The sequence below is a fragment of the Lygodium microphyllum genome, chromosome 2, assembly GCF_053477565.2.
Source record: "Lygodium microphyllum isolate KBCC chromosome 2, Lygodium_microphyllum_v1.1.10, whole genome shotgun sequence".
NCBI classification, from domain to species: Eukaryota; Viridiplantae; Streptophyta; class Polypodiopsida; order Schizaeales; family Lygodiaceae; genus Lygodium; species Lygodium microphyllum.
The window spans coordinates 93,991,412-94,508,874 of NC_141136.1; the positions used below are offsets into that span (position 1 = coordinate 93,991,412).

General features: G+C 42.7%; 2 protein-coding genes across 6 annotated transcripts; both read left to right on the top strand.

The window, feature by feature from the left end:
• Positions 1-2,924: 2,924 nt before the first annotated feature.
• Positions 2,925-80,114, top strand: LOC148040034 (UDP-Glycosyltransferase superfamily protein). 2 transcript variants are annotated; one of them, XM_087696179.1, is made up of 20 exons: positions 2,925-3,136; positions 3,217-3,261; positions 3,806-3,851; positions 3,938-3,998; positions 32,198-32,371; positions 46,720-46,972; positions 70,296-70,430; positions 70,542-70,646; positions 70,746-70,844; positions 70,971-71,100; positions 78,008-78,058; positions 78,166-78,276; positions 78,368-78,477; positions 78,601-78,772; positions 78,885-78,971; positions 79,038-79,109; positions 79,192-79,299; positions 79,393-79,454; positions 79,589-79,700; positions 79,814-80,114. In XM_087696179.1, the coding sequence occupies exons 1-20, from the start codon at positions 3,030-3,032 to the stop codon at positions 79,931-79,933; spliced, it is 2,160 nt and encodes a 719-aa protein (XP_087552305.1). In that variant the 5' UTR covers positions 2,925-3,029; the 3' UTR covers positions 79,934-80,114. The 2 variants fall into 2 exon arrangements, with proteins under 2 accessions (XP_087552305.1, XP_087552296.1); XM_087696170.1 differs by having other exon boundaries at positions 79,189-79,299; positions 79,814-80,113.
• Positions 80,115-215,896: 135,782 nt separating this feature from the next.
• Positions 215,897-471,926, top strand: MOS14 (ARM repeat superfamily protein). Of its 4 annotated transcripts, none has more exons than XM_087696211.1 (28): positions 215,897-216,095; positions 227,260-227,337; positions 266,076-266,138; positions 266,393-266,440; positions 266,524-266,670; positions 269,367-269,504; positions 270,049-270,089; positions 283,855-283,946; positions 284,161-284,288; positions 285,838-285,909; positions 328,593-328,668; positions 348,373-348,493; positions 377,265-377,364; positions 381,005-381,086; positions 381,392-381,474; positions 391,716-391,835; positions 391,989-392,040; positions 392,219-392,374; positions 393,342-393,465; positions 425,467-425,548; positions 425,655-425,749; positions 425,839-425,898; positions 431,483-431,537; positions 433,288-433,407; positions 434,348-434,440; positions 434,533-434,678; positions 470,814-470,991; positions 471,079-471,926. In XM_087696211.1, the coding sequence occupies exons 1-28, from the start codon at positions 215,973-215,975 to the stop codon at positions 471,355-471,357; spliced, it is 2,952 nt and encodes a 983-aa protein (XP_087552337.1). In that variant the 5' UTR covers positions 215,897-215,972; the 3' UTR covers positions 471,358-471,926. The 4 variants fall into 4 exon arrangements, 3 of the variants coding, with proteins under 3 accessions (XP_087552337.1, XP_087552328.1, XP_087552319.1); XM_087696202.1 differs by having other exon boundaries at positions 348,382-348,493; positions 425,839-425,913; positions 471,079-471,925; XM_087696193.1 differs by having other exon boundaries at positions 425,839-425,913; positions 471,079-471,923.
• The last annotated feature ends 45,537 nt before the right edge of the window (positions 471,927-517,463 follow it).

The following is a 517,463-nucleotide window of genomic DNA, read 5'->3' on the forward strand; positions in this document are numbered from 1 at the left end:
CAATGACAAATTTGTACATCAAGAACACCTCTCTCTCTCTCTCTCTCTCTCTCTCTTTCTCATCGAGAATGCAAAGCATTAGAGCTCACTCCCTATGTTGGAGAGAAAGAGAGACAGTGTGTGTGTTGAAGTGAGTGTGCTGGAGAGAGAGAGAGAGAGAGAGAGAGAGAGAGAGAGAGAGAGAGAGAGAGAGAGAGAGAATGTACCGACTCCCAACATCAATCACCATCTTTGTTTTTATTAATGAGCAATTCAAATTTAGTTTGGTATGGGAGCCAAGTTCAGGAGCTCTTTAGTCCTTTGACGCCGCCCAAATTTGCAACTCATATAATAAAATAGAATAAGCCAAAAGAAGAAAATACTCAATGGATACCTTGAGAGAAAGAAACAATGGCTAATGTGAAACCTTAAGTTGAAGCTTTGAATCTGGGTTGAAGCAAATGATAAAGAAGCTCCTTGAATGGTTGGCTCTGATACCAATTGAAGGCAGTGAGCCTAGAGTGGAAGCACACGAGTGAAAGCAATAGCTATGGTGGAGAGAGAGAGAGAGAGATGTGGGAACTCCAATGTGTGACTGGCCTTTTCTTTATCTAAATATCAGTGAAAGAATAAAGAATGAAGTGACAGTGATGGGCGCTTGCCACTTATAGTGTACAAGTGTGTGGGTACTATCAATATAGTAATATACACGTGGCTAAGCACACACACCTTTAACCCAAATAGAGAGAGAGGTGAGAAGAGAAGAGAGTGAGTGAGAGAGAGAGGAAGGGGGCGAGAGAGAGAGAGAGAGAGAGAGAGAGAGAGAGAGAGAGAGAGAGAGAGAGAGAGAGAGAGAGAGAGAGAGAGAGAGAGAGAGGTGAGAAGAGAGAAAGTGAGAGAGAGAAAAAGGAGAGAGAGAGGCTAATAACAAATAAACACAAATGCAAACTAATCTAATATCTCTTTCTCTCTCTAACTACCTAACTAACCAATCAACCTACTAACTAACTTACTAACTAAGATAACCAACATACTCTTTCTCATTATAAAATTTATAACATTTGTAATAAAGAATGAGATAAAGAAAGAGAGAGAATAGCAGAAGAATAAAAAAAGAGAAAGAGACATTAACATAAACAAGCCTCTCTCTCTCTCTCTCTCTGTCTCTCACTAAACTAACAAATGCAACAAAACAAAATTACAACTTGAAAGATACCGTGTCTTTCTCTCTCATAATTAACCCACACTCTCTCTAACATAAATAACAAATAAACCACCTAAACTAAAAACTATTATTCTCTCACCACCCCTCCTCTCTCTCTAACTAACTTACCTAGCCACTAAGCTACCATCTCTCTCTCTCTCTCTCTCTCTCTCTCTCTCTCTCTAACCAACTAACTAACTTACATAAACTTACTAACTAATAACATCATAAACTAATCAACTAATAACTAACTTACTAACTTAATAACATCATAAACTAACCAACTAGTAACTAACTTAGAATAACATTAAAACCAAGCCTTTGAGTGACTATGTGTGTATTTTAAGTTGAATCTTCTCGTATTAATGTCAAGATTAACTTCAGTGAGAAGACAATGTGTGAAAATCAAGTTAGAACTATGGGCTTACCAAACCCTTCACCCTAGATGAAGTACTAACCCTACATGGAAGGGGGGGGGATGGCTTCTCTACTAAACCCTTCACCACCCTAGACGGGGATGCCAAAACAAATGAACGTGGAGTAGGCTAAGGGGCAAGGGCCTCTATGAATCATGCATGTACATCTAACATGGGGTAGGTAGTTGGGGGCAAAATTGTTAAGAAAAGGGAAAGGAATGTGTAATAAGTGTCTTGAAAAGCGTTAGGGGGAGTTATCACAATCAAAGGCCAAGGAGCTACCAAGGACTTTGGACTCTAGAATGTTCTCTCTCTCTCTCTCTCTCTCTCTCTCTCTCTTGTGCATGTCATCTTTCTACTTTGTTTGACATATTCTATTGTGCATGCCTTGAGGGAGCAACCGCTTTTTGCATATTTTTCTTTCAGCTATTGCTGCGAGTGCTTTCTTGTCTTCTTTCTCTCCTTGAGAGCTGCAACCTTCACACACACACACACACACACACACACACACACACACACACACACAGAGAGAGAGAGAGAGAGAGAGAGAGAGAGAGAGAGAGAGGATATGGGGGAGCCTTCAGACAATGATGTGGAGGTCCTTTCCACCAAGGTCCGATGCGTGGAGACCCTCCTGGAAGAGACCTTTGCCTGCATCTCATGCTTGAGAGATGCTTACCTATAGATTTAGACTGCCATAGACTTTCCTCAGAGGCTCTACCTCATGGCTAATGCAGTTGGCCTATAGCTTAAGGAGTTGTTTGAATTGAAGCACACGTATAGGTGGGAGGCACCATGGTATGCTAGCCCGTTGGCTGAAAGAGGAACCAGAGATGAAAGAGGGATCAAGGAGAGCATGTCTACATCGGCCATGGTGATACAGGGCTTGAAGGGGGGGCTCCGGAGGAAAGATGCAAAGAGGCTGGTTGGCTCTAAAGGTCATGGTGGAGAGAGAGAACGATGACAAATGTGTATATCAATAACCTGTCTCTCTCTCTTTCTCATCGAGAATGCAGAGCATTAGAGCTCACTCCCTTTGTTGGAGAGAGAGAGAGAGAGAGAGAGAGAGAGAGAGAGAGAATGTACCGACTCCCAACCTGAGCAATCACCACCTTTCTTTTTAATAATGAGCAATTCAAATTTAGTTTGGTATGGGAGCCAAGTTTGGGAGCTCTTTAGTGCTTGGACGCCTCCCGAATCTACAGCTCAAATAATAAAATAGTATAGATGGAAATATAGATGCATATTATGATTTTCACGTGTTCTCATTTAAAAAAATATATTAAAGCTCTGGTAAAAGAATGTTTTCCCTTGGACTATATGTTTATCCGAATCTATCATCATTACGATGCTGTTACACCATGGTTAGTATGTATCGCTAATTCGTTGTACTGATAATCGCCGTTGTGCAGACCCAGTGAGCTCCTCCAATGGCGTTCTTGCATGCCGTCGCTCCGAACGCTGGCCTCTCGACACTTTGTCATCATACGCGCCTCTTCTGCCACGCCGTAGGAGGGGGAGGGCCTTCAAGTTCCGGGTACCTCGTCTGCTCCTGCAGGAACTTAGTCTTTTGGAACAACATTCTCTGACATGTAACCAGTTTTCCCCTTACTGCAGCCTTGACAACAGCTATGGAGACTCGTCATCGGCAAGCAATCTTAGGCATGGCTTCCTGCTTGTACTTGCATTTCGTTTTGCGTACGACCTGATACAATATTAATTCACGTGGTGCTCGAAACACCATTTACGCTCTTACTGTACAGACATCGCTATGCTTGCAGTTATTTGTGGAAGACGTAATCACAAGTTGTTATCCGTGTGTTGGCCAGTCATGTCTGACGCACAAGTACACATCTTGTTCCCTTGAATCTTAGTGCTTCACTAACGCTTGTTGCTGTAGCTCGAGGCCACTTCAATGGTGACACGCAGCAGAATCTCACATACGTTTTATCAGCAGTGCTTCTCTATGTTATTCTACTCTCCATCTTTTTGACACGTGTTCAATTAGCAGTGTTTACAGCATCTATTCTCTTGCGAACTTGCTGTCCTTAGTTTATGCTAGATACATTTGAAGTGATACATAGGCTTCGCACAGTTTCCTTATTAATTAGTTTGCACATATCATTCAACATTTAACGAGTATAGTCAACATATATCTACATATGGACTTGTACAATTCATCCAAGGGATATTGCTATGCTTGCAGAACTCAGCAGCCGGTTGCTGAAACCATTCAGACGTTCAATTTGACGGTGAGATTTGTCTTTTTGTCCTATCCTACCTTCGTATTCTCTATTGTAGCTTTGAATGGAGACTAACTTAATTTCAGTTACTTCAGGAAAAGGGATCAGTGGCTAACTCCACAAACGTGATGAAGCTCTTCAATGATGTTCAACAAAGCAAGTGAATTCACCTTTCTTTTAAGATGATGAAAATAACATGTTTAAATACCATTTCATGAAACGATTCATCAAACTACAATCAATATGGCTACTTGGAGATTTGGCATGTGGCTTGTGTACACGTTTTCTTAGGTTTGTGCATTGGCTTGCACACTTGCCAATTACACCATAGCCTCTACAATTTTGATGAACATGGCTGTCATCCATAAAGATATCCTTATAATTAAGGAATATGGCAGATTTTCTTGTGGACCAATTTAATGGATTTCAACCGAGAAAGTGAGTGAACATATTTGGGGACCAATGGTATGACTGCAACTTTTAATTTGTCTGATTAAGTGATTGGTGGACTATACAGTTCTATCGAGCTTAGGGCACAATTGTAGTGCCTTTCATAACCAACCTTGAACAAAGGAAGCTTGGTCTTCTAGACCACAAAGACACACAAGTGAGGTATCGGGGCCTTGAGTCTCATCTAAGAAATGCCATCCAAAAATACATGACTCCAAGTGCAAAGATTGGTCATCCTAAGCACAAGGATGTTAGTGGTCATGATCATCTTGTACTCGTGAATCCTATGCATAGTTAGTGGGGAACATTAGGAACTTCTTCTGGTTTTGGTCAATTGGGTTATTTTGGTGTACTTTGTTTTTGTGGTTAGTATCCGGCTTTTGGGCCTACCCATCTTATTTGGGCTGCGGAGACATGTATGCCACTTTAGGTCATGTGGCTTTATCAGGGCAGCCTGTCAATGGAAGTGGTAGCAGAGAATATACATAGCCCTCAGATGACCAGCAGTAGTGCTTACAGTCCTCTCTATGGATGCAAGACAATGAGATGGCAAGGACCAGCTAGCATTAAATGTTGCCACCCAACACAGTAGATCCACCACCCAAGCAGCTACTGTGCAGTTCAGCATGCTGCCCACTAAAGGTGCCAAAACCTATGATATGTACAAATCTAACACTCTCTTTTTTCATGGGCGATCAGCATAATAAAATCTACAATCATGACTAGACCATGGTTCATGATACATACAACAATGACAACAGAAAGAACCATGGGTACCCAAGGTTGAAGCCTTGGGTGATCAGGCCAATGCTAGAGGTGAGTTGGAGAAGGCATTGATGTCGATGCGATCATACCTGAACCTTTATCCTAGAATGTTAAAATAGCTGTTTTTTCCTGTCATGATGAACAGCCCTGCAGAAGCACATCATGACGATAGATTCTGTGCCTTCAGCCATCCTACCAAGTGGATCCCCCATATCAGGACCAATTATGAGCAAAACCAGCTTGCTAACAATCCCATCATGGACTTCACGACACACTAGCTTGAGGGCTTCAAAACCGCCGGATAAGTGGATGCATGTGAAGCAGTCAACATGAAGTGAGAGAAGAAGAAAGCAGGGATGATGAAGAAAGAAGACTAGAACTGAATGCAAGGATGAGCTGAGTACAAGCAGCCCTTGCACGAATGCCGAGGCATGCCAGTGAGGCTACCAGAATGAGAGGTAGCTGATGAAGATTACAGGCAATGATGAGGTCAAAATCTGGATGATGGGGAGGCACTGCTGTGGCAGCCCATAAATAGTCTTAGAAGGCCTACTGCCCAAAAGGCTCAATGTGCTACTGTCCATGCCAGTGAGGCTACCAGAATGAGAGGTAGCTGATGAAGACTACAGGCAATGATGAGGTCAACAGCTGGATGATGGGGAGGCACTGCTGTGGTAGCCCATAAATAGGCTTAGAAGGTATAAATATGGCTGGCGTACTGCCCAAAAGGATCAATGTGCTGCTGTCCATCTGAAATTCATCAACTGGCTGTTGAAGGTCCATTGCAATTGTGAAATATGGCCAACAAAACAGGCCGGAAATGCAATAATGACAGCACACTTATAGTTTGACACAATGTCAGAGCTTATGTGTCCCTTAGACTCTATTGGAACTCACAACATGTAAGCACCAAGGAAACTAGAACCTGCATACTGGTGTGTCATATTGAGATCCTTATGTGCTAAACAAAAATCAAAGGAAAGAAGAGCTAAGATCAACATGAATGAGAGACAAAGTAAAGAAATGGGATAATTGCATTATGAAGACATAACAATTAAGTGTGTTTTGGGGCTGTTTAAGAATGCTAATCAGCTGAAAAGTGTGTTTTAGCTGCTAATCAGCTGAAAAGCGTGTTTTAGCCCAAGAAGGAGGTGGTACATGTCAATTCCATGTCTTACGAGTCACTGCTCTACCTGTGTATATACCAAGAGTTTTTATGTCCTAGATGTGCTAGTTGTTTGGAAGCCTTGAAAGCTCTCCTAGGCAATTTGTTTAGTTGCATGCCTCGTACTCCATGTATAAAGCTGTTGGTCTAGAAGAGAGCATCCATTATCATGGGGGGTGCTACAAACTCAGCTCTAAGGATCTCATGTGGTACTAATGGCTTGCTGTATATCATCCTTGAGAGCATGATAATTCGTAGTCTCTCAATCTATGTCCATAAATATGTAGCCAAGCTAGGGATTTAGATTGTTGCTCCATATAATATGGCTACTGTGGCTAATCTGTCAAATAACGACCCTTGTATGTGAGGCTTATGGAAGGGTGCCTGGTGTCATTGTCTCTCCAACATGGCTAGTGCAACATATTCTTGTATGAGTTGATCTCTAGTTGCCAATGTTAGAGTGCATCGAATGCAGAAGCATGTGGACAAGATTAGAAGACAATGAACATGAGAGAAGAGGGAGAGAGAAAAGAGATAGTAGAGTGCAGAAATTTGCAGTCAATGAATGTTAAAATGAAGAAGGCAGGCATACAGAGGGGCCGTCGAAGTATCTCCTTGAGCCGATCCCTCTCTTACAACCTGAAGCACAAGTGAGTGTGGGTTGGTTGCATGCTCAACCTAAATGGTTAAAAAAATAGCTGTAAAATGACCAGGTTGGCCAGCTAAAATTGGCTGACCAGCTGCAAAAATTGCCAATTGCATATAGAATAATAATAAACTCAGTGATCTTGATTAGCTAGGCCATGTGGCACTATCACTTGCCCACGGATGGTGCAACCTTTTCGGGAAAAGATGACCACTCCTAGTGATTGCTGAAAATGCCTCAAATTGACAGGAAATGTGTAACTATGCTCGAGAGAACTAACTGTACAACTGTAGCCTGACTATGCCAGTCTAGGGAATGATTAAATCTCTAACACCCCCTCTCAGATCGTGGATGAGACATAAGGCTTAGGGATCTAGAGTGTCGTTGAAGAATGACCCAAGGAAATGCCTTCATAAACAAATCTACCAAATTGTCATTTGTCTTGTAGTATACCACATCAATGGTCTCATCCAAGATCTCCTCCTGAATGAAATGGTATTGTATCTCAATGTGCTTCGACCTTGCATAAAACATATAGTTCTGTGTTAAGGCAATGCAACTCTCATTGTTGCAATGAAGTGTTGTGGGACGTATCTGTAGACAGCCAAGCTATCTTAGTAACCTCCAAAGCCACAATGTCTCACATGTGGTGGAAGACGTTGCTCTATAGTCTACCTCTATAGAAAAAAGGGCAATTGTGGGCTGCCTCATGTTACTCCATGAAATAGCCCTTGCAACCAAAGTGAAGCAATATCTTGTCGTTGATCTCTGTTGATCAACATCTTTGGCCCAATTTGAATCCGTCCAACTTGTAAGAACCAAATCCGAATCTCCAATACGTGCTGGATAATGAATACCAAGATCAAAGGGTTTCCCTCAAGAACTACAAAATCCTCATAGCAGCTTTTTAGTGAGCAAGCTTGGGTTCACTCATGAACCTTGCAAGCAATCCTACATGAAAGCACAAATCAGTTGGAGTGTTAAGGAGCCATATCAACGACCCAATCAATTACCTATAGCGGGTAACATTTGTTGCTGGTGAATTTGCATGGGCCGTAGCCTTTCAATTGGGATCCATAGGAGTAGAAATAGCCTTCCATCCTTCCATCTCAAACGTAGTAAAAAATCCTGTACATATTGCTATTGAGAGATGAAAATCCGCTTCGGAGTTTGCCAAATCTCATGACCTAGAAGGAAGTGGAGAAGGCCCATATTTGTTATCTCGAACACCTTGTGTAGTGTCTCCTTTGTTTGTTTGACCTTTTGGGCGCAGTCACCTGTCAAGATGAGATCATCCACATAAAGCACGAACAACACATGTCCTCCAGCTAAGGTGTGGACATACAACTGGGGATTGGAAGAGGAATGTCTATACTCTAACTTCCCTTGGAGGAATGAGTCTATGTTACTCGTTCCAAGCATGTGGAGCTTGTTTGTGCCCATAAAGGGCCTTTTTCAACTTGTTTACCTGGCTGTTGGACGAGAAAAACCTAGGAGTTTGCCCAACATAGATCTCCTCCTTTAAATCTCCATTAAGAAAGGGAAATTTCACATCAAGGTGATAAACCGGCCATCTCCTATGGCTGGCTAAGGTAAGAATGGCCCTAATGGTAGCCATCCAAGTTGTAGGTGCAAAGGTGTCACGGAAATCCACCCTCGGCCGTTGTGCGAAGCCCTTTGCAATGAGCCGTGCCTTGTGCTTATCTAGGGTGCCATCACTATGGTACTTGGTCTTAAAGACCCATTTGACACTAATTGTCTTTCTAGGAGCAGGCTAAGACACAAGATTCCAAGTGTCATTACGCTCAATTGTATCCAACTCTTGCTCCATAGTCTTCTTCCAATGATATGATTGTAAAACCTCCTTCACAAAGGTGGGCTCTCTATCTTGCATGGCACGAGACATCAAACATTAGTTCATACAAACAAGCTTGTTGGAGTGTGCATGGTTCCTTTGAGCATGCCGCGGGAAATCTTGTGGCTGCCACTCCTTAGGGACTCCCTCAATCTTCTCTGAATCACAATGTATCATGCGCACAAGGGGGAGATCAATACTCCCCTTGTCGCTTTGCCTTTGTTGAAGTCTTTGGAATGTCCACTGGTGCTAGTGAAATGGGTGAATACAGCGGTAAGGCAATCCCCTCCTCCACTAAGGGTGGAGCCTCACTAGGCAGGGGCTTCAAAGGTACTAGAGTAGGTGCCCAATTGCCACCTGGATCTCCAAGGACGAGATGCTCAATACCCCCCTTTGTAGTTGGGAACTCCACGAACCGAACATTTCGACTTGTGTATACCTCTTGTGAAATGGGATCATAAATCTTATATTCTTGGGACTATGAGCTATAACCCCCAAACACTTGTCTTTTGGAAGTTTGCCCAAACTTGTCTCTCTTTTTCTTTGGGATGTGAACACAAGCATTATACCTAAATACCTTGAAATAAGAGATATCTGGCTTTTGACCAAAGTAACCCTCAAAGGGTGTTATACCAACCACGACTGATGCAGGGGATTGATTAAGGATCTGGACAACAATGGCCATTGCTTTAGCCCATAAACATTGAGGTGTTTGTTGATACTTTGTCATAGTCTGTGCCATCTTGATTACACTGCGATTCTTTTGCTCCAATATGCCATTCTCTTGGGGGTATTTGTGTTGGCAAACTCGTGATGTATGCCATGATTTGCACAAAACAAGTGAGCTCATGGGAGACAAACTGCCCCGTCTTGTCAGAATGGAGGGTCTTGAGTTGCCAGCTAGACCTGTTCTCCTGAAAGATCAACCAATCCTTAAGGTGCAAGAATGCTTCTAACTTCAGCTCCAAGAAGTACTCCCACATCATCTTGCTACAATCATCAACAATTAGCTTAGAATACAAACTTCCCTCAAGGAACTCCGTCCTCTTCGATCCACATAAGTCCATTGAAACAAGCTCTAGTAGCTCCTTAGTCCATTGTGAAGTCTTGTTGGGAATAGCTTCTTTATGTTGCTTGCCATGAATGCAAGATACACATGGCGGGTGGCTCACCCCAATCTTTGGCAATCCAGCGCAAGTTGACCACGAGCTGCCTTCCAAAGGTACTCGTAGTTGAGGTGGCCAAACCGAGAATGCCATAGCTCAGTTTGAGTTTGAGAAGAAAGAAGAAGAGATGAAAAGGTAGATGAAGTCCACATCTTGTAGACTCCATTCTCCTCATGGCCTACACAAAGAACTTGCTATGATACCCCATCAAGGACTTGAAAAGAGTGTCAGTAGAGGGTGTGAGGATCGAGACATGCGATACTGTGGTTCACACAATGTATGTGTGTGAGAGAGAGAGAGAGAAAGAGAGAGAGAGAGCATTTACGAAAAAAGAAAGAAAGAAAGAGAGAGAGCACAAGACTTGATGTGGGTACAATCTCAAAAAGTGTACGACTTTAGGTTTTTGATTTATATATATATATATATATATATATCGTGTGAAGGTAGAGGAAAGAATAATCTAAGTCTATGTATATACAAAGTTGAAATCCAACCCCTATCATCTGGTGGCAATGTGTAAACTGCTCTATTAGAAGACCCTTCGTGATAAGGTTTGCAGGGTTATGATCGGTATGTACCTTGACAAGTTCAATGCTCTTGCTATCAAGTACATTCTGGATAAAATGATACTTCACCTATATGTGCTTCGTCTTTGCATGAAAGACAGGATTCCGTGTTAGCATGATAGCACTTTGACTATCATAGTGAAGGATAGGAACCTATGTAATGCCAAGCTCTCTTACCAAACGTAAAAGCCATTTAGCCTCCTTGCATGCCTCAATTGTGGCAGCCACATACTTTGCCTCTGTAGTAGACAATTCAACACACTTCTGTAGCTTGGATATCCAAGAGATTGCTTCCCTTGTGAACGGAACACATATCCTGAAGTAGACTTCTTAGAGTTAGGATGACCAACATAGTCTGCATTTGTGAAGCCAACAACATATGACTTCTGCTTCCCAAGGCAGAGATGCACAAGGCTTGTGTGCCCTTAAGGTATCTCATGATACCCTTCACTTCTTCCCAATGCTTTTTGCGAGGATATGCCATGTACCTGCTAACCACTCCCACCGCAAATGCAATGTCAAGATGTGTAGCAACCATAGCATACATCAAGCTACCAATAACTGAAGCATAAGGAATCTTGGCCATCTTAGCCTTTCCATCATCAGATGTAGGGTTGCCATCTGCACTGACTTTCACATATGGAGGCCTTGCGATCTGTCCTTGAGTATACGCATGCCAAGAATATGATTGGCCTCACCAAGATCTTTCATATCAAAGCTATTGTGTAGGCTTTGTTTCAAGGAGTCCAAAGCATGAACATCCTTGCTTGCAATCAACAGTCATCTACATACAAAACCAAGAGAATAAGGTTGCCATCTGCTGCCTTCTTGGTATATAAGCAATGATCAACTTGAGATCTATGGAATCCTTGAGATTGCATAAATGTATCAAATTCAAGATACCATTCTCGTGGTGCCTGTTTCAGCCCATACAAACTCTTGTTGAGTTTACATACCATGTGTTCTTTCCCTTTTGCAACAAAACCCTCATGTTCCTGCATATAGATCTCCTCATGCAGATTACCATGTAAGAAAGCTGTTTTTACATTCATCTGTATGACTTTTATATCTTCAAATGCATTCAAGCCCAAAATGGTTCGCAAAGTAGTCATTTTGACTATAGGTAAAAAAATTTCATCAAAATCAATTCCATGTTTCTACTTGTATCCTTTAGCAACCAGTCGTGCTTTATACCTTGGCAAAGAACCAAAAGTGACTTTCATTTGGTAAACCCATTTGCATGGTAGCAATTTCTACCCTTTAGGCAAATGCACCAAATCCCAAATGCCATTTTTCATCAGAAATTCCATCTCTGACAGCGTAGCCTTATGCCATTTCTTGCTGTCTTTTCTGTCCATTGCTTCCTTGAAGTATGACGGCTCACCACAATTTGTCAACATGACATTATTTAGCTACATAATTGATACTAGGAACAAATCTATCTAGTTGTCTTTGCATTCTGGTCGACCTATGGACCCAATAATCAAGATTTGTTGGCTGTTCAGCTTGCAAATTTGCATTAACAGCTTGCTGTTCTGTAGGTTCAGCATGTTGTAGAGCCGGTTTTGGTTGTGTGAAAGGCATATGTTCTTATTGAAGTTGTGGTACATCATGGGTAATATCTTGCTAATCATTTTCAGTATCATTCCCTACATTTTCAGGGCCATTTACAGCAGGTATTTGTTGCTGTCCCAGTGGGCATTCTTTGCTGTCCTATCAATACATCTTCCCGGAATACAACCCTTTTAACTTCCTCAGTCTTTTCAAGTTGTTTGTGCATGCGATCTTCCCGGAAGATAACATCATTGTTGCGTACAATTTTCCTTTTTTGGGATCCCATAACCTATACCCCATTTCACCCTTATCACCATATCCTAGGAAAATACATTTGCAAGACTTTGGCTCAAGCTTGCTGCATTCTTCCTTGTGAATGTGCATAAAGGTCTCGTAGCCAAACACTCTTAAGTGAGCATATAAAGGTGGCTTGCCCAACTACGGTTCCTGAGGGACTCCCGTCCCCCAAAGACCTGCTTGGTGACTGATTAATAAAGTGTATGGCTATCATAACAGTCTTTGCCCAAAACCCATGAGGTAAAGCAACATGCGATAGCATTGTACGGACCTCGTCTTGAATGGTCCTGTTCATACGCTTTGTAACACCATTTTGGGGTGGATTGTGAGGGGCGGTGAGCTCCCTCTTAATCCCTTTGCTGTCACAAAAGTCCTAAAAGGCTTTGGACACATATTCCCCACCATTGTTAGAGCGAAGACACTTTAATGTCTTGCTGGTCTGATTTTCAACAAGTGCCAATAATTTTTTAAATTTATTCAAGGCCTCGTCTTTACGAGGGATTGGATAAACCCATACTTTGTGTGTGGCATCATCAACAAAAGTAATGAAACACTTTTTCTCCCTAGAGATAACTTTGGCATCTGACATACATTTGAATGCACCAACTCTAAGGGTGAAGACTTTAGAGAAAGAGATTTCATCAAATTGTGCAAAAATTGGCTGGTATATGCACTTGGATACATATATTGATGCAATTTGGGCAGATTTGCCTTTGAAAATTTAGGGCTTTTGACCGCAATTGTCAAATTTGTGCTTGAGAATGCATTTGGAGCAGAAATTGCAGTAGAATTTTGGGAATTCCACATGAAATTGGTGCATTGGCCCATAAATGTGGCTGTAATTGATTGTGGAGTGCAATAACAGACATGATCTAATTCTAGAAATCTGAAATTTCTAAAGTTTCTTGATTTTCACTGTGGGTTGGTACTTGCAATATACTGTGGTCATTTGTGTAACATTTGGCTTGCATTTGCTAACGTTTGAGTCAATTTAGTGCTGCAAATCATGGTTGGAAGCAGTGACAGCAGCAACCTTTTGCACATCAATAAGCTTGAGGATGCACACAATTTTGCAATACGGCAAAAATAGTGCTACAATGTCTTGGAGAAAAAGAAACAGGTGAAGCCCATCAAAGTGAAGGGAATAAGACCAGCAAGTATGAAACAAGAAGAGTTGGATGACTTGGATGAGCTTACATCCTCGACCATAGAGCTCTAAGTGTCAAACAACTTGCTCTTTAGCATTGAGAAGCTGAATTCTGCATATGAAATGTAGCAAAGACTTGAGGAATTGTATGCTCAAAGAAATGCAGCCAGTAAGGTTTGTTGGCTAAGAAAGGTGATGGACCTTCGCATGAAGATACAACCGTGTATGTACATTTGAATGAGTTCAACTCAATTTTCAGTCGGGTGATTGCTTTGGATTTTCACGTTGATGATGAGTTCAAGGGTACTTTCTTGCTATGCACTTTGCTTGAAAGTTGGGATACTTTCAGGATAGCTTTGAGTAACTCAAATGCTCAGTTGCTATATTTTGATGTGGAGAGTTCCTTGCTGATGGAAGAACTCAACAGGCTAAATAATTCAGCAAACAGGTCTTCTAATGCATTGCACACTAGGGGTAGATTTCAGCAAAAGGGCAGTTCTGAAAATAGAGCATGCAACAAGTTTCATGGCAAAAATGTGGAGTGTCATCATTGTGGTAGGAAAGGGCACTACAAATGGGACCGTTTTCAATTGAAGAAAGAGAAAGGCAAAAGCAAAAACACTAAAGACAACAAGGCTGAGAAAAAGAACAACCAACCTACAAAGAAAAGCAATGTAAAGATAGAGGAGGTAAATATAGTTACTCATGAGAATGACAGTGACGGTGATGTACTTCTTGCTTCTTCTTTGAGTGCACATGCATTGATTGCAGATTTTGATGATGACATGCATACTTGGATACTTGATTCAGGTGCGTCTTTTCATGTCACACCACATTATGAGTGGTTTTTTAGACTACGATGCTGGTGCACGTGGTGTTGTCCACTTGGGAGATAAGTATGCATTTAAAGTTGCAGGTATTGACAGTGTAAAATTGGAATTTCAGTATGGCTCCGTGTTTGTTTTACATAATGTGAGGCATGTATCCCAGCTCAAGAAGAGCTTGATAAGCACATGGCAGCTAGATGACGAAGGCTATTACACCACCTTTGGGGATAGCAAATGGAAAATTTGTAAGGGCTCTCGCATTGTTGCCAAGGGCTTCAAAAGTGATACTTTGTATCCTTTGCATGTATCTAGCGTGCGTGACCATATAGTTGCCATAACTGAGCAGCCAAGTGTTTCTTTATGCCATAGCTGGTTGGAACACATGAGTCGAATTGGAATGAAAATGCTTTCTCAGTTGGGTTATTTGCTGTCTTTGAGGTATGTTGATTTTGAACAATGTGATCATTGTATTTATGGTAAGCATGCTCAAATGTCACATTAAAAATCTATTTCTCTAAAGTCTTGACTCTTAGAGTTAGTACATTCAGATGTATGTCAGATGCCAGAGTTATCTCTAGGGAGAAAAAAGTATTTCATTACTTTTGTTGATGATGCCACATGCAAAGTATGGGTTTATTCAATCTGTCGTAGAGACGAGGCCTTGAATAAATTTATAAAATTTCAGTGAAATTTGAAAATTCCTAAATTTCCTTGGCAAATGTGCACCAAATTTGCAATGTTTGAATTAAATTGTCGTGTTTTGCATCAAAATCCCCAAATTCAAGAAAAGCCCCAAATGTTGGCTCAAAATTTCACACAGTCTTACTCATGTGAATGTTCGTCAGCGGGAGGGGAATAGATTGCAGAAATTAATTTAAAAAATGACGAAAAAAGGCTGTCGAATTGTGACGCTATGACAGCGATGACTTGCCTCCTATCGTGTGTCTATTGTCGCGTGATTTGTGCCCACTTGGTCACGCCTGACCTGCCTCTAGCCCGTCGCGTGCTCGCCGGGCCGTCACTTACTCTCTTGACATGTCTAGCTTACACTTGACTACGTCCACTTGGTCACACCTGACCTGCCTCCAGCCCGTCGCCTACTTGCCAGGTCGTCACCTACTCGCTTGACTTGTCTAGCTCACACGTGACTTTCTAGGCCATTGCTTGTTGATGCCTAACTCACGCCACCCGTCTGACCTATCGAGGTCCAAAACTGACCTATCGCCTGCCTCAAGAAGTGTGCACAACTATGCGTAGCTCTGATACCAGTTTGCCAGCAGAGTGCGCGAGGATCGAGACGCGATGCTATGGTTTGCACAATGAGAGAGTGAGTGCAGAGTAGTGTGAGAGAGAGAGCACAAGACTCGATGTGGGTACAATCTCAAAAAGTGTACCACTTTAGGTTTTGATTTCACACACACACACACACACACACTTATAGATAGATAGATAGATGGATAGATAGATAGATAGATAGTACATGTGTAAGGGTGCGTGCATATGCAAATATTGTAAAAGGCACGATGACCCTTTATTCCCAACAAAGAGTCCTTATCAAACTCGACTATTAAACCAAGAGAAAAAATCTTGCTCACTAAAAGAAGATGATAGCCTAAACCTGGCACATAGAGAACCTCTGATGTGTGGGCACCACCTTGCTCATCTGGAATCAACTGTAGCTTGCATATCACCTTTGCCTTTGATTGGGACCAAAGAGCTATCACCAATGAGAATTTTCCCATGCATCGGATGTACATGGGGAATACCATTTGAAGAAGGAGTCATGTGGCAGGAAGTGTGACTATCCACAATCTACTCACGAGACTGTGGGGCCAGCATCGTTGCATCAGTGGTCGTTAGAAGAACATCCTCAATCACCTCCAAATGGAGGACTGCGGCCGATGAAGGGGCAACAATTGCTTATGAGTCCTTTGTAGTGTTCTCCTTCTTGTCCTTGTTGAGGCAATCCTTTTTCCAATGACTTGTTTTGCCACAGATGTGGCAAGTAGACTCATTGGCTTTATCTTGCTTGGACTTGACCTTTGAGTTGTTCCTCTTGGTCAAAGACCATTGGAACCAACTCCTCCCACTTAAGTGTTGGGAATAAAGGCCTTGTGCCTTTAAATGTGCTCGGGTGTGAACATACCCTTAGCACTTGTACTTACACATATATATCTATCTAAAAACCTAAAGGTACACACTCATCATTGTACCTAAAAATGTGCACACTCTCTGCTCTGCTCTCTCTCGCTCTCTCTGTCTCTCGCTGCGCATAACGACTGACTGTCTCGATCTTTATGCCTAACCCGTCAATACAAACTGGTATTAGAGCCATCAGGTTCTGTACGCTTCCCGAGATCTGACAAGACCAGCAGACAACTGGAGTTCTTGACGACCTGTGTGTCGGGCTGAGGCAGAAGGCACGTGCGCAGAGGGTGACCAGCGTGGTGACTAGGCAACGTGTGGTGTCAAGCAGGTGTAGATTGGCAAAGGGTCGGGCGGGCTGGACAGGCGACAACAGCTGTTGAAGAGTAGTCGCAGGCGAGCTGACGGACGGCGCTTGCAAGGTAGTTGACCTGTGGATAAACATGACGAGTAGCAGCTGACAGGACTGGAGGCGTGCTGCATGGCAACCACGCGATGGGCAGCAACTGATGGGCATCCAGCGGGCGGTCATTTGGCAGGCGTGACAGGTCACGTGACCCGCCCCATGGATCAACAGCTCCCCCCCGGTAATTAAAAAAAATAAAATCAGAAATTCTATCTCTACCAAATCTCTTTTAATCTCTCCCCTTGCCGGCTGTTCGTGTGCACAAGCATTGTGTGCAAATCTGTGCAGGTTTAGGCCCAGAAATTTGGGGCTTTTCACTAATTTGGGGGTTTTGCTGAACTTGCTCTATTTTGGCAAAATTGACCTGTCCTATGCATGACAGAGAAAATGCAAATGTGTGGTTGATGCTTTGAGCACAAAAATTTTGGGGCTTTTGACCGTGTGTGTCAAATTTTATGCCCGTGGGTACATGTACAACAGAAATTGCAGCTAAAATTTGGGATTTCTCATGTAATGTGGTGCATATGCCCTTGGAACAGCTGTAATTAGTTGTGGAATGCTGTAGCACATGGTTCGGTGCTTCTGAAAATTTAATTACAGATCTGAAATCTGTGCTTCTATGTGGTCATTTATTGCTGGTTGGTACTTGTTTGTACCTTGGTCACTGGGGTGACAGTTTTGGGCTTGCATTTGCTGTTCTTTTTTGGTCACATTTGGGCCGAAAATCATGGCTGGCAGCAATGACAGCAGTAATCTGATGCACATAAAGAAGCTTGAAGGAGCACATAACTTTGCAGTTTGGCAAAAACAGTGCTACAATATCTTGTTACAAACGAAGGAGGCAAAGCCGATTAAAACCAAAGGAGCAAAGCCCACGGACATGGAACAGGAAGATTGGGATGAGTTAAATGAGCTTGCATGCTCAACCATTGAGCTATCGACTTCTGATGCCTTGCTGTTTAATATTGAAGGTTTGGATTCTGCATATGCTATATGGACTTGACTGGAAGAACTGTATGCACAGAAGAGTGCTGCAAGCAACGTGTATTGGCTGAAAAAGCTTATGGATTTGCATATGAAAGAGGATACAACAATGTCTGCTCACTTGAGTGAGTTTAACTCCATTTTCAGCCAGTTGGTTGCCTTGAAGTTCATGATTGATGAGGAATTTAAGGCTACTTTCTTGCTTTGCACTCTACCAGAGCGTTGGGATACATTCAGGACTGCTATGAGCAATTCTAATGTGATTCCTTTATATGTTGATGTAGAGAGTGGTCTACTCATGGAAGAAATGAATCAGCAAAACAATGCATCTAGTAAGTCTTCCAGTGCTTTGCATACTAGGGACAGATCACAGTAGAAAGGCAAATGTGATAGCAAGGGACGCAGTAAATCACGTGGCAAAGATGTTGAATGCCATCATTGTGGCAAGAAGGGTCACTTTAAACGTGACTGCTACAAATGGAAGAAAGAGAAGGAAATTGCAAGAAGATAGATGATAGCAAGGAAGAGAAGAAAGACAGTCAGTCTAAGAAGAGCAGTGTCAAAATTGAAGAGATGAATGTAGTCACTCATGACGGTGATAGTGGGAGTGACGTACTCTTTGTCTCTTCACACTTTGGTGCATATGCTTTACTTGCAGATACAGATGATGACATGCATACCTGGATTCTCGATTCAGGTGCTTTCTTTCATGTCACCCCTCATCGTGAGTGGTTCTCTGACTATACAGGGGGTCGATATGATGTTGTCCATCTTGGGGACAACTATGCATGTGACATTGCAGGTATTGACAATGTGCAGTTGTAGTTTCAGCATGGCTCTATCTTCACACTTCAACATGTATGGCATGTATCTTAGCTCAAGAAGAGCTTAATTAGCACAGGGCAGCTAGATGATGATGGTTTTCATACTACCTCTGGTGATGGAAAATGGAAGATTTGTAAGGGATCTAGGGTTATTGCCAGAGGTTGCAAGAGTGATACTTTGTATCTACTTCATGTATCTAGTGTGCGTGACCGAGCAGCCAAGTGTTTCTTTGTGGCATGGCCGGTTGGGACATATGAGTCAGACAACAATGAAAGTGCTTTCTCATTTGGGTTACTTGCCTTGTCTTCGTTATGCTGATTTTGAGCATTGTGATCATTGTATTTATGGCAAACATGCACAGACGTCTCATAAAAAGTCTCTTTCGCTAAAATCTTCTTCTCTAGAGTTAGTACATTCAAATGTATGCCAGATGCTAGGATTATCTTTAGGGGGAAAGAAATATTTTGTCACCTTTGTCAACGATGCTACATGAAAGTTTGGGTTTATTCTATTCGTAGCAAGGATGAAGTGCTTGACAAGCTCAAAAAATTCTTGGCATTGGTTGAAAATCAGATTGATAAGACACTTAAGTGTCTTCGCTTTGACAATGGTGGGAAATATGTGTTCAAGGCCTTTCAGGCATTTTGTGACAGCAACGGGATAAAGAGGGAGCTCATTGCCCCTCATAATCCACCCCAAAATGGAGTTGTAGAGCGTATGAATTGGACCATACAAGATAAGGTCTGTACGATGTTGTCTTATACTGCATTACCCCATGGTTTTTGGGTAGAGGTTGTTATGACAGCCATACACTTGATTAATCGGTCACCAAATAGGTCTTTTGGGGGGGGGGGGGGGGGGGAGTTTCCCAAGAAGCGTGGTTGGGCAAGCCACCTTCATATGCTCACCTGAAAGTGTTTGGCTGCGAGGCTTTTTTGCACATTCGTAAAGAAAAACGCAGTAAACTTGAGTCAAAGTCCTGTAAATGTATTTTCCTAGGATATGGTGACGAGGGTGAAATGGGGTATAGATTGTGGGATCCCGAGAAAAGGAAAGTAGTACGCAGCAATGACATTACCTTCCGAGAAGATCGCATGCATTAACAGCCCGAAAAGATTGAGGAGGTCCGTAGGGTTGTATTCCGGGAAGAAATACCTTTTGGACAGCAAAATGTGCCCGTTGTACAGCAGCAAATACCTGCTGTAAATGAACTTGTAAATGTGAAAGTGATGCTGGAAATGATCAGCCAGCTATTGCCCATGATAATGAGCCACTACATGTGCAGGAACAGCTAGGACAGCAAGCTGTTAATGCTGATTTGCAGGCTGAAATACAAGGACAGCATGTTGTAGGAACAGCCAGCAAACAATGACCATTGGGTTAGGAGATCGTCTAGGGCTACTAGACAACCTGACAGATTTGTTCCTGGTGCAAACAATGTGGCTAATTATGTCATGTTGACTGACTGTGGTGAACTGTCTTGCTTCAAGGAAGCAATGGACAGATAGGACAGCAAGAAATGGTATAAAGCCATGTTGTCAGAGATGGAATCTCTTGAGAAAAATGACACTTGGGACTTGGTGCAATTGCCTAAAGCGTAGAAAATACTTCCATGCAAATGGGTTTACAAGATGAAGGTCACTTCTGGTTCCTCACCAAAGTACAAAACAAGATTGGTTGCAAAGGGATACAAGCAGGAGAGCAAGGAATTGACTTTGATGAGATTTTCTCTCTTGTAGTCAAGATGACTACATTGAGAACCATTTTAGGCTTGGTTGTAGTTGAGGATATGGAACTCATACAAATGAATGTAAAGACTGTATTTTTACATGGTGATCTGCATGAAGACATATATATGCAACAACTTGAAGGGTTTGTTGAAAAAGGGAAAGAAAAGATGGTATGTAAACTCAAAAGGAGTTTGTATGGGCTGAAACAAGCACCAAGAGAATGGTATCATAAGTTTGATATATTCATGCAGCCTCAAGGTTTTCATAGAAGTCAAGTGGATCACTATTTGCACACCAAGAAGGCAGCAGATGGCAGCCTAATTATCTTGGTTTTGTATGTTGATAACATGCTGATTGCTGGCAGGGATACTCATGCCTTGGACTCACTGAAGCAAAGTCTTCATGGCAGCTTTGAGATGAAGGATCTTGGTGATGTAAATCACATTCTCGGCATGCGAATACTCAGAGATAGGTCGACATGCTTACTCTCTCTATCTTAGCAGGAGTATATCTCCAAGGTTTTGCAATGTTTCAATAAGGGGGGGAAAACAATTGGAATTCCATTGCCTCCATATGTGAAACTTAGTGCAAAAGACAGCCCTACATTTGATGATGAGAAGTTGAAATGGCCAAGATACTATATGGTTTAGCTGTTGGCAGTTAAATGTATGCTATGGTTGCTACACATCCTGACATTGCCTTTGCAGTGGGAGTGGTTAGCAGATACATAGCAACCCCTGGTAAAAAGCATTGGGATGCAGGGAAAGGCATTATGAGATACCTCAAAGGCACAAAGGAGTTGTGCATCTGCTTTGGAAAGCAGAAGGCATCTGTTGTTGGCTTTACGGATGTAGACTATGTTGGTTATGCAGATTACAGAAAATCCACTTTTGGGTATGTGTTTACTTTCACAAGAGGAGCAGTCTCTTGGATCTCCAGGCTACAAAAGTGTGTTGCATTGTCTACTACAGAGGCAGAGTATGTGGCTGCCACTGAGGCATGCAAGGAGGCTTTATGGCTTTCATGTCTGGTGGGAGAGCTTGGCATCACAGAGTTACCTGTTCTCCATTGTGATAGTCAGAGTGCTATCATGCTAGCACGGAATCTTATACTTTATGCAAAGACAAAGCACATACAAGTTAAGTATCTCTTCATTAGAGATGTACTTGACAGCAAGAACATTGAGCTTGTCAAAGTGCATACAGATGATAATCTTGTAGACCTTTTCACAAAGGGTCTTTTAGCATAGCGGTTTGCTCCTTGCCAACAGATGATGGGAGTTGGATAGATATATGTATCATGCTAGCACGGAATCTTATACTTCATGCAAAGACAAAGCACATACAAGTGAAATACCTATTCATTAGAGATGTACTTGACAGCAAGAACATTGAGCTTGTCAAAGTGCATACAGATGATAATCCTGCAGACCTTCTCACAAAGAGTCTTTTAGCAGAGCGGTTTGCTCATTGCCGACAGATGATGGTAGTTGGATAGATATATGTATTTCAGCTTTGTACATACCTAGACTTAGCTGATTCTTTTCTCCTTTTAAGGCACATTGCCTTTAAGTGGGAGGTTGTTGGGAATAAAGGTCTCGTGCCTTTAAATGTGTTCGAGTGTGAACACACCCTTAGCACTTATACTTACACACATATATATCTATCTAAAAACCTAAAGGTACACACTCGTCATTGTACCTAAAAACGTGCACACTCTCTGCTCTGCTCTCTCACTCTCTCCGTCTCTCGCTTCGCGTAACGACTGATTATCTCGATCTTCGTGTCTAATCCGTCACTACATTAAGGATCTTAGTTTGCATTGAAGCAATCAAGGCGGAATAGAATGCACTATATCAGGACAGTCACTATGAAAGAAGAGTTATTGCCATGTCCTTCAAGGTAATCACCTTCCCTGCGTTCTAGACCTGGATTTGCAATCGCCGAAGCTTATTAACATGCTCCTGCATAGAAGAAGACTCGTTGAGACTCAAAGTTTGCATTTGGACATCCAGAGATACCCGCTTCATAACGGTCATCCAATTGTACATTTGATCCAACTCTAGCCATATCTCCCGAGGCACAGTCAAGTGCTCGATGTGACCAACAGCAGCTGGACTGCAAGAGAGAAAGAGGAAAGAGTGGATGTGGGCATTTAGTTTGTCCCAATGTGTCTATACCTTCATCAACTCGGCTTTCTCATCCGCTAGATGCAGTATTTCTCCCCATTGAGCTTCAGATTTGAAGGAAGAGCCGGTAACATGGGACCTTATGGTCCATAATAGCTTGACACTCCATGTTGAGCTCGGTAGATGTCAACAGAATAACTTGCACAAAAACAAGGGCAGTCCCGTTTGTCTTTGAACACAATGCATGCTAGGGCCTTCACTCGTCCCATGCAAGTTTCAATTGTTGGAGGTAATGAAAAACTCAAAATTTGCTCCAAAAGGCTGAAAACACAGCCTTTACTTCTTCACCAACAGCAAAAACCTGCAAAAAACAGCAACTTCGCTCCTTCCCCGTGCTTCACCAGTTCGCCTGAGCCTCTAAATGCTGAAAACACAAACTTTTGTTGTGAAGAAACCTTCAGTTTAGGTCTGCCCATGATCAATCAGCCCTTCTATGTTGCTCTGATACCATGTCAGAGTGCAACAAATGCAGAAGCGTATGGACAAGATTGAAAGACAATGAACAAAGAGAAGAGGGAGAGAGAAAAGAGACAGTAGAATGCAGAAATTTGCAGTCAATGAATGCTGAAATGAAGAAGGCCGATATTCAAACGGGCTGTCGAAGTATCTCCTTGAGCCAATCTCTCTCTCACCACCTGAAATACAAGTTACAACTGATTGTGGGCTGGCTGCATGCTCAGCCTAAATAGCTGAATCTGCGATCTTGCTTAGTTGTGCCACATGGCATTATCGCCCGCCCATAGATTGTTTAACCTGCTCGGGAAAGGATGCGCTCTTCTTGTAACTGTCGAAAATGGCCAAAACTGATGGGAAATGCGTAATTGTGCCCAAAAGAACTAACTGTACAATTGTAGCCTGACAATACTAGTCCAAGGGGGGTGACTAAATCTTTAACAGCCAATCTCTCAATGGATGTGGTAAATGTGACTCCTGGATAGATATATGAATCCACTATCTCCGCCTGTCTTGCTCTTAGAGTGAAGACTAATATCTTGTGTACTAGGGATGATGTGTGGAAGATCAAGATCTTGGTTTCCCCAGCTTAGTGGTCAATCCATGTTGTGTGTAGAAGTCGTGTAGGGCATGGAGATGTCATTGTAGGCCCTCCTGTGACTTAGAGACCAAGATAATATCATCAGCATAAAGTATAATAGAGACCAATGTACCTGCTATGTACACCTTGTCTCCTCCTTGTGTAATTTGCTCCTCTTATCTCATCAATGTAGAGCCCAAAGAATGTGGGGGAGAGAGGGTATCCTTGCTTCATCCCAATGGTGCTATGAATCACATTTGAAGTTTTCTTGGGCATTTCTCGGTTATAACCCCTCTCCATATGAGTGCCAAATCTATGGATCTCCTATGGGTGTAGGTTGGCATGGCTCGCGGAATTTGCGTTGTGCGGTGGCTGCATGCTTGCTCATGAATAGATGGTACATATCCCGCACTTGCACGTATGCTCGCCCCTTACGGCAAGTAAGGGTCCTCATCTATTTGTGGGCCTCCCTCTCTATGATTTGCCTTCTCTCTATGTCTAAAGTTGTCTATAGAGTTCTTTGGGCTCGTCATCATACCATTTGTTTTGGGGCATGACCGAATATGTCCCCTAGTGTGTATAGAGTGTGGAAAGCTTTGGAGGGTGGTTGAGTGTAGGATGGAAGGCAGTTGGGAGGTGAGTGTCACCAAGGAAGTAGTGTGCTCAAATTGGGTGAGACCATTGTAAACATGGTGAAGGGAAGGATAGTGAAGGATGTGATTAGCTCCATTGTCTCAATGGAGCCCAAGACGTAATCCATTGTACTAGAGCTAGTGGGCTGAAAATAGGTCATTGGTCCTATCTATATTGATAGTCAGAGTGCCATGGCAGTTGTTGCAAGGAATCCGGTTTTTCATACTTGCACTAAGCACATTGAGATGCATCATCATTATGTCAGAGAGGCTCCATGTAAGGGAGATTGACTTGGTTTATGTCCCTACATAGGACAACTTGGCAAATGTGTTTATAAAAGCTCTCTCTAGAGAGAAGTTTGAAGTCTTTCGCAAGGCTTTATGCTAAATACCATTTGGGGATTGATATGCCGATTCCTTGTATATGGTTCTGGTATGAATGCTCCCTTATCCACATGCACTTTTTACCTTCCAGTTGGCAAAGGGTGTTTTCTATGTGTGAATAGCCGTTAGTGGGCATGGTACTTTAGTACCTTAGGGATTGTAATTTCATATCATTCTCACGTAGTGGATGTGATATTCCAGCACTCTTCTCTCTTGCTATTCACTTAGTCATTGTGAGTGTGTGTGAGTACGTGCGTGTTGTTGAATCTCAACCAAACAAATGTTGGGAGGGGTGGTTTGGATGTTAAGGAAGTAAAATGCAACCAGCCCTCCTTCTCGGATTGGGTGGTTTAACCTGATTAAACACTTAATTACAACAATCTGCAAATGAATATAAATTGAAATACTCACTTTATCTTCATAAACTTGGACAATGGACACCCTGTTGGCCCCAAAACTGGTGCCCCTTTCGGTATTTCTTTAATTTCAATTGCTAATGGATAAATTACAAGCCGAGATTTCATGATCTCCCTGGCTGATTCAAAAGCCCCTTGCTGTTCCAATAATCAGCAAAGCATTCGGGCAAATTGCCCCTTGATTTTCACCCAGGACTTGCTCTAATGGAACCCCAATTGGTCAAATGCTGCTCCAAATTTACAATAGATGGGTTGGCATTTGAAATCCTCACAATTCCATGAATTTCTGGTGCTGATTTCAGTGTACAATGCCTTTGACTGATGGCACGGGTCCCAAGGTGGCTGCTAAAACCTAATTACTACTGTAATTTAGGGTTTACAGTAGTAAACTCTGTTGTCCACCAAATTTGACTGTACTCTACTACCAATGGTTGAGAATTACTAAGAATGCTTGAGCATAATAGATTGGAGGAGATGAGAGAATGCTGTAGAGAAAGAAAATCAGCTAAAATGTATCTTTTGATTCGTAGCTCTGATGACAAATCTGATGGCACCAACAGCTCCTAAAGGGGGGAAAACACCAGCTTGGTTGGCGAGCCCTCCTTTTCTACCGCCGCCTCTCTTGAGGCGGAAGAGAAAACCTGCTGCCCCCTGTCCTGTCGTGGCGCACGATCAGTCGTCGTTGCCTCTTAGAGCCAAATCTGATCACCTCCTCTCCCTCCACCAAGCTGAGAATGGCTGGCCTTCTCCCTAGTTGCATGGGAAAGTTTTGCCAAGTGGCAGTCTTCCTAATGCATTTTCAGCCATTAAATTAAATTTTCAAAATTAATTAATTCTGAAAATTAATTTCAGTCCTTTTGACCTTGCCCAAAATTAAACATGCCCATCTGTAATGAAATTGGCTAGGCCATTTGCAACTTGGAGTGGTTCCCAACCTCTGTTGACCTTAGACTAGCATTAATTAATTAATTAATGCTAGTCCCTAGTGTCACCACTGACACTTAATAGCCAAACAATTGTCCTAGGGTCCAACCTGGCACCAACTGACCACCAAAACTTAGTTGGCATAACTTAACACACCTTTTGTCTTTAACACCCACTGCATCCTCGGGGTCCTTGGCTCGTTCCCATGAAATAACTGCCATGTGCATCACATGTGCTAAACAACCTTGCACATTTGATTAATAACTTAATCAAATGTTACTAGCAAGATTAAAGCATCTCAAAATTTCACGTCCCCGTGACACATTAAGTTTCATATATAGAGGCAATGGTACACTAATGGCTTTCCCCCCCTCCATATTGAAATGCTGCAAAACCTTAGTGACATACTCTTACTGTGATAGATAAAGAAGACCCTTCGATCTGTCTTTGAGTATATGCATGCCAAGAATGTGATTGGTCTCACCAAGATCCTTCATATCAAAGCTATTGTGTAAACTCTGCTTCAAGAAGTCCAAGGCATGAACATCCTTGCTTGCAATCAGCATATCATCCATATACAAGACCAAGAGAATAAGGTTGCCATTTGTTACCTTCTTGGTATATAAGCAGTGATCAACTTGAGAACGATGAAATCCTTGAGATTGCATAAATGTATCAAATTTATGATACCATTCTTGTGGTGCTTGCTTCAGCCTATACAAACTCTTGTTGAGTTTACATACCATGTGCTCTTTTCCCTTCGCAGCAAAACCCTTAGGCTGCTGCATATAGATCTCCTCATGCAGATCACCATGTAAGAAAGCGGTTTTTACATCCATCTATATAAGTTCCATGTCTTCAGATGCAACCAAGCCCAAGATGGTCCGCAAAGTAGTCATTTTGACTATAGGAGAAAAGATTTAATCAAAATCAATTCCATGTTCTTGCTTATATCCTTTAACAACTAGGCATGCCTTGTATTTTGACAGAGAACCAGAATTGACTTTCATTTTGTAAACCCACTTGCATGGTAGCACTTTTTATCCTTTTGGCAAATGCAACAAATCCCAAGTGCCATTTTTCATGAGAGATTCCATCTCTGATAGCATTGCTTTATGCCATTTCTTACTATCTTTTCTGTCCATTGCGCCCTGGAAGCATGACGGCTCACCACAATCTGTCAACATGACCTAATCAACCACATAGTTAACACCAGGAATGAACCTATTTGGCTGTCTTTGTACTCTAGTCGACCTACGGACCCAATGGTCAAGATTTACTGGCCGTTTAGCTTGCAAATCTACATCAACAACTTGCTGTTCTGTAAGTTCAGCATGCTCTATAGCTGGTTTTGGTTGTTCCAAAGGCATATGTTCTTGCTGAATTTGTGGTACATCATTGGCAAGATCTTGCTGATAATTTTCAGTATCATTCCTTGCATTTTTAAGAACATTTATAGCTAGTATTTGCTGCTGCCTAACATGCATTCTTTGCTGTCCTATTGGTACATCCTCTTGGAATACAACCCTTCTGACCTCCTCTGTCTTTTCGGGCTGTTTGTGCATGCAATTTTCTTAGAAGATAACATCATTGGTTGCGCATTACTTTTCTTTTCTTGGGATTCCATAATCAATACTCTATCTCACTCTCATCACCATAACCTAGGAAAATACATTTATAGGACTTTGGTTCAAGTTTAATGTGTTCTTCCTTGCGAGTATGCACAAATGCCTTGTAGCCAAACACTCTCAAGTAAGCATACGAAGGTGGCTTGCCCGACCACGCTTCTTGAGGGACTCCCCTCCCAAAGACGTGTTTGGTGATTGATTAATCAAGTGTACGACTGTCATAATAGCCTCTGTCCAAAATCCATGAGGTAAAGCAGCATATGACAGCATTGTACGGACCTTGTCTTGAATGGTTATGTTCATACGCTCTACAACACCATTTTGGGGGGGACTATGAGGAGTAGTGAGTTCCCTTTTAATCCCTTTGTTGTTACAAAAGTCTTGAAAGGCTTTGGACACATATTCCCCACCATTGTTAGAGCGAAGGCACTTTAATGTCTTGTTGGTCTGATTTTCAGGAAGTGCCAATAAATTTTTAAATTTATCCAAGGCCTCGTCTTTGTGACGAATTGGATGAACCCATACTTTGCGTGTGGCATCATCACAAAGGTAATGAAGTACTTCTTCCCCTTAGAGATAATCCTAGCATTTGACATACATCTGAGTGTACCAACTCTAAGGGTGAAAACTTTAGAGAAAGAGATTTTTTATGTGACGTTTGAGCATGTTTGCCATAAATACAATGATCACATTGTTCAAAATCAGCGTACCTAGTTTGATTCATGTGTCCCAATTGGCTATGCCACAAAGAAACACTTGGCTGCTCGGTTATGGCAACTACATGGTCACGTACACTAGATACATGCAAAGGATACAAAGTATCACTTTTGGAGCCCTTGGCAACAATGCGAGAGCCCTTACAAATTTTCCATTTGCTATCCCCAAAGGTGTTGTGATAGGCTTCATTATCTAGTTGCCATGTGCTTATTAAGCTCTTCTTAAGCTGAGGTACATGTCTCACATAATGCAAAACAAACACGGAGCCATGCTGAAATTAGAGTTTCACATTGCCAATGCCTGCAATTTTACATGCATAGTTATCCCCCAAGTGGACAACACCATGTACACCACCATTGTAGTTAGAAAACCACTCATGATGTGGTGTGACATGAAAAGATGCACCTGAATCAAGTATCCAAGTGTGCATATCATCCTCAGAATCTGCAATCAATACATGTGCACTCAAAGAAGAAGCAAGAAGTACATCACCATCATTGTCATTCTCATGAGTGACTAAATTAACCTCTTCTATTTTCAAATTTCTCTTCTTTGTAGGCTAGCTGTCCTTTTTCTCAGGCTTGTTATCTTTAGTATTTTTGTTTTTGCCTTTCTTTCTTGAGTTGAAAACAGTCCCGTTTGTAGTGCCCTTTTTTGCTGCAATGATGGCACTCCACATTTTTGCCACAAGACTTGCTACGTGCTCTATTTTCAGAACTGCCCTTTTGCTGAATCTGCCCCTAGTGTGCAATGCATCAGAAGACTTGTTTGCTGAGTTATTTTGCCTATTGAGTTCTTCCATCAGTAAAGAACTCTCCACATCAGAGTATAACAATTGAGCATTTGAGTTACTCAAAGCTGTCTTGAAAGTATCCCAACTTTTAGGCAAAGTTCATAGCAAGAAAGTAGTTCACAATTGAGCATTTGAGTTACTCAAAGCTGTCCTAAAAGTATCCCAACTTTTAGGCAAAGTGCATAGCAAGAAAGTAGCCTTGAATTCATCATCAATGTGGAAATCCAAAGCAATCAACTATAAACATGGCTGTACCTTCTTTCATGCAAAAGTCCATTAATTTTTTCAGCCAATAAACCTTGTTGGCTGCACTTTTCTCAGCATACAATTCTTCAAGCCTGTGCCACATTGCATATGCTGAATTCAGCTTCTCAATGTTAAAGAGCAAGTTGTCTGACACTAAGAGCTCAATGGTAGAGCGGGCAAGCTCATACAAGTCATCCCACTCGTCTTGTTTCATGTATGTTGGCTTTATATTCCCTTTGTTTTGATGGGCTTCACATGTTTCTTCTGCGCCAAGACATTGTAGCACTATTTTTTCCATATTGCAAAATTATGTGCACCTTCAAGCTTTTTGATGTGCAAAAGATTGTTGCTGTCACTGTTTCCAGCCATAATTTGCAGTACCAAATTAACTAAGCAGTCACCAAAGGCAAGTCCAAATGTTACACAAGTAGCCAGGTACGCTGCAAGTACCAACCAGCAATGAAAATCCCAAGATTGCAGAGATTTCAGATCTGCAAATAGATTTTCAGAATTAAAAAAAGTGTCTGGTGCTGCACTCCTCAAGCAATTACTGACACATTTAGAGACCAAGGCACCAATTGCATATGAAATCCCCAAAATTTCATTGCAATTTCTACTCCAAAAGCATTAATGGGCACAAATTTGACAATTTCGATCAAAAGGCCCAAATTTTTAAAGGGCAATCTTTCCAGATTGCATCAATACATGTACCCAAGTGCATATACAAGACATTTGATGCACAAATTGAAGGGATTTTGCAAAAGCCCCAATTTTCTTGGGTTCGGAGTGTACGAATTTGAGTGAAATCGAAGAAATTCCACTAAAATGTGAAAAGCCCCAAAATTTCTCGGTCAAATGTGCACCAAATGTGCAATTTCTGAATCGGATTGTCTCATCTTGCACTGAAGTCCCCAAATCGGAGAAAAGCCCTAATTTTCTTGGGCAAAATTACACATTGTGCTTGTGTGTGCGAATGCTTGGCAAAGGGAAGACAAAAGAATGGCTGAAAATGAAGATTAAAAAAAAACAGGACAAGCCTTTCTTGGTGGTGACAAGGGGCCCATCGAATCTACTGCCTAGTGTCACTCGGTTTGTCCTGCTGCTTGCCGACAGGCCTGTGACCTGTCGCCCATCGATGTGGAGCGCGTGGAGCTTGTTGCTTGCAACATTGAGTCGGTTGCCTGCCTGTTGCATGTCGAGCCTACCGTCCGCTTGAGTTGCCTCTGACCGCCGCAGGTCTGTAACAATGTGGAGCTTGCGAGCTTGTCGTCCGTCTTTTCACGCTAGTCTGTCGCATGTTGAGCGTGTTGTCCTTCTTCTCACACCAGTCATCTGCCCTGATACTAGTTTGATGGTACCTCTAAGCTAGCCAACTGCCACTAATCGGATGTAATGCTCATGTTGAGCCTTTGCAAGACTCTTAGTGAGAACATCTATAGGGTAATCTTGGGTTTTGACCTTAGTCAATGTGACAAGACCATTATCCTGTTGGGAATAAAGGCTCACTGTGCCTTTTACAGTGTTTGGGTGTGAACACACCCTTACACTCTTGTACTTTATATATTATCTACACCTAAAAAGTTGTACATTCGTCACTGTACCGAATACCCATTGTGTCGTGCTTACACTCTTGTGACTTACTCTTTTCTGCTTCTTCTTGCATTCAATCTGAGTAAGTCACAAGAGTGTAAGCAGAAAAGAGTAAGTCCCTTTAGGCGTAAGTCACAATGGGTATTAGGCGTAAGTCACAGAGCTATTAGCGGAATGGGACCAAGAGCATTGTGCTCTGATACCAATTGTTGGCATAGTTGGAATTGAAATAATGTATAATTATTGATAGGCAAAGAGATTAAGAAATAAACATAACAAGATTAAGCATAATACTCCTGATCTAACGAGAGTGGGGAGCAGGATGAGCTACATCTTGACAAGCTTATAGATGAAACATACATGGTGCTCCCTGTATAGGAATTAGACTTCCTTTACAAGGTGTGTGCATGTGTTGCCACCACACATGCCACATCACAGAGACTTGTTTCGTTTCTAATAGAAGGGCATCATGCCGCACAATTGCCTAGATGTTTTGCCCTTCATGTGTTTCAAGTATGAGCTTTGTAAAAGCTGATCCCATGCATGGATTCTGTTTATTGCTATTTTAAAGTGTTGGGTTTTCTTAAATTATTGGGAAAAAGAGCAGAAATGGTACCTCGGGTGTGTGTCTAATACATTGAAATGTGTTCTAGCTTCTATTCATGCACTAAGAACATTTCCTGAAGCAAAAAGGCAGCGGAGGAGCAAATTGCCAACCCTGTAACAGTGTTATCTTGAATTGTGCTCTGTAAGTACACAGAGAACTAACTTTAGGCGCTAGGAGAGCATGAAAATGTGTCAACAGCTCAAAGAATGGTAACACCTCTATACAACAATAAAAAACTGGGTAATCTTTGTGAATAAATTTGACTGATGACATAGATTTCTTGGGCTTGTAGTCATTAGTGTATGTCCCCCTGATCTAGCAGTGATGCCTGTATGTTTAGTTACTCATTCTCTAAGCAAAAGGTTGCTACTTTCCCTTGAACAAAGTGGTGCAACAGAAAGGATTAGGAGTGCTTTAAAACTAGAGCTGAGAAGTGGAAGTTTGCTGTTTTTAACTTATCACAAGGATGTCAGATGATCCCAGCAAAAGAGAACATCATTGATTAGGTTGTGACAACAAGAGACTCTGTATTTGTTTGCACATAGTTATGGTGTAGGAGATTAGTTAGCACTCTTTTCCACTGAAGGGGAAGTATACTTATCTTTTATTTTTTCAATCATGAAGGCATGTTCCTGACACACAAATGCTGAAATTGGACTTTTTGGCCAGATATGCTGTATTTGAACAAACAACGTGTGACTGCTGTAGAGGAGCTTGAAAAAACTGAAAGAGAGAAAGAGCTATTAATTGCAAGAATACATCTATTAGAAGCAGAAGCAGATGCAAATGAAGCAGAACGTGAGGTGTTGCAACGCCAGTTGGAAGTGCTCAGGGGAAAGACAGGTGGGGTTAGCTGTTCTTGCAGGAGCGCACTCTGCTTAAATGGAAATGTTCTTTGAATCTTATGAAGTTCGCCAAGTTTAAAAGATGTTGCAGTTTTGCAGTCTAACTAGTGGGTAAAAATGTTCATTTGCAGGACTTTGTTTTCCTAAGAAAGGTGTGTCATTGCCGTTCAAGGTTCTGCATGTTGCTAGAATGTCTCATTAGAAATAGACTTAACTAGATCATATAGTCTTAATCAATCCTCAGCTCAAAATTTCTAGTTAATTATCCTTTCTGGGTTCTTGAAATTGCTAGAAGGATATGAACACATGAACAATATGACTGCCTATGATTTCTTGCGAACTTTGTAGACATATAAACTGCTCTTTTTTGCTTCAACAAGTAAGGATGTTTGTCTTTCTAAGTGAGTGCCAGCAAAGTTACCAAGATAGGCGAGATTGCAGGGTTGCCTCTTAGCACATGGGAGAGATGCATTTCTTGATAAAATGTTTTGGTAAAATAATTATGGCTGATTATGTCTCTCAAATTAAAATGAAGTATGTGGGCTAAGTGTCATTGCTGTAACAGAAGTGTCTTCATCACGTAGGTACAAAGCCCGTCAAGAGTGGTCTAGATGTGAGGGGAGAGGCCACGAAGGGTTCATATAACACCTGTGAATTTACCATCTGTTAGTGTGAAAAACAAACTATGGTGATGCTAAAGGTGAAGTTTTAAGTATTGTCTGAGCTCTTGTTGGTGCTGAGAGTCTCTTTGCAGTTGCCCTCAACAATAAAGGGAGTAAATAATGGAAGACTAGGGCTGTGCCAACTGGTGTACATAGATGGACTTTTCTGCTAAAGACCAGTCAGCAGCAGGCCTCTCAAATATGCCACCCTGGCAAGGCTTCCAATGAACATTGAGAATTCCAATTGCAATGCTGGGCTTTAGCACTTGCTTCTCCTGGTGATATACATGAGGCTAGGCTCTGTCCAGCATAGAATCTTGCAAGTCCCTCTCCATACCAGTTGGGTTGCCTCGCATGACCAAAGATAGTGCTTCAGGCTCTCTAGGCACTCTCGTGTACAGTGCTGGCAGATCTCATCCTGCTGCATTCGAGCCAGCCAATTACCCACTGGGAGACCCCCATTGGCTACTGACCCAATTAGAATGAGACCTTCTTCAGATCACCTCAGTGCAGCAGTGCATGGTTGAGGGAAGCTGTTTGGGAACTGTAGGAAGTAGTAGAAGCACATAATGAAGATAATGATGATTAAGGTGATGGAGGGCTTAATACTGAATGTAGGAATATGATATAAAAGTGACGTGCACACTACGTCCTATTTATATAAAAAACAAAAAGGCCTTTTTGGGACTCTTTAACAAACCAAAAAATATGATTATTTAGAAGGCAAATCTAGGTAGCTCAACACCCCCCTCTTAGGCTTAAAAAGGGTGATCAAAGAGAGTGAAGAGAAGACTCTAATCTTGATCCAAAAGGTTTGACCCCAAAAGAGACCAAGGGGATTGGGCCAAGGGTGTCACTCTCGATTACCCATATGACATGGACCTATCAGGATCATAGAGGTGATGGATATCTTTTTTTGAGTTGCCCAACAGTTCACCTTAGTGAAAACAAGACATCAGACCAAAGGTGTTACTATGATTGCCAATGGGCCAGCAACGATCACAACAATAATGAACACTCCTATAGGACTTAGTTCGTTGTCTTCTTTTTTTAAATGGAGTTTTCTTTTGTTTTGACCTAGTTCAACATTCATACTTGATCATTGTTTGCCACCTGTGCACACTGTACCTACTCTCTACTGGCAAGTGAGGGCACCGCCTTAAACCCAGTGTGGCTATGGGTATTCATATGATGACCATGCCCTATGACTAATCAGCCCAAGCACATAGTTGGATCCACTCATACCTCACCAATGCATGTTGGGCACTTTGGTTAAAATACCCACATGTACTATAGTCCCCATCGCTGCCTCTCTATCAATCACTCGGCATTCACACTCCGGTTGCTACAGCCAAGATGCGTTTAGTGACAAGCCTTGTTTAAGGGTCGAATTTCTTCACAAAAGAAGAAGCGGGACGAAGGCCAGAAAAAAAAGAAAGAGGATTTAGAGAGGGCAAAGAGGGAATCCCTCAAGGAGGCCAAAGAGAGGGAGAAGAAGAAAAAACAGGAATCAGATAGATCAAAAGAAGAGTCTAGGAAAACAGAGAAAGAGAGGGAGAGAAGAGCTGCTGAAGAAGAGGAGGAGCTAAGAAGGAAGGAGGAGGAAGACTTGGCCGAAGCTACATGCCGGTCAATCCAACAGCAAAGCAAGGCAGATGACCTAGGGGCTATAAACCCGCCCAGAGAAGAGGGGTCCGATTCCAGCACGTAGGTGCCAAAAATCGTGCCGCCGACTGTCACTGAGGGCAAAGGCAAGGCTCCCATCCAACCTATTCCAACCCTCCTGGTGCCTCCCACCGAAGTCCCACCGAAGCAACAACCCTCACCCTGAGCATCCCCACTAGCGCAGATGTCTCAAACTTTATGGAAGACTTGCAATGCTAGAGAAAATGCCCTTTTAATGCTAAGAGTTTGCTGCTTTTGGAAATTCCAGCCTTCTCCTCAGCTCCTTGAGATCATCCTACTCCAATGTTGGTGCTTGGATTGCACTTGCGTTCTATACATGGAGGATGACGGTTGTTGGATAATCTTTGCTTCTTAAGCTTTCTTGTCTGAGTTAAATGTTTGTTTGTCATGTTCATACACACTCAATGTTTTCTCTGCAAACCCTAGTGTATCTCTGTGTAGTATCAAAGTCGATGCTCTTTTGAAGCATATCTTGCATGGCAATCATGAAAAACTCCAATTTACCTGAAGTTTTGTGGATGTAGCTTGTGTGTGTATTGTGTGCAAGTTGTTGAGCTAAAAATGCATTACATACTGATTAGATATTTAAAACAGCCCCAAAACATGTAAATGACAAAAAGTGACATTAGGGAGTGGTCCTAGAGAGTTTGTGTTCTACATGCAAAACCCTAATTTGGGAGGATTCTGCATCTATAAATAGATAGGCTGCTTGCCATTCAAACCTATCCTTTTGTGTAGGTTTCTCACTTCTATGTGCAAATATCAGCCATCAGTCTTCACTCAGTGGCTGTCCAGCCTTCATGACTGCTGCCACATCATCATCAATCTGTCCACCGCTGCCTGGCAAACTGCTCTTGCTGCTGGCGATTGCATCAAATGCCCCAAACAGCTTGGGATTGCAGCTCCAGCTGGCTGTCCTGCTGATTTGCTCCTATCTGGACATGGGATTGCTGCCGTTTTTGACAATGCAGGTCTGTACTGCATTTGATACACCTCCTCTAAGCTGTTGCCCTGCTGTTTACAGCTTTTGGGTGTAGTTTTCAGCTTTCAATCAGTGTTACGGTGCTGCATGTCAGCACTTGGGATTTGTCCAGTGGACATCTACTGTCACTACTTTGCCCTCGAGCATTATGTGCACTCTTACATTCATTTACTACATTCACGTGAGAGTTCTCTTCTCTCTTTGTTTGTATTTGTGTTTTTGCGTTTTGAGTTTTGTGTTTAGGGTATGTGTCTATTGCGTTACTATTTGAGTTATTGTGGTTTAGTTGCATTCATACATTTTGTGTTTTCTCAATGCAAACCTTGGCATATCTTCACATGGTATTAGAGCTGGTGTTGTTTTAAAGAGTATCCTGTGGTATTGTGGAGGCTTGGTTTTGTGCGGGATACATAGATGACATGTAACCATTTCACAATGTCTTAGACTCCTTCTTGGGATCCCACGATGTCTTTTTAGGCTTCTCTATCACTAGAGGCCCTGAAGAGGCTCTTTGTAGTCAATGAGGAAGATGGCGCTTCACCTTTATCTTCACTTTCTTCTCCTTTTTCAAGGTTTATGAGAAGACAAGAGTTTGTTGCCATGGCCAAGAATGCCTTTACAGATAAGACTCGTTTTAATGGGTTGAATTTCGCCACTCGATGGAACTTCACGCAACAATTGCTTGAATCTAGGGGTCTTTGGGACCTAGTTGTTGGTCTAGAGCTTATGCCAGATCCTCAATTGGCTCACTCAGGTCACATCCATCAATGGAGAGCCCGCAATGCCACATCCAATGTTGAGTTAATGTAGGGGTTGCTTCTTGACTTCCACTGTTAGTTACAACATTTTTCCCTCGTTTTTGAGTGTTGGAGTCATCTCATTGACTGCTATGCGGTGTGAGATCGCACCTTGTATCAATCTCAACTTTAAGCTTCAGGAGTTTTTCATTAAGAAAGGGAATGATTTGAAAGTTGAGTTGGCTAAATATAAGTGATTACTCACCGAGTTTTGCACTACTAGCTCATCGAAGTTAGATGACGATTAGGTTACATTCTTTTTGAATAAGCTTTCAAAAAAGTATTTCCACTTTATCCAACACATCGTCTCGTTGTCCTGCTTGTCGATCTTCTATGAGTTTGAATGTTAGTTCTTGTGTTATGTGAGGTTGTATGATCAAGTCCATCGCAAGTCCTCTCCACATTCTTCTGTGAGGTTGTATGATCAAGTCCACCGTAAGTCCTCTCCATATTCTTATTCAAAGAGGGGTTTGGTTGCCTCTTCTTTGTAAGGGAAAATTAGAGGTGGCAAGAACTCTCAAGTTTCAAAGGCAACTCAAAACAAAGGTGACACCCTTCCTCAGACGGAACTAAAGAAACTAAACTCATTTGGCAACAACTTCCCAAAAAGAATAGGTTTTGCACACATTGCTAGAGCTTGAGCCATGTGGACGAGAAGTGTTGTACCAAGGCCTAGGTTCTTCCACACCTAAGACACCCCAATAGACCATTGCGATTGTCTCCACTCTTACTGGAGAATCCAGTGGGGGCTATGCTTCTTGTTGTTGCCCCATCCGCTCTTTTTGGCACAATTTCCATTGGACATGTGGCACACTGATAGCCTGAGCAACCTATATCTTTTAGTATCCTTGGAGAATTAGTCGATTGGTTTGTTGGTTGCTCACCCATTGCACTATTTGTATCGAATCTGGGGTCTCCTTTTGCACCCTATCCTAGGCATCCTTTCCCACCTTGCTCTGTGTTTCATTGGCAAAGACCTGCTAATGGAAAAATGCGATGGTGGACACATCCTTAGTTTTTCCTTCTTTAGTCTACTGTTGTATTCACTCATATACACAATGCACATCTTTCATTTAGCTTCACTTTTTTGTTTTGTTTTGCTTTGGAGCACCTCACTACTAACCTCTGTTTTGCAGATTCTAATCTCTCTTGCAGGGTTTTGTATGTCAATGAAGTGCTAACATGCAGGTTTGTTTCTGTTCTTCCTGGGCCAGAGACATGGAATGTGCACCATTCTTTCGTGGTTTCATCTTTTTACGAGATTTGATATTCTATCAACATGGAGGCTTCCCGTGTCAAGCAAGATCATATAGTATCTCTCTTGATGCTATCATGGCAGTGACTTCTACCTTGTTCGCTTTCCCTCCTCCCCCTTCTTCTCTCTCTCTCCCCATACACCCAATCACCAATGGCACCTTTCACTTGTATTGTGCCTACTTCAAGGGAGCGAAGGAGAAATTCAACACAAGTATTACTCTAAGATCCAAACCTCCATGATGAAAGCCATTACCGCCGTCGGTCCATGCGAGGGATGGTACAATGCCACATACCATGATATGCATACAAGCAAACTTGATGTGGAGAGAGAGAGGATTGATAAGTCACTTGAGCCCATGTGTGCCAATTGGGCGAAGTACAAATACTTTATCCTATTCGATGGATGGAGCGACCGTTAAAAAAGAGGGACTATCAACATCCTTGTCTCTTGTCTGCTAGATATATAACTCCTATGAGCAGTGGATGCCAACACAAGGGGAAGGAGAACCACGAGCTTCTTTATGTATCGGCAAATATGGCAAGCCATCATTGAGGTAATTGATTTGTTTACTTGCAAGCTTCATTATGTGTGATCTTCAAGGTTGATCTGCAAAACCTTGTGCAAGTTGTCACACACAATGCCTCTTATTGTGTCTCTATAGGATGGAAACTTGAGGGGAAGTTTTCGTCCATAGTATGAACATCATGTGCCACACACTGCCTAGATCTTCTTATGGAAGATATAGGTAAGTTGGAGTGGATGAAGAGGATTGTGGATGGTACTTATACAATCGGTGGTTTCGTCAGCCAAGGTCCAAGTTCTTGCGGTTTATCAATCTTACTCGGACTTAGAGTTGAAGACGGCTTCGAAGACATACTTTGCAACCATGTGGCTTCTTAAGCATCTCTACGATGTGTGAGAGAGGACGATAGGATCGAAGCTCAGCACAGAAAATAGTAGACAATGTGAGAGTGAAGCACGACACCCGATGCAATAGACTCAGAGAGTGTAAACTGAAAGTACAAGGTACAACCCTTAAACCTTAGGGTTGTAGGGGGTGTTCACATCCGAACACGGTAAGTGCTCATAAGTGTGTGTCATAGGCACATCGAAATAATACCGTAAATCTAGGGGAAAAGACCTCTCCTAGCGAGAGTAAAAATTGCCCCAGTGTCCTATTGATCATCGACACTCCTATGTGAGTATAGGCGTAAGTGAGGCGTGAGTGAAATACCTGACAAACCCCCCTGGAGTGAAGAGTGATCAAGAGTACAAGGATCATCTGCCACCAAAGGAGATCAAATTTAAAGCATTGCGAAATGCTTCAAAATTTTCACGATGAAGAGCTTTGGTGAAGATGTTTGCCACATGGCATAAAGCAATCCAAGAGATCTTGTACCTTGCAAGTAGACAGGCTTAACAGCTTGCCAATGTGACATGCGTGGCTGATGCATATATCTGCTCAGGGCTGAAACTGCAAACTGTATGTCCAGTCTAGTGTTGCATAAGTAAATAAGACATCCAATTGTTAGAGCATATGTGTGTATATCAAACAAATCACTATCATCATGTAATGACAGTTTTAGTCCAGGTTCCATTGGTGTACAGACTGGCTTGCAATCCTGTAAGCCAAACATCTCAAGAAGTTTACTAATGTATCTTGACTATGATAACCCAATATCTCTAGCATCATGTATGAACTAAATGCCCAAGTAATAATGCAAAGACCCCAAGTGTGACATGTCAAAAGTTTGCTGCAAATTTTGTTTAAATGCTGAAATCTGATCAGCATGTGTCCCTGTAAGCAAGAGATCATCAACATAAAGACAAATGATCAGCATGGATCCCCCCTCTTTACATAGGTAAAGAGTAGACTCAGATGAGCTGTTTATGAATCCTTGGCTAAGCAAGAAAGCATCTATCTTTGAATACCAAGGTCTAGGAGCTTGTTTCAAACCATACAAAGCTTTTTTCAGCTTGCAAACCAAGTGTTCCAAGCCCTCAATCGCAAAACCAATGGGCTGCTGTACATATACTTCCTCATGAAGTTCCCCATGTAAAAATGCAGTTTAATATCCAACTGATGCAGAGTCCATCCATAATGAGCAGCCAATGCAACCATAGACCTGATGGTCGTCATACGGGAAGTAGGAGCAAATGTCTCCTCATAGTCTGTGTCTTTCTTCTGTGCATAGCCTTTAGCTACAAGCCTTGCCTTGTATTTGTCAATGGATCCATTTGCATTCTGTTTCAGCTTGTAGACCCATTTTGTTCCAATGGCTTTCTTCCCAAATGGCAAAGACACCAAATCCCATGTTTGATTCTTAGTGATAGAATCCAATTCAGCTTGCATTGCTGCCATCCAATGTACACTCTGTTGTGCATCTTCAAAACTTTTAGGCTCCTCATCATCAAGGGTGCTTGCTGCCATAACAAACTCCATGGTATGTGCAGTATCATGCATACGAGCTTGCCTTCTAGTACGACCAGCCATGGGTGCATCCAGATGACTATCTTTCATAGTTTGTAAATACCATCTAGGCATTTGTCTTGCCTCCTGACTGTGCATAAGCTTTTATTGAATTTCAGTTTCAGCACTTTGCTGAATATTCAGATCAGCCAATGGCTGATTTTCTGCATTTTCCAAAGGAGCAGCTGGCTGAACATTGAGTTCACTTGCTGAAATTGCAGCTGAATCACCAAATGTGATGGGCAGCAGCCTGTCATCCAACTTTTTTCTGAGCACCTTTGGAATATGTGCATATGCAAGGCACCCAAAGGTACGAAAGTGTCCAATAGAAGGTTTTCGGCTGTTCCAATCCTCAAAAGGAAAAACTATGAGGCAAGCTCTTTGCCTTTAGCATACATCTGGCCATCTCCATGAGTGACTGATTCTTCCTCTCTGCAACCCCATTCTGTTGTGGAGTATAAGCAGTAGTGCATTGATGGACAATGCCCTTCTGCTTCAGAAAAGAATTCAGCATAGAGGACATGTATTTCCCCTCTCGGTCTGAACAGAGAGTCTTAATTTTACAATTAGATTGGTTTTCAACAAGTGCAATAAAAGCCAATACACTTCTAACTTTTTGACCAAGGAGTAGACTCAACAAAAGTGAGTAAAGTCATCAATAAGAGTCACAAAATAGTAACATCCTCCCAATGACTTTGTCTGCATAGGCCCATATACATTTGAATGCACTAACTGCAACCTGGTTGTTGCTCTAAAAGCAACATCATGGGGAAATGAAAAACGATGCATTTTTCCCAAAATACATCCTTTGCACAAGTGCTCAGGAGGTCTCTCCAGTAGAGGTAATCCATCTAGCATCTACGTACGCTATAAGAGCATCAAGCTGCCAAAGTTCACATACCCCATCCTAGCATGCCATAACTCTGCCTGTATCATAGCAGAAGTAAGAGTGGATGCCAAGTACACTGACTGATCAACTGAAAGAGCATCCAACTCGTATAACCCATGACATAAAGTGCCTGTCAAGACCAAAGCCATGTGTTCGTTGTCTCTCACCATGCTTCTGTCATCTTCAAATGTGACCTGCAATCCACAACGTGCCAAAGAAAAAATAGATAGCAAATTCTTCTTTATGCTTGGCACAAATAAAGCACCTTGTAGGCGGAGAATAGAGCCATCAATGGTTGTGAGCACAATCTCCCCAATACCTCGAACAGGGTATGATGCATTGTTGGCACACTGTATAGACTTGCCAACTAGAGCAACACTAACAGAAGCAAATAAATCTCTGCGAGATGTAATATGCCTAGAAGCACCACTGTCGAAAAACCTAGTGCCTGCATCCTCAGTAGAGCTAAATGCTCAATTTGCCTAAGAGGTGTCATAACTGCATGTGTAAAAACAATAGTCCCTGTCTGCAACAAAGGATGCGGACTCAATAGCAGTGGAAGGAGCATCAGAAATAAACATTCCTGACTCCTCCTCCTTGGCGATTCGCTTCCTGCACTCAGTGATGTAGTAGCCTAGCTTTTTGAAATAATGGCATTTGCCTTTTTTGGCTTGCGTGCCCCCTTGTTTTTTGTTTGCCTGTGAGGTGCCACAAGTCCCATAACTCTGTGGAGCATTCTTCACATGGCTGCCTTTGCCCTTCTGTCTAGCCATAAAAGCCTGCTCAGAGGCTATAGCATCCACACCACTATTTCTTCTTGTTTGCTCCTCCTCTAGAAGCAAACTCACTAGCTGAAGAAAAGTGATTGGCTGTGCGGCAATCTTCATGGTGAGGTTTAAGGCCGTATGAAAAGCCAAGTACAAAGGAGGTAATGAGTTCAAAGTTGTAGATATCATCTGTGCATCCGAATAGTACTCATCAACATTCATGAGTTCCTCTCGCAAGTCTTGAATTTTGTTCAAGTGATCCTAAATAGAATCACCTTGATCCATTTTCAATGTCTCTAGCTCTTTCTTTAAGAAAGAGATGCGAGTCTCATTCTGTCTGCAAACATCTACTTCAAAGTTGGCCAAGCTTCTCGTGAAGAAGCTGCTGAACGAATGTGGGGGATGATTGATTGTTGAACTGCCAATGCAATCAGTGACAAAGCCTGTGCCATGCTTTTTGAGCTGTTGATCTTTGTGGAAGTGGCTGAAGTGGAGCATGTTGAGGTGCCCGTTGTGCACGTCCTCCTAGAGGAGGAGTAGTTGGAGCCACAACTCTAGGTCGAGCTTCTTCTCCACTGACATAATCCCAAAGATTTTTGTCCACAAGTACATTCGTCATCATGAAGGACCAAAGTGAATAGTTATTTCCATCCAATCTGTCCTCTTTGGATACTAGGTGAAGACATCTCCTCCTTGATTTTCCATGATTATCAATTACCAAGAAAAAGTAAAAGAGCGATGTCAAAGCAGAACCATACTGGAAATCCGAAAATTTCCAAAAATTGCAGGAAATAACTTTCTGCAATTAGTGTATAGAGGTGCACTTTGTCAAAACTGTGTGTAATGCACGCAATTCAATGTGCAGTTAGTGTTCGGCAACACTGTACCGGTAAAATCCCCAAAATTTCCTGCCTTAAATTTGTTCAAAATAGTTTTTTTTGTGACTGTCACTACAGTGTGTATGCCAATGTCCTCAGAAAACATAAAAGCCCCAAAATTTTTGATGAATGTGTCCAAGAAATTTGCATCCAAAGTGTCTCAGACACGTTTCTGAATGCTATGCTTGTTGCGTAGGAACCCCTGCTTCCGGAAATTTATGCCGGAATTAAAATAAAAAAAAGAAAAATTACGGGTTGATTGGTGGCTTCAGATGGGCTATCTGCAACTGACATGGTGAGGCAGTCTCAGGCAGATGTCAGGCGGATTGATTGGCGCTTCAGATGGGCTATCTGCAACTGACATGGTGAGGCAGTCTCAGGCAGATGTCAGGCGGTGTGACTAATGGGCAGAGCGTGCAGTAGCTGGCAGGACGTTTGAAGGCTGTGATACCAGGGGCACGACAGGTGACGAACGGCATAGTGGTGCAGTCAATGGGCGAACAGGGGACGTCAGGCCGATACTGACAGGCTTAGCGACTGCAGGCGGCGCTGAAGGTAGGCACAAGTGAGGCGTGCAGCAGTTTGGCAGGTGGCGCAGCATAGGGGGCGAGCACTAGTCCAGGCAAGGTGACTATCGACGTGCAGAGCGTGTGCAGTCTGGACTGGCGGGGCAGTAGGCGTCTGGCTAGACGGCTTCAAGAAGTAGGTCGAGCTGCAGGTAGTGCTGAAACTGACCGGGGTGGCCAATGGCCACAGGGAATAGTGTTGGACTGAGCCAGTAGCTCCCAAAGACTGAGCGGAGCTGAGCTGAACTGCACTCAGCAGAACAGAGCCAATGCTTTGATACCAAATGTGAGAGAGGACGGCAGGATCGAAGCTCAGCACAGAAAACAGTAGATAGTGTGAGAGTGAAGCACGACACCCGATGCAATAGACTCAGAGAGTGGTACAACCCTTAAATCTTAGGGTTGTAGGGGGTGTTCACACTCGAATACGGTAAGTGCTCGTAAGTGTGTCATAAGCACATACGAAATAATACTATAAGTTAGGGGGAAGAAACCTCTCCTAGCGAGAGTAAAAAGTGCCCCAATGTTCTACCGATCATCGACACTCCTATGTGATCGTAGGCGTAAGTGATGCATGAGTGAAATACCCGACACGATGTTCGCAACAAGCTTCTAAAGATGGTCATCTCCGACAAGTTTAAGGAGTGGCTTGAAGGAGAGTTCTCATTGAGTCAAGTAGAAGCAAAGGCCGTTCAACGGCTTTGCTTGGAGGAGGAATTTTGGATGGATGTGAGAGGCATTGTCATTGCCGCTACTCCCTTATACAAGGTGCTTTGCATGACTGACATGGAGGGGTCTACTATCGGCCTCCTCTATCATCTTATGGTAGAGGCAATAACAGAGATACAAGCATTGCCCATCTTGGATGGGGGGACTTCTTTTTTATGGTAATCCCTTTTAAATTTTTTTGGTTTATCATGATTCAAAGTTCTTTTATTTTTTAGAAATCACATTGTTTATACCTTTGTAGTGACATCTTGGATGCTGCACCAAAAAGAGATGATATTCTCTTTTTGATGAAGAAAAGATGAGAGTGGATGAAGTGATCCATCCATGGGTTTGTGGCACTCTTGCATCCCGCATTCAAGAAGTCCTCTCTATTTATGAATGTTAATGTCCTTGCCAATTGTGATGTCTTTTGAAGACTTTGGTGGAAGAGTACCTTGGTGCCTCCTTCCAAGAGCTCATAAACTATATTGATCAAAGGGGCACCGCTTTCACTTCCACAATTTGTTGGAAGAGGGATTCATTGGTGAAGCCTCTTTTTTGGTGGGAGTTGTTTGGCTACCAATTGCCCCACCTTCAAAAAGTGGCTTTACGTATTCTTGTGCAGGTTTGCCACAAAATCTCTAACCTCTTAATTCTTTTAAATTGATTTTAGTTGCAAGTTTGATTTTTAAAGTTTAAATCTGTTTTCTTTTCCTATGTGCTTTAGGATTGCTTGTCAAGTGCATGTGATAGGAATTTGTCCGTCTATTCCCTCTATTCACACAAACTCGCAACAAGCTTAGCATAAGACAATGGAGCGATAATAAATTATTGCTCCAATATACGCATGCTACATAGCATGCATGAGATGCCTATGGCAAGACAGGTATACCATATCTATGTACTTGTTAGTTTATTCATGAACTGAATCGTGCAACATATTTAGAGATATTTTATTTATTTAGTCTAAGTTATTTATTTTTAAAAATGGATAGGTTAATGTAGATGGGCTCAAGCTCTTGTAAGCACACTTAAAAATTGTGACTCATGAGAGGGACTTGGAGGAGGAGCAAATCTTAAAGATCTTTGTTTGGAGCTCGAGGAGATAGACTGATGGGTCTCTTGCACTTGTACATATGGTGTGGTGGTGTTTGCTTTCACGCCACCAGTGGTGGAGCTTTTACTTTGATATCGACACTAGCTACCTGTGGTGATTGTGAAGCCCTTAGGTGCTACACGAGGCGTGGGAGTGACTAGAGAGGCATTCCTAGTGCAGCACATGGACATACACCTATCACTACCTTCTATGTAGAGCTTAGGGAGCTCGAGTATGATGCGGACAGCAATGTACTTAGTGAGGATGATTTTGTTGAGGAGCGTCATGACTCCTCAAGTGTCGACAAGGATGCTCCTAGCTTCAATGCTGAGAGTGATACGAGTACTTAAACTCTAGAGTCTATGTCATATGAGATTGATCATCTTTGTTACATGATCCATTTTGTATACTTTTTTTGTATGAGATTGCCACTTCGCTCATAATAAAGTTGGTGGTTACCATTTTGTACTATTGAGTCTTGAGTCTTATTTCAACTCTCTTTTGCACTTACTTTTGAGTAAAGAATCTAAATTCATGTTTTAAGTCCAAACATTAAGTATAGACTTTATATGTTAATTTTTTTTTCATCAAACGTAAGTCCAAGATTTATTAGTCCAATTAGGACCATACTAGTATCGGTGGTACTAAGCGGACACCATTTGATGTGACAACCATGGCCCGAATGATTGCTCTTGAACCGGATCACATGCATGGGTGTCATCGGATTGATATGCATTCACATCATTCACTCTAGGGGGCTTTGTTACACTTATTGTGTCCTTTTAGTCATTTTGGTGTGAACCGTCTCTTATGCATGGGCACTTTCACTTTGGTGTTGGGAAGGGTTTTCTTTGCACATGACTACCCTGTTAGGCAGGGTACTTTAGTGCCCTAATATATAGTGTACATTCATTTCCACTCGTATTTCCTTAGTCCAAATCAGAAAGGCATGTTGGAAATTCCATAATTTCCAAACAATAATCTGGCTTGCATGAGTGTCAGCCTAGTTAACTTGTCAAATGGCTAGCTGAAGATGGAATAGGAGCTTGATAAAGCACAGAATTTTTTTAAAAGTCCATTTTTCAATGTCAATGGCTTTCTCAGCTAAAACCATACCTACAGTTTAGCATACTTGAATTCTAAAAGAACTTGTCCATATAATTACCCTTGATATCTTCATACTGCAGTAAACATAATGCAGTAAATGTCTGCATGTTAGGAAAACTTACCAGCTACTTCTTTTACCACTACTAAAGGGAAATGTATAATGGCAGGGTCAATATGCATTTTGTCTTATGCATTCACTACTAAAGGGAAATGTATAATGGCAGGGTCAATATGCATTTTGTCTTATGCATTCACGTTCTGGAAACTAATGGAAAGTCCTATGTACCTTTTGGCTCATCTTGGCTCTTATGTATGTAATATGTATTGATCAGCCAATGGTGGCAAATGTTTGTATATGTGGTTTAGAACTAGACTTCTCCTTTGTCATTTTCCTTTCTCCATTTCTGGAGTTCTTTGTCCTTATATAAACTATGTCTTCAATGATAAAAAAAGGATTCTTGTGCTTCTTTATGTTAACAGGTGATAAGAGGGCTTATTCTGACAGGAGGTTCTCAGAGTGGATGGTGGAGCAACATACTGTTTTTAGTGAGCTGCTGCTTCGCTTAGGTTCAATGGTTTTAACAGGTGCTATTGCCCCAAGCCAAGCAGGTCTCCTGAAAAATCTTGTGTTGGATAAGGACACTCAAGCAGCCCGTGTTTTTTGTTCCTTACAAATGAAGGATGACAAAGAGATGGCTTCTGGTCTTCTTCCACTTTTGGATCCAAACAGGAGGTACAAATCTAAGCAGCACTCGTTAAGTTCTTATTTAGTCAAGTGCCTTCTGTTCATTTCCTGGATAAATAGTGCCTTTTGGTTATATTATAATGTTTAAGCACCAGCACTCACTGTGCTAACAGGTTCAAGATAAGCTGAAGTTTCTATCTTCGATTGTAAGATTGTTGCTTCTCTAGTTTGATTACATAATTGATTGACCCATCAAAACATATTCAAGGCTTTCTTGCATATAATGACATGTATACCAATACCTTCCAACTGTTAAATTATCAACTGAGAGAACAGCACATACAACATTTTCAGAATTGAATTCTTCCCAAACTAAAGATAGCTTAACAATGGTGAGTAGACATACCATGATTTTTGTAATTAGATCTTTAACCTCATTCAAGTTCTTGATTGATACATACTGATCATTTATCACTTATTTCTCAGAAAAACATATCTTAGAGAATTGTACTTTTTCCTTGCAAGATATGAGGCTGCCAAAACATACAGAACTCCTAAGCTTAAGCTGCAATCTAAGCTACAGAAATTTTTTTGTAAATAATCAGGTACCCTGGTCCCTCAATAGTATTGTTGGTGACCCTAGCACCGAGCACTTTCCCAAAGAATGTAATGAGGTCTCTCAATTCTTAATAAGTTTTCAGAACCTAGGATTCTGAATGTATTTTTAAAATCATTAGTGATTTTCTTTTTGCCTTATGGTTTTCTTAGCTTGTTGTAAAGGCCACGCATGAAGACAAAGGGCATGGTAACTGTGAAATGGTTTTCTCCAGGACTAAAATGTGTATGGGCTTCAATGCCAAAATGTTTCAGCCTGCAGGTGAAACCCTTGGTGTCACACTTCAGAAAAATGTGTAGCTCCCTGTTGAATGCATGTCCTTTAGCCTAATTATCCAGCTGTTTCAATGATGTTTCATTTAGGACCTGCAAGGGTCCTGTTGAATATATGTCCTTTAGGTTATCCAGCTGTTTCAAGGGTGTTTTGTTCAGGACCTGCAAGGGTGAAATGGTCCTTGCCGAAACATTTTGCCCTTACCATGATGTCAAAAACAAGAATTTTAATTCCCACTAGGTTCATGGTCTTGAGGATGTCACATGCTCTTTCCTTCCCCTCATCCTCAAGTGACAAAGTTGTTCAACAAATTTAATTGGCTTCAAGCAAGTACATCTAGAGAAACAAGGAAGACTTTGGATTGCCTAGTTCTGGAGAAACCTCAGGTCAAGAGAAGTTACAACTTTAAGACAAGTGTATTATGGCCCTCATCTCTTGTAGTTGCAAGATGTCTATCATAGTGCATTTCTACTTGGAGAAGAGTTCTTGTAGATTCTAAGGGAATGTGGGCAAACCCAACTTAAGGGCTTCAGTCAGCCATCCACCATTCCAAGAAAGAAGGAAGCAAGGAAGATCACTAATAAAGCTTGAGCAAATAACAACACTGCATGGCTAGCCACTTATATGTCATTATCGTCTCACCTTGTCCTCCTCTTCCCTTTTAGTGGTGCTCTGCTTAAGGAAGTTCGGGCCTGAGTTCACATGTGGGCAGGCAAGAAGTGGCTTGCCATGTTGAACAAGTTGCTGCATGGCAAAGACCAGCTGGGTTGCCAGGCAGTCTTTGGATGGTAGGCCAGCCTGTCCGCTCTTCATCTCTCCCTCTTTATCTGAAAGAGCTTCATCAACTCCTACTGGCCTTACTTAGTGGGTGTGCACATCTGCTACTGTTGGAGGGTGCTGAGATTCTGGTTGATGACTATAGGCTTTCGAGGTTGGTAGTTTGGGACTGCTAGTGGTGTAGTGTGGACATCTATCCTGGACAGGGCAGCAAGCATATTCTGCTGACGAAGAGCACAGAAGTGTACAGTATTGAGCTAAAAACTGCACTACAAACTGATTGCTCCTTAAAACAGCCCCAAAACATGTTTATTACCAAACTTTCATTAAAGTTACCAAATTTTTCTAGAGAGTGTTTGTCCCCCATACACCAAACCATAACTTGGGAGGATGCAGTTATCTATAGATAGAAGGCTGCCCTTCCACTCAGCCTATCTCATTATTGCAGGTCCTCCTTTACCCATCTACACCCCTCCGTGGCAGATACCTTAGTTTGTGGTGCTGCCAGCCTTGCTCCTGCTCCTGGTGAGCGATCAGTCATCACTGCTTAGACAATGGTGTTTGTCAATGGCGACTCCTTCTCAACCTGTTTGTGCTGTCTTCCAGCCACTGCCACTAGTTTTTGAGCTGTGACACTTGCATTTGCTGCATACCACTCATTTACAGCCTGCTTGTGCAGCTCCTGGCTTTTCCAACCATCTAGGGGCAGCCTAAGGGCTGTGTTTTGCAGTCCCAGCTGCTGCTGTCACCTTCATGATCATTCTCAGCCTGCTGCCCACTGTTCCTGAGCTGCCATTGTCGTGCTCATTTGATTCAGACACATAGGTTGATGTTTGCAACTTCTGATCACATTCGGAGGTTGCTTGCTGCATTTTGATATTCGTACAGATTACGTCACACTCTCCAACTCATCTTGCCCGGGTCCTTCAGAGACACAGGAGTTCAAGGTTTTGTATTTGCTCAGCATAGTCCCAACTGTTGCCATCATCTTCCTGATCATTCTCAACATGCTGCCCACTGTTTTGAGCTTCAATTGTTGTGTTTAGCCTGATCAAGACACGTAGATCTATGTTTGCAAGTGATGATCACATTTGGAGGCTGCCTGTTGCAGTTTGGGATCCGTATAGAATACGTCTGTATAGAGTACGTGACACTCTCCAACTCGTCTCTTTGTCCTAGTCCTTCAGAGACACAGGAGTTCGAGGTATTGTATTCCCTCTGGATAGGGTGTTTATTGCATTATTCATTATTCATTCATCTTCCGTGTTCATTGTCTCTAAGTTACTTTCACATCTGAGTACTATTATCACTCTGTGCCTTGTGCATTTGTGTTTATCTTTTGTGTTTGAGTATTTTTTTACATACAGGATTGCAGATGAGCTGGTTGTGCAATGGGGATATGTTGTTCGAGCCTTTTCCTTTGCATATGACAGAAGAACTATGTCTCATTGTTTGTTTGATTTGGGACTTCGAGTCTAGGAGAGAGAGAGCAAGAAAGTGGGATTGAGTTATTGGTACAGTACACTATTTTATTTATAATAATCCCCTAGTAAGTTTAGTGGCCTGTTTGCCACATCATCAACTTGCTTGGCTTTGGCCCTGGTTTGCATACATTAAGTGGCTTGAGCCCATTATCTAACTGGCCTTAGTCCATGTTCATATAATTGGCCTCAGTCCATGTTCATATATGTGCCGAGCCAGTGATTTTTGGGTTGTACCCTTCATTATCATGCATTAACCCCTAATTTAATCTCCTTAAAACAGTCCCAAAAACCAATTATGCTATTTTATTATTATTACTTAGCTTATTTTTGACAGTAGGTCAAGTGCAACCCCAATCCTCTATAAATAAGAGTCTATGTGAGTGCATCTCTAAATCCGTTTATTCCAGCCAGCTACCCTTAGCACTCTCACCTTCCATTGCCTCCCACACCCCATTCAGAGGATATCTCAGTTCGTGGGACTCCACCTAATGCTGCCGCTGCTGTCCAGATGGTCTTCACAACCTGGCAACCTGGTTTTGAGAGTAGCTTTGTCATGATCACCTTCTTTACCATTTCGCCTAGCTTGCCAGTTGCTGTTTCTCAGCTAGGCAACCTTTTCCAGCAACGTGTATAGTTGTGTTTTCACATATCTACTACTGCCCTGCTGTTCATAGACAGTCCTCAGCATCGGATGCATGCATGTACTTGTAAAAATTACACGGCGCAACGAACAAAATATGAGAAAGAGATAGAGAGTACACAACGGATAAGAGGAGAGTTAAAAACATTCTTTAGCTCCAAACAATTGATACAAAGATGGCCCTGTCCACCTGTGCGCTTCCACTGTGAAGCTTAGATGGCGATCTAGATAGAAGATAGGTGAAGAGCTTAAGGCTAGCTGGAACAACTCTGACTAGGTGAAAGATAGATGATAGATGGTTGTGAAGGGTTTTAGCTTTTATAGCCCGCGAAGGCGGTTAGGTTGGCCTGACTGACCTACCATATGAGCCTCCACTAGTCGGCTAGGGAATATTCCCTTTATCGTCAAGCCAAGGGCGCTACCTTCGGACCCAAGCTAGGGGGCCGCTGGCCCTCTGGGGACCCCCTAGCCAGGGGGGACTCTGAAATAGGGGCCCCTGATAACTCCCTTATCCCACAACTCAATGCAATGTGCCTCGAGTTGCTACCAACTTAACTACTCCGTCTAACCCAAAGATTAGACCCACAACGGTCACCTTTTTGCCATCCGGTCATATAGACCTCATCTAACATATAAGCTAGGACTCAATCAATATCTAGACTCACATATAGCTTCTCCTCATAATAGGGGCCTTACAACTTTGAGCACTATGGATCATTGGTGGCACCTTATGAGGGTGAGACATTGAGCATATATAGCACCCCCCCTCAATGTCCACTCGCAGGTGAACTATCTCCTCGGCTCAATGCCGAGTCTTTGAAGATGAACTTGGAAGCAGATTCTTCGTAAGTGCTTTGGTGAAGATATCCGCTCCATTCTCCTCTGTTGGATAACTATCCCATCCTCTATCAAATCACGCACAGTGATATTGGATCTCTATATGTTTGGTGCGCGCATGAAACACTGGATTTTTGGCAATGGCGATGCAACTCTGATTGTCACATCTCAGCATAGTTGGTTCTTCATCCTGCACTCCCATATGTCATAGGATCCTTCTCAACCACACTGCTTCATATGCAGCAAAACAAGCTGCCTTAACTCTGCTTCGGTAGAAGACAATGCCATTGTTGGTTGTTTCTTACTAATCCAAGAGAAAATTCTTGAACCCAAAGAGAAACAATAACTAGAAATTGACTTCTTGGAATCACTCTTCTGCCCAATCTGAGTCATAGTTTCTCAAGTATGTGAACACCCGCATCCCAACTTTCCAATGACTTTCATGAGGTTTGTTTGAGAACCTGCTCAAAACACCAACGGCAAAATTGATATCTGGTTTGGCGTTACACAAGTAGATAAGACTGCCGACCAATCTCCTATACCTCCCGATGTCTATTAGTGCAGATGTATCCTCAACGGATAACTTTGCATTTATCTCCATAGGTGTACTATCTCCTTGCACTCGGTCATGCCAAATGCCTTTAAGATCTCCCATACATACTTTTTCTGAGAGATGAAGATCTTTCCTGGCTCTTGCCAGACTTCAATCTCCAAATAATAGTGTAGCAAGCCCAAGTTTGTCATTTCAAACTCAGAACTCAAAGCCTTTCGAGTTTGATTGATCATATCTTCATAGTCACTTGTAATAAGAAGGTCGTCCACATATAGGACAATCACTACAGACTTTTCACCATCCCTGCAAACATACAAGTTAGCATATAAGGCATATCTTTTGAAGTTTAAGCTTAAAAATAACTTATCTATCCACTGGTACCATGCTCTGGGGGCTTGTTTCAGCCCATACAATGCCTTCTTCAGCTTACACACTTTGTTCTCAGAACGGGGGGCCTTAAACCCTGGTGGTTGAGCCACGTACACCTCCTCCTTGAGGTCACTATTTAAGATTGCCGACTTAACATCCATTTGGTAAACTGACCACTGCTTGTGGGCGGCCACTGCAAGTATTGTGTGAATAGTGGTCATTCTGGCAGTTGGGCAAATGACTCTTGAAAATCAACCCCTTCAACCTGTGAAAATCCCTGGACAACCGGTCTGGATTTGTACTTTTCTAAGGTACCATCAACCTTGTACTTTACTTTCGAGATCCACTTGGTGCCAATAACCTTCTGCTTTGCTGCCCGATCCACTAGCTCCCAAGTGTCATTCTTCATTGTGCTGTCATACTCGGCTTGCATAGCTGCCTTCCATGCTGGATCTGCAAGTGCTTCTTCTAAGTTAGTCGGCTCCTTTACTTCTCTCATAATCTTAGCCATCAAGGCCATATTGACTATGTGAGTAGAAGCCCTCCTTTGCTCCTCTACTCTCTGAGACCTCCTTGGTCCGTCTGCCTTCTCCTCAATAGATGTAGGCATAGGATTATTGTGGTCACAGAGCTGCTTCACCCAATGCGGCAATGGCTTTTTCAGTGGTGTGATTTCAGGTTGGTGAACTTTTTCCTCATCATCTAAAGATGATGCTTTCTCCTCCTTAAGGATAGGGACAACTCTTGGGACAGGTTCATAGTGGACTACTTTTTCGCTTGATGATTAAGTGGAAGAACTTGTCTTTTCCTCTTCCACTATATGCGGTTGCTCCTTGAACACCACATCACGGCTCGCGATGATCTTCTTTGCCTCTTGGTCATATAATTTGTAAGTCTTCTGCTCATCACTATAACCCAAGAAGATATATTTTCTACTTTTTGGTTTTAACTTGTTTCTCTTTTCATTTGGAACATATGCATAGTATTCACATTCAAAAATTATGAAATGTGAGACAGATGGTTTCTTACCAGTGTAAGCCTCATGAGGTGTTTTTCCCTTGAGAGCCTTTGTGTAGCTCCAATTTAGAATGTAAACTGCAGTATTAATAGCTTCAACCCAAAAATGGTTAGGCAATGCCTTGCCCTTTAGCATGCATCTTGCTATCTCCACAATGGTGCGATTCCTGCATTCCACAACACCGTTCTGCTGAGATATGTGAGGTGTCATCAATTGACACTTGATTCCTTTGCTCTTGCAAAAGTCTTCAAACTCCTTTGAGTTGAACTCACCACCACCATCTGTTCTAAATTTCCTCACACTTTTCCCATGTTTCATTCTCAACAAGTTTAGCCATTCTTTAAACTTACTGAAAGCTTAAGCCTTATCACAAAGGAAGTACACCCATATCTTCCTATTGTAGTCATTGACAATCAACATAAAATAAGATACCCCCAAGGCCTGTATAGGCATCTTACCGCACAAGTCAGTATGCACCAACTCTAGAGAAGCTTGTGCTCTATTCTTGCTTTCCTGTGGAAATGTCTTTCTTTATTTCTTGCCCATCATACAAGGTAGGTGAGCAACCATATATTGCTTGAGCATCTCCTTCAACACTGCAAATCTGATGTGTCCAAACCTTTCATGCCAAAGCTTACTTGTGCCCACTTCAGCGGTGGCTGTAAGAGCACTTAGCTCATACTCTTTCTCCTTTGCCAACAACTTTGCCAGTATTGTTGAGAATTTCTGCATGTGTCTTCTTGAACCTCACTTCATGACTAAGATCAATTATGGCAGCAACTAATAACAGATTTCTCCTAATTTCGGGAATATACAACACATATGAAAGCTTTTTGACTTCACCATTTGCAACAACAAAAAAAATAGTACATGTGCCCATAGTAGGGCATTTTGCATCATTTCCAACCGTCACAATGATGGATTCTTGTAAAGGCTGCATAGAATTGTATAGATCTTTCTTGTTGGTCATGTGACGGAAGGCCCCACTATCTAACATCCATGAGTCAGTGGTAGATTCCTCTTTCGCCGAGGAGTACACTTCCTTAATGGTTAGCATGAATAACTTAAACTCTGCTTTAGCCGTATTGGTTGTCTCTTTCCCTTTACTTTAAGGGTATCATTCTTTTCATCTCTTGACACGACAATCTGCGATTGCATGTTTTTTTTTCTTGCATTAGAAGCACTCTCCTTGAAACTTCTTACCGCCCTTCTTATTTTTGTCACTATCATTTTTGGTGGAGGAACCACCTTTGCCTTTTGCATTGGCAGCGAATGCAACATCTCCATTGTTGCTTCCTTCTTGGGCTTTCAACCTCAACTCCTCTATCAATAATGCATAAAACTCCTCAAAAGTCAAAACTTGAGGTCTCACATGAGTATTAAGGGCAGTTACTAGTCCATTAAACTTTTGTGGACAAATCCGAAGACACCTTCTCGCTAGCTTCTCGCTAGTCTTTTGTATCCCGGCGCCAGCCATCTGGTCGCGCAGATTCTTAATCCGAGTGATGAATGCTTCAGCCGTCTCTCCAACAAACTTCTCCGCTGCTAGTTGATTCTTCAAGTTTTGAATCCTTGTTTGGTTTCGCGTTTCATACTGACTCCTCACTACATTCCAAGACTCTGATGCTTTGGTTGTATGCTGAATCAAAGTCAGAACATTGTCAGAACAACTTGTAACTAAGGCACACAATGCATGTGCATTCATTCGTTTCCAAGCTTATAGAAGATCTGCATTCAGAGGAATCATCACACTAGAATTTGATGGGTCGGAAGTAGGCTATGGTTCTGCGTTAGTCCCTAGCACAATTTCCAAAAGCTTATAAGAATCAAGGATAGTTGTAATTTTGAACTTTCACAAGGTGTAGTTTGCACCATCTAACTTGCCTTTGCTGAAGGTTGGTGGACAAATCCTTAGTGTTTGAATATTCGGTACAGCAGCACCACCTCCTGTACCTCTTCTTGATGTGCCAGAACCGCTTCTGGAAGACGACATCGTTCCTCTTTGCTATTGAAGCCTTTCCGTCTTACGCACTCTTCAATCCCTAGAGCCCCCTGGGCTCTGATATCATGTAAGAATTACAAGGCTCAACGAACAGAATCTGAGAAAGAGATAGAGAGTACACAACAGATAAGAGGAGAATAATTTTTTTTAAAAAGCTCAAAACAACTGATACAAAGATGGATCTATCCACCCATGCACTTCCACTGTGAAGCTTAGATGGTGATCTAGATAGAAGATAGGTGAAGAGCTTAAGGTTAGTTGGAACAACTTTGATTGGGTGAAAGATAGATGATAGATGGCTGTGAAGGGGTTTAGCTTTTATACCCCGCGAAGGCGGTTAGGTTGGCCTGACCAACCTACCATATGAGCCTCCACTAGTCGGCTAGAGATTCCCTTTACCGTCGGGCTAGGGACGCTGCCCCCAGACCCCCGCCAAGGGGGCTGCTTCCACGGCCCCCGGACCCCAAAATAGGGGCCCCTAATAATTCCCTTACCCCGCAACTCAATGCAATGTGCCTCGAGTTGCTAACAACTTAGCTACTCTGTCTAACCCAAAGATTAGACCCATAACGGTCACCTTTTTGCCATCCGGTCACATAGACCTCATCTAACATACAAGTCATGACTCAACCAATATCTGGGCTCACATATGGCTTCTCCTCATAATGGGGGACCTTACAACTTTGAGCACCATGGATCATTGGTGGTACCTTATGAGGGTGGGGCATTGAGCATATCTAACATTACCTTGCATTTACTATCAGACCAGACTGCCCAGCATCCTGGAAGTCTCCATTAGTTGTTGCCTTACACTTTGGGCCTGTTTTTCATTGCTGATGGTCTTTATGGAGCTGTTGCACCTGTGTTTGCTGTTAGGACAGGCTGTGCTGCTGGTCGCTTTGCCTACTAGAGGTTATCTGGCTGCTGATGTCATTAGACATCCCATCAGCATCTGTGTTTTGCAGCTGGACAGCTGCCTACACTACTGTTGGTTCACTAAGTCATTGTCAGACATATTCAAACTGCTGCTGCTGCATTTAGGGATCTAGTCAGACCATGATACACATTCAAAGCCGACATTGGTGTCTTTTGACTCCCTCAGCTCACCTCGTCCCTAGTCCTCACCTCATCAACACATAGAGGTTTGAGGCCATTGTATCATATTTAGCATACAATTAGATTTATTATTTGTATATCACTTTGAGTTATCTTCATCTCGAGTTCTATTGTTTGCTCTATGTTCATTTGTACACTTTGAGTTCTCTATCTTTGTTCAAACATTTCTTTGCGCCATGAATCTAATGTGTTATAATAGTTGTGTCCCCCAAACCTCATATGATATTAGTCACATTAACTTACATGACACTTCCTCTCCCATAAGAACAATTCTTCTCCTCTACAATATAACTTGGAACTCTAAATTCGAAAGCCTTTTGAATAGTGCTTACACTCTGCAAATGTTGAACTCTCCTTTAAAGTATCCTTCCAGTTCACCAAACACTCTTGGTAAACACTATCTTTGTTCATCTACTACGAATATGTGAAATCCTTTCAAGCTCACATGGAAGCAATTCTTTAATCAAATAGCTCCACTATTTCATCCCTTGAGAGGAGATTATCACCTTCACCGAGCATTTTCTTTGGATTACTTTACATGAAAATTTGTATGTATCTTACTTGTGGTAGAAAATTGGAGCTTGTAAGCCTGCCTTGCATTTGCATGTTTTGCATATAGGCATAAGTTGCTTTTGGCTGCAATGGCTCTTCTTTGGGAGCTTCTTGCTATCTGGAAGCTCTAAAAGATATCTTCTTTTTGCCCTTGCTATCTTTTGTTTTTCCAAGAAAAGGAATTTCTATTAATAACACCTAAATAACCCGAGGTAATATACAAGTACAAGGAACTCTGTGAAGAGTAACTAAGTACATCACAAATAAAATGGTTGTGTGAACAACCAATCCGGTGGACTGTAATGCCAAACCATATGAGGGATTGTGAAAGAAAGTGCCTGAATCCCATATTTGCAAAAAGCCTCTCTTCTCTTTCTCATCCTCTCCGAGCTACCTGGCATCCTCTCTCATCTTCCGCAGAGAGTGTGAATAATCTCTATCTAGATCCTTGATAGGGTTGCTGCTGTGGATATATCCAGAAGGTTAATAGTGTGGTTGCATCTCGCAGTCCAATATACCAGGCTATGATAGTGGCAATCAACTCCCATCTATGGCAATGTTCTTGGGTCCACTGCACTTGTGAGTAATCCGGAGTGGGAATCCCGCCTAGATGTTGTCCAATGATGAGAAAAGAGTAGCTTCCCTGAACATCCTTATAGCTGCATGCTAGGTCTCTATTTGTGACCCATGCTACAGCCCCCTAGGTAACCACCATGGTCTCTACTGTGCTGTGAAATACCATCCTGAGGGTCTTGTTCAAACCTCATGGGCTCTAGGGCAATCCCATATGCCATGTCTCTGTGTCTTCATTGGATCATTGCATCTTGTGCATGCTACTGGGTCCCTACAGTATCCAAGCCACATGCCTATTGCTAAGCTCTTGTGAGCTACACGCCATAGGAAGAGAGAGATCTTCTTAGACATGAAGCTATCACGTAGCTTGCTCCAAAAGTGACCTAGGAACTCCTTTGCGATTCCCTCTTTGTGCCAATGGGGGGAGACTGTTGGCTGTGCTTTGATCCTGCCCATCTATATTCTCCTTCTCAACCTGGTAGTGTAGCCAAAGAAGGGCACATTGCAAGGTCTATCAACAGATCCCTCCACACCCACTCTCTTGGATCCCATGGTAATCTTTGTAGAGATTTCCTCCGGTAAGCCCAATATCTCCATCCGTCAACGAGACATGTGGCTGGGTCCGCAACCAAATGAAGTTCCTGATAAGGCGCTTCACTTGGCCAATGCATGACCTGGAGAATGCCCAAGAGGAAGTGGTGTACCACATCGTTGCAAGGACTTGGTTGGCAACCACTACTCTCCCTACTAGTGGCAGTCTCATTGAACTCCAATAAAGAAACTTCTGTCTTATGCTCAAGAGAAGAGGTGCTAGTTGTTGCTTTGAGATAATGTCAACCCCAACATGGCATCCAAGATATCTTACTACGGTCCCACGGGGAACCCATGTGAAATCCTCATTTGGTCGCTACTCTAGCTATCTAGTGTCACATACCCAAAATCCGTAGGACTTGTGCGAATTATTTAAGGCGCCTGCTGCTCTACGAAATATCTCCATAGCCCATCTAGATAGATTGTTGTATCATTTGCAAACTCCACATCCAAAATTATTTAAGGCGCCTGCTGCTCTACGAAATATCTCCATAGCCCATCTAGATAGATTGTTGTATCATCTGCAAACTCCACATCCAAAATTTCCTCAAACTCAAGGATGGGGAACCTGGTGCCTTTGATACCTGTTGTTGCAGTGCGTAGGGTTGAAGGTCACCACAGGGGTTTGGCAAGAAAACTGGACAAGATAGATGGAGATGCGTCTTTAAGAGATAAGTAGGATTCGAGTGAATGTTTATAGGTTCAAGAGGAACTTCACAACCTTCAGTTCACCATATACTTTGGCTTATCTTGGAAAGACAGATTATACATAAGACAGCTGAATAAATGGGTTAAGACAATGAAAGAGCTTGAAACTTATGATCACAAAGATGGAAGATTTGTAAACAGGAGTTCAACTTCAATTGATACAAGAAGAGTCTTGCCCTTCCTTGCCTATGAATATAGCTGCCTATTTCAGCCTAGGCATGAAGAAGATCTTCAAGACACTTTCTCTTTTCAACTGATTAGTACAATGAAGATAGAGGTTCGAGATGAAGTCTGCCTATATCAGCCTTTGAATGATTCAAGGTTATGGAACCAGCATCACTGTTGCTAGTTTTTCATGAAAAGATCATGAGATTCATGACTTAGATCAACGTAACACGAATTAAGCAGTTGCATAAAAGCTTCAGCCTATGGAATGATTGTTATGGAGAGCTAAGATTAATTCCAAAGCATGGCAGGAAATTACTAAAAGACTTCTTTGAAACCTCCCTTGAATGAAGAGGAAGCAAGATACTATGTAGAGGGAATTACAAGTCTAGTTTGTACTTGCAATGATTGTAGATAAAGAAGAATCTGTGTTTACAGGTTTCAGCCCTGAAATACCCTGTTTTAGGCTGAAAAGAAGAGACCAAAAGTATCACATAACAGTGCCAAAAGATGTCCTTGAAACTTTTTACAAAGAGTATAGCTTGTAGTCACTCATAAGAACCAAGAACAACCCATGTTTTACCAAGATTAAAGAAGTGGATCACAAATAAAGCTTCAACCCATGAATACCCTATTTTGGGCTGCAAAGGATGATCCAAGATGACACAAATAATCTCCCAAAGAGTACTTTCAATGCCTTTTCAAGACAAGACTGATTAGATGCAACAATTATAAGTGAAAGTAGAGCATGTTTTCTTCATAAACCATGAGAATAGAATGGAGCATCAATGACACATGATTTAGCCCAAAACGAGTGTTGGGCTGCATATGACAGTCCAAAATCAGAGCTTTATGTCTCCCAAAGATCTCTTCTTGATAGAGAAGAGAGTCTACATCAAGAGGTAGGTACATAAGACATTGCCCTTCTCTTCTTCTTCACAAATACATGTACCACTTGAACCGTGCAAGAGGTGCTTTGTAAAACAGAGATTCAGTCAATAAAAGAGCAAGCTTGGGCCTTTAAGTACAGCCCACAAGCCTTGATAATATAGATCAAGAAGTGGAACAAGAGGCTCACTTGATAGGAGAGAGTTGCTACTTCATAGACACAAACAATGTTCAAAGCTTCCTTCTTTCTTCTTCCATGAGCATGAATTCCCCATGAATGGGCTGCTGCTCTCCTCTTTATACACATTTTTCCTCTTTCTCACAGCCAAGAGTGGCCTTCTATTTTAGTCCATGCACGGAAAGAGAGGTACTTACATGTCAAGTAGAGTTTTCTTATGTTGCTTGTGGTTGCATGGCTTAACCCCCTTTGTGTGGTAGCTTGGACTCCTCTCTCCCTCCTCCATCCATGCGCCTTGACTTGTCTTTAAACTGTCCGAAAATCACGGCGGAAAAAGCAGGCTGATCCTCCTCTACCTCAAGCTTAATACACAAAGGTTTTAAAGTCTCATAAGTCATATCAAGTCATTTATACAATGTCATGTGTGCACTAGGTTGACCATATACACTTTGGAGAATTATAAGAAGCTTAAGAGAGTGGTTTTTTCATTCAAGCATAGTGACAAAGAAGCTTACAAGGCAGAATCAAAGGGCTATGCTGAATCTATCTCCTCGTGCCCCACCCATCATAACCTGATTATGAGCTAAGTAAAGAGCCGCTATTCTCTTGACCCACTACTCTGGGAATCTCATCATCAACATTGTACCCTCTAAGAACTCCCAATCGGCGTGGTCATATGTCTTCTCAAAGTCGAGAAGTAGCACGATAAGGAACTGATGGCTAGATTGAGCCAAAGCTGTGCACTCCCAAAAGTGAAGATGTTGTCCAGAATGCTGCGCTCTTCTCAAAGTCGAGAAGTAGCACGATAAGTTCTTGATGCCTAGATTGAGCCAAAGCTGTAGACTCCCAAAAAGTGAAGATATTGTTCAGGATGTTGCGCTCTTTGACAAAACCTGTCTGCATGGGGTGGATGATATTTGACATCAATGGGGCTAGTCTGAGATAGTTCGCCATTGCAAGGATCTTATAGGTAGTTCCAAGCAAAGTAATTGGTCTCCACTGTGATCTCCAATCTCTCTCCACTTCCTTTGGGAATGAGGTGTATCAATCCCTCAGGAAGTCTCTCCGGCATGACCCTTGATGCCATGATCTCGTGGAAAGCTGAGATGAGGCCTACACTAATGAGATTCCAATAGCTTAAAAAAAGGATTTACCCAGTCTGAACACTTGTTTGAGGATAGTGCCAGAAGCACCTTCTGCACCTCCTCATCTGTAAAAAGGGCCATCAAGTATCTACTCATCTTGTTTGTGATCACCTTTTTTGTGCTCTGCCATACTGTTTCTCTTTCCCTCTCATAACGTGGGGGCCTAGTAATGGATCCAAGTAAAGTTGTGTAGTACTATGTAGCCACCTGTCTCACCTCCAGGGGGCCCTCTACAATGGATCCATCTACTCTCCTAAGTCTTCTAACACCTTGTCTAGAGTGTCTTGACCCTATGGTGCGGAAAAAATCTATGTTGACTCTGTCACTAGACCGAGTCTAGAAAGAAACTCTTGCATGAAACTTGTACTTTGATCCGGCTTTCTTCATAGCATCAATCTTTGCTCTCACAATGTGCATCCTCTCAGCTGTCCATCTACATCCTGGCCGTCTCTCCTCTCCCCTCTGTAAGGTAGCCAATGATGCTCTAGTGGATCTCTCCTCCTCTAAAAGGCCCTCTCTCCTCCTTTTGGTCTCCTCCTTGAAGAAGGACCTAATCTTGTGTAAGCTCTCATCCAAGTTCTGTTAGAGATCAGTGATCATAGCCTGCACAGTCGGACCAGCAGCTGCACAGTCGGACTGCCACGTGGCAGTCCGACTGTCTGCAGCCCAGTCGGCTGCATTTAATGCAGCCGACTTATTCCAGGCTGCGCCCTATTTTCTGGCGCCCCAGTTCCTGGCAGTTTTCGACTATTTATAGTCGACATTTCCAGCAGTCTGGACTCTCTTCTCTGTCGCAGATTACAGACCGGTGCCGCGCAGTTTTCTGTCTCTGTTCACAGATTTCAGACAGCAGACAGTGCAGACTGCAGCAGACTTCGAGGTGGACAGCAGGTCGCATCGTCGAGGTGGAGACACGCAGTCCAGCGCACTGCGCCCGTGTATATCTTTGTATTCAGCATTCTTTATACAGCAGATCTTCATTGTCCACTGTCTCTTTCTCTCCCTTCTCTCTCTGCGTTCTCTCTCTCTCAGTCCTACGCTTCCGCACCATTGCACTCTGACATGGTATCAAAGCAGTGTTTCAGGGCTGACTGAGCGCAGAATCAACCTGAAGAGAAGTTTCCATCACGACACAAATTTGCGTTTTTTGTGTTTAAGGGCAGACAGGAGGGCTGCGCCTTGGAACAAGGCTGAAACGAGTGTGGGCGCACAGGAAAGGAGTACAGGTGGTGGATTTGCTGCTGTTTACTGCTGTTTGACGTGGAGGAAGTTTGAGTTTTCAACCTAAAAGTGCAGGTTTTGCTTTTTCATCGCCTCCGGCGGGTGAAGAAGCTTCGGGACGCGGAAGAGCCTTAGCAGGCTGAGTTTACCCAGTCAGAGGGGGCTGCTTTTGCGTTTGAGAAGGCATTGCAGGTGAAGATGTCTACAGAGATGAACTTGGAGTTCCAGGCGATTATGGACCGGAAGGTGCCTGTCTTACCGGCTCTTCCTACAGATCAAAAGCTCGACGGCGACAACTACCGCATTTGGCGCGTTATGATGTTGGCTATCCTTGAGTCCTATGATTTGGCGGAGTTGGTTCAGGAGGATATTGACCGGCCTTCGGTAAGAGATGAGTCCAAACTCTCTTCCGATGCTCGTGCGGAGTTGGCCAGGGCCCAGTCTCATTGGGACAATTTGAATGCCAGGATTCGATCCTTTCTCTTTCTATCATGCACTACAGCTGTGATCGCTCACATCGAGCACTTGACGGTGGCTCGTGAGATATGGCTGGAGCTTGATCAAATGTACAATCGGATGACCCTGATGAAGAGGGTTTCTTTGGAGGTACAGATGCGGACCTTGTCCGTCAATAAGTCTTCTTCGCTAAGGGAACACATTAACAAGCTAAGGTAGCTTCAGATGCAGGTTCAGAATGCGGGGAAGCCGATTTCCTCCGTAGACATGGCGATCACACTACTGTCCCAGTTGCCGCCACGATTCGGTACATTTTACTCTGCCCTCATTGCTTCGGGGCGAGAGTCTACTCTTCGGTGGGAAGAGTTGGTTCCTATGGTCTTGGACCAAGAGGAACAGTTAAAGGGACAGAATGCTTCCAAGTCGGAGGCGTTGACAGGTCAAGCTTCTCAGAAGAAGGGGAAGGACCAAAAGAAGAAGAAGGGGGATAACAAGTCCAAGAAGGACAAGGAGAAGGACAAGGACAAAGACTCCACATGTCATATTTGTGGAAAGACTGGCCATTGGAAGAAGGATTGCCCTGACAAAGACACGAAGGACACCAAGAAGAAGGATACCAAGGATTCTGGAGCGGTGGCTGCACCCTCATCAGCTGCATTTCTACATCTAGTTGTCATTGAGGACGCTTCACCGAATGCTTCTGATGCTGCGATGACGGCTCCCCAAGCTCGAGAGTGGATTGTTGATAGTGGTGCCTCACGGCACATGACTCCTTCATCAGATGGTGTTGCCCAGCTGCGACCTTCGCGTGGGCAGGTTCTCATTGGAGACAGCTCTTCAGTTTCTGTTGCAGGTCGGGGTAAGATGCAGCTTATTCCGGATGGACGAGGTGGCACCCATACCTCAGAGGTTTTGCATGTACCAGGATTAGGGTACCATCTCCTTTCAGTTCATAAGATTTGCTCCCTTGGTCTTTTGGTGGAGTTTGACAGTTCTACTGTGCGAGTCCTTGATCGTGGATCGAGGAAGGTTCTCTCATCTGGATATGAGGAGAACGGCATTTACAAACTGAAGTCTTCCACTGCCCTCTCTACTCTTCTTCTTACCTCACAATCACAGTCTGAGTTATGGCATGCTCGGTTTGGTCACCTGAACTATGACTATCTTCGGAGGGCGTCACGTGGACAGCTTGTTCAAGGGTTGCCGGATATAGTGGTGAGCCAGCAGCCATGTGTCTCCTGCATACGGGAGAAGCAGCATAGAGATGCCATTCCCCACACCGCTTCGCGGCGGTCTACTTCACCGATGGAGCTAGTATCTACGGATCTATGTGGCCCTATGAGGAATGAGTCCCTGCGTGGGAGCTCGTACTTCATGCTGATTGTGGATGACTACAGCAGGATGACATGGGCCTATTTTTTGGCACTAAAGTCAGAAGCTTTCTCGCACTTCAAGGATTGGCTTCTCTTTGAGGAGAACCGATCAGGCCGGAAGTTGAAGACCTTGCGATCCGACAAGGGAGGTGAATTTGTGTCTAATGAATTTGCTTGGTCTTGTGCAGATAGAGGAGTTCACCAGGAGTTTGCCAATACCAATACTCCTCAAGAAAATGGTATTCTAGAACGGAAGAACCGCAGTGTGATCGAGATGGCGCGCACCATGATGGAGCACCGACAGACCCCTCAGGTTCTGTGGGCCGAGGCTGTGGCTACTGCAGTCCACATTCTTAATCGATCCCCTACTTCGGCCGTGGAAGGGATGACTCCATTTGAGGCTTATTTTGGGACGAAGCCAGATGTTTCTTACTTTCGAGTCTTTGGGTGTGATGCCTATGTTCATATTCCCAAGGCTCACCGTGATAAATTTGAAGCGGCTTCCCGAAAACAGGTATTTGTTGGCTACAGCTCCCAGTCCCAAGGCTACCGACTGTATGATCCCGTCAAGCGGGATGTGTACACTAGCCGTGATGTGCGGTTTGTGGAGGTTCCGGCTTCTTCAACGGGTGAGGAGCATCCCGTTCTTGGAGATCCAGGGGAGAGTTGGGCTCCTTCTACAGTTCCACTGGAGCCCGTGCCTTTTGATTATGATTCTGTTTCTGACACAGAGTCTATTGTTCCACCGGACACCTCTGAGGAGTTACCACCAGTGGATATTCCAGAGTCTTCTGCTGATGGAGAACGACGAGGGGAGGTTCGGCCTCCTCCTCGCTGGGCCCGTGACACACTCCGTGATTCAGGGATCGAGGGGGTTCCTGAGGAGTGAGGACCGCAGGATGGTCCGCGGCGGTCACGGAGGCACCAGGCGCATTCTTCGGAGCTTGTTTGCTCCAACTATTGTTTGATGTCTCGTGTTATGCAGGACCGAGAGCCCACCTCCGTAAAGGAGGCTTTACAGTCCGCCCCATGGAAGAAAGCTATGGAATCTGAGTTGGAGGCTATTGAGAGGAATGGCACTTGGTCACTTGTGCCACGCCCCCTGAAGAAGAAGGTGATTGGAGTCAAGTGGGTCTTCAAGACCAAATATCTCAGTGATGGTACTTTGGATAAGCACAAGGCTCGCCTTGTTGCTAAGGGTTTTGCCCAGCGCCCAGGGATTGACTGTCATGACACCTTTGCCCCCACAGCTTGTATGGCAACCATTAGAGCTGTTCTTGCTTTGGCTGGCCATAGGAGATGGCCTGTTTATCAGTTGGATGTGAAGTCGGCCTTCCTGAATGGTGATTTGAAGGAGGAGATCTACGTTGAGCAGCCTCCTGGCTTTGGTTCTTCAGATGGGAAAGTCTACAGGTTGAAGAAGGCCCTGTATGGCCTCAAGCAGGCCCCGCGAGCTTGGAACGAGAAGATTGATTCGTTCCTCCAGTCTCAGTTGGGATATCGGCGGTCCAAGGCCGATCCGCAGCTGTACGTTCACACTTCCGAGGATGGTTGTGTGCTGTTTGTATTATATGTTGATGATTTGATTGTCACAGGTGATGATGCACAGCAGGTCCAGGAGACAAAGTCAGCTTTGCATCGGACGTTCGAGATGACGGATTTGGGGCTACTCCATTTCTTTTTAGGCCATGAGATTTATCAGTCTCAAAGGGGGATCTTTCTCTCCCAACAGAGATATGTACAGGAGCTCTTGGTGTCTTTTGAGATGGAAGATTGTCGGGCCCTCTCTACTCCTATGGATCCGAACTGGAAGGCCACTTCCCATTCAGCTTCTCCTTTGGCGGATTCGTCCCGCTATCGACAGTTGATAGGGTCCTTGATTTGGCTTCTCAACACCAGGGTTGATCTATGTTTTGCTGTTGGGCTCTTGGCAGGGTTCATGAGTGAACCTAAGACAGTGCATTGGCAGGCTGCTCAGAGGATACTTCGGTATCTGAGGGGGACGTCTGATTTGGGGATTCATTACCCCGCAGGGACAGATGGGTCAGATCTTGTACTTGCAGGTTGGAGCGACTCGGATTGGGCCGGTGACGTGGACCACAGGCGGTCTACTACAGGTTACTGCTTTACTTTGGGTGCAGGTGTTATTTCATGGAGTAGCAAGAAGCAGCCCACGGTAGCCCTTTCGTCTACTGAGACGGAGTATCGGGCCGCGTCTTCCACCACATGCGAGGTTGTGTGGCTTCGAAGATTGTTGGAGGAGCTTGGGTGCCCCCAGCCTCGTCCTACATTGCTGCGATCTGACAATGAGAGTTGCATTGCCTTGGCAAGGAACCCTGTTTTTCATGCCCGGACGAAGCACATTGAGATTCAGTACCACTTCATCCGAGAAAAGCTTCTGGATGAGACCATCACTGTGGAGTATTGCAAGACGGAGGACAATCTTGCGGATTTGTTTACGAAGGCGCTTCCTCAGGCTCTACTTCGGCAACATTCCAGATCTCTCAGGCTTCTGCCCTGTCCAGGCTCTGAGAGGGGGTGTTAGAGATCAGTGATCATAGCCTGCACAGTTGGACCAGCAGCTGCATAGTCGAACTGTGCAGTCCGACTGTCTGCAGCCCAGTCGGCTGCATTTAATGCAGCCGACTTATTCCAGGCTGCGCCCTATTTTCTGGCGCCCCAGTTCGTGGCAGTTTTCGACTATTTATAGTCGACATTTCCAGCAGTCTGGACTCTCTTCTCTGTCGCAGATTACAGACCGGTGCCGCGCAGTTTTCTGTCTCTGTTCACAAATTTCAGACAGCAGACAATGCAGACTGCAGCAGACTTCGAGGTGGACAGCAGGTCGCATCGTCGAGGTGGAGACACGCAGTCCAGCGCACTGCGCCCGTGTATATCTTTGTATTCAGCATTCTTTATACAGCAGATCTTCATTGTCCACTGTCTCTTTCTCTCCCTTCTCTCTCTGCGTTCTCTCTCTCTCAGTCCTATGTTTCCGCACCGCTGCACTCTGACAAGTTCCTAGCTGCTCGTCCAAGTGAGAAGGGTCTAGATCTCCATATGTGTGACTTTTCCTTTGATTTGGGGCAACATTTGGTCGAAGGGTCCAGTTTGTATAAGTTTTGGGTGAAAATCAAGGGGAAAATTGCCAGGAAGACTTATTGATCAATTGAGACAACAAGAGGGCTTTTGGATTGCAGAGGAGATTAAGAAATCTTAGTTGCACTCTATCCAATAGTAATAGAAGTTAAAGAAATTCTGCATTGGGTGCCAATTTTGGGGCCAACAAGGTGTCCAATGTCCAACAATATTATGGTAAAGTGCGGATTTCAATTTATGTATATTTGATAGTTGCTTTAATCAAGTTTTTGATCAGGTTTTACCACCCTCTGCAAGAAGTAAGGCTGGTTTCATGGTTCCATTGTTGGAATACCATCCAATCTCTTGATTTAATGGGTCTGAGGCACTTGATTGTAAACCAAAAGCTTTATACTAGTGCTGAATTTGTGCTCAGCTGATTAATTACAGCTAGATGACTTAGTACAGTGAGATGGAATCAAGTAGTGATGATGCCTCTTAGTATGGACATTCACATGGGGAAGAAGGAAATGCAATGGCTGATCTTGGAGAAGGCTCACATGATAGACAGCAAGCTGAAAATGTTGTTGTTGGTCAATATGCATGGCCTTCAAGACAAAATGATGTTGATGACCAGCAAGGAGAAGAGGAATTTGATAACCAATTTAAAAATCGAATGAGGACAGCAACATATCTCTTTACTGAATTGGCGAAGGATCCTCAATTCACTCGATTTTTGAATGTTCTAATGAAGGACATCAAGGGCAAGAAGAAGTCATTTTCTACACCTTCAAGATAGCATGATGCACTGAAGAAAATGCCAAAGCCTTCTCAAGAAGCTCCCAATGATGCTAATGAAGCAAAATAGTTGGTACTTATGAGGCAATGTATACAGATGCAAGGCCATTATGGAAGTGCCAATCCAATGGATTTTGGACAGCCAAGCATGCATACAATGATGGGACAGCCAAAATACTTTGGTGGTAGCACTATTTTTCATGCAATGGTTGGTCAGGGATTGCATATGGGAATATATGCCACTCTTATGGTATGCAGCAACCTATGCATGGTTTGCAAGGCTCAATGTGTTTGGGAATGGCTAGTAATATGCATAACCCTATGTATAGCAACATTGGTTTGATGCCCAAGGCACAAAGTAGCATGTTTGGTAATGCATCCACACCCCTTCAATGGTGCACAAGATAGGTTGAAAGCTTTGACTTTCGTTCAATAGTTTGATGCAGCCTATTCAAGGGAAAACTTTACCAAATCCTCTAAGATTCGGAACGCAACCACTTTTTTGAAGGGGAATGCTTTGCAGCAATGGTTCATGCTTTAATGCAAGGAAGAGTATTGTCAACATGGGTACAATTCAAGCACATGTTTGCATCAAATTGGATGGCAAGTACTTTTGAGGTGGACATCATGATAGCTTGGAATAAGTTTAATGCAAAGAAATGGAGTTGGGCCCATAGGTTAATTTGTTCTTATTGCTGTTGGTGATCAATTGCCTATGTCTCCATGCCAAAGACGGCTTTGTTTTGGTTTGCCGCCTGTTGCCTTTCCATTTTCAAAATCATTTCAGTTCCGATTGATGGTTATAACATCAGAGTACAAGGTGGAAGGAAATATTCATATGGTACACATGATAAATAACATACATAGATATTATGTGGAATATACAATCATATGAAGATTTCTCTTACTAATTGGATGTAGCTTGCATGATGTTTTGCTTACCTCAAATGATTGCTGGTTTAGAGTGAACCTGATCTGATGCCATGTTGGAAATCGGGAGAGGTGAGTCACTAGAGGAAATGTGAGAGTCAAAGAGGGGAAATCTCAAGGTGTGTCTCTTGATAAAGGGAAAAACAAGATTATATACAAGGTACAGAAAATATTCATAAGTTACATCGATGATAACTAACATACATAGATGTATAACTCATGTAAAGAGCTAAAATGTTGTTTTGAATATACCATCAAATTAACATTTCTCTTACTAGTTGGATCTAGCTTGAAAAACTGCACTGGCGTGCTGTTGCTGTTGCAGCATGCTTGATGTTTTGTCTATCTCAAATGATTGCTGGTCATGGATATTTGGAGCAGTCGTGTTACTGCATGCAACCTCAATGTCATCAAATCTACAAGTGATCAAAAAGAAAATTTAGGCTCTTTTTTCAAAGTATTTACAGTTGGCAGTATCTTTGCAACCCTACTGATTCCATTACATATGGTTAAATGGATCCCACAAAATCAGTTGTACATGACAAATGATGAATTTAATGATGCAAATTGATCAGAAACTGAAGCTAGATAAGGGTACTAACTCTAAACCAATCTACAGATAAAGGGCGCATGGTTTATATATGTACATCAATGTGCCTGATTAAACTATCCAAGGCTATTTGTTCTCCACATTATTCCTGCACATATAATTGTTTTAATATCCACAGTCTGGGTCATATTGTGCTAATGCTTAGTGATTTCTTCCTTTACATCTATAATAAATAGTAGGGCTTTGTAACTTTTATTAGGTGCACAGTGTGGAATTTTGAATTCACTCATTTTGGTAGGTAAAGTAACCTGAAGTGACATATACCTGCTGATTTAACAATTTGTGACACATGATCAAAGTAGACTGTGTATGTTGGTTATGGGTTGGAGTAGCATGATCATAGGATTCATTGAACTGATTAGAGGAGCAACTTCTGTCACTGCATAGAGGATGCAACATTCTAACTAAGCTGTTATGCAGGTCTGGACTGCATATCATGCATCTGTGCACAGAACTGGATCCTGTTGTTCGAGGTGGCACTGTGGGAACCTCTATCTTTAACTTAAGTCATGCTTTGAAGAATAGGGGAAATCTTGTCGAGGTGATTCTTCCAAAGTAGGAATCCAATCTACACGATGCTTGAAGAAAATAAATGGAGGGGATATTTTGTTTTTGTCCTCTGAATAGTGGAAAGGAACCCTTATGAAAGAAAGTTTTCATGTACAGATATGCAACAATCAGTCTCGATGAAGTCCAATGTTTGAGAGAGATACAGGTGGATTTACATTCACTGTATGGTGGGAGTTGGTACAGAAATAAGATTTGGACTGGGTCAGTGCTTTCAGATGCTAAACCCTTTGAAGTATTCGAAATATCCAGAGTGAATTCACAGTTTGAACTTGTTCAAATTGGTACTTTCTATGTTGACAGAGTTGTTCAGGGCATCCCAGTTACATTCATTGAATCTCTCCATCCAGGCGCCTTTTTCCTTAGAGATCATGTGTATGATTACAGCGATGATTTTGAGAGGTGATTCTGTTCTGCAAGTATCTGCATGAAGAGGTGTTTCTTGTATCTTTTATGCATGATTGTTTCCATAAAAACTGTAATATTAGATCAGCCCCCTTGTACTCATTCTCAACGTTATGTTTGTAGGTTCTCCTACTTCTGCAGAGCAGCTTTAGAGTACATTGTAAAATCTGGGAAGCAGCCAGACATTCTGCATTTGCACAATTGGCAAACTGCATTAGCTGCACCCTTGTTCTGGGATGTGTTTGTCGGCCAAGTAAGTATGAGAATGGTCAGCATACTCGATAGTATGCACTTCAAACTTGTTCCAAACTTCAATTTTAAATGGCAAAATGGAATAAGTTTCCTTAAAAAATGGCGGATCTTAATTATTGGTGACCTTCCTAACTCAGTTTCTTATGTAAAAACCTCATTCAATAACTTCTTTTATAAGCATTTGTACTGCCAGTCAACCTCATTTCTCATGACTTTTAAGCTTTTACTTTAGGACCATGGTAATGAAGATAATTAGGAAGATCAGGGTTTACCAGGCAGCCAGGATGAGGAGGGTGGCGAAGTTGAGTACAGTGAGAGAACAGAGAATGAGGGCACCTCTCAACATGATGATATATGCATCTCATGTTTTTGGGCTTCTTTGCCCAGTGAGTTCAGTATCTACTCTGATTTCCAGCTCTATATTTCACTCCACTACATGCATGCACACACACAGACAGAGACACACACACACACACACGTGCTCTCGGAAAAAAACAAAACACCTAGCAGAACATCTTCTATGGTAGAGTAATGCATGATGTCCTGATAGAATGGTAGGTAGATCCATTCGCCTTGAGCAGCATATGAGGAAGCCATAGATACCAAGTAGCATACTGCAATATATGTTGCTTGAGCAGTATATACACTTGAATCCACATATGTGAGAGAGAGAGAAAGAAGAAGAAAGAAAGAAAGTTATATTTATAACTAACGTCTACGAAAGGCCAAGTTGGCCTATGATACCAAAATGTTACATACAAAATGTTTGGGATATAGGCTGGGTACAATTCATGTGTTCCAAGTATGGTGTGGAATTGCTCATGGAGCTTGGTCATCCTAAAATGTCCTGCATGGGTCTATCTAACATCGAGAGGCTGAATCGGTAGGGCAGGGCCCTCCGGTGGCGGCATAATATCCCTTGTATCCTTGACATGTGCCTCCTGTGGGGGCAGGGGCCAGTTGGGCATGGGCGCCGGGCTTTGCTTCTTGCCATGGCTATGGCTAGGGTGGTCCCCTGCAGCTGGGAGGTTAGTGGGGCTGATGGGGGCTCAAGGGTGGGGATGGTAGTTGGCTCTCGGTAGAATTCTGTGAGCAAGTGTTGGGCGGCTCCCTGTCTTTGCTCCGAGGCCCGGAGGAGGTGGTCTCTGTGGCGCCCTCTTTCCAGCAGGAAGAGCCCAAGGCATCTCTGGTCCTTGAAATCCATCACTTTGGAGAGTGGCCCGAATCCTTCTCTCTGAACAGGCAGTGGAAGCGTCCCCTGATCTCGTAGTACGCTAGGCACTTGCATATGTAGTGTTCTTCTGTCTTTGGCTCAAGCTGGCAGATCCGATCTTCTAGGAGGAGGGGGTGGGCCACGTATCTACTTGTCTCGACCCGTAGAGAGAGAGAAAGAAAGAAAGAAAGAAAGAAAGTTATATTAACGTCTACAACAGGCCAAGTTGGCCTATGAGACCAAAATGTTGCATACAAATGTTTGGGAGATTTCAAAAGTCCCAGTGAAGCTAACATTTATGCTATGTTGTACTAAATTGAGTAGGTACAAAATGATATCTGGACTAGATACAATCTAGAGGTACTCCCAGTGCGGTGTGGAACTGCTCCTGGGGTGTTCATCCTAAGATGTCTCGCATGGGTCGGTCTAGCATGGAGAGGCTAAAGCGGCGGGGCAGGGCCCTCCGATGGCGGCGTAGAGAGAGAGAGAGAGAGAGAGAGAGAGAGAGAGAGAGAGAGAGAGGGGGGGGGGGGAGGGAGGGAGGGATGGGGGATTGATGCCTTGTGGGGCCAACTGCCATGCTGGAGTCTATGCTGTGGGTGGTTGTGTATGGTGGTTGGGCGCTATCGGATGGACCAAATGTCAAGGAGTCGGGAGGCACATCTAGAAGAGTCACGAGTTGTGTTTGTTGTCATTTGCTGATTGAGCAAAATGTATTCATGTATTTTGATGTATTCTAGTGTGATGATGATGATGCGGCATTTGGATTACCCCTAGGCGTTGATGTTCAGCCGAGGCAGTTGTTGCGTTGGATTTCTTTGAAATTGGATGCAAAGTTTTTGTATTGGAAACCCTAGGCCTGGCCTTTCCATGTTTGCCTTGAAGTGGCATAGTCCATTATGCTTGCTATGCTCACATATTTTGTGTGGGTTTTTCCTTGGAGTACCTCCATCTTGAGGATTCTTATTGGGCACATTTGCTTTATGCTATGGAAAAAGGACACTTTACATGCAAGTATCTCGTGGATCTCTTGGAGCCATGCTTGTACTCCTAAAAGTATGGGTGATAGGGCTATTTTGGATGTGCACACTCACATGGTTGTTCTTCGGTGGTCTCTCTTTCATACCATGTGCATTGATCCACACCCTTACATCTTTGTTGCTTGGTTCTTTTTGGAAGAGCGGGGCGTGTATGGGAAGCAAGAGGTTTGCCCTAAATTTAATCGCATGGCATGACTAGGCTTATCTTCGGTTTTTGATTGCACTCTAATGACTTGCTGGGGATTGATGTCTTTTTGCTCTGCCAGAAGGCTTTTTCTCATCCCTTGAGGTTATAGGGACTTGTGGGACCACCTTTCGACGACACTGTAGACTAAAGAGCCCTTCCCTACCCTCGTTCTTGATCTATCTTGGCAGGATTGGGACCTTACAAGTCAACTCCAAATGAAAAAGGTTTCAGCTAACCAAATATACCATCTTATGATTAAGGACCACCATTGGCTGGTCAGTAAGGCCAATATTGTCTGGGCGTGCACAAATCTCAGCATTGGTGGAAAATGACTATCATGGAGGGTTGGTTTAATAAGGCATTGCACAAAAGTAGAGTCTTCCTTTGGTGTGTCATGGTTGGTGGGCTGCCTCTCGCTGTGACACTTGCAAAACACCGCATCTCAAATGGTGCTTGTTTTTTCTACCTCACCAGTGCGGAAACTTCTTGGCTTGCTTGTCTTTCAAGCCCTTTGGCACGGAAAATGTGGTCCTTGTTATCTGCTATTTGGCGAGATGTGGTTGGCACAACACTGCACTCCTTTCATTGGGTCTTTGCTCGACTCAAATAGCCTTCTGAGGCACCACCATATATGAAGATTTTGTTTCCATTCCTTCGTTTCTAGGGTTACTGACACAAATTGGACAACTCGGAATGCTCTTGTTTTTGATTCTGCATTTGGGATGCAAACTGACCTCACCAAGTTGAAAGGTCTTTTGCATTGGTAGCTTAGCCTTATTTAGCACACTGCCCTCCTTTCCAGGGAGGACTTGGTCCCTTGGCATATGACAATCTTTGTTGCTTCTTTGGTGTGACTTTCGTACTCTTTTAGTTATTTGATCTTTTGTAAAGCGAATTTACACACCATGGCCTAGAGCTGTCTTGCATTCTTGCATCTTGTAATAATTTAATCTTATATTTTTTTTCGTAATTAATACAATTACCTATTATGGGGGGAGAGAGGGGGGGGCGAGATTCCTTCTATGCCTTCTATGCTATGTGTGTTGAAAGGATAAGTCTCTACATGTGCCAAATATAGCTCCTATGACTCCTTTTGGTCTAAGTCATCCGCACATTTGTGTTTGCATGCTGAGCAATCATGGGATCCACCTACCCATCTTGCATTTAATAAGGAGTGTAAGGTAATTATGCCATGGGACCGCAAATACCCACACTCAACTTCTAAAAATGAGGATAAACCGTCTTCATCTTGGTCTAAGTGTCATGGATAGAATGCTTGCAGTGCTAACTGATTTTCTGGATGATAGGATACTCAAGGCATTCACAAAAAAAAAGTTAAATTGAGGTAAGATCAGCCTTGAAACTGTTTTTTTTTTTGCTAGCATATGAAGTTCGTCACTTGGAATGCTCATGGGATTTGCTCTCATAGCAAACAACATGACATGTAGCATATCTTGCATAAATATAAATGGGATGCATTATGTGTTGTTGAGCATACGAGTCACAGTGAAGTAGGTAGAAAAGTCGAATGCCAGGGGTTCCAATTGTTTTACGTTGGGGCATTGCAATTCATTACTCTAGTGTCCTCATGGTTATTCATGAGAGATTTCACGCGACGCTGATAAAAAATGATGTCTTTTGGTAATTGAATTATATTTGAAGGCGAGGGTTTATGGCTGGTTGGGGTCTTATGGGATTGTTTGGAAGTAAGCTTGTCCCTTGGTAGACCAGGCTTGCTGATGGGTGACTTTAATATACGTGTTACCCCTTTGCAATCTACATATGAGCACTCAGTGATGGATGCACCAGAGGGCCAGTTGGCCATTCTCAAATAGGATCTATGGTTAGTGTACGACGACATGATCTCGCTTGGATTGTATGTATGTTATGCAAGGTGATGCTTTTGCTTCTAGAGATTTTGGAGATGAGGATATTGCAGCATTTTGCTTTATTTGATCACTTTCCTTCGTAGTTTGACATGCTTAGACAGCCCATTAGCTCCTTTGCACCGTTTTTGGACAGGCTTTCGTTGTGCTTCAATTCCTCCTATTTAAGGTAGGCAATCTTCAAGGGTTACATGGGATAGTTGATAGGATTTTACTTGGTTTTCGATGTGTAGGTAATGCCTCCTTTGAATAGTTGATTCGAAATGTGCAGAGGTTTGTTAGGAAAATAGAGAATTCACCATGCTTCACTTTGCAGGTAACATATGCATGGTGTTGAGGAATTGTTAGCTTTGGTTCTTTCCATGTTGCCTGAGTCTCTGAATGTTACTTTCTTGGCTCCATTGTTTGTGAGGTTGGCTGATCTTGTGAAGCAGTTTCAGTTGCGATCTTATCAACAAGCCAAACGGAAAGCCTTGACAGAGGGTTTGCAAGATAACACGTGTCAATCCCATAAATTCTTTCGTGGTTTATATGCATCCCTTGTTGAAACCAGCCTTGCTTCTTGGCAAGGGTGGTGATAACCTGATTTAACTCAAATTACAACAAGCATTAAATGCACAAATCTGAAAATACACTCTTTACCACTTAATCTTGGATAGTCCACACCCAATCGGCCCCAACAACTAGCGGCCCTTGCAGTATTTCTTTATCTTGCATTGCTCTAAGTTTGAAGTACAATGATATATGAGCTGATCTCATTCAATCTTTGATACACTGGCTGTCATAAAATGACCAACATTGCTTGGGCACAAATTACAATTTACCCCTTGATTGAACAATAATTTGGGCTCAGATTGGGTCTTCAATCTCTTGCATGTGGGCTATAGTAATTGGTGAATGGGCTACCCCTTGGTTCAGCTGCATATCCCTTTGCCTTGAGCTAGAACATGAGTGACGGGTCTTTAGTAATTGGGCACGGATCCCAAGGTAGTTGTGGAAACCCTAATTTTTGCTGTAAATTAGGGTTTTCAGCAGCAATTTCTGCAATTGCTCTTCACCCAAACTGGAAATTGCTAAGAATGGCTGAGCAATTGTTGAAGGATGAGGGAGGAAGATGTAGAGAGAGAGAAAATTAATCGAAAAGAGTATCTTTTGATAAGTAGCTTTGATGTCAATTCTGATGGTACCAACATCTTTAAAAGGGGGGGTAAAAGCCTAGTGCAACTAGTGAGCCCTCCTCTTCTACCACTGTTTCTAACTGAGGTGTAGAAGAAAACCTGCTCCCTTGTGCTATTGTGCTGCGCAATCAGATGTCACCTCTCTCAAAGCTCATTTGATGGCCCTTCCTTCCTTCCTCCCTCAACCAGGTCCCAAACAACCCTCCTCCAATTTGCACGGGAAGTTTTGGCAAGTGTCAGCTTGTTTTTGCCACTTGGCAGCTTTCCAAAAGTAATCTTCAACTTTAATTAATTAATTTTCAGAATCTAATTTCTAAAAATTAATTAATTTTTCTTTTGACCTTGCCCAAGAATTGGCTAGTACCCACACACAATTAATGTCCTAACCCCCATCGGATATTTAATGTTATTAGTTGGCCTTGAACTTAGTGTTAATCCATTAATTGATACCTAATCCCTCTAATGTCACCACTGGACACTTAATGGACCAATGAATGGCCTAGACCTGAACTGACATTAGGCAACCACAAGTACCTGTTTAGCATAACTTTGTATAACTTTTGCCAATGTTACCCATTGGTCATCGAGGTAATAAAGTCTCGCTATCACTTAACTAACTTGCATTTCACATGTGCACAACTTAATAATACCCATAGTGAGCCACGATGTGATGTTCAAGGAGCAGGCACATATAGTGGAGGAAATGGCAAGTTTTCCCACTTTATCCCAAGAGCTATCCCTATCCTCGAGGAGCAGGAAGTATTGTCTTAAGATGATGAAGAGAAAGTTCGCCAACTTACAATCACACCACTAGAAAAGCCATTGCCACAGTAGGAGAAGCAGCTCTATGCTCCTAATAATCCTATGCCTACAACTATTGAGGAAAAGGCAAACGGATGGAGGAGGTCTTAGAGAATGGAGAAGCAAAGAAAGGCTTTTGCTCACATAGTCAATATAGCCTTGATAGCTAAGATTATGAGAGAAGAGAAGGAGCCAACAGACTTGGAAGAAACACTTGTCAATCCAACGTGGAGAACAGCTATGCAAGCTGAGTATGATAGCATAATATGAAGAATGACAATTACCATATTTGTGGACTCTTGCTTTCAACTTCTGCAAGTTCTTGGCAAGGTTGATGCTTGGAAAGTGAAAACAAAGGAAAATCCATGGCAAATGCTTCCAAGGTGGATGCAACACAATGAATTCCAGTTCAATTTGGAGAGTTCACCACTCTTGCAGAAATTTCTGTACATGATTTGATGTGCTGTTGGGGTGCTCAACATTCTTGTTTGTGTCTTCTTGGGAGCTAGCTTTCACTTAATGCCAAGAACTGTCTAGGTAGTGCTGTGCTGAATGCAATTTTCTGCCAGTATGTTAATGTTCTCATGGTTGTGATTTGGGCAGGGTTTAGCAGCAACAAGGATTGTGTTCACCTGCTACAATTTTAAAGATCAGGTAATTATTTACAGAGTTTCCAAAAGCAGCTTTTGTGGATTTATTTTGTGCTATTGAGTTGACTCTCACAACTATGGTCCACAAATGCCTAATCTCTCGTGTTTTAGTGTGTACAAGAACCTGCAAAATTGTCTCTTTGTGGCTTGGACCCGGAGAGGTTACATCGTGCCGATCGGCTGCAAGACAACTTGCAACCTGGACGGGTGAACATTCTGAAGGTACAGTTAGTTTGATTATGACAAACTTGTTTTTAGCGGTACAAGAAGTTGGTCCAGTAATAGCACATGATGTGTGCAATGGCTTTTTCAGGGTGGTATTGTTTATTCAAACAAGGTTACAACTGTTTCACCTGTATATACTCTCGATGTCATGACCAGGGAGCAAGGCCACGGTCTAGAGTCCACACTTATGACCCATAGGTAAGTTTTTCTGTTCAGCCAAAATTGTGAACTTAAAAACTGGTGTTGTAATGATTCCACATAATTCTAATTAAAAAAAGAGTGCCATGCTGGTCCTAAATGCAAAAAGGGCAATACTTGCAGAAATAAAATTGTAGGCATATACAATGGACTTGATATGTCCATTTGGGATCCAAGTACAGATCCCCTGTTGCCCGCAGTGTATTCTTTTGAGCATATGAGTGGGAAGGCAATTTGCAAGTCACACCTGAAGCAGAAACTTGGCTTTGAAAACTTAGATAATTCAACACCATTGGTATGTCAAGAACCTGTAGCCGTATACTGGACTCTTCTATTACTTCCAGTGCATATGAGCCAAAGATTTCAGACGCTGATTTCACAGATAACGATCTCTGTTTGTGAATTAGATTGGCTGCGTCGCACGAAAGTTTACAGAAGCTGATCTAGAGCTAATCAAAGGAGCCTTAAATTGCACATGGGAAAGAGGATCTCAGGTATAACAATAAGAATTCCTTTTCCAAGAAGAGTCTACGTTTCCTTATGCCCAGCATGCGGTGCAGTTCATCTTCATGGGAGGAAGTGATGACCCCCGTGCGCAAACGGCTATTGAGAACGTGCGTTCTGAATTTGAGGTACGCTATCTTCATGCATTGTTACTCTTGTTGTCTCCGCATTATCAATGAGTTATGAGGTGTTTGTTTTATGGTGAAGGAGAGGGGCGCACGAGCTGTTTTCGAGTATGATGATGGCATGGCACATCTAGTTTTGGCAGCATCGGACATTCTGGTTTGTCTCTCTGTGAACGACGAACCAACACTGCCTGTAAGAACCTTCACAACTTCGTTTGACAAGTTGGGGGCGGGGGCAGGGGCAGGGGAACTTTTTCTTGTCCTAAAGTTGATTATGTGATTTCAGCTAATTGCCATGCAATATGGAAGTGTTCCTGTTACAAAGCAACAGAAGGGCTCAGATGAGATGTAAGTAGCATTGGAAGCTTTTGATCATGCAGGTCTTTTTCCTGGCACCTGTATTCAGAAAAACTGGGAGCGTTTGATTATACAGGTCTTTTTTCTGGCACCCACTTGATTTGTTTCTCTGCTTTTGGATTCAGAATAATTGATGCAGATATCACCACTCGTTGGGGTGAAGCAAATGCTTATGTCTTTCGATCTGCAACAGTCCATGAACTACTGGGCGCCCTCACTAGGGCTATTGACTGCATGGTAATTCTGACGCTTCCTTTGCCTTCACTCTATATCATTGCGTTTCTGGTGTTTCATGTAAGATTTTACTTTCTTGTATCGGTTTATTGAGCTTTTTATCTTTTGTGATGCAGAGAGCCAATCCGCAAAGATGGAACAATCTGGTCAGGAATGGCATGAAAAAAGACCTCTCATGGGATGCTGAATGTGTGGACGAGTACATTGCTGCTTATTGGTCTGTAAAACAGCTGTAAATGTTGAGTCTTTTGTAATTGTAGTTCATTTTAAAATTCTTGTCTTAATAAAACCTTCCCACATAATGTTCCATGGCTGAAAGGGTGCAGTAAATTCACAAAATCACAAGCCAAAGGCGTTAAAAATGCAATCATAACTTACCCAATGCTTGCAAATTTGCCCACTTAGGTTGCGTGCAAGATGTAATGTTCTTGATGAACATTTTCTTCTGGCTTTGTTTTCTTTATTAGCTTCACACTCACACAGACACACACACACATACATGAAGGTTACTTTCTTAAAGAGCAATCAAACGTACAAGAGGCCATCTAGCCGACACGCAAAAGCCACATGCACAGCTAAAAGCCCAAAAAGCTACAAGGCTACGAGCCGCATGCACACCTACAAACCAAAAAGCTCCATGTGGCTAATAGTGAGAATTGAAACATGGTCAAGGTCTTCAACTCTTAAGAGTATCCCACATCACATGGTCACTCACAAACAATGATCCAAGCCGTATAAATAGCCTTTAACCATGCAGCAATAGCCACATTATAGACAACATTCTTGCAAATATCATAGAAGCCACTTGACATATTAATAAGGGTCTAATTCAACTAAGATGGCCATGGGTTCTAGAGGTAGAATCAGCATTTCCAGCACATTGATTGTGCCAATTAGCAATCTAATATAACAAAATGGAACAAATGAAAACATTGTTGCAATAGGATGTCAATTTTGGGGTAACCTTTTCAAGAAAATGCTTGATTAATAGCATTTTGCAATGTCGATGAAGTCCCATCTTTTGCAATGAAATTCCAAATCGAATTGAAGAGAAAGTAAAAAGATAAGATGCCTTTATACATATAAAGTTGGTTACAAATAATATATATATATATATATATATATATATATATTTGATTTGTTGCAAGTACAAATAGTGCTCCTTTGTTTGTCTTTTAACAAAGTAGGCAAGGGAGATTGACTTGTCCAAAAGTGGAAGGAGAGTTCACATGCTTATCAAATAAACAATAGGTCATGTCCACTCCAATGTGAATGATTGCAAATGTCCAATCCCTAAATAAGTTTTTTGATTGGTAAAGACTTACAAAGTAGGATTATCATTTACATCTAATGAGCCTAAGATAAAAGGCACAATAGTCATTATCAATCTTGCAATGTTGCACCATGTTATAGACAAGCATGTCCAAAGATGCACCGTTATCAATGAGAATGACTTTGGACAAAGTTGGAACTCATTGAATTGTTGTATCATGCTTAACTAGAGGTGCCATCCAACAAGTCCTCAGTTAATCCAATGCACAACTTAGATTTCTTGTCATTGTCTCTCTAGGAATAATCCTACCTTATCTTTCCATTTTAGTGAAGCTCTTTTTGTGCAACTAATAATGGTTGATTTTTTTGTGTTTATATGTATGAATTTTTTTTCAGGCATCTTGGGATCATAATACCTATGCATGTGAATTTACAATAGGGAAGAAGTGAATTTGTGCCTATGGATTGAAGATTTATTGAAGTTGGTATGACTACAAAAATTTAGAATGATGAAGAGAGCAGGTAAATAAAAAAAGGCATTGCCACTATTATTTCAATAATCAAGATACTTTGGTGCATATACTAAGTAGATAGCATAAAATAAAAAAACTAGATAAAAACCATTGAAACAATCATAATAGTAAGTGGTTGATTTGGATGGTGCAAGTTTACAAGGCTAGAGAGCCACAAGTCTTGTAGGAGGAAGCAAACAACATATCAATTGACAACAGCACAACACAACATCCTTCCAATAAAATTTCAAAAAAACTTTGATATGTGTCTTAGGTAAATAATATTAAGAAAAACACAAGAACTAGATGATGAAAATTAGTAATCATGCTTGCAATTGTGAGATAAACTAAAGAATCCTATAGAAATAGTCACTAGGTGGTGCCAATATTAATATATTGCTAGGAAATGAGAAATAAATTACCTAAAAACTAAATGTTGAAATGTATCACCAAAGTCATAAAAAACCCATAAGGGGACCAATCTGTGAAATGTAGATGTATGCCTATCAATACAACTAATGTTGATAACATAATGGAGGCTATAGAAGAGTCCTATAGAGATGTGAATGCCCAAGTGACATACTATTGTAGGTTAAACTATACTATGTGTAGCAACTCTTTATCTACAACTAGCAATTTGTTGATAACATAATGGAGGCTATAGAAGAGTCATATAGAGATGTGAATGCCCAAGTGACATATTGCTGTAGGTTAAACTATACTATGTGTAGCAACTCTTTATCTACAACTAGCAATTTGTTGGGAGTTTTAGAAGAGTTATAAAGGTCTAAGCAACATGATACTCTAAGTTATGCTATACTATATGTAGCAATTCTATCTACATCTAACAATTTATTTGCATTTAGTGCCAATGGCGCCCCCAAGGTGAAAACTCAATTGGGGCCTTAAAGGGTTGTGATGGTGGCTTTTAGATGATTGAATTTTTTTCATAAAAAGGAATATATGCAATGATAGAAGATTGTTAACTGACAAAATGGTAATTGGTGTTACTAGGTTGAGCTTGCTTTGGCTAATGAGTAGTTGTGAAGGGAACACTAATTAATCAATGTTGTTAAAGATGCCATGCTTGCGAAGATAGTAGGAAGAATGATTAAAATGTTTTATCAACAATAACAATGTGTGCCATGTGGTGCATGCTTAGTGCATTCTACTTGAGGAGTCCCAAACATTATGTATGGTAGAGAGTTGATGGAGTTCTATGTGTAATTTATGAAGATGAGGGCCTTGCCCTATTGCATATATGATGTTCTAATACATAGGTTGCGAGTCTTAGTACTTGTATAACAAGATTAATGGTTGCTTTGATTGAAAATATTAAGGAAGAATGTCTCCTTGTTGCCTAATCTAGGATACCAAAAGACATATTAGTAACAACTTAGAACCAATGAACTACATACACAAATTGGAAATATAAGCCTATATAGAAGACATATCATCATCTAATTACCAACAAGCATTTAACCTTGTAATGCTTACCCTCACAGTCTCATGATTTAACATTTACTTTCCCTTTAGCTTGCAACGATGGCTTAGATGCAATGAGGAAAGGGAGATGTCTAATGCATTGATATTTACAATCCTTCATTGCCTCAAATGTCCAAAAGTGTTGTGCAAATTTTTTAAAAACTTTATTACTAATGATCACATCCTTTATCTCTCTTTCTTGGTAAAAGGCTTCAACTTTGTGTAATCCGAAACCTAAGTGAATCTTTTAGATTTTTGCTTCCGTCTTCATCCAAAAGCCCTATGCATCAACTTTTGGTATTAAACCTTATTTAATTGATTTCATTCCCTATTCGAGGGCATAAAAGTTGTTGATTTTCATGATGGTAATTAATTGAATGATAAGAAATCAAGTGCTATCAGATTGTGCTTGCAGACAACTCAAATATCCTTCTCTACTTTTGCCATCTAAAAAATCTAATGTAAGTATTCATTCGTGATGTGTTCAACCAAAATATTTCTTAACATTTTTGCTAAGATTCCCTCTTGCAAAGTACAAGCAAAGGAGTTAATTGATGACACATTCATTTCAAGAAGGAAACTCAAAAATAAAAATTAGGGCAATCACTTTTACTATCAAAGATAACTTTTGGTATGCCACTTTTACTTGAAATGACTCAACTCGCCAAATACTACATTGTCCTATTATGAAACTATCCTACTCTAAAAACCATCTTGATTGTAAATCCTTCATTGTGAAATCAAATAAATACTCGAATTCATTTCAGCATTTAATCAAAAAATTTCAATATAATATATTTGATTAGTCTCAACACTTACTAAATCAAAATTGGATGCAACCTTGGTATGACGCAATAGAAGGATGACCCACAATCTCTATTGGTGACCTCTCATCTTCACTTAGTAGAGTGGTCACATTGTCATTCACCTTCCCTCCTCGTTAGTTAGAACAAATGTTTGACCAACTTTATCCTCGCTAATTTACATAAGTATATGGCCATAGTCAACTAGCTTCTCTTTAGTATTTTGCAAATATCACATCTTCTAAATCCTTTGCTCTTATACAGGTCTAAACCCCTCTCCTCTTTACATTCAACAACCTTTGCTACCTCTTCAATAACTTGTTTAATGTTTTTTCAGTAATGAGATTAAGGTACGTAGAAGAGTATTGTTGAACCAAAATTGACCCCTAAACTAGCCTAAACTAGAAGCTAAAAAAGAAGTGTATTGAACATCAACATTTCTCTATTTTTTGTACCTACAACACATTTGTTTTAGCAATATTCATTCGAGCAAGGCATGGCACTCATATTTCTATCCAAGTGCTAAAATTTAGCATATAAACTTGCTTTAGTTTTGTGCTATATATCTCTTATTCTATTGCCTTTCTCAAGTTTGGTGGTACACATATGTTGAATATATTCTAAAAATCAATTTGAGTTGTAGTATAATCTTTCAAGTTTTTCAAAGTGTCTCAACCTTGCTTTCATTTTCAATTTATAAAAACAACATTTGTATATTATTTTTAACACATGATCCAACAATTAGTTACATGCAACCAGAATTTAAGCTCAAGAGGCATTAAGACAATTGTTTAATGGTAAAGAGCAATGATGTTGTCGATCAATTAGTGGGTTTCATATCTGCTAGTGCTCAAATTTGATCATGAAGAGACGTAAAACATAAGCAATGAGAAGATCTCAATGAAGTATTGGTAATGAAGCTAGTTTGTGCCTTTAAATTTCTTGTGGTGACTCAAAACCATCATGTGTTATTAGATCAAGTCATTAAAATTAAACCAATCCAAGATAAAAAAGGCAATATAATTTGTATTCACATTTAAGGCTACTTTTCATGTTTTAAACTTTGATCAACATGCCAGAGTGACTGAGCACTTGAGCAAAGGCAGCACAAAGTGGTAACAAGGAAGGGGGCAATGATGGAGCAACCAATATGCAACAAGCAGTCAAGCAAAGCTCTCTCTCTCTCTCTCTCTCTCTCTCTCTCTCTCTCTCTCTCTCTCTCTCTCTCTCTCTCTCTCATAGAGAGAGAAGTACAAAAATAAAATGCGAGAGGAAAAGCTAAGTGAGCGATGGAAATACAAAGGGAGAGAGAATTCAAAGAGAGAGAACGGGGTAACATCCCAAGCTTCCATACATGGGGAATACATGGGGAGGAGGAAGCAAATGAATTGATGAGCTCAAAGCCGCCAACAAAGAAGCCTAGTTTTCCTTGCACACAAGGAAACATTAGTCTCTTATAAAGAAGTTGGGCATGTAAGGAGGGCAACAACCCTTGACATTGTCTTTTATACTCATATCATGCCCTTTGGGATAGTGACTAGAAACTTTAAGTAGGACCTTCATTTGGGAACCAAATTTGAAACCCCAACTTATGTATTTTGAAAGCTAGATTGAATCTTATGTTTCCTTATATAGTGTATCTAAGTCACTCTAAATATTACTCAAGTTCTAGATGTTAGAAACTTCAATATAATGATATAATACTTCTAGTTAATGTGTCATCTTACAATGATGTAAATACGAGTCCATCTTTAAATATAAAGTGGATACTACTTAGTAGAATTGAAAGTGATTTGTGGCTTTATGTTATTGTGAGACCTAAGAACCCTTATTTACAATACATCGTTGAGACTAATCTTGGTTCAAATAAACAAGCAAACTAAGATCTACATCAATGCTTTAAAGTTGTGATATGAGAAATCTTCCTAGTTTTATGTTGCATGTGTAAATAAGAATTAAGTCTAAACATGGGGTGTTAAGGTTTTGAAAGTGCTCATCGTTCCTGTCCACCTAGCCCATTGCTTATCATTTTTTCATAAGCTAATGGAAATGCTATATTGATTAAGCACAGTAACATAATTGTAGCACTAATAATGCATCATGGCTAGAGTGCTAAAGTGTTAAACTTATTATACAAAATCTTGAACATTGGGGCTTTTCCTCTTAATACACTTAGGGGCTACAATGATACAATCTATTAATCTAGATGTCTCATATATCAAGATGTTACACTTTATCCCTTCAAAAAGGCCTAGATTTATGAACATGAAGTTCACCATTTTCATGAGATTGGTCACTTTCATAGTTTCCTCATCAAGGGATCATTTATAGCATAATATGGCTTCAAATAAACCTCAAAAGTGGCATAGCTTAGGTGCACTCCCAAAAAGATGCACACTTGACTTCTCTTGTGCCTTCTAGAGGGAGCAAAGGAGTGACAAGGACATTCCCTCATAGAGATATTGTCCTTTGTAGAGAGTAGGGCTCAAATTCAAAAGTTTTAGTACCCTTCACACGGAGGATTATCATCGCAAGAATGGTAGAAATCAAAATTCCCTTCAAAATAAGGATATATTTAGAATAAGAAGAGCAATGTACCATGAATAACTAAAGCTTTTATTATAGCTCTTGAAATTAAAATTGGGTTGTCCTTCACATCTTAGCACTAGTTTTAGCATTAAAACTAGTGCTTCAAATTGTGGCACTAGTTTTAGCACTAATATCCTCCACTAAAATAGTTTAAGTTCAGTACAAGAGGCGTTGTTTTCTAGACACATGGTCCTTCTCTTCCATGATTTCAACTTAGACAAAGGGAAAAGCTCTTCCAAGCTATCTATACATACATGAAATGCTTATTAGAAGGGGGTGTGAAGTCTTCCATGTTCCTACAAGACCAAAGACATTTGCTTGTGGCTACTTAGAGATACCTAGCAAGATGTGCCTCTTCAATCATTGAACCCGAATGCCAGTAAGACTCCTTTGTTTCAAGGATACTAATTAAATAATTAACTTCCTCTCCCTATTGAGACTAAAGCACTAGATTATGTCAACCACTCCAAATGTCCTGCTAAACATTTTTATAGGATTTGATATGTGTGGATTTAGATATCCTTCCCTCACCTAGATTGGATAGCCTTCCAACCATCTAGCTAGCCATCCATATGATATGTTGAAGAGATGAATCTCCTTTCATGCTTTGAGATCCAACATAGTCAATTCGTGCTACATAAGCACTCTAAACCTTGATGAATCTAGTTAGGGGTTTGATTATGCATAGCTTAGACTAGATTTTGTGGGAGACTTACAAGTAAAGCGAACATGGTGTGACATGATTTTTTGCCTCCTTATTCACTAAAAATATGGGTATATTTACTTTGAAATTTTGTCTAGACTCTAGGTGTGACACTACCCTAAACATCAAATAACTTTTGGGTGATAGTCGATTACCTCTTCCACGTGTTGAATGGGGGTCAATTTGTAATGCATTAAACAAAATAAATTCACATTGTTAGATTGTCTAACATGTACACATAGGATGTTGGAAGCATTTTGCCACCATGATAAGAAGGTTGTAGGGTCGATTCTCGAAAGCGTGTTTCTAATTTTGAATTCAACACTCAAAACTGAGGCTAGTTGAGGCCTTTTATTGGTGATGAACGTCACATCTAAGGCTAATAACTAATGGGATTGCAAGACATAGACCTCAAAGGTGCACTCTTGCTCTCACACTTGAACCTCGCACATGCACATGTAGTTAGACCCTATACATTACACCTTAACACTTACACATAGACATCACACTAAACCGTTAGATCCCACTTATTGCACTGTACCATCACATTCCTTGTATCTTATTGCACAACCATCAAATTCCTCGCATATCACTTTGCACTACCTCAAAGTATTGATGCACTCTAGTGCACTATAGTACACTTGGCCTTAATGCATTATCCTAATGCACTGCGTCATGCAGCGTATCGTGCACATAGTATAGTGGCACACTAGGAGCTCCCTTTCATAGTATAGTGGCACACTAAGAGATCCCTTTCACTTGTGTGCATGAGCATTCAATCTTGCGCTAGACTATGCACATAGGCCCTTGGACTTGCACCTAGAAACTAGTGCACTACCCTTAGACGTACATGCACACTAATGTGCAATACACTTGTGCACTAGACTCATGCATAAATGAACACATCTAGTGTACCACTCTCTAGCGTCAACCTTTGCATTAGCCCAACTAATTAACTCACCTTGCACCTAGCCTAATACACACCATCCTTAGAACACCTTGTGCCTGCATGAGCTTAGTGCACCCTATAGTGCACTAGTGCATGTGCATTCCAATAGTGCGCACGCAAAGCACACATGCACAACACTTGCAAACATGCTTGTGCACTACACCTAGTGCACACATGAACTAGTAATTCCACCCCAATCATTCTAGTACACTTTTCCTTGTGCATCTCTGCACTATACACACATCTCCAACACCACACCATTTTTTGCTTGCATTCCCATGAGCATTCTCCAACTACCACTACATCCTTAATGCACAACATTGTGCACTAGCTCCTACCTAGTGCATGTGTGCACTTAAGCACACCCAAGTGTAATTCACTATCCCTGCACATGTGCACTGTGCACGTACCTAGCACACTAACCTTCGCCCCTTAAAAAATCTTACTACACCCTACCTTTCAATCCACATCCATCTATCTTAGTGCAAATCAGGAAGCCCGTAACCAACCCTAGTGCACTCGCACTAGTGCATAAAGTGCTACCCTACCCTAGTGCACTTGCATTGTGCACTAATTTCATCCTTGTACACCAACCCTAGTACATTGTATATTGGTGCACCACACATCTTCAATCCACCCTTGTGCATTCACCTTGTATCTGATTAGGGCTCACACACCCCTTACAATACATTGCATAGCATACTAGCACATTATCCTCACACACATGGAGTAGTGCACCCACAATCCACCTAGTACACATGTGCATTAGAACCAACCTTTCTCCTTGCACTTTAATTTATGCATGCGTCCCTTAGGACACACTGTACAATCACATACCTAGTCCACATCACCACATATTAGAGCACACAATTTCGAAAAGGCCTCAAAAACCCCACAATAACTAAAAGGCCGACCAAACTAAATTGAAACTTGAACAACATCACTCATTAAGAACAAAGGAGGAACTATTTGATAAAATCACACATTATTTGAAAGGAAGAAAGTTTGATTGAGCACTATACAGTGAAATCACTTGAAGGGAACCAAAGTTAATTTTGATTGATTGCTTCCAAAAGATAATGAGAGGGAATGGGGCAAAAGATTAACTAACTTTAGAAGAGATCAAGCAAAATGCTTGAACCAAAATAACTACAATTTAAAAAACCAACTAAAGAAAATCTATGACCTAAACCCAAAACATAGATCCATGTGCTTGCGAAGTGGATTTGAGATTCTAACTCCCACTACTAGCAAAGGCGCTATAGTCAATATCTAGATATAAAAAACACCCCATTCATGATGTTATCAATCAAATCACACATAGTCAACCTAGAGATTGGAGGTGTACAAAGTATCATGGAGAGACTTAAAAATCTAGGAGGAGCCTCAAATGACTTCTAGGCCACCATTGACACTTTCCTGAAAGTTTCTTCAATATCTCAAACATGAATCCTAAGAGCTCTTGGAGCTATAGGTACAAGGGACAAACACCCTTGATCGATTGTTGGACGTCAACAACAATATTAGACAAGATCTTTTGACCATGCAAGTGGATATGGATAGCATTCAAAGGATCTCACAAGAAGCAATGTGCAAAAGAACAATAGGAATGGATTATAATTGTGCTAACAATCTAAGGATCACGATCGACAATGTGCAAAAAATGGTTGCACTATTATGTTTTAAATCAGAAAGCGGTTGCATCACTTGCATGATTATTTCTCCAATAGTCGAGCTACTTGATCTTATGCAATTTATAACACTAGTATAAGATCCCAAGGCAAAACTGAAGAGGTTCTATTCTATTTTCACCTTAAGTAAAACATGCAATAAGAGGTGACTGGTCATGTGGCCACTAAAAGGGTTAGATGCCTAAGGGGGGATGGGAAAACCATAACCCTAAACATCATGTATAAAAAGGATGAAAATGAATAGAACAACCTAGACTTTGCCTTCTCACTGCCTTGCTACTCTATTTCTTTAAGAGTGAGAGTGAAGGAGAGGAAGTGTGGGAGTATGTGTGTGGAGTGAGGGACGTGGTTATGAGAAGCTCCTTGCATCCTTTCCCCTTCTTCTCTAGCCCATCTCTTTAGTGAGTGCAAATGAGAGAGAGAATGTATAAATTGAAAGCATGAGAGAGTGATGGATGTGAATCGTGAATCATTCTTCTTGTCGTCATCTCCTTGAGGTCATGGTTGGTATCTCTTCTTGTCTATGGCAACAACAAAAGCAAGATCAAGGGAAAAGGAGTGCCAATGTGGATGAAGGACATAGCTAAGGATCATCAATGTTTTGAGTATATAGATGTATTAGGGTATGTTGATCTTAACCTAGATCCCTAACCCAACGAAGTGAGGGTCAGGGATAAAGTTACGTAGGGTTAGGTTTAGTAGGTAATGGGTTGGTACCCGAGTAGGTACTTGGTTAGCAAACACGTAATAGCTAGGTTTGTATACATGCTAGTAGGAATATACTAGTAATTGATTGTTACATTAGAAACTGTTAAGGAGGGTTATTTCTCTTTCTCAAAGAGTTGAATGTCAATGCAATATATGCAAGTGCCAAAAAGGAAACAAATGATATTGGATGGAATAAAGCGCCAAGTCCTAGATGCTAAATTTTGGTACTTTTCTTACTCAAACAGTCAATTATCCAAGGAATCAAGATCGTATGCCAAGTGCAAGGAAATTAAGTGCTCCTAGATGGAATGAAAAGAGTGTCAATATTCCACACTCTATGGTTTAGGTTTAAGGTGTGTTTCGAGTTAGGGTTGGGATTTGAAAACCTTTTTATTTTCACTCATACACAAATTTGATCAAGTCATGCTCTTACTTATTGCACATTCAACACATTAACTCCTACTTCTAATGAGTCTTTGATGTTTGATCAAGATACTTTCTTGCCCAAAGAATCACTTACTCATGAAACCCATGCAAGAGCCAAGTACAAGATCAATGATACATGATATTGCTATGCATGACTGACATGCCCATGCTTCAATTCTAAAGTCATGGATCAACTTGTTGTGCCAACAAGACTCAGCAATGCATTGATTGATGTGATATTACTATAAGCGTGTGACCATGGAGGCTTCAATACTAGACTCATTAATCAATGTGTCATGCCAACAAGACTTGTCACAGTGCATTTGATTAGTAATGTACCATTGACAAGTAGCGCATATTACATAGCATGCAAGATAATCATATATATATTGCTCTAGAATTTAGACTTTCAAACAAGGGTATGAGGTGTACATCCGAATATGTTAGGGATCACAAAGTAGGAGGTGTAAAGAGAATGCAAATCCCCCTCCACTAGTTATTTGAAATGGAGACATGGATGTTGAGGCAAAACCATGACTCAACAAGAATGGGACATGGATGGAGTTATTATCCCTTTAAGAGCTTCTCCACACTCTCATTGTTGCTTATCTCTCATGTAGGATGCTCCTCATTCATTCTCCTCTCACAGTGAAGCAAGAGAAGCTCCTACTATCCACAAGCAAGTTGTGTAACCCTCAACCTCAAGAGAGATATTTAGACATTCACCAAGTTATTACTCCCTAGACAGTCGTTTGGATGGTGAGGTGGATGGATTTAGTGCTCCCCAATCCTCACGTAGCCTTTAATGGCTCCAAGCTCTCCACCTCCAAGCTCTAAAAACTTCAAGCTTTGATCTTCCATGTGCAAGAAATGAAGAGGATGAGAAGAGAAGCCTCTCTCACACACACTCACTCACAACCTCCCTCTCTTATACACTCTCAATCTCTCACAAGCTACGGTGGATGGAGAAAAAGAGATGAAGAACATAGGTCAGCCTCCTATAAGTGGCACACACAAGAATGAGCTTCCTCTATTCATTGTGAACTTTAAGCATATAAGGTTTTTTAAGTGGGCACCTTCAACCCTCTTGCCTCTCTTGTATACAATTTATCAAAAACTTTAGCATGCTTGACTTTACAAGGAGTCATTGAAATTTTATTTTGGCAAAAAATTTATTGTGGTGTCATCTTCGTATCTACTTAACTTGCATGAGCCTTCTTGCTTGCTTTTTGTTTTTTTTCCTTTCTTCTAACCTTGCTTCATACCACCTTAATTTATGAGTTCTTTACCTTTCTTTTTGGTTACTTTTGTTGCAACTCCAAAATTGTGGTGATGTTTTCCCCCTTGTTGGTGTGTCAATCCCTTCAGCATTGCATTAAGGATTGGAGGAGTCTTTGGTATGATTTTCATTATCATTAGTTGAAGAACCACCATACTTACAGGGGAAAATTGCATTATAATGGGTGTGCTTAAAGTGCAGTTTGGGTGGTGCACATGCATGTCCAATTGGGGTGTGGCTCTAATATAACGTGGCAAGAGCCTTAGATATATCCCAAACTTGAGGATCCAATTGGTGAGAAGTTAGTGGTGCATGCAACATGCCCTAGGAGAGGTCTATTAACAAGCTAGAATAGATAGGTTCATGAAGGAGTTTGCTAATTTTAGGTCACTAGAGAGTGTCAACTTAATGACCCTTAGGTGCAATGGCTAAGTGTGTGTCCTATGCTAAGTGGTTTTTATTACTTTTCATTTTCTTTCTTTCTCTTTTCTTTTGATTTTATTTTTTAATTTTTTCTCTTTTACTAATGCAAGATCAAGGGGATTGCTAGGCTATAATAATATGGAAGAGTAGGCCTCAAGGATTTTATAAGAAATGTTGGTTAAGTATATAATGTTGAGATGGCAAGCTCAACACGTGCGGACATTGATGATGGACCACCTGGCTAGATGGGTCTGCACATCTACACTTAGCATGTTGGTGGTCATTATGATACTCACATGGCCACTGACTTATCACTTATTATATTTAGCTTGTTACACCTACCTACAGCTGGCAAAGACATAGCGCCAGTCAATTAGTGTAGTCGGTTATGCATTGTTTGACTTAGTAGGCTACTTTCCTTTATGTTGTATCTTATCTATACTTTGTGTACATTGTATAGTGTGTGGAAGAAGAAGAAGAAACCAGCAAGAAAACGTTTTGGCCTCCATCTCTCTTCTTGTGTTCTTGAGTGAGCTTCCTCTTGTGTATACAGTGTGTGTTTGGCGCAGTAGCTCAAGCAAGTCCCCCCACCACATGATTCTTGACATGGTATCAGAGCCGGAGAGGCTGATTTCGAAGGCTGAAGTGAAGGAGAAGAAGCAAGGTTCGAGCAAGCAAGCAACGAGTAAGAAGCTCTCCCATTCTTCCACTCTCTCTCTTGGATAGTGCCTGTGGAGTCACCGGAAGCAGGGTTAAGCGAAAATCTCAGATTGCTGTGAGATTTGGTGTGTAAGAAGATTACTGTATAGTCTGCAGATAAGCCCTTCATGAATTTTGCGCAGTTATTTTGGGCGTCTGAGGCCGTTCCACATCTCGTTTTAGAGCCGCAAGGTTGCAAATAACAGTTCCAGGGTACACTGTGATTTCGGTTGTATTGACCGAAAGTGGGTGCGCAGGTTACAGATTGCGAATCTGTAATTTTTGAGGTGTTTGCAAGAAGCAAACATAAGGTTTATCTGCAAACAAGTTGCAGATTACATGTACTATTGAGCAATTAGTGAAAAAAGTTGCTTGGTGCATTGTTGTGCACGTGTTGTGAAAGGTTGCAGAAGACTAGCTTGTTGTGTTGTATCCTTGTTTGTGATAATGACAGAGAACAATGGAAATCCCATTATTGAGAAGCTCGACAAGAACAACTACCCTTCATGGAAGTTCCGTGTGACGAACTTTCTCATTGGAAAGGGTCTTTATAAGTTTGTCTCAGGTGAAGAAAAGGAGATAGAGCTGGGTATCCCTCCAACTACAGATGAGTTAAAAGCATGGAAAGAGTGGAATGCGAAAGAAAAAAAGGTGATATATTGGCTATCTGCAGTCAGTGATAATACTATGCTAGGACATATCAAGAATGCAGAAACTTCACATGCAGCTTGGACAATTTTTGAGAGCATGTTTTCAGTAAATACAAAAGCATGAAAGATTCAACTCAAGCAAGAGTTGAATACCTTGAAGAAAGGGAAAATGTTTGTCAATGAGAATGTATTCAAGGTGAGGAGCATTGCAGATGCTTTAGCAGCGATTGATGCAATGTCGGATGATGATGATTTAGTTTCATCCACTTTGAGTGGCCTTCACAATAGGAAGGCATGGAAATCATTTGTTACTTCAGTATATGTACAGAAGCCATTTTCAGATTTTGACGAGCTGATCTCTCTCATATTACTGAAGAGATCAATATGCAGGGTGATTCGTCTGAAAGAAATGGTGAACAGGTCCAAGCATTTTACTCGAGTTCAGGAAGGGGATGTGGTAGATCCTCTTCGAGAGGCTGTGGTATGGGATGTGCTGGCGATAACCAACAAAACAAGTTCAATAAGCAATTTGGTGAAATGTAGGTTTTAGGAGGCCGAGGAAACTTTAGGGGCAAGGGGAGCTCTAGAGGAAGAGGTGGATGGCAGAATAGAGGTTCTGGAAATTCTGCTATTGTTTGCCATTATTGTGGCAAAACAGGCCATATTGCAGCCCATTGCTATGCAAAGAAGGATGATATTCGCAGTGGTAAATTGCAGCAAGGAAACTATGCATCGTCTTTACGACAGAATGAAGACAAAAATGAGCGTATGTTTGTTATGCAGCATATGATGAATGTAGTTACAGGAAAGGGACACATGATGGTGTATGGTATGTTGATTCAGGTGCATCTAATCACATGACCAGTCATGTTGAATGGTTTGGAGAGATGCAGGACTTACAAAATACAGGTTATGTGCAGACGGGTGACGATTCATGCCACCCAATTTCACACATTGGAAAGGTTCACTTGTCCTTGTATAATGGCCAGACAAAGAGTCTGACAGATGTATTACATGTGCCATCAATCACAAAGAATCTAGTGTCTGTTGGCCAAATGGTAGAGCAGGGGTTGCAGGTCCGATTCAATGCAAAAGATTATTTTGTAGAAGACTTTAATGATAAGTGCAGTTGGTCGCAAAAGGAAGTAGAGTTGGCTGAATGTTCACTTTAGATGTTGGAATTCCTGCAATGGATGCTGCTATGTATGCTAAAGAAAAAGCAGTAGTTGCATATATTGAAATATGGCATAAATGTATTGGACATGCAAATGTGCAAAGGCTGAAATTGATGTAGTCCAGAGAATTAGTTATAGGATTTCCTTCTTTTAGAGTTGCAGAATTGCATAAAGTCTGTGAAGCATGCTAGTTTGGTAAGTAGACAAGACAATCCTTCTCGCATGATAAAGAAGTGAGCAAAAATATACTTGATGTAGTGTATACAGATATTTGGGGGCCTACTTAGAATGTATCTCTTGGTGGTAGTAAATACTTTGTCACATTTATTGATGACAGTAAATACTTGGTGGCAGTAAATACTTCATGAAAGAAAAAAGTGATATTTTTGAGCACTTCAAATCTTTTAAGGTAGATGTTGAAACAGAAACATGCTTAAAAGTAAAGTGCTTGAGATCAGATGGAGGGGGAGAGTACCTTGCTAATGAGTTCAATGGCTTCTTGAGGACTCATGGGATAAAGAGGCAATTTACTTGCAGGTATACCCCACAGCAAAATGGTGTTGTAGAAAGAAAAACAGGCATATTGCAGAAGTTGCACGGGCATTAATGGCTGAAAAGAATATGCCCAAACATTTTTGGTCTGAGGCTGTCCATACTGCTGTTTACATTATGAACAGAACTCCCATAGCTGCAGTTCATGGGATGACTCCTGAAGAATGCTTTACTAGCAAGAAACTTGATGTATCGCACTTGAAGGTATTTGGTTGTGTTGCATACGTTCATGTGCCAGATGAGCTACAGAAGAAGCTTGATCCAAAGGCAGAAAAATGTGTTTTTATTGGATATTGTTTAGAGTAGAAAGGGTATCGCTACTATAACCCTGTCATAGGTGAGTTCAGAGTGAGCAGGGATGTTATCTTTGATGAGATGGGAAGTTGGTATACACTTGCTGGTGATGTTTTGGATGATGATAATGATCAGGATAGCTATGTGCAAAAAGATAAACAAGAATCATGGAGTCCTAGTGGACCAGAAACATCATCTGGTACTACACCTACAGTGAGCCCTTGGTCTGGGAGACTAAGGAGTAGCCCCACGTCTTCAAGTGGATCTATAAGTGTTGCAAGGAAGGACAAAGGAAAGAAGAAAGTGTTGGATGGTAATGATGCATCTGCCAGTCATTTGGGATTTGATGGAGATTCTAGTGGTTCGGAGACTATGGATGATGAGCTTGGCATTCCTTCAGTCAGGACGCCAGGTGTACGGAGAGCTCATAGTAATGTAAAGGCTCCATTGAGTGATTCGGTGGTATGCAGATCTAGTAGGGTCAGATACCCTATTAAAAGATTTGGTTTTGAAGGTTATGCAGCTCACCATTATGCTTATATGGTGAAACTAGTTGAGGATGTTGAGCCTACTTGTTTTGAGGATGCTATTGGTCATGCTCATTGGGATGCAGCAATGGATGAGGAGATGGCTGCATTAGAAGCCAATAAGACTTGGGATTTGGTACCCTTACCTAAGGGTAAGAAAGCTATTGGATGTAAGTGGGTTTAAAAAGTCAAGCATAATGCAGATGGTTCAGTTAGTAGGTATAAGGCTAGGCTGGTTGCAAAAGGCTATGCTCAAACATATGGCATAGATTATGAAGAGACATTCAGTCCAGTTGCTAGGATGGCAACTGTTAGAGGTGTGTGATTGCCTTGGCAGCAGCCAAAGGTTGGAGTTTGCAGCAAATGGATGTTGAGAATACCTTCTTGCATGGCGAATTGCAAGAAGAAGTATATATGGAGCAACCAACAGGTTATGAGGATTTAGAGTATCCCACATATGTGTGCATGTTAAAGAAGGCGCTCTATGGGCTGCAGTAAGCACCTAGAGCATGGTCTGACAAGATTTGAGAGTATCTTGTCAATATCGGATTTGTATTTCTGATGTTGATCACTCACTTTATGTGAGAAAGGGAGATGCAGGTTTGGTCATTATAGTCATCTATGTGGATGACTTGATTATTATAGGTGACAGTGACAATGGGATTGCTAAAGTTAAGGACTTCTTGAAGAAGAAGTTTGAGATGAAAGATTTGGGTGAGCTGAGATACTTTCTTGGTATTGCGGTGATCAGATGTGATGATGGTATATGGCTATCCCAAAGGCAGTATAGCTTGGATATGTTATCCAAGTATGGTATGACAGCATGTAAGCCTATTTCAGTACCATTGGAGCAAAATGTGAAGTTGAGTGCTGATGTTGGAGATGAGATAGAAGACCCTACTATGTTCAGGAGGATAGTAGGGAGTTTGATTTACATGACTATCACAAGGCCAGACTTGAGGTATGTTGTTGGCCTTGTCAGTCAGTTTATGCAAATGCCTAGAAAGCCTCATTTGGATGCAGTTAGACGTATATTGAGGTATGTGAAGTCCACTTTACATTATGGACTTTTTTATGAGGCAGGTAAGGACGTACAAGTCTTTGGATACACAGATGTAGATTGGGTTGGTAGCATGTCAGACAGAAGATCTACAAGTGGATTCATGTTTTCCCTTGGTAGTGCAGCAGTTACATGGAGTAGTAAAAAGCAACCTACAGTTGCTTTATCGAGTATAGAGGCTGAGTATAGAGGTGCTGCTATGGCAACATGTGAGGTGGTATGGCTGTAAAAGTTATTAGGTGATTTAGACGTGCAGGGAGATAGTCCAGTTGTCATTCATTGTGACAACATGAGCAGCATACAACTAGCTAGGAATCTAGTGTTCCATGCTAGGACAAAACACATTGAGGTGCACTACCACTTTGTGAGAAAAAAGGTACTTGCAAGAGAGATTGACTTGATATATGTCAGCACACAAGATCAGATAGCTGACATTTTCACAAAGGCATTGGGTGCAGAGAAACTTCGAAAGTTCTGAAGCTTACTTGGAGTTGCAGAGATAGAGTTGAGCTTGAGGGGGAGTGTTGAGATGGCAAGCTCAACACGTGCGGACATTGATGATGGACCGCCTGGCTAGATGGGTCTGCACGTCTACACTTAGCATGTTGGTGGTCATTATGATACTCACATGGCCACTGACTTATCACTTATTATCATTATGATACTCACATGGCCACTAACTTATCACTTATTATATTTAGTTTGTTACACCTACCTATAGCTGGCAAAGACATAGCGCCAGTCGATTAGTGTAGTCAGTTATGCACTGTTTGACTTAGTAGGCCACTTTCCTTTATGTTGTATCTTATCTATACTTTGTGTACATTGTATAGTGTGTGGAAGAAGAAGAAGAAACCAACAAGAAAATGTTTTGGCCTCCATCTCTCTTCTTGTGTTTTTGAGTGAGCTTCCTCTTGTGTATACAGTGTGTGTTTGGAGTAGCAGCTCAAGCAAGTCCCCCCACCACGCGATTCTTGACATATAATCCTTTTGAGAGACTCAAAGAAGTACTAACGAGAAAAGGTTGATAACAAAAGTAGTAACCTTGCTCAATCATGTCATTTGAGAGGGCTAAGTAGTAAGTAGGGAGAAGAAGCATTTAGAAGTATAGGCAAGTCATAGCCCTAGCATCCATGCTAGCATTGATACCAATGAAAAGATTTAGGGGTTGCTCCTCGTAAGGGGACGTAGGCTCTGTGAAGGTAGTGAAGCAAGAGAAGACATGGATAGATTTCCACAAATAGGGTGTGACATCATTGATGTTCAAGATTCTTGAAAAGTCATATTGAACTTTGGAAGAGAAAAGATGGCTCAAAAGGGGAGTATTAAGCAGAGTATGAGGGATCTAATCAGTTATTGGAAAATGCACTATAGTATGCAACCCATAGGATAGGGTTTTTTCCAAAGAATTTTGAGTACCATTGTAGTTGCATGCCATTAACTTTTATGAGACTAAAATTAGCAAAAGACTAGTCGTTGTTGCAACAACAATCACAATACTTTATGGGGTGGATTTGGTTGAGTCATATTTGATTAAGATCAAATAGGTGACTTATTTCAGATGCACCACTCTTTTAAACCTCTCAAGCATCCAAAAATTGAATGGCAAGGGAAGGGTAGTGGATGCATGCCTTGAAAGCTTGATAGTCTTCTCTTAGTGTACTTGGTTCACTTGACTGATATGGGATGGGAGAGGTAACTCAATGGGAGGAAATGTTATGTGGTTGAGGTGAAGAAGTAACTAAAGATGGATGGTGGTGAAATGGGGTGGAAATGGAGGGGCTAAAGTTGGTGGTTATGCATTTTGGGGTGGGGGGGGGGGGGGGGGGGGGGGGGCGCTTTGTTATGGGAGGGATCATTAGCAAGGTCACCAAAGACAACCATTTGATGTCAAGGGGAGGGTTTGAGGTGGGGTGTTGTGGTTTATTGTAGTTTTTGCTCAACATTGAGACTTTAGATGGAACTCTTACCGTTTCAAGAACTTCAACCATGTCAGCTATGCTATCTCACACCTCGCTTCCTTACACTCCTCAGTCCAACCATGCACTCTCCTCTCCATCTAAGAAAGAAAAATGCAAGACTAGATTCAAGACGTAATGAATTGATTCTAATTTTCTTACCAAACTTGTTGTGGTCAATGCTTTATGGGCTTGTAAATTACTCCACGATCTAAGTGGTGCTTCTCAATTATCTCTCACTACTCCATTGCAACAACTAATCCAATTTGCAAGTGATTCATCATAGAAAGAAAATCTAAAGAAGAAGGAAGTGTACCAGTCTCAATTGCATGCTCTATCTCTCACCCTCCAAGCTATGGAAGAAGAAGGAGAAGAAGAAGAGAAAGGCAAGAAGAGAGAGATTAGAGGTATGGATCAAGATGATTGGGATAATTGGGCTATGTAAATCCACCCCTTATACTGTCATAGTCTAAACAAGTCTATTTCAATGTTGTGGCACCTAAAATAATTCCTAGTAGTTATGGGAAAAGATATGTAATGACAAGCAAATTCGTGCATCACAAATGTATTGGTTGAAAAAGCTCATGAACCTTCCCATGAAGGGCACGACTAGTGTGTCTATGCATTTGAATGAATTTCATTCAATTTTTAGTTAGCTAACTTCACAAGGCATTGAGTTCAAGGATAATCTACCTCCTTCGTTCTTGCTTATGACACTTCTCGAGTAATGGGATACTTTCCATACTACAATCCATACCAATATGCCTAAGCATGGATTGAAACTTTAGAATATTGAGGGTGATTTACTCACAGAGGAGATAAATAAAAAGAATGCACATGCAACTCATACTTCTCATGCATTAACTATTAAGTACTGGCATGATAGTAAGAGTGATAATGACCGCCATTATGGAGACTCACAAAGGTTTTAGTCTCGTGAATAGTCTCATAATAAGTCCCTAGTCATAAGGTCTCTCTGACGTGTCATTAGTAGAAAGCAGGGTCATATTTGACCATAGTGCCATAAGATGCATAATGATAAGTGCAAAGAGAAAGGCAAGAGCAAAGTATAAGAAATTTCTAATGATTGCAACATTGTTGCTAGTAAGTCTAGTTTAAATATTGAAGAGATAAATGTGGTGCAACAGCCTGCAGATGATGAGTACATCTTAGCAACTTCCTCTCTTGATGCTTCTCAATTCATAGATACTACGTCTACATATTCTCAATGTTTTTTGCTTGATTTGGGAGCTTCTTTTCATATTAACCTACATAGGGATCTGTTTCAATACTAACAAGGAAATGACATAGTATTGGATATTATTAACATTGGGGATGTATAGCCTTAATTTCCTTGAGGCAACTCTTTTTCTCCACATAATGTATATCATATATCGGCTTTGATCAAAAGCCTTCTATGTGTTGGTAGACGAATGGATGAAGCATGCTACTATATATATTTTAATGATTGTGCATGGAAGATCACCTATGGGGATCTTGTTTTGCTCAAGGTACCAAGGCTAGCAATCTCTGGCCTTTATTTGCATTTGGATCCCTTGACCATGTTTCGGCTATGGCTAGCATACCATATGTATCTTTATGGCATCATTGCCTGTGGGCACATATTTTTGAAGGAATGAACAAGCTTACTCATTTGCAATATCTTTCACATTTTAATTACACATGTTTTGATTCTTGTGACCATTGTCTTTATGGCAAGTAGACACTTAATTCTCATAAGAAATCTGGCATGAGGCTCTGGCTCTTGTGCATTTTGATATATGTGATCCCATGCCTTGCCAATCATTGGTTGGCGTGAATTACTTTGTTATGTTTATTGGTGATTATTTGCATAATTTCTAGGCATATCCTGTTAAGTAGAAATCAGATACCTTATATACGTTTTAGTGTTTGCTTGCTCTTACATAGAACCAATCATGGTATTGGCTAAAATACCTAAGGTTTGACAATGGGGATGAGTATTTCTCTAAGGTATTTGAGCACTTTGGTGATGAGAGAGGTGTAAAGCGTCAATCGATTGCCCTATACACCCAACCCTAGAATGGTGTTGTTAAGTGTATAAACAAGACCACTCTAGAAAGATTTCTTAGTCGGGTAGGCTTATCACAACATTTTTAAGTTGAACACGTTACTACTTATGTACATTTTATAAACAAACCTCCATGAAATGCTATTGGTTGTCAAGTTGTAGAGGAGATATATCTAGAAAACCTCTCTCATATGCGTATCATCCTAGAGTCATTGGATGTGAAGCTTTCTACCATATATCCAAGGATAAATGTAATAAGGTAGATCCTAAGTCAATGAAATGCATCCCTCTTGGTTATGGTGATACATGTGAGATGGGCTATCACTTATGAGATCCTAGACTCAAAAGATCATATGTAGCCATGATGTTGTCTTTGATGAGGAGAAGATACATAAGCAACCTAAGCATGTAGTTGAGGTATGTAGGGTAATCTTTCAAGAGAAGCATTCTATTACTTTACAGTCAACTAGACCACCTACACAGTTATGCTCCGATGGTCCATGACCATGATCTTAGACATGATGTTGTCAGCCTAATTAGTTTACACCCTCCACAGTCTATGTTGACAGATTCTAGTGAGCCTCTTACTTATGAAAAGGCCATTATGTAAAGGTGATAGTGACTCTTGGGAGAGAGCCATGTAGTCTACATTTGATTCACCATAGAAAAACCGTAGATGTGATTTGGTTCCTTTACATAATGAAAAACATGCATTGCCATGCAAGTGGGTGTACAAGTTGAAGAGTGTCTCTACATGCCCAAGCTAGCATAGAAGGGCAGATTGGTTTTGCTAAGGTTTTAAGTAGAAGCATGGTATTGTCTTTGATAAAGTCTTGTCTCGTGTAATCAAGATGACTATCCTATGATTGGTTTTGGCATTGCTTGCATAGTTAAATTTGGACCTTATTAAGTGGATGTGAAAATGGCTTTTATATATGGGGACTTGCATGAGGGTATCTATATATGCAATAGCCCTAAAGGATTTATGGAAAAGGGTAGGAAATACCTAGTATACAAGTTGAAAAATAGCCTTTATGGCCTTAAGTAGGCACCTAGGAAATGGTACCATTAGTTCAATACTTTCATGCATTCATAGGGATATACTCGCAATGAGTTGGATCCATGTCTTTACATGAAGAAGGCCCATGATGTAGCATCATTATCTTGGTACTTTATACCAATGATAATGCATGATCGCTCTAAGGGGCTCCTTTACCTATCATAGCAAGTGTAAAAGGTGCTTGAGTTATTTCATATGCAAGATGTTAAACCTATTGACTATCCTTTACCTTCCCATGTGAAGGTTAGTCAAGCTGATTGTCTCCAGTCAAATTAGCAAAAGGCTGAGATGGCAAGATCCCTTATGCCTCCACAGGGGGTACTTTAATGTATGCCATGATAGTCACTAGCCCTGACATAGCATTTATTATGGGAGTTGTGGTATACTATATAGCTACACTGGACTGATGATATTGGGACAACATAAAGGGTATCATGAGGTATCTGAAAGGCACTACAGATATGTGAACTTACTATGGTAACTAGGATACTACAGTTGTGGGTTACACTCACTTCAGTTATGCAAGATATGAAAATATAATAGAAATTTCATCTCTAGTTATGTCTTCACTTTTGTTGGAGGTGCTATTTCTCAAATGTCCAGGTATAGAAATGCATAGCCTTATCTACTACTAAGGCATAATACATTGCTACCCACACTGAGGCTTACAAGGAGGCCCTATGGTTAGGTCATTTCGTGGTGCAGACCTTGGTATTACTATTACTCCTACACTGCATTTAGATCCTATGAGTGCTATTCAATTGGCCAAGGTTTTGATCTTCCATGATGCAAAGACAAGGCACATTGAGATGTGCTATCACTTCGTTAAGGAGGTGGTAGAGGACAAGTTTGTTGAGCTTGTCAACATCTCAACAACCATTGATGAGAATCCGGTAGATTTGCTCACTAAAAGTCTCTCAACAAAATGTTTTGCCTTCCTTAGGAAGATGATAAGTATAGGATGAAATGGCATCTATTTCTCATCCTATTGTACTTTATATACATTTGTATTTTGCTACTTTTTCTTGTTTTCTCCTCAATACATGCACATTCGCCTTTAAGTGGGAGGCTGCTAGGGGTAAAGGCACCTATAACTACACAACCCTATATTTACTTTACACACTATGACCACACATCTACGTTGCCTTGTATTTATATCACACACCATGACCACACACCTATACACTATAGGTGGCGTACATATCACTGTCACTTTATTCTTTATTCTTTATGTGTGACTATTGAATAAGGGGAGGCCATCCACACATTGTGATTATTGAAGTTCCCACATATTATCTCTCTCTCTCTCTCTCTCTCTCTCTCTCTCTCTCTCTCTCTCTCTCTCTCTCTCTCTCTCTCTCTCTCTCTCTCTCTCATCTTAAAATTAAATGTACAAAATCTTTGGTCTTGAATTAAGAGATATTTCAAAAAAATTTGTAGTTCGTGCACTTTTCTATGCAATCCTCTCAAAGCTTTCATTCGTTTTATACCTTTGCTCCTCCAAACTCCTTTTTGCACATTGTGTATACTCTATTATAACCTAATTACTTGTTAATTTTATAAACAAACAAGAGGAGAGAGATGTAAAGCAACCAAAAGCACAAACACATATAATGGAAACTTGAGTGCACAAAGAAGTAGGGCTAAAATCTTCTTCTTTTTTCTTTCTTCTTAGTCCACATGAAAAACCTTAATATACAACATGATAAAAGACTAATATAAAAGCTCTAAAACATATGTACATGCAATCACTAACTATGAACCCACTAAAATGATAGTTAAGATTGCACAATAAATGTGTCATAACCAAGAGTGGACTGCATGAGTGTAGTCCACCTATAGAATCACTATTCTCCATGTTAGTCACCTAACGCAGCAATGAGTAAAGTCACATCATATCACCAACTCAGGTAGTGGATGCCAACTCATGCAGAACTCAACATCTCAACACTCCCCCTCGAGCTTAGCATGAGTGAGGCATGAGTTCATATACTCCAAGCATAGTCTTGAAGTGGCAAAGCTTCTCAGCTTCCAAGGGCTTGGTGAAAAAAACTACATCTTGATCCTAGTACTAGCATAAACCAAGTGAATATCGCCTTCTAGACCTCATTCTTGAATGAAATGGTAATGGATCTCTATCTGTTTGGTTTGTGCATGATACATTGGGTTTTGCCGAACTGAATGCTATTAAGGTTATTGTAGTACATGATAACCTTCTTGTCCACCTATAGTCCCAAATCACTAAGTAGCTTGCATAGCCAAGCTACCTTACATGTTGCAATCATAGCACTCCTACACTCTACATCAGTACAGTAGATAGTGTGATTGTAGATGGTTTCCTATTACCCCAAGTAAGAGCACTACTCCCAAAGGAAAACATAAATCCATTGGTCGAACTCCTATCTAAATTACTACCTACCCAATCTGCATCTATGTAACCACACAAGTCCAAGTGTACACCTTTGCTACATAAAACAAGGCATGGTCAAGTCTAGAGTTTTCTCAAGGCTAAATCCTTCATTTCAAACTTAGCCTTGAGAAAACTCTTCACATGGTCAATCTCTATCACATTTTCACCCATAATAATTTAGTCATCTGCATATAGTGATGACCACTATACCCACATCACCCTCACATACATAAAGTGGGTAATCAACTTGTGCTCTATAGAATCCAATACTAATAAGGTATTCCACAATGTTGTCATGCCATGCCTTGGGTGCTTGCAATATCCCATATAAGGTTTTATGAAGCCTATATACATAATCAGGATAATTGTCATCCACATGACTAGATGACTACTCAAATAAAGCTTTTCTTACAACTCCCCATGCAAGAAGGTATTTTTAACATCCATTTGATGCATGATCCAACCCTCTGATACAACCACTACTACTGTGATAACTCTCACAATAAACATTTTAACTACTAGAGCAAAGGTCTCATAATCAATACCATGATTCTATGTATATCTTTTGGTATCCAACCTTGCCTTATAACACTCAAGTGATCCATCACACTTATGATTCACTTTGTAAACTCATTTACAACGAAAGGCCTTCTTACCTTCTGGTAAAGGCACCAAATCCATGTGTCATTCACCTTAAGTGTAGCCATTTCTTCACCCATAGCATCATCCCAATGTTCATTATCTACCACTACATTCTCAAAACCAATGGGCTTTATATCCTACATAACCTTAGCCGTGTATGCATAGTGATGAGCTACATAGCTATCATATGTAAGTCTATGCATGGGCTTACTTACTCTTGTTGACCTACATGGACTTGGATCACTACCAGATACCCTAACATCCTCTTGTGTCTTCCTCACATCAAGTGTCTTAATAGATGGAATCCCAAACTCTTCATCCAAGCTTTACTCAAAACCATTTGAATCCACATCAGCATGAGAGAAACTTGATGATACATTAGTCATAATAGGTGAGTCCCAAATCTACTCCTTGCCTTTCCTTGATACTTGCTATGCACTTGGTGGAGTGACATGTGACCCTAATCTACCACTCCAAGGTGTATTAGCAAACCCTTGACTAGGAGACTCTTGTGGAGCATTCAATATTTGTTCACTATTGACCTAATTTTTGCACAACCATATACTCGTATACATTAGTCCCAATTGTATCTTGCACGTTTGTATATTAGTTACTTGTTTCATCAAAGACAACATCCCTGCTAACTCTCAACTTATGTGTAACATGGTTATAACATCTATATCCCTTGTACCTCAAGAGAATATCCCATAAATACACATTCTTCTACTTTCAAATCCAATTTACTACCAACTCATCAAGAATATACACATGAGAAATACCTCCAAATATTTTCAAGTGGGATAGATTTGGCTTTTTACTTACATACTTCTCCTTAAGTGTTATATCATATATAGCAACTGCAATAGTTGTAGATGTCATGTTCATAATGTATGCCTATGTTTTTGCATAGGAACTCCATTTTTCTATAGAGTGTATCTACATGTAAACTACCTCTGAATACCATTTTTTTGCAAAAATTTAGCATAATCATTGGAGAAGTACTCCCACCCTCCATCCAACCTTAGGTATTTAATATATAATCATGTTTGTCTCTCAACCAGAGCTTTTAAGATTTTAAAGTGAGTGAACACCTCACTTTCTCATGCATAAAATAAACCTATATTTTTCGAGCATGATAATCAATCAAAGAGACATGATGTTTGCAATCACTCATAGTCACAGTCTTTGTAAGATCCCACATCATAATATATCAATGAAAGTGACTTCTTTCATGCATGCCTTTCATGTGGAAATGCATGCCTTGATGATTGCTTTCCAAATTGGCATCCTACACATCAACTCTAGACTTTGGCAAGCCATTCACAATCTCTTTTGACTACATATCTTTTAGATATTACGCATTTACATGACCAATCCACTCATGCTAAATGTTAATGTCAGCCCCACATACTTGAATCTTGTGTAAACATAATGGTATCCACTTCAGGCAATAGACCTACATCAAGAATAAAAAGTATGTCAGCACTCTTATCTTTTGCAATCAATCTACAACCATTTTCAAATTTATGTACATAATAACCATCAGATGTGAATCAAACCTACAATCCATGTTCCACCATATCTGACTAGCAAAAACCATATTCTTAACTATGTTTGGTACATGCAATACATCAGCCAAGGATTTTGTTTTACCATCATGCTTACTCAAGGGAACATTTCCAAAAATGAGTAATGGGATGCATCATATCATCCCCTGTCTCCACATAGACTGGAGACTCTAGACTATGCATCTCTCTAAACCACTCTCCATGAGAAGTCATGTGTTAGAAGTACATAAGTTTTCATACTATATATCATTCTTAGATGAACCATCAGTAGTTATGATATTCATAAAATGATGTATGAAAAAAGGCTACTTACTTCTATCACCATTGTTTTTGCTAATGGAAGCATGATTGCCTTGCTCCTTTTTCGAATTTCTAATGTTAACCTTCTTTCTAAAACAAATATTAGAAATATGCCATTTCTCACCATAATGCTAGCATTCTCCATTGTCACCAAAATTTTATTGTTGCTGATTAAAATTTGCAACTTGCTCTCTTTGGCTCCCCCTTTCTTGGGACTATCCTCCCCTATTTCTCCATGCACCATAATTTTGACCATGATCATGACCTTTGCCTTAGCCACAACCTCTATCTTTTCCAGTGAAGTAAAACATCTATTCAGATTTTCTCTTACTTTAAGAATAGGAGGAATCAAAGCCAAGGTTCTTCTTCTCACATATCATCATAGAAATCAGATCTACAAAGTCAACGATATCATCCCTAGTATTCGTAGACAACCTGAAGCTCTTTTACACATCTCCAAGTCCATCTAACATACTCACATAACATCATCATCATCAATTCCTACATCCAACAACTTCCATAATACCCTTGATCTTTAATGCATAGTCATTTATGGAGAGACTCTCTCTTTTAGCTCAATTTAGCTCTAACTTGAGCTATAGCTTTTTGGCCTTCGTGTTTACCTCAAATAACCTTGCCAAAATTTTCCAAAAAATAGTATGGGTTTCAAATTCTTGCAAATAGCCCATCATACTATTTGTGACTATCCTTTACTCACTTTACTGTGTGTTTGCTTCCAATCCTATCCTTTACTTATTTTGCAATAACATTTTGATAAGGGACTTCAAGTGCCACTACCATGTCTTCTTTAATATAGTTTCAAATACATTTAGCCTTCGATAAAATTTTCATCCTGAAATCCTATGTAGGATAATTATTTCTATTAAAATTCTCACTAAGAATTTGGTTAAAATTGTCAAACATTTTGACAAGACAAGTAACCTTGCAAAACCTGCAATCTGCAATCTAATACCATGTGCACAACCACCAAAAATTGTAGTAGCTTTTTTCATTTCTTGCACAATAATAATTGCTATATGTAATTTTTTTGCAAATATCCTTTGTGTTTGTAACCTAGCAAATACTTGAAACCTTATAAATCCAAAATGTGTAAACTTTGCTATGTTCCAAGCCAAATAAAAAAAGATGGAAGAGCTTCTAACCAACCTCAAAATATAGCTTGCTTGCTTTCTTCCTCCATCACCTTTAGCCTTTGATTGAGCTCCACGAAGCCATCATGAGACTACTCTGATACCATGTGAATAGACGAGAGAAGAGAGAGATAAAGCAACCAATAGCACATACACACAATGAAGACTCGAGCACACATACAAGAAGGGCTAAAATCTTATTCTTACACTCAAAAGAACTTAATTTACAAGATGATAAAAGACTAATATGAAAGACTAGAATGTATGTACATGGTCAGTAAGCGTAAAACCACTAAGGATAGATGAGATGGCACAATGAATGTGCCATAACCAAGAATTGACTATGTGGTTGTAGTCCAGTTGTAGAATCACTAGCTTATCCTCCATATCTCAGTCATCACCTAACACACCAATGAGTAAAGTTCGTCCATATCACAAGGGCGTATAGTGGATGTCAATTCATATGCAACTTGATGTATGGAAGAGAGGATGATATGTGGTATATAACAACCCTACAAGCTTAATGACTGGATAGCAATGGTCCCCTCTTGTAAAGGTCCCCAAAAATCAACAAACCAAAAAGAAAAATGTGAGCTCTCATTGGAAAGGATGAATATTGGAGCTCATGTTAAAAGATAAGAAATTGTATATGCGAACATTGAATATGTATATTTTGCAAAGAATCTTCACATGATGCCCTTTATACAACCCATATTCTACCTCATTGTGAGTTTAAAAAATTCATGTAAATACACAATTAGTATGTATTTTTAATTATTTCTTTTGTTTTATTAACTTTGTAATTTAGCTTTGAGAATGTTGTGCTAATTTACTCTCATTAAACAAGTGTAGAGTGGCTATCGATAGATTCCTTTCTTAATCCTTGTCATTTGCACTATTCTCTTTAGTTTGCTACTGAGATGGAGGAGGCAATGTCAAGGGAGCTTGTCATTAAAAGCTTAAAAGTGGCTATTGAGTCCCTCACTTTGGCAAATCTCCCCTCCATACTCATTTTAGGAAAGTAATTCCTAATACTTAATGACATCTAGAAATTCATAAGACTCAGGGAGCACTTTTGCATTGGCCTTATTGTTGCAAACTATTATCAAGATGAGAAAGACATAGGATGATGAAATCGAGGAATTCTCTACCCTTGAAATCAACACCATTAGTTTTGTGGAGACCAAGGAAGCTTTTGGGATTTGCCTACAAAGGGTGCTTGATCACTCAGAGAGACTTCCTACTAAAGAGGAGTTTCTAAAGACAAAAAGAAGACTAGGCGCATTGAGTTTTTAGCAAAGCAAATGGAGAGAAATGTTACTATGTAGAAACCTCAGCAAGGTTCAATTGATCTATGGGCAAAGGGAAAATTTGAAGAGGAAGAGAATCCTAGAAATGTGAGTTCCTTTCTTATTTGTTTTCTACCATTCCTACAATTGCTTTGATAGTCTAATTTAGCTTACTTGACATTCCACTTACTCTTTTTAGGTGTATTACTCTATGATGATGATGGATTTCTAGCTCATTCTAGTGGAAGAAGGACTAAGTTTGATCAATATTTAGCACATGCCCCTTGGCTTGATCCAAAGACTACAAATATCTATCATACAAAGTATTCTGAGGAGCCATATATGCTAATGTTTGTTCTCAAGACTTCATCTAAATATTTAGGGTATTCTCACATACGTGAAAATAGAGACACTATTTATTAAGAAATATGGTGCAAACTTATTTTTTGGCTATGCTCTAGGATACAAAATGTTCAAGGAGTGAATACTTCTTGTGTTATAATGCTTATGATTTAGAAGCTAGAAGAACCCTCCATTAGAAGGTTATAGGAGGGAAAAATACCTCTTGCATAACAAAAGGAGTGCACTCTTATTTGAGGATAAAGAGAAAGATGAGGAAGCAAAAAGCTACAAAAAAGGAGGCTTTTCAATTGACCTCAAAAAATAACAAAAATTATCACTTGAGGTTACATGAGTGAATTCTCTGCTAATTAATGTGATAAAATTACATGGCTTGTACGAACTCTCATATTTCTAATGATATTCTTCGTTTTGACTTGAATTTGCATATTGTGTATTTTTTTCAATTGGTTGTTCATTGTTTGATGATTTCAAATGTCAAAATTATTTACTATAGAGAGTGTTCAACATCTCGCAAAGTGATTTTACTTTTCTCTTCCCACCACCATGTCTTATGATTCTAAAGTATAATGTTCTTTCTTGGTAATGGGATTTCTCCATGCTTTGTGTGCTCCATATTGAAAATGAACCATAGTTATCAACAAAGTATGTTACGTGACTTTGCAAAATGTGTTGCATAAGAAAAAATCTCATTGATATTGCCATAAAGAAAGGAGGTTATAAAAGAAAGTGAAAAGATATACTTACTTAATAAAATCCAATATCCTTCTTTGCCCAAAATTTCACCATTGCTTCCACCAATATTTTTATCACTGACTTAAAGTCTAAACAATACCTTGCATTGTTCTTATTTTTCATTAGAAATCATACGACGTTATTAAGATCTATCCTAACCATCATACATTCATTCGCTTTAATGAAATCACTACCCACATTTATTGTACATTCACACAAATCTTTCCAACACTCCCATATTGCATTTGACTTCACTTTATCAAAGTTGGAGAGAAATCTTCTAGCCTTTGCCCCTTCCATTCATATCACACCCACTACATCACTAGATTTTCTACATTGTTGAGTATCCTTTTGAAGTTGCACATGACCCCTATGAAAGCCATCCTAGTCTGAATCTTGCAATGTTGGTTGTGCACCTCTCTATGTTTGCCTTTCTCCCCTATTTAGGGGTCATAAATTCACTATTCACTTGTCTCTTGATGGTACTGCTGATAGGCTTCTTGTATCAAACCAACCTAAGAAATCATTCCATCCATATGATACAAGCATGGATATATTGTTGTTGCTCCACTTGAGATCCCAAACATGCATTTTAAAGTCTTCAAGTAAGTGCTCAAATGCCATTCCACTTTGAATGATCCAATGCCTCCTACCTCAAGTGGCTCTCCATTGTCCTACCTTGCTCTGAGGTGACAAATCTATTACATCTTGTAAGGCTTTATTCATAAGTGCAACACTCATATGTTCCATTTTTTTAGTGTTTTAAAATTTGTGTTTCATCTAGTTTTGATACAAAGATTATTTTTCCTTAGTATCCTCTATATTCATGTTATAAATACCACAATACAACTTGTATCCTCCTTAGATCCATCGATACATTATTGAATTCTATACATTGAAAAGTAAGCACGTCTTTTTTCTTTGTCTTTGTAAAATGCATTGAAACTATAATGTGCTTGTAGTCACCCAAAAGCTTAGTAATTTCCAAATTCTGCTTGTGCCTCACTTTTGCAAGGATGTATGGTCGTGGAAGCACAAGAGCACTTTGATGATGTTGACGAAGATTTCTCACCACCACCTTGCTTATTGTTGTATAACCTCCTCTACTAATTAAAGATTTATCACATGCCTCTAGAACTTGATGGGGATGAACTATTTTTTGACACTCCTTGCTTACTTCTTTCCACACATCTTAAAGTAGAGACCTTGAAGTTGAATCCTTTAACAAGTTGATAATGTCTTCTCTATTTTGTTGCACCATTCATCTCCTAAAAGAGAAAATTTTCAAGTCAAGTTCAACTATGTTATTTTTCATTTGTTGCTTGAAGACTCCACTCTTTATAGTGTTAAATTCTCTAGACTTTTGATTTCCCTTTGTCTAATCCAAAACTAGCTAATGTCAATGATGCTTTCATCTAAACGTGGACTCGCCTAATGCCAATGATGCTTTCAACTTACCTATTTATTCATTTTGAAATTAATCTCCTCTTTTAACTTCCCAAACTTCATCCCCACCACTAATTTCAACTTTGCATTCACCTCAACCAATATACCTGCTTGTTGACTATATTTTTCCTCCAATGAATAGTGGCTGTGATAAAGTATTTCTCAAATGATGAAGTTGATAAGATTGCAAAATTTTCTCATAGTATCCCAACAACCCATTTTCTCATTTTCCAATAAAATTAATTGTATCTCATGGAATATTCAAAATTCAAGAGGTTGCAACACCTATTGTTGAGTCCTTTGGATACAACCCTCCATTAACCCACATATTACTGTGCATTTTGCCTTAATCTCTTAATCTTTTGTCTTCAATTAGCTTAGTAGCAACTATGCGGTTCTTTTCTCTCCATGTGGAGTATGATTCCTCCACCACTATATGGACATGACCCTTTTTGTTTATTGGAGCTTCATCCATGTTTCTTGAAATCAAAAGGGAAACAACGAGAAAAAAACAATATTCAAATATATATTTTTGAGTAACTTCTAAAAGAATGCAAGTGTAAAGAAGATGGAAAATTTAGGCATTCGAATTGATAAGTTTCTTGCCTATAAGGATCCAATTTGGCGCATCATGTTGCTTTCAATCGCACAAACTAATACATAAAAGGAGGAAACATGATAGTTAGAAAGAAAGGAGACAATGCATGCAAAATCTTTTTCCTACAAAAAAAAGTGTGTGCTCTTGGTACTAAAAACAATACCTTGGTAATTTTCTTACCTCTTACAAAAAAAGGATACCTCAAGCTTCTCCCAATGGTGTATCATAAGTGAAAGAAAGGGAAGCATTGAGAAGGCTTCTTGCAAAAAAGTAACTAAACAACAAAAGGATATATGGAAGGTCAAAAAGAGAGATTTAAGAAAGTTATGCCAAAAAATAAAAAAGTGATTGGAAAATGGGACAAAATTTTCAAGATCCTAATCAAAATCTTGAGAAATAGGCTCATTAAATATGAAAGTAAGAGAGAGACAGAGACAAAGACACAGAGAGAGAGAGAGAGAGAGAGAGAGAGAGAGAGAGAGAGAGAGAGAGAAGAAAGCCACCACCATTATTTAATATGAATTCAACCTTAAAATTAGAGCAAATCAAGTAATTAATGAGATGCCCTTCTTCTCTATTTTAATCTAGTTGAGATGTGATTAAGAAATTAATTGAAATCCTTAAAGGGCCCTTTCATGTTAATATCTCCCCTAATGTTTTGGCATATATTGCATTATTATATGCATAATTTTTGGATGACATTTACAAACATGTTCTTGCTTGTTTGACATTAGAGGCCATATGGAAACTAAGTGCTCATATCCTCAAGAAAATAACCAAGACTGGCATCTATGGCTATGTATATCAATGTTTTTATTTTATTATCAATTTTCTTGTAACGCTCCATTTACATTGATTCCCATCATATACCTTGTCATTTGCCATTTCCACAAGGGATCTTGTTGTTTACTTAGGATTTCAGTGTGTTGGGGGGTTGTGATCAAGAAGAGAATTTCTTGACTAGAGTTAGATTAATGGTACTTCTAAAATCATTACTTATATCCTACTTCATTGAACTATTATGGGTTTGTTACTCAAGAAAGTTGACTATTCTTGTATCCTACTTAGTTGAAGCATTATGGGTTTGTTCTTGCGTAGAGTTGACTATTCTAATGGCAACAAGGATGTGACTATTTGGGTCTCACTTGGAATTTAGAAGTGGTACCGCACAGGGTTAGTGAGTTTTAACCATTGCAATAGTTGAGAATAGCTCTTTAGTTGGACCTTTGGGTAGTTCTAAGGTACTCTTGGGCTCACTAGTTTTGGATGTGCCTTTGGCAATTTTTTTTATTCCTTTTTTTTGCATGTCTTACAATTCTTTTCCTTTAGGATTTGTTTTGCTAGATTAAGCAACACCAGGCTACTACTATTGTGGTTTCGATTTTTGTTCAAGTGATAAAAGTTTTGATTTGCAAGAATTCATCCATTTCTTGTTCACATTCGATATTACTATTGTCTTTTTGTCAGGGTTTTTTTCATTAGTGAGTGGCATTTCTATGACTTGGGGAGTTTTGCTGCTCCTCAAACTTTTCAAATGTGAAATTGTTAGTACTCTTAGAGAGAGGACTTTAGTCCTTGGAAATATCCTTAACTATCCCTTGGTGGATCCATTTCCTTAGATTGGGCATTTGCACTAGGTTGTTGCTTTTGAATTGCACTTCTCCTTAGGTAAAAAAGGTACTTTGGTTTTAGAAGACCTCAAATGCTCAAAAGTATTAACAACTACCTTGGGATGTTGTAGCAATACTATGTGGATCTTTTGTCTCCTTCTTGGGACTTCCTTCTATTGGGGGTTAGAATCCATGTATGCCTAGCCATCTATATTTATCTTGTACTCAATGCCCACACACCTATATATTGCAAGTGGCAATTGCCCATCATTTTTATCTTTATTCCTTATTCTTTACTATGATAGGATACTAAAGGGAAGGTAGGTTGCACATTGTGACTATTGGAAATTCACATACACCAATCTTGCTCTCTTGAGTTCAAACCACCATATCTCTTGCTCTTGCTTCTATTTGTGCTCTTCTCTCTCACTATTGCTCACCCCTTTCATCAACTAGTATCAAAGCAAGTATTCAAGGAGCTTCAGCCATTCAACTTTATTGTAAGAAAGAGCACTTCAACCCCAACTTCCATGACAACCATGTCTTCAATCATTTGAGATAAATATCTTCTCCCCACCTTCCTCAACTTGTTCATAAGGTTCTAGAGGACCTTTGGTCAATGCTAAGTAACCCAACTGTGTCAGTAGCAGTAGGAGAAGGCCCAAGACAGTAGCTTGCAATTTTCAGTGTATTTTTAGGGGCATGTCCTACTCCTCCTACATTAGCCATTTTGCTCCAACTCTTCTTCCTCCTCTTTGCTTAGCTATTGGGTACTTCTTTTGGCACTTTTGGATCCATCTTTGGCATCCTTCAAGGAAAAAATCATCACCCATTGACTATCATTTAGGCCTATCATTTTCATAGTTTGGGATGCTTTCACTAAGATTTTAATGTTGAGATGATGTATTGATACATGGGGATGCTCTACAAATTGATTAGAGCTTATTTTGCTTAGCCATTAGAAGGATATTTGTTGTCATAAACAATGGGCAGTAAGCATATGCTTTGAATGTCAATGCAATCTATACTTACATATGCCATCTAGGAATGCTCTTTGATTGTATGTATGCTTGACACTATATTTATGGATATTCTCTCATTTGAGACTTGAGCTTTAATTTTAAGCTCTCTTACATCCATATTTGCAAAGATTGCATGGTTCATTATTTTTTATTTATGGGCATGGATGCTTATGCTATTTACATGCTCTCGGATGTATTATTTGGTATCTTTGGGCTCTAAATATTATGACATGCATATATTGAGCTTGCTTTGCTCTTGGATGCTCCAATTTGCTTTTAGTGGGAGAACTTTAGGATTTTAGCATAAATCTTGGGTTTTAGAGACTATGGGAGTCTATTATATATGCTCTTTGGTTTATGCAAACATTGTCTTTATAGTTACCAATCATTTTGGGTTGGTTTTCATTTAATATTTTAGTTACTCAATACTTTCTCGTGTCAGACTAGTTGTCATTTATTAGGGATACATGCTTTGAGCTTCATTATTCATGAACAATGAGTTGGTTGAAATTTGGTAGATCCCTTTGTTCCTTCGAGATCTCTTATGCATAGTTAGCTCATGTACTTCATTACCTCTTAGCTCGGCATGCATTTGAATATCTAACACTTTTTTAATTCTCTGGCAATATTTGTTACTTGGAGTTGTATGCTCTTCACTAGTCACTACTAGTTGCATTGTAAGTCCAATTATTACTTACCTAGTGGGAGCATTTTGTTCTAGACATTTGCCTCTAGTTAGGTTCGCATTTACTGCAGTTTTTTGGACAGTACTGATGTACTTCATTTTTGACCTATTGTAGTGAGGATATGCACTTGTTTTGGGCACTTTACTGCTTTTAATTTGTGGATAAAGATATATTTCTTTGTACTCCTCCTTTTGCATATATTTTTGGCTCAGCTTTGGGGCTGTTTTGCCGAAATTCTAGCAACCTAAATTCTCTTTATTCTACAATCATTATAGCATGTGCTTCTAGTGATAGTGCTATCTTTAACATTGACCTATTGGATGGCAATAATTTTAACTACCAAAAGACATAGATTTAGCTAGATTTATTCCAAAAGAAGTAGGTTAATTCATTGTAATGCAAAGGTATAAAGCTAGAAGACTTTGATATTGATGCTTCGGAGGAACTTGATGAGCTATATAGGTCAACGATAATTTTTCCTTTGTCTAAGCAAGTTTATTCTAATGTCATTAAGACTATTGGTAGTGCACGGAAGTTATGGAAAAAGATATGTGGTCTTCATGATAAGCAGAGCTTCATTGTTATATTGGCTCAAGAAGCTTGTGAACCTTCATATGAAGGAAGGAACTCCTATGTCTACTCATTTGAATGAGTTCCATTCTATTTGTAGCCAGCTTACATTGCAAAAGATTGTCTTTGATGACAATATTTAGTCTATATTCTTTCTTCTCACTCTCCCTCAATCAGGGGATGCATTTTATACTGCCATAAGCACTAATGCTCCTAAGGGTGGCTTTATATGCTCAAATGTAGAGGGAGCTTTACTCACTAGAGAAACTAACAAGAATAAAACTTATGTTTCCCATGCCTCTCATGCTCACAATTTGAGGCCGGCATGATGCTAGATGTAGTAATGATTATCATGGTAGAGACCCACAGTAGAATAGGTCTAAGTCTAGATCCCATATACATGCTCCTAATAGATCCCAAGGTCCTAAGTCTTCACTTACATGCCATTAATACACGCAGTAGGGACAGATACAACTGCAATGCCACAAGATGTGCCAAGATAGGTGTGATAAAGGCAAAGGAAAAGTACAAGATAATGGCAAATCATCATATAAACAATGCATCACTAAATCTGTTGTCGAGATTGAAGAGATTAATATATTCCAATATGAGTTTGATGACTATGTATTGGTTACTTCTTCACTTGCTACTAGATAGTTAACTAATGGTGGTTAGTCCTCATTCTCTTAGTGTTGGTTACTTGATTTGGGGGTTTTCTTTCATATGATATTGCATCAAAATTGGTTTTACATCTACAATACCATATGAGATTTTTTATGGCTAGGGATGATCACGCTTCTTGACATTAGTGGCATTTGTGATATTTACTTACATTTTTCTACATGTATTCTTTTGTTTTGCATGATGTACTGATATCCTAGCTTTGACAAAAATCCTTATTTTTATTGGAAAATTGGATGATGCTGATTATTATGTTTCTTTTAGTGATTCTTCTCAAAAGATTACTCATGGATACCTCACTTTTGTTAGAGGTGCCAAAGCTGGCAATCTTTATCACATGCTTGTTTCCATATCGATGATCATGTATTAGATATCAATGATCTTTCTCACACATCTCTATGGCATCATCACCTTGGCTACATGTCACTTAAAGAAATGAAAGCTTTGACTCATTTGTATTATCTCTTGCCCCATGTCTTGTCAAGTCTTTGGGTGGTGCTAAGTATTTTGTTATATTCATTCATCTTTTTCAACATAAAGTCTAGGCCTATCTCATTAAGTAGAAATTGAGTCTTTTAGCTAATTTTCAACACATTGTTACTTTGGTTGTTCAAACATAGACTAAAATGCCTAAGATTGAATAATGGGGGTGAGTATGTATCATGTGCTTTTAAGCAGTTCTATGATAATTGGGGGATTAAGTGTCAATTGATTGCTCCTTATACCCCCTCCCTAGAATGGTATTGTTGAGTGCATGAATGGAACCATTCAAGAGAGGGTCCACAATATGGTGGATCATGTAGGCTTACCCTATGTTTCAAACTGAGGCAATTACTATAACAAATCCTCACACACGTCCATCTTCGTTCTATGTATAAAGGTGATGGATTATAAATATGCTCCAAGATGTTCATCATCCCAATTCTTTATTCTTGGTGGTAGAGTTGCAAAGGAGGTATATTCTAGTAGACCTCCTTCATATGCCTACTTCAAAGTCTTTGGATGTGAGACATTCTACCATATTCCCAAAGAGATAAGCACAATGAGTTGGATCTAAAGTCTGTCAAATGCATCTTTTTTGGATATGGTGATGAATGTAAGATGGGCTATCATCTTTGGGATTTGCATGCTAGGAAATTTATGCACAGCCTTAATGTTGTGTTCCATTAGGATAAGATATATAAGAAACCTGAGCATGTGATTGAGGTACACAAGGTGATCTTTTAGGAGGAACCTCTTGTTACTATATGGCAAGCTCCTATTAGACAACTGACGATTGCTATTGATGCTCCATGGCCCAAGATCCACCTATTGTGCAATATTATTTTGATGTTGGATAGAGAGAACATGATGCACAAGCTCCATAACCAAATTTGCAACACTCTACTAGAACCTTGAATCATCCTAATCATTATGAGCCCTTTATAGTTTATGTTATGGCAAAAGATTTTTTTGATCCCTTTACTTTTGAGGAGGCTATGTGTAGAGGTGATGATCCTTCTCTTAGGAGAAATCATACATGGGATTTGGTTGCCCTACATAGTGGAAAATATGCATTCCCATGCATGTGGGTATATAAGCTGAAGAGCACCCATAGTTATCCTGAACAAGCATATAAGGTCCATATGGTTTGCAAAAGGGTTTTAAAAAGAAAAAGGGAGATGACTTTGATGAGATCTTCTTTTCCATGGTCAAAATGACTACTCTTCACTCAGTTTTAGCCTTGCTTGCACAATTAGACATGGACTTGTATCAAATGGATGTTAAGCTCTCTTTTCCACATGCGGACATTTATATGCATTAGCCTAATGGCTTTTTGGAAAATGGCAAGGAACACCTAATATGCAAGTTGATGAAGGCTCTTATTCTTGGAGTGCTATGGATCCGTTTTTCTACACAAATAAGGCACGTGATAGATAGTCTTATTATTATCGTACTCTATGTTGATGATATGTTGAGGTTGGGAGTACTCATGATGAGTTGGATTCTTTAAAGACTCAACTCAAGAGGAGCTTTGAGATGAAGGACATGGGGCATGCTTCTCATATACTTGGTATATGTATTACATGCAATTACTTCTAAGGAACTCCTCTATTTGTCATGTAGAAAGAGTACATTCACAAGATACTTAAGTGGTTCCATATGCAAAGCAGTAAACCCATTGGCACCCCTTAAACTTCTCATGTGAAGGTCAGTCAAGTAGATTATTCCTAGTTAGATTATGAGAAGACTGAGATGGCCAAGATTCTATTTGCATCCGCACTGGGCAGTTTGGTGTATGCCACGATAGCCATTAGACCTAACATAGCATTTACAATGAAAGTTGTGTCTTGTTACATGATGACACCTAGCCAGTGACATTGGGACACTATGAAGGGTATCATAAGATACATTAAGGAGGGCATTGCAAACTTCTATCTTTGCTATGGTAGCTAGGACACTAGAGTTGTGGATTACACCAACTTAGATTATGCATGACATGTAGATCATAGGAAGTTCACCTCTGTCTATGTCTTCACCTTTGTTATGTAGAAATACACTGCCTTGTCTACTATCGAGGTCGAGTATATTGCAACCACCACCAATAAGGCTTATAAGGAGGCCCTATGGTTAGGCCATCCAATTTCAAACCTTGGATTTGCTTCTATAACTTCTTCCTTGCATTTAGATACTCTAAGTACTATCCATTTGCCATGCAATCCAATCTTTCAAGCAAAGACCAAGTATATTGAGATGCATTATCACTTCATCAAAGAGGTGATTGAGGGCAAGCACATAGAGCTTGTAAAGTGACAACCCATAAAAATATGCCAAATATTTGAAAAATTCCAATAAAATTGTATACATCTGATACAGTATTACCGTATTTTTACATTAATTCAATGCAGATGTGGTTGTATTTGTGGCCCTGGAGAACATGTCTTTACAGTCTAGCAAGTGGAAAATCTAGGTTCAAAGGAGTTTTTGAACTAGAGAGAAGAGTGGACTTAGGAAAATATCATATAGAATTAACAAATTTGTTAATTCTATAAGATTAGAAGGAATTAGAATTTGGGATATCTTTGCGGCTTAGATGATAACTTGACCCTCACTCGCATAGGGAATATATAGACTAATCCAAAGGAGTCTTTGAAGTGCCATGGAGGGTCTTAAATACAGTCATGTTTAACTTTGGTAGAAGTAGAGGAAATGACTTGGATGATAAATATCAGATATTATGCTTTCATCATCAACGATGATTACATGGTATGAGTAGTAGAGCTACCAATTTTGCACTGTATTGTACATAAGACAAATATCAAAATTGGTTAGAGAATTTGGTAGAGAGAATTGAATTGTGATGACAATTATATAAGGTTGTTATAGGGAGTGACGATAAGGTTAGGAGGAGTAAATATTTGAGGTACTTAATAACTTAGAACAAGAGAAAGAAAAAAATGAGAAGTGGTTGTTAAGAAGAGAAGGGACATGAGAGAAGGGGCGCTATCTTCTTTGCTGTGTGACTAAGGGAGAGGGGGAGATTGGGACTACAAGGCTACTATGGGAGAGAGAGAGAGAGAGACTTTCGATGCTACGTGTAAATGTGTCTGTGTGTGTGAGTGAGAGAGAGAGAGAAGAAAATCATAACCATCGCCATCATCTTGATCATTCAATGCTATGCCTCTCTTTCTCATCATCATTTGCCACCTCTAAATACCTGTTAATTCTAACTCTACACGCATATTAAACCATTTTTTTGCTCTCCATCGCCATCTCTCTTCCCTAATTCCATGCATAGATAGAGGCACCACAAAATTCACATTTATGGCCTTAGTCGTCGTCATGAGGGAGAAAGAGAAGCCATTCATTATCATAGCTTTAAGTTAAAGCTTAGTTAAAGGCCAAATTCATATGCCAAAGGATTAAAATAAAAAGTGGGAGTTGCGAATGGATGCAAAGTTGAAGTTTTTACTTAGTGAAGAAGTTGAGTAGACCAACATACCCTTGCTAGACTCCAAAAGACACAGCCTACCAAGATGTGACTACAAACCCGTTAAATTTCCAAGTGCAACATATCTTTATAAATTACATATATGAAAAAAATTCAATTTATAATGTCTAATATTTTTTATCTATGCACCAAAACCTATTTGTGCATTCTTTATATTCTATATGACTTTTAGGCCTTGTCTTAAAAAAACTTAAAATAGAAAAATGAGAAAAAATGCATCAAACTAGGCATAAATAGATATTTGAAAATTTATAAGAAATATAAAATGCATTCTAGTTGAAATTAATATTTTTTAGTGTTTAAATTTATGAAAATACTATTTTAAATTTATCTTAGAATTTTAAAAAACAATTTATTGTTTTTAAAATTTAAAAAGCTAAGTTTATTTAGTAAATTACACTTTTTACTATATAGAAATAATGAAATGGCTTATAATAAGATGAAAAATCGTGAGGATGGAAAAAAATGTGATTTTAATTTTATATAATTTTATCAATTTTTTATAACCTAATAAAGTGTTGAAATCTAAATTTTTAAGTCAAATTAAACACTTAAGTTATTGAAGCAACAATACAAAGTTTATTTCGTTATCATACTATCATATGTTCATACTAAAAGTAAAGGGTTAGAAAAGCTTGAAGTGGTTCAAATACATTATCATATGGTTTTATTTATAATAAACAATAACAAAACACCATTAATATTTAAAATATTCATGTGATTATTTGAAGTTCATTTGTGAAAGACCTAAATATAGTGGCATGAGGGTAAGCCTTAGCATTGACGCAAAAGTATTGTAAAATAATTTATTTTAATTACTAATTATTATAATGAGAAAGAGAGGAGGACCAATAGAATAAATTATTAATTAGGGGAAAAAACTCTCGACCTAAAAATGTTGTTTGTGTGTGAATGTGCAAGAGTGAGAAAGGATATTGTTTTTACCTTGTTTGTTATTTAGTAAGAAAAGAAAGGAATGGTATTTTTGTCAAGATTTTAAATAAATTAATTATTTAAGTAGTAAATGCGCAACAACAAGGTATTCTTTACAAAGAAGGGGCAACGTTTTAAGGGACATTAAGACTAATTATGGATTTTTCGAACATTAGTTTGATTTCTTTGAATGCATTTCTTTTAAATTATTTAAAAGAATTAAGCTTAAAGGTGAAGAAATAAATTTAAAAATGAATTTAGACTATTTACTTATAAATCAAAACAGATGGCAAGGAGCAAATTATGAGGAGCTACCCCTAAAAGATAGGGGATAGACTGGGGTTAGAATTCTATTGCCTATCTAGAGACCTAGCTATATGAGTGATTCTAAAAAGTGACATAAATGGAGACCGAGTAGGTTTACATGGTTCACAGACATTGTGTAATGTTGATTGGACTACTACAAGAGAGTGTCATAAGTACTTGGAAGCCTAGTCAAGGATATAGAAATTAGCAATAAATCCCACCTATTTAGTGCAAAAACTCTTCGGAGTTGGCGTGAAAACCTAGATTAAAGTGTCTTAGCCTTTGGTCACCTTTTGTGCATTTTTTGGGAGTCAAGTGCACTCAAAACTCCCTAAGACATTGAAATCCTAGGTACATTTTCGTGAAATTAATGAGTGAATATGAAGTCTCTTTTCTAAAAGGATTTTTTTTTAAATTCGCCGCAAGATTGCTAAAGGCAAGTGTTAGATTGGGAAAGAGACACAGAATTAGTCGAGGGGAGCAAATATTTTCACCCACAACTAACTGTAGATGTTGAATAACTGTCCTCTTGGAGTTAGGGGTATAATGACTGCGTGCAAACCATTTCTTTCCTAGTAGCACATTTTGGTTTGGTAAATGAAATCAAAATAAATACAATTAGCATGTCATACAACTTTGATTAGTACTATTGGACATCTTATCGAACGTTTAGAAGGGTGGAATGGGATGATGTATTGCCTTGGATTCGTGTATTCTTAGTCTTGAAAGTTACATTTGACACAAAAGACGTGAGAGAGGTTGCCAGAATTTTAGGTCTATTTTTTTAGTAGAGACTATTCTCAAATTATTGAGCGCATACATAACCAAAAAGACCCCAACTTTAGAGACTTAGAGAAAATATATAAGTTGAAAGAAATTGTGGAGTATGACAGTAGTAGAGGTAGTACATTAGTTGTGGATGAATCCTAATGATTCTAGACAAAAACAACATAATGAAGCTCGAGATCAACAAGCTAGGGAACGAGTAGGTCGGTAGGAAGCTTGGCTACTAGTGAGGCTAGAAAGGGTGAATGTATTGTTGAACCTAGGAATAGACACTACATCTAGCTCAAACAAGGAGCCTTTTGAGCCTAACATATCATTTGATAAAATACCATCAAAAGAAAGTGTAGTAGATTCATATCAGTGTCCAAGTGGTTTCAAGTACCAATAGTCCCACTGTGGGGAAGGAGTACGCAAAGTGAGAGTGTAGAAAGTGAAGCTAATGCGCCAGTTAGGAAGCAATTAACCATCCATTGATTAGATCTTAGAGCCCAATTTTGGTTTAAATCAATTATTTAAACAACCATTGGATATTCCATGGATAGAACTAGTGTCAAACTTAATATTCTGATCCATGTTTAGAATTTTGTGTCAAGAGCAATCATCGTTGGAAGTGCTTGAACTAGGGTTGAAATCATTATTTAAGGAGGCCAAAGAACCTGTGTGGTTTAATATCACTCAATATTTTGGGCTAGGGATACAATTCAAAGAAACAACTGCTCATAACCTTGTAAGATTAGCTAACTTCAACCAATTTGGGGGTTGTGGGATAAAGATCCTGATGCACATATACAAAGGTTTGAAGTGACTTGCATAGAAAATGAGATCATGGACAATGATCAAAAGCTTCATATATTTCTAACAATGCTAAAAGATGAAGCAGCAAGGTGGTATGGCAACCTAGATGCTCAAAATAAAGGGACCTATGCTGCCTTGTCAAGAACATTCTTAGAAAAAATTCAGCTTCAAGGTTTCCAAGATCGGTTAGCTCTTCAATTGGACTATCTATCCCAAGGAGCAATTGAAAGTGTTGAGCATTACATCGAGCATATGGAAACAATTATTCAAAAGATGAATCCATCCCGTGACGAGCTTATGCAAAAGTGTAAATTTATCGACGGGCTTAATCACAAAGCCCATTAGCATGTTAGCCTAAAAAGATGGACTACACTGGCAGATGCTAAAACACATGCTAGATGGTGGGAAGAAGTGCAATTCAGTCATCAACAATGATGAAAGGATCGATTCAAAGAACCTCAAATGGAATAACCCTACTAGTACTTCAAGTAGGGTGCCTAAGAACGTGTCGTATGTAACTGCTCCTTTAAATCCACTTGCCACAACAAACTCAAATTTTCCAAATATACCTTTGAATCTGTACACTTCAATTCCAACTTATATGATGCAAACAAGAATACCATCTATGCCCCATACTCAGTCTCCATTAGGCGAAAGTACCTTTGAATCCACTTGCTACAACAAACTCAAATTTTCCAAATGTACCTTTGAATCCGTACACTTCAAGAACTTATATGATGCAAACAAGAATACCATCTATGCCCCATACTCAATCTCCATTAGGCGAAAGTCCTTTGGGAAAATTAAAAGATAGAATAATGGGTGTGGTCCAAACACCATTCAAAGAAATTTATTCAATAACGACACAAGCCACTAATGCACAACAACTATCAAGCAATTCAACTTCAAACCCATCAAGATCAAACATCTTACATAGTGAGTGTCATGAGTATGGCCATGCGGCTACTACTGAATGTGTAAGGGCTTCAAGATTGATACCTGACCATCCTCTATTTTATACCTTGTCTCAAAACATAGCATTTGGACATAAATTATTGGCATAAAATAAGCCAAGAACAACAATAGGCTCGTGCGATTCAAACAAGTTACAATTACATGGATCACAATAAAACTACTTATGAGATTGGGCCACCCAATCAACCTTTTAGGCCCTATGGATTTCCTACCTAAGGCAAACCTCCAATGCCCCAAAAAAATTATAGCAGTGATGGGAATCGAGGAGAAATTCCCCCTTCACGAGAAATAATGGTAATTTCCATAATACAATGAGGTAGAATGAACAACAAAAGGCCTAAAGGATTAGTAATTTTCTCTCAATGCCAACAAGAAGGTCATATAGCTACATATTGCCCAAATGCTTGCAAAAATCAAGACTATACTCCTCTTTGTAGGAGGTGTAGTGGTGAAGGGCATCATGAAGAGAATTGTCCCAAGAGAAAGGATAACAAGACTAATGACAAAGGTAAACAAGTTGAAGTAAAAATCTAGTTGAAGTAAAAATGAAAGAGCAAGAGAGTAGAATTAAGTCTAAATTCTTACCTCCTAGGGTGACCTTTAGGGTTGACCCATGATTGGTGTCATTACTAGACCACAAAAGCAACACCAAAAGGAGCAAGGTTTGCAGAAAGAGAGTCCGTGATTAAAAGGAGTTACAAAGGATAAATCTAAGGATGAAGATCCTAATGTAGAGCTATTGAAATCAGACTCTCCTCAACATTCTTCTAATCATCCATTATTGCATGTGCCATTGGAAAATCCTAAAATTCAAGTGGGTGTAGCTCCTTTTCCAGAAATACTAGTCCCTCAAACAAGGGAAACCAAAGAGCAATCAAAAATGGTGAATAAGGCTTATGATCTCTATGAAGCACTGGAGGAAATACATTTGACAATTAACCTCATGCAATTGCTTGAAATAGCACTAGAGGAAGTACATTTAACAGTTAACCTCATGCAATTGCTTGAAATAGCACCTACATGCCAAAGATAGCTTTATCATAAGCTAGTATGTCATAGAAGAAAGAGGATCGAGACTAATGCTTCTAAGGCAAGCACATCCAAAAGGAAAACAACTAAAGAAGTAAATATAGTAGATCTATTTGTGGATCTAGGAGTGCCAGTTAGCTATACTACCATCAATGGTCATTTCTTGAATGAAGTACAGTCGGCTAGTGGTTCAACAATCAATTTAATGACAAAACAAACGATGCAAGAATTAGGGTTGAAAAATCTAGAACCTGCCCATATAGTCTTATGTGTGGCTAATCAAAGGAAAGTGGCTCTCCTTTCGGGATATTTCACAATGTCAAATCTGTAATAGCAAGATTAGAATTTCATGTGAATTACTTAGTAGTCCATTCATCAACAAATATTTCTTCATAATTTGTGTTGCTAGGACAATCTTGGTTATACCAAGAAAGATGCAACTAATATTAGTATAAAGGTTCAATTGTGATTGGTCCTCAAAATGATTGGGTCAAAATACAAGTTATCTCAAGGAGATTTTCGAGAGAGTCAAGAGATGAAGTGGTTAGCGAAATGGATGAGAAATCCAATAGTGAGTTTTATGATACAGATTTAGAGAGGACTAATGATAACAAAGGCCGATATACCCGTTATTTATATAAGACCAAATGACCAATGGAAGCTCAAAAATTAGAGGTGAATATAGTACATCAGCCCCGCGAAGCAAAATGTGTGGGTATTGGTTAATACATTGTAAATTTTTCATATGATAATGATTCTAATAGTGATATTACCAATTGGTTATCTACATCAAAAGATACAACCCTAGACTACTTAATTATTTCAACAAGGGAGGATAAATGTGTTATTGATGCAATACACAAAGAAAATGGTTTGAATGGTTTATTTCTTAAAATTTGTCATGGAATTTTTAGAAAACGGGAGGGAAATGACATTGGGGATGCATTTTTTGCATATAATAGGTCAGAAATAGTTTCCACTGATGACTTAAAAGAGGAGGTGCTAGTGGATGAGACAATGACATCAGATCTAGATGAAGCCTTGACCAACTCTACAACAAGTATGGAACAAATTGGCACTATTGAGGGTGATTACAACAGACCCGAGAATAGGTTATTTACTACATTTCCTTATGAGGTAGATGTTATGCCTTTTGGGTTTGAACAACTTCTAGTTGCAACCACAAGGACTTACTATTGTCAACTAGAAAAGAAGAAAAGAGAGACGAAACAAGAATAGTTGCAAATTTTCACAATGGCCAATGTTACATGATGATAAGGATGACCCATCTTTGGCCTTGAATAGATTTGCATAGACTTATAATGAATGTCTAGATAGTTATGACAAAATAATTAGGGAATTAAACACGACATTAAAATCGAGCAAGAAACAGCAATGACTATAGTAAATGAAGCAATTAAGAAAATTTTGGAGCTCCAAAAGGAGAAGTCAAATATCCAATTTAGGGAGATATGATATCTAGAAGAAATTTCACTTTTTGAGATGTATTTTAAGAAGAGCATGAATCTAAATTAAATAGTGACACTACAAATGGGAAAATCCTCACCCATCCATAGGAAATGCTCAGTCAAACATGAGCAAATTGATAAAATTTGGAGTGAACACAAGCCTACATCTAATTTTTAAGTTATAGCTCATGTGAAAAACCCTACTAGTGCTCCTTGGCTATATCATGCATTTAAGCCCTCTATTAGTAATAAACAAAAGTTGTGTCATTATTCTAAAGGAGAGGCTAGTTGGATGTTATAGAAGCTAATTTAAATTGGTAAGGTACATGCACAAAATATATAGGAGGTAGTGTTGCCCCATCCAATGGAAACAGCAATGGAATTCACAATCCATGGAGATGGGAGTGAACTTGCACTTAGATTGTTTAAATCATTGCCACCCAACAATTTTATAGAGCTTAAACGAGTTATACACTATCTTGGTTGTCGAATTCAAGGTGAGGAAGATGAGAATTTGCACTCATTTATAATCAAGCTTAGAAGTAACCAATGGTCCTGGAGTTCAAAGGATCTGGAATGTTTGGAAAAGCATAACACCATCTTACACCATTATTGTTGAATGCTACATACTCAATATCCATGTGATCAAGAGTAGATTCTATGTGTAATTTGGTTCTATCAAGACCTTGTTCGCAATAAATTCCAATAGGGATTTGATTGCTACCTTGCATTACTCGAGTAAAAAGCAAGGAAGATATACTAGAAAATCCTTACTTGATATATCAAATGTCTATAAGATAGAAACTATTGATGAGATCTAGGATACCCTGGCCATTGTACCTTGTAGGGCTTTACCCTTGGTACATTCTATGAACACAAGGGAAGAAGCACCGAAATTGAATGCAAGCCTCCTTATATACTAATGAGCTTGAAGTGGAAGTAGTTAAAATAGAAATGGCCAAAGGAAAGTATTTAAATTTAGGGGCTCAATTGGAACCCCATGATTGAGAAAAATTCAAAGAAGTATTGCAAGCACATGTAGGGGGATTTTCTTGGTTGTATAAGGACCTTAAAGGTATCAAATATGAACTATATTAATATTATATTGATCTAGAACTAGGTATAAAATCTATATATCAATGTCATTGAAGAAAAAATATTTTGTATGCGGCACTAGTCAAAGATAGGATTACTAAGCTTCTAGATGCAGGCTTATGATAATTAATGGCTTTTCTTTCTCTCTCGTGACGATGACTAAGGTCATAAATGTGAATTTGGTGGCACCTCCATCTTTGCATGGAATTAGAGAAGAGATAATAGTTTATTAGATGTATACAATTTCGTTAATTTTTTTTACAATATTTGGCATATTTTTATGAGTTGTCATTCTCCCCCACTTAGATATAAAGTGTCGTCACAAGCATAGCTAAACGAACATCTTGAACATCCAGCATCAAGAACATAGCTACCACGAGCACCGCTACACAACTACCACGAGCACTGCTATGCAACTTCAAAAAAGAAAATCTGCTCTCCTGCACTTAATTGTGAAGCGTCCTCACGAGTACCACTATAAGAGCTGCAAAACAACTTGACAAGTACTAGTAGACATTGAAAATGTAGAAAAATACTTATTGGTGTCTTATTATGAATGAAGCAAAATAAATGTTTTGGTTAAGTTGTGTAAAAACTTGTGCAAGCTACCAGTCCCCTTACTTACTCTCCCCACTAGAGTGTATGACATAGATGCATCCAATGCATGGAGCATACCAAAGAAATGTTTGAGAGCCACTAAGCAATAATAATTTCTCAAGGTAACAAAATGCCACACTACTTTCCCACTAGAAATATTGCTTCTGAAATAGTGTCACTAATAAGATCACTGCCTATCACAGAACCCATACAAGACAAGTTAATACTATAATACCAAATAAGATTCCTAGGGTTTAACTGCTAACCCTTCATATTCTACTAGGACAACTAGTCAATGATTCCTAAGTCCCATCTTTTTGTTGTTTTGTTTATTTTTTGAAAGCTTTTCTTTCATATCTTTGTAGTCAAAAGAGTATACATATTAATTCTCTTTCCCAAAATGTCCCACCCCAAAGAGATGCAAGGCATCAAACATAGGATGGCACCGATCAAGGAAATCCCTATAGCCAACCAAGACCTCAGAGGTGATAGTTATCTTCTTTTGGTTTTTTTTAAATCACTTTAGTCTTTAGATTTTTTTTTCTATTTTCTTTTTTTGTTAGAAGAACAAATAGATATACTCTCTCAAATTTAATATATTTTTATTTAGTTTTATGGCTCAAGTGTAAAACAACTTGTATATGTATGTGGATATTGCAACTCCAAAAATTGTTGATATAAGCATGTAGTAGCTTTCAAATCAAAATGATAACCAAATCTGTATGAAAATTAGACACTAATCACTACATTGTTAATGGGTTAGATTAATAAATGATGAAACTCCCCTCAACAAAATAAATTCCATATGCTCATGTCACAATCTTGATCAAAATGTTCGATCGTCAGTCTTTGCACTAACTATGTGTTATACCCGGGGAATCCACCTTACCCTCTATATAACATGTGTTCAAATGTATTTTTAAAACCCCTTTTTAACAAACTTGCACCATTTTATATACCCCTTTTGTGAATTTTCAAGGTACTATTTATATTCCTTTTGTAAATCTAAATTTTGAGATGAGGTTCATTTTTATAACCCCTTCTATATAATTCAAATAAAAACACAATGCCACACTACTCTACGTCAATTTTTTCCATGATAATCCGAGTTGAATATCCAAACATCATATCAATATTTTAAATGTTGTTAGAAGTAGATAGAGATGAACAACTAAACATTTATAGCTGCCCACCCACATAAGGAAACAAAAAACCCCAAAAACCAAAGCTCATAATATAATAGAAACTTGAGAATTTGCACAAAGGATCATGAGACCCTCATTACAATTTCCTTATTATTCCATTGATACACACATAAACATTAGAGTGCGCAATCTTGTACACTTTTACAACCCTATACAAGAGCCATCTACTAGAGGGAAAACTCCTCTTTGGAAACCATGCACAACAACCATAGATAATCATGGCCTAAATCATGGGTGCAAGAGCCAAGATAAGATACAAGGTAATGACCTTGAGAAGTAGATACAATAAAGTATACAAGGGACATATTTTAGACTAGCTCAAGTCAAGAAATGATATCAATTACACCTCTAGGGAGATTTGGAGGGGGGACTCTCATGTGAGTAAAAGTTTCTATATTTGAAAAGGTGAACACATCCCATATAAGAAACACCCATTACATGGATTTTCTAAACCCATGGATCTAGTTACACAACATAAAACATAGATTTTCCTTTCAAGACCAAGACCATGGCTCGAGATTAGATTTTAAAGAATTTTGTGATGATGTGAGAGCCTCCCCTTTATGAAAGTGTCTCTAGAAACCAACGGATTTTCCAACTTTAGGCGTAGCCTCATCTCGATCTTCACCATAGAAACATGTGATAAACTAAAACATAAAGAATCCATATGAATTTTCAAGATAGCTCCAATAAAAGCTTGTGATTATAACCTCCAATCCATACTTGTAGTTCTTCCATGTGGTTGAAGACCCCATCTCTAGTGTACCTGCCCATGTCAAAGGACCCAAAAATATATGTTCCCAACAAGTGTCCAAGGCCTTCATTTTCTATGTGTTTTTTAGTTCCAGAAATCACCCTGCACCTTAACACGTCCCTCTTTCCAAGGTTCCAACAAACCTCCCTCATCTCATCATCATCCATAGCTAAAATGGCACTAAATAGCTCATATTTACATATTTCAACAAGCAGCTTCCTATTTGATTTACACAAATTTTATTGTTGCATTGCTTTCGCAATGGTACATACACCTGCTAAGTTTAGTATAGGTACATATAAGATAACTCGAGCCTCTCTCTCTCTCTCTCTCTCTCTCTCTCTCTCTCTCTCTCTCTCTCTCTCTCTCTCTCTCTCTCTCTCTCTCTCTCTCTCTCTCTCTCTCTCTCTCTCTCTCTCTCTCTCTCTCTCTCTCTCTCTCTCTCTCTCTCTCTCTCTCTCAAATGAGAAAGCTACAATCCGCTTAGGTTAGGTATACGACTACACTAATCATGGTGTCCTTTAGTGCCAAGCCATAAGAAAACTTGATAGAAACACCATGCGCAGTGTAGGCATAAGGAAAGCCTTGTGTATTTGTGTGCCAAGTGAGGCCTAGGACACCAATACAAAGCAAAAAGTGCAAGCCTCAAATTGTTTAGGTCAGGTTAATGATTGCACTAAACATGGTGCCTTGTTGGTGCCAAGTCATGAGGACATGGGACCTAACACCATGTGCATTGTAGGCATAAGGAAAGCATTGTGTCTTTGTGTGCCAAGTGAGGCTTGAGACACCGATACAAAGCAAAAATTCCAAGCCTCAAATTGTTTAGGTTAGGTTAATGACTGCACTAATCATGGTATCCCATTGGTGCCAAGCCACGAGGACATGGGACCCAAACACCATGCACAGTGCAAGCATAAGGAAAGCCTTATGTCTTTGTGTGCCAAGCGAGGCCTGGGACACCGATACAAAGAAAAAAGTGCAAGCCTCAAATTGTTTAGGTCGGGTTAATGACCACACTAATTATGGTGCCCCGTTGGTGCCAAGCCACAAGGACATGGGACCCAAACACCATGCGCAATGCAGGCATAAGGAAAGCCTTGTGTCTTTATGTGCCAAGCGAGGCCTAGGACACCGATACAAAGAAAAAAGTGCAAGCCTCAAATTGTTTAGGTCAGGTTAATGACTACATTAATCATGGTGCCCTATTAGTGCCAAGCCACGAGGACGTGGGACCAGAACGCCATGTATAGTGCATGCATAAGGAAAGCCTTTTATCTTTGTGTGCCAAGCGAGGCATGGGACACTAATGCAAAGAAAAAAGTACAAGCCTCAAATTGTTTAGGTTAGGTGCACAACTACACTAATCATGGTGCCCCTTTGGTGCCAAGCCATGAGGACGTGGGACCCGAACACCATGCATAGTGCCTAGGAATAAGGAAAACCTTGTATCTTTGTGTGCCAAGCAAGGCCTAGGACACTGACACAAAGCAAAAAGTCCAAGCCTCAAATTGTTTAGGTTGAATGACTACACTAATCATGGTGCCCCTTTGGTGCCAAGCCACGAGGGCATGGGACCCAAACACCATGCACATTGCAGGCATAGAGAAAGTCATGTGTCTTTCTGTGCCAAGCTAGGATAGTGGCACAAAGTAGAAAGAGCAAGCCTCAGATCGTTTAGGTCACACGTAAGAGAAAACCACACACATTTGCATTTTTATTCAATTGCTAGATTAAGCTCGCCAATGTAATGCTTGTTGCTAAAATGCTTTCCAATGTAATGCTTGTAAAATGTTCTTGCTTTGTTTTACATGGGCTTCAATGCATTATGTAATATTTTAATGCTTTTGTTTTGTCTGACATGGTCTTCAATGATTTTTCCCAAACCAAGAGTGCTTAACATGCAATGTCATGTGTTACCAACTCACGATCGTTTTCTACCAATCATTTTATGCCAATGCTGCCACTAACAATCATTTTCTACCAAGCCACCAACTTTACAAGCTAAAAAGAAATACAATGTACATTGCTTTGGAATGAATACATGGCACACTTAATGCTACTACAAACACATAGCCCACTACAAACACACGATCATTTACATTGTTTATTATCCACTTACATTCCCCATCCTAAACACATAGCCACCACATTTCTTGTTATTATCTCACAAGGTGCTAACCAACCCTACAAGGCAATAACCCACAATCACACGTAACCTTGCTACTCACTTTTCACTGCTAGTGACAATCATTCTCTATCTAGCAACCAACCCTACAAGGTAAAAAGAGGTCCATTATACATTGCTTTAGAATGAACATGTGGCCCACTTAGTGCTAGTACAAACACATTGCATTCTACTACAAATACACAAGCACTTACGTTGTTTGTTACCCACTTACATTGCCAACTCAAAATACATAGCAGTCACATTTTCTTGACACCAACTCACAAGGTGCTAACCAACCCTTCAAGGCAATAACCCACAATTGCATAGCATGGCATGGTCAAAAGCATTGTAGCTAGCTAATGCAAGGGAGTGTGTGGTGTGATCACATGAAGTCTAAAGTGTAGGTGAATAGTGCAAGTGACTTTGGTTACCTACATTCTCACTTTGGGCTCAATTGCAACAAACCCACCCTCGTGACACCTATCCTACAACCCCCCAAAATAGCAAACATTTAGAGCAATAATGAAAATATTTTTATTTTCCTACTTGCATACATAGAGAGTGTAAACAAGTAGTCCAATAATGTTTTGGACTAGTCAATCATCATTACTAAGAAACTAGCCTTATCATGTATATTCAAGCTCTCATAAAGAAACTAGATGCATACTTGAAGTAACTTCAACAAGGATTAATGTAGAAGGGTTTGCCTATGTACATTTTTTAATCCTCCTTCAATTTGGGTACTCCCTATGATATAAATACACTTCTTAGCATATAGAGGACACATAGATTGCAATTGTCTCACAAATTAACATATATGATAGGATAACTTTCCAAAAATTCACCACTTGCTAGGAAGAATCCCATGTGAACAAGAGCTATGATCTGTACATTGTGTCGAAGTAGAAGTACTACATAAGTGAAAAAGGGAGAACTAACCATGAACATTGAACGAAAAAGGAGGTGAATAAGAAGACAAAATAGTACATTTATATCTAAATCTATCTACCTCTATGCCTTTTTCACACATTCTCAGTTACAAGCTATGCTTCGATTTCAAAGCATGTCTTTAAAAAATAGGCTTTTGCATGTAAGAGTATTGCAATCATCTTGGCCAGTGAAATAAGGTCTCTAAAGTAAAAGTACGAAATGGTTCAAACCTTTACGTGTAATACTGACATGGATACATCCATTTGAGGTCTACATAGGTATTATACATAGAAACATAGACACATATGCACCTACATACACACACACCCCCACACACACCTACCTGTACAAAACCAACAAGCGAGAGTGAGTGAGACAAACCTTAGTCCACACAAAGGTTCCTAGGAAGTCGTCAGCAGGTCCATGAGCAACTTGGTGAGTAGGGAGCCATCATCCATAAACATCAGGAGCTAGGAATCCACAAATACCTGGAGCAGGGAGCCATCATCCATGAACAGCCATCCACCAACAACAAGAGCAAGGAGCCATCATCCACGAACAGCAACAATCATCCACGAGCAGCAAGAGCAGGGGCAAATGCATTAGTAGATGACCCATTAGTCAGGAGATGCACTATGATTCCTGCAGGAGATGCACAGTTTACCAGCACGGGACCACCACACGCATTAAATTAGAGGTGCATCGTTAGTTAGGAGACATGTTGTTTAAGTCAGGGGACATGCCATTTTAACCAAGGGATGTGCCATTAAGTCACAGGACGTGCCGTTTTAACCAGGGGATGTTCGGTTTTATTGAAGGATGCCCCATTTTTTTATTAGATGCAAATGCCGCTATGCCGCTATGACACCAGATGCATGAGGCAAGAGACTTTTGTGCCGTTTCTGCTTAGCAGATGCTGTCATGACACCATCACAAAACTTGTTGCATGAGATACGAAACCTGTTGCATGAGACAAGGATGGGAGAGAGATACAAACAGACAGAGAGACAGAGAGATAGAGAGACACACACACAGAGAGAGAGAGAGAGAGAGAGAGAGAGAGAGAGAGAGAGAGAGAGAGAGAGAGAGAGAGAGAGAGAGAGAGAGAGAGAGAACATGGGGGGTAAAGATTGGGAGTAAATTACTATTTGTGAATTTAATGACTTTATAGAGAGAGAGAGAGAGAGAGAGAGAGAGAGAACATGGGGGGTAAAGATTGAGAGTAAATTACTATTTGTGAATTTAATGACTTTATAGAGAGAGAGAGAGAGAGAGAGAGAGAGAGAGAGAGAGGAAGAGTGGGTGAGTTATTGTGGAGAGAGAGTTGGGACCACCAACAAAGCATTCTCATGCATAGCATTTCTCCCCAGCCACCCAAGTGTAGGGTAAAGGGGCCAATTTAATGATAGCTACTGGTCCCCTTTTTGATCTCTTCAAATCCATCGACCTTATGAGTTTTGCTTGTTGCCATGGCTTTGTAAGGTTAAAAGTTGCTCTCCATTAGAATTTTGGATGGAGCTTATGAGTAGCTCACGTGGAGATTGCATATCTCTGCATTTCCATGTATCAAAAAATGCCTAGAGAATTGTGACTGTAGTGAGCCTTGCAAAAAAACGAATCAACACCATTTCAGTGACAGTTTGACAGGCCCCTTCTTCCAATTTGTGAATAACACATCATTAGTTTCAGGAAAAAAAACAAGTGATAATGTCCTTGAATTGGAATTGTTGTGCTACAATAGATCGTTCACTAAATTGGGAGCCGTCATTTTATCGGCCCCCTTACCCTAGTGATCTCATCACAAATTTGTCCGCCCTTGCCAAGTGCTCCTACATTCAAGGCACAAATAAGGCAGCTATCTACAGTGGGGGAGTGTCACTCGTATCACATCTTATCAAAACATTTCATTGCTTCTTTTCCTTGCCCATGTTGTGCATATCTTGCAATTACTGTGTTCCAAATGACTACATCTTGGACGAGGAGCCAATCCAACACTCCTTGTGCTTTTCCCAATGCGCCACACCAACACTCGTTCACCAAAGCATTGTCGAGACAACACATTTCTCCAACAACATTAATCTAAAAATCTCATCGTGAATTCATTTGCCCTTATTGAGTCCTGCTATACTATTATAGGTTTTCAATGCACATGTAAAGGGTAACTAAATCAGGAAAATGGCCTTTGTGCCTCATCTCATCAAAGCATTTTAGAACTTTATTGCCATGGCCATTTTGTGCATATCCTGCAATCAATGTAGTCCAAGAGAATATATCATGAATAGTACTTCGTCAAGAACTTGTTGTGCTTTTGTAAGAGCCCCACATTTAGCATACATAGTTATTAAAGTGCTTGCAATATAGGGGCTTCTTTCAAGAAACCCTCATTTGTGAATGTCCTCATGTAGACTTCTGCCCTTAAATATATCATTTTTCTTTGCACAAGCCTTCAAAAGTCCCACAACATAAGCAGTTTCCTCTAGAAAAAGGAGATCATTTCTCCTCTTGAGGCTTTGTCAAGCTCAATTCAACTATTAGCGTTGATGCAGTTTTTTTGAGCTCTTCAAAATCTCAGGCTGGATTGTACCAACAATCCAACCACAAGGCCTTTCCTGTCACTTTGTGCTTGAAATATGCAGACCTTGCATTGGCTTGGGGTTGTAGTGGGGTGAAAGAAAAAGCCAAGAAAAAGTCATGTTTCTATGAGAGCACATAAGATTTCATTTTTTGCAGAGGTTGAATACATCATAATCAAATGCAAAGGTTGAATGCATTGTAATTAGATATATTGGGGAAAACTACCTTGTTGTTGCAATTGTCTCAATCCCCGCCACTATAGAGGATCTTTGAAGTATTGCATCCATAATGACTCCACCTTTGCCTTCTTGAGATTTGATTGAATGCAAAGGGGAGCTATGGATTGCAATACCAACTCTCTGCTAAGACTTGAAGAAATGTTGCTGGTAATAATGATGATTCGATGGATGATGATGATGATGATGATAACTCAGATCCTTTCTACCACACTGGCTCGAGGGAAGATAGACCTACTAGGAATGTGTTGACCCTCTCTCTATGCCATGCTTGCCATATATTCACTCTCTCTCTCTCTCTCTCTCTCTCTCTCTCTCTCTCTCTCTCTCTCTCTCTCTCTCTCTCTCTCTCTCTCTCTCTCTCTCTCTCTCTGATTTCACAAAATTAACCTCTCTCTTTCTCTCTATCTTTGATTTCACACACACTCTCCCTCTCTTCCCTTTGCAAAACAATTAACCTCTACAAAATTAAAGTGGGCTTCTAATCTAATCCATTCAAAGAGTTTGGAACACATGATAGAGTGAAGATTATTCTCCTTTTTCATTATTAGGGGTGAGAGGAGTGCTTTAAGATAAAATCAGTCAATGAACCCCATGTCTTGTGTACCATTCATGGCACTCATGACGTGCACCATCAAGCTAGCCAATTTCTTTCATTGCATCCATATTTGGTGGCCTAACATAAGAGTGTTTGATGAATGCTTTTCTTTTCAAATATTGTATTCTTCTAAAAATTCTGGTTGAGCATAAAGTTCATATCTCAAGCATACTTTTGATATTCCACATGTGCATAAGATCAAAAGATAAAGCAAGGACCCAAAGACTTGAGGGGGACTTGAGATGCAATTGTACCCTCCCAAGTCTAGCTATGAGGAGGATATTGGGTCCCAATCTTCAATTTGATCCTTGTAGAGAGATCATGGAGGAGGATGTATCCTCATAGGTTGAAGCAAGTGGTCTTAGCATGAACAGGATAATGTGATCAGAGGAGAAAGCGCCCACACATTGGTAAAAGTGAGGTATATATTAACAAAACCATATCATAGGATTTTGTAGGCATAGCTTTTTCTTTTGTCTTTTTGTGGAGGGAAGGTGCAATGCTATTTGAGGGTTGCCATTGAGGAGTTTGCAAAGAGAAAGCATTAGTTTTTTTTCTTATAGACCATATGCTTTTCATTTGAATGACAAAGGTATAAACTAATAGCTAATAGTGAATGTTGAAAGAGGCATAGGCTCCTTAAGAAGTATGGAGATCCCAAGCAAACAAGCTAGTGATTTGAAAATAAATCAACACATTGTATACCAAGAGAGAAAGTGGTGGTAAAGAAGACATGGCTTTTATTTGGGGCTCTCAAATAGACACATCTCGGGCACATCCCTGCCTCCCCCCCAATTGCCCCCCACTGAGCCTCTGAGATTTTTCAAATAAAAACACCCATAATGTGAATTTACATTTACACATTTATAACACCCTTCTATTTTTAGAAAACTGTAATTCAACATAATAAGTATACCATTTCTTTTGAGCTCATGCAGTATCTTACATGTTCTATAAGGTGGACTCCCTGGGGTGTTATAGCATTATATATTTCCACATTATATCTATTATCCCATATATAACCATCCACCTAGCTAGCTTAAGTAGCACTAACTCATAGCATTGAAAGGATTGCCATAACCGTGCATGCAACTAACTATCCAACCATGTGAAAACTATTCTACCTAAGTTATAATACATGAGAAACTTTAAAAACAGAAGAAGGGATATAAATAAATCTCGATGGATGTGTGTTTTTTGTTTGTTTTTTTTTTTTCCTAGGTAAATTAGAATGAACATGAAAGAATTTAAGAAAACAAAAGACTTAAACAAAAATTCTCACACTCTCTAAAATCTTCTAACACAAATAATAAGCTTAGCTTGAAATCATCTACACCATTGAAATCAAATCTATTAATTAACTAGATATAGAATGCTCCTGAGAATAGCCTCTAGCAAAGGCACATCAGATGTCATAAATGTGCTATTAGGTGCATCACTAAAAACCTCCATCACATCATGGAGTGGAGCCATAATTGCATTGTCATAATAGAGCATAGGTGCCATTGGTAAACATCCTAAAGAGTAGCATTCAGTTGCATCCATATAATAACATATAATCTCAACAAGGACAACTATCATTTACTTGAAGATCAAGATATGATGGAGTCAGGCAGTAAACAATGGCTTGATATCTAGAAAATTCTTGATGCTCTCTACCCATCCTATACTAGGCAATGCCACACTCAAGTGAAAATACACCATCATAATCATGGCGCTAATACGTATAATCGATAGCATCTTGCATGGAAGTGGTACCATGATGTCAAAAATAAGTGAGCAAGTCCAACACACGATTGGCTCTTGTGTCTATCCCCGTAGGCCCTTACCTCTCCCTCTACCTAACGCCATCACCAGTACCAGTCGGTGGTCCGTAAGGACTACATTGCCTTCTTCATTGTACAATACGTAAGGGTGTACATAAGGCTCGTTGCCATTCGTCTCCTCCACATAGTGGACTAGAGTGTCACTCAATAGATGAGTTACATAGGGTCCAAGTGGTCTAGGGATACCTGAAGGGTTTATCTCCATCCTAGGGATGGCCGGTTTAGCATCATTAGGTGTGCTGAAAGGGCCAATGGGGCTCCCCTTCCAAAGAAGTTTGGTGGCATGTTTGCAAGGTAAAATTGACCATAAGGCTATGAGTATGGAAGTCTCCTGGGTAGTCCACAATGCATGGCGTCATGACCGAACCTACCGCAATTAGCACAAGGTCGTGACCTAGGGTCCTGACACTCTGCCAGACACCCAGGGCACATTTCTTTACACTGCCCCGAGAGGGAGCAAGCAAATAGAGATAAGGCTAACCTAAGATGCACTAAGTGTGGAATCACCCATCTCTTTGTCGATTTCCCTAGATGAAAGCCATCCTTTAGTTTTGCAAACGAGCAATTAGTCCTGTTGGGATTGTTCTGTGTCGAGACACAATGGGGAGGCCACGCCTATCCCATTACATGTCATGACCCGTGTGTAAACAAACCAGGCCAGCATATCATTGCCAGGGCCTAGCAATCTCAATGCAACCTCAATTGGAAAGAGGAGTCAGAGACGGAGGAAGAAGAGACCAAATGCTAAGGTCACGCTCAAAACCAAAAGTGCCACAACACTACCTACTGGAAAGAAAGTCACGGATGCCGAGGCAGAAACGTCGGCTCCAAAGATGGCTAAAAAGAGAAGTACTAAGGTCGAGCAGTACCCCAACCTAAAGCGCCAACTTGAAACCATCAAGAAAGTGAAAGAGTGGGTGAAGGAAGCCCAAGATCACCTAAAAGACACTGAGCCCATACTAGAAGATGAGATCGATGATCTCTCAAGCATAAGCATGCCAGTCTCACCCCCACGACCAAAATCAAGGGATGCGACTACACCACAAGCGGTGCCGCTTAGACAAATTCTAAATGCTACTAGCCAGTAAATTCGTCAAGATCATTGGCCAAGAATCGTGGAGCTGGGAGAGAGACAAGCAACTAGCAACATCCTTAATACATTGGTGACTACCCCTATGACTCTAAGCTTATGAGACCTACTTAGGCAGCATCAAACGCTATGGCAAGAGTTGAAACAGTGGATCAAAGAATCAAATGAGCAAGCTACCATAGACTTGCATGAGCACAACGTAGAAACGCAAATATTGAGCTTGACGCCGCACTCCGTACCTAAGTCCTTGCATGTCAATGCCTTCTGGGAAGGCATAAAGATGCATGTAGTCTTGTCGGTCTTAACTCTTGGAGATGTCACAAGGAAGGGAATCATAGATACGAGAGTGGGAGTTAGTGTGCTAAGCCATGCAGTACTCCAAACTTGGGGTAACCCATCAGTCGAGACTACTAAGTTCAACATCACACTAGCCAATGAAATGAAGGTGAAACCATTCGGAGTGTTAAAGAATTGGCCAGTGAAGATCGCAGGAGTCCCATTCTCCATTGACTTTATAGCCATGAAGGGAGTGGACTACAGCATCCTCCTAGGCCGACCCTGGATGTGCAATGAGAGAGTCGTAGAAGACTGGGGCAACGGTCTCATCTTCCTAGGCAATCAAACGGAGGCTGTAAGAGTAGAGATGGACACCTAGAAGACTACATTGGTTGACCTAGATGTCATCTCCACCATGCTGAAGGGTGATGGCCAGATTAGGAAATCCTATGGGGCCTTAACAAAGTATATCACATGTCCTTCTGAGGACGAGTGAGATTGGATGCATGTTCTTGCCACCATCAACCTATTATTCTCAGATAATGAGAAGTATAAACAAACCATCAAGATGATTGGCAAGTCCAGGGATGTACCCTTAGTACTAGTCTGCATGATGGCTGGAAGCCTACATGGAAGACTTAACCCTATCACATTCCAAGTCTCAAACAATAGACGGGAGCTCTTGGAGATCCTAGGATGTCTGACCGACAAGTTGGCTGGCAATCCAGCAATGAATCTCAAGCCACTCCAAGGTCTCTTGGATGAGCCTAAGTGGTGATGGTCCAAGGTGCACGATTTAAACTTGATGTACAATTAGGCCCTAGCCCTCGACCAACAAGAAGAGAAGTATCAAAACTTGAAAAATGATGAGCAGTCGTACACGAATAGCTCTAAGGATGAATATGAAGATTGTTATTCCTTTAGTGATGAGAGTGAAAGGGAAGTAGACACTATAGAATACGACACTGAGGGCATGTAATAGAACAGATACGAGTTGACTCCAGACCACGCAAGCAGAACACCTTTAGGATAGAGAAAGGAGTCATGTGCATGGATTGCGATCATAGACACAATTGACTACTAGCAAGCAAGCCTAGCCCACCAACCAAGTGACACACCTCTACTAAGAACGGACTCACCTTTTGAGCTACGACCACTAGGAGAGACTCCCTCTTTTAGCAAAGATAGGGAGTTCGATTCTGAGTTAGAAGTCAACTTAGAGAGTGATCTTGAGATATCTTGACCTCCCAAGACTAAATGCACCAAGGGAGACCTACCCATCCACTTTAGGCACCGACAGTTAAGGGAGGAATGATGAAAGCTGCCTAAGGACACACAGGCAGAAGAGCAGTGGAAATCACAAGACCTATGAAAGAGATTCATGAAATTCAAAAAAGGAGATAGAGTAGTGACCTTGCCAGGAGCCAAACGACAGGGGTGAGCAAGTGAACCAATCGAAGGGCCCACTAAGATCAAGGAGGTCAATTTACCAGAGAAGAAGAGACACCTTTACTTGTTTTTATAGCCGATGACTTGACTAAGGAAGAGGAAGCAAGTCTCATTGCTCTCTTATGAGAGTATATAGACGTCTTTGCTTGGTCCTTAGAGGAGCTCAAAGGGATAGACCCAAGTGTAGTGACTCACAACATACCCATGACACTTGACGCAATGCCGATCAAAAGCAATGACCCTATCCTATGAATCCAAAGCACACCCATGCTGTCAAGGAAGAAATTGACAAACTAATGAGAGCAGGTTTCATCTATAAAATTGAGCACACAGATTGGGCTTCGCCCATAGTCATCGTATTGAAGAAGAATGGAAAGATTAGAGTGAGTGTCAATTACAAGAAGATAAACATTGCTATGAAGAGAGATAACTATCCATTGCCATACATCGAGCACATGCTCAAGAGAGTGGCTGGCAAAGAGACCTACAGTTTCCTAGACATCTTCTTTTGATACAATTAGGTGCAAGTGCATCCTAAGGTTAGGCAGCTGTAGAACTATCTTACCTAAGCATAATGGTCACTGCCAAGCACACATGCGCCTTCAATGCATTGATCAATGAGGGAGCTGACTTTAATGTCTTAACTCACGAACATTGGATCCAAATTGGTAAATCGTAGTTACAGCTCACCAATGCTAAACTCAGCCTGTATGGGGACCGATCATATGCACCCTTCGAAAAGTGAAAGGCTACAGTTTCTATCAAGTCTAAAAGCAAGCCAATGATCTTATATGTGTTGCCCAACACTAAAGATGCATACATGGAGTCATTGTTAGCACGAACCTTTAAGAAGCAAGCTCGTTGCAACATCAACTACAAGTCGTAGCATATCCACCTAGCCATAGGCAATGTCTGCATAGCTACAACCTTTAGTAAGGGTTGTGTCACTCCTTCCAAGTTCGCAAAGCCACCGATAGTGAAACATGTTGCCAAGTTTAAGGAGGGGGTAGTACTTCATCACGACCCACCAAGCCTCAAGACCAGTAAATCATTGAAGTCAAAGCTAAGGCCTATGAGCCAAAGTTTCAATGGATGCCTAAACTGCAAGGACCGCTGCCTAGGAGCAGACACCCACAGTCCTACAAGGCTAAGAACCCTGCCTTGCACCCTAACAAGCCAAGACACAACTACAAACATCGATACATGGTCTAGCCACCATGGTGGGTCCCCAAGACCCTCTTGCAAGTGCAAGGCTATTACAAGGGTAATGTCTGGATATGGATTCCTAAGGCCAAAACATCCAAAGGCACTACTCGAACGCCACCCTCAAGCTTGACCACACAAGCCTACATGACACATCCAAGGCCAAGGCCACAAGAACCTCTCGACTCAAAACCTTCAAAATCACCAACACCCAAACCAGTGAAAATTGAGAAAGTATATTGACCCAAACCACAACCTACTACTTACACATAGGCCATGACTAGTCCTACAGCTCATGGACCATCACCCAAATGTTGCAATGCAATGTCCGCTAGCTACAATCTAGCCTACTGTACAAAAGGCCCAATCGCAAGCTCAAGAAAAACCAAAGTAGAAACCATCGACTACTGAACTCTCTAGTTCTGTCAAACCCCAACCCCTGACTAACCTTTGACCCTCATATGAGCAATAGTCAATACTAACTATGGTCCTGGACTTAGCGGAGAATACAAGGAATGACTTGATTGCCTATCTTCAACACCTAGATGCCACCTTCATGTAGCTTGCTAGGTATGACTGCTTAGACTTGGGACTCTTGGATGAGCCTGTGGTGATGGAAGTACAAACACTCCCTTGTTCTTGGGAAGAATTGGAATTTGTGTTTGTCAAGGCTTCCAAAACAGCTTAAGAGATGATTGCCACTGATGTTTCCCGTGAAAAAGCATAGAAACAATGCCTCATCACCTCATATGACAAGCGCACAGCTTATGCCAACGATCAAGAGATAGAAGACTTGAAACAACGTGCTACTAGCGATGGCCTTTCTTGAATAAATGGTACGCTCTTCACCTTCAACAGGAGCTCAAAGGATGTCGGGGACCATGACAAATGCCAAGCATGATGAGCAATCAAAACATCGGCATATGACCCAACTTTTGTTGCACCAACCTCTTATAGGGTATTGACGACCATTCGTGACCAACCTATGGAAGAAAAAATTCAAGGACACCCCTATTTAGATCTCATCCTCACCGAAGAGGAACTACACATTGCTAGTTGTGTCGTAGACTCCCATGACTTCTTGCTCGATGTTCTTACTTACATCACCCAGGTAGGCATTCGATCTTTCAACATGGACTGATATGCTCATATGGAATATAATCCAAACTTCTATGCTTGGCTCATGCGAAAGTAAAACACTATGTCCTCTACCCTCTAACCTTCAATCCTAGGTAGGATTCTTCTCACTTCTGATGAGGAGGGGTTAAAGGGGTAAGGTGAATTAAAATCAAATCAAACACCTAAAGAAACAAGAAAATGAAAAACATACCTTAATATCCTCAATCCACATCTAAGAAAAGAAAAGAAAAACATTAACTAACAATTGAGAAAAATTTCACAAACTTTGAAATAAAGCTTGGAAGGGAAGTCTATTTCTATACTAAAAACATTTCAATTCAGCAAGCATGAATTTTTTTCTTCCAACAAGTGACTGCTTTGAAAAGCACTAATGACAAACCATGGCTTATGACAAAAGCTAAAGATGTTGCAGCAAGACCAAGCCCATTGCCTTCCCTTCCTAGAAGAGGAACGAGCAAAGTACGACCTCTCCCTTGAAAATCAGGTGTATAGCCATCTCAAATTCAAGAGCATTCACAACATTGAAGAGGTGGTGACCCAGGAGGAGGCTATCAAGAGGATTGTAGACCAGTGCAACCTTGCTAAGTATATCGAAAAGTTTGAGCCTGACCACACTAAGTGTGTGGAATTCTTAAGGACATATGACCTCGACAAGGAGTATGGGACAGTAACTGTGGGGAGCATAGAAGGAATCAAGCAGGTGTAGGTCATGCTCAGTAAAGCCTTGGTAGAGGAGGCACTGGGGTTGGAATTGAAAGTGGAAAAGAGGCATAAAAGAGACATTTATGCCATGCTGTGGATGAAAAAGGAGAATGTCTTGACGAACGATGGCATAAGCATCCAAGATATCCCTGACCCGGAAGTCAGATTGCAGGCTAAGGTGATCCACTTTCTCTTCTCTAGCCAAAGGTACAACTCCCTCATGCATAGGATTAGTGTGCCCATGCTCGAGAGCATGGTGGCTCACTTGCTGGATGAGGTGGATTGGAATGGCTACATGTGGAAGACCATAGACCAATCCACTAAAGCACTAGCCCTTGGAAGCAGACCGGTGGGTGGAGAGTCCCTAGCATCAAAAGGAATCGAGAGGAAGAAGCCTTTAGCTAAAGCCTCGTTTATTGGGTATGGAGGAATCTTGATTTCCCTTATCCAAGAGGCGATAAAAGAGGCATAGGATGGAGAAGAGAGAGTAGATGAAACACTTGACAAGTCACCTCCTTGTCATGATAAAGAACAATCGAGTGAGAGGATGGTTAGTGAAGAGGAGGGAGAGCAAGAAGCTCAATCTAGTGGAAGGAAAGCAAAGATGCCTAAGAAGAAGATGACACAAGAAAAGCAGGAGGAAGAAAGGAAGAAAAAGGAGGAAGTAGACTTATAGAAAGCCAAAAAAAGAGTCAAAAAGAGCTGAGGAAGAGAGGAGGAGAAAGGCCGCTGAATAGGAGGAGTTGAGGAAGAAGGAAGAAGAAGACATCGAGCTGGCCAAACGTAGGTCAATGGAGTAGCAAGGTGAATAAGGCGAGATGGACACCTTGAGCCCAAGGAGAGAGGAGGGCCCGAGTTCAAGCACTCAGGTACTTGAAGGCACGCCAAACACAATACAGGAGAGCAAGGGCAAAGCCCCCATCTACCCCATTCTGCCTCTCATGGTACCTACCTCCACAATAGCAATGGCCACCTAGAGCACCCCGACCATGGTCGATGCCATTAATCTTATGGCATGGGTGCAATATTTCGTTAACAAGGAACTAGCTCAAGCAAAGAGTATAGAAACCCCGACTGTAGGGCAAAAAAGATTGGCAGTATAGCAAATGCTGAGTCAAGGTAGCACCCTAAGTGGCAAAAGGTGATAGCTTCCACAACTCCCATCCCCACAACTATGACGCCACCCACTAGCTACAATGAGTATGTCACAGAGCTACTCTCTCAAGTAGAGAAAGCCAAGGAGGAAAATAGAATAGCGATGACTAAGTTGGAAGCCGAGAAAGATTTTGTGGTGGCCTTCTAGTTGGAAAAAACCCGACAAGTGGCCATATACCAAAAAGAAGTTAGAAAGCTAAAGGCAAAGCTTAGTGCCGAGGCAGAAAAAGGAGAAAACCTCGACGCACTAGCTCGAGGACAAGACCCAGGAGCTAGTTGCGCTACAATGTGACTACAAGCTCTTAATAATGTAGCATCAGGACCTGGAAGCTCAGCTGAGAAGAGTCCAACTAGGCATGGAGAAGCTTGCTGCAAGAGAAGCAAAAAGAGAGCAGGAACACGAGGAGCATCACCAAGAGGTCGAAGACTTGGTAGTCAAGGCGTTCCTGGAGATAGATGACCAGGAGAGGCTGGAGAGGAAAATCGAGCACTTGGAAAAGGAGAAGTGGTGATCGCTCACAATTGCAAAGAACAAGAGTTGGCAATAACAGCCTTAACACAGAGGCATGGGGAGAGCTCAGAGGAGATGACAAAGAGGGCAGAAGAGTGGGCAACCCGCAATGAAAGGAGGGTGAAAGCCCTAGTGCACCGTCTAGCTCAAGTGGAGAAAGGCAAAGTACTCGTTGAAAGCAAAACAAAGGCTGCCCAGGTGGGCTCCCAAATGCAGCAATGTGCCTTCCTGAATACCTTATTGGATGTCACACAAGCAGATGAGGGAGAATCCATAGAAGCCATCAAGAAGAAGTTGGGAATGGCATGCAAGCCTTGAGAGCAAGCATGTATATGTGTCGAAGACTTGGTAGTCAAGGCGTTCCTGGAGATAGATGACCAGGAGAGGCTGGAGAGGAAAATCGAGCACTTGGAAAAGGAGAAGTGGTGATCGCTCACAATTGCAAAGAACAAGAGTCGGCAATAACAGCCTTAACACAGAGGCATGGGGAGAGCTCAGAGGAGATGACAAAGAGAGCAGAAGAGTGGGCAACCCGCAATGAAAGGAGGGTGAAAGCCCTAGTGCACCGTCTAGCTCAAGTGGAGAAAGGCAAAGTACTCGTTGAAAGCAAAACAAAGGCTGCCCAGGTGGGCTCCCAAATGCAGCAATGTGCCTTCCTGAATACCTTATTGGATGTCACACAAGCAGATGAGGGAGAATCCATAGAAGCCATCAAGAAGAAGTTGGGAATGGCATGCAAGCCTTGAGAGCAAGCATGTATATGCCACCACAACTTGCGGGAGTTGGCCTTAGCCTAGCAAAGCAACATCACTATCTCCTGTTGGCAAGCCTAGTAGGAAGTGGACTCACTTGGATTCACGGAAGGGGCACAGCAAGAGCCAAGGCAGGAGGAGGAGGTGGACATGAACTTTGAAATGGAGCCGCACGAGAAAGAGCTTGTCCCACCACCTCCTTCCCCACGACCTGACGAGCAATGACATGCAGATACCCTGCAGAAAGAAAGGTGGCACTGAGTAGAGAGGAGAAAAAAAATGATGGAGGAAACAAGAAAAAGATGGAAGGCTAGAGGAGTAATGGCACCCCTGGCACCTATCCCACCATGTAAGGACAAAACTCCAGCAAGCTTTTAGACCGACCTTGTAATTTGGGAGAGGCAAGAAACAGAATTTCCAATTTCCCACCACCCTGCATAGAGTTTTGCCCATCAAGGTGGTGGAGGAAGTGATTAATATCGAAGGCAGGCTCGAGGAGAAGCGGCTGAAGGAGAGAATGTAGAACCCCACACTATGGGGCACTAAAGATGCAAAATTTTGGTAAAACAAAGTTTTTGAGGTACCAAGGTCTGTGCCTGGTTACAAATGCCAACCTACGTGAAGAAGGAGGATCTGTAACATCAACATGGACACTTGGATGGCCTTTTACAACACTCAACCCTTCGAGCGAAATGACCCAAGTTTCATGTCGTACCCTCAAAGGGTGGGAGTGGATTTTGACTCCAATGTCCAGGACCATTATGACTTTCCGATAATCTATAATCAATATTGTACTACATATAAAGATGCCCTTATTTTCACATCAGATACTTTGTATGATACCATGATCCACTTCATCAAAATGAATTCTCTTCATGCCCTGACCCTCCCTTTATTACCACTTGTAATTACCTTAGATTGCTTAGGATACTCCTTAGGCAAGACCCCACTTCCCAGGAGCGCGGCCTCCCAGTCCTTCATTTTGATCATAATGCTATAGATAGTTGTGTGGTGGCTTGACTAATGATGCAAGCTGCCCTACTACCTTTGTTTTCCTTAGCTCTTCTAGAGGATATGAATGATAGCCACTTCACTCGCTACAATCGACCATTCCTCTCCACCACCACCCTTCAAGTCTACCTAGACCTCAAGGGATATCTCTAAAGCCACCAATTTCTTAACAAAACTATTAAGCCTCCTTCTCCACCTCACTCTAATGATGAAGAGTAGCTTATGTCATAACTATGTGACTCAAAAAAAAAGCACAAAACAAAAAGAGAAACAAAGAAAATGGAAATGGAAAAAGATATCACACAAGACACCATAAGCTACACGTAGGCCACAGTCATTACACCTAGGGGTTCTCAAGTTGGGTGCATCCAGTGGCTCCGATCAACTGGCTCCGTTCCTAACTCCCTAGTCTCATTCAATTCTCCACTTCACGCTTGAGGCACATCAAGGGCAGGACATACCTAGGGAGGTAACACTCACCTATGGTTAGACATGTCACCCTAAGATACACACACCGCACCTCCCTTATGCACAAACTGGGTCCTCAAGTGAGGGACAATGCCCAAGCTTGACCTAACTCTGGGTCTCACTGGCATGAGCACAATGCACCACACGGCAAACCAAGCACACCTCCATGTAGTGCACCTTATTTTCTTTTCAAGTATGAACAAAGGCCCCTGTTTACCGTGTTTACCGCAGCACAGAGGAGCGGGAAAATGGAGCAGAGGAGCGAAAAAATGGAAAAAAGGAAATAGCAAAAACAGGCGCAGGATAAAAGAAGGAAAAGGCACCTTGACCGGTAACCAGACCCTGAAAATTTTAAATGTTTGGGCATGACCCTCAGAAAGTTTCAGTGTCGCCCCGAGACAGCAAAAGAGCAAAAGGTGCACCATTAAATGTGGAAGCGCTCCCGAATCCTTGTAAAAGAGTGCCAGGCTCGCTCTTGTGCAAATTGTATGCATTAATTGAAAATAGGATAAATTAGAATGGTGGAAAATGAGAAATGGGCTTAGGCCAATGGCCGGCCTTGTAAAACAGGGGATGACCGCCCAAAAGGGATTTAGGGTTTTGTATATAAAGTTCAAAAGTGAATGAGAAGCTCATTCTTTTGGTGTATGGCAAAAGGAGTCTTCTTCTTCCTCTCTTCTTCTCTCCTTCTTGCTTGTGTGTGCTCTTGAGAGAGGGAGTGTGAGAGTGTGAGGGAGTGAGTGTGTGGGAGTGAGGGATCAAGTGGGTAAAGCTCTTCACCATCTCCTCTTCTCTCTCTTCTCTTCTCTCACGTGCGCGGCTATGGAGGATGGAACTTGGAGATGGAGGAGGCTTGAGGATGCTTGAGCTAGCATCAAGAATCGTGGAGCTATCGAGGTGTGCAAGGGAGGAGGCTACTCACATCGGCATCAAGGTAAGCTCACTACATTCGTAGGATCGACGGTGAGCTAGGTGAGAGATAGCCATTAGAGCTCGCTTGAAACGCTTGAAGCAATAAGTGGTCCGTGGGTCTTGGCGGTTGAGCGAAAGCTCCCACATTTTGGTTCCGTTGCCGGGACCAACGGATTCAAGCTTGAGCACTTGCGCGCCTCATATCGAGCATCGAAGCAGGGGATTCGTCCCCGAAATGAAGCTTGAGATAGGTAGGAATTTTGGGTCTTCAAAACAAGTAAGTATTTTGGGATATTTTGGTTGTTTGATGATTGGAAAACATGGAGAAATTATTTCGGTTTTTTGCTTTTGATTCTTGTTGCGTTTAGAGTAGGCTAACATTAGGAAATTGCACCCGAAAGGCATAGGGTTTGCTGCTGTAAAACAGGGAGAAATCAGGGAAAATAAGTGGAAAATGGAGGAAATGCTCATTTGAATGTGTAGGAATCACAAGGAGAGTAATCGATAACATCCGGGTAATGTCCAGCAGGGGTATAAGTTCTTGGAGGGCAAGGAAATCCTCATTTGCAACTAGTTGAGAGTGTGTGTGTGTGAGAGAGAGAGAGAGAGAGCCTGGGTGACCCATTTCAATCGATCAGTGCGAGGAGTTACATTGCTATCGGAAATCCCTAGGTATATAGATCTCTTCCCCATTACTCCAGCATCATTCCTGTTGAATCTTGTAGCTTGTAACAATCAATACCTTAAGATTTTTTAAGATTTCATGCTCGAAAGTGCGTTCGGGTCGGCGGGATCGGACATCCGATCCAGTGTCCGATTCTGAGAATCGGATGCTCGGTCCGATCGGACCACTCGGACCAACCCGTTCGATTTTGAAAATCGGACCATAGGAAATCGGACCACCTATCCGATCGGACGCCTCGTCCGATTGAGGAAATCGGACCCACCCCTGTCCCATTCGTAGAATCGGACCCACAGATTAGGACAGGTCAGCAATTGGACCACCCACCTAGTCCAATTGGACCACTTGTCCGATTTTCAAAATTGGACACTTGACCCCTGTCCGATTCTGAGAATCGGACAGCTCAAAATCGGACCCACTTGGTCCGATTCTGAGAATCGAACCACTGGTAAATCGGACGTCTGATTCTCAGAATCGGACACACCCTTAGGCAAAAAAAGAAAACATCAAAAATTGAACCCCACGACCAACTGGAAGTGCAACCCACTCCAGGACAACATAGCAAATGCCTTGTAGGCAGTTCCCGACATAGGAGTCACGACCAAAGGACAGGGGGACAGTGCTGGAGCACTCCCCGGCAACGTGACGCGTTGAGAACGGAAATCCAATCGTAGGACCTGTGATCGACCCCCGAGTGAACAGCAAGAAGCAGCACAGACCCTAGAATCCGCTAGAACGGCCAGAACTTGAGCGACGAAGCTTATCAGGCCCGAGACGAGACAAGAGGACGTAAGGCATATAGAGATTGTTTGTCGCTCTCACATTGAATTTCGCACTTGAAGTACACATAAGAAAGCTAAAAGCCGAATTGACAACAAGTGCACGAGAAACGACACACATTGAGTTACCATAAATTGAGGATTGTATTCAATAAGACAAGGAACTCACTCAGATAAAACCACTCAAGGAACCCACCAGCAGGAGAGAACCAAGACATAGACAAGCCATCAAAGCGCAGAGTAGGACCAAGCAAGGAGCTCCAATGACGTGGATCTGTCAAGACTATTCATCCTGATCGACAGCTTAGTGGAGCGCAGGAACTCGACCATGGCGAAAGAGAGCTCAGACCATCGGTCTAATGAGGAGCTCGATTTGAACATATTCCCAGATGCTATTCAGCACAGCTGGTGAGCAGTTACGATGCACACGTCCGATACGAGCACCGCAACAGGACAGCAGACGCAATCATTATAGATCTAGAAGAGGAGAGAAGGCTAGCCCGCAAAGCATTGCAGAGCATAGCTGAGTACAATAGGGATCAGCAGGCTAGGAGCCCAAGGCAAAGCATGGAGCTACATGAGGTGCAACGAGTGCTGAACTTAGCTGGCCGAAATCGAAAGGACCATGAGAGAGCACTAGAGGGAGACTTGACGTTGAGCGAGCTTCTCATGAAGCGGCTGCTTGATAATACAGCCGACAGAGCAGAGTGCCACTGCACTAGCGACATCGCTGCTCCCAGGACTAGGGGCAAACCAAGGCTCAAAGAGCCAGTCCAAAATACCGATTGTTGCCAAGCAACTCGACAAGTACCAACCCCATGACGACCCATACAGCTTTGTTGAGCAGTTTGAGCAAGTCTGCGAGGCCAACGGCCTCAACGACCTAACTCAATGCTCACAAGCATTTGGGCTTTGCCTAGGCAGCAAGGGTAGGACGTGGTATACGAGCCTAGATGTTGTAGAGTGAGCAAACTTCAATGGCCTCAAGGATCTCTTCATCAAGAGATTCGTCAAGCCCGGATACTCTGATAACCTACTAGTACACTTGATGAATGCCAAGCAGAAAGAGAAGGAAGACATCCGCGACTACGTAACCCATGTGAGGAGTCTCTTCAAGAGAATCCCTCTGGACGAGCGACTGACTGAAAGAGCGGTTTCGATTGTATTCATCAGTGGAATTCAAGATGAGGAGCTATGTAAGGCTTTGGCGGGCAATTCAAGCTTGCAACGAGACGGGATAGCTAGAGTGTTTGAGGAAGCCATCAGAGTCGATGATCAGTTGAAGGAGCGGAACTCCAGGAGCTCCAATCTAGAGGAGACCAACTTGCGAAGCTCAGAGAGAGCGTCAGCCTCTAGTGAGCGATCAAGCCCATCATCCCAAGATAAGGGGAAAGCCACAGAGATAGACTAAGACTTTAGCTGATGTCATGATGGAATTAGCCAAGTTGCAAGACATGTTGAGACGACCAACGCGCCCGCACGTCCAATGCATGTACTGTGGCGGAAACCACTTGCCGATCGAGTGTCAAGACCCTAGGTCAAGACCTTGTGCTAACTGCGATAGGTTCGACCATGATGTCACGCATTGCAGATTACCAAGAAGACTTCCGTACTCGCAACCCTACGGCCAGCCTTACCTAGCGAACAAGCCGCAGCCATTCTTTAGAAGGGGAGCCCCATTGGCTCTTTCCGCGCCTAACAATATGAAGCCAGCCATTCCTAGGATGGAAATAAATCCTACGGGCATCCCTAGACCGCCTGGTCCTTACGTAACCCATCCACCGAGCGATGCTCCAGTCCACTACGTGGAAGAGCCAAGTGAGAAAGAAACCTACATATACCCTTATGTCTTACATGACGAAGAGGAGAAGAGATCAGAAGCTAAAATCACATTAAAAACCGAGAGTGCTACGACTCTGCCTGCTGGAAAGAAGGTTTCAGACGCAGAGACAGAGACTTCAGCCCCTAAGACGGCCGAAAAGGGAAGTGCTAAGGTAGGGGAATACCCTCATCCGAAGCGACAGTTAGAGGCCATAGAAAAAGTGAAGGAATGGGTGAAGGAAGCTCAAGAGCATCTCAAGGACGTTGAGCCCATCATGGAGGACAAGATCGATGATCCCTCCAGTGTAAGCACGCTAATATCACTGCCTCAACCTAAGTCAGCAGAAGCAACCGCACCACAAGCAGTGCTGCTAAGACCAAGCCTTGATGTTATAGAGCCACAGATCAGTCACGGCCATTGGCCAGGACAATCCAGGTTAAGGGAGAGATGAGTATCCAACGAGACCACGCTAGTGACTACCCCTATAACACTTAGCCTGGGAGATCTGCTTAGGCAGCATCCTACCCTATGGCAAGATCTTAAGCAATGGGTCGAAGGGTCACAAGAGCAGGTCACGACAGACCCTCAAAACCATGATGCAGAAACGCAATTACCAAGTTTGACGCTGCACTTCGTGCCTAAATCCTTGCACGACGTCAATGCCTTCTGGGAAGGCTCTGAGATGTACGCAGTCTTATTGGTCCTAGCCCTAGGCGACACAACAAGAAAGGGAATCATAGACACGGGAGCTGGGGTTAGTGTGCTTAGCCACGCAGTGCTTCAGACTTGGGGAAACCCACCTGTCGAAACTGCTAGGTTTAATGTCATGTTAGCAAACGGTATGAGAGTGAAGCCATTCGGGGTACTTAAGAATTAGCCAGTGAAGATCGCAGGTGTCCAGTTCTCTGTTGACTTTATAGTCATAAAGGGAGTGGACTACGATATCTTATTAGGCCGACCCTGGATGTGCAACGCTAGAGTCATCGAAGATTGGGGTAATGGCTTGATCTTTCTTGGCAATAGAACGGATGCCGTAAGGATAGAGATGGACACTTGGAAGACCTCACCAGTCGACCTAGACGCCATCTCTGCTATGCTCAAGGGTAACACTTAGGTCAAGAAGTCTTATGGGCCCTTGACCAAGTATATCCCATGCCCAAAGGATGAGCGGGATTGGATGCACATTCTCACTACAATCGACCTGCCATTCTCAAATCATGAGGCGTATGAGCAAGCCATCAAAACAATCGGCAAGTCTAAGGAAGCACTCTCTATACCAGTCCGCATGATGGTAGGAAGCCTCCGTGGAAAGCCTAAACCTGTCTCCTTCCAAGTACCATCCAACAAAAGGGAACTCCAAGGGATACTGGAATACCTAATGGACAATCTAGCTAGCAATCCCACTGCAAACTTCAAACCACTCCATGATCTCTTAGAGGAATCCAAGTGGCAATGGACCAGGGTGCATGATTTAAACCTCATGTATAACTGGGCCCTAGTTCCTGACCAACTACACGAGACATACCAGACCCTAGGAGATGATGAGTAGTCGGATGACAAAGATTCTAGCGACGAATATGAAGACTGCCAATCCTTCAGTGAGATGAGAACGAGGGTGAAGTGGATACCATAGAATACGACACTGAAGGACAAGAAATTGAGCAGATACGAGCAGACTCCAAGCCGCAGAAAAGGCAGACCTTTAGGGTAGAGCAAGGATTCATGCGCATGGAATGTGATCGCACTTGGTTGGAACACGTAGGAGCCATAGACCTTGAGCAAGCAGGCCTAGCCCAGCCAGGAACGACATCAGTACTTAGGACTGAATCACCATCTGAACTGCGGCCACCAGGGCAGACCACCTCTTCTAGTGAAGACGGAGGGTTTGACTCTGAATCGAAAGTTAGTTCGGATAGTGATCTAGAGATCCCTAGGCCGCCCACGACCAGATGTACCAAGGGGGACCTACCCGTCCACCTGAGGCGTAGATGGTTAAGACAGGAAAAGGCAAAGCAACCCAGGGATACACGAACAGAAGAACAGCGAAAGCCGCATGACCTCCCTAAACGCTTCACGAAATTCAAAAAAGGGGATAGGGTAGTAGTTCTGTTAGGTGCCAAACGTCAAGGGCAGAGAAGCGAACCAATCGAGGGACCAGCCAAAGTCAAGGAGGTAGACTTAGCCCAGGAAGGGGAAACACCCCGACCAGTATTCATTGCCGATGACTTGACTGATGAAGAAGAAACGAGTCTTGTTGCTCTCTCGCAAGAGTATATAGACATGTTTGCATGGTCCTTAGAGGAGCTTAAGGGGATAGATTCGAGTGTCATGACTCACAACATACCCATGGCACCAGATGCCACGCCGGTCAAGCAACGACCGTACCCTATGAATCCAAAACACGCTCATGCTGTCAAAGAGGAAATTGACAAGCTGATGAGAGCTGGATTCATTTACGAAATTGAGCACACATACTGGGTATCGCCCATAGTCATTGTGATGAACAAGAATGGAAAAATCCAAGTGTGTGTCAATTACAAGAAGGTGAACGCTGCTACAAAGAGGGACAACTATCCATTGCTGTACACCGAGCACATGCTTGAGAGGGTGGCAGGCAAGGAAGCCTACAGTTTTCTGGACGGCTTCTCAGGGTACAACCAGGTGCAAGTGCATCCTGCGGACATGCACAAGACCACCTTTGCCACACTGAGTGGGGTGTCTTTGCATACATAGTCATGCCCTTCGGGTTGACCAATGCCCCTGCCACTTTCCAATGTCTCATGTGTACCATCTTTAAGGACATGCTTCGCAAGGAGTTAGAAGTCTTTGTTGACAATCTCTATGTCCACTCGACCTAGATCGAACACTTAGACAAACTCCGTGCAGTCTTTGAGTGGTGTCGCTTGTATCATCTCTCCTTGAACCCCTTAAAGTGCCAATTTTGGGTTAAGCATGGATGCATCTTAGGGCACGTGGTGTCGCAGAACGGCATTGCCACTGACTTCTCGAAGGTCATGGTTATTGTTGACCTTCCAGCCCCAATTAACTACAACGGAGTTCAATGCTTCTTACGCCATACGGGGTACTATCGGCGGTTTGTACTGAACTATGCGTTGATTGCCAGACCATTATACAAGCCGCTAATCGTCTTCGAATGGACCGAGGCATGCCAACAAGCATACGAAGAATTGAAAAAGGCTCTAACAACAGCACCAATTCTACGAGCCCCAGATTGGACCATTACCTTCCACGTGCACATCGACGCTTCTAAGTTTACCGTGGGGGCAGTGTTGTGCCAACCTGGCGAACATGACTTAGATTATCCAGTGAGCTTTGCTAGCAGACAACTCACTAAGATGGAAATTAACTACTCAACAACAGAAAGAGAGGGATTAGCCATGGTGTTCGCTGTGAAGAAATTCCGGCATTATCTTTTGGCCACACCCTTTACCTTCTTCGTGGACCATCAAGCCTTGCTCTATCTCGTAAACAAACCTTGCACTATAGGATGCATAGCTCGATAGCCCCTTCTGCTTCTAGAGTTCGATTTCTCCGTGGTAGTACGAAAGGGAAAATAACATTACATGTCACGCATCCCCACGGGAGAAGCCGCTGGACAAGGTATCATTGATGAATTACCTGATGCCCATCTATTTAACCTGTCTAGCGAGAGAGAGTTATTTAAGGCTGATCTAACACCATATTGGGCGGATGACATAGTCCAAGTGCTTGAGCACGGACTACCTGAGCGACCAATAGAAAAACCCTGACTTAGGCGCTTAATCCTTAAGGTCCAGCCCTATCAGCTGATTGTGGGCCAACTCTATAGCTAGGGCAAGACGGATTGCTACATAGATGCCTATGTGAGCATGAGATACACGATGTGCTCTCGGAGGCACACAGCGGCATTACGGGAGGACACTTTAGCGGAGACACAACAGCAGGAAGGTGCTATAGTCTCAACTATGGTGGCCCATGCTTTTCCACGATGCCACGCAATTCGTCAAGCATTGTGACGAGTGCCAACGGATAAAAGTCTCGATTCACAAGGATCAAATGGAGTTGACCCCAATTATTGCTCGACAACCCTTCGAAAAATGGGAAATCGACTTCATAGGACCCATCAGTCCTGCGGCGCAGTACTCACAAGCCAAGTACATCATTATGGCCACGGATTACCTCACGAAATGGGTAGAGGCAAGAGCCACACGTAAAAACGACGCTAGGACGACTGCCAAGTTCTTATGGGAGCAAGTGATCTCGCGATTCGGCTACCCCATCGAGCTGGTTAGTGACCAAGGCACGCACTTCATCAATGAAGTGATAGCGCATCTCCTGTCTACCTTTCTCATTATCCATCGCAAATCATCGCCATACTACCCTCAGGCGAATGGCCAGGCAAAAGCAACTAATAAGATTCTTGTCAATGTCCTAACTAAAGTAGTCTCAGCCTCACGCAGCGACTGGGACAACAAGCTGATGGCAGCTTTGTGGGCTTACCGCACAGCTTATAAAACGGCTGTCGATCAAACCCCCTTTAGGCTGACCTATGGAACTGAGGCAATTCTACCATTAGAATTCTTCGTTCCTAGCCTGAGAATAGCACTTCAAGAACGATGGGAAGGGAAGGAGGCATGGATGCAACGCCTGGTCGAGCTTGAACGCCTATCAGAGACCCGTCTTCTAGCCACCCACGCGCTTATCTGTGAGAAAGCCCGATGCAAGAGTTGGTTTGACAAGCATGTCAAGCAGCGCGACTTTGAACAGGGCAACTTAGTGCTCCTCTACTCAGTTAAGGGACATAAACAGAAAATGAAATTTCGAGGCCTTGGACCCTTCAAGGTTCATGCGATCAGCCGCACAGGCAATGTCGAACTCGAAACCTTAGATGGTGAGGGAATAGGCTTCTTCAATGGCAATCGTGTCAAGAAGTACTACCCTCCCGCCCATCCTTTGCACGAGCCCCCGATGTTAGAACAACGTGTCAAAGTACAAGTGGCCACAATCATGGAGATTGATGAGGAGGATGAGGAAGCTGTAGAGTCCGCATACCTCCATATAATGGTCACTGCAAAACAAACCTGTGCTTTCAACACTCTAATCGATGAGGGAGCAGACTGCAATGTCCTAACTCATGATCATTGGACCAAACTTGGCAGCCCACCACTTCAGCCCACGAATGCTAAATTAAGCCCATATGGGGCCCATTCCTATGCACTCCTCGGCAAGTGCAAAGTAGCCGTTTCTATCGAGTCTGAGACTGTCGCAATGGTTTTTTACGTGTTGCCAAATGGTAAAGACGCAGGCACGGAGTCGCTGCTAGGACACACTTTCAAAAAGCAGACTCACTGCAATATTGATTATGAGTCGCAGTGCATCCACCTCGCAATAGGCAGCGTTCGCATTGTCACAGCTTTCAACAAGGGTTCCGCGACTTCATCACCATCCGCAAAGCCACCGACAGAATCCTCCATGACCAAATCTACGGAGGGGGGTAGTGCGTGACTGCCACCTTCCAGAATTCAAGAATCACAACCCATAGTAGCAAAACATCAGGCTCAACAGCCTAGATTTCAATGGAAGCCCAAACAGCCACCGCCTAGGAGTCGACACTCCTATCCTCGTAGGACCAAAAGCTCTAACCCTAGGAGACCAAGACGCAGTAATAGAAAGCGCTGCATGATCAAGCAACGATGGGTCCCCAAAGCCCTCTTACGTGCGCAAGGCTACTACAAGAGAAATACCTCACTGTGGATCCCTAAGGCCCACGTGGCCAAAGGCACCCTTCATACACTACCCTCAAGCTTGATCAAACCGTGTCCCATAAACCCTCAAACCCACCAGCCAGAGTGCTCTCCTGAACCACAACCATCCGCCTCATCCACCCCTAGACCCAAGGGAGTCCCACAAGTCTATTGGCCCAAACTGCAGGCTCCGTCACAAGAGTCATCACCCGCCGAAGTCAATCCGCCTCCCCAATTCCAACCTGAATGTAGCAGCCCGTCCGTCATGGCTACTCCCAATCCACTCAACATCCAAACGGCCCAACCACAAACTCACAAACCCTCCCAACCGCCCATCTTCGTTGTCAAAAGTTCTTGTTCTGTCAAACCTCAACCACCTATCGGCCTTATGCCCTCCTATGAACGAAAATCCTTTCTAGCACTAGCCGCTGACCTTGCTGAGGACATCGGGGATGACGTGGTGGAATGCATTAAACGACTCAATGCTACCTTCGTGTCGCTAGCCCTCAGCTACGACCGCTTGGACTTAGGTCTATTAGAAGAACCCTTTGCAACGAAAGTGTGCAATATGCCTTGCTCTTGGAAGACCTTTGAATTTGCATTTGCAAAAGCTTCTCACTTTGCTGCTGAGTTGCTCAATAGCGAGATCTCCAAAGAGCAAGCCATTAAACAATGTCTCATCACATCCTATGATCAGTGAACCACTTCTGCTATCACTGATCAGGAAATCACAGAGTTATGCAAGCTCGCTGATACAAACTCCACATTTTTGAAGCATTAGTACACTCTTAGGCTGCAATGGGAAGCTGAGGGGTGCCGCATAATGACCAACGCTGAGCAGCGCCGCACAATCAAAACACCAGAGTACGATCCCACTTACATCGCGCCAACCTCGTATCGAGTATTAACCACTCTTCGTGCCAACCCATGGAAAAGCACATCAAGGGGCATCCCTACCTTGACCGCCTCTTAACAAAGGAAGAACTCCACATTGCTAGTCTTATCGATTCTGGCGATCTCCTAACCGATATTTTGACATACATCACACACGTGGGTATCCGTCCATTCGAATTAGACCGTGAAGCTCAGCTAGAATACAACCCCAGCTTCTATGCTTGGCTCCTGCACAAATAGACGATGCTCTGTATGCTTAATGCCCTTGTCCTCTCAACCTCCAATCCTTTCTCATTCCAAAGGGGGAGGGGGTAAGGTGGAATTTAAAAAGTGAACCAAGTATGAAATGTCAATAAAATTTGAAACGCAATGGTAAAATCTAATGGTAAAAGTCTGAAAAGAAAAGTTAAGGCTATACTCAAAATATTTTAGATCAATAAAATTTGCTACGCTTTTCTTCTTTCGGCAAGTTACTTGTCAAAAAGCACTGATAGTGGAAATGGCTGAACTTGCAGACATCTATCATGGCAAGCCAGGACAAGGCTGGCAAGCTCCCCTTCTCGGAGGAGGAGCAAGCGAAGTATAGGCTCACGGTGGAGACTAGAGCCTTTAGCCAGTTGAAGTTCCGTCACATCTTCAACCTTGAAGATGTGGCCATCGAAGAGCCGACAGTGCGCCAGATTATAGACTAGTGCCATATGCAGAAATACCTAGAAGCAATGGGACAAAGGGTGGACTACACCCAATGCGCCGACTTTTTGCGCATCTTTAATAGAAACAGAGGCACCATCACGGTGCGCGAGAATGAAGCCACCCGGCAAGTACAGAATGAGTTGACCCCAGAATTGGTGGAGAGGGCACTGGGGCTACCAAATAAAGTGGAAAGAAAGCCAAAGAGGGACGTCTATGCCATGTTGGGAATGGAAAAGGTGAAGGTCCATACCAACGATGGGATTAGCTTGGCAAACATCCCAAACCCAGATATCCAACTGCAAGCAAAAATGGTGCACACTTTGTTCTCGAGCCAGAGGTACAACACCATAATGAGCCGGATCAACGTGCCTCTGCTCGACAGCATTGCGGCACAATCACTGGACGAGGTAAACCTGAACGGTTTTGTGAGGAGAACCATAGAGGCTTCAACTAAGGCTCTAGCAACGGGAGGAAGAGCCGCTAGAGGAGAATCCCCATCGTCCAAATCAAAACGCAAGGCATCGTCCTCCAAGGCCTCAACCATAGGGTTTGAAGGCGTCCTTACTGCCATAATCCGAGAAGCACTAGGGCAAGGATGGGAAGAAGAAGATAAGAAGAGAGACAAAGAAGGAAATGACAAGTCACCCTCACAACCCCCACCTCACACAGAAGAACAGCATAGGTCTTCAGATGAAACAGAGACTGACGAAGACGAAGAGGGAGAGTCCCAGGGCAGCACATAGAGACACACAGAACAAAGAACGAAAGCCCTGCATGGAAAGAGGGAAGAATAGCGCAAGAAAAAAGAAAAAGAAGATCTAGAGAGGGCTCGGAGGGAGTCACTCAGGGATGAGGAGGAGAGAAAAAAGAAGAAGAAAGAGGAGGCAAGATTAGCTGAGATGGAATCAAAGAAGGCAGAGGAGGAGAGGAAGAAGACTGAAGAAGAGTTGAGAAGAAAGGAAGAGGAAGAAATAGCGCTGGCCACCCATCACTCCATTGAGGAGCAGCACAAAAGAGATGAGGAGGGTGCAAAGAGCCCACGCAGAATAGAAGCACCTGGTCCCAGTACCAGTGTGCCGGAAATCACACCCCCGCCCCCAGCAGAAGGAAAAGGCAAAGAACCAATGGCGCCAATTCCCCCTCTCTTTGTACCTACCACACCAACCACTCTCATCACGACAATGCCCACTACCACCGCCACCCAAGGCTCCACTCCCAAGGTCGATCTTAGCAATGTCTTGGAGTGGGTGCAGTTTTTGGTTGACAAGCATATGGGCCAAGGAGGAGGAGAGGTCACGCCCTCTGCACCCGGAACTAAGAGACCTATAGCTGCTAATGCAGAGTCACAAAGGGACCCAAAGAGACAAAAAATAGAAACTTCCACCACCTCTGTCCCCACAATAGGCATGCCAGCACAAGAATATGATGAATACGTGAAGCAGCTGCTAGCTCAACTGCAAAAGGCGAAGGAAGAGAAGAAAGCAGCGGCTGCTGAGCTGGAAGCTGAGAAAGAGGCTAGAGCTGCCTTCCAGCTGGAAACAACGAGGCAGCTAGCCGCAGCTCGGAGAGAACTACATGAGCTGAAAGAGCAGCTCCAGGAAAAGGAGGATGCGGAAGCTGAGTATGAGACCAAGGCCAATGAAGACGCCGAGGTCATGGCATCTTTAAGACGGTGAAATGATGAACTTATAGGATTTTGCAAGGATCTGCAGGCCCAAGGGGAGAAGATCCATAAGGCTGCAAATGACCTGGAGGTGGTACAAGAAGAGAGGGCTCGTAGGTATGAGCAGGAGATAGAAAAGTTAAAATAGGAGCTGAATGCGGAGCAAGAGAAACAGGTACAGCTAAAGAAGGACATGCAAGACCAAGAGCAGCGACAGACTGACAGTGCTGGCTCAAAGGCAAGGCAAGAGTCTGGAGGATATGAGAAAGAGGGCCGAGGAGTGGGCCGCTCACAATGAAAGGCGGGTGAAGACTCTCGCCCAACGCCTAGGACAGCTGGAGAAAGATAAACTGATGGCGGAAAACAGGGTAGGTGCCATCTTCATGAGCTTCAATGCTCAACAACATGCTTTCATGACCACCTTGCTGGACATAACAGTGCCAAAAGACAACGAGACCGTGGAAACAGCCTGCAAGAAATTAGGCATGGCACGCAGAGCACTAAAGGAGGACTACAGCTGTCGGTTTGAATGACAAGAGCCAACCCAAGCCTCGAAGAACAACGTAATTCACTACTAGAGGCAGGGCTATCTCCCCAAGAGATAGACTCATTGGGCTTCACAGCAGAGGCAGTGCATCAAGAGCAACGGCAAGAGGGGGATGAGATCAACTTCAATTTTGAAATGGGGCCTCAAGAGGAGAAGTTGGTCCATCCACCCCCTTTGCCACCACTAGAAGACCAGCCGCCCACTGACCCATCCGCAGAGAGAGCATCCGCTCAAGAAGAAAGGCAAAGGAAGCTTATTGAAGAGGTCGGGGCTAGATAGAGGGCTCGGCCAGTGATAGCAGCCGCAGTGCCGATTCCGCCCACCCTAGAAGAGCACCCTGCGCGCTTCCAAGCAGACATCACCGCCTGGGAGCAGCAGGAGCTGAATAGACAACCCTATGACTTCGCTTTCAGCTTCCCCATGAACTTAAGAAGAGTTTTACCCATTAAAGTGGTGGACGAAGTCATAGGTGTCGCTGGAAGGCTTAGAGATAGGTGGTTGCTGGAAAGAGAGCAGCATCCGACTGCATGGAGCAATGTAGACAGTGAATACTGGTAGAACAAGGTATTCAGACCACCAAGATCTGTGCTAGGATTCGAAAGCCAGCCTCTGTGGAGGAGAAGGCTATGTTTGATGAATATGGACACTTGGATGACCTTTTGCAACGCACTCCTCTCCGAGCGTAATAATCCCACTCACATGCCGTACCCTCGGAGGATTGGAGTCAATTTTGACCCAAGTGTCCATGGAAGGTATGATTTCCCAATCATCTACAACCCTAATTGTACAAATTACGAGGATGCTCTTACCTTCACCCTTAGCGATCTATGTAATGCCATTGTGCACTTCCTAGACACATTCTCCTCTTGCCCTGACCCAGCATTTATCACCACTTGTAATTACCTTCGCCTACTTAGAATTCTCCTTAGGATAGATCCCACTCCACAAGAGTGCAACTTACCCCCTCTCTTCTTCGATCCTAACATGATTGATAGTTGTGCCATGGCCCGTCTCATGATGCGAGCCATGCTCCTACCCTCATTTTGCCTAGCCCTTTTAGAGGATATAAGCGACAGCTGATTTTTGACTTGTAGTCATCCCTTCCTTTCCACCACCACACTCCAAACCCACCTCGATCTACGTAGGTATCTACAAAGTCAACCCTTCCTTAATAGATCCCGCAAACCCCAACCTCCTCAACATGATCAGAGTGAGCAACAGTAGCCATATCCCCCTCTGTAACTTCCCTTATTAACAACCAAAAAAAAAAAGAACGTACAAAAAGAGAAAAGCTAAGAAAGAAAGGCAAAGCAGAAAGCATGACAACACAAGCACTCACCTGTAGAAGCACTCAATCACCACATAAGCACTATCACTGCACCTAGGGGTTCTCAAGGTAGGCATGCCCAATGGCTTCGGTCGGCCGGCTCCGCTCCTAACCCCCTAGCCCCTTCTGCTCCCCCACTTCACCCTTAGGGCACATCAAGGGCAGGACATACCTAGGGAGGTAACACTCGCCTATGGTTAGACATGTCACCCTAAGCCACTCGCACCGCACCTCCCTTGGCCCAAATGGGGTCCTCAAGTGTGGGACATTACCAAGGGCTTACCCAAGGCTAGACCCATCTCCCAGTTCCACTGCCACGGGCACCACGCACTACACGGAGAGGCAGACACACCCCTTAGGGAGTGCACAACTTTTCTTGCAGGTTATGTTCGTGTTTCAAGAATTGGCTACTCAACTAAAGAAGATCACCCACGGCATCCTATTATGACCAAAACTTTTTCCATGTGCCGGACATGACACCATTGCTGCTGTTTCAGGAGCTTTTCTGCATTGGATTGGACGGACCAACATGCTTCATGTCGCCAACCGTCTACCTGCCGATGGCTACCATGCCTGAACCTAATCAAGCAAAAGGAGTACTCAATAATAGATCTGCCATTGGCATAGATCTTGGAACCTCATCTTCCAAAGATGCATGCTTAACGTCTCAAGATCTACGGATCGCTTATTGATTCCACAAGCCTGAAGATTTTCAACACGGGTGAAGATCTTCAACGCAGTGTAAAAATTACACGGCGCAGTGAACAGAATCTGAGAAAGAGATAGAGAGTACACAACAGATAAGAGGAGAATCAGTAAATTCTTTAACTCCAAACAACTGATACAAAGGTGGCTCTGTCCACCCGTGCGCTTCCACTGTGTGAAGCTTAGATGGCGATCTAGACAGAAGATAGGTGGAGAGCTTAAGGGTAGCTGAAACAACAACTCTGACTGGGTGAAAGATGAGTGATCGATGGTTGTGAAGGGGTTTAGCTTTTATAGCCCGCGACTCCCTTACCCCACAACTTGATGCAATGCGCCTCGAGTTGCTACCAGCTTAACCACTCCATCTAACCCAAAGATTAGACCCACAATGGTCACCTTTTTGCCATCCGGTCACATAGACCTCATCTGATATACAAGTCAAGACTCAACCAATGTCCGGGCTCACATTTGGCTTCTCCTCATAATGCGGGCCCTACAACTTTGAGCACCATGGATCATTGGTAGCACCTAATGAGGGTGGGGCATTGATCATATCTAACATGCACCATTGAAGATCTTGAAATCAAAGGTAGAGGTCTTCAAATCAAAGACACAAGTCTTCAATGCGAAGATAAACCATATCTTTGTCAAGGCGGGGAGGGGGGTTCCTCCAGGATAAATCTCTCCAATACTATCCTCCTAAGGGATTGCTTCTTGATCAAGCATTTCTGATGCTCAAGGGACGACTGCCACATATTTTCCACCAGCCAACTAGAACCCCTATCGGCCCGTCCCAGAATGGAAGCCACAACTGTGTGAGAAATGCCGAGCATCTTCATGAAGCCTAAAGCATGCCAGAATCTCTCCTGGTCATCGTCATTAAACTCCATCACCTCTCATTCACACAATCACCTTTGAATCAGTGTCATCTACCTACCAGTTCCACCTAGCAACAGACCCAACTAGCCACTACTTCCCACTGCAGTGCCATGGGACTGGCACTTGGCTAGGAGGGGGGTTACCGTGTCTACCGCAGCACAGTGGAGCGGGAAAATGGAAAAAAGGAAATAGCACAAAAAGGCATAGGATAAAAGAAGGAAAAGGCGCCTTGACCGGTAACCAGACCCTGAAAAATTTAAATATTCGGGCACGACCCTTAGAAAGTCTCAGTGTCACCCCGAGACAGCAAAAGAGCAAAAGGCGCACCATTAAATGTGGAAGCACTCCCGAATCCTTGTAAAAGAGTGCCAGGCTCGCTCCTGTGCAAATTGTATGCATTAGTTGGGAATAGGATAAATTAGAATGGTGGGAAATGAGAAATGGGCTTAGGCCAATGGCCGGCCTTGTAAAAAAGGGAATGACTGCCCAAAAGGGATTTACGATTTTATATATAAAGTTCAAAAGTGAATGAGAAGCTCATTCTTTTGGTGTGTGGCAAAAGGAGTCTTCTTCTTCCTCTCTTCTTCTCTCCTTCTTGCTTGTGTGTGCTCTTGAGAGAGGACGTGTGAGAGTGTGAGGGAGTGAGTGTGTGGGAGTGAGGGATCAAGTGGGTGAAGCTCTTCACCATCTCCTCTTCTCTTCTTCTCTTCTCTTCTCTCGCGCACGTGGCTATGGAGGATGGAGCCTGGAGATGGAGGAGGCTTGAGGATGCTTGAGCTAGCATCAAGAATCGTGGAGCTACCGAGGTGTGCGAGGGAGGAGGCTACTCACATCGGCATCAAGGTAAGCTCACTACATTCATAGGATCGACGGCGCATCAGCTAGGTGAGAGATAGCCATTAGACCTCGCTTGAAATGCTTGAAGCAATAAGCGGTCCGTGGGTCTTGGCGATTGAGCGAAAGCTCCCACAGCCCCAACCACCAACTTCAGAGGCCCCATCATCCATGCAATGCACTTCTAGCCTCCACCACCTTAATCGGGTTATCTGTTTCTTCCCAAGCCCAATTCCCCTAAGACCCCATCAACATTGACTCACACGTTCGCCCTTTCTCATCAAACCTTCATTAGCTCAAACTGCAAGTGTCCTAGCACTAGCACTCATCTAAGATGGAGGCCATCTTATGCAACAATGTCACCATGTAGGCAAAACAAGGCAAAGGCAAACCGAGGCAGCCTCAGTCAAAAAGTGAATGAAGAAGCTCATTTGGAACAGTGGAGGAGAAAGCCAACTAGCTCCAACTACGTTGGCAAGGTCCTCTAAAGGATGAGAACGGCCCTATCAAATGAGGAAGGATTCTCCCTCCAAGAAGGAGATAAGCACAGAACATTCTAGCAAGGCTCTCTCAAGGATGAGAGACACCCTCCGAACACTCTTGCAAGGAAAGTGTGAGGCACAATGTAATTCATTTTATAAGGCACACATGTTTTCTTTGGTACAAGTGGTGAACTCTACACAAACAAAGGTAAAGGGATAAGGCAACTTGAAGGGAGTAACGAAGGCTAGGATCACATTGTAGCAGCCACAAAGAACAAGAACATGGATCCATCCAACACCATATTCAATTTTAAAGATGGATCTTCCCATCAACCTCGCACCAAGAAGGGATCCGTCCAACACGATATTCAATTTCAAAAGACAAGTTCCCTCAAAAACAACAACAAAGAGGGACCCATCCCAACTACATCTTTAATTTTAAGGGCCGGTAACCCCCACAAGGGCTTGTATACAAACTCAAAAAAGTCACCGAGCTAAACCCACCCCTCCCTCCAACCACTCTAAATTAGTGCCATGGGACTAGCACTAACCTAGGAGGGGGTTAATGTTAACCCTAGCTCGAGACAAAAGAAAAATAAGTAAAATATAGATGCAATGGAAAAAGAAGGACGGAGAACAAGCAAAGGCGCAAGGATGGCCTCTAAAATCAAGTTAAAGGCAAAATCTCACTTTTAAGTGAAAGGTGCCCCAAAATTTTTGTAAAAGAGCGCCAAGCTCCCTCCTGTGCAAATTGTAAAAGGGTAGACATGCATAGGCTAAAGAAATAGACCAAGTAGAAGGAAATGGAAAGAAAGGGCCTTGCCAAAATGGCCGGTCATGTAAAAAAGGGGATGACCATCCATGGGATTTTAGGGTATGTATACAAAGTTCAAAAAGTGAATGAGAGCTCATTCTTTGGTGTGTAGCAAGTGGACTCTTCTTCTTCTCTCCTTCTCTTCTCTTGATTGCTTGCTTGTGAGTAGTAAATTAAAGGAAAGCATGAAAAAAACAATCGATATGTTTGTCAACTAGTCGAGGAGCCACCATCGGTCCAAAGTTCACCATCTTTGTCTCCATTAATATGTGATGCTACTCAAGCATGACAAATGAGCGATGGGAACCAAGCCTCATGAACATCCCATAGTCCTCCCCCACTGTAGATACTGCTTGTGATCCCATGCTACAGTTCTTTGACTGTCATAAATGTCATCAACTACCCTTAAGAGATCGACGCTTAAGAGGGAGGAAGAAGAGAAAGGATAGAAGAAGGGAAGAGACTAGTAAAAAGAAAGAGGGAGACGAGTCAAAGAAAAGAAGGAAGGAAGAAGAGAGAGGAGTGTAAGAGAAGAGAAAGAAGAGGACCATCATCACCAACAACGAGTATGTAAAGGAGCACAACTTCTAGGTTGCAAAAACTCTATCTGCCCTCTTATCTCTAACATCTGTGGACTGCTCCCTTTCTTTCTATGTCAAAGTCTTTGTCTTGTGAGTATTTACCTAGCAGTTTGAGGTTCCCAATCATACCCTTCAAGACCAATGAAGCTTGGGAGGCTAGTGTATAAGAGTCCCATACCCTTGATGGCCCCAAAGAAATGATACTCTCAAGCATGAAGCATGGAAGCCACAAGCATGGACAATGCACCATCTCTCGCAACACAATCCCATGTTCTTTTCATAGGTAATATTCATTTAGTATAAGAGAATAGGAACATAATGAAATCTCTTTCTGTTAACCTCAGCACAAGAAAAAGTAGAAAAAGTGAAAAAGTGCAAGTTGAGAGCTGAAAGAGGCAGCATAGAAGGAAATTGAACACAACAGAAGAAGCAAGAAGGGAAATGGCCGAAAGTGCAAGGGTGGCCTCAAAAGCCAAGTCAAAGGCAAAAGTGCATTTTTAAATGCAAGGCGCCCCTAAAACTTTTGTGCAAGAGCGTCAAGTTCCCTCATGTCCAAATTGTAAGGGTAGACGGGCGGTAGAAAGGAAGCTAAGAAGATAGGAGAACAATGGGAAAGAGGGCCTAGGCCATGGCCGCCCATGTAAAAAAGGGGATGACTGCCCAAAAGGAATTAGAGTTTTGTATATAAACTCAAAAAGTGAATGAGAAGCTCATTCTTTGATATGTGCAAAGTGGACTCGTATTCTTCTCTTCTCCTCTCCTCTTTGTGCTTTCTTGTGTGTGCTTGAGAGAGGGATTGTGAGGGTAAGGGATCTTGAAGGTGAAGCTCTCCATCATTTCCTCTCTTCTTCTCTTCTCTTCTCTTCTCTTGTCTCATGCACGGCTATGGAGGATGGAGCTTGGAGATGGAGGCTTGAGGATGCTTGAGCTCGCATCTTGAATCGTGGAGCTACTGGTGTGCTTGAGGGAGGAGGCAACTCATTTGGGCATTGAGGTAAGCTCACTACACCCCCGTAGGATCGAAAGTGTGTCAGCTAGGTGAGAGATAGCTATAGGTGTTCACTTGAAATGCTTGAACAATAAGTCATCCATGCATGGGTCTTGTAGTTGAGCATGAGCTTGCCTCTACATTTTGGTTCCATTGTTGTTGGGACCAACAAATTCTAGCTTGAGCACTTGCGCGCTTCAAATCGAGCAACGAACTAAGGGTTTCATCCACGAACCGAAGCTTGAGATAGGTAGGAGATTTTGGGTTTTTAATCTTTGCAACAAGTGAGTATTTTGGTTTTTTGATGATTAGACACGTAGGAGAAATCATTTTAGTATTTTGCTTTCAATTTTTATTTCATTTAGAGTAGGATAGGACCAAGAAATTAAAGGAAAAAGCTTTAGGGTTTCTATTGTGAAACAGACCCAAACAAGACACAAACATGGAAAAAATGGGCAAAATTAGTGCTTAGAGGTGTTAGAATCGCACGGGGAGTGATCGAAGAGATTAAGGTTGAGTTTAGCAAAAGTTTTAAGACCTTGGGAAGCAAAGGGGGACATTTTCACTTGTGGCATTGAGAGAGAGAGAGAGAGAGAGAGAGAGAGAGCTTGGGCCGTCAGGATTTCCTACAAATTGATCGACTCGCACCGGCGTTATTAGCACATCCCATATATACACAAACCTTGCCTTGTGGTCATAGTTACATTCTGAAAGTCATTGACTGCTATATTGCGCATGATCGTGTCAATGACGATTCGATTTTTCATCATTTCGGCCCCCTGACCCCGCCGACGAGATAGAACCACCTTACCAATGTCCGATTCCCAAAATCAGACGCTTGGACACCCTACACCTTACAAGAATCGGATGGACCACTGCCACACATCCAATCCTAAGGATTGGACACTTTGATCGATGACCTCGTCCGATTTTGGAAATCGAACTCTCTAACCAACTTGTCCGATTTTGGCAATTGGACACACTCAAATCGGACCAATCCATCTTGTCCAATCTGATATACCCTGTTTGATATTGAAAACAAACATCCCAAATCAGTCACCTATCAAATCAAACACTACAGAATCGAACTAGATTTTGACACATTAAAATTAAAAAATTTGGCACATCCAGGATGACAAAGAGTAAAACTCGCAAGAGGAGAATTCACCAAAAGCCTTATAGGAAAACCTGACCTAGAAATCACAACCAAACAGCCAGGAACAATGCTGACACTCATATCAACATATTCGACATGCTTAGAGCTATAGGTTAACCAACAGATCCCAAGTTGACCTTGAATGAGTTGAATGATGCAGCATAGACCCTAATCACTAGCAAGAATGGCTTCAAGAATCAAGCTTAGAGTCCCATTAAGGTAAGTATGTAGATGAGAGTGCGAGAGCTACAATTGTCACTTTGTATTCACACCCACATTATTTTCTAGCCCTTGAAATGCACTTAAGAAAAGTTGAAAGCTTGATTTTGCATAGTGCACGAAAGAGAGCACGCACGCACGCACCGAATGAGTATAAGTTGAGGATTGTTTGTAAATAATAAGGAACTCGCTTAGACTCAACAATTAGAACGAACCCACTAGTAGGAGAAGACCCTAAAATATAGTTGGGTGATCGAGAACCCCAAGTATAGGACCAAGCAAGGACGTGACACAGGAGTCAGCCACCGCAAGGATCGACACCATTGGAGAAGTCAATCTACCCAACTTAATCAATCCCATTGACAACCTAGTGGAACAAGAGACCACAGATATGGCAGAGGCCAGCATGAATTGCAGATGCGACGAAGAGCTTGATTTGGGGGATTTTTCGAATGAAATCCAACAAATGGTGATCAAGTATGACTTGCAAACCCGAATGCACCACCATGGTAGGCCATCCAAGGATATCATAGTGGACCTCGAAGAGGAGAGGAGACTAATGCAAGAATATTTTTAGGGCACAATGGCCTACAACCATGAACAACAAGCTAGAAGCTTGCAACAGAACATAAGAAGGTGGGAGATCCATGTTAGCCTTAGCAAATGGAAATCGATCGGGACCTAATGCGGAGAGAGAGAGAGTGTGTGTGTGCTAGAAGGAGACCTTACGCTGAGCGAGCTTCTTATAAAGTGACTATTGGACAATACCTCTATAAAGCAGAGCACAATAGCACTTGCAACCTCGCTGCTCACAAGGCTAGGAGTCAAGCAAGGATCAAAGATCCAATTGAAAATCCCTGTCATTGTTAAGCAGTTGGACAAGTACCAACCAAATGACAATTCCTACAGCTTTGTAGAGCAGTTTGAGTAGATCTATGAGGCCAACGGCCTCATCGATCTCACCCAACACTCGTAGGCCTTTGCTCTATGCTTAGGCAATAAGGGAAGGACTTGGTACACTAGCTTAGATGCTGCAGAATGTAAAAATTCCAACCATCTCAAGAACCTCTTTATAGGGTCCATCAAAGTGCCTGCAATGCCATCGATGGAGGAATCTAATGCAAGGTCTAAGGAGGGGGTTGTAACTTGATACGTCCTGTGAAGACAAGTTGGTTGCAGCCTAAAGGAGACACATCTAAGACCATTGAGAAGGAGCTCAAATGGGTGCCCAAACGACAATCGCACTCACTTAGAAGCCAACCCTCATGAGCCCATGACCACATAAAATCGCATCCTAGGCCTAAAAGGAAAAGCTAGAGCCACCGAAGTAGAAGAACAATCTAACCATGATGGGTAACCAAATACCTATTGCATACTCAAGGCTACTACAAAAGCAACAGCTAGATTTGGTTGCCCGAGTCCAAGAATGATATGCATGCTCCTCAATCCAGGCCCTCCAGTCCATCTCCACAAAGTGGCAAGCCAAATAGGAATGAGAAATCCATTACCCCAAAAAGCACCAAATCCATAAAACCTCACGGAGTCTTTCAACCAAAGCTACAACCAGTCAGCCCTAGGTCAACTCAACCTAACACTTCCAATGTCCCAACTACTCTCCACAGGCCGAGAGTAGTACATCAATCGGGCCATAGGACCAATCTATCGCACAAGTGACCAATAGACACCCCATTGAACAGCCTAGAAGACATGCATCAGTAGTTGAGCTATCCAGCTCAACCAAATCTCAACCTCTTGCAGACCTCAAACCCTCCTATAAGCATATATCTATCATTACAATGGCTATGGACCTAGCTGCGAATGTGGGGGACGATTTAGTCACCTGCATCAGATGCTTGGACACCACATTCACCACACTAGCCAGGAACTATGAACGGATGTGGATTTAGGCCTCCTCGATAAGACATTAGCAATGGAAATGCGCTCCTTGCCATGCACTTGGGAGAACTATGAGTTCGTGTTCATCAACATTCCTAAAGTAGCCAAGGAACTAATTGACAATGATATCTCTCAAGAGCAAGCTTTCACACAACATAGATTCCCATCATATCGCAGGAGCAAAGTCGCTGCAACAGGCCAAGAGCAAAGCTAGCCGTCTTTGACTCCTCCTTCTTGAGAAAATTGTATGCTCTATGACTTCAATGGGAGCAAGAGGATTGCCAAATCATGACTAACGCTGAGTGATTTCGTGCCATAAAAACCTTGAAGTATGACCCCACTTATGTAGCTCCGATCTCCTATAAGGTGTTGACCACCATTCGTAACCGACCCCTGGAAGAGCACCTCCTGACCCACCCATATTTAGATCAAATTCTCATTGAGAAGGAGTTATATATTGCCACTCGAATCGACTCGGGTGACTTCAATACGGATGTTCTCACCTACATCACTCAAGTAGGCATCCATCCTTTCAACATGGACTGCTATGCTAATCTAGAATACAATTCGAACTTCTATGGTTGGCTCATGCAAAAGTAAAATATTGCGATCGCGTGTTGAATGCCCTTGATCTCTCAAAGCTTAATCCTAGAAAGGATTCTTCTCAATTCCAAAGGGAGGGGGTAAGATGAAGCAAACATGTAAATTGAACGGTGAAGCAAAGTGTAAGATGAATGAAACCAAAAGCGAAAAAGAATGGATAAAAATCAACTTGTGATTGAGGAAAAGTAAAAAAAAAAATTGTGAAAAAGCATGTGCCATGGACTATTTAAGAGAATTTTTCTCTTTCTTTAATTAAGCATTTCAGTTTCCATAAGCATTTCTTCCATCGCCTACATGTCTTCCTGCAAAAATGATCTGAAGAATACTAATGATGAACTATGGTATTATGACAAGTACCCACAATGGCAGATCAAGAGGAAAGAAGCAAACTTCCATTCTCGAAGGAGGAGTAGGTGAAGTACAACCTCTTAGTGTAAACAAGGGCCTACATCCAATTCAAATTCAAGCACATCCTGAATTTGGAAGACATTGTAATGGAATAGCCAACCATCAAGCATTTGGTGAAGCAATGCAAGCTACAGAAGTACGTGGAGAAGGTGGGCCTAGGCATCGACTACGAGAAGTGCACAGAATTCCTTTCGACCTTCAATAGGAACCGCAGCACCATCACAGTGCATCTAAGGAACAAAGCCCTCCAAGTAGAAATCGATTTGATCCCTTAGTTAGTACAAAAAGCACTGGAACTACCCAACAAAGTGGAAAGATGGATAAAAAGGGATGTGTATAACATGTTGGGAATGGACAAAGTGATAGTCCACACCAACGATGGCATTAGCCTAGCGAACATCCCCGACTCCAAAGTCCAAATTCAGGCCAAAATGGTGCACACCCTATTCTCCAACCAAAGGTACAATGCATTGACGAACAGAATCAACGTGCCAATGCTAGAGAGCATCGTTGTCCAGTCCTTTGATGAGGTAAACCTAAATGGCTTCGTGAGGAAACGATAGAAACATCGACAAAAGCATTGGCCACCAACAGAAGACCTATGGGGGGAGAGCCCTGGCCTCCAAAGCTAGGAAGTCGATCGTTGTCAAAGGCCTCTACCATTGGCTTCGAAAGGGGTCTTGACGGCCATCATAAGAGAGGCACTAGAGAAAGAACAAGAAGATGAAGCAATCAATGAGACACCAAACAAGACCCTCTGCACCAAGGACATGAGAAGTCTAGCAAAAGGACTATGAGTGAGGAAGAAGGAGAGTGAGAAACACAATCTAGCCAAGGAAGGGCCAAGAAATCAAAGAAAGAGACTCCATAGAAGAAGGCCAAAGAAGAGAGTGGAAAGAAAGAGCAAGCAGACCTACACGGAGCCCAAAGTAAGTCCAAAAGCATGAAAGAACGAAGAAGGAGAAAAGAAAGGGATGAGGTAAAGAAAATAAAGGAGGAATCCAAGAAAGCTGAGAGGAGAGAAAGAGAAGAGCTGAGGAGGAAGATGTGGAGCTCAAGAAGAAAGAGGAAGAAGACATAGCCCTAGCCATCTGCCTCTCACTGGAGCAACCTTCAAGGCAAGAAAAGCTAGCTACCATGAGTCCACCCAGATACGAAGGTCCAAGCACCAGCTCCAAAACACTCAAAATCCTACCACCCCTAATAACCAAGGGAAAGGGCAAGGGTCTGATCAACTACATCCCACCCATCCTATTGCCCGCCACCCTAGTCACTGCACCCACCCAAGTCTCCTCTACCATGATGAATGTCAACAATCTTGTGGCCTAAGTGCAGTTCCTGGTTAATAAAAAGGCAAATCAAGGTGCAAAGTGCAAGAACCCTTGTGATTGGAGCAAAAATATAGGCAGATGCAAATGCGAAATCCAGACGATACCCCAAATAGCAGAAGATAGAAGCATCTACAACCTCTAGTCCCGCTGCACTGCCATTTTCCACAAACTATGACGACTACGTATAGGAACTCCTATCACAGCTAGAGCGAGCAAAAGGAAAACAAGAAAATAGTCGTAGTTGAGCTTGAAGCCAAAAGGAAGACGATGGCAGCCTCTCAATTAGAGAGAACCACAATGGAAAAGGAAAATGGCTGACGAGAGCTTGAAGCCAAAAGGAAGACGATGTGGCAAGCAAAACTCGCAGTGGAAACACAATGCCTCATGAGTCTACAATGGAGCCTCTCACTGGATCTGCCAATGGTGCTATACAAAGACCTGCAAAAGGAAAATGAAAAGATCTGAGATGCCACGGAGCAGTCAGTAGGTAGAAGAAGAGAGAAGCCGACGGCACCAAAAGCATATAGAAAATCTAGAACAAAGGATAGCCTCAGAGCTTGGAGAGCAACAACTCTTAGAAAGAGAAATCTAGGAACATGAGAGGAGGCTAAGAGCATTAGCCTGTAGACACAATAAAAGCCTAGAAGAAATGAAGAAAAAAGCAGATGAATGGGCGGATAGGAGTGAAGAAAAAGTGAGCGACTTAGCACGTCGGCTAGCCCTTGTAGAAGGCAACAAGGTGTTAGCAAAGAGCAGGGCGGCAGAGGCCGCATAGGTGACTTTGAAAGCCCAACAACGTGCCTTTCTCCACACTTTCTTGAATGCCATGCAATCTAAGAAGAAAGAGGATGTCGTTGAGTCCTTAAGGAAAAATTTGGAGATCACCCATAAGGCTCTAAGGCATGGGCTACACGTCCAATCGCAAATTGCAGGGCCCAAAGAAGCAGAGCCACCAGAGCACAGGGGAGAAGAGAGGCAAAGGCCGACTAAATAGACAGGGCCAAGTTTTGAAGAGGAAAGCAAGTCGCGGTAGGAAAAGTGCAAGAGATAGCAACCTCAAAAAAAACATGGGGGAGCTCCAAATATTTTGGCAAGCTACTCTCAAGGATGAGCGAGGTCCTATCAAGAATGAAGAATGCTCTCTCAAGGATAGAGGAAAGCACCAAATATTCTAGCAAGGCTCTCTCAAGGATGAGGGAGAACCTCTAAGGGCTCTCACAAGGAAAGTGCGAGGCACAATGTAATTCATTTTATAAGAAGTGCCAGGTTTCCTCCTGCGCAAGTGGTGGTAAAGTCTAAACGGACATAGGTGAAGGGATAAGGCAACTTGAAAGGAATAGGGAAAAGCCATATTAAGCTCACGTATAGCAACCTCGAAGGGTGAGAGGAGGGATCTTCAATTTCAAGGGTTGATCCATCCAACACCATCCCCCAAGGGGGCTTGTATACAAACTCAAAAAACCATCTGGCTACACCCATCCTACCTTCCAACTACTACCCATCAATGCCATGGGACTGCACTGGGCTAGGAGGGGGTAATGTTAACCTCAGCACAAGAAAAAGCAAAAAAAAGTGAAAAAGTGCAAGTCAGGAGTTGAAAGTGTCAACCTTAGCAAAAGAAAAAGTGAAAAAAGTGGAAAAGCGCAAGTCAGGAGAAAGAGGCAACCCATAAGGAAATCAGACACAATGGAAGAAGCAAGAACGGAAAGGGACAAAAGCGCAAGGGTGGCCTCAAAAGCCAAGTCAAAGGCAAAAGTGCATTTTTAAAATTCAAGGCGCCCCTGAAACTTTTGTAAAAGAGCACCACGCTCCCTCCTATGTAAATTGTAAGGATAGACGGGCGGTAGAAAGGAAGCTAAGAAGATAGGAAGACAATGGGAAAGAGGGCCTAGTCAGACATGCAAAAAAGGGGATGACCACCCAAAAGGAATTAGGGTTTTGCATATAAACTCAAAAAGTGAATGAGAAGCTCATTCTTTGGTGTGTGGCAAAGTGGACTCATCTTCTTCTCTCCTCTTCTTTCTTGCCTGTTTGTGCTTGAGAGAGGGAGTGTGAGAGTGTGAGGGTGAGGGATCTTGAAGGTGAAGCTCTCCATCATCTTCTCTCTTCTTCTCTTCTCTTGTCTCGCTCATGGCTATGGAGGATGGAGCTTGGAGGTGGAGGCTTGAGGATCCTTGAGCTCGCATCTCGAATCGTAGAGCTAACAGTGTGCTTGAGGGAGGAGGCAACTCATTTGGGCATCTAGGTAAGCTCACTACATCCCAATAGAATTGAAGGTGCATAAGCAAGGTGAGAGATTGCCATAGGTGTTTGCTTGAACAATAAGCGGTCCGTGGGTCTTGGCAGTTGAGCGTGAGCTCGCCTCTACACTTTTAAATTTTAGATGAAAAGTTTATAGCTAGCAAATAACCAAGTTAAATTCTAATAAAAAAGGAATGTTGGAATGAAGTAGAAAATGTTAATTTATAAATTTTAAGCATAAGGGAAGCATAAGAAAATAAAACGCTAGATTTACTTTTTCAAATGAATAAATTAAGATAGGAAATGATGTAAAATTTAAGAAAACTCAAGGATATATGCATGTAACAAAGTGCATCGAATAGATCAATATTAGGTTCGGAAAGGTCAATTAGGAAATCTATGACAAATTGTTTAGCAAGGAATAGGGATCAAGTAATTGCATCAAATATATTTTAGGCATCCATCAGTCATGTCGACATAGAGAAAAGTGATTAAGGTAATTATAAGTAATTTATTAAATTGGTTATTGATTTAAATTAATTGAGTTGAAGGTATCCTCTTTGATAGAGTAAATCATGCTTGTTACTAGTTACCTTGAAATTATTGAATTGTGTACCAAGCCATTAGAAACCTAGGATATTTTGGAATAGACTCATATGAACACACACAAAATAAATAATGAATCTTGTTAAAAGAGCAAACCTAAGAACCTAAGTGATTCTCTTTCCAAATATTAGAAGCTTAAATTTCCAAGGGAAAAATACTCTCTTTGTTACCTTACATACATCTACCCTAAAAACAAACTCATATGAGAGGACTCCAAGGTTTTTGACCTAGCTTTCACAAGCTAAGATAAGGCTTAGCCATACCCCGACACAAAGAAGCCTAGTAAATCAATCAAGTCTTGTAATAAGGTCAACCACCCAACCTTCAATAAGGGTTTGGACTAAGGAAGATTATGAACAAAGATCTAAAACAAGATATGCAAATTGATAGTAGCTAAGGAGGGATCCAATGGAAAAGAGTATTTAAGCTTGAGATTTTGAGAAACCTAAGAAAATCTAAGAGGGAGACAGACCAAATTGGAAAGAGTTGCTACTAGGTTGAATCCTACTTTTGATTGTCTTCCTGTTTGTGATTGCAATACTACTTAAAAAGGATTTCTTGTAACTGCAATAATGCTTGCAAGGTTTGCTTAATGCACTTAGGAGAGTTGATTGTACAAGTTAGAACCCTAATTGTACTCAATATACAATAGGATAAAAGGAATCATGCTAGACCTCCCCCAAGGTTAGCTACAAAACCCTTTACCAAGGGGGTTGATTTTCACTACCACGGAGAGCTCGGACCGGCCCCAATGGCGAGAGGTGGCTCCATAGGAAACCCTTGGGCAAGAGGAGGTAAGGGTGCCATGGGGCTCTCACCAGTAGATCCCTTAGCCTAATAGGAACCATCCAAACCCCTATGTAACTCAAGATGGACTTCTTGAGGGCCTAGTACTAGTTAGGAGCAAAATCTTGGTAGAAATAAAACCTTCGAGTCGTTCTTCCATATATGCAGAAGGTGGTCTTGTATAAAACTCTTTATAACAAATAAAGGTTGTATTCCATCTAACTATTTTTCTTATTTATGTATTGTAACTTAAGTTACATAAACAAACATTGTGACTTAAAAAGCATAATTAAAGAAACTGATCTTATTTGTTCAAATATAAATGTGTTGCATAATTAGTTAACTAAAGCTATCCAATCAAGGGAAGCAGGAGGGTGAGATTCATGACTAATCCATCCTAAGGCAAGGTAGTCTTGATATACCACGAGCTTCTTCACACTTTAATAATTCAATATGTTATGTAAGAGGCGACATTGACCAAATAGAAGTTAGTTAGAACCTTGAATTCATGTCGTTTTAGGGGACCAAAGTAAGGCTTTGCCCTACGGGCAAAGGGGTCGACATGCATATACTTCCTCTCATTTTTCATTCTCTTGGAATCAAGCGTGATATGAGTTGGCTTCAATTCAAGCAATCTAGCACAAGCAGATGCTCAAAGTTTGATGTTAGTTAAACTGATATGTGATATTAACTCACTTTAGGAACCCAAAATTCATGTCAATTCTTGTGGGAATGGCCGAGATCTTCCGTTGTGAAGTTTAATTGAGAGGGCTTAAGTAACAAACCTCGTGTTATTCAAAAGGGTACAAAGCAACATCACCTAGGAAAACATCTCAATGGACCACTAAATTATGTTATTGAGGGCATCTCGGTTAGGGACATTACACATGGTATCAAAGCAAAACTCAAATTAATGCATAGAAAAAGTTGTTTGTAACCTTGTTTAAGGAGAAGTTGAATTCAAAAATGATTCATTCTCTAAGAAATGGTGGGATCTCTTTCAAAATAATGGAGATTGTCAAAAAATCTTGGTGTTTCAAGCAATGGTTACCTCCTCATACATTCCCTTGATTTTGATTGTCGAGATTACTTCATGAGAATCTTGGAGCATATGTATAATCCCTCATTGCTAGATCGGGAGTGTCAATGGATTGGAAGTGGAGAATGCTAATTGACTTTCTTATCTTCAAAACAACCTCAAAAAAATGAAGTGGATGGAAGACCTTAAGTTAGTTAAACTATTCACCTTTGAAAGAGTCACATCTAAATCCCATCCTCAATATAGGTGAAGAGTAGATTTGCCAAAACTGTTACCTCTACAACCAAGTGCTCCGCATTCTCCCAACCAAGCACGTTATCATTTTAGAGTACTCACACCGCAATAATTATTGTAAATATGGTTTTCCAAATCTTTTTCAAAATATAAATTCTTAAATATATTTCATGAGCCTCCAATCTACAAATTTATTGATGTATCTGAATTTTACAATTAGAATTATTAATAACTAGGCTAGGGATTCAAGAAGTTTTCTTGTAGTAATAAGGATGTAACTTCAATAGAGTATGGAAGCTTGGGATTATTTTCTAGTGTTATGAGCCATGTTTACATCAATGATGCTCCTTTGACTATAGATGGAGGAGAGATTTGATGTGCATCATGGACCAATTGTATGATCCATTCCCATTGTACCAAGAAAAAAGATATATTTGCGATGGGCATTACAATTACATAGATATTAATTATTTTTACTACATCCAAACAAACTTAAAAAAATAATCCAATGGATGGAAAAGCTAAAGGTCATAATTGCTTTCATATTCACTCTATCAAAAAGAAATCCCACTTTGTACACTCGTGATGAAGCCATTCAATTGGACCACTATGTTTATGATGAAGTGACAAGAGTAATCCCAACCGATAGAGTGTAAATATAAGGTCGTGCATGCCAGCATGGATTCCGTATAGAAGGTCTTCATGACCCTCCTTCATAATATAAGCTTTTGAATATCCACCATGAACCCCCATTCGATTATCCTATTGATCTAGTTGATTATCATCCTTAGAATTCTATCCTAAAGTTGTAAGTCTTTGGGCTCTAAATAAAAATAGTCAGACTCTTCTTATTATCCATCTATACAAAGCAATTTTTGTACTTATAACTCTATCTAATGTAATAAAGAAATTCAGCTAGCATTATTGCAATCGTGAATAATGAAAAGGGTCTCAAATTCATTATAAGATTGTGTACCTTTATATTAGACTTACATTGTAAATTTAAAAATCGTGGATTATTGAAAACCTTAAGAAAGATGAAAGTAGTAGCATACAAAATGTACATCTAACCTTGTAAATATTATCAATCCCAAGGTATCATGCCTTCAATGTCTATGCTCACCTTGGCTAAAGCACAAGAGAATAAATTCCTTCTCAAGCAAATCAAGCCACCCAATTTCAATGGTAAAGGAAAGAATGTTGAATTCAAAGCAAAAATTTGGATTGAGTCCATGGAGGACTACTTTGTTGCTATTGCTGTAGAAACTACTTCTCCTAATCAAATGATGATAGCTAAGCTAAAGCAAACCTGTGAAGCCTGGCTTTGGTGGAAGCAATGGTACAAGGATCAAGGGGTTTCCAAAGCAACCATCATCGAGGAGAAGCTCAAGGAAGCTGTATGTGAGTGATACCTTCTACCAACATATCACAATTTAAAGATGAATGAATTCTTTAATTTGAAGTAATTTGGACTAAGCTTAGAAGCCTACTATTCCAAATTTGTATCCCTTTTGAAGTATATCTCGGCCATGGACATCTCCTAGTAGGTGTCGAAGTTTTTCCATGAACTAAACCCTCCTCCGTTGGATACTTGCCTTGAGGCATTATGCCCATTTGATTTGCAAGATGCATTGATTCGAGCAAGGCCTCAAGCAAGGCCCATTATCTAGGAGCTTCAAATAACACTTGTGAGTGGCAAATTTTCGGGATAGGGTTCTCTATACAAAGCACCACATGGCTTTATCAAAAGGATCCAAGGACAAACCAATACGAGTCACATGAAGAAAGCTAAAACAAATGCAATTGGAAATTTTGTACTTGTAGTTGGCAATAATGAATCCCCTAGGTGTTTCCATTACAATGAGCCTAGCTATTTCAAAAGACAATGCCCAAAGCCAAGCTTAAAAATCAACCAAGGATAGTTTTGTAGCAAAAAGCATGTGGCTAGAGCCAAGGGAAAAGTTGTTGGAGTAACCTTCAAGGAAATAAAAGAAGGCAAAGATTCTACTTTAGAGCAAGATATGGAAATAGTAATAATATATTCAGCCCTCAACAAGAAGGGTTGAAATCACCAGTTCTCAGTGATCGAAACCCCGACAACCTACCAAGGTAAATCCTTCAAGATTTCGATTGATTGTGGAAGCACCCACTCATTTATCTCACCAATGTGTGAAATAATATTAGGAATAGATATTGCGCCTGCATTAAATTTGCTAATGAAATTAGCAAATAGAAAAGAGGTATTTTTTGTTGAATAGAGTAGAAATGTGGCATTTAACTTAGAAGGCAATCTTTCAAACATGGGGTTCAAAGTTATGAATCTGGGAGTTTACGAGTGTTTGTTAGGGAGATGGACTAGAAAATCCCCAATGACGCTCATATTCATTACGAGAAAGGTCAAGTTACATTCTAATATAAAAAAGGGGAGTTAGTAACCACTCAAGAAAAAGCTCGAAACCCTGGAATCCAACTATTAAAAGCTTGTCAGATCATGAAGGGACTAAGAAAAGGACTACACGTCTACCTAATCAAACTTAACAAGATTGAGCAAGGTAAAGAAGCTGAAGAAGGGCCATCCTTGCTAAAGGATTACATTGATGTGTTTCTAGAAGTGCTAACTAAACATCTACCACAAAGAGATGTTCATCATGAAATCAAGCTAACACTAGGAGCTGCTCTAATAGCAAAGTCACTTTATTGGATGTTTATTCCAAAAGCCATTGAATTGAAAAAGCAAGTCAAGCAACTCTTGGATCAAGGATACATCAGGCCAAATGACTCACCATGGGGAGCCCCAGTGTTATTTCAAAAGAAGAAGGATGGGACCCTTCATCTTTACATCAACTATCGTGGACTAAACCAAGTGACAATCAAGAACAAGTATCCAATTCCAAGGATAGACGATCTACTTGACTATCTTTAGGGAGCAAAAATCTTCTCAAAATTTGATCTAAGATCAAGTTATTAAATAATGATCAAAGAAAAAGGCATTCCAAAAGCTATCTTTAACACAAGGTAAGGCCATTACAAGTTTATCGTGATGTCTTATAGATTAACCAATGCACTTACAACTTTCAACGGGCTAATACAATATATTTTTCGGCCCTATCTTGATGATTGTCCTTATCTTCAATGATGACATCTTGACCTATTCAAAGAAGGATGAAGATCACGAGCCATAACTCCAAGCCGTCCTTGAAACAATGAGAACGCACAAGCTTTATGCTAAGAGGAAGAAATATGCCTTCTTCAATAGACATATTATCTTGGATTTATAATATCTGATGAAGGGATTGCGATAGACCTTGCCACTGTTAAGGTTGTGCAAGAACGGACATCTACAATAACGGTTAAGGAATTCTAACACTTTTTGGGCTTAAAAGATGGTATTGGATTTTTATCAAGGAGTATGTCTTGATTGCCACACCTCTCACTAATTTACTCAATTAGCATGTTGCTATTGTGTGGACTCCCACTGAAGAGTCTAGTTTTGAGAAGCTTAAAATTAGACTCCCACTGAAGAGTCTAGTTTTGAGTCACAACCCCTATTTTGAGACTACCTGACTTAAGCTGAGAATTTGAAGTTGCGATCGATGCAAGCTCTCTTGCATTAGGATGCATACTCATGCAAGAAGGTCATTCAATAGCCTATTTGTCTAGGAAGTTGAAGATTAATGAGAAGAATTACACTACTCATGATTTGGAGCTACTTCTACTTACTGTGATTCATGGTCTCAAACTATGGAGACACTATGTACTTGGTAACAAGTTCACTTCAATCATTGACTATAAGCGTCCCAAATGGATCTTCACTCATCTAGATCTAACATTAAGTTTAGAAAGGTCAATTAGGAAATCTACGACAAATTGTTTAGCAAGGAATAGGGATCAAGTAATTGCATCAAATATATTTTAGGCATCCACGAGTCATGTCAACATATAAAAAAGTGATTAAGATAACTAGAAGTAATTCGTTAAATTGGTTATTAATTTAAATTAATTGAGTAGAAGGTATTCTCTTTAATATAGTAAATCATGTTCCTTATTAGTTAAGTTGAAAATATTATAGAAACCTAAGGTATTTTGGAATAGACTCACTTTGAGCACACACAAAAAATGAAGTACGAATCTTAGTTGGAGAAAAACCTAAGTGATTCTCTTTCCAAAAGTTAGAAGCTCAAATTTCCTAGGAAAAAATACTTACTTTGTTAGCTTGTGTACCATCTACTCTCAAAACAAACTCACATGAGAGGACTCCAAGGTGTCTCACTTGGCTTTCACAAGCTAAGACAAAGGCTTAGTCATACCCTGATACTAAGAAGCCTAGTAAATTAATCAAGTCTCATAATAAGATCAATCATCTAACCTTCAACAAGGGTTTAGAGTGAAAAAGGTTGCAAGTAAAGATCTAAAAAAAGATAAGAAAATTTATAGTAGCCAAGGAGAGATTGGACAGAAAAGACTATTTAGGCTTGAGGTTTCGGAAAATCTAACAAAATCCAAAAGGGAGGTGGACCAAGTTGAAAAGAATTGCTACTAGGATGAATCCTACTTTTGATTGCCTTCCTATTTATGACTGCAATACTGCTTGAAAAGAATTGCTTATGATGCAATAGTGCTTGCAAAGTTTGCTTGATGCACTTGGGAGGGTTGATTGTACATGTTAGAATGTTAGTTGTACCTAATTTACAACTAGATAAAAGGAATTGTGCTAGACCTCCCCCAAGGCTAGCTATAGAACCCTTCACTAAGGGGGTTGGTTTTTACTATATTAGAGAGCTCGAACCGGCTGCCCCGATGATGAGAGGTCAGTTCCTAGGGAACCCTTGGGCAAGAGAAGGTGAGGGTGCTAAGGGGGCTCTGGCTAGTAAACCCCTTAGGCTCCTAGGAACTACTCAAACCCTTGCATGACTCAAGATGGACTTCTTGAGGATCCCCTTACTTGCTAGGGGCAGAATCTTGGTAGAAATGAGACCCTTGGATCATTCTTCTATATGGGCAAAAGGTGGAAACTTACATGAAACTTTTTATTATAAGTAAAAGATATATTCCAAAGGATTGCTTTCATTGTCTATGTGTTGTGACTTGAGTTAGATAAACAAACGATGTGACTTAAAAGGCTATTTAAAGAAGGTAATGTTATGTATTCAAACACAAACGTGTTAGGTAATTGGTTAACTAAAGCTATCCAATAGAGGGAAGGAAAAGGGCAAGATTCCCAACAAATCTGTCTTAAGGTAGTGGTCTTGGTACACCAAGAGCTTCTTCACAATTCAACAATTCAACATGTTTTGTTAGAGGCAACATTGACAAAGTAGCAGTTAGTTAGAACCTTGACTCCATGTCCTTTTAGGGGATCAAAGTGAGACTTTTCCCTATGGGCAAAAGGGTCAACATGCCTATACTCCCCCTCATTTTTCACCCTCGTTGAACCAAGTGGAATACGAGCCGGCTTCGGTTTGAGTGGTCTAGCACAAGCAGATGCTCAAAGACCGATCATAGTTAAGCTAATAGATGACCTTAGCTCACTTTAGGAGCCCAAATTCAAGTTGATTCTTATGGGAATAATTGAGATCTTCTATGCTAAAATGGACTCAAGAGAGCGTAGTGTTGTAGTAGCATGGATTTTTACGAGGCCTCCGAGTTGCCATTGACGCCATCAATTTGTCAAGATTGTGGGAGAGAAGGAAGGAGTCTCACTTGTAGCTTTCTTGCTTGCACAATGGGGGAATACACACAAGGGTGGAGGCTGAAAACAGTTTTCCTCTTCTTAGTTGTGTAAGCCAAAAGAACTCAAATACAAAGAAATAGAAGAACCCTATATATGGGTCTCAAACCAAACTCAACTAACTAAGGTGGCATACTAACTGAGCCACGAACTAGAGTAGATAAGGATAGCTATCATGTAGCTATTATTCATGGGCAGTGTACCAACCGCATCTGCAACTGACAAGTCGGTGACATAAATACACAACGGTCACCCTGGCGTATCACGAGTGGAACTCGATATCTCAACACTCCCCCTCGAGCTCAATCCCAATTCCTGCACACCAAGTAGGTCTCTGAACTTGCGCAGCTTCTCTGCGCCCAATGCCTTTGTAAATATGTCAGCTACTTGATCCTCTGTGCTGACATACACTAGATCAATAAGACCTAGTAAAACCCTCTCCCGCACATAGTGATAATGCACCTCAATGTGCTTTGTTCTAGCATGATAGACTGGGTTATTTGCCAAGTGTATACTACTCATGTTGTCACAATAAATGACAACTGGCCCATCTGTAGACTGATGCATATCATAAAGTAGCTTATGCAACCAAGCTACCTCACATGCAGCCATTGCTGCACCCCTGTACTCAGCCTCTGTGCTCGACAAGGCAACTGTAGGCTGTTTCTTGCTGCTCCAAGTGACTGCAGCACTCCCAAAAGAGAACACATACCCACTAGTAGGTTGTCTATCAGAAATACTACCAGCCGAATCAGCATCAGTGTATCCATGTAACTGTATCTGAACCCCAGTCTCATAAAATAGTCCATACTGCAATGTGGACTTCACATACCTGAGTATGCGTCTAGCCGCATCCAAATGTGGTTTCCTTGGAGCCTGCATAAACTGACTTACCAATCCAACAGCATAGCTCAAATCTGGCCTGGTAATAGTCATATAAATCAAACTTCCTACTATGCGTCTATACATAGTAGGGTCTTCTAGAAGCTCACCTGCATCTGTGCTCAGCTTCACATTCTACTCCAAAGGAACTGAAATAGGCTTACAGCCTGTCATCCCATATTTGGACAGCATGTCCAATCCATACTGCCTCTGCAAGAGCTGTATCCCACTTGGTGATCTAATCACCTCAATGCCCAAGAAATAACGCAGCTCTCCCAAATCCTTCATCTCAAACTTCTGCTTCAATAGCATTTTCACATGAAGGATATCTTCATCACTGTCACTGTCATAATCAAATCATCAACATAAATGACAAGTAGCATAATACCTTTCTCTGTTTTTCTCACATAAAGTGAGAAATCTGCCTTGGAAATCTGAAAGCCAATAGTGACAAGATACTGTCCTATCTTGTCAGACCATGCTCTAGGTGCTTGCTTCAAGCCATACAAGGCTTTCTTCAACCTGCAAGCAAACTCAGGATGAACAGCATGCTCATAACCTGGTGGCTGCTCCATATAGACCTCTTCTTGCAAATCACCATGCAAGAAGGCATTCTTTACATCCATCTGATGTAAAGACCATCCCTTTGATGCAGCCATAGCAATGACTGCTCTTACGGTTGCCATCCTTGCAACCGGACTGAATGTTTCTTCATAATCAATGCCATATGTTTGTGCATACCCCTTGACTACTAATCTTGCCTTGTATCTGTTCACAGAACCATCTGCATTGTGCTTCACCTTATAAACCCACTTACTGCCAATTGCATTTTTACCTTTAGGTAAAGATACCAATTCCCATGTAGCATTTGCTTCCAAGGCATCCATTTCTTCGGCTTTCTCCCATTTTTCTTTTCCCATGGCTTGCTCAAAAGAAGTGGGTTCTGGTTCCTGTATCACTTTGACCATATATGCATAGTGAATGGCTGTAAATCCATCATATTTCAGCCTATCCACAGGATACCTAGCTCTCGTAGACCTGCGCAAAATAGGTTCACTCTCAGGTGCTCTCAAAACATCCCTGGTCTTCCTTACTCCAGGTGTAACAATAGAAGGAATACCCAACTCATCATCAATGCTCTGTTCTGAGCCACTGGATTCACCATCCACATAAGAGTGACCTGCATTCACATCAAACATGGGCTGATCAACCTTCTCTTTTCCTTTTCGTGATACCTGCATACCACTATCTGCATTGCTTTGAGAAGATTCTCCTGATCTCAATCTGCCTGTCCATGGCGAAGAATGTGAACCACTGCTAGAGGACGCTCCAGGTCCACTAATATTTTGTGACTGTTGATGTGAATTCTATGCAGCATTACCATTTTGTGCATCTACATCATCAATCACATTTACTGGTTTATACCAACTACTCATCTCATCAAAAATAACATCTCTGCTCACTGCAAACTTACGAGTAGAAGGGTTATAGCATCTATACCCTTTCTGCTGTAGAGAGTAACCAATAAAGATGCACTTCTCAGCTTTTGGATCCAACTTGGATCTCAACTCATCTGGCACATGTACATAGGCAATGCAACCAAAAATTTTCAAATGAGAAATATCTGGTTTCCTAACAGTATACCTCTCCTCTGGAGTCATCCCATGTATTGCTGCAGTGGGAGTCATGTTCATTATGTAGACTGCTGTAGCAACTGCTTCAGCCCAGTAAAAATCTGGCAAGTCTTTTTCGTTGAGCATGGCACGAGATACCTCTCCAATATGCTTGTTTTTCCTTTCTGCAACTCCATTTTGTTGTGGGGTATGACTGCATGAATATTGCTGCTTTATGCCATGCTCCTGCAGGAACCTTGCAAACTCATTTGAGAGGTACTCTCCCCCTCCATCTGACCTTAGGCATTTTATTTGCAGGCCTGTTTCTTTTTCAACCATAGCTTTAAGAGTTTTGAAATGCCCAAAAACTTCACTTTTCTTTTTCATAAAATACACCCAAACTTTTCTGCTATAGTCATCAATAAAACTGACAAAATAATGACAGCCTCCAAGAGGTGCAGCTTTAGTAGTCCACACATCAGAGTGGATTAATTCCAATGGCTTCTTACTCTCTTGAACATGCCTAGGAAATGGTTTCCTTCCCTGTTTTCCAAACTGACAGGCTTCACATACCTTATGCATTTCTGCAACCTTGAATTTAGGCAATCCTGCAACAATATTTTGGGCCTGCATTGATTTAAGTCGCCGTACATTAACATGACCAATGCGTTTATGCCAGATATCAATATCTGCAACTACACCGGTCCCATGTGCAAACATTGCTGCACTCAATTCAGACATGTCTGCATCCAATGTAAACATTCTGTCCTTCTTCTTTCCTTTTGCTATCAAGCGACCTTTATTTTTCATATCCTCAACAAAGCATCCATGAGGATTAAATCTGACCTGCAAGCCCTGCTCAACCATTTGACCAACAGAAACCAGATTCTTGGTGATATTCGGGACATGAAATACATCGGACAGGTATTTCTTTTTCCCATCCTGCATAGACAAAGGAATTTTTCCAATCTGCACAATCGGATGTGCAGTATCATCACCAGTCTCCAACAAATCCTGGTTTTTCCATTTTTCTTGCATCCTCCATCCATTCTGCATGACCTGTCATGTGGTTTGATGCACCTGAGTCAACATACCATACATCGTTGCTTTCTTCTGCACTTGTCACAGAATTGTTCATGTGCTGAACCATAAACAAATGCTCATTTCTGTCATCACCCTATCTACTAGAAGATGCATAATTCCCTTGTTGCAGTTTTCCATTCATTATGTCATTCTGCTTTTTATAGCAGTCTTTAGCCATATGACCCATTTTACCACAGTAGTAGCATTCAACATTACTGTTTGCATTTTGGCCTCTTTGCCATCCACCACGACCTCTTTGGCTCCCCCTGCCTCTAGAGTTACCACGTCCTCCTCCATAGGACTGGTTTTCTTGAGTTTGCTGCATATTCTGATTTCTACCACGGCCTCCAAATCGGCCTCCTCTACCTCTGCCTCTACCTCTTCCAGCATTTGAGTAGAAGACAGCTTCTTTTGAAGTTCCTCCTGAAGAAGATGCACCACCATTTCTCTGCTCCTCAAAAATTAGAAGAGCAATCAATTCCTCAAAATCAGGAAATCTTTCACGAACTGAAATGGATGTCCGAAACTGTGCATAATCCTTTCCTAGACCATTCAAGGTCACAGAAACTAAATCATCATCTTCCACTGGCAACCCAATGGAAGCAAGTGCATCTGCAATCTTCTTCACCTTCATGTGGTAGTCATTGATGCTCATACTTTCTCTTTGCACATTATGCAACTCTTGCTTGAGCTGCATTTTCCTGGCTTGTGTATTTGTGCTATACATTTTTGACAAAGTATCCCATGCCTCCTTTGGCGTACTTGCATCCTGAATATGCACAATCATAGAGTCCGAAATACTGATAGACAGCCAGTACATAACTTTCCTGGCTCTCTCATGCCATGCTTTGAATGCCTGCATTTGCTGTTGATTGGGAACATCAGGAAGAACTGGTTCTTCTTCATTTCCTGCAACAAATTCCCAATATCCTTTTCCCATAAGGAAATTCGTCATTCTAAACTTCCATGCCTGGAAGTTGTTCTTGTCAAGCTTTTCAGTGACAATCTGTGAAAGAGAATCAGATGCCATTACAGAACACTGTAAAAAATTCTGTCACTGCAAAGAACACAGCTTCAGCCTCACAAGGGCAAATCTGCAAAACTGGCGAAAGTGGTATTTGACCATACAGTCACTTCCTAGTGACGATTTTGCATCAACAGACAACAGGGATGATTCTGTAACTCCCAATGTCTCTGCACACAAGCATACGATGCAATTTCTACAGTAACTTTTCACCGACCTGTAGAACAGTGGCTGCACAGCGTAAAACTGGGCCTTTTCCTGAGTGCGTGCAGAAAACTTCCGCCCCCAAAATAGGCCCCGAAATGGCCTCAAATCAAAAAAACAAGGTCGCCATGGGCTAAAGCCCTCTCCCGCAGCATATACTGCCCTCTTGCTTCACCGCGAAGGGCGTCTCAACCTGAGACAATGCACTCTTGCAATTTCCAACTGTGCTGCCTGCAGAGATCTGCTCCCAAAACAGAAAATGAAAGCAACACTGCTCCTCTTACCAGAACGCCGCGAGCTTGGCTTGCTTTCTTGAGCTCCTTACCACGAACAAGGCTCTGATACCATGTAAAGGTTGTGGGAGAGAAGGAAGGAGTCTCACTTGTAGCTTTCTTGCTTGCACAATGGGGGAATACACACAAGGGTGGAGGCTGAAAACAGTTTTCCTCTTCTTAATTGTGTAAGCCAAAAGAACTCAAATACAAAGAAATAGAAGAATCCTATATATGGGTCTCAAACCAAACTCAACTAACTAAGGTGGCATACTAACTGAGCCACGAACTAGAGTAGATAAGGATAGCTATCATGTAGCTATTATTCATGGGCGGTGTACCAACCGCATCTGCAAACTGACAAGTCGGTGACATAAATACACAACGGTCACCCTGGCGTATCACGAGTGGAGCTCGATATCTCAACACAATTATCTCCTGAACCCACTTGATTAAATAAATGATGCATCTTGTGACTCCATATGCAACAATTAATCACTTATTTCTTCTCTTTCTCTCTCTGTCTCTTTGTGTGACATAGAAGCAACCCCTATGCTTATGGTGAGAGCAGGCCCTAAGTTTGATTGCTAAACAAGGCCCTTAAGCAGCTCCCTTAATTTGGAGATTTAAGCTAACCCCTTGCTTGGCAGGTCACCACAAGATAACCAAAAGTAGAGATTGATAGAGACTAAAATGAGCCATCCAATTATTGGAAGCTTCAATGGAAACCACTAAGAATCCTTCAAATATGATAATCACCAAGTAAGAATGATATTTCCTTATCCCATTCTTGAGTAGAAACCTTAAGCTTTGAGCTTCTATGGGCAACATCTTCTTCCTTGTCTTGAGCTTCTCCAAGCATGCATAGTTATGGATATCTCTCTACCTCAAAAGCCTCAAGGATGAGGCTCTAATAGTTTGAAGAGCTTATGGAGGGTATGAGAAGATCCATTTATAGTAAGATTGTATGCAAGAAATATCAATTTATGGTTGAGAAAATACATGATTTTATAGCTTTTCAATGTGGACACTCTCCCTTCTCTTTGCCTATGCGATAAATTTCATACATTATAAGTAGCCTCTTTTTGGTGCCAACTCACCTATCTTTATACATCCACATCTATCCATTCTTCTAGACCTAGTTCCCATACATTCGCATCAAATATGCTAACAAAGTCTCCATGATCATTAATCCCCACAATCTAGTAGGCCAAAGCAAGCAAGATTATGAGTATGTGTCATGAATTTAAGGATTTAAAGAATTTGCTAACTTTTTACTATTTCTTTGTGAAATTTGTTGTGGTGGTTTTAAGATATTTTCTTGGAACTCACATGGCTAAGAAGGCTTCTCATGAACATGGTGGTTGAGTATTCACTTGGAGTTGATATTTGGGGCCATCAAATTGGTTGACAAGGTTGAGATACACCCTATAAGCTATATAGCTAAATTTATCTTTAATAAATGGTATTAGTTGACCTCACATGGAGCTTGAAGCTCCCCCTAAGCCATAGGACCAATAGTGTATGCATTGGCCACAATGATGCCTTCATGGAGCTCTAAATGACAAGAAACCAATCAATAAAAATAAAATTACCTAAAAGATATGTCTAGATGTCATGCAACTATGTGAAGGGATAGGAGCTTTCCTATTCCAAGATCACTCTCACACTCGAGCTCTCACTCACTCACATGCTCTAAAACTCATGAAAAGTGGAAAAGAGAATAGATGGAAAACTTGGGTATGTAAAGATCAAGATTATTGTGATGTCATAGTGATGAAAAGTATAATGTTTTCCTTTACAATTAAGAAAAAATTAAACTTGCCTAGACCCTCTTTGTAATGTAGAGGACTAATTCAAATTTTCTCAAACACCTTCTTCTCAGGATCCCACAATGTCTTATGAGGCTTCTCCATCATTAAAGGCCTTGAAGAGGCATTATGGTCTCCATCACGAAGACGACACCTTCTTCTTAGGATCCCACAATGTATTATGAGGCTTCTCCATCAGGAGGCCTTGAGGAGGCATTACGGTCTCAACCAAGAAGATGACACCCCACCTTAACCTTCACCTTCTTTTTCTTCTCTTATTCTAGATTTTAGTCACACGAAAGAGGGGGCATTTGATGAGTACTTGCACATCACATATAGTTGAGCTGACATGCCTCCTACTAGCTTTGCTAATTCATCTAGACCTGTTGGTGAGATTGATCACCTCTTCGATCATGGAGGACCCATTTGGGACAATTGCCAATCCGTCTTCTTCATCTCAACCAAGCCCAGTGGTAGGTTTGACGAGTTGTATGAATCAAAACCCTCTCCTATTTCTCCTTTTGGTGTGTAGGATCTAGATCATTTTTAGTATGTAAACTTCAATAGAGGGAACTCTCGAAGTAGACATCCTTCTTCAAGTATATCTACATATTTTGTTTCATTTGAGCTTGTAAACCACTCTTCTCAAATTCCTCCCATCCCACCCTCTTCTCATCCACACCTTGATTTTCTCTCTTCTTCATTTCAAAACCTCGAATTGCACTCCACTTCTTCATCCAAAACCCTAGGAGTTGGATCCTCCATCTCCACTCCTAGCACTTTGTCTTTCTCCACACCATATTCCCCCTACCTTCACTTCACTACCTCTTTGAACCATGGCACATGGTTAGGGGAATGCAACCCTTAAACATTGTTCCTTCCACACCCACAAGTGAGCACTTCTTTTCACTATAGGATGATGGTGATGGATATCCCCCTCACTTCCCCCAAACAGTCACCTCCTCATCCATCGGCCTCTCAGACACAAGGACATCCATCCTCTACTTATGGTGCACCATCACACACTCCATGGGTCACTCCTATGCATGGATTTCCCTCTTCTATTTCACATGTCTCTATCTCTCCTCCATGGGCTACGCATGTGGTCATTGTGTCCATGCCCATTCAATCCATATCCACTTTTGGATCCATTATACACAGTTCTCACATGAATGGTGGGCACTCTAGGATTTCTTCCCAAGTATACTCCCTTCCCCCACCCTATCCACACTACCCCCATTACACACCTTATTCATCTCTTAGCACTACCACTCTTGTTGCAACAACCAAGGATGCCTTCACAAATAAGATCATTTTAATGGGTCAAGTTTCACCACTCAGTCAAGCTTCATGCAATAAGTGCTCGAATGTCATGGGCTTTGGGACCTCATTCTTGGTCTAGAGCCTATGTTTTGACTCATGCTAATCACATCCATTGATGGAGAGTTCATAATGGCACAACCAATATTGAGTTAATGCAAGGGTTGTTTCCTAATTTCCACTCTTAGTTATAACATCTCCCCCTCAAATTTAGGTATTGGAGTAATCTCTAACCAATATGCAGCGTGAGATCACACTCAACATATCAATCTCAACTTTGAGCTTTAGAAGTTTTCCATTAAGGAAGGGGATGATTTGAAATTCAAGTTGGTTTAATATTGGCGATTACTCATTGAGTTTGCCACTATGGGCTCTTAGAACTTAGATGATGATCAAGTTATATTCTTTTTGAGCAAGCTTCCCGAAAAATATTTCCATTTCATGTTAGCACGTTATCTCATTGCCCTAATTGATGACCTTCTATGAGTTTGACTATAAATTCTTGTGTTACATGCAAGGGTGCACGATCAAGTCCACAAGAAGTCCTCCATGTACTCTTATTCAAAGAGGGGTCTAGTGGCCTCTTTTTCACAATGAAAAAATTTGGTAGTGGCAAAAGATCACAAGATGTGAAGGCAAACCAAAACCAAGGTGGCACCAATGGAACCAATGAAACAAAACCCATCTGGAAACAACTCCCTAAGAAAAATAGTTTTTTTATATATTGTCAAAGATCGACCCATGTGGATGAGAAGTGTCATATCAAGGTCCAAGGTCTTCCTCTTAAGAAGCCTTAGCGGATTGCTATGATTGCCTCCATTCGTATTGGACAATCCAATGGGGCTACACCTCCCACTATTGCCCCATCTAGTCCATTTGCCCCATAGCAACTACTAGACATGGCAAGCAGACAACCTCAACAATCTATATCTTTTATTACTCCTGAAGGCTTAGCTAATTGGTTTGCTAGCTCCCTACCCATCGCACTCTTTGCCTCCATTCCTAGGTCATCCTCTGCATCTTCATCTAGGACCACTTCTCCACCTCCTCAAGTGTTTCATTGGCAAATACATGCTAATGGACGTATGTGACAGTGTCCTATCTTTCATTTATTTTCAGGTTTATTATTTTGTTGCATTCACTCTCACATACAATGGAAGCCCCAACATGAGAACTAAAGATGAGGCCATGAGGGACACCAAAAATTGGTGTGCCTCCAACCTTGTGCTAGACAAGGTCAAATGTGGCTAAGGAGAGCCCTTCAAATATGAGGATGCAAAGCTATGTGTACTATGAGGGTGAATGAGGACGAACACTTATGTGCCTAGAGGGAGCTTTAAAAAATTAGGTCATTGTGCTCATGGACTTAGGGCCAAGGTAAAGATACATGGCATGCAAACTCATGAACTTGGGGTGAGTATAGAGAAGTCAAGACAAGGACTCATGGACATGGAGCGAGGATAAAGAAGTTGGAGTAGAGACTCATGAACATTATGCAAGTATAAAGAAGCTGGGATAAGCACTCGCGAATTTAAGGCAAGGGTAAAGAAGCTAGGATAGAGAATTGTGAACTTGGAGTGACTATAAAAAAGTCAAGGTAGGGATGATTGGATCGAATAAGGTGGAAGTTGATGCTTGAGGGATTCAGTGAACACCCCAAATTGTTGAGTGGAGGCTAGGCACGTGGTTATGTGGTCCATGATAAAATAACCATTACCCCTTTGTGGGAGCCCCCTCTACATATCATGTTTGATTAGATGCCTGGTTTGGATAGTGGTGTGTGTAACACTCATGTACCTGGAACAAACATAAAGAAGTTGGGCCCTTGATAACTCTCCATTTTGACTTGAAGAAGCCTAGGTGAAGGAGCTGAGATCAAGGGATCGATAGGATGGGAGTTGATAGTAGCAGTGAACCCCTCACTTCTTTGAAGGCTTCTTGGCGGGCTTGCAAGATGATAAAGGATAAGAATTCAGAATTGGGTGTCAATGAAGAGTGAATGACACCTTCGTTGGAGTCTTCAATATCTGCAATTGAAAACCTCTCATAGCTGGTCTTGCCCTAGGGGTAGTGCTAGTCTTCTCTATCGTGCACAAGACATTGTTCACTTAGTTTGGGAGATAGGTCGAACTCGAAGCAAGCTGAGAGTATTGTCCTGCACTTGAGGACCCAAATTGTGTATATGTTTCAGTGCAGATATTATGTGAGTGCTCGTGCATACTTAGATATTACGTAGCTAGAAGACCGCAGGCTGGTTTCTCATAACAATTGTGGATAAAGCAAAGTTGTCCATGTTGAGAAGAAGTACACGTGAAGGTGTATGAGACATCCTTTGCATTGTGACTGCACGACGTAGCATAATTGAATACAAGGACACCGCACTTTTGGTAGCTGGGAGCTATTGGACTTTCTTGATGAGGACGGTGTATTTTTCATGGCCATTCATGCGATGCTTACCACAATTGATTGCAATGGTACTAAGGCAGAGTGCAAGAGGGAATCGTGCAAATGGGTCAGGGTGACAGGTCTAACCATAGGCGAGGCAAGCTCCCTAGGTATGCCTTGCCCTTGATGTGCCCTAAACAATTATGGGTGGAGCCAGCCGATGAAGGTCACTGGACGTACCTAATTTGAGGACCCCTAAGTGCTGTGCTGTGATCGTGGGTGCTTCGTATCTTTTTCTTTTTTTTTCCTTTTCCGTTTTCTTTTGCTTGTGCTTTTTTTTTCCTTTTTTTTCTTTTTTTGGTTTTTTTTTTTGACTTGCCTGAGTACAACCATTACAATATGTTGAGGCTATCAGCCTTTCAATGGGTTGGGAAATGTCAAGCTTCGAAGGCTTAGGAAATGGATATTATAGTGATGATTGTGCCCTAGTCTCGTTGTTAGAGAAGCAGTCGTTGAGAGGAGAGATACACTTGAGATATTGCAATCCTCTTTGGAACGTGCAATGTTGGTACAATTGGGGTAACAGCTACCATGAGTGCTCGGCGTAGAGTGTAACCCAGAAAGAGAAAGTGGTTAAGATCATGCTTTGGCCCATGCGATGTGGGCACTCGCACGAGTGATCTTTGCTTTCGGTAGCGTGGCTTTGTCACGGCTCTTTGTGGGGTCGGTGGACTTGCGGTGACTTGGGCATTGAACACTTTCACACAAAGACCTGCATCCACTTGTCACTTCATGAGAGTACATGCACAGCATATGCCACAACTAGAATAAACTAGTGCATTGCAAGGAGGCATCACTTATCTGAATCCCATGGTGTTGGCTTAGATACTTATCACCTGCACTTGATTAGCTTTTTCTTTTACTAAAGACATGAAATATATTAAATGCAGATATGAAAATTTTGTACAATTGGGGAACATGTCAGCACTTAACCATTTAAAGACAAAAAGTCATGGCCAGGTAGCATTTGACAAGCCTTTTATACAACATGGGGCTACTCTGTTTGTATAAGGTGGGGCGAGTTTGGATGGTCGGGCGATTGAGGCTATGCTGGTGAGGGCTCCTATGAGATTGGGCAGGGAAAATGTCGCTCGGGACCTGAATGGTGTAGTCCCTAGCTGCAACTGTTTCCAGAATGCTTTTAAACAATGCGTCAAATTCCTGCTTGTCTCGAGTTGCCCTCTCCTCTTTTGAGCACCTGGTGCCCGAGCGTCTGGTGGGAGCCTGCACGACCGGTGTTGCCATGCCCCATGTGCTCCCTTGAGCTTCTATTTCCCTGGCCTTGGGATTTTTTGACCTATCTCCGGGGCGGTGTTGCTTGGGGCCTCATTTCTTTGCATACCTTTTAAGGATAGGTACGTAGTGTTCCGGCAGAGGAGCTTGTGCTACATGCTCCCTTCGACGGCGAATAACGTCCTTGCAAGCCAGCTGCACTGGGTGCTCCATGTCGGCTATCGTAGGAGGACCTGCAATATACGAACTAAGGATTAGGCCTTGAGGCAGGATAAAACTGTTCGCATGGAAGGGATTATACAATGGGTTATCAAGTGCACATGATGAGAAGGGGAGAGGTGAGTATGCATATCTACGAATCCATGTCACTTCACGAGGATAAAAGCCAATTGTAGAACTCCGGATTGTATTGGAGTGTGGCACACACATCTAGTACTCGTGGCAGCTTACTCAATACCCATAGATATTTTGCAACATCGAGTAGCATGGAACCTTGTCCGAGTCTACTGGCAACATGTAACTCCTCCTCAATGAGAACCTTATTAGACAGAGAGTTCTCTTGGCTAGTTTCAGCTAAGTCCATACCCCGAATAGCAGTCAGCACTCGAAAGGAAGTTGATGCCACATAGGTTGGGTCTCTTTGAGACCGCCATTTGGCCAATTGCTCCTCTGAGACTGTCATGATCTGGGCTCCTAATTCGGCCATTGCAACGCGGTTTTGGCACCAACGTTGTTCAAATTGACTTCGACCCTCTGATTGTCACTTTAGTTGCTCTATCTCTAAGAGATTTGATTGAGAGAGCACATCATTGAATGTTACAGTTAAGCATAGTTCGTCGGCTTCCTCGTCAGAGATGAGTCGCATGCATTCATGTAAGAGCCTGTTATAGTACTCGTCAAGATGTTCCTGCTCTTCCCAGGATAAGGGAAATGGCAAGTAGTCTTCAAGCTGCTCTTTAGAAAATGCACCCATGTGTGCTAGGAAATAGACACGTGCGAACACTTTGAGCTTAGCATCCAACTCGGTTAAGCATTCTGCGACACTTCTATGTTCAACGAGGGCTTGCTCGATTGCTATCTCATGCAAGGTTCTAGGAGTTTGCCTAGGCTTTAGCATAGTTGGGGGCTCAGGCCTAGACGAGCAAGATTGGTCAACTCTAGGATTGCTTATGCTCTTCGAGTTTCCATGTTTCTCCTGAGGCTTTGTTATTGCGTCATGGTTCTCCTTGGATGTGACTGGTATAAATTTGTCACCCTGTTGTGACAGCGTTGTATCCACTCTTGATTGGTCAATGAGAGTTCTATTGTCGATGGATTGAGTGTTGCAAGCAACCGTTGATTGTAACGACTACTTTGATTTTTCAGAGCACATGGATGTGTCTGAGGTTTCATTACTATTAGGAGAGACATCGATGGGATCATTGGTGGATGGGCTCGATGCTTTATTCCTCAGTTCTCCAGCGCTCTTCGTGTCAATGTTCTTGGGGTCCACAACCACCTGTAACTGCTGTTGTTTTCGCTGTTTTCTCCTCTTTTTCTTGGTCAATGAAGGTGCATCTCTCAATGACTCTGGACCCTGGACTAGGTCAACCGTTGATGTGCTTGGTTGGGCCTCAATATTCTCTTTCTCTAGTGTGTCCTTATGGGACATAGCCGTGGCCTGCTGAATAGCCTCGCTAGGTTATGAGGGTACAACTGCCTCCCTTTTTGAAGAGTCTAGCTCTTCCCTTCTGTTTAACTCCTCCAGCCTAGACTTTAGGCGCTTTGGAAGTGTTGGAGTTGTCAATGAAGTTGGTTGCGACACCTCCTCCACAGGTAAACTACTAAGGACATGTTCTGCAAGGGGCATTGTCACAGCCAAGGACTGTGACTACTGTGATCCCTGATTGGAAGTAGTAGTAGCTAGTTCAATGGACTTGCTACTATTGGTGGATTGTGGTGTCAAGTCCTTAGGTCGATTGGAAGTGGTCAAGTCTTTTGTTGCCCTTAGAGCATTCACTTGCGTAGATCGAGTATCACTTGAGCTAGCCACGGTGGATTGCACAGGCATATCCTTAGGTTGAGAGCTAAGGGTGGTGTCGTGTCCTGCCTCTTGGACATTTGGAAGCTCTGATGTAGGTAGAGATTGGGATTGAGTAGCTGCACTTGACGATTGTTGTGCTTCTTGTGTTCGTTTAGGGGAAGAGGGTGTAGGAGACTTGGGACTCCTAAGTGGCTTTGATACTGGATGGGAGATTTGCTTGTGGCTGTTAGATGATTTTGCTATTTGCTTTGTTGAACATTTACCCTTGCCATGAGCAATGTTGTGTCTATGATGCCTGCTATCCTCTTGGGGAATCAAAGGCTCCTTGGGCACTAGTGGCTTTTGCGTATCCTCAACGATTACATCTAATATTTGCTTGTCAAGTATGCTAGGCTGACGATCTACCCTCCGATTGGTCCCGTTTGGTTTCCTAATTTTGACCATGAGGGGCTCGGTCACTTCACTGTTGTTGACTCGAGACTTGGTTTTTCGTTTAGATCTCCTCCTACGCTTCTTTGCTCTTGATACGATCTAGCCTTCAGTCGACAAGCAAGGTTTAGTAAGAGGTTTTGGCACCCGTTGTGCCGACCCTCTATCGATGCCTTCGTCTATAAGGGCTGGGCTTCTTTTGGGGTCTTCTGCGATATTTGTAAGTCCAAAGCCCATCCTTGGTATTGTCTCTTGACCTTCTTGTTTTAGGCATGGCCTCACTCACTGGTTCTTGTTGTTCGACTTGTGCTTGTATCAACTCTTCCAACAAGTCCTTGCTCTCGTTAGCAAACTTGACTATTATGTCAGCACCCTCTTTGCCTTTCCCTCGAGATTCGATGAGGTCACCCTTGCCAAAGGTCGTGACTATCCTCACACCTGGTAGTGTCAGATGTATCCTCCGTGCTACATAGTCGGCCTCACACTTGGTTGCCCTTTTGAAGGGTCTTCCTAGGAGGGTTTCCTTCCCATAATTAGCACTATTTGGAGGAACATGAAATAGGATAGGCAAGCTTTCAGTTTCAATTGTCGCAAGGATTTTGCACTTCCCTATGAGTGCTTGTGGGTGTCCCCCGTAAGGGCTAAGAGTTGCATTAGTCGGTGTGAGCTCTGGTTGGCCTAGTAGGGTCCATGATTCATAGGTCAAGATATTAAAATCTGCTCCTTCATCAATCAGATCATCGATAGTATGCTCTCTTTTCGCGGTGAGTTTGACCCTAAGATAAGCAGGCGGTACTATGTCTTTGTCTTTCGGGTCTTGGCTTGTAAATTTAAGCCTTCTGACAAATGCCCTTGAGTCCCCAACTGCATGACCGGATGTGGATTCTCCACTAATGTCTTGGATTGTCAGTGCAGTGCTATTCAAGGAGCATCTATCGTCAGGACTGTCATATCTAGTCATTTTCGCTGTTGTTGCTTTCCGCTTTGACTAGATGCAGTCTGAATGCAACACTTATGTGTTTTTGCAGTGTGGCCTTTTTGCCCTTGTTGGTTAGATTGGCCCATTGATGTTTTAGGGTCTATGTTTCTCTCTGTTTGGGTATGGGCTTTTGGTTACTCTGTTGCAAGTGAGAATCCATGCTCGTGTAGAGCCATTACTACACTAGGGTCCAATTTGGAGGATTTATCACGGTGCACATTTTCTCTCCAACCTACTTGGGGGAGGTGCAGAATTTGGAGGACCGTTTATAGCAAAATTTTGAACTACTTGCTCTGAGTTTCAGCCCAGTGATCGATCTATGATATGGTTTCTATTCTATATGGTCTCTCGGTCAGTTTCAGGTCTACGGGTCCAAATTTGGCCCAACAAGTCCGAGTCTGGTTGTTCGAGGGCCAAGTGGCCAAGTGGGCCGAGGGCCAAGTCAGATGGGCCGAGTTAAGTGGTCCAAGTGGTAGTGGACCGAGGGCCGATTTTGGGACTCGGCCAGGGTGGTCCGATTCTGGGAATCAGACGGGCTAGTCCGATTGTGAAAATCAGACAGGGTGGTCCGATTTTGGTACTAGGTCCGATTTCTACTTTGGTCTGATTTCCCTAGTCGGACAGGGGAGGTCCGACTACTGCAATGGGTCGAGTGGTTCAAATCTGGGACTAGGACACATGGTCCGATTTTGACACTAGGTCTGATTATAATAGTTGGACAGGGTGGTTCGATTTTCGGATCGGTTCGATTCTAGGACTCGGACTAAAAAATTGATCCGATTTTCGAAGTCGGATGGTCTGACTCCAAAAGTCGGGTGGTCCTATTCTGGGACTCGGACGGACTAGTCCAAGGTGCAGACGACGGTCCGTGGGTTGCGTGCGATGCCTCAAGATCAACGCCTACTCCACGGAATCGTGCCGTGCCTTCCAAATAGGTGCAAAACAATCGAAGAAACTGCCAGGCGTACCTAGATTCAATGTGGCGCTTGAATTGATCAGCACTTCAACGATCTCCCCGCAGCTCTCTCTTTCTCTTGCTCTCTCCCTGGCTCTCAAGCTCACTCTCTTCTCAGAAGGCAGGATATTAAATGTGGTATTTCCTAGATCCATGGGTCTCTTATTGCCCCATCCCATCCTACTATAACCTCAAAAATTAATCCCTCATACTCTTCCAGCCAGAATCTGAATCTGTGCCCCTATTTCCTTGTTTCCAACAGTAGCAAACCCCTTCTGTTTTCATTCTTTTTCCTATCCTAATCTTGACCTAATGCAACCAAAATCAAAACCAGAGATGGAGATGGATGGTCCTACTCTAATATTCAACAACAAATCAAAATACTTACTTGCTCCAGGGATTAAAACCTCCTAAATCTCCTAATTATCTCGAGCACCAGTTCGGGCTGCAAACCCTACTTCTATGCTCGATTCGATGTGCGCGGCGCTCAAGGCTCGATTTTGTTGGTCCCGGCAATGGAACCAAAATGAAGGGGAGCTACAGAGCTCTACCCCGAGACCTACGGACCGCTTATCGATCAAGCGTTTCAAGCCGAGCGGCCATGGCTACCGCTCACATAGCCGACGTGCAATGCCTACCTTACGGGTGTAGTGAGCTTACCTCCATGCCGATCAAGTTACCTCCTCTCCCGCGTACTCCGGTAGCTCCACGATCCAAGTGCAAGCTTCAAGCAAGCTCCATCCTCAAGCTCCACGCTTCAAAATCCACAGCTGTGAGCAAGAGAAGAGAAGAGAAGAAGAGAGGAAAAGATGGAGAGCTTATTCTTCTCGGTCCCTCACCCTCACACACTCACTCCCTCACACTCTCACACTCCCTCTCTCAAGCACAAGCTCAAGAAAGCAAGAAGAAGAAGAAGAAAAAGAAGAGGAGAGCCACTTTTGGCCACACACAAGAATGAGCTTCTCATTCACTTTTCAACTTTATATACAAAACCTAAATCCCTTTTGGACGGTCATCCCCTTATCCCCTTTTTTACATGGCCGGCCGTGGCCTAGACCCTTTTTCCCATTGTCCTCCTATCTTCCTAGCTTCCTTCCTACCGCCCATCTACCTTTACAAATTGCACGGGTGAGAGCCCGCGACGCTCCTTAAATTAAATCATGATGCGCTTGCGCTCTTTTACAAAAGAAGCGAAGGATTGGAATCATGTGACTTGGATTGGGACTAGGAAGCATGCTATTAAGCCCTCCTATCCAAAGACTTGACTAGGTGATGTCACGGATTTGTTAGAGTCTAGTAGCAGAAGCTAGGAGGGTAAAAAAAATGGTAGGCTTGGAGGTGAAGTAGAAGGAGATATTGCCTCTATAGTAGGGATCTTTTGTGTAGCTAACATGCTTGTAAAGCTAGGAGACTTGATGAATTGCCTTTGCCTCATTGATTGCTAGTAACCTTTGCAAGAGTTGGTTTTAGCCCAACTCCCTCTCACAACAAGAGGCTACAAAGTTGTTGCTCTTTGATAGCCCAACATGCAATGTCATTGAAGGAAGGGCAAATTGTTAGACTTCAAGCTCATCTATCTATCTTCAGTTATGACTATACCTGACACTTAGGATGTCCAGCTGTACCACACTATGCGGACATTGAATAAGTCGGTGTTTTAGGACTTAGTAGTCTTTTGGTGTGAATGGTCCTTGAGACCTTAAGGTTGTACTATTCACTTTTAGTTAAGTGCTAGAATGGATAATGAAAGGGAGAAGAGCACACTGCTCTACCTGGTTACTCCAACTCTGTGTCTCTCTCTAATTTCTAGCATGATATCAGAGCACCCATGGATGGGCTCACTGGTGGAGTGCATGCGGGAAGAGGATCTAAAGAATGAAGTGCCAAGGTTTGCAAAGTGAAGGGGCTGACTGCCATTGCTTGTCATTTGTCTCTATCTAGGTATGGGTTGACATTCACCTATCTTGCTTGAAGAAGAGGTTGCCTGGGCTTGGTTGGATCATTTTGAGGATCTCATTGGACACATTGGAGTGTGTCATTGGCATCATTTACATCGATTGCTATTGCTGAAAGCATCCCTGCAGCCTGCGTGTTTGTGTCAGATCTGGAAACTACCTGTTTGGCTGGAAATCATGCTCATAGGCATCAACAAGGCACTAAACAACTTGAAGACTACTATACAAGGTACTTTGAAGATGCCACATGCTAATGCTTGCTAGGAAGTGAGATATGAGCAGATGTACTACTGTATAGGTCTGAAACAAAGGATTCACTGTTGTAAACAGTGACTATTCATCAAGTACTTGACATTGGGTAAGAGCTTGAAGCTCCTTGGCATGCTCAAAAGGGTGTGTTGGAGCATATACATGTTTATGAAGGCATATGGATTGGATGCCATGCTTATAAATTAAAGGCTGGTATCAAAAGAATTTAGATTTGTGAGTTCTTGACATGCTGAAAATTGTCATTCACAGTCTATAACAAGCATTCATCTACATTGGAAGATTACATGTTTTTTTTTGTTGGTCTCAATGACATGTATGACATTGGATATGTCTGCAAAATTATTTGAGGATTGACATGAGCATTGGATGCTCTTGGAAACTGAAATTTGGATCAGAAAACAAATTCTTTGACACTCTATTGGATGGTCATGAAGTGTGAATGCATTATCTGATATTGCTCTTGAAGACGAAACAACTTGGAGGCAGTCAAGCTCATGTATTGGATCCCATGCATGGTAGTACATGTCTATGATGTTTTGAAGAGTTTGGTGGACTGAAATACACTGTCATTGATTGTTTATGCTTGATTGAAATTTACAGCAAGTGTATCTTGCTTTTGTACTTGCAGTTCATGTTGCATTCAGTGTCAAACTGATATGTTTGGAACCCCATATGCAAGGATACAACTCTGAACTGCTTTAAGTGATCTTGGGGCACATACCCTCTGTGTTGAGCTCAAAAAGAGCTGTTGGTTACTGTCATTTTTCAACCTACAGACTGCTTGTCTACACATGAACAGGTTGCCTAAATACATTATGTTTTTGCATTGAATGCAGTCCGTATATGCAAGTTGCAATACCTAGGTGATTGCCAAGTGTCAGGAGGTATATGTACCATTGTTTTCAGGATGGAATAATTGAATGTCTGAGCACATAGAGTGCTGAAAACTATCAGAAACAGTTGTAGGCTGAAATTGAACTGTTAAGAATAATTGGTTTGCAGGTAGCCAGACAGGGTCTACAACATGGCAAATGTAGAAAGGACATACAATATTACCCAGATTGTGGGGGAGAAGTTGGACAGCCATAACTATGCCATCTGGAAGTTCAAAATGGAAAACTTCCTGATAGGTAAAGGATACTGGGAGTTGGTGACTGGAGTCGAAGCTGAGCCTGAGCTCCTAGATCAACCTACATCTAATTATAGACGACTACATCGAGCTTGGATAGAAACAACTCGCAGGGTCTTGCACTAGTTGTCTCTATGTATATCGGATGCCATGGTAATGCAGATTATGAACTACAGCTCTCTTAAGGATGCTTGGGACATCCTGGTCAAGTACTATGGCACAACCACAAGTGCCAGAAAGATACAGTTGGAGTAGTAGAAGTTCAACAACATGGAGAGAAAGAGCAGATCCATACAGGATTATGCCACGAAGATCAAGACCATTGCAGATCAGCTGGCATATGTTGGTTCATAGGTTAAAGATGAAGACATGGTTGCTATGACTTTGAATGGCTTGGGGATTGAGTATAAGTCTTTTGACACTTCTATGTCTGTGCGGGCTGAAATGGATAATTTCAATGAGATAGTTGCATTTCTTATCCATGAGGAGGTTAAACTTGGCTTGGCTACAAGGTCAAGTAGTTCTAAAAACAAGGATGCAATTTTTTATTTCAATCAATGCGGCCGTGGCAACCATGGTAGAGGCTATGGGCCTGGCAGAGGAGGCCAGCAGAATGCATCCTATGGAGGTAACAACCAGCAGGTATTGAAGGTGGTGGAAACTTTAGAGGCAGGGGGAGATCTAGCCCTAGAGGCAGAGGCTCCTGGCAACAATAGCGCCCATTTGACAATCCGAATAAGGATAAGGATTGTCATTACTGCGTGAAATATGGACATATTGCCAAGGACTGCTGGAAGAAGCAGGGCAATCAAAAGGGCAAACAACATGGACATTTTGTTATGTCTAGTTAGGTAGATGATGCTTCAAGTGATAGACTATTTGCCATGCACTATGTAAAAGACAGGGTTGCTGAAAAATCCACTGATGATGCAGTTTGGTATATTGATTCAGGGGATCAAACCACATGACCCCTCATAGTGATTGGTTCACTGACATGGTGGCTGAAAAACATGGCTATGTATATACAGGTGATGACACATAGCATAGCATTGAGCATAAAGGCAAAGTGCCTCTTGTGGTTCATGATGGCAAAAAGAAAAATTTGCATGATGTACTGCATGTTCCATCGATTATGAAGAACCTATTGTCTTTCAATCAGATGACGGAGTAGAACTTGTAGGCTAGATTCAATAAGCATGGCTACTTTATTAAAGAGTTTGGCAATGGATGCAAGTTAATAGCTCGGGGTCACAGGAATGGCAGAATGTTTACTCTTGATGCTACTTTACCAAAGCTGAATTCAGCTATGTTTGCCCATGGTTCTGGCACTATCAGAGATTTGGAAATTTGGCACTAGAGAGTGGGGGGCATGTGAATTTGCAAAGGCTGCAAATTATGCAGAAAAAACCAGCTTGTTACATGATTATCCAAGTTCCAATACTCAAATATTGGTTATGTATGCGATGCTTGCCGATTTGGTAAGCAGTTGAGGCTGCCATTTGTCAGGCATGTAAGGCAGAGTACACGTCCATTGCAATTAGTGCACTCTGATGTTTGGGGGCCAGCCCATAATGCATCTATGGGAGACTCAAAGTATTATGTGACATTTATTGATGATTACAGTCGCTATACTTGGATTTACATTCTGACGACGAAGGATGAAGTGTTTGCTGATTTTCAGTAGTTTAAAAGCAGGTTGAAAATGAATTTGAGTGCTATATCTCTTGCTTGAGATCAGATAGCGGTGGGGAGTATGTGTCAAATGAGTTTGACATATTTTTGGCTGAAAACGGTATACGCAGATAGCTTACCTGCAACTACACTCCTTAGTAGAATGGAATAGCTGAAAGAAAGAACAGGGTCTTGATGAAAGTTGCTTGTGCCATGATGAATGAGAAGAAGATGCTACTCTATTATTGGGCTGAGGCTGTTATGACAGGCATGTATATCTTGAATCGGACTCCCACTACAGGTATTCATGAGATGACACCGTTTGAGAAGCTATATGGCTATAAGCCGGATGTAAGTCACATGAAAGTCTTTGGCAGTCTTGCTTATGTGCACATTCCAAATGAGAAAAGGAAGAAGCTAGATCCAAAAACGCATAAGTGTGTTTTCATTACAGGAGAAGAAGGCATACAAATGTTATGATCCCTCTACCAGGGAGACTTTGGTGAGCAGGGATGTTATCTTTGATGAGATGGGCTCTTGGTATGTATCACCGGCGGTTGCAGTGCCATCGGATATGCCTTCCACTCATGTATCTACAGTTGATTCGCAACAACAGAGCACTGCTATGACAAGTCCTAGTGGTCAAACAGTATCCCCATGGACAGGGAGATTAAGGAGCTCACCGTCCGTTGACACCAGTATGTCAGTGAGGGGGAGATATGATGTCTTGGACAGCAAAGGAAAAGAGAAAGCTATTGAGGATGCATCTGGTATGATGACACCCAGTAGAATGACTTCTGGATATGAGTTTGCTGACACTTTAGACAGTGAACTTGGTATTCCGACTGTGTATACGCCTCGTACTAGGCAGAATGGGTACATTCCACCTCATGAGAGAGGGGAATCAAGCACTGCACCATAGCCTAGACGCTCGCAGAGGGCCAGATATCCTGTTGACAGGTTGACTTACAGTGGCTACTCTGCAAAGCATTATGCTTACATGACAAAAGTGATGGAGATCAAAGAACCAGGTACATATGTTGAAGCAATGAAAGATGAGAATTGGTGTGCAACTATAGATGAAAAAATGAATGCCTTGGCTGAAAATAAGACATGGGAACTTGTGCCACTGCCTAAAGGGAAAAAGACTATTGGCTGCAAATGGGTCTACAAAATCAAATGCAAGTCAGATGGCAATGTGGAAAGGTACAAAGCCAGGCTGGTTACTAAGGGGTATGCCCAACAGTATGGACTTGATTATGAGGAAATATTCAGCCTTGTTGCCAAGATGGCAACCATATGTAGTACTGTGGTTGCTTTGGCTACTGTTGCTAGAGGGTAGAAATTGCAGCAGATGGACATGAAGAATTCCTTTCTTAAGGATGACTTGGCAGAGGATGTCTATATGGTTCAGCCGGAAGGGTATGTACACCCTGATTTTCAACATTATGTATGCAAGCTGAAAAAGGCATTGTACGGGCTAAAGTAAGCTCTGAGAGCTTGGCATGCAAGGATCGATAACTACTTGTTGCAGAGCTTGGGATTTGCTGTTGGTAGGGCTGATCACAACCTATTTACGAAAAAATACTGACAGTGGCTTGGTAGTGCTGGTCATATATGTTGATGATTTGATAATCACTAGTGATGATGACTTAGGCATACAACATGTAATGAATATACTGAAATCTGAATTTGACATGAAGGACCTAGGAGAACTAAAGTATTTCTTGGGCATTGAGGTAGTTCTAGCTGAAAATGGTTTATGGCTGATGCAGAAGCACTATGCCATGAAAATGCTAAAGAAGTATGGCATGGTTGAATGCAAACCATTGGATACACCTCTTGATCAAAACGTCAAACTAGACATGAGCATTGGGGCTGAAGTAGAGGATGTGACTATGTACAGGCAGATGGTTGGCAGTTTGATTTACTTGACCATCACTAGGCCTGACTTGAGCTATGCTGTAGGGCTCATAAGCCAGTTTATGCAGAAGCCCAGAAAGCCGCATTTGGATGCAGTTAGACGCATTATGAGATATGTTAAGTCCACTGTAGATTATGGACTGATCTATGTCAGAGATAAGCCCTTGAAACTGATTGGATATACGGATGCAGATTGGGTAGGATGTGATCGTAGATCTACTAGTGGCTATGCTTTCGGGTTTGGTAGCGGTATGATCAGTTGGAGTAGCAAGAAGCAGCCTACGGTTGCTTTATTGAGTACTGAGGTAGAGTACAGGGGTGCTGCATTGGCAGCATGTGAGATTGCATGGCTGCTCAAGTTTATGGCTGATTTGGATATACAGGTGGATGCTCCAGTGACTTTGTTATGTGATAATTTGAGTAGTATACTCCTTGCTATGAATCCAGTATACCATCCCAAGACAAAACACATAGAGGTACACTACCACTTCATCAAAGAGATGGTTCTTGCAAGGAGAGTTGATGTCATGTATGTGAAGACTGACAAGCAGGTTGTAGATATCTTTACCAAGTATTTGGGTAAAGATAAGCTCAGTGTTTTTAGACAGCTGCTTGGTGTCCAGATGCTGTCTTGAGCTTGAGGGGGAGTGTTAGACTTCAAGCTCATCTATCTGTCTTCAGCTATAACTGTACTCGACACTTAGGATGTCTAGGTGTACCACGCTATGCAGACATTGAATAAGTCGTTGTTTTAGGACTTAACAGTCTTTTGGTGTGAATGGTCCTTGAGACCTTAAGGTTGTACTATTCACTTTTAGTTAAGTGTTAGAATGGATAATGAAAGGGAGAGAGAGCATAGTGCTCTACACGGTTACTCCAACTCTCTATCTCTGTCTCTCATTTCTAACACAAATTTGGACTTGAAGCTGTTAGAGTTGCAGCCTTTGCTGGGACTCCCTACATAGTTGAAAGGATTGTAAAGTTGGGAGACATAATGAGTTGCCTTTGCCTCCTCCTCTCCTAATCACCTTCAAAGAGTTGGTCTGAACCCAAATCCCTCTCACAATAAGAGGATAAAGAAATTTTTCTCATCAGTAAGTCAACATGTGGTGCCAACACAAGTATGTTCAACCCCTCTCTACCAAAGTGTGGGAAGTGGAGGTGGAAAGCAAGTTCAAAGGACTCCACCAAGGAGTGAAGAACCTTATGTGGGAGAATTGTACCCCATGTGAGTTGAAGCACTTCTTCAAAAGCCAATCACCCATGAGGCGGGTATAGTCATCTCTCAACCACGGAGTTCCTTTAGTGGATGGAATGAGTGAATTGACCCAACTAGGGCAGAAATGAACTAGCCACTCTTGTTCTAAAGGAAGGTGATACCTACAAGTTCTAGAATGTGGACCCACCCATGAGGAAGGTAGCGCTAATCTCTCGTTCCTGTGGAGTCCCTATAGTGGGAAGGCTACTCTTGTCATAAGAGGCATAGAGCTTGCATGGATATCCGATGTACAGGCAATGCACCCATCACTTATTAGGGAAACAATGGGTGGTCTCTGGATAAAATGCATGTCATTAGCATGGATGGCATACTTAAGCCCTTTATATGGACATAGCACTGTGCCTTAGAAGTAGTTGGCGGGGGTCAACTTGAGTTTGGGTTTAGAAAATAAGTAAAAGTGTGACAAATGTGCCTTTGATGCGAAAGCTAGAGCAGTGGCAGTGTGATAGCTATCAAGATTCCAAATTGAAGCAAATCATGGGCCAGTGTGAATTTCATCGAGTCTACAAACCATGTCAATCTTGCCTACAAATAGGCTGAGAGCTAGCAATGTGCATGTTGAACCTGTTAAAAGGAGGTTGGGAGACTTGCCAGGAAGCGAGATCCATAGTGCACATGGACTCATCAAACCATTGCCTTGACTTCTCAAATATCATGTCCAAAAGCCACCTAACCACCTTGATAGTTCAAGGTCCTTATGAGTATAACATGAATTTGTGTGGACACAAATTTCGAAAATGGTTGTGTGTGTATGAGGGTAGTGGGGTGTCAACACTTGGGCAACCTGGCAGCATTAGCTCCCTCCTTTGAGGTGCATAGCACTAAGGAGAAACCATATTTTATTCCTGGGTGTCAGTGTGTTAAGAATTGACCCCATGAGGCTTGTCTAGTGCCAAGGCAAGGGAAAGAACCCCGCTCGATGTATACTTGGTTGGAAGCTTCTATTGTGCATGCTAAGGCATGAACCGGTCATGGCTTGAGAGAGTGAGCTATATGGCTTTTCAATATTGGGTTTGACACTTGAGACTAGCATGTTCATGATGCAAAGAAGGTTTGAAATAGTCCACATCAACACAACTTTTTCAATTCGTTTTTTGTGGTGGTCTTGTCTTTCCTTTTGAATTCCTAAGATTGGATTAAATGTCCAACATTTGGAGAGAGAGAGAGAGAGAGAGAGAGCGGGATCAAGAAATAATGAGCATGTATACAAGAGACTCCCAATAACTAAGTTTGTTAAATAGTTAAACTTGAGGCTTGGCAAGCCTTGAAAGTGTTGGCATTCGTAAGGTTCACCCAACAAACAAGATTGTAATGATCAACTTTGCACACCTAGTTGTGTGAATAGTTGGTGTTACATGACGATTGTGCAAGGTTCTTGCATAACTATTCACATCTAATATTTGTAGGGGAGACATCTCCCCTTGCGTGGGCTTGAGTGTGTCAATTAAAGGCGCGCGCGCACGTGCGTGCACACACACACACACACACACACACCCCCCCCCACACACACACCACACACCCATGCACACACACACACACACACACACACACCACACACACACACACCACACACCACACCACACGCACACACACACACACCACACACACACACACACCACACACACACACACCTGTCACACACACACACACACCACACACACACACACACACACACACACACACACACACACACACACACACACCACACACACACACACACACACACACACACACACACACACAGGTGTGTGTGTGTGTGCGTGTGGTGTGTGTGTGTGTGTGGTGTGTGTGCATGGGTGTGTGTGGTGTGTGTGTGTGTGTGTGTGTGTGTGTGTGTGTGTGTGAGTGAATGAAGAGAGCTGAAAAAAAGAAACAAAATCTTATATTTTTGTTGGGTTTATCTAGGCTTGAGAGAGAGAGGGGGAAGAGAGAGAGAGAGAGAGAGAGAGAGAGAGAGAGAGAGAGAGAGAGACGAGATGGAATAAAATATTCAAAAATGCCACCTGAGAGCAAAAGGATCAAAAGGCCTTGTTGCCTCTAAAGGCACCATAATATTATATGAAACTTGCTTTCCTTATGGCGATGGTTCTATGTGTACATTGATCCATTTGTATGCATGTTGTGATATGATTGGTATCTTAAGAGACCTCTTTCACGACAACGCAATTAGCCTTCTCAAGGAAAAGATTTTGCTAAAAATGGACCAAATCTTATTAAATGGAATACATAGTTAAGTTTCATGGAGAAAGCTATGATATCTTACAGGTGTTACTTATACATAGATCACATTGTGTTGTGTTACTAGGAGATTGCTTTCAACAAAAATGAAGTGAATAGCACTTAGAGAAGGATACCTTTCTACACACACACACACTCTGTGTGTGTGTGTGTGTGTGTGTGTGTGTGTGTGTGTGTGTGAATAGAAATGAAATAAAACGGTGTAATTCAAATGGCCAAAATGACCTATCATATGAAAAGTGCAAAATTGATGAGTAAGATTGACAATAGTAATGCTCAAAAGTAGAAACAAAGCACTCTCATAAGAGAACATCTATTGGGAATACAAAGCACTTGACTTGTATGAGGTAACAATGGTGGTTCTTACCATGGATATACATATGCTTATGTACACTTGTTGGGTGGATATGCTAGAACTAGGTCGGATCTACAAGAAATCAAGAATTGTTTTCTCTCAAAATCCAGTAAGAAGTATATTGTGCTCTCTTCACGATTGTACTAGATGTGATACCCACAAACTAGAGTATGTAACAACTATAGTAAACAATGAGATAAAGTTAAGTGTAGCTACTAGCGCAAGAGCTTTGGTGCCTATTATTGAAGAAGGAGTTATTGCTAAAACTTTGTGAGTGATTAGATGTACAAAGTTGAAAGTAAAGGTCATAAGTTTTGGCCTGTTTGAGAAATCAAAACAACAATGTTGTACATTCATTAATCTCGATAAGCTTTACTACGGTGTGGAGTATTTGCACCTTATTTTGGGTGTTAATGTACTTAGATTTGTAGGTGTCCTTGGGGTGTTTGCAAAGGAATCTTAATGTTTTGTGCTTTACTTATTTCATATCATGGGAGTGTAGATGCACTTGGGTGATTGCATCACATAGCCTAGCTTCTGATGTATGGTCTTGTGCTGAAGGTACACACCTATCATTGGAAGGGGTGGAGAATCCATAGAGATCAAGGTCCTCACTAGAGACAAATGTCATGCACTTTGTGAGCTCACTAGGCATATGTCCTTCGCAGAGAGGAGTGAGTTGTTTTAGGCCTAATATTGAAGTGGAAAAGTTGTGCTGATTAAGGACTTTAGAGACAATATAGAGAAAGGTCACCCTATTGTTTACTATGTTATGAGGGAGGAAATTATCATTTGCAAGCAATGAGTCTCACATGTTTCATGTGAGTACAAAGGGATCACAAACATTGTGAGTGCATTATGTAGTGCAACAGAGATAGGAGATTTTCATGTGCAATGAGTGTGATATGTATCATGTGAGCACAAAGGGATCTTAGGCAACAAAGGTGCATTATGTAGTGACATTGTCCAAGTTTCTTGAGTTGCTCTTGTCTACATTTTCAAAAACGGGAGGTAAAACATGCAACATAATTCCCTTGAAAACACATTTACTACATATTCTTGCAAGTTTTAGACCATGATGAAGTTGTCCATTCCTACATTTTCTTGCAAGTTTCACACCTATGAAGATAAGTACACGCTAACGTTCCACTACAATTCAATGCATTTGCCTTAGGTATAACTTGTTGCTAACTTGGGTGTTGATCACTCATCTCCTACCACTCTTTACACTGATAGTTAGAGTTGTTGCAATGTGCAAAATCCAATCTTCCATAGTTGCACAAAGGACATCTCTATAGTATGACATCTTTGGGGAAAGGGGTTGGCGGGGTGAAATCCATCTATGCTATTTGTACAACTAGTAAAGGTCCTCCCGCATGACCAAGTTTCTCTTAGTGTGGGAGAGGTGTATAAAGGGGGGAGTCGGGGTCATACTAAAAGAGGGGGGGTGGTCCATGCCAAGGGTACAAGCTTTGAGATTTCTATAATTTAATTGTGAAAAATATTGAGTTTACAAGAGGAGGGTGGAAGCCATATCTAGGAGATACCATGCTCCAAAAATCACAGCAATGAAAAGAACTTAGTAATAAAACCAATATGAAGATGTTGCATTTGGTACCTCTCTCACAAAAGGGAGTGCAATGAGGAGATTGTAAACAGTGAAACTATGTCTCCCACTTTGCCATACTTGAAGAGTGAAACTATTCACATGCCTCAATTAATACTGAAGAGGAGTTCAAGCTCATACTTGAAGCCAATCCCCAATTGATGTTGGACATACTAAGCAAATTTGATTATAAAGCATATGGAGAAACCTGAAGGCATGGCCAAGAAGGTGTGCATGCATGGAAGCTGAGTTTGTTGATGTTTGTGTGTGTTTACATGTGTTGGAAATAGGGGAGACAATAAGTTGTATGCCTACATGTGCAATCATGTGTGCATTAGGCATGAGGCTTTGTGTGTGCTTTGTTGTTTATAGTGATTATCATAGACATGGGTGTATGAGAGACTAAAGAAGAGAGGCATTGTTAAGGGTTTTCATTGCATATGTTGGTGTGCTTAATACATATGTTGAGAGCAACTATGTGTGAAAGAATCACATCATGTTTTTGTGAGGGAGCATTACACGTGTGGTTTACGGGGTGTGAACGTATATTGGCCCAACATGCATTGAGGTAGCAAAGGAATGAGATTTGTCAATGTGTGTACCAAATTTATTTTCATGAGAATTGTAATTCTACAAACATTTGTTACAATAAATTCATAGATCTCCCTTATTACATGCGACATCAAAAGGGGATGACTTAGCAATGCGAGTCACTAGCCACTAGTTATAGTATTCACGAGAATCGCACGCGCGCACACACACACACACATCGTTAAATGTGTAATTTGATGCAAACATCACCCCCAAAAATCGGAGCTAAAAGTTTGTGTGTATGCTACCAAATTAGCGTTCTGGGAAGGAAAAAACCGTTAAACATTATTTTATTTATAAGAATTAAAAGGCCAATAGAAGCCAAATATATATAGATATATAGGTAAGTAAGGTGATTCTCAGTTCAATGTTTAGACTCTAAAGAAGCTGAGTGCAAAAAAGGGAGGGAACTGCGTGTTTGAGATCGATCATCATGGGGCCTCAGGCGATCCTCCTGCAAGCTCTCCAAGCTCTCTATCACGATCCAAGCTCCGACACCCGGAATGCTGCAAATCAATGGCTTCAAGACTTCCAGCACAGCGTAGAAGCATGGCAGGCAAGCGTCTCCCTTTCTCCCTTTGTTTCCTTGCCCCGGTCCCCAAACTTTCTTCCCGAACATGTGCAGCTTCGTCGGGCTATGGCTTGCTTATAGAACCTCAGGACTCTGTCACTCCCCTGAGAGAGAGAGAGAGTGTGTGTGAATGTGTTTGTCTTCTACAAGAGGGCAAATCAGCTTAGAAGGCAAATCAACGTACATCGAGTCCATATCTCGAGTATCATGTAAAAATACTAATTTGATTCAAATGTCTTGCCCGTGCCTAACATGCTGTAAGAGTACAATTGTGATGAGCAATAAGTATCTACCGTCAATGTGTGTGAGAGAGAGAGAGAGAGAGAGAGAGAGAGAGAGAGAGAGAGAGAGAGAGAGAGAGAGAGAGAGAGTGTGTGTGTGTGTGTGTGCGCGTGCGTGTCTCCAAAATGATTTATACGCGATGTATAGTTAACTACATCCTCGTGGCCTATGAAGGATATGCTCATTGTGTGATATGAAAACGAGGGTTGATTTCTATGAATACCCAGGGGGAATTGAATAGAGGGAGATGCTACTCTATATTAAATGGATGGCTTTTCAGAGTCACTCATCATGTGTTCTACAACAACCTGGAAGATAGAGATCAAGCTGTTTGGATTCAGGTGGCAAGTGTGAGAGTGCACAGCAAAAGCAAAGGAACGTGGAGAGAAGAGAAGAGCAGATGGAATGCCAAAGAAACAAAAATAAAACACATTGATTTGAATGGAATACAAGACTAACAGTCAGGCCTTGCTGGGAGATCCACATGTAGTGGGGTCCCCAAATTGGTGGCAACATATGAGAATGTGAACGAGGAAGAATGATTATTGAGCGGATTGCATTCTGTGGAGGCATGTGAATGGCTGTATATATAGACAATTGGCATGACGAAAGTAAACTTGACCAACCAAAAGTCAGTGCAATGACAAAACTGGCCTGCCCATGAAAAGAAATGCTACCAAAGCTGCCCATGTGAATTAACGCTCCAGTGTGTGCTGTGCGAACATGGTGAGAATGACTATGCCAGCAAATTAGTCAGTTCATGTGTGAGTTTGTGCACATGGCTTAGTGGGCTGGGCATCTCTGGTATTTTAGCCATTATTTATGTTATTTATGGCATTTATTGCCTATCGGTCAGCATTCAATGTTGGTTGACCTGACAGCATCTATGGCATGGATCTGGCCTATATATTCTGGTCACTCCCTCCTCCATAGCGTACTTCACCACCTACAAGTCGTTGTAGAGAGAGGGAGGTGGTGCTTGTGCTTTCACAGCTAATAACTCACTTTGGTTCTGTACTGTCTCTCATGCCTTGGTATATGGATTCCATTTCCTAAGCATCTCTTTTCTTCTGAGTTCTTTGTACAATGTTCTTCTTTCTTTTGCAGTGTTTCTCTTTTCTCTTCTCTCTCGTGTTCAGCAGTCTCTTCTGGCAGTTTTCCATGCTTCCATCACTGCATCCACTTTTGTCATCAGATTTCAGGATCAAGGTTCTTGCTGTTGTTTTCTGCTGGTGCAGGTCTGGTTTTGGCTTTTCGTCTGTTGTTGGACTTGCTGTTCACTGCTGTGACTGATTTACAGTCTGGACGACCATCTTTTGCTCATTTTTGGCTTGGTTTTTACTATTTTTTCAGTATTTTGCAGTCTGCCATCTGTGATTATAGTTTTTTGGTCTGTTTCAAGGTTGGGGACCTGTTATTGACCCTTTCTCTTTTACATTTTGGGGTCAGCAGGTTGAGGCGACTTGTTTTTATGTAGGTTGAGTGCATTTATTGCAGTTATTGATTGTGTTTTGACTTCAGCCTTTGCGGTTTAACTGATTGTGTTTTTACACTTCAGCCTTTGCATTTTAACTAATTGTGTTTTTGCAAGGTTGGGCGTCAATGTTTCAGGTTGATTTTGGCTACGTTCGGTCCTTTTCTTTTTGGTGATCCGTTGCTCTGCTTTACATGGGTTCATGTGCATTTGGTTGTCTTGTTCTTCTCATTACACACTGTAGTTACTGTTGATTCTTTCTCTATGTGCTTTCTTTACTACTTTGAACTTGTGCTATCCTTGTGAGTTTGTATTCGTGGCACACATCTATCCCTCCAGTTCCCTTGCCTCTACTCATCTTCTTAATCTCTCCCTTGTCATGGCTCCTCTAGCTTCTCACATTGATGATTAGCATGCATACATTGTTTACTCATCTATGAGTGTTATGTTGGAGACTTGTTGTGTTGAGATTCATGTTTTAGTGAGAATATTGTCTCTTGGTGCTCTAGATATTTCAGTTTTAGAGAGAGGTGATATGCAGAAGAAGAAAAAGAAAATTTCTCATTGCTATTATTGTGGCAAGACAGGACATCTCCGAAAGGATTGCAGGACATTAGCCTCTTTATGAAAGGTGCAGGTGTGGACAGTGATGAAGGGTGACACCTCTCTAGGTCAGTTTTCCTTAGCTCATGGTCCAGGTTTTGGCTTTTGCTATGCGGCCCTAGCGATGGTTGCAAGGGTCTCCCTTCTAGCTTCCTAGTACAGTTATGTCAGAAATGGTGTAGTTATGGAAGTGTAAACATTAGCTGTAATAAACTGCTGAAACATGAGACAAAAGAGAAAGGGAAAGAAAGAACACAATACATATGAGAACTCAGATGTATGCTCGGGAAATGGAATCCATATATCAAGACATGAGACAGCACAGATGCAATGTGAGTCATTGGCTGTGGAGGCATTGGTATATGCTCCCTCTCTCCAAGAACTGTTAGGTGATGAATGAATGAATTGTGGAGGAGGGAGCTTGAGAATAATATAGGCCAAATAAATGCCAAAAATATGACTAGTCGGTCAGCATTAAATGCTGGATGATTGGCTGTAAATAATGCCAAAACAAAATAAATACTGGCAAATAAAATGCCTACAATATCTCTGTGCCTAGCGTGCTGTACCACATGTACAGACTCAACCATGAACTGACTAATCTACTAACACCCTCTCTTAGATCATGGGTGATCTAATACAATACAATATACAATGATAATCGCATCATAGTATATACAATAATGTCCGTCAGAGTAGAACCATGGATATCCAAGTAGTGGGTGCGCAAGCCACCACCAAGGTGCCTCGGAGAGAACCCGATGTCGATGTCGATTGTACTAACTCTTGAAAATAGAGAAGAATCATAGTAGCTCTCAATGTTTGTCAACAATGCCTCTGATGTAGCATACCATACCAGCCTGTCACGAATGCCGCAACGCATAAATGACCATAAATTCCCCTTCTTTGGCTAGACCACCAAAGTGTCCCCTCATGTGAACTCTAGATGAAAGCCACCCGCTCTTTATCAAGTACCCAGCCCATCATGAACCTGGATGTCAATCCTAGCTTCAGGATTTGTACTCGCCAGACTTCGGTCGATGCGTCAGGGATGTCCTGCTTTGGATCTTGTGCATCTGTATAGAAATATAGATAAGGCGCGGCTGCCCCATCTCACCACCCTCTCACACTTCCTCTCTGGCACTGGAGAGTGGTGAGAGATGACCTCATCACCACCACTAGAAAGCAGTCGAGGAAGGGGCCACCAAGCCCTTCCCATGATTCGAAGAAGAGGATACCTTCGGTGCCTTGGACTTCGTCTTGGCCGGAGGATTTGAGTGGAAATCTGAGGCAGATGATGACTTGTCGAAGGAGTCCGCATCCCGCTTCCTCTTTTGCTTCTTTTGCTTTCTGGAAGTCGCTAACTCTTTGAAGTCCTTCCATAAGTGGCCCTTCTTGCCATAGTGATAACATTGGGCCTTCGACTTCTTCATCTTCAAGCCCCTCTCTGAAGCTGCAAGAGCCTCACCTGAACCTTCATAATGTGACGGAAGCCGCCCTTGTAGTCGCAAAGTCGCCTCATGCTCAAGTAGCATCGAGGACATATGAAGAAAACTGACAGGAGTCATAGATGTCTGCGCCTGTAAAGCATTCGCCACTCCATCAAACTCCTAAGGAAGCTTGTAGAGTACCATACCAACAAGATGTGCCTTTGATAGGGCAGACTTCATAGTGTGAAGCTGGTCTTGGAGTTGGGTAACTCGAGGTAGGAATGATCGGATAGTATATTTGGGTTCAAACTTTAGTTGCTGGAGCTGGCCATAGAGAGTAACGGCCCTCATGGTGGAAGGAGCCTCATACATCAACTGCAACTTCGACCATACATTTGAAGCTGTCCTGCAGGAGAGGTGACCGCTGGTAGGACTTCTTTGGAAATATACCGAAGTAAGGCTGAATAAGCATGGGCATCATTCGAATCCCATGTAAGCACTGTCTCCTCATGGTTGTCTTCATCAAAATCAGATGGAATAGGAGAAGGCTATTGAGGACGTGCCATAGCTCTGTCAACCACGTACCATAACTGCTTTTGGATAAACCAGGCCTTCATCACCGCACTTCACGTGTAATAATGAGGTCCATGGAGCTTGTTATCAGTGGATGTGCATGGAAGAGCCATCTGTAGAGGATTTAGAGAAGAAGTAGAGAAAATAAGGTATTTTTGAGAGGGAACACAGCCTAAACACAAGCACAAACTGCAAAAAGCAAGAGTTCACATACAGTATAACCCAAAATCTGATCAAAATAAGACAAAAGATGCTGTAAAAAGTCAAGAAATCAGTCAAAAACTACCAAAACCAGCAAAAACGGCCTTGTAATGCAAGCACCTAGCTAGAAGGAGATGCAGAGGCATCAACACGCAGGCTGTATGGATGCTGACGTCGGCAAAAAATGGAGGTAAAACAGGTCGGTGCAGCAGCCGCCTGATCAGCAAGGGTAAAAACAGTCCTGAAATCAGCAAGAAAACACAGAAGGAACACAAATCCTGAAATCTGATACCATGTCAGAATTTCATTATGAACAACCTCAAAAAGGGCTAAGTGCCCACATTTTGGGGCACCATCCTAGAGTGATTAGTGGAGTGCTACCCTAGAGAGATTAGTGTCTATATATAGGCCACCCTTCACTCAATTCATTCTATCTCTTAGCAACTTTTCCTCTCTCCAGCCCTTCCACTGTCCTCTCGTCCCTTTAGGAGGACATTGCGGTTCGTGGTTTGTAGCTCTTCTCCATCACCATCTTCTCCTTGAGCTTTAGGAGCCATCACCCTTCGCGTTTGGAGTATCTTTCACTTGGCATCACCATCCCTTGACTTTGCATAAACACCCTTCTCTTTTAGGCTTCACCTTCACCTGCGTTTTCCAGCATGGAAACCTCATCCACATCTTCCGTCACCTTCCCTAGCTAGGGGTGAGCATCTTCCTGCCTAGCATCACCTCCACACATGATATCAGTTTTTGTAGCCCTTGGTATCTGCGTTTTTGGGTTGAAAAGCCTTCACAGGCTGCGTTTGCCCTCCAACTGGCCCCGCTCTCCATTTGGTGACCTCCATCTCGTTAGGCATTAGCTCAGACAGGCCTTTGGCATCCGCGTTTGTAGCCCTGGCCCACTTCGTGGCGTTTGAGGACTGCGCTTTACTCCCTTGACAGCTGGTGATGGCATTGACTATTGGGAAGGATTTCTAAAACCTAAGACCGAAAGTCCTTTTGCTTGCAAGTCACAAGTTTTCAGGGCCAAACAACTGAAACGAATCGATTATCACAAGAAACTGTGGCTTCGGTGGAATACGGACCTGGGCCCAAAGAATCATGAAGTTTGTTTCGTTTTCTAACATTAAGTGGCTATTTGGATAGCCACGTCCAGCTCCAATGAAAACTATGGCATCAGAGGATTGTGTTTCACTCCCTTGATAGCTATCCTTTACCTTCTAGTGATTACTTCGATAGCCCACTACTTGGAGGACATCGTTTGCTCCCTTCATTGTGTAGTTTCTTCATAGGTGTTGCCGCTTGAGTTAGATAGGACTATGCAGTCATCTTTTGAGCTTTGGCTCCACGGTATCGGCTTTTCTTCTCATAGCATGATTGAGTGCATCATCACCGTGTTCTTGTGAAAACACGGGATCTAGAGCATGGCAGCTATGGTGGCTCATAGATCTTGACTAGACACATGAAGATACTAACATGATAGAGGCCAAGAACCTTGACTCAAGAGCAAAGGACAATCATCATGTATACTATACTGAGGAGCAACATGATAATGACATAGTATTCATCTCATATGAAAATGACAAGCAAATACAATGCTTTATAGAAAAGTCTAGGCAGCACATCCTCCTATTGTGCTTATGGGATTATTGTCTTGAGCCCTTACTACTCCATCTAAAGAGATTGAAGTAGATGTGATTGTAAATATCTCAACACCCCTCCTCAATCACAACTAGAAGTACAAAGTGTGTAGAGACTTTAGTGAAAGCAACACCTGTAAAGTGTGGGCACACCATAAACATGGCAAAATACCAGAGGCTATTGGAGAATAGGTTAAGTGTGGGTACCACAAACATGGTGGACATCGAGAGGGTGTAACAGGGGCCTCACAAAGTGTACAGAGGCTATAGTACAAGGCTACATGAGGAGTTTACAAGCTTATATTAGAGCATTAGGGCTAGGCAATACAAGGCTAAAAATGTCTATCAAAATAGAAGGATTGATGAGGCTTGTCCTTTTTCTGGTGGTCTTCTTATTTTTCTTCTTTCTTTGCTCCGTGGTCTTCTTCTTCTTTAATTGCAGCAAGATAGGCTTTCTGGGACCTTTTTTTGACGTGGCAGAACTTCTTAGTGTGTCCGGTCCTTTTGCAAAAATCACAAAAAAGCTAGTCCTTGCCTTTGTACTTGTTGCCAACATATAATGCTTGTTCATCTCTAGAGATGCTTGGTTCTTCCTTAGTATTTAACTTCTTTTCCCCCTCTAAAAGTGATGCCTGGATATCAACAAGCTTAGGGTTTGGCATATTGATTAGAGTTGTTGATACATTATTATATTCAGGAGGCAAACTTTTAAGCAAAACACCAATGCAAACATCTTCTTCCATTTTAATGTTGATTCTTGTAAGCTGGGTTAGAAGTCCTTTCATGTAATTTAGATGTGTGGCAAGTGATGCGCTTGACTTCATGTCAAGCTTGAAAAATTTAATCAAGAGACTATACGTTGATGACTTAGACTGTGCACCAAACAAAGTGTTAAGTCTCTTCCATGTATCATGTGAAGTATCGCAGTTATCCACATGGTGGATATAGTTGTCGTCTAGCTCCAAATTGATAATCATTCTTTTGCCAAGTGACTGCTAGGTTTGTATCACGAGGCTTTTTTTCTTTGCCACTTGTGATGGCCTAGAGACCCTTCTTCATTAGGATAAGCTTGATGCGGGTCTATCAAGTGTGAATCTGACCCCCTTAAAACGAACTGTCGGAGAGTCCTTGCCCATGTTGAATTTGCAGGAACAACAACAAATCAGCTTCAAAATACTCAGATTTCAATAGTAGAAGAATTGATCTTGAATGTGCTAACAAGCACAAGTGCCCAAAAAGCACTAAGTGACTAGTATCAAGAGATACTTGTGGAGCCACATGCTTGAGAGATCTTCAAATCTTCAATGAGTCTTCAAGAATTGATCTTCAAGGTTGTATTCCCCTCCTTGATTTGATGCTGGAGTAGCCCAAAAATCACAGACCTAATTTGAGAGGCAAAGCTGATATAAGGTACAAGAGTCACTAAATAAGTGTCAAGAGACACTACGATACTATGCTTCAATCTTGCAAGAAGTCACCATGATCTCCACTCAATGATTTGATGCGTGTACCAGATAAGAAGTTTGAGTGGAGCTGAAGGTGGGAATGGAGCTGAATATGAAGTCAGGGACAATTCCTTAGAAGGAAGTGTGTAGAGATAATGCCTCTATTGCAAGATCCAAGAGCTCAATCAGAGCTATGTGCTGTTTGGCTATGGCAGATAAGAAGTTTGAGTGGAGCTGAAGGTGGGAATGGAGCTGAATATGAAGTCATGAGTTAGCCTTGAGCTAGGCAATGATGGAGGAGAGCTGAGAGAGCAGAGAGAGGACTTGAGACATGCTAAGCCATGCTCAGCTGCGCTGTGATACCATGTGAAAACACGGGATCTAGAGCATGGCAGCTATGGTGGCTCATAGACCTTGACTAGACACATGAAGATATTGACATGATAGAGACCAAGAACCTTGACTCAAGTTCAAATGACAATCATCATGTATACTATATTGAGGAGCAACATGACAATGGCATTGTATTCATCTCATACGAAAATGACAAGCAAGTACAATGCTTTATAGGAAAGTCTAGGCAACACATCCTCCTATTGTGCTTATGGGATTCTTGTCTTGAGCCCTCACTGCTCCATCTAAAGAGACTGAAGTAGGTGTGATTGCAAATATCTCAACAGTTCTCGTCTTTGAGTTTCTCCTCTCTTAGTGTTTGCCGTGCACACACTATGTTTCTCCGTGCAAAGCCTACTATCTCTCTGCATTGTTGCATATCTTGACACGGTTTTAGTGCATACTTGTTATTTTGACGCCATTTGTAAGGTGCAATGCAATTTATTCTATTCCTTTAATTATGGATTCATGAAACCAGCCTTACTTCTGTGGATGGGTAGTAAATCCTTGATTACAACTTAATTACAGCAGCAAACAATTAATGCAAATCTGAAAATACAAATTTACCTACTGATCTTGGACAATGCACACCTTGTTGGCCCCAAAATTGGCGCCCCTTTTGGTATTTATTTAACGTAATTGAAGAAGAAGTTGATTTACAATGGGATTCTCCTGATCCCCTTCGCAATCCAAACTCCCCTTTGTGTCCAAAGTGACTAGCAAGTCTTCAAACTTTTTTACCCCTTGATTCGGGCACTTGATTGGCCTTCACCCACTTCATAGACAATGGAAATGCCCCAAATTCAATGGTTGGCTAGTTCTCCATCTGAATTTAGTTGAAATTCACCTCCAGCCTTGTTGAATCCAAGTCTTGGAGCTTTCAATTTTTGGCACACTTCTCGAGGTTGTTGCTAAACCCTAATTTTTGTTGTAAATTAGGGTTTACAGCAGAGAAATCTGCAATTTCTCAGTCTCCAACGGTCCAAATGCTGAGATCTTCAGAGCAAGATTGTGAAATCACTGGGAGATGAGAGAGAAAGCTGTAGAGAGAGAAAATTCAGAGTTTTGTCGTGAAGAATGACTGAAAATCAGTCAAATGCAGCTGCTGCCTTGCCACAATAGCTTGTAGATGCAAAGAACTGAAGAAAATCAGTCATTGACTGCTGCTGCCTTGTCTTGGCAGCCTGTGGATGCTGTCACCTGTTGTTGATTGGTCTTCTCTTGCCCTTGGCTGCCTCAGAAGGTCCTCCAATGGCTGCAAATCATACCAACAGCATCTCCTCTCTCTCTCTTGCAGGCTGAACACACTAAAAATGCCTCTGTAGCCTCTAAAGACGTTTTTTAGGCTTGTATGGGCATTTTTGACAAGTGGCAGCCTTCCCAAATGGTTTTTTCAGCATTATCCATAATTAAATATTAATTTTCAGTTTTTCAATACTGAAAATTAATCTAATAATTATTTCGATGCCTTGAAAAATAATCTGATTGGCCAAGAATTAAATTGGCTAGGCAACTTCCATTCTCGAGTGTCTTTGTGCCATCTTTGACCATCACATTGGCGTTAGGTACCATTAAACGCCACTTGTTTAGTGTCATCAACTGATAGTTATGGTCAAATAAATGACCTAGGCCAACAATTGGCACCGGATACCGCCAAATACCGGTGCGGCATAACTTATAGCAACTTTTGCCTTTGACATCTTGTGATTTCCTTGGGTCTCGGGCTCATAAATTTACTTTAACCCTAGTTGCACCTCACATGTGCAACATGTACTTAATTAAAAATTAATCCACATGTTAAGTGAGGTTTCAAAAATACATGTCCTCATGATAGGTGCACTAACATTATACCTTTGTAACATTTTGTGAGAGTTGGGCTCACTCCCATACAAGTTGTATCATCTCTCGGTGTCAAATTAGAAGACTTGCGATGGTTGGAAGGGTTGTGAGCAACCTGTATTTTTAAAGAAAAACTTAGACTAGGTCCAATTAAGTGAAGGTTGTATGCATAAATAAAGAGGACTGGTCAAGAGTTACAAAAGTGGATAGGGTGCCCAAGTTTGGGTGAAAACCTTAATCCTAACCCTAACGTATAAAATGCAAAAAAGTGAGAGCTTATTCTGGTGGGTGCAGCTTTGTGAGTTCAAGCTCTCTTCTTCATTTCTTGCTACCTTATGGGACAGGCCTATCTACAAGTGCCGTGTTTTTACTCGTAGGTCTCTTGCCACTTAGTCTATATAAAGGCACCTCTAGTGTCCCACATTGTCATTTTGTCACTAATTCTTCGGTTGCTGCTCAGTTAGGCTAGGCTCTTTTTGTTGTGCTGTCCAGTTGCAGAATGCTCCTTAGTGGCGCACTTTGGTGTTACTCTTTGTCATTCTCATACTAATGAGAGTTATCAAATACTCTTGTTCTCATTTTATTTCCATTGTCTTGTCACTAGCTTTGTTCATGATCTTGTTCTGATGCTCACATGTGCACTCGAGCGTGTGCAGGCATGCACACACAAACACACACACACACACACACACACACACACTCTCTCTCTCTCTCTCTCTCTCTCTCTCTCTCTCTCTCAATTCTACCCCTCCCTCTTATTCTCCCCCTCCCTCTCTCTCCCTCGCTGTCCCTTTGTTTGTATCTCCCTCCTTATTTTGAATGCAAAACAATTCCAAGAAACTTTGAAGTTGAAAATGGCACCAACTTCAGAAAGTAGCATTTTGTTCAAGTTTAAATGCTTAATAAAAATCTAGTAAGCAGTTCTGGGTCACATGAAGACAAAGAAAGGCTTTGGAGAGTTGTTGAGTCTACTAGGGAGGGCAGAAGGCTGGCACATGGTTAGAGGGGCTATTTAAAGAAGCATTGTCCACTGAAAAGAGATGGGAACACATATCATGTTCTAGAATGACTAACATGTTGTACACTGTACTGAATCTTAAGGAATAAAGTAAAGGGTCTGTTTAACCTGCTTTAAGTATGTCATGTCAATATGTGCTACCAAGATTTGTAACCCTGCTGACAGAGTCAGATATAACATCCATCATGTTTCTTTTTAAGCAGGTGTCCTTGTTTGTGGTTTTTCAAGTTTTTTGTGTTGCTATGATGCAGGTGTCTGACAATCTCCTTCATGATCCAAGCAGTAGTCTTGAAGCTCAGCTATTCTGTGCTCAGACTCTCAAGACAAAGGTAGGTAGGACTTCCAAAATAATTAAATTATTCACTTGTTAACAATTATGCCCAAAAGTGCTCGTGGCAATATTTTTCAGGGAACTGTCAATCAAACACATGTTGATTAACAGCTCTCAAGCAAAGTTATTTCACTTGGAAAGAGGTTTTGTAAGATTATGAAGTAGCAAATTTCGACATCTTTCAAGAATGGTATACTCTACAAGATTGTGTAGTGTAGAGCAGAATCTTTGCTTTCTCAGTGCCACTAGTCAGGACTTACAACCTTAAAGAAATAAATGAGCCCTACTAACATTGAAAGAGAGATCATGTGAAATGAGCTTATTGTTGGCACTATTGAGTGGTTTTATTATATGGCCAGTTGCAGTTGGGCCATTGATTATTTTCACTTCATTGTACCCTTTCACAGATATGACTAGATATTATTTATACCTTGAGAGGTAGAGAGGACAAGCTCAAGGGTGATGCAGAGAGTGTGAGGGCTGAGAGAAGACACGAGGCATTGCTTGCCATCTGGGCCAGACAACTTTTCCCATTCATTTCCTAAGAAAAGAAAGATGTATCTTTTGCATATGTGTGGATATCAAGCTTTAAATAAGATCATCATTAAAAACATTTTTGGAAAAATGTGAGCTACTTGAATTTTTTCATATTCCTATCATTTGGAATAGAATGAATGTATATGTGCAGATTTTGGAGCATTTGAAGAATATGGCAAGAGAAGAAGACATATTGGGAAAAGGATTTGCCAATTGTATAGCTTGCTTACATTAGAACTCTACATTTTTCTATAAGAAAAGCATATTTTGAGATAGTCTATAGAAGATCCTGTTTGCTACCAATTATGCAACAAAAAAATATAGGTTTGCTGCTAATCCATTTGTAGAACATTTTAATTTTTTTCAAGAAAGGAAAATGCCATTAGAGACACCTTGGCTAAAAAACAAAGGTAGAACGTTGACATAACAAGCAAAAAGAAGGGATAGATCTTAGGGGGCACTCCTAGGCTGACTGATCTCAAGGAGGTTGTGTACAATGGCCTTAATGAACATTGAAGATCCATTTTGGAGGAGTATATGGCCAAGACATTTAAGGACATCTTAGTTGCAATCCGGAGTTATGTTGGCTGTCTGGTCTTCATTACAGCCTTCATTGGTCCATCAGAATGTTCGGGGCAGGTTCTTGGCTGTGGAGATTATGTATGAAGGGGAGATCCTGTGGTTGGTGTGTGTATATGCTCCTAATACAGCTTGGGACCATCGTCAGCTTTGGGAAGATTTGCAGTCCCTTTCCATGGCTCGTTAGGGGCTTCTTATGGGTGACTTTAATGTCTGTGTGTTTATGGATTAGGCGACTTTAATGTCATGGTCCTAAGCGTCTTGCATGGGATGCTATGGCGGCCTTGGCTTTGAAACAGGACATGTGGCCATGGCTTCATCCTTATAAGTGAAGATTTACATACCAATGTTTTCAACATTCAGAAACGTGGGGCTGTCTTGATAGAATGTACATTTGCCAAAGTGATTGTTTTCTTCCAATTGAGATTGACATGTGGGTGGAGAGGCATCATGTTCTTTCAGATCATTACCCCTTGGTTTTGGATATGACTCATCGGCTGGTGTATGCCTTCAAGGCTTTGCTTGTTCCCTTGCCTTTTATGTTTTGATTAGTTTTTTTGTTGAACGATTAGTTTCTTGGGTGCATGCAACAGTTGATTGGTGAGTTCAGCTCACAAGTTTTGTTTGGGGGCATTGATGCATGGACTGTTTTTAGGGATAATGCTCAAGAGTTGTTCCGACAATATGGTATTCAACATGCTTCTGCTTTTCGTGTAGAATTGCAACATTTACACTCTTTGCTGGAACGGTTGGTTAGTATACAACAAGCTAGAGATAACTCTGATGACTTGGCCAAAAGTTTTGAATGGCTCAAATGTAGAGTTCAAGCTCTTCAAGAGGAAGAATATGCTAAGTACAAATTGCTAGCTCGTTTGGATGCTTTGCATGATAATAACTGTTAGACTCATCATTTTTTTGCTCGTCTACGTTAGAAATATGCTCGGGAGAATATTGTGTGGTTGATGAATGAGCAGGGCGATATGGTTGTCGAGCCTATATCTATTATTTAGACGTGTCTTGAATACTATAGATCATTGTTGGGTCCGAAGGAAGTTCTTTTCAATTTTGTTCATTATGCTTGTAGCTACATTTGTGATTTGGTTCGAAATCAGGTTAAGCTAGAATGACAGGACTTAATGGAGGTAGATATTACAGAGGAAGAAGTGGAGGTAGATATTATAGAGGAAGAAGTGGAAGAAGTGAAGAAAATCAGATATCTCTCTCATCTTTGCTTTCTCTCACCTTCTCCAACCCATTCTCAGGAGATCTCAGCATTTCTCAGCCATTTAGAGCAGATCTTAGCCAAATTTGGTGGACAGTAGAGAGATCTCTGCTGTAAATTCTAAATTTTTGTAGAAATTAGGGTTTAGTAGCCACCTTGGGACCTGTGCCAACAGGAGAAAGCATCATACATTGAAATCAGCACCTGAAATTTGTGGAATTGATAGGGGTTTCGGATGCTAGACCATCCATTGTGAATTGAGGCAACATATGGCTAGTTGGTGGTTCCGTTTGTGTAATTCTTGGGTGAAAATTTAGGGGCGATGGGCCCAAATTGGTTGCTGATTTTATGTACAGCAAGGGGCTTTTGGATCAGTAAGGAGGTTGTGGAATCTCAACTTGTACTCGATCCATTAGCAATTAAAGTTAAAGAAATACTGAAAGGGGCACCAATTTTGGGGCCAACCGAGTGTCTATTGTCGAAGATTATTAAGATAAATTGTGCATTTTCAATTTATGTTTATTTGTTGATTGTTGTAATTAAGTGCTTAATCAAAGAATTACCACTCTCTCAAGAAGGAAGGTTGGTTTCAGTATACCCGTAATGGCTTTATTTTTGATTCAATCTCAAGTATCTATGGTCATGTGGCCCATGTTCGAGGATTACTCTTATGGCAGATCTCTTCTATGATTTCAGCGGGTCTAGTCCTCCTTGATGTGGTTGCTCCTTGGCTAGATATAGTTTGCTCTACTCCAATTGTGTTGTTTGCATGATTTTTTTTTTTTTTTTTTTTTTTTTTTTTTTTTTTTTGGGCTATGTTTTGGTAGCCTTTTGGCTTGCCTTGTCATTCAGAGGATTTGTATATAGTAGGTTGTTTTGATAGCTTGATGGTTTCATTATAGTGGTTTCTATTTCTGTTCGGTTGGCTTGAAGGCGTGATGTAAATATTTTCATACATTAATATACACTTATTCACGGACGGAGAGAGAGAGAGAGAGAGAGAGAGAGAGAGAGAGAGAGAGAGAGAGAGAGAAGAGGGTGAGAGCAATGGCGGATCGTGGTCGCTGCCGTCTGCCCTTCATCGGGTGAGCTCGTCCGTCGCCCTTCCGTCACGTGGCCCCGCGTCTCTTCCGTCTCGCCCCTGAGCGTCGCCTTGTTCCATCCCGCCTTCCGTCCCGCCCTATCGACTGCCTGTCACGCCACCACGTCTGCAGCCGCCCCGTCTCTTCGTCGTCGCCTGCAACCGCGCTCTTGCCGTCACCCGCAGGCCCGTCGCCTGCATCTGGCGGCCTGTCAGTTGCGCCTCCAATCCTACTGTCGCCCGCTTGAACTGCGGGCTCTGCGCCTGGTTCACGCCCGTCCGCCTTGTGCGTCAGGGCTTTTGCCCACGCTTGATTTCTGCTTTGCGCCGCCGCCGACTCTCCAGTCTTGCCGTCGGACCTGGGCCCTGTTGAACGTCACCCCGTCCCTGCCATGCTCCGTCGATTGTCCAGCCCTGCCGTCGTCTGCCCGCCCTATGGTTCGCCCTCCTGCACCTGCACTGTCAGGGTTGTGCCCTGTCACTCGCGTTATTGGGACAGGCCACAACTGAAGCCGCTAGTCCAGTGCAGGGCCCGTTTTGCCTGAGAGAGAGATAGAGAGAGAGGCTTGTGCGCTTGTGCCTCCGGTGAGCTTTTCACTCGGCCTCTGACCGGCATACGCAGTGGTATAATATGGTTGGTTTGGATCTGGCTTTTATAGACCAAACGGTGGCCGCTCTTGGTCCGGATTCTGACACCGAGGAACCAAAGGATATGGTTCCGTGCACAGAAGAGATGCCCCCTGGTCCTGACTTCCAGCCTGCAAGCAAACGCACCAAGCATACTTCGGAAGAGACAATGGATCGTCAAGATCGTTCCTATGCTTCAGGTTGCTTTTGAGTCTGTGGACTCTCAGGATGTTGACTGGGAGCATTTGCTAGAGTTTGCCAACACTCTGCTTGGCGATTATGTTCAATATAATCAAGAAGTCTTTTCTAACTCTGTAATTGAAGATGTTCTGGAAGCCACTGTGGACCCGAAAAATGTCTTGCGCTCCTTTTCAGTGTTCTATGAACGCGTTGTGATACTCTTCTTCACTGGCAGGATCCCACAGCTTTCCCGTATTTGCCAGTGGCTGCACAGTCTACTTCAAGGGGAATGTGTTGAAGAGATTTTTGTTGGGCCCCGAGGCTTTTTTGAGGTGTTGCTGAAATCTGAGGTGCACCGTGCTGCTCTCCTGTCCAAACTGCCTTTGTTCTTTGATCGCCGTTTGGTCCATGTTGTGCCATGGCGCCCAATGGCAGATTTTCAGCGCCTATTGCAACGTGAATGCCCTATGTGGGTTGAAGTGGAAAAGTGTCCGGCTGTCTATTGGCCACTGTTAAAGGACGCCATGGCCGCTGTTAAAGGACGCCATGCCCGCTGTGGGCACTGTTCTGGTCCCCCCAAGCCTAAGGGCCGTGAATCGTAATCGTCTGTGTATGTTATGGGACACTGCTAGGAAAAGGCTTGCTTGGTTACGGCTTAATTGCTCTGGCATGCATCCTTTACACTTTCGTTTGAAATGGGGCAACTTTGCAGGACATTGCTTTTCCTGTGGAAAATTGGGGCATTTTATGGCCGAATGCCCAGAGAAGCACCACACTTCAGAAGCTGAGCATGTTGCGCTACCCATGGAAGATATGGTGTGTGATGCTCCGTCGCAGGATCCCACCCAGCCACCTCAAGGTTTGGATAAAGGTAAACAAGAGGTTTCGGGTTTGGATTTCCGTGGCAATGATTGGGTCGATGTACGCGCAAAAAAAGGCAACAGGCTTGTTGCTGTCATGGTGGATATTGTGCCTACTGCCCCACAAGATTCCATGCGTACTTATATGCGCAGGAAAGAAATGTTGTCTTCATAGCACTCTGCTCCTGCTACGGTTTCCTCTGCTCCCCGTCAACAGCCCACTAGGAGAGTGTATTCGGATGGTCCAAAGGGTCCACCTGCTAAGCTGGCTTTTGATACTAGAGGTAACGTCATCACCCCATGGGATCCTCGTTATCCCTGTTCTATCCCCAAGACAGCGGATATGCCGTCTACCTCCAAATCTGGCCATCAGAACTCTTTTGCCGTGTTGGCTGATTTTTTGGATGAGGGAGTCCTGGACATTCTTGCAGAAAAGGTCAAATCGAGGCAAGCTGTGCTTCATGCGTGATTTTCTTTTGAATACACATGAAAATAGCCACGTGGAATGTGCGAGGAATTTGTTCTCGCCACAAGCAACATGCCATGTGGACTGTATTGCATGAGAATCAGTGGGATGTCTTGTGTGCTGTTGAGCACAAGAGTCACGATGAAGCAGGAAAAGTTGTGGATTGCCATGGCTTTCGTTTGTTCTATGCAGGGACACATGCCATGCATTATTCTGATGTGCTCATGATTGTACATGAAAAATATCAGCCTGTTCTTATTAAAAATGATGTACATGGCTGCTTTGTGGTGATTGAAATTTTATTTGAAGGAGAGATCTTATGGTTACTTGGCCTCTATGCTCCGAACGATCCTCTATCTCGCTAGAAGCTTTGGCATACTTTGCAGACTTCCTTATCACTTGGCAGACGGGGTTTTTTGATGGGGGATTTCAATATGTGTGTAGATTCTTCGCAGTCCACATCAGAGCATTCGGTAATGGACGCGCCGGAAATTCGTAGGTGGCATGAGTTGGCTCTTGCCATTCGTAGGTGGCATGAGTTGTAAGCCCAATATACCCCGCACCGGCATAGTTGCATATGAAGATCTTGTTCCATTTTCTTAGATACTGGGGATGCTGGCACAATTGGACCACGCGGAATGTCTTTCTTTTTGATTCGGCATCTAATGTTCCGAGACACACTGGCAGGCTTAAAGGCCTTTTGCTTTGGCAGATAGATCTCCTTCGGCACTCTGACTTGCTCCCTCGGAAAGACTTACTTCCCTAGCATATAGCAATTTCCACTGTGTCTTTGACTTGTGTATCTCTGTGCGGGTTTTGTACTGACAGTTGACACACGTAAACTTGTACCTTTTTTCGTAATTAATACAATTACCTTTTACAAAAAAAGAGAGAGAGAGAGGTATGGTGACAGATTTGGAATTTCATTTCCCGTGTGTGGTTCTTGGCGACTATGGGAAATATGTCCTCTATGCCCTCTGTGTCTTGAAATTGTTCTTGCCTATTCTATTTTCTTAGATGGACAGCCCTGTGGCACATATGGTGTACTCGCAATGCCTTTATTTTTGATTTGGCATCGGGCATCCATGGGCATGTGGCCCGTGTGCGTGGATTGGTGTTATGGCAAATCACTTCTATGATGTCAGCTGACCTGGTTCTTTCGGACATTGCTGCTTCCTAGCTGGCAATTGTTTGCTCTACTCCAGCTGTTCTTTCTGTCTGATTTATTAGAATTGGTTATGTAATAGGTTGTTCTGAGAGCCTGCTCGCATCTTGTAAATTTCTACAGAGACTGTGTGAGAGCGATTGAGTATGCTGACCTGATGGTCTGATGTAATAGAATGTAAGAGATACAGAGAGAATGTTGACCTGATGGTCTCATGTAAATGTTTACTACTTAATTCAATTATCTTCACGAAAAAAAGAAGAAGAGAGAGAGGTATGTCGAGCTAATGATGGCGACCTGATGGGGCCCTCCCTTTGCGCTTTGCCTCTACCCTAATACCATGTGGGGCTTCTGCCTTGTGACCATCTGCCTTGCAGACATGCGAAGTTTGACTGTCCCCCTCCCTGTGCCTAACTGTCTGCCAGTCCTGCGGCGCTCTGCTGCAGGCTTGTGACACCAACCTTCGTGTCCTACTGTACAGCCCTTCTGCAAGTCAAACAGTGACCAGCTGGACTTGGCCTGGCAGCACACCGTATCAGCCTTGCAATCGCCCAGCAGACAGAACCCTTGACCATAGACTGTACCTCCGCTTGCTGCGTGTGCAACTTGCTCCTATGCACAGACATAGAGAGCAGACCTGCCTTTGCGTGCGTGCACACACACACATAGAGAGAGAGAGAGAGAGAGAGAGAGAGAGAGAGAGAGAGAGAGAGAGAGAGAGAGAGAGAGTGGCGTCGCCTGCGCCCCGTCGTCATCGCTTGTTGCTTCGTCGCCTCTGCCACGTTCGTGTCGTTTGCAGGCACGTCGCGTGACCCGCCTTGCTGTCGAGCGCCAGCGCCTGACCTGTCCTGCTGCCGCGCCCTACTGTCTTGTGCCTGACCTGCGACGTCGACTTCGGCTACGACTTCGACTTCGGCTCCTGCTCCTTGCGCGTCCGCCCTGTGTGTTAGGGGTTCTGACGTCGCTGACAGACCTGTGCCCTGTGACCGTTGCTTGCACCCTGCCGCCATCTGCCAGCACGTGCACCTGCGCGGTTAGGGTTGCGCCCAGCCCCACGTGTTTCGCCCTCTTGCATCTGCACGGTTAGGGTTGCGCCCAGCCCTACGCATTCTCTATACTTCCTCGGGACAGGCCACGATTGAGGCTGACATGTAATAAACAGGTTCCATCGGCTGTGCGTGCCGAATAAGCCCTGGACAGCGCCTTTGTACAGGAAAAAGAGAGAGGGAGAGAGCGAGAAAAAGCAAGAAAAAGCGAGCGCATGTCAGAGAGAGAGAGGGAGAGCGGCCACTGTTTGTTTCTACCACTCGTGAGCTCTTGGCTCTGCATCTGACCTGTACCAGTGGTGACTCAACATGGCTGGTTTGGACATGGCCTTTATCGACCAAACGGTGGCAGCCCTTGGTTTGGATTCTGATACAGAGGACCCAGAGGATATGGTTCCTTGCATGGAGAAGATGCCCTCTGGTCTTGATTTCCAGCCTGCGGGCAAACGCACCAAACATGCTTCGGAAGCGATAATGGATCAACAGGAACGTTCTTATGCTCAGGTTGCTTCTAATTCGGTGGATTCTCAGAATGTTGACTGGGAGCATTTGCTGGAATTTGCCAATACTCTGCTTGGCGATTATGTCCAACATAATCATGAAGCTTTTTCTGACTCTGGAACTGAAGATGTGTTGGAAGCCACGGTGGACCCGAAACATGTCTTGCGCTCATTTTCGGTGTTTTATGACCGTGCTGTTATACTCTTCTTCATTGGCAGGATCCCAGTGCTTTCCCATATTCGCCAGTGGCTGCACAATCTACTACAAGGGGAGTGTGTTGAGGAGATTTTTGTTGGGCCCCGGGCTTCTATGAGGTGTTGTTGAAATCTCAACAGCATCATGCTGACCTCCTGTCTAAACTGCCATTGTTCTTTGATCGCCGTCTGGTCCATGTTGTGCCATGGCGCCCAATGGCAAATTTTCAGCGCCTGCTTCAATGTGAATGCCCTGTCTGGGTTGAAGTGGAAAATTGTCCGGCTGTCTATTGGCCACTGTTAAAGGATGCCATGGCCGTTGTGGGCACTGTGCTGGTCCCCCCGATCCTCAGGGCCATGAACCGTAACCGTTTGTGTATGCTATGGGACACGGCTAGAAAAAGGCCTGCTTGGCTACGTATTAATTGCTCTGGCATGCATCCTTTGCACTTTCGTTTGAAATGGGGCAACTTTGCAGGACATTGCTTTTCGTGTGGGAAATTGGGGCATTTTATGGCCGAATGCCCAGAGAAGCAACACACTTCAGATGCTGAGCATGTTGCGCTGCCCATGGAAGATATGGTGTGCGATGTTCCGTCGCACGATGCCACCCAGCCACCTAAAGTTTTGGATAAAAGTAAACAGCCTATTTCGGGTTTGGATCGCCGCGGCAATGACTGGGTGGATGTACGTGTAAAAAAAGGTAAAAGGCTTGATGTTGGTCTGGCAGATATTGGGCCTAATGCTTCACAGGATTCTATGCGCACTTATATGCGCCGCAAAGAGATGTTGTCTTCAGAGCATCGTGCTCATCCTATGGTTTCTTCTGCACCTCGTCACAGTCTACTAGGAAAGTCTATTCGGACGGTCCAAAGGGCCCACCTGCTAAGTTGGCTTTTGATAATAAAGGCAATGTGATTACCCCATGGGATCGTCGTTATCCCCGCTCCACCCCCAAGACAGTGGATGTTCCCTCTATCTCTAAAGCCGGCCGTCAGAACTCTTTTGCCGTCTTAGCTGACTTTTTGGATGAGGGAGTCCTAGACATTCTGGCAGAAAAGGTTAAATCGAGGCAAGCTGTGTCTCGTTCTTGATTTCCTTTTGACCACACATGAAGATAGCCACGTGGAATGTGCGAGGCATTTGTTCTCGCCATAAGCAACATGCCATGTGGACTGTATTGCATGAGAATCAGTGGGATGCCTTGTGTGCTGTTGAGCACAAGAGTCACAGTGAAGCAGGAAAAGCTGTAGATTGCCATGGATTTTACTTGTTTTACGCAGGGACACATGCCATGCATTATTCTGGTCTGCTTATGATTGTCCATGAGAAATATCAGCCTGTTCTCATTAAAAATGATGTACATGGCCGTTTTGTGGTGATCGAAGTTTTATTTGAAGGAGAGATCTTATGGTTGCTGGGCCTCTATGCTCCGAATGATGCGTTATCCCGCCGGGATCTTTGGAATACTTTGCAGATCTCCTTATCGCTTGGCAGACAGGGTTTTTTGATGGGGGATTTTAATGTGTGTGTTGATTCTTCGCAGTCCACATCAAAACATTCGGTGATGGACGCTCCGGAAAGTGTGTGGAATGCTTTTGCTCTTGCTGTACTTAAGCAAGATCTCTGGTCTTGGCTACACCCCTCTTCTACAGGGTTTACTTTCCATTCTGTGCAGTATGCAACTACATGGTCGCGGTTGGACCGCATGTACATCATGCAGGATGATGATTTTCTTCTTGAGATGCTGGAAATGCAAGTGTTGTAGCAATATGCCTTGTCGGACCATTTCCCTCTACAGCTTGAGATACTTGCACAACCCATTGCACTTTTTAACAGTTCCTGGATAGACTCCCTTTGCGCTTCAACTCCTCTTATTTGAAGCATGCAATCTTTTAGGGCTATATGCAGCAATTGATTGATAGATTTTTATTGGACTTCGCCGCTGAGGGCAATGCTTCTTTTGAACGCTTGCTCTCTAATGTGCAGCAGGTTGCTCGGCAGTATGGGATCCATCATGCCTCTCTTTGTCGGCGGCAACGCCATGCAGCGGAGGCCTTACTGGCTTTGGTTTGTTCTCTGCTGGGGGACACTTCAGATGATGTATTCCTGTTGTCATTGGTGATGCGTTTGGCTGATCTTATTAAAGAGTTTCAGTTGAAATCTTATTAGCAAGCCGAATTGCAAAATTTGCACGACAACTTGCAAGACAATGCTTGTTAGACTCATAAGTTCTTTCGAGCTCTACATGCATCTCCTGTGCGAGAAAATATGACCAGACTACAGGATTCAGAAGGTCGAATGATCATTGATCCCCAGACGATTGTTAATATGTGCAGGAATTATTTTGTTGACCTTCTTGGTTCTTCTCCTTGGCCTTCTGACCACGTTACTCATGCACGTTTAGTTTTCTATGATTTGGTCCGCCATTAGGTTCCACTTGATATGCAAACTACGTTGGAGACAGATATTTGCGAGGCAGAGGTTATGGATGTTCTGTTACACTTGCCCAGGGATAAAAGTCCTGGTTAGGATGGTCTCACCAATGAATTCTTTGAGACTTCTGCTACCCAACTGGTGAAGCCATTGACGGCTATGTTTTAGCAGGTTTGGGAAACAGGGTTCATGCCTTCCTCATGGAAAGAAGGGCTTGTGAAATTGCTTCCAAAGGTTCCTTCGTCGTCACTGTTGCAACATTGGAGACCAATCTCTTTGATGGGTTTGATGTATAAAATCTTTTCCAAAGTACTGGCGAATCGGCTCCACAAGCATCTTCCGGCCATTGTGCATCCTCTTCAATATGGTTTCATTAAGGGCCGCAACATTCTGCATAATATCTTAAATGTGCAAATGGCTATTGACTATGCAAGGCACTCTAGTCAGGAAGTGGTATTGGTCCAATTGGATCTAGAAAAGGCTTTTGACTATTTAGACTGGTCTTTCATTCCAGAACTTATGTCTACCATGGGCTTTGGCACTCGGATGTCCCGCTTGATCTACACCATTAGTGCTGCGGTTTCTTCACGAGTTATTATAAATGGTGGTGTTACAGAGCCCTTTGTCCTTGCACGCTCTGTGAGATAGGGTTGTCCTCTGAGTCCTCTCTTCTTTGTCCTGGCGACTCATCCGGTTCTTTCGATTTTATTCTCCATGGCAGCTTCTGCTCAATTGGCCAGATTGTCTCTTTCTTTTGGTTAGCACTTCATTAGTCAATCTTTGGCTGATGACAGCTTTATGATTTTACGTGCGGACAAGGACAATATTTGCAAAGCATTAGATGTTTGGACGCTCTTTGGTCATGCTTCTGGTCTTCATATCAATGCTTTCAAATCGGCCATTCTTAGTTGCACGGAGTCCGATTTGAAAGCACGGAGTCCAACTGGTGAAACCATTGACGGCTATGTTTCAGCAGGTTTGGGAAACGGGGTTCATGCCTTCCTCATGGAAAGAAGGTCTAATTAAGCTGCCTCTTAAAGTCCCTTCGCCGTCAATGTTGAAACATTGGAGGCCAATTTCTTTGATGGGTTCGATGTATAAAATCTTTTCCAAAGTGATGGCGAATCGGCTCCACAAGCATCTTTCGGCCATTGTGCATCCGGTTCAATATGGTTTCATTAAGGGCCGAAACATTCTGCACAATATCTTAAATGTGCAAATGGCTATCGACTATGCAAGGCACTCAAATCACCAAGTGGTTTTGATTCAATTGGATCTGGAGAAGGCTTTTGATTATTTAGATTGGTCTTTTATTGCGCAACTTATGTCTACTATGGGCTCTGGTACTCGGATGTCCCGCTTGATCTACACCCTTAGTACTGCGGCTTCTTTGCGAGTTATGCTAAATGGTGGTGTCATCGAGCCATTTGTCCTTGCACGCTCTGTGAGACAAGGTTGCCCTTTGAGTCCTCTCTTTTTTGCCCTTGCGACTCATGTCGTTCTTTCCATGTTATCTTCCATGGCGGCTTCTACTCAGTTGGTTGGATTGTCCCTTCCTTTTGGCCAGCACTTCATCACTCAATCTTTGGCTGATGACAGCTTTATGATTCTGCGTGCCGACAAGGACAATCTTCGCAAAGCATTAGATGTTTGGATGCTCTTTGGTCATGCTTCTGGTCTTCATATCAATGCTTTCAAATCGGCCATTCTCAGTTGCACGGAGTCCGATTTACAGCCGTTGGGCTGGCAGGGCCAGGTTCTTCCCCGTGGTTCCATTGTCAGGCATCTTGGGTACCCTTTGGGTGTTGACGTTCGGCCAAAACAACTTCTTGACTGGATTTCACAGAAACTGGCAGCTAAGTTTCTATATTGGAGGTCGCAGGCTTGGCCCTTCCATGTTCGTCTCAAGGTGGCTCAGACCATTATGTTGCCGATGCTCACATATTTCTTGCCATTGCTGCCTTGGACTACTACTACTTTGAATGCGCTCACTCGGAACATTCATTTCATGTTATGGAAGAAGGATTCCTTGCAGCCAGGCATTTCATGGATTTCTTGGTCACATACATGTACCCCCAAACGCATGGGTGGTGGGGCTATTTTGGATGCTGAAACTCATATGCTGGCACTTCGTTGGTATCTTTTTCGTGCCATGTGCGTGGATCAGCACCCGTGGGTCCTTATAGCTTGTTATTTTCTTGAGGATCACGGGCTTCAGCATGGTAATACACAAATTCGGAGCTCCTGGTGGCATGTTCTTAATGCAGACTTGCGGTTTTCTACTCCTTCCTCATCCTTGCTTGTTCATTTGGTCTGCTCCCGGAAATTGGTTCTCCAGAAGGCGCATTGGCAACTAGCGGAGGACCGCTTACATGCTAACTCTTTTCAACTGGAATTGTTGGCAGTTTCGCGACTACTTTCTTGGGAAGGAAAACATGAGCTCAGACCCAAATTTAACTTGATGGCACATTTGGGCTTGACTTCAGTTGCAGATGCCACCCTTGCCAGTCGCAACGTCTTCATATCCTTTCGAACCACCAGGAGGCTTTTCAGAATATCCCGGGGATACCATGATTTATGGAAACAGCTTTTGTCGGTGCTTCAGAGTAGGCAACCCTTTCCTGCCCTTGCTTTGGATTGTCCTTGGCAGGACTGGGACCTTGCGGGTCGGTTGAATTTGGGAAAGGCCTCAGCTAACCAGGTCTATCATCTTCTGATTAAAGATCATCAATGGCAAGTTACTAAAGCTAATACTGTATGGGGATTGTGGAAATCTCAGTTATGGTGGAAGACAACTGTGATGGAGGGCTGGTTGAACAAGATACCTTTCAAATGCAAGGTCGGGTGAGGAGCATCCCGTTCTTGGAGATCCAGGGGAGAGTTGGGCTCCCGAGACGGTTCCTTTGGAGCCCGCGCCTTTTGATTCCGATTCTGTTTCCGATACAGAGTCTACTGTTCCACCGGTCACCCCCGAGGAGTTACCACCGGTGGATATCCCAGAGTCTTCAGCTGATGGAGAGAGACGAGGAGAGGTCCGGCCTCCTCCTCGCTGGGCCCGTGACACACTCCAAGATTCAGGGATCGAGGGGGTCTCTGAGGAGTGGGGACCGCAGGATGGTCCGCGGTGGTCACGGAGGCACCAGGCACATTCTACGGAGCTTGTTTGCTCTAACTATTGTTTGATGACCCGTGTTGTGCAGGATCGAGAGCCCACCTCCGTGAAGGAGGCTTTACAGTCCGCACCATGGATGAAAGCTATGGAAGCCGAGTTGGAGGCTATTGAGAGGAATGGCACTTGGTCTCTCGTGCCTCGGCCCCCGAATAAGAAGGTGATTGGCGTCAAATGGGTCTTAAAGACCAAGTACCTTAGCAATGGTTCTTTGGACAAGCATAAGGCTCGCCTTGTTGCTAAAGGTTTTGCACAGTGCCCAGGGATTGATTGTCATGACAGTTTTGTCCCCACTGCTCGTATGGCGACTATTCGAGCTGTTCTTGCCTTGGCTGGCCATAGGAGATGGCCTGTCTACCAGTTGGATGTGAAGTCGGCCTTCCTCAATGGTGATTTGAAGGAGGAGATCTATGTAGAGCAGCCTCCTGGCTTTGGATCTTCAGATGGGAAAGTCTACAGGTTAATGAAGGCCTTGTATGGCCTCAAGCAGGCTCTGCGTGCATGGAACGAGAAGATTGATTCGTTCCTTCAGTCACAGTTGGGATATCGGCGTTCGAAGGCCGATCCGCAGCTTTATGTACACACTTCCGAGGTTGGTTGTGTGCTTTTTGTGTTGTATGTTGATGATTTGATTGTCATAGGTGATCATGCACAGAAGGTCAAAGAGACGAAGGCAGCTTTACATCAGACGTTTGAGATGACGGATTTGGGTCTACTCCATTTCTTCTTGGGCCATGAGATTTATCAGTCTCAGAGGGGGATTTTCATCTCTCAGCAGAGATATGTACAGGAGCTCTTGGTTTCTTTTGCGATGGAGGATTGTCGGACCATTTCTACTCCTATGGATCCGAATTGGAAGGCCACTTCACATTCAGCTTCTCCCATGGCGGATGCTTTTCGCTATCGTCAGTTGATTGGATCATTGATTTGGCTCCTCAACACTCGTGTTGATCTTTGTTTTGCTGTTGGTCTCTTGGCGGGGTTCATGATTGAACCTCAGACGGTGCATTGGCAGGCTGCCCAGAGGATACTTCGGTATTTGAGGGGGACATCTGATTTAGGGATTCATTATCCAGCAGGCACAGGTGGTTCAGATCTTGTACTTGCAGGTTGGAGCGACTCGGCTGGTGATGTGGACCACAGGCGGTCTACAACAGGTTACTGTTTTACCTTGGGTGCCGGTGTTATCTCATGGAGTAGCAAGAAGCAGCCCACGGTAGCCCTTTCGTCTACTGAGGCGGAGTATCGGGCCGCGTCTTTCACCACATGTGAGGCTGTGTGGCTTCGGAGATTGTTGGAGGAGCTTGGCTGCCCCCAGACTTATCCTACTTTGCTGCAATGCGACAATGAGAGTTGCATTGCCTTGGCACGGAATCCTGTTTTCCATGCCCGGACGAAGCACATAAAGATCCAGTATTACTTCATCAGAGAGAAGCTTCTAGATGAGACCATTGCTGTGGAGTACTGCAAGACGGAGGACAATCTTGCAAATTTGTTTACGAAGGCCCTTCCCCAGGCTCTACTTCGGAGACATGCCAGATCCCTCAGGCTTCTACCCCGCCCAGACTCTGAGAGGGGGTGTTAGCGATCAGATCGTGTCGGCAGACAGTCGGACTGCCACGTGGCAGTCCGACCTGTACCTGGTCAGTCGGCCGCATTTAATGCAGCCGACCTGCCTATTTCTGGCGCCTATTTTTTGGCTATTTATAGCCGATGTCCAGCAGTCTTCTCCCACTTCTAATCGCAGGTTTCAGGCTGGAGATTCGTGCGTATTACGTCTCTGTTTGCAGATTTCAGGGTGGAGATCATGCAGACTGCAGCGGACTTCGAGGTGAATAGCAGGTTGCATCGTCGAGGTGGAGACACGTAGTCCCGCACACTGCGCCCGTGTACATATCTGTATATCTTTGTATACAGCACACTTTATACAGGAGATCTTCATCTTCCACTGTCTCTTTCTCTCTCTTCTCTCTGTGTTCTCTCTCTCTCAGTCTTGGTCCCACGCTTCCGCATCGCTGCACTCTGACAGGGATCCCCTTGCAGCTGGATCTTTGAAGTAGGACATGTGGTCCTGGATGTATCCATCACAATTTGGTTATACCTATCGATCTTTGCAACATCCTAACTCCTGGGCCAGAGTGGATAGGATATATATTTGTCAGAGTGATTCCTTTCTTCCTGCAGTTATTGACATGTGGGTGGAACGACAGCATGTCTTATCAGATCACTATCCTTTGGTCTTGGAAATGACCCATAGACTTGTTCATGTATTTAAGGCTCTTCTTACTCGGTTGCCACTTCGTTTTAATCAATCTTTTCTGCAGTAGAATTAGTTTTTAGAATATGTTCAGCAATTGATCGCTTCCTTTAGCTTGAAGGTCCTATTTGGAGAGAGGGATGTATGGGCTGTTTTTAGGGACAATGCCCGACAATTATCCTGTCAGTATGGTATTCAGGAGGCTTCCTCTTTACGAGTTGAATTGCAAAATGCCCAATCTTTATTGGCCCACTCCTTGTCTTTAAGTCAATTAGGGGATTCTAATGATGAGTTGATCACATGCATTGAATGGTTGAAATGCAGGGTTCATTCTCTTTAAGAACAGGAATATGCAAAATACAAATTGTTGGCCCAAGCAAAAGCTTTATATGATAATAATTGCCAATTCCATCAATTCTTTGCTCGCCTACACCAGAAATATGCTAGGGAAAATATTGTGCGCTTAATGGATGAACATGGTCTTATGGTGACGGATCCGGCCTCCGTCATTCGTATGTGTGTCAACTTTTATTAGTTCTTGTTGGGTCCGCAAGAGAATTCTTCTGATGCTGTCCTCTCTGCTCGCCGCTATATTTGCGAGTTGGTAAGCAACCAGGTCAAACCAGAATGGGTGGACTTAATGGAGGCGGATATTGCAGAAGATGAAGTGGAAGAAGTGCTATCCCATCTACCCCGAAGGAAAAGCCCTGGCTGGGATAGGCTTCCTAATGAGCTGTTTTCAGCTATTGTGCAATAGCTTAAAGACCCATTGACTCGCGTGTGCCAGCAAGTGTGGAACTCTGGTACCATGCCATTCGATTGGAAGATTGCTGTCATTCGGTTGTTGCCCAAGGTTCCCTCCCCTACCTCTTTGAAACAATGGAGACCTATTTCCGTTACGGGTTCATTATATAAAATCTTCTCCAAAATCATTGCAAACAGATTGCAGAAAGTTTTTCCGCACCTGCTTCATCCACGTCAATATGGTTTCATTAAAGGTCGGAATATCATGCATAGCATCTTGAATGTACAACTAGGAATTGACTATGCTAAAGCTTCAGGATAGCAAGTACTAATGCTTTAGCTCGATATTGAGAAGGCATTTGATCATGTTAGCTGGCCTTTTTTGTGGCAATTATTGTCTACAATGGGATTTGGCCCTCGCATGGTTTCTCTTGTTGACACTATTGGTCAGGGAGCTGTAGCTCGCATTGCTCTTAATGGAGGGATCACGGAAGAAATTGCATTATCTCGATCTCTTAGGCAAGGCTGTCCTCTCAGCCCTTTGCTGTTTGCTTTGGTCACTCACTCGATGCTCTCATTGTTGGACAAGTTGGCTGATCAAGGCGAGATAGTTGGCTTGACTCTTCCCAGTAGTACTCAACTTGTGGGTCAATCTTTGGCAGATGATTCTTTTATGTTTCTTAAGGCTGATTGCACTAATGTTAATTGGGCAATGGTGGCATGGAATCTTTTTGCTTTGGCATCTGGTCTTCATATTAATATGCAGAAATCTACACTTCTCTCCTGTACAGAGACTGATCTGCAAGCCTTGGGCTGGCATGGAATTGTGATCCCAAAGGGAAATATGACCAGACACTTGGGATATCCTATTGGGGTGGAGGTAGCACCCCGGGCCTTATTGGATTGGATGGCCTCTCGGATTCATGACAGGTTCATGTAATGGAAATCTCAAGGCTGGCCTTTACATGTCAAACTGAAAGTTGCTCAAAGTATTATGATTAGTATGATATCGTTCTTTTTGCCACTCCTTCCTTGGACTAAGAAGTCCCTTTTGGAACTTGTTCAGTCTATCAGGTTTATGTTGTGGAAAAAGAAGGGGAATCAGTTGGGTCAGGTTTGGATTTCGTGGCAGCATGTGACTACGCCTAAACGAATGGGGGGAGCAGCCGTGTTGGATGTTAATTTGCATATGAAAGCCTTGAGATTGGCCCTTTTGCAGGCATTATGTGTACAGAGTCATCCTTGGTCGGACATTGCAAAATTTTTCATTGAAAAGACTGGTCTCTCTCATGGTAATACGGTTATTTGTGCCTCCTGGTGGCATGTGCTTAACTCCTCGAGACCAATTAAGACCACCCAGTCTTTTTTCCTTTCTCATTTGATTGCATCTTGGTAGGAGACCTTATGTTTTTCAGTTTGGCGCCCTCTTGAGATTCGCAAGGAGGCGAATTCACTGCAAGGAGAGATCTTAGCCTCCTCCAGGTTGTTGGATTGGCCGGACAAAGATATGCATAGACTCGAGTTTAATCGGATGGCTCGTTTGGGGTTACAGACAGTTTTTGATGGTGTTATTCCTGGGCAATCCCGTCTTTACTCTTTTCGGCGTATTCGTCAACACTTTTGGGTACCCCGTGGATATTGTGATATCTGGTCATCCATACAGGTCACACTTCTGAGGTTCTCTCCTTTACCAGTGCTATAGCCATTGTATCCATGGCGTGACTGGAAGTTTGTGATTCCAGATGATTTTGAGAAGAGGTTTGCTAACCAGATATACCATCCAATGGTGGAGGCCAAGAGATGGGTCACTACAAAGGTGAATAAATTATGGCATATTAGGGACGGCAAAAAGAAGTAGCAGGAAAGATTCCTTTAGCTTTGGAAGTCTAAGGTTCCCTATCAGGGAAAAGTCTTCTTGTGGAGATTGCTGATTGGTGGTCTTCAAACTGGAGAGGTGCTGCGTGTCCGAAAGATCTCTACTGGTCGTTGTGTATTTTGCACTACATGTGATGAAACATTGCTTCATCTTTTTGCCTCTTGTCCAGTAGCGCGATAGATTTGGTGTTTTATTTCTCTTGTTTGGCTCTCGGCGACTCAGCTCCAGATAACAGCCCGGTCATGGATTATGGGAAAGCTGCCCTCCGTGCCTTCTTTGCATTCTGATTACTCCTGCCTGTTCTAGTTCCTTAGATGGACTGCCTCGTGGCATATTTGGTGTACTCAGAATGCTTTTCTTTTTGATTCGGTCTCGGGCATCCATGGTCATGCGGCCCGTATTCGAGGTTTAGTGCTATGGCAGATTTCTTCTATGATATCAGCTGACCTGGTTCTTCCTGACATTGCTGCCCACTGGCTGGCCATTGTTCGCTCTACACCAGCAATGTGATCTTCTCTTTGTGTCATAGTCCTAATAGTCTTTCATCACTTTCTTTGAGGACCTGATGGTCTGATGTAACAGAATGTAAACACACACACACACACACACACACACACACACACACACACACACACACAGAGAGAGAGAGAGAGAGAGAGAGAGAGAGAGAGAGAGAGAGAGAGAGAGAGAGAGAGAGAGAGAGAGAGAGAGAGAGAGAGAGAGAGAGAGAGAGAGGAGAGAGAGAGAGAAGACGGATGGCGACTGCGTGCCCTGCGTTGCCGACTGGTTGACAGTCGCGACCTCCCTGTCGCCATCGCCATCGCCTGCGCGACCTCCCTGCTCGCCATCGCCTGCCCTCGTTCGTCAGTGCCTGCGAAACCCTGCTCTTACGTGTTCGCCCTCGCCACCGCCTGCGCCCCGTCGCCCTCGTCTGCAGGCCCCGCCGCCTGCGTCTGCAGGCCCCGTCTGCAGGCCCGCCGCCTGCGTCTGCAGGCCCCGCCCTCGTCTGCAGGCCCCGCCGCCTGAGCCCCGTCGCCCTCGTTTGCAGGCCCCGTCTACAGGCTCCGTCGCCCTCGGCTGCGTGTCCGATCTCTTGTCGCCCCTGCTTCGCAGCGAGTCTGTGGCTGACGGTTCAGCCCTGCCGTTGCCTGCTAGCCTTCTTCCTCGTACATCTCAGCTTTTATTAGCTGTCTTTGCAGAGTACACCCCTGGACAGCGCATCTGTACAGACCAGCGGGCGAGAGAGAGAGCGGGAGAAAGACAGGGTTAGTCCTCTTTCACGATCAAATTGTCATACGATGGCTGGTTTGGATCTGGATTTCATAGACCAAACAGTGGCAGCACTTGGCCCGGATTCTGATGCCGAGGAACCTGAGGACATGGTTCCGTGCAACGAAGAGATGCTCCCTGGTCCCGACATTCAGCCTGCGGGTAAACGTACCAAGCATACTCCGGAAGAGATAGGTGTTTCTCAGGATCGTTCCTATGCTCAGGTTGCTTCGGATCCTGCGGACTCCTAGGATGTTGACTGGGAGCATTTACTGGAATTTGCCAACACGTTGCTTGGCGATTACGTTCAACATAATCAGGAAGCCTTTTCTGACTCAGCGCCTGACGATGTTCTGGACGCCACCGTTGACCCAAAAACTGTCCTGCGCTCCTTTTCAGTATTTTATGATCGCGCTGTGATACTCTTCTTCACTGGTCGAATCCCGCTGCTTTCCCGTATTCGCCAGTGGCTGCACAGTCTGCTACAAGGGGAATGTGTTGAAGAGATTTTTGTTGGCTCCCGGGGGTTTTTTGAGGTTCTGTTAAAATCAAAGACGCATCGTGCTGCTCTCCTGTCTAAACTGCCTTTATTTTTTGAACGCCGGTTGGTTCATGTGGTTCCATGGCGCCCAATGGCAGATTTTCAGCGTCTGCTGCAACGTGAATGCCCTGTATGGGTGGAAGTGGAAAATTGCCCGGCTGTTTATTGGCCACTGTTGAAGGATGCTATGGCCGCGGTGGGCACTGTTCTCGTCCCTCCCAGTCTCCGGACAGTGAATCGCAACCGCTTGTGTATGCTATGGGACACTGCAAGAAAAAGGCCTGCTTGGTTGCGCCTTAATTGCTCGGGCATGCATCCGTTACACTTTAGATTGAAATGGGGCAATTTTGCAGGGCATTGCTTTTCCTGTGGACAGTTGGGGCATTTCATGGCTGAATGCCCGGAACAGCAACATACCTCCGATGTTGGCCATGCTGCGCCGCCCACGGAAGATATGGTGTGTGATGCCCCGTCGCTGGATGCTATCCACCAGCCCCAAGTTCTGGCCAAAGGTAAACAACAGGTTTCGGGTCTGGATTCCCGTGCCACTGATTGGGTGGAAGTACGTGCAAAAAAAGGCAACAGGGTTGTTGCTGGCATGGAAAATACTGTCTACTCCCTCACAAGATTCCATGCGTACATATATGCGCAGGAAGGAAATGTTGTCTTCTGAGCACGCTGCTCCTGCTATGGTTTCCTCTGCCCCCCGTCATCAACCCGCCAGAAAAATGTATTCAGATCGTCCAAAGGGTCCCCCTGCTAAGCTGGCATTTGATACCAGAGGTAATGTCATTACCCCATGGGACCGTCGTTACCCCCGTTTCAACCCCAAGCCAGCAGATATGCCGTCTACTTCCAAATCTGGTCCTCAGAACTCTTTTGCTGTGTTGGCGGATTTCTTGGACGAGGGAGTCCTGGACATTCTTGCTGACAAGGTCAAATCAAGGCAAGCTGTGCCTCGTACCTGATTTGGTTTTAACTACACATGAAAATAGCCACGTGGAATGTGCGAGGAATTTGTTCTCGCCACAAGCAACATGCCATGTGGATGGTATTGCATGAAAATCAGTGGGATGTCCTGTGCGCTGTTGAGCACAAGAGTCACGGTGAAGCCGGAAAAGTAGTGGATTGCAATGGCTTTCGACTGTTCTATGCAGGGACACAGGCCATGCATTATTCGGGAGTGCTCATGATTGTACGTGACAAATATCAGCCTATGCTTATTAAAAATGATGTTCATGGCCGCTTTTTGGTGATTGAAATTTTATTCGAAGGGGAAATCTTATGGTTACTTGGCCTCTATGCTCCGAATGATTCGTTATCTCGTCGGGAGCTTTGGCAGACTTTGCAGACCTCCTTGTCACTTGGCAGACGAGGCTTCTTCATGGGGGATTTTAATATGTGTGTGGATTCTTCCCAGTCCACATCGGAGCATTCGGTGATGGACGCGCTTGAAAGTCGTATGTGGCATGAGTTGGCTCTTTCTGTTCTTAAGCAAGATCTCTGGTCCTGGCTACACCCGTCTTCTACAGGGTTTACTTTCCATTCGGCTCAGTATGCAACAACATGGTCGCGACTGGATCGTATGTATATCATGCAGAATGATGACTTTCTTCCCGAGATGCTCGACATTAAAGTGTTGCAGCAATATGCTTTGTCAGACCATTTCCCTCTGCAGCTTGAGCTGCTTGCACAACCCATTGCACCTTTCAAGCGATTTCTGGACCGACTCCCTTTGCGCTTCAACTCATCTTACCTGAAGCATGCACTCTTTCAGGGCTATATGCAGCAATTGATTGACAGATTTGTCTTGGACTTCTCTTCTCAGGGCACTGCGTCTTTTGAAAGATTGCTCTCTAATGTGCAACGGGTTGCTCGGCAGTATGGGATTTATCATGCCTCTCTTTGTCGGCAGCGTCGCAAGGCAGCAGAGGATCTGCTGGCTTTGGCTCGTTCTCTGCTAGTCGACACTCCGGATGATGCATTTCTGCTTGCACTAGACATGCGGGTGGCTGATCTTATTAAAGCATTCCAGTTAAAATCATATCAGCAGGCCAAACTGCAACATCTGACAGAAACTTTGCAAGATAGTGCATGTCAGACCCATAAGTTCTTTCGAGCGCTCCATGCCTCTCCTGCTCGAGAAAATATGACCAGACTCGAGGATGCAGAAGGCCACCTTATCCTGGATCCGCAGACTATTGTGAATATGTGCAGGAATTATTTCCATGACCTTCTCGGTTCCACCTCTCCCCCTTCGGCCCAAATTACTCAGGCCCGTTCGGCTTTTTATGACCTGGTCCGCAATCAGCTTCCGCAGGACATGCAAACTACTATGGAGTCCGATATTTCTGAGACAGAGGTTATGGACGTATTGTTACACTTACCTAAGGATAAAAGCCCAGGTTGGGATGGTCTCACTAATGAGTTCTTTGAAGCTTTTGCTACCCAACTGGTGAAACCTTTGCAGGCTTTGTTCCAGCAGGTGTGGGAAACGGGGATCATGCCTTCCTCATGGAAAGAAGGCCTCATTAAACTGCTTCCAAAAGCTCCTTCGCCATCTAAGTTGACACAGTGGCGCCCAATTTCTTTGATGGGTTCAATGTACAAAATCTTTTCCAAAGTAATGGCGAATCGGCTCCATAAGCATCTCCCGGCCATTGTGCACCCTCTACAGTATGGTTTTATTCAGGGCCGAAATATCCTACACAATGTATTGAATGCTCAACTGGCAATTGATTATGCCAGGCATTCCAATCAGGAGGTCGTACTGATTCAACTGGACCTGGAAAAGGCTTTTGACTATCTAGACTGGTCTTTCGTTGCTGAACTTATGTCTGCTATGGGCTTTGGTCCGCGGATGTCTAGTCTCATATACACTATTAGCGCTGCAGCGTCTTCGCGGGTCATGCTGAACGGAGGTGTTACTGAGCCATTTGTCCTTGCCCGCTCTGTCAGACAAGGATGCCCTTTGAGCCCTCTATTTTTTGCCCTTGCCACACATCCAGTTCTTTCGATGTTATCTCATATGGCAGCCTCTTCTCAGTTGGCAGGACTGTCGCTTCCTACAGGACAGCACTTCATTGGCCAATCCCTGGCGGATGATACTTTTATGATTTTGCGTGCAGACAGGGATAACCTTCGAAGAGCATTGGATGTTTGGGGCCTCTTTGGTCAGGCGTCCGGCCTTCGCATTAACGCCCTCAAATCAGCCATTCTCAGCTGCACGGAGTCGGATTTGCAGTCCTTGGACTGGCAGGGTCTGGTTGTTCCTCGTGGCTCCATTGTCAGGCACCTTGGGTACCCTTTGGGTGTTGATGTTCCCCCAAAGCAGCTGCTGCAGTGGATTTCTCAGAAAATGGTGGCTAAGTTTATGTATTGGAAATCTCAAGCCTGGCCTTTCCATGTTCGTCTCAAAGTGGCCCAGACTATTATGTTGCCAATGCTCACATATTTCTTACCATTGTTGCCCTGGACTACTACGACTCTCAATGCTCTTACTCAATCCATTCGTTTCATGCTATGGAAGAAAGACTCATTGCACGCAGGTATTTCCTGGATCTCTTGGTCGCATGCGTGCACTCCTAAACGCATGGGTGGCGGAGCTATTTTAGATGCCCAAACTCACATGCAGGCACTCCGTTGGTCGCTTTTCCGCGCCATGTGCTCGGATCATCATCCATGGGTCGATATAGCCCGTTATTTCCTTGAGGGCCAGGGGCTTCAACATGGCAATACCCAGATCCGGAGTTCTTGGTGGCATGTTCTTAATGCTGATTCGCGGTTCTCCAGCTCTTCTTCGTTGCTGCTCACTCATTTGGTGTGTTCCTGGAAACACGTCCTCCAGAAGGCCCAGTGGCATCCAGCGGAGGATCGCTTAGCTGCTAACTCTTTTCAATTGGAGTTGCTGGCAGTTTCCCGTTTACTTGCATGGGACGGTAAACAGGACCTCAGACCACAATTCAACCGGATGGCCCGTTTGGGTTTGTCTTCAGTTGCGGATGCCACCCTTGCCAGTCGCAATGTGCTTATATCTTTTCGTACAGCCAGGCGGCTTTTCAGGATCCCTCGTGGTTACAGGCCTTTATGGGAACAGCTTTTGAGGGTGCTGCAGAGCAGACAACCCTTTCCTGCCCTTGCTTCGGATCATCCCTGGCAGGATTGGGACCTACAAGGCCGGCTGACCTTAAGCAAAGCTTCTGCTAACCAAGTGTATCATATTCTGATTAAAGATCATCAATGGCTCGTCACCAAAGTGAATGCTTTATGGGGATTACGTAAATCCCGGTCATGGTGGAGGGAAACTGTGATGGCGGGCTGGTTGAACAAGACACCCTTCAAATGTAAAGTTTTTCTTTGGAGAATGATGGTTGGTGGTCTTCCGCTTGCTTCGGCTCTCTCCAAGTGACGAATCTCCAATGGCCACTGTTTCTTTTGCACCACTGCTGTGGAATCCGCCCGCCACCGATTTATTTCTTGCCCCCTCGCAAAGAAAGTCTGGTTATTTATGTCGGCTGTTTGGCAAGGAGTGGTTGGTCCCACCCTGCGCCCCTTTGATTGGGTTTTCGGGCAGCCCAAATACCCCGCTCCTGCACAGCCACATATGAAGCTCGTGTATCATTTTCTTCGATATTGGGGCTGCTGGCATAACTGGACCGTCCGGAATGCTTTTCTTTTTGACTCCGCCTATAATATTCAGCGGCATATTGCCAGGCTTAAGGGCCTCTTGTATTGGCAGTTGGATCTTCTCCGGCATTCTGATTTGCTCTCTAGGGAGGACTTACGTCCCTGGCATAGGGCAATTTCCTCTGCATCTTTGCCATGACGTTGTAACTTGTAGCACTTAGAATCTCTTCACATGATGACTTAGATTGTCGTCATGTATCTTGTAATCAAGTAATCTTGTATTTTTTTCGTAATTAATACAATTACCTTTTACGAAAAAAAAAAAAGAGAGAACCCGTCCTTGCAGAACCTGTGTGCCTGCTGTCTTGATGTTTCCTCCTGCACTCTGTGTGCACGCTTCTGCTGTTTAGCACGTGAGCGAGTGAGAGATGGTCGTTGATTTGGTCGCAGGCCTCCGTCTGTTCCTCCTTAGCAGTACTGATATCGCCACGATTAGACAGAGAAGGATCACCACCGATCCACTGCTGTGGGCGTGCGCAGTTATTCAGCAGGTCAGTTATACGTGCTGTGTGTTTGCAGGACAGACCTGGACAGCCCTAAAGAGGTCTGGTTATGGATAAACTGCAGGAGTCTAATGGTATTGACATGGATTTTCTAGATCAGCACATTGGGAATGGGGATGATAAGGATTTGGGCGAATCAGATGGTGACTCATCAGCAGAAGATGCTGGACAGTTGATGGATGGGGATGAGGTGGTTAAACGTCAAAAAATGTCGGGTTGAGGAACCGGCCTTGTGTGCTCAGAATTTGCCTCAGCCAAATGTTCATGCTTCATGCTCATAGCCTGACAGGCCTTTCAGTTTATGTTGGCTTCTGCTAATAATCTGATGTCGGACTACGCTCAAAAAGCCAATGAGGGTAAAGTGAGTTCTTTACCAGAAGGGGAACATGTGGTAGCTGTCATGGGTACAAATCTGGTTTTACAGCAGATTGCTGCTTTCCATGAGTGGGCAGCCATCTTCTACTTCACGGGAAGGACTCATTTGATCACTAGAATTTGTGCCTGGTTGCAATCAATGCTTGTCAGTGCTGAGATGGGTCAAGATGATGCTTCAGCACAAGTGCAGGGCCCGCTTGTTGAAGAAATATATGATGGACCGAAGGGGTTCTTCAAAGTCGTTTTTCACTTCCCGGAAGTATGGGCTTTTATTATGAGACGTATCCCTTTGTTTATGGATGGTCAATTAGTACATATGGTCCCTTAGAGACCTATGACTGAATTTAAAGAAGTACTTCAGCTGGCATGCCCTATTTGGGTTGAGGTGGTTGATTTTCCTGTGCATCTTTGGAGACTTCTACCTTTGGTATTGAGAACTCTGGGTGAAGTATTGGTGGTGCCTCAGTTGGCCTTCTGCAACAGGAATAGGGCCTGCATGTTGTGGGATACAAGGAAACCTCGCCTGGTTCGAGGTTCTAGGATTGCAAACGTTGGTTTACGAGCTGAAATGGGATACATATGTTGATCATTGTTTTAGATGTGGTCAATTGGGCCATTTCGTTTTTGAATGCAATAGAAGCCCGGATGTTTTGCATAGTGCAATGGTTCTTGACAGTGATATGCATGAGCATCATCCCCAGCAAGTGGTACAGCAGCTAGAAGCGGATCATGAGCCGTTTGTCCAATAGGGATATGATGATGGAAAGAATGTATCTCAAACCGGTATAGAGCGTGCATGGCTTTTGGTTGGTCGAAATTTGCCTCTGCACGATAATTCTTGGGTCACAGTGGCTAGACGCAATGCCAAACAGGAGCCTTGTTTGTCTCCCGCCCACCCATCCGCGTTGCCTATCACTCAAACTTTTCAACGTAGAGGTAGGGGTTTCTACATGAAACCTCAACCCTCGCGTTCTCTTGTAGTCGTTGCGAAGGATAAAAGGGCTTTTGATTTTGCTTTGCGCTTTGATCCGCGAGGGAGGCTTGTGCCTTCTCGTGATGTTTATCATTCTCAGCAACAACAGTTTCCTTCTCGTGGTTCAATTGCTAGTTTGCAGAGAGTAGATCTGGTAGATGTGATCCAAAGTGAAATGGAAAAATTTCAGACAGCTAAAGCTGTTGATGTGAAAGGGAAAGGGAAAGGGGTGGTTTAGTAGTTTTCTTTCTTTTTGTAATCATGAAAATTGCTTTATGGAATGTGAAAGGTGTTTCTTCAGGCAGTAAGTAACATCAGTTGTGGAAAACAGTGTTAACTGGAAATTGGGATGTTTTTTGTGCCGTGGAGCATAAACAACATGTTTCGGCAGGATCTACCTATGTATATAAGGATTATTCAGTTTTTTTTAGTGGACGTGCTCCACTTAGATTTGGAGTTATGTTGGCTGTCAAATCATCCCTGCAACCATCTTTGGTTTCTCAAGACCCTCTTGGTAGATTTATAATTTTGGAAATCCTACATGAGGGTGAGGTTTTGTGGCTAGTGGGGGTGTATGCTTCTTCTATTGCTCGAGAACGTTGTCAACTTTGGGATGATTTGCATTGCTTGGACATGGCTCATCTTGGCCTTGTTATGGGTGACTTCAACGCATGTGTATCTATGGATCAGGCAACTTCACAACACTCGGTCATGGATGGTCCTGAACGACAGGCATGGGATGCTCTGGCAGCTATATCCTTGAAACAGGATATGTGGTCTTGGTTGCATCCTTCTTAGGCCGGATATACTTATCGCTCTCTTCAGCATCCAAATACTTGGGCCGACTGGATCGCATCTATATTTGCCAGAGTGATACTTTTCTTCCTGAAGTTATTGATACGTGGGTAGAGAGACAACATGTTTTGTCAGATCACTATCCTTTGGTCTTGGAGATGAATCACAGACGTGTTCATGCTTTTAAGGCCCTCCTAGTCCACTTGCCTCTTTGTTTCAATCAGTTGTTTTTGTTGCAAAATCAGTTTTTGGAATATATGCAACAACTGATTACTTCCTTTAGCTCTAGGGTCCTCACTAAAGGGATGCAAGCTTGGGCTGTATTTAGGAAAAATGCTCGATCGTTATCCCAATAGTATGGTATTCAACATGTTTTCTCTTTACATGCGGAATTGCAGCATGCACAAGCATTGTTGGCCCACTCGTTGTCTTTGTGTTAGTTGGGAGACTCCAATGATGACTTTCTTACATGCATCGAATGGTTAGAAGGCGGAGTTCAATCTTTATAGGAAGTGGAATATGCTAAATACAAATTGTTGGCCAGAGCAAAAGCTTTACACGACAATAATTGTCAATCCCATAAATTTTTTGGTCGATTGCATAAAAAATATGCTTGTGAAAACATTGTGCGCTTGATACATGAGCAAGGTGTTATGGTGACTGAACCTGCTTCCATCTTCCAGACGTGTGTTGACTTATACAAATCGCTGTTGGGGCCTCAGGAGACTATTTCAGATGCAGTTCTTTCCACTTGCAAATATATTTGCAATTTAGTTGTTAACTAGGTTAAGCTAGAATGGGTTGATTTGATGGAGGCTAATATTTCGGAGGAGGAATCCTTGGGTCTCACTAACTTGATTTTGATTGGAGTTTTGAGTTTGTTTATCCTTTTCTTGTTGCTTTTTTGAGAAGAAGCAATGAGAGCCCCCTTTGTAGAGGTTAAACTACGAAACTAATCGAACAAGCGAGTGTAATGCAGTAGTTGACACTCAAATTCATAGAATGTTGACATAGTGGGCTATGAGATCACTTGCTGCACAAAATGGAAGTATTTTGCTCGATAGCTTTTTAAGAAATAATGTGACCTGATCGTTCGGGGACTTAAGAGCCCCCGCTTTCATGAACACAAAGGAAGGTGAGGAAATGAAATAGTTGTTATCACCAGTTGTAAGATTTTATTCATCTTTCTTTCCTTCAGTTTTTCCTTCTTAAGGTTGATTTGAAGTTGATGAATCATCTCATTGTTCATTTCAATTCCATCCATCTAATGATCAAAAGTAATTTAATCATTTTGCATTTCCAACCACTGCATCTATAAATTCATTTCAAATCTCACCCTTTGTCCCTCTTTTTCCATTGCATCACCATTCACTTTTTAGATTCCACATGTCCATTCACACACCACACTAGGGAATGTTCAAGCATAGGCACATCCTATTCCTTTAGGTCCTTTGCTTTTGCATTGTCAAGTGGTGGCGGTGCACCAGGGGTGGGGTTTTATCCCTCAACCCAATCATCCATGGGTACCTATACATATGGGTATTTCGCCCATGTGTCTCAAGCTCTACCCTATTTCTCCATCTCCTAGGTGTTGTTTAGCCACTATGTCATTACCTAGTGGACTATCCTACACCTTTGCGGCATTTGAACCATCCATTAGTCAATCACCTCCTTTGGGACCCACATCTAGAGTCACCATGCCTAGCACTTTGATCCCACATGTAGCACCTAGTTTCCCACAAGTCTATCTTATGCCCCCCCACCTATCCCCCACCAGCTATCCATTCATCCTCATTAGCCAAGCATGCATTTATGGATAAGACTTGTTTTAACGGGTTGAACTTTACCAGTTGGTCTAATTTGATGGAGTATGTCTTGGACTCCCAAGGATTGTGGAAACTTGTCCAAGGACAAAACCCCCTGCATGACCCTCGCTATTTCGCATATGAGGTTGACTCTTGGAGGAGCAGGAATGCCATGGCCATAGTCGAGTTTATGCAGGGGTCTTATGCTTGAATTTCACTCCCAAGCTCCAGCTCCACTTTGACCTTGCCTTTGAGTGTTGGACACATCTCATTGACTCTATGAAGCTTGTGATTGTACACGTATAAACCTTGAACATGAGCTCCAAGAGTTCAAAATCACTAAGAGGGATGATCTATTTGTCAAGCTAGCTGAGTATTGGTGATTATTCGCTGAATTTGCCACAATTGGATTACCCAAGTCACTAGATGATCAAGTTACTTGGTTCATGAATAAATCTTCTTGAAAATAATTCCATTTTATCTAGCAAATCATTGCCCGACCGACTATGTCCACCTTCTATGTATTTGAGTATTAGCTATTGCATTACACTTGGTTGTTTAATTGATTTTATAAGACCTCCCCATTTTTGTCTTCAGAGGGAGTCTTGACTTCCTTAAAAGTGAAGCAAGGTGGTGGCAAGAGCAACACCAAGATTGATTTGGGTAATGGGGCACGTAGTAATTAGGTTGGTAAAACATTCTCAAAAGGTACAGGTACCATTAGCATTGCGAAAAGGCCAGTTACTTTGACGATGAGTGTTGCTCAAAGGCTAAGGGCAATCTACGCAAAACTTGGCGTTGGAGCTCATTAGGTGAGGGCCCTTCTTTCCCACCTCAATAGCCAAGAGAGGCTCATCCTCCACCCAAATAGGGTAGGCTTGTTATTCACATGACATCTAAACTATCCGCTCCCTCTTCACGTGAGAAGTTGTTAGATATCTCTGCAAAACACCACCATTTTGGACTTTGTTTCTTAGGTACTCTTCGTCTCCCTTGAGAATTGACTTGATAAAGTCCCCTTCACTTTTTGAGTTACCATATACATTGAGTGTGCAACTAGAAATAGTTGAGCCCACTTTCCCTAGAGATCCTTCGATCCATAGAATTGTGGAGCTTTCCATTGGTTTAGATGTTGGTGACACTGATTATACACCTCTAACATCTCCCACTTGCATATTTGTTGATTCTTATAGGGCATGCTCTAGTCTAGCTTCACTATTTCGTTGCACATTCCTACTTTTACTTTTCTACATCTTTAGCTTGCCTACCTTTTGGTAGTGGGACTATCTCCACAACCAACACATTGTATCTGCAAGCACTTTTTTGAAGTTGAGGTATGCATGTTTTATGGTCTTTTGCTGTATTTTTGCTCTTAACTTGTCTTTTAAAGGTTGGCACTAACCCTTACAGGACCTACTGGTTGATTGGAGCAAAGACCTGGATCGTTCAACAATTCTTGGTTGTCCTTTACTTGATGGTTTCACACTTTGGACCAGCAAGGAGTCTTTTTCTTTTGAGGTTGAGTTCTTGCCTTCCTTGAGGTACCTTTGGAGGCCATTCATTTCATAGGTTTTTGGTTGGACATGCAGTTCACTCTTCTGTCTTGAGTGCTTCTCCTTTTCCCCATTGGTATTGATATCTTTGTGACAGTGGGGGTGCTTCCTTCTCCTTCCATCATTCGACAGTAAGGGGGGGTAGTCTTCTGCTCTTGGTGTCTATAGGATTTTGATTGCTTCAGAGACATTATGATTATTGTACTTTGTAACATTATTCGTAACATTAGAATCATTATGATTGTAAAAGGGCACTTGGATAAGTGAACCATTCCCTTGTGAGGGCATTGTCTAAGTGACACCGTTGCATAGCATTTTGCACGAGCATGATTTGCATTGCCTTTTGAATAACCCCATGTGTTGATACTTTTGTTCTGGTAAACGTGTATCTGTGCACATTTATCCCTTTTTTAATCTTTTGGAGTGGTTGACTTTGGATCTGCCATATTCATGATAGCTCATATAGCAATCTCCTAGTGCAATCTTCCTTTGCTTCTACCTATCCTTTTTTACTTTATTGCATACTCTCAATAGCATTCTTCGTCACAGACACAGAGTGGTGGTTGGGATAGCTTGTTTGTTTTATGAAGGTCTTGGGTCTGACTAGGGGCACAAATTACTCAATAGGGCGAAATCTGTTTGAAAACCCTTAAAGTTAAATCAATTAAAAAAACAATCAATAGCCCTTTAAAAAGAAAAAAGAGAAGAGGAAAGTCTTTTGTGGTTATATCCACCTTTGTATGTCTTGGTAGGCTGTTAGGTAGCTGACGAGAGTATTCTTTTGTTTGATGCCTTGTCCTCTTTGGGTAATCACTTGGGCTCCTTTGGTAAGATAACCAATGCCTCTATAGTCTTGGTAGGTCATTGAGCAATTGACATGCATGCTTTGCCCAATGTCTTAGTTGCTTTGAGGCGGAACGCCTTTAGGTAAAAAGAAAGAAAATTTGGGCTTGGGCTTGTACAATCCCCTTCTGGTTCCAATTTTAGGCATGAGAGGGGGTGTTGAGCTAAAAATACATTAGCTTCTTTAAAACAACCCTAAAACATGATTAATTAATAAATTAATTATTTCTATTAAAAAGAAATGCTTTTCTATAGAGTGCATGCGTCCCATAAGCACACACCTTGTTGGGAGGACCCAAACTTTCTATGAATAGGCATGTTGCCCTCCATCCAATCTCAATCTTATTTTTGTGTTTGCAGGTGCCATATCTCTGTTGTCTACACCTTGTTCGCGGAGGATATCTCAGATGGATCTGTTGCACATTATTGTCCATTATTAGGTGCCTATTGTCCAGCCCTTTTGCTGTTGGCGACGTTTCTCAATCTGAATTCCACTGCTGATTTGCTGCGTTCACTGTCCTAAATTGCTGTTGAGGCTGCATTTGCTGATTTGTTGCTGTTGCATACCAAAAAGGGCACGAGAGGACTTGCATTTTTGCTATCTGCATCAATGCCGAGCTTGCCATGTGTTGTAACCAGCCTTTCTTCTTCAAAAGGGTGGTAATGACCTGATTAACACCTAATTACAACAAGAAGCAAATTCACATAAAATAAAATACACAATTTATCACTTGATCTTGGAAAGTTGACACTTGATTAGCCCCTTGTGGTATTTCTTCAACTTGTATTGCAAATGGCTGGAGTACAATTGAGATTCTTCAATCTCCTCCAACTAATCCAAGTGCCTCTTATTGTCATAAATGACCGGTAAGCCTTCAAATCATTCAAGTTCAAATCCTTCAAATTTGGGCATGCTTCTTGAGGAGGTTATCAAATTCTAATTTTTGTTGTAAATTAGGGTTTATAGCAAATATTCACCAAAATCTCCACCTCCAATGGTTGGATTGTTGTAAAACTTGTGGCAATGTTGGAAAATGGCTGGAGAAAGAGAGAGAATGTTGTAAAGAGAGAAAATTCAAAGATTTTCCATGAGAATTTCACTGGTCAAGAATATGTAGTGGCCTTTATCAAAATGGTCTCCAATGGTTGGGGAATGGCCCCAAAAGCAGGTAGCAACAGTTCAATACATCTTCCCAATAGCTCCCAAATGCAAATATGAGATTTCCTTCTCCCATAGTTGCACTCGTACGTAGTACGAACTGGTTCGTACTATACGATTCGTATCGTACTGTACTGTACGAATTCGTACTAAAAACAAGCACTTTTTTTTGGTCGTTTTTTTTTTTTTGTGTGGTTGTTGTTGTTGTTGGTGGTTTGGGTTGTTGACTGTTGTTGTTGTGGTGGTGGTGGTGATTTTGTAGCCTTGATCGATCAACCAAGAAAGGGTTTGGAAGCTTGATTAGACTCCTTATACATGTTTTGTTATGATTTATCCTAGAGCCAAAGGCCATACATAAGGTATTCAAGCAGCTCCAAACATTTCTAATTGATGTCCCATCGTTTTTCACAATATGTTAGTGTCATCAATAAATAAATTCAGCACCATTTGAGAATTATCAAGTAGCTTAATCCTATTGATTTTACTTTGTTCAGAGCTCATTTTGCACCACCCAACCCAAAGCATTAGTACACATTGCTAATAAAACTAGGCCAGAGGATAGCTTGGCCTAATGTACCTTCTGAGAGTACACGAGTTAGTGAATGTACCATCGGTAGCTACTTTAGCCTTAGCAATGCCAAACAAAACCATAACAAAATTCATAAATCTTTTACCAAAACCATTGGTGGTTTGTTTGGTAACTGTTGGTCTCAGAGGTCATTTAGGCCTCTTGTAGACGTTAATAAAGCATCTCATATCATTTCATCTCTCTCTCTCTCTCTCTCTCTCTCTCAACCTTCTCTCTCTCAAGCATACATGCCTCTTATTTGTATAATCATTCATGTATGATGTATCCACTCCTATGTATGTACTTGTACTTGTAAGTTGTAGCGCATGTTGCGCATGCGGCATATGCCATAGAGGTTTTGGCGTGTTACCCTCAAGTATTCATTTTATATACTCCAATAGCATTGCTATTTAGACTTTAAACATCTGTTCTATCATCTATAGTTCAAAATAATGAAGTTAAATTTTTTTGCGTACTAATATCATACCGTACCTTATAAAATCTTAAGGTACCATTTAGTACCGTATTTTATCGTACCGTACCGTACCGTACTTTTCGTACCTGACAACTATGCCTTCTCCCTTCAGCCTCAATTTAGCTTTTTCAAACTTGCATGGGCAAGTTTTGCTAAGCGTTTTTAGCATTATCTGGGCCATCGAATTAGTTTTCAGAATATAAATTTTGAAAAGAAATTTAATAATTATTTCGGTGTACAGCAAAATAGTTCCACTGGCCCATTTGTCTCCCAAGTATCCTCGAGCAGTTATTAGCCCTTAGACTAACATTCCTTAATTAATCAATGCCTAATCTCTAATGTCAAAATTTGACACTGGATACCATCTATTAGTTGTCAAACATAGGTCATTAAAATTTTGCCTTTGCCACCAATTGATATCTAGTGGTCTTGGGTCTCACATTGTGAAATAATTAACTTGCTCCTCACACTTGTGAGTCACATTTGCGCTTTTGATGAAATTTTAATCAAATGCTAAGCAAAGTATTAGAATTTTATGTCCTCATGATAGATCTCCCCCTTGAAATCCTTGCAATCATCCTTGATTGCACTGTAAATTGCCAAATCAAGAACTAGTGCACTGAAATTTACCAAAAAGGCATCATAGTTAAAACAACATTGGCTATTGCTGTTGAACCATGCTAAAGCCAAACACTTGCTGAAAATTTCCAACCATTGTAAATAAAACTTAAAGACTCATAAAAATCCAAAACTTTTGCGAGAAACCCATCAATTGCATTTCTCACTAGTATATCTCAACTATTTGGCCACACAACCATAGCAAAGCATAAACTGAGCATGAAGCATGGTTGAACTATCAATGGCATCCATAAAACATGGTGATGTCCACAAAACCAACTGAATACCACTAAGAACTGATGATCATTCATTGAAAACCAACAATAGATAATCAATCTCTAATGATCATATATTGATGCAAATAGATGCATATTGATACACATGTATAGTTTCACAACTGCCGGTGAAAACCATACCATATGTATACCAAATACTGTGGCTAGTACATTGAATAGTGACCTAATGGCAAACATACTCTTAGCATAGTACCTTGGATGCATGTTGAATACATTCGAGATCCACTATACAGAAGAGCGATCAATCACTTGAGGAGTGGAAGTGCTACCTTCCTTTTGAGCATTAGGCAATGCTCTGGAACCTTGCTCTATTGAATCTGATTGAGCTTGGATCCAAAGTCAACTCTAATTGAAAAGCCTCGAGGTAAAGCTTTTTTCAGATTTCGTTGTACTTTTTATCCATGGTTAAATCGTTTTGCAAAATTTGGGTGATTGCTGTAGCAACAATTGAGAGCCATCAAAATGTGTAACAATACTAGAACTTCACCAAGAGGCACATGGATACTTACCTATAACTCTTCATGCCCCAAAACTTGTAGTAGGTTCTAGGTCTTTTTCCCTCTAGAGCCTTGCAATGCTTTATACTTTCACATTCTTTAACTAATATGCAACATTACATTCAGTTGACTAGCACCTCACGTGTACTTGACATGCTAGAAGCACTAGATGCGTTAGAAAACATTCTTGTTTGCGTACTTTGGACCATTGCAATGTGATTGTGCATGGAAATTTGTATACTAGCAGCCATACTAAGATGCATTTGTCCATACATTGCATGCATTGCTAGTTGCATTTTTCCTCATACAATCATTTCTCGTTGCACTTTTTCTCATGACCAACACTATATGGAGCATTTGCATGACTACCATTAATACCATGAGTCTTAAACATAGGGGGCTGTATATATGTATCGCCAAACTTGCCACTTTGTGCCTTGGCATCATGCCAACATTGCTATACATTGGGTTTTTCCATTCCACTTGCTATATGCTAATACATTGGGCCTTGCATACCATGTATAGGTGGCTGCATACCAAAGACGTTTGGTCCTTGCCTCCCCATGGCTGAAGCATTACCACCCATTCCTTGGAAAATTGAACCACCATCAAAGTATCCTAGGTGACCTACATTAGCATGCATGCCTTGATGTCTAAAAGACATTGGATTGGCACTTCCAAGTTGGCCTTGTGAATACATCATTTGCTCCACTGGTATCATTTTTTATGCTCACTATCCACATTTGGAACATCATGTTGTTGTATTAGCTCTTCCTTTTGTGCATCTTGCTGTCATGAAGCTCCTAAGTATCCTTTAGCAATTATTAGCTCTTAGATCGGCATTCCTTAATTAATCAATGCCTAGTCTCCGATGTCACCATTGACATTAATGGCAATGAATTGGTCTAGGCCAAAATCAGACACCGGGTATCACCTGTACCTTTCATGTATAACTTATTAAAACTTTTGCCTTTGGCATCAATTGATATCTCGGGGTCATGGTTCTCACATTGCGAAATATTGCACCTCACATGTGTGAGTCACAGTTGCACATTTGATTAACTTTTAATCAAACACTAAGTAAAGTATCTAAGTTTTCATGTTCTTGTGACCCGTGTCATGGGAGTAGAGGACTTGTGTTTTTGCAGTTTTTGTTGCCTATTGTGCTGCCACGTCATCAGCCTTGCAACGTCTTGCCTTTCTTGCTTCAACTGTTCGTCTAACAGTAATCCTGCCTGATAAAGCTGCATTTGCTGCTGCTAGACATTCTGGGGGTTGCCAACTGCATTTCGGGATCCGTAAAAGCACGACATACTCTTCAGCTTATTCTCTCTACCTTGGTCTTTGTGACATGGGAGTTCAAGGTTCAATATTCTTCACTACACAATGTGTTTGCTGCATTGAGTATCATATTATATTTAGTATTCTTCATTATCATTCATTGTCTCTAAGTTATCCTAACCCTATCCATGTTTCTTTATGGGTCTATGCATTTGTTGTACGATCGTGTTTTGTTTTCTTTGTTAGAACATTTCTTTACACTCCCATTCTGAGCCCCCATTCCCTCCATTCCATGTTGCTACAACTGCCACCCTTCTTGAATATTGGTTCCCATGCATGGTACATGCCTGCATCTTGTGTGCTAACTCCCACCTATATTCTAGTCACGGGTGGTAGTGTGCTGTGTGGCGTCTTTGAATAGAAGATGATATCTCGGTCTCTGAAAGTCTCCTTGAATGCACCTTTGTTCAATTGTGGTGATCCATTATAGTTCCACATTGCTAACTTTAGGCTAGTCCCTTGGGTTTCTTTAGGATCACTACTCTTCTTCCCTTGTAGAAGGCCATCTTACCCTCCTCCCTAGCTACCCAAAATTTGGGTGTACTCTCTAGTGTGGGTTAGCTGAGTGGAGGTGAGGTCATCTCCCAAGAATGCACCTTGTCATGTGGTTTGCTAGGAAATCCTTCCTAGCCTCTAGTGTGGGGAAACCAATGATGAAAGTTTCCTCTTTCAAGCTTTCCCCAATTTCATTTTACTCACTCGGCTTCTTGCCTAGCTTCCAAGGTGATGCGTGCATTGTTTCTTTGATGCCCATTTTTTCATATAGCTCTTTTGCGTCTTCCTCCACCATGCCATGAGATTTTAGGCCTGCCATTCGCACATGCAATGTGGTTATTTTCCTGCACTGTTCTTCTCCCAAGGTATCATTTATGATGGTAGTGGTGGGAGTAGAGTTCATTTACTGTTTCCCCTTTCTCACTACCTGTTTCCATTGTTTAGCTTCTTTTACCTGTTTTTGTGCCTTCTTGAGTACTTCAACCCAATAAGTTACCTCCTTTGTTTCCTTCCCTTTTTTTTTTTTTTTGGAGGGGGGTTGGGGGAGTAAATGGTGAATCCCCTCTCTAATTTTAGTGAGTTTGTCAATGACATTTGTTCGGGTCTTGCCTTCTTCTAGTCTAGGACGTTCTTCGAACATGTTTCTAAGTTTGTGTATTCCCTCAACTTGTGCTACATTTTTGGCGTGGAGCGACATGCACTCTGTGTCCAGCTTCCTAAGCCACTCAGCAAGCTGTCTATTTACTGTATGTGGGGTATTTTCATTTTTCTTTTCGATTTTTTAATGCAGTTAGTGATCATTTGCTCAATTTCAATGCGTTTCCATGTGTGTTGGACCGAAGGTAGCTTCTGTTTTGATGATGTTTCATGCTGTATATTTGTTGTTTCACACTTGTAATTTTTAGTGTACAATAATGTTCAATGTACACATTGGTTGATTATTGTGCTTATTATCACATTGGTGGATTGTTGTGCTTATTATCACATTTTCTTTCTTTGCCCAGATACAATGTGATTTTGATGATTTACCACCCACAGCGGTGATCCCTTTGAGAGACTCTTTATTGGTATGTATTGATTTGAGTAGGTTATGGAGACATTTAATTTTCACCTAAAATTATGAGCTTTCTGTTATCATAGGGCCTGTGCTTTATGTCAGGACTCAGAAAATGCTTCATTTTAAGTTAGAAGTTCACTTGGCTGAGAGAAATCAGCATGTTTTGGGGTCCCGGTCCTTCTGCTGTCTCTGTGAGACTTCTATAGCAGCGATTTACATGGCTGTAATGATATTTGTCTCTGTTTCTGGTGATTTACTTGACAGATATTGTTGAAAAGGTTTCGGCAAGGACCAGCATCTGTGAGGACACAGGTATTGTGGTGGCTTATAATAAAGATAAATCCTTTGTCTGATTGACTAAGCTTCATGGCTTAGGATATTTTTGGCATTTGCAGCTCTGTTTGGGATTAGCAGCATTGGTGATGCATACTCCTGTGGACCAATGGGGCAGTGGAGGTGTTATAAAATGGTTGGAAAGTGAACTTGCTTCTGAACCTGAGGTTGCACCGAGTCTTCTGGAGCTTTTGACCGTCCTGCCACAGGTTGGTGTTGCAATTTGTATCTTATCTTCTGACTCCTTAATGCAAAGTTTTGATTGCAATAAGGTCAATTTGGTCCAATCATGAAGAAGTCTGTGGTTTGACTTTTTAACTTGATAATAGATCATCATAGGGGCAGTATCATGAGGTCTTTGGATAAGAATTTGGAGCCTTTGGTCAGAAATTGAGAGTGCTGAAGCCACAGCTTTGATTTGTCTCAGCAACGCTACAAACCACTGAGCTTACCTTCTCCAATCCTCATTGCACATACTCACAGACACACTCATGCCAGAAAGGTTTTTGTAGTTATGAGGTCTCGTTCTTTGAACTGCCATATGAAACATGTTAACCAAGAACTTCCAAACTTAAGATCTTAATTTTGTCATGAGGCCTGACTGGCACTTCCATTTTGAGAATTCCACTCCACTCAAAGATGCTTTGTTGAGGGAGAGAAGAGTCTTTGCATGTCTCTTGCCAACCGGTTAGTATAGACCATGTAAAATAGCTGGTTGAGTTTTGACATCAGCCATTGTCATCGTAACTATAACCTGGTGAGTTGGACATCAAAGTCATGTTTGAACTTGGCATGCTTGCATGCTTTGTTGAGACACACATGCATCCTGGCACCATGGTAAGGACATCTATGTTTCTTGCAATACTGTTTGTGGCGTATGAGGTCCCTCTTCCCAAGAATGTTTTCATTGTTAAGCTACCACAGATTTTTGCCTAAGTTAGTTTCAAATTATTGTCTAATTTCTTCAGCTCTTGTGTAGTTCCAAAGGGAAATTCTCGACAATTAATTAAGAAGATGAGAATCAAGAATTTTGGTAGGACAGTTGGCTCAAAAGATCGATAAAAGGGATTGACGATTCCATGGGCTGGCCACCATTTGCATCCCATTATCCCCTATTTCTCTTGCTTGCATCCATTGCCATTGCTGCATCATCATCACGTACAGCTGTGTTTGAGTTCTCTGTGTTTCAGTTGTGGTTGTACGCTCAATGTTTTCTTTGCAAACCCTAGCATCTCTCCACACTAGGTTGGTATTCGCGCAAAAGCCCTTGTTTGGGCTGGAGTAAGCAACTGGAATCTTGCCATTCCCAAGCCACTAAGCTCCTATAGTGAACAAGCCAAAGGAAGTGCAAGATCATTTGGGCACAAAGCTATCACCCAGTCTCCTCCAGAACTCAAATAAGAAGGTCGAAGAGATGCCTATCTGTCCCAATGTAGGGAGGTTGCTGGAGTGATTCTGATGTTACTCATCTGAATCCTCTTTTCGAGTCTGGTACTGTAGCCAAAGAAGGGACTGTTTGGGGGCTTCTCCCAGGCAAGATTTATGTGTCCACTGTCTGAGGATGTGGTCAAGGAAAAAGCAAGAAAAAAAGTAAGACAGCTTGTCCCTATAGTGTATGGGATGTGCATCAATGGTGTATGAGTACATGTAGACTGTAGCTTGGCAGCAAGAGTTTTGGAGAGAGATGAGCCTTTCATCAATAATTTTCTCACAAAAGAGACATGAATAACAGAGTCAAAAACATAGATGTAATGTTTAAGTTTTATCATAGCCCTTGTATTAGATATTCCCTTGAGGGCAGCCAGCCAGGGTGATGTTTTTCCCTTTTTGTGTTTACCGTTTCCGGGATTGAAGATTTGGAGATTGTTTTATTCTTATTTTTATCCTTTTTTTTGGGTACCTAGGGGGTTTTAGTGGAAATTCCCTGTTTGGGTTAAAAAGAAGGGATCTTGGGTGCCCAATGTGTGGCTATGAGGATGTTCAGAGCTATTCTCTTCTCATATTTGGGCACATCTTAGCAGGATCCCACTCTAGATTGCTCGCAAGCGCAATGGAACCGGGGATACTACCACAGATGGGAGTTGATTGGCAGTATCATAGCCTGGTATATCTGGACTGCAAGATGCAGTTGTATTATTGACCTTCTGGATGTATCCACAGTGGAGACTCTATCAAGGATCTAGAAAGAGATCATTCACTTTCCCTGCGGGAGATGGGAGAGGATGCAGGGCAGCTTTGAGGGGATGAGGAAGAGAAGAGAAGCTTTCTTGCGGACATGGGACTTAGGCACTTTCTTCCATACTGCCCCTCATATGGTTTGGCATTACAGCCCATCAGATTGGTTGTTCACGCAACCATTGTATTTGTGATGTACTTAGTTACTTTTCATAGAGTTCCTTGTACCTTGCATTTTACCTCAGGCTTTTTGCTGAGGTGCTATTAATAGAAATTTCCTTTCTTGGAAGAAAGAAAGAAGGGATTCTGGGCAACTGAAAATGAAGAACTGCCAGCATGTCTGGGCATGTGTATAGTGCTAGGTTGACTTTCTGGTAGTTAAGAAGGGTGGAGGACATTTGAGTTCTTTCAGCTAGCATCTTGTTTACGAGTCTACCTGTCTCTGCTATATTATGGTTGCAGGTTCCTACTGCTTCTGCTGGTAGAATTGCCACTGCATGCTCCCCCACTTTGCTGAAGAACACCATACATAAGCTCCTTTGAAGACAGGGGAATGTAGTTTTTTAAATACCTAGAATAATTATGAAGACATTGTCTCTCTAATATATGCATTGTGGCCCAAGTTTTTATATGCAGATTGGTTGCATAACTGAGCTTGCATGTTATTATGTCAATACTTGGAGAATTAAGCATTTTTCCTCAAAAAATGAATTGGTCATGTTTGTTACAGGAGGCGCACAGTTACAAAATAGCAGTGCGCCCTGAAAGGCGACGCCAATTTGAGAAAGAGCTTGTGTCATCAGTAAATGATGCTTTCAACTTGTTGACAGCATTCATATCTCAGAGCTCAGTCAATCTGCTTGAGCAGGTGATACACTGAAACTCTTAGCAGTTGCTGTGGATAACTGCCTCTGAATTATGAAATCTAATTTGTAACAAAACATTACGGTGTAAACCACATCTACTTGGCAGCTTCAGAGCAGATAGCATATTTAAGGGTTTTAGTAGTTGCTGGTTCGTAGCTTCCTCATGAACTCTATACTTGCATAATTGCTGGGAAGTTGCAAGGAAAACATGCTTGTTTATGCATCCGGCATCTATAAACAGCTTATTTTCTGTGCTGTGTAAATCATGTCAAATGTACATCCCAGATATAAAAGTTATGGAGTTGTGATCATTTGGGGCCCAATTATCTGTCTGGATAAGGTAATCTACATAAAAAGTTATTGAAGAGTAGATATGCATAAGCAACCTTTATGCTTGATTACGATGCAATCAGCGAAGTCACTAAATCCAGATTGTGCACGCTTGCTTATGCCTATGATACGAAGAGATTTCTCAGAATTGCAATGCCATAGTTTCTTGCCTCTACCGATTAAGGCCTCACCTTTTCTGTCTCAACATGTCATCAGGTCTTACGGGCTTTTGCTGCATGGCTTCGTTACACATATGGGTAAGCCTTCCTCATTTGATAAATGGTTTCTGTTTATGTCATTTCATGTTTGTGTACTTGAGGAGTTAAGGACATTGCTTGTCATTCAGATTGACAATGGCTTTTAGTCCATGATTGAAATGAAAGTTCTGAAAATACGCTGCATTTGATAAGATGAGTTGTGATTTCAGTTGTGCTTTCATGTTTTTGATTCTAGATTGCATGTGAGGAATGTTGAAAGAGCAGTTTTGGAGTGGGAGTGACAAGAGTCTGTTGTTACAGCGCAATCTCATGACTTACAATCTATTTATCACTTTTTTCTTCTTTGAATCATGCTAGTCACTGAATAGATAGATTGTGTGCATCTTAATGCATAGCATACTGAAGCATATTTCAATGTGAAACGATAGAATGCCCATTCAAGACAGGTCTGAGGTTGAGAGCAGGACCAGCAACCCTTGTGAACTTACAGTAAACATGTGTAGATATGTCTCAGCCTCTTATCTCTATCTCTCACGATGGGTCGAGACCTTGATATTAAGCTTCTTGCACATGACATATGGTGCACAACAGTCTCATTATAGACGTCCTCTTTGTCACCAAGAAATGGTGATATAGTATTGCATCTTTTGCCAGGCTTTGATGGGGCTATGCTTGGCCTTCTTGTGTAGACCAAACTAGTGCATTTGGATGGTTGGCTTTTACTGCAAATCTACTGGAAGTATGAATGCTATGGCTTCAGCTTTCATCAACTCATGCAGTGCACTCATGACATGGTAGCATTTTCCTCAGCAAGCCAGGCACTTTTGGTGGCAAAAAGAGTTGTCAGAAATGCTCCTAGACCATATATATGTAATTGGTGAAAGTTCTGGACATTGAAAAGGGCCTCAGATTTTTAATGGGCAAAAAGCGGGATTTAATGATATGACCGACTTTGTAATGAATTTAAAACTTTGGCCTACATTGCAAATTATTTGGAGAGTTCTCCTTTCCTTAGCAGTTTTTAAAAGATAAAAATGCTAAGAAAATAGGATAAGTAATATTTTATTAATCTAAAGAAAGTTACATGATAAAAGCTTAGTTTTTAAATGAAAAATAAGAGTATTGTTAATTTTAACATACTTTTTCTAAAAATTTGATCATTATTTTGGTTACTTTTTAATAATAAAAAAAATATTATACATCAGCCATATTAATGGCTGGAATCTCAACATCATACTTCAAGGAGCTAAAAGATCATGGCTACACTAGGGTGGGATATTTGGCCTCGGCAAAAACCCAATCAAAAGGGTGCAGTGATAGACCAAGAACCTCTTGCCAAATATTTGTCGGAAGAGCCCAAATTTTCCTAGCCAAAGGGTAGGAAGTAAGTGTATGATGCAACGATTCCACGCTGATGGTACAAAAAAGCAGTTGCCATTTGGGATTCGACACTTAGAAAGGGCTGAATCAAGGGGGACTTTAGTAATCGGCCAATCCTTCATCAAGAGATGATACCCTTGTTTAGTTGAAGCCTTTTGAAGACAAAGATGGCTAGCAAGATCTCAATCTTGCTAAGGGCGATCTGAGTCAAGTGCAGGAAAAGGCTGCAGCAACCTTTCAATCCAGCCACACAAGTTGCGGTATCTGCGAGGAATCCAAAGAACTCTCATGGCTATATGGAAAGATGTCAGCTCCCCATGGCTAATCAAAGTGGCATCTGTAACAAAAGACAAACCTAGACATTCCATACGATTGAACTTGGGCTTGTCATCCTGTTTCCTATCGGAAGAGAGTAGTCGCAACACTGTTAACAACTCTAACTAAAAAGAAATTTGCCTCCAGAAAACCCTTTGTAGGATGCCAACGAACCTTCTAAAGGACAAGCCTCCAAGAAGAAACCAAATGATTCACCAAAATGGAGGAGGATGTGGAAAAGTGAGCATTAGAATTAAGAATGTGCCACCAGGATGCTTGTATGTTGGTGTTACCATGTACAATACCTCCGTCTTTCAGGAAGAAGCAGACTATAAAGACCCAAGGATGATGATCAATACACATTGCTATATGAGCTACCAATGAAGGGCCACCATATGGGTTTGTGCATCCAAAATCGCCCCACTACCCATGCTCTTCAGGATGCAAACATGGTTCCAAGAAATTCAAGAGATACCTGTATGCAAGGAGTCCTTCTTCTACAACATAAAATGGATATGTTTCGTAAGAGCATTCAAGAAAGTAGTGTTCCAAGGCAGAAGTGGTAAAAAGTAGGTAAGCATGGATAGCATGATGTCTTGGGCTACTTTCAGGCGTACATGAAAGGGCCATACCTGTGTTTTCCAATAGAAAAAATTTGCCTCCATCTTTGAGGAGATCCATTCCAACAAGTATTTTGACTAAACATCAACACCCAAAGGATATTCCATGTGTCTAACAACATTGCCACGAGGCACCACCACGTGCTACCATCCCAAGGACTAGAAGTTAGCTTTAGTGCAGCTGATGAGGGATGACTTTGTAGCATTAACATGGAGACCAAAAGCATGCCGAAACATTGTCTAAACAAGCCTTACGAATATTGTACTTCTCTACATGTAAGATCATGAATAGGCAACAAAATGCTATCCAAAAGGAAGAGAGAAACTTGCCTACTACCTAGTATTCACCATATAGGATAACATGATGAGCACTCGATATGTTGCCAAGGTGAAAAACAGAGGGCTTAATGGACAGCCCTATCGGATTAAGCGCATAAGGGGAATGGGTTCGTAACACTATCATTTAACATAAACCTAGAAGAAGCATCAACATTGATAGTATAGATCAATTGAGACATACACAGCCCAAAACCCATAGTATGTATCATTTTTGCAAGAAAGAACCGGTCCAATAATCAAAAGCTTTTCCAAATTCAATTGCACTAATACCACCTCTTGGTTAGAGTGCTTCGCATAATCAATTCCCAAGTGCATATGCAACACATTATGCAAAATGTTTTTGCAAGTGCTAGTTGGATAGTGTCCCTCGTGGGAAAATTGTTCACTTTCCCAAGTGTCCTTGTACAAAGATGATGATGATGATGCAATGCAAAGGGGATATACAAGAGGGAGACCACGATGATAGATGAAGATGAGGATGAAGCATCCCGATTGGAAGAGCAAGAATGTAGAAGTCACCACCATGATGCCATTAAGAGAGATGTTGCACGATCAACCTCGGGAGGGGAAGCCTCTGTGCTGGTAGAAGAGAAAATCTTCTTGGAAGATGAAACTACAAAAGGAATGGTGCATATCCCATGTCTCTAGCCCAAGAAGGACCAATCCAAACATGCATATTAGTCCTACACTAAAAATACAAAACCTTACAAGAGAGATTTGAATCTGTAAAATAGAGGTAACTAGTGAGATGATCCGAAGTAAAACAAAATAGAAAAGTAAAGCTAAATGAAAGATGTGCAATGAGTGTGTGTATGAGTGAATGTAGTGGAAGACTAAAGAAGGAAAATCTAAGGATGTGTCCACTATCGCCTTCTTCCATCAGTAGGTCGCTACCAATGAAATGCATGTTGAGGTGGAGAAATGTGCCTGGGATGGGATACAGGAGGCGACCCTAGAACGAATGTAAAGAGTGCAATGGGTGAGGAGCCAACAGACTAATTAGCTAATCCTTTAGGGGTAGTGAAAGATATGGGTTGTGAGGCTGTCCGTGTACTGCATGTCTAGTAGCAACTGTGCTAGAAGGAGCAGATGATGGGGCAGTAGTGGGAGGTGTATCTCCATTGGATTGTCCAATAGGAGTGGGTGTAGTCGCAACACTTTGTTGTGGTTTTTTAGGTAGGAGACCTAGGGCCTTGGTCCAATGTATTCCTCGTCCACATGGCCCAATCTCTAGCATGTGTGTGGAAAACCTATTCTTTCAAGGGAGTTGTTGCCAGATGGGTTTACTTTCTTTGTTTTCGTCTGAGGAAGGGATGCCATCCTTGTTGAGCTAAAAATGCATTAGCTTGACTTAAATAGTCCCAAACCACGCTTAATTAATAAAGAAACGTTCTTATTTTAAAAAGAAACGCAATCCTAGAGAGTTATTGTGTACCATATGCAAAACCCTAGTTTAGGTATCCCAAACTTTCTATAAATAGGCATGCAACCCAGCACTCTTCCCCAATCTCATTTTTGCAGGTCTCAAGAGCTGTATCTCTGTTGCCTACATCTCGTTCGCAGAGGATATTGAGGTCAGAGCTTTCCTTAGCCATCTGCTATCATCTGGCCCCAGAGGTGAGATGACTTCGAACACATTCACAACACCGCTTTAATCTCCACAACGAAACATGGACAAAAACGATCAAGAGTGGGCCTTTTAGCTTGCTACTTCCGGATCTAACACAGGTGGAGAATTGTCGGACTACCATGGAGTCCACAAACCATATTCAATGCCTGTTGCTGAGTATGAGCTCATTCTTGTGCATAGGGCTCACTAGGACATTGAAGACAGGCTTGAGTTTTCTGTGTTAGATTCAATGCATAGAACTAATGATCTTGTAGGACCTTCAAAATCTCCATTATGGACTGGCTATCCGCAAGTGAAACTTGGCTCAGATTACACATCACTTCCACAATATTTCTTTTCTTCAATGTTAGGTATGAATCCTATTATTTCAGATTCTATGCCAAGTGATTCTGTATTTTTTGTTGAATCGCGGGATGCTTGTTAAGAAGGGACTCTTTAAAACAAGCTTTGGTTTGTGAGTAATAAGGATGACAAGCATTTCTTTATGAACTCAAAACTAGGTGAGAAGCTAAAAGAAGAACTTGTAAGTATTGTGTCCCTTCCTTTTTCTTCAAACGATTTTCTCTCTCATGGTTAATATGGAGCAGGTGCATCTTCATTTAATGCATTTAATGGACAAAAGGAACCAAGCATGTTTCCCACAAGAACATCCATCACAAATCCATTTAGGTTTCCACCCATCCCTCTCTTATCTTCTACTGTATATTCCTTATTGCTTGCATTAAGTGTACCACATTATCCACCACACAACACATTGGGGGTTTTGCATATTTAGGCATCGCCTTTAGGATTGCTACATACCCATTTTTGGGTGGCATACCTGTGATGAAGACTCGACCTCCCACACACACACTTTGGGGTTATCCCTTAGGGAGTGCATCCTAGACATACTTGAGTGTGGATCGTTTGGTATCGCAATTTGCCTTTATGACATTACCTAGTGGACTATCCGATCATTATGTTGTGCCATCAACGTCTCCTTGCTGAGTTATCAACCATTGGGGCTCCTAAGTCCATTGACAATCAGGTTACCCTGTCCCTTAACAAGCTGCTAAGAAAATATTTCCATTTTGTGCAACAGGTGATTTCACAGCTTTAGATGTCCACATTTTACAAGTTTGAGTGTCGGTTGTTGTGTTACGCACGATTGTTTGATCAATTTCATAACACATCTTTGTTAGAGAGAGCTCTAGTTGTAAATCAAGATTGGACAAAGAAAAATATTTAAGATGGAAATTGCAATTCAAATTGGTGCTTTATGTGTATACACTACACCTTCTTAGAGAGGGCAACAGGGCAAGGGCAAACAAAACTCAAATCAAAATCAAAATAGGACTAGTGAATCCCAAGGAAGGGGTTAATCTTTTCTCAAATCTGGATGGCAAATTGTACCTAAAAAGAATAGGTATTGTCAACATTGTCAAAAGGTTGGCCATTATGACGTTGAGTGTCGATTTAAAGTAAGACACACATAGCCAAAATCTAAGAATCAGACCCCCACACCCTAGCTCAGTAACCCCTAATAAGGAAAGCAGGGTGGTGGTAACCCTTAGCAGAGGTAGGGGTAGTGGCGAGGTCAGATTCATAATATTACCGGTCAGTCATCATAGTTGGCAAACTACTCCACTCTAGAGGGTTTGTTTGACTAGTCTGCAGAGGTCCATATCGTCTTCTTAGAGACATTGGATGTGAGTCTCGTTCACTTCTGTGAGTTTCCTCCTGATGAGGTGCTTGCAGAGACCTACTCGTCACAGCTAAGTACGTCAGTACGCGTTTGGCTTGTGGATAGTAGAGCTACCCATCATATGACTCCTAGAGTGGACATTTTCATTTCCCGAGCCCTTGCACTCAAGAGTGTTTGTATAGAAAACAACTCCTTGATCAAGAGTCAGACCAAGGGTTGTGTCACTTTTCCCACTAATCGGGATACAGATCTCGCTTCATTGGATGATGTCTATCGTGTCCCCTAGCTTGGGGTGAACTTGTTGCCCGTTTAGCAACTTTGTTAGTTGGGGCGAGCAGTTTTCTTCATCGCGACCACAGTTGAGGTCCTAGACTCTTTAGATTGGTTTAATGATTGCTTGAGGCAAGGCATAGCCTAATGGCCTTTACCACATGACACACTTTGTTACTGAGTTGATTGGCCGTGATTCATAGTTCCATTGCTTCCAGGCTTTGGCCACCACACGGAAGCCCATGGACTCTTGATGTCTTTGGCATTTTCACTTAGGACATCTTGGCTATGACTCTCTTTATGAGTTGTCGTGTTAGGGGATGGTTGAGGGCCATCCACGCCTAAAATTATCTCGAGAGGTTTGTAAAGCTTGTTAGCTACGTAAGCAACATCATACACCCTTTTCAAGTAGTCTATCACTTGTGCTGTGGAACCCCTTATGCTCATTCATGTAGATCTTTGTGGTCCCACATCCACTACTTCCTTGAATGGTGCAGTGTATTTCATTTTGATAGTGGATGATTTTTCTAGATACATATGGGTGTACTTTCTCAAGTACAAGTCCGATGCATTCACTTATTTTAGTGTTCGGGTATTGTTGGTTCATAACTTGTAGTTTATAACAAGACTAGTTGTCGTGTGGGTATTATGAGGAGTGATTTTGGTAGCGAGTTTACCTCCCACGAGTTCTTTGAGTTTCTACAGGAGCAAGGCATTGTACGCTAGCTTACCTTTATTAACTCCCTTGCATAAAATGGAGTCATAACGAGTGTAGGAACTAGACAACCATGAATATGGCATGCTGTATGTTGTTCTCAACAGAGCTCCTTGAGTGCTTTTAGGTTGAGGCTGCTAATACTTTAGTGTATATTCTCAATTGATGTCCGACTGCAGTGGTCTCTTAAAAGACTCCGTACAAGATATTTTTTGACTCTCGACATGTTGGCTTTCACTTCAAAGTTTTTGGTAGTCGTGCTTATACTATGCACACTCTTGATGACAAGATAGAAAAGCTTACGCCTCGAGTAGATCTCTTGATCTTTGTGGGCTATTCTTCTAAAGCACAAGCCTATCGTTTATTCGATCCTTGGATGAACAAAGGGTTTGTTAGGAGGGATGTCATCTTTGATGAGAGGGACATCGTGCAGTCTCCTGCACGGGACTTTTCATCTTTGCCTCCGCTCATTTGAGATCGTGCCTACTGAGCCGGGTCTACTGTATGCTCTTGATCTTGCTACCGATACTTTAGCTCCCAGGCCTCCTCCGCGAGATCCGTTACCTTGTTGGTACCAGCAGACTATGCAGGATTTGGGGATTCTTCCACTAGATTTCACTCCTGAGGGCCCTAGAAGGTTTTCGGCTCGTTTCTTACGCTTCATATGCATCATTGTTTATAGCTCTCCAGGACCCTCTTTGGTATGAGGCCATGAAGAAGGAATTGGATGGGATTGATTGCAATGGGACTTGGATATTGGTGGATTGTTCTCGTCATCACAAGCCGGTCATTGGAACGAAGTGGATTTTTAGGACCAAGCCTAAGAATGATGATATTTTAGATAAATACAAGGTTTGCCTTGTAGTGCAAGGTTTTAGGCAAAAGCACGATCTTGACTATGAAGAAACTCTCGCACCTACCGCTTGATTGATATCATTTTGTCTGTTGGTTGTGCTCACCGCTTAGCACAGTTGGGGTTGATCTATCAGATGCATGTTAATAGTGCCATTCGGAACGGTTATTTGGAGGAGTAAGAGTATATGGAGTAGCCTCTCGGCTTTTTGTCTGCTGACCAAACTGACAAGGTTTTTTGCTTGCGGAAAGCTCTTTATTGGTTGAAGCAAGCATCGAGGTCTTGGTACCATAGGATGGGTGAGTGCTTATAGACTCATGGATATCATTTTATCCCCTATGATTTAAATCTATATGTGCATACCATTAGTGCGTGGATTAGCTATATCTTATTGTACGTCGATGATATATTACTCATTGACTTAGATTCTGTGGCTCTAGTAGAAATGAATGCACAACTTTATGCTACTTTTGAGGTGACGGTCTTAGGTGTGTTGTCTTATTTCTTGGGAATGGAGATTGCTAGATCCAAGAGAAGTATCTTTTTATCATAGCAGAAGTACGCCCTATAGTTGGTGGAGCAGTATTGCACTAACTAAACATGGCCAGTGCACAAGGATACCTCAGGTTAGTCTTTTGATGCTTATACCTATCGTTTTGTTATAGGGAAATTACTCTGGTTGATTCATACTAGTCCGGATCTTGCATTCTCAATTAGTTTGGTTAGTTAATATTTTAATGCACTTAGAATGTCTCATTGGATTGCTTATCTTTATGTGTTAAGATATTTAAGGTGTATCTATAATTAGCACTCGATCTGGGATCAATTGCGACTTGGCAAGATCCCCAAGGGTTTGTTTGTTAACCCTTATGTCCTTCGATTAGGGCCGTACCCTATTAACCCAACTTAACCAATACCTTAAGTTCGATTAACAGAAAATATGTTGCCCCAAATTATTGATTGGTCCTTTGCTTCCAAGCAAATATCTAATCCCCTCATCTTGGTTCTTTTCCCAAGAGCTTGTGGGCTGGCCATAGAGGTGTTTGGGGTACTTTTGCAAAGATGAAAGAAAGATATTGGTGGTAGGGTATGTACAAGGATGTTTCTCACTTTGTGGAAACATATACAATATGCCAAATGTATTCATTTGTGAGACATCGGGATGGATTGCAACCCACATATCCATTGTCTCTTCATTTTAAGTGGGTGGTGGATTTGGTCATGATGCCTACAAGTCTTTGGCAAATGAGATATCTTGTACTTGCTTGTGAAGACTTGACTAATCAAGTGGAAGGGAGAGCTCTACGTAGTACTAAGACAAAAAATGCTGTGTGTACTTTTATGGTCATGGTTTATACTTGCAGGGATACATTGATTCTAACTAGATGAAATTTTTTTGATACTCGGCGATCCCATGGCAGCTAGCTCTACACCTCGGGATGACACCCATCTCTTAGGCTAGCCATAAGCAAGAGACGATGGCGGCTTTTACGGTTGAGGCAAAGTATCGGCTCTCTTCGATGGTACTACTGAGGCCATCTATCTGAGAAACTTGTTGGCTGCACTACAATTTCCTTACGAGTCGTCTATAGTTGTCTACTGTGATAACCTGAGTGCAATTCCCCTTGCGGACAATCCTATCATTACTCCTCGATTACAACACGTGGCAATTCACTGTCACTTCACTGGAGAGTAGGTTGAGCTAGCCATCATTTGCCTAAAGTTTGTGCCATTCAGTGATAACTTTATAAATGTTTTGACCAAGGCGGTCAACATAAGTTATATAGTATCTTCTATCGCAAAACGGTTTGGGTATACCCTTCTCTACTTTTTCAAATTGACGAGGGGAGGATACCTTGCTCTTACTTTTTCTTCTAGTTTGAGAAGAGGTGGTTTTTTTCGCTTAATAGTGATAGTGATGATGCTTACAAAATTTCACTTTCAAATATTTATTACTTTGTATTATTTATTATGGACATTTGTAACTTCATTCGCACTGTCAAGATTATATGATTGTAAAAGGGCTCTTGGGTAAGTGAACAATTCTCCTGCAAGGGCATTGTCCAAGTGGCACTGTTGGATCACATTCTACATAAGCATGAATACTTACATCTCTGAACTACCCTATGCATAGGCATTCTATTCATGTAAACATGCATTTGTGCGCATTTATATCTTTTTGGTCACTCTTTGAGTGGTGGACTCTAGATCGACCATAATCATGGCATTGCACATGGCAATTTTCAAAGGCAATTTTTTCCTATGCTTGCATGCTAGCTTTGCTTATCTTACTTGCTTACCCATCTTGCTTTTCTCTTCATATATTCTCCATATGATTGGTACACTTGCACTCTCAAGAATCCCTAGGCACTTATCATAGTAGTGTGTGGGATGATTTTGCTTGTTTTATGAAGATGGTGGAGCTATCTATCCTTATTTTCTCGTACTTTGGGGCATAGTGATTCAATGGGAGGAAAACAGATTTGAAACATTACTTAATACTAAATCTTTTGATTAATTTGCACCAACAGTCCTTAAAAAAAAACCTAAAGAAGAAGGTTTACTATTGATCCCATCCGCCTTTGTAGGACTTGATAGGCCCTTGGGCAATCGAGGCGCATTCTTGGTCCGATGCCCTAGTCTCTTTGGGGTGATTACTTGGGCTCCCTTTTGGTAAGGTAACCATTGTTTTTGTAGTCTTGGTAGGTCGTTGGGCAGTCGACGTGCATCCTTTGCCCATTACTCTGGTTGCTTTGGGATGAGACGCCTTGGACGCCTCGCGGTAAGTGAAAAATCAATATAAAGGGCTTATTTTTCACAACTGTGTTTTGGGCATGAGAGGGCGTGTTGAGCTAAAAATGCATTGGCTTGACTTAAACAACACAAAAACATGCCTATTTAATAGAGAAACCTTTTATTTTGAAATGAAATGCGATCCTAGAGAGTTACTGTCTCTCACATGCGAAACCCTAATTTAGGTGTCCCAAACTTTCTATAAATAGACATGCGAGCCACCACTCTCCCCTAATCTCGTTTTTGTAGGTTGAAGAGTTGTATCTCTGTTGTCTATATCTCACTCGCGGAGAACATTACAATTAGAGCTTTCCCTAGCTATCTGCTACTATTTGGCGCTTGAGTTGAGCCTTCACCTAGTACCCTAGAGCTCTTGCTTGTAGTTTGCATGCTGCGTCTGATGCTGATATCAATATCTGGTGTTGTTGCCAGCAGTATGGAGTTGTCTCCTTGATCTTCTCTCCTCTCCACGGGCTGCGTTTATAGTTCTTGGCCGACACCTTAATATTCTCTCTTCTCCACAGGCTGCATTTGCACCTAACGGTTGTCGCCTAATTTTCCTCTCTTCTTAGGTACTAGCGTTTTTAGTCTTTCTTTCTCCTGCACTATTATCTGCATCAGATCTAGTTTTCCTTGGTTGCGTTTGCTAGTGTTCGACACTTGGAGGTTATCTTTGCTATGATTTGGGATCCCTTCGGAGTATGACATACTCTACAACTCATAATCTTTGCCTTGATCCGAGAGAGATGAGAATTCGAAGTTTAATATTCATTGCATAGTGTGTTTGTTGCATGAGCACTATATATTCATTATTCATTTACTTTATTATTCATCGTGTTTATTGCCTTTGGGTTATCCTAACCCTAACCCTAACCGTAATTGTGTTCTATGTTTATCAGTTTGTGCTTTGCATATGATTTGTTTTGTGTTTAGAGCATTTTTTCACAACCCTTGTTTTGCGTTGCGTTCATATCTTATGAGTTCATGCCACCTTTGGTTTTTCCTTGCAAAATAGAGGCAAATAGATCCTTCTTTGAAAAAAAATGTGAGGAGGACTTCTTGTGGACTTGATCATGCAACCTTGGATAATGCAAGAGCTGACATTTGAAGTCGTAGAAAACTGGCAATAGGGGTAACAAGATGATGTGTTGGAGAAAGTGGAAATACTTTTTAAAAAGCTTGTTCAGAAAGAATGTAACTTGATCGTCATCAAACTTCAGGGAGCTAGTAGTGGCAAACTTAGTAACTGTCGATATTCAGCCAACTTGACCTTCAGATTGTCCCCTTTTTTCATGGAAAACTCTTGAAGCTCAAAGTTGATTGATACGTCGAGTGTGATCTTGCACTGCATAGTGGTCGATGAGATAACTCCAACTCTCGGATGCAAGGGGAAAATGCTATAATTGAGAGTGGAAGAGTGGAACTCAGGAAGAAAATCTTGCATTAACTCAACATTGGCTATGGCATTGCGAGCTCTCCATTGACGGACATGATCATGGCGAGCTAGTTGAGGGTCCGACATAGGCTTGAGACTAATGACTAGGTCCCAAAGACTTTGAGATTCGAGCGCTTGTTGCAGGAAGTTTAACCAAGTGGTTAAAGTCGTCCTATTAAAACGTTTCTTATTTGTGAAGGCATTCTTAGCCGTAGCAATAGTAGTAGTAGTGTTGCAGGATGGAAAAGGTAGATAGGGTCAGGGAGTGGAGTACACGTAGAAATGAATTCTAGAGTGTTGACTGTGTATGCATAAAGTGTGCATAGTGAATCTAAAAGTGGGATTGGATTGACTAGGCATAAGCATGGTGGCCGCATGAGTAGCCAATGGAGGAGGGGGAGGGATGGGGTAGAGGATGGAAATCCTTATGTGGGAGTGACCCATGGAGTGTATGACAGCACACCATAAGCAGAGGATGGAAATCCGTGCACGTGAGAGGTCAATAAATGAGGAGATGAGTGCTTGGGAGAATTGTGGGGGATACCCATCGTTGCTGTCCCAGGGTAAATTAATGTGCTTACTTGTGGGTGTGGGTAAGGCACAATGTTAAAGGGTGGGATTTTCTTGAACGATGTACCACGGTGCAAAGAGGTAGTGAAGTGAGGGTAGGTAGAATATAGAGCAGAGAAAGAGAGAGCTCTAGGAGTGAAGATGGAGGATCCAACTCCTAGTGTGCTGGATATGGAAGTGGAGTGTAATCGGAGGTTTTGGAATGAAGAGAGTAAATCGAGGTGTGGATCAAAAGAGGGTGGAATGAGGGGGATTTGAGAAGATTGATTTACATGCTCAAATGAAATAGAAAATGTAGATATAACTGATGAAGGATGTGTGCTTTGAGAGCCCCCTCTATTGAAGTTTACTCATTGAAAATAATCCGAATCCTTCATACTGAAAGGAAAAATAGGAGAGGGTTTTGATTCATAAGACTTGAAGGGTTCACCAATTGTCCTAAATGCCGTATGTCCTCCTTGATCAGAGAGGTGGGCAGCCTCACCAACCTGTCCGGATATAGTAGAAAAGTTGGTAGGAGGGAGGTAAGTTGAACCATACTTGTTGTGCATGAATTCTTCAAATTCATTGGACTTTTCAACTTCTCCTGCAATGTTGTGCAATGAGAGCTATGGTTTTTCAGAAACACAGGCATATAAGTCTTGGAAGTCCCCCTAAGAATCTTGTGCAGCAATCTGTTGTGCTTGTCTCGTTGTCTCGTCTAACTGGATTGATGAAGACTCTTTGGAGCCAAAGCTTGGCGCCACAATCAAGTTTTGAGCCTATTAAATTGAATCGGAACATGTAAGAGAAGCACATGCACCTATTTCAATTTCTGATTTGATTAACTGAAATTTTTCATTGAAGATCATCTTGCAGTTGGCTCTCTTGCTGGGTGGATATTATTGAGTTTTGGTTTTATTGGATACTTCTGATGTTTTAGAACATTGTTAAGTTCCCTTGTATTTTAGCTTATCTTTTGTAATCTGTACTTCATTGTTATTGCTTTAGGTAGGCTAAAGGGACATGGGGATCTAATCACATTAGGTCTGTTTTTGATTCATCCCCTTGCTTTGTTTGATTATGTTCAATAGTAATCAGCATTCTCAATAAATATACTGGTCATATCTATCTTCGTCCATCATATGAATAGAAGTTTAGTTATTTCTCCCCTTCTCTCTTCTTGCTATAACTTTCTCCTATTTAAAACTGGCATTCCAGGATCGAAGCCTCAACCCTAGCATCACATCCGTTGGTGGCAGCTGCCCTCTCAGGCTTGAATACGGATGATACTTTTGACGCTGCAGTGGATGGTATGCATGATAGCTTGAAAGCCTAGTCCTATTTATTGTCCACACTATGGATGGCAGTATCTTTGTACAAAATTGTATTGCTTTTCTTTTGTCGGTTGGAGTCAAAGCAAGGACCATCTTAAGGGTTCAGGATAGTGATTTTGTTGTCCTTAGAAGCTTAATAGATGTCAAGAAGGTTTTTAAAGATTTATTTGAACTGCATGTCTTTCAACAGCTGTGATTGAATTGATCCGACTCACAGTCAATGGGAGTCCTGGAGGATTAGCTGAGCAGATGCCTCTTGTTCAAGTTTTGGTTCCACGCGTGATGTCTTTACGAGCTAGGTTCACTGCTTTTTTGAAGGTAGGTCGTTGTTGAGAAAGATTCAAGCTATGCACAATACTCTACAGTTATGATTGTTTGTTAAGTAATGCATTTTAGTTGCATTTGGAACTTCTATATCTGGAGGTTGCTATTAAGCAGATCTGGCTGTTTTGTCTGGTTTCTCACCAATCAATGCATTTGGTTTATACTTTTTAAAAGAAAGTATCAGTTAATTAGCTAGATGTCCAAGGGGCTATATGCTCCTTTGGGAATTCACAAGAGAGGTCAAAGAAAACACTGACCTGCTTTGTTACTCTAATGGGTAGGGAGCCCTTCTTGGGATCCTTTTTCTTGCTTTGTCTGAAAGTTCTACCTGAACCCTATCTTGTAGTATGAAATGGAACATCTGTGTACAAAGACACTGGATGCTGCTTTCATCTCACATGCTCAAACTTGCACACATGGAAGAGAGGAGAGGACACAAACACAAAGTGCTGAAAGCGAGGTTCTGATTCTGCAAAGTAAAATGTACTGTACAACTCATGCGCAGTGGGTTATTTATATTCCGAAATGTTGGTAGTGTTCTACAGTACGTCGACACAAATAAATACAAAAAACTTTCTAAAAGCTGTCTGAATAAATTTCTGAGGCGCAAAAATGCCTGAAATTAGGTAGAAAGACTCAGTACTGGTCATTAAGTTACATCTTCATAAATTCTTTCTGAAATGAACCATACAAGTGAGGGGTAGTGAGTTGTTTACGTCTGAAAATGTCGATAATGTCCTAAAGTAGGTCGACACCAATAGATACCAAAATTTTCTGAATTGTAAAATGCCAGAAAGTATGGAGAAAGACCCAGTGCTGTTTGGACACTACGTTACATCTCTCCAAGTCAGGTATTTTGGGAATTATATGAGAGTATTCATGTCTGACAAAAACCTGTCAAGTAAATGTAGAATTGGATGATTGGGTGGTTAAATGGTGGGGTATATGGCATGGATTGGAAGGTAAAGCTAGATGGTTTGATCATCTCCTAGGTCTTTGTGGCTGCCTGATCCCGATAGTGGTTCAACTGGATGTGAAAAGAGGCAAGTAACACCACCAGCTCGTGTCTTGGCCTGTAGAAAGTTTCTCTTGCTTAACTATTGACCTTGGATTCATACAAGCGTTTGGGTAAAAATTGTTAATCTCATCAGCTTTTATGTCTTTCTGGGATTTGCAACAGAGATGTGTAGAGGTTAACCAGGTTAAAGGCCATTGAATGTGTGTTCAGAATGGTGGGGAGGAACTAGGAATGAAAACTTTCTGCAACTTGGTTCTCCTGAGATTTGACCACTTGCTCCACCTTTATGAAGTCCATTTTCTTTAAAAGGGTTGATTTATGTAATGTTTCCTAGATTTGTGTGAGTATCACAATGCCTTTTTACGCCTTGGTTTGTTGGTATTGCCTTGAAGCTGCATCATTGTATACATCCTCCTAGTCCTTTGTTCATATATGGGTAGATGTACTTTGTCTTATGTATTGCCTGTTTTAGGGCTGCACACTTTTCCACTTCCTAATGAATTGTTATTTGGTTTGTTATAGCAGAAGTCTTTAGCTGAAAAAGAAGCTAGGCAAAGGAGTCTATCGGATGCTTTAGAGAGTGAAGGTGATGAAGAGGTAATAGTGTCAGATCTGTTAATAGTCATCAATGCTAGTTATCTGGGATACTAGGCTGAAACAAAATAACAAGAGTAAAGGCTTGTTTGCATTGTACAATGCTAATATGGGATCCTAAACCTTGAGGCTTTCCTGTCCATGACTCTGAAATCCCACTTTTGAACATTCTACAAAACGAGATGCCTGACATGGTTTTCTCCTTTTACTTACAAAAAGGCATGTTCATGTGAAACTATTATGCACTGTCAAAATAAAATCTAGAATTGGCTTATTATTAAGTAGTCAGTGGTACAACTTAGATGCTTGCTAGCTACACAACTATAGTTACATTAATTGACTCTTTTATGGTTTCAAGAGAACTACTAACATTCTTGCATTATCACAGAGATCTGAAGACTTGAATAATCTAAGGTATACTGAATCGTTTGATTGAGATATTAATACTTTGGCTGAGAGCACACACAAACACATATAATTGCATAGTTACTTTTTGAAGCTATGGGCACACATTACTCATTGAAAACATCAGCATTGGGCACCATAGAGTGTGAATGGTGAAGAAATTAATGGTGAGCATGAGAACTGCCAAAGTTTGTTGCGCTTAATATTGTCATCCATTGACAACGCATAGGATAAAGCATTTAATTTGCAAAAGGCTTAAAAGTTTCGTTGGATATAAACATGCAGCTTTTAGGAGAGTGGGTGGAGAAGCATTTGCATCTGCAGTGATTCAAAACATAAAAAAGTAGATGGGGTCATGACAAGTGTTGATGCACAATTCTGCTAGCCAAAAGGAATCCTGGTGCCTCTTTGTTCATGTTTGGGAATGGGTTTTGCTTGGTTGTTCTGCTGATTTACTGCTTGGTTAGTCTTCTGCTGATGTACAAAAGTGGCTTTGTTAATGGAGATACTTGGCTGGTGTTCTGCTATCTAGTATTGCCCTTGTCCAAAGAAGAATTGTAAGTCCTGTTTGTGGACAGTGTGCTTATAAACAGGATGTTGGGTTATTTGAGGGCGTGCTTTCCAAACTCATAATTTTGGCAAACATTTTTTAATGTTTGGCATTATTGTTGTTCCTTTGAGGGGGATACACTTGGCTCTTTGATTGGATAAGGGTTTTAGATACTTTGGACTTCTTGGAAATCTTGCAGTCATGTGGTCTTTGGTGATACTACTATTGATCCTTTTACTTTCTTCAGGAGATCTTTGCAGCAGTCCCTTTATGACTGCTATGGATGCTGGGATATTGACTAGGACCAGTATTCTTTCTTTTGTCAATGTTTTCGACTTTGGCTCTATTCACGCTGGACATAGGTGTCTTTGCACACTGATACAATTCAGCACAAGGGTTGTGTTGAGAAACCCTTCACCCGCAGTTTGTGTTTTTGCGTTTCTGTGTTTTGCGTTTAGAGTTTGCAGCCCCAAAAAGGGGCGCCATCCTAGATTGACTGTGCCTATTTATAGGCCACTTTCTCATTCATTCCTTACGGCTGATTCATTCAATCCGTCACCTCTTCTCTCCAGCCTCTCCACTACCCTAACACCCCTTCAGGAGGACATTGTGGTTCGTGGTTCGTGGTTGTCTTCATCATGTTCCTTGTGCTTTGGCACCCTTGTTCCCTTGTATCACATTCACTCCATGATTCAGAACTTCATCATTCCATTCATCAGAGTTTTTTCTCTCTTCTCTTCTCTTCTCTTCTCCATGTTTGCCAAGTTCACTTCGTGTTTCTCCTCGCAAATCCTACTGTCTCGCTGGTACATCATCTTTTGACATGGTATCAGAGCTGGATCTGCTCAAACAGTGGCAAAGATCCTCCACTCCAGCGAAGGCAAAGTCTGGTGGCGGGTTTGGCATCCACTTCTCTTCTTCTTCCTTTGCATCAACACCCTAAATGGTGGTTGCTCCCTCCTGTGTTTGTTGTTTTCCAGCCTACGTTTTAGGGCTATTGCTATCGCCTCTGTCTCACTTGCGTTTTAGTCTTTCTCTCTCCTCACATGCGTTTTTAGTCTTTCTCTCTCCTCACATGCGTTTTTAGTCTCTCTCTCTCCTGTACTGTCGTCTATATCAGATCCAACCTTCCTTGGTTGCGTTTGCCCACAAAGATTCTCCTCATCAAAGAAGACAACGACCGGTGGCGACTTGGGAATCAACATTTGATTTCTCTATCATTTCCGCTGCGCATTGGGAGATATCCTTTTTTTTCCTCCCACCCTCCCTTCTCCAGTTTGCCACACCAGTACCATGGCGTCTCCACCAACAGATTGTCCTTCTACTGGGTGCTATTATTGCGGCAGGAATGGTCATCCCACCGAAGACTGTCGACATCGACCTTTGCTCCCCACCCCTTCAGAGTATATGCGTCTTCCACCAGGCACTCCTTGTGCCACCTCTTCTTTTTGGGCCATAGAGATCATTCCGCATCAGCTATTAGAGTATTATGCTCAAGGCAATAAGCCGCAATCGACGTGCACTAAGTCCTTTCGAGCACACGGAGGCTCGAAGACCTTATGGAGCGATAAGCCCTCCTGGAGACCACTCCATTGTGCGAAGGTTTCCCCCACCCACTTTCGGGTATAGTGGCTTTCACGGCCCACATCTCCTCCACAGTCCACTCTCTTGAGAGCGCGCGATTGTTCCCTATCCTTGGCTTATCTCGAGTCTCCTTCATTTCCACCCTCTTCCACTCAGGTTCAAGAGGCCACTTGTGGATGCTTTCCGGCTTCTTCTTTCGAGCCCGAAATACCTTCTTCGGCACGTTCGATGGCACTTCCTTTGTCATCAGATGCTTCACAGTCCGTGAGCCATGAGTGGTTGGACTCCCTTTCTCTCTGAGACTGGGATTCAGAGGGAGATTTTCTTACTTCCCCGTTAGAGGGACCTTCCAATTCTTCTTCGGCTTCAGAGGGGGCTTCTACTTCTACACCTTCCAATTCAGAGAGGGACCCTATGTGCCATGATGTTCTTCACACACCACCACCTTTCACTTTCGGGGAGTGGCTCTCCTTTGAGTAGTCATTTCCTCTACTCATACCCAGGATCTAGAGGACCTACTTAGATTGGGGCCCTTGGATCTTTAGCAATAATTTGGTGACTAGGCTTTCGTATTCCTTCTAGTATGGAGTCACGAAGCTAGTGGCTTTTCTCCCAAGGTTGAGTTTCGGGTTCTATAGCTCATCTTGTCTCCTGATTATCTACAAAGGTCTCTTTTCAAGTGGTATTCTGAGATTACAGGGTGGATCTTCTTCGTCCCTTAGTCAGCATGGAGTCAACTCCTGAGATTGAGTACGGGCATATCCTTATGGCTCTCGGCACCACACAAAGTGCGACATTACTCCTATGCATTTCATATTTTCATCATCTTTGTACTTGGGTGCTTGGGCAAGTGAACAATTTTCCCACGAGGGACACTGTCCAAGTGGCACTTGTTGCATGAGCATTCTTTAGCATGTAGCATTGCATCTTCAGCTCTCTTCTCTTGTTCCCATTTTTTAGGCCTGAGAGGGGGTGTTGAGAAACCCTTCAGCTTTCACCCGCAGTTTGCGTTTTTACGGTTTTACTTTTGGGGTTTGCAGCCCCAAAAATGGGCGCCGCCCTAGACTGACTGTGCCTATTTATAGGCCACTCTCTCATTCATTCCTTATGGATGATTCATTTAGTCCATCACCTCTTCTCTCCAGCCTCTCCACTGCCATCACACTCCTTCAGGAGGACATTGTGGTTCGTGGTTCGTGGCTCGTGGCTATCTTCATCATCTTCCTTGTGCTTTGGCACCCTTGTTTCCTTATATCACATTCACTCCATGATTCAAAACTCCATCATTCCATTCATGAGAGTTTCTTCTCTGTTTTCTTCTCTTCTCCATGTTTGCCGAGTTCACTCGGTGTTCCTCCCTGCAAAACCTACTATCTCGTTGGTACATCATCTTTTGACAAGTTGTGCCCAATGTCTGGGAGGCTTCTTTGATTTTTGGCAATGATCTTATGGATCCTCCTATGCACCTTGGTGGATCATCAAAGGAGGTTTTAACAATTGGTCTTGTGGTCTGCTCGACCATGACCCCTCTCATAGTGGTCATGGAAACTTTCAAGACCTGGAAATGGGGGTGTTTGTGCTTTTTTGTAGAAGGCTTGCTTTGAAACAGTCTGCAAGAGTTTGCTGCTCTACATCACCGAGATGCTTCCTTGGTGTGCTCTCTATGTTGGCAAAGTTCTAACAGGAAGAGTCTCAAAGCAATGCTCATCTGGAAAGTCCATCACACTAGATAGTGGTCCAAACTCCACTTAGAACAGGTAGTGGGAGGCAGAAGCCTCTATCCTCATCTTGTATCTGTGGCCACATGGGCTTGTTGGTGGATTGTTATTCTAGGAAGCAAGTTCCATGATTTTTCTTGGTCTGATCCTTAGAGAGGTGGTTTTGTGCTTGCCTTTGAGTTTGCTTGGTTGGCAAGAAGACACTTTGTGAATTAATTCAAGATCTTTTGGAGAGAGAGAGAGAGAGAGAGAGAGAGAGAGAGAGAGAGAGAGAGAGGGGGGGGGGGAGAGAGAGAGGGGGAGGGAGGGAGGGAGGTAGGGCTGGTCTGGATATGGCTTTTCTCGACCAAACGGTGGTAGCCCTTGGTCCGGATTCTGATGCAGAGCAACCAGAGGATATGGTTCCTTGCACAGAGGAGATGCCTCCAGGTCCTGGCTTTTAGCCTGCGGGCAAACGCTCCAAGCATGCTTCGGAAGAGACAATGGGTCATCAAGACCGCTCTTATGCGCAGGTTACGTCTGATTCTGTGGATTTGCACGATATTGACTGGCAGCATTTGCTGGAGTTTGCCAACACTCTGCTTGGCGATTATGTCCAACATCATCATGAAGCTTTTTCGGACTCTGGATCTGAAGGTGTTCTGGAAGCCACGATACTCTTCTTCACTGGCAGGATCCGAGTGCTTTCCCATATTCGCCAGTGGCTGCACCATTTACTACAAGGGGAGTGTGTTGAGGAGATTTTTGTTGGGCCCCGAGGCTTCTATGAGGTGCTGTTGAAATCGGAGAAGCATCGGGTTGATCTTCTCTCTAAATTGCCATTGTTCTTTGATCGCCGTTTGGTCGCAATGACTGGGTAGAGGCACGTCCAAAAAAAGGTAAAAAGTTTGATGCTGGTCTGGCGGATACTGGGCCTAATGTTTCACAAGATTCCATGCGCACCTATATGCGCAGGAAAGAAATGTTGTTCTCAGAGGATGCTGTGCGTACTATGGTTCCTTCTGCTCCCCGTAATCAGTCTACTAGGAAAGCATATATAGACGGTCCCAAGGGCCCACCCGCTAAGCTGGCTTTTGATACTAGAGGGAATGTGATTATACCATGGGATCGTCGTTATCCCCGTTCCATCCCCAAGACAGTTGATATTCCGTCTATCTCCAAAGCTGGTCATGAGAACTCTTTTGCCGTGTTAGCTGATTTTTTGGATGAGGGTGTCCTTGACATTCTAGCAAAAAAGGTTAAATCGAGGCAAGCGGTGCCTCGCTCCTGATTTTCTTTTTGAATACACATGAAGATAGCCACGTGGAATGTGCGCGGCATTTCTTCTCGCCATAAGCAACATGCCATGTGGACCGTATTGCATGAGAATCAGTGGGATGTCTTGTGTGCAGTTGAGCACAAGGGTCATGGTGAGGCAGGGAAAGTTGTGGATTGCCATGGGTTTCGCTTGTTTTATGTAGGGACACACGCAAGGCATTATTCTGGTGTGCTTATGCTTTTACATGAGAAATATCAGCGTGTTCTTATTAAGAATGATGTATATGGCCGCTTTGTGGTAGTTGAAGTTTTATTTGAAGGAGAGATCTTATGGTTACTGGGCCTCTATGCTCCGAATGACCCTTTATTCCACCGGGATCTTTGGCATTCTTTGAAGACCTCCTTGTCACTTGGCAGACGGGGTTTTTTGATGGGGGATTTTAATATGTGTGTTGATTCTTCACAGTCCACTTAAGAGCATTCGGTAATAGACGTGTCAGAAAGTCGGGTGTGGAATGCGTTTGCGCTTGCGGTACTTAAGCAAGATCTATGGTCTTGGGTACACCCTTCTTCTACAGGGTTTACTTTCCATTCGGCGCAGTATGCAACTATATGGTCGCGGTTGGACCGAATGTACATTATGCAGGATGATGATTTTTTTCCGGAGATGCTGGAAATGACAATCTTGCAGCAATATGCCTTGTCGGACCATTTCCCTCTCCTGCTTGAGATGCTTGCACAACCCATTGCAGCTTTTAAGCAATTGTTGGATAGACTCCCTTTACGAATCAACTCGTCTTATTTGAAACACTCAATCTTTCGGGGCTATATGCACCAATTGATTGATAGATTTTTATTGGACTTCACCACTGAGGGTACTGCTTCCTTTGAACGATTGCTCTCAAATGTGCAGCGGGTTGCTCGGCAGTATGGGATTCACCATGCCTCTCTTTGTCGGCGGCGCCGACATGCAGTGGAGGACTTACTGGCTTTGGTTCGTTCTCTGCTGGTGGACACTCCAAATGATGAATCTCTGCTGTCATCACTGGCGATGTGTTTGGCTGATCTTATTAAAGAGTTTCAATTGAAATCTTATCAGCAGGCCAAATTGCAAAATTTGACTGAGAATTTGCAAGATGGTGCTTGTCAAACTTATAAGTTCTTTCGCGCTCTGCATGCCTCTCCTGCTCGAGAGAATATGACTAGACTCCAGAATTTCAGAAGGTGGAATGGTCACTGACCCTTAGACTATTGTCAATATGTGCCGGAATTATTTTCTAGATCTTCTTGGTTCTTCTTAGTCACCTTCTGACCAGGTTACACATGCACGTTCAGTCTTCTATGATCTGGTCCGACATCAAGTTCCACTTGATATTCAAACTGCTTTGGAGATAGATATTTGTGAGGAGGAGGCTATGGAGGTTTTGTTACGTCTGCCTAAGGATAAAAGTCCTGGTTGGGATGGTCTCACCAATGAATTCTTTGAGAGTTCTGCTACCCAACTTGTGAAGCCATTGACGGCTATGTTTCAGCAGGTTTGGGAAACAGGGTCCATGCCTTCCTCCTGGAAAGGTCCTATCAAACTGCTTCCAAAGGTTCCTTCGCCGTCGATGTTGCAACATTGGAGACCAATTTCTTTGATGGGTTCTATGTATAAAATCTTTTCCAAAGTGCTAGCGAATCGGCTCCACAAGCATATTCCGGCCATCGTGCATCCTCTTCAATACGGTTTCATTAAGGGTGGCAATATTCTGCATAATATCTTAAATGTGTAGATGGCTATTGACTATGCAAGGCACTCTAGTCAGGAAGTGGTCTTGATTCAATTGGATCTGGAAAAGGCTTTTGACTATTTAGACTAGTCTTTCATTGCAGAACTTATGTCTACTATGGGCTTTGGTACTCGGATGTCCCGCTTGATCTACACCATTAGTGTTGCGGCTTCTTCGCGAGTGATGCTAAATGGTTGTGTTACATAGCCCTTTGTCCCTGCACGCTCTATGAGACAGGGTTCCCCTTTGAGTCCTCTCTTGTTTGCCCTGGCGACTCATCTGGTTCTTTCGATGTTATCTTCCATGGCAGCTTCTGCTCAGTTGGCCGGATTGTCTCTTCCTTTTGGTCAGCACTTCATTAGTCAACCTTTGGCTGATGACAGCTTTATGATTTTGTGTGCGGACAAGGACAATATTCGCAAGGTATTAGATGTTTGGACGCTCTTTGACCATGCTTCTGGTCTTCGTATCAATGCTTTCAAATCAGCCATTCTCAGTTGCACGGAGTCTGATTTACAGTCATTGGGCTAGTAGGGAGAGGTGGTTCCCCGTGGTTCCATTGTCAGGCATCTTGGGTACCCGTTGGGTGTTGATGTTTGGCCAAAACAACTACTAGAGTGGATTTCACAGAAATTAGCAGCTAAGTTTTTGTATTGCAAATTGCAAGCTTGGCCCTTCCATGTTCGCCTCAAAGTTGCTCAGACAATTATGCTACCAATGTTGGACTCCTACTACTTTGAATGCTCTCACTCGGCCCATTCGTTTCATGTTATGGAAAAGGATTCATTGCATGCATGTATTTCGTGCATTTCGTGGTCACATACATGTACCCCCAAACGCCTGGGTGGTGGGGCTATTTTGGATGTTGAAACTCATATGTTGGCATTTCGTTGGTCTTATTTTCGTGCCATGTGTGTGGAGCATCACCCTTGGGCCGTTATAGCCCGTTATTTTCTTGAGGACCGTGGGCTTCTGCATGGTAATACACAAATTCGAAGCTCCTGGGGGCATGTTCTTAATGCATACTCTCGGTTTTCGAGTCCTTCCTCATCCCTGCTTGTTCATTTGGTTGGCTCCTGGCAATTGGATCTCTAGAAGGTGCGTTAGCATCCAACGGAGAAACACTTACATACTAGCTCTTTTCAACTGGAATTGTTGGCATCTTCGCGATTACTTTCATGGGACGGTAAGCATGAGCTCAGACCAAAATTTAACCGTATGGTCCGTTTGGGTTTGACTTTAGTTGCAGATGCCACCCTTGCCAGTCGTAATGTCTTCATATCGTTTCGAACGGCCAGGAGGCTTTTCAGAATCCCTCGTGGATACCGTGATTTGTGGGAACAACTTTTGTTAGTGCTCCAGAGCAGGCAACCCTTTCCTGCCCTTGCTATGGATCGTCCTCAGCAGGACGGGGTCCTTGCAGGTCGGTTGAATTTGGAAAAGGCCTTAGCTAACCAGTTATACCATCTTCTGATTAAAGATCATCAATGGCTGGTTACTAAAGCTAATATTGTATGGGGGTTGCGGAAATCTCAGTCATGGTGGAAGGCAACTGTGATGCAGGGCTGGTTGAACAAGACACCTTTCAAATGCAAGGTCTTTCTTTGGAGGGTAATGATTGGTGGTGTTGCTCTTGCCTCGGCCCTTTCCAAGCGTTGAATCTCTAACGGCAATTGTTTCTTTTGCACCACTATTGTGGAATCGGCCCGTCATCGATTTATTTCTTGCCCTCTCGCAAAGAAGATCTGGTCGCTTTTGTCAGCGGTTTGGCGAGCTGTGGTTGTTTTCTCATTAAGCCCTTTCGATTGGGTTTTTGTACACCCAAAATACCCCACACTGGCTGAGTTGCGTATGAAGATCTTATTCCACTTTCTTAGATACTAGGGATGCTGGTACAATTGGACCACTCGGAATGGCTTTCTTTTTGATTCGGCCTCTAATGTTTCAGGTCACATTGCCAGTCTTAAAGGCCTCTTGCTTTGGCAGATAGATCTCATTCGGCACTTTGACTTGCTCTCTTGGGAAGACTTACTTCCCTGGCATATGGCAATTTCCTCTGCGTCTTTGCCATGATTTTTGTAACGCTTTCCTGGTTTTGTACTGACAGTTTACACATGTTGGCTTAGAGCCATCGTGTATCTTGTACTCATGTAAACTTTAACCTTTTTTTTCATAATTAATACAATTACCTTTTACGGAGAGGGAGGGAGGGAGGGAGGGAGGGAGAGAGAGAGAGAGAGAGAGAGAGAGAGAGAGAGAGAGAGAGAGAGAGAGAGAGAGAGAGAGAGAGAGAGAGAGAGAGAGAGAGAGAGAGAGAGAGAGAGAGAGAGAGAGAGAGAGAGAGAGAGAGAGAGAGAGAGAGAGAGAGAGAGAGAGAGAGAGAGAGAGAGAGAGAGAGAGAGAGAGAGAGAGTTATATTAACGTCTTTTAAAGACCAAAACTGGCCTATGAGATAAACTGTGATACAACTGATGAGGTCCAGCTATCCAAAATAAAAGTGCTGAATGAAAAGCTAAAAAATGGAAACTGAAAATACGGTGCTGTGAGTGTGATAAGTGTTGTGTATGTGTATGTGCGTATGTAGCTCTGGTACTCCAGATAATGGCTACAAAGGGGGAACAAATGTCGGCTGTGATAGGGGAACAACTGTCGGTTGTGATAAAGTGGTGCGATGTGTATATGTAACAGATGCAGGGAGATATACTATCCTGGGATGTAGTAGCAGTCGTCGAAGTCGCTAATAGCAGGTGATCCCTCCTGGATGCAGGATGTGGTACATCGGCGGTGGAGAAAGAGCAAACTGGAGATTTGAGATCCAATGTGTGGAGTATCGTCGGATCTCAGTCTGCTGTCGATGTAGATCAAGAATCCTCCGGATCTCCTGTCGGTGTGGCTGTGGGGTTCGAAACCCACGGATCCTCTTGCGGCGTCGGGTACGCTGGTCCTCAGCCTGCTGTAGTGTGAGCCCGGAGGTCTGGCTGGAGGCTGGTACAGTAGCTCTCACTCTGTCTGTCTGAAAGAATTGTGTAATAGTCGTTTGGGTGGGCCCCTCTCTGACTGGGACCCGTTGTGTGCTTTGCTCTCTGATGTGCCATGCCTCTCCCAGAAAACGGCCAAATGATCTCTGATCCATATCAGTCATACATCCCTGAAGTGAGCTGCTCAATGTGTATCTAGATCTCAACTCTGAGTATGCCGGGCATCTGAGAACAAAATGCTCCTCACTCTCCACCTTTGATCTGCAAAGGGGGCATATCCTCTCCTCCCATGGGATGCCACTGGCTCTGCCACTCTCAATCATAAGCTGATGTGATGATACCCTGAGCTGTCCAATAAGAACTCTCAATCGATGTGGCATATAGATCTGCATATATCTCGGAATCTCTATGAATCCCTGCTCTGATATGCTCAAGAACTGTGTATAATAATGTGCCATCTTCGATGGCAGTGGCTGTGCAGGGCTGACCCATGTCCTCTGTATATAAATATGCCATATCTCCTGTCTGATGACTCTGTTTCTCTCAGAGAGAGAGAGGGTGTAAGTGGGAGCTTGAGTATCATATAGAAGAGGTGGGAGTCTATCAATGTCCAACCCATGTCTGTCAAACCAAGCTCTAGTCTGTGCATACCATGATGTGGTATCCCCCGCTCGAGCCATCTCCTGAGATGCCATATATGCTCTGTATGCAATGCGATCTCTGTCCATATCCTGAAATCTGTGTAGGAAGCAGACTGTCTGAAATAATGCCTCAACTAGCATGGGCGGTGTGGCAAGCTCTGCTCGCACAATGTCATGTGGGACTGAGGCCTTGCTGCGAATCAATCTAGAGAGAGAGAGAGAGAGAGAGAGAGAGAGAGAGAGAGAGAGAGAGAGAGAGAGAGAGAGAGAGAGAGAGAGAGAGAGAGAGAGAGAGAGAGAGAGAGAGAGAGAGAGAGAGAGAGAGAGAGAGAGAGAGACGGTGGGGGCCCTTGGTCCCGATTCTGATACAGAGGAACGAGAGGATATGGTTCCTTGTACGGAGGAGATGCCCCCTGGTCCGAACTTCCAGCCTGCAGGCAAACGCTCCAAGCATATGTCAGAAGAGACAATGGGTCATCAAGAACGTTCTCATGCTCAGGTTGCGTCTGACTCTGTGGATTCGCAGGATATTGACTGGGAGCATTTATTGGAGTTTGCCAATACTTTGCTTGGCGAGTATGTCCAACATAATCGTGAAGTTTTTTCTGACTCTGGAACTGAAGATGTTTTGGAAGCCACGGTGGACCCGAAAAATGTCTAGTGTTCTTTTTCGGCGTTTTATGACCGTGCTGTTATACTCTTCTTCACTGGCAGAATTCCAGTGCTTTCCCATATTCGCCAGTGGCTGCAGCATTTACTACAGGGAGAGTGTGTTGAGGAGATTTTTGTTGGGCCCCGAGGCTTCTATGAGGTGCTGTTGAAATCTGAGAAGCATCGGGCTGATCTTCTATCTAAACTGCCATTGTTCTTTGATTGCCGTTTGGTCCATGTTGTGCCATGGCGCCCTTTGGCAGACTTTCAGCGCCTGCTTCAATGTGAATGCCCGGTGTGGGTGGAAGTGGAAAATTGCCCTGCTGTTTATTGGCCTTTGTTAAAGGATGCCATGGCCGTTGTGAGAACTGTTGTGGTCTCCCTGAGCCTAAGGGCCATGAATCACAACCGTTTGTGTATTTTATGGGACACTGCTAGGAAAAGGCTTGCATGGCTTCGTATTAATTGCTTTGGCATGCATCCTTTGCACTTTCGTTTGAAATGGGGCAACTTTGCAGGACATTGCTTTTCGTGTGGAAAATTGGGGCATTTGATGGCTGAATGCCCAGAGAAGCAACCATCTTCAGATGATGAGCATGTTGTGCTGCGATGGAAGAGATGGTGCTTGATGCTCTGTCACAGGATGCAACCCAGCCACCTAAAGTTCTGGATAAAGGTAAACAACCTGTTTCGGGTTTGGATTCCCGTGGCAATGACTGGGTAGAGGCACGTGCCAAAAAAGATAAAAGGTTGATGCTGGCGTGGCGGCTACTGGGCCTAATGTTTCACAAGATTCCATGCGCACGTATATGCGCAGGAAAGAAATGTTGTCTTCAGAGCACACTGCGCGTACTATGGTTCCTTCTGCTCCCCGTAATCAATCTACTCGGAAAGTATATACCGACCGTCCAAAGGGCTTATCCGCTAAGTTGGCTTTTGATACTCGAGGGAATGTGATTACACCATGGGATCGTCATTATCCCCATTCCATCCCCAAGATAGTGGATATTTCGTCTACCTCTTAGGCTTGCCGTCAGAACTCTTTTGCCGTGTCAGCTGATTTTTTGGATGAGGGTGTCCTTGATATTCTAGCAGAAAAGGTTAGATCGAGGCAAGTGGTGCCTCGTTCCTGATTTTCTTTTTGAATACACCTGAAGATAGCCATGTGGAATGTGCGAGGCATTTGTTCTCGCCATAAGCAACATGCCATGTGGACGGTATTGCATGAGAATCAGTGGGATGTCTTGTGTGCGGTAGAGTAGAAGAGTCACGGTGAAGCAGGAAAAGTTGTGGATTGCCATGGGGATGTCTTGTGTGCGGTAGAGCAGAAGAGTCACGGTGAAGCATGAAAAGTTGTGGATTGCCATGGGTTTCACTTGTTTTATGCAGGGACACACGCCGGGCATTATTCTGGTGTGCTTATGATTGTGCATGAGAAATATCAGCCGGTTCTTATTAAAAATGATGTACATGGCCGCTTTGTGGTGGTGGAAGTTTTATTTGAAGTAGAGATCTTATGGTTGCTGGGCCTATATGCTTCGAATGACCCTTTATCCCACCGGGATCTTTGGAATATCTTGAAGACCTCCTTGTCACTTGGCAGACGGGGTTTTTTGATTGGGGATTTTAATACGTGTGTTGATTCTTCACAGTCCACTTCAGGGCATTCGGTGATGGACGCTCCAGAAAATCGGGTGTGGAATGCGTTTGCTCTTGCTGTACTTAAGCAAGATCTATGGTCCTGGCTATACCCTTCTTCTACAGGGTTTACTTTCCATTTGGCGCAGTATGTAACTACATGGTCGCGGTTGGACCGAATGTACATCATGCAGGATGATGATTTTTTTCCGGAGATGCTGGAAATGATAGTCTTGCAGCAATATGCCTTGTCGGACCATTTCCCTCTGCAGCTTGAAATACTTGCACAACCCATTGCACCTTTTATGCAATTGCTGGATATACTCCCTTTACGTTTCAACTCCTCTTATTTGAAGGATTCACTCTTTCTGAGGGCACTGCTTCCTTTGAACGATTGCTCTCTAATGTGCAGCGGATTGCTCGGCAGTATGGGATCCACCATGCCTCTCTTTGTCGGCGACATCGACACGTAGCGGAGGACTTACTGGCTTTGGTTCGTTCTCTGCTGGTGGACACTCCTGATGATGAATTTCTGCTGTCACTGGCGATGCGCTTGGCTGATCTTATTCAAGAGTTTCAGCTGAAATCTTATCAGTAGGCCAAATTGCAAAATTTGACTGACAATTTGCAAGATAGTGCTTGTCAAACTCATAAGTTCTTTCGCGCTCTGCATGCCGCCCCTGCTCGAGAAAATATGACTAGACTCTAGAATTCAGAGGGTCAAATGGTCATTGACCCTCAGACTATTGTTAATATGTGTAGGAATTATTTTCTAGATCTTCTTGGTTCTTCTCAGTCACCTTCCGAGCAGGTTACGCATGCACGTTCAGTCTTCTATCTGGTCCGACATCAGGTTCCACTTGATATGCAAACTACTTTGGAGACAGATATTTGTGAGGAGGAGGTTACGGATGTTTTGCTGCGCGCCTTCCTAAGGATAAAAGTCCCGGTTGGGATGGTCTCACCAATGAATTCTTTGAGAGTTCTGCTACCCAACTGGTGAAGCCATTGACGGCTATGTTTCAGCAGGTTTGGGAAGCAGGGTTCATGCCTTCCTCATGGAAAGAAGGGCTTATCAAATTTCTTCCAAAGGTTCTTCGCCGTCGATGTTGCAACATTGGAGACCAATCTGTTTGATGGGTTTGATGTATAAAATCTTTTCCAAAGTGCTGGCGAATCGGCTCCACAAACATCTCCCGGCCATTGTGCATCCTCTTCAATATGGTTTCATTAAGGGCCGCAACATTCTGCATAATATCTTAAATTTGCAAATGGCTATTGACTATGCAAGGCACTCTAGTCAGGAAGTGGCATTGATCCAATTGGATTTGGAAAAGGATTTTGACTATTTAGACTGGTCTTTCATTGCAAATCTTATGTCTACTATGGGCTTTGGAACTCGGATGTCCCGCCTAATCTACACCATTAGTGCAGCGGCTTCTTCCCGAGTTATGCTAAATGGTGGTGTTACAGATCCCTTTGTCCTTGCACACTTTGTGAGACAGGGTTGTCCTTTGAGTCCTCTCTTCTTTGCCTTGGCGACTCATCTGATTCTTTTGATGTTATCTTCCATGGCAGCTTCTGCTCAGTTGGCCGGATTGTCTCTTCCTTTTGGTCAGCACTTCATTAATAAATCTTTGGCTGATGACAGCTTTATGATTTTACGTGCGAACAAGGATAATATTCGCAAGGCATTAGATGTTTGGACGCTCTTTGGTCATGCTGCTGGTCTTCGTATCAATACTTTCAAATCAGCCATTCTCAGTTGCACGGAGTTCGATTTATAGTCATTGGGCTGGCAGGGACCTGTTGTTCCCCGTGATTCCATTGTCAGGCATCTTGGGTGCCCCTTGGGTGTTGATGTTCGGCCAAAACAACTACTACAATGGATTTCACAGAAACTGGCAGCGAAGTTTTTGTATTGGAAGTCGCAAGCTTGGCCCTTCCATGTTCGCCTCAAAGTGGCTCAAACAATTATGTTGCCAATGCTCATATATTTCTTGCCATTGCTGCCTTGGACTCCTACTACTTTGAATGCTCTCACTCGGCCCATTTGTTTCATGTTATGGAAGAAGGATTCACTGCATGTAGGTATTTCGTGGATTTCGTGGTTACATACATGTACCCCCGAACGCCTGGGTGGTGGGGCTATTTTGGATGACGAAACTCATATGCTGGCACTTCGTTGGTCTTTTTTTTGTGCCATATGTGTGGAGCATCACCCGTGGGTCGTTATAGCCCGTTATTTTCTTGAGGATCGTGGGCTTCTGCATGGTAACACACAAATTCGAAGCTCCTGGCGGCATGTTTTTAATGCAGACTCTCGGTTTTCGAGTCCTTCCACATCCATGCTTGTTCATTTGGTTGGCTCCTGGCAATTGGTTCTCCAGGAGGCGCGTTGGTATCCAATGGAGGATCACTTACAAACTAACTCTTTTGAACTGAAATTGTTGGCAGCCTCGAGATTACTTTCATGGGAAGGCAAACATGAGCTCAGACCAAAATTTAACCGCATGGCCCGTTTGGGCTTGACTTGCAGACGCCACCCTTGCCAGTCGTAATGTCTTTATATCGTTTCGTACTGCTAGGAGGCTTTTCCGAATCCCTGGTGGATACCATGATTTATGGGAAGAGCTTTTGTTAGTGCTCCAGAGCCGGCAACCCTTTCCTACCCTTGCCGTGGATCGCCCTTGGCAGGACTGGGTGCTTGCAGGTCAGTTGAATTTGGAAAAGGCCTCGGCTAACCAGGTGTACTATGTTTTGATTAAAGATCATCAATCGCTGGTTACTAAAGCTAATACTGTATGGGGGTTGCGGAAATCTTAGTCATGGTGGAAGGCAACTGTGATGGAGGGCTGGGTGAACAAGACACCTTTCAAATGCAAGGTCTTTCTTTGGAGGGTAATGATTGGTGGTCTTCTCTTGCCTTGGCCCTTTCCAAGCGTCGAATCTCTAACGGCAATTGTTTCTTCTGCAGCACTACTGTGGAATCGGCCCGTCATCGATTTATCTCTTGCCCTCTCGCTAAGAAAATCTGGTCGCTTTTGTCAGCGGTTTGGCGAGCTCTGGTCGGTTTCTGAGAGAGAGAGAGAGAGAGAGAGAGAGAGAGAGAGAGAGAGAGAGAGAGAGAGAGAGAGAGAGAGAGAGAGAGAGAGAGAGATTGCTCCACGCCAGCTGTACTTTCAGTGTGACATTTTTGTGTTAGTCTTTGTAGACTTTCCTTCATGAATGTTATTTTCTGTTATTTCTAAAGCTGACTTGATGGTTTGATGTAAAATATTTAGTACTTAATTCAATTATCTTCATGAGAGAGAGAGAGAGAGAGAGAGAGAGAGAGAGAGAGAGAGAGAGAGAGAGAGAGAGAGAGAGAGAGAGAGAGAGAGAGAGAGAGAGAGAGAGAGAGAGAGGGAGGGGGGGAATATGCTCGGAAAAATATTGTGCGTTTATTGGATGAGCAAGGTGTTATGGTGACCGATCCTGCTTCCATCATTCAAATGTGCGTTGACTTTATAAATCTTTGTTGGGTCCATAGGAGATTCTTTTTGATGCTGTTCACTTTGTTCGTCGCTACATTTGTGATTTGTTTAGTAATTAGGTTTAAGTCAGAATGGGTTGATTTGATGGAGACTAATATTTTAGAGGATAAAGTGGAGGATGTGCTAGCCCATTTACCACGAAGGAAAAGCCCTGGTTGGGGATGGGCTTCCTAATGAGCTGTTTTCAGCCCATGTTGAGCAGCTTAAGGACCTATTGACTTGCCTGTGTGAGCAAGCGTGAAATTCTGGTAGGATACCTTCAGACTAGGAGATTGTTGTGATTCAGTTATTACCTAAGGTTCCCTCTCCAACATCTTTGAAACAATGGAGACCCATTTTGGTTATGGGTTCTTTGTATAAAATTTCTCTAAAATCATTGCTAACAGATTGCAAAAAGTGTTCTCGCACTTGGTTCATCCACGTCAATATGGTTTCATTAAGTCTCGGAATATAATGCATAACATTTTGAATATTCAACTGGGGATTGATTATGCCAAAGCCACAGGCTAGCAAGTTGTTATGCTTCAGCTTGATCTTGAAAAGACATTTGATCATGTCAGCTGGTCTTTCTTGCGGCAACTAATGTCCACCATGGGGTTTGGTCCTCGAATGATTTCTCTTGTTGATACTATTAGTTAGGGTGCTGTGGCTCGTATTACACTTAATGGAGGGATCACATATGAAATTGCCTTGTCTCGGTCTCTTTGGCAATGCTACCCTCTCAGCCCTTTGCTATTTGCTTTGGTCACTCACCCAATACTCTCATTGTTGGATAAGTTGGCTGATCAAGGAGAGATTGTTGGTTTCCCAGTGGTGCCCAACTTTTGGGTCAATATTTGACTAATGAATCCTTTATGTTTCTTAAGGCTGATCGCACTAATGTTAATCGGGCAATGGTTGCATGGAATCTTTTTGCTTTAGCATTGGGACTTCATATTAATGTTGAGAAATCTACATTGCTTTCTTGTACGGAGAATGATTTGTAGGCTTTGGATTGGCATGGAGTTGTGATTTCTAAAGGAGATATAATCTGACACTTGGGTTATCCTATTGGTATGGATGTAGCTCCTCGTGCCTTGCTTGATTGGATGACATCCCATATTCAAGATCGGTTCATGTACTGGAAATCTCAAGGTTGGCCTCTTGATGTGAGACTTAAAGTTGCTCAATGCATCATGATCAATATGATCTTGTTTTTTGTGCCATTGCTTCCTTGGACTAAGAAGTCTCTTTTGGAATTGGTTTAGCCTATTCGATTTATGTTGTGGAAAAAGAAAATGAATCGTTTGGGCCAGGTTTGGATATCGTGGCAGCATGTGACTACTCCTAAAAAGATGGGGGGAGCAACTTATGTGGATGTGAATTTATATATGGCTGCTTTGAGACTAGCACTTTTGCGGGGACTATGTGTAGAGAGTCATCCATGATTATATATTGCAAATTTTTTCATAGAAAAGACTGACATCTCTCATGGAAGCACTATTATTCAAGTTTCTTGGTGGCATGTTTTCTTTTCTACTCTTTTATTGGATTGTATCCTGGCAAGAGATGTTACGTTTTGTAGTTTGGCGCCCTCTTGATTTTTGTAACGAGGAGAATTCGTTGCAAGGAGAAGTGCTGGCTACCTCGAGGTTGTTGGATTGGCCTGATAAAAGCCTTCTTGGGGACAACTATGCATGTGACATTGCAAGTATTGGCAGTGTGCAGTTGCAATTTCAGTATGGTTCTGTCTTCACATTTGAGCATATACAGCATGGACCTCAGCTCAAGAAGAGCTTGATTAGCATAGGGCAGCTAGATGACGATGGATTTCATACCACCTTTGGTGATGGGAAATGAAAGATTTGTAAGGGATCTAGAGTAGTTGCCAGAGGTTGTAAGAGTTATATCTTGTATCCTCTCAATGTATCTAGTGTGAGTGATCATGTTGTTGCTGTGATTGAGCAACCAAGTGTTTCTTTGTGGCATGGCTGGTTGGGACACATGCGTCAAACTGGAATGAAAGTGCTTTCTCGTTTGGGTTACTTACCTTGTCTTCGTTATGTTGATTTTTTGAGCATTGTGATCATTGTGTTTATAGTAAACTTTCACAGATGTCCCATAAGAAGTCTCATTTGCTGAAATCTTCTCCTCTAGAGTTAGTATATTCTGATGTATGTTAGATGCCAGGGTTATCTTTAGGGGGAAATAAATACTTTGTCACCTTTGTCAATGATGCTACATGGAAGGTATGGTTTTACCCTATTCGTAGTAAGGATGAAGTGCCTGATAAGTTTAAAATATTCTTGGCATTGGTCGAGAATTAGACTGATAAGACACTTAAGTGTCTTTGCTCTAACAATGGTGGGGAATATGTGCCCAAGGCCTTTCAGGCGTTTTGTGACAACAAAGGGATAAAGAGGGAGCTCAGTGCCTCTCATAATCTACCCCAAAATGGAGTTGTAGAGCGTATGAATCGGACCATACAAGATAAGGTCCGTATGATGTTGTCTTATGCTGCTTTCCCTCATGGTTTTTGGGCACAGGCTGTCATGATAGCCGTACATTTCGTATGCTACCTTCATATGCACACTTGAAAGTGTTATGCTGCGAAGCATGTGTGCACATACGTAAGAAAAAATGCGGCAAACTTGAGTCAAAGTCCTGTAAATGTATTTTCCTAGGGTATGGTGATGAAGGTGAAATGGGTTATAGATTATTGGATCCCGAGAAAAGGAAAGTAGTACGCAACAATGATGTTATATTCTGGGAAGATCGCATGCATAAACAGCCTGAAAAGACTAAGGAGTTTCGTAGGGTTGTATTCCGGGAATAAATACCTTTTGAACAGCAAAATGTGCCCGCTATACAGCAGCAAATACCTGCTGTAAATGAACATGCAAATGCAGAAAATAATGCCAGAAATGATCAGCCAGCTATTGCCTATAATGATGAGCCATTGGATATGCAAGAACAATCAGGATAGCAAGCTATTAATGCTGATTTGTAGGTTGAAATGCTAGGACAGCAAGCTGAAAATGGAAATTTGCAGGAACAGCCAGCATTGGGTTAGGAGATCCTCTAGGGCTACTAGACAACCTAATAGATTTGTTCCTGGTGCAAACAATCTGGCTGATTATGTCATGTTGATAGATTGTGGTGAACCATCTTGCTTCAAGGAAGCAATGGATAGATAGGCTAGCAAGATATGGTATAAAGCCATGTTGTCAGAGGTGGAATCTCTTGCGAAAAATGACACATTGGACTTGGTGCAGTTGCCTAAAGGGCTAAAAACCCTTCCATGCAAATGGGTTTACAAGATGAAGGTCACTTCTGGTTCGTCGCCAAAGTACAAAGCAAGATTAGTTGCGAAAGGGTACAAGCATGAACATGGAATTGACTTTGATGAGATTTTCTCTTCTGTAGTCAAGATGACTACATTGAGAACCATTTTGGGCTTGGTTGTAGTTGAGGATATGGAGGTTATACAAATGAATGTAAAGACTGCATTTTTACATGGTGATCTGCATGAGGACATATATATACAGCAACTTGAAGGGTTTGTTGAACAAGGGAAAGAAAAGATGGTATGTAACCTCAAAAGGAGTTTGTATGTGATGAAACAAGCACCAAGAGAATGACATCATAAGTATGATACATTTATGCAGTCTCAAGGTTTTCATAGAAGTCAAGTGGATCACTGCTTTTACAGCAAGAAGGTCGCAAATGGCAGCCTGATTATCTTGGTTCTATATGTTGATGACATGTTGATTGTTGGTAGGGATACTCATGCTTTGGACTGACTGAAGCAAAGTCTTCATATGGCAGTTCTGACATGAAGAATCTTGGTGATACAAATCACATTCTTGGCATGCGAATACTCAAAGATAGGTCGAAAGGATTACTCTATCTATCTCAGCAGGAGTACATCTCTAAGGTTTTGCAGCGTTTCAATATGGAGGCGGGGAAAATAGTTGGGGCTCCATCGCCTCCATATGTGAAACTCAGTGTAGAGGACAACCCTACATTTGATGATGAGAAGGCTGAAATGGCCAAGCTATCATATGCTTTAGTTGTTGGCAGTTTGATATATGCTATGGTTGCTACACATCCTAACATTGCCTTTGTAGTGGGAGTGGTTAGCAGATACATAGCAAACCTTGGTAAATATCATTGGGAAGCAGTGGAAGGTATTATGAGATACCTCAAAGGCACAAAGGATTTGTGGATCTGCTTTGGAAAGCAGAAGGCATCTGTCGTTGGCTTTACGGATACAGACTATGCTGGTCATGCGGACTGTAGAAAGTTCATGGTATGTGTTTACTTTCACAGGAGGAGAAGTCTCTTGGATCTCCAGCCACAAAAGTGTGTTGCATTGTCTACTACAGAGGCAGAGTATTGTGAGATGGAGACAAGATTGAAGCTCAGCACAGAGTGCAGTAGACAGTGTGAGAGTGAAGCACGACACCCAATGCAATAGACTGAAAGAGTGTAAACTGAAAGTACAAGGTACAACCCTTAAACCTTAGGATTGTAGGGGGTGTTCACACCCAAACACGATAAGTGCTTCTAAGTGTGTGATATAAGCACATACGAAATAAGACCATAAGTATAGGGAAAAAAACCTCTCTTATCAAGAGTAAAAAGTGTCGAAGTGTCCTACTGATCATTGACACTTCTATGTGAGTGTAGGCGTAAGTGAGGCTTAAGTGAAGTACCCAACAAACCCCCTTGGAGTGAAGAGTCATCAAGAGTACAAGGATCATCTGCCACCAAAGGAGACCAAATTTAAAGCATTGTGAAATACTTCAAATTTGTCATGAGGAAGAGCTTTGGTGAAGATGTTTGCCACAATACTGGTGGTAGGACAATAGACAAGGCTGATATGATTTGCATGTAGCCTCTCTCTGACAAAGTGATAATGTATCTCAATGTGTTTCGTGTGTGCATGGAACATTGGGTTCCGTGCCACTCCAATGGCACTCTGTCTCTTAGTGAACAAAGGAGTATGCTCCGTAACAGATACATCCAGGTCAGCTAGCAAGCGTCTAATCCATACGCATTCAACTGTGGTAGTGAAAGTTGCTTTGTATCCAGCTTCACATGACGATGTGGCAATAGTGGATTGTTTCTTGCTAAGCAAGGAGATGCAAGATGAGCCAAGAAAGAAACAATTGCCACTAGTGGAGTGACGAGAATCATAATCACCAGCCTAATCAGAATCATTGTAAGCATGTAACTGCAGTGGTCTCCCCTTGGCATAAAGCAATCCAAGAGATCTAGTACCCTACAAGTAACGAAATACACGCTTAACAGCTTGTTAATGTGACATGCGTGGCTGATGCATCTATTTGCTCAGGGCTGAAAGTGCAAACTGTATGTCTGGCCTAGTGTTGCATATGTAAATAAGACATCCAATTGTCGGAGCATATGTGTGTATATCAAACAGATCACTGTCATCATGTAATGACAGTTTTAGTCCAGGTTCCATTGGTGTACAGACTGGCTTGCAATCCTATAAGCCAAATTTCTCAAGAAGTTTACCAATGTATCTTGATTGTGATAAACCAATACCTCTAGCATCATGTATGAACTGAATGACCAAGTAATAATACAAAGACCCCAAGTTTGACATGTCAAAAGTTTACTGCAAATTTTGTTTGAATGCTGAAATTTGATCACTATGTGTCCCTGTAAGCAAGAGATCATCAACATATAGGCAAATGATCAACATGGATCCCCCCTCTTTACATACGTAAGGGGTAGACTCAGATGAGCTGTTTATGAATCCTCGGCTAAGCAAGAAAGCATTTATCTTTGCATATCAAGCTCTAGGAGCTTGTTTCAAACCATATAAAACTTTTTTCAGCTTGCAAACCAAGTGTTCCGATCCCTCAACTGCAAAACCAATGGGCTGTTGTACATATACTTCCTTAGGAAGTTCTCGATGTAAAAATGCAGTTTTAATATCGAACTAATGCACAATCCATCCATAATGGGTAGCCAAAGCAACCATAGACCTGATGGTTGTCATGTGGGAAGTAGGAGCAAATGTCTCCTCATAGTCAATGCCTTTCTTTTGTGCATAGCCTTTAGCTACAAGCCTTGCCTTATATTTGTCAATGGATCCATTTGCATTCCATTTGAGCTTGTAGACGCATTTTGTTTCAATGGCTTTCTTCCCAAGTGGAAAAGACACTAAATCCCAGGTTTGATTCTTAGTGATAGAATCCAATTCAGCTTGCATTGCTACCATCCAATGCACACTCTGTTGTGGATCCTCAAAATATTTAGGCTCCTCATCATCAAGTGTGCTTGTGGCCATAACAAACTCCATGGTATGTGCAGTATCATGCATACAAGCTTGCCTTCTAGTACGACCAGTCATGGGTGTATCCAGATGACCATCTTTCATAGTCTGTAAATACCATCTAGGCATTTGTGTTGCCTCCTAACTGTGCATAAGCTCTTGCCGAATTTAAGTTTCAGCACTTTGCTGAATATTCAGATCAGCCAACGGCTGATTTTCTGCATTTCCAAAGGAGCAGCTGACTGAACATTGAGTTCACTTGCTGAAACTCCAGCTGAATCACCAAATGTAATGGGCAGGAGCCCTTCAAATACATCATAGGCAGCCTGATATGTGTCTAAACCAGCAAGGGACAATTCTGATTTTTCATCAAATAGTACATGCCTACTGACAAGCACCATTTTAGAGACATCATCATAGAGTCTGTAGCCTTTGCTCTCACTACTATCTTCCACAAAAATGCATTTGACAGCTTGGTTATTCAGCTTTTTTTCGAGTACCTGTGGAATGTGTGCATATGCAAGACACCCAAATGTAGAAAAGCGTCCAACAGAAGGTTTCCGGCTGTTCCAAGCCTCAAAAGGTGTAATTTTCTTTAACGCTTTGGTGGAGTATTTGTTCAAAACATGGCAAGCACACATGATGGCTTCCATCCAAAAACTGTGTGGCAAGCTCTTTGCTTTAAGCATACATTTGGCCATCTCCATGAGTGACCGATTCTTCCTCTTTGCAATCCCATTTTGTTGTGGAGTATAAGCAGTAGTGAATTGCTGGACAATGCCTTCTGCTTTAAAAAAGAATTCAACATAGAGGACATGTATTTCCCCTCTTGGTCCGAATGGAGAATTTTAATTTTACAACTAGATTGGTTCTCAACAAGTGCATGAAAAGCTAAGAATGCATGATACACTTGTGACTTTTTTACCAAAGAATAGACCCAGCAGAATCATGTAAAGTCATCAATAAAAGTCACAAAATAGTAACATCCTCCCAATGACTTTGTCTGCATTGGCCCACAGACATCTGAATAGACTAACTCCAACTTGGCTGTTGCTCTAAAAGCAACATCACGGGGAAACGAAAACCGATGCATTTTTCCCACAATACATCCTTTGCACAAGTGCTGAGGAGGTCTCTCGAGAAGAGATAATCCATCTAGCATTTGTGTACGCTGTAAGAGCATTTAGCTACCAAAGTTCACATGTCCCATCCGAGCATGCTATAACTTTGCTTGTATCATAGCAGGAGTAAGAGTGGATGCCATGTACGCTGACTCATCAACTAAAAGAGCATCCGACTCGTATAACCCATGATATAAAGAGCCTGTCAAGACCAAAGCCTGTCTCTCATTATGCATATGTCATCATCAAATGTGATCTGCAATCCACAACGTGCCAAAGAAGAAATAGATAGCAGATTCTTCTTTATGCTTGGCACGAACAAAGTATCCTGTAGGCGGAGAATAGAGCCATCAATGGCTGTGAGCACAATCTCCTACCTCTAACAAGGTATGATGCATTGTTGGCACACTGTACAGACTTGCCAATTGGAGCTGCACCAATAGAAGTAAATAAATCTATGCGAGATGTGATGTGTTTAGAAGCACCACTGTCAGAAAACCAAGTGCTTGCATCCCTAGTAGAGCTAAATGCTCGATCAGCCCAAGAAGTGTCATAACTACATGTGTGAAAGCAATAGTCCATGTCTACAACAAAGGATGTGGACTGAGTAGCAATAGAAGAAGCATAAAAAACAGACATTCCTGACTCCCTCTCCTTTGCGATGCACTTTCTACTCTCAGTGATGTAGTGGCTTGGCTTCTTGCAATAATGACATTTTTTGTTATTGGCTTGCATGCCCCCTTGTTTTTTACTTTGTTTTGAAGTGCTAGAAGTTCCAGAGCTCTACAGAGCATTCTTTACTTGGCTTCCTTTGCCCTTCTGTCTAGCCATCAAAGCTTGCGCTGAGGTTATGGCATTCACACCACTATTTCTTCTTGTTTGCTCCTCCTCTAGAAGCAAACTGACTAACTGAAGAAAAGTGATCGACTGTGCGGCAACCCTCATAATGAGGTTTAAGATGGTATGAAAAGCCAAGTACAAAGGAGGTAATGAGTTCAATGTAGTAGATATTATCTGTGCATCTGAATAGTACTCATCAACATTCATAAGTTGCTTGCGTAAGTCTTGAGTTTTGTTCAAGTGATCCTGAATAGAATCACCTTCATCCATCTTCAATGTCTCTAGCTCTTTCCTTAAGAAAGAGATACGAGTCTCATTCTTGCCTGCAAACATCAGGTCCAAAGTTAGCCATGCTTCTCGTGAAGAAGCTGTTGAAAGAATGTGGGGGATGATGGACCGTTGAACTGCCAATGTAATCAGCGACAAAGCTTGTGCATCCTGTGTATCCCATGCTTTTTGAGCTGCTGATCTTTGGGGAAGTGCTTGAAGTGGAGCAGGCTGAGGTGCTTGTTGTCCACGTCCTCCTAGAGGAGGAGTAGCTGCAGCCACAACTCTGGGCTTAACTTCTTCTCCACTGACATAATCCCAAAGATTTTTTGCCACAAGCACATTCTTCGTCATGAAGGACCAATGTGAGTAGTTGTTTCCATCCAATCTGTCCTCCTTGGATACATAGGTAAAGACATCTCCTCCTTGATTTGCCATGATAATCAATTACGAAAGGAAGCAAAAAGAGCAATGTCCAAGCTGGAGCAAACATGAAATCTCAAAATTTTCAGAAATTATAGTAGATAACTTGCTGCAATTAGTACATTCAGGTGCACTTTGTCAAAACTGTCTGTAATGCACGCAATCCAATGTGCATTCAGTGTTCAGCAACACTCTATTAGCAAAATCCCCAAAATTTCTTGCCCTAAAATTTTCCAAAACAGTCTATCAATGACTGAAACTGCAGTATATGTGCCAATGTCCTCAAAAAACACAAAAGCCTCGGAATTTTTGATAATTTTGCTCAGAAATTTTCATCAACCGTGTCTATGACACGTGTTCAGAATTCTGCACTTGAAGCCCTCTTGCCCAAAGATGTATTCTGGAATGCAAAGGTAAGAAAAAAAAAACCTTTGAAATGTTAGTCAACCAGGTATAGGTGCAGACGACACTTCTGTTGCATGGCATAGGATGTGGCGGGCTCAAGCACAGGCGGTAGTTGCCACAGACAGACTGTGCTGTTAGAGGCGGGCTTGGTGGTTGCAGTTGTGGTCAGGGGCGGATGGACCATAGGCAACGTGGGGAAGGTGGGCGCTTCATGTGCCTGTTCGCAGATGACGGGCCACGCAGGGGGCGGCTCTAGTACAGGCAGGCGACGTTGCTGAGGGGTGGCAGGAGTTCAGACAAGCTGCAGGGGCGGGCAACATTGGCACTGGCAAGGAGGGTATGGGCAGAGGCTGACAGGCAGTAGACACAGGTACAGGCTGCAGGTCGTGGTGAATCTTGCAGTGCTGTAGTGGACGACTTGGCACTGGTTGGCAGGGCAAGGATAGGAGCTGCTGGTGAGACTGAACAGAGCCAAGATAGAGTTGGACTAGAGCAAGAAGCTCTCAAATGTTGAGCGGAGCTGAGCAGAACCTGAGCTGAGCTAAACAGAGCCAATACTCTGATACCAAATGTGAGATGGAGGCAGGATCGAAGCTAAGCATAGAGTGCAGTAGACAGTGTGAGAGTGAAGGACGATACCCAATGCAATAGATTGAAAGAGTGTAAACTTAAAGTACAAAGTACCACGCTTAAATCTTAGGGTTGTAGGGATTGTTCACATCCGAACACGATAAGTGCCCATAAGTGTGTGACATAAGCACATAGGAAATAAGACCATAAGTCTGGGGGAAAAAACCTCTCGTATCGAGAGTAAAAAGTGTCCTAGTGTCCTACTGATCACTGACACTCCTATGTGAATGTAGGCGTGAGGCATGAGTGAAATACTCAACAAGTACATGTCTGTCACACTGAGGCATGCAAGGCGGCTTTATGGCTTTTACGTCTGGTGGGAGAGCTTGGCATTACAGAGTTACCTGTTCTCCATTGTGATAGTCGAGTGCTATCATGCTAGCATGGAATCCCGTCTTTCATGCAAAGATGAAGCATATACAGGTGAAGTATCACTTCATTAGAGATGTACTTGATAGCAAGAGCAGTGAGCTTGTCAAAGTGCATACAGATGATAATCTTGCAGATCTTCTCACGAAGGGTCTTTCAATAGAGCGGTTTGCTCATTGCCGCGATAGATGATGGGAGTTGGATAGATATATGTATTTCAGCTTTGTATATACCTAGACTTACCTGATTCTTTTCTCCTCTTAAGGCACATTGTCTTTAGGTGGGAGGTTGTTGGGGATAAAGGGCCATCGTGCCTTTTATATGTGCACGCGTGTGAACACACCCTTAGCACATTTGTACTTTCATATATATATCTATCTAAAAAGCTAAAGAGTTATACTCATCATTGTACCCAAGATCGTCGTGCTCACTCTACTCTCTTCTCTCTACTCTGCACACACACACACACACACACAAACACACACACACACTCTCTCTCTCTCTCTCTCTCTTTGCTGTGAGAAAGCATTGCTTGTCTCGATCCTCGCAAACTCTGATTTAACAGAGCGTTGTCCCGTTAGTGTGGTATTCAACATGCTTCTTCTTTTCGAGCTGAATTGCAGTATTCACAATCTTTGTTGACCCACTCGTTGTCTTTGTATCAGTTAGGGGATACTACTAATGACCTACTCACATGCATTGAATGGTTGAAATGTAGAGTTTGATTTGTTCAGGAGGAAGAATATGCTAAATACACATTGCTGGTCCGAGCGGAAGCTTTTGCATGATAATAATTGTCAATCTCATGAGTTTTTTGTTTGTTTACACCAGAAATACTCTCGGGAAAATATTGTGTGTCTGTTGGATGAGCAAGATGTTATGGTGACTGATCTTGCTCCTATCATTCAAATGTGCGTTGACTTTTATAAATATTTGTTGGGTTCACATGATGTTCTTTTTGATACTGTTCACTTTGCTGGTCGATACATTTGCGATTTGGTTACTAATTAGATTAAGCTTGAATGGGTTTATTTGATGGAGGCTGATATCTCAGAGGATGAAGTGGAGGACGTGCTGTGCCATTTACCACAAAGGAAAAACCGGTGGCTAGGATGGGCTTCCCAATGAGTTGTTTTCAGCTGATGTTGAGCAGCTTAAGGACCCATTAACTTGCTTGTGCCAGCAAGTGTGGAATTCTGATAGGATGCCTTCAGATTGGAAGATTGTTGTGATTCGGTTATTGCCTAAGGTTCCATCTCCGACCTCTTTGAAACAATGGAGACCCATTTTCGTTATGGGTTCTTTGTATAAAATCTTCTCTAAAATCATTGCCAACAGATTGCAAAAAGTATTCCCGCACTTGGTTCATCTACGTCAAAATGGTTTCATTAAGAGACGGAATATCATGCATAACATTTTGAATGTTCAACTGGGGATGGATTATGCCAAAGCCTCAAGCCAGCAGGTTGTTATGCTTCGGATGGATCTTGAAAAGGCATTTGATCATGTCAGCTGGTCTTTCTTGCGGCAGCTGATGTCCACCATGGGATTTGGTCCTCACATGATTTCTCTTGTTGATACCATTAGTTAGGGTGCTGTGGCTTGTATTACACTTAATGGAGGGATCACAGATGAAATTGCCTTGTCTCGGTCTCTTCGGCAAGGTTGCCCTCTTAGCCCTTTGCTATTTGCTTTAGTCACTGAACTGATGCTCTCTTTGTTGGATAAGTTGGTTGATCAAGGCGAGATTGTTGGTTTGTCTCTTCCCAATGGTGCCTAACTTTTGGGTCAATCTTTGGCTGATGATTCCTTTATGTTTCTTAAGGTTGATCGCACTAATGTTAATCGGGCAATGGTTACGTGGAATCTCTTTGCTTTAGTGTCAGGACTTTGTATTAATACTGAGAAATCTACATTGCTTTCTTATATGGAGAATGATTTGCAAGTGTTGGGGTGGCATGGAATTGTGGTTTCTAGAGGAGATATTACTCGACACTTGGGTTATCGTATTGGTGTGGATGTAGCCCCCCCGTGTTTTGCTTGATTGGATGTCATCACGTATTCATGATCGGTTCTTTTGCTGGAAATCTCAAGGCTGGTCTCTTGATGTGAGACTTAAAGTTGCTCAATGGATCATGATTAGTATGATCTTGTTGTTTTTACCATTACTTGCTTGAACTAAGAACTCTCTTTTGGAATTGGTTCGGCCTATCCGATTCATGTTGTGGAAAAAGAAAGGGAATCGTTTGGGCGAGTTGCGGATTTCGTGGCACTATGTGACTACTCCTAAAAGGATGGGGGGAGCAGCTTTATTGGATGTTAATTTGCATATGGTTGCTTTGAGACTAGCACTTTTGCAGGCACTATGTGTAGAGAGTCATGCTTGGTCAGATAATGCAAAATTTTTCATAGAAAAGACTGGCATCTCTCATGGTAGCACTTTTGCAGGCACGATGTGTAGAGAGTCATCCCTGGTGAGATATTGCGAAATTTTCCATAGAAAAGACTGGCATCTCTCATGGTCAGATATTGCGTATGGCTCCCTCCTCATTTGATTGCATCTTGGCAGGAGATGTTCTGCTTTGCAGTTTGGCGCCCTCCCGATCTTCGTCAGGAGGATTTGTTGCAAGCAGAAGTGCTGGCTACCTCCAGGTTGTTAGATTAGCTTGATAAATATTTGCAGCGAGAGAAGTTGAATCGGATGGCTCGTTTGGGGTTGCAGATTGTCCATGATGTTGTCATTCGTGGGCAGCCACGTCTTTATTCTTTTTGGCATATCCGTCAGCTTTCGGGTGCCTTGAGGCTATCATGATATCTGGTCGTCCATATTGAACATGCTTTTGAGGTTCTCTCCTTTGGTTGCTTTACAACCATCTTTTCCTTGGCGAGATTGGATGTTTGTGCTTTCTTATTTATTTAAGAAAAGGTTAGGCATTAAGATCTATCATTAGATGGTTGAGGCCAAGAGATGGGTCACTGGAAAGGCTAATAAATTATGGCATATTCGGGATAGCAAAAAGAAGTGGCAGGAAAGATTTATTCGACTTTGGAAGTCTAAGGTTCCTTATCAAGGTAAAGTGTTCATGTGGAGGTTGCTTATTGGGGGTCCTTCAAATGGGGACGTATTGCATGCTTGCAAGATCTGCAGAGGTCGCTGTGTATTTTGCACTACATGTGATGAGACATTGCTTCATGTCTTTATCTCTTGCCCTATTGCTCGACAAATTTGGAGTTTTCTCTCGTGTGTGGTTGTCCGTGACTCAACAACGGATATCGGCTTGTTCGTGGATTGTGAAGGATGTCTTCTATGTCTACTTTGTGTTTAGATTATTCCTGCCTCTTTCATTTCCTTAGATGGACAGCTCTGTGGCATATTTGGCGTACTTGGAATGCCTTTTGATTCGGCCTCAGGCATCCATGCAGCCTGTGTTTGTGGTTTAGTGTTATGGTAGATCTGCTCTATGGTTTCAGCTGATCTGGTTCTTCGTGATATTGCGGCTCCATGGCTCGACATTGTTTGCTCTACACGAGCTGTCCTTTCTGTGTGATATTTGTGTGTTAAGAGTGTTGGTAGCCTTTCATTTGTGTCTGTTTTCTTTTAGCTGAGCTGATGGTCTGATTTAAATATTGTTACTTAATTCAATTATGAGAGAGAGAGAGAGAGAGAGAGAGAGAGAGAGAGAGAGAGAGAGAGAGAGAGAGATGTTCTGCTTTCTTTCTTATTAAAGTGTTTCACTTGAAATCTTATCAGTAGGCCAAATTGCAACATCTGACGGAGACTTTGCAAGATAGTGCTTGTCAGACTCATAAGTTCTTTTGAGCTCTCCATGCTTCTCCTACTCGAGAGAATATGACTAGACTCTATGATGCAGAAGGTCAAATGGTCCATGATCCGCAGACCATTGTGAATATGTTTAGGAATTATTTCCTCGACCTTCTTGGTTCCACTTCTCCACCTGCAGGCCAAATTACTCATGCCCGTTCAGTTTTCTATGATATGGTCCGCAATCAGGTTCCGCAGGACTTGCAAGCTTTTATGGAGTCAGATATTTGTGAGGTAGAGGTTATGGATGTTTTGTTACACTTGCCCAAGGATAAAAGTCCTGGTTGGGATGGTCTCACCAATGAGTTCTTTGAGGTTTTTGCTACACAACTGGCGAAACCATTGACGGCTTTGTTTCAGCAGGTGCGGGAAACGGGGATCATGGCTGCCTCATGGAAAGGACTTATTAAACTGCTTCCAAAAGTTCCTTAGCCGTCTATGTTGACACATTGGCGCCCAATCTCTTTGATGGGTTCTATGTATAAAATCTTTTCCAAAGTTATGGCGAATCGGCTCCATAAGCATCTTCCTGCCATTGTCCATCCTCTCCAATATGGTTTCATTAAGGGCCGAAACATTCTGCACAATGTATTAAATGCGCAACTGGCGATTTATTATGCAAGGCATTCTAAATAGGAGGTCGTATTGATTCAATTGAGTCATGCTGAATGGAGGGGTTATCAAGCCATTTGTCCTTGCTCGCTCTGTCAGACAGGGGTGCCCTTTTGAGTCCTCTCTTCTTTGCCCTTGCGACTCATCCAATTCTTTCGATGTTATCTCATATGGCAGCTTCTACTCAGTTGGCTGGATTGTCACTTCCTTCTGGACATCACTTTATTAGTCAATCCTTGGCTGATGACAGCTTTATCATTCTGCGTGCGGACAAGGATAACCTTCGCAAAGCACTAGATGTTTGGGCTCTCTTTGGTTAGGCTTCCGGTCTTCGCATCAATACTTTGAAATCAGCCATTCTTAGGTGCACGGAGTCGGACTTGCAGTCATTGGACTGGGAGGGTATGGTTGTTCCTCGTGGCTCCATTGTCAGGCATCTTGGGTACCCTTTGGGTGTTGATGTTCGCCCAAAGCAGCTACTACAGTTGATTTCACACAAGCTGGCGGCTAAGTTTCTGTATTGGAAGTCTGAGGCCTGGCCCTTCCATGTTCGCCTCAAAGCAGCCCATACAATTATGTTGCCAATGCTCACATATTTCTTGCCATTTCTACCCTGGACTAGTACTACACTGAATGCTCTTACTCAGTCTATTTGTTTCATGTTGTGGAAGAAGGATTCCTTGCATGCAAGCATTTCCTGGATTTCTTGGTCGCATGTGTGCACCCCCAAACGCATGGGTGGAGGGGCTATTTTAGATGCACGAACTCATATGCTGGCGCTCCGTTGGTCTCCTTTCCGCGCCATGTGCTCGGATCATCACCCATGGGTCGTTATAGCCCGTTATTTTCTTGAGGATCACGGGCTTTTGCATGGAAATACCCAAATCCGGAGTTCTTGGTGGCATGTTCTTAATGTAGATTCTCGGTTCTCCAGTCCTTCTTCATCTTTGCTTGCCCAGTTGGTAGGTTCCTGGAGACTGGTCCTCCGGAAGGCTCAGTTGCATCCAGCGGAGGATCAGTTGGCTATTAATTCTTTTCAATTGGAATTGTTGGCAGTCTCGCGGTTACTTTCGTGGGAAGGTAAACATGAGCTTCGACCAAAATTCAACCACATGGCACGTTTGGGCTTAACTTCAGTCGCGGATGCCACCTTTACCAGTCGCAATGTGTTGATATCCTTTCGTACAGCCAGGAGGCTTTTTAGGATCCCTCATGGATAGAGGCATTTATGGGAATAGCTTTCTATGGTGCTCCAGAGCAGCCAACCCTTTCCTGCCCTTGCTTCGGATCGTCCCTGGTAGGACTGGGACTTTGCAGGCCGGCTGAATTTAGAAAAGGCTTCAGCTAACCAGATGTATCATCTTCTGATTAAAGATCATCAATGGCTGGTTACTAAAGCTAATACTCTATGGGGATTGCGTAAATCCCGGTCATGGTGGAGGGCAACTGTAATGGAGGGCTGGTTGAACAAGACCCCCTTCAAATATAAGGTCTTTCTTTGGAGGGTGATGATTGGTGTCTTCCGCTTGCTTCAGCTCTTTCCAAGCGTCGAATCTCCAACGGCAACTGTTTCTTTTGCACCACCAGTGTGGAATCCGCCCGTCACCGATTTATTTCTTGCCCCATTGCTAAGAAAATCTGGTCATTCTTGTCAACGGTTTGGCGAGTGGTGGTTGGTTTCTCGCTACGCCCGTTCGATTGGGTTTTTGTGCAGCCCAAATACCCCACACCGACACAACCACATATGAAGATCGTGTTTCACTTTCTTCGATATTGGGGATGTTGGCATAACTGGACCGTTCGGAATGCTTTTCTTTTTGATTCCGCCTACAATGTTCAGCGGTATATTGCTAGGCTTAATGGTCTCTTCTATTGGCAGATGGATCTTCTCCGGCTAAGTTGGCTTTTGATGCTAGAGGTAACGTGATTACCCCATGGGATCGTCGTTATCCCCGTATTATCCCGAAGACAGTGGATATACCGTCCACCTCTAAATCTGGCCGTCAGAACTCTTTTGCCGTGTTAGCTGATTTTTTGGATGAGGGAGTCCTTGACATTCTAGTAGAAAAGGTTAAATCGAGGCAAGCTTTGTCTCGTTCTTGATGTTCGTTTTTGAATACACATGCAGATAGCCACGTGGAATGTGCGAGGCATTTGTTCTCTCAATAAGCAACATGCCATGTGGATTGTATTGCATGAGAATCAGTGGGATGTCTTGTGTGCTGTTGAGCACAAGAGTCATGGTGAAGCAGAAAAAGTTGTGGCTTGTCATGGGTTTCGCTTGTTTTATGCAGGGACACATGCCATGCACTATTCTGGTGTGCATATGATTGTACTTGAGAAATATCAGCCTGTTCTTATAAAAAATGATGTACATGGTCGTTTTGTGGTGATTGAAGTTTTATTTGAAGGAGAGATCTTATGGTTACTTGGCCTCTATGCTCCAAATGATCCTTTATCCCGTCGGGATTTTTGGGTTACTTTGCAGATCTCTTTGTTACTTGGCAGACGGATGTGTTGATTCTTCACAGTCCACATCAAAGCATTCGGTGATGGACGCTCTTGAAAGCCGTGTGTGGAATGTGTTTGCTCTTGCCATACTTAAGCAAGATCTCTGGTCATGGCTACACCCTTCTTCTACAGGGTTTACTTTCCATTCTGCGCAGTATACAACTACATGGTCGCGGTTGGACCGCATGTATATCATGCAGGATGATGATTTTCTTCCTGAGATGCTGGAAATGAAAGTGTTGCAGCAATATGCTATGTCGGACCATTTTCCTCTACAGCTTAGATGCTTGCACAACCCATTGCACCTTTTAAGGAATTTTTGGATAGAGTCCCTTTGCGTTTCAATTCGTCTTATTTGAAGCATTCAATCTTTCGGGGCTACATGCAGGAATTGATTGATAGATTTTTATTGGACTTCTCCTCTGAGGGCAATGCTTCTTTGAACAATTGCTCTCTAATGTACAGCGGGTTGTTCGGCAGTATAATGAAAGTGTTGCAGCAATATGCTATGTCGGACCATTTTCCTCTACAGCTTAGATGCTTGCACAACCCATTGCACCTTTTAAGGAATTTTTGGATAGAGTCCCTTTGCGTTTCAATTCGTCTTATTTGAAGCATTCAATCTTTCGGGGCTACATGCAGGAATTGATTGATAGATTTTTATTGGACTTCTCCTCTGAGGGCAATGCTTCTTTGAACAATTGCTCTCTAATGTACAGCGGGTTGTTCGGCAGTATGGGATCCATCATGCCTCTCTTTGTTGGCGGCGTCGACAAGCAGCGGAGGATTTACTGGCTTTGGTTCCTTCTCTACTGGTGGAGACTCCAGATGATGTATTTCTGCTGCCACTGGCTATGTGTTTGGTTGATCTTATTAAAGAGTTTTAGTTGAAATCTTATTAGCAGGCCAGATTGCAAAATTTGACTGAGAATTTGCAAGATAGTGCTTGTGAGACTCATAAGTTCTTTCGAGCTCTACATGCATCTCTTGCTCGAGAAAATATGACTAGACTCCAGGATCTAGAAGGTCAAATGGTCTTTGATCTTCAGACTATTGTGAATATGTGCATGAATTTTTTTCTAGACCTTCTTGGTTTCACTTTCTCACCTTCTGACCAAGTTACTCATGCACGCTCAGTTTTCTTTGATTTGGGACGCAATTAGGTTCCACATGACATGCAAACTACTTTGGAGACAGATATTGGTGAGGCAGAGGTTATGGATGTTTTGTTACACTTGCCCAAGTATAAAAGTCCCGGTTGGGATGGTCTCACCAATGAATTCTTTGAGGTCTTTGCGACCCAACTGGTGAAACCATTGACGGCTATGTTTCAGCAGTTTTGGGAAACGGGATTCATGCCTTCCTCATGGAAAGAAGGTCTTATCAAACTGCTTCCAAGTTTCTTCGTCGTCAATGTTGAAACATTGGCGACCAATTTCTTTGATGGGTTTGATGTATAAAATCTTTTCCAAAGTGATGGCGAATCGGCTCCATAAGCATCTCCCTGCCATTGTGCATCCTCTTTAATATGGTTTCATTAAGGGCCGAAACATTCTGCATAATATCTTAAATGTGCAAATGGCTATTGACTATGCAAGGCACTCTAATCAGGAGGTGGTATTGATTCAATTGGACCTTGAAAAGGCTTTTGATTATTTAGATTGGTCCTTCATTGCAGAACTTATGTCTACTATGGGCTTTGATACTCGGATGTCTCGTTTGATGTACACCATTAGTGCTGCAGCTTCTTCGCGAGTTATGCTAAATGGTGGTGTTACCGAGCCATTTGTCCTTGCACGCTCTGTGATACAGGGTTGCTCTTTGAGTCCTCTCATCTTTGCCCTTGCGACTCATCCGGTTCTTTTGATGTTATCTCATATGGCAGCTTCTACTCAGTTGGCTGGATTGTCTCTTCCTTTTGGACAGCACTTCATTAGTGAATCCTTGGCTGATGACAGCTTTATGATTTTGCGTGCGGACAAGGATAATCTTCGCAAAGCATTAGATGTTTGGACTCTCTTTGGTCATGCTTCTGGTCTTCATATCAATGCTTTGAAATTATCCATTCTCAGTTGCATGGAGTCAGATTTACAGCCCTTGGACTGGTAGGGAATGGTTGTTCCCTGTGGTTCCATTGTCAGGTATCTTGGGTATCCTTTGGGTGTTGATGTTCGGCCAAAGCAACTACTAGAGTGGATTTCATAGAAACTGGCAGCTAAGTTTCTGTATTGGAAGTCGCAGGCCGTGCCCTTCCATGTTGGCCTTAAATCGGCTTCGACAGTTATGTTGCCAATGCTCACATATTTCTTGCCATTGCTGCCTTAGACTACTGCTACATTGAATGCTCTTACTCAGTACATTCGTTTCATGTTATGGAAGGACTCCTTGCATGTAGGCATTTCATGGATTTCTTGGTCACATGCATGTACCCCCAAATGCATGGGTGGTGGGGTTATTTTGGATGTTGAAACTCATATGCTGACACTTTGTAAGGCTCTTTTTCGTGCCATGTGCTTGGATCATCACTAGTGGGTCTTTATAGCCCGTTACTTTCTTGAGGATCATGGGCTTGTGCATGGTAATACTCAAATTCGGAGCTCTAGGTGGCATGTTCTTAATGCAGACTCTCGGTTTTCTAGTTCTTCTTCATCCTTGCTTGCTCATTTGGTATGCTCCTGGAAATTGGTTCTCTAGAAGGCTCGGTGGCATGCAGCGGAGGACCGCTTGGATACTAACTGTTTTCAACTGGAATTGTTGGCAGCCTTGCGCTTACTTTCTTGGGAAGGCAAACATGAGCTCGGACCAAAATTTAACCGCATGGCATGTTTGGGCTTGACTTTAGTCGTAGATGCCACCCTTGCCAATTGCAATGTGTTGATATCGTTTCGTACAGCCAGCATGATTTTCAAGATCCCTGGATACCATGATTTATGGGAACAGCTTTTGCTGGTGCTCTAGAGCAGACAACCCTTTCCTGCCCTTGCTTTGGATCGTCCCTGGCAGGACTGGGACCTTGCAGGTTGGCTGAATTTGGAAAAGGCCTCAGCTAACCAGGTGTATCATCTTCTGATGAAATATCATGAATGGCTGGTTACTAAAGCTAATACTGTATGGGGATTGCGTAAATCTCAGTCATGGTGGAAGGCAATTGTGATGGAGGGCTGGTTGAACAAGACACCTTTCAAATGCAAGGTCTTTCTTTGGAGGGTGATGATTGGTGGTCTTCCTCTTGCTTCAGCCCTTTCCAAGCATCGAATCTCCAACGGTAATTGTTTCTTTTGCAGCACCAGTGTGGAATCGGCCCGTCATCGATTTATTTCTTGCCCTCTTGCTAAGAAAATGTGGTCACTCTTGTCAGCGGTTTGGCGCGCAGTGGTTGGTTTCTCGCTAAGCCCTTTTGATTGGGTTTTTGTACGGCCCAAATACCCCACACCGGCACAGTTGCATATGAAAATCTTGTTCCACTTTCTTAGATATTGGGGTTGCTGGCACAATTGGACCATTCGGAATGCTTTTCTTTTTGATTCAGCCTCTAATGTTCAGGGACATATTGCGAGGCTTAAAGGTCTCTTGCATTGGCAGATAGATCTCATTCGGCACTCGGACTTACTCCCTCGGGAGGACTTACTTCCTTGGCGTATGGCAATTTCCTTGGCGTCTTTGCCATGACTTTTGTAATGCTTTTGTTGTGTAGTACTTTATAAATATAACATCCATTATGAAAAAGAGAGAGAGAGAGAGAGAGAGAGAGAGAGAGAGAGAGAGAGAGAGAGATATTAACGTCTCTAAAAGGCTAGAGTGGCCTATGAGACCATAACCAATACAACTCATATCATCATCTCTCATTAAATAAGAAGAGAGGAAATTTATGTGTAGGTTTACATGGTAGATTGGAATGAGAAGTATGGAAATTGAAAAAGTTGGAAAAGATATCTAAGCGATAGAATGTGGAACGGCTCAAGAGACAGGGTATCGCAGATGGATCTATCTAGAATAGAGAGGCTGATGCGGGGAGGTAGGGTCCTATGGTGAGAGTGAAGTATTCTTTGTATTTGCAGGCAGATGGCTCCAATGAGGGTGTGGGCCAGCTGAGCATGGGCGATGGGCTCTTCATCTCTGTGTGGGTGTGTCTATGGTGGTCCCCTGTGGTGGGGCTTTTGATTGTATGGATGAGGGCTCTTTAGTGGAGGGAGTAGTCGATGCTATGTAGAACTATATGACTGCACGCTAGCGTGTGGATGCATGTCTCTATTACTTGGGCCGTGAGAGATGCTCTATGTGGAGATGTAGGTCCAGGAAGAAGAGCCCGAATCTTGGAAATCCATAAGCGTACATAGTGGTCCAAGCCCTCTTTGAACAAGCAATGGAAGCGCCCTCGGATCTCATAGTACACTGAGCATTTGCATAAGTAGTGCTCCTTTGTCTTTGGCTCGATTTTGACAAAGTTGGCAAATCCCGTCCTCTGTGGGGAGGGAGCTTGTGTCGTATCTACGTGTCTCGATTGAGAGCTGGTGTGAGGATGTATGAAGCTATCCCCAATGGTGCATTGTTCGCCATGAGATAGGTGTGCGTCTATGTATCTCGGGTTGACAACATAGCCATTGGGGAATATGTGGAGAAGATGCTTTTGGTAGAAAGTCATCTTCATCCCTAGATCCTTAGTAGGTGTCACCCATGTCTTGGTTGCGTATATTTAAATAATGTCCATCCTGATGATGTGGTTCAGCTCTTGTTGGTTGAGCTCCATGTGGGGCCCAAAATTGAAATTGGCTTGTTGGCTTCTTGAATGTCCTTGAAATTCTTGAATTTCAGATTTTGGAATTGAAGTCCTAGGCTCTCAATTTTGAGCATGTATCTTGAGATAGTTGTCAAACCCTAATTTCTGTTGTAAATTAGGGTTTACAGCAAAAATTTACCAAAATCTCCACTTGTGATGACTCAAATGATTGGATTTTGTAGAGATGACTTGGGAGATGGTTGGAGGATGAGAGAGAATGCTGAAGAGAGAGAAAATTCAGACTTCCATCATGAGAAAGTGGAAAAAATCAGTTGCTGCCTTGTCTAGACAGCCATGAAAGCTGTCTCCACTGATGGAACAACCAAATATGATGTTGCCTAGTTGAAATAGCCTTCAAACCCTTTCATCTACTGCTGTTGAACTTTTCGGGCATTCCACCAGCTCTTGGAGGGTCACTTGTTGGCTGCAATGGGCTCGTCAATTGTCGTAGTAGCAAGGGCAACCTTTTGTTTCTCTTTTTTTTTCGTAAAAGGTAATTGTATTAATTACGAAAAAAATACAAGATTACTTGATTACAAGATACATGATGACACTAAGCCATCATGTGAAGAGGTTTCTCTCTCTCTCTCTCTCTCTCTCTCTCTCTCACAGAGTCTCAAAAACGTTTTTTCCACTTGTATGGGAAGGTTTTATCAAGTGACAGCCTTCTAATGCCATTCTCTAGCATTATCTAGTCCATTATATTAAATTTTAGTACATAAGTTTTAAAAATTAATCGAGTAATTATTTCCATGTCTAGAAAAATAATTCTGCCAGCCAATAATTAAATTTGCTGGCCCAATTTGTCTCCCAATCCTCAAGTAGTTATTAGTCCTTAGATAGGCATTGCTTAATTAATGAATGCGTAGTCTCTAATGTCTTTGTTGACATTAATGGCCAATGAATTGGTCTAGGTCAAAATTTGACACCGGGTACTACCTAGTACTTGTCCTCCATAACTTATTTTGCCTCTAGCAACAATTGATATCTCGGGGTTGTGGGTTTGAGATTGTGAAAAAATTAACTTGCACCTCACGTGTGCAAGTTACATTTGTACATTTGATAAACTTTTTATAAAATCCTAGGCAAAGCAATAAAATTTGAAAATTTGACATCCTCGTGATGACAGACCATCTCCTTGAAATCTTGGCAAACGACCTCGATTGCACTACAATATGCCAAAGCAAAAACGTATTGCGTAGGAATTTTCCAAAAGGTATCATAGTAAAAATAACATTGGCCATTGTTGTTGAACGATGCTAATGTCAAACACTTGTGAAAAATTTCCAGCCAGCATACATAAAACATAATACTTACAAAGAATCCAATATTGCTGCTAGAAACTCATAGAATGCATTTATCATAAGCACATTTGAATTGTTTTGGCCAAAAAACCATAGTAAAGCATAAATAGAGCATAAACCATGGCTGAACTATCAATGGCATTCATAAAACATATTGATGTCCATAAAACTAGTTGAATACCATTGAAAATCAATCATAATCCGCTGAAAACTAGCAACTAGTATTCAATCTTTAACAATCATAGATTGATGCAAACTGATGCGTACTGATGTGAATGCATAGTTTCAGAGCTATAATGAAAACCATACCCATCCTCATACCAGTTGAAGTGACTAGCACATTGAATAGTGACCTCATGGCATGCATATTGTTAGCATAGTACCATGGATGCATGCTAAATACATTTGAGATCCACTATACACGAGAGCTATCAATCATTGGAGGAGTAAAAGTGCTACTTGCCCCTTGGATATTAGGCAATGTTTTGAACCTTTGCTTTGTTGAACTTGATTAAGTTGCAACAATTGAGGATGGTCTACCAAGTAATCCTCTTCCGCCTACTTAGCATCAATTGGTGAATAGTTTTGAAACCTCACCAAATACCTTCTAGAAACTTTACCTTAGATCTTTCTCTTTATGTACCAAATCTACTAGGGTACCAAAATCTCATCCAACTTGTCAGCCTCTAGCTGAATTTCAGTAGATATATGTTGATGTACATCATCATGAAAAGGCCTCAACAAGCTCACATGAAAGGCGTTGTGTATCTATCAATGTGGAGGCAATTTTAGCCTATAAGCAACATCACTAATTCTCTCCAACACGTCGAAGGCCCCTTGGTATCTCGTACTCAGCTTTGGATATAATCTCTCTCTACCTTTAATCTTTTTTAACCTTGCCTTTTCAAAATGCAACAACACATAATTGCCCTCGGAAAATTGCAAAGCATGTCTATGGTGATTAGCTGCCTTCTTTTGCTGTATTTGCATCATAACTAACACCAAAAGAAGCATTTGCATGAGCAACACTCATTCCTTGAGCCCCATAATCACTTGGGGATGTAGATGCATTACCAAACATGCCACTTTGTGCTCCAGGCATCATGCCAATGCTGACATACATGGGGTTATGCATATTACCAGCCATACCTGGATGCATTGGGCCTTGCACACCATGCATTGGTTGTTGCATACCATAAGGAGTTGTAACGTATATTCTCGTATGTGGTTCCTGACCCACTTTAGCATGAAAAATAGTGCCACTACCAAAATATCCTAGCTGCCCCATCATTGCATACATGCTTGCATATCCATAACCCATTGGATTGGTTGAAACCAGCCTTCCTTCTCGAATAGAGTGATAAATAACCTGATTTAACACTAATTACAGCAAGTATAAAATTCACATAAGCTGAAAATGCAAATGTTATCACTTAATGTTGGACATTGGACAATCAGTTGGCCCCAAAACTTGGCGCCCTTTGAGCATGGGTCTTGGGAAGATTTCCTGAGATTGACATGCTGCAGCACAACGTTCTTGTTTGTTTACTGTCTTGTTTTGGATTAGACCTTGGCACATGCCACATACTAGAAACCTTTAATCTTTGACTCAACCCTTTAGATTCATGGACATGTGAGTCACATTAGAGGCTTATAATGGTGACTATCATATCAGTGGGGGTTGTGATCCATGATGTGACTGTTGCACGATTAAGAGGTTATTTGCATAGGTCTTAGTGTTTAGGGGCTTCAGCAGATTTCTTTTTTATGTTAATAGTCATTTTTAATTTGTTTTTCTCCCTTTAGCTCTGGATATGGCTTTTGCATGTTGGATAGATGGCCTTTGTACATTTAATTATGCCAAGGAACTAGGGGGTGCAAAATGGGATGGGCACAGGGGATGGGGGACAGTGGGAGGAATCGCCATCAGCTTTGACTATACCACCACATGGAATAGAACATGGGATGAAAAGAAGGTAGCATGCTGCAAACCTCAAGTTCAAAAATGGCCGTTCCCTCTGACTATGAACAACAGAAAGTGCAATGGAACAATGTTACAAACCACCTTTTTGATCCACTCATCGTGAAACTGTATATTAGGGTGAAAGACTAAAATATACTCAGATGAACCTTGCTATTAACTGTCAGACTGAAAAAGGCAGTCTGTACTACGAATAGATATGTTTGATCCAAATGCTTTAAGCACAATAACATTAAACAAACGGGAATGGGAGAACAATGAAGTGACACGATGTTACATAACTGTTGTCATTTAATGATGCAAGGAATTAATAACTCTGCAGATGTAGTGAGATGAATGGTCTCTGAGCTTTTAATGAGACATAAAGCTGTGTTTCTATGGTAACCATTTATCTGAGACATACTTTATGTTTTCTGGCATTCAAGGTAGAGTGTTAGTATGTTGCTGGTCTCTGCATCTTAGTCTTACTTGGGGAGGTTGCAGCGAAAAGCTGTGCTGAGTCTGTCGGAGCCTAGGAACAGTGGTTATCTGAACTTAGAATCTTAAGCAGGCAATCTAAAGGCTCTGGTGAGTATGTTAACATCAAGAGCTACTGATGATGCAGGATCAGGAGGTAATGAAAGGCATGGCACATCTTTTTACAGAAATGGCTGAATCCTATGTCGAACTGATAGCCAATGGTAGGCTTTTACTTGATAAACTGTCAAAGAATAGCATCTGAGATGATTTGCAAATAATATGATAATTTTTCTTTGTAATTGCATTTGATGCCCAAATCTTCCAGCTGTTTTTGTTATATTTAAAAATTTAAACCTGTTGGGATCATGACTTTTACTGGGGCTAGATCATAAGAGTGTTAACAATCATTTAAAATATACATGGCCTGTTGTTACTTGAAACATGTTATGATTTAATACTACTTAAATGCCAAAGTGGATGTCTGACAGTTTAAACCTTAAATGCCAAAGTGGATGTCTGTACAGTTGAAACATTTAATTGTAATACCTCTGGAAATCTACAATCCAAAAGGTTTTCCATAGCAACTACATCCAAGAGACTTGTATGAATTCCCCAGTATGCAATGCACTGCAGATCTGATGTCTTTTATATCTTACATTGCACAAATGTTAGCATTTGGGGTTTTGCCATTGCTGATAAGGACTTTCCTCATGTTGATGAGAGAAATCAGCGCCTTGCACAAGGGAAACCTCCTTTGAACACAAGGGAAGCAGAAGTCCATGAAGATTTTGACATCTTTGTCTTTGATGAAGCTGGACAACTATCAACAGACATTAAGTTGATGTCCTTAGTCTTGGATCATGTAAATTGTGCAGTTTGGCTTTTGGTCCAGTGATGGCTTATATTTTACCTGTTAATCCAATAAAGATGCAATATATGATCTGGGGCTTTTGTGGTAACAACTGCCTGTAGATCCTGCGACATGTTGGGATGAAGTGAAAACTGAGGTTCAGGAGGTACCCTTGAGTCATACCATTGCTGATGCATTTTCAGACCTTGATGCCTCTGAATTGTGCTCTATTATTGTCGTCCTACTCAAAGCCTGTATTGTAATTTTACTTTGGTAGCTTTCGACTGACACTGTTATTAATATGCTTTTTCTCTTCTTGTTGGAGAAAGAATTCTGATGGAGAAAACCTAAATTATGTGGATTCGACACAACTCCATCATGCAGATGAAATATCTCTTGTTATCTGACACTTACTTCTGCAAACATGTTGCTGAAGGATTGTATAAAGCAAACTTGCAAACACCCGTACATTCATAAAATCTACATTTGCCAAATACCAGCACTATATTTTAAGGCTCTGTCACCCACAGGTATAGATAAACATCCACACCAAGCATGGGTGGTTTTTCCTCTTAATTTACTTGTGAGTTGTACGTCTGTGCCATAGTCTCAAACTGTGGGTACTCCTTGTATGGATTCCACCCTTTGTGCCAAGCTCATGTATAAGAGCTCAATGTCTTGCACGTGCTGAAAATGCTTGGGCTGAGAAAATAAACACCAATGAGCCAAACATAAGAGTGTTTGTGCTTGGCTGCAATTTGATGAGTGGATTAGTAACTTACTATGCTTTTGCTGTACCAAACTTCACAAGCTTGTATTTTTTGGGCTTGTCATATAATAAAGAAGACGCAACTGCCACAGATTGAAACCAATGTTATGCACTATTATTGCACCATTGATAGAGCAATGAGAGCCTATGATCAAACTCTCTTTCTTGTATGTGTGTTTGTGGCACTTGTACATGAAGAATAACCATGGGGCTTGTAGTTGAGGCATTTTAGTGTTCATATAAACAAAAATGGACAATAATGGGAGTGCCAAACATTTTGGTGTGTCAGGTGGTTTTTTGGTTCAGTACAGCCAAAGCAAAGTAAGACATTAACTTTCTAAACACAATGTACTTGAAATACTAAATCATTTAAGTAAATATTCAGAAACAATGGAGCTAGAATGCTCCTGCTGAATGTCAATGACATTGACCAGTCTCAAAGCTTGGCGTTCCTTGCAGTGTTCTTTCAAAATATGAAGAGCCTTACGAATGCTGATTGTCTAGCTTTACCAAAGTGTAGGATGGACTCCACCACTGACCAAGCACTCTTGATGTACCAAACAGTTCCCCGCTGCAAACCCTAATTGTAGCTGTTGGAAATCAGTCCAGCTGCATAATCAGAGGTTAACAGTGAACTTTAACTTGGAAGCTCTTAATCGAAAAAATAGAACTTCAGCAACAGGAAAACATATCAAACAATGGAGTTAGAATGGTCCTGCACTTGGACACAAAGCAAGTTTGGCCCCAAAGCGAAGCACCCCTTGTAGTATTTCTTTTTCATTATTGAGTTGCCAGTACTACTGTTACTACTCAAATAGCCATGACCATTAGCTTTCCAAACTCAGCCCTCATGGTTGTTTACATCTGATGGATGGGATGAACTGTCTAGTCCAATACAATCCATATGATCTTGTCAGTCAGGTTTGGTGTTGTCTTGTCCGATCATCATTGCAGCTGCAGTTCAAAAAGTGGCTGTTTTTCCCAACGGTTTCGTTGGCTTTTTTTGACTGCTATGTCTGGCTAAGGGCTCTATCCCGTATATAACAGAGTTTCCCCCCCCCCCCCCCCCCCCCCCCCCCCCATCCCGCCTGAAACAACAACAAAGCCAGGGGGGAAAAAAAGAAGAGAACCAAAACCACCACGTTAACCCTCAAGCTCTGTGCATCTCTTTTCATGTCACATAATGCCACCTGCTCTCCATGAAGCCTTCAATTAGCATTGCTCCTACTTTGAGTAGGTGAAAGACAAGTCTAGTACTTGCAAGTGGAGATGCAAATATTGCTTGAAGGCTCAAACCTCTTCTCTTACCACCTTCTCTTTCACTTATGCAAGTTGGGAGGGAAATATTCACCATGACCCGACATTCTTGACAACATATACCGTTAGTGTTGTTGGAAATTTTTGCCCTTGAAGCATTGGGAAGGCATTGGAAGGGTAAGTGATGAGGTGGTGCCTTCCAATTGTGTTATCTCCCCTGAGGAGGAGGTGCCGCTCCATCCATCTCTATTCCCTCGATTGTGTCCATTTCCTCTGATCCATCAAGGAAATGTCATTCAAGCGGTGCACCAAAGCTGCAAAAAAGGCAAGCCACTCTCACTCTAGCCATCGGTGACTTTTTCAATCCCATCTCCTTTCTCAAAGAGCACCAATGACAAATGGAGATAGAGATTGCATGCACCATCATGAAGTGCAATCTCTCTTTCCACATTTTCAAAGTACGGTGGAAGCCATTGCTGTTGTCAGACTATGTGAGGGGCCATATGGCTGGCATGTGTAGCAGGAAGCTTGATAAAGGGAGAGAGAGTTTTGATGAATCTCTTGAGACTGTGTAGGCTAGTTGGGTGAAATATGGGTGGCCCATTTTGTTCAACGAATGGAGCGACTGTGACAATAATGATTGAGCTTCCATCTATGATAATGCTCTTGGGTCCACATTGTTAGTGAGAAATTTTCCATGGGGATCTTGCTCACAAGCTACCTTGAGACAAGGTAAGCTTGACACGCCTATGCGTCCTTATATCCACAAGTTGGGCCTATATTTGTGGCTCTGTGCTAATTGTATTCAGCCTTGCCAACAGAGAAAACAACAAGGTCAGTAGCGGAGCTCCATGTTTCAACAATTGCATGCATTGTTTCGATCCTATTAGCCACATCCTGCCTAGAAATAGGCCATGGATGGAGAAAAGCTGCATTTTCATGCTTTTTAGTGAGTTTCTACACCTTCTTGGTTTTGGTTAGCTTTTCACAACAATAATCAAATGAAGTATTATGAATTAGTTACTCAACCTTTAATTCATTAAGTTTAGGTGTCCTAGCCCAAGACTTTGGTCGATATTTTAATTTGATAAATCAAATGGAAATTTGCTCATTCTAGTAGCATTCATTAATAAGTGCATAAAACTTACACATTAAGTAATTTTGTTTTTACTCAGAAGGCCTTAATTATTGATAATCCTGTCTAGCTCTAGCACAACTCATGCAGTGTCTTGGACGTGCCAAAAAGAAGAATACAATGGAATTCAAATGGTAAAAAATAAGAGTATCTATGTATCGAAATCCACTCATATATACAAGCCTTTTAGGGTGGTTTTGGGAGGATGGCGATAGAATCCATGGTAGATTATAGGACCATTGAGATGGCCATCTTGTAAAGTGAAGAGCTAGCCATGGCCACCCTAAGTGTGAAGAAACAGTTGTTGAAGCTTCTAGGAGTGTTGTGAGTCATCGTGTAGCTCCTCTCAATGGCCATGGAGGGAGTAGACAATGGAGGATTGGAGCTCCACCAAGGTGACATATATGGAGAGGCTCTTACGATTCGAAATCATACGAAAACGTGCCTTCCAAATGTGTCATCTTGTCACGCTCTCGATTAGCTCCCATATCTTGGATTGCGACATGGTAGGCTGTAGTACTTGTTGGCTAGGGAAATCGTGTAGGCCCAACACGTCATGAGAATTAACCTTCATGATGAAGATCATATTCATATAGTGAGTGGCGACCTTGGCTGATAGACAGGAAAGGTCCTTCATGAGATATACTCTATGCTAGGCTTTGTTCATTGGAGTAAATGGCAACTACCTCTCTGTGCACCACCTTGCATGACCATAGGCGACAATTGAGAGGCTCTAGGTGCTACAGTGGGCAGCACTTGTTGCAAACTCCATCTTGTTGCATTTGGCCAACCAACAACCGCTTGCTAGACCCTCATGTGCCACAAGTCATAGAGAGTAGGAGACCGTCTTTGGTTGTCAGGTATTCGATAGGTGTTGCTAAAAGATTATATGGAAAGCATCCATGATGCTATGCTCCACCCAATGTCTATTGCGTGATGGGGTCCAATCCATATCATTGTGCATCAAGGTGTGTTTGCTAATTTGGGTTGTGTAGGCAAAGAAGCTTGTTGGCTTTTGGATGTTTGCTGAAGTAGACTAGAGCCACTCTCTTGGGTCCTAGTCCACCTTGTTTAGGGGCTTGCCTATCCAGATCCAAAGTTGCTACTTGTGGATGTTTGACCGTGCAGCATGCTACCATGGATTCAATAGTGCGAGCCTAAGAAGAATAGAGTTGTGGTCTTGAAGAAGAAGAATGTCAATGTGTCCCATAAGGGCTTGTTGGGAATAAAGGCCCTCGTGCCTTTAAATGTGCTCGGGTGTGAACCCACCCTTAGCGCTTGTACTTACACATATATATCTATCTAAAAACCTAAAGGTATTGACTTGTCATTGTACTTACAAACGTGCTCACTCTCTACTTTGCTCTATCTCACTCTCTGTCTCTCACTGCGCATAACGACTGACTGTCTTGATCTCCGTGTCGGACCCGTCCCTACAAACTGGTATCAGAGTGTAGGTTTCGCGAGCTTCCCAGGACCATGGCACAAGCTGCTCGAGCCACAAGGCTCGTTCAACACAGGTTGTACTGAACACTAATAGTTGGACGATAGGGCAGCAGTCAAGTGACCAACACGTGTGTGGCAGTCATGTGAGAGGTTGGGCGAGTAGCCAATGCCCTGATACGAGCGATAATTAGTCGAGCAGGGAGCAGGCCTGTAGCATCGCACCGAACAGGACTGACGAATAGTGTGCAATGGGCAGCGGGTAGCTCGTTGCCTTCAATGAGGACCAGCGGACGGCAGGCGTGAGATAAGGCGCGCTTGGGACGGTTGCCAGCGGGCCGGTAGTCACGCGACCCGCCTAGCGGGTCAACGAACCCATCATAATTTTCTTACAAAATCAATTTCTTTTTGAAACTCCCTTTGCCCACTCATGGGCGTTCATGCGTGTAGGCACAGTCACGATTTTGGGCAGATTTAGGCCTAGAAATTTGGGGCTTTTCCCAAATTTGGGGATCTTAAAGCAGAACTGGACAATCTGACTCAGAAATTGCAAAGTTGGTGAACATCTCCCTGGGAATTTTGGGGCTTTTTCACATTTTAGTGAAATTCTTTCAATTTCACTGAAATTAGTGCACGCAAGACTTGGTGCGAGCAAGATGCAATAGTGATATCTGTCTCAGAAATTGCAAGAATTTGTGACATTTTGTCCCTGACATTTGGGGCTTTTCATGTACATGCACAAATTGGGCTGAAATCTACCCAATTTCTCGACATTGATGCACATTGGACCCTGTGCAATTTGGGGCTTTTGCAGTTTGGGCAAAATCTGTGCAGCATTTGGTCATTTTATGTACATGCAGGTTAAACTCTGCGCAATTTGGACATCAACACTTGGTAAAATTTGGGGGTTTTGCTGAAATTGCTCTATTTTGGCAAAATTGGCCTGTCCTATGCATGATAGAGAAAATGCAGATGTGTGGTTGATGCTTTGAGCACAAAATTTTGGGGCTTTTGATCGTTCGTGTCAAATTTTATGCCTGTGGGTACATGTACGACAGAAATTGCAGCTAAAATCTGGGATTTCTCATGTAATGTGATGCATATGCCCTTGGAACAGCTGTAATCAGTTGTGGAATTGTGTAGCACATGGTTTGGTGCTTCGGAAAATTTAATTACAGATCTGAAATCTGTGCTTCTATGTGGTTATTTATTGCTGGTTGGTACTTCTTTTGTACCTTGGTCACTTGGGTGACAGTTTGGGCCTGCATTTGCTGATTTTTTGGTCATATTTGGGCTAAAATCATGGCTGGTAGTAGTGACAGCAGTAATCTCGTGCACATAAAGAAGCTTGAAGGAGCACATAACTTTGCAGTTTGGCAAAAGCAGTGCTACAATATCCTGTTAAAAAGAAGCAGGCAAAGCCGATCAAAACACAAGGGCCAAAGCCCCCCCACAGATATGGAACAGGAGGATTGGGATGAGTTAAATGAGCTTGCATGCTCAACCATAGAGCTATCGATTTGTGATGCCTTGCTCTTCATCATTGAAGGTTTGGATTCGGCATATGCTATATGGACTAGATTGGAAGAATTGTATGTACAGAAGAGTGCTGCAAGCAAAGTGTTAGACATGCTAGACATGGTGGATTTTATGCAAAAATCCCTGATTCCTTTGGGCAGCCCACATACATATTTTTGCACTTGCTCATGAAGGGGTACGACATGATAAGAAGTGACGGGCAGCAATGCATCCCAACACTTCTTATTGTATTGCTCTAAATTCTTGCATTCCTTTGCATCAAGCTTGTTCCAATTTGTCATGATGTCCACCTCAAACGTACTAGTCAACCAATTCAATGCAAACATTTGCTTGAACTGTACCCATGTTGACGGTGCTCTACCTTGCATCAAGAGCGTGGACCACCACTGCATTGCATTCCCCTTCAAGAAAGTGGTTGCCTTTCGAATCTTAGAGGATTCGGTGAAGTTTCCCCCTGAATAGGCTGCATCAAACTGCTGAATGAAGGTCAAAGCTTTCAGCCTATCTTGTGCACCACTAAAGGACTCAAACTTCACTGCTTTTCCACCCTCATCATAGTCTTTTGTTTCCCCTTTGAGAGTCAAGTTGTCATACACTGGCTGTTGCAAAAAGGGTGCATTTGCTGTATTTACATCATGACCAAGCCTAAATGAAGCATTTGGATGGCCAGCAGTCATTCCTTGAGCCCCATAAGCATTCGGGGGTGCAGACGCATTGCCAAACATTCCACTTTGTGCCCTAGGCATCAAGCCAATGCTCCCATACATAGGGTTTTTCACATTTCCAGCCATACCTGAATACAATGGGCCTTGCACACCATGCATTGGCTGCTGCAGACCATAGGGATTTGTGCCATGCATTCATGTAGGTGGCCCCTGGCCAACGATTGCATGAAAAATCGTACTACTACCAAAGTATCCTGGCTGCCCCATCATAGCATGCATGCCCGGCTGTCCAAAATCCATTGGATTGGCACCTCCATAATGGCCTTGCATTTGCATTCCTTGCCCCATAGGTACCAACTGTTTAGCTTCATTGGCCTCTTTAGGAGCTTCAAGTGAAGGATTTGGCACTACCTTCGGTGCACCTTGTTGTCCCGAAGGTGTAGAAGTTGACTTTTTCTTCTTACCCTTGCTGTCCTTCCTTGGAGCATTCAAAAATCGGGTGAACTGAGGATCCTTTGCCAATTCAGCAAAGAGATTTGCTGCTGTCCTCATCCGATTCTTGAACTGGTCATCAAATTCCTCTTCACTTTGTTGGTCATCTACCTCATGACGGCTTGAAGGCCCTGCATCTTGCCTAATAGCAACATTTTCAGCTTGTTGTCCATCATGAGAGCCTTGTCCAAGATTAGGCATTTCATTTCCTTCATTCCCATGAGAATGTCCATACTGAGAGGCATCATCACTGCTTGATTCCATCTCGCTATATGAAGACATGTTGCTGTAATTTCTCAGCTGAGCACAAAAATCAGCACTAGCACAAAGCTTTGGCTTGCAATCAGGTGCCTCGGGCTCACCAAATCAAGAGATTGAGTAATTATCTTGGCAATGGAACCATGAAACTAACCTTCCTTCTCGGATAGGGTGGTTTAACTTGATTAAGCACTTAATTACAGCAATTAGCAAATGAACATAAATTGAAATGCTCACTACCTTCATAAACTTGGACAGTGGATACCCTGTTGGCCCCAAAACTGGTGCCCCTTTCGGTATTTCTTTAATTTCAATTGCTGATGGATAAATTACAAGCCAAGATTTCACGATCTCCTTGGCTGATTCGAAAGCCCCTTGCTGTTCCAATAATCAGCAAAGCATTCGGGCAAATTGCCCCTTGATTTTCACCTAGGACTTGCTCTAATGGAACTCCAACTAGTCAAATGCTACCCCAAATTCACAATAGATGGGCTAGGATCTGAAATCCTCACAATTCCACGAATTTTCGGTGCTGATTTCAGTGTACAATGCCTTTGACTGATGGCACGGGTCCCAAGGCGGTTGCTAAACCCTAATTACTGCTGTAATTTAGAGTTTACAGCAGTGAACTCTCTGCTGTCCACCAAATTTAGTTGTACTCTGCTACCCATGGCTGAGAATTGCTGAGAATACTTAAGCATAGACTCGAGGAGATGAGAGAATGCTGTAGAAAGAGAGAAAATCAGCTGAAATGTATCTTCTGATTTGTAGCTCTGATGACAAATCTGATGGCACCAACAGCTTCAAAAGGGGGGTGAAACAGTAGTTGGGCTGACGAGCTCTCCTCTCCTAATGCCGCCTCTCTTGAGGTGGAAGAGAAAACCTGGTGCCCCCTGTCTTGTCGCGGTGCGCGATTAGTCGTGGTCGCCTCTCAGAGCCAAATCTGATCATCTCCTTTCTCTCCCCCAAGCTCCAAATGGCTGCCATTCAGCTTCCACCACCCTCCAACAGCCTTCTCCCTAGTTGCATGGGAAAGTTTTGCCAAGTGGCAGCCTTCCTAATGCATTTTCAGCCATTAAATTAAATTTCCAGAATTAATTAATTCTGAAAATTAATTTCATCCCTTTTGACCTTGCCGAAAATTAAACATGCCGATCTGTAATGAAATTGGCTAGGCCATTTGCAACTTGGAGTGGTTCCCAGCCTTTGTTGACCTTTAGACTAGCATTAATTAATTAATTAATGCTAGTCCCTAGTGGCACCACTGACAGTTAATGGCCAAATAATTGTCCTAGGGTCCAACCAACTGACCACCAAAACCCAATTGGCATAACTTAACACAACTTTTGCCTTTAATACCCACTTCATTCCTGGGGTCCTTGGTCCGTTCCCATGAAATAACTGTCATGTGCATCACATGTGCTAAACAATCTTGCACATTTGATTAGTAACTTAATCAAATGTTACTAGCAAGATTAAAGCATCTCAAAATTTCATGTCCCCATGACAATGCCTATTGAGCTTGGTCTATTGCATGCTCCTGACCTTCCTGTAGAAACTTTAGCTGTAGGCCTCTTCCACAAGATCCTTTATCTGGTTGATATCAGCAAACTATGCGGAATTCTGGGATCCTTCCACCATATTTCACTCCAGAGGCCCCTAGAAGGTCTGTTGTGCTCACCCCTTAGGTTTCATATGCATGGCTGTCTATAGCTAATTACATTGCATATTTTGAGCCGAATAGTTGGTATCAGCAAACCATGCAAGATTCAGGGATTCTTCCACCGTATTCCACTTCGGAGGCCCTTAGAAGGTTTGTTGGGCTCCCACCTCAAGCTTTAGATGCGTTGCTGTTTATAGCTAATTACATTGCACATTTGGACCCGGAGAGTTGGTAGGAGGCTGTGCAGGACCGTTTGTGGCGTGAGGTCATGGAGAAAGAATTGGATAGTTATGAATTGCAATGGGACTTGGATCTTGGTGGATTATCCTCATCATACGCTAGTCATTGGGATGAAGTGGATTTTTAGGACCAAGCTAAATGTTGTTGGTACTTAAGTCAAGTATAAGACTCGCCTTGTGGTGCAAAGTTTCAAGCCAAAGCACGGCATTGACTATGAAGAAACCTTTGCACCTATTGCTCAATTGACATCATTTTGTTTGTTGGTTGTGCTTGCCGCTTACCATGGTTGGTCAATGAAACTAGCCTTCCTTCTCGGAGAGGGTGGTAAAACTTGATGAAGCACTTAATTACAGCAATTAATAAACGAGCATAAACAGAAATGCACATATAACCTTAACAATTTTGGACAGTAGACACCTGGTTGGCTCCAAAACTGGTGCTGCTTGTGGTATTTCTTTAACTTTAACTTTGAGATTCCATAATGTACTTTGGTGGTCCAAAAGCCTCTTGCTGTACAAACAATTAGCAAGCAATTTGGGCCAATTGCCCCTTGATTTTCACCCAAGACTTGCACAAATGGAACGATCGATTGGCCAAATGAATTCACCATGGATGGTATGGCATTTGAAATCCCAATCAATTACATGAATTTCAAGCGTTGATTTTAGTGTATGATGGCTTCTCTTGTTGGCATACGTGCCAAGGTGGCTAGTAAATCCTAATTTTTGCAAAAATTTAGGGTTTCAGTAGAGATCCAAATGCTATCCACCAAATTTGGTTGAGATGCTCTCAAAGTGGTTGAGATCTTTTGAGAATTGATTGGAGAAGGTGAGAGAAAGCCAAGATGAGAGAGAAATTTGATTTTCTTGTGCGAGAAAACTGTAAAATCTGTCTATTGCTTGCATTTAATGTTGTCACCTAGGGCAAGGCACCTTCAAAATGCTATCACTTGCTGTTTCCAGTCCTTGGAAGTTGTTTCTCTTCTGTCCTCTACCTGTTGAGGCCCCCTAGATGGCTATCTTCTACAGCAAATTGTTGTGCTTTGATTAGAAAATGGACTAGTAGCTCCCCCCCTCAAGGCTCTAAACTGACTGATTGGTTGAGACCCCAACCCCCTTAAAACGTTTTCTCAGTTTGCATGGGCATTTTTGCCAAGTGATAGACTTCTAAACTTATTTTTGAGTATTTTCCAGCTAGTTACTTAATTTAAATAATTCTAAAAATTAATTTCAGCTTTTTAGATTTTGGCTAAAATTAAATGTGCCCATCCATAATTAAATTGGCTAGGCCATTTGCAATCTAGAGTGGTCTCCAGCCTCTAATGAATTTCTTATACTAGCATTGATTAATTAATGAATGCTAATTCCTAGTGTCACCATTGATACTTATTGTCTAAACAATTGTTTTAGGATCAAAAGTGACACCAATTGATTCCCAAAGTGTAGCTGGTATAACTTATCAAAACTTTTGCCTTTGACACCCATTGCATCCTCGAGGTCCTTGGCTCGTTACCATAAAGTAACTGCCGTGTGTTAAGAAACCCTTCATCCTTCACCTGCAGTTTCCGTTTTTGTGTTTTTGCGTTTTGCGTTTAGGATTTGCAGCCCCAAAAAGAGGCGCCATCCTAGACTGACTTTGCCTATTTATAGGCCACTCTCTCATTCATTCCTTACGGCTGATTCATTCAGTCCGTCACCTCTTCTCTCCAACCTCTCCACTACCCTCACACCCCTTCAGGAGGACATTGTGATTCGTGGTTCGTGGTTGTTTTCATCATCTTCCTTGTGCTACGACACCCTTGTTCCCTTGTATCACATTCACTCAATGATTCAGATCTTCATCATTCCATTAATCAGAGTTTCTTCTCTCTTCTCTTCTCTTCTCCATGTTTGCCGAGTTCACTCTGTCTTGCTCCCCGCCAACCCTATTGTCTCGTTGGTACGTCATCTTTTGACATGGTATCAGAGTTGGATCTGCTCACCTAGCAGCGAAGATCCTCCACTCCAGTGAAGGCAAAGACTGGTGGTGGGTTCGGCATTCACTTCTCTTCTTCTTCAGCTACATCAAAATCTCGTTTTTGGAGATTTTAGGTATTTCAGCTTGCTGTCCATACCCTGTTTAGGGAGGACGTCTCAGTCGAAGCTGTCCATTGCTGTCTCCATCAGTTGGCGGCTGATTTCCTGCCCTCTTCACGCAGTTTGGAGCTGATTCCAGCCAGGCGACTGCTGTTCTTGTGTAAACCTGCTGCCATACTGCCTCCTACGTCATCACAGTCCTGTTACCTACGTTTTCAGTCTTTCTCTCTCTTGCACGCTATCTTGTTTGCCAGGTGATTGCGTGAAGAGGGCTGAAATCAGACGCCAATCAATTGGCGCCTGATTTTCAGCCCTCTTCATGCAGTTCGGAGCTGATTCGAGCTAGGCGACCGCTGTTCTTATGTAAACCTGCTGCCGTACAGCCTTTCATGTCATCACAATCCTGCTGCCTGCATTTTTAGTCTTTCTCTCTCTTGCACACTGTCTTGCTTGCGTTTTTAGTCTCTCTCTCTTGTTGCCTGCGTTTTCAGTCTTTCTCTCTCCTGCAAGCTCTCCTCCCTACGTTTTTAGTATTTGTCTCTCCTCACCTGCGTTTTTCTACTTGTTGCAACCTCTTATTGTTGGTCGCATCCTCCTTCCACTCGCAGCTCACTTTTAGCCCTTCTACTACCCTTCCATCCCTTGAGGCGGACATTGCGGTTCGTGCTTTGCATTGCCCTCACACGCCTTGAGGCGGACATTGCAGTTCATGGTTCGTGGCTGACCTCTTCCTTCTTCAGCAAGGCACACTGGTATCCATGGCTTCTTTACCAATAGATGATCAGTCTACTGGGTGTTCCTACTGCGGCACGAACGGTCATTCCATCGAAGATTGGGGATATCGACCTTTGCTCCCCACCCCCCGGATTATATGCGTCTTCCACCAGACACTCCTTGTGCCGTGTCTCCTTTCTAGGCCACAGAGATCATTTTGCATCGGCTATCAAAGTACTATGTTCAACGCAATAAGATGCATCCGATGCGCACTAAGCCCTTTTGAGCACATGGAGGATCGATTGGCGCTACAACCTCCTCGGGATCGTTGCAATGCTAGCGGCGGTCTTCTTCTACTTATTTTCTGGTACAGTGGCTTCCACGACCTACGGATCTGCACTCCTCTTCATCGAGAGACAGTGATTGTTTGTTACCATCTCCTCGTTAGTTTGCTCCTTTGAGAGACAGTGGTTCCTTGACTCCTTTCTCTTCTTCGGCTACCCAGTCCACTCGAGTGAGAGACATCGACTGTTGCCCACCTCTTGCTCATTCTGAGCCACACCCTTCCCCACCCTCGACTACTCAGGTTCGAGAGGCTACATTTGGGAGCTCTTCGGCACCCCAGATAGCTTCTTCAGCACGACCGGCGGCACTTCCTTTGTCATCAGACATTTCGGATTCCGTGATCCATGAGTTTTTGGATTCCCTATCTACTTCAGAGGGGGATGTTAGTTCTTTGCCCTGAGAGGGGGCATCTACTTCTTCTTTGACTTCAGCGGGGATCCCTCCACCTTCCATCTCAGAGAGGGAACCTACTCCACATGAAGTTCTTCACCCATCCTCTACTTTCTTGGGGTGGCTGCCTTCGACCAACCATCTTTTCTACTGATACCTAGGATCTAGAGGATCTACCTAGATCGGGGCCGTTAGATCTTTTTTTGAATACGACTTGGTGACTAGGCCTTGGTATTCCTTCTAGCATGGATGCACGGAGCTAGTGGCTTCTCTCCCGAGGTTGTGTTTCGGGTTCTCCAGTTCACTCTGTCTACTGGTCTTTACTGCAGGTTCTCTTTCAGGTGGAACTCTTGGATTTGAGGAATCCTCTATATCTTCTTGCTTCTCTTTTCTTCTTGCCTTGGTCACTTGGTCAGCATGGAGCCACCTCCTGAGATTGAGTAGAAACATATCCTTATGGTTCTCGGCACCACACAAAGTTCGACATTCCTCCTATGCATTGCATGTTTTCATTATCTTTGTACTTGAGCGCTTGGGCAAGTGAACAATTTTCTCAGGAGGAACATTGTCCAAGTGGCGCCTGCTGCATGAGCATTCTTCAGCTTGTAGCATTGCATGTTCACCTCACTCTTCTCTTGTTCCCCTTTTTGGGCTTGAGAGGGGGTGTTGAGAAACCCTTCACCCTTCACCCGCAGTTTGCGTTTTTGCGTTTCTGCGTTTTGCGTTTAGGGTTTGCGTTTAGGGTTTGCAAGCCCAAAAAGGGGCGCCATCCTAGGCTGACTATGTCTATTTATAGGTCACTCTCTCATTCATTTCTTACGGCTGATTCATTGAATCCGCCACCTCTTCTCTCTAGCCTCCCCACTACCCTTACACCCCTTCAGGAAGACATGTTGGTTTGAGGTTCGTGGTTGTCTTCATCATCTTCCTTGTGCTATGACACCCTTGTTCCCTTGTATCACATTCACTCTATGATTCAGATCTTCATCATTCCATTCATCAGATTTTCTTCTCTCTTCTCTTCTCTTCTCCATGTTTACTGAGATTACTCCGTCTTGCTCCCCGCCAAACCTATTGTCTCGCTGGTACGTCATCTTTTGACACCGTGTGTATCACATGTGCTAAACAACCTTGCATACTTGATATAGGCCTATCAAAAGACAAATTTAGTGCCAATTTTGACAATGGTTGACTGGCATCTTGAATCTCCTTGAAATTTCTCAATTTCAATTATTGGAATTCAAGTCCTAGGCTTTTAATTTTGAGCATGTATCTCGAGGTGGAACTAGCCTTTCTTCTTGGAAAGGATTTGAATTTCTTGATTGATCACTTAATTATAGCAATCAACAAATAAATATAAATTGAAATGTACAATTTACTTTAATAATCTTGGTCAACAGGCACCTAGTTGACACTCTTTTCTGTATTTCCTTTACTTTGATTGCTAGTGGATTGAGTATAAGTTGAGATTGCACAATGTTCTTTGTTGACCCAAAAGCCCCTTGCTGTACATACAATTAGCAAGCAATTTGGGCCAATTGCCCTTTGATTTTAACCTAAGAAATTTTGTTATAAATTAGGGTTTACAACATAGATTTTTTTATATCTCTACCTCTGATGACTTAAATAGTTGGATTTTGTTGAGATAACTTGAGAGATGGTTGGGGGATAAGAGAGAATGCTGTAGAGAGAGAAATTTTAGAGTTTCGTTCTGAGAAATGTTGAAAAATTGTTGCTGCTCTGCTCAAACAACCATAGAAGTTGTTACCTACAGTTAGGACCACTAGAAAGATTACTGCCCCCTTCTATATGTTGTCATTTGCACTAGATGGACCTTGCGCTGTTGTCACGTGCACTTGGAGGGCTTCAAATTACTATCTCATGTTATAGGACTAATCCTTGGTGGCGGGGAATCATATTAGCAATATCTCCTTGCTCTCTAATAGTCTCCTCTCTCACAATGCTGGAATGGACTTCTCGCAGTTCCTAAAAATGTTTTTGCTACTTGCGTGGGTAAGTTTTGCCAAGTGGTAGCCTTCTAATTTAATTTTTAAGTATTATGTGGCTAGACCAATTTGTCTTCTAAGTAGCCTTGGACAGTTATGAACTCTTAGATTGACATTAATTAAGTAATTAATGCCTAGTCTCTAATCTCACCATTGATATTAGTGGCCTATAAAACTTTCTTAGGATCAAAATTGATACCAACTGATTCCCAAAGCTCAACTGGTATAACTTATCATAATTTTTATCTTTGACAGCTATTGCATCCTTAGGGTCCTTGGTTTGTTATGATAAAATAAGTACTAGGTGCATCACATGTATTGAATAACCTTGCAAATTTGATTAATAAGTTAATTAAATGCTATTAATAATATTAACACATCTCAAAATTTCACATCCCTGTGATAGTTAATTTATCAAATGGATTTCAGAAGTCCCTTTTTGAAGGGTTATTTGGAGTAGGAGCTCTATGTGGAGCAGACTCTTGGCTTTTTTTTTTGTTGATTGTTATCACAAGGTATTTCTCTTATGAAAGGCTTTTTATGGGGACTGAAGCAAGCACCAAGGTCTTGATACTAGAGGATGGACAAGTTTTTACGGACATATGGATTTCATTCTATCCCCTATGATCCAAATCTATATGTGTGTACCACTAGCGGCGATTAGCTATATCATATTGTACATTGATGATATATTACAAAGTGGCTCAGATTTACGACTATAGTGAAAATCAATTGGAAAGTTTGCTTTACATTGGAGATGACAGACTTAGGTATGTTGATTATTCCTTGGGGATGGAGATTGTTAGATTTGAGGAAAGTGTCTTTTTGTCACAACAAAAGTACGCCCTACATTTGGTGGAACAATATTGCACTGATTAGAGATGGCCAATGGCCATGTCTATTGATCCCACTATCCATCTGCATAAGCATTTCTCGGGTCAGCCTTTTGGTGCTCATACCTATCGTTCTGTTGCAGGTAAATTACTTTGGTTGATTCCACTATCCATCTGGAATAAGCATCCCTCGGATCAGCCTTTTGATGTTCATACGTATCGTTCTATTGCATGGAAATTACTTTGGTTCATTCATATCAGGCCATATCTTGCATACTCAGTTAGTTTGCTTAGTTAATATTTTAATGTACCTAGAATGTCTGATGGGATTGCTTATATTTGTGTGTTAAGATATTTAAGATGTATTTATAATTATGGGCTAACTTACGGTCATGGTTTATGCTTACAAGGCTATACTGATTTTGACTAGGCAAGAGATCTTGACACCTGGCATTCCCATGGCAGCTAGTTCTACACCTTGGACACGGCACCCATCTCACGAGCTAGCTGTAAGTGGCAGACCATTGCGGCTTCCACGGGTGAGATAGAGTATCGAGCTTCCTTTGAGGATACTATGGAGGCCAGACGATCTATCTGATGAACTTACTGACCGCCCTTTAGTTTCCTTGTGAGTTGTCTACAATTGTTTATTGTGACAATCAGAGTGCCATTGCCCATCTCTTCCACTAGTCATAAGCAGAAAATGATGGTAGCTTTCACATGCAAGGTAGAAGTATCGAGCTTTCTTCGAGGGTACTGAGGCTATCTATTTGAGGAACTTGCTAGTTGCCCTTCAATTTCCTTGTGTGTTGCCTACACTTGTCTTTGCGACAACCAAAGTGACATTGCCCTTGTGGTTAATCCTATCATCATCCCTTGGACAAAGCATGTGGCAGTTCATTTTCATTTCACTAGAGAGCAGATTGAGCTAAGTACTATTCGTCTTGAGTTTCTAGCGTGTAGTAACAATTTTGCAAATATTTTGACAAAGGCAGTAAAAAAACCGGTGCTACAATATCTTCTAGCAAGGATTGGGTTAGCTATATCCTCCTTTGCTTCTTCCGATTGATGGGGAGAGGATACTTTCCTCTTACTTTTCCTTTTAGTTTGAGAGGGAGTGGTTTCCTTCTCTTGATAGTGATAGTGATGATGCTTACAGTTTTTCACTTATTTCTTTTGTATTGTACATTATGGACATTTGTAACTTCATTTGTACTGTTCGGATGACATGATTGTAAAAGGACTCTTGGACAAGTGAACCATTTCCTTGCAAGGGCATTGTCCAAGTGGCATTGTTACACCGCATTTTGCATAAGCATGAAAACATAGATCTCTCTTTGCATTACCCCATACATTGACATTTTGTTCATGTAATCATGCCTTTGTGCACATTTACCTATTTTCAATTACTCTTGAAGTGGTCGACTTTACATCCGTCATACACATGGCATTGCACAAAGCAGTCTTTGAATGACAGTTTTTTCCTATGCTTCCAGGTTGGCTTTGCTTGTCTTGTTGGCTCACCATGTCGTCCTGTTGGTCTCTCTACATATTGTTCATAAGATTAACAACCCTCCCCCCTCCTTCCCTTAGGAATCCCTAGGTACTTATCCTAGTTGTATGTGGGATTGTTTTGCTTGTTTTCTAAAGGTAGTGGGGATATCTACCCTTATTTCCCTTACTTTGGGGCAAAATGACTCAATGGGATAAATATTGATTTGAAACTCTCAATGCTAAATCTCGTGAACAAATGACACAAAGCTCTTAAAGGAAAAAGAAAGTTCTTAGTTGATTCTATTTGCCTTTGCATGACTTCGTAGGCCCATGGGCAGTTGATGAGCACGCTTGGTCCGATGCCTTGGCCTCTTTTGGGGTGATCACTTAGGCTCCCTCGGTAAGGTAACCATCCCCTTTGTTGTTTTGATAGGTCACTTGGTAGCCAATGTGAGCCCTTTGTTTGATGCTCTACCTGCTTTGTGTTGAGATGCCTTGGGGTAAAAGAAAATAAACATAAAAGGGCTTATTTCTGATGGCTTAGTTTTGGGCTTGAAAGGGGGTGTTGAGCTAAATATGCATTAGTGTGACTTCAAAACATGCTTAATTAATGAAGAAACCTTCTTATTCTAAAAAGAAATACGATACCAGAGAGTTATTGTGTCCCAACACTTTTCCTTAATCTCGTTTTTGCAAGTTTCAAGAGTTGTATCTTTGTGGCCCCCACTATGTTCGTAGAGGATATTGTGGTCAAAGCCTTCCATTGCAGTTTGCTATCATCTCACGCCTAATTTGAGCCTTTGTACTTGTTGCCTACCTCCTGAGCTGTTGCCATCATCAAGGAACTTACGTTTGCTGTTGGTAAGGCCAATGCCATCAGTAGGAGCTGTCACCATCATCATCCTGTTTGCATTTGCAGTCAATCTTTGTCCTCAAGCTATCACTATCATCATCTGCATTGCCACTATCAGTTTTCACCTGTCGCCCAACGCAATTAGCTTGTTTTGCACAGTTGCCAGTTTTCTCTCTCCTTAGGTACCTGCGTTTTTGGTTTTTCTCTCTCTTGCACTGCTTGTTTGTATCAAATCCAACCTCTTTGGCTGCATTTGCTGGAGTTTGGCACATGGAGGCTTTCATGTTGCACTTTTGGGATCTGTTACGGAGTATGTACACATTGCAACTCATAACCTCTGCCTTTGATCCTAGAGATACAAGAGTTTGAGGTTTAGTATTGACTGCATAGTGTATTTGCTGCATGAGCACTGTATATTCAGTATTCGTTCACGTGATTATTCATTGTGTTCATTGTCTGAGTTACCCTAATTGTGTTTTGTGTTTATTAGTGTGTGCTTTGTCGTACGATTGGTTTTGTGTTTTGTGCGTTTAGAGCATTTCTTCGCACATGCTGCTGTAATGCAGGCCATTGGGAGAGGGGGAGAGGTGGGGGTGGAGAAGGGAATTGGGACACAAATGGAGGGTTGATATATTTACTAACTAGCTTATGTTTCATACAACACTTCTTCTTGCTTGAGGTAATCTGTACTAGGAGCTTGTTGATGATTGCTAGGAGAAATTGTTATATTTAATGAGAAAGCTGAATCTTTCATTGTATCAGGTGTAGTAATTATGGTCCTAGCTGGCTGATGTGTGCATATCTTTAGTTGTGTTTGGTTTGTACCTATCTGAAATCATAGGACCTCAAAGGAGGATCATTTATTGTCAAGGAGATTTGATTTACTTATGGTCTATTCTTGTAGGATCTGCAGAAGCTATGATGATTGTGGAGGCATTGACAGAAGTCACATCACATCCTGATGATGTTATTGCAGAGATAACTTACAACTTTTGGTATCGCTTGACCTCTGTCCTAACAAAGAGGTATAATAGTGATTAATTTTACGCTGTCAGAAACCTTAAGTGAATGTCAGCAACCCTAAGTGAATGTTGATTTTTTTTGGGGAGTTTTCATGAAAGAAAATGTTACCTATTTGATAGAAAGGAAAATCCAGCCAGCTGAAAGTATAACTGTAGTAGCCTTCAATGAGTTGGAATGGAGAAACACGGTGTTGATCTTTTTGACACCAAAGATTTTTTTGGTTTCTGATCTCTAAGTTTCCATTAGCATGTAAGCTTTTTAATAGAGTTTCTTTTATGAGCTACAAACAGTAGGGTTTCCTTATAACTCTCTCAGGAGCTGCTATTATTCACCTTGATGCAACTCCTCTGTGCTTAACCTGGACATGTGCTTGTCTGCAGCTTATCGGCCCCTCCCACTCCCCGTGTCTTCTGGCTCTTTCTCCTTGCTATCTTCATCCACTGTTCAGGCACATGTCCTGTTCTGAGATTTTCAGTCTCTCTGCTTGTGGCCCCTCCCTTCCATCCTTTTTTCACCGCGGGGAGGGGGGGGGGGAGGGCAATGGGTGGACAAGGAAGGAGGTCAAGGATTGCTGCTGATTGAATTACGAATTGGATTGTAGTGCAGCAGTCACTCCATACCTCGGTTGCAGCATTTGAGGCTATCTCTGTCCTTTGCAAGCTAGTGGGTGGGAGACTTGCAAGAGGTCTGCTCCACGGCCAGCATCATGCTTTCTTGGTGGGAGTGTTATCATAATCTTTGGTATCCACATGAGAAATATGCAGCATGTCACAGAGGGTGTCTTTTTTTATCTTTTTCAATGATTCCTGTGGTTATAACATGAAAGGCATGGTCCCAATCCTAACATGTGAGTCAAAAGGAGAGCTTCTTGTTTCTACGAGTGTGGCTCGTTCTTTCCTTTATATTTACAAGGATGCCATCCTTTAGAGCTGCCAACTTGGAGCTTTGTACGGTATGCTGCTGTACGGAACATTCTGTGCATGCATGGAATGCAACCTTGGCTAGGTTGCAGTCTCATCATCCTTGCTTCTTTCACTTCATGCGATGGATTGCTCTTTGGTACATCTTGTGGACTAGAAATGCCTTTATATTTGATTCGGCCTTAGGTATTTGTAGCCATGTGGGAGGAGCGTGAGGTTTGCTATTATGGTGGATCTCTTCTATGATTCTAGTTGGCCTCATTATTGAAGAGGTGGTTTTCATGCATGGACATTGGTTAATCCACCCTTGTTGTGCCATCCTTCGTTCGTGTGGATTATGTTTGATAGCTTTCTAGAGAGGTTTTTCATGCATTGTGCTCTTTTGTTAGCCTTTTGTCTTTTTGATAGCTCATCATTTATGTTTGGTTGGCCTGAAGGCTTGATGTATTTCGAAAAGCCTATGATTGTGCTTGGTTGGCCAGTAGGCCTGATGTAAATATTTCTAGACATTATTTCAAACTTCTTGAAGGAGAGAGAGAGAGAGAGAGAGAGAGAGAGAGAGAGAGAGAGAGAGAGAGAGAGAGAGGTCGTGATGGCTCCGCCTGTTCGTTCCGTCTGGCGTCTAACCTGTCGGCTCTGCCCGTCGGTCCTGGTAGTCTCGAGCCTCTGCCTGCCCCGCTGTTTCTGTGCCTTGACCTGGTCGTCTCGGCTCTGACCGTCGGTCCTGGTCGTCTCGGCTCTGCTCGTCTGGCCCCTGCCGTCGCCTAGACCTGCGCGACCTGTCAGCCCGCCCCGTCAATGCCTGATGATTGCCCGCCTGATCCGCTTGTGTTCGTGTGTGCCCGCCTGATCCTCCTGTGCTCGCTTGACAACTGCCCGCTTGATCCGCCTGTGGCCGCTTGCTCTGCGTGAGCGTGTAGTGCCTGGTTCAATTGCCCCGTCGACGCCTGAAGACTGAACGCGCCTGACGACTGTCCGCGCGCCTGAAGACCCCCCCTGCCTGTATTCGTGTGTGGCCGCCTGCTCCGCTTGTGCCTGTCTGCTCGCCTAACGCCTGCCCTCTGAAGCCTGTGGTCCCAGAGTACAGGCTTAGCCGCAGCCTGCTCCTACTTGCTTCTTCAGAGAGAAGACATCAGTATGGATGGCCTGGATATGGATTTTCTAGACCGGACGATGGCAGCCCTTGGCCCTGATTCCGATACAGAGGAGCCGGAGGATATGGTGCCGTGCACGGAGGAGATGTCTTCGGGTTCTGAACTGCCGCCTGCGGGCAAACGCTCCAAGCATACTTCTGATGAGCCAATGGGTCCTCAGGAACGTTCCTATGCGCAGGTTGCCTCTGATCCTGTGGATTCGCAGGAGATTGACTGGGAGCATTTGTTGGACTTTGCCAATACTCTGCTTGGCGATTATGTCCAGCATAATAATGAAACTTTTTCTGACGCGGGAACTGATGATGTGCTGGAAGCCACGGTGGACCCGAAATCAGTCTTGCGGTCCTTCTCGGTGTTTTATGACCGTGCCGTTATACTTTTCTTCACTGGCAGGATCCCAGTGCTTTCACATATTCGCCAGTGGATGCACCATTTATTGCAAGGGGAGTGTGTTGAGGAGATCTTCCTTGAACCTCGCGGCTTTTATGAGGTGCTGTTGAAATTGGAAACACATCGAGCTGAGCTCCTGTCCAAGTTGCCATTATTCTTTGATCGCCGCTTGGTCCATGTTGTACCATGGCGCCCTATGGGCGACTTCTAGCGTCTGCTTCAACGAGAATGCCCAGTGTGGGTGGAAGTGGAAAATTGTCCGGCGGTCTATTGGCCATTGTTGAATGATGCGATGGCAGTTGTGGGAACAGTGCTGGTTCCCCCAAGCCTCAGGGCTATGAATCGAAACCGTTTATGCATGTTATGGGACACGGCCAGGAAAAGGCCTGCGTGGCTTCGCCTCAATTGTTCTGGCATGCATCCTTTGTATTTTCGCTTGAAATGGGGCAGCTTTGCAGGACACTGCTTTTCATGTGGTAAATTGGGGCATTTTATGGCCGAATGCCCTGAAAGGCAACCGTCTTCCGAGGATGCGCATGTTTGCTGCCTAAGGATGACATGGTGCTTGATGCCCCGACACAGGAGGCCCTTCAGCCACCTAATGTCGTGGATAAAGGCAAACAACAGGTCCTGGGTTTGGATTCCCGTAGCACTGATTGGATTGAGGCACGTAAAAAAAAAGGTAAAAATTTGGATGCAGGCCTGGCGGATCCTGGGCCTAATGCTTCACAGGATTCCGTGCGTACGTATATGCGCAGGAAAGAAATGTTCACTTCACAGCATGCTGCGCGTACTATGGCCCCGTCTGCCCCCCGTAATCAGTCTACAAGGAAAGTCTATACAGACGGTCCTAAGGGCCCACCTGCTAAGCTGGCGTTTGATACAAAAGGTAATGTGATTACACCCTGGGATCGGCGTTATCCCCGCCCCACTCCTAAGGCAGTGGATTTTCCTTCTACCTCTAAAGCAGGTCGCCAGAATTCGTTTGCAGTATTGGCTGATTTTCTAGATGAGGGTGTCCTAGATGCTCTCGCGGAAAAGGTGAAATCGAGGCAACAGGCGCCTCGTTCCTGACTTCCTTTTTTTGAAGATATATGAAGATAGCCACGTGGAATGTGCGAGGCATTTGCTCTCGCCATAAGCAACATGCCATGTGGACTGTCTTGCATGAGAACTAGTGGGATGTATTGTGTGCAGTTGAGCACAAAAGTCACGGTGAAGCAGGAAAAGTTGTGGATTGTCATGGATTCCGTCTGTTTTATGCAGGGACACATGCTACGCACTATTCGGGCGTGCTGATGATTGTCCATGAGAAATACCAACCTGTTCTTGTTAAAAATGATGTGCAGGGCCGCTTTCTGGTAATCGAAGTTTTATTTGAAGGAGAGATTTTATGGTTGCTGGGCCTCTATGCTCCGAATGATCCCGCATCCCGACGGGATCTTTGGTCGACTTTGCAGGGCTCGATGTCACTTGGCCGAAGGGGGTTTTTGATGGGAGATTTCAATATGTGTGTTGACTCTTCTCAGTCCACTTTAGGGCATTCGGTAATGGATACGACGGAAAGCCGGGTGTGGAATTCCTTTGCTTTGCGCGTACTTAAGCAAGATCTTTGGTCGTGGCTTCACCCTTCTTTTTCAGGGTTTACTTTTCATTCCGCACAATATGCAACTACTTGGTCGTGGTTGGACCGAATGTATATCATGCAGGGGGATGATTTTCTTCCCGAGATGCTGGAAATGAAGGTCTTGCAGCAATATGCATTTTCGGACCATTTCCCCCTCCAGCTTGAGATGCGGGCACAACCTATTGCACCTTTTATGCAGTTGCTGGATAGGTTCCCTTTATGTTTCAACTCCTCTTATTTGAAGCATTCAATTTTTCAGGGCTATATGCAGCAATTGATTGAGAGGTTCTTATTGGACTTCGCCTCTGAGGGCTTGGCTTCATTTGCACGGTTGCTCTCTAATGTGCAGCGGGTTGCTCGGTAGTATGGGATTCATTATGCCTCTCTTTGTCGGCGACGTCGACATGCAGCAGAGGACTTACTGGCTTTGGTCCGTTCCTTGCTCGTGGATTCTCGAGATGATGATTTTCTGCTGTCACTGGAGAGGCGTTTGGCCCATCTTATTCAAGTGTTTCAGTTGAAATCTTATCAGCAGGCCAAGCTGCATAACTTGACTGACACATTGCAAGATAGTGCCTGCCAGTCTCATAAGTTCTTTCGCGCCTTGCATGCTTCTCCTGCTCGCGAAAATATGACTAGACTCCAGGATTCGGAAGGTCGCATGGTCACTGATCCGCAGACCATTGTCAATATGTGCAGAAATTATTTTATGGAACTTCTTGGTTCTTCTCCCTCACCTTCTAGCCAGGTTACGCATGCCCGCTCGGTCTTCTATCATCTGGTCCGCCAGCAGGTTCCACTTGATATGCAAGCCACTTTGGAGGCGGATATTTGCGAGGAGGAGGTTATGGATGTTTTGTTGCACTTGCCTAAGGATAAAAGTCCTGGTTGGGATGGTCTCACTAATGAATTCTTTGAGAACTCGGCCATGCAGTTGGTGAAGCCATTGGCAGTCATGTTTCAGCAAGTTTGGGAAACAGGGGTGATGCCTTCCTCATGGAAAGAAGGCCTTATCAAACTGATTCCAAAGGTCCCTTCGCCGTCAATGCTGCAACATTGGAGACCAATTTCTTTGATGGGCTCGATGTATAAAATCTTCTCCAAAGTGCTGGCGAATCGGCTTCACAAGCACCTTCTAGCTATTGTGCATCCTCTCCAATATGGTTTCATTTAGGGTCGCAACATTCTGCATAATATCTTAAATGTGCAAATGGCTATTGACTATGCACGACACTCCAGTCAGGAAGTGGTATTGATTCAATTGGACTTGGAAAAGGGGTTTGACTATGTGGACTGGTCTTTCATTGCAGATCTCATGTCTGCTATGGGCTTTGGTACTCGGATGTCCCGACTGATCTACACCATTAGTGGTGTGGCTTCTTCAAGAGTTATGCTCAATGGTGGGGTTACAGAGCCATTTGTCCTTGCATGCTCGATCAGACAGGGTTGCCCTTTGAGGCCTCTCTTCTTTGCCCTGGCGACTCACCCGGTCCTTTCAATGTTATCCTCAATGGCGGCTTCTGCTCAGCTGTCAGGATTGTCTTTTCCTTTGGGGCAGCACTTCATTAGCCAATCTTTGGCTGATGACACCTTTATGATTTTGTGGGCGGACAGGGACAACATTCGAAAGGCATTAGATGTTTGGACGCTCTTTGGTCAGGCCTCTGGTCTTCGCATCAATGCCTTTAAATCAGCCATTCTCAGTTGCACGGAGCCTGCTTTACAGTCATTAGGCTGGTAGGGCCAGGTGGTTTCCCGTGGCTCCATTGTCAGGCATCTTGGATACCCATTGGGGGTGGATGTACGGCCAAAGGACCTACTGGAGTGGATTTCACAAAAACTGGCGGCGAAGTTTATGTATTGGAAGTTGCAAGCGTGGCCATTCCATGTCCGCCTTAAAGTGGCTCAGACAATTATGCTACCAATGCTAACGTATTTCCTGCCATTGCTGCCGTGGACGCCTACTCCTTTGAAGGCTCTCACTCATCCCATTCTTTTCATGCTATGGAAGAAGGATTCTCTGCAGGCAGGTATTTCATGGATTTCATGGTTACATACATGTACCCCTAAACGCATGGGTGGTGGAGCTATTTTGGATGCTGAAACTCATATGCTGGCTCTTCGTTGATCTCTTTTTCGTGCCATGTGTGTGGATCATCACCCGTGGACCATCATAGCCCGTTATTTTCTTGAGGACAGCGGGCTACGCCATGGTAACACACGACTTCGGGCCTCCTGGTGGCGTGTCCTTAATGCTGACTCTCGATTTTCCAGTCCCTCTTCCTCTCTGTTACTGCACTTGGTTGGCTCTTGGAAAGTGGTGCTCCAAAAGGCCCGTTGGCATCCAGTGGGGGACCGCTTGCAGACTAACTCCTTTCAGCTGGAATTGTTGGTAGTATCGAGATTACTTTCATGGGAAGACAAACATCAGCTCAGACCGAGATTTAACCGCATGGCCGGTTTAGGTGTGACTTCGATTGCGGATGCTACCCTTGCCACTCGCAATGTCCTCGCATCGTTTCGGACTGCTAGGAGACTTTTCAGGATCCCGCGCGGATACCGTGGTTTATGGGGACAGCTTTTGTCGGAGCTTCAGGGTAGGCAACCCTTTCTTGCCCTGGCTGTGGATCGTCCTTGGCAGGACTGGGACCTTGCAGGCCGGTTGAGTCTGGAAAAGGCCTCTACTAATCAGGTGTATCATCTTCTCATTCAAGATCACCAATGGCTGGGTGTGAAAGCTAATACTGTTTGGGGACTGCGGAAATCGCAGTCATGGTGGCAGGCAACGCTGATGGAGGGCTGGCTGAATAAGGCACCTTTCAAATGCAAGGCCTTTCTTTGGCGGGTAATGATTGGTGGTCTTCCTCTTGCCTCGGCCCTTTCCAAGCGTCGAATCTCGAATGGCAATTGTTTCTTCTGTACCACTACGGCGGAATCGGCCCGACATCGTTTTCTTTCTTGCCCGCTCGCCAAGAATATCTGGTCACTCTTGTCGCAAATCTGGCGCGCAGTGGTGGGGTCCTCACTAACTCCTTTCGATTGGGTTTTTGTGCGCCCAAAGTACCCCACACCGCCACAGTTACATATGAAGATCTTATTTCACTTTTTCAGATACTGGGGATGCTGGCACATTTGGACCACGCGAAATGCTTTTCTCTTTGATTAGGCCTCTAATGTACCGAGACATATTGCCAGGCTTAAAGGGCTCTTGCATTGGCAGCTAGATCTCATCCGGCACTCCGACTTGCTCCCTCGGGAGGATTTGCATCCTTGGCATATGGCAATTGCCTTTGGGTCGTTGCCATGATTGGTGTAACGTTTTTAGTGCATTAGTACGGGGATTTCCCACACGTTGGCCCAGGGCCCTCGTGTCTCTTGTAATCATGTAATCATGTAATCTTGTACCTTTTTTTCGTAATTAATACAATTACCTTTTACGAAAAAAAGAAGAAGAGAGAGAGAGAGGGTTTTGGTGCGCGGATGTCCCGATTGATCTACACCATCAGTGCTGAGGCTTCTTCGCGTGTGCCCTTGTACGCTCGGTGAGACAGGGTTGCCCTTTGAGTCCTCTCTTCTTTGCCTTGGCGACTCACTCGGTTCTTTCAATGTTATCTTCAATGGCAGCTTCTGATCAGCTGGCCGGATTGTCTCTTTCTTTGGGGCAGCACCTCATTAGCCAATCTTTGGCTGATGATAGCTTTATGATTTTGCGTGCAGACAAGGACAACATTCGCAAGGCATTGGATGTTTGGACACTCTTTGGTCATGCTTCGGGTCTTCGCATCAATGCCTTCAAATCAGCCATTCTCAGCTGTACGGAGTCGGATTTACAGTCATTGGGTTGGCAGGGTCAGGTTGTTCCGCGTGGCTCCATTGTCAGGCATCTTGGGTACCCGTTGGGTGTTGATGTTCGGCCAAAGCAGCTAGTGGAGTGGATTTCACAGAAACTGGCAGCTAAGTTTATGTATTGGAAGTCGCAAGCGTGGCCCTTTCATGTCCGCCTCAAAGTGGCGCAAATAATTATGCTGCCAATGCTCACATATTTCTTGCCATTGCTGCCCTGGACTCCTACTACTTTGAAGGCTCTCACTCGCCCTATTCGTTTCATGTTATGGAAAAAGGATTCATTGCACGCAGGTATTTCGTGGATTTCGTGGTCACATACATGTACCCTGAAACACATGGGTGGTGGGGCTATTTTGGATGCTGAAACTCATATGCTGGCCCTTCGTTGGTCACTTTTTCGCGATATGTGCGTGGATCATCACCCGTGGACCATTATAGCCCGTTATTTTCTGGAGGACAGCGGGCTTCGACATGACAATACACAAATTCGGGGCTCTTGGTGGCATGTCCTTAATGCAGACTCTCGGTTTTCCAGCCCCACCTCCTCTCTATTATTGCATTTGGTCGGCTCCTGGAAAGCGGTGCTCCAAAAGGCGAGTTGGCATCCAACGGAGGACCGCTTGCATGCTAACTTCTTTCAATTGGAATTGTTGGCAGTGTCAAGATTACTTTCGTGGGAAGACAAACATGAGCTTCGACCAAAATTTAACCGCATGGCCCGTCTGGGGGTGTCTTCAGTTGCGGACGCCACCCTTGCCAGTCGTAATGTCTTCGCATCGTTTCGTACGGCCAGGAGATTTTTTAGAATCCCGCGTGGCTACCATGACTTATGGGAGCAGCTTCTGCTGGTACTTCAGGCTAGGCACCTTTTCCTGCCCTTGCGGTGGATCGCCCTTGGCAGGACTGGGACCTTGCAGGCCGGTTGAGTCTGGAAAAGGCCTCTGCTAATCAGGTGTATCATCTTCTGATGAAAGATCATCAATGGCTGGTTGTTAAAGCTAATTCTGTATGGGGTTTGCCGAAATCTCAGCCATGGTGGAAGGCAACGGTGATGGAGGGCTGGTTGAATAAGACACCGTTCAACTCCAAGGTCTTGCTTTGGCGGGTGATGATTGGTGGTCTTCCTCTTGCCTCGGCCCTTTCCAAGCGTCGAATCTCAAATGGCAATTGTTTCTTCTGTACCACTACTGTGGAATCGGCCCGGCATCGATTTATTTCTTGCCCGTTGGCCAAGAGGATCTGGTCGCTCTTGTCACAGGTTTGGCGTACAGTGGTGGGGTCCTCGCTCACCCCTTTCGATTGGGTTTTTGTGCGACCAAAATACCCCACACCGCCACAGTTGCATATGAAGATCTTGTTTCACTTCTTCAGATTCTGGGGATGCTGGCACAATTGGACCACTCGGAATGCCTTTCTTTTTGATTCCGCCTCTAATGTACCGAAACACATTGCCCGGCTTAAAGGTCTCTTGCATTCGCAGATAGATCTCATTCGGCACTCGGACTTGCTCCCTCGGGAGGACTTGCTTACCTGGCATATGGCAATTTCCGTTGGGTCTTTGCCATCAATTGTGTAACTTTTGTGTGGCTTAGTACTGGGATTTTACACGTTGGCTTAGAGCCCTCGTGTATCTTGTAATCATGAAAACTTGTACTTTTTTTTCGTAACTAATACAACTACAAGTTGCGAGAGAGAGAGAGAGAGAGAGAGAGAGAGAGAGAGAGAGAGAGAGAGAGAGAGAGAGAGAGATCCTTGCCATGAAATTGTAACTCGTAGTACTTAGCACCTCTTCACATGATGGCCTGGCTTGTCGTCATGTATCTTGTAATCAAGTAATCTTGTATTTTTTTTCGTAATTAATACAATTACCTTTTACGAAAAGAGAGAGAGAGAGAGAGAGAGAGAGAGAGAGAGAGAGAGAGAGAGAGAGAGAGAGAGGGAGGGAGGGAGGGAGGGAGGGAGGGAGGGAGGGAGGGAGGGAGGGAGGGAGAGAGAGAGAGAGAGAGAGAGAGAGAGAGAGAGATGGCGCTTGCTCGCGACCTGCCGCCTCGTCGCCATCCGTGGTCTGGTTTCCTCGCATACAAACGCCATAAGCCGTCGCCTGCACGTCGTTCGTCTTGAAGGCTGGAGTCCCTGCCGTTGCCCACCTGTATCGCCAGCGTTCGGCTAACGCGACTTCCTCCTCAGCGTCGTCCTGGTCCTTGCGCTGTTTCGCTAACCACTCCCGCTGCTACGCCTGCAGCAGCCCGTTTGCTTTCGTCTGCTTTGCAGTCCGCAGTCCCGTCGCCCTGTGCTGCCTCGGACGCCTATCTGGCCGTGGCCTGCCCCGTCGCCTGATCCTGACGCCCCTCCCTTGTCCCGTCGCCTGCCCTAGAGCTTGCCCTATCGCCTGCCCCGCCGCCTGCACTGTCGCCTGCCTCTGAAGCCCCGTGGGCTCTGCGCCTGCGCTTCGCCCTTTCGCCCTGTGCGTTAGGGTTTCTGCTGACGCTTGGCCCCTGCCCTGTGCCCTCGAATGTCCCCCTCTGCCACCATCGACTGCCCGCCTTGTGCTCCACCCTCCTGGCCCTGCACTGTTAGGGTTGTGCCCTGCCGCGCGCCCTTTTGGGACAGTCGGGACTGCGGAGGACAAGGTTGCGTTTGCCGCTCTCCAGCGCGTGTCAGTCCTCCTTCGAGATCCAATCGTGATACAAGATGGCTGGTCTGGATCTGGATTTCATAGACCAAACGGCGGCAGCACTTGGTCCGGATTCTGATACTGAGGAACTTGAGGATATGGTCCCGTGCACTCAAGAGATGCCCCCTGGTCGTGACATCCAGCCTGCGGGTAAACGTACCAAGCATACTTCGGGAGAGACAGTGGTTCATCAGGATCGTTCCTATGCTCAGGTTGCTTCGGATTCTGTGGACTCTCAGGATGCTGACTGGGAGCATTTGCTGGAATTTGCCAATACTCTGCTTGGCGATTATGTTCAACATAATCAGGAAGTCTTTTCTGACTCTGCACCTGACGATGTTCTGGAAGCAGTGTGGACCTGAAAACTATCCTACGCTCCTTTTCGGTGTTTTATGATCGCGCTGTGATACTCTTCTTCACTGGTCGAATCCCACTGCTTTCCGGTATTCACCAGTGGCTGCACAGTCTGCTACAAGGGGAATGCGTTGAAGAGATTTTTGTTGGGCCCCGAGGCTTTTTTGAGGTGCTGTTGAAATCTGAGACGCACCCTGCTACTCTCGTGTCTAAACTGCCTTTGTTTTTTGATCGCCGGTTGGTTCATGTTGTTCCATGGCGCCCAATGGCAGATTTTCAGCGTCTGTTGCAACGTGAATGCCTTGTGTGTATAGAAGTGGAAAATTGTCCGGCTGTCTATTGGCCACTGTTGAAGGATGCTATGGCCGCTGTGGGCACTATTCTGGTCCCTCCAAGTCTAAGGGCTGTGAATCGCAACCGGTTGTGTATGTTATGGGACACTGCAAGGAAAAGGCCTGCTTGGTTACGTCTCAATTGCTCTGGCATGCATCTGTTACACTTTCGTTTGAAATGGGGAAATTTTGCAGGACATTGCTTTTCCTATGGACCATTGGGGTATTTTATGGCCAAATGCCCGGAGCAGCAACACACTTCAGATGTTGGCCATGTTGCGCCGCCCATGGAAGATATGGTGTGTGATGCTCCGTCGCTGGATACTATCCATCCGCCTAAAGTTCTGGACAAAGGTAAACAACAGGTATCGGGTTTGGATTCCCATTCCACTGATTGTGTTGAAGTACGTGCAAAAAAAGGCAACAGGGTTGTTGCTGGCATGGAGAATACTGTGCCTACTACCTCACAAGATTGCATGTGTACCTATATGCGCAGGAAGGAAATGTTGTCTTCAGAGTGCTCTGCTCCTGCTATGGTTTCCTCTGCCCCCCGTCCTCAGCCCGCCAGGAAAATGTTTTCGGATCGTCCAAAGGGTCCACTTGCTAAGCTGGCTTTTGATACCAGAGGCAACGTCATTACCCCGTGGGATTATCGTTATCCCCGTTCCATCCCCAAGCCAACAGATATGCCGTCTACCTCCAAATCTGGTCCTCAGAACTCTTTTGCTGTGTTGGCGGATTTCTTGGACGAGGGAGTCCTGGACATTCTCGCAGAAAAAGTCAAATCGAGGCAAGCTGTGCCTCGTACCTGATTTTGTTTTGAATACACATGAAAATAGCCACGTGGAATGTGCGAGGAATTTGTTCTCGACACAAGCAACATGCCATGTGGACTGTATTGCATGAGAATCAGTGGGATGTCCTGTGCGCTGTTGAGCACAAGAGTCACGGAGAAGCCGGAAAATTTTTGGATTGCCATGGCTTTCGTTTGTTCTATGCAGGGGCACTGGCCATGCATTATTCGGGTGTGCTCATGATTGTACATGACAAATATCAGTCTGTTCTTATTAAGAATGATGTACATGGCCGCTTTCTGGTGATTGAAATTTTATTCGAAGGGGAGATCTTATGGTTACTTGGCCTTTATGCTCCGAATGATCCGTTATCTCGTCGGGAGCTTTGGCAGACTTTGCGGACCTCCTTGTCTCTTGGCAGACGGGGCTTCTTGATGGGGGATTTCAATATGTGTTTTGATTCTTTCCAGTCCACATCGGAGCATTCAGTAATGGATGCGCCGGAAAGTCGTATGTGGCATGAAATGGCTCTTGCTGTTGTTAAGCAAGATCTCTGGTCCTGACTACACCCGTCTTCTACAGGGTTTTTCTTTCCATTCTGCCCAGTATGCAACAACATGGTCGCGGTTGGACTGCATATACATCATGTAGAGTGATGATTTTCTTCCCGAGATGCTCGAAATGAAAGTGTTGCAGCAATATGCCTTGTCGGACCATTTCCCTCTGCAGCTTGAGCTGCTTGCACAACCCATTGCACCTTTCAAGCAATTTCTGGAGAGACTCCCTTTGCATTTCAACTCGTCTTACTTGAAGCATGCAATCTTTCAGGGTTATATGCAGCAATTGGTTGATAGATTCTTCATGGACTTCTCCTCTCAGGGCACTGGTTCATTTGAAAGATTGCTCTCTAATGTGCAGCGGGTTGCTCGGCAGTATGGGATCTATCATGCCTCTCTTTGTCGGCGGCGTTGACAAGCAGCGGAGGACCTGGTGGCTTTGGTTCGTTCTGTGCTGGTGGACACTCCGGATGATGCATTTCTGCTAGCACTGGCAATGCGGGTGGCTGATCTTATTACAGAGTTTCAGTTTAAATCGTATCAGCAGGCCAAATTGCAACATCTGACGGAGACTTTGCAAGATAGTGCGTGTCAGACTCATAAGTTCTTTCGAGCTCTCCATGCCTCTCCTGCTCGAGAGAATATGACCAGACTCGACGATGCAAAAGGCCACCTTATCTTGGATCCGCAGACTATTGTGCATATGTGTAGGAATTATTTCCGCGACCTCCGCGACCTTCTTGGTTCCACTTCTCCACCTTCAGCCCAAATTACTCAGGCCCGTTCGGTTTTTTATGACCTGGTCCGCAATCAGGTTCCGCAGGACATGCAAGCTACTCTGGAGTCAGATATTTGTGAGGCAGAGGTTATGGATGTTTTGTTACACTTGCCCAAGGATAAAAGTTTGGGTTGGGCTGGTCTCACCAATGAGTTCTTTGAGGCTTTTGCTACCCAACTGGCGAAACCATTGAAGGCTTTGTTTCAGCAGGTGTGGGAAACGGGGATTATGCCTTCCTCATGGAAAGAAGGACTTATTAAACTGCTTCGAAAGGTTCCTTCACCGTCTACGTTGAAACAGTGGCGCCCAATTTCTTTGATGGGTTCTATGTACAAAATCTTTTCCAAAGTAATGGCGAATCGGCTCCATAAGCGTCTTATTAGATCCTATCACATTTATGCATCCACGCTGCAAGCTGCAACAGAAGGTGCAAGACTGTACGATGAAGTGGAAGCTAGATTGGCGATGAATCCAGGAAGAGGAGTCCTACCTCCTCTGATGCCAGGAATGATGTACCCACCAAATGTAGTCCCAGGGACAATCCCCTACCCCTACCAACAGATGCCCCCAGTATCACAGTACAGTGCACCAAATCCACAGTGGCCACAATCAATGCCTCAAATGATGGTTCAACCACAACAACAATGGTCCCAACCAATTTCCCCAATGCCAAATCAGCAGCAACAGTGGAACCCTACCAACTGGAGCCAACAGCCCACCAGTTCAAACAGGAGCTCTGAATCAGAATCAGAACAGAGACCCCTCTGCACCAGCCCAACCTGTTTATGCAGTGATTACAGAGACGCCTCAAACGCATTGGCAATTGATTATGCAAGGCATTCTAATCAGGAGGTCGTACTGATTCAACTGGACCTGGAAAAGGCTTTTGACTATGTGGACTGTTCTTTCGTTGCTGAACTTATGTCTGTTATGGGCTTTGGTGCTCGGATGTCTCTTCTAATCTACACCATAAGTGTTGCGGCGTCTTCGCGAGTCATGCTGAATGGAGGTGTTACTGAGCCATTTGTCCTTGCCCGCTTTGTCAGACAGGGGTGCCCTTTGAGCCCTCTCTTCTTTGCCCTTGGGACTCATCCAATTCTTTCGATGTTATCTCATATGGCAGCTTCTACTCAGTTGGCTGGATTGTCGCTTTCTACTGGACAGCAATTCATTAGTCAATCCTTGGTTGATGATAGCTTTATGATTTTGCGTGCGGACAAGGATAACCTTCGAAAAGCATTGGATATTTGGGCTCTCTTTGGTCAGGCGTCTGGCCTTCGCATCAATGCGTTCAAATTAGCCATTCTCAGCTGGACGGAGTCGGATTTGCAGTTCTTGGACTGGCAGGGTATGGTTGTTCCTCGTGGCTCCATTGTCAGGCATCTTGGGTACCCTTTGGGTGTTGATGTTCCCCCAAAGGAGCTTCTGCAGTGGATTTCTCAGAAAATGGTGGCTAAGTTTCTGTATTGGAAGTCTGAGGCCTGGCCCTTCCATGTTTGCCTCAAAGTAGCCCAGACAATTATGTTGCCAATGCTCACATATTTCTTGCCATTGCTGCCCTAGACTACTACGACTCTGAATGCTCTTACTCAGTCTATTTGTTTTGATGCTATGGAAGGACTCATTGCATGCAGGTATCTCCTGGATTTCTTGGTCGCATGCGTGCACCCCCAAATGCATGGGTGGAGGAGCTATTTTAGATGCCCAAACTCACATGCTGGCACTCTGTTGGTCTCTTTTCCGTGCCATGTACTCGGATCATCATCCGTGGGTCGTTATAGCTCGTTATTTCCTTGAGGACCATGGGCTTCTGCATGGCAATACCCAAATTCGGAGTTCTTGGTGGCTTGTTCTTAATGCTGATTCGCGGTTCTCCAGTTCTTCTTCATCGCTGCTTACTCATTTGGTATGTTCCTCGAAACTGGTTCTCTAGAAGGCTCAGTGGCATCCAGCGGGGGATCGCTGAGCTACTAACTCTTTTCAATTGGAATTGCTGGCAGTCTCACTTTTACTTTCATGGAAAGGTAAACACGAGCTTAGAGCACAATTCAATCGGATGGCACGTTTGGGCTTATCTTCATTCGCGGATGCCACCCTTGCCAGTCGCAATGTGCTAATATCGTTTCGTACAGCTAGGAGGCTTTTCAGGATTCCTCGTGGATATAGGCATTTATGGGAACAGCTTTTGATGGTGCTCCAGAGCAGACAACCCTTTCCTGCCCTTGCTTCCGATCATCCCTGGCAGGATTGGGACTTAGAAGGCTGGCTGAATTTAAGCAAAGCTTCTGCTAACCTGGTGTATCATCTTTTGATTAAGGATCATCAATGGCTGATTACTAAAGCGAATGCTTTATGGGGATTGCGTAAATCCCGGTCATGGTGGAGGGCAACTGTGATGGAGGGCTGGTTGAACAAGACACCCTTCAAATATAAGGTCTTTCTTTGGAGAGAGATGATTGGTGGTCTTCCGCTTGCTTTGGCTCTTTCCAAGCGACGAATCTCCAATGGCAATTGTTTCTTTTGCACCACTACTGTGGAATCCGCCCGGCAACGATTTATTTCTTGCCCCATCGCTAAGAAAGTCTGGTTATTTTTGTCGGCTCTTTGGCGAGGGGTGGTTGGTTTCACCCTACGCCCCTTTGATTGGGTTTTTGGGCAGCCCAAATACCCGACTCCAGCACAGCCACATATGAAGCTCATGTATCACTTTCTTCGATATTGGGGCTGTTGGCATAACTAGACCATTCGGAAAGCTTTTCTTTTTGATTCCGCCTAGAATGTTCAGCGGCATATTGCTAGGCTTAAGGGTCTCTTGTATTGGCAGTTAGATCTTCTCCAGCATTCTGACATGCTCTCTAGGGAGGACTTACATCCCTAGCATATGGCAATTTCCTCCGCGTCTTTGCCATGACTTTGTAACTTGTAGTGCTGGAACCTCTTCACATGATGGCTTAGATTGTCAGCATGTATCTCGTAATCAAGTAACCTTGTATTTTTTTCGTAATTAATACAATTACCTTTTACGGGAAAAAAAAAGAGAGAGTTTTTCTCGCTACACCTGTTTGATTGGGTTTTTGTGCAGCCCAAATACCCCACACCGACACAGCCACATATGAAGATCATGTTTCACTTTCTTTGATATTGGGGCTGTTGGCATAACTCGACCATTCGGAATGCTTTTTTTTTTTGATTCCGCCTATAATGTTCAGCGGCATATTGCTAGGGTTAAGGGTCTCTTGTATTGGGAGATGGATCTTCTCCGGCACTTTGATATGCTCTCTCGGGAGGACTTATGTCCCTGGCATATGGCAATTTTCTCTGCGTCTTTGCCATGACTTTGTTACACTTAGGTCACCTGGTTATTGTAGAGAGACAGTGTGTTGTTTACACACGATGGGTTAGAGCCATCGTGTATCTTGTAATCATGTAAACTTGTACTTTTTCGTAATTAATACAATTACCTTTTACGAAAGAGAGAGAGAGAGAGAGAGAGAGAGAGAGAGAGAGAGAGAGAGAGAGAGAGAGAGAGAGAGAGAGAGAGAGAGAGAGAGTATATGGTGTGTGATGCCCCGTCGCTGGATGCTACCCATCAGTCCCAAGCTCTGGCCAAAGGTAAACAACAGGTTTCGGGTCTGGATTCCAGTGCCACTAATTGGGTTGAAGTACGTGCAAAAAAAGCCAACAGGGTTGTTGCTGGCATGGAGAACACTGTGCCTACTACCTCACAAGATTCCATGTGTACATATATGCGCAGGAAGGAAATGTTGTCTTCCGAGCGCTCTGCTCCTGCTATGGTTTCCTCTGCCCCCCTTCATCAGCCCGCCAGGAAAATGTATTCGGATCGTCCAAAGGGTCCCCCTGCTAAGCTGGCATTTGATACCAGAGGTAATGTCATTACCCCGTGGGACCGCCGTTATCCCCGTTCCACCCCCAAGCCAGCAGATATGCCGTCTACTTCCAAATCTGGTCCTCGGAACTCTTTTGCAGTGTTGGCAGATTTCTTGGACGAGGCGTCCTGGACATTCTCGCTGACAAAGTCAAATCGAGGCAAGCTGTGCCTCGTACCTGATTTTGTTTTGAATACACATGAAAATAGCCACGTGGAATGTGCGAGGAATTTGTTCTCGACACAAGCAACATGCCATGTGGACTGTATTGCATGAGAATCAGTGGGATATCCTGTGCGCTGTTGAGCACAAGAGTCACGGTGAAGCCAGAAAAGTGGTAGATTGCCATGGCTTTCGATTGTTTTATGCAGGGACACAGGCCATGCATTATTCGGGTGTGCTCATGATTGTCCATAACAAATATCAGCCGGTTTTTATTAAAAATGATGTTCATGGCCGTTTTTTGGTGATTGAAATTTTATTCGAAGGGGAAATCTTATGGCTACTTGGCCTCTATGCTCCGAATGATTCCTTATCTCGTCGGGCGCTTTGGCAGACTTTGCAGACCTCCTTGTCACTTGGCAGACGGGGCTTCTTCATGGGGGATTTCAATATGTGTGTTGATTCTTCCCAGTCCACATCGGAGCATTCGGTGATGGATGCGCCGGAAAGTCGTATGTGGCATGCGTTGGCTCTTGCTGTTCTCAAGCAAGATCTCTGGTCCTGGCTACACCCGTCTTCTACAGGGTTTACTTTCCATTCTGCCCAGTATGCAACAACATGGTCGCGATTGGACCGTATATATATCATGCAGAATGATGATTTTCTTCCTGACCTGCTCGAAATAAAAGTGCTGCAGCAATATGCCTTGTCGGACCATTTCCCTCTGCAGCTCGAGCTGCTTGCACAACCCGTTGCACCTTTCAAGCAATTTCTGGAGAGACTCCCTTTGCGTTACAATTCGTCCTACCTGAAGCATGCAATCTTTCAGGGCTATATGCAGCAATTGATTGACAGATTCCTCTTGGACTTCTCTTCTCAGGGCACTGCGTCATTTGAAAGGTTGCTCTCTAATGTGCAGAGGGTTGCTCGGCAGTATGGGATCTATCATGTCTCTCTTTGTCGGTAGCGTCGCAAGGCAGCCGAGGATATGCTGGCTTTGGTTCGTTCTCTGCTGGTGGACACTCCGGATGATGCATTTCTGCTCGCACTGGCCATGCGAGTGGCTGATCTTATTAAAGAATTCCACTTGAAATCATATCAGCAGGCCAAACTGCAACATCTGACAGAGACTCTGCAAGATAGTGCATGTCAGACCCATAAGTTCTTTCGAGCTCTCCATGCCTCTCCTGGTCGGGAAAATATGACCAGACTCGAGGATGCAGAAGGCCAATTTATCCTGGATCCGCAGACTATTGTGCATATGTGCAGGAATTATTTCCGTGACCTTCTCGGCTCCACTTCTCCACCTTCAGACCAAATCACTCAGGCCCGTTCGGGTTTTTTTGACCTGGTCCGCAATCAGCTTCCGCAGGACATGCAAGCTACTATGGAGTCCGATATTTGTGAGGCAGAGGTTATGGACGTCTTGTTACACTTGCCCAAGGATAAAAGTCCGGGTTGGGATGGTCTCACCAATGAGTTCTTTGAAGCTTTTGCTACCCGACTGGCGAAGCCATTGCAGGCGTTGTTTCAGCAGGTGTGGCAAACAGGGATTATGCCTTCCTCATGGAAAGAAGGCCTTATTAAACTGCTTCCCAAAGTTCCTTCGCCATCTAAGTTGACACAGTGGCGCCCCATTTCTTTGATGGGTTCAATGTACAAAATCTTTTCCAAAGTAATGGCGAATCGGCTTCATAAGCATCTCCCGGCCATTGTGCACCCTCTACAGTATGGTTTCATCAAGGGCCGCAATATTCTGCACAATGTATTGAATGCTCAACTGGCTATTGATTATGCAAGGCATTCTAATCAGGAGGTAGTATTGATTCAACTGGACCTGGAAAAGGCTTTTGACTATCTGGATTGGTTTTTCGTGGCTGAACTTATGTCTGCTATGGGCTTTGGTCCCCGGATGTCGCGTCTAATCTACATCATCAGCGCTGCAGCGTCTTCGCGAGTCATGCTGAACGGAGGTGTTACTGAGCCATTTGTACTTGCCCGCTCTGTCAGACAAGGATGCCCTTTGAGCCCTCTATTCTTTGCCCTTGCGACACATCCAGTTATTTCAATGTTATTCCATATGGCAGCCTCTTCTCAGTTGGCCGGTCTGTCGCTTCCTAGAGGACAGCACTTCAGTAGCCAATCCCTGGCGGATGATACTTTTATGATTTTGCGTGCGGACAAAGACAACCTTCGACGAGCATTGGATGTTTGGGGCATCTTTGGTCAGGCGTCCGGCCTTCGTATCAATGCGCTCAAATCAGCCATTCTCAGCTGCACGGAGTCGGACTTGCAGTCCTTGGACTGACAGGGTCTGGTTGTTCCTCGTGGCTCCATTGTCAGGCACCTTGGGTATCCTTTGGGTGTTGACGTTCCACCAAAGCAGCTTCTGCAGTGGATTTCCCAGAAAATGGTGGCTAAGTTTATGTATTGGAAATCTCAAGCCTGGCCCTTCCATATTCGCCTCAAAGTGGCCCAGACAATTATGTTGCCAATGCTCACATATTTCTTGCCATTGTTGCCCTGGACTACTACGACTCTGAATGCTCTTACTCAGTCTATTCGCTTCATGCTATGGAAGGACTCATTGCATGCAGGTATTTCTTGGATCTCTTGGTCGCATGCGTGCACCCCCAAACGCATGGGTGGCGGAGCTATTTTGGATGCCCAAACTCACATGCAGGCACTCCGTTGGTCTCTTTTCCGCGCCATGTGCTCGGATCATCATCCATGGGTCGATATAGCCCGTTATTTCCTTGAGAGCCATGGGCTTCTACATGGCAATACCCAAATCAGGAGTTCTTGGTGGCATGTTCTTAATGCTGATTCGCGGTTCTCCAGTTCTTCTTCGTCGCTGATTACTCATTTGGTATGCTCCTGGAAACGGGTCCTCCAGAAGGCCCAGTGGCATCCAGCGGAGGATCGCTTGGCTACTAACTCTTTTCAATTGGAATTGCTGGCAGTCTCGCGTTTACTTGCATGGGAAGGTAAACATGAGCTTAGACCACAATTCAACCGGATGGCCCATTTGGGCTTGTCTTCAGTTGCGGATGCCACCCTTGCCAGTCGCAATGTGCTTATATCTTTTCGTACAGCTAGGAGGCTTTTCAGGATCCCTCGGGGATATAGGCCTTTATGGGAACAGCTTTTGCGGATGGTCCAGAGCAGACAACCCTTTCCTGCCCTTGCTTCAGATCATCCCTGGCAGGATTGGGACCTACAAGGCCGGCTGACTTTAAGCAAAGCTTCTGCTAACCAAGTTTATCATATTCTGATTAAAGATCATCAATGGCTAGTTAGCAATGCGAATGCTTTATGGGGATTACGTAAATCCCGGTCATGGTGGAGGGCAACAGTGATGGAGGGCTGGTTGAACAAGACACCCTTCAAATGTAAAGTCTTTCTTTGGAGAGTGATGATTGGTGGTCTTTCGCTTGCGTCGGCTCTTTCGAAGCGACGAATCTCCAATGGCAAATGTTTCTTTTGCACCACTGCTGTGGAATCAGCCCGCCACCGATTTATTTCTTGCCCCATCGCAAAGAAAGTCTGGTTATTTTTGTCGGCTGTTTGGCAAGGAGTGGTTGGATTCACCCTGCGCCCCTTTGATTGGGTTTTCGGGCAGCCCAAATACCCCACTCCTGCACAGCCACATATGAAGCTCATGTATCATTTTCTTCGATATTGGGGCTGTTGGCATAACTGGACCATTAGGAATGCTTTTCTTTTTGACTCCGCCTATAATGTTCAGCGGCATATTGCGAGGCTTAAGGGCCTCTTGTATTGGCAGCTGGATCTTCTCCAGCATTTTGATTTGCTCTCTAGGGAGGACTTACGTCCCTGGCATATGGCAATTTCATCTGCATCCTTGCCATAACATTGTAACTTGTAGTACTTAGAACCTTTTCACATGATGGCTTAGATTGTCGTCATGTATCTTGTAATCAAGTCATCTTGTACTTTTTTTCGTAATTAATACAATTACCTTTTACGAGAGAGAGAGAGAGAGAGAGAGAGAGAGAGAGAGAGAGGTCTGACGCAGACGGAGCGATGGCGACCTGACCTTCCGTTGACCCCGTCGATGCCTGCAAGCCTGCGGTGTCCTGCTCTGTGTCAGCGCGCAGAGAGAGAGAAGGGCGATCGATCTGAAGGAGCGATGGCGACCTGTCGTCACTGGTCTTCTGCACCGACTTGAACGGACCCTCGGCTGTTCCACCTACCCGCAGCCTGCATTAGGCCTGAGGTCTCGCTCGCCATACCTGCACGCATGGGTGTAAAGCAGTTTTGTGCTGCTTTAGGATTGCCTGATTCTACCTGTGTGGACTGCAGACCTGCATCAGAGAGAGAAAGCGCCAGAAAGTGACAGAATCGTCGCACAGGGTTCCTGCCACAAGCGCACTGCAGCACAGGGCAGACCGTCAAAGGGAATAGGCTCGAACTGCTGGTGCTGTTGGTTCTGCACCAGGCCTGCAGTGACGTGGTACTGCAGAGGTGCAGTCCTGCAGAGACTCAGCGTGGACGCCCTGACCAGCGTATCGTAGATTTGCCAGGTTCAATCTGGTGCGCTTGTAGAATACATCCCTGGACAGCGCCTCTGTACAGAAGAGAGAGAGAGAGAGAGAGAGAGAGAGAGAGAGAGAGAGAGAGAGAGAGAGAGGCCTGCGTTCGTTTCTACCTCCCGTGTGCTCCTGGCTCCTGTTTAAACTGCCATGGTTCTTTGATCGCCGTTTGGTCCATGTTGTGCCATGGCGCCCAATGGCAGATTTTCAGCGCCTGCTTCAACATGAATGCCCCGTGTGGGTTGAAGTGGCAGTCTATTGGCCACTGTTAGAGGATGCCATGGCTGTTGTGGGCACTGTTCTGGTCCCCCCGAGCCTAAGGGCCATGAATTGTAACCATTTGTGTATGTTATGGGACACTGCTAGGAAAAGGCCTGCTTGGTTATGTCTTAATTGCTCTGGCATGCATCCTTTGCACTGTCGTTTGAAATGGGGCAACTTTGCAGGGCATTGCTTTTCGTGTGGAAAATTGGGGCATTTTATGGCGGAATGCCTAGAGAAGCAACCAAATTCAGATGCTGAGCATGTTTTGCTGCCCATGGAAGATATGGTGCTTGATGCTTTGTCGCAGGATGCAACCCAGCCACCTAATTTTTTGGATAAAGGAAAACAACATGTTTCGGGTTGGATTCCCGTGGCAATGACTGGGTAGATGTACGTGCCAAAAAAGGTAAAAGGTTTGATGCTGGCCTCGCGGATACTAGGCCTAATACTTCACAGGATTCCATGCGCACTTATATGCGTAGGAAAGAAATGTTGTCTTCAGAGCACATTGCTCGTACTATGGTTTCTTGTGCTCCCCGTAATCAGTCTACTAGGAAAGTATATACGGACGGTCCAAAGGGCCCACCTGCTAAGTTGGCTTTTGATACTAAAGGTAATGTGATTACCCCATGGGATCGTCATTATCCCCGTTCCATCCCCAAGACAGTGGATATTCCGTCTACCTTTAAAGCTGGCCGTCAGAACTCTTTTGCCGTGTTAGCTGATTTTTTGGATGAGAGAGTCCTTGAGATTCTAGCAAAAAAGGTTAAATCGAGGCAAGGTGTGCCTCGTCCTTGATTTTCTTTTTGTTACACATGAAGATAGCCACGTGGAATGTGCGGGGCATTTGTTCTCGCCATAAGCAACATTCCATGTGGACTGTATTGCATGAGAATCAGTGGGATGTCTTGTGTGCTGTTGAGCATAAGAGTTACGGTGAAGTAGGAAAAGTTGTGGGTTTCCATGGGTTTCGCTTGTTTTATGCAGGGACACATGCCATGCATTATTCTGGTCTGCTTATGATTGTACATGAGAAATATCAGCATTTTCTTATTAAAAATGATGTACATGGCCGTTTTGTAGTGATTGTAATTTTATTCGAAGGAGAGATCGTATGGTTGGTGGGCCTTTATGCTCCGAATGACCCTTTATCCGGTCGGGATCTTTGGAATACTTTGCAGACCTCTTTGTCACTTGGCAGACGGGGTTTTGATATGGGAGATTTTAATATGTGTGTTGATTCTCACAGTCCACATCAGAGCATTCGATGATGGACGCTCTGGAAAGCCGTGTGTAGAATGCGTTTGCTCTTGCTGTACTTAAGCAAGATCTCTGGTCTTGGCTACACCCTTCTTCTACAGGGTTTACTTTTCATTCTGCGCAGTATGCAACTACATGATCGCGGTTGGACCGCATGTACATCATACAGGATGATGATTTTCTTCCTGAAATGCTGGAAATGAAAGTGTTGCAGCAATATGCCTTGTCGGACCATTTCCCTCTACAGCTTGAGATACTTGCACAACCCATTGCACCTTTTAAGCAATTTGTGGATAGACTCCCTTTGCGTTTCAACTCGTCTTATTTGAAGCATTCAATCCTTCAGGGCTACATGCAGCAATTGATTGATAGATTTTTATTGGACTTCGCCTCTGAGGGCAATGCTTCTTTTGAATGATTGCTCTCTAATGTGCAGAGGGTTGTTCGACAGTATGGGATCCATCATGTCTCTCTTTGTCGGTGGTGTCGACAAGCAGCGGAGGACTTACTGGCTTTGGGTCGTTCTCTACTGGTGGACACTCCAAATGATGTATTTGTGCTCTCACTGGCTATGCGTTTGGCTGATCTTATTAAAGAGTTTCAGTTGAAATCTTATGAGCAGGCCAAATTGCACAATTTGACTGAGAATTTGCAAGATAGTGCTTGTCAAACTCATAAGTTCTTTCGAGCTCTACATGCATCTTCGGCTCGAGAAAATATGACTAGACTCCAGGATCGAGAAGGTCGAATGGTCCTTGATCCTCAGACTATTATGAATATGTGCGCGAATTATTTTCTAGACCTTCTTGGTTCTTCTCATTCACCTTTTGACCAAGTTACTCATGCAGGCTCGGTTTTCTATGATCTAGTCCGCAATCAGGTTTCACTTGATACGCAAACTACTTTGGAGACAGATATTTGTGAGGCAGAGGTTATGGACGTTTTGTTACAGTTGCCCAAGGATAAAAGTGTCGGTTGGGATTGTCTCACCAATGAACTTTTTGAGATTTCTGCTACCCAACTGGTAAAACCATTGACGACTATGTTTTAGCAGGTTTGGGAAACGGGGTTCATGCCTTTCTCATGGAAAGGGCTTATCAAACTGCTTTCAAATGTTGCTTTGCCGTCAATGTTGAAGCATTGGAGACGAATTTCTTTGATGGGTTTGATGTATAAAATCTTTTCCAAAGTGATGGCGAATTGGCTCCACAAGCATATTTCGGCGATTGTGCATCCTCTTCAATATGGTTTCATTAAGGGACGAAACATTCTGCATAATATCTTGAATGTGCAAATGGCTTTTGACTATGCAAGGCACTCTAATCAGGAAGTGGTATTGATTCAATTGGATCTGGAAAAGGCTTTTGATTATTTGGACTGGTCTTTCATTGCAGAACTTATGTCTACTATGGGCTTTGGTACTCGGATGTTCCGCTTGATCTACACCATTAGTGCTGCGGCTTGTTCGCGAGTTATGCTAAATGGTGGTGTTACCGAGCCATTTGTCCTTGCACGCTCGGTGGGACAGGGTTGCCCTTTGAGTCCTCTCTTCTTTGCCCTTGCAACTCATCCGGTTCTTTCGATGTTACCTTCTATGCCAGCTTCTGCTCAGTTGGGTGGATTGTCTCTTCCTTTTGGACATCACCTCATTAGTCAATCTTTGGCTGATGATAGCTTTATGATTTTGCGTGCGGACAAGGACAATCTTCGCGAAGCATTAGATGTTTGGACGCTCTTTGGTCATGCTTCTGGTCTTCATATCAATGGTTTCAAATAAGCCATTCTCAGTTGCACGGAGTTCGATTTACAGTCATTGGGTTGGGAGGGACAGGTTGTTCCCTGTGGTTCCATTGTCAGGCATCTTGGGTACCCTTTGGGTGTTGATGTTCGGCCAAAGCATCTACTAGAGTGGATTTCACAGAAACTGGCAACTAGGTTTCTGTATTGGAGGTCGCAGGCTTGGCCCTTCCATGTTCGCCTCAAAGTGGCTCAGACAATTATGTTGCCAATGCTCACATATTTCTTGCTATTGCTGCCTTGGACTACTACTACTTTGAATGCTCTTACTCGGCACATTCGTTTCATGTTATGGAAGAAGGATTCCTTGCATGGAGGCATTTCATGGATTTCTTGGTCGCATACATGTACCCCCAAACGCATGGGTGGTGGGGATGTTTTGGATGCTGAAACTCATATGCTGGCATTTCGTTGGTCTCTTTTTCGTGCAATGTGCGTCGATCATGACCCGTGGGTCGTTATAGCCCGTTATTTTCTTGAGGATCACGGGCTTGTGCATGGTAATACACAAATTCGGAGCACTTGGTGGCATGATCTTAATGCAGACTTCCGGTTTTCTAGTCCTTCCTCATCCCTGCTTGTTCATTTGGTTTGCTCCTGGAAATTGGTTCTCTAGAAGGCGCGTTGGCATCCAGTGAAGGACTGCTTACATATTAACTCTTTTCAACTGGAATTGTTGGTAGCCTCGCGATTACTTTCTTGGGAAGGCAAACATGAGCTCAGACCATAATTCAACTGCGTGGCACGTTTGGGCTTGACTTCAGCTGCAGATTCCACCCTTGCCAGTCGTAATGTGTTGATATCGTTTCGTACAACCAAGAGGCTTTTCAGAATCCCTCGTGGACACTGTGATTTATGGGAACAGCTTTTGTTAGTGCTCCAGAGCAGGCAATCCTTTCCTGCCCTTGCTTTGTATCGTCCTTGGCAGGACTGGGACCTTGCAGGTTGCTTGAATTTGGAAAAGGCCTCGGCTAACGAGGTGTATCATCTTCTGATTAAAGATCATCAATGGCTGGTTACTAAAGCTAATACTGTATGGGGATTGCGGAAATCTCAGTCATGGTGGAAGGCAACTGTGATGGAGGGCTGGTTGAACAAGACACCTTTCAAATGCAAGGTCTTTCTTTGGAGGGTGATGATTGGTGGTCTTCCTCTTGCTTCAGCCCTTTCCAAGCGTCGAATCTCTAACGGCAATTGTTTCTTTTGCACCACTATTGTGGAATCGGCCCGTCATTGATTCATTTCTTGCCCTGTCGCTAAGAATATCTAGTCACTCTTGTTAGTGGTTTGGCGAGTAGTGGTTGGTTTCTCGCTGAGCCCTTTTGATTGGGTTTTTGTACGGCCTCTAATGTTCTGGGACATGTTGCGAGGCTTAAAGGTCTCTTGCATTCGCACATAGATCTCATTCGGCACTCCGACTTACTCCCTCAGGAGGACTTACTTCCCTGGCATATGGCAATTTCCTCTGCGTTTTTGCCATGACTTTTGTAACTCTTTTGTTGTTTTGTACTGAGATTTTACACACAGTGGCTTAGAGCCATCGTGTATCTTGTAATCATGTAAACTTGTACCTTTTTTCATAATTAATACAATTACCTTTTACGAGAGAGAGAGAGAGAGAGAGAGAGAGAGAGAGAGAGAGAGAGAGAGAGAGAGAGAGAGAGAGAGAGAGTGTGTGTGTGTGTGTGTGTTTTTACGGAAAAAAAAGAGAGAGAGAGTGTTTGGTTCTTCTTGACATTGGTGCTCCCTGGTTGGATATTGTTCGTTCCACACCAGTTGTCCATTCTATGTGATATTTTTGTGTTAGAGTCTTGGTAGACTGTCGTTTGTGTCTGTTTTTCTTTGCTGACCTGATGGTCTGATGTAAATATTTACTACTTAATTCAATTATCTTCACAAAAAAAAAGGAGAGAGAGATTTGTCACATTGATGAGTGTAATTTGTGTCATGTTACGTCAGCATGTGAGAGAGAAGGGGAAGAGAGAGGGAGTGAATGAGACAAAAAATGTATTATGTGATGGACAATAGAGCTGTTGGAAGAGAGTGGTGGTTGCAGCTTGCAGAAAGCACGCAAGGAAATAGGCAGGAGACACGCAAGAAAATAGGTAGTTTGGCTAGCGGATGTACAGTTGACTAGGTGGACTCACAGGCAGGAGACGCGGGAAATTCCCTGAAATGCGCCTTTATGAGACCTGAAATGCTGAAACATGCGGAGGATGACCTGAAACGCCTTTCCTTGTCTGATACGTTTTCGCTTTGGGGAAATGCTTGCCTTGTGGCATTTCCTCTTGGGGAAACGTTTCCGTTTGCCCCGTTTCCTAGCAAGCCTGAAACGGTTTCAACACCACATACTATATTCTTTAGACTTGAAACGTAGTGGTATTAATCGTCATGTTCTTTACGCTTGTTAAGCATAGTGTTATTAATCGTCATGTTCTTTATGCTTTAAACGTAGCGTTGAAAGCGTTATTAATCTCATGTTCTTTGCACTTTTTGATTGCCATGTTCTTTAAGTGTTATTAATGTTTTATTGTTAAATGTTTACCCTTTTAATGCAGTGTTAGTTGTTTAATATTTAGTATTTAAATGGTAAATGTTTCATTAATTAAGCTTAAATGGTTAAATATTTAATGTTTAATGATTTAAAATGATTAAACTTCGTGTTGTTTGTATCTGTTTCAAGTTTCTTCGTTAATGAGGAGGATGAGAATGAAGAGGATTTGCCTACAGCAAGAAGACTATGACATGGATGAGGAAGAGGGAGACTGAGAGGAAGAGGAACTAAGAGATGATAGTTAGTTATCACTCATTACTGTGATTAGGACTGCACACCTATTTCCTACTGGCAGGAAATTGTCCTAGTAACATGTAGGTTGCATGTTATCAAAATTTTTGTGTTAGCAAAATGGGTGCACACTTGACACATTTAGATTGGGGTGTGTGGATGGCCTTTTCATGTAGCTTGATGTGAAATGGAAGCATACAGTAATGTTTTGCATCTGAAAATATCATTCGTTGGTTGTGCCAAATATTCTTCTCCTCTCCTTCGTCCTCTGATCAATCCTTTGTGGCTGCAAGGATTCTTGAAGAACAATCATAGACATTATATATACGTTCTATCATGAAGGTTATGCTAATAGTCAAAGTTAATTAGAGGGATGGATGATAATGTATGTGGTTTATCTAGAAAGCAAACTGGTTAGGAAAAAAACCTGAAAACTGGGGGAATTTCATGTGGATTACTTGGAAGAAGATAGACTGTTATGAGACTGACTGTGATGCAGAGATTGCATCATAAACTGGGGAAATTTCCTATGTATCACTGGGAACAAGATACACCATAACGAGGCTGATTATAATTCTGAAATTCCAATATTTGTGAATCACCATATTGACCTCACTAGTGGAATATTCTTTGCAGGGATTACTACAAGGGTTTTGAATCTGAAGCGGCATTTGAAGTAGAGAGACAAAGGAGATTGGGCATATTTCGGCCAACTTTTGAGGTCCTGGTATCACTTGTAAGTTCAGTAGCAGCAATTCATTCTTTAGCCAGGAGTCAGAACCCAAAAAATTCTAACATCTGAGAGGATGAGTGAGGACAAATAACTATACCTCATTGCAGCTCATCTCTGTCCTGATGTAAACAGTGGCCATCTACATAGCATTGTCTTTACTTGTAACAAATGAAGATCCTCTTGAAGTAATTTGCCTGCTAGTCAGAAAAGCTGGTGCTTGCAATTGTAGCCTCATCAAGTTGGTAATTTGTACAAACTTAAAAACTGGCACTCTTTTGGTTTGTAATGGGATATGATTGGTACAGATAGTATGAGAATTGGGTTAGGTGCACTATAACTGTAAGATAATGCTTAAATTTCTTGAGGAGGTTAGCTGCAGAGGATTAGTCAGATCGTTTGATGTTACACAATTTGGGGAAACAACACCTAGTCGTGAAAACATCAAGAGGGTCCTCCATTAGCATTCTTTTGAACTTAATTAATTGTCTCTCACATTCCCTTCTTTGCTTACTTACCAGTCATAGGGGTCACTAGATGTGTGAATGCTATTCATATGCTGGTCCAAAGTCTGAAGCGTTTTTCTTTTTCTGGGGTTGTGACATACTCCTACACATGGGCATATCTCAGATAGTTCCCACATCCCTAGGATAGGAGTGGTTATTTGGGACTGAAATGGACGCTAAAAGATTGTTCTGAGAGATGAGGATATCACCTGCAGACCTCCTATGGAGTGGGTGGCCCTGTATGCAATGCCTCCAAGTCTTTTCCATCTCTCCACATTTTGCATAAACTAAGAAACATTCTATGAAAGCATTAAGAAAGGCTTAGTGATATGCTTTCGATCCCAATGTAGGAGGACTTTTTATTGCAAAGTCTTTAAGGTTGCACTTCCACATTTGGGCTTGTGTCAGCCCAAGAACAAGCTAATCTTTGCAAAGATGAAAGCTAGATGTCTTAACACTTGACTCAAAGCTGGATTTCTGTGTGGCCATAATTCAAGTGAAGGGTATGCTTAGCCCTTCCCTCCTGTACAGAGATCGGAGAGATTTCAGGGCAACTTCTCATATATAATGATGATGCTGCAATCTGCATAGATAATGCGGTGGCCTCTAGAGAAATCTGAATTATGTTGACAAGTTGGCATAGAATTAAAAAGTGAGAGTTAAACATATGAAAGAAGAGTAAATCTCACTGGACTCGGCAAGCAAGTAAGGCATAGAAAAACATGCATGCTGGTTATAGCAAGAGCGTTTATTCCGTACTGATGAGAGTTGGATTGGGGTTCTGCAAAGATGATATGAGGTGGAGGTGTCACTAGAGATAACATAATGCTTGATTTGTTCTTGCGATGGCAGTTTGCTACTGCAAAGATATCTTTCTCCTGATTGTACTAAATACGGACTGTTCAGATAATCAATGGCATTCCAATTTGGACTGTTCTAGCATAAGAGATATGACTAGTCTTTGCATCCTCAATACTATTGGACAAGCATTGTGGCTTGGCATGTCTAGAATGAACATTTGGAAGTCACTGGTGGCGATTCTAAGAGGATGAGAGATAGGCGACCACTCCCTTAGCAAAAGGTATTGTAGCCATTTTACTGTATCTTGTCCACCCTGCTGAGGGTCTATTGGGGAAGTTGCAGGTGGTATAGAGAGGATGGGGAAATGATAAGGACCTTCTATCAATTGGCAGCCTGGACCTTGTCTCTGCTGTTTCATAAACTGGATTTCAATTGGCTGCGAAGGATGTAGCTACCCTTTAAACTGGTTGGCTGTAGAGCATTTCACTCTTTGTTGAATCTTCCTTGAGAGGGTGTCATTTGAGCCCTTTGGGCCTTTCTAACTGGTAGAAGGTTAAAGCTTTTTGTTGGAAAAACAAATGTGACAGTTTATGAATATGGTTCGGTTTGAGGATTTGTGCACGGTCATGACCTTTTGGCTAGGTGCTAAACCGGACCACTTTGCCTAAAATTGTCTGGGTGTTGTTATTAACCTGACTATTGCTACCTCTATTAGGGGGCGTTTGATATCCGACTGGCTTGCTGTGTGAGAGGTGGGGAAGATCAAAGCTCAGCTGAAAGTGCACAGTTGACAATGAAGAGAATGTGAGAGTGAAGACACGACTCCCAGAAAGAAGTGGCGTTGGTGGGCGGACCAGATAGGTGAGCTGGCAGCAGCTCTGGACTAGGGCACAGGCGATTGGAGCAGGAGGTGCAGGCTGCTGGAGGTAAGTGGAGGTGCTGCAGTGGTGGACTTGGGGCAGGCTGTCTTGCAGGCGGTGCAAGTGGCTGCACAGTGGCGGAGGCAGCAACTGACCAAGTTGGAGCTGAGCAAGAGCTCAACAAGACCGGATGTTGCTGGTACAGCTGGACTTGAGCTGTGATACCAAATGTGAGAGGTGGGGAAGATTGAAGCTTAGCTGAGCGTAGATAGTTGACAGTGAAGAGAGTGTGAGAGTGAAGACATGACTCCCAGTGCAATAATCAAAAGAGTAATGTGCAAGTACAAAGTACAACCCTTAAACCTTAGGGTGCCCCAACTGTGTAACATAAGCACATAAAATAAAGAAGAATATAACTGGGGGAAAAAACCTCTCATAAGGAGAGTAAAAAGTGTCCCTAGTGTCCTATCGAGGATCGCTGACACTCCTCTGAGTGTAGGCGTGAGTCAAACACAACATGCTGCATCTCCTGCTATGTGTGTTGATTTGCTCAGGTTGATACCTGAGGCTCGAAACATGAGCAAGTTTGGTAAGCTTTTGCGAGCCATAATGGAACCATTTGTTTAACACTAGAATTGGCTGTTAAAAAATGGGATATTTTGGTATGCTTGGGGGGAAGGGCCCCTTGATATTGGCTTGCTGCTTGAGTTCAATTCGCTAGAAATTAGTTAAAGCAATTTGCAAGCATGGGTTGAGGTGCTTGACTCAATTAGTCAGGCTTGTATGTTTGAAGTTAGTGAATCTTTTTTTCAGATTCAAACAGATCTACACTGCAGCATGCTTGACTAAGATACCGCCTTTCTTGTAGTGAGAAATTATTGGGAATGTGAACAATTTGTTCTCGAACTTTGACTGTACAGTTGGGATACATAGGCTCTTGAAAGTTATGGAATATTTGGGCTTTTGTCTCTTTGATTTTCTCTCTCTTAATTTTCCAGAAATAATTTTGTTGGCCTTGCATTTAGTGTTCCCATAATTAGGAAATCCAATATGTCAATCCCACAGGGTGTACCTCTGAAGGTAGAAAGCTCTGGAGAGGAAACAAATGAAAATAGGTGCTTGAGGAGTGCTGCGTATCTCACTCTGCATTTTCTCTGAATCACCCTGGAGCCTCTCCCATCTGCCTCTGAGGTTATGTATACACCCTGTTCGAAGGTGTGACAGGGTCTTTGAGGTTGAGGTAGCTCATTGATCTATAGCCTATGTGGATCTGGCCATGCAAGTATACCATTCAATAATACTGACAAAAAGATGTCTACTTCTTTTGATTGGACAAATGGGGGCATGCAAATTTATGAAAAATTGGCCTCTTTCATCCAGCATTTTCTTTTTCTAAATATGGTTTTGGTGATGTGCAGAAGTCATGCTGATATTGTATTGTTTAAAAACAGCCTAGACTATCTGTGCTGATTTGTGCAGGTAAGCTATCGTGTGAAGTACCCACCAGGATTTGAAACATGGAGAAAGGATGAGCTTACAGATTTTAAGCAAACCAGATATGGTACTGAGATTTGAACTGGTTTTTAGTTCTTTGGCTCGTTTTCCTGGCGTTAATGACATCATGTATATTGGTTATGAAAAATTTGTCTACAAATTTTGTTCAGATTGTTAATTGCTTTTTGTGTATCAAAAGCTAAAATGCTAGCTTTGATGTGCTAGTCTGCACATGAAAAGTTTGATTCCCTGTGCATAATTCAGATGGTAGGTGCTAGGCATGAATGCAAACTTTATCTCCTGATCATATTTCATACGATGGTATTCACACTTAAACTCCTAACTCCTATCATCACTTCATCTTTTGTGCAGCTGTAGCTGAAGTGCTTATGGATGCAGCTGCTGTGCTAGGAGGGGAAGTGACTCTTCAACTGCTTTCAGCACCTTTGTTTCAAGTATTTCTATATTCCCTCTTTCTGAAAGTTGTTCCCTGTTGCCTCTCATTATAATATAAATCATGTATTATTTATGTCTGTGCATTGTGCTCATCTGACAATGTGTGCGGCTCAACATGCCGTAGATAAGAGCAATTCTCTTGGAAGCATAGGAGCACTTAAGGAGAAGAAGGTATGAAGGTTGGACTTGGGGCTTTCCTAAGTCTTTTCAGATATTCATGGGACATCGTGCAACATTAGATAGACATGCTCATCCTTACTTTGATCCGCTATTGATCACTCCATGCAAATTTGCAAGCATTTATACCTTTATCATTGCTGTGCCAGTTATTTTTTGTGCACTGTCCATTTGTAACAAGCAGATGGACTCTGACTAGCACTTTTAAAGGTCTTGGATTGATAATGCACCAGATTTCAGGCTATTACTTGTAATCAATAGGCCATTAATGCAGGCTAACCTACTGTAGGATATTTTTAATATGCAAGGTCAATTCAGGTTGCAAAATTCATGTAGGACATTGTGGTGTTAAAGTATCACAAGATATCTACTGCCTTTGGCAGATTGGGCATTTGATGCCAAGGTTGAGGACAATTGAATCATATTTGGTGTTCAAAAAGTTGAGGGAAACTTTTCGTATTCTTTGTTTTCTTCAACTGAATGAGGAAATCATAGGGCAGCTATGCTGCTCCCGAGTGCATAGTTTTTTCCATACCCGTATGGAAAAAATACCATTGTCCTGCAAATATTCAGAAAAAGGTATATGGTATGAAATAACATACTTGACCCCAAAGATGAAAGCCAAGTCTCAATTGGTCCAAACTTTGAGATTTGTTATCTCATTCATCTTCTCTATGGTTTATGCACTCTTCTCAATGCCTACAAAACTGAAAATTTCTCTTAGGCCTTATGGATCTATTTGATGCGTTTAGCAACCAATGAATCATGGCAGTCTTTAGAGTGTGGTGGATCTGTTTGTTATTAGCAATAAAGATGTGCCTGGCATACGAAACCTGTAGGACTAGTTAATCTATCACCTATATCTTGTTCTTGGGAAGCATGAAGGAATTCAGGGTTGCATATTATTCTGCCAAAAGCAGCCAATCAGAACATAGATCAAGATCCACATCTAGGGATTATGCTACTAATCTGGAAAGAAGAAACTAAATGTGAGCTACTTTGGCAAAATGATGCCGACTTTTACAAGTTTTATCACTTGGGCATGTTAGCAGTCTTGTAGGCATAGTTTCGGGAAACGGCATTTTGGACCTGCTGAAATGGGACAGCCGTTGCTGGCCATTTCCGTTTCTAGGAAATGGTGTTTCGGGCAGATTGGGCGACAGCAGGGTAAAACCCCCTTTCTGGCTGCCATTTTTTTGTTTCCTGCTTGTTTCACCTATTTCCTGTATGTTTTGGACTGCTACACTTGCTTGAACTGCTGATTTTCTGCAATTTTAAGCCAAGCTATATGAATTTTTTTGTCTTGCTAGCCATCTTTGCACTATTTCAGCCTTATGGGTCATTTGTTTCTGAACATTCAGCCCGTTTTCCTGCAGATTTCAGACTTGAATTCCTACAGTTCTCAGCCAAGACATAAGAAACTTTTAGTCTTGCCAACTAGGTGTACACTATTTCAGCCTTATTTGTCGTTTATTTGATGTTTAGGCAGCTTGCAGTAACAAATTACCATGGCTGCGGATCCTAATTGGTGCCATGTTACTCTTATAAACTTGACTTTTAAGTTTTGAGTCATGATTCTCAGACGATAAATGTTATGATGATACACTTTTGATTTAGGTTTCATGCAACATTTTACATGTGGGCTGTTTTGTTTTAAAACATTGTAAATTATGTTGGGTGATTTAAGATTACTTAATACTAAAGAATGTTGCAAGTTGCAGCTTGTAAAATTGATAACTATGTGAAATTGCACAATGTGAATCATGGATCTTGGATTCTTGTGTTTAAAGTTAAGAACTGTTGAGTGAGTGTAGTCTTTAGTATGCTTAGTATGCGTATATATATGTATATTTATATGCACAAAATAGATATATTATTTTATATATTTTAATTTATTTGTATATTTTGAAATGCCGTCTCCACAAAAAGTTCAAATGGCCGAAACGCTGAAACTCCATTTCTTCCAGTTTCCAAAACTTCGGTTTCTCAAATGTATGGAAACTGTGCTTCTAGTTGACGGTTTTAGGAGATTTCAAAGTCCAGTACAATACTAGTTGACATATTAGCAACTCATGAGTGCTTCTAGTCTTCAGAGTACTATATTTCCTTATCATTATAAAATCATTGCGAATACATCATGGAATAGATATTGTAGTTATAGCCACATTGCCAATCGGTAGATCTCGAAAGACATGATTGTTGATACACGATTAGTGTCTAGTGCTGGCCGGTGGACTGGAATCCATTGAAGTCAACCTTCTTCTAGGTCACCACAATCATCTGAACTAGGCTCGTTTAGAGCAGCCAATGTAGAAAGAGGAACCACAAGAGTGAGACCATGAACGAGAGGATGTGATGGAGCTTGATGGGGAGCCGAAACAACAAGAGCCCGATACAGAGCATCAGCTATCCAAACAAGGATAAGAGGCTAATTCCGAATGAGAGGGGAACCAATAGGTCAAGTCAAGGCAGGAGGGGCGAGAATGGATCATAATTCAAATGATGATGTTGTACCCAAATATCAATCCACACCTTGAGATGAGGCTGAAGAATGTTGTAAAAAGCTAACTTAGATGCCAAAGCCTCAACGAACCTTGTTGCATCTCGAACCTCATGTTGAATCTGGTCCCTATCAGCTCGAATGGTATCCAATGGAGTGTTGACAATATCCAACCGTTAAGGGATATTGTCATATTAGTGCTCCAAGGGGTTGATTGGCCATCGCCTTTGTGTTAACTGCACGTCACTCCTGCTTGGTCTTGGAAAGTTGTCGAATGGATCATCTTTGGTGGACTTTGTCCTTGTGAGAAGGACGATATTTCGAACTTGTGGGGGCTAGGATTGCACATACGAAGTAGAAGGAAGAGTCAAGGAAGTAGTTTGCATTGAAGTAGGAAGTGTATCCCTCATTGGCTTTGGAATGTGCTTCATCACCTCCTCAAAATCAACATTGTAACAAAGGGTATTCTCCTCCAATCTATGATCATTTCAAATTTTGTATGGTCGTGACAAGTATAAAGAAAACGTAAAGATTAAGTTTGCAGCTTTACATTTAACCGACTTAGCCCATACTTGTTGGACGGGGTTGGAATATGATCATGCTACCCCAAAATCATGGCGGTCCTTTGTTCGCATGATACAAAGCCAATTTCTTCCTGTTCATTTCAAAAGATATGTAAAAATGGAATGGGATCGGCTTTGGCAAAGGAAAAATGAGTCACTTGGTGACTATACCAAGAGATTTTGGGAGCTACTTTTGAAGGTCCAACATTTCAAGAAGATCAGCAGTTCGGAAAAGCTTAGGAAGTTTCAAGGAGGTTTGCATTTTAAACTTCGCACTGCTCTTAATCATTATCATTGTTCTAGTCTCAGGGAACTCATTGACCATGCTGAGACATGGGAAATGGAGCACAATGGCAACAAATCATTCCAAAAGAATGATAACAAGAGAGTAGTTGACGATGAGGAGTATTCAGCCCCAAATGAAGGACAAAAACAGCGACAAAAGCAGCCATCAAATCAAAAGAAGATGAAGCCCTATGCACTTCCTAATGCTCCTCAATTTCACTCCAATCTATACCCACAAGCAAAGCAACTTTCCGAAGAAGAAAAGCAACGCTTCATGAAAGAAGGGAAGTGCTTTAAATGTGGACAAACCGGCCACATAGCGAAGCAATGTCCAAACAAGGGACAAAGCAAGGTTTCTGACAACAAGCCTAAGTTGCCAGTGAAAATCAATGCTATCAGTGATGTAGTTACAAACACAACTCACACTCTAGAGACGCGCAAATTATTAAAAGCTTGGGGACAGTTGCAAGGTAAGCAATCACTATTCTTGATAGATCTTGGGGCGAATGAAAATATTATTTTCTTGCAATTAGCTAAAGAGCTTGGATTAAAGAATGAAGAGATGGACACTCCGGCAGAAGTTCGCCAAGCTTTAAATGCTGATAAAGGTGACACAGTGAAGACTGTGATACCCTACATTGGCAAGCTCAAGTTTCAAATTCAAGGCTACAGTGACGAAGATACCTTCTGTATCGGAGACCTTGATGGTTGCGATGTGATTCTTGGCATGCCCTAGAATCATAGAGTAGATTCAACCATCTTCTCTCAGAAAAAGAAGGTAGAACTCCCCAACAAAGGCAAGAAGTACGAGATCCAAGCTGGAGTTTCTGGAGACACCATACCTATGGTAAGCCATATGCAAGTCTCTAGAGCAATTAAGGATTGTGTTCAATGTTGTCTGCTTTGTCACTGATGTAAAAGATAATATGAATGCTGAAAACCAAGAGCAACTTCAGCTCTTGGAAAAGTATAAAGATTGTTTTTCGGAAGATCTTCCTTATCAGCTTCCCCCAAAAAGGCCAGAAGACCATCATATTGATATTATCCCGGGCAGTTCTCCTCCTAATATAGCACCATACCGTGTGAGCCGTCCTCAACAAGAAGAAATCAGAAAGCAAGTCGAAGACCTACTCAACCGTGGGCTAATTAGGCCAAGTAGCTCACCATTTTATTCACCGGTTCTTCTTGTTCAAAAGAAAGATGGCACATTCAGGATGTGCATTGATTATCGAGCCCTCAACAAAATCACTTTGAAGAATCGGTTTCCTATTCCCAGAATTGACGACATTTTGGATCGTCTAGGAGGCTCAAAGGTTTTCAGCCGCATTGATCTAAAGAGTGGTTATCATCAAATTAGGGTAATACCACAAGATGTACACAAAACTGCTTTCCGCACTTCATACGGTTTTTATGAATTCTTGGTGGTTCCTTTCGGATTAACCAATGCACCAACCACCTTTAATCGAATGATGGAGCGCATCTTTAGAGAGCATCGACAATATGTCGGTACTTTCTTTGATGATATTCTTGTCTTTAGCCAGAATGAAGAGGAGCATCATCAACACTTGGAAATTGTTCTACAATTACTACAACAAAATCAACTCTTGGTAAATGGTAAAAAGAGTGAATTTTTCATGCGTAAAATAAATTACCTTGGGCATGTCATCTCTTCTGAAGGGATTCAGATGGATCCTGAAAAGATCAGGATAATCCAAGAATGGCCTCATCTTCATGATGTACATGAGGTGCGATCGTTTCTTGGCTTATGTTCTTATTACCGCCGCTTCATCAAGCATTTTGCACATATGGCTTCTCCACTTCATGACCTTACAAAGAAGAAGATCTCTTTCGAATGGAAGGAAAAAGAGAAGGCAGCCTTCACAAGGCTGAAAACAGCTCTTACTTCTGGACATGTTCTTATCATTCCAGATCTGGTAAAACCATTTGTGATGGAAGCAGATGCTTGCGGTGATTGTATTGGTGCAGTGCTAAATCAAGAAGGCCATGCCGTAGCCTTTGAAAGCCGCCGTCTAAATGATGTGGAGAAAAGGTATGACATTTATGAAAAGGAGCTCTTAGCAGTGGTTCATGCTTTAAAGATATGGAAACATTATCTTTTAGGCAATGAATTCCTTATTAAAACCGATCATCAAAGCTTGAAGTATTTCAAGACTCAAAAGCATTTGCAGGAGAAACATGCAAGATGGAAAAATTTCTTGTCTATGTTTTATTTTCAAATTATGTACACTCCAAGGAAACAAAATGTAGTTGCTGATGCACTTTCTAGAGTGCCTTGCATTGCAACTATTACAGTGGCTCATCAGGAAGATTTTCAAACGATGAAGAATACTTATGATGAAGATACTGATTTTGCAGCAATTTGGTCAAATTTACAGCAAGGAGGTTCTCATCCAGATTATTCCATCAAAGACGGTTACCTTCTCATGAACAATCGCCTTTGTGTCACTCTTCCTGTTCGACAAAAGGTGCTTAAAGAAAGTCATGAACCCCCTTATGTAGGGCATAGAGGGAGGGCAGCCACTCTAAGTGCAATTGAGTGCTACTTTTATTGGCCAACATTACGAAAAGATACACATAACTTCATTTAGGCTTGTCTGGTATGCCAAAAATCCAAATATGATAGACAGAAGATTCCAGGATTGTGGCAACCTCTTCCAGTGCCCAAAGATCCATGGGAATCTATCACAATGGATTTCATCTCAGGTATTTCAAGAACACCTCAAGGTCATGATATGATTTGGGTCATAATTGATAGATTCAACAAACAATCACATTTTATTCCATGTCATAAAACATTGAAATCCGCACAAGCTGCAAGATTTTTCATTCAACATATCTTCAGATTACATGGTATGCCTTTTGAGATCATTTCAGGTAGAGACTCCAAATTCACAAGTAACTTTTGACGTGCTTTATTTGAGAATTTGGGAACCACTTTAAAGTTCTCCTCAGCTTTTCATCCTCAAACTGACGGCCAAACAGAGGTGATGAATCTCACTCTTTTGGATATGTTGAAAGCTTATGTTAGTAAACATAAGTCACAATGGGAGAAATATCTTCCATTATTGGAGCTTGCTTACAACAATACAGTGCACTCATCCACAGGGAAAGCTCCAAATGAAATAGTCCAGGGTAAAGTGATTCCTCCTCCAGGGTAAAGTGATTCCTCCTCCAATTATTCGCACTAAAGATAAGATTTTTGCTGCTGACGGGTTTGCTTTAGATTTAAAAACAACAATGGATCAAGTTCGAGCCACTATCAAAGTTGCCCGAGAGCGACAAAAGAAGCAAGCAGATAAACGAAGAAGACCTTTGGCTTTTGAAAAATGTCAATATGTCTTGCTAAAGTTTGATAAAAGCAGGCTCAAACAAGGTTCTGGTCAAAATTCATCTTTTCCAAAGCTCTCCAGTAGATACTTTGGACCCTTCAAAGTGATTGAGAAAATAAATGAAGTTTCTTATCGACTTGAGCTTCCTGCTCATTGGAAAATACACAACGCTTTTCATGTAAGTTTGCTAAAACCTTACATAGGACCAGAACCAAAGAAACCTATTACTGAAGATCCCCCAGAAGTTGAAGAAACAGAGCAACTCTTGGAACCTGAAAAGATTTTGTTTCTCAAGGATTGAACCACGAGAAGTGGCCTTGTGACACAACAATTCTTACTAAAATTCAAGAATCTACCCACAATAGATGCACAGTGGGTAGATGAAAAATTCATGAAGGATTACCCAAACATTCTTCAGCCATATCAAGAAGCTTTTCAGCTGAGGACAGCTGAATAAAAGCCAGAGGGCTGTCACAACTCTATAGAAACAGAATTTGTATCCTTTTTCATTAATTTGTCTATATAATGATTTATTAAATTTATTTCCTTTGCACTAATTAGATATAAAGAAAAGTGCATTGGAGCTGGTCACTAATGAGTGGTTACAGGTTATGGTGGACCCACACGGTGGGTTAGAGAAAAGATAGTTCACACTTCCACCTATATGGCCCAATTGGGCGCCTGTGACAAGAACTTACGCATATCAGGGTTAGACTCGCACACAGAAAGGATTGATGCCTTGAAGTGTGGGCTAGATCCACCAGAACAGACAGTTACAATCAACAAGATGGCATGATCATGAAATGCTTGTATAATGTGTATGTGTGGACTGAAAGCTTGAAATGCACATTTCTTTGGATAGGAAAGTCACATGAAGATTCTGATACCGTTTTTGCGATGTACACAGAAAAAGCTTTCATATGACACCCATATTGGGGGGTCCCTAAATTTTAGGAGCCTCGAATTAGCCTGAAAATGCTAGTCCTAAAAAATAGGGATGTCATTCTAAAAATAGTAAGTTCTGTACTCTGACTGTGCTTACTAAATTTGGTTGTTTCTATTCTTGACAGTATTCAACCCAAAAAGGAAGGCTATAGAGAAGAGACAAGTGTCAAGACACTTGTCACACAAGTTTCCAAGTGTCCCACCACTTGTCACATCTCATGACATGTGGCTGGACACTTGTCTTGTGCTACTCCACTTTCCCCTTTTGTACCAGCTCTTCCCTCTCCTATAAATAAGAGCTCGTTTTTCTTCATTCAACATCATTTTTCTTTGCTGTAAACTCATGTACAGCACCCACAGATAGCCAGAAACTGGCCCCATCCATCCCCATCATCATCCCCCACTTCTCCATTATCAAATTCCTCCATATTCCCTCTTCTATCACTGCTGTTTTACAGGACAGCAAGCCTGTAAATTCATTACAGCACCTCCTTCTCGAGCTCTTTCTTCCATTTTAGCAACAAGAAGCAAGCCCTATCCATGTACTGCTGTAAATTCATTACAGCACCTCCTTCTCGAGCTCTTTCTTCCATTTTAGCAACAAGAAGCAAGCCCTATCCATGTAATGCTGATCAACGATGGAGAAAGGCTGATTTTCCCTCTTTCTTTTCTCATACTGTAAAGAAATCAGTTCTTATCATTGCATAATAGATAATGCATGTGTGTTTGTACATCTTTGCATGATCTTGTGAGAGTGAGAATTACTTCTCCTCACTCTCAGGTTGATTGTAACTGAGCTCTTCCCTAAGGGACTTGGGTTGAGCAGAAATACATTCCTTCCGGGGGGGGGGGGGGGGGGGTTTGCCCATCTTCAACCCTCAATCTTGTCTCCATTACTTTTACATTTTCATGGGTGTAATTTTGTGAGTAATTTTCATTTTCAGCTTTAAGTGTTCATTCTCTTTTATATTAAATCTCGAAAACAAGCGAATATCATAATTGTTAAGCATACTACGTTGTTCGGGGCGTTTACACCAGCAGCTCTTGCTCCATAGCTGCGTGTCACCCTGGGCCTTTTGCAAGGTATGCCAAATAACACTGTTGGTACTCAATGCTGAACTCCTCCAGATATGTAACAAAAGGGCTAAAGGAAGGAGTTTAGTGGCCGAAAGTCATTGCTGGAGCCATGTAGTATCCGAAGAGGTACTGGCAGGGTCATCTGAATGAGAAGGAGAAGCTTCCCAAGACTGCTTCACCTCCCGATTGGTGCTTCATAGTATGGCAAGGCGAGTCTTCAGATCCACTTTGTGCAGAGTCTCCCATGATAAGGGTGCACTGGATGGCCTAGCCTGCTGATCTTGATGGATGGGCAGAAGGTCAGGAGCAGGATCTTGGGACGAAAGCTTCTCTTCAACTCTGGCTGCTGGAGCAGTAGCGGTGCCTGCTGTAGATGTAGCTGCTCATGCGGTTGCAGTAGCTGCTGTTGCTATTGCAGCATCTACCATAGCTTCACGTGCTGCTGCTGGAATGACCGCTGCCCCTTCCTCTGTGAACTGCTCTTGTGCAGCTGGGTCTCCACCCTCTGCATGTGCACTCAGACCTTTTTTGGTCCAGATCTGGTGCTTTTGGTATTTGCTGGTGGGAGCAGCGATAGACAGGTGCAAAATTACCCTCTCTTCAGTAATTATAGAGAAATACAGCAACAGATGCCAAGCTTGGTGCCAATCTTTATTTGTGTCTAGGTATAGGAGCATTCTGGTTCCAGTATTTATTTTGGTTTTCTGTTGCTGAATTTCTATGTTTGATATTGAGTGCCTGCAAAAAAATAGAATTTAACTGCACTTTGATTCAGCAAAGCCCAATTTCATGGTTGTGAATAAAACACAAAATGTACCAATAACACAATTGATTCAGAAACCAAGAGGTGTGATGAAATGGGGGAATGAAGTAAATGAAGAAGTGGAGTATGGGAGAGATGGAACAAAAGAATGCTGGAGGAGAGGTGTCCAGTGAAGTCTCTGAGTGAGCTAAGCGATGCAGGAGTGTGTTGTACTCTGATGGGACTGAACACAGCAAGAAGTACCACTAAATCCTCGATTGAGAGGAAACACTTTGCAGGTGTTTCTGTTGGGGATGCAAATGCTTCTCTTCTTTTTGTTTTTCTTCAAAGATTTGAAACAGTCTTTGTGTGATGTATGTTGCTTCAGATGTCTTACTCGTAGATTAAGATAATCGAAGGGTTGACTTTATATGACAAAAAAGCAAGTATAGTTGTAGCCAGGAGAAAGAGAACTGTTTTTGTGCCCATTAGTAAAACATGGAATTCCTTCTTTTCACAAAAGTAACAATGTAACATGGTTTAGTCATTCAGATGGCAATGTGTGAGTTCAGAGTAATGCTGAGGATCATTCATTATGCAGGGATCAGGTTTGAATTCAAACGAGAACACATGGGACTGGCAATCCGTTGAGGCTGCCCTATATTGCATAAGAGGAATTGGGAAAGCTGTTCCACACAATGAGGCTGTTGTAATGCCCAGGGTACGAGTCTGCACCATGAATCCAGAATATTTGAAATGCTATGGTGTTGGATACTATTATGTTATGATGGTGCAGTACTGATATTGACATCTATGCATACATGCCACACAACATTTTATGTTCTTCATGATAACATCAATTGTGGGCATGTAGATAATGGCTCTTCTACCGCAATTTCAAGAGCAACCTCAGTTGTTTTACACAGGTGCAGTGGTTAGTCAAATTTTTTCTGCTCTCTATAAATCATTAGATTTATGTGTCTGTTCACGTTTATGGCTTTGACACTAAAATCTGTGAGATGATTTGCTAGGAGAATATAATTATGGTTTTATGACGAGCACTCTGGTAGTAAAAAACATCTATCGGCTTTGGTTTTTCTGCAGCTTTTCTGACTATTGGTGCCTACGCTGATTGGCTTGGTGCGGCACCTTCTGGACCCATCCTAATTCCAGCTTTGTTGCAACTGCTGACGAAGGGGTTAGCCATCCCTGAGGATCCTGCAGCTGCAGCAGCTTTAGCTTTCAAACATGTCTGTGATGGTAAGTTTTTTTTTGGTATTCATTTGACATGGTGATAGCTTGATTTTATCTGTTGCACAGGTGGTGCATTTCATATGATACGGTGATTAAGGTTCTGGCAGAGCACATGTAAATAAGCCTTTGTAGCTATGCCAATATGCTTATTATGACTTCCAGTACATAAATGCGATCTGGTGCTTGCAAAAACTATAGATAGTAAATGGGCAAAGGAGTTTCCTAAATCTGTCTGGTTCATAATGAACGATGAAGGGAAGAGGCACCATTGTGCTTGTGTGTGTACTGTGTTAGGTGTTGAGTACAACAGATCTGTTCAAGAATTAGAAACACACAAGCCAATGCCACAGGCTTCCAGCATAAGGCACAATCTGGTGATGGGCCATGGAGCTGCCGTGGCTTGGCAGAATTTGAGATCTTATGCTCATGGAGGTTTCAGAAAAGTGCCATCATTAAATGAAAATAGGGTAAATATAGAAACATTTACAGTGTATGTGGTCAGTATCCGTAGGCTTGCTTACCTTGACCTGGTTTCTTACTTGTACTTAGTGCAAATCTCAGGAGACATCAATACACAAAGTGGGAGCTTTTGTCATGCTCTTGCACCTGATATGGTTAGGCAATCCATCAGCTGTGCTGTTCAATAGGGTATTTGAATAAAAAGTCATACTTGAAAATTGCTGCTTGTTCATTTTTAAGGAGTGTCTTAACAGCAATAAATGTAGCTGATGGAAGTGCAAACATGAATGCAACAAGAGGTTAAATTGGACATCCTCTTTGTTGCTCTTTGACTTGGGGCTCAAGGATGCTTGATGTACTGTATTACATGAGTAATCTAACCCCAAAATGTAAATCTTTTGTCAGGGGTCATGTTCTATTTTTGTTACTCTTGGCAACAATAGCTAGCTTTGTAACATAGTAATGACAATAACTAGCTTTGTAACATAGTAGTGACACCAATAGAAATAGACAGCTTGCAGGAACTGTTTGGGAAGTTCCATCAATGCACTAGTTGCGGTTTACCTTGAAGCAATGAGTAATAACGGGAATTTCAGGCTTTCAGCTGAAGATGAACTACAAATAGTTGAAGGTTTGAGGTAGGGGTATGCATTTAACTTTTTCCTTTGCTAACTTGAACATTCAAGTGAAAAATAACATCAAGTATTGAAAAGTGTCTGAATCATAAACATATTTGCATGCTTTAATGTTGCAGTTGGATTTTGCTGTACAGCCTGCTACAAATGCGTTGTTGTAATGTTCAAGCAAAATGACAATGAATGCAAATGTTTGAAGGCAGAGAAATAAGTGTGTTTTAGTATGCCTATAGTAGGCATCCTATAGTTGTTGTTGAAATGTTTCAGCAAAGGAAATTTGAAGGGGCTAAATGGGCAATACCACACCGGCTAGAAAAAGAGGGAGAGGGGGAAGGTTGGGTTGTTCATACTTGCAAATAAAGTGTGGCTAATTATATTACTTTAGAAAAACCTTGAATACGAAGAAGCGCTCCTGCTCAACAGACTATCAGGAGCCGATACAGAGTCAGAGAAATATCAAATATACAGGCCTGTCAGGGCGGTCTAGGGGGGATGGGGGCAAGAAGCCATGGAGGGGGGGTGTATCGCCATTTGGGGCTGCCTGCTTGCATCACGAAAAACAAGTCCTGACAGCCCCAAGTGCGCATGAAGTGAAGACGGAGCTCCCGATGAGCTCGGAACTTGCCTTGCACTTGGTCCCATCGGCTGCAAAGGGAGTGGATGATGGAGGTCTAGAGCTCCGCTAGTACAGAAAGTCTCTCTCCTCCAAAAACCTCTTGAGACCGCGCCTTCTAAATATGCCATCTAGTGAGACTCCCTACGATCTCCCATACCTCAAAGCGGTCTGTTGTGGGCTCCAGTACCTGGCGGATGGGTATAGCCTCCAAGCGGGCTATTGCGCACGACCCAGCCTTAGTAAGGAAGATTGTGTCCTGCATCTCAGCTTCATACAGAAGGTGATGACCTTGGTAGACTGCCTGCCAGTAGAGAGCTCCCCATGAGATACATCCAAGGTTGGGTGCTATGCGGTAGAGAATGCGGCATGCTCTTCTCTACACTAGCTGCACCGCCTCACATGACTAGAGGCAATGCTTTGGAGTTTCCAGAAGCTGCTTTGTGTAGCATTTACATCCTCCATCCTTTTGCATCTGGGTTAACCAACTCCCTACTGCTAGACCTCTGTGTGCCGCCAGCCATACGAAATACGATATCCTCCTCGGGCTCGAGCTGTCCCATAGGCGGCGCCAGAAAGTCCGTCGGAAAGCATCCATGATGCTCTGCTCTGGCCAATACCTGCTATGCGACGGTGCCTAGTCCATGTCCTCTTGCATTAGCACGTGTCTTCCAATCCTGGCTGTGTTCTCCAGGAACCTCGGTGGCCTCTTGGCGACTACAATGGCCGGCCATAGCCACTCTCTTGGATTCCACTCTAGCTCATCAAGTGGTATGCCCTCCCAAATCCAAAGGCACCACTTTTGGAGCTCCTCCCAGAAAACATAGGGGTCCGGTCGCCATGTCTTCCCTTGAAGGCCCACCACTTGAATTCTCCTCCACGAAAGGATAGCTATCCCCTCATCCTGCCACCCTTTGTCAAGGGCAAAACGCCCCCCCTCTTGAATGGTGAAGAAAGTCCCATGCGGGGCGCCACCAACTCTACTTGCCACCTGTAGGGGGATACTTGTCGGTGAAAACTTAGTGACTCATACCTCCTCGAGCTCTACCGACTCTCGTATCGGGGGATCAAACCACTCCTAAGGTATTGCTGTGTGAATGTCCCTTCTCCTAAACTCGACTCCTCTGGCAACCTAATGCTCGTTGCAACACCTCCTCGTCCACCAACCTGTACACTTTTTGCCAGGTCCTGATGGTGCGAGCTAGGCCGGCCTCCTAACGAGCCCACTAGATGTGGGGGTGCTTGCCGATCTATACCCCCTCCTGATCTATGACCTGGGGATTCCAGATCACACCGGCTAACGGTCTATCTCCTCGTGGCAACCTAGGGGAGCTCTGAATTAGGGTCTTACGGAGGCCTTGTCACACATGAAGTAAGCTACGTAGGAAGGGGGATCTGGGGGGTGTGATTTGGGCCGTCGTGAAGATCCATCTCAAGGATGGTTTCCAATCCCCGCCAAGCCTTGGTTTACACTCCTAGAGACCCTCCTGCAGTAGGACCTTGCAGGGCTGCTCTCTTGGTGTGAGATCGCGGACTACAAGCTTGCCCAAAACGGCCATACTCTGATACTCTGGGTCAATGATCCCACGCCCTCACTCTGACCGATGCCGGATGATGGTCACCCATGCCACCTTGGCCCGAGAGTCCCTGGAATTGTCTGACCCGGTCGAGAGGAAATTCGGCACTCGGCGGCGACAGTGAGCAGCACAGGACGAGGAGAAGCACCAACATGAGGCGATGTACCAAGCCGTTGCTAGGAGGGCCTGGTTGGCCACCAGGGCTCGGCCCGCTAGGGAGAGGCGAGCAGTACTCCAATAGGTGAACTTCCTCCGAATAGAATCGAGAACTGGGAGAAATTGCTGGGCAGGGGTGATGTCAAGTTCCACCTAGAACCCTAGGTAGTGGACAGTCTGTCCTCTACACACCCATCTGAATCCCAAGTGGACGCCCCACTCCGTACTGGAGTCCGGGTTTGTAAGGAAACCAACCGACTTCCGCCGGTTGATTTTCGCTCGTGCTGCCGTACAGAACACCTCGAGAGCTAGTCTCACTCTCTCCAGCATGAACTCATCGTGCTCTATGTAAAGTGCTATATCATCTGCATACTTTGAGTCTAACAGCTCCGTTTTCTCTCTCACTAGAAGTCGGAGGCTGCGTAACCCACTCACACTTGATCTGAGGAAGTGAGACATCGCCTTTGCAAAGGGTAGGAACAGAGAGGAGGCCAGTGGGCAGCCTTGCCGTACCGATCTCTCTAGTCGAAACTCCTCCCCTCTCCTGCCACCTATGAGAACCCTCTTGGTAGCCGATCTGTAGAGTGCGTAGACCCCATGGATCCATGCCTGTGGAAGTCCAACCTCTTCATGGTGCCCTCCAAGAAGTCCTAGTCCACCCTGTCATAGGCTTCCTCAAAATCCAGGAGTAGTACAGCCAATCCTTGACCACTGTGCTGGGCCCACTCTGTCGCCTCAAAGAAGGTAAAGACATTGTCTAGGATTCTCCTATCCTGGACAAAGCTTGTCTATGTGTCATGAATGATGTTTGAAGCATGGGGCGGAGTCACCTACCAATCGTCTTTGCCAGTGCCTTATAGGTAACTGGCAACAGGGTGATTGGTCTCCACTGGGATAGCTATGGGATAGTTCCAACCGGTCTTCCTCTTTGGGGAGGAGACTGATAAGACCTGCCGATAAACTCCTTGACATCCGACGTGAACTGAAAATCTCTTGGAAAGCTGGAAAGCTAGCAGTAACGGTCCTTTACTACCTCCAAGAAGGAGGTGAAGAGGCCTTAGAGAGGCCATGGGCATTTATTCCTGTCCTGTGTGTGAAAAGCCTCCTCTAATTCCTTCTCTGTGAAGGGGGCTAGGAGGGAGCGTTCCATCTCCTCTGTGACGAGGGAGGGGATGTGATCCCAGACGTGTTGTCTGCAACGCTGTCCTTTGGCTGAGGCTGTTTCCTGCTAGAAAAGGTGTCTGGTAGTAGTCGGTGGCAATCTCCATCACCTCGTCTGGGCTAGAGCGAATCCTCCCATATTGATCCAGAAGATTGTGTATCTGCTCTCTTGAGGTGCGGGGCTGGTGTGCTTGAAAGAACTCCTTGCACATTGTGTCCCCCTTCTACACCCAGAAGGCTACTAAGGTGCGGAATGAGAACTCCGAGCGCTTGTCCTCTAGGCCGGCAATGGCTGCTCGTGCACGCACCTCCTGTGCATGGAGGATGGGATCCCTTGGTCTCTCCTGTAATAATCTCTACATGACTGCTAGGTCTTGCCGGAGTGCTCTCTTCTCCTAGCACTGTTGCGTGGCTTGTAGGGCTGCCTCTTGGTAGATACTGCTCGACTCAGTTAGGACCTCTGCAACCTCCTCTGCAATCCGGTCCCTCTTGCTCCACTCTCTAGTCCAAATGTGCTCAATTTGTCTCTTCACCTTCTCTCTCTTGTAGATTGAGTCAAAGATTCGACAGGATCGTGTACCTAGGGAAGATGCTGGGGGATTAAGTGTCAAGAGGACTGGCGGGCAGTGATTAGACAGAGTGGTGTCAACCAACTACCCTATTTGTCCTTCGTGAGAGCATCCCCACTCTTCCACATAGAACCTGTCCAACCGCTCCAGTAAGATTCCGCCCAGCTGCTTGTATCCCCACGAGAAGTCCAACAACCTTTCCCTCCTATGGAAAGCTGGGTCTCTCCAAGCGTCGTGAGCTCCTACTACCAGTAGGAAGTCCTCGCGTGCCTCTTGCTCCTCCCTAGCCATGCCCTAGTAGTTTCTACCTCCACCCTGCTGGTCCTCTAAGGTCTCCAGGTTGTTGAAGTCTCCTCCAACAATCCAGGAGTCCACCTCTGGGAGTCTTGTTGCAATCTGCACCTAGAACCTACTGCGTGCCCTAACCTCAGCGGGGGTATAAACATTGAAGACTTTGAGGCACAAGTCCCCAATATCCAACCTGACCCATAGAGCCCTCCTTGCCCACAGTCGCCCCATGATCCCGTATGCAGGTGGTAAGGCTCGGGCCAATAGAGGTGCATACGTCTCCACTCGTGCCGTGGGCACTGATGACGTACTCCCAATAGGTGTGTGACTTGCTTGGAAGAACCTTCCCTACCCGATGGGCCTTGGCAAAGGTGAGCTTGTGCTCCTGCAGAAGTAGGATGTCTATTCGTCCTGCAAGGGACGGTTGCAACTCTTGTTGAACAAGTAACTTCTTGGAACTAGGTGTCCCACTGTAGTGGAGACTATTGACATTCGAGGATGCAAGGTGTAAGCTCGTGGGGAAACCTATGATTGATTGAATAAGCATCTGTTCGGTGTGGAAGATGTTGATGAGGAGGAAGAACTATGGGGCAGGGAAGTACGCTTTGCTGCAGGCTTGGACGGCGAACTCCGGTTCCCCACGGTGGTCCTCGGGCAGACCATAGGGGTGATAGATGCTCTAGGTGGTACTACCAATGCATCTATTAGCCATGCTAAGAGTTGTGACTTTGTACACTGGTAGAAATGGGCCGCTTGTGCTAGGGGCCACTCGATCACATCCATCGGAGCTCTCCACCGTGGAGGGGCTCGAAAGATAATGCTCAAGTGTGGGACCTCGTCACTAGCCCACCAATTAATGTCCATCATGCAACCTGGCCACTGCTGTGCAAACAGTGCTAGTCCTTCTCCCATCTAGTGGGAGATGTGGTCCCGCCACCTGACTCTTCACCTCCTCCTCTATCTGTGTCTTTGTCCAATCCCTTGAGTGAGAGGATTGAAGGAAAAAGGCGTAGTTTGGTCCATCTTGTGGTGCTAGTAGATGGATGTTGCCCTTCCTTGACTTACGAACTACGAAGATCCCCACCTCTAGAGGTAGTGGAAACTCTTCGCGCTCCGTAACTCTCAAGTAGGACCACGAGCCAGTGTAGAAGAACTCATGTGGTAACGGCTGCGCTTGTCTCAGGAAAGTGTGACGGGCGGTAGGGGCAGATGAGTTGGTGGGTGTGTGGGGAGGGCAAGGCTGCTGGTGCGAGGAAGATGTAGGCGTGTGTGGCTCATCACCTCCTGTGGGAGGAGGGGAGGTGGGTCTGGGGGGGGATCACCTGTACTGAGTGCGGATCGGGGGGGATGCTCGGCAAGGGAGGTGGTGGGGGGGAAGAGGATCGAGGGATGGTGGGGTGGTTGGAGGTACATGGTGGGTGTGGGGAGGGCTAGTGGCCCTGGAAGGGGGGGGGGGCTATGGGCCAAGGTCAGTGGGGGATCCATGGGAGGTGGAGGGGGGGGGGGTGTGGGGGTTGTGGGATCTCAGGTGATGTTGTTTGTGGTGCGGGTGGTGGATGTGGGGGATTGCGGTCCTGTCGGGTGGAGCGGGCAGGGGGAGGCATGCAAGTGCTTTGTCGAGGGACGTCACTCGCCCTCTTGCTCCCTGCTGTCAAGCCTGTGTATGAGGAATTGCTAGCTGTGGCTCCCCTGGCCGTCCCCCTCTCTGTCATCTTTGGACCTGTGTGAAGCCGTCAGTGTCCACCTGTGGGCCTGTCAGTGGAGCCGTCTTGTCTTCGAAATGCATGCAATCTGTTGCTTGATGCTCAAAGTTGTGGCAGCGTAGGCACTGCCCTAGTTGCCCAGTCACAATGACCTACTGCCTAAAGGAGTGGCCTCGTGCCTCAATCTCCAGAAACTTTGGTATACTCTTTGTGTCTTTCACGGCCACTTGTACCTTTGGGATTCTTGCATAGTTGTCACTGCGTCTGCGAAGGAGGCAGAAAGAACTATGCCAAAGAGCCTTCCAAAGTCCTCCACTAACTGGCGGTACTCTACCGTGTGAGAGCAGAGGATCGAGATAGAGCCAGATTCAATAGACAGTGTAAGAGTGAGAGAGACAGAGTTGAAGCACGACACCCAAGAGAATAGACTGAATGAGTGTAATCTGAAAGTACAAAGTACAACCCTTAAACCTTAGGGTTGTAGGGGGGTGTTCACACCCGACACACACTAAGTGCCTAAATGTGTGTAACATAAGCATATAAGTACATACGATAATAAGACCATAAGTCTGGGGGAAAAAACCTCTCCTACCGAGAGTAAAAAGTGCCCCAGTGTCCTACTGATCACCGACACTCTCATATGAGCGTAGGTGTAAGTAAGGCGTGAGTAAAATACCCAACAAACCCCCCTGGAGTGAAGAGTGATCAAGAGTACAAGGTTCATCCGCCACCAAAGGATATCAAATTTAAAGCATCGCGAAATGCTTCAAATTTGTCACGAGGAAGAGCTTTGGTGAAGATGTTTGCCACATTACTGGTGGTAGGACAATAGACAAGGCTGATATCACCTGCATGTAGCCTCTCTCTGACAAAGTGATAGTGAATCTCAATGTGTTTCGTGCGAGCATGAAACACTGGGTTCCGTGCCACTGCAATGGCACTCTGACTGTCAGTGAACAAAGGAGTAGGCTCAGTAACAGATACATCCAAATCAGCTAGCAAGCGTCTAAGCCATACGCATTCAACTGTGGTGGTGAAAGCTGCCTTGTATTCAGCTTCACATGACGATGTGGCAACAGTGGATTGTTTCTTGCTAAGCCAAGAAATGCAAGAAGTGCCAAGAAAGAAACAATTACCACTAGTAGAGTGACGTGTATCATAATCACCAGCCGAATCAGAATCACTGTAAGCATGTAAATGCAGTGGTCCCCCCTTGGCATAAAGCAACCCAAGAGAACGAGTACCCTGCAAGTAGCGGAAAACACGCTTGACAGCTTGCCAATGTGACATACGTGGCTAATGCATATACTTGCTCAAGGCTGAAACTGCAAACTGTATGTCCGGCCTAGTATTGCATAGATAGATAAGGCATCCAACTGCAGGAGCATATGTATGTATATCAAACAAATCACTGTCATCATGTAATGACAGTTTCAGTCCAGGTTCCAAGGGAGTAGTAACTGGCTTGCAATCCTGTAAGCCAAATTTCTCAAGAAGCTGCCCAATATACCGTGACTGTGATAATCCAATACCTCGAGCATTATGTATGAACTGGATGCCCAAGTAGTAATGCAAAACTCCCAAGTCAGACATGTCAAAAGTTTTCTGCAAATTTTGTTTGAATGCTGAAATCTGATCAGCATGTGTTCCAGTGAGCAAAAGGTCATCAACATAAAGACATAAAATCAGCATAGATCCCCCTTCTTTACATATGTAAAGGGTAGACTCAGATGAACTATTTAGAAACCCCTGACCAAGCAAGAAAGCATCTATCTTTTCATACCAAGCTCTAGGAGCTTGTTTTAAACCATATAGTGCCTTTTTGAGCTTGCATACCAAATGTTCTGAGCCTTCAACTGCAAAACCAATGGGCTGCTGTACATAAACTTCCTCCTGAAGTTCCCCATGCAAAAATGCAGTCTTGATATCTAGCTGATGAACTGTCCAACCATAATGTGCAGCCAATGCAATCATAGACCTGATGGTCGTCATACGGGAAGTAGGAGCAAATGTCTCCTCATAATCAATGCCCTTTTTCTGTGCGTAGCCTTTAGCTACCAGCCGTGCCTTGTATTTATCAATGGATCCATCTGCTTTTCTTTTCAATTTGTAGACCCATTTTGTTCCAATGGCTTTCTTCCCAAATGGCAAGGATACCAAATCCCAAGTTTGATTCTTAGTAATAGAATCTAATTCAGCTTGCATGGCTGCCTTCCAATGCACACTGTGTTGTGCATCCTCATAACATTCAGGCTCTTCATTATCAAAAGTACTTGCTGCCATCATAAACTCCATAGTATGTGCTGAATCATGCAAACGAGTTTCCGTTCTAGTACGACCAGCCATGGGTGCATCCAAAGGACTATCTTGCATAGTTTGCAAATACCATCTAGGTAGCTGTCTAGCATCCTGGCTGTGTGCAAGCTCTTGCTGAATTTCTGTTTCAGCATGATGCTGAATATTCCGATCAGCCAATGGCTGAATTTCTGCACTTTCAATAGGAGCAGCTGGCTGAACATTAGGTTCATTTTGTGAACCTCCAGCTGAATCACCAAAAGTAATGGGCAGCAGCCCTTCAAAAACATCACGGGCAGCCTGATATGTGTCCAAACCAGCCAAGGATAATTCTGATTTTTCATCAAAAACAACATCCCTGCTGACAAAAACCTTCTTAGTAACGGGATCATAGAGTCTGTAGCCTTTGCTCTCATTGCTATATCCCATAAAAATGCAGTTAACAGCCTTGTTGTCCAATTTTCTTCTAAGTACCTGTGGAATATGGGCATAGGCAAGACACCCAAAGGTACGAAAGTGACCAACAGAAGGTTTACGGCTGTTCCAAGCCTCAAATGGTGTGATGGTCTTCAAGGCTTTGGTAGGGCATCTGTTCAAAATATGGCAAGCACACATGACTGCTTCCATCCAAAGACTATGAGGCAAGCTCTTTGCCTTCAGCATACATCTGGCCATCTCCATGAGTGACCGATTTTTCCTCTCTGCTACCCCATTCTGCTGTGGAGTATAAGCTGTAGTATACTGATGTACTATGCCCTTCTGCTGCAAAAAAGAATTCAGCATAGAGGACATGTATTCCCCCCCTCGGTCCGAACGGAGAGTTTTAATATAGCATCCAGATTGGTTTTCAACAAGTGCACTGAAAGCCAAAAATGCATCATACACTTCTGACTTCTTTTTCAAACAATAGACCCAGCAGAAACGTGTGAAGTCATCAATGAATGTCACAAAATAATAACAACCACCCAATGACATGGTCTGCATAGGCCCACAAACATCTGAATGCACCAACTGCAATCTGGTTGTTGCCTTAAAAGCAGCATCACGAGGAAATGAGAAACGATGCATTTTCCCCAAAATGCATCCCTCGCATAAGTGCTCAGGAGGTCTCTCCAAGAGAGGTAAGCCATCCAGCATCTGAGTACGCTGTAAAAGCATCAAGCTGCCAAAGTTTACATGCCCTAAACGAGCATGCCATAACTCCGCCTGTATCATAGCAGGAGTAAGAGTGGATGTCAAGTATGCTGACTGATCTACTGAAAGAGCATCCAACTCATATAAACCATGACACAGAGATCCTGTCAAGACCAATGTCATGCATTCTTTTTCTCGAACCATGCAACGGTCATCATCAAAAGTGACCTGCATACCACAACGTGCCAAAGAAGAAATAGAAAGCAAATTCTTCTTTATTCCAGGCACAAACAAAGCATCCTGCAGGCGGAGAATGGAGCCATCAATGGCTGTGAGCTGAATCTCCCCAATACCACGAATAGGGTATGATGCATTATTGGCACACTGTACCGATTTCCCAACGGGAGGTGCACTAACTGAAGCAAACAAATCTCTGCGAGATATGATATGTCTAGAAGCACCACTGTCAAAGAACCAAGTGTCAGCATCCTCTGTAGAGTTAAGTGCTCTATCGGCCCAAGAGATGTCATAACTGCAAGTGTAAAAACAATAGTCCCTGTCCACAACAAAGGACGCGAACTCACTAGCAGTGGAAGGAGTAGTAGAAACAGACATTCTTGACTCCTTCTTCTCTTTGGCAATGCGCTTTCTGCACTCAGTGATATAGTGGACGGGCTTCTTACAATAATGACATTTTCCTTTCTTTGCTTGCGTCCCCCCTTGTGACTGATTCTGCGATGTGCCCGAAGTGCCAGAACTCTGTGGAGCATTTTTCACCTTGCTGTTCTTGCCTTTCATTCTTGCCACAAAAGCCTGCTCAGAGACTATAGCATCCACACCACTATTTTTCCATGTTTGCTCTTCCTCTAGAAGCAAGCTAACCAGCTGAATAAAAGTGAGTGGGTGCTCAGCAATCCTCATGGTGAGGTTCAATGCAGTATGAAAAGACAAGTACGAAGGAGGTAGGGAATTCAAGGTTGTGGATATCAACTGTGCATCCGAAAAATACTCATCTACATTCATGAGCTGCTCCCTCAAGTCCTGAATCTTGTTTAAGTGATCCTGCATAGAATCACCTTCATGCATCTTCAGAGTTTCCAACTCTTTCTTCAAGAAAGAGATCCGTGTCTCATTTTTTCCTGCAAACATATGCTCCAAAGTCAACCATGCATCTCGTGAAGAAGATGCCGAACGGATATGAGGTATGATGGACCACTGAACTGCCAGAGCAATCAACGACAAGGCCTGTGCATCACGGGTATCCCAAGCTTTTTGAGCTGCAGTTCTTGGAGGAAGTGGCTGAGGTGGAGCGGGCTGAGGTCCCCGTTGTCCACGTGTGCCATGGGGAGGAGGAGTAGCAGGAGCTACAACTCCCGGCCTAGTTTCCTCTCCACTGACATAATCCCATAAATTCTTGGCCACTAATACATTTTTCATCATAAATGACCAAAGGGAATAGTTGTTTCCGTCCAGTCTGTCCTCCTTGGATACATACGTAAAAACATCACCTCCCTGATTTGCCATGATGACAAATTTCCAAAGACAAAATGAGCAATGTCAAAGCAGTACGAACTGGAAATCTGCAAATTTCCAGAAATTGCAGCAAATACGTTTCTGCAATTAATGTGCAAGGGCGTACTCTGTCAGAAAACTGTCTTTTACTGCACGTTTCCCAAGGTGCAAAACAGTGCAATGCAACACTGTTATGAATAAATCCCCAAAATTTTTGCCAAAATTTCTGTCAAAAACAGTCGTTCTATGACTGTATCAGCAGTTTAAATGCATCTATCCTCCAAATACACAAAAGCCCCAAAATTTCTGACGATTCAGTCCAGAAATTTGCATGAAATTTATTTCTCTAGTAGTTCTGTGCCAACCGCGTGTGAACCTCCGCTTCCAGAATTTTATTCTGGGCTGAAATAATAAAAATTTTGAAAATTTTACCTGGGCGTGTGGCACAGTACTGACGTGGACCTGACGTGAGAACTGTCGCGAGCTGCAGGCGGGTGTCAAACAGCGGGCAGGTTGGTTGCGTGGCAGGTCGTCTGACGGGCGGGCGGACTGGCTGACGTGGAGCTTTAAAACAGCGGCAGGCGGACTGGCGGGCTGGGCGAGGTCTGACGGGCGACGCAACTGTTGACGTGGTCGACAGGCGACGACGACAGGCGACGCAGCTGCTGACGTGGACGACTGCAGGCGACGACGAAATGTGAGAAGGTTGCGCTGACAAACGTCAGCGCCTGCAGCTGACGTGACGCGTCTGGGATGTTGACAGCTCCTGCTGGTGGCGCGCTGGGACGGGGCAGTGTTGCGCGATGATTGTGAGCTGCGCGCAGGGTAGAACTCGGCAGGTCTTGAGCTGGCGACTCGGGGGCAAGACTGGCGGGGACTCCTGGCTGCTGCCTGAGAACCTGGCTCTGATACCAAATGTGAGAGCAGAGGATCGAGATACAGCCAGATTCAGTAGACAGTGTAAGAGTGAGAGAGACAGAGTTGAAGCACGACACCCAAGAGAATAGACTGAATGAGTGTAATCTGAAAGTACAAAGTATAACTCTTAAACCTTAGGGTTGTAGGGGGGTGTTCACACCCGACACACACTAAGTGCCTAAATGTGTGTAACATAAGCACATAAGTACATACGATAATAAGACCATAAGTCTGGGGGAAAAAACCTCTCCTACCGAGAGTAAAAAGTGCCCCAGTGTCCTACTGATCACCGACACTCTCATATGAGCGTAGGCGTAAGTAAGGCGTGAGTAAAATACCCAACATACCGCTAGAGCGGGGAAAAGTAACGTGGTTGGATGCCTAAGAAATCTGTTATGGAGCGCAAATGTCTCAATTGTGAAGCTGCTATACCAGCGAACCATGTAAATGACCCCCTTTGTGAAGACATTTGGTGAGCTCTCCACTAACTCATGAGCTGCGTCCGTAGAGGTGAGTCGAACCATGAAGATTCCTTGGCCCATGAGGATTGCCTCCGCAGTCTGCACTATGCGAATGCGCAACGTGGAGTAGAGCCAATCCTGCATCTAGGCCCTCGATGTGGAGTGTCCAACGACTTGACCAAAGATCTTTGTTTCTTTCAATTCTAGCTCTGTGGCACGGACGGCTCAGAGTTGTTCCTCAGAGAGGATGATGCGCAAGGTGTTTGATTGGGGGGCACTCGCAAAATGTGCCAGCATGTGACAAGAGGTTTCCATTGCACGTCTCGGTTCAGAACCTACCTATCACGTTGCTGTGCTACTGGAGGGGGGAGTTGCTGTAGGGAAAGGGAGCAATTGGAGGGGTGGGGGAAGTTGTTGTTTTTAAATCAGGTGTTGTGTTTGCCTGGCTAGGCCTCAAGGCGAAGGTGGCGGGGGCAACGCACCGGGGGGGGTGAGGGCGGGGGTGGATGTCAAAGTCTTGCTTGGCGGGGCGGGGGGGGCGGGGGGGGGGGGGAGGATAGGCAGAGGGGGGATAGGCAGAGGTGGCCGGGCACAGGGTGAAGGGGGAGGTGGGTTGTAGGCAGGGGGGAGGTCGGGCATAGGCGACGGTACAGGCGGAGGCACGCGCAGGTTTGCGATGCGACGGTGGGAGTTTATTTTTGAATTCAATGTGCGGGGTTGTTTATACTTGAAGTAGTGAAAATGATCTTTTAGTTCCATATTCCAAAATCTTTTTAAGTTGGTTCAAAATGTCTTTTGCAAGAGTTATTACTCAAAATGGTTAGGTGGAACATGGCAGCCTTAGCCCCATTATATTGTCCACAGCAAAAACACGATGAGAAATGAAGTGGCTAAGATGAATGTGATAGCATGAACTTGACTCTTGACAATTGCACTAATAAATAAAACTCTGACGAGGCCCAGTTATTATCTTTTATGTATTTTCAAGAAGATCTGCACATCCCTGATGAGGAGGACATGAATCTTTATGTAGATGTTGAAATGTAGAGAGAGAAGATATGTAGAGATGCGATAGAGAGAGAAGAGACATACCATTTACACTCCCAAAGACTATATCATATTGATCACAATCTATATATATATAGATGAGACCTAGTCTAGATAGGGTGAGCTATATATAGCTCCAACACCCCCACTCAAATAAAGGTCTCTAGCTACGGATGAAAAAACCCTAGCGGAGCACTAGGGCAAAAGGAATACGAAAAGAATGGGGAGAAATAATGCTTGAACCAGACATTTGTTGAGAAACCCTTCACCCTTTACTCACACTTTGCGTTTTTGCGTTTTGCGTTTAGGGTTTGCAGCCCCAAAAAGGGGTGCCACCCTAGACTGATTGTGCCTATTTAGAGGCCACTCTCTCATTCATTCCGTACTGCTAATCCTTCACTCTGTTACTCCCACTCTCTCTTCATCAGTCTTTAGACACTCTCTCCTCTCTCTCTCTCTCTCTCTCTTTTTTTTTTTTTCGTAAAAGGTAATTGTATAAATTACGAAAAAAATACAAGATTACTTGATTACAAGATACATGACGACAATGCAAGCCATCATGCGAAGAGGTGCTAAGTACTACAAGTTATAATTTCATGGCGGAGCAAATCAGAACGATGGAGAAGAGCTAACTGCCAATACAAGAGGCCCTTAAGCCTCACAATGTGCCGCTGAACATTATGGGCGGAGTCAAACAGAAAAGCATTCCGAATGGTCCAGTTATGCCAACAGCCCCAGTATCGAAAAAAGTGATACATGAGCTTCATATGTGGCTGTGCGGGAGTAGGGTATTTGGGCTGGCCCAAAACCCAATCAAAGGGGCGCAGTGTGATACCAACCACCCCTCGCCAAACGGCCGACAAAAATAACCAGACTTTCTTAGCGACGGGGCAGGAAATAAATCGGTGGCGGGCGGATTCCATAGTAGTGGTGCAAAAGAAACAGGTGCCATTGGAGATTCGTCGCTTGGAAAGAGCCGAAGCAAGCGGAAGACCCCCAATGATCACTCTCCAAAGAAAGACTTTGTATTTAAAGGGTGTCTTGTTGACCCAGCCCTCCATCACAGTTGCCCTCCACCATGAGCGGGATTTACGCAATCCCCATAAAGCATTCGCTTTAGTAACCTAGCCATTGATTATCTTTAATCAGAAGATGATACACTTGATTAGCAGAAGCTTTGCTCAAATGCAGCCGGCCTTGTAGGTCCCAATCCTGCCAGGGATGATCCAAAGCAAGAGCAGGAAAGGGTTGTCTGCTCTGGAGCACCGTCACGAGCTGTTCCCATAAAGGCCTATATCCACGAGGGATCCGGAAAATCCTCCTAGCAGTACGAAACGAGATAAGCACATTGCGACTGGCAAGGGTGGCATCCGCAACTGAAGACAAGCCCAAACGTGCCATCCGATTGAATTGTGGTCTAAGCTCATGTTTACCTTCCCACGAAAGTAAACGCGAGACTGCCAGTAATTCCAATTGAAAAGAGTTAGTAGCCAGGCGATCCTCCGTTGGGTGCCACTGAGCCTTTCGAAGGACGTGTTTCCAGGAACACACCAAACGAGTAAGCAGCGATGAAGAAGAACTGGAAAACCGCGAATCCGCATTAAGAACGTGCCACCAAGAACTCCGGAGTCGGGTATTGCCATGCCGAAGCCCATGACCCTCAAGGAAAGAACGGGCGATAGCGACCCACGAATGATGATCATCCGAGCACATGGCGCGGAAAAGGGACCAACGGAGTGCTTGCATGTGAGTTTGGGCATCTAAAATAGCTCCGCCACCCATGCTTTTGGGGGTGCACGCATGCGACCACGAGATCCAGGAAATACCTGCATGCAATGAGTCCTTCTTCCAGAGCATGAAGCGAATAGACTGAGTGAGAGCATTCAGAGTCGTAGGAGTCCAGGGCAACAATGGCAAGAAATATGTGATCATTGGCAACATAATTATCTGGGCTACTTTGAGGCGAACATGAAAAGGCCAGACCTGAGACTTCCAGTACATAAACTTGGCCACCATCTTCTGAGAAATCCACTGCAGAAGCTGCTTTGGGGGAACATCAACACCCAACGGGTATCCAAGATGCCTGACAATGGAACCTCGAGGAACAACCAGACCCTGCCAGTCCAAGGACTGCAAATCCGACTCCGTACAGCTTAGAATGGCTGATTTGAGCGGATTGATACGAAGGCCTGACGCCTGGCCAAAGAGACCCCAAACATCCAATGCTTTTCGAAGGTTATCCTTGTCCGCACGCAAAATCATAAAAGTATCATCCGCCAGGGATTGGCTAATGAAATGTTGTCCTGTAGGAAGCGACAGTCCGGCCAACTGGGAAGAGGCGGCCATATGTGATAACATGGAAAGAACTGGATGTGTCGCAAGGGCAAAGAATAAAGGGCTCAAAGGGCACCCTTGTCTGACAGAACGGGCAAGGACAAATGGCTCAGTAACACCTCCGTTCAACATGACTCGCGAAGACGCCTCAGCACTAATGGTGTAGATCAGACGAGACATCCGAGCACCAAAGCCCATAGCAGACATAAGGTCAGCAACAAAAGACCAGTCCAGATAGTCAAAAGCCTTTTCCAGGTCCAGTTGAATCAACACCACCTCTTGATTAGAATGCCGGGCATAATCAATGGCCAATTGGGCATTCAAAACATTGTGTAGAATATTTCGGTCCTTAATGAAATCGTACTGGAGAGGGTGCACAAGGGCAGGGAGATGCTTATGGAGCCGATTCACCATTACTTTGGAAAAGATTTTGTACATGGAACCCATCAAAGAAATGGGGCGCCAGTGTGTCAACTTAGATGGCGAAGGAACTTTTGGAAGCAGTTTAATAAGTCCTTGTTTCCATGAGGGAGGCATGATCCCCGTTTCCCACACCTGCTGAAACAAAGCCTACAATGGTTTCGCCAGTTGGGTAGCGAAAGCTTTAAAGAACTCATTGGTGAGACCATCCCAACCCGGACTTTTATCTTTGGGCAAGTGTAACAAGACATCCATAACCTCTGCTTCACCAATATCTGACTCTAGAGTAGCTTGCATGTCCTGTGGTAGCTGATTGCGGACCAGGTCATAAAAGACCGAACGGGCCTGAGTAATTTGGGCTGAAGGAGAAGAAGCGGAACCGAGAAGGTCACGGAAATAATTCCTGCACATATGCACAATAGTCTGTGGATCCAGGATAAGGTGGCCTTGTGCATCCTCGAGTCTGGTCATATTCTCTCGAGTAGGAGAGGCATGGAGAGCTCGAAAGAACTTATGGGTCTTACATGCACTATCTTGCAAAGTCTCTGTTAGATGTTGCAATTTGGCCTGCTGATACGATTTTAACTGGAATTCTTTAACAAGATCGGCCACCCGCATGGCCAGTGCAAGCAGAAATGCATCATCCGGAGTGTCCATCAGCAGGGAGCGAACCAAAAGCAGCAGGTCCTCCGCTGCCTGTCCACGGCGCCGACAAAGAGAGGCATGATAGATCCCATATTGCCGAGCAACCCGCTGCACATTAGAGAGCAATCGGTCAAATGATGCAGTGGCCTGAGAGGAAAAGTCCAAGGAGAATCTGTCAAGCAATTGCTGCATATAGCCCTGAAAAATTGTATGCTTTAAGTAGGAGGAGTTGAAACGCAAAGGGAGTCTCTCCAGAAATTGCTTGAAAGGGGCAATGGGTTGTGCAAGCAACTCGAACTGCAGAGGGAAATGGTCCGACAAGACATATTGCTGCAACACTTTTATTTCGAGCATCTCAGGCAGAAAATCATCATTCTGCATGATATATATGCGGTCCAACCGCGACCATGTTGTGGCATACTGGGCCGAATGGAAAGTAAAGCCTGGAGAAGACGGGTGTAGCCAGGACCAAAGATCTTGCTTAAGAACAGCAAGAGCCAACTCTTGCCACATACGACTTTCCGGCGCATCCATGACCGAGTGCTCCGATGTAGACTGGGAAGAATCAACACACATATTGAAATCCCCCATGAAGAAGCCCCGTCTGCCAAGTGACAAGGAAGTCTGCAAAGTCTGCCAAAGCTCCCGGCGAGATAACGAATCATTCGGAGCATAAAGGCCAAGTAACCATAGGATTTCCCCTTCGAATAAGATTTCAACCACCAAAAAGCGGCCATGAACATCATTTTTAATAAGAACAGGCTGATATTTGGCATGTACAATCATGAGCACACCCGAATAATGCATGGCCTGTGTTCCTGCATAGAACAAACGTTAGCCATGGCAATCCACAACTTTACCGGCGTCACCGTGACTCTTGTGCTCAACAGCGCACAGGACATTCCACTGATTCTCATACAATGCAGTCCACATGGCATGTTGCTTGTGGCGAGAACAAATTCCTCGCACATTCCACGTGGCTATTTTCATGTGTATACAAAACACAATCAGGTACGAGGCACAGCTTGCTTGGATTTGACTTTGTCGGCGAGAATGTCCAGGACTCCCTCATCCAAGAAATCTGCCAACACCGCAAAAGAGTTCTGAGGACCAGATTTGGAAGTTGACGGCATATCTGCTTGCTTGGGGTTGGAACGTGGGTAACGACGGTCCCACGGAGTAATGACGTTGCCTCTGTTATCAAAAGCCAGCTGTGCAGGTGGACCCCTGAAACGATCCGAATACATTTTCCTGGCGGGCTGATGACGGGGAGCTGAAGAAACCATAGCAGGAGCAGAGCGCTCGGACGACATCATTTCCTTCCTGCGCATATATGTTCGCATGGAATCGTGTGAGGTAGTAGGCCCAGTACTCTCCATGCCAGCACCAATCCTGTTGCCTTTTTTGGCACGTACTTCAACCCAATCAGTGGCACGGGAATCCAGACCCGAAACCTGTTGTTTACCTTTGGCCAGAACTTGGGGCGGGTGGATAGTATCCAGCGACGGAGCATCACACACCATATCTTCCATGGGCGGAGCAACATGAGCTGCATCTGAAACGTGTTGTTGCTCGGGGCATTCAGCCATAAAGTGCCCCAACTGTCCACAGGAAAAGCAATGGCCTGCAAAATTGCCCCATTTCAAACAAAAGTGTAACGGATGCATGCCAGAGCAATTGAGGCGTAACCAGGCAGGCCGTTTTCGTGCAGTATCCCATAACATGCACAAGCGGTTGCGATTCACAGCCCTGAGACTGGGAGGGACCAGAACCGTGCCCACAGCGGCCATAGCATCCTTTAATAGCGGCCAATAAACAGCCGGACAATTTTCCACTTCTACCCACACAGGGCATTCACGTTGCAGGAGGCGCTGGAAATCTGCCATCGGGCACCATGGAACCACATGAACCAACCGACGATCGAAAAACAAAGGCAGTTTAGACAGGAGAGCAGCACGGTGCGTCTGTTTTCAAGAGGACCTCAAAAAAACCTCGGGATCCAACAAAAATCTCTTCAACACATTTCCCTTGTAGCAGACTCTGCAGCCATTGGCGAATACGGGAAAGCAGCGGAATTCGACCAGTGAAGAAGAGTATCACCGCGCGATAATAAAATACCGAAAAGGAGCGTAGGACAGTTTTTGGCTCGACGGTAGCTTCTAGAACATCGTCTGGAGCAGAGGTAGAGAAGGCTTCCTGATTATGTTGAACATATTCACCAAGCAGAGTGTTGGCAAATTCCAACAGATGCTCCTAGTCCACCTCCTGAGAGTCCACAGGATCCGAAGCAACCTGCGCATAGGAACGATCCGGAGTAATGCCTATCTCTTCCGGGGTGTGCTTGGTACGTTTACCCGCAGGCTGGATGTCAGGACCGGGGGGCAATTCTTCAGTGCACGGAACCTTATCCTCCGGTTCCTCAGCATCAGAGTCCGGGCCAAGTGCTGCCACCGTTTGGTCTATGAAATCCAGATCCAAACCAGCCATCGTGTATGACGAACTGATCTCGAAGAAGGACTGACCGACACACACACTCTCTCTTTCTCTCTCTCTCTCTCTGTGTGTACAGAGCAGAGGGCACGCGATCCTGGACGCTGCCTCTCTGACGAAGGTCAGGTTTAGGGTTTCACATGAGCTGGGCGCCTCTGCACGAAAGGAGGAGCACACGCAGGCGGCGCCTCGAACCGCGGCAGAGGTGAAGTTGACGGGGCGGCTGCAGACGATTCAGCGGGACAGGCAGGAGACACGGCGGATGCGCTGACTCTCGGCGTCAGGGGTAGGCTACCGTGGATAGGGCGTCAGGAACAGGGCGTCTGGGCGTGGACAGGGCGCCAGGAGCAGAACGCGATGGCGGCTCCAGGAGCATGGCGTCTGCTCCCGACGGCTCCAAGAGCGAGACGTCAGAAAGATGGCGCCAGGTATTCCGCTGGCAGCGCAAGGAGCAGGCGCGACGGTCAGAAACAGACGTCGATGCAGCCCTCGACTATGGTGAACAAACGCGAACTACCGACGAACAGAGGCGACGACTGGGCTGGCGCGAACGGGGGGTGACGACTGGCAGGTCGTCAGGCGGCGACGACGCAGATGGGGACAACAGCAGGGCGCGCCAGACCATGCGATGGCAGGGCGGCACGACGCAGGAGCACCATCGCGACTCTCTCTCTCTCTTTTTTTTTTTTCCCCGTAAAAGGTAATTGTATTAATTACGAAAAAAGTACAAGATTACATGATTACACGAGTACAAGAGACACGAGGGCCGTAGGCCAACATGTGGGAAATCCCCAAACTAGTATACTAAAAAGGCTACACCAATCATGGCAAGGACCCAGAGGCAATTGCCAAATGCCAGGAATGCAAATCCTCCCGAGGGAGCAAGTCAGAGTGCCTGATGAGATCTAGCTGCCAATGCAAGAGCCCTTTAAGCCTTGCAATATGTCGCGGTACATTAGAGGCCGAATCAAAGAGAAAAGCATTTCGGGTGGTCCAAATGTGCCAGCATCCCCAGTATGTGAAAAAGGGAAATAAGATCTTCATATGTAACTGTGGCGGCGTGGGATACTTTGGGCGCACAAAAACCCAATCAAAAGGAGTCAGTGAGGACCCCACCACTGTGCGCCAGATTTGGGACAAGAGAGACCAGATATTCTTGGCGAGCGGGCAAGAAAGAAAACGATGTCGGGCCGATTCCGCCATAGTGGTGCAGAAGAAACAATTGCCATTCGAGATTCGACGCTTGGAAAGGGCCGAGGCAAGAGGAAGACCACCAATCATTACCTGCCACAGAAAGACCTTGCATTTGAAAGGTGCCCTATTCTGCCATTCCTCCATCAGCGTTGCCTGCCACCATGACAGTGATTTCCGCAGGCCCCAAACAGTATTAGCTTTCACACCCAGCTATTGGTGATCTTTAATAAGAAGATGATACACCTGATTAGTAGAGGCCTTTTCTAGAGTCAACCGGCCTGCAAGGTCCCAGTCCTGCCAAGGGCGATCCATAGCCAGGGCAGGAAAGGGTTGCCTACCCTGAAGTTCCGACGAAAGCTTCCCCCATAAATCACGGTATCCGCGCGGGATCCTGAAAAGTCTCCTAGCAGTCCGAAACGATGCGAGGACATTGCGAGTAGCAAGGGTAGCATCCGCAATCGAAGTCACACCCAAACGGGCCATGCGGTTAAATCTTGGTCTGAGCTGATGTTTATCTTCCCATGAAAGTAATCTGGATACTGGCAACAATTCCAGCTGGAAAGAATTAGTCTGCAAGCGATCCCCTACAGGATGCCAACGGGTCTTTTGGAGCACCACTTTCCAAGAGCCGACCAAGTGCAGTAACAAAGAGAAAGAGGGACTGGAAAATCGAGAGTCAGCATTAAGGACATGCCACCATGAGGCCCGAAGCCGTGTGTTACCCTGGCGGAGCCCGCTGTCCTCAAGAAAATAACGGGCTATGATGGTCCACGGGTGATGATCCACACACATGGCACGAAAAAGAGACCAACGAAGAGCCAGCATATGAGTTTCTGCATCCAAAATAGCTCCACCACCCATGCGCTTAGGGGTACATGCATGTGACCATGAAATCCAGGAAATGCCTGCCTGCAGTGAATCTTTCTTCCAGAGCATGAAACGAATGGAATGGGTGAGAGCCTTCAAAGTAGTGGGCGTCCATGGCAAGAAATACGTCAGCATTGGTAGCATAATTGTCTGAGCCACTTTGAGGCGGACATGGAACGGCCAGGCTTGCGACTTCCAATACATAAACTTCGCGGCCAGTTTTTGTGAAATCCACTCCAGCAGGTCCTTTGGCCGTACATCCACCCCCAATGGGTATCCAAGATGCCTGACAATGGAGCCACGGGAAACCACCTGGCCCTGCCAGCCTAATGACTGTAAATCCGGCTCCGTGCAACTGAGAATGGCCGACTTAAAGGCATTGATGCGAAGACCAGAGGCTTGACCAAAGAGCGTCCAAACATCTAATGCCTTGCGAATGTTGTCCCTGTCCGCCTGCAAAATCATAAAGGAGTCATCAGCCAAAGATTGGCTAATGAAGTGCTGCCCCAAAGGAAGAGATAACCCTGCCAGCTGGGCAGAAGCCACCATGGAGGATAACATTGAAAGGACCGGGTGAGTCGCCAGGGCAAAGAAGAGAGGGCTCAAAGGGCAACCCTGTCTGACCGAGCGTGCAAGGACAAATGGCTCTGTAACCCCACCATTAAGCATAACTCTTGAAGAAGCCTCAGTACTAATGGTGTAGATCAATCGGGACATCCGGATACCAAAGCCCATGGCAGACATAAGATCTGCAAGGAAAGACCAGTCCACACAATCAAACGCCTTTTCCAGGTCCAATTGAATCAAGACCACTTGCTGATTGGAGTGCCGCACATAGTCAATAGCCATTTGCACATTTAAGATATTATGCAAAATGTTGCGGCCCTTAATGAAACCATACTGGAGAGGGTGCACAATAGCTGGAAGGTGCTTGTGAAGCCTATTTGCCAGCACTTTGGAAAAGATTTTATACATCGCGCCCATCAACGAAATTGGTCTCCAGTGTTGCAGCTTTGACGGCGAAGGGACCTTGGGAATCAGTTTGATAAGGCCTTCTTTCCATGAAGAAGGCATGACCCCTGTTTCCCAAACCTGCTGAAACATGACCACCAATGGCTTTACCAACTGCGTGGCCAAGTGCTCAAAAAATTCATTAGTGAGACCATCCCAACCAGGACTTTTATCCTTAGGCAGGTGCAACAAGACATCCATAACCTCCTCTTCGCAAATATCCGCCTCCAAAGTGGCTTGCATATCAAATGGAACCTGCTGGTGGACCAGATGATAGAAGACCGAGCGGGCATGCGTAACCTGGCTAGACGGCAAGGAAGAAGAACCAAAAAGATCCATAAAATAATTTCTACACATATCGATAATGGTCTGCGGATCAGTGACCATGCGACCTTCCGAATCCTGGAGTCGAGTCATATTTTCGCGAGCCGGAGAAGCATGCAAGGCGCGAAAGAACTTATGAGACTGGCAGGCACTATCTTGCAATGTGTCGGTCAAGTTTTGCAGCTTGGCTTGCTAATAAGATTTCAAGCTAAATACTTGAATAAGATGGGCCAAACGCCTCTCCAGGGACAGTAGAAAATCATCATCTGGGGAGTCCAGGAGCAAGGAACGGACCAAGGCCAATAAGTCCTCTGCTGCATGTCGACGACGGTGACAAAGAGAGGCATTATGAATCCCATACTACCGAGCAACCCGCTGCACATTAGAGAGCAGGCGTGCGAACAAAGCCAAGCCCTCAGAGGCGAAGTCCAATAAGAACCTCTCAATCAATTGCTGCATATAACCCTAAAAAATTGGATGCTTCAAATAAGAGGAATTGAAGCGTAAAGGGAGCTTATTCAGCAACTACATAAAAGGTGCAATGGATTGTGCCCACATCTCAAGCTGGAGGGGGAAATGATCCGACAACGCATATTGCTGCAAGACCTTCATCTCCAGCATCTCGGGAAGAAAATCATCCCCCTGCATGATATACATTCTGTCCAATCGCGACCAAGTGGTTGCATATTGTGCGGAATGAAAAGTAAAACCTGAAACAGAAGGGTGAAGCCACGACCAAAGATCTTGCTTAAGTACGTGCAAAGCAAAGGAGTTCCACACCCGGGTTTCTGGCGTATCCATGACCGAATGCCCTGAGGTGGACTGAGAAGAGTCAATACACATATTGAAATCTCCCATCAAAAACCCCCTGCGGCCAAGTGCCATGGAGCCCTGCAAAGTCGACCATAGATCCCGTCGGGATGCGGGATCATTCGGAGCATAGAGCCCCAGCAACCATAAAATCTCTCCTTCAAATAAGACTTCGATTACCAGAAATCGGCCCTGCACATCATTTTTAACAAGAACAGGCTGGTATTTCTCATGGACAATCATCAGCACGCCCGAGTAGTGCTTAGCAGGTGTCCCTGCATAAAACAGACGGAATCCATGGCAATCCACAACTTTTCCTGCCTCACCGTGACTTTTGTGCTCCACTGCACACAATACATCCCACTGGTTCTCATGCAAGACAGACCACATGGTATGTTGCTTATGGCGAGAGCAAATGCCTCGCACATTCCACGTGGCAATCTTCATATATTTTCAAAAAAGGAAGTCAGGAACGAGGCGCCTGTTGCCTCGATTGCACCTTTTCGGCGAGGGCATCCAGGACACCCTCATCCAGAAAATCAGCCAATACTGCAAACGAATTCGGGCAACCTGCTTTAGAGGTAGAAGGGAAATCCACTGCCTTGGGAGTAGGGCGGGGATAACGCCTATCCCAAGGTGTAATCACATTACCTTTTGCATCAAATGCCAGCTTAGCAGGTGGGCCCTTGGGGCCCTCTGAATAGACTTTCCTTGAAGACGGATGACGGGGGGCGGACGGGGCCATAGTACGCGCATCTTGCTGTGAGGTGACCATGTCTTTCCTGCGCATGTACGTGCGCACGGAATCCAGAGAAGCATTAGGCCCAGGATCTGCCAGGCCTGCGTCCAACTTTTTACCTTTTTTTTGTCGTGCCTCAATCCAGTCAGTGTTAGGAGAATCCAAACCCCGGACCTGTTGTTTGCCTTTATCCATGACAGTAGGTGGCTGAAGGGTCTCCTGTGCCGGGGCATCGAGCACCATGTCATCCTTGGGCTGCACAACCTGCGCCTCCTCATAAGACGGTTGCCGTTCCGGGCATTCGGCCACAAAATGCCCTAATTTACCACATGAAAAGCAGTGTCCGGAAAAATTGCCCCATTTCAGGCGAAAATGCAAAGGATGCATGCCTGAACAATTGAGGCGAAGCCACGCAGGCCTTTTCCTGGCCGTATCCCATAGCATGCATAAACGGTTTCGGTTCATAGCCCTGAGGCTCGGGGGAACCAGCACTGTGCCCACAACCGCCATCGCGTCCTTCAACAATGGCCAGTATACCGCTGGACAGTTTTCCACTTCCACCCACACCGGGCATTCTCGTTGAAGCAGACGCTGGAAGTCAGCCATAGGGCGCCATGGTACCACATGGACTAAGCGGCGATCAAAGAATAGTGGCAACTTGGACAGGAGCTCAGCTCGATGCGATTCCGATTTCAACAGCACCTCATAAAAGCCGCGAGGTCCAAGAAAGATCTCCTCAACACACTCCCCTTGCAGTAAATGGTGCATCCATTGGCGAATATGTGAGAGCACTGGGATCCTGCCGGTGAAAAAAAGTATAACTGCACGGTCATAAAACACCAAGAAGGACCGCAAGACTGATTTTGGGTCCACCGTGGCTTCCAACACATCATCCGCAGCCGCAGCAGAGAAAGTTTCATTGTTATGCTGGACATAATCGCCAAGCAGAGTATTTGCAAAGTCCAGCAGATGTTCCCAGTCAATTTCCTGCGAATCCACAGGTTCAGAGGCAACTTGCGCATAGGAACGGTCTTGAGGACCCATTGGCTCGTCTGAAGTATGCTTGGAGCGTTTGCCTGCAGGCGGCAGTTCAGAACCCGGAGGCGGCTCCTCCGTGCATGGCACCATATCCTCCGGCTCCTCTGTATCGGAATCAGGGCCAAGGGCTGCCACCGTCCGGTCGAGAAAATCCATATCCAGGCCAGCCATACTGCTGTCTTCTCGCTTTCGCTCGCTCCCTCACTCTCTCTCTTTCTCGCTCTGTGCAAGTCCCGGAGGGCTCTCTCTCTCTCTCTCTCTCTCTCTCTCTCTCTCTCTCTCTCTCTCTCTCCCTCTCTCGCTCTCTCTCTCTGTACAAGAGCAGATCAGATCTCGGAGCTGAGCAGGGTTGCAGTCACGTGCTGCCAGGTTAGGGTTCCCTTTCTCTGTCACGGCACCGCAAGATGCAGAGGGCAGGCACCCGCGGGCAGCAGACGTAGAGCAGAGGGCGGACAGGACAACTGACGAAGGGGCCGAACTCGGTCGCTCGCTCGACTCCTCCCTGTCGAGCTCTGTCTCGCTCACGGGCACGCGCAGAGGTATCCAGGCGAAGACGCGTACCTGCGGACGCAGACGAGCAGAGGCCGACGGCGACTGACGTAACGCGGGCAGACGACAGGGGCTCAGGCGACGGTGGCGCAGACGACGGGGGCTCTGACAGACGACGGGGGCCCAGGCGACGAGGGCTCAGGGGCTCAGGCAACGGGGGCACGGACGACGGGGGCTCAGGCAGACGACGGGGGCTCAGGCGACGGGGACGGGGGCTCAGGCCAGCGCTCCCCTCTCTCTCTCTCTCTCTCTCTCTCTCTCTCCTACCACCATCTCCGCACTCTCCTGGCGTCAGCCTTCATCTCTAGTTGGTTGCGTTTATGGTGGCAGTGTGCTGCTCTTCAGTTGGCATCGATCCTCCATTGTTGGCGACAACATCTTCTGTGCTCCTATGCCTTGCGTTTGGGGGCCACACTTTCTTGGCGTTAGCATCAACCCTATTTGGCATCATCCTTCACTTTTCTGGCAGCTCCACCTTCTTGCGTTTGGCTGCTAGGAGGTTCCTCACCACCAGGCGTCTCTCTCTAGCAGGTGCCACCTTCATGAGGCTTGGGTTTGCAGATGGAGGCTTCATCGGTTGTCTCCTTGCTTGTAGGTACTACTCTTCATCCTTGCGTTTATAGATTCAGAGGCTCCTCACCCTTTGATGGCAGTCTCCCTGCTCCAGGCGACACATCCTCATGCTGTGTTTGGAGACTCAGTTTCTTTGGCAGTCTTCTTACACGCTAGGTATTCATTTGTGCTACAGCACTCTTGTATCAGATTAACTTTATTAGGATGATTCATCTTTCATCATCTTGTGTGTTTCTTTTCTCTCTTAGTGTTTGCCGTACACACTTTGTGTTTTACCTTGCAAACCCTACTGTCTCTCTGGTCACTTAGTCATTTTGACATTGTATCAGAGTCGGTGGTGCTCAGAGAGCCACAAAGATCCTCTTCATCAGAGAATACAAAGATTGGTTGTGATTTCGGCATCAACATTTGATTTCTCTATCATTTCCACTGCGCATTGGGAGATATCCTTTTTCTCCCTCCCACCCTCCCTTCTCAAGTTTGCCACATCGGTACCATGGCGTGTCCACCGACAGATTGCCCTCCTATTGGGTGCTACTACTGCGGCATGAACGGTCATCCCACTGCTGAAGACTATCGACATCGGCCTTTGCTCCCCACCCCTTCGGAGTATTTGCGTCTTCCACCAGGCACTTCTTGTGTCACCTCTCCTTTCTGGGCCATAGGGATCGTTCTGCATCAGCTATGATAGTATTATGCTCAAGGAAATAAGCCACATCCCATGCATACTAAGTCCTTTCGAGCACACGGAGGCTCTAAGACCTTACCAGACTATAAGTCGTTTTGGAGACCACTCCACTGTGCAGAGGTTTCCCCCATCTACTTCCAAGTACAGTGGCTTCCATGGCCCACATCTCCTCCACAGTCCACTCTTCTAAGAGGTTGCGATTGTTCCCTACCCTTGGCTCATCCTAAGCCTCCTTCTTTCCCACCCTCTTTCACTCATGTTTTGAGAGGCCACTTTCGGGTGCTTTTTTGCTTCTTCTTTCGAGCCCAGTCGGGTGCTTTTTTGCTTCTTCTTTCGAGCCCAGGTACCTTCTTCGGCACAACCAGTGGCACTTTCTTCGCCATCTGATGCTTTGCAGTCCATGAGCCATGAGTGGTTGGATTCCCTTTCTCTCTCAGATTGGGATTCAGAGGGGGCTTTTCTTACTTGGCCCTTAGAGGGGGATTCTAGTTCTTCGTCTTTAGAGGGGAACTCCTACTTCTACCCCTTCCAATTCAGAGAGAGACCCTATGTGCCATGAAGTTCTTCACACACCACCACCTTTAACTTTTGAGGAGTGGCTCTCCTTCGAGCTGTCATTTCCTCTACTCATATCCAAGATCTAGAGGATCTACCTAGATTGGCAGGGCCCTTGGGTCTTCAACAGTGACTTGGTGGCTAGGCTTTTGTATTCTTTCCAACATGGAGTCACAGAGCTTGTGCCTTCTCTCCCAAGGTTGAGTTTCGGGTTTTATAGCTCATCCAGTCTCCTAATTATATTGAAAGGTCTCCTTTCAAGTGGTATTCTCAGCTTCCAGGGTGGATCTTCTTTTTCCCTTGGTCAGTGTGGACCCTACTCCCGAGATTGAGTACGGGCCTTGGGACCACACATAGTATGACGTTCCTCCTATGCATTGCATGATTTCATCATCTTTGTACTAGGGCACGTGTTGCATGAGAATTCTTGAGCACGTAGCATTGCATCTCCATCTCACTCTTCTCTTGTTCCCCTTTTTGGGTTTGAGAGGGGGTGTTGAGAAACCCTTCACCCTTCACTCGCAATTGCGTTTTTGCATTTTTGCGTTTTGTGTTTAGGGTTTGTGTTCAGGGTTTGCAGCCTCGAAAAGGGGCGCCACCCTAGATTGACTGTGACTATTTATAGGTCACTCTTTCATTCATTCCGTACGGCTTATCCTTCAGTCCGTCACTCCCACTCTCTCTTCGTCAGTCTTCTGTAACACTCTTTGTTCCATCATCTCTCTCTCTCTCTCCTGTCGTACCACCATCTCCACACTCTCGTGGCACCAATCTTCATCTCGGGTTGTCTGCGTTTATGGTGGCAGTGTGCTCCTCTTCAATTGGCGTCCATCCTCCATTGTTGGCGACAAGATCTTCTGTGCTCTTAGATCTTGCGTTTGGAGGCCACACTTTCTTGGTGTCAGCATCGACCCTATATGACATCATCCTCCACCCTTCTGGCAGCTCCACCTTCTTGCGTTTGGCTGCCAGGGAGGTTCTTCATCACCAAGTGTCTCTCTCTAGCAGGTGCCACCTTCATGAGGCTTGCGTTTGCAGATGGAGGCTTCATCGGCTGTCTCCTTGCTTGTAGGTACTACTCTTCATCCTTGCGTTTGTAGATTCAGAGGATCCTCACCCTTTGACAGCAGTCTCCCTGCTCCAGGCGACACATCCTCATCCTGCGTTTGGAGACTTAGAGGCTTCTTTGGCAATCTTCCTGCAAGCCAGGGATTCCTTTGTGCTACGGCACTCTTGTATCAGATTCACTTTATTAGCATGATTCATCTTTCATCATCTTCTGTGTTTCTTTTCTCTTAGTGTTTGCTGTACACACTGTGTTTTCCCCCGGAAACCCTACTGTCTCTCTGGTCACTTAGTCATTTTGACAACATTGATGTTGTGTCACAAATATTTCAGATTGACGTTCTAATCAGTTCTATGTAAGGAATAGTAGCAAATATGACAGGTTTTATTAACATGATACAATCTTGTTGTTGATGCCAAACAAGATCATTTATGAATAAAATCCTCTCATGTTGATAGCGTCTGACACATTGTCTACTATTTGTGCTAAGTTCTTGCAACCTGAGCTATTCGGCTAAGGTGACTCATATTATCAGTGTCTAGAGGATGCGTGGAAACCCAGTCTTATGGGGATACTGAAATTAGTCAAGGCAGTAATATAACAGGAAGACATTTGTTTTGATGCTTCAAGTGGAGTTGGCTTTGTGCTAGTGGTGAAGTGTCACAATGTCAAAGCTGAGTCTAGATTCCCCTGGTTAGAAGATACTTTTAAAGTTCTCAGCCCATTCAACCGTGGAGACCACCTTTAGATGCAAAGCACATATTATTGGCCTATAAACAGCCATTGGCTCTTTTCTTGGCCAGTTTCAAGTCTATTGCTTTGGAATAGTCCTATGCTTCTCAAGAGATTAAATCCTTAGGGATTCTTAGAACTCAAGCATTTCGGTTTAAGAACTTTTTTTGAGCTTTCAGAGAAGGGAGATGGGGGAGGAAAAAAGAGGGTTGGGGGGTGGTTGGGGGGATAGAAAGCAAGAATGAGAAAGTGGATGTGGCAGGGAGATGATTAACATGACAGCTGCCATTGGAGGAGAAACCAGGGGGAAGAATAGGAAAGGGTGGGGCTGGAGATAAGAGCCATCAAATACTCACAATCCAAAGCCATCTACCCATAGTTAGGCATTGATAAGGAGTTGGACCCGGCCATTCTGTGGGGAATGTAATGTGGACATTGGACCCTGCCCTTCCTTAGGTTCAATGTGGAAGCACCCCTTTTTCTGGGATTGCCTATCCTATGCTAGAAGGCTTAGGGATTCCTGTTACACTGAGATCTTACCTCTGATGCTAAGCATTCTTTGGGGTCTGTTGGTGCTTCTTTGTGCTTGAAGAACATGGCCAGTGATGGCAATATCTATGATAGACGGGCTGTGCAGTTCCATCGAGAGAAATTTCTAAGATTGATTTAGGGGGGAGTGATATAGTCACTTGTCTTTTGCTTAAACGTGCCTTTGTTGCATGCAACAGCCAATCTGTGTCAATTTATAATGAAGAACATGTGCACATTATGAAGGTTAGCTATGTGCCTGCGTTCCCACAAAAACTATGCACGAATCCGCAAGTACTTTTGGCACCAAGCAAGTAATCTTCCTTTCAAGGTCCATTGTACTTGGTAAAGATTTTATGGCTAAGTTTGGCATGCTATGGCAAATGTATCACCTTCTGCACCGAAGTATGAAGTTCCTGCCTATCCTTCATTCCATTGATAGATGGGACGGTAACTTATTATGATGAAGAATGGGGGGGTCATCTCTTGTTTTGTTAGGTCCTGTCAGTTTGGAGGAGTCCAGGAAGTGCCACATGAGTGAGGAATAGAAGCAGAGAGACATGGGTGGATGATTTATTGGATGAGAGGGAAGGGTGAAGAGAAGGAACAGCATTTGATCTAAGAAGGCCACTGAGTCAAAACACGATTCTGCCATGAATTTCTGGAAGAGGGATGCGGCCATGTCTTGAGTATTGGGAACTTGTGAGATTGACTGTACCCTCCACCCTGACTGCAGCAGTAACGCAGGCACTCAACTAGATGGGCACTGGTGGGGCCAAGCTATGCTGCCATTTCCATATTCATGGGCTGCATGAAGCTCTTTATGTATGTCCCAATGTGGGCATGGGCTATTTATAGAACATCCACATGGCTAGAGTTCCCCTCTGTGGTGAAGGAACATTGACTGATATCTTCACATTGGGTTTTTTGGTGCTATCAAGCTGGGCATTCACAAAACACAAGTTGTGTTCAGTCCTGAATGGTCAAAAGTGTAAAACTGCAGCAGCCTGTTTTTCCTCCATGAATAGCACCAAGTCGTCTGACTTTAGACATGAACCACTGGTAGAAGAGTCATGTGAGGAACAAAAAACCAAAAAATGTTTATGAAATGGCCAAAAGATGGGCAAGAAGAGAGTTTTGAGAAGCTCCAATGGTAAAGAAAATGGACAATTTGTTTAATAGTCTGGACCCTACCAATTACATTAGGATTGTACAGGTCTCTGACCAGATTGGACATATCATAATATATGGATCCATCCATGGAGAGATTGCAACCATGCTATATATTCATTATTCTGTATCTGTCTAGATTGATATTGCACTAGTGTCAATTAGATCACTTATCTTTATTCTTAGCAGGGTCTTACTGAACTACAATGTACTTTTTATGTATGTTAGGGTGGTACTAGTATTAATATGTTATTTATTATTGTGTAAAACCACCTCTTATCACACTACAGTCTACTATTATTGAAGGTTGAAAAACATAATGAGCTTGCTTGTATGGCTTGTCTGAGAAGCTTAGTAGCTCCATAACAATAAGTTTGACTCTTGCATCTTTTAGTAGTGCCTGATAGGAGCAGTGGGCTTTCTTGTTGGATGAGTTTGGCATCATGAAGTTGAAAGTTGTCAGATGAGTGTTCTGCTCTTTTACCATAACTATTTCTGGGACTACAGAGGCTATTTGAGATTGCATGAATTCACTTTATGCAATATACAACTATATTTTACTCTAGCTTGTCTCATGATATATGTTTGAATATGCCCTAGCTTGAACACGAGGAATCAAGAAAAGGTTGGATTTGCTGTCTGTAGGTCTATGCCAAAGCCAAATCGTGTGAAAGCACCTAAAAAAACTTTACCACGTGGTACAAAATGGTCATATCCATTAAATATAAAGGCTAAATGTTCTGCCATTGTTTTCAATGTGGTACAGTGTGCATTATTTCCGTGAACAGTTGTTGCTTAGTTATGATGTTTGTCTTCGGTCTGTTTCTTGTTTTCAAGTATGGTGGTTAGTGCTATTCCACTAGCTCAGACTCCTCAAATATTGGAGGCCTTAATTTTACCACTGGCTACATCCCTACAGGTATGTGGCTATGTGTTGCAATATTTGTTCCTTTCTAGCAATAAAATATTCTTCTGTGTGTAATGGTTTGTTCCTGATTTGCACAAATACTTGATGAATTTGTCAGCAAGTGTTGACTGAGTCTCAGCAAAGTGGGTCTGGCCAGCATTTGAGCTCAAGCCAGTTCATAGTTCCAATTGACAGATTAGCAAACATATTCAGGTCAGCAAGTTTAAGCTCTGTGTGTCTTTTTTGAGTCCATTTGCTTTTGTTATGTCTTGATTCTTTTTTGTAAACATTTCCTTTTTCAGGTGTGTCAGTCAAGCAGAGCCTCTTGCAAATGTGTTCAAAAGTTTATGGGCCCTCTTGAGGTTGGCTTTCTCCCAGTAAGTATCGAGATTAGGCTATGCATCTAGTCAGAAAGAAATGTTTGCACATAAGATTCTTGCCATCTGATACACCGAGTTGCGATAGTTCATCTCTTAAAATTTAGGACTGGCTATACTGACTCATCATGTATAATGAGTAAGAATAGCTTACAAGATATGAGCTGGCAGCGTGGAATATCATTTTGTGCGTAGCAGAAAGGAGATCTCCAGACAAGTTTGGGTGAGGGAGAAAAATACAAGGCATGTTTGTTGCTGTTTGGCACATGGTGAGGACCATGGAGACCAAAAGATAACGCTTGTGAACTCTGGTCCTACCTGAGTTAAAAAACTTCATCCACCTGAAATCTCAACTCATCGTCTGCTGCATAAATATTTGAAGCTTAGCCTTAATTCCTGCCATGATGTTTTTCCTATTGATTATTATGATTCTTTCCAGGTTTCCTGTACAAAGCTGCTTATCACCTTTCTATTGGAACCCTTTGTACCTATGGTGAATCTCCTGCTAGTGCAAAAACCAGTGAGAACCTGCAAAAACAAAGCTGTCCTCTCCCTTTGCATTGAGATTGTTGATCACCTGATCTGAAGTATATGCTGAATGAGATGTAATGTTGTGGAGCATCATGTGTGAAATGCCGAGCTCCTTATCTGAAATTTTGCTGCATGGCATGTAACCACGTTGAGTAGTTACGAATGCAAAGCTTTCTGAAATGGTCTCCTTGCTGAGGTTAAAAGGTGAGCATAATAGGGGAGTGAGAATGTTTTATTAGTTCCTGAGGCAATGATTACAAAGCCATTTCTGTCAATTTGTCATTCTTTCATATATGACCAAGGATGAAAAATTTTGAAATTCCTTCTGTTAGATGCTGGATATCTGGAAGAAGTTATTGCTATAGAGATTAGGTACTATTGTTCTTGCTATAGAGATTAGAGATTAGTGGTCTTCTTCTTGGTGATGAGCCATGGGAAAAGTCATTGCTATGAAGATTAGAGACCATTGTTCTTGCTGATGGACCAAGGCAGCTTAGCATTCACTGGAGTTCTCAGTACATCTGCACCACAAGGCTTGGGAATGATTTTGAGATTACATGCTTGGAGATCAGTACCTCAGGACTTTACTACATTGACCCAACCATTGTTTAAGAGAAGTTGGCAGCCAGTTCTCTTCAAGTAGCTACTCAGAACAAAGAGGTGCTGCATCTTTGAAGAGAGGATACACTTATCTTCTCGGGGTGTTCTCTTTGCAGTTAGCTTTTATAGTGGGGCAGTGCTTTGCCTTCCTTGAGCTACCAGCTCAATCATAGAGATAGAGGCGTTGTGGCATCAGAGGCGCTAGAGACATGATGGAGAGCATTAGGGAGGTGGTGTCCCAAGAGTGGAGGATTGATACATACAGTTCTATGACATTGGACTCTTCATTAGAGAAGATATCCTTTGGTGTAGGGGCTAGAGACATGCACTAGCATTCGGCTGCATAGGATATATCACCACCTTTCGTTGGTGACTTCTGGAGGAGATTGAAGGACATATTTAGACCTAGAAAGATTTCATTCTTTTTGTGGTTACTAGCACACAGAAGGCTAGTAGTTGATACTTGGCTTGGCCATGACAGAGACCTTCTTCCTTGTATTAGATGCGTGGAAACTGAGGAGACACAGAGACAGTAGCATTTGGTATTGCCCTAAGGCTCAGGAAATTGGGACAAGAGCCCTTAGGATGGTGTGCCATGGCACTATGGAGTGGATGATAGTGACATGAGGGACAGTTTCATGGGTTACAAGTAGAGGCCTGACACTTGGATATGATGATGTATAGATGTGTCAAACTTACCTTTTCTCGGGGGCTGCTGTGATAAGGATAATAAAAGGAACATTCCCTGGCAGTTTAGTGAAGGTTAATAATATTGTATGTCCCTCTTGTTGACCTATCACATTCACGGGCCTCCAACAACCACGATCCATCCATTGACCCAGTCAGAGTTCATTTGGCAAGCTTTAACCTCTTCACCTAGAATTTATCCAGATTGTCATTTAAGCTTGATCGAGGAGGTGCACTGTTGTGCGTAGCCTGATATCATTATGTCACTTTCTTAGTGAATTTAGAAATGCTAGTTCCTCTCTAATTTGATATGCAGTCTCTCTTCTTTGTTCAGATTCTTGTTTGCTGTATCGTTTAATTTTAGAAAGGGTCCCCAAGAGGTTGAATAGATGGCTATAGAGTACTAAACAACCTTGCCACCATCTATCACCACGTACCTAGGATATGAGAAAGATACAAACATAGTTGTCAAGTACGAAAGGTACGGTATGGTACGATAAAATACGGTACTAAATGGTATCTTAAGATTTTATAAGGTACGGTATGATATTAGTACGAAAAAAAACTTGATTATTTTGGACTAAAGATAATAGAATAGATATTTCAAGTCTAAATAGCAATTCTATTAGAGTATATAAGATGAATACTTGAGGGTAAATGGTAAAATGCCAAAAACCTAATGTTGTGTGCACAACATGCGCTACTGCTACCTACAACTTACGACTACATAGATGGGAGTTGATACATCATACATGAATGATCATACAAATAAAAGAAGTGTGGGCTTGAGAGAGAGAAGGTTGATAGAAATTGTTTGAATCTCAAACAGCCTAAGCTCATGGAGAATCATATTAATATAAGGAGCATTTAGCTCATCCCAAAGTGCAGTTCGAATGGGAAAAGATGTATCCATTAAGTTGGTACCTTATAGTACTTATACGTAAGGTACGGTACCTTAAGTATGGTATAGTATGAAACCTTTCTTATGTGGTACTATTGCAACTATAGTCAAGAGAGAGAGAGAGAGAGGGAGAGAGAGAGAGGTTCTTAATTTACAAAAAAGAGAGAGGTTCTTAATTCAGACTCTCGGTTTTCTAGTCCTTCCTCATCCTTGCTTGTTCATTTGGTCTGCTCCTGGAAATTGGTTCTCCAGAAGGCTCGTTGGCATCACGCGGAGGACCGCTTACATGCTAACTCTTTTCAACTGGAATTGTTGGCAGCCTCGCGATTACTTTCTTGGGAAGGCAAACATGAGCTCAGATCAAAATTTAACCGCATGGCACGTTTGGGCTTGACTTCAGTTGCAGATGCCACCCTTGCCAGTCGTAACGTCTTGATATCCTTTCGTACAGCCAGGAGGCTTTTCAAAATCCCTCGTGGATACCGTGATTTATGGGAACAGCTTTTGTCAGTGCTCCAAGCCCTTGCTTTGGATTGTCCTTGGCAGGACTGGGACCTTGCGGGTCGGTTGAATTTGGAAAAGGCCTCAGCTAACCAGGTGTATCATCTTCTAATTAAAGACCATCAATGGCTGGTTACTAAAGCTAATACTGTATAGGGATTGCGGAAATCTCAGTCATGGTGGAAGATAACTATGATGGAGGGTTGGTTGAACAAGACACCTTTCAAATGCAAGGTCTTTCTTTGGAAGGTGATGATTGGTGGTCTTCCGCTTGCTTCAGCCCTTTCCAAGCGTCGAATCTCTAACGACCATTGTTTCTTTTGCACCACTACTGTGGAATCGGCCCGTCATCGATTTATTTCGTGCCCTCTCGCTAAGAATATCTAGTCGCTCTTGTCAGCGGTTTGGCGAGCAGTGGTTGCCTTCTCGCTAAGTCCTTTTGATTGGGTTTTTGTAAGACCAAAATACCCCACACCGGCACAGTCGCATATGAAGATCTTGTTTCACTTTCTTAGATACTGAGGATGCTAGCACAATTGTACCACTCGGAATGCCTTTCTTTTTGATTCGGCCTCTAATGTCCCGGCACATATTGTGAGGCTTAAAGGTCTCTTGCATTGGCAGATAGATCTCATTCGGCACTTTGGCTTACTCCCTTGGGAGGACTTACTTCCTTGGCATATGGCAATTTCCTCTACGTCTTTGCCATGACTTTTGTAACTCTTTTGTAGTTTAGTACTGGGCCTTTACACATGATGGCTTAGCGTCATCATGTATCTTGTAATCAAGTAAGCTTGTACATTTTTTTCGTAATTAATACAATTACCTTTTACGAAGAGAGAGAGAGAGAGAGAGAGAGAGGCTTTCTTTTACGAAAAAAACAAAAAAGAGAGAGAGAGGCTTGTAGTGAGAATGCTGACCAGATGGTCTGATGTATAAATTTTTCGGAGAGAGAGTTCTAAGCCGACCTGATGGTTTGATGTAAAATATTTACTTAATTCAGTTATCTTCACGAAAAAAAGAGCGGCTTGGGGGAGAGAAATAAGAAAGAAAGAAGAGACCCTCACTAGGCAGTACATTTCTGTGTTGTCACTACTCAGGCCCTAGAAATTACTGCACTTTGACATCTAGCCTCCGGCCTTGCTTTGTAGCTACATGAGATGGCAAACAGGGACAGGACACGCCCATGAATTGCCATTGAATGTAACTATATTGTTATATGGAATAGGCATGGGGATACGATTTAAAGTCCGGGGGAGTTAGGGCTGAAGAATGGTCATTCGCTATGACTATGCCTTGATGTCTTCCAGCCTCTTTATCAGATTCCATCAGCATTTGTGGTTTTCCACAGTTCGGACAGGTTTACAGAGGATGACTCTATCTGGCATTCTCCCTCAACCTGCTGCTATGAGGAGTGGCTGTTGAATAGCCTCCCCTCCTTGTGCTCCCTCAGTTGTATATCTGCCCCACAACATTTATTTGTTTAGCATTGATTCATTTCTCAGCGGTCCTCTTTTGTGTTTAGGTAAGTTCTTTTTGTTTTAGTCGTGTTTGTACACTTTTCAATGTTCTCTCTACAAACTCCAGCATATCTTCTTATGGTATGAGAGCCGGTGCTCTTCTAAAGAGTAACTTAAGGGACTATCGCAAAAAGCTAGCATTAGATCTAAGCATAATGTCTCAGACTCCTTTGTCTTATGGTGTGTAATCAGGACACTCCTTCAATGGAGGCCATAATGCGGCATTATGGTCTCAATGTAGATTCCTTTTGTCAATTCAACTTTTAGAAACAAAGAACTTATATTTGAATGGTATGTGCAGGTTCTCTTATAACCTCCACTAGTGTTAACAATTAAAATCTTAAGCCTAGTTATATGGGATGTTTGCTTATTCGTGCTCTAATTTTCTGAAGGATGCAGGATATTGGTTAGCTTGGATAATCTAATCCTCAAGCAAACAATGGCTCGGAATAATATGTATGATAAATTTCATAGTGTTGTTTTATATAAGCTTGACAACTCCCTCATTGGAATATTTATAAAATTAGGAATGGAGTTTAGCATGACTCTCTAGGTAATGACAGCCTAAAAGAAGTGGCTTCAAAAGATGTAATTGTTGTTGTGGAGAATGAGCAAGTGAATGATGTTGTTAGGTTTGGCATTTTTATGGGTCTTATAGGGCAGAAGCAAGTAGATGTGAACATACATAGCTTGTGACTTCTTGTTTAACATATGTTCTTGATTTGGCTTTCTTTCCAAATTGTATTTGGTTATGCAATTCTCATTCTTTCTAGGGGTATGGCATTGAAATATATATGGTTTGACCCATGGATGTACTCCTAATGTTCAGGAAAGCTTCTGATGTCCGAATAATGGAGCGACTTTGCCATCTCTGTAAATATGCTGTAAGCTCGATAACATTCATGTTTGTGAATGTCTTTGTGAACAGATGTCTGCAGATTTTCTGTTTAATTCTCAAATATACAATGCTGGAATGATAAGATTGACTGATAACGGAAGGTTTTGGAATTCTCAATAAGTAGCCTAGTTACAACAAGGTCAAGGAGCACACATATAAATAAATAAATTTCTTGATTCATTTATGCATATTAAGGACTAGACTATTGATAGAGATTGGTAAACTCCTTTTCCTGCTCCTGTTTGTGGAGCAGGCCATGATTGTTTTTTCCCCCTGACAGACAAGTCCATTGGTATCCAGGGACTGACACTGTCCATACTAGATTTTGGTGATGCGGAGGTCACAGATGACACGATTGTGTATTTGATTGGGGATGAGAGCAACCTCAATGCATCCACTGTAGCAATAATAACCACCCTAGCTAGAAAAGACCATGACATATGGTAAACCTGGCCGTGTACCTATGAGTATAATGCCCTCAAGAAATTCCAAATCTACTTTGTCATAAGCATTCTCAAAATCGAGATGTAGCTGAACTAGCTCCTTTGTTCTGTCTGCTTTGGCCTTGCCAGTAGTGTCCAGTCCCTAAATGGGAAGATGTGTATCCTCTGCCTTGTGAACCTTACAAGTTGGAGATGTTAATGCCTCAGAAATTGACAGTTGGGGTGCTATTCTCGCAAGTCTGAATGGTTGAAATATATCTATTGTTGGTTGTAGGTGGCAATTTCAACATCTTTGATGATGGGCGACTCCTATTCTCTTGCTTGTCTACCATGTTTGTGTCAGCTATATCTATGTCTTCCTCTACTTCTTGTTTTGCGGCTTTGGCATTCTCTCACTCCTTTCACAGTGAGGTCGAGTGTCTCCATCGTCCTAGGAGTCATGCTTATGGTGCCTTAGGACAAGCCTCTTGTAAGGTTGCACATTGTTCCACACAAGGAACAATGTGTGGGAGGCTTGAGTATTGCATTGGGTGGATGAGGTCCCTTGCGTGCCAAAAATTGATCTTGGTGGCTGTTTTTGCTGGAGGGAGGGAACTGTACTTTCTAAGAAACCCATTTCATAAGGTTAGGAGCTTTGGATGCAGCTACTACTGTGAGACGGGTCAAGGTGTTGAACCAGAGTTGGTGGGTGTTCCTTCTGAGCTGTTTGTTTACTTCTCCACTTGTAGAATCATCCTATGTTTGTTGTGCCAGCCATTCCATAGATTTTCCAGCTAGGGATTCACTAATTGGTCTACACTATGTCTTGTAAGGTTTGTCTAGCACTTCATTTGACCTAATAGAGGCAAACTATTTTCAGTGGGAAAAGGAATCTTGTCTGCATAGCTCCTGAAGTGCGGTATGAATCAACTCAGACTTTGAACAAGCAAGATGAGGTTACAATTTTGTAATCAAGTATAAATGCCCCCCAATGCAAAATCAAGCTTGTGCATGATTTTAACGCTGAAGGCCCCACACCCATGTAAGTGAATCTACTTAAACAAGTGATGATCTGTGTCTGTAATGAACTTACCTCTGTCCACCATTAATGATGTCCAATGTTCTTTGTAGATAACAACACACTTAAGGTTTAATGTTGAGTTTCAAAGTATTGGGATAAGTTCTGAAGTTTGTTTAATCTTGGAGGAGAATCGGGGAATAGTAATGTTGTGCCAGCTCGCTTTTCTTTTTCTTCCATTTACTTCACATTTGGATGTAACTGATGGACTTTGTAATTTTCTTCTCCTCATCCAGATCAGAACATGTGGAAGAGCGCTAGGTGAAATTGTCGGTGGTCTTTTGGAGGAAGTGCAATCCCGGTTCAGAGAATATCACCATCCATGCTTTTTGTACCTTGCAAGTGAAGTTATTAAAGTAAGTCGGCCAAAATAGTACTATTTTATATGTGCTTAAAAAACATTCAAGCACCTGAAGTAAGCTAAGCTCAACATCCAAAGCAGGTAGTGGTAAGAAACATTACCTTGCACTATGTATAAATGATATCTGTTTTTATGCTGATTGTAGCTAGCTCAAATGTGAAAAAATTGACACTTGCAAGTCCTAAAAGTGATGGCCTAGCGGTTAGCACTTGGTCTCACTATTGCAAGGTTGTGGGTTCAAGTCTTGCTGCATGCACCGCTTGGTTGCACACCTATGCTCACATGGTGACATGTGTAAGTCCAGCCTCTTGCCCTCTCAACACTTCATTGGTCCTCCTTGGTAGTGCCTTATCTCCAAATATCAGATTGACACTAGGGAAAAATTCTCCCTTTTTTTTGCCGGGGGGGTTTTATAATCCTGCTTAGAAACAGAGAGATAGTGAACTAGTCTCAGACTCTAATCCTGCTTATGTGCTGATTATTAAATGATGTATCAGTGATCCAAACACTTGTTACCAGACAGATAATCTGATGGATTGGATAGATGTAAAAAACTAGCAAATTGTGCAAAACAGCTCATACTTCAATCTGTAATGTGTCCATAAGGCATGTGCATTGGTCTTGAGTGCACTCCACAGTTGCTTCTGTGCCTCTAGATTTCTTTGCAGCAATTGTGGTATTGGATGAATGTTTCTTTGCGCGCACACCAACTTTTTCTCTATGTTGCTTTTACATTGCATGGTTAATTTTTAAGACCCAGTTCCTGAATATGGCGATGGGCTTCCATCTGAGGTTTTAATCAGAACTTCAGCAAATACTTAACTTTAAGTTGCCTGCTCTAGTTGAAGCCGATTGTGGCCATTAAATAAATTTAGTGTTTTTAAAAAAAAAGAAATTCAAGATTAAGTTGGTTTTTACCTTGACAATAATTGCAGGTATTCTCTGGTGACCAGTCCTGTGCAGCCTACTTGGGTAACCTTATTTATGTGCTTTTTGGGCAAACTATCAACATTTTGACAAACATAGAGGTGAGTGCAGGTATGGTAGCAACTCATTTGTACGCTTGCTGTCATAATTAGGGCCTACAATGAAGTTTCCTAAGGTGCAGGAGTGATTCCAGGACTTCACATCACATCCAGATGTTGCTGATGACTGCTTTCTTTTGGCATCAAGATGTATAAGATATTGCCCTCATCTCCTCGTTCCAAACCCCATTTTTCCTTCTCTTTTTGATCGTGCCATGATAGGGATCACCATTCAGCACAGGTCAGAGTTACTTTATTGTGTGTTTTTTGTAAACTTAGTTCTTTTTAATGCCCATGCTGTGAATTAAGGGGGTGTTTTTGTGCGTGCATCCAAAGATCTCTTTAGTCTAAAAATTCTTTGGATAAGATATCTAGCTATAGTAGCTCCTCTCTAAATCTCAAGGTGACGACATGAGTCCAACTATAATGTGATTTAGGGCTGCTCTGCTGATGTGACGAGGGCCAATTGTCTTGTGCCTGGCAATGATGACTCTGATGTGATCATAGTAAGGGCTCCTCAATTGTGTTGACCAGTAGTCAAGGTTTTGTGCTTGCCAAAGTGCAATGGCCCTGTCTAGTGCGACTCCATAGAGTGGGGCAGCTGCAGTCTGTGGCAGGATGAATCTGTGCCTGCTAATCTAGTAGTGCATATGGAATGTGCTTTGTTGAAGAAATCTGTCATTGCTCTTTGCGTGGATCCCTTTGGGCAAGCTGGAGCTCTAGGAGGTAAAGGTCTAGTCATCTCCAGTTCTCCTACTCCATGACACGACAAAGAGGTCCAAAGCCCTCATGGAAAAGGCAATGATACATTCCCCATCTATCATCGTACACTATCTATCTACATGTGTGTTGCTTCTCCATCTCACGCTCTCGGTCATAGAACTGGCGTATCTTATCCTCTGTTGGAATATCTGTCCATCTGCTTGTCTCTTTCCTAGCTAATGGGAGGTGGTGGACATTTGTCCAATAGCAGCCCACATACTGTGGGAGAGGTGCTTTCCCATATCTTGTGGTCCGACATCAAAGTGTGACATGCTAAATGATTGTTAATGATGCGTAGTGCAAAGAAAGAAGTGCAAAGTGTGTATAATGCACTGCCCATTCATGGCTAGATTTGTGACTGAGTAATGGAACATTGATGACTGGCTCCATCTGGTTAGAGTCCGTGGATACAATGTATCATACATCCTTAATGAGATAGTGTGTAGGTAGCATCTAGATTGATCTCTACGTTTATGAAATTTGCTAGATTTGTGACTGAGTAATGGAACATTGATGACTGGCTCCATCTGGTTAGAGTCCGTGGATACAATGTATCATACATCCTTAATGAGATAGTGTGTAGGTAGCATCTAGATTGATCTCTACGTTTATGAAATACCACTCATGTCATTGACAGATCTCCGTCATCTCTCTCATGTGTAGCCTCTTGTGTCTACTACCTTTGCACCCTCAACCAACATGATCCAATCTCCTTAGCTCTTTGAATTGTCGCCCCTCTATGTGTAAGTGCAGTGTGTGTGATCATTGTGTAGAGAAAATCAGCAAGGCGTGATTGTGTGTCCCCTCTTTGTATTGTGCGTGGCTGGAGTAATGATGTATGCAGCCTTTGGATCTCAAGTAGATACTTCCCCAAGTATCATTGGTTTGGGGATTCTTACGATTCCTCTGAGGGTGTTATTGGCATAATTTCTAGATCCTCTTGGATCTAGGGACACATGTTTCTCCCTTGTCTCGATCTCGAGCTGATGAGAGGAGATTGTAAGTTGTCAGATGGCTACTTGCATCTCATGCAGCATGTGTATGTATAGGTATCAATGAAAACCATTTGTTGTAGTTCTTATAAAGTGGTCTTGTTGCAGGACATCTTCAAGGGAAGAGCTATTGGGGTGAGATCCACATATATTGTATGTCTAGTTAATAGAGAACTTGTTGCACGACTAGGATGTTGTCATTGCAAGAGAGAAGTATGGATGGTGACTCTGGTCACAGTAGCAGGGGTCGGGGTGGTCCATGTCAATACCATATCTTGTGAGCCGCTGCTTGATCTATGCATACTATGAGTTCGTGTGACTTGCATGTGCTAGCTGCATGGAAGCTTTGAAAGCTTTGCTAGGCAATCCATCAAGGTGCATGCCATGTACTATGAGCTCTTGTGTCTTGCATGTGCTAGCTGCATGGAAGCTTTGGAAGCTTTGCTAGGCAATCCATCAAGGTGCATGCCATGTACTATTTGTGTGAAGCTAATCGTGTGGAAGAAGGCATCAACCATCATGGGATGCTTGTGTCATTGTTGGATCTTCCTCATCTCTCTCAAGTGTAGCCTTTGTGTCTAGTATCCTTGCACTTTGGGTCGACATTGTGCTCTAACCTCTTCAGCTCTTTGGATTGTCATGCATCTGTGTGTAAGTGTAGTATGTGTGGAGAAAATCAATGAGTTGTGACTCTATGCCCCCTCTTTGTAGGGTGCTTGCTTGGAGAAATGATGTACGGAGCCTTTGGATCATAAGTAGGAATTGGCCCAAGTGTCATTGGTTTGGGGACTCCATAACTAGTGAGAGGGGTGAATCCTCAAAATAGTATGGGTAGTTTGGCGTGATTGTAGTGTAGACCTTGCGTTTGCAAATGTAGCACTCCTCACTCTCCACCACCTCCTGGCATAATCTGCAGATCTTCTTGGATCTAGAGATGTGGGTAGGTTTGCATTTCTTGATCTCAAGCTAATAAGAAGACTGTGAATTGGCCGATGACTACTCGTATCTCATGGAGTATGTATATCATTAGGTATCAAGGTCTCTCAATGAAACCATCGATTGTAGTTCTCGTAAAGTGCTCCCTCAATGTGTGTCTATACAAGTGCTCCCTACATCATGGAATGTGTGAGCAATGCATCAAATAGCCACGTTCTTGTGTGGGGCTCATGGAATTGTGCATGGTGAAACTATCTTACAGCATGGCTAATGCTGCACATCCACATGTAAGTCAATGTCTAGATGCAAGTGCCGTGATGAATCATCCAGTACATGTAGTAAATGCATAGTTGTGCTAGTAGTAAGTACCATGTAAAAAAGGGTTCATACTATACTCTACAATAGATATTGTGTCATGAGTATCAAAAAGGGACTCAAATGATTCTTATATTAATATGATTCTTTCGTGAGATTATCTTATTTGAGGTCTAAACATCTTCTCTCACAATAAAGCTGAAGTGAAGTTACATCAAATAAATGCATCCTAATATGAGGCTAAGATATATTAAAATAAAAAATGGCTCTAAAACAGAAGACTATATATATATATATATATATGTGTGTGTACACACACACACACACACACACACACACACACACACACACACACACACACAATTCGAGATCCTATACGGGCATAATTGCCGTGTTTGCCGTTGGCCGTGGTGGCGTAGGCGTTTTGGCTCAAGTCCCGGTGTTCTCTTGCAATTCGAGATCGTCCATTCCGAAATTACATATTGCTTCGTTTCAAGTTCAGATGAGTTCGCGTGCCTCCAACATTTATGAAGAAGCAGAGTCTTCTTCTGCACGACAACCACCTGCACTTCATACGAACGAAATGGATTCCAAGCATGACGAAGTTTCTGCATATGAGGTAAATTTCAGTGACATCCTTAAAAGGGTTCGCACTAGCACTGAACCTCATTATCTCCTACGTAAATCCTCTTCTCCTTCTCATCCCCTAGAATCTCTATCCCATACCCTCTCTTCTAAAAAATCTAAAAATAATCCTGTTGAGCAATTATCCTATCTTAATCACTGTACTAATATCCCTAGAACTCCCGATAGTGTACATTATCTAGAATCTAGTATACAATCTATTAAAGATTGTATTAATAAACTTACCGATAGGATTAATACTCAAAATACTTATATAGAACATCTAGTAGAACAGAACAGCCTTGTATCTACTCCTTCTCCTGTATCTACTCCTCCTTCTATTTCATATTCTCCTTCTCCAACTGCATCTAACCCCTCTACTATACCACTACAATCTGGTTTCCCTAGTGCTGATGTTCCTCCACGAGCTCAACCCCTTCTTTCTAAAGATAGGACTGAACATCTCGCACCTGATTCTCTTGATGCTCCACTACAGGCTTACCATAAGAAAGAGAATCTTACATCAAGTTCTTACGGTGATCCTAACCAGCATTTCCTATCTAGTTCTTCTTCTGTCATACACCAACAGTCTCTCCCTGTTGCTCTTCAAGCCAAACACAGAGATCTTGCATCCAGTTCTTCAACCGAGCTTCAATCTAATGATTTCCACAAGGATTGCAAATTTGGTTCTTTTCCTGTTACTAAGGGAAAGAATTCAGGTATTCTTCTGCAATCTTGTCTTGGTGGTACTCTACTTGGTGACCGTAGAGATCAAGCCAAGAATGGTGCATCTCGATCTTCTGGTACTTCTCCACAGTCTCCTTCTACCATTCTTAATGAAGGAATTGAGGTTGTGGCCTCCCCACAATCTCCTCCTACAAATCTTAATGAAGGAATTAAAGCTGTGGCCTCACGTTCTTCTCCTCTTCCTCAACAGCATTGTTTTCCCCTAAGCAAGAGAAAAGAACGGCCATACTCTTCTCCTTCCTGGTCTCCATCGGAGGGTAAGAATTTGGGCAAAGAAGATCACAACCCACAAGACGAAAGAATGTCACTATCCACTCTTGCTTGTGGCCCAACCACTTGTGTCCTGAAGAACCAAGAACCGGCACCCTCGACTCAAGATCTTGCTAAAGGTACAGATAAGGAGCTACTGTCTATGTCTACTTCTCCTTGTAAATCATTAAACCCCTTAACCCAAAAGGATTTGGGAATTATTTACATGATGCATAATAAGGGAAAAAACAAGGAGATAATCGGGAGTAGTAAGGAAGAATTTGCGGAAGATATATTCTCTCTTAATTCTTCCCCAACTGACATGACTATGCTTAAGTTCTCTCCCCGCAAGCAAAGTGCAGAGGTTTCTGCTAAACTTCCCAGAGTCCCTCCAACACCTTGGACATTGTCTCCAGACAATGAACAAGAACCGTGGCATATGTGTGGACAACCTCCTAGAGCTCCTCCCCCAACATCTTGGACATTGTCCCTCGACAATGAACAAGAATCATGGCACAACACAGAGAACGTGGAAGAGCTTCCTGAAGCAAGATATCAGCAACCACACATCGCTAAGAGATATCCTCTTAACCTTGACGATTATCTAATCAAGACAGAGGATTGCTCTGACAGGCCTCTCATTGCCTCTTTTCTGGACGAACCAGTTCTGGATGAAAGAACATATGAAGCAGAAAGAAGGCGATGCCATTGGGAAGATTCTCGTATCCATGGAGAGATACTTATTGAAGAGTCAAATCCCGTAGACACATCAAAGAAGTCCATCCAGGTCCGAGAAGATCTAAAAAGCCTTTGCTACAAAGAAACACCTCATCACCAACATGAGGTCTACCATATTGACCTAAGGCATTGGCAAGAAAGAGAATGGGATGAAACACTCTATGATACCCTGGGCAACGACCTCAGCTCCCACTCCTCTCCCCAGGTAACAAATCCTAATTCTCTAGTATTATCTTCTCAAACAAAAGGTCCTAGCATAAACAGTTGCAACTCCCAACATGATCATGCCTACATAAGAACATGGGAAGATGAACCTTTCATCCCCATCAACAATCCTACACAACTCAGAGAAGAACATGATCAAGCCCGGGACGAATGGAAAGAAGACTCTATCAATAGCCCTGATGTAGCATTCGTCAAATGAAGGATAGAGAAAGCCTCACCCTCTCTCAAAATGATATTGGCTGCTACTGAAGCTACACCTGGAAAAGATGATTTCTCCAAAGACAAAGGTAAAATCTTACCCCAAAAGTCTTTTCCAAATTTGGGTGCAACCAAAGAGGCAACTATGTCTCTTCCAAATTATAAGCAGTCTCATGCAAATTACATCAAAGGGGGTAAAACGGGTTTCCAATCTCTTGATCTCATCAATAGATTTGAAGCTTCAGTTTTGGCAGAAGAAGAGAAACCATTACCTCTTGGTTCTCTCATATCTTCAAAAGATCTCTACAAGCCCATCCTTAAAGACATGCTTTACATGATGAATCCTTCTTCTCCAAATGAGCAAGCCAACAGAAAGGACCTACCAGAATCAAGTGAGAAAGCTCCCCTGGACAACCAATGGTCTCCCATTCACTCAGGAGCTGAAGCAGATATTGACTCGGAAAGGCAACCCAACACGAGGATCTCAAAGCCTACAATGCTAGCCAGCTATGGACTAAAGAATGAAGTTTACACAGAGCTAGCAAAGAAGAAGAAGAAGAATCAAGATGCCACATCCAAATCCGATGGTGACATCATCAAAGAACGATTGAAGGAAAAGAAGAAGCATCACAAGGCTACAACGCAATCTGGTGGTGAGACTTCATCCTTTCCTTATTTTCCTCCAGCACCATTTAAGAAAATTTCTCCAAAGGAGCATGAAGAGGAGTTTTGCTGTGAAGAATGGGGCGACACCCAGGATACTCTTCATTGGTAAAACATTGATGACTTGCTTGACGCCCTGTCAAGCTCAGAAGACTCTGATCCTGGACTAAACTATGCAGTCAAGGATGACCTTGCTTGGCCTCCAGAAGGTAACCCCCCACAGAACCTCCAGCAGTTTCATACTGAAGGGCAACACACATGTGATATCTGTGCTCAGTGGACAGATGAATCTGGTTGGGAAGATTGCGAATCCCAAGCCCAAGCTAGACCAAACGACCTTGGCGATGATCCTGGTTGGGAATATTATGGAGATGATGAATATGAATGTCCATATCCATACAACCCTAACTATGATAAAATACGCCAATTTGAAAAAACTGTCCTTAGCTCTGCTAAAGTCCGGCAGTATGTTCCTGAATATGTTCCGTACCATCCTCGCACAATGGGATGCCCTACTTATAACCGGCTGGATTATGATCCACCCAGCTCTACAGAATTAGGGAGTTGTGAAGGATGGGACACTGAAGACAATGAAGACCATGTGGGTGCCCTCGACTATGCACACACACACACACACACACACACACACACACACACACACACATATATATATATATATATATATATATAGAGAGAGAGAGAGAGAGAGAGAGGTTCCAAGGTTACAAACGTTGGTATATGAGTTGAAATGGGGTACTTTTGCAGGATATTGTTTCAGATGTGGCCAATTGGGCCATTTCATTTCGGAATGCAACGAAAATATGGAGGTAGGGCAATGCCCCATGGATCCAGATATGGAAATGCAAGACCACCTACCTCAGCGGACGATTCAGAAGCTGGTAGCTAATCTAGAGCAGCTTTCCCAACATGGTTGTAATGAAGGAAAAAATGATGTTTCCCATGGTGGTGGGGAGTGTGCTTCGCTTGCAGGTGGGCGGAATTTGTCTCTTCAGGAGGATTCGTGGGTCACTTTGGTTCTCTATAATGCCAGATAAGATTCTCGCTCCACTCTTGTGCCCATCCTCCACGGCCCCCAATCACTCAAACCTTTCAACACAAAGTCAGGGGGTTTTATATGAAACCTCAATCTTCGCATGCTCCGGCAGTAGAAGATAAAAGGCCATTTGATTCTACTTTGCACTTCGATGCGCGTGGGAGGCTTGTGCCTCCTCCGGATGTGTTTCACTCCCAGGAACAACAATTCCCTTCTTGTGCTTTGATTGCAGGTTTATAGAGGGCAGATCTTGTTGATGTTATCCAAGGGGAAATGGAGAGATTCGAGGCTGCCAAGGCTATTGATGTAAAAGGGAAAGGGAAAGCGGCGGTTCAATAGTTTTTCTCATTTGTGATTGATCATGAAAATTGCTCTATGGAATGTGAAAGGTATTTCATTAGGCAGCAAGCAGTATCGGTTGTGGAAAGTTGTGCTAGCTAGAAAATGGGATGTTTTTTGTGTTGTGGAGCATAAACAGCATGCTTTGGCTGGATCTTCCTATGTATATAAGGATTATGGGGTTTTTTAAAGTGGTTGGCCTCCACACAGATAGGGAGTTATGTTGGCTGTCAAATCCTCCCTACAACCATCGTTGGTCTCTTAGGATCCTCATGGCCGATTTTTTATTCTTGAAATAATTTATGACAGAGAGGCTTTGTGCATTGTAGGTGTGTGCTCCTTCTAATACAAGGGAATGTCATCAGCTTTGGGATGACTTGCACTGCCTTCCCATGGCTTGTCAAGGTTTTGTTATGGGTGATTTTAATGCTTGTATTTTTGCAAATCAGGCGACCTCTCATTGTTTGGTTATGGATGGTTCTGAGCGACAGACTTGGGATGCTCTTGTAGCGGCATCTTTGAAACAGGACATGTGGTCCTAGATGTATTCATCATAAGCCTGATATACTTATCATTCTTTTTAGCATTTGAATACTTGGGCCAAACTGGATAGGATCTACATCTACCAGAGTGACTCTTTTCTTGCTCGAGTCATTGATATGTTGGTGGAAAGACAACATGTTTTGTCAGATCATTACCCTTTGGTCCTGGAAATGAGCCACTGACTGATTCATGCATTTAAGGCTCTCCTTGCCCATTTACATCTTCGGTTTAATCAATCTTATCTGCAACAAAATCTGTTTTTGAAAGGTGTTCAACTAATAGCTTCTTTTAGCTCGAAGGCCCTATCTAGAGGGATGGAAGCGCTTCCTTGTTTCGAGCTGAATTGCAGCATGCTCAATTTTTACTAGCTCATTCCGTCTTTGTGTCAGATTGGGGATTCCAATGATGACTTGCTCATATGCATTAAATGGTTGAAAGGCAGGGTCCAATCTCTTCAGGAAGAGGAATATGCAAAATACAAACTGTCTGCCAAAGTTGAAGCTTTACATGATAACAATTGTCAAACTCATCAATTTTTTACTCGTCTGCATCATAAATATGTACGGGAAAATATTGTGCGTTTAAAGGATGGGCAAGGTGATATGGTGACTAATCCTGCCTCCATTATTCAGATGACTGTGGAATTTTATAGGTCCTTGTTGGGTCCGCAAGAGATTCTTTTCGATGTTGTTCTCTCTGCTCGAACATATATTTGTGACTTGGTTAGTAATCGTGTCAAACTAGAATGGGTGAATTTAATGGAGGCTGATATTTCAGAAGATGAAGTGGAAGTAGTACTGTCTCACTTGCCTCGAAGGAAAAGTCCAGGTTGGGATGGGCTTCCTAATGAGCTGTTTTTAGCCCATGTGCAATTGTTTAAGGACCCATTAACTCGCCTGTGTTAGTAGGTGTGGAACTCTGGTATAATGCCTTTGGGTTAGAAGATTGCTATCATCATGTTGTTGCCCAAGGTTCCTTCTCCAACCTCTTTGAAACAATGGAGACCCATTTCAGTTATGGGGTCGCTATATAAAATTTTCTCCAAATTTATTGCCAATAGATTGCAAAAAGTATTTCCGCACCTCATTCATCCACGTCCATACTATTTCATTAAAGGTCGGAATATAATGCATAGCATTTTGAATGTTCAACTGGAAATTGATTTTACCAAAGCTTCTAGCCAAGAGGTTGTTATGCTTCAGTTGGATATTGAGAAGGCATTTCATCATGTTAACTGGTCATTTTTGCGACAGTTAATGTCTACAATGGGTTTTGGGCCTCGTATGATTTCTCTAGTGGATACCATCAATCAGGGTACTGTGGCTCAAATTGCTCTTAGTGGAGGGCGTACAGAGGAAATTGCCTTCTCTCGGTCTCTTCGGCAAGGCTATCCTCTCACCCCTTTGCTGTTTGCTTTGGTAACTCATCGATGCTATCATTATTGGATAAGTTGGCAGCTCAAGGTGAGATAGTTGGCTTAACTCTTCCCTCCGGTGACCAGCTTGTGGGTCAATCTTTGGCAGATGATTCTTTTATGTTCCTTAAGGCGGATCACACTAATGTTAATCGGGCAATGATGGCATCGAATCTTTTTGCTTTGGCATCGGGTCTTCACATTAATATTCAGAAATCTACCCTTCTCTCTGTAAAGAAAATGCCCTAACATAGAAGCATAAAGAGAAATCATATGACAAAGCACAGACTGATAAAAGAACACATGATCTCTACCAAAATATTGCAAAACACAAGAGGTAAAAGAAGAAGGCACAAAAGACGAATCAAAAGTACCTTGCATTGAAGGGGACGGAAGAGTCTGAAAAAATGGAAAATACTCCAGGTCTTGCTCTCCAAGAGGGGGGCCCATCCCTGGTGGAGGTCTCGACGGCCCTGCAACATCATCAGACTTACGCGCAACATCTGAAGAGTGAAAATCATACATACCTTCATCCAAAAGCTTTTCTTGAAGGGCAATCCTTCGGTCAAGCTCCTCAATCTTCTTTCATCGATAGACTATGATTAGTTTATATTCTTTAGAGGTCAGCTTGGCTATCTTTTCTTCCATGTACTCAGATGTGTCATCCACCATGTCGGAACTTTGTGGAGCAAGCTGATCGGCCCACTCTCGCTCGGTTCTCGGCATAGGCTGTTCTGGAGACAAAATCAGTGTTGATGCGTTCCAAGTCATTTGAACCTACTGTTGTGTTTACTTCTTGCGAAGAGCTCTTACATCAAAGGCCTAGGTTTCTCAGAGAGTACCAGGCTCTGATACCATGTAAAGAAAATACCCTAACACAGAAGCATAAACAGAAACCATACGACAAAGCACAGACTGATAAAAGAAAACAGTTAGGGTTAGGGTAACTGAGAGACAATGAACACAGTGAATAAATGAAATAATATGACTACTAATAATACGATGCTCATGCAACAAACACACTATGGAGTGACTGAATACTGTACCTTGAACTCTTGTATCTCAAGGATTAGGGTAGGGGTAATGAGCAGGAGAGTGTGGCGTACTCCGAACGGATCCCGAATCGCAGCAAGGCAACCTCCAGATTCGAACAACAGCAAACGCAGCAGTGAGAAGCTGGATCTAATGCAGACAGCAGTGAGGAGAGAGAAATACTAAAAACACAGGCAGCAGGTGAGAGGAAGACTAAAAACGTAGGCAGGACAGCTTGCAGGAGAGAGAAAGACTAAAAACGTAGGCAAGACAGCGTGCAAGGGAGAGAAATACTAAAAACGTAGCTGTGAGGAGAGAGAAAACTGCAGACAACAGCTGATAGGTGAGAGAAAGACTACAGCAACTGCAATGGGATAGAGAAAACTGCAAATGATAGTTGGGGCTTGCAAACGCAGCAGTTTGCTGACGTGGCAGGCTGTATGACAACAGTGCAAATGATCAGCAATCAGTCGCCAGGCAGAAACAGTAGCAATCAGCATGTGGAGGGCTGAAAACAAGTGTCAGACTATAGGGAACGGTGATGGACAGCAAGGGCTGAGATGTCCTCCGCGAACGGGGTGTGGGCACAAGCTGATAACACCTGAAACCTACAAAAACGAGATTGGGGGAAGAGTGGAGGGCTGGCTGCCAATGTATAAAAAATTAGGGTTATGGATCCTCTCCCACTTAACTCTCTCGATCCACTCCCCATTTTAGGGTTTTGGCTAAAATAAGCCTGAAATAAGCATGTTTTGGGGCTGTTTAAGTGGCCAAGAGCAATTCTTAGCACAATACCCCTTCTCAGGCCCAAAACAGGGCGAGAAAAGTAGGCCAGCCTAAGTTTGGATTTATCCCAAGGCATCCCATCCCAAAGTAGCCAGGGCATCAAACAAAGGGTGCAGGTCGGCTGCCTTGTGGCCTAGCAAGACTACAAAGGCGATGGTTATCTTACCACGGGAGCCCTAGTGATTACCCCAGAGAGGCTAGGGCATCGGACCAAGGGTGCTCGGCAGCTATCCAAGGGCCTACCAAGTCCTACAAAGGCGGATGGAATAATCAATGGATTTTTTTTTTGTAAAATGTTTTGAAAATACATAAGAAATATAGGGTCACAAAACTAGCAGACCTATCCCTCGCACTGACTAGGATAAGTGCCTAAGGATGAGAAGAAGTGTGTGTATGTGCCAATCATGTGGTGAATATGTGGAAAGGCAAAAAGATAATGGTGGGCTTAGTAAGATAAGCAAAGGAAGCAAAAAAGCAAGGGTAGGGAAACTGCCTTTTAGGAGAACTGCCATGTGTTATGCTATGAATATGGTGGATGCTAGAGTCGACCACTCCAAAAGACCGAAAAAGGGATAAATGCACATAGATGCATGTTTACATCCAATGCATGGGGTAATGCAAAGGGAGATGCAAGATATCATGCTCATGCAATATGCTATGCAACGGTGCCACTGGGACAATGTCCTCGCAGGGGAATTATTCACTTGTCCAAGTGCCCTTTTACAATCAGGTCATCTTGATAGTGCGGATGAAGTTACAAATTCCCATAATACAATACAAAAGAATAAGTGAATGTAATGTCTAGAAACTGTAAGCATCATCACTGTCACGATCAAGAGTAGAAGCCGCCCCCTCTCAAACTGGAAGGGAAAGCAAGAGGGAAGCACCCTCTCTCCGTCAAGCTGAAGAAGTAGAGGAGAGTGTACCCAAGCCGATCTTGGGTAGCAGATATTGAAGAACCGGTCGGTTGATCACTTTGGTCAAGATATCTATAAAATTATCTAATGAAGGCACAAACTCTAGGCGAATAGTGTCTAGCTCAACTTGCTCTCTAGAAAAGTGGAACTGGACTCCCACATGCCGTGTCCATGGTGGGATGATCGGATTGTTGGCAAGGGCAATGGCACTCTGGTTATCGCAGTAGACAACTGTGGGAGAGTCACATGGAAAATGAAGCGTCGCCAGTAAACTCCTCAAATAGATGGCCTCGGTGGTGCCATCGAAGAGAGCCCGGTACTAAGCCTCGGTCGTGGAAGCCACCACCGTCTCTTGTTGATGGCTAGACCAAGAAATGGGAGCCGTGCCCAAGGTAAAGAGGTAGCCACCATGGGAACGCCGGGTGTCAGGATCTCCAGCCTAATCAGAATCAGTGTACCCCTGTAAACATAAACCAGAACCATATGTCAAGCCATAAGAAAAAGTACATCGTAAATAATGCAACACATAAAGACATACAATCCAATGTGACATGCTAGGTGCTGTGAAATATTGATTAAGTATGCTCACTGAGTAAGCTAAATCTGGCCTAGTGTGAACTAACCAAAGAAGTTTTCCTACAACAGAACGATAGGTGTGTGCATCGAAGGGCTGTCCTAGGGTATCCGTCGACATGTGGGTAGTAGGATCAAGAGACGTGGCCATTGACCGTGTCTGATCCGAAGTGGTAAGCTTACCTATCTTATCATCAGGCATGTGTGTGTGTGTACGCATGACACCTAAAGACTTTGAAATGAGAAATATCAGGCCGAGAGCCAAAAAATGCCTCATACGGGGTCTTCTGAGGAAGAGCCGCAATCGGACACTAGTTGAGGATGTACATTGAAGTGTTAACAGCCTCGACACCCAAAGGCGCTCAGAAAGCTCTATTGCGAACAGCATAGAGCATGCCATTTCCATGACTGTGCGGTTCCTACGCTCTACAACTCCACTCTAAGGGGGTTTGTTGGTAGAGGTGAGCTGGCAAGAAATGCCATGCTTCTATAGAAACTCGGAAAACTCGTAGGAGATAAACTCACCGCCGCTATCACTTCCCATGCACCCGATACAACGGCCATTCTGGTTATGAATCAGCAGCACCCAAGCAGAAAAATATGTGAAAGTATCTGACTTATGCCTAAGGAAGTACACCCATATATATCGAGAATGATCATCCACTATCAAAAAGAAGTAAAGCGCACCGTTCAAAGCGGTAGTGGATATCGGCCTGCAAAGATCAACGTGAATCAATCTAAGAGGCTCCTCAACTCTATGTGTAGACTGCTGACGAAATGGGATACGGTGCTGCTTCCTGAGCTGACAGGCTTTACAGACATCTCAACCTAGCTTCAGGCGTGGAAGGCCCTCAACTAGCTCACGGCGTGACAACTCATAAAGTGAGTCATAACCAAGATGCCCTAAGCGAAAATGCCAAAGACGCTCATTGTGCGTAGGCTCTCAAGATGTGGCTAAGGCTTAGAAGCTATGGAACACAGAGCCCTCAGCAATCGGCTCGGTGAGAAAATGAGTCATGGGGTATAGGCCATTTGGATGTCTCTCACGGCGAGCAATCACTAAACCAGTCAGAGAGTCAAGGACCTCGACTGTGGTCGTTGTAAAGAAAACTGCTCGCCCCAACCGGCAAAGCTACTAAACAAATAACAAGTTCACCCCAAGTTGAGGGACATGATATACATTGTCCAGCAAAGCCAGATCCGGACCCTTGTTAGTGGCAAAACTGACGCAACCTTGAGTCTGAATCTTGACCAAGGAGTTGTTTCCTACACGGACCCGCCCGGCTACAGGGGCTCGAGTACGGAAAATGTCCTCTATAGGAGTCATGTGATGTGTAGCTCCACTGTCCACAATCCAAACTGGAGTTGAAGTGCTCGGCTGTGACGAGTGGGCCTCTCCAATAACCTTGTCGGGAGGCAACTCACAGATGTGGACGAGACTCGCATCGAATGTCTCTACGGAGACGATGCAAGCCTCTGCAGACCAGTCAGACAAGCCCTCTGGAGTTGAGAACGTTCTCGACTGAGATGGCTGTGCGGTGGCAATGTGAGTCCGACCTTTAAATTGCCCCTTGCCATCACCCTGCCTCCCCTGCTGGGGGTTACCCAATCGTGGAGCGAGGGTCTGAGACTTAGGTTTTGGTGCTGTGCCTCTTGCCTTTGATCTACACTCCTCGTCAAAATGGCCAGCCTTTTGACAATGTTGACAATACCTATTCTTTTTAGGTACATTCTGCCACCTTGGTTTAAGTTGTGACTAGGAGTTTCCTTGAGAATCCCCAAATTGATTTATCTTTTGAGTTTGATTTTGATTTTGAGTGGAGGTTTGGTTTGGTTTACCCTTCCCTTGTGGCCCTTTCTGAGAATGAGCAAGAAGAGTCCCCTCTGAAGAGAAATTCGTATGGAACTGATCGAACAACCGTGCATAACGCAACAGTTGAGACTCAAATTCATAGAATGTAAGCATGGTAGGCTTTGAAACTATTCCTTCCACAAAATTGAAGTATTTCTTGGGGAGTTTATTTAGGAACAATGTGACCTGTTTGTCAGAGGACTTGGGAGTCCTCGTAGTGGAGAATTCAGCAAGGAGACGCCGATACTCAGCCAACTTGACTTTCAAGTCATCCCGGTTAGTGATTTTTAAAAGCTGAAGCTCATGGTCAAGATTAATACGACGGGTCTTATCCCGAGCCCCATAGCGGTCAGTCAAGTGCATGGTTGTCACGTCCAATGGCGTTTGATAAGTACAATCCGATGGTAGTACGGTACTAATCGGACTAATAAATCTTGGACCTACGTCCGATGAAATAAAAAATACATATAAGTGTATGCTTAATGTTTGGACTTACAAGTTAAAACATAAACTTAGAGATTGAAGCCAAAAGTGCACAAGAGAGTTGAAACAAGACTCAAGAGTGTACTATGTAAAATGAATAATAAAACCAACATCTTTATTATGAGCCAAATGTGCAATCTCATACAAAAAGTGTACAAAAGTGGATCGAGATTTGAGATAAAAGCCATCATCCATGGCTCAATCGAAATTAAGATACATGATTACTCTAGGTGCTCATATCACTCTCGACATCGAAGGTGGAAGCATGCTCCTCACCGCTTAAGGAGCCATCACCCTCCTCAACAAAATCACCCTCACTAATGACATTGCCCTCGTCATCATACTCGGGCTCTCTAAGCTCTAGGTGAGAGGCAGTGATAGATATGTCCTCCTAGGCCGAACTAGGAGTACTTCTTGAGCCACTCCCACGCCTCGTATAGCATCTAAGGGCCCCACAAGCATCACGGGCAGCCGATGTCGATGCCGAAGTAGAAGTTCCATTGCTACCGGCGTGAGGGTGAATAACAACGCGGACACGTCGTGCACGAGTGTGAGAGACCCACCAGTCTATCTCCTCGAGCTCCAGGTAAAGCTCTCTAAAGATTTGCCCCTCCTCCAAGTCTCTCTCACGAGTCATACTTTTAAGTGTACTAGCGAAGAGCTTGAGTGAATCCACATTTATCTATACATTTAAAGAATGAAGAACTTAGATTAAACAAGTGAAAATTCTTTAAATATATTTCATAATCTATGAATAAAGTTATGAACTAAAAAGTATAAAAATTAGATATATGATACGTGTCTTGCCATAGACATCTCATGCATATTGCGTAGCATGCGTAAATTGGAGCGACAATAAATTAGTCACTCTAATTGTCGTGTGCTAAGCTTATTACGAATTTCGGTGTGCACGAGGGAATAGGTGGACCAATTCCTCTCACATCCACCCGACGAACAATCCTAAACCATGTGAAGAAAAAGTAAGTTTAAACTTTAAATTTGCAAGTTGTAACTAGAATTAAATGAAAAAAAAGAAGAGATTTTCAAACCTATGCAAGAATGCGTAAGGCCACTCTTTGGAGGTGAGGCAATTGATAGCCAAATGACTCCCACCAAAAAAGGGGCTTCACCAACGATTCCCGCTTCCAACAAATGGTAGATGCGAAAGCGGTGCCCCTTTGATCGCTATAATTAATGAGCTCTTGAAGGAAGGCACCATGGTGCTCTTCCGTAAGCACAATAGTCATAGCTCCAAATAAAACAAACGTTGGTTAATGTGTGTAAATTATAAACCTGTAAATGCAGCCACAAAGACAGACCATTATCCACTTCCTTTCATAGATGAGATTTTGGATTCAGTTGCGAGATATGAAAGGTATAGTGTTTGTGATGGTTATTCAAGTTATTTTCAATTCCCTGACAGTCTGTTTCATAAGCCTGACGGGCTACAGATGACCACGCAATTGCAGGCGACCAGGAGATGACCACGGGATTGTAGGCGACCAGGTGACAACTAGGCCACAGCAGGCAGCCAATGGACATGTCCATCGGACAATGCGTGCAGTAGTCAACGGGCAGCAGTCGTCGGGATAGGTCGCGCGTGGTGGGACAGTCAAACGGGATCAACTGACCTCGTCACATCTTTCAAACAAAAGAAAAAGGGGAGATATTCTATTTCTTCAAAATCTCCTTGAATTTGCCTTCTCTCCTCCGAGTGTTCGCGCGCGCAAGCACAGTGTGCAAATCTGTGCAAGTTTAGGTCCAGAAATTTGGGGCTTTTTCCAAATTTGGGGATCTTAATGCAGAATTGGACAATCTGACTTAGAAATCGCAAATTTAGTGCATATTTGTTCGGGAATTTTGGGGTTTTTCACATTTTAGTGAAATTCTTTCAATTTCACTGAAATTAGTGCACGCAGGACTTGGTAAATTTGGGGATTTGTCCAGATTTAGTGCGACCAAAATGCAACAATGATATCTATCTCAGAAATTGCAGGAATTTGTGACAATTTGTCCCCGACATTTGGGGCTTTTCATGTACATGCACAAATTGGGCTGAAATTTACCCAATTTCTCGACATTGATGTACATTGGATCCCATGCAATTTGGGGCTTTTGTAGTTTGGGAAAAATCTGTGCAGCATTTGGTCAGTTAATGTACATGCAGGTTGAATTCCACGCAATTTGGACATCAACACTTGGTAAAATCTGGGGGTTTTGCTAAAATTGCTCTATTTTGGCAAAATTGGCATGTTCTATACATGACAGAGAAAATGCAGATGTGTGGTTGATGCTTTGAGCACAAAAAATTTGGGGCTTTTGACGGTTCGAGTCAAGTTTTATACCCGCGGATACATGCACAATAGAAATTTTTTGCTAAAATTTGGGATTTCTCATGTAATGTGATGCATATGCCCGTGAAACAGCTGTAATTAGTTGTGGAATGTTGTAGCACATGGTTTGGTGCTTCTGCAAATTTATTTACAGATCTGAAATCTGTGCTTTTACGTGGTCATTTATTGTTGGTTGGTACTTGTTTGTACCTTGGTCACTTGGGTGACAGTTTGGGCCTGCATTTATTGGTTTTTTTGTCACATTTGGGCTGAAAATCATGGCTGGCAGCAATGAGAGCAGTAATCTGATGCACATAAAGAAGCTTGAAGGTGCACATAACTTTGCAGTTTGGCAAAAGCAGTGCTACAATATCCTGTTACAAAAGAAGCAAGCAAAGCCGATCAAAACCAAAGGGGCAAAGCCCACAGACATGGAAGAAGACGATTGGGATGAGTTAAATGAGCTTGCACGCTCAACCATAGAGCTATCGATTTCTGATGCCTTGTTCAACATTGAAGGTTTGGATTCTACATATGCTATATGGACTAGACTGGAAGAACTGTATGCACAAAAGAGTGTTGCAAGCAAAGTGTATTGGCTGAAAAAGCTTATGGATTTGCATATGAAACAGGATACAGCAATGTCTACTCAGTTGAGTGAGTTTAACTCCATTTTCAGCCAGCTGGTTGCCTTGAATTTCATGATTGATGAGGAATTTAAGGCTACTTTCTTGCTTTGCACTCTACCACAGAGTTGGGATACATTCAGGACTGCTATGAGCAATTCTAATGTGATCCTTTTGTATGCTTTGCCCACAGGAGACCGCTCGAAGGCATGGGAGGTGATAGGGAGTCTTACTGGATGGCATATATGGACGGTGCGGTGTCAGGAGGCTTTCGGCGGAGAGAGACTTTCAGCACATGCAACCTTAGCAAAGCTCTGGACCTCCATCATCCACTCCCTCCGCAACCGATGGGATCAGGTACACGGCGAGTCCAGGGCTCATCAAGAGCTCCGAGATTACTTCATGCCTACTTGGGGCGGCTTGGGTATGTTGTTCGTTATGCATGCAAGCAGCCCCAGTGGGCGATATATCTCCTCCCCATGGCTTCTTGCCCCCATCCCCCCCAGACCGCCTTGAGAGGCTTGTATACATGATGTATTGGTGACTTTGCATCAGCTCTAGCTAGTCTGTTGAGCATGAGCACTTTGTTGTAATCAGTTTTTTTGAGTAATATGATCAACCTCATTTTAGTTGCAAAAAAAAAAAGAGTACTTTACTTATGAAGAGATGAACCAGCAGAACAATGCATCCAATAAGTCTTCCACAGCTTTGCATACTAGGGGCAGATCACAGCAAAAGAACAAATATGATAGCAAGGGACGCAGTAAATCACATGGCAAAGATATTGAATGTTATCATTGTGGCAAGAAGGATCACTTTAATTGTGATTGCTACAAATGATAGCAAGGAAGAGAAGGACAGTCAGTCTAAGAAAAGCAGTGTAAAAATTGAAGAGGTGAATATAATCACTCATGACAGTGATAGTGGGAGTGACATACTCTTTGTCTCTTCACACTTTAGTGCACATGCTTTACTTACAGATACAAATGATGATATACATACCTGGATTCTCGATTCAGGTCCTTCCTTTCATGTCACCCCTCATCGTGAGTGCTTCTCTGGCTATACAAGGGGTCGACATGGTGTTGTCCATATTGGGGACAACTATGCATGTGAGATTGCAGGTATTGGCAATGTGCAATTACAGTTTCAGCATGGCTCTATCTTTACACTTTAGCATGTACGGCATGTACCTCAGCTCAAGAAGAGCTTGATTAGCACAGGGCGGCTAGATGATGATGGTTTTCATACCACCTTTGGTGATGGAAAATGGAAGATCTACAAGGGATCAAGAGTGATTCCAAGCGGTTGCAAGAGTGATACTTTGGATCCACTTCATGTATCTAGTGTGCGTGACCATGTTGTTGCCGTGACCGAGCAGGTAAGTGTTTCTTTGTGGCATGGCTAGTTGGGACACATGAGTCAAACAGGAATGCTTTAAAGTGCTTTCTCGTTTGGGTTACTTGCCTTGTCTTTGTTATGTTGATTTTGAGCACTGTGATCATTGTATTTATGGCAAACATGCACCGACGTCTCAAAAAGTCTCTTTCTTTGAAATCTTCTCCTTTAGAGTTAGTACATTCGGATGTATGTCAAATGCCAGGATTATCTTCAGGGAAAAAGAAATATTTTGTTACCTTTGTCGATGATGCTACACGGAAGGTATGGGTTTACTCTATCCTATTCGTAGCAAGCATGAAGTGCTTGACAAGTTTAAAAAATTCTTGGCATTGGTTGAAAATCTGACAGATAAGACACTTAAATGTCTTCGCTCTGTTAATGGTGGGGAATATGTGTCCAAGGCCTTTTAGGCATTTTGTGACAGCAAAGGGATAAAGAGGGAGCTCACTACCCCTCATAATCTGCTCCAAAATGAAGTTGCAGAGCGTATGAATCCATACAGGATAAGGTCCATACAACGTTGTCTCATGCTGCATTACCCCATGGTTTTTGGGTAGAGGCTGTTATGACAACTGTTCACTTAATTAATTGGTCACCAAACAGAACTTTGGAGGAGGGGAGTTCCGCAAGAAACATGGTCGGGCAAGCCACCTTCATATGCTCATCTGAAAGTGTTTGGGTGCGAGACTTTTGTGCACATTCGTAAAGAAAAATGCAACAAACTTGAGCCAAAGTTGTGTAAATGCATTTTCCTAGGATATGGTGAAGAGGGTGAAATGGATTATAAATTGTGGGATCCAAGAAAAGGAAAGTAGTACACAACAATGGCGTTATCTTTCAGGAAAATCGCATGCACAAACAACCCGAAAAGATTGAGGAGGTCCGTAGGGTTGTATTCCGAGAAGAAATACCTTTTGGACAGCAAAATGTGCCCGTTGTACAGGAGTAAATACCTGCTGTAAATGAACCTGTAAACGCAAGAAATGATCAGCCAGCTATTGCCCATGATAATGAGCCACTACATGTGCAGGACCAGCCAGGATAGCAAGCTGTTAATGCTGATTTGCAGGCTGAAATGCCAAGACAGCATGCTGAAAATGGAAATTTGCAGGAACATTCAAGAAACAATGACCATTGGGTTAGGAGATCGTCCACGGCTACTAGAAAACCTAACAGATTTGTTCCTGGTGCAAACAATGTGGTTGATTATGTCATGTTGACAGACTGTGGTGAACCATCTTGCTTCAAGGAAGCAATGGACAGACAGGACAAGAAGAAATTGTATAAAGCCATGGTGTCAGAGATAGAATCTCTTGAGAAAAATGGCACTTGGGACTTGGTGCAGTTGCCTAAGGGGTAGAAAACACTTCCATGCAAATGGTTTTACAAGATGAAGGTCACTTTCGGTTTCTCACCAATGTACTAAGCAAGATTGCTTGCAAAGGGGTACAAGCAGAAGCATGGAATTGACTTTTAATGAGATTTTCTCTCTTGCAATCAAGATGACTACATTGAGAAACATTTTGGGCTTGGTTGTAGTTGAGGATATGGAGATTATACAGATGGATATAAACATTGTATTTTTACATGGTGATCTGCATGAGGACATATATATGCAGTAGCTTGAAGGGTTTGTTGAACAAGGGAAAGAAAAGATGGTATGTAAACTCAAAAGGAGTTTGTATGGGTGAAACAAGCACCAAGAGAATGGTATCATAAGTTTGATACATTCATGCAATCCCAAGGCTTTCATAGGAGTCAAGTGGATCACTGCTTGTACACCAAGAAGGCAGTAGATGGCAGCTTGATTATCTTGGTTTCGTATCTTGATGACATGCTGATTGCTGGCAAGGATACTCATGCCTTGGATTCATTGAAGCAAAGTCTTCATAGCAGCTTTGACATGGACCTTGGTGATGCCAAGATACCATATGCTTCAACTGTTGGCAGTTTGATGTATGTTATGGTTGCTAACGTCCTGGCATTGCCTTTGCAGTGGGAGTGGTTAGCAGATACATTGCAACCCCTGCCAAGAACCATTGAGATGCAGTGAAAGGTATTATGAGATACCTCAAAGGCACAAAGGACTTGTGCATTTGTTTTGGAAAGCAAAAGACATCTGTTGTTGGCTTTACAGATGCAGACTATGCTGGTCATGCGGATTGTAAAAAATCCACTTTTGGGTATGTGTTTACGTTCACAGGAGGAGCAGTCTCTTGGATCTCTAGGCTACAAAAGTGTGTTGCATTGTCTACTACAAAGGCACAGTATGTGGCTGCCACTGAGGCATGCAAGGTGGCTTTATTCTGATAGTCAAAGTGCTATCATGCAAGCACGGAATCCTGTCTTTCATGCAAAGACAAAGCACATACATGTGAAGTATCACTTCATTAGAGATATACTTGAGAGCAAGAACATTGAGCTTGTCAAAGTGCATACAGATGATAATCTTGCAGACCTTCTCACGAAGAGTCTTTCAACAAAGCGGTTTACTCATTGTCGACAGATAATGGGAGTTGGATAGATATATATATTTTAGCTTTGTACATACCTAGACTAAGCTGATTCTTTTCTTCTCTTAAGGCACATTGCCTTTAGATAGGAGATTGTTGGGAATAAAGGCCTCATGCCTTTAAATGTGCTCGGGTGTGAACACACCCTTAGCACTTGTACTTATATATATATATAACTATCTAAAAACCTAAAGGTACACACTCGTCATTGTACCTACAAATGTGCTTACTCTCCACTTTGCTCTATCTCACTCTCTCTGTCTCTCATTGCGCATAACGACTGATTGTCTCGATCTCCGTGCCTAACCCGTCACTACACAGATCTTCCATTTCCCATCACCAAAGGTGGTACGAAATCATCGTCATCTAGCTTCCTTGTGCTAATCAAGCTCTTCTTGAGCTGAGATACATGCCGTACATGTTGAAGTGTGAAGACACAACCATGCTGAAACTGCGACTGCACACTACAAATACCTGCAATGTCTCATGCATAGTTGTCCCCAAGATGGACAACACCATGTCGACCCCTTGTATAGTTAGAAAACCACTCACGATGAGTGGTGACATGAAAAGAAGCACCTGAATCTAGAATCCAAGTATGCATGTCATCATCCGTATCTACAAGTAAAGCATGTGTACTAAAGTGTGTAGAGACAAAGAGTACATCATTCCCACTGTCACTGTCATGAGTGGCTACATTCACGTCTTCAATTTTAACACTGCTCTTCTTAGGCTGACTCTCTTTCTTCTCTTCCTTGCTATCATCTGTCTTCTTGCCCTTTCCTTTCTTTTTCTTCCATCTATAGCTGTCATGTTTAAAGCGACCCTTCTTGTCACAATGATGGCATTCAACATCCTTACCACGTGATTTACACTATCAGATTGGCCTTTCTGTTGTGATCTACCCCTAGTATGCAAAGCACTGGAAGACTTATTGGATGCGTTGTTCTACCGATTCATTTCTTCCATGAGTAGAGCACTCTCTACATCGGCATACAAAAGAATCTACCCCTAGTATGCAATGCACTGGAAGACTTATTGGATGCATTGTTCTGCCGATTCATTTCTTCCATGAGTAGAGCACTCTCTACATCGGCATACAAAAGAATCGCATTAGAATTGCTCATAGCAATCTTGAATGTATCCCAACTCTCTGGCACAGTGCAAAGTAAGAACGTAGCCTTAAATTCTTCATCAATCATGAACTTGAAGGCAACCAACTGGCTGAAAATGGAGTTAAACTCACTCAAGTGAGTAGACATTCCTATACCCTCTTTCAAACACAAATCTAGAAGCTTTTTCAGTCAATAAACTTTACTTGCAGTACTCTTCTGGGCATACAGTTCTTCCATTCGAGTCCAAATAGCATAGACAGAATCCAAACCTTCAATGTTAAATAGCAAGGCATCAGAAATCGATAGCTCAATGGTTGAGCGTGCAAGCTCATTAAGTCATCCCAATCTTCTTGTTCCATATCTACAGGCTTTGCCCCTTAAGTCTTAATCAGCCTTGCCTGCTTCTTTTGCAACAGGATATTATAGCATTGTTTTCGTCAGACTGCAAAGTTATGTGCTCCTTCAAGCTTCTTAATGTGCATGAGATGATTGCTGTCACTGTTACCAATCATGATTTTCAGCCCAATGTGACCAAAAAATTCAGCAAATGCAGGCCCAAACTGTCACACAAGTGACCAAGGTACAAACAAGTACCAACCAGCAATAAATAACCACAATGCAGAAATTTCAGATCGGCAAATAAATTTTTCAGAAGCACTAGACCTTGTGCTACAGCACTCCACACCTAATTACAGCTGTTCCAAGGACAAATACATCACATTACATGAGAAGTTGACACGAACAGTCAAAAGCCCCAAATTTTTTGTACTCAAAGCATCAACCATACATTTGCACTGTCTCTGACATGCATAGAATAGGCCAATTTTGCCAAAATAGAGCAATTTCAGCAAAACCCCTAAATTTTTCAAGTGCTAGATGTCCAAATTGCATGGAATTAAACCCGTGTCTACATAAAATGACCAAATGGCGCACAAACTTTACCTAAATAAAAAATGCCCCAAATTACACGAGGTCCAATGTGCATCAATGTTGAGAAATTGGGTAAATTGCAGCCCAATTCTTGCATGTACATAAGAAACCCCAAATGTCGGAGGCAAAATGTCATAAATTCCTGCAATTTTTGAGACAAATATCACTGTTGTGTTTTGCTTGTATCAAATTTGGACAAATCCCCAAATTTCTCGGTCCGGTGTGCACAAATTTTAGTGAAATTGAAAAAATTTCACTAAAATGTGAAAAGCCCCTAAATTCTTGGGCAAATGTGCACCGATTTTGCAATTTCTGAGTCAGATTGTCTAGTTTTGCATTAAAGTCCCCAAATTCGAAAAAAGCCCCAAATTCCTTTGGCAAAATTTGACTTTGTGCCTTTGCATGTGAACACTTGATGAGGGAGAAAAGAGAAAATGGTTTTCTAGAAGAAAAAAAAAAAAATCGTTGACTTGCCCGTCGGCGCCTAGCCTCACATGGACAACTTCTTCCCGTCGTTGCCTAGTCGCTAGCCGGTCGCCAGTTGTCATTCGTGCAACAGTCAACTACACTCAATGAGCACGCCTAGTCGCTCCCTGTATGCGACCAATGTGGTTGCCTGCCTGCTCTCCAACAGCCCATCAATTGTAGGCTTGGTAGTCGCCTGCTCACCCAGCCTACACTTGACTACACCTCGAGAAGCATGCACTCCTAAGCTGTCTCGAGAAGCGTGCACTCCTTGCCTACTCTGATATCAGTTTGATGGAGCTTGAGGGAGCTGAGAGTGAACGTGATGGATAACACACACAGAGAGTAGAAAGCAATAGAAAGGAGAGAGTGAGCACGACACCTTTGATGTTCGGTACAAAAGACTAGTCTACCTCTTTAGGTTTTAGATAGATAGATATATATGAAAGTACAAATGTACTAAGGGTGTGTTCACACCTGTGCACATATAAAAGGCACGATGGCCCTTTATTCCCAACAGTTGAGCATTTTAAGGACCCATTAACTCGCATGTGTCAACAAGTCTAGACTTCAGGTAGGATGCCTTGAGATTGGAAGATTGTTGTGATTCGGTTACTGCCTAAGGTGCCTTCTCGGATCACTTTTAAACAATGGAGACCAATTTTTGTTATGGGTTCTTTGTATAAAATCTTCTCTAAAATCATTGCCAATAGATTGCAGAAATTAGTCATGCACTTCGTTCATCCACGTCAATAGGGTTTCATTAAGGGACAGAATATAATGCATAACATTTTGAATGCTCAATTGGGGATTGATTATGCCAAAGCCTCAGGCGAGTAGGTTGTTATGCTTTAGCTAGATCTTGAAAAGGCATTTGATCATGTTACTTGATCCTTCTTGCAGCAGTTGATGTCCACCATGGGATTTGATCCTCGCATGACTTCTCTTGTTGATACCATTAGTCAAGGTGTTGTGGCTCGTATTACACATAATGGAGGAATCACATATGAAATTGCCTTATCTCGGTCTCTTCAACAAGGCTGTCCTCTAAGTCCTTTGCTATTTGCCTTGGTCACTCACCCGATGCTCTCATTATTGGATAAGTTGGCTAATCAAGGCGAGATTGTTGGTTTGTCTCTTCCTAGTGGTGCTCAACTTTTGGGTCAATCTTTCGCTGATGATTGATTCCTTATTGTTTCTTAAGGTTGATCGCACTAATGTTAATCGGGCAATGGCTACGTGGAATCTCTTTGCTTTAGCGTCAGGACTTCATATTAATGCTTAGAAGTCTACACTACTTTCTTGTATGGAGAGTGATTTGCAAGTTTTCGGTTGGCAAGGAGTTGTGATTTCTAAAGGAGATATAACCTGACACTTGGGTTATCCTATTGGTGTGGATGTATCCCCCCATGCCTTGCTTGATTGGATGTCATCTCATATACATGATTGATTCATGTATTGGAAATCTCAAGGCTGGCCTCTTCATGTGAGACTTAAAGTTGATCAATGCATCATGATCAATATGGGCTCGTTTTTTCTGCCACTACCTTGGGCTAAGAAGTCTCTTTTGGAACTTGTTCAGCCTATTCGCTTCATGTTGTGGAAAAGGAAAGGGAAACGTTTGGGACAGGTGTGGATTTTGTGGCAGCATGTGACTACTTCCAAAAGGATGGGGGGAGCAGCTTCATTGGATGTTAATTTGCATATGGTTGCTTTGAGACTCTCACATTTGCAGGTACTATGTATACAGAGTCATCCCTGGTCAGATATTGCAAAATTTTTCATAGAAAAGAGTGGCATCTCTCATGGTAGCACAGTTATTCAAGTTTCTTGGTGGCATGAGCTTAACTCCACAAGGCCTATTAAAGACTCCTAGTCTTCTCTCTTTTCTCATTTGATTGCATCCTGGCAGGAGATGTTACGTTTTGCAGTTTGGTGCCCTCTTGATCTTTGTAAGGAGGAGAATTCACTACAAGGAGAAGTGTTGGCTACCTCCAGGTTGTTGGATTGGCCTGAAAAAAAATTGCTGCTAGATAAGTTTAATCGGATGGCTCATTTGGGGTTGCAGAGAGTCCATGATGGTGTCATTCCTGGGCAGCCCCATTTTTATTCTTTTGGGCGTATTTGGCAGCACTTTCGGGTGCCTCGTAGCTATCATAACATTTAGTCGTCCATACAGGACAAGCTTTTGAGGTACTCTCCTTAGCTTGCTTTACAGCCATCTCCCTATTATGATTGGATGTTTGTGCTTCTTGATGATTTTGAGCAAAGGTCAACTAATCAAATCTATCATAAGATGGTCGAGGCAAGAGATGGATCACTAGAAAGGCTAATAAATTATGGCATATTCGGGATAGCCAAAAAAAGTGGCAGGAAAGATTCCTCCAACTCTAGAAGTCTAAGGTTCCTTATCAGGGTAAAGTGTTCATGTGGAGGTTGCTTATTGGCCAATGCCTTCCAACTGGGGATATGTTGTGTGCTCACAAGATCTCCCGTGGTCGCTATGTATTTTGCACTACATGTGATGAGACATTGCTTCATCTCTTTGTCTCTTGCCTTGTTGCTCAACAGATTTGGAGTTTTGTTTCTCGTGTGTGGTTCTCGACGACTCAGCACAGATATCTGTCTTTTCGTGGATCATGGGAAGGATGACTTCTATCTGTGATTTGCAATCAGATTATTCTTGCCTCTTCCATTTCCTTAAATGTACAGCTCTGTGGCATATTTAGCATACTTGGAATGATTTTATTTTTTATTTGGTCTCGAGCATCCATGGTCATGTGGCTCATGTTCGTGGTTTATTTATATGGCAAATCTACTCTTGGGTTTCAACTGATTTGGTTCTTCTTGACATCGCTACTCCTTGGTTGGACATTGTTCGCTCCACATTAGCTGTTCTTTCTATGTGATATTTGTGTGTTGAGTCTTGTGATTTGTGTTTGCTCTATTTTTCTTAGCCGACCTGATGGTCTGATGTAAATATTTCTACTTAATTCATTTATCTTCACAGAGAGAGAGAGAGAGAGAGAGAGAGAGAGAGAGAGAGATTGCACGAAAAAAGAGAGAGAGAGAGAGAGAGAGAGATTGCACAGAGAGGTGTTCTTTGTTGCCGCTTGCAGGCTAGCTCTGCCTTAGTGAGCCTCTTACAAGCTGGTTGACTTGTCCTTCATCTGCATCTTCACTTCCAACAGCTTACTTGTCCTTGCATCTGCGCGGCTACAAATTCATGGATTTTAACCTTGTCTTATCTATATGCTACATGTGTATCCTACTTCTTGTCATTGCCAAAGACTCGGCATTTTGAGAACGTTTTCCAACAATAGACCTGATGATGGTTGGTATAGTTTAGTATTGCCATGGTAGGCTTATGTTACTCTCGATTTGTAGTTGTGACTGCCATATGAAGTGCCAATTAGCAAATGTATTCAGACTCTCAATAGTGCGCAGTTGCAAAGATTGTGACTACAGAGCTCTAGATTTTACACATTGTGACTTAAATTGACATGGATATGGTAGTTGATTGTTTAAGGTGGACCATTACAATTTTTCTCATCAAATAGCAACTCCCAAATATGGAGTAAGCTTTCGAGTTCGAATGTCCCTATGAAGATGAGATTGGCTTGAGAACAAAACTCCATTGATGGTCCTGCTAACTAGTTAGACATGTAGGGTGTGGCAGGGGAAGAGTAGGAGGCATGAAAGGTCTTCCTCTTGGCAATAGGAGTATGTGATGCTTGGCAGGACCTAGCTTTTCATGAGAGGGAGAGGTCGATGGACTTCTCTTGGGGATACAAGCAGCTGGGGAGAGCTCTTTTGGAGCAGTTAGACTGGTTCTATGTGGGAGAGTGGGGGTGCTCTTGAGGAGGTCAGGTAGGGCAGTTGGCTGGCACCACTTTGTCTGGATCACTGCCCAGTTCTCCTCACACTTGATGCTTCCACTTCAGCCCTTGACACGTATTCCCATCGGATCCTTGACTCGATCTACAAGAGGGAGGAGGTGAGGAGGCAAATTGAGCACCTCTAGACTAGGAAGTGGGCCAAGGTGTGGACCGGATCGCAGAGGATGTTGCAAAGGTCTTAGCCGAGCCAAGCAAGATCCAGCCCTACAAGCCAGGCAGCAATGTTAGGAGGAGAGAGCACTCCGGCGAGACCTAGTAGCCACTCCTCAAAGACTACTCTAGGAGGCGCGAGGGGGTCCAACTCTCCACACGTAGGAGGTGGGCACACGGGCAGCCCTTGCCGGTCTTGAGGACTAGTGCTCTGAGTTCTCCTTTTGTGCCTCAACATCTTGTTGGGCGCAAAAGGGGGACACGATGTGCAAGGAGTTTTTTCAGGTGCATCAGCCTCGCACCTCAAGAGATCGGATTCGTAGCCTTCGTGATCAGTACGGGAGGATTCTCTCTAGTCCAGATGAGGTGATGGAGATTGCCACTAACTTCTACATACAGCTTTTTTAGCAGGAGGCAATCTCAGCCAGAGTATAGCGTTGTAGAAGCAAGTCATGGATTGCATTCCGTCCCTAGTCACAAAGGAGATGGGATGCTCCCTCCTAGACCCCTTCACAGAGGAGCTAGCTGAGGCCTTTCATGCACAGAATGGGCAAAAATGCCCGAGAGAGGATAGCCTTTCTAAGGCCTTCTTCACTACCTATTGGGAGGTGGTGAAAGATCCCCTATTATTGGCCTTTTAGGAGATTTTCAGCTCAGGACGAATGCCAGGGAGTTTATCGGCAGGTCTTGTCAATCTCCTTCCCAAAGGGGGAGACCAATTGGAGCTATCCCAATGGCGACCAATCACCTTGTTGTCAATGGCCTATAAGGCACTAGCCAAGATGATCGGTAGTCGACTCCGCCCCGTGCTTCCAGATACCGTTCACAACACCCAAACAGGTTTGTCCATGACAAGAGCATCCTAGACAATGTCTTCACTTTCATCGAGGCGATTGAGTGGGCTTAGCACAGTGGTCAGGGATTGGCAGTACTCCTAAATTTTGAGAAGGCCTATGACAAGGTTGATTGGGACTTCTTAGAGGGCACCATGGCAAGGTTGGGCTTTCCCCAGGCGTGGATCTGTGGGGTTTTTGCACTTTACAAATTGACCACTAGCACCGTTCTCATTGGTGGCAGGAGGGGGGAGGAGTTTCGGCTAGAGAGATCTGTTTGGCAAGGCTGCCCTCTTGCCCTATATCTTTTCTTACTCTTTGCGGAGGTGATGTTTTACTTCCTCCACTCACGTGTGAGCGGGCTATGTGGCCTTTGACTTTCAGTGAGGGAGGAGATTGAGCTATTGGACTCAGAGTATGCAGATAATACTGCTCTTTATGTAGAGGATCATGAGCTGATGCTGGAGAGTGAGAGACTAGCTCTGGAGGTATTTTGCATTGCAGCTAGAGTGAAAATCAACTGGAAAAAGTCGGTTGGTTTTCTTATAGATCGGCCTCTACCACGGAGTGTGGTGTCCACTTGGGGTTCAGATGGGTGAGCAGGGGACAGACGGTCCGATATCTAGGGTTCCATGTGGGATTGGACATCATTCCTACCCAACAATTTCTTCTAGTTCTCGACTCTATTAGGCAGAGGCTGACCTACTAGAGCACAGTCCGCCGCCTTTTCTTAGCGGGCCGAGCCTTGGTGGTCAACCAAGTCCTCCTAGCAATGGCTTGGTACACTGCCTCTCTTGTTGGTACTTCTCCTCGTCTTGTGTGGTTCAGCTTTGCCTCCTAGTGCAGAATTTTCTCTAGGCTAGCTCAAACGGTTCTAGGGATTCTAGGGCCAAGGTGGCGTGGACAACCATCATCCGGCATCAGTATGAGGAAGGGCTTGGGATCATCGACCCAGTGTTCCAAAGCCTAGTCCTTTTGGGCAAGCTAGTGGTCCATGGTCTCACACCAAGTGGGCAGACCTGGATAGTCCTTCTGCAAGAGGGTCTCCAGGCGTTGGCAGTGAATGGAGGCCATCCTTGAGATGGATCTTCACAACTGGCTAGAGCACACCACCCAAATCTTCCTTCCTCCGTAGCTTACTTCGAGTGTGGGAGGGCCTTCTGAAGGCCCTAGTTCAGTGGCCCCCAAGATGTCAGGAGGAGATAGACCGCCAATCGATGGTCTAGAACCCCCAGGTTAGAGACCGGGACGAGATACAAATTGGTGAGTGCCCCCACATCTAGTGGGCTAGCTAAGAGGCTGGCCCTGCTCGTACTATCAGCAGGACATGGTGGGAGGTATACAGGATGGTAGATCAGGAGGCAGCGAAAAACAAGGAGCTGAGGTGAGGAGAATGGAGATTGACTCAGCAATCCCTCAAGAGTGGCTAGATCTCCCAATCCGAGAGCTGGTGGAGCCTGGTGAGGTATGGGTTGCTAGATTCTCATCGGCAGGTATCCCCTTACATGTGGCAGGCAGAGTGGGTGGTGCTCCCTACGCGACTTTCTTCACCGTGCAAGATGGGGGGTAGTTGGTTTTTTATGGAGGGCAGCAAGGTGAGGAGATTGTTATCCTTCCTTAGAGAAGGATCCGTGTGGTTGGACTCCAAGGGAAGACCTGGTGACTGGTGTACCCTGGGGGGAGTTTTGGGAGTAGTGCCTTTGGATATGGGAGTGCAAGCCACTTGATGAGTTGGAGTGGGACCTTGGAGAGTGGCTATGGCCGGCCACTACGGTTGCCAAGAAGCCACTAAGATTCTTGGAGTACACAACTAGGATTGGTAGACATGTACTGATGTAGGAAAACATGGATTGGACACCTTCGCGTAGCAGATAGTGGGCAGAGCACATCATTACAGATGCCCTCCGTCGGACCTTCTAGCATTGCCTATGGGACAGGCAGAGGCCGAGGAGGGTGTCGTATTTCCTTTGGCTTTTGGCACATGGGGGTCTACTGGCCACTAAGAGTTGGTTGGCACAGATGCAGCAGGATGGAGGTTGCAAGCATTGCCCACAGCAGCACTTGGAAACCCCAAAACACTACCTTTGGTCTTGCAAGGCGGCACAGCCCGTGTGGAGAGGAGCCTACCGTATTCTCCTCCATGTGGCACCCAGCCTTGGATGTATCTCGTGGGGGGCTTTTTATTGGCAAGCAGTCAGCCTAGGCTAGCATCTTTTGTATGACGCCAGGATGCAAGACACGATTTTTCTCATGGAGGCTCTATCCAACTGCCAAGTATTGGATCCCATAGCAGAGCGCTCAAAGTTATGGAAGATCACACGGAGTCTTATAGGATGGCACATTTGGAAGGCACGCTGTCAGGTGGCTTTTGGCAGGGAGTGCCTTTTAGTATGCGCGACTTTGGCAGAGCTTTGGACCTCCATCATCCACTCCCTCCGTGGCCGTTGGAACCAGGTGCAGGGCGAGTCTCGAGCTTGTCAAGAGCTCCATCTTCACTTTCTGCTCACTTGGGGCGTCCATGACTTGTTCTTCACGATGCAGGTAGGTAGCCCTAGATGGTGATACACCCCATCCCCCCCAGACCGTTGAGAGGCTTGTATACATGATGGATTTGTGATTTCATCAGCTCCAGCTAGTCTGAGCATGTGCACTTCATTGTAATCAGCCTTCTGAGTAATATAATTAACCACATTTTACTTGCAAAAAAAAACTGGTTAGACATGCTCTCCCAATTTGAGAATTGTACTGACTATGATGGTTGATCACTGGCTATGTGGGTCTAAGATCTCCATCGCAATGTTGTTTTTTTCTGCCACTGTGCCTTCCTTGTTGAGGTTACCCTATGACTAAGGAGTGACGGTCTGAGTCTACTTCTGTTTTAGTTGTGTGCCTCTAGCCTTTGAGCGACACTTATCCTCAAAATGGCCAAAGGCTCTTGACAATGTTGGTAGTATCTTTTTCTTTGAAAATGTACATTGTGTCTGTATTACCAAAAGCTCTTCTACAAATGTTATTCTTTCTCCTTTAGAGAAGGTATCTTGATGAACTTATTGATTCTTTCTCAGCAGCTTATTCATAAAGCTCAACATATTAGAATCACTTTCCTCGTAGAATTACTTGTGTCAAGCTCGGATTCTTCTTGGTGTCATGAGCTCCATAATTCCTCGGTCCATTGTCTATTAATCATTAGCCAATTTAGGTTCCTTTCTACTATCTCAACGGAGGATCATAGGCTAATGCTTCAAGGCTCCTATGAATAGATGGATAAGGAATAAAGGAGAGATTTTGGTAACATTTGAGAGCTTTAGAGCAATAGGAGCAAAATCTAGAAGGTTTTCTACAAAGGTTTATGTAAGGCATATCATTATCGCACCTTGAACCCACCTAACCTAAACAAACATTGTAAATATTTTCTTCGATAATAATATTATAACCTACGCATTATAGAAACTCACAAGTTTTTAGTAGACATATGACTCTTCAAAGAAAGTTGAGTGATCCCTTGTGGCTCATTGAATTGTTTTGACCTATGTCAGTTGTGAAATCACTTGTGAACAAAATGAAAGTATTTCTATGGGAGTTCGTTTAAGAACATGTGGTCTGGTCATCAAGGGAGGAGCCTTCATACTGAAATGTCAGCAAGTAATCGCCTATTCTACCAACTCGATCTAAAGGTCATCATGCTTTGGGATCTTGAACTCTTGGAACTCATGGTCAAGATTGATACGATGGGTTCTATGGTGAGCCACGATGGGTGGGCTTGCAAACCATGGTATGAAGGGGATAGATGTGAATGAAGACGAATTATTTTGTGGAAATTGAAATGTAGATAACGTGGAAATGATGATGCACCAAGTTCAAACAACTATGAGAAACAAAACACAAAGGAAAACATGTGATTTATAACCACTATGGTAGTTACATGTTTCTCCCCTTTCATTTGAGTCTCGCAAAGTAAGCTAAGAGACCCACTCTTGCTCAGTTCCTCGCAAAGTTTGTTCACGAGACTAAAGAGGTGTGGATGAGTTGAGGCCATCCTCCCTTCAAAATCCTTGGTCTCACAAGCTTAGGTTTCTTTAGAGAGTACTTAGCTACAATACCATGTAAAGAAATACTCGAGCACACAAAGTGATAATCGAACAGAGAGATGAAGAGTAACTCACAGACAATGAGCACTACACAATAAATAATGAATGATGCTCAATGTAGTAAACACACTATGCAAGAGTGAGTACAAAACCTTGAACTCCCTCTTCCTCAAAATGGACTAGGGTGGAAATAAATTGGAGAGTATGTTTTACTTTGAATGGATCTTGAAATGTAACAAGCAGCCTCCAAATAGTGACCATTTGCAGTACATGGCAAAATGCAGGACTGAATCTGTTGATGACTGATATGCCAACGAAGTGGCAGCAAACTGGCAACAAACAGCTCCAGGAGTGTTGGCACAGGCTGGTGGCAGGTATAGGCTGGAAGCGCAGCAGTTTGGAGGGTAGGTGACAGCTGGCTGATGAGATGGCAGCTATTTGGTGATGACAATAGGCAACAGTAGACACGGTTGTAGACCATAGAAGCGGGAGACACCTCGAAATGCCTCTGTACAGGACGTAAAACGCAGAAACGTATGGAGGAGGACCCAAAACGCATTTCCCTGTCCGAAACATTTCTCCTTTGGGGAAACGGATGCCACGTGGCATTTCCCTTGGGGAAACATTTCGGTTCATCTCATTTTCCAACAAGCCCGTAACGTTTTCAGTAAAACGTAGTATATTCTTTACACTTTAAATGTAACATTATTAACCATCATGTTCTTTATGCTTGCCCAGCATAGGTTAGAACTTAGTAATCGTCGTGTTCTTTACGCTTTAAACCTGGCATTTAAAGCATTATTAAACTCATGTTTTTTGTGCTTTTTAATTGTCAGGTTCTTTCAGCATTATTAATGTTTTATTGTTAAATGTTTGATGTTTTAATGTAGCCTTTTCTTTAAAACTTGTAACATTAAATATTTAATATTTAAATATTAAATGTTTCATTAATTAAGCTTAAATCATTAAATATTTAATGTTTAATTATTTAAAATGATTAAGCTTAGAGTTGTTTCTATCTGTTTCAACTGTCTTCCTTAATGAGGATGAGAATGAAGAGAATTTGCCTACAGCACAATTGAAGACTATGACATGGATGAGGAAGAGGGAGTTATCAGCATATTAATTATGTGCCAAAATCCTTGTATGCATCAGAAAGCTTGGAAATTAGAAAGCTTTGATTTTGAGTATGAAACTTGTATTCTAAGTTTTAGCTTCTAAGCTTGTCCCCCCCCCCCCCCCCCGGTGGCCTGACTGGATGATGTAGCGTTTCCGTTTTCCCCTCCTCGAAATTTGACGTTTCTGTTTCCATTTTCCTGTTTCCCTCAACTATTGTGTAGACAGCAGTAGACAGGGTATCAGCAGTTTGCAAGAAGAGATGGGTTGAGTGGAAGGGCAGCCTTCTATATATAGATGTGTGGACCCTCCCGAATAGCTGGTTGAAGAGATGTACTTGGCTGCCTCAAGTTCTCTTCAATAGTGACTTGGTCAATTTCCTGAAGCCTACAGATACTGAACTCCATGCCCTATAATAGAGGTAGTGAATCTGACCTCAAAACTGTTCCCAAGCCTTGGAAGATATGATGTGCTGAAATATCCAATGTATGCTAGGCTGCCATGGTCCACCATGAGCAGTAGTGGTCGCTAATCTGCATATTTGTAGCTTCTTCCATAGCTCTTCACCACGAAGAAGGCCCCGCATAATGAGCTTCACCATCAGTGCTCTACTCTAACTGTCTGTCAACAATCCCCAAACCGCCTCTAGATGAGCTAGATGATAACATCTGGAGCTACCTTTGCCCTCATGGGGGCTACCATGTCCAATAAAGGAAATGTCATGCCAATTACTGCGAGTTTAATTAATGCAACTTCGACGAAACACTAACAGCACCGATATCCATGTCCAATAAAGGAATATCGTCCAATAAAGGAAATGTCATGCCAATTACTGTGAGTTTAATTAATGCAACTTCGAGGAAACACTAACAGCACCAATATCCATGTATTATTCTGATGCATGTAGGGGTTTCAAGGGACAGCTATTTATGCACACGTATTTGTGTGAACACCCACTTGGATCACTGGTTATGGGTATTAAATTGATTAGTGTGTGAACAGAGATTAGGGCCGGCTATTTATGCACATGTGTATTTGTGTGGACACCCACTGGATCACTGGTTATGGGTTTTAAGTCGATTTATGTGTGAACAGAGATTAGGGCCATTAAATTAAGGGTGATATAACCTTAGTTTTAAAAGAACACATTAATTAAAACATGGGTATTGGCTGGGTGATGAATAATGGCAGCTCTCCCCTCTTTGTTCCATCACTTTCAGATTTGACTTTTCTACAGATTGCATTGATTGCATCTTCTCTTTCCTTTCTCTTAAATGTTCACCCTAAAGTTTGCTGCTGCTGAAACCCTAATCTTTGCGGTCTTCTCAGAAATTTGATGAACCTTTCACACTATGTGGTAGGAAGACTTGGCAAAAACGAAAACAAAATGTGTGCTAGAATGCAGGTGCTTGTCTATGCATTTTTTTCAAATTTAGTAAGCACTTCTGTTTGATTGTGTTCGCAGGGAAGCATGTATTTCTATTCTGAACTTTATTAAGGATACAATTCACTTGTGTGATTCTCCTGGTGGAAAACCCTTCAAAACAACCCTGGACTCAGTTTTGTTGCCAAGAGGTATAACCTTGTGTAGAATCCTGATAGGTGCTTTGGCTGGTGCAGTGCCTGAATCAAGAATTGAGGAGGTAAGACTATCTGTATCTCTGGTGTATTAAGTGGAATGATGTTCAATAAAAAGGGATTTCATTCTTAGCATATATTTTTGATGACAGGTATTAGATGTGCTTTTAGCACTTGCACAACTATATGGTGCACAAGTAGTACAATGGTCTGAAAATGTGATTCGGCTCATTCCATCAATTGCCGTGGCTGAACATGAGCAGAAAGCCTTTTTGGAGGCTGTAGCATCTGCAGCTTCTGGTCCAGAGTCTCCGGTTGTTAAGAACTCACTTGAAGAAATTTCAGATGTTTGTCGTCGTAACAAGAAGACCATGGATCTTGTACGAAATGTCTTGAAGCCTAATCAATTGACACTTCCATCAGCGGCCTAGCTAGCACAATCGTTGGAAATTGACCTGCACGTACACACAGATGCATCAATTTTTTCATCCTGTACGCACCATTCTTTCCTTAATGCGGCATATGGAAATAATTTGCACATGGCTGAACTATAGCATATGCTCGCTTGTTACAATCTGCATGGCCCAGCAATTTTGATCTGTGTAAATTACTGTTGGGTCTGCAACTCTGTATGATTATGCAAATTCTCCAACAATCGCACAAAAGATGACATTTCAATTCACCTGCCCATTTTAGAGATGGGATTGCATAAATTCATGTATTTCTTTTCACATTGCTGGAGTTAAGAGGCATGATTCTCATTGTAAGCTCTTTTGTTCTCTCTTTCCCAACATTGTCAAATCTCTATACAATGAAGGGTTATTTGTAAACCCATAAAATATCTTCCTAAAGTCAGTGCGTGATATTGATCAATCACAAAAGTTTTGAGCTGCTTGAACATTGATAACAAATGTGTCATGAGGGATATTGAGGTGGTGAATACGCACATGCATATGTTGCAAAATATAATAGAGGTGAGTACAGTCGTTAAGAGAGCAAAGCTAGCTCTTGATGGGAAATTTGTGGAAAAGAATTGACTCCAAGCTACACCTAGTTTTGTCATGTGCATTACACAATTTCTTGCCCTTTTGTGTTTGTATTTTTATATCAGAAACTTATGTTCTAGTACAGCTTCTTCTTCTTTCACTAGTAAGGTACTCTTTTCTAGGAGATAAAGTGAAAAACTTCACATGTCCCCTTCAAAACCAAACAATCAACATACTGTACAAAGGCAACTGTGACATGGTTTGTTTGAGAACCTGAAACAATGCTGAATCATCCTTGACATATCAATGCAGACGCATGACCTTGAGGTATGTGTTACTGTCCACCAATGATTACATAAAATTGTCTCAAATAAAGACCCATATCCATGTGTTTCTAAGTGGGTACTCTTGGTTTATTAAAAAACTGAAAGATAACGCTAACCAGCCTATATATCTAAGATCCCTCCACCAAGTAAAAAGCACCCAAGCAGGGAGACGAAGCAATCTAGTACTTCATTGGATTGTAGCATCATGTGCATTAGCTTGGTAGGTTAATAGGCTTCATCAGTTGCAAATTGATGTGCCGTCCCCTTGCACAAACAAAATTTTCTTTGCAAAGCCACATATATGCTATTCGAATCCTTTTCCCAAATATCACAAAAGGCACTTGTAATGTGGTTACAAGGCTAACTTAGAAGTAGTGCACACTTCATAAAGGTATATGCATGTCACAAAAACATTGGGTAATTATGAACTATGGAGTTATTTGCTTTTTACTATGTTTGGTTTTGTCTCAAATTGTCAAGTTGTATAAGCAGCATCCATTTGGTGTAGGTGAGGACTAAAATTAGAGAATTGAGTGCTTGAATCAAGAATTGAGGAGGTAAGACTTAATGTTTTGCAAAAGAGGACTATGAATCAAGAATTGAGGAGGTGTAGTCAATCATTTTGAAGACTTTGGAAACATGGTACAAAGTATAAATTTTCATAGTTATCTTCTTGAGATGGATAAGCATGAAATTCATGTGATTATTTTGAGCAACTAGTGTTGTGTCTGTATTAAGTAGTGCTAGGTGTTGCCAATAGTCTTTTAAATTCATGAAAGATGTTGCACTTTAAATGTTCTTGCTTGTTGGATGATAACATTTCATTGTTTTCTATAACTTAGACATTAGAGCTTCAATCCTAGCTTTGGCAAGGTTGTGCTCTAATGTTAATGCTATTTCCCATAGGTTTCATTTGTACCTTGATTATTGACTTGATCAAAACCTTTGATTTATTAGTTTTTTTTTTTTGCAAGTTATCAGTATTAGGAGGCAAAGTTACACCTTTATTTTTGGTAATTTACACAACTCTCTCTCTCTCTCTCTCTCTCTCTCTCTCTCTCTCTCAATCAATATTATGTTAGGAAGTCTCCTTGAAATAAAAATATCCCAAGGTAAAATATAAAAATAAAGTTACTTTGTAAGTGACTTTCATATCAAAAATATGTAATAATTATAAGTCCTTTACAAGGTTTGAAAATCACCACTTAAGCGATCTATAATGCTAGACCATGTGGATCTTGAAAAGAAAGGTGCCATAATCTTGTCTCCTAAAGTAAACACCTTTCTCTTCCTCAAGTCTGAATTTCCTTATAACCTCTTCCATCTCCCATGAAGGGTGCAGAACCTCAATGTAGATCTTAGAGTTTGTAAGATGTTTAGAAAATCAATAGCTTGGTTACATATGGTTGTTCATATGTACCAAGCACTAGTACTAGCACACAAATTGCCTCAAAATAAGGTAAACATGACACCCTTATATATCCCCATATCCACACATTGTGTATGACCCAAGCAATGGTTCCCCACATAGCAATCAGAGTGTGTAGTACCATGAAATACCATCCCAAGAACTCCCCTCCAAGTCTCATGGGCCTTTGGGCAATTTCATATGCAATGTCTCTATATATCCTCATTCTCTTCATATCTAGCTCAAGTGACAATTCTACCATGGCTAAGCCATGTATTAATTGTTAAACTCATGTTTTCTAGTAACCAAACAAAGAGTGAAATGTTTATTGGTCTGAAGTTGTCTTCCAACCTCCTCTTGAAGTATGTAAGAAAAGGTTGTGAAATATCCCGCCTAGTCCAATACAAAGCAATTATTGATGTTGCTTTGAATCTTGCTTATATCTATCTCCTTTCTAGCCTAGTGGTATACCCAAAGAAGGGCACATCTCGATATGCCTCTATAAATGGATCTCTCCATACTTATTCCCTAGGGTCCCACTATAGTCTCTATAGTAGCCTCCTCATGTATACCCAATATCTCCATCCATCTACCATAGAAGTTTGAGGATATGGTTGAAGTACCAAGTCATGACACAATAAGTCAACTCTAATCCTCTGTCGAGAGCATCTTGTGAACTTGGATTGATCCAAAACCTCTTACCTAGGTCAATAGCAGCTACCACTACAAGAGGGATCTCTCCTCTAATCAAGAGTCCCATCATTATGCTCATCATTATGGCTCTAGCTCCCTTGATGCCTTGGAGTCTTTATCTCTAAATATGAGTCAACAGCTCAAGAAAGGCAAACCACTCCACCATTGTAGAAGCTACATGTGAAGGGAACCTCCCCCAAGATAGAAGGGTCCTCTCCCCAATAGTGTGGTCTCTCTTTGTCTTTAGTAATAGCTGGTTGAAAGAGAAGTGGCTACCACTACTTCTCTTCAGTGGTGGCTAGGTTAGTACATGTGTTTATAGTAGTGGCTAGCTGGTTGAAAGAGAAGTGGCTACCACTACTTCTCTTCAGTCCTAAGGAAAGCAATCTACATGTGTTTATAGTACATGCAAGGATTGTGAAATTCATTGCACAATTTGTTGTTAAAGATGTTTTTAGTTTTGACCACTAGGATAAACAGTGTGATGGCCATGATTGGATCTAGTAGAGTTTCCAGCAGCACCTTTCCCTTCTCTTTTGATGGAAGCTATAAAGCTCCTACAGTATTGGGTCTGCACCTTGGCTATTTCATACTTCTCCTAGGATCCTCGAATTAGGACCCATGAGTACTAATTCTTTGATCCTTGTTGACTGCTATACTAACCTCATAATAGCCAAGACTAAATCGCTTGTTTCTTTTCTCCTAAGTTCCTACTCTTCTCCTATTGTCTTTGCTTTTGTTTTTCATCCTTCATTCAAGATTTCTCCTTAGCTCTTTCCACAACCTTCTCCTCTTCGGATGCAACCATCTCTTTTCATGTTGCTACCTTCATGATCATCTTCATTTTCCCTCCCTCATCAAAGTGTGAACCTTTGCCTTGCTATTCTTTGATTTTAGCCATGAATTTCGTGCATTGTGAGCATCATTTCAATACAAGATATTGCTATGGTTCCTCGACTCATTTCTTGGTAGCACATTATTTGTTGTTTCATTATTTTGTATTTCACTCCTTAATATTCCTAGCCCAATCAACATCCATCTATCCAAATCACTTCAAAGCTAAAGCGGAGTTGTAATGGAATCCACAATTTGAAGTACCTTTGACATATTTGAGTATCTACTTTGTTACAATCCAATGAGTTTGCTTATATTCATGCATGGACTCACTACCAACACTTTAAAAAAGCAAGATCATGTCGCATTATGGTTATGTAGATTAGACAACCAACTAATTACCTATATAGATTGGCATTTGCAGGGTTAGATTCATCATCTTTCGCAAGCTTGATATTGACTTCCATTGGAGTAGAGGTTAGTTTATGGGACTACATGGTAAACCTCTTCAAGATATCATGTAACCTCAAAATGGTTCCCAAACCTTATATAGTTGAGATGTGCTAAAATACCCAATGTGTGTTAGGTTTCCATGGTCCATCATGAGCAAGAGCAATGGTTTCTTATTAGATATGCTCAATGCCCCACCCTCGTGTAAGATGCCAGAAATGATCCATGTTGCTCTAACTTGTAAGGCCTTCATTATGATAAGAAGCCATGTGTAAGCACAAACATTGGGTGGGTCGTAACTTATATGTCAAATCTGATCTATGTGACTAAATGGCAAAAAGGAGACCTTTGTGAGTCTAGCCTCTGGGTTAGATAGAGTAGTTATGATGGTAGCTTCTCGAGGCACAATGCATCAAGTTGCAAGGTGTGGGAGTTATCAGGGGAGCCTATTTTGGGGTTTGGGGCCATGAAAGCAACCCCTAGTTAAGGGGTCTCAAGGGACCAACAACCCCCTTGATGGAGGTGTGGGGGCAGCACCCCTAGCCTGATAGTAAAAGAAATATTCCTTTGTCAGTTCATTATATGATCGCATATACCGACTAGATTACCTTCTCAAGCTATAAAAGGAAGACCCCTCTAAAGCCATCGTCAATCTATCTATCACCCAATCAAATTTATTCCAACTACCCTTACGCTATTCACTTATCATTTTTTTGGATCGCCATCTAAGCTTCACAGTGAAAACACACAAGTGGACAAAGCCATCTTTGTATCAGTTCATTTGAAATTAAAGCAGCCTCTATTCTTCTCATATTTGTTGTGTGTTCTCTACTAGTTGCTCAAATTCTTTCCGATGTGTCGTGTAATTTCTACATGGTATCAAAGCCTAGGGGGCTAAAAGGATTGAAGAGTACACAAGAGACAAGGGCTTTAATAGCGAAGAGGAGAAATATCATTTGCAACCTCAAGTAGCAATGTTGGCACATTGGTGGTGCTATTGTTGTACCGACAATTCAAACACTGAGGATTCATCCACCAACCTTCAGTGAAGGCAAGTTAGATGGTACAAATTATACTTTGTGTAAGTTTAAAATCACAACAATCCTTGATTCTTATGAGCTTCTGGGATGATACTCAAGGATCCAAAACCACAACCCATCCCAACCCATCAAATTTGAGTGTTAGGATTTCTCCAAATGTGAGTGTTAGGAACATAGATGCATCATGTGCCTTAGTTATAAGCTGTTCTAATGGTGTTTTAACCTTGATTTAACATATAATCAAGGCATTAGAGTCTTAGAACATACTGAGGAGTCAGTTTAAAATGCAAAATTAAACAAGGATTCAAAACTTGGAAAATGAACTAGCAGTAGAAAAGTTTGTTGAATGAGAGATAGTTGAATCATTCATCACACTGGAATCAAGAATTTGCACAACTTAATGGCTAGCATTGGGATACAAAAGACTAGTAAGAGCTAGCTCAGAGGTGTCTTCACATTTTTCCACCAAAGTTTGATGGATTGGTAACTGCCCTATACACTCAAGTGAGACACCAAGCTTTTACGTATGAGAAATTTTGTGCACTACTAATGGAGGAGGAGTTGAGGCTTAAAGCCCAAGAAGGTAACAGAAGTGGAGATGTTGCATTCTCCACCATTGTCAAAGGCAAAGGTGGTTCCTCTACCAACATTGATAAAAAGAAGAAGGATAGCAAGAAAAATTTTCAAGGAGAGTACTTTTACTGCAAGAAGAAAGGATATGCAATTTGCAAATTGTCATGTTAAGAAGGCAGATGAAAAGAATAGCACCATGAAGACTAAAGGGAAGGAAAGAGCCAATACAACTGAAGGAGAGTTGGAGTTATTCATGGAGACCATTGACGAAGTGTGTTCCTCCACACAAGAAATATCTAATACTAACTCATGGGCCTTGGATAGTGGCATCTCCCATCACATGACCCACAAGAAAGATCTATATAGTTCTATAAAGTCTCTACAAAAATTCATCACTGTGACACTTGGGAATGATGCAAAATGCCCTCCTGAAGGCACAAGTACTATTTTCTTTGCTACTGCAAATGGTGGACTCAAGAATCTTTCAAATGTATTGTATGTTCCATAGATTAAGAGAAATCTGCTACTATCAGTTGCTTCCTAACTAATCTTGGCCATGAGGTGAAGTTCACTAAGACATGCAGAAATTATCAACAGTACTGGAAAAGTTGTCAGCAAAGAAGAAGGAAACAACCTGTATGAGCTAAGTTCTGTTATAGCCACTGTTGGTGTGGGCACAAGTAAACTTTGGCATGAAATATTTGGTTGCATTGCTTTTGCAGTGTTGAAGGAGATGCATAAGTAAGGTATGGTTGCTCACCTAAAATGAAGGAACCATGTGAAGCTTGTATGATAGGCAAGCAACAGAGAAAGGCATTTCCATAGGAAAGCAAGAATAGTGCGAAGACTCCTCTAGAGTTGATGCATGCTAACTTGTGTGGTAACATGCCTACAAAAGCCTTGGAAGGATCTTCTTATTTTATGTTGATCTTCAATGACTACAATAGGAAGCTGTGGTGGGGTGTACTTGCTTTTTTATAAGGCTCAAGCTTTTGGTAAGTTTAAAGAATGGCTAAAACTTGTTGAGAATGACACATGGAAAAGTGTGAACAATAGAACAGATGGCGGTGGTGAGTTCAACTCAAAGAAGTTTGAAGACTTTTGCAAGAACAAAGGGATTAAGTGTCAATTGATGACGCCTCATACACCTCACGAGAATGATGAAAATGAAAAGGTGATGCTTAAGGGCACAAGGGATTACCTAACCAATATTTGGTAGAAGTTATACTATGGTCTACATTCTCCATCGGAGTGACACAAATGCTCTTAAGGGCAAAACTCCTCATGAGGCCTATTCTAGTAAGAAACCATTTGTCTCACATTTTAGAACTTTTAGATGTGAATGTTACGCACATGTTCCAAAGGATAAGAGAAACAAGTTAAATTCAAAAGGTACAAAATGTTATCTTCTTGGGTTATAGTGATTAGCAAAAGGCTTACAAATTGTATGACCAAGAGGCAAAGAAGATCATAGCAAGCTCTGATGTGGTGTTCAAGGAGCAACCACAAATAGTGGAGGAGGAGAATATAAGTTCTTTCACTTTATCATCCAGTGAAAAGTAGTCCACTATGAACCTATCCCAAGAGTTATCCCTACTCTCAAGGAGGAGGAAGCATCACCTTCGAATGATGAGAAAAAAATCCACCAACTTACAATCATGACACCAAAAAAACCATTGCCACAATGGGTGAAGCACCTCTATGATCATAGCAATCCTATGCCTACTACAACTGAGGAAAAGATAGATGGACCAAGGAGATCATTGAGAATAGAGGAATAAAGAAAGGCTTTTGCTCACATAATCAATATGGCCTTGATGGTGGCTGAGATTATGAGAGAAGTAAAGGAGCTAGTAGATTTGCAGCCTCATCTACTTGTGTAACACAAGGTTAGATATTAGTTTTGATGTTGGTGTTTTAAGTAGATTCTCAAACAAACCATGAGAAAGTCATTGGAAAGCTGGGATGCAGGTGCTCAGATACTTGAATGGAACTCTTGACTATGGTATCTAGTTTCGGAAGTGCTCTTATGGGGAATTGTGACTCAAGTTGAGTAGATGACAATGATTCTAAGAAATCAATTTCTAGATATTGTTTCTCTTTAGATTCAAAAATATTCTCTTTGATTAGTAAGAAGCAACCAACTATGGCATTGTCTTCTATCGAAGTAGAGTATAAGGTAGCTTGCTTTGTTGCATGTGATTAAGGAGGATCCTATGGCATATGGGAGTGCAAGATGAAGATTCAATAGTGCTAAGATGTGACAATTAGAGTTGCATCACCATTGCCAAAAATCCAGTTTTTCATGCATGCGCCAAACACATTGAGATCCTGTAGTATCATTATGTGCATGACTTAATCAAGGATGGAATAGTAGAGTTGGTCTATGTATATGGAGGAGAATGGAGCAAATATTTTCACCAAAGCTCTTATGAAGGATCTCCTTCAAACTCATCTTCAAAGACTTGGTATTGCACTGAGAATGTAGTTCACGTGCTGCAAGTGGACATTGAGGGGGGTATTAGATATGCTCAATGCCCCACCCTTGTAAGGTGCCACTAATGATCCATGGTGCTCTAAGTTGTAAGGCCCCCATTATGAGGAGAAGCCATGTGTGAGCAGGGACATTGGGTGGGTCCTGACTTGAATATCAAATGAGGTCTATGTGATTGGATGGCAAAAAGGTGATCTTTGTGGAGCTAACCTTTGGGTTAGATAGTGTAGTTATGTTGGCAGCAAATCAAGACACAATGCAGCAAGTTGTGAGATGTGGGAGTTATCTATTTTGGGGCTCAAGGGCTATAGAAGTAGCCCCTGGTTGAGGGGTCTTAGGGGGCTAGTGGCCTCCCCGAGGGTAGCACCCCCACCCTAGACAATAAATGAAATATTCCCTGGCCAACTAGGGAAGGTTCTTAATATGGTTGGACATACCAACCATACTGCCTTCTTGGGCTATAGAAGGAAGATCCCTTTAAATCCATCGTCAATCTATCCTTCACCCAGTCAGAGTTCTTCTGGGTATCCTTAAGCTCTTTGCCTATCATTTGTTTGGATCGGCATCTAAGCTTCAGAATGGAAGTGCACGGATGGACAGAGCCATCTTTATATCAGTTCATTTAAAATTAAAGCAGTCTTTGTTCTTCTCATATTTATTGTGTTCTCTACTCCTTGCTCAAATTCTATCCATTGTGCGCCGTGTAATTTCTACATCTCTAAGCTCCATAGTAGTAGCTTCTTTCGTGGCTCCTCACTTCGAAGAAGGCCTCTAGCAATAACCTTCACGATCAACACTCTCCTTTGTTTGTCTGGCTAAATAATCCCTAAACCATCCTAGATTTGGGTTGTTTCAATAACTAGTATAGCACATGGTGGCTAACAAATCTAAGTTTGCCACTATCCTCCTCCTCCTTAGTAGTGATAATCTTGAAGTGCCACAATATAATAGTTTTTTCCTTATGCTAAGTAGTAAGGATTCCAATTGTTGATTTGAAGTATTAATGTCAACATGGCAATCTACCTATCTTAGTAAAGTGCTGCAGGTGTCCCAAGTGAAACTCTCATGTAGCTTCCAATGTAGCTGCCAAATTGTCACAAATCTAGAGTTATTGAAGCTTTATAAGAGGCCTCTATCACAACTACAAAGGCCTAAAATTTTCATTAACCCCATCCAAGTAAATAGTTGTATGATCTATAAATTCTACAACCAACAACATAGACTCTAGGATGGGAAACCCAATGCCTCAAATGCTTCTAGCTCTATCCCCCAAGAAAGGAGCTCATGGCCTTTGCAACACATAAGAAAATAAGAGGTTCAAAGGGGCATACATGTCTCATTGACCTTTAAATTCTACTTTTGTCATCTCCAGCCTCGCCAATAAGGACTGAGCTATGAAACGAAGAAGTTTGATGCCTCAATACTTGTAGCTCTATCCCTCAAGAAGGAACTCATGTCCTTTGCAACACATAAGAAAATAAGAGGGACAAAGGAGTATCCCTGTCTCATTGACCTTTAAATGTTAATTTTGTCAAACCATTCTCAGGTACCCTCTTGAAACTCCCAATCACCTCTCCATATGCCATTGATGAGGTAGACATAATGAAAGTAGGAAAGAGCATGAGATAGAGGAATATCTCAAAGTTTCTCAATTAAAGGAAGAAAATATATATGGAAGGATTAATTTATTCAGTTAGATTCGTGAATATTATAAACCTAGCAATGTAGGTTAGGATATATTGCATTCTTAATGAATTATGCATACATACACACACATACACATGTGCACACACATACACATGTGTATATATATATGTGGAGAGAGAGAGAGAGAGAGAGAGAGATAGATAGAGAGATGCACATCATGATACTCATGCTTTATGCAAGTCTAAGACGAAGTTACAAATATTGTTACATTTCCTACGATGTTGCATTCCCACATAAAATCATTTTAGGTAGAGTGAATGAGGCCTAGCATCTAGTGATATAGTTTGAGACTCATTAAGCCAAAAAAAGTTTAAAAATACACTTTTGTTATGGATTAAGAAAAGGGTCAAAGAGAGTTTTCCATGTGTGCAAGATGGTATTCTTCTCTCCTCTAGTTTGGCGATAGTAGGGTTCATTTTGTAGTTCTCTCCTCCTTTTTAGCCAAAATCTCTAAATTTAAACATGTTTTAGTAGTCCCAAAGTTCCTAATAGCTAATAAAAGTTGACAAAAGATGTCATAGAATGGGATGAAGTTCATACTATCAGTTTTGGAAATCAAGTCTTTCAATATTCTTTTTAACACCACATTATTTTTGTTAGTCTCCTTGACATTCTCCTTGTGTTCATCAACCTTTGTCTCTTAGTTTCTTTCTTTGCACATTATTTGCACTTCCATTTTTGCATGACATCCACAAGACATCCTTCTCATTCCATAAACTCTTATACTATTTATAACAAAAGTGTAGATGGAAATTGAGAATCCAAAGCATTCAGTATAATGATTAGTTTACCATGCTACTATCTTGCATGGACTCTCACAAGGTTTAAAAATAAAATAAGAGCATATCAAATATCACTAAAAGGGATATATCGTTGCTTTCAAAATCACTCCTCAAGGGTGGTTTTCTCAGATGCAATATGTTTACATGGTAGGGGATATGTACTTGCCTTCAGATAAATGTTTTTCTCAACAAACATGTTGAGAAAAAAACATGTTCTAAGTTTTGAGTTGAATAATGAATGAAAATATATTTTTTTCATTAAAGAAATTAAAAATAGTGAATTTTTTGGCTATAGATATCTTTACATCAATAAGCTTTTAGTCACAGTCTATGGAAAGCCTCAACAATACATTCAACACAATTCATTAAGAATTTGTAGACATTATGCATGTTAATCAAACACCAAGTGTTTTTAGTGAAGATAGATTTTGTATATTATGCATAATATGTGGTTTCCTCAAGAGCAAGTGTGTATGGACACATTGAGGATTTGCCATTGCCAAGCCTTTCATCTCTGAACTAGGAGATCCCTAACAAAGCAATAGGACAAAGCTTTTAAACTCAAAATAGCCTAGGATATTCAAAAGGCCTAACTCCTACAAGGATCTCAAGAAGAATATGCTTATCATGGTTTATATCCTTGTATGTCTTTGTAACTTGCTTGAAACTAACAAATTTACAAAGGATGAAGGTTTTAGGGCCAAGCAAAAACTTTTTAGAGGAGAATTTAGAGAACATTCTAGTAGAACTTTGGAAATTTAGGGAGTGTGACCACAAAATAAAAATGTAACTTTATAAAATGTATATCTCTCGACAATAACTTGTTATAGATTTTGATAGTAGGTTATAACAAACTTAGATTAGGTACTTCGGATTCTTTAGATTTTGATGTTGATTGTATGCCATTGAAACATAAGGTGCAAGTTAGAAGGGACTAGGAGGGAGCAACGAGGCCTTCACTGACATGACATGAATAGAAATAGTGATGTCTCTTGGAAGGGCCAAGAGGGCATCATATCAAATGAACGAAAGACTTGAGAAATGAAAGCACCAATATGACGCAAGCAAGATGGATAGACACCCTTGGAGGATTTTGAATCATGTTGTATTGGATTATGCAAGACTAGTGCACTGATACAACATGAGTGTGCTAGATGGAGAACCTTGCAAGAGGCACAATCGTGTCATATTAGAGCACCAAAGGCCTAGCATCCATGAGGGAGGTTGAAAGAGAAAATGGATGGGCAAAGTGCTTTCGAAATAGAGTAGATGAATGGACTATAGGAGTGTTAGGAAGATCTCATCACTTCATTACCGACCAAGATGTAAATGACCCACGTGCCAAAAATTTATGCTTTATGTACCACACAACATGTTAATGCTCATTCAATTGTGACATTATGATTTTTAACGGTTGTGTTCAATGTTCAAATCCAACAATTACATTTTTACCATGTGACATCCTCACACAACCAAGGGTTAAAATTTTGCCATATGTTAAGGTTTTTTTTGTTTCTTATTTCTTTAGCCCTTCTATTCACTCATCTTTTTTCTTTTTGTCATCATAGCCCAATAAGGAGCAACCCAAACACATTGTTTCTCTCCCAATTACCATATTCACACCATATCTATTGATTTGAACATAACAACTCAGCACATATGCCTGATACAAAGCAACCTGACACATCTTTCCTCTTTCAATTACCCTATTCACATTGTACCTAGTCAATTAGAAGTCTTGCCTCTCTCTCTCTCTCTCTCTCTCTCTCTCTCTCTCTCTCTCTCTCTCTCTCTCTCTCTCTCTCTCTCTCTCTCTCTCTCTCTCTCTCTCTCTCTCTCTCTCTCTCTCTCTCTCTCTCTCTCTCTCTCTCTCTCTCTCTCTCTCTCTCTCTCTCTCTCTCTCTCTCTCTCTCTCTCTCTCTCTCCCTCCCCCTCCCCCTCCCCCTCCCCCTCCCCTTCTCTCTCTCTCTCTCTCTCTCTCTCTCTCTCTCTCTCTCTCTCTCTCTCTCTCTCTCTCTCTCTCTCTCTCTCTCTCTCTCTCTCTCTCTCTCTCTCTCTCTCTCTCTCTCTCTCTCTCTCTCTCTCTCTCTCTCTCTCTCTCTCTCTCTCTCTCTCTCTCAACTTTTGTTTGTCTTCAATTCCTCTAGTCACCTTGCATCTTAATTTGATCCTCCTCAAATTAACACAAGTGGATCTTCCACTACAACTCCTTCTATGCCTTCCACCACTAATCAATTGATATGGAATAGGAGGGATGCCTAAAGACATGCTTTGATTGCAACTCTCGTGCAAGAGATAGTTTATTCCACACATTCGATCATCCACAATAGCTGGACACACATGAAATGTGCTTTTCTCGTTATATCAGGTGCATAATGAGGCTTGTGATGTCTATTTGTGCAAATAGCTTAAGATAGAGCACATGACATCTGTGGATGCATACATTGCATAGGTTAAGGTGTAGCTTGCAAACATCGATGAGATTATTTCTTATGCTTCTCATGTTTCTACTATCTTGGCTAACCTACCTAAGTCATATCAGAGTTTTGCTAGTACACTCTACTTGCTTGCAAATGGAAATGCCAATGCACACATATTGATGAGTTGGTTTCATTGTTGTTGCAAGAGGATCAGTTCACAAGTGAATTGCTCTAACATGACTATCGAAAGTCAACCATTCAGATGACAAATGAAAATCATGACAAACATCAAACTCAAAGGGTAAAGGCAAATTAGTCTCTTCTACTTGACCCTTCAACCCAAGTGCCAAGGATGAGTATCAAGAAGAAGAGATGCACCTATTGTAGAAAAAAGGGGCACATTATTAAGGAATGCAAAAAGAGAATTGCTAGTGTAAAGAAGTAATTGAGCATGATTTTTGTTGAAAGTTTAGCAATTGTAAATGATTTAAAAGTGTATTTAGCAAGTTTGGACATTGGCTAATCTTATGCTTTTTTGTGTGGTATTTCTGTGATCCTTCTTTCCATGCACGTGGTGTAATAGTTAGCTAAAATTAGCAATATATGATATTTTGACAACAATGTCTCCAAGCATTCTGCATTCTTTCGTGACTTGTTTATGTCATATGCAAATGTACAAAAGGGGAAATCAATTAGACGTGCTAATAATGCTTCATATGCAATCTAGGGCATTGGATAGATTCCCATGATTGTAATGGATGGGGAAATTATCGTGCTTTTTTAGAAGGTCTAGCATAAACAAGAACTTATTTTTAGTTTTATCCATTGCATGTGTGGTTTTTGTGGTTAAACTCCACATGGATCTATGCAATTCTATGATCATATTGATAGGGATGCCATTATTGTCACTTGTGTCATTGTACAACAACCTATATCAGCATGATATGACACGATGGCATCAAAAGATGCATTACATGTTTATGTCACTCTTATGGATGACAGCGAGTTGTGATAAGCTTAGTTTGATCATCCCAACTATTCTACTTTTCTTTGTTTGAGAAAACTAAATATGATACTTGATCTTCCTTCATTGAAAGCACCTACTCAAAATGTATGTGAGAGTTGTATTCTTAGACAAATGCATTGCTTCACTTCCAAAAAAACAAATCTAGACATCGAGGATGAACTAATTGCATTGGGTGAGAATGTCAAAGAGAAAGAGATCTAACAAGTCATTCTCAAAGGTGTAAACAAAGATTATAACCTAGTTTTGGCCACACACAAGAATGAGCTTCTTCATTCACTTTTTGCCTTTTGTACAAAACCATAATCACCTTTGGACAATCATCCCTTTTTTACATGCCCAACCATTTTAGCAAATGTTCTCTTTTCCTATTTCCTTCCTATTTGCATTGTGCCTTCACCCATGCCTGTCTACGTTTATAAATTGCACATGAGGGAGCATGACACTCTTTTATAATGATTTAGAGTATGTTTTTATATTTAAAATGTGCCTTTCCTCTTTTGTTCTTGCCCTGAACTTTTAAGGTTGTCCTTGCGCTTTTGGCCTTTATTCCTCCTATTTCTTCAGGTGGTGGGCCGCCTTTTTCTACTTTGCCTTGCGTCTTTTAAATTTTCTTTTTGCTTTCTTTGCACTGGGGTTGAAATTATTCCCCTCCTAGCCAAGTTCCATTCCCATGGCACTTGTTGGCACTTGTTGATGAGGGCTCAGTGGTTGAAGGGTTGTCATGTGGATCGATAATGGGGCTTCCTGGAGTTTGATTGTGGAGAAGAAGCATCACCAAATTGGATGAGAGATTGCAAAGGTCAAGGATAGATTTGAGTGGGTAATTGAGGCCTCCAATGTCAGTGGTTGATTGCAGTTGTTGAGTGTACCTGAAAAAGACAAAGGAAGTGCACTACACCTAGGGGTGTGTCTATCTCACTTGAGTCAAACCTTAGGGAACCCTATGATATTGTCCCACACTTGAGGACCCAGTTTGTATACAGGGGAGGTGCTGTGGATGTGACTTAGGGAGACATACCCTAAGTGTGAAGTGGGGGGAGGAGAAGGGCTAGGGAGTTAGCCGACCAACAAATCGAGGCCATCCGATGCATCTAACTTGAGAATCCCTAGATGCAATGTTTGTGGCACTCTAATATTACATGAGAATTCTATTTCGTCCTTTTCTTGTGCTTCTTCTCTATCTTTTCTTGTCCATCCCTATGTTCTTCAGGGGCTACGCTACAAGGGGGCCTAAGGGACTTGGTAAGGAAGGATCTACTCTGCAAGTAGCCTTTTATGTTAACACGTACATTTAGAGATGTCGTTGATAGGAAGGGGTGGCTGCACCTGGTGAAGTGGCTATCATTCATATCTTCTAGGATGGCCATGCAAAAAGAAGGCGGGAGTACGGCCATCATCATTAGATAGGCCATCACATAACTATCAATACCTATGCTTAGATAAAAAAAGAGTGACAAGAATCAGGCATCTTTTGCCATGGACTTTTGTTTGAGCAAAATCCTAAGTATCCTAAGATAATTGCATGTGGTAGTAAAGGCATGTTGAAGGTAGGATGAGAACTAGTCAAGGAAGTGCATGATGGATGAGCAAATGTCCCGCTCAATGAAGATTAGGCACTCCTCTGGCTCTCTACATTCACATTGTAAATCCTTGGAAAGTCATACCTGCCATGCATTTTCGAGTTGTAATCTACCCCTATTCTCCATGCATATGGCATATAGGTAGGGTCCTTGTGCTCATCTAGTATGGTGCTGCAGAAGGCCATCCAACCATCAAGGTTGGTGTCCCAGATGCATCGCTGCCATTGTGATTGGGCTTCATATCCCACCAATGGTCTTCAAAATCTCCCAAACCTTATCTTACCAATAATCTGCAGGCTCTCTTTGCCACCTTGTGGGGTGTCTTCTTCTCTCCTCTGTCCACCTACTCCACCACCCTTAGAGTTAGAACTCTCTCTAAAGAATGAGGATATTAGAAAGAGAACTCAAAGGGTTGACTTTGATTTTCCCATTGCTCCCAAACAACCAGTTCCTGGGCCCAGTTTATAGGGTGGCATTCCTCTCGTTATGGGACTTGGACCTCAAGAACTTGTTGCGGCCTTGCTTGGAGTCTCCTTTGTGCCACCTCTACTCGTGCTTCCTTTCCACAATCCTCTCAAGGGCGGCTTCCTCACGCTACTCTTTCGTGTGTGCTTGCACTTGTTGTGCTAGGCTGAGCACTTATGGTTGTTCTTCTTCATCTTGGCCTTGTTCGAAGTTTGGCCCTTCTTCTCTTGGTGGTCTCGTTGGAGCTGTAGTAGGTGATTAAGCTTGTTGTTCTGGCTCTCTAAACTCTAACTCCTCGAGCTCATTCGTTGAGAGCTGAGCCTGCCTCAGGTATTATTGTTGTTGCTTCGTGCTTAGGCTGGTGCTCTTTTTCAGTACTCTTTTATGAAGGCTGTATCTCAGGGCTCATCTTGTAAGTTCTAGCTTCCTTCACAGTCCTTCCATGATATCTTCACCCTCAACTTGAGTCACATGCAGGATTATGTTTAAAAAGGTCTGCTCTTGGACCTCAAGACTAGCCTCCACTCCTTCTGCACCTTAGCCAATGTCATGATTCGTTCACTTTCTTCCAAGGCAAGGCGTTCGACAAGATCTCTGAGTCTTCTAGCAGTCTGTTTTTCCCACGCTTTGGCCTTTTCACTCATCCTCTCACGCCCCGATTTTGGTACTGAGACAGCATCATGACCATCTGTTCTAGCTCCTTGCACATTCCGAGCATTTTCTCTTTCTGTTGTTTGAGGCAGTTCGGCCGCTTTTCTTGTCGTTCTCATTCTAAGAAGGCCATCTGAAGTTGGTTTTCCATCTCTATTAGTTTTTTGGTTGCTACTTTGTCTCTTTGTGCCTTAGTCTTATGCAGTTCCTTGAGCAACTCTTCCTTTTGTTGTTTCTTCTTTCTGTATTCTACGTAGGCTTGGGTCCTAACCCTTTCTAGCTCCTTAGCGAGCTCGTCTCCAATTCTCTTTAGTTGGTCAAGGTACTATTGCATCTGCTTGTTTTGTTGTTGCAAGAGGATTGAAAATTCCTCCAACATCACATGTTCTTCGCTTCCCTCGCCATGGGGCTCTTTTGAGACTTTCTCCTCCGTTTTTTCTTCTATTGCTTGTTTGGATTCCAACTCTTCCCTCAAGTCACTTATTTTCCTTTGTTGAATGGCTATTTGGCACGTTTTTCCAAGTTGGTAGGCTGAGAATGTTTTCTTTTCAATTTCCAGCTCTACCACTGCTACCTTCCTCTCCTCTTTTATTCTTTCCAATTGGCCTAGCAATTCTTGGACAATGTACTCATCATATTGTGCCTACCCTGGCATGGTCAAGGGTATAGACATGGTCAAGGCTTCTACATTAGCCTTCTTTGGGTCCTTCCTAGACTCAACATCCACAGTAGTAGCAATCCTCTTTGTTCCTAGGGGGCTCCTCCATTGGGTATTGGTCTAAGATGCTACACTACTTTGACCAGGTATTGCACCCAAGCCATCACATTACTTTGGTCCACTATGGCATCCATGGATTCTTGGGTGGTAGTAGCGGTGGCGACCGTGACGAGTGGGGGCGGTTCCAATAGCGCCTTCCCTTTGCCTTCCACTGCAGGTCCTTTTGCCACTTCTACTACGGAGCTGGTTCCAAGTGCATCATCTAGGCTACTTCTTGTCAACTCTTTGATGCGGGATGGTTGCTTGATCCCGAGCCTAATGGTGAGAGACATTTGCTCATCCTCTTCTCTCCTTAGCCTTTCCTCATTTTCTACTTGATTTCTTCTTCATTCCTCTTTCTCCTTTATTAACTCCTCTTTCACCTTTCTTACTCATTCATCTTCCTCTTTTTTCTTCTTTCTCCATTCATCTTCTAATTCCCTCGATTCCTTCTATGTGGCTTCTACTTTTGGCTCTTCTTCTACCACATTTTTTTTCCTCTTCCCTAGGATGCTCAACTTGATTTTTCTTTTTGCGCCTCAGCTTGATGGGATTGAGCCCTCCTTCCCTTCCTTGCTACTGATGGTTCACTTGCTTGAGGCCTCTTGTTGTTGATGGGCTTGGGGTGGAGCATCCCTCTTTTTGGGAATAGCATTGGCGATCTGTGGGTTGGTGAGTGCTCGAGGGTTTCTTCTACCACTTCTTGTCTTTCCAAGTCTTCAACGGTCTCCTGGATGATGGCGACGGTGAGCATACCTCCAAAACCTACGTTGGAGGCCCTGGCTCTACTGGCTTTTTCCTTGCCGTCTCCGCTGTGGAAGCTGAATACTCCCCACATGCTTCTTTGGCTCTTGTGGCTAGCTCTTTCATTGAGGATTACACGGTCTTATGCACATAGCCATTCCAATTGATCTCATCTAGAGACTTGTCTGTGAGGCTCTTAAGCAATGGCACTCCAATCTTTCTCATCAAGGCATTGTACCTTTGACTGGAGAATAAATCATGAACTATCTTTTCTTGTAGCCTGATGTCAAGGTTGGGGACGTCTACTAAGCTAACTCCATCATTTGTGTACACTTGGGCCTTATCCATCCCTATCATATTGTAAACATCTCTTTTGGGCCACCTCTCGAGCTTGTTGACCAGCCTTAGAGCTCTTTCTACCATTTTGGGGCTCAATTCCACTCCTACTCAGCGAATCTCTCCTCCCTATCTCACTATCATGGTCCCATGGTTCCTATTCGCAAGAATTCCATGCACTTGCTATGGTCTGACCTTCTCCATATATTTACCAAGGTTACCCTGGTTGACCATTTATTTTACCACTTGATCTTTCATCACCACACTTTCGAAGTTCTGAATGCTTCTGAATTTAAGTTGATTGAAGGCCCTTGTTTTCGTTGTTAGGATGTATTCGTCTTGCTCTTTTTCCGTGAATGGGGGCTTACTGCCTTTGTCATGCCTAGCCATCTTGGGTTCCTATCATGATGTAACAACTCACTATTAGTTTACTTGAAATGACCTTTTGCAAAAAGATGAGGGGGTTATGAATAAATGCTATGCAAAGATGAAGTGCTCAAGTATAGAATGAAAATTTTTTATTCAATTAGTCCACATAGTTCAACCCAAAATTCCATGAAAATTTTCATTAATTACAAATTGACCTTTATCAATCATTTTTTCTTTTTTTTAAGTTTGTTTTAAGGTTCAAGTTGTGTCTTCTTTTCTGCCTTGCCTCTCCTCCCACAAGAGTGATGAAAATCCTTCCTAAGATTGGAGGATGAAGGGTAAAAGGCATGGACCGCGTGCATGCTGTGCTTTTCTCCGTCATGAGCCAATCATAGAAGTTCCAAGTGGGCATGATGGTCCATGTCATGAGGTCTAATGCCTACATGTGTAATGTAGGTCAAGCCATCAATGAGAAAGTCACCGAAGTTCATCCTACTAGCAATATGCAATTCTTCCTCGGTTAGGATTCGATCAAAATAGGGGTGGGCCATGACATATTCCTCTAAAGGTCGTTTGTGTATGTGATGGCCAAGACTCTAAAACAAGGTAGGAGCCACATAGGTAGGATCGTACTCAACAATTTTGATTGTGTGTCTTTTCTCGATGTTGGTCATGATTTGGTAGCCCTCTTGTTCCCATTGGAGACATAGAGCATACCATTTTCATAAAAAGGAAGAGTCAGAGTCGGCTAGCTTTGTCAGCTCTTCTAGCTCATGGCTTGTTGCAAAGACTTTGCTCCTGCGATAGGATGTGATCAGTCATTATGTGCAATCTTGCTCTCTAGAGATCTCACTGTCAATCAAGGCTTTGGTCATTTTGAGAATATTGATGAACACAAACTCATTATCCTACCAAGTGCATGGCAAGGAGCGTACTTCCATTGCTAATGTCTCGTCAAGGAGGCATCGTTCATAGCTCCTGGCTAGTGTGGTGAATGTGGCGTCCAAACATCTGATACAAGTGATGAGGTCATCCCCCGTATTCATGGCTAGGTCTGAGGCCAAGGCAAGGATGGATCTCCTCTTAAAGAAGGGTCTAAGACATGTTGGAGGTTGCGGTTTGGCTAGATTGGATAACTTCACTACTGATGCCTGCCTTCTGGGCCATTCAGTGGGGTGCTTGTCGACCACTTGTGCTGGATTGGGCTTGCAGCTTAGTTGATGTGTTGTTCTCTACTTGGGGAGCAATTGGAACACTAGAAGTGTTAGGTTGAGTTGGGGTCTAGGGGCAACTGGTTGTGGTTTTGGTCAATAGACATGTCGAGGCTCGATGGGTTTGGCTCCTTTTGGATCAATTGGTTTCTCAATCCCTCACTGGCTTACCGTTTGGTGGAGATAGCTCGAGGGCTTGGGATTGAGGGGCACACATACCACTCATAGTCTTGGGCAACCAAATCTAGTTGTTTCCTTCATAGCAGCCTTGATCACGCAATAGGTCTTTGGGTACCCATTGTGGCTTGACCATTCGTCTACTTTTATAGTGTCAACTTTGCCTCCTAGACCTAGGATGTGATGTTATGTGGTCACGGGTTCGTGCGGTTTGGGCACCCATTTGAGTTTTTTCTCTATGGTCTTGGATGTGTCTCCTTTGGGTTGTGGGTGATTTGTCTTGGCAGGGTGGGATAAGTTATGACCCCCCTCCTTAGACCTTACACTTGGTCCCTCTATTGATGTCACTGCAGGCTACGATAGAGCCATGCTGCCCTTGCTGAAAGCTGTCACTATCTAAACATTGTCGATGGCAAGGTGAATGCGTTGCTCTTTGAGTTATAGTCGACATTGCAGTGTGCTTGTTTCTTGAATGCACATCCTAGCAGTGATTACTTACCAGCGGCCTTGGTTTTAGGCATCACATAGAAGATCATAGGTAGGTTTTTAGACTTAATAGAGACCGTTATTTTGCACTTTCCCAGTAGTAGTGAGTAGGACTATCCCCCAGATGGGTTGAGTTTAGCATTGGTAGGCTACAATTGAGACTAACCAATGAGGGTCCAATGATCGTGTGTAAGAATATTACAATTTGTGCATGCTTTGGATTCATCAAGTATGGCTGTTGTTTAATTGGTGTTGCATCCAGAGTCATCAAGACGTTATGGGTCATGACCCTCAGATTGACTCCTTTGAGTTCATCTAAGGACCAAGTGAATACATCTATGATCTCTCGTAGGAGAGTAACACGATTAGCCTCCTCTTGCTTGGTTAGGTCATCAATATGAACATGGGTCGAGGCTTTTCCCCTTCTCATGCCAAGTTGGCTTCCTTGACCTTAGCAAGTCCTTTGATGAGTTCATTTTCTTATCCTTGCCTCCTAGCTCCTAACAAAATCACTAACTTGTTGCCCTTTTTGAACTTCATGAAGTGCTTAGGTAGGTCTTGGGGCTTCTGTTTTTCTTTGGCTTCCAATCCCCTTGGTTGCTCTCTCTTATCCTCCTTCAACTGTCTGCGCCTTAGGTGGACTGGGAGGTTCCCTTTGGTGCATTTGGCCTTAGGTAGACGGGGCATTTTTGGGTTGCTCTCAGAGCTCGCTTTCGACTCGAAGTCAAACTCACAACCTTTGCTAGAGGGAGTTTTCCTTGGTGGTTGCAACTCTGAGGCTGATTATGTTTTAAAGAGTGGTGCGGCACTTGGTTGAATGAATCCAACTTGCTCGTAGTCTATCGCCCCTAGGTGATCCAACCAAGTACGATTGCATTCTGTTTTGAAGTCTCCTCTTTTGATCCTAAACACAATGGCTTTCCATGGAGAGTCTACTTGTATCTATTCAATCACTTGGATGTCCATGTCATACTCTATTGTGTCGGCTTCTTCCTCATCACTTTCCTCATTTATAGAGTAGCAGGCTTCATGCTCATCGTCCGAATCATTATCTTTTGACTGCTCATCATCCCCTAGGCTTCTAGCCTCAACCCTTTTCTCATCCGTGATTAGTGTCCAATTGTACATCAGGTTCTAGTTGTGCACTTTGATCCACTTCCACTTTGGCTCATCCATGAGATCCTTAAGGGGTTTTAGATTGGCTGGTAGGTTACCTGTTAGCCCTTTTGTCAAGTATTCAAAGGTCCCATAGATTTCAAGTTTACTAGACGGAATGCGGAAAGGGACAAGTTTTGGTTGTCTGTTAGAGCTCTTGGTCATCATGCAAAGTGGTACTAATGGCGAGGTCTTATCCTTTGGCAACAATTGAGATGTTGTCGCTTTCTGGGACTCACTGGCTCTCTTTGCAGCCTCTTATAATCCTCTTTATCATCTGAGAACAATAGGTCAATTGTGGCTAGCACATGCATCCAATCTCGCTCATCCTTATTAGGGCAAGGGATATACTTTGTTAGTGGTTCGTAATAATTCCTAACGTGTGAATCTCCTTTCAAGAGAGTGGAGATGGCATCTAGTCGACACTGGAGAGGTCTTCGAGGTATTCATATTGAATCTTACAGCCTTTGATCTGTTGCCTAAGAATATGATGTTGAGAGTTATGTAATCACACCCATGTGACAGCCTCTTTGTATGAAGTAATAGGGCAAGACTCATACAGTTTACTAGAGAGGATGCCTGAAATACAATATGCCTAAATCCCATAAGCACAGTGGAGAAAAGGGGAACCATCATGAACCTATAAAGATTTGTACCTTCTTATCATTCAATGATGGAATATCACTGTACTTTATCTTTTCAGTCATAGTCAGTGTCATACTCAAGATTTTGTTTATGAGTCCAAGCTTCCATCTAAGAACCTAATTCACTTGAGTAAAAGTCGGTCTCTCTAATCTATGTCATCATAAACATTGTCTTTGTGTTCCATCCACCATAGCCATGCTCTAGATCCATGCATTTCAACATGGTATCAAAGCCATGGTGAGCATGGCTAACCTCAAAAAACTCTTCTCTCAGCTTCTCTTTGCCCCTGTGTCCAACTGCTGATGATTCCATTTCTCACCTCATCTACACTCTCTACCTCTTGGCAGCCATAGTGAGCATATACCCTGCTTCCTTTGAGCTCTTGGATCTCACTCTAAAAGCCATATCTTTGCAAGGTTTCATCCGCAAAGTTTCTCCTCTTCTTAGGATGCAACTTCCTATCACCTTAAACATCAACATTGAGCACTCTGAAAGCCAGCATTGCAAAAATTCATCATCCCTGCCTGTTTTGTGCCTATGCCTGTTCATATGGATTACTCTCCCTGCATGCAGTGCAATTCATGCCAACTTCATAGGGCAATTGAAGCTCCATACCTAAGCTCTCTCCCACTCAAAGGGTTTTCAAAATGGTCATCTCTGTGAGCTACAATAAGTGGAAAATCAGGCCCCTGTCTTGAAACCCTAAACAGGAAGCCATAGCCATTTGGGTTGAAGCTCATAAAACACTACATTTTCTCACTCCTGTCCTTGAACCAAGTTCTTGCCACTCTAATCAGTTGATTTATTAATTTTCCAATAAGATTTTCCCATCAAACTAGCAAGGAGGGGAAGATCTATGAAGATTTGAAGGATTCAAGCTCATCATCAAGCCTGACATCAAACTAGTATCTCTTGATATTAATCTAGTGCTTCTTGGCACTTGCACTTTTTAGCACATTCAATATCATCTGGGTTACTGGTTATTCTCAATCATTTGAAGTTGATTTCCTATCACGAAATGCCAAGCATGAAGAATTTTAAATGGATGCTTTTCATGAAGAGTAACACGACTCATGTTGCTCATCTATACTACATGGAAGAACTAGTTGTTCCACTTGCAGGGACGAATAGATTTACTTGTTCTAGAGTTCAATAAATGATCTTATTTGAAGATTTTGAAGACATACTAGTTTCCTTGATCATCATGCAAATCTCAAAGATGTTGGTACCTTTGCTGGAGGGGGACATGAAGATTAATGCAAGTAAAGTCAATGAAGAAGAAGACCAAAAAGACCATAAAAAAGAAGACCATGAAAACAAAAAGAGCATCAAAGAAATCAAAGTGGACTACATCAAAGAAGAAGACAAAGAAAAGAAGATCTACTATGCCTACCATGACACATCTGATGAAGAAAACCACAAGGACCTATCAGTCCGTGTCTCCACTTTTCACTAGAACTTTTTATTGTATGTACTTGCCATTAATTTCCTATCATACATCTAGTAAAACTCTTCATGTAGCCTATATGTAATAGCCTCTACACACTTAGAGAGGCCTTGTAACAATCCCCGAGTGTTTGCCATGTTTGGATGTACGCACACTTGGCAAGATGTTTTGTTTTTCTTACAACAGCCTCTAGATCCTTCACCTATTTGTGGCATGTCCACACTTAGCAAGGTTCTACTCATGACAGCCTCTGTACACTTAATGCTTTGTTTATGGTTGTGATTGAGGAGGGGTGTTGAGAGTTATGCAATCACACCCATGTGACAGCCTCTTTATATGAAGCAATAGGGCAAGACTCATACAGTTTACTAGAGAGGATGCCTGAATCCCATAAGCATAGTGGAGAAAAAGGGAACCATCATGAGCCTATAAAGAATTGTACCTTATTATCATTCAATGATGGAATATCATTGTACTTCATCTTTTCAATCATAGTCAGTGTCATACTCAAGATTGTGTTTATGAGTCCAAGCTTCCATCTTGGAACCTAATTCACTTCAATCTCTCTAATCTATGTCATCATGAACATTGTCTTTGTGTTCCATCCACCATAGCCATGCTCTAGATCCATGCATTTTAACATATGATACTATTGCCCCAATCTTCTATCACTCGTGCATTTCTCATCCAGGTTCAGCCTAGCAGGACATCATAGACCACTCCCTTCATGACCATTAAGTTCACTGAGAACTGGACTCCCTCTATCTTCAAGGGCTAGTCCTTCAATACTCCAAATGGTATTTGACCTTCATTCCATTAGCCTTCATGACATTGAACCTTGCAGTATCCATGGGTGGGTTACCCCAAGCCTCGCAGGACTGCATGGCTAAGCACACTAACTCGAGCTCCCATATCTACAATTCCCTTCCTTGTAGCATCTCCTAATGCATTGACATGCAAGACTGTGTGCATATTTGTGCCTTCCCAAAAAAGGCATTTACGTACAAAGAATTAGGTACTGAGTTCAAGGTTAAGCTTGGTATGTGCATTACTACATCATGGTCAAACAAGTTAGTCACTCCAAGCTCATCATGTCATTCTACCCACTACTTCAACCCTTGTCATAGCATCAGGTTCTACCTAAGCAATTTTCCTAGAGGCAGCGTCATGGGGGTCGATATCAATGTTGTGAGCAAGTTGCCAACTGCCTACTTTTCATTAGGCTCTATACTCTTTTGCCAATGATCTCGAGCAGTTTGCCCACCTATGGCACCTAGGCTCTATCTATGCAGCATTATGTAGGGTGTGGATGTGTTTCTTGATTTGAACTCAGTAAGCGAGACCGATGTGCTCACATTAGAGAGCTCATCGATCCCATCTTCAATAATGGGTTTTGCATCCTTTAGGTGTGCATGGCTTCTCTCACCCACTCCTTGACCTTATCAACCACTTCTAATTAGTGCCTCGGATCAGGATACTCTCCAACCTTGGTACTTTTCTTTTCTATTTTCTTAGGAGTAGATGTCTCTACTTTTGCATCCATGACTTGCTTCCCCTTTGATAACGTAGTGGCACTATTTATCTCAAGTAATCCTCATCTCAGCCCACTTTTTCCTTCTTCTACGGCTTTTCTTCCCTATTGAAGTTGTATCGAGGAGGTTGCTAGGTCCAAATAATGAAATACTGACCTACTTTGCCTATGCTTGGGTCATGATATTCAACAGAATTGGCATGTCTTTGTCATCAAGTGTTTCAACTCCAAACAGTCCCAATGGCATAGATGGCACGATAGTTGAACTTGTGGAAGGTTGTCGCCTAGAACACTCGGTATAAAAGTGTGTGATCCCACACTTAGGGCATCTTAGATCAGCCTTCTCTTGATTGGCTTGCTCCCTTTTGTGGCATCATGATGAGATGTGTCCTGGGTGGCTACAAGTCCAGCATGCAATGCGTTCTTGGTTCTATCATCCTAGACCTCTACCTCTTCCCGTACCCAGCGCCATCATCGGCACTAGTTTGAAATCCATCAAGATGGGATCGTCCTCTTTATCATGTGAGATGCAAGGATTTATGTATGCTTTGTTATCATTCAGCTCCTCTACGTAATGTATCGAAGCATCGCTTGGTGGATGGGTCGCGATGGGTCCACATAGTCTATGTATTCCTATGGGGTTGATGTCCATCCTATAAGGATGGCTAGCATTGAATCATTAGGTGCTAGGAGAGCTAGTTGGGCTCCCCTTCAAAAATGTGGTGGTCTATTCCCTAGGTAGTAAGGCTCATTCTATGGCTGTGGGTATGGAAATCACCTCAATAATTGGCAATGCATTGCACCATGGCCAACCCTATCACAATTACCATAGGGTCTGGTTCTAGGATCCATGCACTCGGCCAGAAGGTTGTTTCCTCTGCAATGTATGCTTTGCACGTGAGGTCATGCAGGCCTTCTCATCATCTCTTAAAGCCTAGCCAACTCTATCTTCACATCCACCAACTCCTCAACATTCTTTCCCTCATCTTGGTGCTCTGATTGGATTTTTCACTAACAGTTGTAACTCTTTCTAAGATTCTAGAGGCACTGCTATCTCAGGTTCTGGGTCTTGAGCTCCTCTCCTTGAGTAAGTTATCCACTCATATGGCTTCTTCAAAGACCCTAGCAAGCACATCCCTTTGTCGAGCTAAGTTGCTTACTAAGGCCTTGTAAAGCTCTTTGCTTTGGATTCCACTTTTGAACACAGTGGAAGCCGCTTGTTCACTATGTCACTCTGTGGCTGGAATTCTCTTAAAGAAACTTCGAACGTGGGTGATGTAGTCTTGGATATCCTCCTTGTCCTTTTGACTGGCATTCATCAACCTGATGATGAGGGTATCAGAGTATCCCACCTTAGAAAATCTCTTGATGAAGAGACTCTTGAGGTTATTGAAGTCATTGTGTTCAGACTAGTGTACCACATCCGCTGTCCTTTGTCTCCTAGTAGGCATAGTCTGAAAGCTTGTGCATGTTGAGCAAGGTCTATGAGGCCATTAGCTTTGCATACTTGCTCAAATTGCTCCACAAAACTATATGAGTCATTGTCAATACTTGTCAAGTTGCTCGGCAACCACATGTATCTTGGTTTGGCTCCTAGAATTCGGGGTGATTTCTAGTCCTGCTAGCAATGAAGTTGCCAGGGTTGCTTCGCTCTGCTTTGCAGCCATGTTCTAAGAGCCGCTTGGTAAGAAGCTCACTTTAGCATAAGATCAGCCTCTAAGGCTCTCTCCCTCTCAACATTTGGTACTGTCCTATTTTGGTTGGCAAGCGCTAAGTGCTAAGCCTCAGCTTTTGAGCTCGTTGCTCTTGGTGATAGGGAGTTATGCTTAGCAACACTTTCCTTGTCAACCTTCTCTCTTCCTCTAGATTGGCTATCATGTCCTCATGTGGTCTATCATGACACTCCATTTTGGTTTGCAAGTCATATTGGGTCATCCGTTACTAGTTGTCAACTAGAAATTCTCCCAAGTCAAGCTTGTCATTTTCCAAATTGGTGTTGGTTCCTGACATTTTGCCAACTTCTTGAGCCACTAGGGTGTCGATCTGATTGATAAAGTCAAGTAGAGCTATATCTCTAATTGTGCTTGTCACACTATTGCTCTCTGAGCGCGTGGACGATTCAAGTCTCTCAGTGTTTGGTGATTGGGATCCTTGGCCACTATTCAATGTCTGGGGGTCTCCTCCTACTAGTGGGTTCATTCAGCTTATCTTATATTATATGAATTCCTTGTTGTTTAAAATAATTCCTAATGTTATGGCCACTCAGATGCCAGCAGTGTGCTTCTGAAAGTGCACTTGCAAAATTAGGCTATCAGCTTTTATGTGCACGTCAAGTGTTTAATTCATGCAATGTGCGAATCCAATGGAAATGACACATTGTAGCATATACTTTTCCTGATTCTTTCATGCATTTAACGAGCACTCTAGTTGGTTCATTCTGGTCTCTACAGCACCCCAGATGTGTGTCTAAGCGGTAGCAGATTTGGTTAATGAATCCAGTCTTTATCGAGACATAGAGCTGAGGGTCAAAGCCATTGTTTTTTTTGGGCCATTAGATCGCGATTTGTGAGTCTGGTTGCCCTATGAGCCATTCTACACATTTGGAGGCCTATGGGAGTGATGCCTAGATTGGGCTTAGCCTTTGCATGCCATGCAGTGGGTCCGATTTTCCAAAATCTAGATTCTGCATAGCCCGCCATCCGAGTAACAATGTCCGAGTTGGAGTATCGGAGTCAAGTACCTGTCCGAGTCCGAGTGGTCCTGTTCGAGTTTGAATGGACTGTCTAAGTGTCTGTGTCCAAGTTTCCTAACTCGGACCATCCAAGTCTGAATGGTCTTAATGAATGGGCACTCTGCCATATTTGAGGCCGAATCTGAGTGACGTTGTCCAAGTGGACTTGTGACTCGAACTATCTAACTGGTAGTGGGACTCGAACAATTGTGGAATCCATCTACGAGTGCAACAACAGCCAGGGGTCCAAAACCATGAAAAAACACTTAAATACTCCTACTGCCTATCCTAACATTGCACCTAGGGTCTTGACTAGGATCAACAAGCATAAGATGATACTTAGAGCATACATGTAGGGCTCAAGATGCGAGAATGTGAATCGGTGAACAAATCTGTGCTCTTGCCCTATAGCCCTATCTCTCTCTCTCTCTCTCAAGCTCTCTCTTAACTAAATGCACACAAATGAGCTCTCTCTGCCCTCTTGGCTTCTTAAACCCTTTCTCTCTTGCCCTGTTGCTTCCCCCTTCTCTGCCTTTGCTATGTTAATGCCTTAAAGCTCTATTTTCCTTGGTTTTTCCCTATTTTGGGCCTATTATTGCAGCAAAAATCCTACTACATGTTTCTCTATTTGTTTTTATTTTTCCTTGCCTAAATACATCCAAATCATAAGCAACCACTTACATTAATCCAACCTACTAACCTAAATCCAAAAAACTAAAAAGCTTACTTACAAATGACATCAAATACCTCTTCAACTCCCTCACTTCCTACCTATCTCAAGCACCAATTCAGGACAAGAAACCCTACTTCAATACTCGATTTGGAGCATGCAAGCACTCAAAGCTTGAATACGTTGGTCCAGGAAATGGAACCAAAATATGGGAGCTTCTCACTCTATCGCCAAGACCCACGGACCGCTTATTGTTTTAAGTGCTTCAAGCCAAGTACGATGGCTATCTCTCTCACATAGCCGTATATGCACTCTCACACCTACAAGTATAGTGAGCTTACCTCCATGCTTGATTGAGTTGCCTCCTCCCTCAAGCACTTCGGTAGCTCTATGATCTAAGGTGGAAGCTCAAGCAAGTTCAATCCTCAAGTTCCAAGCTCCATGCTCCATTGCCGCATGCAAGACACAAGAGAGGAGAAGAAAACAAAAAAAGAAGATGGAGAGCTTCTCCACCATGATCCCTCACCCTCACACACTCACTCCCTTACACTCCCTCTCTCAAAAAAGCACAAGCTCAAGCAAGCAAGAACAAGAAGAAGAAGAGGAGGAGAGTTAGTTTTGGCTACACACAAGAATGAGACTCTTCATTCACTTTTTGCCTTTTATACAAATTCCTAATCCCCTTTGGGCACCCATCCCTTTTTTACATGCCCGGCCATTTTAGTCTAGGTCCTCTTTTCCTATTCCCTTTCTAGGTGCTCTTTTATATTTAAAATGCACCTTTCCTCTTTTGTGCTTGCCCTGAACTTTTAAGGTTGTCCTTATGCTTTTGGCCTTTTTTCCTCCTATGTCTTCAATTGACGGGCCACCTTTTTTCGCTTTGCCCTACGTCTTTTTAATTTTCTTTTTGCTTTCTTTGCACACTAGGGTTGACATTAGTGCTGTAGTATTGAAAGATAGAGGTTCACCTAAATCTAGGTTTTTATTTTTTATTTTTAATTAGGCTAGATATCTTTCGATATTCCATCCTTATTGACAACCTTTCCCATTACACAAAAATGATAATTCATACTAGATGAATCCTCAAAGTATTTAATGGTTTTGCACAAAATGGACAAGGAAAGTGCATCACTTAATATGGTAATGGATGTGTCTTCTTCGATGAAAGATTTGGTGACAAAAGAGACAATTTCATAAGCTTTGAAGCTTCAACCTCCAAGAATAAGGACATTTTGGTATCAACCCCCTTCAAAGGGGCTTTTTGGCCAATAAGGTGATCCTCTTCAAACAACATGCTAGAACATGCTACAACCATAAGTGTAATAAACAATCCAAAATACCAAATGCATTTGCAAGGATTAAGAAAAACCAAGCATAGAAAATAGAGTATTGGGCTGCTTTTATAAACTTAAGTGATTTCACAATAGAGTTGCAATAAAATGCTTTTGTTGCTAATATTAGTAGTGATTTGTAGAAGTTTTTGCCTTTTTAAATTGTGGATAGGTTTACACTAGCTAATGAGCCATTATGTACAAACATCTATCATAGAAAATAATTATCTTCTCATGTAAGGCATTGAATGTGGTTGATTGGGCACGTATTTTGTAAAAAGTTAAAGCAACAATGGCAATGTGCTTTAATACTATAAGGCTGAACCTACAACCATTTTGTTTATAAGAAATCAATGTCTAAAGAAAATATTGCAACAAGGCAAGTAAAAGAAACGTGTGGATTTAAAAGGCAATTCTAAGAATCTATGCTTAAAATTAATGGCATAAATCTTTAGCCAAACATATTGGTTCTAACTCAACATCTTGCAAGTTTCAAATTCTAGGAAGCTATAGTTGCCTATGTTAAGAAACAAGAGTAGTTAATTATGTTTGTTCTTTCATTGAGTGAGGCTCAAAGAAGGGTAGAGAAAGTGAGGCAAAATGTTGAATTGAAAGCCGTAAATTGGAGGGCTTTAGGAAGAGAGGTGGAAAGTAGAGTGTGAGTAGCACAAATACATTATATAGGTGGAAAAATAGAAGTAATTTTTGTTACAACTCTACGCACTAAATGAAGACCCAAATGAGAGTCAAATTCCCATTATAATCCCATCAAGTTGGGTCTTTGATCCTGATATTCTCTCTCTCTCTCTCTCTCTCTCTCTCTCTCTCTCTCTCTCTCTCTCTCTCTCTCTCTCTCTCTCTCTCTCTCTCTCTCTCTCTCTCTCTCTCTCTCTCTCTCTCTCTCTCTCTCTCTCTCTCTCTCTGTGCATGTGTGCGTGCGTGTGTGCGTGTGTGTGTGTGTGCATGTGCACGCGCGTGTGTGATATGGGAAAGTTCAATCAACCAAGTTGAAAACAAAATACTTGTGTCTCCAATACAAAACTATTATAATTTAATAAGCATGTAATCTATGACTACTCCAATACTGAATTCATAGCTAATATTAATAGATTTTTTATGGTTTATCTTTTACACACACACATGAATCAAAGAACCATATAACACAGTAAAATAGTAATGAGAGCTATCTAGCGCTTGTAATCAAAATAATTAGAGAACTATATAACAAATTAAAGTAATAATGATGGCTCTCTATCTTGTAATAAAAATAATAAAAAATAGGATTTCAAAATCAAATACAATTTAAATTTTGTAGATAGAAGCATAATAATGTGTTCATCCTTCGAAGCATTCAACCATATATCAATAATTGCAATTAGGTCTAATAGCCAAAAAATTTATTGCAAAAATCACAAATTAATGGAAGCCCCATCGGTATTACCATGGATTGGATAGAAAGGAAGCTCATAAAAAGTGCAACTATTCAATTCTTGAATGAGTTCCTAGTACCATGATCACCTTCCCAAGTATCACGCAACTTGAGGTCACATGCCATCATTGGCCCCTCAACACACTATGACTATAAGCAAAACCAAATAAAGAAAAACCTTGAAATTAAAGTAGTCAAATCACATTGCAATAATTAATGACATGTGCATTCGTGCTAGAGTGAAGACCAATGTTCATGAAAAACGAAGGTTTAGTGTCATGCGATTTGTGAAATTTGAGAAAATACTTTGAAAAGTTTGACAATAGGGTCTCTTGATTTTCAAATTAAGGTAGTTTAGCTATAGTATAATCAAAAATTCCTACAAAACCTACAAATCATCAAAATAAGAGATTGTTCTTTTAGCTTCAAAAAATGTTTTTTCTAAACACTAGGGAGAACAAATCTCTTAATTTTGAAATCTATGGTCATTCTACCTATATTATTATCAAATTTCCTACATAAAACATGATCTCCAAATCATAAAGATGGGGGCCATGATAATGAGCTACAGGGGTGACACAATAGCAGTGAGCATATTAGTGTGATACAAGCTACTACCTTGTTGGATACACCTCCAAAACATAAAGGATATTTTTGTCATACTTAAAAAAACATGTAAGCTTCTTAATTAAGAGATTTCATTGTATTACCTCATAAGACATAAGTAGAGAGACTTTTAAATAGCCCTTGAATGCATGTAATATGTAGGGTTTCTTATAGGGGCACCATTGATGCTATTATGCTATGAGTAATGCAATGGAAAATGCCAAAATCATCATTGCAAATCTTTAAGATAATATACAAAGATAAGATTTCGTAGATGATGATGACTAAAAACATTACTATGAAACCATGGCAAGATAGGCAAAGGGGAGAGGGGAAGATAATGTATCACAAATTGGTGACTATAATCATCACGAGGAAGTTCTCAACGTTCTAGGCAAAGAGGAGAGAGAATGCCTACAAAATTAGAGGAGCCTATGAGGAGAAAGCATGAAGGCTATGAAGATAAGTAGAGTGTTGGAATACCAATGTCCCCTCTAGAAACCTAAAAATTGCAAGTGGAAAGAAACACAAAATGTATCAATAAGGAATCCTTGTATTGTTCAATAAAAGGATACAAGACCTAAAGCATATCTTTGGACTACACCCTTGTGACACCACATATGTGAGGGTTCACCACAAAGTATGGAGATTACATATAAGATGCATTGCTTTAGTACACCTCCATATATGTGCATTTGGCTTCAACACCTAAGCATATCTATAAAGTCCCAAAATGGGGAAGCCCAAAGATGAATTCACAATCATCTTCGCAAAATGGGGATAATAGTATCTAAGGATTTTTTCATTGACTCAATCTGGGTCTTAACACTACTCATTCTATCAATTTGGCCAATTTTTTCCAGTCTACAACTTTGGGGTCTTAATAAGATTTTCCTATCATGTTGGTCATCCATATCTGCCCACTTGAAATTTTTCCTTTTATTTATTTTCTTTCCAATCTGCCCTCACTTCAATTACTTTGAGGGAGTGGAGGCTTCAAAGTCTTATTTTGACTTGGCTTGGCTCTTATTGCTCTACATGCCAAGTTTCGTATGTGTGGTCCCAAGTGGACATGCTATTAGGGCTAAGGCACAATGGGGTCAATGCCATGTTGTGCCAAAACCTTAAAGGAGGCATATCATTGGGTTGCTCCTTCTGCAGCTCCTCCCTTCCTCCTTGCCTTTGCCTTGTGACTTAAGACTTAGGTTTCATGTCATTTCACTATGACACCTTACCCGTATCATCAAGTCAATTACTTGGGCTATTTTCCATGGCCTCTTTGGTGGATCTTTCTTTCTTGCCTTGATCTTTGACAAACTATTTGAACTTGCTTATCTTTTTGCATGAAAGGTGCAGTCTTGGTGCATGGCACCTCTTCGAGGGTTGTTCTTGTTGGAGGTAAAGGCACATGTGCTTAACCACTCATGTATTCATTACACTAGCAATACTCGTACACTGTACACTATAGTAGCGAGCACCCATCTCTATCACATCATTCTTTATTCTTTTAGTGACATTTGAATAAGGGAAGGTTGGTCACACATTTTAACTATTGGAGTTCCTATATATGGTGTCTCTCTCTCTTACTCTTTTGCTCCATCTTCCATAGCCCTTGCTTCCACTTATGTTCTTCCACTCGTGCTCTATCTTTCAACTCATATCATATCCAACCATTCGAGGAGCCTCTTCATCCTTTGCTTCAACACGGATTCAAAGTTTTAGCCCAAGGTTTCATGGCAGCCATTGTTTCTTCCTTCTGCGGTATGCATTAAGTCTTCCCTTCTCCCGGCTTGTTCTAGCTTGCTCCCCACTTTTGAGGAGCTTTCCGAGGCTTCCTTGAGCCTTGTTGAGTGATTTTTTAGCTAAGGAGTAGCCATTTTATCCATTTTGAGTGAATGCAAAGCATGTTATAGAAGTCATGGACAGTTATGGTAGCTTGACAACAATGTCGTATTTTTGCTATAACTTTTGCATACGGTACTAGATTTAGGCATTCTATAGCTAAAAACAAAGAGCGCAACAAGAGCTATAGATCTACTGACTCACAAAGTTGATTTTGTAAATTTTTATATTCTTTGTTTCACATAGAATAGAATAGCCCTAGTTTGGACAACATAATGCATGTTTGATACTTCAAGGATGCTATTTTGGTGCCTGAATGGTATGGTTATGGTTTTGGAATGGATTTGAGCTTGAAATAGCTCATATTTCAATATTATTTTAGTTCTATAATAATAGGACAGCAAGCATTTATTAGTGAAAAGCTTATGCCTAATGCTTATTGATGTTGTACAGGATACTCAGTGGATATATCACTACTTCGATTGGTATGTATACTTCTTGATATGCCATGGCATGCTTTTGAGCTGAGTTTTAGACTTTTTTACATATCTTGACTACTTTAGTGGCTTACACATGGGCTTGAAGAATCTGCATTTTATGATCCCAACTTATGCTTCATGTATCTTGGATACTCGGATGTCATGTGCTTGATGTTTTGAGCTTGCATTACTCATTTGGCATTTGATTTTATTTCAGTGGGAGTTACCTACTCTACTTTGGATTTATGTAGTTAAGTTTGAGCTTACTTTCATCGAGATCATGGGACACTTACTTCAGGTACATGCTCTCTTTATATGTATTGGATGCAATTACCCTACATTGGGCTAATTTAATCACTTACTTTGGACCTGACACTTATGTTTGTGTTGTCAGTTATATTTATATGTTTTTAGGTTATGTGTTGAGATTTTCTCAATGGGTTATTCACTTGGAAATTCTATTATCTTTACCCTAAGATCTCCTATATGAATGATGTCTATGTCTACTGCATGTCTGGGTACTAACACACTGCAGTTGTGATAGCTTTCAATGTCAATTGTTCTTGGTCTTTTTTCCTTGGTTGCTCACAGTTGGTTGTTAACATACTACTATAGTTTATTACAATAGCCGGTCATTTCAGTTTTATGCATTCTATTAAAGGACACTCACTTGGATTTGACAATTACTTAATTACAATTTGTGGACATCTCACCATTTTGGCAACTGCTATTGCTTAATTTGGTTGTAACTTTGGGAATGCTTTGTTGTCATTTACAACTACCTATTTGTCTTGGATTGTGCTTTCATGTCTTGCATTATGGCTAGTAGGTCAAGTGGCACTACTATCTTTAACATTGAGAACTTGGATGGCACAAATATGATAGGTTCTAGTGCAAAAATTGTAGATTAAGCTATTGAGACATGAGAGTGTAAAGCCCAAACGCTTTAATGCAAAGGATTGGGATAAACTAGATGTGTTATGTAAAGGCACAATCACTTTATCACTCTCTAAGTAGGTCTACTATAACGTTATCTCTGATAGACAGACTACCTAGCAATTATGGGATAAGATTTGTAATGTCTATGACAAGCAGAGCCCTGCCTCTAAGATGTATTGGCTGAAGCAACTCATGGACCTTTGTATGAAGGAGGAAACTTCCATATATTCTTACTAATTACATTGCTTGAGTCATGGGATACATTTCGTGCTACTATATATGCAAATATGTTTGTTGATGGGCTAAAATTGCAGCATATAGAGTATGCACTCTTGAATGAAGAGGTTAATGGAAGGAATGTAAATACTCCCTGCACCTATCATGCCTTGACAGTAAGAGGCAATAATGGTATGAGCAGTAATGACCGCCATGGAAGAGACTCTCAGAAATGTTGTTGTTAGTCACATGGACAATCTTCTAGTAAGTCCTTGGCCATAAGTCTGCATTGACTTATCGCTATTGTGGGAAGCATGGTCATATTTGGTCATAGTGCCATAAAATGTGTAATGACAACTGCAAGGAAAAGGAAAAGGATAAACTACTAGAAAAAAATAATGATCACAACATTGTCCCTAGCAAGTCCAATGTCAAGATTGAAGACATAATGTTATGCAAACTGATTATGATGATGACTATATACTTGCAGTAATTGACCACCCCATACACCCCACCCTAGAATGGTATGGCTGAGTACACGAATAGGATGATTCATGAGTGCATTTAACCAGGCAAGCTTATCACAACACTTTTGGACTGAGGTAATACTACTTTTGTACATTTGATTAATCGATCCCCATACACTGCTCTTGACTATTAGGTACGATCTAGAAAACCTCCATCGTATGCTTATGTGCATGTCTTTGGATGTGAGGCTTTTTGCCATGTTCCTAAGGATAAATGCAATAAGTTAGATCCTAAGTTTGTAAAATGCATATTTATTGGTTATGCAGATGCATGTGAGATGGGTTATTGTCTATAGGATGTGCAAGCTCGGAAGGTCATCTAGAGCCATGATGTTATTTTCCATGAAGAGAAAATCCATAAGTAGCATGAGCAAGCCATTGAGATATGCAAGGTGATATTTCAGGAGAAGCCTCTTATTATTGTACAGTCTATAGTAGCTAATGCTCCAATGGCCTAGGACCATGATGTTAGATGGGCGGTACATGGTTCATAGCCTATTTTGTGATAGTCTACTAGATATCGACATCAGCCTTATTAGTCTGCACCCTCTATGGATTACATTATGGTGACAAATGCTAGTGAGCCTCTTACCTATGATGAGGCCATACGTAGAGGTTATATTCACTCTTAAGAGAGGGCCATGCAATTAGAGTATGACTCACTATAGAAAAATCATACATGGGATTTCGTTCCTTTGCCTAGTGAAAAATGTGCTTTACCATGCAAGTGGGTACACAAGTTACTCATGCATGCTCCAAAGGCCAAATTGGCTACTAAGGGTTTTAAGTAAGAGCATTGTATTGACTTAAATGAAGTCTTCTCTCCTATCATCAAGATGACAACTCTATGCTTGGTATTGGCTTTGGTTGCATAGTTAGATCTAGACCTCTCTCATATGGATGTCAAGATGGCTTTCTTACATGGAGACTTGCATGATGATATTTATATACAACAACCTAAGGGCTTTGAGGAAAAAGGTAGGGAACACCTAGTATGCAAGTTGAGAAAAAGCCTTTATGGACCTAAGTAGGCACCTAAGGAATGGTACCACAAGTTCGATGCTTTTATGCATTCCCAAGGATATACCCATCGTGATATGGATCTGTGTTTATACAAGAAGAAGGCTTGTGGTGGCAGCCTTATGATTTTCGTACTCTATATTAATCATATGTTGATTGTTGGGACTAGATGCCTTGAAAAATCAATTGAAAAAGAGCTTTGAGATGAAAGATATAGGACAGGTCTTGCATATTCTTCGAATGCACATCACGTGCGATCAAGGGTCTCCTTTACTTGTTGTAGAAAGGAGTGCATCCAAAAGGTCATTGAGCAATTTCATATGTAGGATGTTAAGTCTATTGGTTGTCCTTTATCTTCTCATGTGAAGGTTAGCCAAGCCAATTGTTCACAATCTAATAAGCAATAGGCCAAGATGGCCAAGATCCCTTATGCATCTACAAAGGTCAGTTCGATGTATGCCATGATAGCCACTTGTCCTAACATAGAATTTGTAGTGGGAGTTGTGGCATGCTATATGGTTACACGTGGCATTGGGATGCCATAAAGGGTATCATGAGATACCTTAAGAGCACTTTAGAGATATGTGCATATGTTATAGTGGCTAGATACAAAGTTGTGAGGTATAGTGACTCTGATTATGCAGGACATGCAAGCACTAGGAAGTCCACCTCTATCTATGTCTTCACCTTAGCTGGAGATGTTGTTTCTTGGATGTCCAGGGTGCAAAAATGCACAGTCCTTTCCACTACTACTACAAAGGCAAAGTATGTTGCAACCACTGAGGCTTGCAAGGAGGCTCTCTAGTTAGGCTATTTGGTCGTACACCTTGGTATTACTGGTGGGGTCCCTATACTACATTTAAATTCTATGAGTGCCATTCAGTTGGCCAAAAATTCAATCTTCCATGCGAAGACAAAGCACATTGAGATGCACTATCACTTCATCAGGGAGGTAGTAGAGGACAAGTTTGTTGGCCTACTCTTATGCTTCTTCAAAGTTAAAGGTAGTCTCTCAATCTCACTTGAGGGCGATGTCTCCTTGTAGCTTTGCATCAAGGTCTTGAGCTTGTTTCACTTGCCAATGTTTGTCTCTTTCTCATACCATGATGAGTTGGTAGTTGACCTCATCCATGATCTCATGTACATATTTAGCATTTTTCGTTTGACTTCTCAGCTACTTGATTGTTGTGTGGGTCTTCTTCATCTATTTGATGGTACCCCACATTTTCTTGATCTATATCACCCTCAGCCTATTCTTCTCATGTAGCTTTGAACTAGTGATAAAGCTCGAGTTCCTTTCCAAATGAGATGTATCTTTTTCTCATGTATCTTTGAACCAATGAATGAAGCTTGAGGTCCTTTTCAAATGAGGTTTCCTTCCATAGTTTGAGGTCTTTCCAATTGGTTTTTAACTCAAATGGTATACACATGCTTGCCTATCAATATTTGGCTCCTTCATATCTTGGTTTGAGCATGAGGGTCAACTTCATAGTCGTTCAATATCTCCTCTTTGAGACCATGATCCCATGACTTGATAGTCTTTTGCTTACAGTTAGCTCGCTTCTTTGGAAATATCTCATGTCCCCCACTTGATTTAGCAATGGTTTTAGGGTTGATTTGTAGGGTATTATAGCAGTCCATCTTGCCTTTCTATGTACTTGCTTGATCTCATTATAGCTAGTGGTTCACGTGACAATGCTAACTTCAATACTGAGAAATTGCATGGGACCAATTATAGCTATTGGAAGACCTAGCTATGGTAGGTTTTAATACAGTAGGTTAGACCACTCAAAAATGGATGTGTCAAACCCAAAAATATTGCAACCAAGGATTGGGATAAACTGGATGAGCTATGCAAGTCCACAATCATTTTATCACTCTCTGAGCAGGTTCACTACAATGTTGTAATTGGAAATTAGACTACATATATGAGCTTTGGGCACAAATTAAGAATCTTTATGACAAACACAGTCCTCATCTCAAATGTATTGGCTAAAACAATTGATGGACCTTTGCATGAAGGAAGGGACTTCTATGTTTGCACACCTGAATGAGTTTCACTTCATCATCAGCCATTTAGCTTTGTAGGAGATTGAGTTCAAGGATACTTTGCATCCTTTGAAGGGAATGAGAATCCTTACTAGTAGTATCTTTTGCCCCTATAATATAAGTGCTTTGAGTCTTTGGCAAGTAGAAATGTAGTATCCATAAGAAGTCTGGCATGAAGCACATGGGTGAGCCTTCGGCTCTTGTTCATTCAAATGTATATGGTCCCGTGCCTTGTTAGTCGTAGGTGGTGTGAAGTACTTTGTCACATTCATTGATGATTAATCACAAAAGGTTTGGTATTACCTTTTAAGTAGAAATCGGATGTCTTATCTACCTTTCAAAGTTGGCCTGCTTTTGTTGAGAACCAGTTTGAGTATAGGCTGAAATTCCTAAGATCTGATAATGGGGGTGAGTATGTCTCAAAAGGCTTTGAGCAATTTTGTGATGAAAGGGATATTAAGGATCAATTGACCGCCCTTTACACCCCTCCCTAGAATGGTATTTTCAAACACATGAATAGGATAATTCAGGAGAGAGTCTGTAGTATGCTTAGCCAGGTAGGCTTACCACAGTATAATTACTACTATCTACACTTGATTAACTAGTCCCCTTGTACTGCTTTTGATTGCTAGGTTTTGTGGAGGAGGTATGGACTAGAAAACCTCCATCCTGTGTTAATTTGCAAGTCTTTGATTGTGAGGTATTTTTCCATGTTCCCATGGACAAGTGCAATAAGTTGAATCCTAAGTCTGTGAAATGCATCTTTCTTGGTTATAGGGCTGCAGGTGAGATGGGCTATCACCTATGGGATCCACAGGCTTGCGAGGTTATCCACAACCATGATGTCATCTTTCATGAGAAAACGATGCATAAGCATCTAGCGTAGATGGTTGAGGTATGCAGGGTGATCCTTCAAGAGGAGCCTCCTACTCTCATATAGCCAGCTAAACAACGTGCAGCAAACAATTGATTCTCTAGTGGCCTAAGCCCCATTTGTTGTGCAAGATCTACTTTGAGATGCTCTACTAGAGCTAGATGTCAACCTAAGCGCTTTAATCCCTCCATGGATTATGTTATGGTGACAAATGTAAGTGAGTCTCTCTTATGATGAGGCCATGCAAACAGATAATTGTCACTCATGGGATAGGGCTATGAAATCGAGATTTGACTCCTTACAAACTAACCATATGTGGGATTTGGTTCCTTTGCCTAGTGGCAAGAAGGCACTACCATGCAAGTGGATATACAAGCTAAAAAGTATCCATGGACACCCCAAGCCCACTTATAAGGCTGGATTGGTACATAAGGGTTTCAAGTAGGAATATGGTGTTGACTTCGATGAAGTCTTTTCTCCTATGGTCAAAATGATAACCTTACACTTCGTACTAGCATTGGTTGCACTAGATCATCACCTTTATCATATGGATGTAAAGATAGCTTTTTTACATATGGAGACTTGCATGATGAGATCTATATGCAATAGCCTAAGGGCTTTGAAGAAAAAGGCAAAGAACACCTAGTGTGCAAGTTGAGAAAGAGCCTTTATGGCCTTACACAGGAACCTAGAGAATGGTACCACAAATTTGATACTTTTATGCATTCATAGGGATATAGCACAAAGAAAGCTCGTGATAGCAACCTTATGATTTTGGTACTCTGTGTGGATGATATGCTTATTGTTGGAAAAGCTCATGATGAGCTAGATGCCTTGAAAACTCAACTCAAGAAAAGCTTTGAGATAAAGGACATGGGACAAGCCTCACATATTCTTGGGATGTGCATCATGTGCGATCACTCTAAGGGGCTCCTTTATTTGTCATAGAAGGAGTATATCTAGAAAGTTGTTGAGTAGTTTCATATACATGATGGTAAGCCTATTGGTTATCCTCTCCCTTCGTATGTGAAGGTTGGTCAAGCCGATTGTCTGCAGCAGCCAGTTGATGATCAAAAGACTAAGACGGCTAAGATCCCTCATGCATCCGTCGTGGACAATTTTATGTATGCCATGATAGCCAATCATCTTGACATAACATTTGCAATGGGAGTTTTGGCACACTTTGTGGCTACACCTCTCGTAGACAGCATTGGGATGCCATCAAGGGTATCATGAGGTGCCTAACGGGCACACTATCTATGTGCATATGTTATGGTGGCCAGGATACAGGAGTCATGGGGTACAGTGACTCTCATTATACACAAGACATGCATAGTACTACGAAGTTCACCTCTGGGTATGTCTTTACCTTTGTTGGAGGTGTTGTTTCTTGGATCTCCAAGGTGCAGAAATATACGCCCCTCTCTTTATCGAGGCTGAGTGTATTGCAGTCACCATTGAGGCTTGCCAAGGAGACTCTTTGGTTAGGTCGTCTAGTGGTAGAACTTGGTATTACTAATATGGTCCCTAGACTGCATTTGAATTCTATGAGTGCTATCTAATTAACCAAGAATCCGATCGTCCATGTGAAGACGAAACACATTGAGATACATTACCACTTCATTAAAGAGGTCATTGAGGATAGGTGAATTGATCTTGTCAAGACCTCAACTAACCAAAATCATGCAAATCTGCTCACAAAAAGTATTTCAGTGAAGCATTTTGCCTTCCTTAGAAAGTTAATAGGCATTGGATAAAATGACGTCTTTCCTCATCCTCTCGTACTTATGTACATTTATACTTTGTCACTTTTTTCTTGTTCTCTCCCCACTAGGGACACATTCGCATTTAAGTGAGAGGTTGTTAGGGGTAAAGGTGCATGTGCCTAGCCGCTTGTATAGTACTACACTAATAGTACCCGCACACCTTTACACTATAGGTGGCAAGCACCCATCAATATGACGTCATTCTTTATTCTTTCAATGACATTTGAATAAAGGAAAGGTCAATAACACATTGTGATTGTTGGAGTTCCCACATCTTGTTTGTGTCTCTCTCTCTTACTCTTGCTCCTTCCACCATAGCTCTTGCTTTTGCTCACATTCTTCCACTCCAAACTCACTCCCTTCAAACTTGTCTCCCTTTAATTATATATCCAAGTTGTAGTTCTCTAAATAATTGTCATATTCAACTTCAAGGTTCCTTCTCCATTTGCTAAGTCTTGAAAATAACCATATAATTGCAAGCATATTAAAATGTACAGCGCATTTACATGGGAACAGTATGTAGCCAGTTTCTACATAGTTACCAAGTTAGCCTCCTCTCCCTAATCCATTTGATCCTTGCTTAGAGAAATCCACTTTCTTTACAAAGAATAAGGTCTGAGAAGCTATTAACAGAATCAGTAGAGGTAAAGCATAGGATGATGATGGTTTAACAGCTCAGCACTTGATACATGCTAGGGATTTGGTGGTAGGACTACCAGTACACATGTTTAATGGATCCATGTGCAAAGGCTTGCTAGAGAGCTAGAGTAGTAACATTATTGTTGCCATCCATAGGTGACCCTACCTTACCCAATAATTATTAGAATATTATGATTTGGCCAAAGCTACGTGTATCTATTCTTGAGCATGAGCTTAGTGGCTAGGTAGAGAGATGGGATCTTAAAGCACAAGGACAAGCCGATTTTTAGAAGAGGATTTTCTACAACAAATCGCATCCTTAAAGTCAAAGTGATTATTAAGAAGGATAGAGCTCATGGTCAATGCATCTATTATTTCTTTGTGGACTTTCGCAAAGCTTTTAATGCAGTATAGAGAGACAACTGTCATACAATCCACATGATATGGGAGTGCTAAAGGACCCATTTGGGGAATTTTGACATTATATGAGAGTATTATTGGTAGAGTACGGACACCTAAGAGCCTTTCAGCGCCTATTCATTCCACCATCGAGGTGAGGCAAGGACCTCCTCTTTCTCTGACACTCTTTGGCCTATAAATTGATGGGATTTCTCATTCTCTCTCTCATGTAGAAGGAGGAGCTTCATTAGCTAGTACCTAGATGCCCCTCTTACTATATGCAAATGACATTGTGTTGATGGCTAATTCTCCATACGGGCTACATAGACATTTGGATGCATTACACTCTTATGCAATGGACAATGGGCTTTAATTGAACCTTCGTAAAACTAAGGCTATGATGTTTGATACATCACAATGGGTCAGGAGATCAGCACCTAGGTTCACTTACAAGAAAAAGGAGATGGAGTATGTGGATTTTAATACATATTTGGTAGCTTTATTCACAAGCCTCATTTTCTCTATGAGAGAGGCAAATGATACTAGATTGACATGAGGGTACATATGATTGGGTGGTTTGGACAAGATGTGCTCACATGTACAATTCCAAGAACCTTGCATTGAGTTGTGGCCACTTGATACAATGGTCACATCCACATTGCTCTATGAAGGGCAAACACGGGGATTCAATCTTAATCACCACAATAGATCAAATCACACTTATGATGGATGGAGTTCAATGGAGAGGCCCCCTGGTATCTTTGATCTCCAAGATGATTAAATGTAAGAAATTTGTTTCACATGAGATCATCATAGGTACGTCAGGGGCTACACCGATTGCAATAGACCCCCTCACCCAATCAATCTCATTCATACACTCTATCGGATTTACCCAAACAAAGATCTATGCAAGTGACTCTTGAGTCCTCTTGACAACTTGCCAAAGAGAAAGATACCTCATGTTAGTATGCATAAATGTTAGCCTAGTTTGAGCTACATGGCTTTAGCATGGAAAAACTACCCCCCTTTCAATATTCCCTTGATGCACCATCTCTTACTTTGAGCCACTTAAAGATGGGCAATATCCTCATAGTGGACCTTAATTAGATACCATGAGAACATGCTCAGCACCAATACAATAGTTGGGGACAAATATGGCTTTCAACTGAGAATATCCTTCATACAAAAAATGATGGTTTTATTATCAATCCAAGATACATGGACACCCACCTTTCCCATGGGATTAGATGTGTTCTTGGCTAGTTGCGCACCTCTTCACATCAACTAGACATTAAGAGTGGCAAATATAGATCCATACTCCCAAAGGAGCACATATGTTAGATATGTCTGTTGGAGCCAAAGACAAAGGAATAGTACATTTGCCACTGCCTAGCCTACCAGGAGATCCATAGCCACTTTTATTCTCTTCAAACACAAGTTTGGGCCACTATCAAGTCATGGATTATACTAATCAATAATGTATTGGCCTCTTTCTCCTTAAGATACAACCAATTAGAGAAAGACTTCTTGGGAGTAGAGCCTAATACACGGAGGACCTATTTTGAGGTAACCTACGAATTTCTTTTTGAGGGAGACTGGGGGGGCTTCAAAGCAATCCCAATCTCAATTTATGTCTAGGACAAGCATAGAGGACATCCCAACACAACCACCACTTACATCTACACAAGGTACATTCATTACTCGGCCAATCCAACTATCCTACAACCGAACACACTTCTCATCAACACATGTATATGAGGATACATGAGATTGTTGGCCGAGCTAGATCTTGGCTCCATCTACCTCCATGGCATTAATAGTCTCGACCCACATAAATCAGGCTTTATCACTCATGATTGTATCATCTAAGACTTCCTTTTAGTTTTTAGCCCTATAGCTCTTAGCTTTCTTTTACTATTCGTTCACAATTTACTCCCAAGACAATTGTATCATCACAAATATGTTTGTAATGCATTGTCTCATAGTTCACTTTGACCTTTTGCAAAACTTGTCCCCAATTTTTTTTGTCTATGGCTGTAATTTTCTAAAGAGTTGTCATATTCACCCACAAGGTTCCTTCTATTTTCTTGGATTGTTAAGTCTTGAAACTAAGCATATAATTGTAAAACTCTCACACACATATAGTCCTCTATCCTTTGGACACATTCACATTACGTGTATTTAAGTTTGGCTTGTGTTATCCTTTGACAAGATTGTATTGATCAAGACTTATAGATGGATCTCTTTGTTCCTTCTATTTCTATTGACTTGTCAAGTCTTGAAAAATATATGCATAATTGAAGCATACAACGATGTACAAGGCATTCACACACACAAACACACACACACACACACACACACTCTCTCTCTCTCTCTCTCTCTCTCTCTCTCTCTCTCTCTACCCCCATTTTGGAGATTGTCACGTTACATAAAGTTGAACTGTAGGTGTTAGGAATTTTCCTTTGACAAGATTGTATTAATCAACACTTACACATTTATACATGGATTTCTTCTGAAGCATACCAAGCTGCAAATTGATACACTGAGAGAGAAATTGCAGTTTAAACATTATACCAATACACATTTGTACGAAGGATACTCTTACATTTTGAGTTCAGTATTCTATTATTTAGTTCAATATTTTATTCTTGAACGAAAAATCAGAGAATTTGTTGCACTGTGAAAAAGAATAAAGGCAGGTTTTTTGCTCTCGTGTATTTTAAGGC

Excerpts from the sequence above, each read along its gene's own strand:
- MOS14 (XM_087696193.1), top strand. The coding sequence starts at position 215,973 with ATGGGGCCTCAGGCGATCCTCCTGCAAGCTCTCCAAGCTCTCTATCAC. Across the intron at positions 216,096-227,259 it reads ACAGCGTAGAAGCATGGCAG|GTGTCTGACAATCTCCTTCA; the intron begins GCAAGCGTCTCC and ends GCTATGATGCAG. Across the intron at positions 392,375-393,341 it reads TTTCAAACATGTCTGTGATG|CTTGCAGGAACTGTTTGGGA; the intron begins GTAAGTTTTTTT and ends AGAAATAGACAG.
- LOC148040034 (XM_087696170.1), top strand. The coding sequence starts at position 3,030 with ATGGCGTTCTTGCATGCCGTCGCTCCGAACGCTGGCCTCTCGACACTT. Across the intron at positions 70,647-70,745 it reads AGAAATAAGATTTGGACTGG|AGTTGTTCAGGGCATCCCAG; the intron begins GTCAGTGCTTTC and ends CTATGTTGACAG. Across the intron at positions 79,300-79,392 it reads ACGACGAACCAACACTGCCT|CTAATTGCCATGCAATATGG; the intron begins GTAAGAACCTTC and ends ATGTGATTTCAG.